At 45.1% G+C, this 576,716-nt stretch overlaps 2 protein-coding genes across 9 annotated transcripts in view; both read left to right on the top strand.

Moving 5' to 3' along the window:
* The first annotated feature begins 138,680 nt into the window (after positions 1-138,680).
* Positions 138,681-392,616, top strand: PDPN (podoplanin). The gene is made up of 5 exons (XM_085608687.1): positions 138,681-138,992; positions 309,571-309,662; positions 329,730-329,841; positions 364,085-364,196; positions 390,205-392,616. Exons 1-5 carry the CDS (start codon positions 138,929-138,931, stop codon positions 390,209-390,211), a joined length of 387 nt encoding a protein of 128 aa, XP_085464813.1. The 5' UTR covers positions 138,681-138,928; the 3' UTR covers positions 390,212-392,616.
* Positions 392,617-558,066: 165,450 nt separating this feature from the next.
* Positions 558,067-576,716, top strand: part of PRDM2 (PR/SET domain 2) — a 348,925-nt gene continuing 330,275 nt past the window's right edge. For 4 of the 8 annotated variants that reach the window (XM_085608682.1, XM_085608684.1, XM_085608678.1 and 1 more), the window contains exon 1: positions 558,067-558,188. The gene's annotated coding sequence lies outside the window, so the exon portion shown is untranslated. Of the gene's footprint in view, positions 558,269-576,716 lie in introns of all 8 variants that reach the window. The other 4 variants (XM_085608685.1, XM_085608683.1, XM_085608679.1 and 1 more) reach the window with 4 other exon arrangements.

Genomic DNA, 576,716 nt, shown 5'->3' with positions numbered 1-576,716 from the left:
GGGATAAGTCAAAAGACCAGAAGTCTTCACAAGGGCCCCAAAAATCTGCATCTGGTGGGGATTCACAGTCTACAAAGGGAGAGGCCAAAACAAGCCCTGGTGCAAATTCTGTAAACAGAAAGTGCACTGGACATCTGATTGTAACAAATCCAAAGACCAAACCACCACCACTCCTGCCCCTAAGGCATCTGTTCCCCCTAGTTCAGCTACTGGTGGAGGTGGTACTCAGAATAAGGGTATAGTAGGGTTGACCCTGGGTTCTGAAGTGGACTCTGGCCTAGTCAGAGTACCCACTCAGGCATTGCTGGTTTGTGATGGAGACATTTATATGTCCTTCCTAGTGAGCCCCAGTAATCTGGGCAAATACAAACAGCAGCCTGTAATAAATGGCAAACAGGCTTTGGCATTCAGGGACACATGTGCTTGTGTCACCATGGTGGCAGAGGATCTTGTGGACCCTGGGCAGATCATCCTGGGTGAACTGTACCAGGTTACCAATGCAAGCAATGTCAGGACCAACCATAGTCTGGCAGTTGTGAATTTCTCCTGGGGAGGGGTAACTGGCCTCAAAAAGGTAGTAGTCAGTGCAGACCTCCCTGTCAAATGTGTATTGGGCAATGATCTAGAGGCTTCAGCCTGGTCTGAAGTAGAGTTATGGACTCATGCTGAGATGTTGGGCATACCTGCAGAGGTATTTGCTGTGACCAGGTAACAAGCCAAAATGCATCAAACTGAACCACCTCTGGATCCTGAAAGTATGGACCAGGTGCTACCCAAGAGGAGGAGCAGTAGGGTTAAGGCAGTGCCCTCCCCTCTGTCTCAGATCTCAGATTCCCCTCCTGAGGGAGGAGAAGCAGATCCTGAAGAAGGAACTGCCCCAGAGGGACTTGAGCCTGATCAGGTTGAGTTCTTGGGGGCAGGGGGACCTTCCAGGGAAGATCTGAGTAAGGAGCAACAGTGCTGCCCCTCTCTTGAACCCATCAGACAGCAGGCTGCTGCTGAGGCTGCTGGGAGTGCTAGTGGGTCCCATAAAGTTTAATGGGATGAGGGACTCCTATATTCTGAGACTAGAGATCCTATCCCTGGAGCCACCAGGAGGTTGGTAATACCTCAGACGTTTAGGGGGTTCCTCTTGACCCTAGCACACGACATCCCTTTAGCAGGACACTTGGGCCAAAACAAGACCTGGGACAGGCTTGTTCCACATTTTCATTGGCCACATATGTCAGAGGACACCAAGGAGTTTTGTCGCTCCTGTGTCACTTGCCAATCGAGTGGTAAGTCAGGTGGCACAACAAAGGCCCCCTGATACCACTACCTGTGGTGGGGGTACCCTTTGAAAGGGTAGGGATTGACATTGTTGGTCCCCTTGACCCTCCAACAGCATCTGGGCACAGGTTTATCCTGGTGGTAGTGTATCATGCCACCAGGTACCCAGAAGCAATTCCCCTCAGGACCACCACTGCCCCTGTGGTGGCAAGAGCCCTCATTGAAGTTTTCTCCAGAGTGGGTTTCCCTAAGGAGGTTATATCTGACAGAGTTACCAACTTCATGTCAGGGTATCTAAAAGCAATGTGGAAAGAGTGTGGTGTAAACTAGAAGTTCACTACTCCCTATCACCCACAATGCAATGGGTTAGTTGAAAGGTTCAACAAAACCCTAAAGGGAATGATTAGAAGCCTCCCAAAAAAGCTTAGGAGAAAATGGGACCTTTTACTTCCCTGCCTTCTGTTTGCATACAGGGAGGTTCCACAGAAGGGGGTTGGCTACAGCCCTTTTGAACTTCTGTATGGCCATCCTGTAAGAGGTCCATTGTGTTTGGTGAAGGAGGGCTGGGAGTTACCTCTCAAACCTCCCAAACAGGATGTGATGGATTATGTACTTGGTCTCCGCTCCAGGATGGCTGAATACATGAAGAAGGCAACCAAAAACCTGGAGGCAAGCGAAGAACTACAAAAAACTTGGCATGACCAAAAGGCTGTGCTGAGTGTATACCAGCCAGGACAGAAAGTGTGGGTGTTGGAGCCTGTGGCCCCAGCAGCTCTCCAAGACAAGTGGAGTGGCCCCCATACAATTGTTGAGCAAAAGGGAGAAGTCACCTACTTGGTGAATCTTGGAACTCCCAGGAGCCCCCTTAGGTTCCACCTGGCAGGATCACCTGGTCCACCTCAGAAATGTTTTGGAGGCCCTGCAAAAAGCAGGCCTCACTATCAAGGCCACTAAGTGCCAGATAGGGCAGAGTCAGGTTGTGTACCTGGGCCATCTTGTGGGTGGAGGCCAGGTTCAACCATTTTCAGAGCAAAATCCAGACCATAATGGAATGGTAGCTCCAACCTCCCAGACACAGGTGAGAGCCTTTTTTGGCCTGACTGGGTTCTATAGGAGGTTTGTTGAGGGCTATGGATCTATAGTGACCCCCTTAAATGATCTTACCTCAAAGAAAATGCCAAAAAAGGTTCATTGGACAGCTAGCTGTCAAAAGGCATTTGATGACCTAAAGCAGGCCATGTGCACTGCCCCCATCTTACAGAGTCCAGACTACACAAAAAAGTTCATTGTCCAAACAGATGCTTCTGAGCTGGGTGTGGGAGCTGTACTGTCTCAACTGAATGATGAAGGCCAAGACCAGCCAGTAGCTTTTATAAGCAGAAGGCTGAACCCTAGAGAGAAACGTTGGTCAGCTATAGAGAGGGAGGCCTTTGCTGTGTTGTGGGCCCTGAAGAAGCTGAGGCCATACTTGTTTGGCACTCACTTCATAGTTCAGATTGAACACAAGCCCCTCCTATGGCTTAAACAGATGAAAGGTGGAAACCCTAAACTGCTACGGTGGTCCATTTCCCTACAGGGGATGGACTATACAGTGGAACATAGACCACAAAGACTCAACTGGTCAAGATTAGTTTAGCGTCCCTGCGTTTGGGGGGGGGGTTGTGTACGAGAGTAGGATCTGCACGTATGTTGCCCCCACTTTTTTTCTGATGTTAACACTGGTTTCTGGCTATAGTCTGGCTGGATCCCTGCTAATCAGGGCACCAGTCTCTCTGTTCTCTCTAAACAACTTGGAGTGCATATTAGATGCACTAGTGATTGGATACTGTGGTACCTTATGAGCCCCTAGTATATGGTACCTTAGGTACCAAGGGCATATGTACTTCACAGGCCTACCAGGGTCTGAAGCATGTATTATGCCACCCCTGGGATGCAGACTAAATCTGACACCACAGGCCTGCTACTGCAGCCTGGGTGAGGTAGTGTTAGCACTCCTCACTGAGGTATAGGTTCCTATATCTCACCATACACACCCATTTAAACCTATCAGTCACCCCTAAGGCAGACCCTATCAGTCCTGAGGGCAGGGTGCTTGGTTTACAATGTGAGGGGGTGCCTCTGCATGAGCAGGGCCCCTCTGCAGCTGGCAGAGTCTATTCTCTGTGTCTGTTTGTGGATGCGGTTAAACCATATACTCTTAAGTGCATTATAACCTAGCGGTAAATGCTAACTTTGGAATGACTGCATCAAAACATGTTGTGTTTGGTGTCAAACAACTTGGAATCATACCCCCACACCAGTAACTGGTGTGGGAGTATGATCCCACCCTTCTAGAGGGGAAGACATGTACCTACTGTGGAAACACGGTAGAAATATGAAAGAGCCCTGGCATCACAAAATGGATGCCACCAGCACAGACACTGTGCTGCCCTCCTGCTACTGACTGAAACTCGCAGTGGAGGAGGCCCAACGATAGGCATCCTGTCACAGGGAGGTGTCACCACCTTCCAGACAGGATTTAGTGTATTGGGGCTGGGTGGGTGCACTCTTAGAGTGCTTTGAAGTCCTGCACTGGGGGAGCAGTAGGCTCCTCTGTGCATATGCCAGCTCAAACCGGTTCAGGGGCTACCTGCCTCTGCTCTGGCGCGAAACTGGACAAAGGGAAGTCGGTGTAACCACCCACTCCCCTGACCCTCCCAGAGGAGTGGTCATAGAGCTAGTCCCTCCCTTTCCTTTAGTATAAGAGAGGGAAACCTTGCCATTGCAAATCAGATATCCCTGGACGACGCTCTACAAGAAGTATCCTGGACCTTCGACGTTCCACTACCTTTGGAAGACTGAAGAATCTCCCTTGGAGTCAAGGAGTGACTCCCCTGCTTGGCAGGCACCAAAAACTTGAATCAATGGTCGCAAACGTTCCCGCTTCCACTGGAGTCCGAAGTCCCTGCAGCCCTGAAAGTGGATTTCCTGACTTTTCGACAGCCATAGTGAGTCCCCAGCAGAGCTGAGGCGAGTGGACCCCACGAGTGATGAAGAACAGCAATATCCGGGTACTGTGCACTATTGTCAAGTGCAACCCCTTCACTATGTTCTATGAACTTGTGCATTAGACCACCTGTGGTCCAAGCCTCCAGCAGAATTTCCCTCGAAAATCAGAGGCCTACCTCGTCCTGAGTGACCGTGGGCTCCTGTGAAGCGAATCCTTACAAGGCGTCTTTGCGATCCCTTGCCGGCTGGCTTGTGGATCCCCTGAAGACTTCTCATCAAACCAAAGAGCTCTCCTGATTGCTCCAGGTCTGCCCTGACTTACCCTTGCTGAGTGAGTCCCTCAGACCTTGCTGGTCTGCACCGCTGACTTTCTTTATTTTCCACAAGACATGCTGTTGCCAAGGCTTGTTGGCTCCAATCTGGTTGCTGACACGTCAGTAAGCTGCAGACTTCGTGGGACACTCCAAATCCAGCTCCTGGTCATCGTCGACGCCTCCTGGACCTCGTGGCTGAAGAGGCAAAACACCCTTGATCACCTGAAATCACCCGACTTCCGTGGGCATCCATCTTCCTGGCCCCGGGTCACTGGCAAGTGACTGTGAACACTGTTTCTTCTGCTTTCAGGTCTTCTTCATCTTGAATCCAACCTTGGATTCCACCGGACACTTCTCCAGTCTTCACAAGCAGCAAAACTTCTTCGGCTTCCATTGAAAACGACGACACGACCCGACACCAAAAGACACCTATGCACCCGGCTTCCCTGGGTGAGGTAACTCGTGCACTCCGGTGCTCCTGTGGGTGTTGGGCCTCGAACTACTTACCTTGTAAGTGGCTTGCTTGTAGACTCTCTAGAAGTACCCTAAAACTTTAAAAATCCAACCGCGACTTGCTCCATTGAAATCAATAGGGAACCCGTGGCTGTGTTCTCACACTGCATGCGTCTTCCATGGGTCCTTTACTTACCTGCCTTGGGTAGATTAGTGAGGCCCCAGCGATTCTACAGGCCCTAGGCCTTGTCTCCTTGCAGGTCGACATTCCTAAACCTCTATTTTAGTATATGGTCTGGTACGCCCCTAGGGCCCCAGCCATATTTGTGCTTAACTTATTGTGAAACGTTGATATTTGCATATGTTCCTGACTTCTAATCTCATAAAGAGATTAGTAGAGTGTGTCTAGTAATAAATACATATATATTTGATATATATACCTGTGTGGTGTCCTTTCATTTGGTAATTCAAGAGATTATAAGGTAAAACAAGCTGCTTTACATTCCTCTGAGACTTAGCCTGAAGGCTGCTCTCCACAGCTACCACTAGGATACCTTTCTTTAAAAGGTTGTCTTAAACCTATCTACCATAAGAGTCGAATTGGACTGGTGCAAGGTGGCCACTTTAACTAGTGACCAGCATATGCCAGGCCAACTTCTAACAACCTTGCATTCCATAATGCCCTTACATCTACCACTCACACCTACCAATATTCTTTTACATGATTTACGTCATTCTCCAAAGCTCTCAAAACCACAGCACCGTCTTTTCCACACTGCATTGGCTACAGCTAAAATATGTATTCTATATCATTGGAAATCATCATGCCCGCCTTCACAGGAAGAATTGTTAGTGGCCATAATACACACGGCTTCATATGAACGAACGATTTATAACCTTCAGGATCAAACTGACATTTTTCTCCAGACCTGGTCACCTTTCCTAAAAGCAAAAACTAATGGCACTACTGACTCTTCTGTTCCTCCCACTACATCCAATCAAGGAGACGGTCTCATTGCTCTAGATCTTTCTTTATTAAGTCTTTCCTATTATTACTTGCTTCATCTCTTTCACTTTTCTTATGTTCTCTTCTCATTACTTTCCCTCCCATCCTATTTTTCTCCCCTACCTTTCTGTACTCTGGCTCCAACCCTCCTCATTATTCCTTATATTTTATAATCTTCTCCTTCTCTCTTTCTTACATTATTATAATATTTTCTTCCAAATCTACCTAATCTTAAACTTTTGCAAGGTGAGTATTTTCCTATGATAACACATGTCTGTTAATATTATGATGATCTCATGTATAGTCATTGTCTCATATTTATCTTTGCTCTATTTATATTTCATCAATTAATATATTCTTTATCAATTTCTTGTTTATGTAATTTACATATTTATTAATTATTACCTTTCTTACATTTTCCTCCCCTCTCCTTTCTGCCCTTTTCTTCTGCTGTTTCAATATTTATCTATTTAATTATTTAATTATATATTCACAATATGTCTATTTATATATTTCGTATTTATATGCTTTTATTCATCCACAAATGTTATGTATCCATTATTACCTTTTATCTTTATAGAACTTATTATGTATTTATTAACAATGTATTACTGCCTACTTATTCTTGTTCTCTTCATGTATTCCTATTGTAAAATTCAATAAAAACGTTCAACACAAATATATATTCCAATTACAATAGTAGCTCAAGTAACATTTAACACTGTTCCACCAGAGGGCGAACTTTACTTATTTAAAAATGAAACAATACTTGTTAAATCACTTTTCAACCAGAAAGTGTCAGCTCTCTATTGTTACTCAGCATACTAAACTCTTGCTCCTGGCCAACTAGTGTAATCATTAAGTTTCTGCTGCATAAATGCTTTCTCCTTATCTAAGATGGTTCCCAACACATCGATGTCTGGCGCTGCCTTACCGCAAGCTGACTGTGCCTCACGCTCTGACTCACCTGGCGCATCATTCTCATCACAGAAAAAGGTCCCTCCTGGCACAGAAACCCACGCAGCCCCCGTGGTGGGGGGGGATGGGGGGTCCCTCAGCACAGTACTCAGGCCTGATAGCTCCGGAATAAATGCGGAGTTGAGGCACCTCTGTGTACCTTACAGAGGGGCCCCTTCAAACTTTCGTTACGCAACTGGCCCACGCGTGCCCTGACACATATTTAATGGACTCTTCGTCGCGCATAGGCTTGTGCGTGCGCTGATACTGATTTATTTTAGAAAATGAAGTAAAAAATTGACTCCATCAGTGAAGCATTGGTCACCATAGACCTCGATGGGCAGACACCTTGTGTAGCAGAACAACGCAGGTCAAACAACGACGTTGGCAGGCCCCATAGAACTTGAGACATCAAGGTCCTTTGTCTGGGCAGTGAAACTACAGGTTCATGGAGGATCACTCCTCGCTCACTTCTTGAGTAACGCAAAAAGCTATAGAAGTGGCACTACGGATAAACACCTTCGGTACCACACTGACACACCTGCTAAGCACCTGGATACCCTCACGGTGATTAATGCGCTGTACAAATGAATATAACATGACACATGGACTACACATAAGGGACAGCTGAAGGTAAAGAGGGGCTCATTTCAGATCAATGCATGAGATCCGTTAAATAATTAGGGCTGTCACCTTACCCAGAGAAAAATATCTGCCAATTGTTCACATTTTAAATTCTGCAGAAGCTCTGACATGATACTTAAACAGAACTTTTTATAGAATCACCCTGATTCATTTTTGACATGGCCTTCCTGTCTTTGTTATTATCAGGCAGGGATCACGAAAGCAGCTCCAGACCCCATTTTGAAGTGTTTTCTTCCTATATTTACTGTTTAAAGTATGTAAAGGTATGGGGAAAAATACTTGCTTGAGGTGATTTTCTTAGTTTTTGCACAGGACGGGACATTAAAATATCAGGCATGCCGGTAAATAACCGACCAGGTGGCAACCCTAAATACACCTGCTTCACTACAGAAACACCAATAATAAGATATAACAGAAAACAAATAAATACTACAAAAGACAGGATAAAATGTCATTACTAGCACAGCGTGAGCAACTGGGCTACACTCGATGAGACGATTAAGGAAATAGTACACGTGGGGGTGCACTCACTCCAGGCACGGACGATACTGTTGGGCATTCTATATTTAACTTATTGGGACCAAACTCTGTGGGATTGTATGCCCAATACTAGGTTGTAACTACTGAAGGGCTTTATACTCATTTTAAGTGGACTACACTATTTTGACCAGCTGGATCGGAATTAGAACTGGCACAGAGGTGAAGGATATCAAGCGATTAACAAGCCATACAGCCCTGAAGAAGTCGAGGGGTATCCCCTATGGACGAAACATGTGTTGGCTGGGCGAAAAGAATGAAAGATAAAGATCTGAAAAAATAACACACTTTTCTTTTCTTTTGTATAAACCATTGTAATTTCTGTGTTACACTTGATGCATGCGTGAGCCAAGGACTGCGGTCAGACTCAAGTAACGACCATAGGGTCTCACGCTTGGAGGGTTAGGGAGAGTCCCCTCCCCTTATGCACCGCAACTGATTATACATTGGGTTTTAATATACATTGGGTTTTAATATACCAACACGAAATTATATGAGCTCCAGTGATTCCCTAGTTCCAATTCACTCCATTAGGACATTATGCTGAATAAAGTATAATGTGAATGATTCAAGCTGTAGCTAAAGCTGCATGCTCTCTCCATCACAAAGAAAGGGCGCTAGATGAACTGGGCCCCTTTCCTTTGAAAGGAATGAATGCCTCTATGGGCTACATACTTTAGATTTCTTTGTAGAGAATAGTACATTCTTGTTAGCATGCCAAAATTCTGCTAAGATATTTTGGGAAAGAGTGATATGTGCATAGCTATTTCTGGTGGTGTCCACTGCAGCATGGACCTGCCTTGCGACTTTACCGTTCTGGTCCAGTGTAATGGCAAGTCCCATAGACAAGGTAGTGGCATTGTGGGTAGTTCCTTGCTGACGGTTATGTATTCGGTTCACATTTAAAAAACAACTGTCCACGTTACGTTAGTCAGGCTATCATGGCTGCCAGACAGGGCACAGCCCTGGGTGGCTATTGGCGTGGCAAGGATCCCCGGATCCCTAATGCACGGAAACGTAATTTACACATTTACAATGATTTCTGATACACTGTTTCTGTATGCACATTTTTTTGCTTGTATCTAATTTTGTCACCGTGCATTCTGAATATTTGTCTGATCATTTATGCACAAAACAATGTGAAGAAAAAAGCCAATCTTACAATTTACAACCATTCTCTGAGCTGCATCGACAGACAAATCACTTGAACTCTCTCGTCCTCTCACTCTTCATTTATCAGTGCTTGATTTATCACTGAGCGCTTTCATCTTCAGAACCGCGTGATTTGTGACGATATTCTTCTTAATAAAAACAAAGGCGAACTTGTATTAGAAGATGTTTTATGTATGGAGTTGCAGCCTCCTCTAGTGGCTGCAGTGTTTAAAATTATTTAAGGTACTTTTCATTTCAGCATAAAAGCTTGCATGTAGGCGGTTTTCGGCTGTGCAAGTTCTCTTCGTTTTTTGCGCATGTTACTGCACCGCATTTCAACCTCACTTTTTCTCTTGATAAATTATTATTTATAGCAGGTTTTTAAAAGTTGTTTAAATAAGAAAGCCATCAAATGCATACATTTATTTTGAAGCTACATAAAATATTTTTGAAGCTACAGATATTACAAGCAAACATACACAATAAATAATATTAATTTCAAAATTCACGATTTTACTTCTCTGAATGTGACCGACCATTGTGACGCAACCAATCCACAATTGCGGTGTTTCCACCGGTTGTTTCACATGCAGAATTCTATCATTTGTTACTTTAATATTTCCAATACGACGTGAACTCTTTTTGCGACATCATAAGATGTAGTAAGTAGTAGTAATAAGGCTTTATTCGATAATAAACATATCTTAAAAGCATCACATTATATAAAATTGCATTACACATATATACAAAAACTGGTTTAAAAAGCTATTTACATAAGATTAGATTAATTAATCAGAATTTGATCACAATTTGACCATAAACTTTAAAATACATATTAAACATTTTGTTCAAGCCTTTCTGTTCTAATGGACCAAGTCCATGATAGGAACTTTGAGAGACCACAAACAAACAAGGGTCGTGTATCCGACATTAAGATGCGGAGTGCCTCATTATGATGCCTAGTACCCAACAAACGACAAATTGGTTTTAGCCAACTTTTCCGCGGAGACACATATGCCGGGCAGGCAAACAGAATATGGGCCACAGTTTCTACTTTGTTTATACAGATTGGACAATATAATGATGTTTGGGAAGGGGGTTCCCAGTGGGCAGTAAGGGCACGCACTGGAAGGACCCCCACCCTAAATCTGAAATACAAGGCCCTATCAACGGGTTTCCAGATAATGTCTAAATAGGGTTCCCGAAGTGCCACATCCATTATCTTTAGAAATTCTTCCGTTAGCCTACCAGGAGTTGAATCAGAGTTGGCTCTCGCTGCAACCCACCTCCAATACAGGGTCTTTAATGTTGCCTTCGGAGGAGAAGACCTGCTTAGCCAGGCTTCATTTAGGCCCAGTTCACCAAGTAAAAATTTTACGTCTTTTAGCCATTTAATTTTATGACATCCTTCCATCGACATAACTTCGGATAACCCCATCGCATAATGTGCCAATTCCGGGACTCGCCATAGACGAGCCCACAGGAGCAGTGGCCGAAGTTTTGCTAGATCTTTAATAGTATGACAACCTAGGTCGAGCAATAAGGGTACCATTGGGGTACTCTGGGGAAGTAGCATAATGTCCCTTAAAAATTTATTTTCGGACCTAACCAGCTGATCAATATTAGAAGTACCCCACAGCTCGGCCCCATAAAGGGCAGAGCTTACTCCCTTTGCTTTATAGATATCAATAACGGGGGCAATCGGTCTAATTAAGGAGGAGCGCTGTTCCTTAAGGAGCATCCCCGTGACCCTCTTATGGCTAAGCAACATTTTAGAAAGATGCGGGGACCACTGCATGGTATCTGATAAACGTATACCTAAATAGTCAAATACAGTGACCCTTTCTAATGATACATGGTTAAGTACTGGGGGTAGCCCAAGTTTTTTCGGGGGGTTCAACACCAAATATTTAGTCTTATCTGTGTTAATTACAAGCCCTCGTTTGATGCAGAAGGCCTGGAAGTTATCTAGGAGGCTTTGGAGTCCCACCAGGGTCTTGGAAATTAAAAGCGTGTCATCAGCGAATAAGAGGGTGGGAATTCGCTCGCCCACCAGGGAGGGCGCATCAGATGGAGTTGACAGCAAGTGCTCAACCACTCCATTCCCATATAGTGAAAACAGAGTGGGAGCAAGAACACATCCCTGGCGGACCCCTCTTTCCACTGGAATTCTAGCAGTTTTTTGGCCCTCAGTGCCCCACCTCACTTGTGCAAAGTTTCCTTCGTGTAGCCTCACTAAAATTGATAAGATGTTTGGTGGGATCCCCATGTCAAGCAGTACTCCCCAAAGACGTCCCCGGGGTACAAGGTCAAAGGCAGTCCTTAAGTCTATGAACGCAAGGTAAAGGCTGCCTTTGCCTATAAGAACCACTTTCCAATAGATTAGCAATAATCTGAAAGCCTGCTCTATTGTCCCAGTTCCAGCCCGAAACCTCGCTTGGTACTCAGAGAGAATCTTATGTTCGTCAACCCATTGTAAGATTCTCTCGAGTATCACCTTTCCAATAACCTTCTGGGAGGAATCTAATAGACTAATTGGGCGATAATTGGAGGGATCGTCCCTATGGCCCTTTTTGAAAATAGGGACGACCTCAGCTCCCTTCCAAGACTCAGGGATGGGGGGGCACCGTTATCGATGGCTATAAGTAAGGTGTGAATAAGCTTAACCCAGTTGGGCAAGTCAAAGCGGAGCAAATCTCCAGGAATACCATCCGGGCCATCTGCTTTTTGGGACACAATACGACTAATCGCATTTTCAACTTCTTTTACAGAGAACGGGCATGTTGTGCTATCACCTGGGGGTATATAAAGACTAGATATGTCTAAATCGTTAGCCGCTCCCTGCTGAGACATATATAATTTGGAAAAATGATCGACCCATGACTGGCCAGTGATGTTACACGTAATGAGATTGCTATCGGGGCTAGTCCTAGCTCTAATAGTTTTCCAGAAGAGGCCAGCATCCCTCCCAGCGCTGGCCTCCTTTAGTGTTTGCCCGTACTGGGCCTCCCACTCCCTTTTGGCATTTGCTGTCACCAGATTATACTCTTTCCTCACATGTTGGATCAGAGGTTGTGACTTTGCCTTAACTGCTTTGATTAGAGCGGTCTTCTTTTTCCTACAGTTAGATGTATACCACCCTTGTTTGCCCATAGGCCTCTTAGGGCCTCTCCCGCCCACCCACCCCCCCCACGTGTTTGCACCAAGAATTGTTTTCCCACCAACATGATGGTATTCTGGAATGCTGCCGTTATCTTTGAGGGATCACAATGGTCTGAGCAGATCATGTCCAGCTCATTTTGTGAGGCTGCCAATAAAGCTCCTATAGACTGGACTTTCCCTTCGTCCAAGACAACTTGACACCACTTAAGGCGCCTACCACAATTTGATAAAATAACTTTCGAGGTGGACTTCACTTCACTTAATACTATTAGGCCATTTACACTTGGCCATAAGTGCTTTAGGCTCAGGGAAAGAAGGTTATGGTCGCTGTCTACAGTTGGTAATATGGCCATGTCCTTCACATATTGCCAGAGTCCAAAGTCAAGGAGAATATAATCAATCCTTGACGAGTGGTTGACCCTGTTAAATGTATGAGCCCCTGAGGAATCTGAGGCAGTACGACCATCAACTGCTCGTAGCCCAAACTCCATGGTTAATGCATTCAATTGGATGGCCCTTTGCGTCCATCTTTTTATTGGCTGGATTGTTAATGGGGGTATACCCCTCCTAACATCATCCTCACTAAGATCTAAAATATCCTCTGACGCAAGGGGCTCAAAAGTACAATTGAAGTCCCCTGCGACCAGGACTTGTGTACCAACATAACATTTTCTGAGTTTGCTTTCTAGCGTTGTTACTACCAGAGATAGGGAGCCGCCTTTACTCCCCCTTGCATATATATTAAATATGTCAAGAGTTTTCCCTCTATTGGGGCCTCTAAGTGTGATCCTTAAAATATCTGGTGAGTTGCATTGTTTTTGTTTAATAGTGCAACCCAGTGAGATACTCACCCAGATAAGGAGTCCACCTGAGGGACGACCCCTCCCAGTAGTTGAAGGTACCGCTAGTATAAAGAAGGTAGTGTAGCCGACTCTGTGGTTAGCTTCTAGACTCCAGGTTTCCTGGAAGATACAGATCTTAAATGTTTCCACCAGGATATTCCACTCTGGAAGATCTAGCTTCCTGGAGATTCCTGCGATATTCCAGCTAACAATCTTTAAGGTTGAGTCAGCCACTACTTGGTCCTGAGAGCATTTGGTCGGGACACTAGATACATTTGTCAACTCGGCTACTGGATCAATGCCGAGGGCAACGGGAGAGAAGTATTCGGGAGGGAGAAACAGCTCTGATCAGCAGATTGGGCTAATGGGATCGCGCTAGTGTTAATAAGACCAGTATGGTTATCCCAGTTGTTAGTCAACCCAATCTCAAGTTTGGATTTATTGGTTAATGCCTCCAGCTCCATACCCCAACAATTATACTCAGCAATTAGGGGTACTAGCCCTAGCCTATCCCCTGATTTGGTTGTTTCGGGGGGGAGTATAGTAGGAAAGATAGGGAGTATCCCAAGGGAATGTGTCAAAGACCAAGGCCTGTAGGGCCTTTTGTTGACATCAGCAAGAGGCAAAGAATGGGCAAGCGCATAGCCACTGGGTCAGTACCCAATATCTCTTTTACAACAGCAATCTACTCCTCTGCCAAAGGCAGCGGATAGATGCATCTCGGGGTCCCCAAAATGCCTTTCCCCGAGACGTTTTCCATTACTCTGTCTTTGATGTCGATGTGAGAGCTGCGGATAAAAGTAACCCAAACCAGATGTGCCGATTCCAGTTCCATCATGCACATTCTGTTGGTTACAGATGGACCTTGCAACTCGTACATCCCTGAAATTGACAACAATACAATCCCCTGGGATGTCCTTAATCCTACTACCCACCCAGCCAATTCGTCTAACAAAGAGGATTTGACCATCGAGTTGCCTTGAGAGGGGTCTGTTGCTATTTAACCAGAATGTGGTTTTGTTTTTAAGCTCACTAAATGATTCTAATTTACCCGGTGTTAGCCGTGGAACTCCTGTCAAAACAACTACATAAGGCATACAAGCGGGAGGTAAATTAATATGGATGGAGCTAGTGTCCACATTATCAATCAAATCAGATTTTTGAAATGAGCTGGGTAGGTCTGCCCCCTGCCTTACTGCAAGATTGCAAGTATGACCACCTATCGGGCTTAGTGTAGATACTCTCCCGCGAGTTCCCTTATTCCCTTTGGGCAATGGTTGTGTTATTGGTTTACTACCTTTATAGCTTAGTGTAGCCGGGACGGGGGCGTTACTTCCACTCTGGGGTTCAGGGGCGTCTTTTTGATTTAAGGATGCATGTTTACCTGATTGTGAGGGGTCTGCCATAGGAATTTGCTTCTGTTCAGCAGTGACAGGGATACTTTTAGAATGTAACTTGATTAAAGCTTTTAATGAAAAAAGTTATCAAGGGTCCCTTGTTCAAAGCGGTTCAATCTTTCTGCTAAAACTTTAATCCTCTCGAGCACTGGCAATATAAGGGACTTCATAATCTGCTCAATATGGGCAAGAGAGAGGATTTCATTTGCAGAGCTTGGAGAATGCCCTAAAATTGGACTATCATTAGACAATGGAGCAATGTTAGCACTAGATAGTCTGGTGCTTACTGGGACATTACAAGATTTTTTAACAAGAGTCTCCATTCTTTCCCAGAAGCTTACGTCGGCTAATATGCCACTTCCATTATCTACAATGGGCACAGTATCAGATGCTTTGCTAATAGCAGCATTCTCCCCCTTTAATAAGTTCTGATTGGCAGTCGCTTTCTTTAGTTTATTACCACCTACATTCCCTTTAACAAATTTCAAGTTTAAAGATTCTTTGTTACTAAGCTGTAACTTACGCCTAGCCTTTTGCCCTCTAGTGGTTACGCACGGGCTAACACTACTTGTGCTAGGCCTTGGATCAGAAACCAAGATTGGACTTAATGGCGTCTCTGAACACCCATTAAATATGGGGTCTATGGCCTGGGGAGAAATATCAAGAGTGACCTCGTTAGGGAAGAAGTTAAGCGTTACTGATAACCTTGTAGGTAAAGGAAAGAACTCAAGAGATGTATTACCCAAAATAGAGTTGTATCCTGGTTTGTCGGAAATATGAGGAGCCCCTAGAAGAGCAACAGAGGATGGCACTAATATCGGGTCCTGTGAGTTAGCAGTGAACACCGATACATTAGCAGACGGAAGGGGGGGTAGAGAACCAGGAGGAAGTGAAAGGCGGCGTTCTGTGCTTTCAATAGCATTAGCCACCACCCCAATGGTTTTCTGCAACATGCGATCTATTGCAGTTAAACTGGGTAGTGGGGGCTTAAGAGCCGCTTTTTGTTTTGGAGCAGGAACAGATGGCACAGGGTTATGCTTGTTAAGTAGCGCCTTTGGGAAATACGTCCTCACAATAGCACTCCAACGGCGGATTTCCGCTTTGAAGAAAGGTATAAACATTCTCGTGGCAGTTATAATTTGTTTAATTCATGTGAAAAAGTCGAAGGGTATGATAATTCTCATACTTTAGAGACTGGATTCAAGTGATGATAGACATCGCAGTTACATATTCGTAGGTTTAGCAAACAACATTTTTCAGATGTCCCCGATGCATTTCGGGACTCGCCCTTCGTCAGGGGGATTTTTCTACAAGAAAAAACGGAAAAATAGGCATAGATCCAGGATGTAGGGCCATAGTGTCATTTAATGTGAGTTAGTATGTGAAAGAACAGATCGTCAGGTTATCTGGGGTAACGGAGGTATTCTTAATCAAAGCGAGCAGGTGTGAGAACGCTGTCTGTACTACGATTAATGGTTAAAAAACGCCACTAGTGGACCGTAGGAAAACTGAAAGCTCGATAGTAAAACCCGTAGGTGAGAGGTATGTGTGCATAGTTACAAAAGAAATAAAATTAAAATTAAAACAAAATGTGTGTTACTAGGTTCGGTTGTACTCGTCGTGATATAAATAAAGTTAGTTGATGCTCAGGTGATAAACGCGGTAAACGGGAGAAAATTTCTCACATAAAATAGTACACCAGTGAAAACCAAGAGAAAAAAGTAAACCAGAGTCCATAGTGAATGATACCTGAAAAGCGCCAAACGCCAAGTGCGAAGCCTCATCGAAGTGGTTGTAGAGCTAACGGGGTAAATCGCAAAGTAATATCTCGTGGAACCCGGAAGTGATACCAGCGTTGGCGTGCAAAGGTGTGTCATGTGACTAAAGGAAAGTGAAAAAAGACTAAGGTTTTACGAGGAGTAGTCATGGAAACTCCGTAAAACACTGGTGAATCATGGAAACTCAAAACTTAATACATGTACGGATATGAAGGAGAGTAGAAAAATATAGTAAAAGTGTACCAGTGTGAAGCGTAAACAAATACAAAATACATCGTAACAAGTGAACAAAATCAGCTGGGTAATAAAAGTAACTACGGGAAGCTCAACTGGAATCATAAATGAACGGGAGTCGGTACTTGTTCAAAATTAAAAGGATGGTGAAAACAATGAAACGTGAACAAATGTGTAATATAACGAGACAAATACACAGAAATGGTGAAAAACGTTAAAAGAATTAATGTAATAGATGGAACGCAACCAGGTAAAGTCTGGATGTAACCATTATAGGTAACAACTGTATTCAAGACGTTCATTGAGTCCGGAAGGGTGAACAGAATTCAGTCTATTAATCCAGAACAGTTCACGTTGCAGTAGAAAAGCGCTGTTATCTCTCCCTCGTTGTATCGAGACTTGTTCTAGAATCAGAAACCTCAATTGGCTACAATTGTGTTTATTTTCAAAAAAGTGTTTTGCAACTGTAGTCACGGCGACTTGTGATTCCAGTAACATAGTTTACCTACTCAAATGCCCATGTGGACTTCCATATGTAGGTAAAACCGAAAGAAAAATGAAAACTCGACTCATCGAGCATAAAAGCAACATTCGAACCCTCAATACCAAGTCTACAGTTGCAAAACACTTTTTTTTAAATAAACACAATTGTAGCCAATTGAGGTTTCTGATTCTAGAACAAGTCTCGATACAACGAGGGAGAGATAACAGCGCTTTTCTACTGCAACGTGAACTGTTCTGGATTAATAGACTGAATTCTGTTCACCCTTCCGGACTCAATGAACATCTTGAATACAGTTGTTACCTATAATGGTTACATCCAGACTTTACCTGGTTACGTTCCATCTATTACTTTCATACTTTTAACGTTTTTCACCATCTCTGTGTATTTGTCTCGTTATATTACACATTTGTTCACGTTTCATTGTTTTCACCATCCTTTTCATTTTGAACAAGTACCGACTCCCGTTCATTTATGATTCCAGTTGAGCTTCCCGTAGTTACTTTTATTACCCAGCTGATTTTGTTCACGTGTTACGATGTATTTTGTATTTGTTTACGCTCACACTGGTACACTTTTACTATATTTTTCTACTCTCCTTCATATCCGTACATGTATTAAGTTTTGAGTTTCCATGATTCACCAGTGATTTACGGAGTTTCCATGACTACTCCTCGCAAAACCTTAGTCTTTTTTCACTTTCCTTTAGTCACATGACACACCTTTGCACGCCAACGCTGGTATCACTTCCGGGTTCCACGAGATATTACTTTGCGATTTACCCCGTTAGCTCTACAACCACTTCGATGAGGCTTCGCACTTGGCGTTTGGCGCTTTTCAGGTATCATTCACTATGGACTCTGGTTTACTTTTTTTCTCTTGGTTTTCACTGGTGTACTATTTTATGTGAGAAATTCTCTCCCGTTTACCGCGTTTATCACCTGAGCATCAACTAACTTTAATTATATCACGACGAGTACAACCGAACCTAGTAACACACATTTTGTTTTAATTTTATTTCTTTTGTAACTACACAGGCATACCTCTCACCTACGGGTTTTACTATCGAGCTTTCAGTTTTCCTACGGTCCACTAGTGGCGTTTTTTAACCATTAATCGTAGTACAGACAGCGTTCTCACACCTGCTCGCTTTGATTAAGAACACCTCCGTTACCCCAGATAACCTGACGATCTGTTCTTTCACATACTAACTCACATTAATTGACACTATGGCCCTACATCCTGGATCTATGCCTATTTTTCCTTTTTTTCTTGTAGAAAAATCCCCTGACGAAGGGCGAGTCCCGAAATGCATCGGGGACATCTGAAAAATGTTGTTTGCTAAACCTACGAATATGTAACTGCGATGTCTATCATCACTTGAATCCAGTCTCTAAAGTATGAGAATTATCATACCCTTCGACTTTTTCACATGAATTAAACAAATTATAATTGCCACGAGAAAGTTTATACCTTTCTTCAAAGCGGAAATCCGCCGTTCGAGTGCTATTGTGAGGACGTCTTTCCCAAAGGCGCTACTTAACATTGATTGCTTACATCTCTATGGTTAGGAGGTGGTCTCACCAGCACCAAAGCTGCTCTACAAGGTTTATCTACCAACACTATTATCCTATATCTGTGAGTGCAACCGTTTTTTGAACTTTATACAGGGTTATGCTTTCCCATATTTTACCTACATTAAATACAAGTATAGCTGCTGATAACAAGCGTGCAGGATATGCAGCAAACACCAACTAGCATAATACTGCAGTTATCACAATAAGCAGTGCTATTGGATAGCTCTCTTTATAATACGATATCTATATTACCTTAGAAGCGCCTGTTGGTAATGTGGTACCTAGCGTCTTGCGATATAGCAGGCTGCAAGCACACAAATACTCAGACCACAAAGGGGGTGGCCCAGCCACTAACGGCCACAAACGGTCCCGCCCTTGTCCCGGGCTTCTCCTGGCGCGTGACGAGGGACCGGGCTGTCCTTTATAGCGCCTCCTGGCGCGCTAAGGTTTCTGGGGCGGCAGCGTCTCCTGGTTGGGAGCTGCGGGGCTGCTGGTCGTTGTAGTCCTGGAGCAGGGGGCGGAGCCTAGCCCGGCCGGCGCTGGAGCCTGCGAGAAATGCGCTCCTGCGCCTCAGCGGAGCGGAGCTCTGCACGTCTGTTGACAAGTAGGTGCCCCCAAAAATAATGTTCCACCAGGGACTCGGCCCCGGGCTGTGCTTTATAGCGCCTCCTGGCACGCTAAGGTTTCTGGGGCAGCAGCGTCACCTGGTTGGGAGCTGCGGGGCTGCTGGTCGTTGTAGTCCTGGAGCAGGGGGCGGAGCCTAGCCTGGCCAGCGCTGGAGCCTGCGAGAAATGCGCTCCTGCGCCTCAGCGGAGCGGAGCTCTGCACGTCTGTTGACAAGTAGGTGCCCCCAAAAATAATGTTCCACCAGTACTATGACAGGATGATATTCCTTTTTAAGTATCATTATTTGGAGATGCTGGCAAAACGGAAAAAGCCACTGTTTGGTCACATTGCAAATTAAGGAAGGTTTTCCACCAGGTGTAAAATTTTAATTTCAGCAAACTAATTGTTTCATTCCTAAATTCATTTTTTTACGTATAAGTTTCTTTCCTGAAAATTCGATTTATGTTTTAATTAATTCTTGTTTTGTAAGAGCGGATTCATTGTTCGCCATTATTTCTTTATAACATTTTTAGATTGTATAGGGGTATTCATAATTTACTGAAAAGCTATAGTGTGCCTAAATCCGCCCCAATTCACTTTTTAGCATAATGAATTTACGGAAGTCAACTAGTTTCTCATTATGTACAGAGCTCGTCTTCCACACATCCCATACGAAATATATTACAGAGGCAATCACAAATGAGTCCCATATTTCAAGAATGGCATGCCAAGATTTTTTACTGTACAGTAAATATTCTCAATAAAAAAAGCTTTGGGATGCTGTGGTCGGTAAAAAAAGGAGAATATTAACCAAATTTCTATTCTTAAGGCCATATACTTACATCATTCTTAGCCCTGTTGCTGTACTCCATTTTATTTAAATGAATAATCACAGGCTGGCTGAATCTTAAAATAACAAAATGGTATGTGTCTCTTCAAATGCAGCATGGCTTCTTAGTAAAATGGCTTCCCTTCTTAATCGGGGGACTGATGTTCAAGGTAAAGCAATACACATATAAAAATGTTACAGCTTCTAATGTGCTCCGACAGGACTAACCTTCTAGTGTGCCTGTTGCAAAAAACCCACCCTTATGTATGCATATATGCTTCTGCCTGAGTGTCAATACAAGGACGTCTTCGACACGGTGTGGAAAGCGTCATCATTGGGTCTGTTCCTCTTACAGCCCTATCCACACGACTCACCTCATCCAGCCTACACTGCCACATGCTGCCTCACCACACATATATTCTACTATGGCATCCTGGCATGGGTTGTGGAGCATTGGTCCGTCCATGGTCATTGGGGATTAGCCCAGGAACCGGATTGGCTCCTGTCCATGGCACCCTAATGTCACCAAGCTTCCATGGCATCTTCCCGCGGTGACTGATGTGAGACAGCAGTTGGTTGGCTGGCTGTGGCTGAGGTGTAGTGAATAAACGTGATCCTCCTGACTCCTGTGTGATGACTCTTCATTGTGTCAGCAGACTTCATTATTACACTGGCAACTACAGGCGGGATGTTGACTGTGGAAGGACAATTGAGGGCCACTCCGTACCACACCTCAACACGCCCAGGGGAAGACCTTTAGAAGGAGGATCTACCATGCAAAGACTTGCAGCAGGCACATAGGCTCCAGCGTTGTGAGGGCAGTTCATGACAAACCTGGATACTCCCATGAAGACACGAACGTGAGTACATGATCACTGCTTGGGGCGGGCTGACTATTGGAACCAAAGCACAGCTGCTCATCACTGGCGGTCACGAGCAACGCTTTGAACCGTAAGTCGAACCCGACCAAGTCAGAGGGTTTAGGTGGCTCATCAGGTGGGCAGGGCAGCTTAGGTTAGTCACTGCTGCCTGCCCTTGGATCGCCCGTATGTTAACCCACCAAGTTGGCATACTTCTTCTATGTAATAAACCTGCAGCAAACTTTCTCCAACAGAATCTTGTGTGGACTGTTTATTTTGCGCAGCACGACAAATTTCTGCTGAGCCAGGGGGTGGGGGGGATGCCGATATTGGCACTAGCTACTCATCACTGGCGGTCACCAGCAACGCTGTGAATAGTAAATGGAACCCGACCAAGTCTGAGGGTTCAGGTGTGCCAGTAATTTCCTGTAAACTTCAGCGTCCATTCCCCACTGTCTATAGTGGGGTACACAATGGAGTGCAGTAACCGGCAGGCATACCTTGTGGACAGGCAATTTTCGGGGGTCTCAGGAAGCAGGCTGCTGTTTGGTGGCATGTGCTCCATCAGCACAATTTTCCTGTGGGGCGCCATCAGAACCTGTAGCGTCCTCTGTGTGAGTGTCTTGCCCTCAGGCCAGTTCTCCAGGCGCCAAACACTGGAATAAGTAGTGTAAAAAGAGGCCAGCTATCCTGGTGGGTTTTACCATCATCTGAGTCCTTTCTTCCTCATCGTCTGCCTGGAGTAGGTGGAGAGTGTGTGGGGAGGGAGGAGGCCTCCCTCTGACAAGAGTGTCTCCTTTGTTGCTGTACTTCCTCTTTGAACAAAGGCACTGCCATCCGATGGTCCTTTTGAAGTAGAGGATGTAAATTTCCCCAGTGATTCGCGCCCTTGTAAAAAATCTGAAGAATAAACATGTAATAGTGACCTGAGGTAGCGACCTGAGGCTGCCCACGGCACAAGCAGTGTGCCCACTCAAGAGGGCGTCCACCCTAGTGCCACATTAGGCACAGCAACATGTCTAGGGGTTGGGACCCTCCGGGAGTCTCCAAAGTCTGGCACGGGCCACACGTCACATTCGGCACATCAGAGGGTGGGGGCAAGGTACCTGCCCTCGCCCGTCTGGCTTTCCTTTTGTGTCTTATGTTCACGCCGTCTGAACGTGTCCACCGTGTCAGCTCCAGAGCTGCTGGCTGTAATTTGCGGTGAGTTTGGCCCCATTTCACTGTTAACTCTGTGCAGGACATTATGACCCCCCGACCACATCCTGGTCACAGGGAGCTGGTCGCAACCCTGGCTGGTTTCCCGTATGGGGGGTGGCCTTCTCCGGACCCGGGTAGGGTTCGCATATGCCCCTGCAGCAGAGGGCATTCTGGGTTGGTCGCACTAAGGTGGGGGCCCTGCCAGAGGGTCGTGGGGGTAGCGCGCCTACCTCGGCCTGGTCCTGCAAACGGTTCATGGATGCCCACGGAACTTGCGCCCCGGGGGGCTGTCGTGCTCGCCGCAGCTCCCTGCATGTGCCGCCAAGAGTTGCTTTCGGTGTACGGGCAGTTGTGGATCCAGTGATCACCAGTACATTGAAGGGGCATGGCCGAGCTGTGCTCCGCACACCAAATTATCAACGGGGATGTAGCTCAGTGGCAGGCTGCCTTGCATGTACATGGCCCCGGTTCCACACCTCGGCATCTCCAGGATACTCCGTCGCTTACTGCCATGCTGGGGCGGCACGAAAATATGTTGTGGGTCTCAGGGCCCTCGGACTGCACCCGATCGCATGGCAGACGAGTTGGCAGCAATAGTGCCAATATCGGCCACACTCACCAGCCCTCTCGCAGCAACATACAGGTAGCATAAATAAGCAGACAAGACAACTTTTGGTGGAGAAAATTGCTGCAGGTTTATTAGCATACCAAATATGCCAACATGGTGGGTTATCTTATAGGCGATCCAAAGGCAAGCCGCCCCTCGCGGCCTACCACCTGATGGGCCAACTTGCATCGTGGTCTTAGCCAATCGGTGCTTAGCGGTTGTGGTGAGGGGATAGCCCCTCCCCCTTCCGGTGAAACATTGGTCCACCATATAACTCATGCCCCCCCCTACGAGGGGCAGAGCATTCAAGCGACCCCCGGTTGTACAGGTTTCCAACCGCCCGTAGGACAGGTGGGGCGCCGTCGCACCCCAGGGTCCACCGCACCGACTTCCTGGGGATATTCGGCCTCAGCACCCTTTGTGCTCCTGAAGAGGGTACCCCTGAGTACCTTTCCACCTCTGGATCGCCATGTAACTCCGCCACAGCCCTGGGTGTCGCGACCGTCGCAGCGAGGGCCCCCCACCAAGGCCTGCACTTCTATTTGCATCCCGCTATTTCCAGAGCCTCCCCTAGGTCCAGAAGGAACAAATCCATGCCTATTCTGGAGAGATGTACCCCATCGTCCCCGAAACACCCTATGGATTTAGCATGAAGCCAACCATGCCTTATGAATCCGAACCCCATTTGTTCGGTGAATATACGCATCGCGCAATTGACTCTCCTGCGCACAGCCTCCATTGCTTCCCCAGATTGTGCTCCCTGCCACAGGAGCCGTGGGGTGATCTCTGACCACCACAGTCCACATGTCCCTAACTTATTGCTTAATTTGCAAAGAGTGGCTTTCATATTTTGAAGCAATGTCCTCTTGCCCAGTGCCATCAGGTCGTTGCCCCCCAGGTGAATGACCAGCACGTTGGGGGGACTGATCACTCCCCCCAGTCTCTGCTGCAGTTTGTCCAACAACCCATTCCATCGCATGCCCTGGTACCCCAGCCAAGTTATCTCGGTGTTTGAAAAGCCATGCCTCCACTTCCTGCTCGCAGCCCACTGTGCTAAGCTGCTGACGCCAGAATGGCCAATCACCCAGACCTTTGTTCCTGGTAAATAAAGAAATGTGATGTTGCAAAACGTTTATTACCAACACAGCACGCCATAATTATACATTTAAATTATACTAACACCACACTCCCGCCAGTACCCGGAAAACCGGTTCCTGCGGGCAAACCAAATAACGTGGCTCATGGCCATACACAATTGCAAACAGTAACTTAAAAAACACAATGCCCCCATCACACGCCATGACAGGGCTGCAGAAAAGGCCCATAAAGTTTGTGGGCTCATGGACATATGTATCTTTTGAAACAGTGGGATTGCCAGTGCCCCACTTGTTTGATACCCTCTGCTGGCAAGCCTTCCTTAAATGCTGTAGTTGCTGCCCCTATGCGGAAGGAGTGGCTGCAGAAACGCTTGCTAGTGTCCTTGTTACCAGATAGCGCCAGGCACGCATGCATGATGTGTTCCACCTGGTACTTAGTAAGGGGCGAGCTGTCTGCGCATATGAAAAGATAAGCGTCTGCTGCCGGACGCAGGGCCACATAGGCGGAGAACAGTCTAACTCTGGCAATACCTCCCGTCCCCCAAACTGTGCAGCCAGAACACCCTGCCCTTGCCGCTCTGATCTGTCTTCGACCTTCGTAGTGTTACTTTTAGGGAATCTCCAGCGAGAACCACATCCTGCCAATTCAGAGCCACCCCAGACTTATCATTCTTCGCTCTGGCCACCAACTCACTAATGCGAAGTGCCCCAAAGAAAGCCAGGCTGAACGCGGCAGCAAACAATGCTGCCTCAAACTCTGCGTGAGTGGCCTTGTGCATCCAATCTAGCATCCCCTGGAGTGTCTCAAAGTCTATCGAGGACCTGTTGTCCGGTGCCTTAGGTTCACTCCTGGCCCACCCCTTTAATGCCGCTCTGATTACAAAAGAACTTGTTGGATCTGACTGCCCCTTGAGTCTAGCGTGGTGACTGATTGCTGCAAGGTAGCCCGATATCCAGGAATGACTCTTCCCATTGTCTTTAGCCCACAATATGAAGGACTATACTCTGGTTGCTAAAGATAGATCGCCTCCATCCCATGGGCCCGTCACTGAACAGAATTTATTCACACAGGATTTATTATCTCTTGTTAGTCCCCGGTGCTAGGGATAACTCGCCCAGGCCCCTCATACGTTTTTCCACTTCAACAGTAACCACAGGTGCGCTGGGAAAGGTGTCCCCTCCTCTCTCAGCCATGCCTCCCGGAACCGGTGCCACTGAAAACGAGGGAGAGCATCAGCCGCTGTGTTCTGCACACCCTGAAAGTGTCGCGCCCTGCATTCAACATTGTTGTAAAGACAAGCCCGCACCAACTCCCTCAAGAGGCACAGAACCAGGGGACAACTCGCTGACTGGGAATTGATGGCCTGACCTACCGCTAGATTGTCAGACCAGAAAAGGACCCTTTTGGCCGACAGTTCTGTGGGCCATAAATGGAAAGCCACCACAATGGGGAATAACTCCAGCACTGTGATGTTGGTTGTGATCCTTTTCTTGTGCCAGGCACTGGGCCATTTCTCAGCACACCATTCTCTGTCTAGAATGGCTCCAAATCCTTCCCTGCCTGATGCATCTGTGTGTAGGGCTAGGTCCGGGCTGCCTGCCCAGGGAGCCCTCCAAATTACTGAACCGTTAAAGTTGGCCAAGAAATCTGCCCACATGGCCAGGTCCAGTCTCATGCCTTTGCTTAGCTTGCCCATGTGGTGCTTTTTTAAGACCCTGGCGGTAGCCCTGGCCAACCTTCTGCCAAATACTCTTCCAGCTGGTATGACCCTCGCTGCAAAGTTCAGTTTCCCTAAGAGCCCTTGAATGCATTCTAGGGTGGCCTTGCCCTGCGCAACCACAGACTGAATGTGTCTGTAGGTAATCTGGATTCCCCCGCGATGGTGTCTAGCTCTATCCCTAGAAAAGTTAAAACCTGTGCTGGACCCACCGTTTTACCTGGTGCAAGGGGGATCCCCAAGTGCCTGGCCAGCTGTTCAAAATCCTCAAGGGCTTGCTTACAGTCCTGCGTGCCCTCACTCCCAATGAACAGGAAGTCATCTAGATAATGGGTCACCCCTGCCACCCCGTAGGTATCCTGGAGGGCCCATTGCAGGAAGCAACTGAACGCCTCAAAATAGGCACATGACACAGTGCAGCCCATAGACATGCATCTGTCAAAAAAGTACCTGCCCTCTAGCCTGAAACCCAGCAGGTGATGGCTGCTCGGGTGGACTGGTAGCAAGCGAAACGCCGATTCAATGTCCGCCTTTGCTAACCAGGCCCCTCTGCCTGCCCTCCTGACTAGGTCCAATGCTACGTCCAGAGTACAATAAGACACAGAGCAGGTGCCCTCCTGTAGCCCATGGTTAACTGATGCCCCTTCTGGGTAAGAGAGGTGGTGAATCAGTCTAAAAGCCCCTGGGTCCTTCTTGGGCACCACCCCCAGGGGAGAGACTAGAAAGTTGTCGAGCAGGGGTTGCAGAAATGAACCCACCACCCTGCCCAAAACCCTCTCCTTCTCTACATTTGCCCTAACTACCTCCGGATGCTCTCTCGCAGACCTGAGGTTGTCAGCCTCTCTCCTGCCCAGGGGGCCCACGTAGGGCATCTTAAAGCCTTCATTGAACCCCAAAAGCAGTGTGCGGCTATCTGTTGTGTTGGGGTACCGTCTAAGAAGAGGCGTGATGTTAGCCAGGCTGACAGGGGAAGGGCCTTTGGAGAAGAGCCCATGGGAAGTTGAACTGGCTGCGGGGAGAAGACAGGTGGGGGGGGAGATCTTGGTCTTGGTTGTGTTCCTGCCTCAACTTTGTTGCCTGCCTTTGTCGGCTGGCTGCCTATCCCGCTTGGTATGGCAGGAAACCGCTGTGTGGGGCCCGCCACATGTGTTACACGCATGCAGGAACTTGCACGTTTTACCCCAGGAGCAAGATCCATTGTTAAAAAGGCGGCATGTACCCGGGGGGACCTCCTGAAACCTCCCCTCTCTCCCCCTCTTCTACGTGCCCCGTGAAAGGACTGTTTGCCCCTTCCGCTTGTTGGAAATGACCCCCTGGAAGATGATTGTGCCCCCTGTGTATTTCCCTGGGTGCCTACACTTTGCTGTGAACGGGAACCCATATGGTCCATCCAAAGCTGGACCTCTTTTTGGTCCCAACCCATCTCCGGGCACTGAGACATCTTCCTCCTAAACTCCCTGTCATAGTTCAACCATCCAATTCCACCCCACCTCATAGCCTCGTTATGTATGGTCCTGGAGTATTGCACCAACCCTGGTCCCTGTTCTGGAAATTTCTCCATAGTGACAGATGCTAGGATGGAGAAAGCCTCTAGCCAGTTAGCTATGTTTTTCTCCGGCCAAGGCTGGTATTTTACTTTTTTTCATCCTCCTTCGCCCCCATTTTCCTGGTGTCAAGCCTCTCTTGTCCCAGCATCAGCAGGGTAAAAATGTCCACAAAATCCCTCCTCCAAATTCCTTCTTTGGCTGCCTGGGGCATTTGCCAGGCTAGAGAACAATGCCCAGACAGCAGGGGTGCCTTCGTGACTTGCTGGACCAAGGTGGGCAAGGGAGTGGCCGTGAGAGCAGTCGTAACTTGTTATATCAAGGTGGGCAAGGGAGCGGGCGTGATGGAAGACAAAACAGCTGTGGCCCCCGAACTTGTATTGACTGGCATAGTACTCGGGCTGGCCGCTATGGGGGGGAGCGAGACGGGAGTTGGTGCTGTGGTAAGCACCCCCGAAGTAGGTGTAGGAGGAATTACCCACTGCCGGAGTAGGTCTAACCTGCCCCCCTGGCTCCCCCACCCCTCCTGCCCATACACTTGCTGCTGCTAATGTGGCTCTCTCCTTAGTGCCCCCACGGGGCACAAAAGCGCGGGGCTGGTGGACACAGAACCTGCTTGAAGCTGAGACATGAAACTGTTCATAGTGTCCAAGAGTTTGGCAAGCTCATCCCTAGTGGCATAGTTACCTTGGGCCGCGGTACTGTCCAACGGGGTAAGTGGCCCCGGGGGCGTGGCCGCACCCAGCGCTGTAACGACCTCCTTGGGGGTCTGAACTGCTCTGCTCCTGGGTGGTGGCAGCGGATCTGCCGGGAAATCCCTGGACGTGGGTTTGCGGACCCGCTTGGGCCTAGATGGGCCTGCCTCTGCACCGGGCTGTTGTTCTGTAGGAGAAGAATCGCCAACGAGCCCAGAGTCCTCCTGATCTTGGCCATCTCAAAGAAATTGGCCCACTGTGCGTCCTGAGAAGTGCCCGGCATCGAGTCGTCCACCTGGGATCTCTACGTAAAAAGGGGGGGGGGGGGTGAGCCCTGGCTGTCCATGGCAACCTTCGACTCCACACGGGCCCCTGGTCTGAGGAGATAAATTTATGGGATCAAAACATGCATTTTTTCTTTTTCTTTTTCTCAAGCCCCCTGCTTCCCCAGATGCTCCTTGCCCCCCAAATTCCCTATACTTACTTATAGTGCGATAGCGGGAGTGGACCTGGGGCGTGACGCGCCCAAAGGCTGCTCAAAGTATGCCCTGCATGTGCTGATGAAGTGGGAGTGCTGGGGGGAGAAAAGGAAACGTTAGCGGAGACCCTGGTGCATGAACGAGTAACACAGCGCTGCCTGCCTTAAGATCCTATTTTGCCCAAATAAAATGGCCCTAACTCATTGCAAAGGCTGCAGCATCCTGGTGTTCCCATTCAGGTCTCCCATCCAAGTACTAACCAGGCCCGACCCTGCTTAACTTCCAAAATGGACCATGAACGTCCAAATTCCTGAGGAGCCGGCGGAGTGTGCGACCTTATTGACGAGCTGTAGAATGAGGTGTTCCCAATACCGAACACAGAAAACCTGTCAACGTGCATGTAAACATGCAGCCCTTTAACAAGACAGGACCCGATTCTGCCTCCGTGAGTTCCTCTGCTGCTGGCCAAGCTCTGACGCGGTCAGCGTGTCCTGTGGCATATCAGAACGAGTCATGATTTTTTGGTCTCGAGTTATGCAAGAGCTTTTGATTTTTTCAGAGTTTCCAGATATAAAGTACTCTACTTTCACCAACACGCCACCCAGTCCCACTCTCGCACCTGGAAACCGGTGGAAACAGCGAGTACGATGCAGGCTGAGGGCCCGCCTCCTAGAATGTGGGCGGAGCCTGCCTCCGCACTGGCAATGACGGCGCTGACCAACCCATGGTTAGCAAGAAGTTGAGGGCGTGCCCGCTGTCCCCTGACCTCTCCCCCCCTCAGCAGAAAACCGGCCTGCACAGGTGAGATCGCAAGGACATGAGGTGAGTGCGCCTGAGGACCCGTGAACTCTGCCCCCACTCACTAGCATGCCAGCCGCAAAACATGCCCCCGCAACGGAGCGCCAGCTCCTACCCTACTCCAGCTGCATGCACACATACCCCCATCCCGGTGAAGGGGGGGTGAAGAGGGGGGCCTAGATGATGGGCCCGGGCAGTACTCTGGACAGGCTTGAGCGCCGTCGTGCAGAAATCAAACGGCCATCACGGAAGGGTGCCCCCCCCCACCTGTAAGCCACCACCCTTCGTCCCTTATGCTGGCAAATGCACTCGCGCTAACCTGGGCCTCGATAGACCCCCATGGGCGCTCAACGCCGCGTGCAGAGAAAAGGCACGAACGAGTGTGAAACTCACACCAGGCCCCCTCGGTGATCCTCCCATACAGCCTAGCTCCGGGCATGCCGCTGTGACCCCCCCCCCTCGGTCAAAATTCCACCCGATGCTAACTAAAGCGTGGGGGGAAGGGGGAGGTTACCAGACACGGCCCCGTGGAGCGGGTCCCTTGGCCTGTTGACCCACCCATCATGCGCCTACCTGCCGAGCCAACCCAGGTGCAACCAACTGTGGGGTTCCCGTCCGAGTAGATAGTGGGGGCACCCGACATCTAGGCCCGCTCCACAAACCCCTCGCGTGTTGCCAGGGCCTACACGCATTGGTCGGCCCGGAACCTCATTGCCCTACAGCTCCCTGTTCGCCTGTGCGCGACTACAAGTGCGAAGAGAAAGCTCCGACTGCGGGTGGGACCACCTCCCTTCCCCCTCCCAGTCCCAAGCCCCGGGTACCCACACGGCCCGCAGGCTCGTCTCTAATTAGGGCACGGGTTAGAACATGCTTGGGACCAGTCCCTATGTGGTGGGACCCAGCTGGGGGGAGGGCAGGGTGGCGAGATAAGACTAACCTCGTGGTCACTCAGTCCAGCAGCGGTCTCGCAGCATGGCCAGTTGGCATCAGGGCGAGGGAACAAAGAGGCCGCCAGGGGGGTGGTGGAGGACTATATACCTCTCCCTGACCCCCCCCCCCCCCCCGGCCAGAAGTGACACGCAGGGGACCCCAAACGGTGTCTAAGGCCAAACACTAGGCTGCCCAGTGTGCCATCTTGTGGCACTAAATGGGCCACCCTCTTATGAGGGACCCCTGCGGGGACAGTCGGTCAGCCCGCAGAATGAGCGGACCCGTCAGCAGGACTGCAGAGTGCGGCACCTCCGACCCAGCAAATCGGAATGCTGGGGCAGCATTCCAGGTCAAATTAGTGCTCAGGCAAGGCACTCAGTGCACGACCAACGCGACCTGGTGGTGCAGGTGGGCGAGCCACTTCCCAACCCCACCTATCACATGCCTTGAGGTGGCGTGCTGCGCTGTTTGATGGAAGTTTGTGTCTCGTCCTGTCCCAAGTGTTTGGGTAGAACAGGGCAATGCTGATGAGGGCAGGGTTTCACACCTAGCCCAGGGCACACTTCCAGAAGTTCGTAATCTCCCGGCTTGGTGCATGGAACAGAAAGTCCCTTGCTCACTGTTCCACTGGATTCCAGCTAGCCTGGCTGATGAAGGATAATACCCAGAAACCGGTCCCAGGATGCTTGTTTCCAGTCCAGGGAGGACCTGGCTTGGCAGTTCGGTCTGTACTGTTTCCATGAGGCACAGGGTCAAGATTGATTTGCACATGGCTGGGTCTAAATTGGGGTGGCATGGTGAGCAAAAGAACGATGGATTTAACCCAAATCTCTTGACTGGGGGTGAATGTATGATTTATTCAGCGGGCTTGGTGGGTGCCAAGACTTTGGCGGTAGCCAAGGCAGCCTGAACTCGTTCACGGCTGGGAGAGAGGTGCGTTGTGCTGTGCCCCCGGCCAGGCTCAAGAGGTGCTTAGGTCTGGTGTGCCGATGTATTCATGGGGCTTTTTATCATATGTTATGTGGCTTTTTAGTTCAGTGGCTTTTTAGTTCAGTTAGGGCCACGATCCTGTATCCTTTCAACATGAAACTAACAAATGCCATGGACAACTACTTCCTCATATCCCAAACACATTCCGTCAACTTTAACCAAGAATTTATTTTTTCTTCCATCCAGTTACAATGCATCAACTTCCAAAAGTTGCTTGATTCATATTCATTTTTTCATTCTTCTTTAGATAGAGCGTTCAAGTTAGGCACTACGGTGGCAACACTAAAAATCAATCTGTTCATCCACAGGCATTTTCTTTACCGGTAATGGAGCTTAACTTAAAAATAAGACACATTGCTCTTAAAACCTGACAATTTATGACATAATTGTACTCTAATCTAAGCACCTTAGGCCATTCTGCAATACAAGTTGTGCGCCTTTATGCATTTCATTGATGGTAAGAATTGTGGCTAAGGGTTTGTGATCAGACCTCAATTAGTATCTTCAAACCCTACAGAATTGATTGATTGATTTATTATTGACCATTCGATTAGTTAAAATCATTACAGTAAAAAGCTAAAATTAGAAACCCACCTTTTCCACCCCCCTCCAGGTGCCTCCTGTGAGATTAAAAAACCCCGTTCCAACAGTCAATCTTGTGTTGCAGGGATCTTTCGGCTTTCTATCCGGGTACTTCCTTTTAATGCGGCAGGGTTCCAGACAGAGCACTTGAGGTAGCGGGCGAGGTCTTCTGTCCCCATTGGTTTTTGCAGAAACCATTTGTTGGCGCGTTCATCAACTCTGATTTTGAGAGCTTATGGAGAGTCCTTTATACTCTAACGTCTAGAGCTTGACCAATCTGGTAAATACATTTTGCCGCTCTTGCAAGGTGGTGTGTTTTTGTTTCCGAGAAGCACCAATCTGATGCCTCCTTGCAGGTTCTAATGCCAAAGGCTCTTAAAATGGGACGAAGCAGCCTCTATCGTTTGTTGATGAGTTTTGAACAACAGCACAGTAAATGAAGCCAAGATTCCCGTTGGTTGTTGCATAGGCGACATGAAACGGCTCTATCTGTTCGTGTCCATGCAGGATTGAAGTCCCAAATTCTTAGGGCCGTTAGCATCATAAAAATAATTTTCTTACGGGCCTAGGCCCCTAATGCTTCCATTAGGTATGGTTGGACTTTCCCCAGGGTGTAAGATTCGTTCAGTGCCTTTGTATAGGTGTTGTGTCGGAGTGCAGTTAGATCCTTTTCATATGAAATGGAGCGGACCTGCCGTCTCATGGTGTTCAGCCAGGCCTTATGCGGGATTTCTGTTAGGGGCAGGCTGTTTCGATCTTTGTTTAGGGTCTCTATTGCTTAACCCAGCTTGGTGTGCCAGTGGGAGACCTCTTCTTTGAAGATTGTTGCCAAATGATGTTTTAGAGAGTTATGCGGTGCTTTAAGGACTCCAATATAATACTTTATTTGGTCTCCCTGGAGGGCCAGTTCCGGCCTGGCGAGCCCTAGTTCCAGCCGTAGTCTCTTGTTCCTAGCATTCCTAGGTACTTGCAGTACGATCTTGTGGGCTTTGACCTGCGCTGCAGCTATAAGTTTGTCTAAAGCTCCTGGAAATGCCAGGTGCCCGTAGTTGATGGCTGGAATTAATTTTGCACTGAGGACCTTCAGCATGGGTTCGGCTGTGGGGCTGGTCAGGCGTTGGCTTAGTCGTCTTGTTGAAAACATTTCTCTGTTTATTTTGGTAGTTAGATGTTTTGTATGAGCTGCCGATGTTGCCCTCTCATTTAGCCAAACTCCTAGATAGTTATAGGCATTAGTGGTCCCAATTTGGTAGTCTCCCATCTTCCAGGCCGCTTGTTTTTTGTGCGGGTATCCGCCAAATATCATTATCTTTGTTTTACCTTGATTAACTGTCAGGTGATTTTCCATGTACTTCCCCAGCTCTGTAAGGGCTCTTTGGAGACCTACCCTTGTATGGTCCATCACTACGGTGTCATCTGCGTACTGTAGGATTGCCATTCTCGCCTTTCCCAGTCTCGGTGGAACTAGACTTGCCTCTTTCAGACCTGCACCCATATCTGCTGTATAGAGGGTGAATAGTAGGGGGGCCAGGACGCAACCCTGCTTCAATCCGTTGTTGGTTTCACCTTTTGCTGAAAGAGCTGTGGGGCTTATCTTGACTTGTACCCAGGTCTCCTCATGGAGGGATATGATGGCCATCAGAAGCTTAAGAGGTACCTCCCAGGATGACAATTTTCTCCAGAGTTTGCCCCTGTCGACTCTATCAAAAGCCGTGCTTTAGTCAATGAAACAGCAGAACAGCGGTGGTTGCCTGACTTTCACAGCACGTTTTGAGAGGTAGGCCAGGGCCATGATGTTATCGTTGTTGCGCAATTTTTCCTGACGCCGGTCTGGTAGAATGGGAGTATGTCGTTGTTGTTAACCCAATCCTCTAGATCTCTCAGTAGTAGTTTGGCAAAAGATTTGGCTTCTACATCCAGCAGGGCCACTAGCCTATAGTTTGAGGGGTCGGAGTGGTCGCCTTTCTTGTGAATAGGGAAGATGATAGATCCTTGCCATGAGAGTGGAATTACTGCCGTTGGATCTGAGAAGTTGTATAGGGGGGTGAGGACTGGTAGAAGAGTGTTTGCGCTGTTTTGAAGTCCATGGCTGGAATGCCGTTTGGGCATGACGCCCCGTCGTTCCTCATTTTCCTAATCTCCGACGTTATTTCAACTTTCATAAAGCCTACACCCTCCACCTTCATTTGCCCTGCTTTGTCTGGGTACTTGAGAAGAGTGGCTGTCTGGGTGCCTGCTCCCCAGATGTTCTTCAGTGGGGATTGCTCTGTAGCTGGTGTACCTCTGGTATATAGTCCCCTTACGTATTCTTCCCACACTTTGCTTGCAATGTTGTTCTCCTTGGTCCTGGGTTGGGAGCTCAGACGGTTGATGTACCTCCATAATTTAGCGTTGTTCTTTTCTTTTAGCAGGGCAAATACCGTGATCCATTTTTGTTCCATCTCTTTCCTCTTTTGCTCACCTACTTTCCTCCTAAGGGCTGCTCTCAATTCAGCTATAGAGGCCTCCTCTGACGATGTTCCTAATTTCTTCCGACGTCTGAGTGCCTTCATTTGCACTCCTTTGCATTGTCTCAGGCACTTAGGTGGCTGTGGATTCTTTAGTGAATTTGCCTTGTGACAGAAAGATTTCTTGCATTGGTTTTTACCCACCTTCCGCCATAGGTCTTCCGTCAGTTCTTTCCAGAGGCTGATCACCTCTGATTTGGTCTCCCCTAATCCACGGGCCTGCCACATTGATGCCCACTCCTGCATTTTCCCTTCGAGAGAGGTTGTCCATTTTATTCTTCTAATGTCTCTGAAACATTCGCCCCCTGTGGTTTCTCCCAACATTTTCAGAAGCTCTGCAGCTTCCGTTCCTAGATTAAATCTTGCGCATAGAGGCCTGTGGTCACTTTCTCCGCTATCATCGACCTGGAAATCTTCCAGCCTGTCCGCTGTTTTTTCATTGATAAAAGATATATTCTATAGTAGATATATTCTGAAACAATGGTTTAGAGCACCACAAGGGTGATCGTAGTTTCATCAGGAAGTGGGTAGAGTGGAGTTTGGCATTTTTAAGAAGACAGAGCAGTGGGCCTGCCTTGTGCCCTTTAATTTGTTTTCCCGGGGCACTTTCCAAACCTCTCAAATTAAAATCTCCTGCGATTATTACGTTGTAGTGCTTGTATTTTACTAATATATCTTCCAGCGTGTTGGTGACAGATTCCATGCTGGCAGTGGTCAGTGACGGGTTAATGTAACAATTTATGAGCAGCAGGTTGAATGGCAAGTGGCCCTCCCATAGCCCAGCGATTGTCATTGCTTGCAGATCCGGGGAGTTTACTCTTATTTTTTGTGGGCTTGAGTTTTCTCGCGTGGCTTATGAAGATGGAGAGACCCCCCGATGGACGACCGAAGATGTTTCTTTTTGTTGTATTAATCCGATGTTCATGAAAACCCGCTATGGGTGTTGATGTCATTGACCAAGTTTCATGACAGCAAATAATGTCCCCTTCCTGCACCACGGTTGCCCTTCCTTCTCTAGTGAGTGCTTGATTTTGGCTAGGGGTGCAGTTGCCGGCTGTCGCCTCTTGTTGCCTGTTTCGGTTGACCCATTAGCACTCTTCACAGGTTGTCACTTTGAAATATAGAGACGTTTATTGGAGTTTTAGAGCAACCATTTGTATGTTCTCCTCGTTTCCTGTTGTGGATGGTGCCTTTCAGGATTGATGTAGGCCCGACCTCTCTTTTTGAGGTATGAGGACAAAGGAATAATTAAATTTGATGGGTTACAGAATTACCCAAAGTTATTTAACCCAATCACAAGCTAGAATATCGCTTTAATGATAGAAAAAAACTATCCAAGACATAGGTGCGAATGTTCAGTAATTTCTTTACCCACTTCATTAAGTGGAGACTGTACAGAAACCAGACCTCTTGTTGCCATCTGTGGTCATAATACATTTTATAAGAAAGATTCAAACTACTTAGAGGTAACGCTGCACAAATGTCACATTTTATACGTCAAAGTTTTCTAGTGTACCATTAGTCCAACTTAACACCATATGTTTCTTTAAAAGCTAACAAATGTCTTGTTTTCTGGCCAACTTAAAAGGAGCAGATTGTCACCATGACTGCAGTCTTTAAGAGCAATAAACGTTTGAGGAGTTGCCTCGGTTCAGTGGTCTTTCATTTTATTATCCTTCATGGCTACAGTTTCAGGGGCTTCATTTTCCAATTATGTCATTGTTTCCGTTGTTTCCCGGCCTCGCGCCACGGCCACAGAGGAGTTGCAGATTACCGGAAATTTTAATTGGTTATCAAAAGTGTGTTTCTGGGCAGGCACTTAATCTCATCGCATTTAATATGCAATTTAGCTGGTGCTCAGGTATAGCTCTCTGCCATCTTTGCATAGCTAAATTGCTCAACGTTTTAAATGGTTGTGGATTCGAACCAGATGCAGGTTAGTGGGTGCAAGGGCCTGAAGTTGGTTACAGAACCAATGTGGATGAGACTTGCAGGGGGCGCAGGTGGCCGCATGCAAGAGGGGGCACTGGGATAGTGAAGCCCCCCTTTTTCGATTCAGTACCTGGGGCACTGGTGTCTTTAATTGGTCTTGTGATAACAAGGAGCTTCAGGCGTACTGCAGACAGTACTTGGGCAGTCCATAAGGCGAGGCTTCAAGTCCTGGCAGTGGCGGCCAGCTCATCTTTCTGTAAAGGTTTCATGACTGCAGTTTATGCGAGGCCATGTGAAGAAAGCGCCTTACCTGATGTTCCTTACATCAAGAGCCTTTGCACCACTTTGAAGAGTTGCAGTTGATACTGCTCTTTTAAGTTGCTTGGCTTTCTGTTAATGACTATCTAGTTTCAGATAAAAGGGACAAGTTGCCTAGTATACGATACGCCCCTTTTTGGGTTGATACTCGGTCATACCTAGCTTGTTGCAGTGAGGCGGGGCGAGTGGCTGAAGTCTCAGTACTTTATCCTTTGAACTAAGTTTTGTCTCTGGCACATGAGAGTAGACTGGCATGCTCTTAGCACCCTACTATTGTAATAGATGCACCGCTTGCTAAAGGTGGAGTGAATATTGTACCATCTGGAGAGTGGTGGTTTTGTGGTAAAAGCTCGAGTTTTGGGGTAATGGTGCTGCTATTATGGGCAAACCTTCATTGGGATGTTGGTTGCATTTTTTTTTACTTGGGTCCATGCAGCTTCTGTAACCCGAGCGGTACAGTACCTGAGGAGGTGACCTGAGAGTGATGTTGACATGGCATTGTGTGGATGGTGGGCCCTGTGCGACGACACTAGCGGGTGGGCTTAGGCATACATGGATGTGTCCTTGAGGGATCTACATTTAGTCCACAGGCAAACTGCAGCTGCATCCCTTAACTTGAATTAAAACTGGGGCGGATGAATGCTAAGGCACAAAAGTCTTCATGCTGCATGCCACCGGGGCATCGTGCTGTGAGAGGGGGGTTTATTTAATTCTGTTGACCGGATACTTCGCTGCTTGGACAACTAAGTGCATGTGCCACCAAGTGTGATCACACTTTGTCTTCATTTACTTGAGGGAAGGAATACTGCCATAGCACACATGGAGCAAAACATGAATCTGCTTTGGCCAGGGTGGCCCGGAGAGAAGGGATGAATCTTTCTGACCGTTGGGGTTATGACTGGTCAGGAGGTGGAAGGATTGGTTTCAGACACTTATTAATGTCAAATAACATAAGGGTCAACAATTCACATCGCAAAAGTCCATAGAGACGTAGTAGAGTGCACAATGGTCCCCTATTTCCTGCTCTTCCCAGGTTCTCATTAAGGCACCATACAGCTTCCAGGTTTAATTCCGGAGGTTTCTTTTGGCAAATGCCTCATAAGTTTATGCTTGAATATTGGCTTAAAACAGGGATTGGAAGGGACATTCTACCCCGCATGCTCACATATTGGCAGGTCTGCTCAGCCTTTCTTCCTCTGAGGAGGATAAAATAAGCACCATTGAGTTTGGTATCAAGGAAAATAGGTATTCAGCGCCAAGATACCCGTCAGGTGACCGACCGTGCGCACAAACACACGGCATGATTAGCACAGCCATCCATTATACTTGTAAGTTTGTCACTAGCCCCCCAGATTGGGCATTCACAGCTGTGGGTGTTGCTAAGCTGTAAGGATATGAAGGTTAAATAGGACTGCCAGGTCCTGCTGGGGTGTCAGCTATATGGCCACTTGCAGGCTAAATGACAAGTTCAAAAGGGAATAGAAAGGTCATGGCAATGGCAAAGAAAACCGAGTTATCTGCTGGGTCTGGTGGTGGGTTCAACCTCATGGTCATAGGATCAAACCCTCTTGGGTTCAATCAACCTTTCATCCTTCTTAGGCTGCTAAAATGAGTATCAGCGAATGGGGTAGCAAACATCTGTTATTGAGCGCCAACATGCCTACGGGAGCACGTGCTCGTCACACATACACAATTGTTAAGCCCCACAAGCACTGTACACAGATAACTAGAAAGTGAGGAGGGCTGGATATAACTCTTACTGCTACCTTCACTGGCATAATGTTGAGGTGCTTGGGCACAGGTATTGCACTACAGCCAGGTAACATTGACAACCCATCCACACTGAGCCGATTATTTAAGTTTATCCAGGGCCACCTATACACAGCCCTGCAATAGGCCCCTGCGGCAGTCAACGGCATGAATTACCATAAGTACAACTGAGACGGAGCAGATGGGTTAGCGCAGCTAGCAGAGGTGCCACAAGGTGGAGCTATGCGCACATGAGGGGTTTCCATTCAGCATGGCCCTTGCTGCTGTCAGCATCACGGGTCTACTTTGAATCGCCACTGAGAGGGAGCAATGTAGGTCTCGCAGCTAGCGGTTCAAGTGAAGTATCCCAGCATTAGGGGTCGAATGGGAGGACAGGCCCAGACAGATACTGCTTTGAATTTCAATTAAATTTAACACTTGGACTGGTGCCACAACCTGCTTTCATGGCGCAGCCGGAGAAGGAAAAGAAAGTGGAAAGAAACCACAGGATTTTAATATGGTAAACCAAGCAAGGGACAAACTCGGTGATGCTCAAAAGACAAGAACACACCAGTAATGGATTATGACACAATATTGGTTCAATAGACAATGGCTGACAAAGTGTATTAAAGCAACTCACATCTCCATAATTTAGGAGAGGGCAGGCAAGACTTGAGCACTCAGTCATCAATCGTTTTCTCCAGCAAAAAGATTGCTCGTCGTCTGCATACCGGCAATAGCGGTATTAGAATTCAGGTGCTGGGCAAACCCCGCCAGAGTGGGTGCAGCAGTACGGTAGCTTGGCATCCATCAAAAGTCCGCAGTTAGACTGGGGTTGGATTCTGTACATACTGATCTGCTCATGTTCTCTCCAATCAAAAGCTGTCTCATCCGTTGTCTGCATTCTGGTATACCTTAGCAGACGCTTGGCTCTGCGCTACTCACACTGGGGTGGGGACAGCCGCAGGGTGACTCAGCATCTAAAGATCACAGTCAGACGGTGAAGAAATGAAGCAGAATACTGTAAAGATATGTGTTTTGTTAAGGGTTCCTGCAATTCAGCTAATAAACTCCGACAGCCCTTCAGCCAGGTGGGTTGTGCTAGTTTGTCATCCCAAAGGTGTGCTGTGGGGTCTTTAGTGTTGAGAAATATGGGTTTGAAGCACACATGTTGACAATTCCAGAACAAAATTTGCATTTTTAGTTAAGAAGGTGCAGGCAAATTTTATCGTTTGTTTTACTCAAGGTTCTCTCTAGCCAAAAGCATTGGCATCTGTTTGGCACACTGGTATACCTATAGCTAAAGTCGGGTTATGGGCTACATACGCTAAAGCCGCCATCAGTCAGGTGGGGCATTAGTTTGTCATTCCAAAATATGTGCTGTGACTCCAAAAGTGTGGAAAAATATGGGTTTGGAGCACAAATGCTGACAATTACCAGAACACATTTGCATTCACATTTAAGAAGGTGCAGTAAATTTGCTCATATGTTTTAGTCCATGTCCTCAAATCCAAAAGCATAGGCTAACCTTTTTGGCACTCAGGTATACCTTTAGCAAAAGCTGTTTATGGACTTCATATGCTGGGGTGGGGGACACCAGCATGGCGACGCAGCATCCGTGATCGCAGTAAGACTGATGGGTTTTGTAGGCCATAGGACATGAAATGTAGCAGAATATTAGGAGTACCATTAAGAGACCTCAGGCTTTTCCCCCTGTGGTTAGATCCACCTTTGTCATGGCTTAGGTGAGGAGGCTTATCGGGCGTACTTGTAAGGACATGACACAGCTTAAATTCGATCCATGGGTACATGTTCAATTGCTGGCGTAGCACTTGGTAATCAGCCTGAACCCTGATAATCAAGATCATCCAATAATGGGGGGCAACCAAGGGCTTAACCAACCCCCAATGAAAATGCACAAATTTGCACACAGTGCGCAATGGATTGTATCACACAGATCTGTGGTTACGAAGAGAGCTGGCTTATATCCCCAAGGGATTCCATTCCAGGCCGGTGCTGTCCCCCTACACATAGGGAGGTCAGTGGATAAAGATGGGGAATGGTGTTGGCCACAACATTAACTTTTTTAAACAAACATACTTGTGGCATTGAAGGCAGACATCTCTATGTTTACCAGCGAATCCTGAAGCTGGGGCCTGGGCAGTGGGGGATAAATGCAATGCCCAGACAACCCCTAATCAGAAGGCCCAGTAGCACAGAGGGACATATTGTGGAACTGGTTAAGAAGGTTAACAGTTGTTCACAACTTCTGGGATGCCATCGAACTTCCCCATAGAAGGGTAAATTAAGTCAGGCACAAGCACACCAAGCAGGAGGGCTTGGTTCAACCCGAATTCAAAATCAAATAAGAAGGGCTTTGTAAATTAGGTATGGCCTCGTTAGCGCAGACACAACTGGAAACCCCAGTAGGGAAGGAGCACACCCGCCAGAGGTTGATAGTGAATTGGTCCAGCTGGAAGAACTGGTATCTGCAGGTTGCAGGAGATTATGGAGCCTGCCATGGTGGGGGGGGGGGGGAGGGGCCCGGACTTGACGGTGGCACATCCAGGGCTTGACAGAGTTACAGGGCGATCCGGAGGCTGAATGGTACATAGGGGTACCCTTGTCAGGAGCACAATAGGGGTGCAGGAACCAAAAAATCACAGGAGTGCTTACGGCAGGACCCTGGAGGAAAGCGACGGCGCCCCGCTAGTCCTTCAGGCGGTTGTAAGCCTGAGCAACCGGGGGCTTTCCTGGACACAGTCCGCCCCTAAATAGGCGTGAGTAAAGGGATGGACTGGTGGTCCACTGTATTTAAGGGGGATAACTCCCACAAAATGGTAGCACTGATCGGGTTGGCCTCAGTGCAGATCGCTCATCAGGCGGGCAGGGTAGCTGAGGTTAGTCACCGCTGCCTGCCCTTGGATCGCCCATAAGTAAACCCACCACGTTGACATATTTCTGCTATGAAATAAAACCTGCAGCAAAATGTTTCCCAGCAAACATGTATTGTGTGTTTATTTATTGATGTGCGTGCTATGTTCTTCATGTTGGGTGAGTTGCTTATAATGGCACTATCAGGCTGCCCGCGGCTCACGCAATGCTCCCACTTAAGAGGGCGGCCACCCTAGTGCCACATTAGGCACAGCAACATGTCTAGGGGTTGGGACCCTCCAGGAGTCCCCAAAGTCAGGCGCGGGCCATGCTTCACATCCGGCGCATCAGTTGGGTGGTGCAAGGTTCTTCTACCTGCCCCGCCCATCTGGCTTTCCATTTGTGCCTTATGGTCACGCCGTCTCCCTCCCTACTGCATACCCGGCGTGTTGGCCGGGGTGCTTAGCTAGGGTAGGAACATGTTAACATGTTAACTTGTTAATTTGTGTGCAGGTTAGTCACCGCTGCCTGCCCTTGGATCGCCCGTAAATTAACCCACCACATTGGCATATTTCAGGTATGAAATAAAACCTGCAGCAAAATGTTTCCCAACAAACATGTCTTGTATGTTTATTTATTGATGTGCATGCTATGTTCTTCATGTTGGGTGAGTTTTGCTTATATTGGCACTATTGCAGACACTGTTGGAGCATCTTCCGTGATCCGCACACTGTGCCATCTCTGCCTGGGGATCTCTACAACAGTCTCCTAGTGAAGGTGACAAAGTTGGGGGTGAGTTGGCACCTTCTATGTGAAAGACGGTGCACATTCCATCAGTGATTCGCACACTGGTAGCAAGGTAACATAAAGTCCTTGCAGAAAACCTCTCCAGGAGTCTATCATTACGTGGGCACAGGGAACGCTTTACATCTCATTCTATGGGTACTTCAATGTTAGTAATGTGTATGCCACATGAATAATTTTGTCTTCCTTTCAGGATTACACTCGTGGGAGGCATATTCCTTGTATCTGGAGAAGATTGTGCCTGTCTTAGTGTGCTGTATAATTAGAAATCTAGGGGATTGCACTCACTTGTAAGGAACAAACATGCAAAGTGTCACCTCCCCCCACCCCTTCATCCTATCGTGCCCGGGAGAGCCATCATTGAGGTGAAGCAAAAGGAAACATACTTTTGCAATGCAATAGGTCTCGCATTCAAGCGAGTTTGAGCTATTGGCATTGTAAATGAGAATGCCTTTTATTTATGTTTTGGGTTTTAAAACATAAATAAAAGGCATTGTCGTTTACAATACTAATATCTGTTTCTCAAGTGTTAACGTTCCTTAATAAAAACTAGCGCTTTAAAACAGGTGTAGTGTCTTCAACCCCATACCTCTCAGGGACCGAAATATCTGCATTGGTCTAAAATGTGACAGTTTCTTAAAGATCCCCCATTTTTAGCCACTTTTTTCCAACAGAGCTCTCCCGTTTCACTATTCCGTGCGTCAGTGGATTTGAGACCTGCCACCATATCGCAGAATATCAATCAACTCTTCCCACAATCACCCTGTGAGGGAAAATGGTGAGCATAGGGTAAGATGGAATCCCTATACACAGCGTGAGATACCAGCTTGTCTCTGGAGGCTTTACACTGTAAAGGTCCATTACGCTTTACAACCTCTCAGGGACATGAGCCTCGCCCCCTCTGCAAAACATGTTCCCCTCAAGACCCTTCATCTTCTCTCATACTGGAAGCTCGCAGGCCTGGGCTCATCCAATCTAAATTTTCAGCCCTGCTAAGTTTCCCAACCCAATACATGACTAGCTGCTAAAAAACAGAATTTCTCTCAACATTTCAGGACTTTTGTTTTTTTTAATTGGGCTACAGATACCAAAATGCAAAGAGTACACCTGTGCTTGAGCTGTTGGTCATGCTTGGAACTGGAACACAAAGCAGCTATGGAGTTTTCTGTGCCTTGTGGTACTTGGTTTGAATACACTATTTAAACATTAATAATTACTCACAAACGTTAAACTGCATGCCATGAAGTTAAATATATAAAACAAATAAATTAACACCGAGTTATAACAACATTAGTAATTCATTCTGACGAGTCTCAAATTAATCTGACTTTCTTTCTGACCAAGTTCATTAGTTCCCTAAGCACTATTATATACTGATGTTGGACCAGGTCTAATTTGGAAGGTATGGGCCAAACTTTGTGCAATGGTTGGTGCTAGGATACATATACTCAAAGAAGACATGCATTTGATAATTTGTTTACAATTTCAAAAGATGTGGGAAAAATAGTCATGCACCAGTGTACTCCTACAGAATGCAAAGTAACACCTGGAATGGGTGTGCTACTCACAGATGGACCTGGGAAAAGCAATAGCTCTGGGTCTTCTCTTTGTGAAGGGCACAAACGCTCCATGTCAGAACCCCGTGTGCTTCCTCTGCTAGTCACCTTTCCCAGGCCTTTCAAGTGCCCACCAGAGAACCCTTCGCCTGTGCAAAGACGTCCCTTACAAACATCCAAGACCTACATTTTAAAATTCGGAAGCCACTGCATTTGTAGGCACATACTAAGCAGTACCGCCCATGATATAGCCCCATTTCTCAAGTCAACGCCTCGCTCCATGGATATAACACCAGTACCATATGCCCTTTCTCTGACATTTTGTACCTACCAGTCAGTTACAAACCCAACCTTAAGGGATCCCGCTAGCATCTATAGTCTGTTGAGCTGTCTTTTCTGTGCATAACATGCCAACCCGCCTACACACGTGTCACACTATATGTAGAAAACATTCCCTGTTTTAGGGTCTTACGTCTCTAGTGCAGCATATCCCTCCCCAAGAGCATCTGAATAACTTCCTTCCACATTAAAGTGACTTAAAGTGTGCATGCTACCACTCAGTACTCCCTGCCTTGTAACCAGCCCGCTCTGAATACCGCATCAAAGGTGACCTCACACCCTTGCCCATTAAATGACCAATAACCGCACAACAATAAATACCCCGACCCCCTCCAATACCAGATCCTCCCATTCGTCCTCCCCCCATGTGCTCACGTCAGAAGTGGGATGGGCGTCCACACTATGCAGTGCTGGTATTGTCTCCGCATGGGGTCGAGAGCGGTGCTAAGCTGCTTCATCTATGGATCTTCCACTTCCGCCATGGCGGCCAGCAGCCGCTCGGCTTCCAACATCGTCATTGAATTACTTCCTGGTGACGAACATCTGGTAGCAGCTGCTACTGTGTCACTTTCTGGAGACCGAGTCAAACATTTGGTCCATACTGCCCCAAAGCCGGTGTTCTGTACAACTTCGAAGTGAAATGTCATCTCATTGCAGTAAAATGTTACTGAATGGCAATGCCGAGTAATGTATTGGAACCTCGGGAGAGCTGACCAGTTTTTGGGACTACGCTTTAGTCCAGAATACGAGCTTGTAAAAGGGCATCTGCCACTTTCGTTAATACGCCTTATTCATTTAGACAAGGATTTCTTGTTGGAGGAGGTGCCGGGCCCTTGGCAATATGAAAACAAGCGGTTGAGATTGTCCCGGTACCTTTGAAAGTGAAAGCGTGCACCGCGCGCTGAAAGTAAACAAAGCACGTTGTCCTGCCTCAGGTAGGACAAATTCAATAAAGAATATAGTGCTTACGAAGTAAGAACCCAAGTAAAGTGGCCAGTAGCCATGGGAGGAATCAAATGATGACACAGCCGTACTAAGGAGGGACTAACAAGCCTATTTAGGAACCAGAAGCAAGCATTTACGAAGGACAAAGACACAAGCCAATGAAAAATAAGGGTGGGGTGGTGGGCGGGGCTTCTCTCCCGTACTGAACTACCACAGATCTTCCCTAGAGCAGCGCATGCATGCTGACTTTAGGTTCAACCTAAAAAGTATCCCACAACTACGCAGTAGTCTGTAGGCCTAATCTAGGGCTTGAAAGGAAAACAGCGTTATTACTCCTTTGCTTAGGAGCAGAAGGGCAGGACATTTTAGAGCATCTGCGGGATCTAGGTGTGAATGAAGCTAGAGGTTTAAATGAGTACGAGATTACTATACAGAAGATGGAGAATCATTTTCTGCCCAAATTTAGCACCATACTAGAACGTTTCTACTTTGGTAAAAGTTCACAGAAGGAGGGAGAAAGCATAGAGGACATGTCTGCGTTAAGAAAGTTGGCAGCCACATGCAACTTTGGGGCAAGTGCGGAGGAAAACATTTGAGATGAATTCCTTTTGAAATGCAACATAGAGAAGGTTTGGGAAGAACTTTGGCTTAAAGACAATCCACCACTGAGCGAGGTGCCAATTGTAGCCAAGCAAGTGGAGCACATGTCGAAGTGTGCGCATGAGATGAAAAAAGATAACACAAGCAAAGACGATGTACAGCAAGCAGACACTGAAGAGAACAATGTCCGAATAGTAAAGTAGAAAACGATCTCAAGTGAAAAGAAGAATGGGGAAGAATTCAGAGGGATGTGTTTCCAATGTGGGCAAGCATGCAGGGCACCTTGCTAACAGCAGAGACTGCCCAGCAATTGAGGTTCAATGCAACAAGTGTGGTAAAAACGGGAATTACATGGTATGCTGTAGAAGTGGTACATTTAGAAGGAGGTAAGATAAGAGAAATGTAAACGAGATCTGTGACAAGATTGTGTTGCAAATGCCTGACACTAATCTGGGCAATCTGAAAAACTAGATTAAGATTCCCTATTTCATGTCCCCAGATTTTAGTGCAGAATGTTTCACAGTCGGGGGAGGATAAGCTCCATATTAAAAAATAATTTCATGGGATCTTCTCTAATAACCAGGAGTGTCTAAAAATTGTTGTACTTAAAATAAAGCTAAAAGACAATGCCATCTCAGTGTCTGCAAATGTAAGAATCCTTCTCAATAGTATGCATGAGGCGGTGAGGGCGGAATTAGAAGAATTGTGCAGGTTATATGTCCTCACGTCGGTAGAGGCGACAGAATGGTTGGCCCCAATAGTGGTCTCAAGAAAGGCAGAGGGGAAAATTTACCTCTGCATAGACTTGAGAGCTCGCAATAGGGAAGTTGTGGTGGACAAGTTCCTCTTGCCCAAAATCACAGAAATCTTTACTAAAGTAGTTGGAGCTAAGTATTTCTCCACCCTCGACTTAACATCAGCATACTATCAGCATACTATCAAACCCGCTTATACACTGATTCCGAAGAGCTAACAGACTTTAAAACACCCCTGGGCGCTTACATATTTAAATGGATGCTGTTTGGCCTTGTGTCGGCGGCATCAGTTTTCTAGAGGGCTATGTCAACCATTCTAGCTGATGTACCTGGGGGTCTTATTTTACCAGGACAACATACTGATTTTCATAGAATATGGGCTGACAGTAAAAAGGGAAAATGTAAGATTAAGTGTTCAGAGATCAATTATTTGCGACATTCGATTTCCACATACACCAAAGAAAGAACTTTTGAACACGATATTGATCTTGGCTTCACCCAAGAAAAAGGATGAACTAAAATCATTCTTGGGAATGGTGGAGTTCTAAGTAAGTTCATAAGTAATTTTGCTGGCTGCAGCTTCTAAATTAGAAAATTGCTCAAAAAGAATGTAACCTACTCACGGGATGAGGCATGCAAGGGCGAGTTTGTGGACATTAAGAAAGCCATGGCTGGAGGAGGAGCCTAGCGCGCAACCAAGATGGCCGCGTAGGTGCGAGGCTCCCGAGGACCTCCGCAACCTCCTACGTTTATCCTGTCTTCATCCTGAATCGGTTGAGGGGACTGTGTCGGTGAACCTGAGCCGAGGTGGTACCCGTTTTCCGTTTTTGAATCGGACCCCGGGTGCCATGATGAGCATCGACTGAAGTTTGCGGCCTGCTCCTCTCCTGACCCCGGACTTGAGTTTGGGGGTGATCCAGTGGAGAAGTGAATAACAACGGCGGGACGAGCCTGGCGAGCCGCGTACCCCACACTTTCACTTTCGCTTTTGAGTCCCCTTGCCGTCATCGCGTGTGGGATCACGGTGCTTCTTTGTGTGGTGGTTGCCTCGCTGGGGGATCCTGCCTGCCTGCGGGGACCTGCTCCGCCTTCCTGAGGGGACCTCCGGGGTCCTTGGCCTCGATTGCTCGTTCTCCGCTGCATGACTCGTGGGGGTGCGAGATACAAGACGATGGCCACGAAGCAGGATGGAGATCGGCTGAAGGCCAAATCGACCCGGCGTGGCGCCGCACTTCAAGTCAACATTATGGATTGCTACACCCTACCAAAAGGTTCTCCCGAGGGTCGCATAAGTCTTCCGAGTGCCCTCTGGATGCCCCGGATTTGCCGACGGATCTGACTTTGCAGGACGTCATGGGCGCCATAGCTGAGATGAAGACCTCGGTGGGTCAACAATTCGACACCCTGGCGCACAAACTCGACGCGGTCCTCATCGATGTCAACCTTGTTAGAGCAGATCTATCCAAGACAAATGACCGGGTTGACTCTTTGGCCCATACCGCGTCGGGCCTCACGACTGAGGTGGCGGCCCTCCAGATGGAGGTGCGCCGGCTCTGGCAGGCCAGTGCGCTCACGGATCGGCGACTGGAGGACTCCGAGATCAGGGCCCGGAGGAATAACGTTCGCATTATCGGAGTGCCTGAGGGACTGGAGGATTCGGCGGCGGATCTCTTTGTGGAGGATCTGATTTCTACTCATCTCCAGCCTCGAGGACTGAGTAAATTCTTTGCGGTGGAAAGGGCCCATAGAGTTCCTGGCGGCAAGCCGAAGGTCGGAGCTCCCCCGTGGCCTCTTATTGCCCGTATCTTCAACTTTCGGGACAGGGATGCGATTTTACAAGCTTCCAGACTGCGGGGGCCGCTTAAGCTGGAGAACATGGAGGTGAACTTTTATCCTGATTTCACGCAGGCGGTCCAGAAGCAGAGACTGAGTTTCATGGGCGTCAAGCGGCGGCTTCGAGATATGAACTCAAATACGCAATGCTTTTCCCGGCCAGGCTGCGTGTGGAGTCTGATGGTCGCACTCACTTTTTTGACCGTCCTGAGACGGCCGGGGACTGGTTGGACACTTTGTCTGGGGGACATGATCGGGATGGGATGGGGGCAGCGGGAGGAGAGAGCCCACCGGACCGTGTATGAGGTATTGACACTGGGGCTCATTCCTGATGATGCCACTTTTCGGCCAAGCTCAGGGTTTCTTGACTGTTGTATCTCGTTCCCCCTCCATTGGAGGTTGTGCTGTGTCTCGAGGGGGTTCTCTTTCCTCCTCTAGGGGGTCTTTGTAGTTTAGTTCACACAGGGGCGACAGGCACACTGCAAATTGGGGGGGCTGTCTGGGCTCATGCAGGGGTGCAGGGAGGGGGGAGTTTTGTTTGGGATGGTGGGTTGGGGTTGGGTATTGTTTATTTGTACCACAAGGCAGAAGTATTGTTGTGCTATATCTAAAGTGCTCTCTGGGGGGAGACTGATCGGTTTTGGCTGTGATGGGGGGTAGGGGACTGAGACTTCTGTCCTGGAATGTTAATGGACTGGGGGACAGGATAAAACGGGGGGTGGTCCTGCAGTTCTTAAAACGGATTTCACCTGAAATTGTATTTCTGCAGGAAACACACCTTATTGGCAATTCCTTTCGTGCCATGAACAGGCGGGGCTATCGCCTTGTAGCCCATTCGGGCTTCACCTCTGGTTCGAGGGGTGTGGGCATTATGGTTAAAACCTCGCTCCCGTTGGAGGTTGATGAGGTGCTCCATGATGATAGGGGACGGTATACGGCTCTAGTGGGTAGATTGGAGGGTAGAGTGATTGTTTTGGTTTCTGTTTATGTCCCGCCGGGGTTGCAGACGACTACTTTCGCGGATTTGGGGCGCCTTCTTCTTGGACTGCCGGAGGGGACTCTAGTGGTTGGGGGGGATTTTAACGCTGTAATTTCCGGAACTGAGGATCGTCACCCACCCAGGGATCTCCCCCGCGCCCAAGCTTGGCTGTCTGGCCTCTTGGATACCCTGGGACTGGTGGATTGTTGGCGGCTGAAACACCCTACGCAGGTACAATACACCTTTCATTCCGGGGCTCATGGCAGTCTTTCGAGGCTTGACTATGTTGTGATGCCAGCAGCACAGGCGGGGAGGGTTGGGGAGGTGCGGCATCTAGCTCGGGGTATTTCCGACCACTCCCCGCTCTTGTTGCACTTCGATATTGTCCCGAGGGGGAGGGGAGGGTGGTCCCGATCAACCCCTGGTACCTGCGTAACCCCACAATTCGCGCAGATTTGGTTAAATCCCTTGAGCAATATTTTGGAGATAATGTGGGATCTGTGTCGTCTGCTGTTTCTCTGTGGGAGGCGTTCAAGACGGTAATCCGGGGGGAGGCCCTATCCCTCATTTCCCATTCCAGGAGGCGTGAGCGGGAGGAGGTGACCCGTATCGAATCTGAGATAACTGAGTTGGAGGGTGATCTGGATTGTGGTGTCACAGACGACAAACTGCATGCTCTCAGACTCAAACAAGCGGACTACAAGGCCCTAGTCACAGAGGCGGCCAGGGGCCTGAGTAGAGAGCAACAGGGGCGACTGTATGATGTGGGTGATAAGGCCGGTAAACTGATTGCGTGGCTGGATAAAAAGGAGAGAGCGAGTCGAGTTGTCCCGTCGGTTGAGAGACTGGATGGTGTGTGTGTCACTGAGCCGGAGGAAATTGTTGATTGCTTCGCTGAGTATTTTCGCGGGGTGTATTCCCCGGTATCTTCCCGCCCAGAAGAGGATTCCCACGACCTGCTTAAAGATATTGCGCTGCCTTCCCTTTCGGAGGAAGATAAATTGTTGATGGACGCGGCTCCGACATCTGAGGAGATTGCCCTCGCCATACGTTCGGTCGCCTCTGGCAAGGCCATGGGTCCTAATGGCCTTCCCATCGAATTGTACAAATTGCGGCCGGATACACTGGCTCCGCATCTCCGTGATATGTTCCTCGCAGCCCGTTTGGCGGGTTCCCTCCCGCTGAACCAGCGTCTTGCCACTATTGTGGTTATTCATAAGGAGGGGAGGCCGCGGGATCGGGTCACGTCTTACAGGCCCATTCCGTTGTTGAATGCGGAGCCGAAAATTCTGGCCAAGGTGCTGGCTAATCGGCTGGTCAGCGTGGTGTGCGATCTGATCCATCAGGACCAGTCCGGCTTTATCCCTCATCGCAACACCGCGCTTAACCTGCGGCGTCTGCATGGGGTGCTCGCGAGGGTCCCGTTCATACGTGAGCCAGCCATTTTGGCGTCCTTGGACGCCACTATGGCGTTCGACACGCTCGAGTGGCCGTATATCTGGGCGACGCTGGCGAAGTTTGGGTTTGGCCCGGGATTTATTGGCTGGGTGAAATTGTTGTATTCCGGACCGCTGGCGCAGGTGGTGGTGAATGGTAGAGTATCGGCTCCTTTTGAATTGGGCAGGGGCACGCGGCAGGGCTGCCCGCTGTCGCCGCTCCTCTTTGCGCTCGCCTTGGAGCCCCTGGTGGAGTGGCTGCGGTGGCACCCTTCGATTCGTGGTCTCCGATGGACTCCTGAGTATGAGGATCGCGTCTCCCTTTACGCGGACGATATTCTTTTGTACCTTGCTTCCCCGCGTGAATCGTTGATTGTGTTAGTGGATGTATTGTGTTCATTTGGCCGCAACTCCGGCCTAGTCATCAACTGGGCTAAATCCTGTGTATATGTCCTCTCAGGGGAGGCTCCTATCCTTCCGCGGGGTTGTCCTATCCAGGTTGCTCCGCAGGGATTTAAGTATCTGGGTATCTTTATTACCCTGGACTCTGCGGCCCGATATAAACAGAACCTGCTCCCCCCCCTCCAACGCCTGAAGGAGGATGTGGCGCGTTGGAGGCGCTTGCCGCTCTCGCCACTCGGCCGTGCGGCGCTGTTTAAGATGATGTCGTTGCCACGTTTCTTATACGCTCTACAGAACACGATGGACGTCGTCCCGGCTCGCTACTTTCGGGAGGTGGAGGGTCTGCAGCGCCAACTGTTTTGGGATGGGAGGCCGCGTATCGCCCTCGCGAAGCTGACGCTCCCGTGGTATGACGGGGGGGTCGCCCTCCCAGACATCAAACGGTATTACTGGGCCTCCCAGCTGGCTGCGATAAACCACGGGCTTTATGGGCCCGCCCTTAACCCGGATTTTGAAATGGACAAATTGTTGTTGCCGGGTGGCGACTACAATCGTGCGCTCTACTCTAGATCGCTCGACGCACGTTTGACGGGTCCTACACGGGTCGCGGTACGGGTGTGGCACGCGGCAATCTTGGCGATGGGGTGGAAGGATCGGTTGACCCGGGCGACGCCATTGTATGCATCTGAGCGATTGGGCTGTTTGTGGACCACGAAAGGCTTTGATAAGTGGGACACGATTGGCATCAGCAGGGTGGGCGATCTCTGGACGAAGGGGGGATTTAAAGCGTTTGATGTGCTGCAGACGGAATTCCAGTTGCAGGACAGGGAGTACTTCCGGTATATACAGGTTTGTCACGCGCTGTGTTCTGTATTCCCGGATGTGGCGTCCATCCCGGAGTGCTCCCCTCTGGAAGATAGAGTGCTAGACGGGCATGTACCGGATGGCACTATCTCATTGATTTATAAAAAGCTCATCAACGATCGCTCGGGACTGCTGACTGGCCTTCGTGAGGCATGGGTTGCCGATGGATTGGAGCTGGATAACGAGGACTGGGTATCTGCAGTGGCCTCCCTGAAGGAGGTGGCCATACCGGCCCGCCTTCGTTTCGTCCAGCTCAAAATACTCCACAGGGTATACGTTACGGGGCCGGGTCTGATGCGTATGGGATATGCCGTGGATGGGATGTGTAAGCGTGGGTGTGGTTTGTTAGGGACCTTCTTCCATACTCTGTGGGAATGCCCGGAGGTGGCGCAATTCTGGCGTGGTGTACATGCGGTGTTGCAAGCGGTCACGCATGTGACGCTGTTTCCCGAGGCTAGGAGATGTCTGTTGAATGTGTGGGAACCGACTGATTACACGGTGACGCAAACGTGGTGGGTGACACTGGGATATATGGTGGCCAAGCGTGACATAGCACAATTGTGGGGCTCCCAGAGGTCACCAACGGTTTCGGTATGGAAGGACAACATGGATTGGTGTATGTTTCGGGAGAAGGTAGTGTATGTGGCGAGAGGTAAGCCTGGGAAATGGGTGAAAGTGTGGGGCCCCTGGAACTCCTATCATGGCGGGATTTGTACCCCGCCACTGACGCCTGACTTGGCAGCGGCCCAGTCTCCCTAGTCTGCTTGTTACCTTGATTCTGTGTCATCATGCCCACTTTGTTTCTGTCCCGGCCCGTCCCCCCCCCTATTCCTGTGGATCGGTAGGGTCCTCCCGAGGGGAGCACATAATGCTGCTTAGACTTTTGCTGCCTTGTGGGTTTGTTTGTAGTTTTTCATTAAAAAATGGAACCGCCATTTGGGGGGTCTGGACGGTGTGGCCGCAAACGCTTCCTTCGACTCCGGGGACCTTTACCACTTGCCGCTTGTGTTTTATAACTGTGTTTTATGATCCCACTGTTTGCTAGCGGCCGGCCTGAAGGTTGTAGGCCCATACTTGTATATCTATTGCATTCTGTAATAAAGGTTTCAAAAAAATAAAATAAAAAGAAAGCCATGGCTAGCACACCCAGTCTGAAGTCCTTTTTCACTGGGAAAAACACCATAACTTGTACCAGCTCTAAAGAATTAGAAGCAGTTCTGTTACAGGAAGACAGTACTGGGGCGCAAGCCATTGCCTTTGTTTCCAGAGTACTCAGCATTCAATTACTCAGTGATCGAGAGTGGAGCACTGGATGTACACTGGGCACTCAGTAAATTCAGAGATTTCATCTGGGGAACAATATTCAAAGTGATAACAGACCATCAACCCCTTAAATAGGTTTTCACAAAGAAAGGTTTGATAGAGATCTCCAGTCGCATCATGAGGTGGGTGGTGAATTTGCAAGAATTTATCTTTGAGGTAGAGTATGTTCCCGGGATCAAGATCTGTACCGATGATTGTAAGTCACGCTTAGTAAGAGAAACTGATGATGGATAGGGGGGAAGAGGAGGACAACAACCAGGATGATGATATTCACCAGGAAAATATGTGTGTAATCACTAAAGGGACCATTGAGGAGAGTAGTTAGAAGCAAAAACTCAACACAGACCCAGTCCTAAAGAAGGTGCCAGAGTTGTTGGTTAACGGTTGAGACTCAGAAAAGAGAATGGAGGAAGAGTACTGGATTGACAAGGAAGAGTTGTCAGAAAGGGATGGTTGCTTGTTCACAGGCACAAAGTTGATACCCCCAGCAACCTAAGAATGAGATTATTAGAAATGGCACATGAGGGACACATAGGCTTCACAAATAGAAAACGGAGCTGTGTCAAGACTTTTGGTGGCCAGCAGTAAATGTGGTGAGAAACTGTTTGCCTTCCCTTGCTCAGCTAGTGACAAGATCTTAAAAATGTATACTCGACAAATGGTGTGTCGTACACTACCTGAGGATGGAAGTGGTGATGGACATAATTGGTCCATTTTCAGGAGGAAGGAATACCGCCTTAATTTTGGTTGATCTTTTCTCAAGGTGGTCAGATATTAAAATAGTGATAGATACCAGTTTCAGTGCAGAGATCAAATGAGAGAAGGACTGCCCAACACACGGCTAATCGATAATGGGACACAATTTTGCTACGGAGAGATGATAGAGTTTCTGGATAGCAATGGGATAGGACACAAACCCTGTGCTCTCTACCATCCAGAGACTAACGGAGTAGTGGAGCGACTTAACAAAACCCTTAAAGAAGGTATCCAAAGCAATGGTTTATGTTGGAGGGAGGAAATGATGAACAGGTTGGAAGCATATTGCCTCACTCCACAACAGTCCACAGACAGGACACCCTTTGACCTGTTGAGAGGTCGGAGACCCAACTCAAGGTTAGTCCCAGGTTGGATGAAATGGTACAAAGGTTGGGTAAACATAGACACTAACCAGTCTTGGAGAAAAAGAGAGATAGAATTACAAGCAGTAAGGAAGAAGCGATATAACCAGACACACAAGACCAAGTTTATACAGTTTAAAACCAGGCCCTCTCTGAATTGGAATACTAGTAACTCAAGACTGGTGTCAGCCTATTTTGGCCTCTTCAGTTGGGTGAAGCTTTTGTGTGTTTGACTACATATACCCATACCAAATGCACTGCCACAATAAGTCAACCCCTGTATGGCCTCTACCACCAAAATATGTGTTTCGCCCAGTTACGAGATTCTTCAGAGCTCTATGGTATGTAATGGCGTAACACGATTTTTGTTTTAATCTGGAACTTTCCAGTTCCTGTACACGCCTGACACCAAAGCTGCATGCTTCAATCTCCTTGAACCCCACACGGGCAAGCCAGGGATAATGAGTATAAAATCTATGGGGCAGATTAAAGATCACATGGCATAATAAAAACAGAAAGCAACTGTAAAGTATCATAGTAAAACAAAAATCGTGTTACATCATTATATACCATAGAGCCCTGAAGAAGCTCATAACTGGGCGAAACGCGTTGTCTGCGTGAATTCTTTCTCCCTTGCCTACATAATTAAATTTGACTAAAGAACAGAATAAATCAAGGACAACATCTCTCAATTCATCTTTTTTCAAATTCAAATAGCATTTGGCTGATACATATATATATGTTTGTCTTCAAGTTGCCTCTCAATTGTGTGCTCTAAACACTTTGTATAATTTATGGTTCAAATTGGTTGCGAATCATTTTGAGGTGCGCCACTCTTGATCAGTGTACTGTAAACAAAGTCAGCACACGTGGTTTGTGCGACAAATGGGCCCCCAAGCCGCCATTATATGTTCAGTCAATACTACACAGTACACTATGCCGAGGCAGCCTTCCCAGCAGATCACTTGGCGGGGGTGGGGGTGCGGTGTCTAGACGTACTTCCCAGTGAGGCCAGGAGACACCTCCCATGCAGATATGTTGGTGACGATACAGGGTTCTCACACAGCATAAGATAGAGACTGTCTCAATTGATGTTAATCTGCTTAGAGCTGACCTGAGAAAAGTGACTGAGACAGAGAGTAACATTGAAAGTCTGCAGGGGGATATTTCAAATCATAAGCAACAAATGGCCAAGATAACCTCAGTGAACCATGAGTTGGAGTAGAGGGTGGAGAAGGCAGAAGGGCGCGCTCGCCTCACTAACATTAGGGTGCTTGGTTTCCCAGAAAGGACCAAAGGGGCATCAAAGTAGTTCTTGGAGGGCTGCATATGCCAAAACCCGCAGCCTAAGGGACTCTCAGAGATTTTTGTGCTTGAGCGGGCATATAGAGCCTCGATTCCTCCACCCCCACCTGGCGCCCCTCCCCCTGAGGGCTATTATAGCCAACATCTTCAACTATCGGGACAGGGATTTTATTTTGAGAGCTTCTAGAGAATAAGAGGTTCTATTGTTTGAGAACGATAGGATAGCAGTTTATCTGGACTCCACCAGGAGGGTACATGTACAGTGTCAATACTTTTTGCCCATCAAACAAAAGCTCAGGGTGATGCAATTGAAGTATATGCTTCTGTACCCCTCAAACTTGAAAGTTATCTTTCAAGGGAGGACACATTTATTTGAACACCCTGATGAGGTCTGGCACTTATTAGAGCTGTGGGACATAGCCTTGCAGGGGAGCCAGAGAGGACGTGGCAATGGGGAAGGAGACAGGAACTTGACAGGGACCAGGAGGGGGCAGGCCCTGTGGTAGATTCAAGATGGCAGAGCACAAGGCCGCTGCTAAAGTGGCAATTCAGGAGGATGGCTCCATGAACTTAATGGTAATGGGGGAACTCCAGTGTCTCGCAGCCAGGCCCTGTGGATGATTGTCTGGGGCTTATGACTGATACTGTTCCGGAAACATTGATGGCTGAGCTGGAGAACTTAGATATCTCGGGTGACACTGTTGTCAGACTGCAGTGCCTAGTGTGGACGTGGGGCTGACTTCCCCTTTACATGATGTTCTTATGGTACTTTTCAAATTGGTGGCTGAGGGTGGGAATGATAGGAGCGTCACCCCGGCGCTCACTTGTGGGTATACTTGGAATGTCATTGTAGATGTGATGTGTGGTTTGCTCCTGCCCACACAGATATCACTGCTTGTTCACCTTCCTTTTCCTTCAACCCCATCTTCTTCTGCTTTCTTTGTTCCTTTCTGTAATTCCCCCTCCACCTTTTCGCTTGGGGAGAAGGGGGTTGAATGGCCGGGCTGGGTTAATTGCAGCTCGGTGTTGTAGCCCTGTTTGTTGGTCCTCCTGGCACTTACAATGGATGGATGCATGCAGGCCTTAATTCTTCCTATACTCGTCTGTGGTTGGAGGTTGTTTATGGTTGGGATTCTTTGTTTGTTGTATGTAGTTGAAAGTGTACTGGATGGTTATGTATTGCTGATACTTGGGCTGTTACTGGTCACCAGATCTTGGTCACATGGGAGATAGGTACCATCTTTAGGTCTCGCCTGACCCAGCGCATGCGCTGGTCTGGCGAGACTTATTGGGAGGGCTCCAAAAAGTGCTACCAGGCCAGCCTGGAGCTACAGTGCATGTGCGCGGGCGCGCGTGCCACGCTTTACCGCGATTACTTTCACTTTAGCGGCCGCATGGCCGCTTTGATGTTTGATCGTGATCGCGATCACTTTTACTTTCGCGGCTGCAGGGCCGCTTTGCATAGCCAATAGGTCTCGCTTTTGGGACCTTATAAGTATTTAGTTATGCAACTGTTGCATGGCTAAACACTTATAAGGTCCCATAGGCGAGACCTATTGGCTATGCCAATGCTTATTTAACTTGGGATGTACAGGCACTGGGCTCTTACACAAAGGGGTATAGGGTGTTATCCTTTTTGAAACAGCAAAAAGTTAATGTGGCTTGCCTTCAGGAGAGACACCTGAGTGATACGGAAGCAAAAATAATAGCTAAGAAATGGAAATGTCTTCTCCGTCATGCCTCATATATACCACATACACCGGGGGAGTTCTGATCTCGGTGGTACCCAGGATCCCATTTTCTTTGAAATACTCGGAGGCAGACATGGAGACCAATATGTGCTCATTCAGGGATTGTTGGATGGGAGGGACATATCCATTCTAAACACTTATGCACATAACACAGATGACCTGGATTGCTTTTATGGCATTCAAGAGTTGCTTAGCCAGCATGTGGAAGTGCCACTGCTATGGTTGGGTGATTTCAACTGCGTCTTGAATGGGGGATGGACAGGGATCTGCACCGCTGGGACCTAAAGCCCCACATGACTGCTGCATTGAGGGCGGTGATGCATAATTTGGTATTGGTTGATGTGTGGAGGTCGCATTTTCCACAGCCAGGTTTACACCTGCCACTCCCTTACGCATAATACATATAGCAGTGGATCGGGTGCTGATGGCTGGGTTTACGGTGGATGAGAGTGCAAAAGTGTCCTACCTGGCTAGAAGTTTATCAGACCATGCTCCAGTTAGTTGTGACTTGAGTTGGGGGTCCGCGCCAGAGCAGAGAGATCACTGGAGGTTCCCAGCAGATCTACTTACTGATGTGGAAGGTTGGGAGTCACTGGCGCTAACACTGACGAAATATGTGGCTCATAATTGGGGGAGTTAGTGCAAACACTTAAGGCAACTAACTACTTATACATCAGCACAATATTTGCAACATAAAAAAAGAATACGTTTTTATCAAAAATACAAAACATAATTTTATTGTTACAAATGGATGCACATTACTAAGAGAACTCATTCATACTATCATTCATGTCTGCATACACCCATCACTTCAAACCTTTCATTTAGAAACACAATATACAACAAGCATTTGCAATGCAACAGGCCTCGCATTTATGTGAGTTTTAGCTAATGGCATTGTAAATGAAATGCCTTTTATTTATGTTTTTTTTTTTAAACATAAATAAAACGCATTGTCATTTACAATGCCAACAGCTTAAACTCTGGTAAATGCGAGACCTATTGCATTGCAAATGCTTGTTTTTTGTAGGTCTTGCTTACTCACAGCTTTAGCTGTCTGCCGACAAGAAACCTATTGTATTTTGATACGTTATCATATATTCAGGTTTGAGTCAAGCTACTTCAAATCTCTGACTTTTTATATTCTTCCTTTTAGAGCTACAGGCTTCAAACATTGTCAATCACACCAGAGTAGCTCCAATGCAACAGGCTTTCTCAGTTTATTGTATTGGCTGCATGTGTGTCCATGTTAATTATTTCTGGTCTACTATATCACAACAAGGCTATTCACTGAACTAACGTCAGGCCTATTACTGGCTTTGCCAATGCTTGTCTCAAATGGGGGTGAGGTCCGATTTACTACGACGGATTAGTAACGACGTACTGTGGAAGTTTCTAGGTAGCGACGGGCTGTGGACGTCGTAAGTTTTGTTTCTTAGTACATGAAACAGAAAGCACGCAGAATACAGTTTCTACCGCCTTGTGTCGTTGATCTCATCAAAAGGACACCTGTTGGGAGCAGCAGCAGGCCAGGTCCGCTGAGACAGCGGGTCGACCCCCAGGTGCACGTGCGTGTTGCCCGTGCCCGCTTGTGCTGGTGCTGATTGGGCAAACGGACTCTGCTGGTCGGACGGAGGGAGGTCCTGCTTTCGGGTGGTGAGTGAGCATTATGAGTTGGGCTCCCGGTTTTGTGGTATCTTTATTTGTTTACATTTCCGTCTGTGTGTATTTATATTTCTTTTTGGCCAGCTTATTTTCGTTAACCCCTTCAGTGCCCATGACGAGCTGGACTCGTCATGGGCCGCGGTGGCGCTGTGCCCATGACGAGTCCAGCTCGTCATAGACCCCGCCCGCTAATGCAACGGCCGGCACTGGGCGGGGAAAGGGGCGGGCACTGAAGGGGTTAATCCATATTTTTATTTGTGTTTTGAAAAATAAGTATATCTGCTTTTACTTAAAACTTGCACTTACACTCAGCTCTCTCTATCATCTCGAGTCTCGGCAACGTCCCAGCATTGTGTGATTCTGGGCAAATCACTTAATCTCCCCATGCCTATAAGCAATGAATGTAACCTTGGGTAATGTAACTGGTGCTCATGTAAAGTGCTCGACTCGAGTTCGCGCTATATAAAAAAATTCCCAAGAGGTCAAAACAAAGCATTGACATAAGGAAAGATAAATGGGCAGCCATTTATGCAAAGAGAAATCAGAAAACCTGGATAAGTTAGGGATTCCCCAGTTAAATTGTGTGATTTTGTGCAAATATTCACCAAAACACTTTTTTTTCATTATCGCATATGGAAGCACTTTCAGACGTGAGTTCAGAATACCAGCTGTTTAAAAACAAGCGCGTCCACAGACCTCGACCCCAATCGCTGCGCGTGCCCCGGTCTGTCTCCCTTGAGAGGCATCTCGAAGCGCGTCCACAGACCCAGATCGCTGCGCGTGCCCCGGTCTGTCTCCCTTGAGAGGCATCAGGGCAACAATAGTTCTCGTTGGCGGCAGCGCTTCCGATGCAACGCCAGCGAGACCTAAAAACCAACCTCAGATGGTTCCCATATTCTATAGCAGGAGTCAATCTATTTTGCTCCAACAATGATTGAACAATTTGATACAAATTCAAATAAAGGTTAAAAAGTTCCAACGATTTTTCATTAGGGCACACGGTGTGGCACAAACTCAGTTGACTTCGATGGTTTCTATGCGCGTTTTGGCACAACAGGTGCCTTCGACAGGAAAGGCCACCACTTTGGAAACTTGATGTCTGTGAATGCAAAACCCATACGGATGTATGACATTACAACGCATGTCATTACAACGTGTGCAGTTACATCGCATGCGTTACAACGCATGCGATGTTACAACGCTATGCCATTACAACGCAAGTCTTTACATCGACTTGCACTAGATGGCGTGCTAACATTAGAAAAGTGTCATTTACTATTCCAACTCCAGTCCACGTAACAGTAGGGAAGGTGTTGGGATAGTAAACTACACTATTTGTAATGTTAGCACGCCATCTAGCGCAAGTCGATGTAAAGACTTGCGTTGTAATGGCATTGCGTTGTAACATCGCATGCGTTGTAACGCATGCGATGTAAAAGCTGCGCGTGGTAAAAAACGCATTGTAATGGCTGTTCCCCAACACATACATATGGTTCTTACATACAAGATATTATTACATAATAATTATGATGGAACAAAGTATCTATTCTCTTATTTACATGTCTTCACAGTAAAGAATAGATATAGACCTGTATTACCAGTAAAAGAAAGTTTAAAAACATGGCTAGCTCTAAAATGTGCCAATTAAAACCCGTGAAGAAAAGAGAAAGTTCTCCGATAGGGACACATAAACATGCTCGTGAAGCTGAGTAAAACCCAAAAGCCCACAATATTACCAATTCACTATGATTTGTTATTGATATTGTTTAAAAGACAGATGACATGCTCATAAGCCCCAGGTGACCAGAGGACAGCTAGGTGAGGCCCAAAAGAAGAAATTGACTATTACCCTATATTCTGCAACGATGAGTGTTGACGATGCCTGATATCAATTTTATATGAATGAAAAATGACACGTTCCACGTATGTGCTATGGAAATAATGAATACTAACTTAAGTTACCGTGTCCAACGTGTCACATTGAAGCATGTTTGGATTCAACTTTAAATGGACCAAGATATTATATCTACCTTAAACGATGGATGTCAGATAAACCTTGGGATATCGCACGAAAGCTTTTCAAGTAAGATCGCCGTCCGGAAAATACAGTGAAAAACAATGATATCAAACTGTGAGCGGATACTGAAGAAAAAGAGACACCTATTACCTTCAGTGAGCATATGTTACAGCGGAGATACTACGCTATATTTATCAGGGGGAGCGCATCCACTTGGGCCACTGAGTGGGATGGTATGAAGGCAGTGATGTGGGGACAGTGGGTGGGCTTGCCGTCTGAGGTGCAGCGGCTGCTGGGGTGGGTGCTCAAGGAGAGAGAGGCAGAACTTGAAGAGCTGCCGACCAGGGATCTGGTAAGCGTGGAAGGTCGGAGAGAGAACGGAGCCCTGCACCACAGCATAACGGGTTTCTTGGACAGGCTGAACAGGTTCACACTGACACAGTATCGGCAGGACCTCCATTTGAGGGGGGCAAGTCAGGGAGGCTCCTGTTCTGGATCCTGTGCAGGGAGGTGGCAGTGGACCAGTTGGTCATTTGAGGGCGGCGGATGGGGCCTGAGGATTATGCAGGCGGTGGTTGTTGAAACTTTTAGGCACCATCTAGAGTGGGTGTTCAGGAGGGGCCCGGAGATCACACGGACAGGGTATAGAACTTTGTGGGGCATCTTACACTACCATCAGTGGGGGAGGAGGTGAGTCTCGAGTTGGAATCCGACCTTACGTTGGAAGAACTGAGGGCAGCAATAATGCTCACTAAACATAAAGGACCCGGAAGGGACGTGTTCCCAGAAGAATTCTCTCAAGCTTGCTCGACATCTCTTTCTGAGGGTCTGCTGGAGGTATATCTGGAGGGGTGAGACAAGGGAGCGTTGCTGTCATCAATGAGGGAAGGGTAAATATGCATGATGCTTAAGCCTGTGGGGACAAGATAGACCCCGCGGCATATCGGCCACTAACTATGTTAAATAGCAGTGTGAAAGTCCTTTGTAGGATGTTAGCTAGCCATCTGAGTCCTATTGTGGTGAGGAAATTCGATTTTCGATCTCGCTTGTATTCAGCCACCATTTTTTTGTGTTCCACCGCCATTTTGTGTTGCCCTCACTCAGGCAGCACAATGAACGAAGTTTTTCTGCTGATCTTACTGCGACGTGTCAAATAACCTTCTGCCTCTGTTTGCGAGACTGATGTCAGGGACTGGCTGAGTCCACTAATCCTCGTCTGGTTTGACTAAACCCTGTCTCAACTGTCTGTCGGTTCACACCATTCTTTCCTGACTTTATCTTATCTTCTGGCCTTCGCTATTCTCTACTTGTATTCTCTCATTTCACAACTGTCCTCCAAAGCATACAAATACGTCCTGCCACCTGCAAGTTGAGTTGTAGACACTACCACTGATTAACTTGTGGGGAGGGGTGACAAAAACAGTTGGAAGAGAGGTTTATTTGGGTTACTTGATATCTTGTTTTCAAACTTTTCTTATTGGTTATATCTTGTTTTCAAACTCTTCTCATTGGATAACCATGTATGCATTGGGAGTGTTCTTGGTGAATCTATGTGCTATAAAAGATTGTGCGCCACGGAGTAAAGTGGCAGTCTCCTAAGAACATACTGAGTGTACTTCTGGGACAACTGTACTTAGCTGCAGCTAATAAACCTGATCTTCTACGCTCAACAGAATGTCCTGTGTCTCTGTTCAACAAAGCAGGTGAACTCAGGAGATTAAGGCGTGCCCTGCGCCGCCAGGCCCATAAGGCCCTGGTTCTTCGGTGGGTGGTTTGGACAACGAAGATCAATGTGGGTTCATCCCATGTCGTAATACGGGCATAAACCTGAGAGGACTCAAACATATTCTGCATTAGGTAGAGGGGATGGATGAGGAGATGGCCTTAGAAGTGCTAGACGTAGAAAAGGCATTTATTACGGTTGATTGGTGTTACCTCTTGGAAGTTATGCAGGTGTTCAGGTATTAACCAAAATTCTTTGCTTGTCTCTGGTTACTTTATACAGGCCGAAGGATCAGGGTGGGTACCTACTGTTCTGACTGCTGGGAGCTGGGAAGGGGCATCTGGCAGGGTTGCCCATTGTCACCCTTGTTGTTTGCTCTGGCATTGGACCCACAGGAGATCACAGGATGCCTGGACTTGTCACGTGGGGCCTAAAGGTGGGTGACGCCTGACATCTTGTGTCACTATATGAAGATGATGGGTTATTTTATCTCAGGGCACAATAGGAGTCTCTTGGAGAGCTCCTGCATATTCTAGATGATTTTGGTGCTGTCTCAGGGTTGCATTTAAACAGGAGGAAGTCGCTACTGTTCTCTCTCGTGGTGCTAGTGGGAACTTTGATGGAGAGCCTTCCGGACTTGGGCCCCCAGTTAGAACTGGCTAGATTCCACTACTTGAGCATTATGGTTGCTTACTCTAATCAAATGCAATATAACATGTGGCAAGTCTTGGACTCCTTTCGGTCCTTGGTAACCTTCTGGAACACCCTTCCGCTCGGGGGCAGGATCACTGTTTCTAAAATGGTGCTCCTACCTCATGTCATAAGGCACTCCCTTTGCCCTCTTCCCGCTTGGGTTTTTAGGGAATTGGACTCCCTGCCTGCTTCGCTGACATGGATGGGCAAACGTAGTAGGGGAGCTATGGCTACACTGATGAGGAGCTATGAGGACGAGGACCGAGGGAACTGCGGCTCTATCACTTTGCAGATCTGATGCAGCTAGATGGTCAGCGGAAAGCAGTAATTGGGAAAAACTGTTACTGGCAGGGGCTGTAGGAGATGAAGACCTAGCATTATTATTGATTGAGAGATCAGGGGCCGGCCTTATGTGGTCAGGCAGTGATTGTTAAACTTGGTGATTCATAGGGCACCCTTTATTATGGAATTGCCAATATGGATACTAACTCCATATCAATGCATGGAGGCCAACATGACTTATCAAGCATGTCAGCAGGGAGGCTGCGATAACTGTGGAGATCTCTAACCGGATGAGACATTTATCGGTTGTGACGATGCCCATTCAGGAACTTGGTGTAGGTCCTGGCCACTTCATGTATTATGTGGGCCTGGCTAAGTTTGCTCGATAAACCTGGGGGACTTTTCCAGCAGCCCCTCCAGTCGGGCACCCAGGGGGTCATGTTGTCCTGTGGAACGGGGATACATTTGGTATCTCTACTTGATAAGGCCATGGGGACGGATGTTGCACACAGGCCATTGGGAGCTCGGGAGGCCTGGGAACTAGACTTTGGTGAATTTTGGCAGAGGACGGATGGGCAAGAGTGTGTGCTCTGACTCAAACAGTTTCTGGTGACACGCAGTTTAAGCTAATTCATTTTAACTTCCTTCATGGCACTTATATGATGCCATTACAACAGAGCTGCCTACACCCTAATTGACCCTCTTCTGTCCCTGCTGTACTTTTGCAGGGGTTGATTTAATGCACTTGGCTTGGGGTTACCCTCTAATGTATGGATACTGGTCTAGGGTAGTGGAAAGTATTGTGCAAGCCACAGCACTGCAAGACACCCTTACCCCGTAGTTCTTCCTGTTTGGCAAGATGGTGAGACCCAAGGGTAGGAAAATGGCTCACAAGCTCTTGCAATTAGCGCTAATGTTGATCAGGAGGAGCGTCGCGATTGTGTGGATGGGGCAGGTGGCCTGATACCTGGGAGAAGGATATGGTGGAATGGTCCCTCGTGGAGGAGATTCACATGAGAAGTAGCAAATCAGATGAGAAGCTTCATGAGGATGTGGAAGTGTGGGCAGCTCCGTGTGACCGTTTTCTGGCTCCTGTGGGGGTTCTCAGTGATCAGGATGCTGATGTTGATGCTTAAGGATGCATTTGTTTGCTCATGATTTAATATCTCTTTTGAGTTGCCTGTGGGCTGCCCCTCCCTGATGTTCCAATGTCATTGTGTTGATTAATGCTTGCATTTGACCCTACTATGTGTAGAACTGTGCCTTGTTTGAAGTGTTGTACTCTGACAGGTACACTGTCATGATAATACTGTTCAGCCTTCCTTCTGTACCTATGTATTTACACAATGTTGTATGTTGTTTGTAATGTTGTTTATGTCATGTTGCTGAATAAAAAAAGTTTATAAAAAAGCACTTCATACAACAACTGCAACACATATACTAGATATGCTACACATTATAAAACTACATCTCCATATACACCAACATATATCACATTCAGCACCTCAAAAATGGTAAAACCTGGATCTATATCACTTCTACACACTACACGATCTACAGCCTCTACTCTACTCCTTCAGTACCACCTACATACTACATCACCACATACGTCAACATTAAGTCGACACTTATCAGCTTACGTGCAGCAACTATGATCCTGTTGAAACTTTCCTGTCTTTGATTGTGGCTTACTAGGAACTTTCCTCTTCAAGTTTAACAAGTGGATGACCAACAATCAGCTACAAAAATGCTAGACAGAATGAAATTTTGACATGTGGCATGCAGTGTTCCCTCTAATTATTTTCGTTTGTGTGCGGCAATGAAGCCTAGGCTGTGTCCACCAAAAACATGTGAAATATTTCAATATTAGTGAGTGCAGCACGTGAGATACTAAAATTAGTGGTGTTTCTCACTCCAAAGATTTGTTTGGAAATCAAAGTAAAATAGTGCTTTTTGGTTCCGTTTAGTCGCATGTAATAATCAAATGTGAAACACTTGTAATTTCATTATAAATCATTTCCCATCCAAAATGATGCTAAAGATACTGCAGCAATAGATCACTTTCCAATCTCTATACTATGAAAAAATGTTCACCCAAAATACCTGAGCATTTCGACATCTGATCTAACATATCCCCTCATTCCCTTCCATCTTCAGAGGTGCTGTTATATACATTTTAGGTTTTGAAAGTCATGCTTTCCGGCTGCTATGCCATCACCGATGAAGGTGAAACAAAGGGCTTTTGTACCTCAAAACAAAATAGTTTTTGCTATTTCAAGAGCACAACACAATGCCTAATGAAAACTACAAACAATCTTGACAAATTAATCTTTGCGCCTCTATTACCAAACAGCGAAAATTGCAAGCGCTTGCTAAAAGATTAAATATCAGTATTAAACATAGCATCAATAGTTGATATTGACATATTTGTGTCCAAAGGAGAGAGAGAGCAAAGAGGAACATCATAGCATTTTAGAATTTTGTATAGCTCATATGCAATCTTTAAACTGCTGTGAGAGAATAGAAATAGGAAAGAAGTGACAGGAGAGAGGGAAGAAGAGAAAAGAGAAATATTGGGGCATTCAGGAATTTCATGTTATACATGTGCCATCCCAAGGCTGCTCCCAAGCGAGAAAGGGAAATGAAGAGGGAGGGAAGATGGGGTATTTGGAAAAGGAGAACATTACAGCATGCTGGATGCTTGTTTAATTGTTATGCTGCCCCAAGATTACTTCGAAGGGCAGAATGGGAAACAAGGGATGAGCTTGTTTTATATGAAAGATTACACTTCACATTCCACTCTGTCTCTTATCAGTTCCCTATGTAGCTCTTTGAAGCGGCCCTAGGGCAGCATAAGAGTTGTTCAAGTACCCAACCAGCCAGAATGTTCCCCTCTATCCTCTACCTCTGATTCTGTTCCCTTTCAGCACTTTATAGAAGCCTTAAGGTAGCGTAATCTTTATTCGAACAACTTGCCATAAAGTTCCCGTATTCCTTCACTCATATATCGTGTTCCCTCTTTGAAACATCTGTTCTCATGCAGACCTTTAAAGCATCCTTTTGATGTACACAACCATGTTTCATTATGTAATATAAGGACTGATATGTTTACAAGCCTTCCTTGCAACTCCAGCCATGCAGCGCCATATTGGACTTCATGGACTGCTGACAGCTTGAAGTTCCCTTTTGATATTTTACATTGATAGTGATTATTGTGTGCATCAAGAAAGTGATAGGCAAGCAGAACATTACTCTATCCTTTCCAACAGTCTTTATTACTTTGAAGTTCATGTATAAAAAACTCCTCCATGAAGTTTCTTTAATTGTAGTCCTAGTACTTTTATTGCTGCTGCTTGGGATGGATCAGCACGTTATGATTAGAGGTCCTGTGATTTATCTGAAACAGGGGACGAAGTGGATGATTTGAAGTGTGCTTTATGGAAAAGTTCATACACTCACTGGAAAGTCTGCAGAAATGAAAACGCCTTCTCCTGAAATTGTAATGTTTAAATCTTGACCCAGATTTAAAAACACGCAAATTTCAGGAGAAGGTATTTTCATTTCTGCAGACTTTCTTACATACGTGCATTTCAGGAGAAGACGTTTTAATTTCTGCAGACTTTCTACTGACAGCGCGATCTTTGCCTTTCATAAGGCATGCCCACTTCAACTTCCATTTCAGATCTGGGGTGGTGTGCGCTCGTGGAGCGACACTGGGCGCTGGAAAAGAGATGCGTGCGCGCCCATGTGCGCAGCCTACAGGGAACACAGGTGGCATGTGTGAACTTGCCCCATCCGACCATAGACACGCTTGTAGAGCTTGGCCCCCTCTAACCCCAGCCAACTCACTGAGGGATCATTCTAGACACATATCTTTCCATAGCACAGCAAGTAGACACAGCAGTCAAGTCTTCATTACATCTCTCCAGACTCTTTAGAGTCCTTGTCCTAAGACTCACACAAGTACTTACCACCATAACCCTTGTTATATTAAATTTAGGCTCCACAATGGGCTCTACCTAAGGGGACAGGACTAGCTACCCAGCAAAATCCAGAAGGCTCAGACAGGCTACACAACTCCCTCTGTATAACCAGCAATCAGACCAAATCTTTCCTGATTTGTAGACCCTTCACTTGCTACTTACCTATCAAGCCACCCACTACACCTCCCTCAACTATCCCCAGGAACTTTCCAACGGGATGGGGATAGGGGGACAAGGCGGCACTCGGAAGCCTCTCTAAATTAAATAAGTCCCACACAACTCTAAAGCTGGGATGTGCCGTAACCACTAGATGCGTCAGTTGTATTGTATTGTTTTGATTATCTTAAAGGGTAAAAAACACAAAGTGACAAGAGGGAAGAAAATGTAAATAAGCTACTCCATAAAATGTATATTATATATAACAAGAGTAGCCCTGGAATGACATACAGGCTCTGCTTACCATAGAATCAGACGAGCCCACCTCTACAAAACGTGGAGGCAAGTTGGGCAATGTAGAGACGAGCTCACCCCTACAGGCACGTCAGATACAATATATCACTACGGGGAGCGAAGTGCATAAATGTTCTGGGAACATGATATGCCTAACCTTACCAAATTATATTGTAATAGTCATGACTACGTGGCCCGCATAGGGTGAATGTATGGTGACTTGTAACTTGAAGGAGTATGTGCACTGATTCTTTTCTCAAATTGTCAATAAAAATAAATAAAAAAAGGATGTGATTAAACAGTCTAAAATTGAAATTAAAAAAAACGGTGTTGCAGTCCCTTACACAGCAAGTATGCAACAAAGCACATTACACCCCACAGGCCACATATACTCAAGGAAAGGCAAGGACAGACGTTATGTGGGACTTCTTGGAGTTTACAGGGAAGAGACGGTAAAGGCTTCACCTCTCTGGAACATATAGAATTAAAAACTTGCGCCCTTAGACTAATATCAGGTTCTAACAGCTGTCAGTAACCCCATAGCCTCGTTTTAAAGGGTAGAACATGCCCGACTATGGGTGATTGTCCTCTGAGTGCACTGCTGAAAGTGGAGCATAGATTTAGCTACCTAAAGTAGAGGCAAAACGATGGAACACCTACAATGTGCTCACAGATTGGTAAGGTCCCTGGGTGGGAGTGAATCACGGGCAAGAAAAAATAAACAGGGGTGGCTGAGACCGTTTTTCCAGTACATGCTAGGACTTCTGTTACTACAGTACTATGAAATTCGTAAAGAGGAACTTCCTCCACCGTCAATGTTTTTGCTATCCCAAATCTCAATTGTGCAGTTTAATTGTTGCCAGTGATTTACACTGTGTGACTCTTTCTTGGGTCTTTGTGTTTTATACTGGTCTTTTTCATATTCGTTAGTTGTTCCTCCTATTGGGTTTTGAGAAAGTTGCTACATCGTCTCAAAACCACTTCACACTAACTCTGCCCACCAATTAGACCTGAACTAGTAATTATCTTCTCTGTTTGTGTAGGAATGTAACCATACACCTCCAACAGCTTCTCTGGCTCACCCTTACTAAGGTTGACTTCTCATCCAGTTGCACTTGTTATGTTAGTGATTTTCATTCAAATCATTTCCCTTAAACATCAGTTTATTGGGCTGTAACCTCCCATGCAGTTTAAACGGAGCACAAAGAGAGCATAAGACATGGATGAGTCCACTCCTAGCTAATCCCTAAACTTTAAATGTGGAACAATGTTGGAAGTGGGAGACAGAGATGTACATGTGATCAATTTGACACATTGCTTTACAAAGATTAAATGTGGCCATTGCCGGTTGAGCTTAACAAAATTCCCATACAGGGAAGCAAGTCGTAATACATCAAACATTTAATGGCTTACAGCTTTTTGTGCTCATCGGTAAATTAGCACACATTGCTTCAAGAATTCTGCAAACTTCATTTGATATTGCTAATAATTCATTTGATTCTTAATTGACAATTGCAGCATTAATATCACCCCCCACTACTACTATAGAATCTAGAACTGGGTGCTGATCCACAGTAGATCACTTCCCAGCATTTCTATTTCTTTAACATTTACTCTATCTTTAGCTGGTTTGGTTGTATGTTGATAAAAACAGCATAACTACAAGCATTGCCCCTAAATTGGGTTGTAGTCAAGACTGCCATAGCACAGCTAATTTGGCAGATAGGTTTCTTGGTTTCTTAATCACATTTCCCTGATGTCAACCTGATGATGGCACCAGATGGCCACCCTCTTCTGTCATAGCTGCAAAAGATTGACAAACAACAAACCCCACTAGGTCTGGGAATGTCAAAGGCAGGTCTTCTGAAGCAAAGAAAATGCAGATTGCTCAAGATAGTCTAATTAAAGCAGGCCTTTTGTCTGCCTAGAAAACACTTCTGTGTTCCAGGAGAACACTGGACATCTGGATCCATTTGTAATTTATGGTCTATAAACCCCAGTATGTATTGCTGCTCCTCCAATTGTCTTTTCATAGCTCACATTTATCTTTTATTGTGATTATTCACATAGTCACTTTCATGGTACTGTGTTCAAACTTTTACTTCTCTGATCCTCTCTTATGTATTTGGGCAACATCCTCAGTAGGTTTTCTACCAATTGCCAGTTTCTGTTTTTCTATTTAGGCTACTACTGCAGTTGAAATGCATCTATACTACTTCCTCTGTGGGATCTCTTCTAATCACTAGTTTCTATGCTCTCTCAACTACCCTATGACATGGGGGTGATTTTTACCTTTCTTATGCCAAACAAGAATAACTCAATGCTTTAACATACTCTGTCAGATCTCGGTATTGGTTGCCTACATTATTATTACTTTGTGCGTTTATTATGTTTCTGTGCACATACTGTCCCTCATGCATAAACGATGATTTTGCCTATCTTACGCTAATATTAGTTTGATGCTTGAACGTATTTACGTCAGAACTTGTTTTTTGCATACCCACATCGCTATTTTGCTTGTTTATTGTGTTCCTGTGCACATACTGTTACTTATGCTTACAAGATGATTTTGCCTACCCTTCGACAATACTGATTCCCTGTACATTCTTCGTGATTTCATTTTGATGTTGTTACCTATTGTCTACAATTAGATTTTTACCTGTGCATACACTGTGATTTCATGTCAGTGCCATTATTTATTGCCTACACTGTGAGTTCTACCGATCCTCTCCTGTACCAGCAATAGTGACCCTGCTTTTCTTATGTCTATGAGTCCTTGTTCACTCTGATTCCTTATCCATGCTATGCATGTATATAGCATGTATACGCTATTGTGTAGGTCTCTCATTCAAACTGACCTGTAAACCCCACCACAACCACCAGCTCATAGATACCGTGTCCACTTAGATCACGAGAAATTGAGCAGGCCTACTGGTGCTCTTCGGCATACAAGGCCCATTTATTGCACAGGTATTCTTTCAAATCGTCTTGACGACTTCCCTTCACCACACCCTCATCACTCGAGCCCTATTCTTCCGAAGAAGACCCCCCGACTCCTCTACTTAATGACCGACACCTGTAATTGGCAATCATCCCAGGCCCCCATACCCCAGGAGGGGCACTAGATTGCCAATGCTTCTGTAGGACCCTACACCAGTGTCCCGCCATACCTCTATCATGGAAAGGTATGGCCCAACTTATACTGCATTACATTTCCACAAAACCTCTTCAAAAACGCCACAAAGAATGTCAAGCACTAATTCCTCAGAGAACATCCAGAGACACAAATAAAAGACATCTTCTACAGTCCGATGTGCAGAGATCTTAAAATTGACTTCATCGTCTACACTAAGAGACCCAGCAAATGGAGAAAGCACTTTCTACAACACCTCCACGAAAATAATGTCAACAATGCCCCTTATAAAACCAAGCTCACCATATCCCAATCCTACAACTTTAGCGGACAACTGTCCACAACCATCTACAAAAAGAGAAACATATTAGTAGAAGCCACTGAATTACACCTAACCATTTTTGATCGCCACTGCGCTGAGCTCTGAGCCTCCATGCCATCCGGCCCCACTGCCACAAATCCTCCCTCCCCCAGAAAACCAACCCCCCACCCTCTCCCAGAGAGCCTATACATGTACCTACACCTCTACTCGTTGATCCCTCTACTCCCAATACCCTTTGCACTGCCTCCACCTCTGACCCCCCCAAACACCTCCATTACCAATTGCCCTGATGCCATGGTTTTACTTCCAGAACTACTTTCCCCCTCCCCATGGCTATCCTTCACAGCCCAGCTCGAGCTAACTAAACCCCCTGTACCCCTTCAGTCCCTCAACCCCAACAGTACTCTACCTTAGCCTTCACCCCTGACTCCGACGAGCCCCAGCATGCCCCCACTGCCCACTTCGGAACCAACTGTCTCAACTGAACCCTATGATAGCAAGTATTGAACACAAAGTCAACTCTATTCTGGAAGAAATGTTGTCACTATCTATAGACGCAAAGTTTACCACACATCCAGCCCCAACCCCACACATCTGGGATGATCACTGAACCTGCCTAAAACACTGCTCAGGCTACCCCATCCATCACCCCCAGCCAGTTCACCCCTCCTACATTCATCATCACCTCAAACCTAGACGCACCACGACTGGAATGTCGCAGCCGGAAGCCAAAATGCTGAGCAAAACTTATGGCAAGACCCGCAGTCAACCCTATCTCTGCAAGATCCGGGTCAATCAATCAATCAGACATTTGTAAAGTGCGCTACTCACCTGCGAGGGTCTCAAGGCGCTGGGGGGGAGCACCTATTGATCAAACAGCCAGGTCTTCAGGAGTCTCCTGAAGGTCAGCAGGTACTGGGTCTATCGAAGGTGGATGGGGAGGGTGACCCATGTCTTGGTGGCGAGGTGGGAGAAGGATCTGCCGCCGGTGGTTGTTCGGTGGATGTGTGGGAAGGTGGCAAGGGCAAGGTCGGCGGAGTGGAGCTGGCGGTTGGGGGTGTAGAAGGTGAGTCGCTTGTTGAGTTATGCCTGTCCGGCGTTGTGGAGTGGTTTGTGAGCGTGGCTGAGGAGTTTGAAGGTGATCCTCTTGTTGACGGGTAGCCAGTGTAGGTCCTTCAGGTGGGCAGTGATGTGGCTGTTGCGGGGGATGTCGAGGATGAGGCGTGCGGAGGCGTTTTTTGTGCGTTGGAGTCTCTTCTGGAGTTTAGCCGTGGTTCCTGTGTAGAAGGCGTTGCCGTAGTACATCCTGCTGGTGACGAGGGCCTGGGTGACCGTCCTTCTGGTTTCAGAGGGGAAACATCTGTAGATCTTGCGAAGCATGCGGAGGGTGTTGAAGCAGGAGGAGGAGACGGCGTTGACTTGTTGGGTCATTGACAGGGAAGAGCCCAGGATGAACCCCAGGTTGCAAGTGTGGTCAGTGGGTGTCGGCGCAGTTCCCAGCGAGGCTGGCCACCAGGAGTCATCCCAGGCGGAAGGGGTGGAGCCGAGGATGAGGACCTCTGTCTTGTCCGAGTTCAGTTTCAGGCAACTACTCTTCATCCATTCGGCGACGGCCTTCATCCCTGCATGGAGGTTGGTTGTGGCGGTGGCGGGGTCTTTGGTAAGGGAGAGGATCAGCTGGGGGTCATCGGCGTATGAGACTATGTTTCGGTCGTGTGATCGGACGATGTTGGCGAGCGGTGTCATGTAGACGTTGAAGAGGGTCGGGCTGAGGGATGATCCTTGGGGTACGCCACAGGTGATCTTGGTGGCTTCGGATAGGAATTGAGGGAGGCGGACTCTCTGGGTTCTGCCGGTGAGGAAGGAGGTGATCCAGTCCAGGACTTTATCGCGGATCCACGCATTGTAGAGATGTGTGCATAGGGTGTAGTGGCAGACGGTGTCGAAGGCGGCCGAGAGGTGCAGGAGGGTGAGGGCTGCGGTTTCGCCATTGTCCAGCAGGGCCTTGATGTTGTCGGTGGCGGTGATGAGGGTGGTTTTGGTGCTGTGGTTGCTGCGGAATCTGGATTGGGATGAGTCCAGGGTGTTCTTCTCTTTGAGGAATTGGGTCAGTTGTCTGTTGACGATCTTCTCGATGACTTTCACAGGGAACGGGAGCTGGGAGATGGGCCGGAAGTTCTTGAGGCCCTTTGGGTCTGGTTTGGGTTTCTTAAGTAGGGCGTTGATCACTGCGTGTTTTCAGCTTTCCGGGAAGGTGGCGGTCTCAAATGAGCTGTTGAAGATCTTACGGAGTTGGGGTGCGATGACGGAGCTCACTTTGTTGAAAATGTGGTTGGGGCAGGGGTCTGATGCTGAGCCGGAGTGGATGGTGTTCATGGTCTTGATGGTGTCTTTGCCGTTGACGTGGTTCCAGGAGCTCAGGTGGCCGGTGTGACTGGGGAGCAGTGAGTCTGGGGTGTCAGCGGCTGATGGAGAGGTCTGGGTGTTGAAGCTGTCGTGGATGTCTGCGATCTTGTGGTGAAAGAAGGAGGCTAGAGAGTCGCAGAGGTCATGTGGCGGTGGGATGTCATTGGAGCCGGAGCTGGCGTTGCGAGTTCCTTCACGATGTTGAAGAGCTCTTTGCTATTGTGTGCGCTGTTGTCGATGCGTTCCTTGAAGGATGTCCTTTTGGCTGTTCGGATGACTTGGTGGTGTCTGCGGCTGGCGTTCTTGAGGGCTGCATGGGTGTCCGGTGTTTGCTCGCGGCGCCATTTCTTCTCTAGTCTCCGGCAGGTCTGCTTGGATGTCTGGAGGTCGGCGGTCATCCAGAGGGCTCTTCTGTCAGTGCGTCTGTTCGTAGGTTTCGTGATCGGGGTGAAAGTGTTGGTGCAGTTGTTGATCCATTGCTTGAGGTTGCGGGCGGCTGTGTCGGTGTGGTCGGTCAGTGGGTCACGGGCGAGGGTGATGATTAGCTAGTCTTCGGTGACCTTGTTCCAGCTGCGGTCATGCTAGCCATGAATAGGATCGGAACACAACTATCCCTCTTAGGCCGCCCATCCAACTAACAACCATCCAACCCAGTCAACCTGACCTGAGATCATTACCTACGCTTTGCTGCATGCTAATAAACTGCCAATCAGCAGTCAAGCATGCCACAGATATAGCTGAAACCATCTTGCATTACAATATCGACATCTGCTTTCTAACTGAAACCTGGCTAAACAACCACACATCCCCCTACATCGACTTCCTCACCCCTTCGGGCTTCTCAATCATTTGCTGCAACGCAAGTATCACAGAGGTGGTGGAGTAGCCATCATATACAAAGACGATCTTTGCCTAACGCCCTTCTGCAGTACCAAATACCCTACCTTTAAATAGTTAAGAGTACAGCTCTCCCTGAAAGCCCCCAACTCTATCAATCTTCATGTTACCTATCACCCTTCAGTTGATAACCCACAATTCATCCAAGACCTAACTGACCTAATATTGCAAAATTCCCTAAAAGGCAGCACCGACCTTATATTAGGAGACCTAAAGCAGCACATGAATAATGCTGACGATCCTACAGTACTGTTATACAGGGGTGGCTGGTGACATTTGAAAGTGGTGAGGCGTAAAATGATTGGTATACTTCACCGTTGCGAGCGAGCGTAGCGAGCGAGCTCGAACCCCTATAAGGAGGGTTCGGGGGGGTTCTCCCCCTGAGAAAATTTTGAAAAAAGAGAAGAGAAATGGTGCATTTTCAAGCAAATTTGAGAAAGCAGGAAGGTTAATAAAGCAATTGTGAAAGTGCAGTTATAACATTAATAAAGAGATTTCATATAACATAGGTAGCTGCTTATTCAGTATAACCACAGAGCTTCATAACAGACTTCGAGATACAATGCATTTCTGAGTACCTCACTCACAGATGTATTTTATTTAACAAACTAAACTGGTTGCAAAGTAGCAGCATTCAACATTGTTTACTTTTTGTAAATGAAATCAGCACGTCTCTCTTTAAGAGCAGCAAACTTTTCAATAACTTTAGTGTTAAAGTCCGGGATTTTCTGAACTAGCTTGCTCTCTACAGAAAGCATTGCCAAAGCATTGAGTCTTTCCTCAAGCAACCGTTATTGCCCAAATCACAGGGCTAAGGCTGTTAGTAAATTCCATCCACTGAGGGTACAATGTTCAGAATGTGTGCCTACCCCAACCACCATGTACAGTGACCACACACATAGCTCTAACTCCAATCTAAAAAAAAAATAGTTTCCTTACCTTTAACTCTGGTGTTTGCTGGGTCGTAGCCGGGGTGAAAGAGCAGCAAAGGAGGTCTTGTTCTTCGCCGGAAATATGACCAAAAATTTGGGTTGTCAAGCTTTAGAAGGTGCTGAAAATAAAAATAACGTGCTGTAACTAGACAAGCATTGCTTTTAAAATACAAGTAATCCGAATGAATTTTACCAGCGTCAGTTCTTCAAGTTAACATAAAATAACTACAGTGTTCTTAAAATATTTATTTTGTTTGATGTTCGGGGAAACCAGACTTTTTTTAGTCTGCTACGTTAAAATTATCCATTGGAATCTGCTTACATTTAAATGTAATAATGATATGATTTTTAGCTTTCAATATCTTTATGGAATATAATAGATCAAAATTTTAAATTCAAACGTTTCTACTAAAGACACGTTTCGAAGCGTTATCTCAGCACAACTCTTGCATCCCCCTCTTTCTCTGCCTGCCATTGCGCTCCATGCTTCTGAAAGGTGATAAAAAAAACACGTGAATTTGCTTTCCAATGTCCGATCCTGCTGCAGCACACTTACAAAGCCCACACATGACAGTAACCCAATTCAAGGCCCCATTCTCCCGATTTTTTTTTTTACAATCTCCCACTTTGCTCTTCTGAAATGTTGGCATGTCCGAAAACCAAACGTGCATTTGCGTTTCAAATGTCCGATCCTGCAGCAGCACACTTACAAAGCCCTTAGCCCACACATGACAGTAACCCGATAAAAAAAACACGTGCATTTGCTTTCCAATGTCCGATCCTGCTGCAGCACACTTACAAAGCCCACACATGACAGTAACCCAATTCAAGGCCCCATTCTCCCGATTTTTTTTTTTACAATCTCCCACTTTGCTCTTCTGAAATGTTGGCATGTACGAAAACGTGCATTTGCGTTTCAATCAAATGTCCGATCCTGCAGCAGGCAGCACACTACTGTCGAGGGAAGCAGTTTTTCCTGCCAAACACAGTGTGTGCAATCCTCGCTGACGTACACAGCAGTTGAAAGGCGCGCGACTGAGGGAATGCTCATGACGCATTATTTAATTGCAGAAGCAGGAGGGTGGACTGTTTTGTCCCTTCTGTGAACATTTGTACGACGCCTGTAATGCAAACAACCCGGGGAGAACATAACCGTGACACGGCTGGCTGATCGGTGTGAGATCGGATCGGACATTTGAAACAGCGAGCATCCATTCATAGATTTGCTTGTTGTGTCACACGGTGTGACACAAGTTACACAACAAGCAACTCTATGAATGGATGCTCGCTGTTTCAAATGTCCGATCCGATCCTGCTGCAGCACACTTACAAAGCCCACACATCACAGTAACCCGATTCAAGGCCCCAATCTCCCGCTTTTCTTTTTAAAATCTCCCACTTTGCTCTTAATGTTGGCATTGGCATGTATGGGAATGGGCCAGATCGGAATGCCTAATCAAAATGATAATGAGCTGTGCAGTACTCACCAATGGACAAGTCAGGGACAACAGTACACAAGAATTGTCACCACCACGACGAGTCGACGACACACACGAGTCACACGACGGGTCCGGGAGAGCTGACACACACTGTACACCGCCACCACGAGGTGTGTATGCAGACAGTGTGGCAACGCGTGCGTGATGACGCGACTGCATAGAGTGCGCACCTCATGGCCAATCACTGTCACTGTGTTCAGACATAAGCCACAGTAATTGGCCATAGTTGCGCGGCACCCAATGCAGTTTCTCGTAGGCTGCCGCACGGGGTCTGAGATACTGTCTCAGGCTCTCAGCCAATCCAGAGACGCTGCATTAGCAGCGTCTGCCCTGGATTGGCGAAAGAGCACGGATAGGGCTCGCCCGGATACCGAGAGACGGGGCTGCTGCATGAGGCAACCCTCGGCCTCTCGGCCCCCTCCTCTCAGTAGTAGTACATGGCAGACAGTGCGGCGAATGCGCATGCTCGTGCTTGTCGTGAGACAAACTCGAGCATGCGCAAATAAATTGCGAGCCGCTGTCAACTGTGTCAGTGCTCGCCCCCCGGCCCCACCCCCTTCATGTCCGACGCTGCGACGCAATAAATATATTCATTGCATTGCTGGTCTGGGATTTGCATTTGCGTGCGTGCGTGCGTTCGCGTTAAGTGGGGCTCCGCCCCTGCGCCACTGCTGTTATATTTCATATCAATACCCTAATATAGGTCCAGGGAACATCGTGCTCTTTCCCTACATCATCTCCTGTCATTTCATGTGAACGAGCCTTATAGGGACATAACACCAAATAAGGACAGAATGCCTTATAGGGACTGAACGCCTTATAAGGACTGCAGCCTTTTATGGACTAAACCTTTCACCTAGTTCCATGCCAAGGGTGGGTTTTTTCCAATCGATATTGCTAAGACATCATCCTTAGCGCATATGAATAATTTATGAGTACACTCTCCAGGGGTATACTTCATATCTCCCATCGACGCACAAGGTTTAATCCCCAATGTCATCCTCATACTGAACAATGGCTAACCCACGCACATAGACTGTATAAATACAGCACCTCTTGCTATCAGTAGGCAGGAGGGAACCGAGACTTCAAGGCCGACACACTGACCAGAGACGCTGAGGCTCCGACATGCCGTCGATCCAGCTGACAGTGGTCTGACCATCCCTTGTGGGGTGTCCAACTCAAGTCCAGGATGAAGTCCCACACACTCACTATTCACGTAATGGGGTTCAACTAAATCCTAGCGGGATTCTTGGCTCTTAGACTCTTAGGCTCTTAGGCTTATTAGCACTTTCACACCTACTCACATGCTAGGTACAATTAGGTACATCTAGACAGGCATCTGAGGAGTATGTGCTTTATTTTATAAATGCATTTTATATTCATGTATATGTTCATGACTATTGCAAAATGGTAGAACTGTACTATTCCTTTTTATTCACTGTACTGCTGATCTTATATCTCTACTACTGTGTAACAGTTGTAGCAGCGCATATATTTTACAGAAGAAGAGCAATAGTGTAATAAATTCTTATTGTAAACACGCCCGGCTGTTTCGTCTGTGTATGTCTCTGAGACAAAATGAGCAAGCACGAGTATATTGTTTCCCCGAGTCTGAGGAATCAGGGTTTGTTGTGTTCTGAGGTTGCCAAAAACGAATCTCTCTGATAAAAGGAAATTCTAGTGGCACTGTGAGCTAGCTAATGCAAAAATAGGCTAACATACTTGGCGGGGGTACGCAGAGTCAGTCTGCCACCAGACCCACAGTATATGTTATCCAAAAACAGCGCAGGTCCTGCATGAAGGGTACTATAGGAACTACACTACAGTACAAGCCCTATCCAACCCTCCTGGAAGCGAATGATCTGCCCCAACACTACAGTAAACAAGCCCACAATAAGGGCTCAACCATTGATGCAATCATCTCTAAACATAACACCCTATCCCTCCACTCTATCCTACCATCGGACTGGACTAATCACCATCTAATTCTTTTCAATCTTAATACCATCCAACCAGAGGCCCTCCCCCAATCTAGCCTACCCAAGAACTTACATCGAATTCCCCAGGCAGAACTGAAGCATTAATCAGTTCGAAAATCCTACCTCCACCAGACCTCCTCCACTGCTGACCTTACAGACCACTATATCACAAAAATTACAGAACTCGTTGATGCAGTCGCCCCTCTGAAACACAGGAAATCAAGAAACATCCTCTCCAGATCCTGGTTCAATAAAAATCTTAACAATGTGAAGCAACAACTCAGACTGCCTGAAAGAAATTGGAGACAGCATCCATTGCTGACCAACCTCTCGATCCTCCAGGCTGAACGCCTAAAATACAAAAAACACATCTTCAGAGAAAAAGCCTCCTTTTTTTAGACCAACTTGACCGGTCTAGAAATAGACCCAAGACTTCATCAGCATTATCAAACAACAAACCTCCTCTATCCCCCAACACCCAATTAGTGACTCTACCAGGAGCTGCAAAGAATTTGCAACACTTTTCTCCAAACAAATATCCAACACCGAACATTCTTTAGTGCCAACCACCTCCATACCCTGCTCCATGGATGCCCCGTCTTGAAAAAAGTGTTCACCCAAAGCCCTACCTCCAAAGGATGGCTGTCTCCCCCTCTCAGCAACACAGTTCAACAACCTCAGCTCCTCGTAATTGAAAAACCTGACTGAATTCAAACATATACCAGAAGAAGAAGTCCTTCAAATACTGGCTAGCATAAAGCCGACATCGCACACCTCCGCCCCCTCCCTGCGGCACTTGTGAAAAATCTCAGTCACATCATCTCTCCTGTATGGACCAAAATCATCAATTCTGCCTTCTCAGGTGGCTCCATGCCGGCCCACCTCAAACTTGGCCAAGTCACACACTCATCAAACAAAACAGACGTCGACCAGAACGACCTTAATAACTACAGACCTATATCTAACCTCCATCTCCTTGCCAAAAGCATCGAAAATTGTGCGCTTGCACAAATCAATAACCACATTGGAAAATACAACTTGCACAACACCTTCCAATCTGGGTTCAGGAAAGGCTGCAGTAATGAGACTGCAATACTGAATATCATAGATGACCTACACAGACCTCTGGGTGATGCCAGGACTGATTCCTAGTCCTCCTGGACCTCTCGGCAGCCTTTGATACTGTAAACCATGATATTCTCCTAAACTCTCGCTCGCAGCATGCAAGCATCAATGAAATGGTCCTTCAATGGTTCACTTCTTCCCTGAACCAACATTCACAGCTAATCAACCTTAAAAACTCAACCTCAAAAGTAACACCAGTCTCACAACAGTCCCAGGAGGCTCAATCCTCTCTCCTACCCTATTCAACCTCTATATGGAGCCCCATGAAGTAATCCTGAAGCAATCCAGAATTGCCCACCACCTCGATGAAGATGACACCCAACTCTACATGAAAATCTCGTTAATCAAAGGCATCCAGCACTGACCAGGCTGAACAGTAACCATCTTAAGCTCAACCCCAGCAAAGCCAAACTCCTTTTCATCCAATCAAAATATAAATCCTTTCCCATAGAAGTCTGGCTTGACAACCTCACTGCTTTAACCTGCAAACTATCAATCACCAACTCTGTGAAATCCCTGGGGATTACACTTGACAGTCACCTGAGCATGACATTTAATATCAATGCCCCTGCTAAAAGTGCCTTCTACAAACTAAAAATCCTTTAAAAAGACAAACCCTTCATTCCCATCAAAAACCTAAAGTCTGTGGTACAATCCTTAGTCATCCCAAAAACACACCTAGTCCCCTTGAAAGCTACACTCCACGCAGCGGCCAGACTACTGTTGGGGGAGAGCCACTTCAACTACATCACCCCACTCTCAAAAAACTCAACTGGCTATCAATAGAGGCTAGAGCCATACTCAAAACTTCATGCAGAACCCACAATGCTCTTTAAACGGAAAAACCAGGCTACCTCACAAACAAACTAACAAAAGCTGGGCAAAAGAGACCCCTTTGAAGCTCTAACAGTCTACTCTTGATCCCGCCAAAATTTAAGAAAGAGAAATCACTCAATTGCTCCTTCTCTGGGAACGGTCCCAGAATCTGGAACTCGCTGCCTTGGGATTTACCTGACAATCAATCTTCCCTCACTTCAAGAAGAAACTGAAATTTCTTCACCACAACAAATATCAACCTCCCCCCCTCTTAAACAACCTGACTTGTCTGCCTGCTCCCACCCTGCTCCCTCTAAACAAATTCGATCATCACTACCTCGGGGAAAACTGTGCCTCTACTTCCCCCACCATCACAACAGCCTACTACCTTACCTACCTCAGAATCTACATCGTCCATCTATATCACTGTCTGTAGTAATTTTCCTTTATATATTGTCATTATGTATATCTATTTAATCCACATGTAACACTTGCACTTGCTACTGTCTACCTCAAAACTGTATTGTCAACATATTCTAATGTTCTCCCATACATCTTGTTTGCATACTTCCACTTTGTATCTATATTCTACTCCAAATGTAACTCATGTAATTGCTGCTATGCCTATTCTGTGAAGCGCTCTGATACCTTCTGTCACGTTCGCACTATGCAAAACATGATAACTAAATAAATGTAGTACTATCACAAATGAGGGGGAGAGAGAGAAACAGAGAGGCTCGCCCGCCTACCTATAAGTAACCAAAATATTGGGAGCCACTTAGTTTTCTGAGAAATAACCCTCCACAAGGTGAAGAAAAACCCACGCTTTCTTATATAACCCTCACCCACCAGGCTTGCCCCTTGGTGGCATGCTTCATCATTGGGTCCATCCCATTCCCCTGCAGAATGCTGCTGCAACTTATCAATTACATGGGAGCACTTATAGATGTATGAATATGGTGCAGAATGATGATAATACAAGTAGAGGGGTTATTTAATGTATAAATAAATCCTTAAAAATACCTGGCTAGTAGGTAAACTATTATTTCTTCTGGCCTCTAGTCGGTATGATTAGAAAGGGGTAGAGGGAAGGGTGGATAATTATGTACCTGCCTTCATAAGGGTCAACATATTTTAAGCCATCCCCTTGGCTTTTCATCAGGACCAAGGATATACCTCCTTGATACCACTCCTATAGTGCTGTTGACGCTGAATCTCGCTCAAATACTCTGCATGCGACATATAAGAAGGTGATTATACTCCAAATACATGCTGTACATATACATTCTGAACACCATCTATTAGTGTCATAAATTAGTGAACTAATACGTCAGTGATACTCAAAGTGCTTGCGGCCCTCTTGACCTTTACATGCGCCGTACCCCGCACAAGCTGCTGTCTAGTTGCTAAGCAAAAATATTCCGAAAGAAATGTTAAATAAACGGATAAGCATTTATAATCCTGCAAAGAAATGCTTGCCCGTTAATTAAAAATAATCTTTAGACCTCCATTCACAATCCTTGACCCACCCAGAGCCACTACCACCACCCTGCTGACATCAGTGTGGCCTTCTGTCACACCACAGACTTTACTTTGTGGCCCCTGGGCAAATGTTTGCTAGTACCCATGTATGACGTGCTAAAAATAGTGCTGTACACTTCTAATAAAATGAGTGTACTTTCTGACACATAACACATAGCACAAAAATATAGAAATGAACGTGAGACACATACATTATTGAGGCAAATGTTTTGCTTCATGGAGCCACCGGTGGTCAGGTAAGCTTATAGTCACACTCTGTGGGGTAAAGAAATTGTGCCCATTATGTAAAAATACTGCCTGAATATGTATTCAAGGAGCATTCCTTATATTGAAATCAGCTTTGCCGTACTCACTACATCAAAGCATCCCCCTTGGGTATTCACCTAAAGGACAGATATGTACCAGGGTCTGTATATTACTGGTCTCATGCCCTGCGCATTGGTTTAATAGCCAGTATCTCTGTTGGTGGTGCGTCCTCGCTGCACCGCGTTGGTCTTCGATGGGGATACTCGACCGCCTCCTGTCCAAAATGGCGGCTGTGAGTGGAACAACTTTCTGGTTTCACTCGTGTAATAGAAAGGACACCCTACGGGGGGATGAAGCTCTTTTCTCAGGTTCTCGGCTGAATTTCAAGAGGGGGTTGTAATTTTTTAATAGAGGGGTGTATCTGGGTAAACATATGTGGATATGAGATGCATAATATATATAAAAATTAATGAGAGATGTCACCATTTATATCAGCATGTATATTAAAAAATACAAGCGTTTGTGAGAGGTTCTACAGAAGACATGTGGAATATATATTTCCATGCATAATAGCTACTTTCTTGTCCAAGAGTGTTTACATGTTTGTTACTCAGGATGCGTAGCATGACCAAACCATAGAAATCTCATGTTTCTGAAATCAGTAGGTGGTTGGAGAGTGTATTCCCTAACATGTATCCATACGTATGTATTTCCCTTGAAAAAAAAAATTCTTATATATTTTTCTCTCCTGGTTTGCAGCCTTACAAAAGCTGGCTTGTTCATAAAATTTGACTTTTGGATCTACTTCAAGATTCTAAGTTCAGTGTATAACCTCTTTCTGTCTAGAGGTTAGACAACAAATTGTCTCCATGGTATATTTTCGTTCAGACCCTGAGTGTGGGTTTTAAGTTCAAACACCCACCGTTGTTCTTTCTCAAATAGATTAGACTCGTAGTTTACTGATTAAGTCAGGTGTTCAGGCACCACCCATTGATAGTCCTGTGCTGTGTGTTTCATCTCAATAAAGTGGGTTGATATTTTAGTTGTAGAATGGCTGCACGTAAGATTGCTGCAGACTTTGCAGATCCTTGTCTTTACCTTGCAGGTTGTCATACCCACATTGTGTAAATTGCAGGGACAGGTTATTAGGTACATGTTAGAAATGGGGGTCTCTAGTTGGCAGGTTGTTACCCTGTACAAATAGGGGCCCTTCTTCCTAGAAAGGCTAATGGTGATACATCACTGAAATAGCCCCTGCCCACACCCTTGTTAGCTTGGCACGAGCAGTCAGGCTTACCTCAGAGGCAGTGTGTAAAGCATTTGCACATAACCAACAGTAATACAGTGAAAACACTACAAAGGGACACCACAGCAGTTTTAGAAATATAAACAATATTTTATCTGTGCAAATAAGAGCAAAAATGATAAAAATCCACCATACAGTTCCCAGAAATATCAACAATCAAAAATAGACTTGAAATATAGTTCCTTGAAGATGATAGATCCGTTCGGGGCTATCAGAGCATCATGAACAACAAATTCAAACAGTTCTGGCTGACCCCGGCATCGCGGGCCAGCTGCGACGCCGGGAAGCCCCGCAAAACAGTACCTTTAGAAGTGCAGGGCATTGGCGACTTCTCGTTGAGGTCCGAAGAGCAGGCGTCTGCAGGCGTCGGCTCCTGAGGTCGGAGCAGGAGTCGCCAGGCCCTTAAAGTCACACACGTTGCAGATTAAACTCCTGATAGTTGAAGTTGGGAGCGCCGGCACGCACCGGGGCTGCAGTACAACGTGCAGCAGTGCAGCGTGCAGTGCCTTCAGGTCACGGTGCAGGCAGGGGCTCAGTGACAGTCATCTAGCGGCGTTGGTGGTATCAGGGCTGCAGTGCAAAGTGATGCACTGCTTGTCACACTGCTGGCAGATCACGGTGCAAGCAACGACGTCATCGCTGGGAAAGCGCTGTCGTCGGCTGACGAACTGGAGTTGATGACGCCATCGTCAGTAGGCCAAGGCTGCAGTGTGGAATGAGGGTGGTGCGTTGTGTAACTTACGACCAGTGCCCTTGAACCTTGGTGCAAGCAGTGCCTTTGATGTTGGTGTGGAGTGGCATTGTCAGGGATACCAGGGCAGCGTCATGAAGCGAGGCGGTGAAAAGTGCAGTGCCCACAGGTCGTGGTCCAAGCAGAGGCTCGGTGGCAGCGTCAGGTGTCATTGTCGATGAGACCATGGTTGCGGTGCAAAGTGCAGCGGTGCCCTCTGTGGTGCCTTCAGGACACAGAGCCGACAGCACCGTTAGTGACAGCTTTGGGTTGCTTCTTCTTCTGTTGAAGCACAAAACACACAGTTACCAGTGCTGGTAGCAGATGAAGTTGAAGTCTTTGCTGTTCCTGAGACTTTTTGAACATGGGGCAAGCTCTACCTCAAGCCCTTGGGAAAACTCAAACAAAGAACTTGCAGAAAGATCAGTCCAGCCCTTTCTCTGCCCAAGACAGAAGCAGCCACTGCAGGCCAACACAGAAAAGCACAGAGCAAAGTGGTAGTCCCTCCTCACAGCTTCTACAGCTCTTCTTGTGGCAGAGATTCCTCTGTGCTTAGTCAATACCAGTTGTGTCTCTGGTCCAGCTTCCTGGCAGGGGGTGGAGACAGTATTGTGTAAGGCAGACCAGGCCTATTCAGGTGCAAGGAAATCTCCTCCCACTACTCTAAATGCAGCCCAGGTCTATTTAGCCCAGCCCTATCTCATTCAGGAAAGGCAGAACACACCTCAACCCCCCCCCCCCCACCATCGTCTGTCTACAATGAGTGCACATCCCCAGCCCCTGTCACACTAAAGCCAGATAGTCAATCCACAACTCAGCAGAGGCACACAGGATGGTTAAGCAAGAAAATGCCTACTGTCTAAAACATATTGCCAAAACTGACTGATTCTCTTTACAACCTAAGTTCATTCATGGCCACTGTACTCCATAAGAGAGATAACCATTAGTTTTTCAGTTATTCATGAAATTACTTGTATTTTTTGTCACACACAGAAGACCAATCCAACACTTATCTTGAATTTCTTCCTTGACACCAACATACATTTATACACAACAGCGGATACAAAAAGCAAACTACATAGGCGAATCTTTACAACAATACACAAACAAACAAAGTAAAAAACAATGTGTCAGTTCTGATTTTTCAATGTCCAAACCAAGAGCTGAAAATGAACAAACTATACATCACATTACTATGAATTCCTGTAGCTCATTTCCATGGACTGTGAACCCCGACCTAAGCACTATTACTATGACCAGGGCAAGTTATGATCATCTTTTACATCCGTTAGTTGCCCGGTTCTAAGTGTCACTTATTTTTGTTCTGGCAGCATTTGCTTTTCAGACCCTGGGCACACAAAGCGCACTGTACTGGGGACTTAAAGGTAAATCCAATAAGCCAAACATGGAAACACCAATTCATACTCATAATTTACCATAGAAGCACTTGCACTTTTACACTGATCACCAGTGAGAAAGTGTGCAGAGAAACTAAATCAGCAAAAACTGAGTCAAAACCAGGAGGTCAGAAATTAAAAGACAGGGGAAACATGCTATAAGATGCCAGGTCTAACAGTACACTACCCTCTGTGTTACAGTTCGTAAGCTTTCTGAGTTCTCAAGTGCTGATGTTGTTAAATGAGACTGTCTTCGTGGCTGTAGTTAAGTGGCAGACACTGCATACACCACACGGGTAATGGCCCATGACAGGAGGTATAATGCCTGTCTGTAGCTCCTGTGCGCGGGTGTGTGTGCACAAGCATATCTCTAAGGCTTTGCCCTCGTTTGTGTGAAAACATTGGTTTAGGAATTTGTAAGGTATCACTGTTTAGGATGCGTCGATGCCTGTTGATGATCTTGGTTACTTGATTAGAAGATATATTGACAGTGGTGACACAAATGGGTCTCTTTTCTTTCTCTTTTTGAGTGTGGATGTCCAGTAGGGCTTTCCTGTTATTGTTTTGAGCCCATTTCATAGCTCGTGTCACTATCAATGGAGGGTATTTCCTGGCCTTAAGTTTTTTCCTAGCTGTCTTGCCTGCACTTTGTAATCCTGCAGATTCTGGCAGTTTCTTCTCAGTCTAAGGAATTGTCCAAAAGGGATGTTTTCTCTGAGGTGGCGGGGATGAAAACTGTCATACATGAGTAGGCAGTTCTTGGTGTTGGTCTCTAATGTGTTGTAGTTCTGAGTTTGCCCTGGTCACGTATATTATTGAGATCCAGAATACCAATTCCTCTTTGCAGATAGTATGAGTGAACTTAAGAAATTCGTTCTGTGTCCAGCCAGTGTAGGAAATTATTTGCTATGTCTTCTTTGCCCTCCCATATGACCAAGACATCGTCAATATATCTTTTCCACAATTTAATGTGATTGTGAAAGGGGTTCTGATGCCTTAAGAGCTTGTGTTTCTCCAAATGGTAGATATAAAGACCAGCAATGCTCGACGTGAAGGAGCTGTGCCTGCGGGTTCCGTGATTCTGTTGGCGCAATGTCCCTTCAAATTAAAAAGAATTGTGGGTTAGAGGCCATTTGCAACACTCATCACCACATTTCTCAGTGTTCGATAATCTCAGTCTACCTCAAAGTATAGTGTATTCGATGATGTTCAGGGTCTTATAGTGAGGGAGGTTTGTATAGAGGGTCTCAATGTCAAGCACTATGAGTAGGTGGATTTCTGGGTCAGCTTTTTGGAGGCGTAAAACGTCCTTGATATCTTTGAGATACAGATTAGTGTTTTGAAATAGCTGCCTCAAAAAAGCATCAGCAAATCTGAATAGTGGTTCATCAGATTTTTGTTTATCTTTGGGATCGTTTAGAAATATGGAGGTTTTATTGGTAAAGAACACTCCGGGCCTGATTCACAAAGGCAAACTGAGATGAAAGTCTAACTTTACGACTTTCAGTATTCACAAAGTGCATTTACGAGTAGTAAAGTTACACTTTTGTCTCAGTTTAAATTACGTTTTGGTCTTAAGTTTAACTGAGACCAAAAAGTAAAACTTAAGACCAAAACTTAAGTTTAACTGAGAGAAAAGTCTAACTTTACTACTCGCAAATGCCCTGTGTGAATACCGAACATCGTCTCAGTTCACCTCTGTGAATGGGGCCCTCCCTCTTTTTCTGAAATCCACTCTTGTGCTAGGGTTGTTCCGTCATGTGGCCTATTTGTGTTCTAAGAATCTCCGTTGGAGCGGTGAGGAGAACTTCATAATTTCTTTCATCATTGAGGAGCCTCAGACATGCTTTCCGATATGTCTCAGTTGTTTGTAAGACAATGGCTCCCATTTTGTCAGCTGGCTTACCACTATGTTTTTGTCATCAGTCAGTTCTTTGATGGCTACCTTTTTGTCCCTGTTTTTATTGTGGAAGGTCCTGATAGTGTTTGGGGTAATTTCCCCTATTTCCTTCAGGATTGCTTTCACAAAGGCCAATATCTCAACTGGGACTGATGTGGCGGGAGGGATGAGGGTGGATTTCACCTTCAAACCAGTATCCCCCTGGGTGTCATTGATCAATCAATCAATCAATCAATCAATCACATAATTTGTAAAGCGCACTACATACCCGGGAGGGTTCCAAGGCGCTGGGGGGGGGGGGGGGGTGATGCTGCTATTGGTCGAAGAGCCAGGTCTTGAGTTGTCTCCTGAAGGTCAGCAGGTCTTCGGTTTGTCGTAGGTAGAGGGGGAGGGTGTTCCAGGTCCTGGCGGCGCGATGGGAGAAGGATTTGCCTCCGGAAGTAGTTCTACGGATGGATGGGACCGTGGCCAGGGCATTGTTCAGCGGAGCGGAGTTTCCTGTTGGGTACGTAGAAGGAGAGTCGACTGTTGAGATAGGCTGGGCCGGTTTTGTGGAGTGCCTTGTGTGCGTGGATCAGGAGTTTGAAGGAGATTCTTTTGTCGACGGTTGACCTTCAAAGATGGCCCTCAGTTTGAGTTTGCCAATGAATTAATTGATTTCACAGCTGAGTTTCAATTTGCCCAATGTTGCCATAGGTACAAAACCTAAGCCTTTCTCAAAAACCTGCATCTGTGCGGTGGAGAGGTTTCTGTCAGATAAGTTAACAACTAGACTAGTTGGCTGCTTGGGCCTGGTTGGTTGCTCAAGTTCAATTGTGTTTCCTTTGTCATGCTCCTGGTGGTCACCCTGACCTGTTTTTACCACTGGTGGTCAAGGTAAGCTTATAGTTACACTCTGCGGTGTAAAGTAATTGTGCCCATTATGCCAAAATAATGCCTGAATCTGTATTCAAGGAGCGTTCCTTATATCGAAATCGGCTGTATAATAAATTCACCTTGACCACCTGCAGATCTATGAAGCAAACCATTTGCCTAAATAATGTATGTGTCTCACGTTCATTTCTATTTTCTATGGGCTATGTGTTGTGTGTCAGAAGGTACACTAATTTTATTAGATGTGCTCACCACTATTTTTAGCATATATTAGTTCACTAGTTTATGACACTAATAGGTGGTGTTCGGAATGTATATAAACAGCATGTAATTGGAGTACTTTAATATTTATGCGTTGGTTGAAGAATCTTTCCTGCCAAACCTTTGGCAGACTAACCCTCTTATGATTATATATTGCAGATTACAAAACAGTGAATACCAAGTAGGTGCAATCACCTTCTTATTTGTAGCATGCAGAGTATTTCAGTGATATTTAGTGCCGACAGCACTACAGGAGTGGTATCAAGGAGGTAGATCCTTGGTCTTGATGAAAAGCCTGGGGGATGGCCTGGAACAAGTCGACCATTATGAAGGTACGTACATAGTTATCCGCCCTTCCCTCATCCCGTTTTTAATCATACCAACTAGAGGGCAGAATAAATAATAGTGTACCTACAAGCCAGGTATTTTTAAGGTTTTCTTTCCACATTAAATAGCCCCCCACTCCTATTATCATCATTCTACACCATATTAATACATCTATAAGTACTCCCACGTAATTCATATGTCTTAGCATGCCTCGCTCTGCAGCGGAACAGTATGGTCCCGATAATGAAGCATGCCACCAAGGGGCAGTCCTGGTGGGTGAGGGTTATATAAGAAAACAACTGTGTTTTCTTCACTTTGTTGAGGGTTATTTTGCAGCAAACTGAGTGATTCCTCTCCTATGTAGAGCAATACAGTTCATTTTGTATCAGCTAAGCGCCTAACCTGAAACAGAGCTAGTCCTGAGTTCTCCCTTTCATTCTTACTGTGTCTGTTAGATCCTCTAGAATTATAACCACTGATGCACATAGTTTATGATTGACTTGGTTAGTTTTCAGTATAAAAATCATATTTTTCCTATAAAAATAGCATGATTCTTGACTTTGATGATTAGACATCAGTAATTGATGCCTATCCTGCAGCTTTATGTTTTTTAAATAATCAAAGAGCAAATTCTGAATTAAGACTTCTGAATTAGATCTAATACCATGATTCTCAAAGCTCAGTCTTTTAAGAATTTCTTTTTATCATTCCCTATACTGTTGCAACCATAGCTCGGCTTTTTAGGTCTCGCTGAGTCAGCACGCATGCGCTGCTCGAAGAGACTTTAGTAAGTGAGGGCTTCAAAAAATGCTACAGCCGGCTACAGCTTGCAGTGCATGTGCGCGGGCGCACGAAAGCTGTGGCCGGCGGTAGCATTTTCCCCCCCAGCTTTTTTAGCCAGCTTGCTAGAACGCGCAACAAGCACGTGCGCTTGCGCGTGCATCCCTTGCGTGTTTTAGCGGGTCATCGCTTTCACAGCGATCGTGATCGCGATGACTTTTGTGTTTGCAAAGCCATTGGGAAGGCGTTTATGTGATAAACATCATGTATGCATGCTGCGCTTGAAAACAACATTTTAAAATGCTAGTACTTACATATATTCCACATACAATCCAGGCCTTTAGGGTTCTCCAGTGCTTGTTTTTATTGTAATTTAATGTCATCTATGTATAGACACACACTATGAGCTGCATCATTTCTTGGCATTAGAACGATCAAAGAATAATTTTGAGACACCACAGCACTCAACAGGAGAGCATATTTTTTCCCCTGCATGCCACTGTTCCTGCCAAGTGTCGATTAGCATAGACATTCTCCACTCTTAGACCCCAATCTCCAAATCTTCTAGCCTCAAGGGATGTGTGCTTTGAGTGAAAATCATTCGATGACTGAGACGAAGGAGTGGCTAGGCTGATACTGGAATAGTTTTCAACTAGGCAACATGGAGCAGCCATGGAGGCTGTTGAACACTGGGGTCAAGATTAGAAATGCTACCTTTGAATTAAGCTGCAGCCAGTGAGTGAATGTGGCACTCAAGTTTTGACATATTGTCCCTTTTCTTCAATCCAAAAATTTATCTGATTACCGCATTCTGGGTGCACTGTAATCACTGCAAACTGTGCCTCTGGAAGACTCCGGTAGGGCTCATTCCTTTAAGTCCACCTGGAGTCGAATATTGCCGCCACTACAGCATTATGGAAATCTTAGTGGCAAAAAAAGGACTCTCTAAAGTTGCTGCAACTTTAAAAAGCATACACTGTCTACTAGATAAATATGCTATTTTAGGCTCAGGTAAAACTTAAATTCTTGACTGGGTCCATAAAAGAAAGAATGTCAAAGAACAGAGGACAGGTCCCGAGAGCAGATGCCTAGCCCCAGAGGTGACACCTTGGTTTTAGCAAAAACCAAAGGAAATAATGGACGGAGTGTTGAACATTGCAAGCATTCACCCCCAGTCAACTGATCTGGGTTTAATCCATCACCGTTCTTTAGCCCACTCTGCCACCCCAGTTCAGACATGGCCATATGCAAATCAGTCTGACCCTGTGCCTCATGGGAACAGTCCAGCCCCAACTGCCAAGCCATGTCTTCCCTGGACCGGAGACAAGCTTCCTAGGACCGGTTTCTGGCATTTCAGCCGTCTTCAGCCAGACTTGCTTGAATCCAGTGGCAAAGTGAGCAAGGGACTCACGTCTGAGCATACCCTGCCAACTTATGGCGAACAAAGCAAAAACCAAAGGAAATGATGGACGGAGTGTTGAACATTGCAAGCACTCACCCCCAGTCAACTGATCTGGGTTTAATCCATCACCGTTCTTTAGCCCACTCTGCCACCCCAGTTCAGACATGGCCATATGCAAATCAGTCTGACCCTGTGCCTCATGGGAACAGTCCAGCCCGAACTGCCAAGCCATGTCTTCCCTGGACCGGAAACAAGCTTCCTAGGACCGGTTTCTGGCATTTCAGCCATCTTCAGCCAGGCTTGCTTGAATCCAGTGGCAAAGTGAGCAAGGGACTCACGTCTGAGCATACCCTGCCAACTTATGGCGAACAAATCTAAAACCAAAGGAAATGATGGACGGAGTGTTGAACATTGCAAGCACTCACCCCCAGTCAACGGATCTGGGTTTAATCCATCACCGTTCTTTAGCCCACTCTGCCACCCCAGTTCAGACATGGCCATATGCAAATCAGTCTGACCCTGTGCCTCATGGGAACAGTCCAGCCCCAACTGCCAAGCCATGTCTTCCCTGGACTGGAAACAAGCTTCCTAGGACCGGTTTCTGGCATTTCAGCCGTCTTCAGCCAGGCTTGCTTGAATCCAGTGGCAAAGTGAGCAAGGGACTCACATCTGAGCATACCCTGCCATCTTATGGCAAACAAAGCTAAAACCAAAGGAAATGATGGACGGAGTGTTGAACATTGCAAGCACTCACCCCCAGTCAAGTGATCTGGGTTCAATCCATCACCGTTCTTTAGCCCACTCTGCCACCCCAGTTCAGACATGGCCATATGCAAATCAGTCTGACCCTGTGCCTCATGGGATCAGTCCAGCCCGAACTGCCAAGCCATGTCTTCCCTGGACCGGAAACAAGCTTCCTAGGACCGGTTTCTGGCGTTTCAGCCGTCTTCAGCCAGGCTTGCTTGAATCCAGTGGCACAGTGAGTTTTAGCTGCATTAAGTTTCTGCCTTATAGCTCCCACCCTACAGCTTTTACATCGCCTCCCTGAAGTCCTCGCCGGACCCACTAAAATGCAGATAAATGTGTATGGCATTGAAATTGAGAGCGTGACTTCTCAGAAGGTCAACAACAGGCCTGATATACATACATGTTGAACAGAGGTGACCTCTGAAGTGTTCCACTTGCAGTTCTTTGCCTGTGGCTTTTTCTAGATTATTACCATACCAAGGCAAGCCACCTTTCCTACAAAAAAATGAGAACCTAAGGACGTACATAGATTATTCTTTTCAGGAGAGAAGTCGGTGAGACCTTTTTTAAGACTAGGGTGAGCTGCCTCACATGACAAAGAGCTATTCACTAATGTGGTAACCATTGGTCTGAGGATGTCTGCGCTGCATGCTTTCTAGCTGCCATTGTTGGCGGTGAATCCTCCAACCTACAGCAGTTTCGTACACAGCCCCTCATTGAGAATGTATAAATACAAATTGGGGTGAGGCAAAAAAACTAAATTTCCATAAAATCAAATATGAGAAGTTCTTATCCTGAGAGAAAAAGCAGGTTGAATCAGTTCAACGCTTCAGCACATCCCTTGGAGGTAGGCCTCCCCGTCTTAAAACAATCTGGCCAGAAAATTATGAAACTTTAGTTTGGATTGTTGACTGCAGAAGTGATTTTCCCAGTCTGAAAGTTCATTGTGGCTGGGTAGGTTGCCTTATTGCATTCTCTGGATGCTGCCTTACAAATTTCCAGAGAACTTTATTTCTCCGTAGACTTTCTAGTTATTTACAGTTTTTCCTTAGTGACGCCAACTAGTCCCGTGCAGCGCGAAAAGCATATTACAGACGTCTGTAATAGGATTTGCTAAAAGTAGAAAACAGGCCAAAGCGGCAGGAGCTTGGGTTAATGCTCGAATTAGCCTGCAACAGAGCTTGCCTAAGGACAGCAGAGGATATATTACTTTCGGATCAATTAACCAAATAGGCCGCACGCTGTGGTAGAGTGGTTCCCACTGAAGGGAGCCCGATAACAATGCAGGTGACTGGGTGGGACTGAGTGAGCTGAAAAAAAAGTTTACACAGTGCCTCCTATAATGCGAGGTGGCAGTTGAAAGGACCTCAATATCCAGAACTGGAACAAACACTAGGGCATCCGCATGTGAACGGAAATCCAAATAAATGACATCCCCATTAACCACTTCCACCGCACTCATCACTTTAAATATGCTCCGTGCATTAATTCAGACAAGGCTGGTCTCTTTCCCTGACTACCCCTATATCAACCACAAATCTTAGTTTGGGAATTACAAGAAATACCATGTCCACTTATCCACTGACCTTTAATTGACTGAACTCTCCTCTAACCCATCATTTCTAATCTTCTGTGCACAGCCCAATTTTCCAGTATTACAAAGGCAACAAGTCAAGTCCAAGAGCTCACACCAATGTCATGCAAGTACATCAGCCAGATTTTTTTTTACATTTATTTCTTTGTTTACAGAACATTCATTAGTAAAAAGGCCTTGTCTACATACATAGCTATATTTCAAGAAAGCGTTGTCTGTGTGTCACTGTTTTCACATGAGGTCTGGAAATAAATCAGTGTACTCTTATTAGGTGTTTAATGTTTGCATATTGAGAAATACTCAAATCTGACCACAACAATAACAGTTGGCTTGTATTGCTGAGGGTTTTGTTCCGAAGGCAGGGAGCAGTTTGATTTCTTCAACCGAGAAACCCACTATTTTCTCTTAAAAACAGTTTGAGCAGCAAAATGCAGAAAACGCAAAAACATTAATCGAAAAGATGGACCTGTATATTACACATCAAACAGCTTACCCAAAAAGAGGTCAGCGTCAAATCAAAGCAAAACAAGCATTTGCAATGCAATAGTTCTCACATTTGCAAGAGTTTGAGCTATTTACATTGCAAATAATAATGCCTTTTATTTGTGTTTTGAAAAACCTGCAATTGGTGCATAAGCACAGTTAGTCCTTGCTTACGAGAAGCAAGGATGGCAGTAAAACAGGTGCAGTTACTGCCAGCCTTGCTTCTCGTAAGCAACTGCTATAAGTACAGAGTGCGTGTTTACGCACCGCATGCAGGTTTTCAAAACACATAAATAAAAGGCAGTGTCATTTACAATGCCAGTAGATCAAATTCTTGCAAATGCGAGACCTTTTGCAGTCCAAATGCTTGTTGAGCAATGGAGTAGGTACTGAATTACTTTGAATCCCCTCCAGAGTATCGCTCTCAAACACAAGTCACTTTCAACCCTTTGCCGATCCTATATATTATATCACTGGAATTTATGCTTGATTCAATCTTGGAATCTTAAGGCTATATTGGCATATGTGCGTAAGTATCTAGAAGGTCTACCACTTATAGTCAATCTTAGGGGGCAATCAGTGGAATGATTGGAGGCAGGATTCTTCAACTCAAATGAAATGTGGAAGATAAAGGTGTTTTGAACACATCCTACTGTGAATTCATAGCTGTACTTAACTGCATGCCGCCCATCCCCCTATCCCAGGTCCGACCAGCTGCTCTTCCTTAATCTGGACCAGAGAACAAGACAGAAGCAGGAAGTAGGGAGGGTGGTAAGGGATGTGTACATGGATGCGTCCCATACAAAATCGGCTCCCAGGGGCAGAAGACACCAGAACTACACAGACTCCTTGATGACTTTGGATGTTGGTAGCTCCCTGCAAAGGAAAACAGGAAAAGGAGAAATAGATTTCATCAAGAGGGACAACTTTAAATGCTTCCTTTGCAGTTTGCTGAGCCTAAAAGGGAAAAAAACAATCATAGCAATAGAAATAAAACAGGTCTGCATATGTAATACTCAAGCTTTTCCATAATATGCTAATGCGCCGACATAAATGACATATATCAGATCTGAGTGAAATCCAGGGGGATTTATTGCGAGGTAACGCCAAAAGTCAGGAAAAGCAACAGCAACAAAAAAATGCACATCAGCTTCGAAAAGAGAAAACCCTAATACTGTATTTAAACAATTTTTTTTAGCAGGTTTGAGTTTTCATTTCTCGCATTGAATGTTATCACAACAGGTTGAGCGTGCACAGAGGCTATAATGTTTTTCTGGGGACACTATATATTTTGAACGTTTGTGAAGTCAGGCATTAGTTTACTGTCGTGAACGTGACAACAAGGCACATGTCAAACAGAAGGAATCTAAAATAGTCTGGGCAACAACATGTGTAACTGTGAATTGTACCTTAAGTTAAAGTCAGATGTCTCAGAGTGTATAAATAATTTTTGAGATAAAAGGTTTTCCATGCTTAGCTCATTTAGGTGTGTAATACTTCAGTACTTGAGCACTACCTAAGCTGGATGATTTTAGAGAGAAACTGCATAGGGTTAGTTCATACTTTTTTAATTCGTGACACCTGTGCAGAGCTTTAAGTGGGATGCAAAAAAAGTAGGGGTCTCAAAGGGGATTTGCCAATGTAATTAACAGCATGACTTAAATATATAAATTATACTTCTATAATGTACATAGTCTGTCACTCGATAAGTATTTTGGTACCTCTCTGAGCTTTATGTTTTTGCATGCAGATATATAACACAACAATTGACATGCACATAAAACCAGCCAGAACTATTGTCTTTACCAATGGTTGAGAGATGCTTAAAATAAACTAGTAACAACAGTGATTTTGTTGCAAATATTTAATACTGAAAATGTTTTCATTATCAAATTATGAAAGTGTGAATTAAACATTATGGATACCCGAGGAAGGATTAGTGGTCTTCACAGTGCCCTGATCACCCCCCATCATGTTCACTCTATGTTAGATATGCACACCCTTTTCTCTCCACATATCTTCCATCTGTATATCTGACAGCTCATTTCCTTCCTCTTTTGCACCCCCTTTTCACTCTCCCCTGAATGCACATCCTGGCATCTCCTTCACCTCACCATCCCCCAAAATACACAATACACCCACTCACCTGTAAGCACTGCAGTTTCTTTTACATTTGCCTTGTCAATATTTTGATAACTGGGTACCTCCTTCACACACATGCACAGATTCACACTTGCTACTAGAGTATGTGACCATTGCCTTGTGCATTCTGCAGAGAGGCCAAAGATTGAATAACCATGTACTGCCGCTCTATTTTTGTGTGAGTTAAGATCTGGGTTTTTTCAGATCTAACAAGAAATGCAGAAGGCATTCCGGTTTAAACTGAAGTTTCACTTTAAGATTACAGCATGGTATTAAACCCATTAGGAGAAACACTCCAACAAAGGCAGTTTCTATGTCAGAAATTGTTGCTTCAATCAGTGTGACACAAGTGCTCATGATGAAAATTAAAGTTGTGCTGTTCCTGAATGATCTAGAATGTAGCAATATACAAAAGACAGTAGGCTATAGAGTCAAAGAGATGGGAATCCATTTCTTTGGAATATAATGCCCTCACACACACATTTGGGTGTCATGCTTCATCATCGGGCTGCTCCTCGTCTGGCCTTTGCTGCAATGCCTGACGGGCTTCCGATGAGGGGCACTTTGGCGGAGATCTTTTTCCAAATAGCCGTTTGGTGCCGTGGGGGTGAGAGATTTAGTGAGTGTAGATGAATGAGTGGAGTGTGATGTTTATGTGAGTTAAAGCGGGGTTGAGAGTACCAGCAAAAATAAATTTAATTGTGAGGTCTCCATCCCTGATTAAAATAAAGAGGAAAGGCGCAATGCTAAGTTAATGTCTAAGGTGTGGCGCTCTTCCGTGTGGTTGGTCAACATGTTTCTTCGCAATTCTACAAGTCTAGAGGCGATTCGTCAGGACCTAAAGTTAAAAAACTATCTACACTAAGGTGGACCGAAAAACAATAATGAATTAATGTTTGAGATATATGCCACCATGACTTACTCTGTCTAATGACTAGTCATACTGGTTCTACCTATTATGGAGAGAAAATCACATATTAATGCATGATGTCAAACCAATATTACGAGTATCAAACACTACTGTTCTATTCCCTGTGTGTCTAAATCACAGCACACAGTGATAAGGTGTTCCAAGCAACTATACACCAGGTGCCAAATATTAATGAGGTCACATTATTGCTCATGTGTGTAGTGACCAAATCAGTGTATTAAAAACCAAAAACTGCAGAAAGAGCACAAGATTCACCCTATTTGGGATATACTACTGCTTCATCAATCCCCCGCAGGTCAAGATATGAGGAACCTCCCCATATACTACAGGGGTATGCAGATAAACAGGAACAGTTAAGAACTGCCAGCTTGCGAAGTTAATAGCGTTTTAATCAAATAAACTAGAGGATTTGATATGTGGGCCTCCTTAAAATGTATAGTAACATGCTCCTACATCACGTTATCTGTCACATGGAGAAGTGAACATCATTCAGGGGGGTTCATTAACATTGCCCACATCATTAAAAAGCCGTAATCCCTGTTGTGGTGGAACAACACCGGCTTCATATTTGTTACTGAAGTTAGGTTACAGAAAAGAAAAAAGGAGAGGGGGTAAGGAAATTGCATCTACCTAGTTGACTGTTTTAAAATGGCTGAGAAACCATTTAACAGGTGTTGGGAATAGGGAACATCAACAGACCATTAAGGTTAACAAAGTACTCACGTTTGCGTAGTATGCAATATGTCCAAGGACCTACCCACTGCTGCCAGGACCGGGAAGTATGGTGTAGAGAGAAAGCCCGGTTTAAATACCCGCTGCTCCTCCTCATTAACTCCTGAGTGCTACCAGCTGTTGCTGGACCGCTTGTGTGTGTGAGAGCTGCCATTGTGCTGATCTCTACACTGCGGGTGCCATATTGCAGTGGGTGCAATAACCTGAGCAGCTAGTCAGAAGGATATATATTGCTATTCTCCACACTGCGTGACAGATAACGTGATGTAGGAGCATGTTACTATACATTTTATGGAGGCCCACATATCCAATCCTCTAGTTTATTTGATTAAAACGCTATTAACTTTGCAAGCTAGCAGTTCTTAACTGTTCCTTTTTATCTGCATACCCCTGTAGTATATGGGGAAGTTCCTCATATCTTGACCTGCCGGGGATTGATGAAGCAGTAGTATTTCCTAAATAGGGTGAGTCTTGTGCTCTTTCTGCAGTTTTTGGTTTTTAATACACTGATTTGGTCACAACACACATGAGCAATAATGTGACCTCATCAATATTTGGCACCTGGTGTATATTTGCTTGTAACACCTCACCACTGTGTGTTGTGATTTAGACACACAGGGAACAGGACAGTAGTGTTTGATACTCGTAATATTGGTTTGACATCATGCATTAATATGTGATTTTCTCTCCATAATAGGTAGAACCAATACGACAAGTCATTAGACAGAGTAATTCATGGTGGCATAAATCTCAAACATTAATTCATTATTGTTTTTCGGTCCACCTCAGTGTAGATAGTTTTTTAACTTTAGGTCCTGACGAATCGCCTCTAGACTTGTAGAATTGCGAAGAAACATGTTGACCAACCACACGGAAGAGCGCCACACCTAAGACATTAACTTAGCATTGCGCCTTTCTTTTTTATTTTAATCAGGGTAGGAGACCCCACAATTAAAATTATTTTTGCTGGTACTCCCAACCCCATTTTAACTCACATAAACATCACACTCCACTCATTAAACTCCACTCACTAAATCTCTCACCCCCACGGCACCAAACGGCTATTTGGAAAAAGATCTCCGCCAAAGTGCCCCTCATCGGGACCCCGTCAGGATTTGCAGCGCCAGCCAGACGAGGAGCAGCCCGATGATGAAGCATGACACCCAACTGGGTGTGTGAGGGCATTATATTCCAAAGAAATGGATTCCCATCACATTGACTCTATAGCCTACTGTCTTTTGTATATTGCTTAATTCCAGATCATTCAGGAACAGCACAACTTTAATTTTCATATTGCATTTGAGCATCTACGCTGGACCTTATGTATAAAAGCCCTTTGTCCCTCTATTTGTGAATACACAAGTGCTCATGGTGACAGATGTTCATGTAGAATGTTGATGGTAGGGTTGGCACCTTTCAAAGAGAAAACACTGGCCATTTCTTCATGTTTTAAGAGTCTGCAATGGCCCAGGTCTGATACGTAAATATAGCTTTCGACAAAATCGTCTGTAAATTGTAGCATAACTTTTCTTTCTTAGTTTGCTTTAATTATTAGTCAGGGATCATTAAAGCAGCTCTAGACACATTTTAAACAATGTTGTTCTTATGTTTGTTTATGTTTAAGAAATGTATTGATAACAGGGAAAATACTGCCTTTTGCTTACTTTCTAATTTTTGTATGGACAGGACAATAAAATAGAAGTCATGCTGATAGAAAAACGGCAGTGTGCAGCCCTAATCCACGGAGAGAGGAAGATGTTGACACAACTTGCTCACCTCATCAATTTTATCAACCTCAAAAAGATTGGAAATAGGAGTCAGTCCTGCCAGTTTTGCAATTTGTGCTCAGAACTTTGCAGCAAGCATACAAATCTAGCAAGGGGGAAGCTTGTGTTAAACGTATCTTAGCATGGCATATTATTCATTTAGCTGCCTTGCATAGTGAATACTTTCAATACAAATCACTGAGAGTTTGGTGTAAGATATTGGGATATTAGATGAGGGGGGTAAGTACCCGCCTCACATAATAATCACACTCCTTGTCAGGGTGAACAACTACAGTCATCAATCAAATTTGAGCTCAACACCATGATAACTATGGCATACAGAAGGTAGGCTTAACCTAGAGGCAACGTGTAAAGTATTAATGAAGTACTAAAACTGTAAATGTCGAAAGGCAAAACAATACAAATCCCAAAATGAATTAAAATATAACATAGAATATAGTCAAATGTAATATGCAAACTGACAAAAATCCAATAAAGGGAACCAGAGATTTGAGTTTTTAATATTTTAAGTAGAAATAGTGTCGAGAAGAATAAAGAGCCAATGACAATCAATGGAAGTGGTAGAATAGGACAGAGGTGCAATTTGACGCTGACCCTGATGGAGCGAGTGTCAGATACATTAACCATGTTTGTCCTGGTCAAAAAGTTTACCTTGTGAATTTAGTCCTTCAAGTACCAATCCAGCACAGGAATAAACTTCTAGAGCAGTGTTTCCCAAACTGTGGGCCGCGGACCCCCAGGGGTCCGTGACACATTCCCAGGGGGTCCACGGGCTGGAGTGCCTTTGAGTCAACTATTTTTAAATATTAAGCATACACGCACTGTGAATGACAGCGCTGGGGCGGCGGGACCAAAAAAATTCGGGCCAATCACCATTCCAGCTTAGGCCGGGGAAGCTGAAGGGTGATTGGCTTATTATTTTATAGCCGCGCACGCTCACGCACGCTTGCACGGCAGTGCGTCTTCCCTCGCGTCTGCAGCCAGCCCAGGAGCATTTTGCCGCCCAATGCCCTGTCTCCGCTTTCGGCTCTCTAAATACCAGCATTCCGGCACCTCGGACCACTACTAGAGCACGTGAGTGTTTATTTCATAATTTTTTCAAAAATTTTACATTTACAGCTGTTGGGCAAGGCCAGGGGAATTAGGACGCCGTGATTATTTAGGCCGGGTGTACCAGTCGCGCAACACCTATTGGAATCACGTTGTGGGTGTCGGCCCTCAGCCCGGGATGAGACTTCAGCCGAGCACTTCACAGGTATTTAAAAGCCCATTTGCACGTTAATGAGGCCTTACTGTTGTTTTACCCCTTCTAAGAGCCCCGCAGCTCCAGGGCCGGCTTTAGGGCGGTGCGACCTGGGTCCGTGTTTGAAAGTTTATTATGATTTTGAAGCACCTGCTGCAGCGTTTCTTTCCGCCGCAATTACCAGGCCTCACAAAAATGTCAAGATAACTCCTGTGATTAATTATCTTCCTGGAAAGAGATCAGCATTTTGTATAGTTGAGGTTTTGACTTCTGTGAAGTTAGTGCAGAGGGTTAATATGCCTGCTGCAAAGAACGTGTGCCAAGTAGATTACAGAGTGGGTATGATAAACAGATCAAATATTACTGATTTCAAAAGAGACATCCTTTTGTTACTTGCTATTTATAACTTAAATTCCTAATATAGAATAGTGAGCTATTAACTTTCATCCTGCACTGCATACACACTGCAAAGTATACAATATTAGAACATTGATTATGTTGCAAAAAGGGTTAATTTGGCTAGAAATCGATTCTTGTTATTAAAGAAAACTCCCAACTATGCTGTTTCTTTTTCGACTCTGAGTTTGTGCTTCTCCACACCAAGCACTCTTAAACTATACTGCCTACCAGTATGGATGACATGTGACTCCTACACTTTCAGTCCTTTGGCTTATGTAATATTTCCTATACACTGATTTACACACGTATGATTGATTGTCTCTGTGTAATTTGTGTGTGATGCAAAGTGCTCAGACACCTGGGCCTACACTGGTATTAATTCAATGCATCTGAGAGTGTGTGGTTATGGAGACTTGGTCACTGTTAAAGGGTGCTAGTGAGTGAATCCGTGGTGGAGGTGGTCATTGGGGTGGCGTCAACAAACATTGTCGCACAGGGCGCCACCAGCACTAAAGCCGGCCCTGTGCAGCTCCACTCTGCCGTTTGCTTAAACTAGATTCAGCCCCCCCCCCCCGAAATTTTTTCTTAGCCCCCTGCCCCCCACGAAATTTGGCTCTAGTTGCGCCTCCGGTACTTACTAAATACATTACAATTTGGTTGGAATTGTCCCACCTCTGGGTAAGCCCTGTTTGCGCAGTGATTGGGTGGTATTCACTGCGTATGTAATTACCAGGTATGTTAAATATTGCACCCTTCTTAAAATTTAGGACGGTCAAACCTGCCGTAAACTTACAGGGGAAAAGTGTGCTATTTATAGTACCAAAGTACCACAGTCTGCATGTTAGTCTCCAAAAACTCAAAACAGATGCTATTTATCGTGCCCCATTTTTCTTGCTTGATTTAAATTTCGTGTCAGATTGAGGATAGTAACAAATAAGGTTTTATTCCGGACAGATTTGGAAAAAAGGCCTCTCAGACGTTCCTGCAGGTCAAGCTGCTGGCGGATTCTGCCCTCTCTCATTAGATCTGTTTGAGAGGGTTCTGTTTCTAGCTTCTGATCACTCAGTCTAGGCTTGGTGACCATTTCCGTATGCCTGGTAACTTGTACCTATTTGCGCTTTATGACTTGTCTGCTTGCTCCTCAGTCAGTATCTGTGCAATGTGTACAGACTGCTATTGTGCTGCTGCTCTCAAAGTCTGTTTACTTTAATGTTGGCATATTCATGCACTTCTTTTGTAGAATGTTAGAGTGATATTATCATGATCTGAATATTTCAAACACAGTAAATCTGCAGGCGCAGGGCAGCTCAGTGTTTTAGTGTTACAAGTGAAATGACTAACTGCTAGCACGAAAATGTAATATGCATTTGGTTAAAACGCTATTCTGGCTGGAAAAGTAAAAAGCGACAGAAAAAACTTGGCAATTAATATGGTCTGATAAATGAATTGTTTCTTATGCTTTGAAGCAGTTAACTTAGCCTGTCTTGTTGCTCAAATTGGTGTATTTTCTGGTATTTATGTTTCCCTCATCTTCATTGCTTTATTTTGCTTGTGAGCAAGCGTCATTCATAGTCACTGAAATGTCACTCATAATTACACTGTATTTATGACAATATCACACACCGCAATCTGAAACCATGGCAGCTATGATTTAGCAGCAGCCTTTCTATAATTCTTCTCGTGTGTGACGAGTGATCAGCTTGTGTGCTAGTAGCAGTGACATTATGGTTTATTCCTGCCGTCAGGGTTGGTTTCATGAAAAGTGTGGCTTGTGAGCAAGTGTCACTCATAGTCACTGAAATGTCACTCATAATTACACTGTATTTATGACAATATCACACACCGCAATCTGAAACCTTGGCAGCTATGATTTAGCAGCAGCCTTTCTATAATTCTTCTCGTGTGTGACGAGTGATCAGCTTGTGTGATAGTAGCAGTGACATTATGGTTTATTCCCGCCGTCAGGGTTGGTTTCATGAAAAGTGTGGCTGCAAGTGTAGTCCACTCCAAATTATTGCATTGATTTTAAAATGGTTTATTTTAAAATGGTTTGTTCATGGCACATTATGCAATCAATGCGTGTAAATGTTTTAATTTTTGCATATTTTCCAAGATAAAATAATAAAAGCTTTAGTAATGCAAGTATTTGTTTGGTGTGTACTTGTATGTGTATTTTTTGCGAATTATTGTTTTAATTTTTTGAAATTTAAATTGTAAAAATTGCTTGGGGGTCCCCGGACTCCAGTAGTGATTCAGTGGGGGTCCTCAGGAGTCAAGAGTTTGGGAACCACTGTTCTAGAGCCTCCCAGAACCATAAGGGGGCACTTAGAGGCTCACAGGGTGGTAAGCAGAGGCCAACAGCAGGGTCCAGTCCAGGTGAAGTTGCCACTATTCAGCTGGGTAATTGCAGGAAAGGCACCTTGTAGCATGTGGTGTCCCTATAGCTTTAAATGGAGGTCAACCTTAAGACCCTTGGAGCCACTTGTTTGTCCTGGGTAAAAGAGAGAGAGTAGGTCCAGTCCTCCAGGGCTCCTCTTAGTTTGCAGACAGCAGGTTCAGTCATCTTCTGATCTTCCTCAGATCCAGCAATATTCTGAGGTGCGAGTCTTGAGAAGCCACAACTATGCCTGGCGCGAGCTAATAGGCGAGAATGACCCCTGGGAACACCCTAACCAATTGGGTAAAGGTCGCCAGGATGCACCATACTGCCTTTGTGCTTTTTTACGATGGCCATACACTCAACTTGGGCTTTGAGGGCTGAGTGAGCGTAGGGGGAGTGTATTATTATAATACTAGTGTCCTCCCGCATCTAGCACTAAGGGCCTGATTTAGATATCGGTGGATGGGTTACTCCATTGCAAAGGTGAAGGATATCCCATCCACCAAAATATAAACTCCATAATATCCTATGAGATTTATATTTCGCTGGACGGGATATCCTTCACCGTTTTGATAGGAGTAACCCGTCCACATAAATCTAAGTCAGTCCTTTAAAATCCAGTTTTAGGCAGTCCCTGTACTGCAACAAACTCAAAGATAGAAGTCTGGGAGGACAAAGCTGCACTTTTAGCAACCAGTCAGTAGATACACATAAATTGATTTTGGCATTCTGTTTCCCTCCTTTGAAGTGTGCCCTCCAATGTCATATGAAAAACCCCAGCAGACCTGTCAAGCAAGTTCAGACACTATAGCAGGATCTGACACTGCAAATTCAAAAGAGGACCACTGTGCTGGAAGCCAGTCTGGCTGGAGGGACAAAAGAAGGGTACATCTGCTTGTGACAGGGCATACCTCTTTGAAATTAATCAAGTCCTTGGGCTCACAGGCCATCCTGTCAAGGGCACAACAACTTCTCCTAACAACCAAGTCCTTTTGTCCCTCTCTTGGTAGCAAGATCACTCCTTATTCACATCATCGAAATGCTAATTACTTGCTGGCAGAAAGAAGGATGAAAAATGCAGATTTAGCTTCCAGAGACTTTATGAAGGTCAAAGTTGACTTTTTAGAAGTCATCTTTCCAAAATATTTATCACAAATCCCACTGCACCACTGAATTAAGATTCTTATAAATATTTAAAAATGTCAAAAAATTAAATGTGTATGTGTTTACTAGGCAAGAATAACATGCATTAAGCCTGATACTGTATCTAAGTACTTTCTTATGGAAGAACCAACGCTGCTACAGTGAAATAGCTTTGAGCTATTAGTCACTGTAAGGAGATTTTTAACTTTAACCTTTATCTGTGCGACTTTTAATTACCATGCACCCTGCCTTAATGTACAGTATAGCTTACTTTGGGGTGACATAAATATTTTAAAAGAAGGTTTAAGCCCTATCAGAGGGGGTTATTTTGACAGGTTGAGTTTGCAGGTTTTCCCTGCACAGCCAGGCTATTGGCGGCAGGCCTGCAGTCATGTTTGCATTTTCACTGCAGTGGGTGGCTCAATGGGTGCTGCAGACCACTGGTTGAGTGTAAACTATTTTAGTATTCTTCTTTCCCGGCATAGCCTGCGTTACCGCACAAGAGCTGTTTTTCTGCTGAAAACCAATGTGTGTGCTTTAGTCACACAGTTCACTTGGGGGTAATAGCAGTATTTGCTCACTTCTGCTATCTTCTGTTATCTTTTCTAATACCTCAGTTCTACTTCCTCCCCTATACTGATTCTTTCTACCTCCATTCCTCACTCTGCCGCAACCCTTTACACCAACGTACACATGCCCTTTGTTTTTTTCACCCATTCCATCATCCCAGGTGATTCGCTTCTTCCCCTGTTTATAGAGTACTCTGTGCATTGCCTGATCTAGCAAAAGATAAAGAGGGACATTTTGAGTCACATTAGCTAATGTATGCTAATGGTCCCCAGGTACTTTAACGAGGTGCTGTTGCCCACTTCTTTTATTCACATTTATATTTTATATATCCCTTGAATTCTATAATATTAATCTTTGAGAGCCAGTTTTGAGCCTCTGGTAACACTTTGTTTGTGGCTTTTGTTACATTACTAGGTTTGGCTGCTCCGTCCATTAATTTCATTACCAACTATATAAAATATGGATATTGCTACATACAAAGTATATGTTCTATTTCAACTGTTTGGTTGTTAATAAGTACATTGTGTTCTGAAAGATGTACTTACTCATGCTTACTAATCATGGCATGTTGCTTCACTTGCAATATTTCTCATCATTTTGACTATGTTACAATGCGCACTACTTTACCACAACACAGTTACCTTTCTTTAGTCATTGCGACTGCGAACTTTATAAGTTACCAGATCTGAATCTCTATCTATGTCTAGATCGCACAGTCTTCTTGAGATCTTCAAAATTCTCTACCCATCCAACCTTTCCAAGATTGTGCCAAAACCTTTAAACATAGAGTCCCAAAAGAGTAGCCTGAAATGGTCATTGTTGATTAATATAAACGTGCAAGCGATGTAGACTTAAGACCGATCCTTTCTTGTGGGATTTGGCCAAGATGGTGATTAGGTAAATCTCTTGAATCAGATATCCTGGAACAGCCTGCCTGTACTGACCAATGTCATACTCTCACCTCTTGTAGTCAGGGCTGAACTGGGAACCGGTACCGGCCCTGGCAAACTGCTCGGACAACTCTCCTGGGGTGGAGGAGGGGGGTGTGGCCGAGCTGTTTGCTAGGGCCGGTTTCAGATGATTTTGTTACAGGGGGCCGATATTGCGGGCCCGGGGTAACAAGAACGACCCCACAGTGGCCCAAAATCGGCCTCCACCCTGGTGGTCCTCCGGGGAAATGCCTGGTGCCCTGGTCTGAGATGGGTGGTGCTGGGTCAACGCCGGCAGCTTCTGTGACTGCCAAGCCATAACCACATCTCGTGGGCCCGCCGGGCTGGCAGTGCAGCCCGAGACGGTGGAGTGGTCTGGCACTGAGGATTTGGGCAACGAGGATTGTCATTTCAAAATGGGCTACCCGGAGGCAGGCCCACATTGTGAGAAGGGCGGTAGTCGGCAGGGCGATGGAATCCTGATTGTGGGGCAGCCCCATAGAAGCCTCGAGGCAGGACCCTGGGCTGGCTAAGCGGAAGCATTAGCCACTCCCACACCTGGGACCTACGGGCCCGCAGATGGGCTGGTGAGACCTGAGGACAAATGGCAGACTCAGATCTCCTAGGCGAGCATGCTGAGGATTCCACTGGAGGTCCTCTCTTATCTCCCAGGCCCCTGTTCACCTACTGTTGTACTTTGAGAACCCGGACCTCGGTAATGGGAAGGTTGGGCCTAAGCAGGGGCGTCTGCTACAGACAAGAAGTTGTTAGCTCCCTGCACTGCCTCTCTCACCTAAGGGCTTTCTATTGTAGGCTTCCCCTCTGCACTTGTGTCCTTGGTCAATGAGGCTTACCTCTCTCACCTGAAGAAGAGAATACAACAAATTGGTTTTGGTGTAGAGTTGAGGCAGGACCGGCCTTACACAAGGATACTTGAGCTATTGTTGGTTGGGGGTGACAGGACTACCTATGGTACGCTAGTACAGTAATACTGGAAAGACCAAAAGAGCCTGGACTGAGTGTTGTGTGGCCATCACAGTAAGGAGGTAGGTGTAATCTATGAGTTGCTGTGTCCACCACTTTGTCAACCACAGCGGTGGAATCATTTTGGCTGTTGAGTCAGCAAACATTCAGCACAATGGTCAAACTCATGGCAGCCTGGCCAAATCTACCCTGAGGTATGTGGGCCTCACCTTGGACAGACATACCTTTGAAGTTTGATAAGATACTCTGGGCCATTCTAGACACCAAAACAACGCTGTAGAGTAAAATTGATGCAGTTGTTGAGGAGGTTAGCCTCCTTAGAGCCGACCACAGGAAAGAGTCGACTGCACTGAATCCACCCTTCTGACCATATGCTCTATTGTGCTGGAGATAGGAGCACAAATAGAGTCTCTGCAGAAAGAGGTTAACACTTTTAAATTTAGAGGTGAGGATGCTGGGGGGGTGCTCATGTCGGAATGATGTGAGAATCGTTCGAATTCCAGTTCACAGCAAGGGCCCTAAAGTCAAATTATTCATAGAAAAGTGGCTGACCATGCAGTAGTTTTTGTTGACTGGAAGGGCCCATCGAGGCCCAGGCCACCCCACTCCCTCCACCCACCATGCCCTATATTGGATAGATTATTCAGCTTAAGTGGCAGAGATTGATACTACAATTTGCGCATACCAAGGAGCCTTGAGTCCTGGATCTCTGTCAGCATATACCATTACTACACAAACGAGGTCCAATGACAGCAAGACATTCATGGAGGTCAAGAAACAACTGTGCATATGGGACTTCAGATATGCCCTCATTTACCCTGTTATGCTGAGAGTAACAGACAATGGTCAAATCCATTTTTCACCTCCCTACGTGCCCTTTGGGAGTGGCTGCAATTGAAGGGTCTCAACCAAGAGAGAGTCGATCTAGAGTCATCTAGGGTAGTCCCACTAGATATAGGTGAAAGACCTTTTTCTTAAAGGAACACTCTCTCACTGAATGTTATCCAGTGACATGCTTCATCATTGAGTTGTTCCTCACCCTCTGATGCTTGGGCATGCTGCAACCTCTTTCCTTACAAGGCAGCACTTTTTAAGAAAAAAGGGTGTGGGATCTATATGAGGTAATCTTTCAAATTGCCAAGGCGGTGTCCAAATCAGTATTTATTCATGGTCCGCCTGGCAATGTTAAAAAACTGGGGGAAAGGGCTAGCTGGAGGTACTATCACTCCTTGGCCCTTAAGAGTGAAGAACTAGTTTCTGTAACGCACCTCAAACCAGTGGCTTTTGTCAGGATCAGTGTGTCCCTATTAATACCCTTTTGGGAAAGGGTGGCTGGTTCTTTATTTAATCATTCATACCATATTATGTCACACACATACACTACCATAATAACCTTTCTGAGGCTAAGAAACACATTTAGTCACAGCAGGGGACCAGGAGTGTGGTCCAAAACATGGTTGTGATACGACCTGTCTAAGAGGAAAAAACAAAAAGGTACTATGTGCACGGTGAGGCCATAATGTTAAAACACAGCCTGGCTCGGGTGTCAGTGTCTTCCATTCTGATACTAACATGGTAAAAACACTGCAAACACAAGCAACAAGTTAGAGGTTCAATGCTTACTACAGATATACACCCTTATAGAGAGTTAAATTAAATGCCTACTTATTTAGTGTATGCCTGATGCCCCATAGGGATCTCCGAAGTGAACTGTGTCTGATAGCCATACACTGTAGGGAGAAATGGTATTGTAAATAGTTTGCATAGTTGGTATTTCCAGTACTGCAATTGAAGGGTGTCAGCCTAACAGCCAACAAGAGCATAGAGGTTGGGGGGTCACAGCGGTCGAGGAGGGGCTGCCCCCAGTGATACTGCAATAGCTCATTAAGGAACATGCAGCAAAGGAACAGGCCCAGGTCCTGGCGGAGATTTTCTCGCATGGCGAGGCACTACCCCTCCCCCATGACTCTGTCCGGGATTCAGTACCAGGGTCACAAGATGCCTAGGTCTCGGCACACACACTAGATTAGCTTGAGGCTATGGCCAGATTCAAAAGCCAGGATACAGTATCTACCTACATCAAAACAAGGATAGACTGTTAGACCTGGCATCGATTGACGTGTTTCCCCTGTCTTTTTGCTTACTGACCTCCCTGTTTTGACTCTGTTTTCACTGGTTTTGTGTCTCTGCATGCTTTCTCACTGCTGTTCAGTGTTAAAGTGCAAGTGCTCCTGCTGTAAATTGTATTATGGATTGGTGTTTCCATAATTGGCATATATGATTCACTAATAATCCCTAGTAAAGTGCACTGGGAGTGCCAGGGCCTGTAAATCAAATGCTGCTGGTGGGCCTGGAGCATTGGTTATTCCACCCACACAAGCAGCCTTGAAAAGGGTTCTCAGACCTGCCACTACAATGTCTGCATGCAATTTGTAATTGCCATGTCGACCTTGCAAGTGCACCCACTTGCCAGGCCCTTACCTTCCCTTTTCCTAGATATAACTCACCCCTAAAGTAGGCCCAAGGTACCCCTGTGGGCAGGATGCCTTGTATGTTGAAGGTAGGACATGTACTGGTGTGTGTGACATGCCCTGGTAGTGAATTTCAGTGTATTTCGTTTTTCACTATAGAAAGGCCATCTGTCCGATAGGATAGGATGGGAGTTGGCTTATAACATCTTATAAGCCTAACTTCCCATTGGGACAAGATAGGGAATTGGAGTTTAGTATGCCTGGACTCAGAATGTAAAAATGCACCTTTTAGTAAAAATGATTTTTATGTTCTATGTTTTGTACCGCTTTGTTCGCCATAAGTTGGCAGGGTATGCTCAGACGTGAGTCCCTTGCTCACTTTGCCACTGGATTCAAGCAAGCCTGGCTGAAGACGGCTGAAATGCCAGAAACCGGTCCTAGGAAGCTTGTTTCCGGTCCAGGGAAGGCATGGCTTGGCTGTTCGGGCTGGACTTTTCCCATGAGGCACAGGGTCAGACTGATTTGCATATAGCCATGTCTGAACTGGGGTGGCAGAGTGGGCTAAAGAACGGTGATGGATCAAACCCGGATCTGTTGACTGGGTGTGAGTGTTTGATTGGTTCTGATGCTCCGTCCATCACCACCCCCTTTTGTACCGCTTTGTTCGCCATAAGTTGGCAGGGTATGCTCAGACGTGAGTCCCTTGCTCACTTTGCCACTGGATTCAAGCAAGCCTGGCTGAAGACGGCTGAAATGCCAGAAACCGGTCCTAGGAAGCTTGTTTCCGGTCCAGGGAAGGCATGGCTTGGCTGTTCGGGCTGGACTGTTCCCATGAGGCACAGGGTCAGACTGATTTGCATATGGCCATGTCTGAACTGGGGTGGCAGAGTGGGCTAAAGAACGGTGATGGATCAAACCCGGATCTGTTGACTGGGTGTGAGTGTTTGATTGGTTCTGATGCTCCGTCCATCACCACCCCCTTTTGTACCGCTTTGTTCGCCATAAGTTGGCAGGGTATGCTCAGACGTGAGTCCCTTGCTCACTTTGCCACTGGATTCAAGCAAGCCTGGCTGAAGGCGGCTGAAATGCCAGAAACTGGTCATAGGAAGCTTGTTTCCGGTCCAGGGAAGGCATGGCTTGGCTGTTCGGGCTGGACTGTTCCCATGAGGCACAGGGTCAGACTGATTTGCATATGGCCATGTCTGAACTGGGGTGGCAGAGTGGGCTAAAGAACGGTGATGGATCAAACCCGGATCTGTTGACTGGGTGTGAGTGTTTGATTGGTTCTGATGCTCCGTCCATCACCACCTCCTTTTGTACCGCTTTGTTCGCCATAAGTTGGCAGGGTATGCTCAGACGTGAGTCCCTTGCTCACTTTGCCACTGGATTCAAGCAAGCCTGGCTGAAGACGGCTGAAATGCCAGAAACCGGTCCTAGGAAGCTTGTTTCCGGTCCAGGGAAGGCATGGCTTGGCTGTTCGGGCTGGACTGTTCCCATGAGGCACAGGGTCAGACTGATTTGCATATGGCCATGTCTGAACTGGGGTGGCAGAGTGGGCTAAAGAACGGTGATGGATCAAACCCGGATCTGTTGACTGGGTGTGAGTGTTTGATTGGTTCTGATGCTCCGTCCATCACCACCCCCTTTTGTACCGCTTTGTTCGCCATAAGTTGGTAGGGTATGCTCAGACGTGAGTCCCTTGCTCACTTTGCCACTGGATTCAAGCAAGCCTGGCTGAAGACGGCTGAAATGCCAGAAACCGGTCCTAGGAAGCTTGTTTCCGGTCCAGGGAAGGCATGGCTTGGCTGTTCGGGCTGGACTGTTCCCATGAGGCACAGGGTCAGACTGATTTGCATATGGCCATGTCTGAACTGGGGTGGCAGAGTGGGCTAAAGAATGGTGATGGATCAAACCCGGATCTGTTGACTGGGTGTGAGTGTTTGATTGGTTCTGATGCTCCGTCCATCACCACCCCCTTTTGTACCGCTATGTTTGAAAATACCACTTTTAGAAAGTAGGTATTTTCTTACTTAGTCATCCTGTGTGCCTCTGCTGGGTTTGTGGATTGACTGTCTGGCTTTGGAGTGACAGGGGCTTGGGATGTGCATTCTCTTCAGACAGCCACTGGGGGGGGGGAATCGTATTGAGCTATGTCCTGCCTTTCCTGGATGAGTCAGGGCTGAGCTGAATAGACCTGGGCTGCATTTAGAGTAGTGGGAGGAGATTGGGCCTGGTCTGCTTTCGACAATGCTGTCTCCACCTCTTGCCGAGAAGCTGGGCCAGAGAGGACCAAACTGGTTTGAACTAGGTACAGGCACTCTCTGTCTAAGAGAACAAAGACAAACTCAGTATAAATATTGGGGCCCAACCCCCAGAACTTTAGAACTCTATGGAATCAAGGAACCTCCCAAGAAGAAGAGCTGGAAGAGCTGCCAGGAGGAGTACTGCCCTTTTGCTGTGTAGTCACTTTGTTGAGTTGGACTGCAGATGTTGCTTCTGCCTTAGGCAGTGAAAGAAGTGGACTGAACGTTCTCTAACTTGTTGCTGTGTATCTCCAAGGGCTTGTAACCAAGCGTGCCTCCTGTTCACTAAGTCTCAGGGACAGCAAAGACTTCACTCACCTCTGGGCACCGTCTCTGGAACCGTCGGTTTCAGTTGCCGCAGAGGGGGTAAAGCAGCTGACTCCATCACCGACTCCGTCGCTGGTTCAGTGTCCTGAAGGCACCGCAGAGGGCACCACCACACCTCACACTGCAACCCTGGTCTCACCGATGACGACAACCAACTCCATCACCACCAAGCCGCTGCTTGAACCGTGACCTCTGGGCACCGCACTCCGCACTGCCTTTCTTCCCCTCGCCACCCTGGTCTCACCGACACCGTTGCTGCTTTTCAACCGGCTCTGTCACCTGCACCACAATCTGTCAGCACCACATCGAGCACCGCCCAGCTTCACATCGCAGCCCTGGTCTCACTGTTGCCGCTGGACAACCGTCACCGAGCTGCTGCCTGCACCGCGACCTGAGGACACCGCGCGGCACACTGCTACGCTTTGCATCGCAATCGCGACGGTTGCCACATCTGGCCGCAACCAGAAAGGTACTGTTTACAGGGTGCTGACCCTATTGCTGGCCCTCTCCGACGCAGTCAGCAGGAACTGTTGGATTCTGTCATTTTCAGTATCACTGTAGCACCGGAAAGAGCTACAGACTTCAAGGAACTGCATTTTCAAAGTTATTCTTGCAAAGTGCATACTTTTAAGTACAATATGTTGGGGTTTTGTCATTTTGGTCTTGTTTTGGATATATAAAAATATTGGATATTTTTCTAAACTGGTATGGCATCCTTTTGTAGTGTTTTCAATGTATTACTGTTGGTTATGTGCAAATGCTTTACACACTGCCTCTGAGATAAGCCTTACTGCTTATTCCAAGCAACCAAGGGGTGAGCAGGGTTTATCTAACTCCCTTACCCTGACTAGGAAGAAGAGTACCTACTTGGACAAAGGTGCAAACCATTGCCAAACACCATTTCCAAAATAGAACTTGTTTCAAACCATCCAAAAAGCTATTTGAACTTATGAAACAATCTACCCTCCTCACTCAGATGGGATCTTTAATATCTCCATGAAAACGCCCATTTGTGAGAAACCATCCCTACCACACTTCACAAAAAGATGATTACCCCAAATGCACCCTGTTGCTAGAATCTAACTAATACCTCTATGTCTCAAGGTCCAGTTCCTGATGAACAAAAAACAGACCTGGACTTTCTTTGACTCAAAAAGAGTACAGGGATCGAAAGGATATTCACAGTTTCTGTTCTTCTCTAGTTTACCCTTTATAGTGAAAGTCTGAGATAGATTTGTGGATATTCAATTCAGACTCTTTGAGAATCAGCTTGAAAATGAGTGTCAATAAGGCTTCAGGTTAGGATGCAGCATGAGGACACAACTTTAGAAATAGTTGATGATGTTCTTTGCATTCTACGCAAAGGTGAATACTTTCTTTAGTTTCTAACCCTCTTTCAGGAGCATTCAACTCAGTAATTCGCCACATGCTCCTAAAGTATCTCAAATGGAGATGGGGCTTTATGATAAAGTCCACATTGGTTCTCATCATACCATGAAAATCACTGCCAAGCCATAAACATACCCAGCTGTCTCAGTATAACACCACTATACTACAACTAAGAATGGCCCAAGACTCATGCATTTCACTTCTGGCCACTGACGTCTGTGTCTGACTTGTGTACTTAACACATGACTCAGTCACATACTTCAGTTGCCAGAAGCAAAATCTAGAACACAGGAGAGAAATGGGAAATGCTTGACCACAAAGCCAGATTAGTTGTCCTCTAATTGTTAAGAGAGATGGTTTGAGCCCAGTCCAGGAACTGAGGTGGTCTCTTTACATGGAACTCAGAGGGAAATGGTCGGAGCTTGCCCCCTCTCACTGCTAGGCACAAACAGATGTATGTACTGTGGTGTGTTTTAATAGTTATGTGGCATTCGAACATTGGAATGTTGAGAGCTCAATTGAGGACAAAGGAGTAGCTCCGGACTATAATGGCTGGTATAAGCCCAGAGGTCCACTATTCCAATGTTTGTCTTTTTGTTTCTCCCTTTTTGATGTAGAACATTCTACCCATAGAGGGTGGAATACTCCAATAGCTATAGCCCTTCGGTCTTGGGCCATACCAGTTGTTAAAGGCCCTCTCCCTCGTGATAGGTCTTCGCCTGTTGTTCTGGCCTATAACTCAGGTGCAGGGCCTTGAACAACCGCTATAGTCCTCGGGTGCGTGCTATAAGGCTATATTGTACCTAGTTTAGGGGAGATAAAGGAACAGCTAATATAGAGCAAAGGGGCTTGAGCTTGACGCACTGTAGGTTTTCTGGATCAGGCAGATGAGGTCGAAGGTTAGTCTTTGTCACAATGGGAGTTGTCCCCCATCATTTAAACCTGAGTTTATGCATTTTGTTTTTTAATGTATACATGTAGCACCAATGTAATCTTCTTCCCAGACAGTGGAAGTGTGTTGTCTGCATTCCTCTGGTTCTGGGGTGGAGACAAGACACTGAAGTGAGAAAAAATGGATACCTGGCACCTGTTAGAAATGTAATGTCTATTTAGGAAGGGGCTACTGATTACTTGTTCTTCCTGAGCACTGCAGGTTTGGCGGATGGTAAGTATGAGGGGCGATACTGTTTCTATTGTTCAGTTGTGTAGTTTTCTAGGCAGGGCATTTCCTTTTTTATGTCTGATTACTGCTACAGGAATGCTGAATGGCAACTAGATGTAAGATCTTGTGCTTTATTGTGCCTATGTTGTGGGTGTTCAAGGTTGAAGACAGCCACAGTGCTACCTGCCCTGAGAAGCATTTCTTTGCACGCATTCACTATAACAGACTCTGTTTTCTTTCATCCCACCCTGATCATTGAGGAAAAGGGGAGGCCCATCTCTAGCACAAACTTCTAAAGTACATTCCTTTTTTGTGTTCCTTCCATCAGAATAAATATTAATTCCACGTCAGTTTTATTTCATTAAATGCCAAAAAACTGAAAAAGAGAGAACAAGATGCATAATCCATAATCAAACCTATATTGGTATCACATGTGTCTATGAAAGACTGGTAAGGTTGAATGGAAACAGATATCATTATTTAAAGCCCTGCACCTTGTGGGAGGGCCCCCATGGTGCCTGCCAAACAGTGCATGGATTTACAGGGTGGTGCCCTAGGTATACCCTCGGCCACCAAAAGGAGGCCGTGGAGGCAAGAGGGCCCTGCTAGGAGCCCCCAAAGTTGATTTCTGACAGTACTGAAAGGCTGTGGGAAACTGACATCATAATCCCGACGGTGAAAACACCATCCCTAGGGGGTTACGGTGTGGTTCCGACCCTCCAGAAGACTTAGAGAGCCTGTCGGAACTGCATCAGAATGACCAGCCAGATCACACTCCGACCGCCGACATCATAATTTGGGGGTCGGACCGTAAACGGACCGCATCGGGTGGAAAGTCTCCGACGGCGGTCGGAAAGCTTCTGACTAGCAGTTGGAGGCTTTCCGACCTGCATCATTATTGGCCCGTATATTTTTGTGATTGATATTAATGACTTTAATATTTTCAGAATCGATATTACTTACCTTAAAATCTATATTCTTGACCAAGATATTCTTGCTGACGATATTTTCATGTCACAATATTTTTGACTCAATATTTTTGCAAGTCGATATTTCCAATTCAATATTATGTCTCAACACCAGAGGTGATGGTGGTGTGTACACACTGGTTTTCTCATGCCCACCAATGATATTGCTATTCCTGCAAAATATGTTAATTCTTTCTACAGGTTTTGAGTGCTGTTTAAAAACGTCTCCAAAATATTCCTAAAAATCCCTACATGAAAACTAACTTTGACTTAAAACTTCTGCTTGTGGACTATCCTTTTTCTTTCAAACGAGTCTCTCCTTCCTTTCCATCCTCGGCATGCCTCCTCTCTCGGAGTACAGCCTACTGCCCTACTATAAGTCACATGCATTTTTGCCTTAATCTTTATCTCTGCAAATTGCCCATACCTCTTTTTAAAAATCACAAATGTGCCTTTAATAATCATACCCTGCAATCTAAGAATACCTAATCTTCTGTAGCACATTTATTAATACCACCAACCAATGTATGAATTAACATATCTTCCTCCCAGCAAAGATCACACCTAACATCTATTAATACATCCTATCGCATAGAAACTGGAGTAACTTCTTGGCATTGTTTCCTTGAGAGTGCAGGATTAAAACCAATAATACAAAAAAACGAATAACCCTGGGTTCCCGGGGCAGTGTGCTCCCTGGCTTAAAATACTATAATAACTGTTCAGGGGTAGTACATGCTATATAAATGCAATTACAATACAATATATAACCCATTTCTTTTATAGTAATACTAATTCCATAACACTAAGGGGCCGATTCCGATCTGGGTCGGAAAGCACTCTGACCGAGCCGGATCCGGGGTGTTTTCAGACCGAGCCGGACTCCTACAGTCCGACCGAGCGAGTACGATGCGCACGTATGCTGTCAGACTCGGTTTGGTCGGACTCCCATAGAAGTCAATGAGAGCCAGTTGTACGACGCGTACATGCGCTCCCATTGACTGAATGGGTACGTCTCGAACAAGTGCGCCCCCTACAGTGGGTACGCATCAGTGCCATCCGCACCATACATGCCTGTGTGGGGGAGACCCATGGGTCTCCCCCTGTGTGTGAGTCGGACGGCTGTGGGTGTCGAGGGGTCCGATGCGGACCCCTGAAGTCCGACTCCGGGAGCTTTTGCGAGCCGGACGCTCTGACTCGTTCGAGCTGTCCGATTCGAGCATCCTACTAGTTTGGTCGAGAATCGTCTCCATTGCACACGTTGGTTTGCGTGCAACTGAGTCGAACGGATCGGGTCAGAGCCGGGAACGAGTCGGTCGGAGAATTTGCGCATCTTCTCATCGTACTTCGTCACCCGGACCCGTGTATGGATTGGTCGGAAAAGAAGCAGCTGAATCGGATCAGCTACGGCCGAACCCGATTCGGTGCCCTTCTGACCAAGGTCGGAATCAGCCCCTAAGTGGTTTGGCAGTTCATATAGGCTGCATGATAATTTCCTTATTCTCCTTGACGGTCTCACAATCATATAAGACAAAACTGCTATGGGCCATGTTCATCAACCATTACTGTACCAGTCCACAGCATGAACCATCCATCATTAGCTGAACAAGCAAGGAGATATGTCACCTTCTGCTGGCCAACACAGGACTTTAATTTAGTCCACCACTTCAGGTCCAAACTGGTTACATCCTATGAACACTTTTGACATGTCACAATGGCAATCAGATATGGGATGTTTGTAACAAAATGCATCTGAGCAGATCTCTAAACCATGCCTTCCTCCAACCTATGCCTGCAAGGATAATAAACTTTAAAGAAGATATCTCAGGATGAACAATCCAGTGCACTAACCAGCTAAGTGGACTATGAAAATAAGAAATACCATAAAGTGGTCTGCAAAGCTGCTCAAAGCTGCCAACTTACTGAAAACCATAAACTGAATGCTTGTGTTTCACACTTCTTCATCTATCACACTGCTAAGCGCTGCGTCCCATAACACGATAACCGCATCTCTGTTTAAACACTTCCACAAACAAAGACTACACCCTCCAACCACACACTCTACATGGTGTAGCATGATACCCATGCAGTCAAGTTCTTCGGTACCCCACATGGCAGTAGTAAACATTATATAAATGTTGGTATAAAATATAATGCAAAAGGGCATGCTTGAGAAGGGCCTCGGAATTATTGTGTGCAAAAACCGCTTACACATAGACTTTGTGCAGTCCTTCAGAAGGGTTTACGTTATCAGTTTACAGAAGAGAAATCAAAGCCCCATTGGAAAAAAAGAATATCAATCATTAAGACAACTTTTCTAGACCAGACTGGGTAACCAAAGGTTTCCCTGGCAAAAATGCTCAAAGCAGCACCATTCCCTTCGTGTCACGCAATCTCCCTCTTTCCATCCATCCTCTCGCTTCTCCCTCTCCAATTGCTTTCTCTCTACCTTCCCCTTTCCTTCATCTCTTTCTCTCTCTCTTGAAACATTCCATGCCTGCTGCAGTTTACCTCAGGGAGCTGGGAACAGTGACAGAAGCACCAGCAGAGGCTCTGAGCTTTCAAAACTGGCTTCCAAGGGCTCTATCCGACCAAGGGAATGCCTGGTGCAATAATAGGCCTGTACAGGCCCTGAAAACGTACTTGTTAAAATAAATGGTATTTAAACAGCCATAGAGGGTAGCGCAATGAGGGGCTCAGCAACAAATACCTCAGGACTACAATTGTATTAGAAGGGATTCTAAATGTTTGATCCTCGCCACTTGCCTCCTTTTGATGCTTGCCCAGTAAAGATTCCTGGTATTTCAAAGCATCTTGTTTAATGCTCTTATAATATGCAGGATTTATTAATGGCACTGCTGAGCACTATTTCTATGAGCATTTCCACACAACAGGTGTCTGACTGAATGTGCCTACAGAGGAGTGGCTGAGTATACTGGCAGAAGAGAGAGTGTTCAAGTAGCTATTTTCTAGCAGCATTATCTTATAAGGAGCCGCAGGCAGGACTCTGTGCCATCAGAAAATATGGCAGGATAGGATTCCTCCTACAGTAGAGTTGCTGGTTGTGAGCTCTCAAGGAGATGGGCAGAATCCTTGTAGAGCCAAGGGCTGGATGGAATGACACAAAGCTTAGTCAAAGAACCATCTGACAGTTTCACCTGAGGTGTCAACGTCCTGTACCATATCTGAAGTGTCTATTAGTGCTGGCTGTGGAGAGATAACACTGTAAACCAATTCACTGAGTGACACAGTAAAGGGAAAGGTATGGCATGTGACCACTACAGGGCTACTAACCTATGCATGTGTAAGTGGGTACCACTGGCTCTCTGTTCCATTGTTCACAAGTAGGCCACCTGGGGTCTCGCACACAGCCAGGGGGGTAGATCAGTGTTTTTCATACTGTGGGGGGAACACACTGGTGAGTCGCGAGCCAATTTTTAGTAGGTCTTGAAAGTTTAGGCAATAAATAAAGAATCCTTTAAATTCTGTATTTATCTTGACACGTTTTCCCTGCTTCAAATACAAAGGTCAAATGTCAGACTAAGGGGCCGATTACAATGAAGCCCGTAAAGGCTCTGACCGATGGTCGGAGCTTTACGGGTCGCATCGTAATCGGCCGCTCGGTTTACTTTCCAACGCTGCATTATAATGCTGGCAGTCGCAAAGTAAACTGGCCGGTTCTTCAGGCTGGCTTGCCAGTCGGAACCAGCTCGTAATCCCAAAGGGAGTGCCTTTCCGCCTTTGGATTACGATGCACGGTTTCGGGCATGGTTTCCATGCCGGCCTGTCCGATATGGAAACAATGTCAGAAAGCGTGTTTGGGGGCCCTCAGCAGGGCCCCCTTAGGTGTGTGACACCCGGTTGGGGGCCGAGGGAGCACCTATGGTACCCCCATGTTGATCCCTGCACCCCATGGCAGGCACCTTGAGGTGACTGCCAACGGTGCCAGCATGAACAACACCTCCCATTTCTCAGTGGGAGCTTGTGTTACGACCGGTTTACGGCTGTAACATGGGCTCCCATTGAGAAATGGGAGTATGCGACCAAACAGTGGGGCTCATTACGATGGTGGTGAAACGGCCATCAAAAGCCTGACGGTGGCGGTTTCACCACCATCTCAAAGCACTTCTCCACCCACCATATTACGATGGCGGGTGGTGTGCTAGCTTCGCAAAGTCTGTCCGCCACAGGAAATTGTTACTATTGCCTGGCGGACCCTCCAAGCATCTCTGAAATGGTGGCGGTGTCTAGCATGCACCGTCTGCCAGATTAGGATGCTGCTTCCCCGCCAGCCTGTGTCAACCGCCATTCACAGACTGGCGGGGATGTACTTTAGGGACCCGCAGCAGGCCCCCCTTCAGCAGGGCCACTCAAGGATTGTACTTGGGGGACACCTATGGTGCCCCCCACCATTTTCCTGCACCATGTGGTAGGCACCGTGTGGTGTTTGCCACATAGGGCAGGGAAATGCAAAACTTGCATTTTTACCATTGCGGTGGATGCTGCAGCCAGCAGCACCCTCCACAATGGTAAAAATGCACAATGCGACCGCCACAGTGGCGGTCGCATTGTAATTCCATGTGCAGGACCACCGCCATATAGGCAGACGGTCCCAAGCCCCGGGACGATGGCATACGGACTAAAGTCTGTCCGCCATGATAATGAGCCCCAGTGTTTGGTCGCATTGTACTTTACCGGTCGGGCCGCCGACCAGAGGATGGTCGGTCGCAGGACCGAGATGGTGTCACCCGACATCCTAATCAGGCGCTAAGTCTTCTAACAATTTGCTGCATTTTAGGTCTCGCAGACCTGCGTTGCAGTGCGCATGCTCTGCTCGCTCTGCGAGACTTCTTGTAATCAGGACATTTCAGAAGTGGAGTTTAAGCCCCACCCATCTGTTTGATTGGCTGGAGTCATCCTCCATGCTAAACGCTGGCTTCCGATTGAAAAGGAGGCTTCATAGCTCCTCCTTGTTACCGTCTTGTCTCCTTTTGGGACGGACCATCTGGACTGGATCTTTTACTTGAGGCGTTACACGGTCTCCATTAGTCGGTAAGCACGCACTATTTGGGAAATGGACACTGATGGGCACTATGGCGGCTGCAGCGTTATGCGCTCTAAAGTGTATATTTTTTATTACCCATCATTACCCCGCAAGTGTTCGCCCCTCACTACAATCACCCAGACAAGCAATATTCACTATTGCGAGACTTCAAGCCAGCGCGGACTCCCAGAGTTCCTCTTGTAGCTGCCCGGTGACTGATTATCATGACAGCAGTCAAAACAGACAAGGCACTTCCTCCTTTCCCTTTGTGTTGTTTATTCTTCAGCAAGCAACCTCAGAGAGGGCTAGACACGAACAGCTTCTGCGAGGTCCAAGCCCCTCTCTCATTCGCTGCTTGGCTGACAGGAGTCGGTGCGCTATGCAGGCTGTCACGAGGAATGCATCCATCTCTCTTTTCCTACTTTCCTTTTCTCCTCGAAAGCTGTACGCACACTCCATTTTGTTTTTAGGGAATATATCTCCCCTTGCGGCATTTTAGAGGTTTCCATGTAGAGATTAAAACCCAAGAACTCCAAGGTAACCGTAGACAAACGGGACAAAGAGTACCATGTTTCGATTCCTGCGCTAGCGATGCCTTTCGGACCACAAGCTTCAGCTCTCCGGTTAGCAGCACTCTCTTCCGCTGTCTTGTGCCTAGTGTTACACACTAGAAAAGCTGAACGTCAACCCCTTCCTTGTGACTCGCCCTCAGCACCGTTCACAAGCTTTCCTCTGCTATCTGAATATATTGTCCGCTTAACCTCATACCCACCGGAGAAGTTCACGAAAACGCAAGTTTCTCATGAGAGCAGAGTCGCACCCAGGGACGTAGGGGCGTAACAAAGGCCCCCGTGGTATGGGGAGGGGAGCAGGGACCGAGGCTTACCCATTCTTAGTGGCCCCCTTCAGCATATCGTGCAGGGGGAGCGAGGGTACAAGTCCTAACAAGCATTTGCAATGCAATAGGTCTCGCATTTACACAAGTTTAAGTTATTTGCATTTACAATGCCAATAGCTAAAACCCGCGTAAATGTGAGACCTATTGCATTGCAAATGCTTGTTTAACATTGGATAGGTGTTTACAAACTCCTCTCATTTTGCAGTCAGAGAATGAAAAGCAAAGATAATTATGTGACAATCTTGCTGGGGTACAGGTGTGTGAAAGGAAAGGCTGTAGGATGTAATTTTTTTGTAACACACAACAAAATATAAATACTTGCAAATTAACTGTACCCATTCAGCAGTTAGGAAAGTAAAATTAGAGCACATTGTTTTGTAATTCTGAAGGGTGGTGGAACTAAAGATTTTAAAAGGATCAAAAAAATCAAGACTCTTTACTTGGTGGTGCACACATGATAAATAGACACTGAAACCTGATTTCCACGTATTATCATTTGAGTGCAATATAGTTTTATTAGTAAAACGGTATGTTTGACAATTTAGTGGCAATTTCAATGGAAAATGTGCTTTATGTAAATGACAGTGCGCTACCACATGAAGCTTTAATTACATTTAAAAAGTGCTCGCCTCATTTCCAGTAAAACTAAGAAGGTCACGAAAGCTTGTAATTGTAAAAATTGGGTCTTAGTCCTAAATTGTTTGATAACCTCAGGCATATACAGTTTCCCAACAGCTTGAGTAAATGTATCATAACTCTTAGGACCCTTCAGGGACATTGGGGGCTGGGATAGTTGACATATTGGAAGGTTGACAGTGACCAATTGCATTGGCCATGACTCAAGAGCCGTTAATCCCAAGCCTCATATTAAGAGTCTTCAGAAACAGACATGAGGTCAGGGATGTATGCCGCAACCCCCAGTGGGAACTGTTTGACCGGTGCATGTTTCCTGATACACATCTATCTGGAGGGCCACGCTAAGGGCTATTGTAACTGGTTTTAGCTGGACTGAATATCTCCCCAAATCAGCAAGATGGCTGATGCTGGTCTGCGCTGCAGGTTGGTCCCCTATTGTGGAATGTAAGACCCTAGTCTAGCCATAGTCTGCCCTAAGTATCTTCAATAATGTATATCTTCAGTTCAGGACTGACAGAAACCCGATGGAGGCCCTTACAATAGAGTATCTATCTATGGTTTATGACCATTCCAAGGAAGCCTCATTCTCACACTGTATTGCAGCAGGCAGGCTCAAGCATGCTAGCCAGCCTGTGCTAGCAGACACCCTGGTCAGAGCCAGTGAAGACATACACTAAACATGCATTCTGTGGCAGGGTGGGACTCAGAGTCCAGTATGAAGAACCAAGAAATGGTCCATATGTGGATTTAGAAACGTCAAAACCTCACGTTCAGTGCATAAACTTTTCGTGTTGTGCGCATTGTTGCTAAGGCAGTAATCATGTAAGTTGAGAAAGAATATATGGCGTTACAACGCAAGCCATTACAATGCATGCTTTTACAACGCAGTTTTTACAACGCAAGTATAAATAGTTTAAACATATATTAAAATTACTTTAGTATTAAAATTAATACCTCAGTATTAAAATAATGAATTACAACCTTTTTTTAACATATTAAATATTTTTTAATACACATAAAAAATATAAAATAATATACATAAAAATAACATATTATTAATTAAAAATGAATACAACTTCCAAACAAATACTTATCATACTATACTTACCAATGCGTTGTAGTAGTATGCATTGTAATAGTATACATTGTAATGGCTTGCATTGTAATGGTATATGCGTTGTAATGGCATGCGAAAAATGGTGTCTGCGTTGTAATGGTTGCGTTGTAAAGGCATTGCGTTGCATTGTAATGGATTTCTCCTGTTGAGAAATGCATGTGCTGTAATCAACTAAAGCTCAATAGAGAGAAAATGGAAATATGAGCCCATTTGGTTCCATCCACATTCTGGCGATATACATGATGACCACCAGAGGTGAGGGGGTCCTAGCCACGGGTTCAGGGAGATCCGGGAGTGAAACAAACGTTAACCTGATCCTAAGGCCTCTATTATGAGTGTGGCGTAGTGAAAATAGCGGCCATTTTGTAGTGTGAATTCCACTCCGCTTATTACGAGTTGTAAGTAATGTGTGTAAAGCACTGTGTAAATTCCACAACATATAATGGCGGATGTGGTATTTATATCAGAAACTGAAGGCAACACGAAATTATCACGGATGTGCGTTGCACTGCACATCTTACATCCAGAACTGATAATTACAGATTGGCTACGATTGATTTCGTAAATTCGATCTATTACAAGTCGAGAATTAGGTGCAAACGTGTGTGCTAATAACGCATGAAAGGTGCACTTCCTTTTATCAGGTGGTAATAATTTTTAAAAGGTGAAAAGTCTTAGAAATGTATATTTTCATTCATTACTTATTTCCTTTTAAAATTAATACAAGTATTGGAATTGTTAACAGTTTAACAAATAAATAATTATTGTTTAAAAACCTTAAAGAGTGCAAATATATTCAAAACGAATTTGTAGCACATGGTTCATCAGGTCGCAAGTGTGAGCAATTACCAACTACCCAATTTGCAGTATATAAAATCCTGAGCTACATTTCCGCAACTCATTCTTTTCCTGACACCATGGAGGAAGGACACATTCACCTCTTTTTGGCAGAAATACAAATGCAAATTCAGCAACTTCTGCAACAACAGCAACAGGATGGAGCACAGGGATGGATGGATTTGAAACAGGCGCATTGTAAAAGGAGACCCAGACTTCTGATAGATATGGCATCTTCTCAGATGAGGGGGGACTGGATGGGGTGGTTTACGTAGTGGGTCGCGACACTGCTCGTCATACTAGCAAATAGCCCCAAAGAATTCTGGATAATGTAGTGGCAGCGGTGAGTACGCCTATGCCACGAGTATGTGAAATAATGCCATCCCTGGACACGTGTTTCGAGGTAATTGCCTCTCGTCAGCAGGGAGCAGGTAGGTATGCGGGGTGCCAAGTAGACTGCCAAAATATATAGGTAAAGTACCTTTCAAGGCGCGCAGGTGCAGACACCAGGCTCGTCAGCCCAAAGTCGCTCGAAAGAGCTTTAAATAGTTTACGTAGTGGGTCGCGACACTGCTCGTCATACTAGCAAATAGCCCCAAAGAATTCTGGATAATGTAGTGGCAGCGGTGAGTACGCCTATGCCACGAGTATGTGAAATAATGCCATCCCTGGACACGTGTTTCGAGGTAATTGCCTCTCGTCAGCAGGGAGCAGGTAGGTATGCGGGGTGCCAAGTAGACTGCCAAAATATATAGGTAAAGTACCTTTCAAGGCGCGCAGGTGCAGACACCAGGCTCGTCAGCCCAAAGTCGCTCGAAAGAGCTTTAAATAGTTTACGTAGTGGGTCGCGACACTGCTCGTCATACTAGCAAATAGCCCCAAAGAATTCTGGATAATGTAGTGGCAGCGGTGAGTACGCCTATGCCACGAGTATGTGAAATAATGCCATCCCTGGACACGTGTTTCGAGGTAATTGCCTCTCGTCAGCAGGGAGCAGGCAGGTATGCGGGGTGCCAAGTAGACTGCCAAAATATATAGGTAAAGTACCTTTCAAGGCGCGCAGGTGCAGACACCAGGCTCGTCAGCCCAAAGTCGCTCGAAAGAGCTTTAAATAGTTTACGTAGTGGGTCGCGACACTGCTCGTCATACTAGCAAATAGCCCCAAAGAATTCTGGATAATGTAGTGGCAGCGGTGAGTACGCCTATGCCACGAGTATGTGAAATAATGCCATCCCTGGACACGTGTTTCGAGGTAATTGCCTCTCGTCAGCAGGGAGCAGGTAGGTATGCGGGGTGCCAAGTAGACTGCCAAAATATATAGGTAAAGTACCTTTCAAGGCGCGCAGGTGCAGACACCAGGCTCGTCAGCCCAAAGTCGCTCGAAAGAGCTTTAAATAGTTTACGTAGTGGGTCGCGACACTGCTCGTCATACTAGCAAATAGCCCCAAAGAATTCTGGATAATGTAGTGGCAGCGGTGAGTACGCCTATGCCACGAGTATGTGAAATAATGCCATCCCTGGACACGTGTTTCGAGGTAATTGCCTCTCGTCAGCAGGGAGCAGAAAGGAAGGTATTTTACCTATATATATGGCAGTCATCGGCACCCCGCATACCTACCTGCTCCCTGCTGACGAGAGGCAATTACCTCGAAACACGTGTCCAGGGATGGCATTATATTTCTATATACTCGTGGCGTAGGCGTACTCACCGTAGCCACTACACTATCCAGAATCCTTTGGGGTTATTTGCAGCATGACGAGCAGTGTCGCGACCCATTTACGTAAATTACTAATAGCTCATTCGAGCGACTTTGGCTGACGAGCCCGGTGTCTGCACCTGCGCGCCTTGGAAGGTATTTTACCTATATATATGGCAGTCATCGGCACCCCGCATACCTACCTGCTCCCTGCTGACGAGAGGCAATTACCTCGAAACACGTGTCCAGGGATGGCATTATATTTCTATATACTCGTGGCGTAGGCGTACTCACCGTAGCCACTACACTATCCAGAATCCTTTGGGGTTATTTGCAGCATGACGAGCAGTGTCGCGACCCATTTACGTAAATTACTAATAGCTCATTCGAGCGACTTTGGCTGACGAGCCCGGTGTCTGCACCTGCGCGCCTTGGAAGGTATTTTACCTATATATATGGCAGTCATCGGCACCCCGCATACCTACCTGCTCCCTGCTGACGAGAGGCAATTACCTCGAAACACGTGTCCAGGGATGGCATTATATTTCTATATACTCGTGGCGTAGGCGTACTCACCGTAGCCACTACACTATCCAGAATCCTTTGGGGTTATTTGCAGCATGACGAGCAGTGTCGCGACCCATTTACGTAAATTACTAATAGCTCATTCGAGCGACTTTGGCTGACGAGCCCGGTGTCTGCACCTGCGCGCCTTGGAAGGTATTTTACCTATATATATGGCAGTCATCGGCACCCCGCATACCTACCTGCTCCCTGCTGACGAGAGGCAATTACCTCGAAACACGTGTCCAGGGATGGCATTATATTTCTATATACTCGTGGCGTAGGCGTACTCACCGTAGCCACTACACTATCCAGAATCCTTTGGGGTTATTTGCAGCATGACGAGCAGTGTCGCGACCCATTTACGTAAATTACTGGATGGGGTGGAATGACTACCTGATACATCTTCTAACTTCCTCCCCACCGCCCGTTTGCCAGGAGTTATAGACTTCGGAGATATTCCTCAAGGGTTAGAACCGCAAGGGAGTAAGGATGGGGGTTTGGTTGGCTGGAATCAAATAGATTTACCAGGTTTACCCACTGATATTATCCCAGCCTGCCCACAAGCTTGTTCTTCGGCTAATCCCGGGACAGATGGGGTACGCTGTTGTACAGGCTTAACACCTATCACTCAATTTGAATGTGGAAATGTGGCTACAATACAACATGAACCAATTAAAATTAAGGAGGGGCTATTATCCTGGAATATAGCGGGACTGCAGGATAAATTGTTCAATACAGATTGGTTATCCTTTGTTAAAAATTACCCCGTTATATGCCTTCAAGAAACCTGGGCAGTGGGGGAAAAAAATATACACATTGACGGTTATGAGAGTTTTTTAACCTCGGCAGTTCCTTCATCTAGTGGTAGAGCTAAGGGGGGTTTGGCAATTTTTGTTAACTTATCATTAATTTGCCTTACAACTGTACATCACTCTGGCAATAATAATATTCAGGTTGTCGAATTTAAGAGGGGCAGTACAAGTTTTGCTCTGATCAACTTTTATAACGCAGTGAGTCAGTCTGGCGATTGCAACATGGAGTCATTGTGTGAATTCCTAAGGGCTAAAGATGATTCCCTCCCACGCCTTAAGATAATAGCGGGAGATTTCAACACTCATTTATGTGGGAATCCTAGCCTGAGTCCTGTTGGTCATTTGGGCTGTAACAATCTGGAAGGAGTACACTTTGATCACTCGCGAAGGGGTTCACGTTTAAATGACTTAATGAATGAATATAACCTTTTCACTGCTATGTCAATAGTTGAGGAACAAACTGTTTTATCAACCCCTACTTTTAAAGGTCATGCAACAGGGTCATATATTGACCATATTTTATTATCGGCAGAATTTGTTAATTTTATTGGCGATTTTTCGATTATTTCAAGCATTTTTAGCGATCACAATCCTTTATGCATTACTATGGGTGTGAACTTACTCGAAAAACATAACCCTCGAGAGAATCGTGGTACCACTAAATGTATTAATGGTAAGCGACGCATAAAGTGGTCTATGGTGGACTGTAAGCAATTTTATTCTTTTATCAAGAATGTATGCCATCATGATTTGATAACATGTACATCTACTGTCTCAGCACCATTACAAATTCTGACGTCTTTTAATGAGATTGCTAAAAAGGTGGAGTCACTTTTAACGTTACCTGCTAAGAGGATAGCTAATTCATCTAATAATCCAAAATGGTTTGACAGCAACTGTTCGAAGGCCAGTCGCGAGCTCAAGAAAGCATTAAAAACAAATCAGAGAGATCCTTTAACCATCAGAGCGTTGCGGGCTGAGTACAAAAAGTCTCTTGCTACTCGCAAACGTGCTGTCAAGAAAAGCGTTTGGGAGTCTCTGTTAGATCCAGAGATACTAAAAAATAGCTCTAAGTTCTGGGAGATCATTAATAAGCCCTTGTTCGATCATCCCAGTACTTCAAGTACAGGCACCAACATCCCAGAAGAAGTTTGGATTAACCACTTCAGCTCCATTTTTAAAGGTAATGGTTCCCAGGTACAATGCAGCCCAAAAGAAACTAGCGAAAAATCCCTGCTCTTCACAACTGATGAGGTAATAAAGGGCATAGAAGGCCTATCAAACAATAAGGCCCCAGGACCTGATGGTCTCCCTCCTGATCTTTTTAAATCTTGCATAACACTCTGGGCACCGGTCCTTACAGCTGTACTTAATGCTGCTGTGCTTTGTGGATGCCCAAAATCTTGGGGGGTATCCACTATTGTGCCTATTTTTAAAAAAGGAGACCGCAGTAGCCCTACCTGCTATCGACCAATATCTTTAATAAACTCCGTGGTTAAAGTTGTGGGAGGAGTAATATTGAACAGATTGGTCAGATGGTCAGTAGAAAATAATATAATATCTTCAATCCAGTATGGATTCAGGCCAGGCCATTCTACAATTTCACAATGTTTAAACTTATACCTCATCATCGCGAAGTATACTAAGGCTCGAAGAGGAATGATCCATATGGCGTTCATGGATCTTTCCTCGGCTTTCGATTGTGTGAGCCGGGGGAAGCTCTGGGACGCCATGCTAAAAATGGGTGTGGATCCAAACTTAGTTGCTTTGTTAGATGATATGCACTCGGACACCAATGCAAATGTCAGATTCACCCAAGACCTGAATGTGACCAAAGACTTTGGGGTGCATCGTGGTGTCCGACAAGGCTGCATCCTGGCCCCATTCCTTTTTAACTTATACATAAATGATCTGGAAGAGCATCTTTTAAGCACTAATACGGATTATCCGTATATAGGCCGTAGGGGGCTGCCAGTCCTTTTATATGCGGATGACGCAGTTCTCCTATCAAGAACAGCAAACGGTCTACAAATCTTATTAGACTCCTTCCATTCCTTCATGACCTCAAGAGAGTTAAGCATTAATAACTCTAAATCATATATAATGAAGGTCGGACAGGGAAATAAAAAAGTAAACTGCCTAAATGTAAATGGTGTACGTATTCCTACTACACATACATTTTCCTATCTCGGGGTCCTCTTTGATAGTCAACTAAATTGGGGACCCGTGATTGAAAAAAAGAAGGGAGAAGTCACTAGGGTAAACGCGGCAATAATGGACTTTTCTAAGAAAGTGGGTAATAGTCCAGTTGCCGCCTTGCTCCAACTTTATCAAGCTAAAAGTGTCCCCACAGCGTGCTATGGAAGTGAAATTTGGGGTTATGTTCCTCCGGATCCCTTACAGACCGCTGAAAATAACTTCCTAAAATCAGTACTAAGGGTTCCCAGGGGCACGGCCAACTTCTCCGTGCACGAGGAACTGGGGGTTTCCTTCGTATGTGACAAGATTGCTGTTAATCCCTTGTTATGCTGGATGAACTATTGGTTAAATGATAACATTCCACTAACCCAGCTTATTTTAAGAGAGTCACTCACATGGGACAACAGGATGAAGGTTCCCTGGTTAAAGTATCTTTTTAAGTGCTTTGCCGAATTAGGTCGCCCTGAATTCTTTTTATCCCCTGAATCGATCACTAAACAGGATGTTACAACGGTCCAGAAAGCTTTTATTGGTCTAAGAACTCAAGATAGGGAATCACGTGAGCTAAAAAAAGAAAGTGTTCGTAATCATGCATTAGTAAAAAGCACCTTGCTCATGGAACCCTATTTATCCTGGCAATTGTCCAGCTATGACCGTTTCTTACTGATCAGGTTCAGGTTTAATTTGTTTCATTTTCTGCTGGCTGTTCCCAGGGGATCTCATCGTGGACAAGTGTTGCCGGCTTGCGGCTGCGACGAAATGTCTCCGCAAGACCTGGCACACTTTCTCTTCTTTTGTCCCTTTTATACTGTACCGAGGAATCTACATCTGAAACCCTGTTTGAAAAAACTAAACTTTATACAATATCGTCCTGCACTGCACTTTTTACAGCTATTAAGTTGTGAATATACTTTGTTTTTATGTAGTTTTTTAAAATTGGCAGTAAAATTCAGAAATAGTATGGAAGGATAAAAATAATATATGAATTGCTATTACCTCTTTTTTATAATGGACTCCACAAAATACTCTGAATGCTTGTTGTATATTTGTCCTCACCTGCTTATCTTATATCTGTATTTTATCCTTATGTATTAATGTGTCCTTTTTAAATGTAGTGTAAATGCTTTTATGGTTGTCAATTTGTACAACCGAATAAAGTTTATTGAACTTGAACTTGAAATGCAAATTCAGCAACTTCTGCAACAACAGCAACAGGATGGAGCACAGGGATGGATGGATTTGAAACAGGCGCATTGTAAAAGGAGACCCAGACTTCAGCATCATACCTAAACCCATTAAAGATGTCCACTGCATATATTTTGGCCATTTTTTGACTTTTTATGACGGGCGTACATCATCTTCATAATAGTACTGGTGATGCACCACTTGCTACAGATCACACACCTACAGAGGCAGGAAAATGCAGCACACATTTAACATGCAAGTCATATATGATGCGGATTTCATTATAACACATTGTACAACACATTTCCCTCGCTCAACACTTGATTCAATGGTTTTAAGAAACAGCAGAATACCATATACCATGGTGACGTACCATTCATATAGGACATGGCTGTTGGGTGAGTTTTTGGGAACACAAAATCCAAATGTATTTGTTTCTTAAATTAAAGTGCAGCACAATGTATGAGATCATGAACATCGCACATAGGGCTTTTTAGGAACTGCAGTTTATTTTAATTTTTTTCGGAGTTTTATATAGCGCCGACTTGACCCAAAGGTATCAGGGCGCTTCACATGAGCACCAGTTTCATTATATAAGGACAAATTCATTTTTGTTAGGCACGGGGAGATTAAGTGATTTGTCCAGAATCACAGGATGTTGAGCATCACTGCCGAGACTCCAACCCAGTTCCCAAGCTTCGAGGTCGACAGCTCTAGCAGTTAGCCCACATCCACTCCAGCAGTTAATTAACATTCATTTCTACAGACTTTAGGATTTTGTGTTGAGTTATAGTGACATGCATGCTCATTACTTGCAGGTAACTCTGACTATCCATTTGGCTTGTTTCCGGTCCAGGGAAGACCTGGCTTGGCAGTTCGGGCTGGACTGTTCCCATGAGGCACAGGGTCAAGACTGATTCTCATGTGGCTGGGTCTGAACTGGGGTGGTGAAGTGAGCTAAAGAACAATCATGGATTCAACCCAGATCTGTGACTGGGGGTGAGTGTCTGAAAAGTGTCAGCTCCATCCATCCTCTCTTTGTGTTTGCTTTTATCCATTAAGACCTCCACTGATGACATCTTTAGCTGATCCTTCAACAAGATCAGAGCAAACATACAACCAGGCCCACATCCCAACTCGGAATACTATGGAGCATATTTTTGGATTATTGAAGGCACAATTTAGATGTCTCCATGAATAGGCATAGGGCTTTCATATTCCACTAAAAGAGTTTGTGAGATAATAATGGATTGTTGCATTTTACATAATATTTCCATTTTAAGAGAAGTACCCATGGCAGAGAAGGATATGATAAAGACCACCCACAGGATGGTTAAGGACAACAATGTTATGTGAATACTGTTGGGATAAGAAATGGAATAATCAATAAGTATTTTTAATTTGCTGTTCATACAGCCTATAACTATTTTGTAAGTTTGAAAATGATACACCATAAAAAAGAAATACTGAGACAGTTGGAAATATTGCTATGTTTTAGTTTATTTGAATGTTCACAGGGTTTATGTTTAATTCTGTTTCACATACATGTGCTCATCTATTTCATTTGTAGGCTGTTTTTAGAGTCCATTAAGGTATCTAACAAATAATGAATGTCTTTAGGCAAAAAAAATATAGCTGTACTTAAAGAAAAGTGTCTACAAATATATCTTAGAATACTTTCAATAACTAAGTTATGTGGTCAAAAATAAGTCTGCTAATCTATATCATATCTTAAATGCTTCACTTGGTGGTGAGTGATTTTATTCTTGCAGTATGCAGAGACTTATTGCGTGGGCGAATTAGTGACACGTGCTGTGATGCCCAAGAAGGCAAAGATGGAGGAGGAGATTCTTTTGAACTACTATGTTTAACACAACAGATGCCCAGACGTGGTGTAGGCATCATTGAACTTTCCATCTGTTCTAAACTTTTTGTGTGATCCTTTATTGCAGAAGCGAGTGTATCTTCTCCACAATCACGGTGAAGAAGAATAGCACATATTCTCCTATGGCCCTGTGTTACATTTTGTTAAGCTTCTCTATGTGTGGGCACCAAGTGTACTATAGTAGGCTGATTAGCTCTGTCAGTTTCCATTTGGTAAGTGTCTACACGCTGTGCTGCTCCTAAATCACGTCTTTGTTGTATATGATGTCTAAGAGCAGAGCGTGCCTCTTTTCACTGCACCTCAACGAAGTCTGTCACAAGTCCCTTATTTATGGTAATGCACCTAGTGAGGCACCGTCACTTGTGGGATTTTCAATTAAGGCACTATGTCCTACCTGAAATGATTCTTGACTGGTCATAATACATTCTAGTTCCTGAGTGATGCTGTTTGATGCTTGGTTAGGGTTGGTCTTGACTTGACTGTTCAAAAACTCACATTCAGTATCTAGAATATATCCTTCTGGTTCAGCTGAGAGTTCTACTAGTGTATTTTGATAAGAGTCATTTTGACATATTTCCATATCACATTCACCTGAGATTATTTCACATTGATGGGAAGTCTGACATGTTGACAATACAGTGACAATGGGTGTTGTGACAGCTGCTACTGTTTTCAAGGTTGAGTGTAACACACATGTAGTCATTCCAGTACATGTTGTTTTAGAAGATCGGTATCTATGGAGGGAGGTAGTTGTTGGAATTACCGGACCTTCCGTAGTGGCTGTAGGCAGATATGTAGCTTCATTTGTGGCAGTGGCTTATGATCTTTTGCAGGTTGAAATTATTTTCTGTACTACTAGTTCAGCTCTCCTTTTAGGACGACAATCAGGCACTGTTGTGCTACTAAAAGCTCTTCTTCTTCATCAACATCAGCATATTCGCCTGAGAACAGTGACACATTTATTAGTGTATTAAGTAGTTAGTATTAAATAACAATTTAAATCAATTTAGATATGAAAAATACATTCAGATATATGGGTTACATTTCTGACAAGTATTCTTGAAAAATAAATACTAAAAGAAAAGGGGTAAACAGCCTATTTACATCCTAATACACACAGATAGTTAACACATGATACATATAGCACACACTTGAAGGTTGATTACAAGTTTGTCACTCTACGGACCGCCAGACGAGCGAGGCGTGATGGTGGCTGTCTCCCAACCAGCCTATTACAATTTGAAAACAAAATGAGGGCAGTTGTGCGGTCATTGCCCCATCGCAGCCGCTAGGGATCCACCATTCCCTGGCGGTGGTGTGCAGGGGAAAGAGGCAGTAATATGCTTGGCGGAACCGTCGCAGTCCTGACAAGCATATTACAGGTTTCCTCTCCACCACGGATTTCAAAGCGGTTCCACCTCCATGTAAACTGTAGCGGAGATTAAACAAAGGGTGTTCTACAGGGCCCCCTGGTACCTCACGCCATGTGGCTGCACACAGGTGGGCATGCACCGGAGGTTCCTGCACGGCATGGACTTTACAGTCCATGCCATGCAGGAACTGTTTTTGGTGCTCCCATTGAGGTGTTCAATTTTTGAGGCACGGCCATGGGAACTACAAAAAAAGCCTGCCAGACACAAGAAACCCGCGCAATCTGTCGAGTGGCCCGACTACGGGTTTATCGGTGCGGTGGTGCGACGGACCCAGCGCCGCACCACCAAACTCGTAATCAAGCCCTTAGAGTGTCTTGCTTTAAGTTTTGTTCAATTTGTACAAATTTAAAATCACACTCACTAGGATATGTGTCTCTACAAGCCTTAACTCTTCCAGGCATTCCATCCAAGGTAGTAAGGTTAATGTTATTAGTTATGGCTTGCGTAAGCCTACACCTTCTGTAGTGGCTGTAGGCACTTATGAAGCTTCAGTTGTGGCAGTGGCTTATGATCTTTCGAAGGCTGCCATTTTGTTCTATAATACTCTTTGTTCAGCTCTCCATTTTAGGATGACGTTCAGGCACTGTTGTGCTACTAAATGTATCTTCTTTGCCGTCAACATCAGCATATGCACATGAGATGAATGATACATTTATTAGTATATTAAGGGTCCGATTACGATGCAGTTAGGAAATCATCTGATCTAATCGGTTTGGAAATGGTTTCCGACGAACTCGGATCAGGAGAGTCCGACCGACCGAGTATGATGCATTTGGGTGCTTCCTGATACGATTTGGTTGGACTCCCATTGACTTCTATGGGAGCCGATGTTCCTAACCGCATTGTAATCTGGCCCTCGGTCAGGTAGACACATTCCTGATCCGATTCGGAAGGAGCAAATGCCGTTATGAGGCCTTCCTAACTGAATCGTAATCGGGTCCTAGGTGGGAATGCTTTCCTAACCGCATCTTAATTGTGCCCTCAGTCGTTAGTATTAAATTACAATCTAAATCAATTTAGATATGACAAATACATTCAGATAAATGGGCTACATTTCTGACAAGTATTCTTGAAATATAAAATACAAGTATTCTTGAAAAGTAAATACTAAAGTACAAGGTTAAGCAGCCTACTTACATCCTAATACAAACAGATATTTAACACATGAAATATATAGCACACAATTAGGGCTTATTTACGAGTCTGGAGCGCAGCGGTGGCAGTCTACTGGCACCCTTTTACAATTGGGGTGGTCAGACCGCCATTACCCCACCTCAACCACCAGGGAACTGCCATTCCCTGAAAGTGATGTGGCGGTGTAGATGCAGTAATACACAGCAGTCCTGACAAGCATATTACAAGCTCCTCTCCACCACGCTTTTCATGGCAGTTCCTCCTCCATGAAAACCGTGGCAGAGAGGAAACAAAGTGGGGCCCCAAAGGCCCCCCTGGCGCCTCACACCATGTGGTTGCACACAGGTAGCACAGCATGTGCCCCGAGGTCTGCATGCACCCCAGTTCCAGCTCAGCATGGACTTTACAGTCCATTGCGGTGCCCATTTTCTGAGGCACTCCATGGGAACGTTAATAAAAGCTGGCCAGACTCAAGAAACACTCGTAATCTGGCAGGTGGCCCGGCCACAGGTTTGGTGGTCAGACCCTAAGTCGCACGGCCAAACTCATAATCAGGCACTTAGTGTTTCTTGCTTTACGTTTTGTTTAATATGTACAAATTTCTTATCACACTTTCTAGGATCAGTGTCTCTACCAGCTTCAGCTCCTCCAGGCAGGTCATCCAAGGTAGTCAGGTTAATGTTATCAGTTACGGCTTGCCAGAGCGCAGCACATACTTAGCCACTAGTTGTCGCCATTTAATTCTCCATGAAATAGGGTTCTTCATTACTACTTCCTAAGATTTAAAAAAACGTCACGTTCCAGGTGAAAATTTTTAAGTTTTAATAATGTTCCAGAGGTCATGGCAATGTAATCCAAATAAATTTTCTGTTGGATGGCCAAAAATGAAGTGTGAGTGGAGGTAGATCCTCTTCAGTATCCTTTTCTGACTGAAATGCTATTAAAATAGCTGCTGACCTCCAACTCTGTATCGATAGTCATGTAAGGAAGGCCAAATCTAACCATGTGACAGGAAGTTGGTGTTAGGAATTATTTGGGCATATGTGAAAACAACAGTCATGGTAATATCAGGTCCAGTATTAAAAGGTGCGATATTTACACATGCAAAAAGAAGGGATCTATATTTTAACATCTCCACTAACTCCAGACCAGATCAATAATCTGCAAATATTGGAACGATTATCTGGCACAAAATTAACGATCCCACAACACACATAAAAAAAACTTGTAATTCCTGTGGATACATCCAGAATTTACATTCAGTATTGTTGATTTTGGACTGAATTTGACAGAGTACTTTTAAGGGATTACTCGCAATAGGCACCTTTGTTCTCAGATTAATACAGTGGTAGGTGCCTGCTTTTTCTATCTCCGTGCACGGAAAGGGTATATTCCATTTCTTTCTCTTCTCCATGTAAGATTATTTTTATGTGTGCTGTAATCTCAGTTCGTTGTGCGGCTTCATCATGTGGATGGAGCCGTCCATCAAACCTTCAATGCATTTACGAGAACAGTCATAATGGCGTACATGGAAATGCAAGAGATGTCCGCTGGGCTGGTGGAATCATTACATTTGGTGGGCGGAGTAAAGTAAATTACTTCTGCTTTGGTGACAGGACATACTCCATCCGGCAAAGCCTAAATCACTTTTGAGCTGCAAGTGCTGTGACCATGCAGCAGCCACCCCCTATAGAACTGTTAGTTTCCCCTGTAGTCCTGCATCTAACGTTCACCTGTAGAGACAATTTACACGTTGGTCATTCTTGGAACGTTGGCCTTGTTTTTTGTGGGGAGGGATAACCTTCATCATTACCACTAACTACTCTCTCCACTTCCCACTGTGCTGTTACATTGAATGCCTGCGACATATGTAACTTGGTTTCCCCCATTTTCTGGTGCGGGTGAATGGGTCACTCAGCGACCCCATAGGCTCCTTCTAATAGATGTTCCCTCCCACTGACTTTTTGCGCCCTATGGCATGCGTTTAAATTTCACATGCTTCTTTCCACACCTTCCCAACGGTCACTTCTGGGTGGAGGGGGGGGGGGGGGGCTTCATTTCTCTAACAGCTAAAAATAGGGGATGGGGATAGCCGGGCCCTCGACCCAAGTTTTGGCTCCCGCCCCATCCATGCCCACTTCACCAGTTGTCCCTTTCCTCAAATGGAGAATTTGGTTTAAGACCATGTGCTACTTAACGAAGCTTTAAAAACCTGTCTCTCCCCTTCATAATAGATTAGACTGCTTTCTCCTTATTTATTCTCAATTGTTAGTGCCAAGGTGCCTCCTGATAGAAGATCGCTCTAGAAAACCCAACTGCTAACAGACTGTGCTATGACAAAAACTGCTGCACTTCATCATTTGAAAGATATCGGTTTAGCATGCAATTGATTTGCAGAAGATTACAGTAAAAACTAGATTTTTTTTTTTAGTAGTCGGGGTCAAGTGTGGTTCAGACCATCCCAGGGTGAGTTTGTTAATAGCTACAATATTCGAAGACTCCACGTTGGGGTATATTTCATTTCTCAGTTCTTTGTGATAAACGCTATGACCATGTTTCATCACTGGGACATGTTTTACGGGGTTCGATGGCGTCATGGGGATATTGAAAAAGGAAAGAGACCCCTAAACATTTCCCGGCGGTTATATATAACTGTTGCACATCATCCAAACTCCCTGGCAGCTGCACTCCTGTAACTTTAAACCTGTGATGAGGTCATATTTTCAGTGCTGCTGACCATAGCGAAAGTCGGGGGTGGGCTGGGCTTCTCCCTGGGACCACCTTAGCCCCCCTTCCTCCCCCAGCTCCCTCCCACCTTCTTTTCATTCCACCAAAAATGCTGATTTCATTCCTTCGGTTGCCACGGTCTGAGCGGCTGTAATTGAAGGCATTCTTGGAGGGCGCTTGCGTCTTGAATACGAAGAGGAGTTTTTTTGGCTTCGTCGGAATATCGGAACTGAGAAGGGAAACAACATGTTTACATTTCATTTACTGGTTTTACTTGTCATCGGCGGGCTCTGCATTGCTGGGAGTGCAGGTAAGCGGAATTCGGTTTGATTTGTGACAGTTGGTTATATCACATTTGTAAAAATGACGGTGTTAAAGTTGCAGTGAAGAAATGAAAAGTGGGTCTGATTCTGCGAGCCCTTGTGTACACACCGAGACAGAACAGTACTTTCTGTGTGAGCACTTTCCTGCGCAGTATGTGGTTTTTAGGGCTGAATCTTCTGCATGGCTGTATGAAAGAACGGGGATTTCAGAACAACGCTGATCATTTATAAAGTTTTTGAGAATACGGCGTCACGTGTCTTGAAACGTTTTAACATGCAGGGCGTATTGGGAGTAGTTTGTATTGGAGCACGTTTTGCTCACATGCAGCTGTTTCCATCTTATGTTACAGAGAAACAAGGAAAGGCATTTTGGAACCCGACGGAGTAGTAAAAATGTTTGGTAACTGTTGCCGGCATTTTAAGCTCTGCCGCATTTCAGCATTCCGGTAAAACTGTGCCCGCATTACAAGTTTGCCGTTAATACTGTGCCAGCATTACAAGATTGTCGGTAATACTATGCCCGTATTACAGCATTGCCGGTAATATTTTGTCCGCGCGACAGCATTGCCGGTAATTTTGTGCCCGCATTACAGCATTGCCGGTATTATTGTGCCTGCGTTACAGCATTACCGGTAATACTGCCCGTTCTCACAGGAATAATTCTTGGCAGTGTTTTCAGGCGGCTAGAACAGCCAATAAAAACCCCCGGGGAGGATGGAATATACAGAGGGCATGTTATCTCTCGCCTCTAGCAATGACTACTAGTGAACGTGGTCGTGGTAAATATTTCGGGGCTTATTTACAAGGCCATTGCGCCACTTTTGCGTCATTTTTACATGGGAAAAATGACGCAAAAGTGGCGCACGGGCCTTGTAAATCTGCCCCTTCCTTTTTAATGATTCAGAATGAGTGAGGAAAATTCAGGGAAACTGAAAAAATGTATGGCGCTTTTCATGTGCATGGTCCCCGTGTATAATCCGATTTAAAATGCCATGTACTCAGAGGGTAACCTGAGCGTGATGGTCACTTTAACCCAGGGTTACAATAAGTGACATCACGCACCCACTGGCCTCCTCCATGACGTCACAGGGGTGGCTCCTTCGCACACCCTAAGCGATGAACAGCCACCGAGGTGCAGCGGAGCGGGGTGGGGGTGGGGGGGGGGCGTTAGTAGGTGTGAATTGCTCTATGTTTTTTCTCGTCCTGTCAAAATTGTCATGACCCCTGAGACCAGGGATAGTAAGGAGCGTAGTAGGGGGCTCAGCGCCTGCTACCCCAGCCCACTACTGATCAACACCTTCACCAATGCTGCCCAGTTTATGCCCTTTCTTCCTGCATATCCGAGACTCGGAGGCTGGGAGACCCCTCTCTTCTGAGCAGTTTACTCCTACCAGGGCCTCCAGCTATTCCCGAGTCCACCTTCTGTCAGTCTGTTAGACACTTTCAGGTCAATCTGTTTCCTGGCCAGCCCCTCTAACGCCCCCAAAGGGCTGTGCAACTGCTTGCATGGTTGCATGGTTTAATTAAGTGAGTTTGGTATTCCCATTTAGGAGGCAGATAAAAATAAGCAGCATTGGTGGGTGCAGACAGGCCAAAGAAAGCAATGGGCCTTCCCGGTTGTTGGTCTGGAACATGGGCGTAGGAAGTGTGGGGGACGCGGGGATATATCCCCCCCAGATTTTGGAGTGGGGGGACACGGGGGACAAGGGTGGGGGGGACGAGGGGACAAAGGAATTTCCCCTCTCCCTTCTGTTATCGCAGGGCCATTAGCACGCGAAAGCGCTACCTAATGGCCCTGCACTTGACCTGCCTGGAGTCACAGGCCACCCGCCCTCTGCCTTTTGTTATGCTGCAGGAAGGCTCAGCCGTTCTGGGAAGGGCAGAGAACGGAGAAAAAATAAACGCTGTCTCTTTTCCTTCATGGCAAGGACCGTGTCCACTACTCCTGATCTGCCTCTGGCGGCTGCCCTCCTCTCTTTATTCCTCCATCTCTTTCTGTCTCTGTCTCGCTCCTGCTTACGTGCTTATTTCAAGAGGCAGCTCTTAAGGTACTCTCTCTTGCCTCTCCTTTTCTTTATTTGTTCCCCTGTGAAATTGATCCAAAAAAGGCTGAACACTTTGGCTGTAAATGTCCTCATTTTCTGACCGTTTTCTATTGAAAAGAAAAACCTCAGAATGGAGAGAAAAAATAGTTAAATACCTAAATAAAGCAATACAGAGTGGACAGCAGACAGGCCAGACTGTTATTTACACCCACACACATTAGCGCCACTTTACAGAGTTTGCCAGTGAAAGCGCTACTTTCTTTTTATCTTCTTTCTTTGAAGAACATTGTTTTCCCAGGGTGGGTAAGTGCGCCATTCCTAAAGGGACTGCAATACCTGGTTGATGGGTAGAGTGGAAACGTTTAATATGATCGTTTTCAACTTTTTAATTATTTTAGCTTATAAAATGCGGCTCTGTGTTTGGGGATGTGGTCTTTTTTAAACCAAACTGCATACATTTTGAAAGGATATAAGCAATGGACATTGAAAGGGGTCCCTTCCTGGTCCTGTAGCCATGTCTTGAACTTTTCAGGCAAAATCACTTACTGATTTCTGAATAATGAGTTTAAAACCGTTAAGGTAACCATGTTTTTTTCTGATTACAGTTCACATGCTTTGCTTATTCTTGCATTCCCTATGAGTGTTTGCTTTTTCCAGGGTGTTATTCATTTTTTTTCAGGCAGCATTTTACTGTTGTCTAGTGCATAATTTGAATTTAGTCGCAGCACAATTGAGTTGTGCTGAAGGCAGTGCGAGTTTCTCTCAGTGGGGCAGTATGGTGTTCACAGTGGGAGAGGATGTGGCACTCTGGCCAGAGCTGCTGAATTTGGAACTGGAGAACCATGTTCAGACCTTCATGACCAGTTCACCATACCACATTCCTGACAGAGCTTATTCCGATGCTACACCTTAGAAGGCCCGATAGACCTTAGAAGCCCAGGTGTCTTAGCACCCGCAGGTGGACCTGGCCACCACAATCCATACTGCAGTTCACTTCCAGTCTTACGGGCAGGCATATGAAGAAGCACATCCTAGATCGACAGTGAATCTGTCACTGAGGTCACAAGACCCTTGAGGCCAGTCCACCTCACCCATTGGTACCTCCATTGGCCTTTTTCCAGCACTAGCAGTGCAACTTGCCAGGGGTTGGCAATGTAGGATTTGCATGCACACCAAACTTAGGGGGTGATTATAATGGCAGTGGGACCGCCACGTCACCCCGTCGGTGGCGGTCCCACCGCCATTGGTGACTGCATCACAGCCCGCCATATTACAATGGCGGGTGGTTACCTGGCGGTCGGAAAGACCAACCACCACGCACCCGACGGGCTTCTTGAGTCCGCCGGTGTGGTGGAGGGGCTCGTGGATCCTACAATGCTGGTGGTGCCTACCATGCACCGCAGCAGGGATTACGATGTCCCTTACCCGCCAGCTTATCAATGGCGGTTCACCTGCCATGGAAATGCTGGCGAAAGGGACATTGGGAGCCCGTAGCAGGCCCCTTTACCCCTGGCCCTCAGACATGGGTCCTGGGGGGCATCTATGATGCCCCACAACATATCACTACACCATGTGACAGGCACCGATATATTTAACATGTTCCTTTTTTTTTACTTTGCGGCGGATGGTGCAGCCAGCAGCACCTGCTGCAATGTAAAAGATAGGCACTGAGAACACCGTAGTGGCAGTCGCATTGTAATGCCTATCGTGGGGCCTCCACCTTGAAGGCCAGCGGTCCCATTCCCCGATTCGATGGCGGTGGTACTGAAGTCCGCCTGCCATCGTAGTCAGCCCCTAAGTTTGCATTTTATGAATATGATTCAGCGGGAAATAAATGGATGTTTGCAATTTAATTGACTTTGGTTGGCCTCTTATCTATGAGATTTCCCTGTTGAATGTTCCTTTACATTATACATTTTTGGTTGTATGAATTGATTGCATACTACACTCTCCTACAGGTATTAATTTGAGTGTCATTAGGAGTGTCTGGGACCAATTGTTTTCTTAGGAATTGTTTTCTTCCCTAACCTTTGCAAAGGGCCCTAAACTTCACAGCAACACAAGTCACATTTCTTTTAGTAATTTGGGATCCGTTTGAGCTACAAAATTGTTTTGGAGGAAATCGTTAGATTATGCAGCAGATGATGTATTATGTGGCAAATATGATACAGCCATAGTTAAGTGGAAAACATTTTTCCACTTAATTTTGCCCCAACATTGTAGTTGATCAATTTGTAAGTTCCCCAAACCCAAAAGTCGAGTTTGGGCACAATTTGCATTTTAAAAGCAGCCCTATAACACAGGGCTACTTTTAAACTGACCTCAGGCTTCAGCAGTGCACACATGCAAGCGCAGAAAGGGCTGCTGGCCTCTAAACTGCCATGCCTTATTATATTCTAGGGACTTAAAAGTAGTTCTAATCCCCCTGCCCTTTTATGTACTAGGGCCTTATAGGAGAGGTCATGCCAATCATAGGGGTACCCTAACCCATAGTTGTAGGAAGGTGGAATCTGACTATATGGTTGCCCCCACTTTTTTCCTGGTGTTTGAATGGCTTTTGGCTAGTCTGGCTGGGATCCTGCTATCCAGGACCCCAGCCTATCTGCTTACTCCCTTAAATGATTGGTGTGCATATTAGATGCACTAGTGATTGGATACTGTGGTACCTTATGAGCCCCTAGTATATGGTACCTTAGGTACCTAGGGCATTGGTACTTCACAGGCCTACCAGGGGCTGCAGCATGTATTATGCCACCCCTGGGAAGCATTCACAATCTGACACCACAGGCCTGCGACTGCAGCCTGTGTGAGGTAGTGTTAGCACTCCTCACTGAGGTATAGGTTCCTATATCTCACCATACACACACATATAAACCTATCAGTCACCCCTATGGTAGGCCCTATCAATCCCAAGGGCAGGGTGCTTGGTTAACTATGTGAGGGGGTGCTTCTGCCTGAGCAGGACCCCTCTGCAGCTGGCAGAGTCTATTATCTGCTGCTGTTTGTGGATGCGGTTAAACCATATACTCTTAAGTGCATTATAACCTCGCGGTAAATGCTAACTTTGGAATGACTGCATCAAAACATGTCGTGTTTGGTGTCAAACAACTTGGAATCCTACCCCCACACCAGAAACTTGTGTGGGAGTAGGATCCCACCCTTCTAGAGGGGACGACATGTACCCACTGTACTACACGGTAGAAATCTTCTAGAGCCCTGGCATCACAAAATGGATGCCACCAGCACAGACACCGGGCTGCCCTCCTGCTGCTGACCGAAACTCGCAGTGGAGGGAGCCCAACAAAGGGTTTCCTGTCACAGGGAGGTGGCCCCACCTCCCAGACAGGATTTAGTGTATTGGAGCTGGGTGGGTGCACTCTTAGAGTGCTTTGAAGTCCTGCACTGGGGGAGCAGTAGGCTCCTCTGTGCATATGCCAGCTCAAACCGGTTCAGGGGCTACCTGCCCCTGCTCTGGCGCAAAACTGGACAAAGAGAAGTGGGTGTAACCACCCACTACCCTGACCCTCCTAGAGGAGTGGTCATAGAGCTAGTCCCTCCCATCTTTTCACTATAAGATACCAAAGCTTGCCAATGCAACTTAGATTACACCTGGACGACGCTCTACAAAAAAGAATCCTGGCCCTTCGACGTTCCACTATCTCTGGAAGACTGAAGAATCTCCCTTGGAGTCAAGGAGTGACTCCCCTGCTTGGCAGGCACCAAAACTCTTCGACAACGGTTGCAAACTTTACCACTCCCGCTGGAGCCCGAAGTCCCTGCGTCCCCTGAAGCAGATTTCCTGACCTCTCGACTGCCATTTTGAGTCCCCAGCGAAGCTGTGGCATCTGGACCCCACGAGTGACGAGGAACAGCAATACCAGGGAACCGTGCACTGATTTCGAGTGCAAGCCCTAATCTACATCCAACGAAGTTGTGCTTTGGACCATTTGTTGTCCAAGTCCCTAGCAGGTCTAGTACCAAAAATCAGCGGCCTACCTCATCCCGAGTGACCGTGGGCTGTTGTTAAACTTTTCCTTCAAAGGCGTCTTCGCGGTTGCTTGCCCGTTGGCTAGTAACTTACCTGAAGACTTCCACATCGACTTCAAGGGCTCGCCTGGTTGCTCTGGGCCTGCCCTCACTTACCCTTGCTGGGTAAGTCCATCAGACCTTGCTGGTCTGCACCATTGCCAATCTTCACTCCACACAAGACTTGCAGTTGCCAACACTTGTTGGCTCCAATCCGGGTGCCGACACCGTCATCAGCTGCAGACGTTGTGGGAACTTCCGAATCCAGCTGCTGTTCATCGTCGATCTCTCCTGGACCTCGTGAGTGAAGAGACAAAACACCATCATCGACCTGAAGAGACGCGACAGCTGTGGTCATCCATCTTGCTGGCCACCGGTCACTGGCAAGTGACTTTGAACTCTGTCCCCTCAATTTCTAGGTCTTCTGCAACTCCAATCCATCTTCGGATTCCAGCGGACACCTCTCCAGTCGTCACAAGCAGCAAGTCTTCAGTGATCTCCATTGAAATCAGCATCGCGACCCGACACCAAAGGACACCTATGCACTCGGCTTCCCTGGGTGAGGTAACTCGTGCACTCCGGTGCCCAAGTGTGTGTTTGCCCTCGAAATACTTACCCTGTAAGTTGCTTGCTTGTTGACTTTTGCGAAGTGCCCATAAACTGTAAAATACAAACCGCGACATTTGCCATTGAAACATATTGAAAACCCACGTGTGTGTTTAGACACTGCACGCGTCTCCTGTGGGCTGATTACTTACCTGCTAACACTGCAGAAGTGAAGCCCCAGCGATTCCCAAGGCCCCAGGCCTCTTCATTTTGCAAGTCGAGTTTGTTATACCATTTTTTTAGTATATGGTCTGGTACGCCCCTAGGGCTACAGCCATATTTGTGCTTAATTTATTGAGAACTGTTGATCTTTTGAATGTTTACCTGGCTCTAATCTCATAAAGAGATTAGTAGAGTATATTTAGAAATAAATACATATATATTTGATATATATACCTGTGTGGTGTCTTTTCATTTGGTAATTCAAGAGATTATAAGGTAAAACAAGCTGCTTTACATTCCTCAGAGACTTAGCCTGAAGGCTGCTCTCCACAGCTACCACTAGGATAGCTTTCTTTAAAAGGTTGTCTTTAAACCTATCTACCAAGAGTCGAATTGGACTGGTGCAAGGTGGCCACTATAACTAGTGACCAGCATATGCCAGGCCAACTTCTCACAATAGTGCACCCTAGTGTATGTAGGTGTTTTCACTGTATTTTTAAGTGCCTCTTTCAGAATAGCACTGGCTGTTTAGGCAGAGGCCTGGGTCAGTCAGTCAGGTACCACCAGTACCAGTCAGCAAAAAGTTGGGGAGTGCCCAGGGCGGCTTTGCAACACTAGAGAAACACAAACTCAGAATGTAAAACATAACACCATGGTTGGGGGGTTCTCTTCAATAATCAGAATTGATTTCTATCCTAATGAACCCATTTTCCAACATTAGGATAGGGAAAGACTGGGGAAAAATCATAACGTTCTAATCTATACAGTGAAGTTTTTATGCAGCTCTTTGATGACGGTTAATAGCTCACTGTTCAATGTTAGGATTTTAACTTATAAACTTCAAATACCAAAAGAATATCTCAGACAAAAGCAGTAACTCACTGACCTATTGAATTAAAACTTTCACTAGACAAGCCTTCGATCTCTCTCAAAAAAAGAACATTAATCACCAAAGTTATCTTCACATTTTTATTGTTGCCTGAAAATTGCTGGAGACCAGGAATGCAGCAGCAGGTACTTTTCAAACTCTAATGCACTTGCAAACACGACGCCCCCACCCTAAGTCAGCGGCCTTTGTTTGCTTTGTGCATTAAGATGCAAGATTCATATATATGTTTTTTTCAAACATTTGGTCTCATTACTATATGAATGTAAATAACAATAAAGCATACATGCAAACTGTGACTACATGCCTGCTTTTCTCAATATTTCACTTCGAAAGTATGCAATTGTATTTGTTTAACAGGCGGTGATTTGTATAGGGTCACTGGAAAGTGCACAAGGTTGTCCCTGTCCCCCCCAGAATTTTAGTGTCTCCTACGCCCCTGGTCTGGAATGCTTTTTACGCACCCCGTCGGCTCACGGCGTCAACAGCTGCTCCCCCCGTCAGCTTCACACTCCAAGTGAACTTAGAATGGCGACAAACAGCAGTGGTAAGTGCCAGCATTCTGATTCGCTGAGCCAACATCAGCATTCCATAATGGTGCTAATATTTCCGACATTTCAGAGGCGTCATTTGGAGGTGGGCGGGTTCTTCCACATGGTCTGTACTTGTTCAATAATTCGAATTTATGGGACACAGATGAAGAGCACAATTTAAAGGGCACTGACATGCTCGCCAACATTTATACCCAAGATGCCCCCCCCCCCCCCCCCACCTTGTGTGCATTTTTGAAGGCGGGGAGTGATCACGGGCTAGACACACACTGCTAGGGAGCTACAGTGGTATTGCATGACATCCGGGCTGAGATACAAGTTATATTGCGGAATGGGTGAGTGGTGTAGGTTATTGTGACCGAACTGAGGATATGGGCCCATGGAGGCAACAGTTTGCTTAAGTGACCACAAGTATAAGGTTGGACTTCTATACTCACAGCATGTCATGTTCTATGTAAAGTTGCTATACTATTGGGCTCTCTGACTCAATGTAGATTACATTTCTCCTTTGTAAAATTTTTTAGATATACAAAAAGCAATAAAGTGTTGCTATTATAAAATATTCGCTCTTATTGGCACTGCTACAATGCAGACAACAATGTGGGTGTCCAGTTTCGTTCTATGTTACCACTGGACGTGTGGGCGCCCACCAGGGAAATAATGTATGAAATAATCAGCCAAAAAGTGAAAAGGGGCAATTCAATTAATGCTGCCTTTTGTTCTACAGGTTATGTTATGTTACCAACAATTATATAGCCAGTTTACCACTTTATGGTTCTGTAGCTCTTATACATTCGAGACGCCCTTTTAAGCAGCCATCTGGTGTAGATTGCTAACAATCACCAAGCATAGATATTCTAGAATGATCTATTGTGAAATAATTTTGTGGATGGTCCCTTTAAGGGTCTGGATGGTGGCCTTAAGTCATAGAGGCTGATTAGGGAAGCTGTATGTGGGCAATTTGTGGATTTGTATTTGTATTGGTCGATGAGACTAATACAGTTGTTTGATCCTATGTAGTATAATGCACTGTGGTTTTCCAAACAAATGTATACTATGTATGTATAATTGCATATTACATATCAGCCATAAAAGCAACAGAACTCTGTACTTGATAGTAGGGGTAGAGCCATGTTCATGATGGGGGTGGGGAGTACAGGTCTCCCTTGTGTTACAAGTAGAGGGGCCACTCTCCAAATCATGTCAGTGTTGCCGCACACAAAGGTTACTTACTCACTTTATTTAGTTGTCTCAGAATGATGAAAGGCTGAGTCAGCTCGCCAGAATTCCTACTTTTGTTAGCACATATTTATCTGCAGCTGGTGCATGAACCTGCAGTGCTGAGCGATGCTAACAGCAAGGAAGAAATATAGGAGCAGGCACTTGGACAGCAAGGGTTGCATAGGGGCTCCACATTTTCAAAATCCTTGGGTTGTGGTTGCTGTGCTAGGGTTTCACATATGGCCACGGGGTGGAAAAGCAAGTCCTGATTAATCACGGTGGTTAGCAGAGATATTGATGTCACTGGCACCCATCCCTCAGCTGAAGACACTCCCTGGGTTCATAAAAACCCGTCTGAAAGAGAGTTTGTCTGGCAGTCAGTTAGACTCGAAGAAGGCTGTTGACTAGCAGTGAACACACAGCTTGGGTTGTTTGATAGTGAGTCAGCAGGGTGGTTGAACGTCCTTGGTAAAACAACACAGCCATCTTTGTGAGCAATGCAGTGGGGTCTGTGCTGAACTTTCCATCCCTTGTGACAGGGCACACACGCGACTAAACTGTTCTGTCCAGTGCTGGAAATGGAAAAAAAAATGACTCCGGGAACCCATACTCTGGGGATTAAGGTGTGGCAGAGGAGAGTGGGTGGAGTCACAAGGGGCGGAGCTTGAAAAGCAGAGAATGACAGTCACAGGATACATTTATGTTTTTTAAAGAAAACCAGCAGCAAAGAAATTAGCAACAAGGACAAATGTGACAGTAAATCTGTTCTGGCTTACTTAATAGGTCACGAAGTAGCTTAATTTTAAAATATGGTGCAGGGACACGATACCTGTTGCAGAGATCTTTGTGAACCCAGCAATTATGAGGGTATTATAATAGTAGTAAGAAAACTTCAGTGGTTAATGCAGTTCTGGGAAAGTATTCTGTTTTTGTCCAATCACAGTTTTCACCACCCATAATGTAGCATAGAGGGTTATTGTCCCTGCTGCAAAGTACATTGTGTAAAATGCATATCATAGACTTTTTGTTTGTGTAGATAAGTAAGTGGGCTACTTATTTAACATTGAGAAAATGTTGTTACTTCCAGTTCATAAGTTATAATCCTTCTAATATAGCACAGTGATCTAGTTACCAGCATTATGGAGCTGCATGCTGACTGTAAGGAGTGGATTTAGATCCTTATTGGTTTTTTGTCTCAATCTTTGGTTACTGTAAGATTGCAAAGAAGGGCTCCTCTGGGAATTAATAAAGTCTTGTTAGTACAGACAACCCCGTTCACTGCGCTACGCTTTCTATCCTGACTTTGTGCTTCCGACTATTGACTCTTCGCATATAATGTCTAGAACTATGGACAATATTTGATTCCTACTCCATATAACACTAATTAAGTAACATTTTCTGTACATTGATTTACACACTTCATTAATTTATTGTGCCCCTGTGTGTAATGATCTATTGTGTCTCTGTGTGTAAAACTACACCGGGAGGAGTAGTGCTATAAAACTAAATAAAAAATAAATTAGTAGCTGCAGTTTAAATCAATATTAGGGCAATCAACATACACACAGTTAAATCTTGCATTCCTACAGTGCATGCACGTTACTTACATGGTCAGGAGGGCAGGACAAAGTCAAAATATACCTCCGAGTCATATTTCTCTAAAGTACTTGTCAAGTGATAAGTTCTTTGCCTTTGTTTCATTCCATTGCATTGTTAGGCTCTAGGTAGCTTCTAGCCAGGATGATACTTGAATAAAAGAAGGTCTGATGGCCCTTTCAGTCAGGCCTTTGCTTGGGTCTAGCTAGAAGTGAAAATAAGAAAGCCATCTCGCTGCCTGCAGGTAGCTGCACCAAACCGAATGGAGACAACTTGCAGATGCTGCTGAACTGTGTCAAGGTGCCAGATAATGAACCTTGGACAAAATTAGTATATTTCAATGGGTCGGCCGGATCCATGATCCGGCCCAGAAATAGATGCCAGATCCGTCACAATCCCCCTCCTTTCCAGGAGTGGCTCTGCCTCACACAAGAGATGGAAAGCTGTGTCCCAATAACTGATTTTATTTTATTTGGGATTTTTATAAAGCTCTGATAAACCCCTATGGTTGCCTCAGGGAGCTAGATTTGGAAATCATTACTGAAGTATGTGGTCAGATCCAAAATTAAAGTTAATCATCAGAGAACACTCCGTATTAATGGAGAGCCAGAGCAGAAAACACCATTACCTGCAAACAGGGCCAATGCAAGCTATTTTTCTGAACCTAGGCCAGCTGACATTTTGTGACCCCTTTCGTTGCACTGAAGAGATATTAGGCTTGCTACATTGAAGCACCTGCTGGCTGGTGTTTCATGTTTCTCTAGAGGGCACGTGCAGCTGTTGCGGGGAGACTTAAATAAAGAAAAAAGACAAGACTCCTCTTTGGCAAGGCAAACACAGCTTTATACTGTTGCTACAGGGAGAGCAGTTATCCTCACACATGCAAACAGCTGGCCTCAATCTGCTGCTTCACAGACAGCCACTTTTATACTTAGCAAGACAATGTTTGTTACAAAAGATTAAACAATGAGTTACTTAATAATCACATGTAGGTTACAGAAAAACATCATCACCTGTGTCCCTTTAATCTAATTCTCTACACATTTTTATTGTAATTTCAACAATTCTTAACAAAATAACAATTCTCTACTCTTGAATGCATGTGTATTTGTGTGTGTGCTTTATCATTCTGCTCTTAAGACCTCTTATCAGATCCTGTGTGCTCTTGCCTAATCTAATCTCCTGCTCCTATTGTTTAATAATGTTTTCAATTTGCTGAAAACACAGAATATGTGCCTGTGTGCTAAGACCATAAATTCCTTCAAGCTTATAAACACAGATTTTCCTTTAACTAAGACCTTGCACATCATGCACTGTATGTGAACTCTTCAACTCTCTGGCATCACCACGGATTTTAGACCTATACTTCTCTTTCACCACATATATTTTTGTATCATTTTCTACTCGTGTCTGCTGTAGCGTAATTTCTACATATTTCATTCCTTCTATAACATTCCCCCTCTAGCTGATATTTCAACTACTGATTCTCAACCTTGGTCTGTACTTGGCACTAGGTGATATGTGTTGCCCTGAGCATCTACTACTCGTGTTGGTGTTCTAACTGGAAACATCCCTTCCGCCTTTGTACTAATCCTCCTACAAAATGCTAAAATCAGTTGAATACCAAACTATATTACCAATAATGCCACAAGGGCTATCAACAAGGCTCCCAACAGTCCCGGCATCCAGGATAGTAATAAAGAAAAACATTTGATTTAGCCAGTTATCTGGGACACCTTGTTCATCTACCATTTTCTTCTGTAGACTATACAACGTTTGTATAACCTCTGCCAAAGTTTCATTGTCCATATCATTTTCCTGGACATAAGTACAACAAGCTGTTCCTATTTTGGCACATACCCCCTCCTTCCATGGCCGTCATAAGGTCAAGTACATAACATCACCGCATTGTCATCATTCTCGTAGCACACAGGTCTTCCTTTAGGGCAATAAATCCATCCATTGTAGTGTTGATGCATTTCAGGAGTTCCCATCGAGTTATCTGTAGCCATCGAGCTGTTGCCTTAGCCTCATGGCAGAATGCTTCCAAAAAACAACTGTGCATCATAAAACAGCCGGTACTCTGGGGGAATATCATTCCAAATGGTAGTGCCATAATACTCTGCAGTTCTTTTCCTTCGATGATGATGTATCAAAGTCATTGGACAGCTCCTGGGATGTTCATGAAGCATTGACAAGTTGATTCCAGGAATTAGAAAATACAGGGGCGTACAAGGTGACCAAGGTGCAAAGGCCTCCCCAGTTCGATGGTAACTGAGTGTACAGTGGCTTCCACACTGCCAATAATAATCCATGAGGCTGGACGTGCCCCCTGCATTTCTGTGTTATCTATTGTAGTACTACAGCTGATATGACTCGCTACATTAATGGTGCAATTTCCTCTGAAACAGAAGTTAATCTCTTGTCTATCTTAGGACTTACTTTCTATCTATGCAGGAGTAACAGGCAACATTATCACCCCATAGAAGTGCATACCTTTTTACTGCATCCTGACTAATATCAGTACCATTCCATAAAGACATAATCCTGCAGGAAAACTCAATATCAGAATGCCATTGATCATGGGCATAAACTCGTCCAGTAATTCTAAAACCTGGCCTACAAACACAAACCGGGGGTAAAAGATTTACTAAATAGCTATTACTCTCTGTGGGAAGGCATGTTACTCCTAAAAACCCTACACCTAAGACCATGTGTATCCACTCTGCAGTAGTAGGACGGCCAGTTCTCTTCATTCGTGCTATCTCATCCTTAATATCCTGTCTATGTATAGAACTTCTGCTGAAGAGTCATATTTTGAGGTATTGCATAGAAAACGTGCTACTTTAACATGTGTTAGTTGCATTTGGGCCTTTATCCTACACAAGTAGCAATGCAGAAGACATAGGACTCTGCTTGGGGGTAGTTCTTTGGTTTAATGTAGCCTATCTGATCATGTGGCATGAAGGATTACAGAGCAGACAAAACATGGTTCATTAGTACTTTCTGAACCTATGTCTGACATGTTTTGGCATGATGTTATCTAATAGCCTAGTATGAATACTATGCGATGCATTAGCATGAATAGACTTTCGCAGGTGTGTGATGTTAGAGCTAGAAAATACATTGCTATAGAAGAGCGACAAGAGAAAAGATAGTATTAAGAATCAAAAAAGAAACAACAAAACAAAATACATGACGTTCGTCGTGTTGATGTAAAAAATTGTCCTGAGGTGGAAGGGGTATTTTTACGATGACAATCTTCTTCCTCCCTCTTGTTCCATTTACAATGTTGACAATGCTTGGTGTGATGCTTGGTGTGATGCTTGGTTCAGATGAATATTGGAGAGGTGAATCAAAGGTTTCCTGGCATCTACCATGAGGGCAGTGGGGGTTACCATTATCACTGTGAAATGCCCATCGAACCTGGGCTGTCTCTATTTCCGGAAAAAAACAGTATCGCCTATGTGCACAACTGAGAGGTCAACCTCAGCAGTGGCACGCTTCCCCTTCACTTTGGTTACCTGTTTTGAGATGAACTTTACAACTTTGGTTAATTCAGAAAAATAAACATGTATTTCATTGTTCAAAATGTTTGTTGTACTTTCTCCCTATATCTTACTTTTAGTGGCAGGTATTAGTACATTCATAGGGCTCCATGTCACTGTCTGATGGGGTGTCGGGGGTTGATCAGAACTGTGTGTGTTCCTAAGGGAAAAGAGTGCCAATGTTAAGCAATACAACCACTTCTTACGCAACAAGGCGCATAGCTTGCTGATCTTATTCTTCAGCACGTCGTTTAGGCGCTCAATGATGCCATTGCTTTGGGGATGATAAGCAGAAGATAATTTATGTTTTATCTCTAGCATTGTCGTAAGATATGTGAAGATTGCATTAATAATGAGTATGCCGTAGTGAGATCTTATCCCTTCTGGAATTCCCCAGGATGGAATCACTTCATGAATCAGAAATGTAGCAGCTGACTTTTGATCATAATGGGCTCACAGTCCTGCCTCAATCCATCGAGAAAAAGGGAAAACTACAACTATAAGATACCAAAAGATTTTGCACCTGTCTGACATATCCACAAAGTCAATATGGAGAGCTTTAAAAGGACCTTGTGGTCGTGGAATGGTAGAATTTATCACTTACAATGTGGGGTTGGGAGAGAATTGTTGTCAGGCAGTACAGTTATGTAGGTACATGGTAACATGGTAAGCATATTATGTAAATTAGGAACAAACCAGTCTTGTTGTATTTGCATGGACAAATGATCTCTTGAAATGTGAGTTGGCAAATGTAACTGATCAAGAGCTATCATAAGTAAAGCCTGAGGCATATCTGGTTTACCTGTAGATAGTTGTCTATATATTAGGTCATCCCCTGACAGGGAGCATCCTCTAGCCTCCCATAACTGTTTCTCATGGGGTGGAGTAGCTTCCTGCAACTCTTGAAGATGTAAACGTGCTGTTGCAGCATAATGAGGTGTGACAATATCTGTGGTAGGTTAAATTCAGGTTCAAGCGGCTACACAGTCTCGGCCACCAAAACATGGACATGTGATGAACCTGATGTCACAGGTAGGGGGTGTGCCTAGCTGCATTTTTAGCTGCCCAATCTGCTAATTCATTACCCCGTCATTCTAAATCCTGTCAATATTTATGTGCAGCACATTTCACAACTGCCCCTGCCTGTTATAACGCAAGTGTCACTATTAAAGCCTCTAAGAGATTCCTATGCATAACAGGACTTCCGTCTGACTTAAAGAAACCTCTCCTACTCTATCTCATAATGCTGGAATGTACAGTGGTAGTCACATAAGCTGAATCCAAATATATTGTGATGACTTTTTCTGCTCCTTGCTTAAGAGCTGCGATCAAAGCTATCAATTCTGCTGCATGTGCAGAATGATGTGCTGGTAGTGTTAACTGCTCTACTATGTGGAGTGTGTCTGATGAATCATGCTGCTGTGCTGTAACGACTGCTGCACCCATGTATCTTACTGCTGTATCCTGGTCAATAGCATTGGAACCATCAACAAAATATACAATGCTACCTGGAATAGGATCCTCTTTTGCTTGTCTAGATTCATTATGAATGTAAGTTGCACAGTCATGTGTATCATACTCAGAGTCTAATATAGGATGAGCAAAGAATGTCGCAGGATTTATTGTATGACACTTCACAATCCTCAAAAGATGGCAGTGACAATATCCCCTCGATCCTGACTCTCTCTGTTTAGTTAGAGTAGTCTTATCCTTCAGAATGATACCAAACACAGCATGCTCTGCATAGAGCGTCATAGGTGCACTGCAGAGGCTGCAGTGACGAGATCTTGTTCGTAAGGATAATGTCCTTCCATCACTGAATTCAACTGTCCACTAAATATGCAATGGGTTTGTGTCCTAAAGGATATTTCTGCGTAAGGAGAGCAGTCATCACTTGACCATTGCAATGACAAAAGAGATACAACTCCTTGATATAATCAGGAGCTACCAAAACGGGGCCATGTGTTATGTCAGTCTTCAACTTCTAAAAAGTCTCCCTCATTTCTGGTGTCCACATTACCTTTTGATTCCTGTCTTTTGCTTGTTTAATAGAAGCCCAAAAGGGTGCTATTAAAGTACTGTAATCAAAGACCCATTTTCTCACATAATTACAGAGACCAAGAAACGTCTGCATTCCTTTAACAGTTTCTGGCTCCGTTATTTCACATATAGATGCTGCTCTTCAGGGGTTACTCGTCGGCCAGAAGCTGACAGTAATTGTCCTAAATAATGCACCTCCTCCTGACAATACTGAACTTTGTCTCTCTCTACTTGCATCTTCTCTGTGCAAGAGTAACCAGAAGAGATATGGTATCTTTCCTACACTGCTGTTCTGTAGGACTGCAAACTAGTATGTAGTTGACATACTGTAATAATGTACTGGCACATTGAAAGTTTGACAGATAATTTTTCCCCACTCTGCTTAAATTGCTAGGTAACTAACAATACCTTTGAGTTAAACAAGAATACAAATACTGAGTTCTATGATAGGAGAACACTTTTAAATAATGGCTGTCTGAATGAAGAGGGACGCTAATACAGGCATTCTTCAGATCTATAGTAAGAGAAGATTCTCTGAGCATTCAGGCAATCAGTAGTTGAGGTCGCGGTTTCAAAAAGTGTTTTTATTGTACTTCCATTAATCCATTCTGCCTTTGTCAACATGTTTCGCCTTTTCCTGGTACAGTAACAGCAGACTTTGTTAGGGATAGTCAAGGAATGAATGATATTGTTGTCGTGCAGAGTAGGATAACACAGTAATTCTCATAAGCACCCACTGCTTAGCGTGTAGCGCTTGACGTTGTGGAGTCTGAGGAGAGTACTCCAGTGTATCTAATTCGGTATGGCATTCCACAACAACAATATCATTGATTGCCTGAGTGCTTAGGGAATCTTCTCTTACTTTTGGAATCTTTCCAGTTGAGGAATTCTGGGTGGCTCTTCCTCCTCCTAGCAGCACCGAACCCTTTGAACATTGATACACATAAAGGACAGATCATAAAACACTGTGCTGTGTGTGCCAACATAACCCAGCCACCACACGTATAATTCTTCAGATCTTTAAGAAATAAATATTTAGCATCCTGAGTAATATTTGTCAAAATGATGGAGGGGTCAGGAACAATTGGAAATTCTGGTACTACTACATCATTCAAGGGGCGTAGGTCTTGAAGCATACACCAAGTATTACCCTTTGACTTCTTAACTAGGTAAATCAGGTACGACACTCCAGGCTAAATTACTCCTTGCTCTAGCTACCCTTCTATAGTAGGGGCAATGCCCTCATCTGCTTCTTTAGAAAGAAGATACTGCCTCATTCTAGGTAGGATAGCATCTTCCTTCAGGGTAATTCTAAATGGAGTAGCAGTACGAATATAGCCTACATCATGAGGACCCATAGTCCACAAGGTGTTTGATACTTGGGAAAAATCTGCTTCCCTAACTGAATCAACAGCTCTACCTGGTGTGGGCATCCTTACTTCCAATACTGCCCTCAATGGTATGCCATCCTCCCTGAAAGACTACAACTGTTTCCTTAGCATCATCATCAAACAGTTGATTGTCCAATATTTTCCTAACCATTTTAACTGGCTCAGTGAATATTACACATGCCCATAAAACATGTTTGTGATCACTGGTTATCAGAGCGCCATAGGTTTGTGTTACCTCTAACGCTTCTATTTACAATATTAACTCAGTGTTAGGTATGTTAACAATGTTTAATTTTCTCACAACTCATAAATACGTTCATGTATAGTTCTCATATTATCTCTTTTATTTTGTTTACATTTTCGTATCAACATTTAGAACACTTTGCATGCTTTAGCGATGCAGTGTGTATTCTTCGCGTTTTTCGACTTAGCAGGTTAACATGTCTTCATCAGGAAATATTTGTCATAATGGTCTTTAACAGGTGAGAATTTAGAAAGGTAGACTTCAGATAATATCGATGCTCCATCACAGGAAAATGAATTCTTTGGGTAAATGGACCTGCCACGCCAGTAACTCTTGTATACACTACTGTGGTAAATGCTTCCATATCATATCTGATTTGATCTCCAGTAGAGACATCTACTGTTACTGTCATGATCCTGGAAGGTGAAATTCCAGGGGTAGAACAAGTCATAGTATCATCAGACTCGAAATGAATGGTCATATTTAATTCGGCTGTAAGATCTTCCCCCAACAGATTAGCTGGGACAGCTGGAGAAAACAGTAAACAGCAATCAATGTTCCTCCATCCTATTTCCATCTCCAGTGGGTTAGTAAATGGAACCCTCATTACTTCTCCAGAGAATCCTTGTGTGTCCATTGACCTATTAGAAATTGTAAGGTCTTCCTCTTTATTACAAGATCGGGTTGCTCCTGTATCTATGAGGAATGTGTACCTCTTGTTCTTGATAGCTACCATTACAGTTGATTCCTCATTTGGCCTGTGCATGACTGACAATACTGGACACATAGAACTACTCTGTGTGCACCTTCATTGCATGTATCCTCCCACATAATACGTCTGGAGAGGATTTCCTCCTCTCACAATCTCACTTCCTTGTCTGTCCACTTTGGGGCAGAGTTACCATGCTTGGTAACTTTGCTGTGGCGGCATTTGTTGCACCTGAGGCATTGCTGGTTGCTGCATATTTTGTGGTGGGGTCTGCGATACATATAATATTTGCATGTTTGACTGTGGCTGCGCTATTGTATTTCCTGACTGATTGTAAAAATCCTGTCCTTCCATTTTGTTCATCTCATCTCTTAGTCCTGCAATCTCTAATAAAATGTCTATATCTGTGACAGTAATGACATACTTCACCCACCATGTGGAGGCCTATCCTGCCTCTCCCTATTCCTCCTTGTCCTCCTCTACTACTTCCTTGTGCCCTTATCCAGCTGTTGTGGGTACTGTTGTTGGGTAGTCCCTGGGACTGATCCCACAGATATTGCAGCTCCTTCAACTGCTCCTTTCTTAGCCAACCTTTGCTGCACTAACTTGGCTGCTGCTTTCTCTGTCACCTCCTGCTTGTTTCCTTCTTTCTCCTGTTTCTTTTTACAAAAAAATGATTATATGTGCCTGTATTTCTGTCCAGGGCTTGGCTTCCAATGCCACTATATTATCAAGATTATCCTGTATATCAAAGGGTAATCCTTTCTTCACTGCGTTTTAAAATAGCACAGCATTTCCTCCTTTTACGTCCCAACCCTGACCTACTTCTTAGGTCCATTTTTGTTTCATCCTGCTGAGAAACCGAGCAGGATCCTCATTTGGCTGCACTGGTTGAGCCATGAGGGACCCAATATCTGGCCAATCAGGATACATTTTCCTCAGCTCATCCCCAACTACTGCCCTAACTAGGTTAAATGGAGATCCATCATATCTAGTCTCAGTGAGGGCAACATTTCTCACTCCTGCCTTCTGATAAACAGTGTGTGTCTCACCTTCTATAAGAGAGCTAAGCAAACTCTTTACATCCTCTGCTGTCAAGGAGATGCCTAAGATTCTCTTTGCCGTTTGTGGCCATGAAACATAATGAGGTGCCCCAGGTCCTCGGGTATCAAGGGCATCTGATATATGGGAATGGCAGAAGGTTGGGGATTCTGCTGTCTGATATATTTTTGTCACATGCGCAAACATTTCTGTATGTAAAGATAATCCCAGTCTGGCACTCCCTCGCCATAAAGAATGCAATTCTCAGCATTTGCCATATCACGTGGATCAAATGACCCTTCTCGTGGCCATTAACTCATCTGTGGGGCTAAACCTTCAGTCCATCCTGCTAAATTATGTACATGAGGTACAACACTGTTCCAACTATTTTCTCCTTCAGCAACTATTTTGTTAGGGTAAAGATCAGTACAGCGCAAACTGATTGCACATTCATCTGCTGCACTGGTCTATTATGTAGTGTCAATCATCCCATAGTTTCAGAAGATCCCATCCTGGGGTCTGGCTGACAATGTGTTCCCTGAAACTGCAACCACTCAAGCTATCTTGGTCAGGGTTTCCTAGCTTTAGAGAACATGTCCTGATCTCCTTCGCTAGTGTTAGTGTGATTAGACATTCCCACTACACCCTTTGTATGACCAAGATTGATATGGGGTCTTTTTTGAGTGATAATGTCATAAGTGGAGTGTCTAGCCTTTTGGGATCTAAGAATTTCACCCATGTTATCTACACACCGATGTATGAACTCTACTCAATTTGCCATCCTCCCAAAACTTCCCTGAATCTGTCCTGAAAGATAATCACAGTTTCATTCTCTCCTTACTTCTCTTACATCCCTTCTATCCTCACTTCCGGATAACCAATCCTGAGCAATCTCTAGTGAAACTATTACACTCTCCTTCTCCTTTCTGCCAAGGTGGTAGATTATCTTCAGTTCTTCTAAAACCTTCATCTCTTACTTGGGATAATGGCCATCGCGCCATACTAACAGCCCTATCTACATAATTATTACATCTAGCATAATTTGCATCTCTTCGCTGTGGGTAGACATTCGCTCACTAACTACTGTTCCTGTTGTGTCTCTTTTCTGTTACAAATGCGCTGTTGCAGATGAAACATGTGGATAATCATCACTGTATCCTGGACCCTGCTACTCACCTCTATCATCCTGAAGAGGGGATGGACCTAAATGCAGTGTGAACTGTGCTTCTAATGGTCCTGAAATCTGAGAGTCACCTTTCCTTACTTTCTGTCTAGGAGTGCTCGTACGTATTGGCTTTGACATCTGTGGGGCAACATTACCGAATTCTTTTGGGGATTGTTAGATCTGGGGGTCTCTAGTTGGCAGAGGTATACACCTTAGACCAAATAGGGACCCTTGCTTCTAGTCAGGGTACAGGGACACACACGGTAGATAACCCCTGCTCACCCTCTAGGTAGCTTGGCTCGAGCAGACAGGCTTATCCCCAAGGCAATGTGTAAGGTATTTGCACGTAGACACCACAATGATCCCCCTTCCGCACACCACAAACGTAGACCACACAGGTGAGTTATATCAAAAAATAATATATCTTTATCTAGTTTCCGCAGTTGAAATCAAGCATCACAGGTTTACACAATATTCGCTTTCTTGGTTGGTCGGGATCGTAAGACGATAGTCTCTAGTCTCTGGTGTGATTCGATACTCACTGAGAATGAATCAGTTTGTAGGCTCTTTGTGTTTAGGCAGCTACGTTGCTCCGGCGGTGTCGCTGCACTCGTTGTACAAGCGCTCCTCGGGCTGTTCGGTGCAAGGATTCCACAACTCCCTCGACGAGCCCCCAGTGACGACGTTGACGTCACCGGAGTCAGCCACTCACAGTGCGGCTTCATAGAGTAGGGAAGTACGACTCTCGATCTGCTTCAGGCCACCGGGTCGCGGCAAGGCACGTGCCGATGAGCACGTCGATCTTCTTGAGGCGGCAACCGGTGTCAGGCCCAGGTCGGTGCGGCACTCTCCAGCAAGACAGAGAGCAGCCAGCCCACCTCACAGGCAGATGTTGAGAAGCTTGGTAGAACAGTCCACGGTCCCTGCGGCACACAGCAGCGCAGGGGGGACACAGCAGAGTCTTGAGTTCTTTGCAACCTTTCTATCCCTGGGTTGCGAAACAGGAGGCCAGCTCTTCTCAGGCCCTTGGAGATTCAGTTGAAGACACAGCACACAGCAAAGTCTTGTTTGGTCAAGTGGGTAGGGTCAGCACACAGCAAGACCCCTTCTCCTCCTCAGCTTCAGTTGTACAGCAGAACAGGTCAGCCTTTAGAGCACACAGCACGGCAATCTTCCTTTAGTTCTTCAGCGGTCCGTCTTTCAGCAGAGGTTCCTCTCGATGGTCGAATCTCAAAATCTGTTGTCAGGGGTCGTATACTTATACCCCTAAAAGTCTTTGAAGTCTTTGTGCAAGTGGGTCCTGAGCCCGGTCTGATCCAGTTCTGGGTGTTGCTGGAGCACTTTGTTTTCCTGGCCTCTACATTCTTTTCAGAGCGAGGGGCAGAGTCGTCAGCCGCCCAGCAGGAGGTGGAGCCAGCAGAGTGGCAGGCAGGCACAGCCCTATTCAATCCCAGGTGCTATCTCCTCCCTCCACTCTCCTTGCAAATGTCGCCATTCAGCAGAGGGCTGACTCAGCCAACCTCCCGGGGGATCCCCAGCCCCTGTCACTCTCAAACCAGACAGTCAATCCACAAGCGCGCCCAGGCACACAGAAGGGTCAGACAAGAGAACAGCTACTCTCTAAAAAGTACTATTCTCCAACTCAGGATTTAAAAACAACCTCTCCTAAAAGATGTGTTATTAAATGCTGAGCTCAGGGATATCAAACACTCATGTCTTATCTTGTTCCTATGAGAAGATAGGCGGATAGCCATTGGCACCCGCCTCCCCCATGTTAGCCTACGGAACAAGATAACCTTGCAGTAGTGAACACACAAAATGGCCGGTGTTCACTACCAGAACATGTTACCTGCACTAGTACATGCTCTACCTTCTACATACACTGCACCCTGCCCAGGGGGTTACCTTGGGCCTTCCATAGGGATGACTGACGTGTACGAAAAGGGAAGGGTTAGGCCCGGCCAGTGTGGACACTGGCCAGGAGGACACGGCAGTCCGGGGACTGCAGGCAGGCCTGCGGCGGCAGGCCTGAGACACTGTTTTAGGGCTACACAGGTGGGTGGCGCAATCAGCGCTGCAGACCCACTAGTAGCATCTGTCATCACCAGCCCTGGCGCACACAGTGCACTTTACTAGGGACTTCATGGTGATACAGATATGCCAATCCGGTATATCCAATCAATACGATATTTTACACAGGGAGCACTTACAACCAGCAAAAACGAAATCCAGCATAGCATCAAAAATCCAGGTAGCAGAGGCAAAAGATAGGGGAAAAACCCACGCCAAGGATGTCAGGTCTAACACGTGTCCCCTCCAGCTGAAAGTGGGGAGAACTACCCACCCTCTTGGGAGTTCTCATCACTAAGGCGGAAAAACCTGGACAGACCATCAGCATTGGCGTGTTCTGTTCCGGGACGGTGTTCCACCGTAAAGTCCATTCCCTGTAGGGAGATAGACCACCTCAACAGTTTTGGATTCCCGCCCCTCATCTGCATTAACCATCTGAGGGGCCTGTGGTCGGTCTGAACACGGAAGTGAGTCCCAAACAGGTAGGGCCTCAGCTTCTTCAGGGCCCAGACCACAGCAAATGCTTCCCTTTCAATAGCGCTCCACCTCTGTTCCCTGGGAAGTAGCCTTCTACTAATGAAAGCTACGGGTTGGTCCCCGCCCTCGTCGTCCATCTGTGAGAGTACTGCTCCCACGCCTTGCTCTGAAGCGTCTGTTTGCACAATGAACTCACTCGAAAAGTCAGGTGCCTTCAGCACTGGCGCTGTGCACATTGCAGTTTTCAGGGCATCAAAAGCAGTTTGACAGGCCTCGGTCCAATTCACTTTCCTGGGCCGATTTCTAGAGGTCAGTTCTGTCAAGGGGGCAACAATGGTGCCGTATCCCTTGATGAACCGTCTGTAATACCCGGTGAGTCCTAGAAAGGCTCTCACCTCTGTCTGCGTCTTGGGGGGTTCCCAAGCCAGAATGGTATCGATCTTCGCCTGTAGGGGCGCCACCTGGCCGCTCCCCACCTGGTGTCCCAAATACACCACTGATCCCTGCCCTATCTGGCACTTACTGGCCTTGATAGTGAGGCCTGCCTTCTGCAGCGCCCTCAACACTTCACAGAGGTGTTGCAAGTGTTCCTCCCAAGTGGAGCTGAACACAGCAATGTCATCCAGGTACGCGGCGCTGAATTGCTCCAGCCCGGTCAGTACCCGGTTGACCAGTCTCTGGAAGGTGGCAGGGGCATTTTTCAGTCCAAAGGGCATGACGCGAAACTGGAAGTGCCCCTCTGGCGTGGAAAATGCCGACCTCTCCTTTGCCCCTTCAGTTAAGGCAATCTGCCAGTACCCCGAAGTCAAATCGAAGGTGCTGAGGTACCTGGCAGCTCCCAACCGATCCACGAGCTCATCAGCTCCGGGGATGGGGTGCGCGTCAGTCTTGGTGACCGCATTGAGCTCGCGGTAGTCCACGCAAAACCGAAGTTCTGACGGGCCACCGGGTGTAGCAGATTTCTTGGGAACGAGGACCACTGGGCTAGCCCAGGGACTGCTAGAGGGCTCAATTACCCCTAACGCCAACATCTTGGAAACTTCTTCCTTGATGCTGGCCCTGACCTTGTCAGCTACTCTGTAAAACTTCTGTTTCACAGGCAGGCTATCTCCAGTGTCCACATCATGGACGCACCAATTGGTGACACCTGGGGTCAGGGAGAACAGGGAGGCAAACTGACCCAACACCTGGCGACAGTCTCTCTGCTGCTCTGGGGTCAGGGTGGGCGAGAGGACCACACCATCCACTGACCCGTCTTGCTCCTTGGTTGCCAGGAGGTCAGGGAGAGGATCACTATCCTCCTCCCCACCGTCGTCTGTAGCCATGAGCATCGTCACTTCAGACCTCTCGAAGTGGGGTTTGAGGCGGTTCACATGCAAGACTCTAAGGGGCTGCCTAGGAGTCTTCATGTTGATCAGGTAGGTCACCTCACTCTTGCGCTCTACCACCTCATATGGCCCGGTCCACTTGTCACGGAGCGCACAAGGCTCCACCGGCGCCATTACCCACACTTTCTGCCCAGGATGAAATTCTACCAGAGTGGTATTCTGGTCGTACCATCTTTTCATCTCCTCCTGGCTGGCTTCTAGGTTCTCCTGAGCGAGCTTCCTGAAGCGCTGCGTTTGGTTGCGGATGGCCAGCACATAGCTGAACACATCCTGGGGGGTTTTCCCACGGGATTTCTCCCACCCTTCCTTCACCAGTGTGAGAGGTCCTCTAACAGGGTGGCCATACAGCAGTTCAAAGGGGCTGAACCCTAAGGACTTCTGAGGCACCTCCCTGTAGGCAAACAACAGGCATGGTAACAAGACGTCCCACTTCCGTCTCATGGGCTCCGCTAGGCCCATAATCATACCTTTCAGGGTGCGGTTGAACCTTTCAACCAACCCATTTCCTTGAGGGTGGTAAGGAGTGGTGAACTTATAAGTTACTCCACACTCCTCCCACAGAGACTTCATATACCTAGAGATGAAGTTGGTACCCCGGTCGGAGACCACCTCTCGGGGGAACCCCACACGGGAAAAGATCCCCATCAATGCACGGCCCACCACGGGTGCTGTGATTGTCCTGAGAGGGACTGCTTCCGGGTACCGAGTGGCGTGATCCACCAAGACCAGGATAAACCTGTTGCCTAAGGCGGTCTTGGGATCCAGGGGCCCTACGATATCAATTCCCACCCGCTCGAAAGGGGTGCTCACTACAGGAAACGGCTGGAGGGGCGCCACGCACTTCCCTCCGCTCTTACAACTGGCTTGACAGGTTTGGCAAGACTTACAAAAGGTACCGACGTGCTTCTTCATCTGGGGCCAGTAGAAGTGGGTGACAAGCCTGTGATAGGTCTTGTCTTGCCCCAGATGTCCTGCGAGAGGCACGTCGTGAGCCAGACCCAGTAAGAAGTTCCTGAAGCGCTCGGGTACCACCAGCACACGGGCTGCACCGGGCTCAGTGAACTTAGGCTCACTATACAGTAAGTCATCCTCCCAGTAAATCAAATGTTCCTTGGACCCTAGGCCTGCTGCCTGGTCTGCAGCCTGCTGCCGCACACCGACGAGAGAAGGGCACTCCTTCTGAGCCTGGCAGAATTCCTCCCTGGAGGGGCCACCCTCTTGCTGCCAATGGGTCAGCTCAGGCAACTCCCCCAGTTCGGCCACCTGCTCCCCTGTAGGTTCCAGGGCATCCCCCTCAGGTTCTGCTTCCTCCTGGACCGTGGTAACAGTGGGGGCCGGTTTCCCGCGCCCTCTGCCCCTTCCTCTCCTGGCAGGTTCCTGGGCCATTGTTCCAGGCTCCAGTTCTACTAATCCACCCTTACTGGCTGTCATGGCACGTGTGGATACACAGATCCACGCTGGCAGTCCTAACATCTCCAAGTGAGTTCTGTGCTCTACGTCCTTCCATGGAGAACTCTCCAGGTCGTTACCCAACAGACAATCTACCGGCAAGGCATCACTGACACAGACTTCCAAGGTACCAGAGACTCCCCCCCATGTAAAGGGAACACGCGCCATCTTGCAGAGGCGAACTGAAGTGTCAGCTGCCACTACGGGGCAGAGCACATTGGGAATGACTTGCTCTTCAGACACCCACTGACACCTGACAGATGTCACACTAGCCCCGGTGTCTCTCAGAGCCTCTATCTCCCTCCCATTGATGGTCACCTTTTGCCCGTATTTCTTAGTGTTAGCGGGTATCAAGGTATCCTGGACCATCTCTTGGTCTCCTAACGAGACAAGGGTCATCATGGCTAATCCCTCTTCCCCACTGGAAATCAAATCCCCTCCCAAAGCTACACTAGCTAACCCTGGGACTGGAGCAGCAGCTGGTGCTGGGGGTTTCTTGGGACATTTAGGGGCGATGTGCCCCACTTCCCTACAAGCATAGCAAGTAGGCGGTGGTCTGTTGCCCTTAGGGGGCCAAGACCTCTTAGGCTTGGGGGCTTGGGACTCCTTCTCCTGGGAACTGTTTTGGGGCCCTTTAGAGAACTCCTTACTGTTACCCTTGTCCTCCCCACCTTTCTGCTGGGGACCCTGTCCACCCTTGGCTGGGATACTTACCACCCCTTTGTTGACCCTGGTGCTAGTCCAGCGGTCTGCCTCTTTAGCAAGCTCACTGGGATCAGTTAACTTGATGTCTAAAAGATGCTGGCGCAGCTCTGGAACACATAGACTACTCAAGTGCTCCCAACTAATCAAGTGACACAACCCCACATAATCAGTAACTTTGCTGCCCTTTATCCAACCTTCCAGTGCACGCGTGTACATACTCACACACTCCACCCAAGTACTTGAATCAAGCTTCTTGAAGTTCCTAAACTTCTGGCGGTACTGTTCTGGTGTAAGCCCATACCTGAGGCATAAGGCCTCCTTCATAGTGGGGTAGGTTAAGGTCCCTGCTGCTTCTAAGGGTGCTAAGACATCCCTCCCAGAGGCCTCATAATGCTTCCACAAACCTGCTCCCCAACTCTTCTCAGGCACTTCATTCATCTTCAAGGCAAGCTCATAGGATCTAAACCATGCATAGATATCCTCACCCCTCTGATAATTCTGCACCAAATCTTTCGGTATGTATACTTTACCCGCCTGTACTGGTTGTGCGCTGCCACCATTCGGACTGGACTCCCCCTCATGCTCAACTCATGAGCCAACTGGAGTTTCTTCTCTTCCAAAGCGAGAGCATTCCTCCTCTCCTCCGCCACTTTCTCACTGTCAAGGCGCAGTTTCCTTTCTTCCGCTTGAGCTTTGAGCTTAAAAAGTTCAATCTCATGGGCCCTAACCCTCTGGTTTTCCTCCAGCTCCTCTGGAGAGAGGCTCCTACTGGAATGGCCGCTGCCAGCCCTAGACGCCGGCCTATTCACTGGCAGATCATCGGATCCAAATCCGTGCTCCGGTGTGCCATCCCCTTCAGTAGTTTCCTCGGTTGCGCCATTCTTGGCCTCCCACCAGGCCCTTAGAGCTTTCTGTAGCTCCGTCTTGTTGGCGCTGCCCTTCGCTGGGCATCCAAGCTGCTTGCAGAATTGCTTGAGTTGCTCCTTCTTATATTCGAGCAACTTTTTCACTTCGAATTGCAATTCCGACTCCTCACCTACTCCATTCAGAGACATGATTCTTCGTCGATCCTCCACAAATAGTCTTCGCAAAAAAAAACTTCGTGCGATGCAACTGCTTACTAGATTAGTGATGTACGAAGAATCACTGCAGGTCAAGTGCAAATACTGGTTCTAATCCGCACCGCTGACCACCAATGTTAGATCTGGGGGTCTCTAGTTGGCAGAGGTATACACCTTAGACCAAATAGGGACCCTTGCTTCTAGTCAGGGTACAGGGACACACACGGTAGATAACCCCTGCTCACCCTCTAGGTAGCTTGGCTCGAGCAGACAGGCTTATCCCCAAGGCAATGTGTAAGGTATTTGCACGTAGACACCACAATGATCCCCCTTCCGCACACCACAAACGTAGACCACACAGGTGAGTTATATCAAAAAATAATATATCTTTATCTAGTTTCCGCAGTTGAAATCAAGCATCACAGGTTTACACAATATTCGCTTTCTTGGTTGGTCGGGATCGTAAGACGATAGTCTCTAGTCTCTGGTGTGATTCGATACTCACTGAGAATGAATCAGTTTGTAGGCTCTTGATGTTTAGGCAGCTACGTTGCTCCGGCGGTGTCGCTGCACTCGTTGTACAAGCGCTCCTCGGGATGTTCGGTGCAAGGATTCCACAACTCCCTCGACGAGCCCCCAGTGACGACGTTGACGTCACCGGAGTCAGCCACTCACAGCGCGGCTTCGTAGAGTAGGGAAGTACGACTCTCGATCTGCTTCAGGCCTCCGGGTCGCGGCAAGGCACGTGCCGATGAGCACGTCGATCTTCTTGAGGCGGCAACCGGTGTCAGGCCCAGGTCGGTGCGGCACTCTCCAGCAAGACAGAGAGCAGCCAGCCCACCTCACAGGCAGATGTTGAGAAGCTTGGTAGAACAGTCCACGGTCCCTGCGGCACACAGCAGCGCAGGGGGGACACAGCAGAGTCTTGAGTTCTTTGCAACCTTTCTATCCCTGGGTTGCGAAACAGGAGGCCAGCTCTTCTCAGGCCCTTGGAGATTCAGTTGAAGACACAGCACACAGCAAAGTCTTGTTTGGTCAAGTGGGTAGGGTCAGCACACAGCAAGACCCCTTCTCCTCCTCAGCTTCAGTTGTACAGCAGAACAGGTCAGCCTTTAGAGCACACAGCACGGCAATCTTCCTTTAGTTCTTCAGCGGTCCGTCTTTCAGCAGAGGTTCCTCTCGATGGTCGAATCTCAAAATCTGTTGTCAGGGGTCGTATACTTATACCCCTAAAAGTCTTTGAAGTCTTTGTGCAAGTGGGTCCTGAGTCCGGTCTGATCCAGTTCTGGGTGTTGCTGGAGCACTTTGTTTTCCTGGCCTCTACATTCTTTTCAGAGCGAGGGGCAGAGTCGTCAGCCGCCCAGCAGGAGGTGGAGCCAGCAGAGTGGCAGGCAGGCACAGCCCTATTCAATCCCAGGTGCTATCTCCTCCCTCCACTCTCCTTGCAAATGTCGCCATTCAGCAGAGGGCTGACTCAGCCAACCTCCCGGGGGATCCCCAGCCCCTGTCACTCTCAAACCAGACAGTCAATCCACAAGCGCGCCCAGGCACACAGAAGGGTCAGACAAGAGAACAGCTACTCTCTAAAAAGTACTATTCTCCAACTCAGGATTTAAAAACAACCTCTCCTAAAAGATGTGTTATTAAATGCTGAGCTCAGGGATATCAAACACTCATGTCTTATCTTGTTCCTATGAGAAGATAGGCGGATAGCCATTGGCACCCGCCTCCCCCATGTTAGCCTACGGAACAAGATAACCTTGCAGTAGTGAACACACAAAATGGCCGGTGTTCACTACCAGAACATGTTACCTGCACTAGTACATGCTCTACCTTCTACATACACTGCACCCTGCCCAGGGGGGTACCTTGGGCCTTCCATAGGGATGACTGACGTGTACGAAAAGGGAAGGGTTAGGCCCGGCCAGTGTGGACACTGGCCAGGAGGACACGGCAGTCCGGGGACTGCAGGCAGGCCTGCGGCGGCAGGCCTGAGACACTGTTTTAGGGCTACACAAGTGGGTGGCGCAATCAGCGCTGCAGACCCACTAGTAGCATCTGTCATCACCAGCCCTGGCACACACAGTGCACTTTACTAGGGACTTCATGGTGATACAGATATGCCAATCCGGTATATCCAATCAATACGATATTTTACACAGGGAGCACTTACACTCTGGCACTGATTAGCAGTGGCAGAGTGTCCAAAGCATCTAAACCAGCAAAAACGAAATCCAGCATAGCATCAAAAATCCAGGTAGCAGAGGCAAAAGATAGGGGAAAAACCCACGCCAAGGATGTCAGTTCTAACAGGGATTGTGAGGAGGTCTCAACTTCATGATTCTGAAATCTCACTTCGGCTTCCTGTAGGTATGTCTTTGGATAGATACCAGGTACCTTGGGAGAAGTACTCATAGGATCATATGGAGGTGGGGTAGCAGATCGGGTTCTTGAGGTTACAACATTTGAGGTGTCTTTAGATTTTTCATTAAAAAAATGCCATAAAGTTAAGATGGCATCTTGCTTCGGCAATTTATCTCCTATATATTTACTTTTAAGATAAATGACAATATGCTCAAATGTCCCTTCTTTTGGCCAGGGAAACATGTGCTCCTAAATAGCCTTAAACATCTCCTGACAGTATTTTCGTAACCTTTTCCGGTCAATTGGAAACGTCTTTTGCATGTGATCTACAGGAGTCTCCATAATCTACAGTATTTCTAAAAACGTTTGCAATTTACCTTTTATCTGTCTAGTCAATAGTACTCCTTCTTTAAAAATGTTACACTAGTCCTCATGAACAAGAAAGTCTGTCAATTTGTCTTATCAATAATATATTAAACTTCATGCAGTGCAATACAATTATGCAACATTATACAACATATCACCTTGTGGCCACATTTCTACTTACATGCATAGACACACACTTACCATCACCAGGTAAAATATGAACACTTCAACTACTTCTAAATGTTAATCAGCGTTGTTTTGACTCTAAACAATAAATGAAGTCGGCAGCAACTGGCCACTTACCTCCACGCTCAAGAGATGATACCCCTCAATCCATTCATCTCATATACCATGGAATGACTTCTGGACATTAGGTCCAGTATGGTAATTTGAGTGTTCAGATCATATTTGAAGGTACAATCTACCGACATCTGCCTTTCAGCCGTCCCTCTATGTCAAATATTGGACCACATTAGAAACCCAACTTTGAATCGTCCACATTTACCACTTCCATCTTTATACTGGGAAAAAACACTCTACCAACTATGCAACACCTTAACTTAATATTGTGCAACACATGTACACAATCTTGCATGTGATAACCTTATATCCTCATATTTACATCCGCGTTTACAATTGCCAGAGAGACAAGGCACATAATATATACAAAACATGGTTGAAGTCTGCACCTTAATGACGGCAATTGCTGGGTCACACCCTCTCCCTGGATAGGCAGAGCTTTAGAGTACACAGTGTCTGCTTACCTCATCAAAGATGCACAATGATCTATGCAGCGGGGGTAGGGTGGTTTTCGGGTGGCATCAGTCGGTTGAGCGCAAAAGGGACTCATGTTGGCTCGCCAAATGTTGCAAGAAACCTGATTAAAGAAAAAAGACAAGACTCCTCTTTGGCAAGGCAAACACAGCTTTAAACTGTCACAACAGGGAGAGTAGCTATCTTCACACAGGCAAACAGCTGGTCTCAGTCAGCTGCTTCATAGGCAGACACTTTTATACTTTGTCAGAAAATGCTTGTTACAAAAGATTAAACAAAGAGTTAATTAATAATTAAATGCAGGTTACAGAAAAACATCATCACCTGTGTCCCTAAACTTTAACCTAATTCTCTACACATTTTTTATTGGAATTCCAACAAATCTTAACAAACTATCTATTCTCTACTCTTGAATGCATGTGTAACTACGTATGTGCCTTATCATTCTGCTCCCAAGACCTGTTTAATCATATTTTCAATTCTCTAAGAATACAAAATACGTCCCTAGGTGCCTGTGTGAATAGGCCAATAATTCCTTCAAGCTTATAAACACAGGTTTTCCTTTAACTAAGACCTTGTAGGTCATGCACGATTTTCAAGCGAACTCTTCGCCTCTCTGGCATCAGCACGGATTTTAGGCCTACACTGCTCTTTCACCAACGTATACTTTTGTATTGTTTTCTACTTGTGTCTGCTGTAGCGTAATTTCTTCATATTAAATTTCCTCTATAACATAGCGCTAAAGCAAGGGACACCAGGGTGGCTAGTTATTAACTTATTCCTTTTACCAAGTACCTGTGCACAAGCAGATGGGGATCATTTGTTAACAGAGCCAACATCATGTGCTAAACCAACTCACAAACCCTATGGGGTATCCTACCAGAATGTCAAGAAAAATATTGATGTGAAAAAATATCATGACCTAAATATTGACTTTTTGGGGATGGGAATGTCCCCTGCATGATAGATGGATGTACAGCCTTACCCTAAGTTACCTAACTGTTAGTGAATCTTTTATCCTACTTTCTTTGGTCTCAGCACCCACAAAATCCTACATGTGGCTGAGGCCTAGGCTAGAAATTCACTCTGAGACTCAGAGCCTGCTCTGATGTTAAGTGTGGAGTACCAAAAACAAACCCTTTTGGTGACACAAGACTACCATCTGTGTCCCTTTAGCATGCACCAGGAGCGGTGGTGGCAGCATGCCATTTTTGAATCATTAGCGATGAGGAGGCTATTTTACTGCTCCCAGAACTGAGTTTGATGCCTACCGGCCTGCTCATTTAAAGTTCAGCTCATGTGTCATGTGCAGACATCCATGTGCCTGTTGCGTGTATGGTGTTAAATGGACGGACTCCATGTTGCTTATTAGAGTATTCATTACATAGGCAAGTGAGATACATTTTGTATTGCCCTTGGCTTTGACATGCCACAAGGTGGTGGTGATGGTACAGCCTCCACAGAAAGTGGAAGTGTATTCCCTGCATTCCTGATATGGAGGGTGTAGCCCCAGCCACAGAAGTGTGAAAGAATGGAGATGGGGTTGACATTAAAAATTCAATGTGATCTATTTAGCCAAGGGTTGCTCATTGGTCCTCCCTGAGCGCTACCCTTTAGTCAATGGTAGGGGTATGGGGTGAGTTAGCAGATTTAGTTGTTAGTGGGAGAGAGGTTTTTAAGCAGGGTCTGGACCATTTATCATCTCCTGAGTGATCCATAGAAGAAGGCTGATGACAGCTAGGTGAAGGGTTTCACAATCACTAACCACTGTGCTTGTGTTATGGCTAGTCCTGCTTGGAGCCAAAATCATCACTACCTGCTCTGTGAACTATCACCTTAGACATAGAATTGTCTGCACTGCAGACGATAGATGAAGTTACAAAAATAAACCATCCCAAACAAGTTCCTAAACTGTAGAAAGTGGATCCACATCCCTTCTGAAAACTCTGTATAAATGTGAGAACCAAACCCTCCCACTTGTTTTCAGTTCCAAGCTACATTGACCAATGACTGGAGTACACCACAGAGTACTCAAAGAGTTGCTTTGATTCAGGGCTGGTATCATACATAGCCAGTTTCCCAGATGGGATGGGACATTGCCTGAATCTGCATGTCTTGCTGGAGATCTGTAGGTCTTACTGGGAAAGAAGAGATGCTTTTCTGCCAGGAGTCAGTGTCTGATGAGGAAAAGCCCAGCCACCAAGCTCCAGAAGAGCCTGTTTACCCAAGAAAGTGTGCCCGAGCCAACCTACAGGAACGTAAGGAGCTCCCAACCACCCCGCTCAACCAAAGACCAATTCTTCATCAAGGAGATACACCTGAGCACATGTTGCAGCAACCACCACAGAGGAAGCTGAAGAACCTGTGCTGACTCTACCTTTCCTGTGCCCAAAAAATGCCTACCAGTGCCCAGACCGGACAGGAGGACTCCCTAATGAAAATGCTGGAGACGTTACATCTTCTCCTGCACTTGCACTTAAATTGAAGCTTTGCTATCTTACTATATATTAGACCATGTAGATATGTTGAGAAACTATGACTCATTGCCTGAAGTTACTTAATGGCATGAGTTATAGTTTATTCAAATAAGTATAACTATAACTGCTGAATATCTATGGGTTTGTATAGGTAAAAAGTCAGCGCCATTATAATGACCCTGTAACCTCTGGTTTTATCAGTGAATTTCAATGCTTTTTTTATTCTACTGGGGCCAAATTTCACGGAGGATTCACAGATAGTAAATTGTAGCGATTAAAAAACCTCACAATATTAGGGTCAAAGGGTCCCTCAGGGACCACTCAATGCGTCCTCTGGGGTCAGGATACCTGTATCCTGCCCCCTTCTATCTGTTTATCTGTTTTAAAGTGTATTTTCACCCCACTCAGCCAATGTGAGGGAACAAAATGGTGGCCACAACTTTTCTTTCAAGCTGTGGTCAGCCAATGAGGGCCTTCCTTTCACTTCCAGATTTATGGAAAATTTGCGGGTAGATCGTGAATTATCCGTGTCCACAGATGTACAAATTTGTTTTCCACCTAATATATCCCAAACTACTGAAAGGATTTACAGCAAATCACAAAAAGCATGATCTGTGTACCAAGATCTAGCTTCCTGCCAAATTTGGTGTAATGCTGTCCAGCGGTTCGGGCTGTAGGCTTGTTCAAATGTTGAATGGGAATTAATATGGGGAAAACACGTTTTGGGACCTCCCCTTTTTTCTCGGCCCCTGCTTGACAGATCACCGCAAAACTTTACAGACTCCATCTGAAATGCCGGGCAAATATTTTGGGAATATTTCAAGGAGATTGATCAAGCGGTGCCAAATATATAGGCACCTGAAAATGACCTCTTCCAATGGAAACTAGGTTGTAACTATATCTACCTCGACAATACATATGTATATATCATTAAGGCAGGTGGTGGGAGTTGGGCTTACTACTGCCATATGCTGGACTGGGGAGTTCTGGGCAAGTCTGAGCAGGTCTGCATACTTCTGGGTAGACAGACCTTACTAGCGCTGCTCAAACTGCTTAGTGGTTTTGAATACTTTGTGTGTTTTCAGATGTGTAGGCATGCAGGTATGGCAAACCGCTGGGTTCCCACTGAAGATCCGCTGAACACTCAGACCAAATGTTTTCAGCACTAGGTACCTGAATAGGGGTGGCCCGTGGAACAGCAGAGGGGCAAACTGTGCAGCTACTACAGACACACTCTCCCACTTGCATTGCCATCTCCTAGCATGCACATCACAGAACAATGTTCGTACTCTTGTTCGCAAACCTGAATCGGTCCATATTGCAACTCTTCATGGTGCCAATATTTGAACCACATTTGTTATCTACAAGGCAAGGTCTCAGGATACACTTAGTGAGATTCAAGGGTACTGGACTAATATAACCCATATTTTACCAATTGAAAATTATAATTAAGAATTCTTAACTTATGTGAGGCCACCGGGAGCTGCTGTAATTATGACAAACTGCCTCCATCACTTGTTAATAAGCCCCATTCACTGACTACCCTGACTGGTTCACTCGGCCCACTGTCCAACTGACTGCCACCCTGTATCATTGACTACTGCCTACCTCACTCAGTGGCCCCCTGTCTCACCCACTTAGTCTTGACTAATAACAGAGGGAGACAAAGGGGAGTCTATAATGAATGAGGATTAGGGTGAAAAGTGTGTATAGTTTCTACTGTTTCTTGGTCTTGTCGGAATTCAGTGCGGGGACACTCCGAACTGGAGTAACCATGCGCTTTGCAAGCTGCCAACATACCATATAGTGGGCCTATGGTGAATGGAAGGGCAATGTGAGTTTTAACCATGACCCAATGATAAATGATGAATGGAATGAATGAGGGGGAGAAGAGTGACAAACATCTGTAGTACTGTAATCTCAATTTTCAAATCTCATGCTACAAAAATATTGCAGCCATAATATCATCTACTAAAATATTCTGAAAGTTGATATATGCAGGTAAGTATAGATTTACTATAACCCCACTTATAGGTACTTACTGTCTCATAACAGTGTGCAGATAGCATCCTCTTTACGGGTGTGTCTGTCTGATGTCGCATTTCGATGGACCTCAACTGTCTAAAACTGAATACTGAGAAAACTGAGGTCTTGGTATTGGGCAGACACCTGAACACATGGTCTAATACGTAGTAGCCAAACTACTTTGGCCTACCACCATCCCTGAAGCCCAAGGTGAAGAATCTTGGCATATGATTTGATGAAAAGCTTTCGTTTGATGCGCTGATCAATGTTCTCTCAAGAAAGTCTTTTGGGATTTTGAGATTCCTAAAAAAAATCCTTCAACTTCTTCCTAAGGCTGCCCAAAAGACTGTAGTCCAGACAATGGTTACTTCCAGATTGGATTACTGCAGTATTTAGCATTTATGTGTTACCCAATCGCTTCTGAATGGGCTCAAATGTGTGCAGAACGCGGCAGCCTGGATACTGCCAGGGCTCTCGAGGCGTGTCTCTATTAGTAAGGCACCGTTAAACGGAGAATCACATTTAAGGCTCTCTGCTACTGTCTCAAAGCGTTTTATGGCCAAGGCCACACCTATCTACAGGACATGATCACTCCCTCCATACCAAAGAGAACTCTGAGATCAGCTGTGGCGAAACTGTCCTCCGTCCCCAGGGATAGAAAAGCCAGACTTGGTGGCTGCACCTTCAGACACTTGGCTCCTAAAATCTGTAACTCTTTACCTGTGGAACTTTGGCTGGCTCCCTCTGAATAGATTTTCTGAAAAAACTGAAAACTTGGTTGTTCTGCTTTTGCTAGGTTCTTCCGGTGTGCTTAAGTTACGTTATTCAGCTTCCTAACGCTGGGACACTTCAGGTGAAGTAACCATGAGCTTTACAAATGGCATTATTATTATTGTTATGTACCGTGACAATATATACATCTTCAAAGTAGATAGATGGGGTTAAGGACAGGAAATCTGTGCCAACCTACATTTTCCTAACTTTATGATATTTTGGTAATTGATATTCTTCCAGTAATCAATATCATGCCGATTATATTTTTAAAGCTTATTATTTTTGTGCTCAATATTCTGGCATGCACCCCTAGCTAAGAGGCTGTGAAAAGCAAGACAGAAAACATGTGAGAAATTGAAGCTCAGTGTGGGAAGACAGGGAGCTTTTTAAGAAAAGAGGGAGACCAGAAGAGTGAACTCAGAGACTTAAATCTTGCAATTAATGTAAGAACGAGAACAGAGAATAGAGACACAGGCAGCGTGTAACAGACTGAGAGGAAAGGATGGTGGGAGAGAACACAGGGACCTTGCAATGAAGAGAGGGAAGCGGGTGTAAACACAGAGGGGCTGTGATGAATGAAGGAACTCCTATTCTAAAGTATACGCTGTTATTTAACTACACATTTCTGTTGTGCTACCCAGTGGCTGCTTTGAGGGGCTACTGAGGGAGCCCTGCTGCCACATAGAAATCAGGAATAGACACTTTATCATTATATTTGCCTAATACTTTTGATTATTGCGTGGTTCTCTTTTTTAGGGGTCAGACTATACTATAGACTTATAGCCAGCGTTAAAGGCCCGAGCCGATGGCGAGGGCCTTTAACAAGGGAGTGGGACTTTAATAGCTTGTATAGCCCAACAACGAAGGGCTATATGGCTATTAGAACATTCTGCCACTAGAGGACAGATTGTTCTAACAAATTAAACAAAGGCCTCTCGGAGCCCGAGGGGATGGAAATTGGAATGTTGCTTTGCTGGCTTTTACCGGCCCTTAGAAGCATGGAGCACTCCATTGTATTCAATGGAGTGCTCCACATTCCAATGTTCTAATATACAGTAAAAGATGAGCATATAATGTTGTAGTCAAGTCAAGAAAGCTTTATTCGACGATTGTCATAAAAGCATACAGATTCCATACATTTACAAGACAATACATTTTAAAATATTTTAGAATAGTTTAAAACAATAAATAAATAGAGATATTTACAGAATAATTGAGCAATTCAAGGGAAGGGAAATGAATCAGGACAACATTTTGCTCCTAATCACCCATGCCCTGCCAAGAAACTTTGCAACAGATATGTAAACAAGTGAAATTTCAGCAGACCGTAAAATACGAACTGCCACCTTGGTATTTCTAGTACCCAAGGTCCGGCACATTGGTTTAAGCCAGGTCTGTCGAGGAATTACATAGGAAGGGCATTGGAACAGAAAGTGATTAACAGATTCGATAGATGAATAATGTTGTATAAAGCAACAAAAGGAGAGTTAATTAATGAGTCCAAAAATGAAAGCTTCACATGTCTTGAAATGGTGATGATAAAATGTAATTGTTTATTTTCCTTCAAATTCATTTTTATACAATACAGCCAACACGTTTCGCTCACACACATCAAGCTTCATCAGGGCTGCAAATAACAAAAATGCAGAACATTAAAATCACCTAAAGGTAATTACAACCAGGATAGAAATGACCTATCATCTCAATACTACGAGACCTAGTCAACCAGGTCAAGATAATTTGATTGACAGCAGAACAAAATCACACAGAGAAGAATATACATAATAATATCTCTATCACTGAAAATGAATCAGTTCAATTAGGCCTAAAGTTAATATCACATGAAATACCAAATAATACAACTGTAACTGAAGATTCTTTGATCGATTCATTCAGTACATTTGGGCCTGGAGGTGAAATCACATGAGACTCCTTGCTTAATTTCCAAAATCTTTTTTGCATTTTATACATATAAGCCACATGTGCCTCATAGGTGCTACCATGCTGAATGTAATGTTCTGTTACCAATTAATGTACCATATACTATTTGACATACCAATCTTAAATGAATTCAAAATATAGATCAGTACAGCAACACATTATCATATTTAAAGCAATTAAATTGTTCCCATTAATGCTTTTGAATGACAATGTAAATCCTCATAATATTTTTTAATGACAATGTAAATCCCTATGTTTTAAATGAAACATATTTGTTGTTTCAAATGTACTTAAAATAGTAATTACCTTATGCTCTAACGAGGAGTTTTCCCAATGTGAATTCATAATCTTCCTCATCTCAAGTCCTGACACTAATTGCCACAATTTCCCTCGATTATCCTTAATTCTGAAGTCTTGTTTATGCTGTAATTACAAACACATAAACATACTCTTTAGCTAGTAAGAAAGGGACTAAAGTCACAAAATATTCAAATAAGTAAACATATTTCCTTATTTTAAGAAAGTCTATTTTTAAAGTCTCCACCTTGCCTCACCTCATTAGGTTAAAATGATTCATGCTCCACATTACTGGTCTATATTATAAAAGTCATATCTAATCTGTTTAACATCCATGATACTTCAATGAGAACATCAAATTAGTAATTAAAGCTGTTACCATCCTATACCACATTTCACAGAAAAGCGTGTGTAATAATACATTCTCTTACACAAAACAGCATATATTCCCACCAAAGGAAATTTGAATTCGAGCATATATGCCCACCAAAACCCAATCTAAACCTAAACATAGTAATGCCAAACATAAACCCACAATCTGAACAATGACGCTAAATCCTCACACCCATAGAAACTACACCAAGCAGTTCGGAAACTACATACCTGTGTACTGCATGAAGTCCATACATTTTTGCTTCAATCTATCAAACACTTGCCCTCCAAAAGGAGACAAATTTAAAGAAGCCCCCACCAATCAGAAAGTTAAGTTTTTCCAAGCGGAATTTTTCTTTCTTTCATGTTCACTTTGGTTGCCATTTTAAAATGGTTTTCATCTAGCCCTAAATCAACAGGCTGTATTAGGATATTATCCACTACCATATTTAAAATTCATCCTCCAAAATCAAATATTCTAAACCACAGACAAATGAACCCTAATCCTTATCCCGTGTCATATCTGCATCCTATAGATGTTATGGACCCATAACATTTATTTAAACAAGAAGCGTCATTTTGATGCGATCAGCGTTCAATATTTCAAAGCGTGAATTCCCACTTTTTATAGGCGGCATCTTGAAACAATCACTACAGACAACCAGACCAATAGACCATATCATTATATTGTTCACAATCGCACTCAACTCACACCATCCATACGCGTGTTGCACCGGGAGGTGCCATCTTGAAACCGTCAGCGCAATCACGAAAGCTGCTTCCATATCCTAATTTTATAATACGCTTTTTCGCTAATGACACACCAAATAGGACTTGAGTTATTAGTCTTACCATTGTGGTATAGAAGTACTACCATCTTGCAACATGACATTATATACACACTGCACCACATTGTCCAAAAAAAGATTCTACAAAATCAAACGTACATAGCTATTCTGTTATAATGGCTAACATATCTCAAAAGACTCATTAGGCTGCAGTGTTAAATTGAGAATCAATCACTAAGGCCACTACAAACATACAAAAGCAAATAAAGTTGCAAAGGCACACGTTGTGAAAGAATTGAAAAACAAGTTCAATAGAGAAATTTCGCAGTTCTTTAATATTCATGAAATAACCCCTTAGGTCAAGAACCTTGTAGCCCTGATTTTACTTTGGCTAGTTACACATACTGATGAGTATTGTATTTTTGCTTCTGTATGGCTCTAGTGCTATGAATACATGGTATTGTACTTTGAGGTGAACATCGAATTTGTATGGTTGGTGTTTTTACTAAAATGTCTAACAAACGTCCTAAAAGTTTGGTTGCCCCAGGGCTAGCACAAGAATATCATTAGTTTACTGTGTTTTTTTAAATGGAGGTGAAAGCAGGACTGTTCAGAAATATACTGGATTGATAAAGCAATGTTAACATCAAACCAGTCCTATTGAAATTAGTTCTTCCAAAACACAATTTTACACTAAATTATATTTTAGATATACGCAACAGCACCACATAAATAGGCATAATAGACCACGTGTGCAACCCTCTACACCAGGTAACTCATAGCACGTTCAGCACTCCTTCACAAACAAGTGTCACAGTCACTGCAAGCAAAGTACCCTCTATACTTCATCAAACAAAGGTGACACTCATTACAAATCTTCACCTAATGTCACACTCACTGAAAGCACACTTTCCTCTTCACCAAACAAAAGCGACAACCCTTGCAAGTGCACCACTCATCACTTAATACAAATCTCACAAAAAATTCACATCCCTTCCCAAACCGGCTTGGCAAATCTACACACAAACCACACATTCATGCTTAACTCACAAAGTGTTTTCTCTCTTATAAAACTCAGACGGTCTTTACCAATGCTTGTTGTATGAGTAATGAGTAGGAAATGTGGAATGTGTGTTGGCTACAATCCTGAACGATTTTCAAGTGGTTTAAAGATACAGAAAATATTCAGAATATGCACCTAGTCGTCGTGAATATCCCTAGTAGTATTTTAAATGTACAGAGTATATTTAACTCATTAAAAGCAAGAATTGGCAGAACAATGTTTAATTTGGAGGCCTCACCAAACATTTGTCAAAAAAGGGAAAGGCTAAATAGAGGTGATTTAGCTTTTATTTTGGACACATTAACAGGGAAGCAGAGGTGGATCTCGCCCGAAAATCACTTCGGTTTCATGCGCTTGAGGGGACTGCGGCTAAGTATGACAGCAGCCATCATTGAGATCATCCACATGAGCGGTGGATGTACTTAAAGCTACGTACGTGGCCCAAATGCAAATTTTACAACTCAACCAGGTGAAGACAGCTGTGGCAAAATGAACTGAACAACTTTTGATAAAAGTCAACATTGGAAAAATAAATAAAAACAAAGAAGTCTGCTGGATTTGGTGAAACAAAATTACCACGAGCATGCAATGCATTCATTATTTCTTTTCACAGAAAGAAAGCAATGCTTGAAATGGAATTTGGAGCTATAAAATGGGTTTGTACATAGTTCATGTTAAAAGTATCCACAACATCAGACTGGTTCCTCAGAACCCAGTCTATAGTTTCCAGTTTAGGCACACACAACCACCAGCTTGCTTTTCCGCCTTTTTCATGCCTTCCCGCCTCCCAGGACCTACTTAATGGAGGTTGCAGCGTGGCCACGCTGCTGGTGCACCAAAGTCAAGTCCGTCTGTGCCTGTCCATGCCTGTACTGCATCCAGCACCAGAGAACCCTTATTCCTCCACCCTGCGCAGCTACACTGCTGCAGACCTCCGAGCCCTGGATTCCCAGCACATCTACAACATCAACTGCTGCCGCACATCTCCACGCACAACCAGAGGACCATTCTCCTGCCAGCACTGCCACTTTACCTATAACACTTAACGACCAACAATGCCAGACACCACAAACATGATTGCGTCCACCATGGCAACCAAAACCACCATGCACAACTCCAGTGCATTCTACTCAACGCACGATCGCTTGGCAAACATGCCACAGAGATCACAATCTCATCCCTCACCCCGGACCTCATCTTCCTCACAGAGACCTGACTGAATCCCACCTCCACACCAGACATCGCTGTTGCCATCCCCAAAGGCTACAAAAGAACACCCCGGGACCAAACAAACCATTATGGAGTTGGAATTACCATAATCTACAAGGACATTATCCACAGCATGACCTGCTCAGATGACTCAAGCCCGTTATGGAGCACCTCAGCTTTCAACTTCACACAGACAGAAAAAGCACCATCAAAGGCACCCTCGCCAACAGACCACCAGGACCATGCAGCAGCTTCTGCAACGCCATACCTGACCGCATTGCCCTGATCACCATTGACTCCGAGCACTGCATCTTCTTATGGGATCTTAACTTCCACCTCGATGACCCAACTCACACCAATACAACCGACCTTCTAGAAAGCATGAGCAACAACGGCCTCAAGCAACTTGTCACTGACCCCACTCAAATCATAGGACACATGCTGGACCCCATTTTCACGTCCAGTGACAGAATGAAGTACAACCACTTCTCACAGCTCACCTGGACCAACCACCACAGCGTCCACATCAACATCTCAGGACCTATCAACACTGGCACCATGAAAAACAGCTCCACGCACAGAATGGAAAAAGGTATCAGAAGACCAGTGGAACAACACTCTCAGCTACTAACTCCCAGACACAACGTCCAAACCACAACAGATGCAAAGAACTCTTCCCAGTCGATCACAGAATGCACCAACACAATCACTTCTGCCAAGCCATACAAATCCAAAGTCGCTGACAGCACAAACCGCAGCAGGGAGCGCTTCATCATTGTGAAGGAGTTCTCCAACCCCGCAGCCACCAGGAACGACATCACCCTCTCCAAAGAACTGTGTGACCCCTGGCGGACTTCTTCCACGACAAGATTTCGGATATCTACAAAAAAACGTCAAACCCCAACCCCCCCACTGCTGACAGCATTAGCCTCTACACACCCACAAACACATACCCCGAACACCTGCTCACCCATCTCACAACTCAAGGCACAATCAACATCATGAACTCTGTGCACTCGGAAGCATCCAAGGGCCGCTGTCCCCATCACATCTTCAACCTCAGGAGCAAGGCGATTGGTGACAAGTTCAAGAACGTCCTCAGCACTTCCATCACCGGAGCCTCCTTCCCTGAGGACTGGAAACACACAGAAGTGAGGCCCCTCCTGAAGGAACCATCCACCGACCCATCAGAACCAAAGAACTAATAGCCCACCTCCCTGCTTCCGTTTGCAGCAAAGGTTCTCGAGAAGGCAATCAACCAGCAACTCACTGAACACCTGGAACACAACAACCTCCTGGACTTCTCGCAGTCTGGATTCTGAGCCAACCAAAGCACTGAGACAGCCCAGTTCACTGACACAATATCAAAACCATAAATATTGTGATACCACAATATTGTGTCCAACATATCGATCACAAAAATATATTTTTTCATAGATATAATAGTAAGTGCAAAATTATTGAAAAAATATATAATTTTTACACTACTATAGAAAAATATATACAAAGATATCGTTTTTTACTATATATGTAGTTTAAATAAGTCAAACATAAATATTTTAACATATAACTTCAATATAATGTAAATTAAATGTTTAAACAATTATTAAAAATGTATATAACTATTTACTAATTTAAATTTAAACAAAGATGCACAACTATATATCAGTGTGTATGTTTATATACACATATTCAATGTAAAACTATTTGGAAACATATTCATTTTAACGTATATTATAATTTTATAATTGTTTTTAAATTTACCAATATAAAAATTATATCTAAATATATATATATATATATTTATATATATATACATATATATATTTATACTTACATATCGTAATAAATTAAAGCAGACAACAAATAAATTGCATTTTTTTAAAAATACTTCCATTTTAATAATACCTAAAAAGTAAACAATATATAAAATAAATTTCACAAAAAATATCATAAGAATTACATAAATGTGTACATTTAAATACACACGCACATAATAATATATATATTTAAACAATATTCATCAAAAAATGAAACTATATAAGTAATAATTATACTATTCCCTCTCTAATATACACAACAGTAGAGAAAGTGTTAAACAAAGGAGGGGTCAAATTTACTATTCACACTCCAGTCTGTGGAACAGTAGGGAAAGCGTTGGAGTCGTAAGAGGTAACATTTACTATTCCCACTCCAGTCCGTGCAACAGTAGGGAAACTGTCCAAATGAGGAGGGGTATAATGTACTATTCCGACTCCAGTCAGTGCAACATTAGGGAAAGCGTTGGACTCAAGAGTTATTAATGCGTTGTGATAGAGAGGTGCATCCTGGCCAGATAGTCGCACACGGACATACAATGCGTGTAAGTTATAGGCTACACAAACTCCTCTCACAATGTTGTCCATACAGATATTGGTTGTAGAGTTAGAGGACTAAAGAAAAACATGTAATGCGTGCAGAGTTCGAGGGCTTAAAAAAGATATGCAATTATGGTGCCCGGGTGTCTGAAGATGTATTGCTGATTAGCGCGGCAAGGGACAAGCAGTGCAAATGCGCATACCTTCGAAGGTTCAGATTCAGAACTTCGTGTTACCTATCCCAGAGGAGCCGGGTGCATAGGGGTCAAATGGTGTCGGAAACCCTCGTTGTTTTCAATGATGTGATGCGAAGAAGTACTGCTGCCGGAAAGATTAAAAGTGTCTGGTGGAATCCAAGCCTGGATCTGAGGTGAGAAGAACCTGAAAGTTGAGGGGACACAGTCGGGGTCACTTCAGGGTGACCAGGGGCTCGATAGATGAATGCCCACCGATGTCGGGTGCTTCAGGTGTGAAGATTGGATGCTTGACTCTGCAGCCACGGGGACAGGGAGACGTCGACTATGACCAAAGTCTGGAGGTGAGCTGTCCCACACAGGATGTCGAGTGCTGAGGGGTCAGTGTTCGGATTGAACACCAACAAGCCTTGGCAAAGGCATCCCACATGGGCAGAGGAAACAGGTTACGGTGAGGACCAGCAAGATCCAGGAGACTCTCCAAGCTATGGGGAGTCAGGGCACATCTGGAGCAACCAGGGAAGCCCACGGAAATTCTAAGTGACTCTCGCTAGGACCCACAGGCCAACGGACTAGGGATCACGAAGGGACCTCGAGCGGAATCACAAAGCACCATCCCACAGATCACTCGTGGAGTGGAGGCCGGAGATCTTCGATGGAAATACTGCTCGGGGTTGGGACTACACGTAGTCCAATGCACAGCTTCAGAGATTGCCAAAAAGCATATGCTGCTGCAAAAGTACACGGGGCACAGGAGTTTGGGTTGCACGGTCCCCACGAGGGAGGCTGGTCTCAGGATTGCTGAGAGAGCAGATCAACCTCAGAGACGCTCGGGAACCCACCTCCTGTGTTGCAGAAATCTTCGGAGTCCTCAAAGCTCAGGAGATACAAACCGGTCCGATGCGTTTAAGCACCTACTGCTGCAGGGGAGTAACTCCTTTACTCCAAGGGAGATTCTTCTGACGTCCAGCGAAGTGTAGACCGTCGAAGTACTTGATTTCTGCTTGCAGAGTTTAGTCCAGGTACAATCCAAAGTCCTGTAGTCAGGTTTCCCACTTTATACCCAGGGAAGGGGTTGGACTAACTTTGGGGACCTACCTAGGGGAGGGTCAGGACAGAGGGGTGGCTACACCCATGTCCTTTGCCCAGTTTCATGCCCCAGCAGGAGCAAATGGCTCCTGCAACCGGTTTGAGCTGGACTATGCATGGGGACACCAAATGTGCCCCCAGTGCAGACTTTCTGGGAATGTATGATGTTACAACGCATACATTTACAACGCATGCCTTTACAACGCAGTTTTTACATCGCAACATCCTTTACAACGCATTCTTTTACATCGCGGTCCGGTACATCGCATTTTCAGAAACTACCTTTACAACGCATTCCATTACATCGTATTATACCTTTACAATGCATACCATTACAATGCATACCTTTACATCACATTTAAGGTAAGTGTGGGATAGTATAGGGGTAATAATTACTATTCTAACTCCAGTGAGTGCAACAGTAGGGTAAGTGTTGGATAGTGTAGGGGTAAAAATTACTCTTCTAACTCCAGTGAGTGCAACAGTAGGGTAAGTGTTGGATAGTGTAAGGGTACTATGCATTGTAATGGTATGCATTGTAATGACTTGCGATGTAATGCCTGCATTTTAGTGACATGCGTTGTAATCAATCACTCAATCAATCAATCAATTATTTGTAAAGCACACTACTCACCCGTGAGGGTCTCAAGGCGCTGGGGGGGTGCTACTTCTGCTCGAACAGCCAGGTCTTGAGAAGTCTCCTGAAGGTGAGCAGGTCCTGGGTCTGCTGCAGGTGGATGGGGAGGGTGTTCCAGGTCTTGGCGATGAGGTGGGAGAACGATCTGCCGCCGAAGGTTGCTCTTCGGATGCGGGGGATGGTGGCGAGGGCGAGGTCGGCAGAGCGGAGCTGGCGGGGTGGTGAAGGTGAGTAGTCTGTTGTGGTATGTGGGTCCGGTGTTGTGGAGTGCCTTGTGAGGAGCTTGAAGGTGATCTCCTTGGTGATGGGCAGACAGTGCAGGACTCTCAGGTGAGGTTTGATGTGGCTGCGGCGAGGGATGTCGAGGATGAGGCGTGCAGAGGCGTTCTGTATTTGTTGTAGTTGTTTCAGGAGTTTGGTCGAGGCTCCTGCGTAGAGGGCATTGCCGTAGTCCAACATGCTGCTGACGAGGGCCTGGGTGACCGTTCGTCTGGTTTCAGTGGGAATCCATCTGTAGATCTCGCGCTAGCTTTGTTGAAAATATGGTGAGGGCATGGGTCTGACGGAGAGCCGGAGTGGATGGTGTTCATGACTTTGGTGGTGTCGTAGTCGTTTACGTGGGTCCAGGCGAGCAGTGGGTTGGTGCAGACGGTGGGCGGTGAGTCTGAGGTGTCGGTCGCTGTCGGGGGGTCTGGTAGTTGAAGCTGTCGCGGATGTCTGCGATCTTGTGATGGAAGAAGGTGGCTATGGAGTCGCACAGGTCTTGTGATGGTGGGATGTCGTTGGCGCTGGGGTCGGCGAGTTCCTTCACGATGTTGAAGAGCTCTTTGCTGTTGTGTGCGTTGTTGTGGAGGCGGTCTTTGAAGGAGGTCCTTTTGGCGGTTTGGATGAGAGGTGATGGTACCTGTGGATGGCGTTCTTGTGGTGCCATTTCTTCTTGAGCTTTCGGCAGGTCTGCTTGGAGGCCTGGAGGTCGGCGGTGAACCAGCTGGCTTTCCAGTCGGTGCATCTGTTGGAGGTTTTTTTGATCGGGGCGAGAATGTTGGCGCAGTCGTCGATCCATTGTCTGAGGTTGCGGGCGGCAGTGTCGGTGACGATGGGTTCGGAAGGTTTGCTTCGGGCGAGGGTGGTGATAAGCTGGTCTTCGGTGACTTTGCTCCAGCTGTGGTGGTGGGTCCGTTGAGTGTGGTGGTGCGTGGTGGGTTTCTGGAAGGAGAAGTGGATGCAGCGATGGTCGATCCAGTGGAGTTTGTGGTGTGGCTGAAGGTGGCGTGGGTGCTTGCGGAGAAGATGGGGTCGAGCGTGTGCCCAGCGGAGTGGGGGGACCTTGTGACAAGCTGTCTGAGTCCGAGGTTGGCGAAGTTGTCGATCAGGGTGGTGGAGTTGCTGTCGTTGTTGTTCTCGAGGTGGAAGTTCAGGTCTCCGAGGAGGATGTAGTCTGCGGAGGCGAGGGCGTGTGTGCTGACGAAGTCGGCGATGGAGTCGCTGAACTGAGGCCGGGGTCCGGGGGTCTGTAGACGAGGGTTCCTCTAAGGGTGGTGTTGGGGTCAGTGTGGATCTGGAAGTGCAGGTGTTTGGCAGTGCTGAGGGTGTCGTTGGTGCTGGTCGAGACCCTGAGGGTGTTCCTGTGGATGATGGTGATTCCTCCTCCTATTACGTTGGTGCGGTCCCTACCGGTAATCTTGTAGCCATCCAGGATGGCTATGGTGATGTCGGGTGCCAAGGAGGCGTTCAGCCAGGTCTCTGTCAGGAAGGCAACGTCTGGGTGGATTTGTCGTGCAGGTCCCAGAGTTCGATGGCGTGCTTGCGGTGCGGAGGGTGTGTTGAGAAGTATGCATCTGAGGTGGTTGCGTCCTGTCTCGGTGGGCGGTTTGGTGGCTCAGAGGCTGGTGAAGCTGCATTGTAGTGACATGCGATGTAATGGCTGCATTGTAATGGCTGCATTGTAATCACATGCGATGTAAAGGATGTTGCAATGTAATGACTGCTATGTAAAGGTAGTGAAATGTAATGACTGCGTGGTAAAGGTTGTTTCCCCTTTCTGGCACTCTAAGAGTGCACCCACCCAGCCCCAAAATACTAAAGCCTGTCTGGGAGGTGGTCACACCTCCCTGTGACAGGAAACCTATTGTCAGGCCTTCCTCTGCTCGAGCTTGGCTCAGCAGCAGGAGGGCAGGCTCGTGTCTGTGGCTGGCAGCATCCATTTTGTGATGCCCAGGTTGAGAAAACTGGAACCGGGTGTACCGGTGTTTCACATAAAGTCCTCTAGAAGGGTGGAATCATACCTCCCACGCCAGTTACTGGTGGGGAGGTATGATTCCAAGGTATTTGACACCAAACACAACACGTTTCTAAGCAGCCGTTTTAAAGTTAGCATTTACTGCGAGGTCGTAATGCACTTAAATATATATGGTTGGCTGCATCTCAGACAACACTGGAAAATAGGTTCTGAAGGCTGCAGGGGCCTCTGCTCATGAAGGGGCACCCTCGCACACAAAACCCAGCACCCTGCCTTCAGGATTGATACGGCCTGCCATAGGGGTGACTGATAGGTTTATATGTGCAGTGATTTAGAATAGGTATAGGTAACCTGTATCTAAGTAAGGGGTGCATGCACCACCTTACACAGGCTGCCGTAGCAGACCTGTGGTATCATTTTGAATGGCCTCTCAGGGGTGGCACAATACATGCTTCACCCCCTGGGAGGCCTCTGGGGCACCTATGCCCTGGGGACATGGTGTACCATATACTAGGGATTGATAAAGGTACCCCAGTATCCAATCTGGAGTGTACCTAAAGTACATGCAATCAATTTAGAGGAGAAAGCAGATAGACTGGGGGCCTGAATATCAGTTGAAAACAGTGATACATCAGCAAAAAGTGGGGGTAACTATAAGAAGCAGATCCTTCTCTCCTACAGGGTACTTAAACAAAAAGAAAAAAGTTGTTCCCTAATAGCGAGCTGAGGAAGCATAGAAGCCAGCCAATCAAAAAGATGGGTAAACAGGAGGGACAAGCAAATTGACAGGAAAGCCAGCCAACAGTAAGCAATTGGTGTGCTCCATGCCCCTGTATATTCTTAGTAAGTCCAAAATATGTCTTTCGCAAAGAGTTCGGCTCGACATAACCAGCATCCAATGGCTCCACACCCGGAGCACCGGGGAAATGGCCGATTTGGTAGATGGCCTGTCCAGCATTCCATTCATCACTTTTTTTTCTGGGTGATATATCACATCTCAAATTAAATGGAATTTCATCCGAGTTTATGCATTTTATTATCCTTATACACTTCTAACAGTTATTACATGTGGGTTTCATTGTACCTGTGCCATGTCAATAGCCTTTCATTATATGTTTTTTTAAAGTTTCTTTCCACTGATAATGAAACTTACAATTCGGTTTTGGAAACGCAAAATGCGTTCCTTAACTGTAAAATGCCTAAGAACATTTTAAGGTAAAATTCACATCATTTTGATTTTAGTAACCCAGATTACTTACCTGCTTTGAGTATGTGAAATGTATGCTTATTGCAAACAACAAAAAGGGTACAGAAGTGGCACACAGTTTTGTTTCCAGTATTTACCGCGAAGAAAGATGCGGTATAATCGGCTTTGAGGCTGAGCTAGAGCGCTACACAGTTAACGCACTCATTTATATATCATATTTTTGTTTTTGCTTAATGTGTTCTTTTTCCACATATCCCGCGCGCTCTCGCAACTCTCTCCAGACTGGCCAACACCCTTTGGAAACACAGCAGCAAGATTCCTCACTCATGACTTGACGAGGCTGCAGGGTTGTGGCCCTCTCGCGGCCTGCGAATAACCCCTTCATGACCAGACGCCCTTCCCTCTCTGTTTTCCTAACCCAAGCCCTCGAGGCAGCAGCCGCGCTACAGCCACCAGTTAGAGGTTTTCATTCAACTTCGAGAAACACAATTACAATGCAACCTGTTTCAATGATGTGTCAGGTTTAAGCAACAGCTTATTTTACTACAGTGACCACCAGTTTAGCGCCTTATGACACCGGTTGACATACATGACACGTCTTGGCGCCAAGTAGTAAATGCTATTGAACCACTATACAGGCGGTCATAAACCTACCTGGTCATAATCTGCCAAACATCATTAGAAATTAAGGAAAATTAGGCGTAATTACATGAGGTGAAATACATAATTTTTGTCTCGTGTGACATTTCTAGGCGGGGGCATTCCACGCTTAGAAGAGTCACTGTAGGTAAGCAGGAGGGTGCCTAGTTCAAGGCAGAAAATGTCGATCACCAAGGCGTCTTCGGCTCGAGCTAATCCCCCATGATCAAAAATCACATTATATTTTGCGTAATGCGAAATGATGAAACTGTGGCATACTTTGACAAAATGCAAAGTTCAGGAATAATGTGGATGAATACAATCAGGTAATGAAAATGACAAGACTCTAGTCACAAGCCCTCTGATCTAGTGTTTGTGAAAGGTTAAAGAGCGTACTGTACGCACGCACACACACACATTGTATTTTTTGTGTTACAGTATTGCTACCCCCTATGAAGGTCTTGCCTACAGGGGCAGCAGGTTACACCGAGTAAAGTGTGTGTGTGTGGGTGGAAGAGGTTTTTTTTTTTTTACCCTATGTGGGAAATTTGCTTGTTGTGCATGATGACCATCGAGGTGCTGTTATCATGTAACGGGACGCAGTGCTTGGCAGAGTGGTAGATGAAGAGAGGTGAGAAGGAGAGACGCGCAGTTTATGGTTTTCGATAGGCTGGCAGCTTTGAGCAGCTCTGCAGCTCCCTTTATAGTATGTCTTATGATCATAGTCCACTTAGCTGGATACTACTTTGAGTTGTCCAACCTGATATTTTGTTTAATGTTTGGTCTTGAGTTGGCATGGTTGGAGAGAGAAATGATGGGGAGATATGCTGGGACGGGCTTTGTGGGTATCATCCCATGTCTGAATGTCACTGTGAACTGTAAAGAGCAGTCATAGTGTGTAGGTAGCTGACAACTGCAGTGGAGGCCAGGATCAGAGTCCGCTGATTGGCCGTCAGCAAGTGACAGAGCTCTTCAGATATTCTATGCCTTTTCTGTCGATTATGCTTGGTTTATTTGACTGGTACAGCTCTGGGTGAAGGCCAAGACTCACAGCAGGTACATCTAATGTGAGTGTAAGAGGACTAAGCTATGGTTGGCTGCCGACCGCTGAGTGTTATGGTATTAGGATTAGTATGGATTGGCAGGGTTTATATGAATTCACTTTACTTTATAATTCCCAGGCTAATCATAGTTTAGCCCTTCTTAACTTTCTACTCCATGGTTGTGAGATAATGTAGTTTTCTTGGAAGTAATGAAGGTTCCCTTCTGTCTTCTGACATGAATTTGTTCCAAGATGCTTCAGGCCTTGGTCGCGCTGAAGGAGCGAGATGGCTGATTGCCCCTTAATATTTTCTATATGTCGCAAACATAGTCCATAATGGTTTTCTCCGACCTACACTGGACTCGACAGCCAATTGAATAGATTTCTATATCACCCTATTTAATTCCTTCATTAAATAATTCCCTATCACTGTTTCAATACCATCATTTAAAACAAAAACAATAAACTCAAAAACTCCTGCATTTTGAAACAAGTAAACTCCACCCTATTACCAGAATGAGCTCCAACGGAGAATCTTTGCTACAAAACACGTCTGTCAAGAATTCAGTTAGGATATCAGTTGTTCTGTCGCTTACCATATATACTTGTCATCATTTTGAATAGTGGTGCATTAAGGTTGTGGTCTAAGACTGACCTTGCAGTAAAACTGAAACTGCCCCTATGACATCAATTATTATTTTCCTCCATGGCCCTCACAGTAGTTCCCTAACACAGCAGGGGATAACACAAGCTTGTGCTGACTTCTCACTTTTACTACACAATATGGAGAGTCTCTCTAATTATCAATCACTACACCCATGCCCCGCCACCAAACATGTTCGCTTGGCTTCCTTTTTGTGGGTTACATACCACCAAGACCCTCATGATAAAGCAGATCATTCATTTCCTCCCGTCAAATGAAGGAATAATATTGTCCCCATGTATCAAATTGTCATTCTGCAAGGCTGACTCATCTTTCTTCTTAAAGAGGGATGGAAGTTCTCCCCTTAAACTCCCAAATAGGCCAACAAGCGGCAACATATCTCTTAACTTCCAAAATGAACACCTGCCTCCAACTCCCTCTCCATCAGTCCTCTGACAATTTTCCGACATCATCTTTACCAATAAAATGAACTGCATCCTGAGAGGTATCAGCCACTTCTTGATCTTATAACTCCCTCTCCTCCAAAGGCAATGTGGACCTGCCTTTAGCCACGCAAGTATTCTTCGCAGATGCAAGTGCTTCACTTTCCTGAAAAGTCTGAACAGATAGTTTTGCAGTAACACGGGGTGTTAGGCAAGGGTGCGTCTTAGCGCCTACCCTGTTTTTGTTATTCATTAACAGGGTTGTGCAGTATTTTTCAACCATTTCTACAGACGCCCCTTCCCTAGGTGGTATTAAGTTTCCGTTACTCATGTTTGCGGATGACACCCTTTTATTATCGCAGACACAGATGGGTATACAGGCGGCCCTGAATAAGTTCGACGACTTCTGCCTTGATCATGACTTACAAGTCAATGTCTCAAAAACGAAGCTTATGGTTTTCAATAAGGGAAGACGTATGGCAGGCCATGTTATGATGAATAACGAGAAGCTGGAACAAACTAATGTCATGACCTATTTGGGGATCGTCCTAGAAAGTAAATTGAGTTGGAAGCCCCAAATTGATATCTTATCACTAAAGTTTGCCCAGCTAACCGGGTGCTTGGTAAAAGAGCTGAGACTGTCTCAGACCAAAAGGATAGGCCCAGCAATGAAGATTTATAACTCCAGGATTAGTTCGGCGATTCTTTATGGCGCGGACCTCTGGGGGTTTGCGGACCTTTCTTCTTTGGTTAAAGTCCAAAATAAATTTCTGAAGAACCTCACTGGTCTTCCTAGCTCAAGCCCCGTGAAACTATTACTATTGGATCTTGGGTGTCATTCAATAGAAGATATTGCCCGGTTTAAACCAGTGGCTCTATGGAGAATTAGCCCCATATGCTAAGGCTATCCTGGATGTCCGTTCCATCTTGGGTTCGGGAAACCTAGCATGGTTCAAACAAGTTAGATTGCTCCTGGAGTCCATGGGCTTGGGAACCTTGTGGTCTGACCCTGCTGAAAATCCCTTCCCCTCTAAAAAACTATTTAAAAGCCTATATTGGTCTCATATCCAGCAGAAACATTTTTGACAAATCTCGGCTACCTCTTTGACCGGCATGTTCTTGGTGTGTAAAAGTGACCCTTTATTGGAAGAATATTGGGATACTATCTGCAAGTCCAGCGACAGGAAACTCTATCACCAGCTAAGGGTCGGCTCCCTACCCATTAGATCATTTACTAAAAACTGGAAGGGGGAGGAGACCGAATCCTGTCACTGGTGTATCGATCGTAGAGAAACGATTGGACATATATTCTTTGAATGCCCAGCCTACGCCGCTCCCCGGGCGAAATGGCTTAAACCCATTTGCCGTAATATGGGCATTAGAGTGGGGTCAGTGGCCTTAAGATTACTGAGATATGACACGAGTGAACCCACTGTAATTGCTGTGGCCAAATTCATAGGCTGGGTGTGGATTATTAGAGCAAGGTTATAATGGTAACTATGTGTTGTGTTTTTATCTAGTTTTTATCATTATTGTATTGATTTTAATTCTATTTATTTATAACTATGGAGTTTTAATGTTTGATTCTAAATAGGAAAGTATTTTTATCATTTTTATAATTTTTGTTCTGACTTTTTGTATGTCTCTTTCTAAATGTCTTTCATGATCAATTCAATCGAAATAAAGACTTATTGACTTGACTTGACTTGACTTGACTTGAAAAGTCTGAACCTAGTATCATTCCTCCCCAGGGTCAACAAGTCTGTATAGGTTTTCTTGTCCCCCACTGAACCATTCAGTAGTCTCCTGCAGTCCATGTGCAAGCCAATAACTCCCTCTCTATAACCAAGCAGACTTCACATCTCAGTCCCTCTTCCCAGAATGAGAAGGCTGGGTGGTGCCATATCATTGTATGTATGTCCTTCATTATGAAGTCTAAACTTTTCTTATTTTCAGCTTAATGATATCCCTTGAGGAACTCACTCTCAATCTATTGTCTTTGCCAGAGGACACAATGTCTGAGAGACAAGTGCCTCCAAAATCTCTGATGTCGCTGAAAATAACTTTCCTCCTGTAAGGAAGTTTTACAAATCTAGACACTAACATTACCCAGATTTTCTGATCTTCTGGTCTCATTTCACATAGAAGGTTAAGTATATTTTATAATAATGGCAAACCCCACATATTGGAATATCTGTCTTAGATATTAATACACATACTGGAAACAATACTGACAGTAAAAATGATCATGTGCCATCAAATGTACACATCTGCATCCAATTAAGAAGTGAACATTTTACATGGCATATCTCAAACTGAATTGTACATAGGCTCCAAGCAATAGGCATTACAATTCACTAAAACTAAATGGTAATCACTTTCTTAACTTCAGAAGGATAAAAGACTGATGGAGCATCATCAGTATTCAAGTTGGCACCATGCATATCTCTGATTGGATTGGGTGGAAACTGAGCATCATGAATTACAGTTTCTTTGGTTCACTGGTCATAAACATATGATTTTAAGTGATGAAAAAATTATTTTCTGTAAACTAGTTCTGACCTTAAATGTCTTTCCCTACTGCAGAAGCTTGAATATCCGCTGAGGACAGAATAGATGTGAATGGCCACTTTCTCCAGGAGACTATGGTCAGCTCTTGTAATTCACAAAATGAAGCAGCAACACTCTAAACTTAGTGGCCAAAGGCTATAGACATGGAGTGTTCTGGATTGGAGGAAGGTTGAACCTGCAGAACCTCCCAATGGCTGGACATTGAAAATGGTGAGCCAGGTGAATAAATACTGAATGGACTAATGGTATCAACTGCAGGAACTAGGAGGTAGTGGGGTCAGAGACAACAACCAGAGGAAGGGAACAGAGCAATGAGTTGAAGGGGTCAGAAAATGGAGGACATGATGGGAGCATTGTGACCAATGGGAGCATTCACAATTTGGAAGCAACAAACACTTGGGTTCACACCTTCTTGTAGGCATCTAGCCCTCGCTCAAGCATTGCTCTTCTTGGACTGGAATACTGCGTTGTGACACATATGCAGAGTATTGTGCGATCCAGTTAGCAGATGTGCCCCGCCACTGCTTCCTCACAGGCTCAGTGGTCTCTGTATAATTGAGGAAAGGAAAGTTCCAATCTTCCTGTCATTACCGCCATCACTCAGGTGACGGCCTCCATTTTGTTCTGTGGAGGTTGACAGCCACAGAGCCACCAGTAGTATGGGATACGGCAGGCACACAGGCAAGTCTGAAATTGGCTAGTAAGTTACACCAAAGGAAACACAGGGTGTGGTGTTAAAGGCTGAAGAGCTTATTCCAGCATGAGTATTGCCTAAAGCCCTGACAATGCCCTCACCTACATGTTTTGCTAACATTTAGAAATGGTTAACTAAGTGAGAAAAACAAACCCCTGGCAACGAATTAGAACTTTGGGTTGTTAAGAGCTCCATTGCAACGGGTATCTCAGGGCCACGAATGGCAGGGACATACTTCTTGCTCCAACATTCCAATGTAGGTCTTTCTTATTTCTGATTTGTTAAAGGCCCCCACCTCGTTGTGGGCCGTCGCCTGCAGGTCAGGCCTATAATTCAGGCTCAGGGCTCTTAAAAGCCATTCTAGCCCTCACTGATGGGCTATAATGATAATTACCTCATAGAATATACTTTAAAAAAAAAAATATTCCCATCCAAATAATGTTCAAAGCATAGTATGTCAATTAGGATGGATCTGGAAGAGTTCCCTCCAGAAGTCTCCACCACCGTTTGTGGTAAGGACTCTATGGTGTCCCCTAGTTGCCCTAGTGTGTACTGTCCACAATATCTACATTTCAGAATTAAATCTGATGCCACTCTTCCTTGATTGCAGTTCCTACCTGAGCGAGAATCATTTACTCAATCTGTGTTTACATTGGTCTTTTCCTCATTCACAAAATGCGGTGTGGAGCATCTTGAAGTAGGTGGTCTATATTGCTATTTCTTTGTTTATGATTTAGGCATGCCACTGGTGTGTAATGCAGCATGGTGTTTTCTCTTGTAATTGTGTTCAATTGAGAGGTATATATGTGAGTGCCTTAAAACTTGTTAATTAGTTTTGGATCAAACCAGGGGAATGTGTCATCTAAATTTTGGGAGATGTGGTGTTATATTTTCTCTAGCCCTTCCTTTGCCACCGGCAATTTGAGTTTGCCATAATGATGAAAATGCAAGAGATTACTTTACCTCTGAGCCATATGAGAGAAGATACCATTATATACTGCAAGTCAGGTAGCCTAGACGGAAAACATTAGTGCCCACTGGATTATTGTCTCAGGGAGAACCACCCAACACAATGACAGGCGAGAAAGTAAATTCCTATCAGATGTTTGTAGCCAGGGGAATTTGGGGCAAAAAGATGTGCAAGGAGGGAATCAAACTACTGGTTAAGAATCGGTAAAGTATATGTAGGTAATAATTCGGTAAATGTTACCGAATCGGAGTAAGTCGATAATTACCGAATCGGTATTTACCGATTCGGTAATGAGGCATACCTTCCCATTGATTGAATCAATGGGAAGGCATGCCTCATTACCGAATCGGTAAATACCGATTCGGTAATGGGGGCAGCACATTCAAGGGTGGCAGGGTGTCACATTGACACCCTGTTGCACCCCTGATTCGTCCATGTGTGCACATGTGGCGCACATACATGCCCTAGGGGCATGTATGTCTGCCACATTGCACACCTCACAGTGCACAAAAATGCATTTTCACACATATTCGTCATTTACCACCAACTATTAGTTGGTGGTAAATAACGAATCCCCACACCCACCACACAGTCCCCCTACATCTCATTACTGTATTCGGTATTTACCGAATCGGTAAAATTACCGATTCGGTAATTTTACCGATTCGGTAAATTACCGAATACAGAAATGAGCCCCCTACATGTCAACAGCCTAAATACCGGTCGGTAATGGTATAATTACCGAAAATCGGCCGTTACCGACCGGTATTGGGCTAGGTACATGAGGCCCAAAATGTGTAATGAAAAATCGTGAATCATAGGGATGATTATTTTTTTTTTTTAGTTTGATATCGCACAAACTAGACCCGAAGATATCAGGTATCAGAGCGCTTTACATGAGCACCAGTTTCGTTACAGATGGACATATTCATTTTTGTTAGGCACAGGAAGATTAAGTGATTTGCCCAGAATGCTTAGCGCTGTTGCCAAGACTTGAACCCGGATCCCCCACCTTCGAGGTCGACGGCTCTAGCCATAAGGATACATCCTCTGCCCTAATGTCTCTGGTTTTCCGATGTCAGCATTATTCTACCATGATTTAAACACCCATAGGTCTCGTATGCATAAAGCTCCAGAAAGACAGATTGGGAGTGAATGGTCAAATCCCACATAGTCATAATAATGAATAATTAAGACATTAGGAGGTTTTTGAATGTATGTCGGATTGTCCGTCTTATCATTCTTGGGGACCTGGAAGTTTTCCTGGTTCAGCAGTGAACTGCGGTTTTAGTATGAGAACTCTGAACCTTGCAGTCCAGAGAATGTGTTTGGTGGATGGAGGTCAGGCAGAATGAAAGGGATCTCATTTGCCGGTGATAGTGGCAAATCATTGTACGGCCTTCGATTGTCTTTTTATAACATGGCTTATGGAGGGCCTGGCTGGAGATTCATACTCCCTATGGGTTTGCAAAAGTACCCTCTAACACAACAGGAAACCCATGAAAGAGCTACTCAGGGTTGCTTTCATTATTGACGTGCATGGACCACACGTGCATTCACTCTGGTAGTTGCTTGCTGGTGATTGTTGAGAGGGCGGAAATATACAGAATCTCTGAGGTTTAGTTGTTGATGGGGTTAAAGACTCGAAGGGCTGATACTTAGCACTGAGAAAAAAATGTCAAAGCTGAGTCAAGCACATTTCGAACTACAACGTATAAAGAATTTGGAAACAACCCCAAGTAAACTCATTCTTAGTCGTTTAGTAATCTAGAGTATTGCTCTCATGTGACAGACTATGCACATTTTTGTTTTAAGACCACTGAAAACGTTAGTCAACATCCTATCAACGTGTGTTTCCGGGTGTGGCTTTGTGTCTGTGAACATGTGTGCATCTTTGAAAAGGAATGAAGTGATGAATACACATGTCACCACTTCATGGGCAGGTGGAAGCGCACGGAAACATTTACTACACTAGTGTGTTCGCTGCCAAGGTGCAATCCGGACTGAAGTCCACGAACTCTTCCAGCAGCCCTTAAAATCTAAAACAGACATGGTGGATGCCTGCCAACATTCAAGGCATGTGAATGGAATGCCAGGAACGTCAGGGGCTGTGCGTCTCCTCCTGTGTTTCAATATCACAAGTATGGGCCTCACACAGCCCTTGATGTTGTGCAGAAGGCGGGTGGGCTTACAATTTGGACCCAGTTTTGCAAATTTAGAAGCACGTGCAGCTGCGGTGGTTCACATGCTGTGCTGAATTTTACCACCAACCAAGAGATAGTGGTAACATAAAAAGTAACATTTCTCTGACAATTGTGTGCCTGTTACAGAACACTGGGTTTACTATAGGTATATAGATTGTGCCACAGAAAACCATATATCATTAATGTGAGCTCATGCACTTGAAGGTTCTGTGAGTATCACGGCTAGAACATGTTATATTTTGTTAGATTGCAAGGGATGCTTACACAGAAGCAGAGTTGGTGATTTATGAGCAGAAGTATGGTCGGTTTGCAGAAACATGGTAGAGATAAAGGCAGGAAAGAGAGATTGAAAGTCATGGAGAGGAACTAGGCCTGACTGTGGCAGAATACAGGCCCAGGCACCAAAATAAAAGAGGCCCCTATTAGTCAATCAGATAGCTAAAAATGTGGCCCACACTTGCAGACCAGAGCAATTTTGGGCTGTATAGGTGCTTGGCATGGTATGGAAGACTGAATGCATTGTGCTTGCTGCTGGCAATTTTTGTGTTAATATCAGAGAAGTCAACAGTAAGAGGTAGCCCATCAGACCATAAAACAGGCCCACAAACTGCGAAAACCAGCCCACACACTGAACCAACCTTTCTGGCACTCCAGTTTGACCATGCAGAGGAGGGAGGATAAAATAGAGGGCCATTTAATAAAAAGGGAGGCGAGAGAACAATAAGTACATTTAATAAATGTCAATTGTCGTGCAGAGTTTTAGGAGGACAGTAAAATATTATTAACTATATAGTGAACACATCTTTGTTTACCTAAAATAGCAGTAGCACAGGAATATTAAGCGACCCCTTATTTCCAATGCACGCAGTCCATGCAGGTAACTGCGGTGGGCCCGCTTTGAGGGGGGGGGGGGAGATTTCGAGGGACGCTGCAGAGGGAAAATTTAATATTAATTTTCCCTCTGCAGCGTCCCTCAAAATCCCCCCCCCCCCCCTTCCTCCTCCAACGCGGCCCCACCGCTGTTACCTGCACGGACTGCGGCTGAATGCACGGTGAGAGCTGCTGGTTAAAGGGACCGGTCGGATTGATGCATAAGAGGAAAGGACCTAGGTAACCTGATGCTGTAGTATGCATTTGCCGCAGTATTATCTGATGATAAGCTGTATACTCTGAAGCAAGGAGGTGCACATGAATGCCACATGGGCTTTACTGACATCAGGCAACAGTTGAGGGCATCCAGGAGTGACAATCAGCCAGTGTTCATGGGGTGGTTCAGCAATGGAGATGGGCGAACGCTGAAAAGTGACTAATTGTTCCACTTGCTTGTAGTGTTGCTGTGTCTGCTCTCACTGGTATATCTCTTAAGATCTTTCTCCATAAATTCACCGGCAGACATTTCATGGCACAGAGTCCTTAAAATGTTATAATTCTCCAGGGTTTTTCTAAAGATTAAGGGCAATTTTGATGAATATGCTTGATTGTTGAGTTCAGAATTATTTACATTTGATATGCTGACACTTTCTGTTTGATTTTCAATGCCTCTCTGCACCTGTTCTAAGACTCTTCCTGCAGAAAAAAAAAAAAAGCTGGGTCCAAATTGTGCATTTTACAGCACAAGTATCACATACATTGGTTAAAATGTTACATATTAAGAAGAAACATTCAATAAATATGCCAGTATTTTCTTGCATGTATTTGTTTACAAGGTGCCTGAGAGTGATAGGCTGATGCACAGCGTGCCCAGCCAAACACTGCTATGGTAACAAGTTGATACCCTGGGTATGCCATCAAGAGGTAATGCGGGAACCCGCAGTGAAGCAAACCCGAACCTGGTGCCTCAAAGGCTTCTATGTATCTTAGAACAACAGTGATTGCCAGTTTTACGTGTTAGTCATCCCATACCTGTACATGGGTATGTGTGTGTGCCTCTGTTCCATAATGACATTCACACATCAATGCACATTTTCATAGACATTGTTGTTTCACTTTCAGTCTGTGTTCAGTTGTTTGTTTGCCATTTTTGATTTCACAATTATTTCACACATCCTTTGCAACAATATGGGAGGCATGTTTATGCAATCAGATATATATTGTCCAGTTGACAAACAATGGGTTACTGGCAAGGTTGAATACATTGTTTTCCTAGTATATATATATTTTTTTAACCCTCCCACCTCTAACAACCCTTTCCACATTCCATCAAGATTTCTCACAAACTCTCTTCCTACTACTTACTTGATCAACCCTTCTGGCTCCCACAACATGGAATTTGACCTAAACTGTGGTCTCTGATGTAAAGTCCATCACCAGTTCAAAATCAGTTTTTCTCATTTTCCTTCTGACATTGCATTCTACTTTGGACTTTTTTTTTGTATCTCTCCTACTTTTGTTCTGAATCTTTGCATCCAAATTCTTGACCTTTATTCTTCTGTCAGGTCATTTTCTCAACCTGCAGGGAGACATGACTGATGAAAATTGTCATCATCGTAATAATTCAAATAGAGATGACCTTGTAGTTGAATGTGGGTTAGTCTTCTGAAAGCACATCATATTCTACACTACCTTTTCAATCTTCATCCCACTCCTTTGTACCCACTGAACTCACTTGACTAAAACCTATTCATTCTGTTAACAAGGCTGTTGACTTGGGCATTGGTATATATCTACATAATGACAAATTCAACAATCTTGAACAATTTCTTACATTTCTCGATCTACAAATTGGACGCCATTATCTATGATTACTTTCTGAGAAAGACCCACCCGTTCAAACAATTTATTGAAAATAAAATCCACAGCCAATGTGCTTCACGCTCTTTCAGGTAGTTCAACTGATTGCACCAAACCACGAATGCTATGTGCATGTTTGTCACTGTTAACAGATATAACTCATAATTTTGCAACTTCCTGAAAGGCTGTTTCCATAATCAGCTGCTATAACTCTAAAGAAATCATACATGTTGCCAGGGTCTGGAAAATTGGACCTTCGTGCCCCCTATCCACAAAACCTTTCATTATCCTCTCTGGAGGCAAAACATAATAATTATGTAATAATATCCTGTTAGAAATGGGATTTCTGGTTGGCTAGGGCTTGCGCCAAAGCCAGGCAGAAACCACCACTCTAGTCAGGGCAAGGAAGTTACACGCCAAAGATAACCCCTGCTCACCCCCTTGGTAGCTTGGCACGAGCAGACAGGCTTATCCCTGAGGCGATGTGTAAAGCGTTTGCGCGCGCACCCAGCAACAACACCCAAGGCCCACCACAAAGGAAACTCCACACAAGGTATTCTATAAAAATAGCCTTTGTATTATACACAACACATCAGATAAAAACACACACTTTACAATGTGCCAACAGGCACGGGCAGAATTTACAAGGGATTATATATACAGGGGATAGGGCCACATGGACCACTGTCAGGAATTAGCACTTCGTAGAGAATAGCACTTAGAACGTAGGAATAATACTTTTAGAACATAGCACGTACAATCACTGTAGCACCAACTAGAAAATGTAGCACACAACCAGTAACTACTGGTATCAGGTAAGTACCACCTACGCAACCCTAACCACCTTAGGAAAATATTGCGCAGGGAATCAGGACCTCACTAGCACCACCTGTACTAGGGAAAAACAAACAACCACCTAAGTATCACAATACCTGTAGGGGTCTAAGCACATAAACACATGATGCATAAAATACATTCAGAGGTGTAAACACAATTTAGGAAAGAAAATATCATGAAGGCATTGCGCAGGCGCAAAAGTACATATTTGAAAATCACCAGGTACCCTAGGGGAGGGCACAACACAGCAGACCTGTCCCCAGGCCAACTGGCCTCTCAGGGGTGCAGAAATGGCCAATATCCAACTGTCAGGGCGCGACTGCGCAGGCTGCTCAAGCCAGGCGCACAATGCACAGGGGCACAACCTAAACGATGCAGCTGCCCACTAAGTGCTGGGCAGCTGGAGAAAACGAGCGTGGGCACCACTGTGCCTTCTTAAGACAAGTAGGGCAGTGGTTGGAGCCTCCCTGGGCTCTAAACAAACGAATATGGCTTAGGTGGAAGCCTCTCTGGGCTCACAAGAAACAATGCGCGCTTTGTTGGAGCCTCACTGGGCTCAAAACAAATATGCCCCGCGTTGGAGCCTTTTAGACTCTTGAACACACAATGCCCAGTCGTTGGAGTCCTCTAGACTCTAAACAAATATGCCCCCAAAGCAATGTGGGAGCCTCGTGGGCTCCTTAACAAATCTTGGCCCCGAATGCTGGAGCGGCCCGCTGTCAGTTACGGGGCCGCTCTGGTATCACTACGAGAGCCCCCCTCCACTCACCGGGTTCCATGGGAGGACTCCAGGCTCTTCGTAGCGCGGAGGGGCAGGCACCAACAATGTGCCTCGCGCCCCCTCCGCTCCCGCTCCGGCCGCACTCCTCCCGTCAGGATCCAGCACGGGGTGGGCTCCCGCCTGGATGCATCGGCACTTCAGGACTTTGGCTGCAACCGCGCGGGGCTCCCTCAGCTCACGGGAGCCCCGGTCATCTCCACGTCGTTCCGCTTCTCTCGGGGAAGCACGGGGTAGGCTCCCGTCCGCTTCCTGTGTTAGGCCACGCCCCTGTCCCTTCCGAGGCTGCCTGACTTCCTGGTTCGCCGCGTTCGTGGCTCGGGCCGGCGGCGGTGAAGCGGGGACAATGAGGGGTAGGCTCCCTCTTACTTGAGGTGAATAAACGGGGTGGGCACCCGATAACTAAATAATTAAATAAGCGGGGTGGGCACCCGCCAACGACCACCACAATGTCCCTGGCAGGGTGGGCACCTGCCAGGGGACTTCAGGATCGCCAAAGCACGGGGCAAATGCCGGGTGGGCACCGGTTTGTAGAATTAAAGCGCTCCTAGCGCTAAGGATAAAAAGTAGAAGCGCTCTCAGCGCTAAAGGCCAATAAAAGCTCCCAGACGCTCTAGGGAGAATAAGCCCAAAGTCCAGCAATAAAGTCCTTCAAGAGCAGGGGGGCAAGGCTGGACCCAGAGCCAGCTCACTGGGCCTCCAGGCAGGGAGGTAATCCAAGTGGCGGTCCTCTGGTCCGGCAGCAGCAGCAGCCCCCCTCAGGTAAGATCCTGGCAGAGAACCGTTTCTGTGGGGGCACAGCCCCATTTTTATACAGCAAAAGTCTTTGTACTTGGTTCAGGGTGAGGGGGAAAACCAGTCGCAGCTGGTTGGGGAGCACCCTTGATGTGCTCAGCCCCTCACTCTATTCACTGGCAGGGCTAGGGTCGTCAGTCGCACCACAGGGGGCGGAGCCAGCATTGTGTGTGGAAAACCCTGCCCTATTCAGGACCCAGGTGTACTCCTCCCACCCATCTAGCTGCTGATCTCCCCATTCACCACTGGGTGACTCATCCTGACTCTGGGGAATCCCTAGCCCGTCACATGACATGACCAGCCAATCACGCGACAGACACACTGCACACAGAAGTGCCCACTTCTAGAAGTGGCACTTCCACACTAGGTACATGCACGCCGCACACATCATCGCGCAGCATTCACTCCCACGAGTCCGCACATACCAAACTCGGGCCTGCACACCCCACGCATCAGGAACTACTAGGGACACATACATTCCCCATGCATTCCTATGGGAGGGCAGGCCTATCTCACCACATGCACTCAGAGCACGCACGCACTTTACCCTGGGACACAGGGAAAGTGCGCAGAAACCAAAAAAATCACCACACCAAGTCACCAGTAAAAAGCAAAAAAAGTTCAGGGGTGAACCTGCCAGAAGGGCCAAGTCCAACACAACCCCCTTCCAGCCAAAACGCAGGGCAGCCCAATCACCACCGTGATGGACTTCCCTGCTTGGGGCGATAGAACACGGACGCGGGCCCGCAACTGCAGGGACACCCTCCGGTTCTATGCCACGGTGAACCCATGGACTTCTTTCTAACACCACTGTCTGGACCAACTGGGCTACCCCACTGGTACTCCCAAGCTGTCCGCGGCCAAGACCAGGCCCTAGGCCACCCAGGTGCCACCGGTCCTTGCCTAATCACAGAGTGGGGGGTAGTAACCCCTGGCACATAGCGGCCATTCTCCACTCTTCCTCTCTGCAAGACAGAACTAGACTGCCACTGGTTCTCCAGCCTAGGGTCTACACCCTCAGGCGGACCAGGAGTCTCAGGGAAGGCTCTCCTCCCCCTACCTCTTCTCCTAGGGTTCCTCCTCCTCTGGCGAGGGGTACACCTAGAACGCCATTCCAACCCAGGGTTTAACCCCTCAGGTTGTACCGGGGGCAGAGGTGGGCTCTCCCACCCTCTGCACCCCCTTCCAGAACCCTGCTCCCTACCAACTGGGGCGGTACCTCTGGAAGAAGAACTGGTCGGGACGCTGATTACAGACGTCCCACCCTTCAGGTCAGGCTGATCCCGAACCTGGCCTTCCAACCTCCGGCCTAGAACCTTTGGTGGAATAATCGCCTGGCACTCCAGGACTTTTGGGGATTTCCACTCCATCCCCCTGAGGCTATCAAATGACACATATGTCGAGCGACTGTCTGTCTGGCGCTGATCTCCCGTCCCCTGTCCACCTGACAGTGCGCGGAGATCCCCCAGAACAGAAGTGGTGTCACCCTGGTCACTACACGGGATCCTAGCCCAACTGGGTAGGCCCTGACCCACCGGTTCTTCCACTGGGGAACTCATCCCCCAATCACTGCTCACGCTAGACTCCTGTACCCTCCCTACCGGAGCATTACTGCCAGACTCCAGAACCACAGGAGCCCTGTTTACAGGCGCTCCAGGTCCTCTACTCACTAAGAGATCTTCCTCAAGTGGACTAACAGGACAGCCTAGGTCCCCAACTTGGTGTTCCCTCATGAAACCATCCAAGTCCTGAGGCAGGGTTTCGGGCGCCTGGGGACCCCCGGTCACCCCCTCACTCCTGCTCCACTGAGCCAGGCAGTGAGCCCCTACACCCTCCTCGCTATCCTGGGACCTAGCAGGGCTACACTGAGCCTCCTCCACCACGCTGGGCTGGAGGATCTCTGACCCACTATTGTTGGAATCACTCACTAATGACACTAGAGGACCTCTAGCACATTCCCAATGGTCTGCCTTTTCTGCAAGCTCAAATGGCTCAGACAATCCACACCCCAACAGGTGTTGGCGCAACCCCGGCACACAACAACTGAGCAGGTGTTCTTTGAGAACCAGATCATACAGGTCGTCATAAGTACGTTTCGAGTACTGATCCACCCAATCGGACAGTGCCTCATTACATCCCTTCAAAAACTCCTCCCAAGAATGGTGGGACAGCTTCCTACTGGCCCTGAACGTCAACCTATATTCCTCCTCCTCTCGGGAACAAGGTACCACACTCGGGGAACTGGGAATGGGACTCTCTGTACTGCACTCTATAACGCTGCCACCACTGGACTCCACCCTCACTGGGGAATCCAGAAAACTACCACTGTGCTCAGGGGACAGGGAAAGGGATGAGGCGCTATCTCCTACGCTGGACCCAGCAAGGGACTCCCTACCTACGGGGTCCTCACTCTCTACTGGCGTCCAGGTACTGTCATCTCCTTCTGAATCTTCAGGGCTCCCCACAGACCCACCACCCTCCAGGTGTGAGGCCCGGGCCCTTTCTTCCTCCCTGCGCTCACGTTCCCATTCACCTGTTTGCCATCCAATCATGTGGTTCCTCAGTTCGTACACAGTGTCTGACTCTCTCACCCCTATGTTTCTCTCCCTACAGAACCTTTCCAACTCCTGCATACCGTAATAAACTAGATCACTGGGATCAAAAGCAGGCTCCATTCTGGCAGACGTTCTAGAGAAAAGATCACACAGGGAACCTAGGGGTCTGTGTTTAACACAGGAGCACACAATCCACAAAGGATTCAGCAAGCTCTCTATCCCAGAGAACTCACACTCACTTGCCTAGCGCCACACACCATTCATCCACACACAACCCTCCACTCGGACTGGTAAGGCAGTTTCTACCACCCCTGATTCTTCAACCTGACCACCACGTGACACAGGTACCAACTCTGGGCGCAGGGAGGGGGACAAATGTACTGGACACTATTACGCTGCCACCACTGGATCCCACCCTCTGGTGAATCCAGAAAACACAATGCACTAAGGGGGATGATCTACCCTCCCGAGCTAGGGACACCCAACTCACAGTGCATAAAAACACATTTCCAAAGAAATGACAATTAAAAACAAACTTAGAACAATAATCCCTATACCATGTGATTTATCTAAATGCAGAGTTTTGTAGTGTGGCCAGTTGCCGCTGCGGTACAGCGCAAACGCAAGTCCAAATCCCACCGCTGATCACCAATGTTAGAAATGGGATTTCTGGTTGGCTAGGGCTTGCGCCAAAGCCAGGCAGAAACCACCACTCTTGTCAGGGCAAGGAAGTTACACGCCAAAGATAACCCCTGCTCACCCCCGTGGTAGCTTGGCACGAGCAGACAGGCTTATCCCTGAGGCGATGTGTAAAGCGTTTGCGCGCGCACCCAGCAACAACACCCAAGGCCCACCACAAAGGAAACTCCACACAAGGTATTCTATAAAAATAGCCTTTGTATTATACACAACACATCAGATAAAAACACACACTTTACAATGTGCCAACAGGCACGGGCAGAATTTACAAGGGATTATATATACAGGGGACAGGGCCACATGGACCACTGTCAGGAATTAGCACTTCGTAGAGAATAGCACTTAGAACGTAGGAATAATACTTTTAGAACATAGCACGTACAATCACTGTAGCACTAACTAGAAAATGTAGCACACAACCAGTAACTACTGGTATCAGGTAAGTACCACCTACGCAACCCTAACCACCTTAGGAAAATATTGCGCAGGGAATCAGGACCTCACTAGCACCACCTGTACTAGGGAGAAACAAACAACCACCTAAGTATCACAATACCTGTAGGGGTCTAAGCACATAAACACATGATGCATAAAATACATTCAGAGGTGTAAACACAATTTAGGAAAGAAAATATCATGAAGGCATTGCGCAGGCGCAAAAGTACATATCTGAAAATCACCAGGTACCCTAGGGGAGGGCACAACACAGCAGACCTGTACCCAGGCCAACTGGCCTCTCAGGGGTGCAGAAATGGCCAATATCCAACTGTCAGGGCGCGACTGCGCAGGCTGCTCAAGCCAGGCGCACAATGCACAGGGGCACAACCTAAACGATGCAGCTGCCCACTAAGTGCTGGGCAGCTGGAGAAAACGAGCGTGGGCACCACTGTGCCTTCTTAAGACAAGTAGGGCAGTGGTTGGAGCCTCCCTGGGCTCTAAACAAACGAATATGGCTTAGGTGGAAGCCTCTCTGGGCTCACAAGAAACAATGCGCGCTTTGTTGGAGCCTCACTGGGCTCAAAACAAATATGCCCCGCGTTGGAGCCTTTTAGACTCTTGAACACACAATGCCCAGTCGTTGGAGTCCTCTAGACTCTAAACAAATATGCCCCCAAAGCAATGTGGGAGCCTCGTGGGCTCCTTAACAAATCTTGGCCCCGAATGCTGGAGCAGCCCGCTGTCAGTTACGGGGCCGCTCTGGTATCACTACGAGAGCCCCCCTCCACTCACCGGGTTCCAAGGGAGGACTCCAGGCTCTTAGTAGCGCGGAGGGGCAGGCACCGACAATGTGCCTCGCGCCCCCTCCGCTCCCGCTCCGGCCGCACTCCTCCCGTCAGGATCCAGCGCGGGGTCGGCTCCCGCCTGGATGCATCGGCACTTCAGGACTTTGGCTGCAACCGCGCGGGGCTCCCTCAGCTCACGGGAGCCCCGGTCATCTCCACGTCGTTCCGCTTCTCTCGGGGAAGCACGGGGTAGGCTCCCGTCCGCTTCCTGTGTTAGGCCACGCCCCTGTCCCTTCCGAGGCTGCCTGACTTCCTGGTTCGCCGCGTTCGTGGCTCGGGCCGGCGGCGGTGAAGCGGGGACAACGAGGGGTAGGCTCCCTCTTACTTGAGGTGAATAAACGGGGTGGGCACCCGATAACTAAATAATTAAATAAGCGGGGTGGGCACCCGCCAACGACCACCACAATGTCCCTGGCAGGGTGGGCACCTGCCAGGGGACTTCAGGATCGCCAAAGCACGGGGCAAATGCCGGGTGGGCACCGGTTTGTAGAATTAAAGCGCTCCTAGCGCTAAGGATAAAAAGTAGAAGCGCTCTCAGCGCTAAAGGCCAATAAAAGCTCCCAGACGCTCTAGGGAGAATAAGCCCAAAGTCCAGCAATAAAGTCCTTCAAGAGCAGGGGGGCAAGGCTGGACCCAGAGCCAGCTCACTGGGCCTCCAGGCAGGGAGGTAATCCAAGTGGCGGTCCTCTGGTCCAGCAGCAGCAGCAGCCCCCCTCAGGTAAGATCCTGGCAGAGAACCATTTCTGTGGGGACACAGCCCCATTTTTATACAGCAAAAGTCTTTGTACTTGGTTCAGGGTGAGGGGGAAAACCAGTCGCAGCTGGTTGGGGAGCACCCTTGATGTGCTCAGCCCCTCACTCTATTCACTGGCAGGGCTAGGGTCGTCAGTCGCACCACAGGGGGCGGAGCCAGCATTGTGTGTGGAAAACCCTGCCCTATTCAGGACCCAGGTGTACTCCTCCCACCCATCTAGCTGCTGATCTCCCCATTCACCACTGGGTGACTCATCCTGACTCTGGGGAATCCCTAGCCCGTCACATGACATGACCAGCCAATCACGCGACAGACACACTGCACACAGAAGTGCCCACTTCTAGAAGTGGCACTTCCACACTAGGTACATGCACGCCGCACACATCATCGCGCAGCATTCACTCCCACGAGTCCGCACATACCAAACTCGGGCCTGCACACCCCACGCATCAGGAACTACTAGGGACACATACATTCCCCATGCATTCCTATGGGAGGGCAGGCCTATCTCACCACATGCACTCAGAGCACGCACGCACTTTACCCTGGGACACAGGGAAAGTGCGCAGAAACCAAAAAAATCACCACACCAAGTCACCAGTAAAAAGCAAAAAAAGTTCAGGGGTGAACCTGCCAGAAGGGCCAAGTCCAACATATCCCATTCTCTATCAACAGTTATCCTTGAAATTTGGCATGTGGTTGGTACACTGAGCAGTACTTCTCTCTCCATAGCCACTCTCTGTTATACATCTTTTCACATCTGATCACATTCCAATGCTGTGAATTTGTATCTTGCATTAGTTCTTCAACTTTGCCATCCTCAACTTACTTCAAGGGTAAAAAACAATCAAATAATACATTTCTCCTCTCAGACGAATTCCACACCAATCTGGTTCTTTAGTAACTTGGAAGCAAGCCTGACACATTTCGGTACAGAATTATACACAATTTCATTTTTGAGGATGAAGTCCAGCAGTGTATCATCTGTTTTGTTAATAAACCTCTTTTCCCACAAAAAACCTTTGGACTTTTATACCACCCTTCCTTTCTGCTGGTAGTAGTGTCCAGGCAGTGACCCCTATAGTATTCAATCAATCAATCAAAGCTTTATTTCGACATGTGATGTCATAAAAGCACAAAATACATAAAAAACTATTTCATAACAAATACATTTTAAAACATGTCGTAAGAAGGTCTAATTGGCTAATATACAATAAATATCTAAAAATGTATTAAATTTAGCAGCTTTGGAAGTAAAAAAAAAAAAAAGGATTTAACTGGGACTAGTAAATCTCTCCCTTATCAACCATGCCCAGCCTAAGAATTTGGCCACCCCACAAACTATAGTGGTATTAGTGGAAGTTTTGAGAATTCTCAAGGCTTCAATGTAATCCCTTGTTCCTAGGAGTAAACAGACAGGCCTAAGCCATTTCATTCTAGGTGGTGAATAGGCTGGGCAGGCAAAAAAGAAGTGGGAGATATTTTCGACATCACCAGAGCAGAATGGACAATCTGGAAGAGTCTTGTGGGGGGGATTCCACTTACTGGTGCGGTCACGGAGGGGGAGGGTCCCGAATCTGAACTGGATAAAAAGAGATCTATCCTTGGGCTTGGTGATGAAGTCCAGGTAAGGTTCTAAAAGAGGAATAGATTTATGCTGGTAAAATACCTCTACAACAAACAAATGATGGACGGAATGCTGACAATGCATACATTCTCCCCCAGTCAAGAGATCTGGGTTAAATCCATCGTTCTTTTGCCCACTACACCACCCCAGTTCAGACATGGCCATATGCAAATCAGTCTTGACCCTGTGCCTCATGGGAACAGTCCAGCCCGAACTGCCAAGCCATGTCTTCCCTGGACCGGAATCAAGCATCCTAGGACCGGTTTCTGGCTATCAGCCGTCATCAGCCAGGATAGCTTGACTCCAGTGGCGTAGTGAGCACGGGTCCCACGTCTGGGAATACCCATCCCACTTAGGGCGAAAAGCGTTACAACAAACAAATGATGGACGGAATGCTGACAATGCATACATTCTCCCCCAGTCAAGAGATCTGGGTTAAATCCATCGTTCTTTTGCCCACTACACCACCCCAGTTCAGACATGGCCATATGCAAATCAGTCTTGACCCTGTGCCTCATGGGAACAGTCCAGCCCGAACTGCCAAGCCATGTCTTCCCTGGACCGGAATCAAGCATCCTAGGACCGGTTTCTGGCTATCAGCCGTCATCAGCCAGGATAGCTTGACTCCAGTGGCGTAGTGAGCACGGGTCCCACGTCTGGGAATACCCATCCCACTTAGGGCGAAAAGCGTTACAACAAACAAATGATGGACGGAATGCTGACAATGCATACATTCTCCCCCAGTCAAGAGATCTGGGTTAAATCCATCGTTCTTTTGCCCACTACACCACCCCAGTTCAGACATGGCCATCTGCAAATCAGTCTTGACCCTGTGCCTCATGGGAACAGTCCAGCCCGAACTGCCAAGCCATGTCTTCCCTGGACCGGAATCAAGCATCCTAGGACCGGTTTCTGGCTATCAGCCGTCATCAGCCAGGATGGCTTGACTCCAGTGGCGTAGTGAGCACGGGTGCCACGTCTGGGAATACCCATCCCACTTAGGGCGAAAAGCGTTACAACAAACAAATGATGGTCGGAATGCTGACAATGCATACATTCTCCCCCAGTCAAGAGATCTGGGTTAAATCCATCGTTCTTTTGCCCACTACACCACCCCAGTTCAGACATGGCCATATGCAAATCAGTCTTGACCCTGTGCCTCATGGGAACAGTCCAGCCCGAACTGCCAAGCCATGTCTTCCTGGACCGGAATCAAGCATCCCAGGACCGGTTTCTGGCTATCAGCCGTCATCAGCCAGGATAGCTTGACTCCAGTGGCGTAGTGAGCACAGGTCCCACGTCTGGGAATACCCATCCCACTTAGGGCGAAAAGCGTTACAACAAACAAATGATGGACAGAATGCTGACAATGCAGACATTCTCCCCCAGTCAAGAGATCTGGGTTAAATCCATCATTCTTTTGCCCACTACACCACCCCAGTTTAGACATGGCCATATGCAAATCAGTCTTGACCCTGTGCCTCATGGGAACAGTCCAGCCCGAACTGCCAAGCCATGTCTTCCCTGGACCGGAATCAAGCATCCCAGGACCGGTTTCTGGCTATCAGCCGTCATCAGCCAGGATAGCTTGACTCCAGTGGCGTAGTGAGCACGGGTCCCACGTCTGGGAATACCCATCCCACTTAGGGCGAAAAGCGTTACAACAAACAAATGATGGACAGAATGCTGACAATGCAGACATTCTCCCCCAGTCAAGAGATCTGGGTTAAATCCATCGTTCTTTTGCCCACTACACCACCCCAGTTTAGACATGGCCATATGCAAATCAGTCTTGACCCTGTGCCTCATGGGAACAGTCCAGCCCGAACTGCCAAGCCATGTCTTCCCTGGACCGGAATCAAGCATCCCAGGACCGGTTTCTGGCTATCAGCCGTCATCAGCCAGGATAGCTTGACTCCAGTGGCGTAGTCCATCATTTGTTTGTTGTAACGCTTTTCGCCCTAAGTGGGATGGGTATTCCCAGACGTGGGACCCGTGCTCACTACGCCACTGGAGTCAAGCTATCCTGGCTGATGACGGCTGATAGCCAGAAACCGGTCCTGGGATGCTTGATTCCGGTCCAGGGAAGACATGGCTTGGCAGTTCGGGCTGGACTGTTCCCATGAGGCACAGGGTCAAGACTGATTTGCATATGGCCATGTCTAAACTGGGGTGGTGTAGTGGGCAAAAGAACAATGGATTTAACCCTGATCTCTTGACTGGGGGAGAATGTCTGCATTGTCAGCATTCTGTCCATCATTTCTTTGTTGTAACGGTAAAATACCTCTGTCAACCTTCCAAGATTAGGATCTCTTAGTTCCAAGGCATCCATCCATGCCCAAAAAGCTCGTTTGGCTTCCTCCTTGGATATTGGTGCCCCCAAAGCCCGGTCAGAGGTGAGGCCAGTTGCGACCAAAAGTTTTTTAATGTTTGTGAGCCACTCAATTTTATGGGCTCCTCGCATATTCATAACCTCCATTAGTCCATCGGCATAGTTGGAAAGCTCAGGGGTGCGCCACAACCGCGCCCAGTATAACAGAGGGCGAAGGGTGGCTAAATCTCTAATAGAGCGCCTACCAAAGTCGCTCAAAAGTGGTTTAGTTGGGGTACCCCTAGGGAGTGATACAAGTTCTCTAAAGAACTTGTTTTCATTGGTCACAAGGGCATCTACACAACTGAAGCCCCATAATTCCGCGCCATAGAGGGCACTACCTACCGCCTTTGCAGCATAAATGTCTAGTACTGGGGAAATAGGTTTGGTGGTAGAGGCACGGCATTCCTTTCCCAGGGCTCCAGTTACCCGTTTGTGGTTGAGGGCCATTTTATCTATGTGGGGCTGCCATTTGAGCCTGTCAGAGATTCTAATCCCCAGGTAATCAAACTCCCTGACACGCTCCAGTGGTTTCCTGTCTAGAGTCAGGGTGGAACCAGAGGATCTAGTTGGATTAAAATAGAGGAGTTTGGTTTTGGAAGTGTTGATGACAAGAAGGGCGGGGAATTTGTCACCCGCCAGTGTGGGGACATCCGCATCAACTTCGAGCAGATAGGAGACTACGCCATTCACAAACAATGTGAAGAGTGTTGGTGCCAGAACACAACCTTGGCGAACCCCTCTATTCACCGGGATTTTGTTGGTTTTTTGACCCTGGGTCCCCCATCTGATGCAAGCGAAATTATCTTCGTGCATCCGAGTAAGAAGTTTCAAAATATAAGATGGGATTCCCAACTCCTCCAGAATCAGCCACAGGCGATCACGAGGGACCAGATCGAAGGCGGTCTTGAGGTCAATGAACGCAAGGTATAGGGCGCCCTTGCCAATGGTGACCACCTTCCAATAGAGAAGCATTAGCCTAAACGCTTGGTCTATTGTGCTGGTGCAGGCCCTAAAGCCTGCCTGGAACTTTGTCATGATCCCTATTTCGTCCACCCAGGAATGGATCCTCTCTAGGAGGACCCTACCGACCAATTTCTGACCAGAGTCTATAAGGCTAATTGGGCGGTAATTCGCTGGGTCTCCCCTGGAGCCCTTCTTGAAAACGGGGATTACTTCGGCACCTTTCCAAGACTCAGGCACCGGTGATCCATTCAATAAGCTGTTGATAAAAATTGTAAAATACGTAGCCCAGCCATCGGTGTTGGCTTTATATAGGTCTCCCGGGATGCCATCTGGTCCTGGGGCCTTGGCAGATATAATCTTGTCAATGGCAATTTGAACCTCTTTCTTCTCAATCCTTTGGAATAGAATAGGGTCAGAGAGTGCGGCTATGGGCCTCAGGCAGGTGGAAAGGTCCTCCACGTGCTCCACCCCCGCATACAGGTTCCTAAAATGGTCGAACCATTCCCTGTCCGTGATGTGGTTAGGGATTTGAGCCTGGTCGTGGTTGATGGATCTTCTTAAAATAGACCAAAATAGCTCGCCATTTTTTGCGTGGCTCGCTAGTTTTAAAGAAACCCAACGCTGTTCCTCCCAGTCTTTCTTTGCGGAAATAAGTGCTTGCCTATAAAACAACCTCGCTTGCTTGACCTCACCAGGGTTGTTGGATTTAATCGCAAAGATTAGACTGTTTTTCTTTAGTCTACAGTCTTTGTTAAACCACTCGTTTTCTGGCTTAACTCTTGGATTGGGTTTTTTCCTGTGGTCAAGGAACAGAGTGCCAATCGAGTCCATAGTTTCCTCATAGACTTTGGTATGGCTAGGCATGTCCTTGGGTACTGAAGAAAGCCTAGTAGTATAATCAATAAGGATTTTCTCCAGCGTAGCAAGTTTTGTGTTACACAGGACAAATTTAGACCATTTGAGGAATCTGTTGCAGTTAGAGGGCTGGAGCATCTTGGTCATCATTTGCGTTCCTATAGTATTCTCTTTTCTTTATGCCAACTGTGCCAATACTGCTTCAGACCGTACAAAATGGCATCGACAGTGACACAAAATGCCCTGGCTCAAATGCTTTAAGAGTCTTGGCAGATACAAACTCTTTCTTTGTGTAAGTTTGAAGGCTTTATTCAATAGGAAATAACAGTTTAATTGCTTCAAGAACAAAGAAATAACATGATATCTTATGAACTACAATTATAATAATTATAGGAATGATAATGTCTAAAATAAGATACATAGACTGGGGAAAAATAGCAATGGTGCGGAGGAGACAGGGGGAGGTGGGAGGCTGAGGGGATGGGTTTTCTTTGTAAGTTTGTTTGAGGGGTCTTTTCTCTTTTTTCTGTCTTTGCTTTCTCTCAGGAGATCCACAACTGCTGCCGGCCCCAGAGTTGTAGGCATATAGCTGTGTATATTCACTCCTGATAGTACTGCGGCCTGCCCTAGGGTTGTTGGCAATGAGCTGTGAATAAAGCATGGATCTTTTCAACAAAAAGATTGCTTCCATAAAATAAGATACATAAGAGAAAACTTCAAATAACCAGTTTTAGATGGAAATAATGACAATAAAAATGGTAGCTAATCTAAGATTAAGTCTATAGGTATTTCACATGAATTACCTTTACGTTTTGCAATAAATATCTTTAAAATATATAATTGACCACCTATTAGTGAAAATACAACATATTACAGAGGTAAAATTGTGAACATTGTTGAAAAGGGAAACAGAGAGAATAATGGATTACCGAAGTTCATAGAAACATATCAACCATCTGCTTGTGGAAACACTAAAATTATCCAGAAAATTAGCATTAGGTTACTGTAACATCTGTCTCGAATGAAGTGATACTTGGGATATACATGCAGAAAAGAATCCATAATTATAATAAACTAAATACCATTAAGCTTTAAAAGAAACATTTAGTGAATTCTTACAATTAGTAGTTAGAATTTGAAAAGCAATAGCTATTAGTAGATTAATTATCTTAGTGTTAAAAGTAGACTGTAACCAGATGTCAGATAAACTACCGAGAAATATATTAACTATTTTAAAAGGAAACTTAACTTGAAAAATCTCATTAATTTGATTCTAAACGTGTTTTCAAAATTGTAAAGTATTTACAATAAACAAATAAAGTACATAAGACCAGAAAGATTAACATTGGAAGACCAGCAATTTGAATCATTAGTTTTATAATATTTTTTAAAGATTTTAGGGTGACAATTAAACAATTATATATGAAGTACAACCCACGCACGCGGTTAATCCCTGCCCACTGCTCACGGATCTGTTGCCTGCTGCTGCCAAATTTGTTGTTTTATTGTTGCCTTTCTTTTGTGCATAACTGGCTCCCATGGGAGCCTTCTTGTTTGATGGCCATGGTGATGTATGCCTTGCCCCGTCATTCCGGTGTCAAGCATGAAGACAAATAATTGAGACTATTGTACTAATCGGCACAGACGACCTATAATGCAAGGTACCATGTGATTCTAATTCCACTGCTGTGATTCTGTGGGGCAATCTGTACTGTGATATTTGTGCAATCTTTATAAATAAATGAATAAATAAATAAATATATAAATACATATATATAAATATATATACATACACCACACAAATCCTCACATTTCAGTGAAAGAGACAGCACTCAGGAACGGTGATGAATAGTCAAGTTTATTCCAATTAGCCGTTTCTGAAGCAAGCAATAAGTATCAAGCAATAATGAACTACAAGCATTTTGTGTTGTTTGTGGGTGGTTATTCAAACGAAAATGCATTTAACATGGCCGAATTTAAATGAACTGAGGTTAAGTTATTTAACAGCAAGCATATTGAAGTGTGTTTTTCAGCACAAAGTGAATTGAAAACACGGAAATTGAAAGGGACAATGAATTTTTAGAGGGCTAGACGCCCCTATGAATAGCTTAAGTTCCCGAGTGCTGATATAAATGGTATATTTTCGTTGCATACTTGTTTTATAAAAATACGCTTTTTATGCTCCGCAATTATACAGCTTGAATCGTATTTGAATTAAAATTGATATTTTTAGCACAGGATTAATGCATTCTTAAATATCTTTAAGGCATTTATCCATTACCCCATGTGTGAATATAATAATCTCATGTTAATGTATTGCTTGACGATGAACTTGGTTGTATTTTTTCCATTTTCATGCTTTTAATGACTATAAATACGCCCTACAAAATGGAGCTATACAGGTGATCAAGGCTGATGTGCAGCCAAAACGCGTCCTGTTTTTGCGGTGAGTCCTGATGGAATAAATATGACTATTCATCACTGTTCCTGAGTGCTGTCTCTTTCACTGAAATGTGAGTATTTGTGTTGCATTTAAACAAGCGCTAGCGGTAGCACTTTTATTTGCACCACCAGAGTTCTGGCAGCACACCAACACAACCGTAACTTTGGAAATATATAACATCACGATTCTGATCCAGAGGATCTAAAGTATTACTTGATTGACTCCATACTACCCAGCAAGAGAGGGAGAAACAGGGAAAGGATGTTACGCAAACTGGAAACACGATACATCCTTGACCTGGATTCCAAACACCCAGGAGGTCTAAACGCCACAGAAGAACTGTATACCTGTTTATTAACATCATGCAGAACAGGATAAGCCGGAAGCAGTGGTGCCACTAATGGTTTTAAAGAAGAGGTACTCATACCAACACATAAGAACCATTTAGAAACTTAGTAACTAGCCAACCCCTCCTCGTTTTTATTTTAGTAAAGCACAGCTTTTAGCTATCATCAGTCACCTTTTAACACAATTTTAGACATTAGGACTAGGCACAGGCACTTAGAGAAGGTTTGCACTAAGCACTTAGCACTTTTTTACGCAGTCAGAATGTTTACATGAATATTGTTTACAGACCCAATTTGCGGTCTTGCAAAGTATAAATTACAAAGATTAAAATCACAGTGATTGAAAGGCCACTCTTAAAACAAAGAATGTTCCTTTAAATGCAAGGTTTATCGAATAATTGAAAGGGCTAATCAATCCAAAAACAGGATCCCCTTAACCATGAATTAGTTCAATGGAGCAATTTTACAACAATGATTTTATCTGATTTTATGTATTTATACATGGATGTTTATAATTCATGATATTATTAATTGTGAAGCGAGGTTTCAATGTTTTTTATTTTATTCATTGAAATCTCCAAAACTACATGATGTGCAGAGGGTAACGAGAACAGAGTCTGTCATTCATGTCTATAACTGTTTGTATTTGCACTAAATACTTTAAGAAAAACAACATAAAAAGTGGTAGCACAGCTGTGGGCGCGTCATGTGATCAAGGCCCTCTGGGGCTGAAACGCGTTATGGCCGATAGCTGGTAACGAAAACAATAAATAAATATTTTGCACTGAAATGGTGTCCATGCTCCTGTCTTTGTGGGGGTAAACTGCATGAGAAGATTGGAGAAACGCAAAATATATATATAATCTAAGCTGCAAGCATCACACATCCCGGCTTAACATCAAGCTGCATTGTGGGAGTTGAAGTTTCGTTTTGAACTACATGGGTGGTTCCGGAACAAATGTGGGTCAGGTGAACCCTCTTCACTTGAAGGAGAGGCTGGACTATTTAAAGGATGCTTAAGTAGCCAACCCAGTAACTTACAGCATTTGAGAAAGGTATTCACCGAAACGCGTCATGCCACCTAGTTAATAAAGCTGCCTTACCGTGCTCCGCTGTGTCCCCTGTGTCTGCTTGAAATGGAGGAGACTTTTTGATGATGTGAAGCGTTTTACCCAGTGACACGCAGGGGGACCCTTCTGTTAAGCGTTCTCGGCAAGCAGTGGCAATTCAAGTGTAACAGATCCGAGGTATCGGAAACTGAGAAGCGCCACCCGACCCAAGAAGGCAGAGGAACTGCTGGCAAGTACAGTCCATCACTGCATGGAGAGACGTGGGCACTGCACCGTTGTCTCCAGTTTCTGCTACGATTGGTGAAGTGTGGCTGGAAGTAGTTTTGATAACATCTACGCTGCGGTTTCAACTTGACCATGCTCGCACACAGCATTCAACTCACTGTGAGTAATTAAAATCTAAGCTGGAAGCATCACAGATCCCGGCTTAACATCAAGCTGCATTGTGGGAGTTGAAGTTTCGTTTTGAACTACATGGGTGGTTCCGGAACAAATGTGGGTCAGGTGAGCCCTCTTCACTTGAAGGAGAGGCTGGACTATTTGAAGGACGCTTAAGTAGCCAACCCAGTAACTTACGGCATTTGAGAAAGGTATTCACCAAAACACATTATGCCACCTAGTTAATAAAGCTGTATCACCGTGCTCCGCTGTGTCCCCTGTGTCTGCTTGAAATGGAGGAGACTTTTTAACTACTGAGTACGATGCTGGATTTAGACAGCCTTTCCGAATCGTGCCATCCGACTCGAATCAGCAGTCGGAACCAGACTAAGGGGGCCCGTTGTGGGCCCCCCTGCACCCGGAGCCCTCCCAGTCGGGCCTATGTGGGTACCGATGGGTTCCCCTTACCAGCCATGCACAGTGTGGCAGGCCACAGGGTGCCCGATTTTCCCCAGCCACCCCTCTCTTTAGTGGGAGCCTATGCATTCGGTCGGAACAAAGGCTCCCATTGAAGTCAATGGGAGTCCAACCAAATCGTATCTGGAAGCATCCGGATGATTCGTACTCTGTCGGTTAGACTCTCCGGATCCGATTCAGAATCAGAATCGGGCCCTTTGTGTAAGACAGGTATTGCATTTTGCGAAACATTAATATTGTATTTTTAAAACCCTAATTTGTGCCTGAATCAGGTGTACATATTTCATGCCATTACTAAAAATGTCATGTTATTTACTTGAATGTATTTGCCTCACCCATAGCCTAACTTGCTCCTTTGTGCACAGTATTAAAACAATTTTAAACTGACCATGATGATACAACCCCAGCGTACAATTCCCTTTCATTGCAACATAAATGTCCCCAAGACTAACTCCTCCCATAAACACCAATTCAGCTTCAAAATGTTTCACCAACAATACCTTTGTGTCCCTCATAAGCTAAAAGTACTGGCAAAACAAAATGCCTCATTCTTTACACATTCTACACATTAACTTTTCTTCTATACACAACCTCCAAGTCGAAGGGTGATAATCAAATTTAAAGCATCTATTCCTCTGTTGAAAACATTAATTCCTGCTAAGATTTAGGAAAGCTTTCTTTTCAATTCCAAACATGCCCACTCTAGTGTTACTCTGATCTACACCAACATTTACCTCCAATTCCTTTGCAGTGGTCTCTAATTATTCTATGATTTCATTGTTTCATCTAAGGATGTCCTTTATATATGATGCCCCAATATGTCTGTGTCTACACTGATTATGGCCAACCATGCAATGGAACACGCGCTCATGCTTTTGAACACCTACCTGAAGAAACTTACCACAAGAATATGAATTGCACACAGGGTAAGCAGCTGCATGGACTGACCTCTCCCACCATCAGTGTTCATTGATCACAGAAACTCTTTACACTACCAACAGTTAATACAGAATACGGAGAACTGTATACAGTGTGCTTCTGAATACAAGTGTTTTTTTCTCTTCACTTATGGGCAATTTTGTAAAGATGAGCCAACCTGTTGATACAGAGTCGCAGTAGTAAGGCTTTCATATCAATGTCAGCCACCCACTAGCCAAAAATTCGAGAACCAACTGTTTGGTAATAACTTAGCAACGCGTATAGTCAACTTTCTTTCCTACCATTCTGAAGCTCCTTCAATCAAGATGGAACTCAAATACACCAAATGTAAACTTACTATGACTTATCACAGAACAAAAATATAACTCTAACACAGGACATTACAGCTCTGCAGCCATATTCCACTTGTGGAATTTTACCCAAGGCAATCAATTGCCAACTCATGGGTGTTTACCACCGAAACAAAGTGGTGCAATCGCTGTATCTTTATGCTGTGACAGTGAGGACCTTGGCAAACAGTTGTACTGTTCACTAACTTTTATAGACAAGAGCTTGCCACAGCAGACCGTTTGACAGGTGCCGGGTTTGATTGACTTGGCAGTCCTTCAAAAAATGCACTTGGTCTTCCCATGGCAGATGGTACACTTGTCTGACAGGAGCATTTTTTTGTCTGTGAATTTTTTGGATGGTCAACTGCCATACCGAAAAAGGTGTATTTCTGCTGTGGAAGGGGCATGGCGACCCAAATCTACATAAAGTCCTAAGTGTTTTTTATGAGAACACATGAATATGTTATCTATTTAAAAAAGACACTGTCTGTCAAAGGGCAATGTCTCTGTTTGTGTGAGTAGAACTAATTTTTTTTAGCTTCATCATACATTTTCTACAAATAATCTTCAACCTGATATTTTTATTAAAGTGTAAAAGGGGTCACATTTTGGCATGGATAGCTTACACTTGCTTTGAGTACTTGTTTTTGGCATAATACATGTAATGAACATTTCCATAGGGTCTGCTTCATTCGTATTTGTATCATAAAAATATGCGCTGTTACTGTCCTATATAATCAATTTTTACTGTAAGCAGTAAGTGCTTGTCCCCTTCACCTATCAGCTGAGTTTCTTCTAGTCCTAAACTTTGCTGGAATAATTAATGTCTGTCTAGTGTTAACAAAGTTTAAGCTTTCTACAGTAGTCTTTATCTATCCTTGTTTCATTAAATAATTCTGTGAACTGTATAGATGAGTTCCTTGTAACAAAACATTCCCCATCACTTCTTATATTGGTTAAATAATGGGATGTGCTCTTACATTTTATTTTCCAACCCACAGTGCTTTAAAAATCAACATCCAGTTTCTGCTGAGTTTTTCAAATGTTTCTGATATGGCCACACAACAGCAGTCAAACGATATGTTACATTAGTACTATATGACAAATATTCTATCTTATGTTTGTTTGAAGTTTCAGGTTCAACTAGAACTGGAAAGAAATGATTGCCTACGCCTACCCAGGCTTTTAGCGGGCATGTGGGGAGCATCTATGCGTACAGAAATTGTTCACACTATTTCACAAATAATCCAGCCAACCCATCTTCTGTTAATTTCATTTATTTTTAGGTGTATTATTAAAGATCAAACAGGTCTTTACAAGATACAGAGAACTGTAAATAAGACCTGGGATGCTTGACCCACGGGCAGGGAAGCATTTGTAGCATGGGTGGAGTATGGTACATCAGACTGTGGGGAAGTGGAATCAATCATTGAGTGGTAAGTAGATGGAGAAGAGGTCAGGCATTAGATCTTCTTTGACATGTTATAAAGAATATGCAAGTATTGGTATTGTGCAGGGCATTCAACAGTCAAGAAGCATAGGAGGAGAAGGCTTGGTTCTGTGGCCACACTTTGTGGAGCTTTTTAAGCCTGGCAAAGGTGGTATTGGGTGTTTCAATGTCAGTGTTGCATTTTGAGCAGAACTCTGACTGATAGTTTTGGATTACCATGTTATGGCCAACATGTTTTTTCACCCGTTGACAGCCTGATTCCTCAAGGACATTAGAGAAGTGGATGAAAGCCCAGTAGATAGAGTTCATCAGGTCAAAACTGGGACTTTTGAGACAGGGTCACTTTTGTTCTGTGTTTGGATGGGAGGGAAAGATTCCTGTTAGGATAGAGGAGTTGGCTATTTCATGGACATGTGAGAGGGACTCAGATAATAAGGACTTCATGACCGACTGGAGGATATCATTGTCATATATGGTTGCTTTTCCTGAGTTGTTCTCAATATTGGCAGCAACTGGTTAGATAGGAAATGTGTGTGATGTCACGCTGGATTTTGTCAGTGAAATGTGCTGTTGAGCAGTGTGTATCTGTTGTGTCAATGTCATACCATGTAGTGTAGATTTTTTTGTGAAGATTGCATTTATTGTTGTAGATTTATTGGACTAAGTGGACTGTTTGCGGGTGTAGGAGTTGGAATAGTGCATGCAAGCTTTGATAATGTCTTTAAGGATAGTTCTAAGATACTTTTAGGTGCTGGCAGTAATGCTGTTCTGTTTGTGGAATTCGTGAGCTGCTTTGAAAATGCTGCAGCTAAGTGGTGTTTTGACTTTACAGCAGGCATTATTGGACTTATTGTTGGTTTTTAGACCTTTCTGTTGTTCCTGGGGGGCATGGATATCTTTTAGGGTTGGAGAAATATGGTGTTGCAGGTGTAGATCAGAGAGTCAGTATTTAAGGCTGTAGTGTCAAAAGGGCGCTGAGGCATATATGTAAGAGGGAAATCCCAATTTGGGATACATTTGGGTGGGTTTCTGGTTTGCAATGGAGAAAAGGAGTGTGTAGTAGTCAAATCACTGAAAGGGGTTGGGTCAGGGCAGGTCGCAAACGGTACAGCAGAGACAACAAGTCTATATTGTTGCCTTTAGAGTGTGTGAGCACAATTATGTGACAGTTATGTGTTTGAAGGACCAATTGATCCTGCACTTCAAAGGTTTGCTTCTTTCTTATACAACAGTACCCAATCAGTGTCTGTCTCCCCTTTTGTTCTCAAAACGAGAGGGTCCCTTTAGGAGTAACTCAAGACTCTGGTCTCTTTCTATTCTCTTTCTGTTTAATTTGTCCATCTGGCCTCTGAGAGAACTAATTAGATCTTTTTTCTTTAATATACTTTAGTTCACTGATGGCATACGGGTTCTGATGAAATTTGATCAAAAATTGTCTAACTCCAAAAGTCACTTTAAGGTATGTCTATCAGGAACGCAAAGCTGGATGACCTTAAACTTTCTGAAATTAAATGGAGACAAAACAAAGCTACTCTTGAGCAAGGGGGTTAACTCTTTCTGTTCCTTTGATCTATAGGCCTTTCAACTAAGACACTTTCAACACAAGTGGTCTCTATTAAGAACCTTTCTGTTCACTTTATCCAAGAGCAGTATTTTGGTCCATCAGATCTAAAAGAAATATATATTGGGCTCCCGGCCAAGCTGTTAGGGAAGCTTCAAGTAGTAATGAACAACACGGCAAGATTAGTTTTTAAGGTTCCGAGCCAATCACATGCTACACCATTGCTGCAACAACTTCATTGGCTCCAAATGAGCAGAGGACTAGGTTTAAGAGCCTGTGTATTGCACATAAGGCCCTGTATGGGATGGTACCAGGATATATCAAAGACCATCTAAGGAGATCTGTTCCAGGACGAGGCCTTCGGTCATCCAAAGCAAGCTGGTTATCCTGCATGGGGTGGAAGAGCCTCCTCAATATTGATTCCCCAGTTGGGGAATAAACTGCCGGAGAATGTGCATGAGGGAGCCACTCTCTTTCCAATCAGGAAAAAACTGAAAACTCTTCTGTTTATTCAGGCTATCGGGCAAGAGAAGTTCTGACCGAGTGGGTATTGTGGCAGGTAACAGTTGGTGTTGTTTATAATGTTCTCACAAGTGCTAAGAGACTGTTGGTGATTATGCGCTATACAAATGACACTTAACATAACATAACATAACATAACATAACATAACAGATGCTGCACTGGATTTTTACAGCTCTAACTAATGAAGAAAATGTCACCCTTTATCCTTTCTGCTAAGCCCACCTCAGAAGTTGGGGTTGTGTTTTATCCCATGTAGACAACAGTAATGAGATTTACCTTGGAATACATAAGTAATGTATGTCCAACCTGCTGCATCTCCAAAAGTTGTTGGTAAGACTGGAATGCAGTCTTTAAGAAACAATCACGTTCTCTTGACCTGTTTTTCTCTTCAGTAACAGCTGCATAAGCAAACAGTCCAGTTTTGAGCTCTCTGCCTTGTGCATTGTAACCTTTACAGAACTGGCCCTTTCTTTCTTGGATGATGGCTTCATATGCATCTGCCAGACCGCTAATATCTAGAGCACCATTGCTGTTAGAAGTTTCCCGCAGCAGGCAGGCCCACTGCTGGTGAAGAGTTTATTTTAAGCCTGATGTTATATATATAGCGGTTGCTACTGGGTAGTTATATTTAGGTCAGTATTTCCCTACGAAATGCCTTTTTTGTTTTGCTTATAACTTTTAACCCCCCTCATTGAGCCACTTTAAAGAGCCCATCCATCAGGCCCCATTCCATTAGGGGAGGGAGGGGATGCAGCGCTCTTCCCTGTTTCTTTGTATTTGGCCTCAGGGGAAGGAGTGCCCAAGGCCAAAAGAGGCTCTAGCGGGGGCAATGCGACCCTCCTCACCCTTTTTATTATATTTGGCCCAGTGGATGGGGTGTCGAGGTCTAATGAGGCTCAGGGAGTCGATCCGTGCAACGCCCTCCTCTTAGAATTTGGTCCCGGGGGATGGGGTCCCAGAGGTCTATCCTTTTAATTGTATTGAGCCCCAGGGGTTGTGGTCCCCTGGTCCTTTTAAGGCTCAGGCAGTGGGTCTGCATGCCCCTTCCCCTTAATATGTATATTTTCCCCCTGGTGGATAGTGTCCCTGGTGCCAGAAGCTTAACCTTACGCAATGCACACCAAAGGCTGTGTGCGGCGTGGGGTTGACAGCCTGCTGGCGGGTTGGCCACAGGGCCTGTCAGTTGCCAGTCCCTGTGGCTAACCTCCTGCTACACATGGCCAAAGGCCATGCCCAGCTTGGGGTTGGCTGCCTGCGGGAAGTTGGACAAAGGGCCAGGCTGCAAGCCAGGCACTGCTGCCAATCCCATTCAGGACCAAAGGACGTGTGCAGCATGGGGACGGCTACCTCTAGATGACTGCCTGCAGGGGAGTGGACGCAAGACTTGACTGCAAACCAACTCCATGCCGCACACCATGAAAGATCATGTTCAGCGTGGTCTTGGCTGCCTGCAGGGGGGTTGCCAATTCCCCGCTGTGCAAAGCCAGAGGCTGTGCGCAGCGAGGGGTTGACTGTCTGTGGGGTTTTGGCTACAGGGCTTGCTGCTGGCAATACTCTGTAGCAAACCCCTTGTGTGCGGTAGGGGGCTAGCTTTACATATGGTAATAAAATATAACTTTACGTTAAAAGGAACCTAAAAATTCAATGAAAGAAGAAATGTTAGTTAGGTGAATATGTCAGTGACAACATTAACATTTTGAAATAAAAAAAACACAGATATTCGCCAGTTATAGTTAGCAGAGCTAACTATAACTTGAGCCCCTACCATGCACTGCTCATGACCTTATAAATTACATCTCTCATGACATGTTCTATGACATTATATACAACATTACTGATGACATCTCTGTTGGACTTGGCCCTTTTTGCAGGGTCATCCCTAAACTTTTTGCCTTTCTCCTTGCCTTTTGTCTGACATGGTGTTTTAGGACTCTGGGCTCTTTAGCACTGCTGTCCAGTGTAAAGTGCGTGTGCTCTCTGTGTTACATATGGTAAGATTGGTCTACACCTGTTTGGCCTATTTAATTTACCTGTCAGTCCCTTGTAAAGTGGTATCTCATATACCCAGGGCTGGTAAATTAAATGCTACTGGTGGGCTTGCAGCACTGATTGTGCCACCCACCAAAGTAGCCTTGCAAACCTATCTCAGGTCTCTGCCATTGCAGGGCCTGTGCGCACAGTGTTACTGCCGCTGTGATGTGGCACCTAAAGTGCGTGCCATGTCTGTGACTCCCCTTTTATGACATGTCAGTCACCCCTAAGGTAGGCCCTAGCTATCCCTATGGGCAGGGTGCATTGTAGGTAAAAGATAGGACATGTACCTTAAGTGTGTAGCATGTCCTGGTAGTGACAAACAGCCATTTTGGTTTCTCACTATTGTGGGGCTGCCCTCCCATAGGAATACATTGGGGATACTCTGATAAGTGTTTCAGTGGTAATTCCTGATATGAGAGGAGCAACGTGGTCAAGTTTAGAATATTTGGAATTGTAATAATAAATTCTGCGCAATGGTGTGTGCAGATTTATTATAACTATTTTAGAAATGACACTTTTAGAAGTTGGCATTTCTGTGTGCTATGTGTCTGCCTGCCTGATGTGAATTGCATGTCTGGCTTTTGAGTGACAGGGGCTGGGCGGTGTGTGTGGCTCCAGGAGGGGCAGGGTAGGTCAGCACTAGTCTGAATAGGACATCTACATTTGTAGTACTGGGAGGAGTAGTCTCCTGACCCTGAATAGGATTGTGCCTGCCCTGTACAATGCTGGCTCCACCCCCCTGTGGCGTGTCTGATCACCGAGCCCCCACCTGACAAAGGGGAAGAGGAGCCTGGTAAACAGAGTGCTCCCATTCCCCCCTGAACCAGTTTTTGCTGGTTTCCTCAAGCCCTGCACTGCAGACAAAGGAATGTGTAGTATAAATATAAGGGCTGTGACCCCATGAGTTTTGTGCTGTTCTGGACTTGTTGGGGGCTCGCTGCTGTTGTGAGCCCAGGGGGAACCGCCACAAGGGCTTGCCTCCCTGTTGGAGGGCCCTGTGTGCTGGCCTCCCTGGGCCCAGCTATGCCCCATGGACCTCTTAGGACTTTTTGGACCTCTAGTGCCTCATGAGCGCTGTAATTTACTTGCCCCAAGAAAGAGGAGAGTGTGGGCTTCGCAACACTGAGCTGCCCGTCTTTTTAGAGGAAATCCCCATAGTAGGGATTCCCCTGTGATGCTTCGCAGAGCGGGTGAACACCCCGCATTCTTTTCATACCGAGCGGGAGCCCACCACCGCTTTCTGTATATTTAAAATGGCAGGTGCCCACCCCGCATTATGGTGCCTTGTGAGCGGGTGCCCACCCCGCTTTATGTTTTTTATTTCTCAAGCGGGTTCCCACCCCGCATTGCGGCTGAGAAACTGAGCCGCCGGCCTGACCAGCAAGCCCGGCGGCCTTGCCTGACTCTGGGTGAGCCCAAAACCGGAAGAGGCCGCTGGGTCCGCCAATCACAGCGCAGCCGTTCGGAGGAACGGCCCAGGAAGAGCCTGTGGTTGGGCGGGGCTCCGGTAAGCTGAGGGAAGCCCCGCGTGCACCACCAGAGAAGGAGAGAGAGTCTCTGAGGAGTGGCGGCCCTCCTGAGAATGCCGCCCGAGACCGGAGGAGTCCCCAACAGAGAGCCGGTGAGTGGGGCAGGCCGGAGCCTCGCAAGCTCCATTTCCAATGTCCACAATCCCCTAGAGGTCCCAGGAGAGGGGCCAGGCTCGAGGCACATTGCCAGTGCATGAGCTTTACCCTCCAGAGAGCGGCCTGCTCCTACGATTGGGGACTGTTTATTTCACAGAGTCCCAGAGTGGGGCTCATGAGGCCATTATTGTTCCTGTGCCTCTTGTTGAGAGATTACCCCAGCTACCCCGCCCGACAGTAGGCAGCTGCAACCAAGGGGGCACTTTTTGCTGTTAGAGAGTCCCAGAGAGGGGCTCAGGCGGCACAGTGGTGCCAGGGCTGATTTCTGATTCACAGCTGCACCGCACCAGCGCCTGCAGCTGCAACGTTTGGCAGTATTATTTCAGAATCCCAGTGGGGACCCACCCAGGGGGCACAGTGAGTGCCCATGCCCACATTTGGCTTCACAGCTGCACAGCAATTAGTGGCAGCTGCAACGTTTAGGCCAGCGCAGTTGCGCACTTTGGATTCTGCTGCATTGGCAGCACGCCCTGACATTATGCACATAGGGCATTTGAGCCCTCTGAGAAAGCCAGTTGGCCAGGGGGACAGTGTTAGGTTGATAGGGCGCCAGGCCCTAATGTGATTAATGTGGTGCCAAGGAAATGTGTTTTATGCACCCTGATTTATGCCTCTAATGTGATTTATGATTATGAGGTTATTGCATACTGTGTTTATGCTGGTGAGGTTATTGCATAATGTGTTTATGCTGGTGAGGATATTATTGTCTAATGTGTTAAGGCTTATGAGGTTGGCGCAGAATGTGTTTTACACCTAATGTGATGCTGATTGCATAATATGATTTATGTTGCAGGATATGATGCTGAGTACAGTGTTTTGCCAGTAGTTACTGGTTGTGTTCTACATTTACTATTTGTGCTTGTGATGTTTCTGACAGTGGCCCAATTGGCCCTGTCATATGTATATAATCACCTGTAAATATTGCCTAGTGCCAGTGTATATTGTGTGATTACTATTATAATGTGTTTTGGATAATACAAAGGCTATTTTTGTATATATCCTTGTGTGGAGTTCCTTTTGTGGTGTGCCTAGTGTGTTGCTGCTGTGTGTGTGTTGTGCAAGCGCTTTACACATTGCCTCTGGGATAAGCCTGACTGCTCGTGCCAAGCTACCAAGGTGGTGAGCAGGGGTTATCTTCAGCGTGTAACTCCCTTGCCCTGACTAGAGTGGTGGTTTCTGCCTGGCTTAGGTACAAGCCCTAGACAACCAGAGATCCCATTTCTAACAATCTCATATGACATCATTGATGACATCATTAATGACATCATCCAGTCAGTTCAGTTCTGTTCAGAAAATCTTTATTCAGCTGTGACCAGCCATAAAAGAGTACATCACAGAAATAACACATTTCATGATAGAACAGAAAAAAAGAAAAATTAATAAAATACAAATATCAAATAGGAGTTCGATAAATAGAGGAGCAACTGCGAGCATGGCACATATCAGCAACGCATTTTGTGTTTGAGTTTCAACATTAATCACTGTGGAAAAAATAAATACATAAAAAGTCATTTTCCGACAATGTTTCGAAGCCGAACTGCGGAAGAAATATATTTATAAACCATTAGGCAAATAGATTCATCATTTAAAAGCTGGAGATAAAGCAAGCGGCCCAACATTTTCTTATATTTAGGAATTTTAAGAGTGGTTTTAAAAAAGCACGTCTTTCATTAGTATACAGTTTACAAAAAAACATAAAGTGCAATGTGCTCTGAACAGATTCTGAATCACAGGGGCATGAATCCAATCTAGCATCAGAATAGACATTTCGAGGATATGAAACCAAGAAATTAGAGATTCCAAACCTGAACCTAATTAGGTAATACTTTTTAGCATGGCTAAGGTAGAAGGATAGATAAAGCTCCGTGCCTGGAGGGCAGACTAAAAGTGAGTGGTCAACAACCCTTTTTTTCGTTGTTTCCTGTATACCTCTCCCTTTTCAGCTTTGCCCTTGATGTGTTGGCAATATTTCCAGGGTTGTCAAAACAACCCAACAATCCCAATTGAGCCTTAATGTAAGAGATCCATGGGATTTTACTCACCCATTCCAGTTTAAAACAGTCTGTGATGACAGCACGATTCAAAGCCGCTTCTTCCTTCACGCAAATATTATGCCACAATAACAAAGGGGCTAAATGTATACGAAAGGACAGGGGAATCACACCAAGTTCGCTGTGACAAATGGTAGCAGCAGTGCTTTTTGGAACACTCAGCAAACTTTTCAGAAACTTATTCTCAGCTCTCTGCAAGCATTCAACATTACAGGAACCCCACCGGCACCATAATGGGTGACCTTTACCTTAATGGGTCGAGAGCCTAGTTTTTTTGTAAACATGAAGATTGCCTCCAGGCTTTGATTAAAACCCCTGATCCTTGCCTCTAATAAGTGAGACCAAGTATTTTTTGATTAAAAAATAATTCCTAAATAAGAGAAGGTGGGCACATAAAGCAATTTCTCATTGTTTATAAAACATGTCTTTAAAATTGCGGGGGATTTACCCACCACCATAATATAAGATTTAGCTACATTTGTCTTCAGGCCAAGGTCATCCATAAAATTATTAAAACTAGTTAAAAGCCTTTGCAACCCCACCCCTGTTCTGGACATTCAGACACAATCGTCTGCATATAGTAGCGCTGGTAACTACCTTCGGCCTATCTGGGGAGAGTCCACATTCCCACTTTTAATGTGGCTCTCTAGGTCATTTACATACAGACAGAATAAAAATGGGGCAAGGACACAGCCCTGACGTACCCCGCGTTTCATTTCAATTGGTGCAGTGAGTTCCCCACCTGCTCCATAACGTAGCCTCCACGTGACATCCCGATGCATTGCTGCTAAAAAATGTTTAATGCCCATTTGCAGCATCTTCTCCCAGAGCATCACTTTCTGCACCCAGTCAAAGGCAGACGTCAAGTCCATAAACCATAAAAAAGGGATTCAGGCTTGGCTAATGTATATTTACCTATGATAAGGTGCAGATTGAGGCACTGTTCGACGGTGCCGAGACCTCTCCTGAAACCATATTGAATGTCTGAAAACTTGCCGGTTTCCGATACCCAATCCTCCAGTCTTTCTAAGATAACTCCGCCCATAATTTTACAGGTACAGTCAATTAAGGATATTGGCTGGTAACATTTGGGATCCGCCCTATCACCTTTTTTAAAGATGGGAACTATTATCACAGATCGCCAAGAGTCAGGGGGTCCTTGAGCCGCATAGCAACTCAAGATGTTTGTAAGCAGCGGGAGCCACCAGGGAGTATTAGCTAAAAAAAGATCCGCGGGGATGCCATCAGGGCCTGAGGCCTTATTCCTTACAGTTTGTTTTAAGGCCCTATCCACCTCATCTAGGGCCATATGTAGGTAGCATCACATTTACCGATTCATAAATACCGATTCGGTATTTATGAATCGGTAAATGTGATGTAGGTAATGATTCGGTAAATTTTACCAAATCGGAAAAATTCGGTAAATATGAATCGGTATTTACCGATTCGGTAATGGGGCATACCTTCCCATTGATTCCTATGGGCCTGAAGGCCCATAGGAATCAATGGGAAGCCAGTCACCATTACCGATTCGGTAAATACCGAATCGGTAATGGGGGGAGCAAATACAAGGGTGGCAGGGTGTCACATTGACACCCTGTTGCACCCCTGATTCTTGCATGTGTGCACATGTGGCGCACATACATGCCCTAAGGGCATGTATGTCTGCCACATGGCACTCTTACATCTGCAAAATATAGCGTTTTGCAAGGTATTCGTTATTTATCACCAACCTGTATTTGGTGGTAAATTAGAGTGTTTCCTACATATCATTTCAGGATTCGGTATTTACCGAATCGGTATTTTTACCGATTCGGTAATATTACCGATTCGGTAAATGCCGAATCCTGAAATGATGCCCCCTACATCTCAACTAGCTAAATACCGGTCGGTAACGGGATATTTACCGAATTTCGTCCGTTACCGACCGGTATTTAGCTTCCTACATATGGCCCCTAATGTGGGTGGTGCCAGGGTTGAGGCCACATAATTAAAATTAGTGCAAAAATCAAGATCACTACCGCTTTATAAAGATCTGAAAAATGATTGACCCAAATCTCAGGCATATTTGCTACATCAATCTTACAACTATGGTTCCCATTAAAATAATCCTGGTTAACAGTTTGCCAAAAGAGTTTGGAGTCTTTACTTTGGCAAGCTACATGGAGTTGTTCCCAAGCCTCATTTCTAATTTCTAGCTTGCGTTTCTCTATCGCCTGCTTATATATTCAAGGCTTGACTGCTTTACCTCGGATATATTTCGGGGGTTTTATTTTCAATACCTTGATTAATTTGTTATGGAAGAAAGTACAGTCACTATTAAACCACCTCTTATTACTCCGAATGCTGGACTTGATTTTTTTAGTCAATGCAACATTTATGGTCTCTGTTATTGATTCAAATGATGTTATCATAACTGAAGGACTTATGGTATCTTCCAGGCAATCTAGGACTTGGGTCAAATTAGTTGTTAAAATTTTAGATAAGACCAGATCAGGGTTTATAGTAGACCACTTCCGAAGTAACCCCTTGTTATTAACCTAAGTTAATGGACCTGATCTAACTGTAGCAGTTTGTTCATAAGATTGGGTCATCAGCTCTAAGGATAGATAGGGGGTAGTGATCACTATGACAAATGATGTGAATGTTAAAAATCAAGGAGTGAGGCTTAAAATACTCTGAAAGAGCAATAAAATCGATTAGGGTGTCTCTTGTACTCTCCCTGTATATGTAACTAAATCAGTGCCTAAAAAATTAATAAGATCCAAAGTAAGGAATAGGAAAAGTTTTTGGCAAAAGTGAACAAACAATATTCCCACAGAGATTGTGATTAAAATGACAACTACCATCGATCGCCCCAGCCACCAGATGGCATGCAGCCTGCTTGGTCAAAGGACAGAGTTTACAATTTAAATCACCTCCCAAAAGGACTACAAAATCCGTATTCAACTCTTCAACATGGGTTGACAAAACATTATCCAACTCTTGAGCAATACTAATATTTGTAACATTAAAGTTGTTGTGATAAAAATGTACAATAACCAATGTAAGATTTTTCCTGAGAAAGATATTTATAATCTGAAATTGTGGTGAATCAGTCTTAGTCTTTCCTAACCTGCCATTCAGTGTTGTTGAGACCAAAGTCATTAATCCTCCCTTTGCGTGACCACCTAAGGAAGCGATTGCTGGTGTATTAATGGATAATAAACCATTTCTATGTACAGTATCTCACATCCATGTTTCCCGTAGGCATATTATACTATATTTTCGGATAAAGACGGCCCACTCATTAATTTCTAACTTGTGTGACAAACCTGCAATGTTCCAGAATAAGCTACCATAGGCGGTCATATTATTGTAACAAGTAGACCCCTCCGATATGGAAAGCAAAGATGGAACGTGGCCATCCAAAGGCATAGTGTCAATAGATGCCACAGGTAGATCCAATTCACCCTGCAACATGACGCTGAGTGACATAGACTTACTCTCTGGTGGTACATAGGAAGTATACCGACTGAGTTAGATGTAGCAGGGGAGACTAGATTTTCTGACCTCATGCATAAACATGTGACAACTCTCCTTCTAAGTTATCATCAAAACATATTGGAGAATTCCCTACAACCTCGGGAAAGTTAGCACCACAACATCCATCTTGGTCATAAAAGAGGATGGCGAGTTGTCCACCCCAAGACCCTGTATGCTAGACAATGGATTGGATGAACCATTTTTAACTCCACACAAATTCGGGCCCCAAAAAATAAAGTCAATCCACATGATCTAGAGGAGAGAAGCGATTGAAAGTTGGGATGGCAAAGGCAGGCAACGTGTTAACGACTGTGGGTTCAGACCCGAGACCGCTATTTATTAATGGCCTATAAAAATAACCCAGTAGGACTGCCTCAATGGGGCCCCTTGCCTTGTTACTCCAAAGGAGCCCATCCATGAACCAGTATACCAGGGACTTGCCCCTAAAATTAACAATAATACAATCGCCACTTTCCTTCTTTGGCTGTGAGCCCACCCATGAAACATGTTCAACGTTATTTATCTTACAATACAAGTCATCGCTACATATCCAATCTGCAGTCTTTGCCAACCAGTGTACAGTTTTATTCTTAAGCTGCTTCCGGTCCTCTTCCTTGTTGATTGGCAGAGGTGGAACATTTTTAAGTACAATGACATAAAGGGTGGCATCGGGCGGGAGGTGAAGTGTTCTTCTATAGTCCTTTCGATCATCACCCAGGCTTGCATTGCACTGACTGACTGCAACATTAGGCCTTCCCGGATCCCTGCACCTAGCTGTTATATTTGTACGACCATCACCCAATGTATGTGTCTCTTCTATTTGTGATTTTGCTTGTTGTAATACATTAGAGGAGGTATTTGCAATACAATTTTTGGTTACTGATGCCAAATAAGATGGCATCGCTTTAGGTATGTCCTGATTTAATTTGTTGGTAGAATCAGGAACAGACCCTGGACCAGGTGTTAACTTCGAAACACTAGCACCAATCAATATTTTTAAAGATGTGTCAACGCTGTTTAGCACTCCCATAAGTGGTTCAATTAATGATTTAATAGAAACCTCCAATACTTTAGTGAGCTGTGTAGTTGACAAAAAGTCCCCTGCATGCTCAATGTTTCTAATGCCCGGGGCAGTGTCTGAAACTAAAGCCTTTGCTGCTTTCCTTGTTGGGGGAGCCATGATTTTCTTTTGTGTTACCGGGGGCGATCCATCTTTTTTATCCATACCAAAAACCTTAGTTTTTTGGGCGGAGGAGGGCATAGTATGTCGACAAAACCTCCTTGTTGTGTAGTACTAGTGTTAACTGCAGTCCCGGAGATATTAGGCGCTATGGCCCCCACAACTGTGGCAGAGCTCCCTTGTCCATCACCCCCAACATTGTGCTCCAGCGCATCATTCTGCTCCAACTCTGACACAGTCGCTGTACCGCTGTGCAAAGCTCTTTGTGTGGCCCCCAGTCTCTCCTCCACGGATTCTATTTCGCTAGTTATCGCCCCCATTGCATTTGTCAAGAAATTTGTTATTGATGATGTCAAAGGACGATCCATTGGTGGAGGGCATAACTGTTTTGCGCTTCCCCAGCTCCTTACCTTTTCGGTAGAGTAGGACCAATACAGTGTCTCTGTGCCTTTCCTGCAGTGCCAAGGGACCTGGCCCAGCCCAGCCTTGTCCAGATGTGGAGGGACGCAGACGGGCCCGCCCTTGGCCCGGGCTTCGCCCGAGCCGTCCCGTGCACGTCCCGCGCTGCGGGAGCCCGTAGGGGATTATGTAGGTGCCTCCGGGCGCAGCGGTGATGCTGGCGGCTGCACTGTGTGCCGCAGGCGATGCTGGGGAGTGTAGTTCAGCACTCCCTGGCTCCCGGTGACGATCTCTGGCCTCCTCAGCACTTCACCCCCACTGGAAGGCAGAACAAACAGTAGACGGGCTTCCAGTCAGTGTGCTCTTTTGTTTACATGCTGGTGGTTAAGTAGCATATTGCTTCTTTACCTAATTTTGTACAGCCTGTGTCCAGCTAATGGGTTTAAATATTTACAAAAAGCATGTGCTCTTAATGCATCATAGGTGTATGGAGGCAGTGAACATGTTATAAATCTTTGTATTCTGGAGTAACTCCATGTGCAGATGGCAGTTGTCCTATATGTTTCTCACAAGTTTTTTAGTTTTTGCAGTAAACATTTGAAACGGGGCAAAGATTGTACATAGTAGATACTGTTGTAAGCTGTCTACAGTTTATAGACAGAATCCTCGTAGCATGACAATTTCTACAAAACAAAGAAGCCAGTGTGCACAAGGTACTAACTCATTTAACTGTGCTTGTTTAGCTTTAAAGCTGTAAAGTTTCCACCACATTGTGAAGACTGCAGGTAGGCTGAATTTTAGTAATTTCAGACCTTGTTCTTTTCATGAATAGTGTCTCTTTGGAATAGATTGAACACTGTTCTTCATATGTACTTTTTAATACTCTGTGGTGTATTTCTCATGTGAATTTCACTGTCTGAAAGGCATGTGGCACAGAGTAAACTTTCTCCATAGAGTAAACAATGTTTACAGTACCCATTTTTCTACTCATGTCCACATCATTTCGCACGGTAGGTTGAGTGACGGAGAGGGCTTTGAGGGAGGGAAAGGCTGTCCATATTAGGGCATTAGTTATGTAACAGAAGTTGAGTATTTGGAGAAACTTGGTTTTCTCTGAACAGTTGTAGACAGACTTAACACTGTGTGCAGTAGAGGTTACCCATCTATATGTGGTTGAGTGTTAATGTGTACTCGGCTACCGATGAAGTGCATGGTATAAGGTCAATGTTGCACATAACACAAGCTTGCTTTACATATGGAATGTGTATGTGTGATGGCATTACTGATGCTTCATATTATGCAGAGCTATTGTTTACATAGTTTCTGACCTCAAGTACCTTAAGCTGCCCTGGGCACTCAGTTTACAGAGTAAGATGTCACACAGAACATCCCAGGGGGTTGAGCTTTTGGGGTACATTTGTGGAGATGCACAAAAATGGTTCCCAAAGCTTTTAAAGTAGGTGGGTGGTCACTAGTGTTAAAAAATAATATAACTCTAATAATCAAACACAATTTAAGACTGTTGGTAAAAGGAAAAGGTTGTCAACTAATTGCTTATAAATAGACTTTGAAAGAACATTGCAATATATCTTGAACAATCCAGAAGAATCTGGAACAAACCCGGAGGTTCTGGAAAAAGTAAGTAAATAGACATTGACAGCACATGGCAGTCCCTCTGAATCAAGCCAGAATGTTCTGGAAACAGCCATGTGATGGTGGCAGACACCTTTGATTTCAGGAGGGTATAAATATCTCTCCCATAGACCACACCCTTTGCTAGGTTTCAGTGAAGACATCCCCCATGTTTCTCCCGCTGACCCAGCTTATCTGTGCATCCAGGAAATCTTCTTCCTCTCTGAAACTAGCGTTTCTTGGAGAGAGTTCTCAATTGTTCTGTAAGAAATAAAAGAGACAAGAGAAAGCTAAGTATGTTTAATGTTTACCTCCTTCATGCACGCCTGCAACTCAGGGATTTGAGACAAAGGAATCATGATTGAGCATCAGTTAAAGAATTCAGTTGAGAAAAATGCAAGATCCTTGATTATTTACAAGATACTTAATTATAATTCGGTGAATCACACAATATGCACCAACCAGGGAGAGACATTAAGGAAACCCCGCAGCATGTGCAAAATCCAGAGAAAAGTTTTAACTCTAGTTAAACAACTAGAAGAGAAAGAACTAATGTTTTAAAGGATTCACATGCAAATTAAAAGGTATATTGAGTCTAGATTGGGAGAGACAATGTAAATGATTGAAACCATAAATCAAAAGAGGTTGTTTAAAAAAAAAAAAACATATTCCTTTTTGTTGTTGTTCAGGTACTCGCACACTGAGAGGCAGAAAACAGGCAAGCCTGAAGGGTGATGCAAGAAGCTATCATACAGTCAGCGGGTGACTCTTTTCTTATTTTGTCCCATTCCCTTTGGTGTTCCTCCAGAATGTGTGCTGTGCACAACTCGCTCGGTTGAGCATCAGGGGGAATGGAAGGATAAGCATCGTGCATCGCTCCTGCTGGGCTGGTTATCACAGGTTAGTCACTCTCTTTTCAGTAATTGTGGTATCTGACATATTCGTTTATAAAATATTGTGTAGAAAAGAAGCTTGGATGATGTCATTTGAGATGTCATCAGTGATGTCATGAGTAATGTAAGATGTAATAATGTAAGATGTAATAAAAAAGGTCATGAGTGATGTAATAAGTGAGGGTATAAGCAGTGCATGGCAGTGGCTCAAGTTATAGTTAACTCTGCTAAATACAACTGGTGAATTTCTGTGTTATATGTGTATATATAACCTACTGGAGGTCACCAGTAGGTAGTTATAGTTAGAACCTAGATTACATAGGAAAAGCGTTTTTTGTTTTGCCAATAACTTTGGTGCCGTTTGACGAACCTTCACAAACGGTTCAAAATTGGTATACCACCCACCTCAGCTGCTGTCTTGAAAGATTTGGGGTGATTTCTCAAGCGGTAGCCAAGAAAAAGGGAGAGTCCGCTGGATGGAATTACACCAAATTAGGCAGAAATCTAGCCCTTGGTCAAGAAAGTGTGCTTTTTGTGATTTGGTGTAAATCTGTTCAGTAGTTTTTGATTAATTAAAGGAAAAATAAATTTGTATATCTAGGGACATGGACCCTCCAGTAATTTTTGATTCATTAAAGGAAAAATAAATTTGTATATCTATGGACACGGACCCTTCACGAATCCTAACGATCTCATGCAGAGATCTGATTGGCTGCCAACACTTCAACCAGGAAATGTTGGCAGCCATCTTGGGACTCTGACTCAGCTGAGTAACTTGCTGGGAGCAGAGTTTTCATCTCATTCAGGGAGCAGCATTATTTGCTGCTCCCTATGTGTGGGAGCAATACCGGCTCATGCTGGAGGGAGGGAGCCAGCAGGGACCTCAGGGGCAATAAGGCTCCTTCGCAGTCCCAAAAGCTGGAGATTGGGTGCCCAAGGTAAGCTCCAGGGAACCCAGGAGGGAGATGTCAGGCCTCACGGTGTGGGGTCCTGTGGCCGAAATCCGCCCAGACAGGTTGGTCGTGCTACCCCCTCCCCCATTTATCTTTGGCTGGGCCCTGGGGATGGAGTCCCTGGGACCAAAATCGGCCGGAGGAGAGGAGCTGGAAGGCCCCCTCCTTATGGAAAAAGATCAAAACAGAGACCATGGGTTTCCCTTTTAATCACCCAGACTAGGAATATGCTCAGAATTATCTGGAAGCTCGGCTCATTTGACCCCACCTTGTTTTCCTTAGTACTATGCAAAGGTCTTCACGCCTTTTCCCATGTTGATGGACAGTTTACCAAATGGCCCGAGTGTGTTTCCCACTACGTTTGGTGGCGTGTTCTTGATGCAGAGGAATACGAGGACATCTCCACCAAGCAAAGAAGCACTTACTTCATATAGTTAAAAGGAAATATTCCTGTTTGGTGGAGATTCTCCTCATTGTAGTCTTGTCATGTTCTCTTAGCAAGGATTCACTTTATCACAAAATTGTGAATAAAGACGCTGCAGGAACAATAACATTGCCAAAATGACATACACACAACGTCACTGGAGACATTATCTTGTATTCCTTTGCACAGCTGTAGTGTAGAATATGAACTAGACATTTACCCAACGAGGTAGCACTTACTAATTAACTAGTAGAAGGTACTCCAGTTTGGAAAAAATGAGGTTCCATTATGACCCGGATGCTCATTTCACAGAAATTACAACGAGGAATACTCACAAATATCAACAAAGCAGGTGCCCCAGTTGAAGCTCCACTTCTGTAATGCACAAATGTTCCTAACTTCTTGAGTTTGCAAAGGCAAACTGTTGGACTTGGCCCTTTTTGGCTAAAGTTCCCTAAAATGTTTGCCTTCCCCCTATATCTTTTTTCTGACCAGTCGTTGCTAACTTAGATTCTTTGGGCACTTTGCCACTGCTGATCAGTGTCAATGTGCAAGTGCTCCCTGAGACCTTCGTGAGAACTGCCCTGTGACATCCACACCCGGAGCTCAAGTGGGTCTCAGCGACGCTGTGTGCGTGTGCTCCGTGCAGCCTGAGGCCTTCGTGAGGATTGCCCTGTGACCGTGCACCCCCGGAGCTCAAGTGAGTCTCAGCGACGCTGTGTGCGTGAGCCCTGTTGCAGCCTGAGACCTTCGTCATTGCCTTCGGCCTGGACAGGCATCCCCAGAGGAGCTGTGCCGTCAGCTAGAGCCTGCTGTTGCCAAGGAGGGACCTCGAACCATCCCCGTTGGGGGGGGCAGAGTTCCACTGCCCAAAATCACCAAAGTCACATCGGAGGCCCAAGTCGTGAGGAGAGGAGAGCGAGGTCGCACCCCCCAGGTAATGCTCAGCGAGCGTGCGTGTTGCCGCCTGGGGCACGTAGCAGGCTCTGAGAGAAACGCTCTCAGCCTTTCCCATTCTCGCAGCGCGAGCCTCCCCTCAAACTCATATCGTGGCCCGTACTTGCCAAGGAATGGCAGTACTGGGGCCGGAGTGTGGAGCTGCACTTTGATTTTCCACCATCCTGTGTTGGGGGCATATTTTGGCAGTAGCTGACCGAGTGGGATAGAGACCATCCAGAGCACCGTGATCAGTGTTGGAGTACATTATTGTTGGCATTATGAACAGCCTGATTGTTGCATTACACATTGCATTATTTTTGCATTACGAACTGCCGGATTGTTGCATTACGCATTGCATTATTTTTGCATTACGAACTTCCTGATTGTTGCATTACGCATTGCATTATTATTGCATAACGAACTGCCTGATTGTTGCATTACGAGTTGCATTATTTTGGCATTACGAACTGCCTGATTGTTGCATAATGAACTTCATTATTTTTACATTACGAAGTGCCTGATTCTTGCATTACAAACTGCATAGCATTGTATTAGGGCTGCATTGGATCATCTAGAATTGCTCATTAATACTGCAAGAACCTACAAGGGCTTGCTGGCCTAATAATCGGCCCGGTGAAAATATTTAAAAAAAATTTATAAACATATAATTGTTTTCTATGAAACTCGTGTGGAGTCTATTTGTGGTGTCATCATTAGGTTACTGAGAGCGTGGTTGCAAATACTTTACACATTTATTTGCCCTAGAGATAAGCCTGGCTGTTCGTGCCAAGCTACCGAGGGTGTGAGCAGGGGCTATCTGAGTAGGTGTCCTTCCTTTCCCTGACTTAGAAGCAAGGGTCTCTATTTGGACTAAGGTACCTACCTCAGCCAATTAGAGACCCCCAGTTCTAACACAAACCAAGTGTGTTTCCTCTCGTATTCCACATTGAAAAATTATATGAAATTCTTTATGGAGGTGAATTCATCATTGATCTATTGGAACACAAACTGATGTGTAGTGACTGTGATGAGTGGTTTCTTTCTTGTCGTCTCCTGGTGAGTGCACAGTCCAGGGTTCTCCCTTTTGAATAAAAAGGTTTTAACACTTACACACCCACTCACAGACCCACACATGTACTCACAGATCAACTCACAGAACCACATAGGCACTCATACACACACTCACATGGGCACTCATAGACCCACTCACAGACCTACACAGGCACTCACACACCCACTCACAGACTCATACAGCCAATAACACACCCCTCACTGACCAACAAAACCACTCACACACCTTCAAAATGACCCACACACCCATACACTCACACACCCACTCGCAGACCCATACAGCCATTCACACACCCTGTCACTGACCAAAACAGTTACTCACAGACCCATACGGACACTTGCACAACCACTCATGGACCACTACAGCCACTCACACACCTACAAAACCACTCACACGCCCACTCACAGACCCATACAGCCACTCACACACACACTCACAGACCCACACATCCCCTCCCACATCCACTCACCAACCTATACACCACTTACTCACCCATTCTTAAAGGTTACAGGTTACAGTTAAGGAATACAATTTAACAGAAATTCACAAAAAAAAGACAAAGGTTACAGAGGTGTTGCTGTTAGCACATAACATTAAAGAAACTGTAGAAATTCACTAAAGAAAGAAAGATTACAGGGAAGTTATAGTTAGGAAATAGAGTTTAAAAAAACCTTAGAATTTTGCTGAAAAAACAAAGGTAACAGGGACATTATAGTTAGGCTCAGATTTCCATGCACAAAGCCATGGAACTTCAGCTGCTATGGTTACCTGAGCTAACTATAAAGTATGCCTCCACAATGCACTGCTTATAACCTCACATATTTCATCACTCATGACATGGTTAGTGACATCACTGATGAAATCTCAAATTACATCACTGATGACATCATTCACAGAACCATTCACACACCCACAAACACCCATACAACCATTAACACCCCCCCACAACTGCACACACACCCACTCACACACCCACATAACCACTCACACCCATTCACGGGGAACACCCATCGCAACGCATGGGTCGCATCGCATGCATTTACATCGCATGCCGTCACAACACACGCGACGTTACGCCGCGTGCGTTCACTACGCACGACGTTCCATCGCGGGTGCCATTGCATCGCGGGCGCTGTTAGAACGCAGGCGCGGGTACACGGGCAGCAGGGGAGACAACGTTGGAACCAGGTAAGGTCGACGCTGGTTTAGGGTTTAGGGTAGTTTATGGGTAGTGCAGTGGAGGGGGGGTTAGGTTTTAGGGCTTAGGGTTAATTGTTGTATATGGGAGTGTTTTAGGCTTTAGGGTTAGGGCTTAGGGTTAGGAGGCGTGTATGCTAGTGTTTTAGGCTTTAGGGTTAGGGCTTAGGGTTAGGGGCGTATATGCTAGTGTTTTAGGCTTTAGGGTTAGGGCTTAGGGTTAGGGGGCGTATATGCTAGTGTTTTAGGCTTTAGGGTTTGGGCTTAGGGCTTATGTTAGTGTATGGTACTGTTTTGCCGTGAGTGTCGGGCGGAGTGCTGGAATGCGTGGTCTTTGTGTGCGCTGTAAATGTCTTTTGCATGCGTGTGAAGGCATCGTGCGATGTTGTGGTTTGCGTGGTGAATGCATGCGATGTAACGGTGTGTGCGATGTAATGAATGCGATGTAGTGGTGTGCGTTGTGTTTGTTTGCGTTGAATCGTCATACATCCCCATTCACAGACCCATACAGCCACTCCCTCGTGCACAAAACCCCTCATACACCCACTTACCACTCCATACAGCCACTCACACACCCACTTACAGATCCATACAGCCACTCGCACACCCACTCACAGACCCCTATAGCCAATCACATACCATCTCACACTCCTATACAGCCACTCACAAACCCACATGCACAAACCCAGCCACTCACACACCCACTCACAGACCCACAAAACCATACACCCTCAAAACTATTCACAATCTCACTCACACACCCATAGAGAAACTCACACACCCACTCACAGACCCATACAGCTACTCACATACCCAAGCACCGGCCCATGCAGCCACTCACACATCCACAAAGCCACTCACACACCCACTCAAAGACTTATACAGACACTCATACAGCCATTCACATACCCATACAGTCACTCACACACCCACTCACTGACCTATACAGCCACGTACACACCCACTCTTAAAGGTTACAGGGTACAGTTAGGAAATAAAAAAATAAAAAAATGGTGATTCATAAAAAAAACAAAGGTTACAGGGTTGTTATAGTTAGGCTGAGATATCACATGCACAAAACCATAGAAGTTCAGCGGTTATAGTTACCTGAGCTAACTATAACTTATGTCAAAGCAATGCACTCCTTATGACCACACATATTATATCACTCATGACAAGGTCAGTGATATCACTGATGACATTTCAAATGACATCACTGATGACATCATCCTCAGAACCACTCCAACACCCACATAACTACTCAGACACCCACACACCCATACAACCACTCACATCCACACAACCACAAACACACCCACTCATAGATCAATACAACCACTCCCTGACTCAGTGACACACCCACACATCCACTCACACACCCACTGAAAGAGCCAGACAGCCACTCACACACCCAAATAACCACTCCCACTCACACACCCACTCACAGACCCAAGCAACCACTCACACACTCATACAACCACTCACACACACTCATATACCCATACAACCACTCACACATCCACTCACACACCTGTACCACTACTCACACACCCACTCACACCCATACAACCACTCACATACCCACTCACACACCCACACAGCTACTCAGACACCCACACAGTCACTGACACCCATACAACCACTCACATACCCATACAACTACTCATACACCAATACAGCCACCCACACACTCCTACAACCACTCACACACCCATACAACCACTCACACATCCACTCATACACCCATACAACCACTCACATCGACACTCATACCCAGAAAACCACTCAGAAACCCAATCACAGACCCATACAGCCACTCACATACACACTGACAGACCTATTCAGCCTCTCACACACCCACTGACAGGTCCATACAGCCACTTAAACACCCACTCACACACTGATACAAACACACTACTCAGATGACAAATGTTAGAAATCGACTCACTCATTAGCAGTACAGAAAGAATAGTAATTTAACTTATACAGTAGCTTAGTATATATCTTTAAGTCTCAGAAATGTCTGCAAAACACTCACTGGATGATGTCATCAACGATGTCATTTGAGATGTCATTATTGATGTCAGCAGTGATATCACTGTCCATGTCATTAGTGATGTAAAATGTGAGGTCATAAGCAGTGCATTGTGGGTGTGTATGTTCTAGTTAGCTCTGGTAACTATAACTGGTGATTTCGATGTTTTTATGTGTGTGAAATCTGAGCCTAACTATACCCTTCCTGTAACCTTTGTTTTTTTCAGTGAGAAATAATATATATATATATATATATACACACACACACACACACACATATATATTATACTTACTTATATGGGCTTCAACCACTGATGTTTTGTTGTGTCATTCACATTTTCTTCTTCCATTACAGCATACAGTGTGTGGCAATGGGTCTGGCCCTTTCCGCTATAGGCTAACTTTACTGTGAGGGTCCGCATTCTGATTTTTCACAAGGTACACATCTTTGACCATGGAGAGGACTTTTCCATCCCAACAGATGTATTTAAAGCACAATTTTAAAATTAATTTTCTAAAAATCACTACATGATGTTGAAACGAGCAGCCACAGTATGCTAGTAATTTTAAGCCAGCAATAGCAAATTATCACCAAAATATTTCCATAATATGTTGGGTATACACTAATATTTTGAAATGGTTAGTCTGTATGCTTCCAATAATGTTCACACTTTGGCAGGTAATTTGTCTAATATGCCAGAGATAGCCAGTACGAAACCAAGAATGTCCAAGGATGGGCCCAATATTATGCCAGGGATAGACAGAATGTCAAGGCAATGCCCCATCTATATGAATTAGGCCACTATTGCCATAGGAATACAAAGTGTCCCTCATATCTCTCAAACAGGAACATCTAATCTCGTCCTTAACAAATTGATTTAGAATTTTAATGACAGTGGAAATTCTACAGCATTTAGAGTTTCCTGTCATATTGGCTTTGGGGGGTTCACGCAGAAGTAGGTTTGTCGCTCATGGTAGGAGCCACTCTGGTAGAGGCCCCTTGGGCAGAAATTGCACAATTGAGGTGGTGGATTGCGGTATTCCAACCACCAAGAATAGTCCTGAAAAATCCTGATATGTACATTGATACTCATAAAACCACTCAATTTGTTTTACTATGGCGACTATCTTTCCTGATAGCCCTCTAAAAAACCTGGCATCGAAAGCTGACAACTGAGAAATCTTGTTATTTTTCCTGTTTATTCGAGCCCAGACAATACTGCATTTGCATTGACAAGATTTTCTTTGATTTTGACACCCTTGTCTGTATTGAGCTCATCCAAAGTCTGATGCAGCATTTATCCTTCCTTTTGTAAATACTATGGCAATTACGACGGCCTCCTTGAATTCTAGCTTTTCACCTAATACTTAGACCAGAGTTTCATCTATCATCATTTTGCACTTGGTTCATGAGTCTAAAATATCTTGATAGAGCGAACATTCACAAGCATGTGCACACACTGAGGTAATGCTTTTCCTCCTTCACTCGCCAGCAGAAGAATGCTGCCCACCTGTACTATATCTCATTTTTTCTGATTCCATCACTACATACACACTTACTTTCCATTCATGCCTGCAGCATCTCGCCAAATGGCCCTCACACAACTTGCAGGTACATTTATATCAAAGACAACATACTTATTGGATTGGTTGGGAGTTTAGAAGGTCTTCATACGACATTGTGTTGACAATAGGGGGTACAAGAAGAAAAATCAAAGCATTACAAAATTTCGAGTGAATAGACTAGTGAAGGTGAAGAGAAGGATTGCTTACATTAAACCCTAAAATACAAGAAAAATTTCAAACCCTTCAAAAGTGTGTCCTAAAGGTCAGCATTGGGCATACAACTGACCATTGGAGGGGTTTAGACTGTGGGTGTGTCTTCAAATAAGTGGATAAGATTCAAAGTCTAGATAAAAGAATCAAAGCTGTAGGCTGATTGGACAAGATAAGTCTTCAGAGTTCTTCAGAACTTTAAGAAATTATCTTCAAGTCTCAAGAGGGAAAAACATTCTAAATTGTGGTTCCCTGAACTTGAAGCAATCGACCGCCAGTTTTTGTGGGTATGGATGGGCAGATTGCCAGGAGCTTCAAGGTAGTCAGTCTCAGATGTCTTGATGGTAGGTAAGGCTGGAAGACTTTGGTTAGGAAGCCTGGGAAGTGACTGGAAGAGATCTATGGACTGTGGTGAGGATTATAGAATGTGTTGGGAACATTGTGGACTGAGCCCTTTACAGGCAGTAGAAGATATTGTGAAGCATACACTGGTGGTGGAATCTGCCTTTTGTAACTGAGTTAACTTGTGGAATAAAGGTGATTTCATGTCACACAGAACACCCAAGCTTAGTTACATACCTTTCTGGACCGATAACTCGGATGGACCCAGAGAGTCTGCCCAAGACAAAAATAAAGTGTGAGGTGTCCACCAGAAGCAACTGCTTGACCTTCAGTATTTGGATGATGGGACAGAGCCATCATAGTTTTATCCATTGCTGTGTGACCTTCAGAAAAAAGTAACCAGAAGCACATCTTCCAGGGGTGTTTCAACTTGATGTGGGTGTGATAGCTAACACAAAATAGGTCAGAAATGTTAGCTGGCACACTCCTCCGGTCAACACTCTCACCTTTTTACAGGCAGCACACACACATGCTCACTCGCCTTCACAGCACAGTTATAGTGTAGCAGGTGGCATCAGAAGACTGCAGCAGCAGGGAAGTGTGACAGTGAAACTGGTCATTGTGGAGGATGGCAATCCATCCACAGGGGCCTTCTGGACATGGAGAGAGTTAACAGCCACTGGCATGCAAGGTCCCTGGCAGCCTGGTTTTGTTGGAACAGGGTTCTCGATTCATTGAATGACTCAGCAGAAAATAATGGGTGAGCAATTAAAACTCTACGGATCCACAAAAACAAATCCTAAATCAAATACATCCCTCATTCGGTGAGGGGAAGTAAACAATGCTCTTTTTTTAGGTATGAAATGTTGTGTTTTAGCAAGTAGTCTTGCAATTGCAAAAAGGCAAAACCCTGTCTTCTTTAAAGCATACCTCTCAACGCTCCCACCTTTGGCGGCCCCTGGGTGGGGGGGGGGGTCTCACATCCACCCAAGCAACAGTCTCCCTTCTGCACCCACCTGGACCACTTAGCTACTAAATTCCACAATCTTCCCCTGCAGTTCTGTCACTGAACAGAGCACTCTGGGTAGAAAGCATACAGGAATATTTACTGCCAGAGACGAGAGCGAGATGGGGAGGCTGTGTTATCAAATCAAGTATTATTATATGAATATGCAACCCAGAAACACTTGTAAAAAATCTTTATCAAAGCCATGTGTCCTTCAGATATGCTACGAAACTCAAAATAATGTCAATTTTGGATTTACAAAAATCTGGATGCTCCCACTAAAGTTTTGGCATGCATGAGAGCACATTCTGAAATCGCACCCGCCAAACTGCTGCAAATGTTTGCGAGAGAAGATTTGAGGAATTATTTTTCCGCTTTGTCACCAAGAAATGTGTTTATGCTGGGACACTGCTTCAGCGTCCTACGTTTGGTTACTTGGCGCCACTCAATATACGACCTTCGTGGATGGCGTCTTTTAAGTGAAGCCAAGAAAAACATTCATAAAGTCGAAGGGAAACAAACCCCTCCAGATCAGTTTGCTGAGCACACATGATGCCATAATGTTAAAGGGATATTGAGATTCCAATGTTTTCAAACCATTCTGAATAATATTGATTCTATGAAGTTGGTCCTTTTAAAATTGCTAGTCAATGGCCCTGAAATGTAAGACTGAAAAAGTTCTTGTTTCATGTTTGGAAGTCAGTGAGTGGTGACTACTGCAGCTGGTACTACCAATAAACCTGGTTGTGGTATTCATCGCCTACGGCAATTACCGCCTCTTCTGCAGGTCAGAATGAGGCATAAGATGCACTAATGGTGTTTTGCGCACTGAATACTTTTTTGTCTACTTTCCTACAAACATGTCTGAGTGTGTGATTGTTAAAAGGTTCGTTCTCAAGCTCCTCTTTCCACACAAATCAGTGTTTTCTAGCCAACTCGAAATGGTTGCTTTGGACATAGATGCATTTTAATCTTTTTCAAATGCTCTGATTATGCAGGACCGGTTCTCTAACTATTGATGACTGTATCACTCACATTTGCCCATTATTTTGACGCCAATGGTTACCACACGAGTACCACGCTTTCATTTAACATCATAATGCATTCTGGGATTTGCAGTCTTGGCTCATGTCAATAACATTCTTATACCTTAGACTAATTGTTTCAAAAGTGTGGAGAATTAAAAATATGGCCTAGAAACAAAGAGGTCTATCGTGCCTCATGTTGATGTAACAGTTACATCGGCTTATACCCAATTGGCATATTTAATTTACTTTTAATTCCCTTGTAGAGTGGTATACCATATACCCTTGGTCTGTATATTTAATGCTACTACTGGGCTTGCAGAACCTATTGTGCCATCTGTGGATTGGGCAGGGTAGGGGTGGTACCGAGTACAGGCCCACTGGGGAGAATGTCGACGTTTCCACCCTGGTGCAAAGAGGGTAAGTTACATCCTCAGCAAGCGGATCTTCCTCAGGACAAGGGAGAGAGGGGCAACCTAAATATAGGTGTCAGCAGGGATAGTCCAGTTGCTTCCCCCAATTGGTGTGTAGTCCGCACAAATGTTGAGATGTAGTCAACTGTTATTCACTGACGGATGTCAGCTCATAAAAGCGTGAAGACGCTTTATCGCGGGAAATTAATCGGCCAAAACTCAATCTCGGTTTGACTGTTCCGCTGATTTATGAGCCGCCCGCGTCGTCCATGTCTTACTTTGTGAGGTTGCCCCTCTCTCCCTTGTCCTGAGGAAGACCCGCTTGCTGAAGATGTAACTTACCCTCTTTGCACCAAGGTCGAAACGTCGACATTCTCCCCAGTGGGCCTGTACCCGGTACCACCCCTACCCTGCCCAATCAACAGATGATGTCTCTCTGTGCACCGTGTTTGAAAGAATTATAAAAAACAACTTGAATAATATGTAAGGGGCAGGCCCTACTACAAACTGGCCTTCTTGTAAAACACAGCCAGTTTCTCCATGCTGTATAACAACTGTAATTGAATCTTCCTTTAATGTGTTTTGAATCCTTCCTTTCCTTGTCCTATCTGTCCTACACATGAGCACAAACCCTTTTCCCCCACCTCCCCTCTTTGTAGCAAACTCTCATCTCACTTTTGAATATGGCAATTTGTTTACCTAATGAATAGAAATAAAACAGTCCATTTTGCTGAAACTGCATGGGTGCCGTCACATTTTTCGAGAGTGCGCATATATATGTATACATTTTGAAGAAATTCTGTCTGAACTCATGAATATATGCTAATCAATTGCATTTTTGGTGTGTCTTTCTAATTTTTAGATGCAGTACAACTTAAGTGTATGATAAGTTAGTCTAGGAACAATTGTTTTCTATACCAATCGATACCCAGGTCCATGGACATTTCCTTGGGTTACCCCATTATATTATAATAGTTCTAGAATAGAACAGCTCTGAAAAGGATATTAGCAAGAGATGCATGGCTATGTAATATATGGAAGTCAAGGTCCAGCCAGACTTACAAATACATGGATTTGCCACACCTATATAAGGTAGAACCACTATCTCAAATTTAAACTGCTCGAAATCCCGTAACTCGAAGTATATTGATTATTTTTTTCTTATTGATCAATCCCCACTGCTCAGAATCCGTGATAATGCAGTTTGGAGCTATGTGTAGGTCAGTGAAAGTGTGTCAACTAACAGTTACACGAGTAGGTGGAGGAGGCTGAGCATATGAGTACCTTGATTCCAGCAGGCTTCCAGCATTTTTCTTATCAGTACTTACAACTATTCCTACTAGGATTTTTTATTTATTCATTTATGATTTATTTAGCATGTATTTAGCACTACTTAAATCAAGCATCCTTATGTGCATAGAAAGATAAAGTCCTCTTGGTTCCGGCTGCCACGTTGCTTCTTTTTAGTGACCAACCGAAATGCAAAGACTTGTGGTGTATTTTGGACACGACTTCAGTAGGGAGACTCAATCATTTCCTTTTCCCCAGGCCTCAGTAATCAGTTTGTGCTGGGCCCTGACACTGTCACTTATTTCGTAACACTGGCGCATATTTATGACAGTCCACCACAGGGTGGCACTGCCAGTCTATTTTTATAAAAAACGCATGCGAGTAATGTGTTTAACAGTTCGATATACAATTATATCAATAGTAATACCAGGGTGCTGACGCCATTTCAACAGCTTTGGATCACCCACTGCAGTCAAAACTGTCTCTTTTGTTGAACTGGAATGGTAAGCAGGAGTCGTTGCTACTGGTATTGAGCAGAGCTGGCAAGGACCAAAGGTGGCTAAAACCACAGTGGCAGCCTGAGAAATATCTTGGGCGCTGGCCCTTACAATTTTACCAATCAAGCACCGACCAGCACCGATGTTTGGCCCACATCCATGTTCCAGATGCATAATGCTTTGCAATCAATCTTAATGTATTTATTTATCATTTAATAAAGTGTTACTCACCCAAAATGGTGTTATAGAATATTTGTGGTATCAATGAGAGCAAAAGGCCGCCTACGAGAGACTAAGATTAGCATTATGAGGAAGTAAAGCAAAAAGTAGCAGGTCTGTAAAGTCATGGAAGTGCTGGGAAGTGCAGTGGGAGGAACGGAAACAGGTTTGATGGTGGGAAAATGTAATAAAACAAAAAACGAAGAGTTTGAGGGAGAAAGACTTGCAGCAGAAAATGAAAAGAGAGGAATGGGGTGAGAGGAAATTGGGTAAAGCGTCAGGCAGTCAGAGGTATAGGTTGAGGTTCAAGAGCGAGAAAGGAGGGAACAAGAAGTTAACAAGGTAAGTACAAAGACTGAAAGCAAAAACTACTTGAGGCTAAATGTAAAAAAGCAACATTTTAACATTTTTGCAGGATTGGAGAAGGTCCTTTAAACAATCAGTCTATGTGGAAGAGAGTTCCAAAGGTAGGGAAATGCTACAGAAAATGACTGTGTAGCAGTTTTGTGTAATATGTTTTTTGGGGTTCAAGTTTTTGATTATCAATGCTTCTCATAAATTTCCTGCTATCAGGGATGAGCCAAGGTAATCTAGGTTCTGTTGCTGTAGTACTTAAAAGGTGATGCAAATCAGTTTGAATTGTATTCTGGCTTCAAGTGGCAGCTACTAAATATCTTTTAGGACAGTAGATCTGTAATTGGATTTGTATCAGGAATAAGGTTGGCACCTGAATGTAGACTGGTTTTAATTTAAGCTAAAGAGGATAAGATAGTGCCCATTAAAATGGCTTTGGCAAGGTCAATTCACAATATGCCAGGGCATAAGTTGCAGTACAAAAGCCTTGAATGCAGAAAGTGTTTACATTTTTTCGAGGTGCAAAGGTTAGCTCTTGAGGTTCTTGAAGTGTGTCCAGTTTATGATGACATGAAGAATGAGGCTGATTCACCAAAAGAGCACCTTTAATTTGAGGACAATAGTAGTTAGGAAGCTGTCAATCTGTAGCTCAAAGAGCTTAGAATAGTCTGGTCACCTAAGAAGAATTAATTCAATTTGTTCCAGATTGAGTCTGTGAAAATTCAAGGGCATTCATTTGTGGTGAAAAGCAAGACAGTATTTTGTGTTAAATAGAACGGTTCTTGTATGCAAGCAGAGCTGCTTCTGTAATACAGCCTAAATGCATTCCAGTCTATCAATTAGCTGTCACATGAACCATGATATTGTTGCACAATAACTTGGTGCAAGGTGAAAACAGAGACCAGTAATTCAGGAAATTTGACTTTAGCTAGTCTTGCCATTGCTTGCACCCATTGTTACTCTGAATAAGCTACCAACATTATAACAAAAGAGGAAGAAAATTGAGCAGGACTTCATCTGGCCATAATAAGCTGAGCAGGATTGTTGATAATCATCTGAATGGAACTCTCTGGCACAGAGAAATGAAAGAGCTAGGGCCTTATTTAGTCCTGGGAGGAGGGCTACCAAGCCACACGGACTTAGGAGATTGCATCTTCAGTGGCATTGCAGTGACCCGTTTGCCAAGTTTTTAAGATTCCAGCTGTGAAGAAAATCGAATTGAAATTCCACAATGCTGGTCGGCCCGTTGTTCTATGGGGTCATGACTGACTGGCTGACTTGTTTGTGTTTTATAAAGACATACCACCAATCCCATACTCTGGAATTTTCTTCAAGTGTTTGTGCTGCAGTGATAGTTTTTTTGCCCCCCAAAAACAACCTTGTGGGAGCAGTCTAAATAGTACAGCCCTTCCAATGCCATGTAGTAAGAGAATATGTGACGATACAACGCGTGGTGTTACCACGTGGTAGGTAGCAGCGCAGTCGTTACAACGACCGCGTTGTTACCACGCATGGCTTTACATCGCAAGTCGTTTGTACGACTTGCGCTAGATGGCGCGCTGGATTTTGGAATAGTATAAATTACTATTCCTACACCAGTTAGTGTAACAGCAGAGAATGTGTTGGATTTAAAATCCAACACATTCCCTGGTGCTGCACGCCACCTAGAGCAAGTCGTATAAACGACTTGCGATGTAAAGCCATTCGTGGTAACAACGGGGTTGTTGTAATGACCGCTTTGTTACCTACCTGCGTGGTAACACCCACGTTGTAACCGCTGTTTCCCGTAGTGAGAAGGTCTGTGGTGGTTGGCCTGCTGGAAAGGTGGTTTCTGACATTAGAGCAGGCTAAACTCCCACCATTAGCAAGCAGCAGAGCAGTGCCCACATGTCTAGATCAGATGGAGGGACCAAGATGTGTGCAAACCTGGGCATCCACCAATTGTTAGAAGATGACCTATTATTGTCCACCTCTAAACGAGCTCCTATTGTGGCCACAGCTGGTATTGAAGAGTATTAACTTTCCTATTCTCCTCAGTGTCTTGATCCCAGGTGTACATCCTTCGCCTGGACTCAGCCTCCTGTCCCCACCAAGAATTTTAAATCTTTATTCATCTCCGCCCAGCTGTTGTCCCCTTCTTGAGCCACCATTCCCTACACTTTCCTCACCGTCCGACACTGTGACTATCATAACTCAATACCTACACTTTTCTATCCCATGTGAGAGGGAGAAAGAACCTTTAGACATGCGGAGGTCCGAAAATATACACTTATCTTGGGAGGCAAAAGTGCAAGCCTCTCCACTTTGTAACAGCACAGAAAGGAGATTGCAATAGGGAAGACGGGTCAAAGAACACATGCGTCTGCTTTTGATAGATGAATTAATTTAAATTAATTTTATTGTGTGGTTATTTAAAAACTTTACAATAAAGGCCAGCTTCTTGAGCTTCAAGAACAACAGCAACTTAATAGAAAGAGAGAAAAAGATTTGGGGCATTTTAAAATAGTTCACCAATAAGGAGATTCGTTGGCTTTCGGTGGGCCTGTTTTCGTATTGTGGACTGCAGACAACATGGCATATTGATGCTTAATTAAAGCAACATGGGAGGGAGTGTGTATGCCCAGTCCAGTATTTGATGATTCCATGGACAGGCTTCTAACAGTAAGTGGCATGAATTTTAAGAAGCATCTGCTTTGACTTGACCAAGAAGTGTCCTAATGCCATCCTACTTAGATTTGTTTACTGCTCACGCCCATCAGGCACTGAGGAGAACCAGCCACTTCGGCAGGAATATCGTGGGCATGTGACAGAGAATTGCAGGATATATTGATTGGATAGAAGAGGCGAAAGGAGCACAGGAAAAGCAGTGAAAATGTTGACGCCAGTAATGAACATGAACATGTAAAGAGGGGCAAACGATGAAGTGATTCACCCATGGGAGAAGCTTCATCATCTGGTACTTGGGAGATAGTGATGGTTGGAGAAACACATGATAGTCCTGATGACTAAGGATTTGCGCTGTAGTCTCAGTAGGGATATGATTGGCATCTAGGTGTCCAAGACAGCAGGAGGGACAGAGGCAAAGATACAACAGGAGTAATTGGCAAAGGGAAGCAAGAACTTCAAGAGGTCAGTGATGGCCCCAGAAACGTCATTTGACATACAGCGTTGAGGACAGATATAGGCATTGGTGGGCAGTGGTTTCAGAAGGGAGGAAGAGTTTGGCAAATGTGTGAGTCTGCCACCTTATACCATTTTACATTGCATTGCCTGTCCCTTGAAGCACGCAACATAACTTCATCAATACACAATCGCTGAAAGGCATAATATGGGTGCTATATGTTTGCAAAACAGCTGGCAATGTATATAAAATTCTATCATTTACTGGTAGTGCCAAGATACCTATTAGGAAGGTGATTCTTTTATGGAGGTCCGGGCTGCTGTTTTTTTTTTATCAGTAAACAAGGAACAAATGAAAGAATTGCAGAAGAAGAAGTTTGAGAATGACAGGGAAACATTCAGAAAGATTGAAAATAGGGATCAAAAGAAACCTACAAGAGTGACAAAAAGAGATAGAAAGTGTAGGGTAATCAAGAAAGAGTACTAGGTACAATCAGTACAGTCTTGGTGTTCGGCAACCCCGAGATTTGGCGACGCTAGTGGGGGCTCCTAATAAAAAACTAAAGGCACATGAACTTAATTTTTTACAGATTGGGTACCGCCCAAATCCACTAATTCCCCCGTATTCCATTGCTATGTCACTTTGTTTTCATACTAGCTGGGCTTCGCTCTACCTCTCAACAACCAGTCCTTAAAGATATTTTTTTCCGTGGCAATTTCTTGGTACGTGACGATCTGAGGGAATTTGACATCTGAACACGTTGATCATTTTCCCTATCACTATCAGGTACTGTTATGTATGTTTGTACAAAGGTTGAATAATACGATCATTAACAAACAAGAATAGTGTCTCATTTGAACATGGTGCACGAGATTTGAAACTTCCCCTTACAGGAAACTTTGTTATTCGAGAGTTTAACTTCTGACCCCATCAGGGCACACACCCATTTGCTGCTTGGCTACAGCAGCGCAGCAGATGATTTCCTCGCGCCAGATGTCCAGCAAATGAAGGGAAGCATTCCCGGCAACAGAAAATAGTGTTTTGTGCTGCTACTGCCGTGCAGCAGCAAACTCCCTCCGGCTGTAAGAGCATCCCATGGGCCTCCCGCCGGTCACCTTCTCCATCAGCGATGGACACCAAGACTTTCGTGGTGTTAGAACAGCCACAGTTTATTAACATCATAAGCTGGTAGATAAGTTATCACGTTGGCATTGGTCAGTAACATGCTCAGTTCTTTGTTTAAATTGCATTTCAGATAATCCATACAGTTCATACTGGCTCACAGTGTAATCCTACATTTGTGGCATATTAATAAACACAGTAATTACCGAGCCCCGCATAATCTGTCATGCATCATCCTTCAAATCATAAGTCTCTTTAATGGTTGTCATAAATCATTGTTTGTCATCTGCTGTGATAGCTTCTCCTTCTGTAGATTACTTGGTACAGCGGGTCGTTGTTTGCCCTCAAGTGTCGCTGCAGTGAGGCACCCCAAGGACCTTGTTTGAGCAATTGTTCTTTTATGTCCTTGTATCGAGATATTTATTGTTAAAGACTGTAGCTCCCTGCCACGCTGGCGGTGGTTTACCGGCCTCCAAGAGCTCCCCCAAAGACTATGAGAAGCCTAGAAGCTCCAGCACCCCCACCATGTTTAGGAGGAACATGGCGATCCCTGTGCCAGACTGGTGTACCTTGTCGTCTGCTTAATAACCCAGCCTCTTTAGGTTGAGGAGGCTATACCTCATGAATTCCCAAGCCATATCTTTGCAGAACTTGCTCATTGATATGTTTGATTTCCACCTAGATCTCACAACCCTTCCTTGGCTCATAGCCCCCGCTTTTCATATTGTGCTATGATTTCTGACCACACTATATCCACTGGGAGCACCAGCCATAATATAGTTGTCAGGTCCACCCTGATGGCTTTCAGCACCATTGCCGTGGGATCGTTGCCCCGAAAATGAATGAATATCAAGTATGGTTTCCCATGTGCCTGTTGTTTGTCTAACATCACCAGAGTAGGCTGGCCCTACTTCATGTCTGGCATGCACAGCCACATAACCTTGGTCTTGTGCAGCCATATGCCGCCATATATCTCCCTGCCACAGCCCACCGCTGTACCCTTGTGATATAGGAATGTCCTACTATCCAAAGACATAACCTTGAATCAGTACGATAATGGTCTAATGTAAGGTTTAAATGAAGATTTCCACCTCCCTATGCGCCAGATCCTTTCGTCTGCCATGTCGTGTGCATCTGCCATGGTGGCTGCCCCGATGTGGAATGAGTGTGACCCATAGCATGCCGTGTGAAGCCTGTCCTCATTAGAGCTTGGTGCATGACTGTGGTGAAGTGAAACCTAATGAGGTAGCTACCATCCTTGTATATGACATGGGGAGTGTTCGCTTGCTGCAAGGTATTCTAGTTGTGTGAACTTTCCTCTACCTTCGTGGTCAGTTTTTTACCTTCTCAGGTACAGCACTAAAGTGTGCCCCACAAGTGTAGGTCCCATACCCGGATGCAAGCCTCGCCTGGGTTTGCCCTTGATGATGCCACCAGTTCACTCACCCTAAATGCCCCAAAGAATGCCATGGCAAAAGCTGCTTGAATAAGTGCATCTCCCTAGCGGATCTATATATGCCCTTTAGGGCCTGTAATACTGCCTTCAGCCTCTCAAAATCAATTGAAAGTCTAGTGTTGAGATGTTTTGGTTGAAAGTGACCTCAGCACTCCATTGCTGCTCAGTAGTAAAATGTGTTTGTTGGGTCAACACCCCTGTATTGCTTCGAGTGGAATGCTATTGCGGTTCACTGACAGAATGTCGACACCTAGAATATCCCCTTACCAAAATATTGTGTCATAAATCTCGATGTCAAAAGTATTAACAGCCTATATTTATAATGGTAAGTACAAAAATAAAGAGAAACAAATCTCGATGTAATTAATATAGTTGTACAAAATATTGTGTTTTATATTATATATCTATATATATAAATATATCAAGGCTCAGTGGGGTGACCAAAAGGGAAGCAGCACTCGAACACGACACTCTTTTCCCCAGTAAAAGCAATTTAATTGGTATGCACAGCTTAGCAGTAACTGAGAAGCGAAGCTGTGCATACCAATTAAATTGCTTTTACTGGGGGAAAGAGTGTCGTGTTCGAGTGCTGCTTCCCTTTTGGTCACCCCACTGAACCTTGATGTAATAAGAGGTAGACCTGCCGCTGAGCACGCACCACCCCATGTGAAGGGGGCCACGAGCTCCGAATAAGCGGGGCCCAATGTGGAGCAAGGCGCATGGATTGAGCGCGGCTTCGCTCCTTGGGGCTCATCGCAGAGCTGTGAATTTGGCAACTATTTAAGAAAGCAACCATTTATGGACAGTAACTACGGACTACATCTCCCATCAATCATTGCGTATTGTCTCATTCAGAGCAGCTGCATGTCAGCGTACGCTTGGATTAAAAAGGAGGATGTGGCCTGGCTTGCTTCCTTCGACTGCTGTGCCTCTGAGGAAGTGGAATACGAAATGCGTCAGGTGGCAGTCGCACGCTAGCAGTAACTGAGAAGCAAAGCTGTGCATACCAATTAAATTGCTTTTACTGGGGAAAAGAGTGTCGTGTTCGAGTGCTGCTTCCCTTTCGGTGACCCCACTGAGCCTTGATGTAATAAGCAGTAGACCTGCCGCTGAGCAAGCACCACCCCATGTGAAGGGGGCCACGAGCTCCGAATAAGCGGGGCCCAATGTGGAGCAAGGCGCATGGATTGAGCGCGGCTTCGCTCCTTGGGGCTCATCGCAGAGCTGTGAATTTGGCAACTATTAAAAGAAGCAACCATTTATGGACAGTAACTATGGACTACATCTCCCATCGACCATTGCGTATTGTCTCATTCAGAGCAGCTGCACATCAGCGTACGATTAGATTAAAAAGGAGGATGTGGCCCGGCTTGCTTCCTTCGACTGCTGTGCCTCTGAGGAAGTGGAATACGAAACGCGTCAGGTGGCAGTCGCACGCTAGCAGTAACTGAGAAGCGAAGCTGTGCATACCAATTAAATTGCTTTTACTGGGGAAAAGAGTGTCGTGTTCGAGTGCTGCTTCCCTTTTGGTCACCCCACTGAGCCATGATAGATAAATATATATATATATATATATATATATATATATATATATATATATATATTCACTTAAAAAACCATAGGTTTCACACAAGTTATAGTTAGCTGTACATTTCACTCGTAAAAAACCAATGAAATTCCACGTTATAGTTAGATCAGGTAACTATAACTTGCGCCCCCGCAATGCACTGCTGATGACGTCACATATTACATCACTTATGACATGGTCAGTGACATCACTCATGACATCAATGATGACATCTGAAATGACACATTGTGCATTGCGGTCGCGCAAGTTATAGTTACCTGATCTAACTATAACGTGGAATTTCATTGGTTTTTTACGAGTGAAATGTACAGCTAACTATAACTTGTGTGAAACCTATGGTTTTTTAAGTGAATTTGCAAGGTTTTTTAAATGCTAATTCCTAACTATAACGTGTGTGAAACCTATGGTTTTTTCAGTGAATTTGTACGGTTTTTTAAATGCTAAGTTATGTATTTATTTTTAATTTTTGCGCGCACGGTGCGCTTCGCGCACCGTGCGCGTGCTGTGGGCACTCGGTGCGCTTCGCGGACCGAGCGCCCACGTTGCGCATTTCGTACCGTGCACGCCTCGACATTTTTTACAAAATATCAATTGTTTTTTTCTCCCTTGGGGGTCCTTAGATTTCTATATTAAATGTGATTGTTAATTCTTTTTTTTTTTTTTACCGTACGCGTAAGGTAAGCTTACCGTACGCGTACTCCGCGATTTTTTTTTAAAATTATTAAATTTATTTTTCATACTTTTTGGTCCTTCGTGAACCCCCTGACGAACGCTAGGGGGTCTGCAACTCTCTTCGTTGCCCCCTTTTCATGTTATCAACCTTTGTTTTTCAGTGCGAGAGACAGAAAATGGCGGCCGATACTTTCTGATTTCGACCGATTCGAATGTTTACAGTCATGTAACCACCAATCAGAATTGAGCTCGCGCACGGCACCGTACGCGTACGGTAAGCTTACCGTAAGCGCACGGAGCGCGCTTACAGATATATATATTGATTTAAATGCTATTTTCTCAGGACCTACTGAACAGATTTACACCAGACCTGCAAAAGGCACATCCCTGAACTGAGGACTACCTCTCTGCCCAATTTCAAGTAATTCTGTTCAGCCGTTCGGGCTGTAGCTCGGACTAAAGGTCCTATGGGAAAATGCATGGGGAAAACGCGTTTTGGGACCCCCCTTTTTTCTCAGCCCCCGCTTGACGAATCCCCCCAAGACTTTCAGGGTAGGAGCGGAGCGTAGCGCCCCATTAGTTTTGAAAAATTCGCGAGGATTCGTCAACCGGCGCCAAAGTTATTCCAAATAGAATGTTGCGGATTTCCTATGGAAACACGGTCCTAACTATAACTATCTACTGGCGACCGCCAGTAGATAATATATATATATATATATATATAAAATATCAAATAATAAATAGTAACATTAATTTAAACAAAATAATTAGATTTAATATACATTTTAACAAAATAAATCAGCTTAATTTAAAAAAGGTAAACACACATATATAATAATTATTATATATACACATTTACTTTAAAACAGTGATTAAACTAACAATTTTAATGTATTTTGTAATTAAAAAATGATATCAATATAACAAATAAATGTATATATATATATATATATATATTATCTACTGGCGGTCGCCAGTAGATTGTTATAGTTAGGACCGAGTTCCCATAGGAAATCTGAAAATTCTATTTTGAATAACTTTGGCGCCGGTTTACGAATCCTCGCGAAATTTTCAAAACTAATGGGGCGCTCCGCTCAGCTCCTACCCTGAAAGTCTCGGGGTGATTCGTCAAGCGGGGGTTGAGAAAAAAGGGGGGTCCCAAAACGCGTTTTCCCCATGCATTTTCCCATAGGACCTTTAGTCGAAGGTACAACCCGAACGGCTGAACAAAATTACTTGAAATTTGGCAAAGAGGTAGTCCTCAGGTCAGGCATGTGCCTTTTGCATATATGGTGTCAATCTGTTCAGTAGTTCCTGAGAAAATTGCAGTTAAAAGTACATAAATATCTATATGCGCGCACCGTGCGCCACCATAACGTGCGCGAGCGTAATTCTGATTGGTGGTTACATGTCAGTCAACATTCGAATCGGTCGAAATCAGGAAGTGACGGCCGCCATTTTGTGTGTGACAGTGAAAAAGAAAGGTGGAGAACGTGAAAAGGGGGCAGGGTAGAGAGTTCCTGACCCCCTAGCCTTTGACAGGGGGTCCCTGAAGGACCCCGAAGGGTGAATTTTTTTTTTATTTTTGTTCAAAAAATCGCGGTGTGCGCGCACGGTGCGCGCACCGTGAAAAAAACTTTAAAAAAAACAAAAACATTTTAAACTGTTTATAAGTTTATAGAAGATATTAATTATGCTGTTCAACTTTATCCAAATTAAAAAAAAAAGAGCTGAGCCATTCCATATTACAGGATACAGTCAATCTATAACTATATACATAGGTAGTTTATTGTAAAATAAATATATAAAAAATATAATAATACATACATAAATTAGCATTTAAAAAACCTTACAAATTCACTTAAAAAACCATAGGTTTCACACACGTTATAGTTAGGAATTAGCATTTAAAAAACCTTGCAAATTCACTTAAAAAACCATAGGTTTCACACGTTATAGTTAGCTGGACATATATATATATATATATAAAATAAAAAATTCTCCAAGAGATGGGGGCCCCCATCCCTGCAGGGTGGGTTCACGGACACGGGCATGGAGCGCAATGTGAAAATCACTGGCTTTATTGCATTGCATGGTAGCAGGACATCTCCTTGCGCGTTTCGGCCAGTGGTTCTGGCCTTGCTCACAGGTGAGGTGAATCTTTCATTGTGTGAACTTGCACTTTTTAACCCACAATGGTCACTTGACCCGGTGCAAACCTACAATGTCCATAATGCACCCAGGTTGTTGTTACAAACTGAGGTAAGTATATAGTACAGCTTACTAGCGTCAGATAACCACAGACTGCTGACATCATTGTCCAGTGCCTAAATCTGGAAAACCAAGTGCACTGTAATGTTTCAAATTAAAGTGTCACGTATTCTTACAATGTTCACCTTAAATGTTTAAAATCCACCTGATGTACTGCAAGTCTCAAAACGCAATGCCATGAAATCCATACACACATATACCAATGACATTAAATCTATAAAAAACAATCTGTTCTGATTAAATTAAAACATTAAACTATTTAAAAATCTTTAATTTTAGTACAAATGTGTTTTCAAATTACAAATATTATTAAATATATTATAATTTAAAAAAATAAAGAATAGTAATATATATTATAAGAATACAACATAAATTATAACATTTAATATTCCCACTACAATTTAAACAAACTATTCAAACTATTAAACTAAATATATAAAGAAAAATCCACTACCACTTAGCGCAACACATAAATATTAAAACTGGATAAAAACAAAATTTACAAATCTCCCTCCAATAAATGCAATAGTAGTGACAGTGATAGACTGCACATGGGTAATATTTACTGCACCCATTCCAGCTGATACAACACCAGGAAAACTGTTAAAGAGCAGAGGGGTAAAATGTACTATTCCCACTCCACTGAATGTGACAGTAGAGAAAGTGTTAAATTGCGGAGGGATGTAAATTTACTATTCCCACTCCAGTCTGTGCAACAGTAGGGAAAGTGTTGGATTGCGGAGGGTGTCAAAATTACTATTCCCTCTCCAATGAGTGCAACAGTAGGCAAAGTGTTGGATTGTGGAGAGGTAAAAATTACTATTCTCACTCTAGTGAGCACAATAGTATGGATAGTGTTGGATGGCGGAGGGATAACATTTACTATTCCCATACCAGTCAGTACAACAGTTGGGAAAGAGTTGGATTGAGGAGGGGTAAAAATTACTATTCCCACTCTAGTCAGTACAACAGTAGGGAAAATATCATCAACAAAATTTAAAATATTTAAAGAACAAAGTAAATAAAAAAATATGTAAATATGTTGAAAATTTAAATAAACATATATTTGATATTCAAAGTTAAAAAAGAATTATGTTAATTTCATATCACAAACACCTACAAATATATAAAATAAAATAAAAAATAATTCTCATACAAATAAATATTTTTATTTAAAAATTATCAACCAAAAACATTAATTATTACATAAATTTAGTTTATTTACTTCCTACTCTATAACACCACAAAACTCACATCCCCACAACCAGCACCTAAAATGAAACTTTAAAAAAGTTAATTACACAATTAAAATTACATTTTCAATTAAATGACTAATAGTATTTAACAACTAATTATAAAATAAGTAAAATTGGCGCACTCAGTAGCTCCCTTCATGGCTTCCTTTGCTGCCAGAGGCTTTGCAAGTTCCGGTGGGCATTTCGCTCATACCCACACCCTGTTTTATTTGGTGCAGTAACCCTTCACCTCCTCAGCCTGCAGCCCTTTATGCCATTCAAACTGCTTGCTGTGCTGCTTCCAACAGCTGTTACTCTGATTTCTCAATGCCAAGTTATTTATAACTCTTTCCAATTTCAATAATAGTGCATAAAAACACTTGTTCTGCCCCCAGATGTAGTCTTTGCATTTGGTTACTCGTGTGCTACTTGCTTGAGCAGCTTTCAAACAGCTGCCTTAGGTTGAGACCCACTGCAGGGTGTAGGAGAGTAGGGTCTGCTATCCTATGGTCACCCCAACTTTTTGCTTTTTGCTTCACTGGTTTTTGACATATTGAGGCTGTGGGCCTGCCAATCAGACCCCCAGCCTGCTGTTCTCTCTACTAAATTAAAACTATGCACCCTAGGTGCATAACCAATTGGAAGTGGATCACCCTGTCAGCCCCTGTACCAGTGTACACTAGGTACCCAGGGCATTGGTGTACCCAAGGCCTGCCAGGGGCTGAAGCATGTATTATGCCACCCCAGGCTTGGCCTAACAATTTGACACAACTGGCTGATCACTCAGCTGGGGTAAGTTGGTGTAACCACCTCTTACTTAGGTGTAGTATACCTATACCTAACCTTAAATGGGACACCTGGTAACCTATAAGTCACTCCTATGGCAGGCCTTAACAATCCTGAAGGCAGAGTGCTTGGTTCCATGTGAGATGGTGCTCTGGCATGAGCTGAGCCTGTCTGCAGTGGTCAGAACAACTTCCTTCTACTGTTTCCAGATATCGTCATACCATATACTCTTAAGTGCATTATGAACCTCGCGGTTAAATGCTATCTTTGGTTTGGCTTTATCAAAACATGTCGAGTAAGGTGTCATACGAATTGGAATACTAACCCCTCGCCAATTCTGGCGACGGGGTTAGCATTCCACCCTTCTAGAGGGACACGACATGTACAGTACCTGAAACCCGGGTAAAATCAGACATAGCCTCAGCTCCACAAAATGGATGCTGCCACCACAGACACAAGTCTGCCCTCCTGCTGCTGGGAGTCCTTCCAGCTTGGGAGGTGTGGACAAAGGGTTTCCTGCCAGGGGAGGTGCATGCACCACCCCAGACAGGATTTTGTGTATTGGTCAGGTAGGGCTTGAAAGAAACCAGACATGCCTGTGGCTCACAAGGAGCCTCGGTGCATATGCCAGTTCAAACCGGTCCTGGGGCACACCAGTCCCGGGCCTGGGGCGAGCTGGACAAAGGATTGGGGGTGTAACCACCCCCCTTCCTGGTCCCACCCATAGGGAGGGACCTAGCAGGTAGTCCGGCCCCTAGAATCCGCTTAAAGGTAGGAGCTGTGTCCTAAGACTTCAGACATCCTGGAATCAACTTGAAACTAAGAAGAAGACGGGAACTTCGACATTCTGCTGCACAGAAGACTGAAGGAAATCTCCCCTGTGGTCAGGGAGTGACCACCTTGCTAACGCAAGCACCATCCAGCGAATCAACGTCTGCTTTGCCGCCGCCTCCCGCCGGAGCCCAAGCCCACAGACTGACAAGACCTGGACCTCCAGACCTCTCACCGCCCGATCCACAGTCCCTGAAAAGAGGAGACCCGTGGAGGCACCGAGACACGTGGAGCCAGCCATCTTGAAACGACCACGACAAGCTGACAAGTGCAACAACTGAGGCTCCCTCCAAGTTGTGCTTTGGGATCTGAGAAGCCCAACCCTCGAGCAGCATCTGCACCAAAGGTGAGCCCTCCAGCATCTCCACGATCTACGTGGGGCCCTTCTGCATTTTGCCACTCGACGCGCCTAACCGGTTGCTGGCCCGCTGGCTAGTAGCCATCTTGGCGACGAACTTCACAAAATACACTGCTGGTCTGGTTGCTCCAGACTGGCCCTTGCTCCCCTCCAAAGGAGCAGTTCTTCTGACCTTGCTGGTCAGAACCATCAGCTTATTTCATCTCCTACAACAATTGCTTTTGCCAAGGCTTGTTTGCTTCGATCAAGTCGCCGACACCGCCGACAGCAAGAGCCTGCGTGGGACAGCTTGTGAACCGACTCCTGGATGTCGTCGACCTCCAGGGACCACGTGGCTGCAGAGACAAGCTACACCTTTCTTCCTGTTTGCACCCGACATTGCCTGGTACCCACCTGGTGCCACGCTGGTCACTGGCTAGTGACTGTGAACACTGTCCCCTCTGCTTACAGGTCTTCAACATCTCCGATCCACTCTTGGATCCACTGCATCTCTCCCGGACCGACCGCCTGCAGCATCTTTGTCTTCAAGCTCCACGGAACAGATAGAAGAAACCCGACGCACTTCGAGGCCTATGCACCCGCTTCCTGTGGGTGAGGTAAAGCTGGCACACCTGTGCCCAAGTGTAGTATTACATCTCTAGTGCCTGTGTTCCAAATCTTGAGTTCCTAGTCCATCCGGAAGATCCTTTTTGCAGTAACTTTGTACTTTTTACGCACCCATTGAAACCTATGGGAGCACGCGTGTGACTATTTGCTCTGCACACGCCACCCGTGGACCTCCTGGTCACTAACTGGTTAGCTCCTTGTAGGCCCAGCGATTCTAGAGGCCCTAGGCCTTTTCCCTTTTCTGTTCGTGGTACTTATACCACTATTTTAGTATATGGTTTGAGCGGCCACCAGGGCCTATCCATATAAAGTGCAACTTCTGTGTATTCTACTGTAATCTTGTTTGACGATTTGTGCTCCTGTGCTCATAAAGAGACTAGGGGTTACTTTGAGAAATAAATACATATATATTTTGAATATATATCTGTGTGGTGTCCTTTCATTGGTATAAAAGGGGGTTGCATTTGGTAAAACAGCTGGCTTAACACGCTTCACGAGTTTAGCCTCAAAGACTGCTTAGCATACGCTACCACTAGGGCAGCTAGTCCGAAAAGGTTGACTTACAACCACACCATAAGGGTTGCTTGGCATGGTACAAGGTGGTCCCTTTAACTAGTGAACATCATATACCAGGCCAACTTCTCACATTGGTGGCAGCGGTGGGATTTGAGCTTGCTGTGTTTTACCATTGTAATCTCTTGGTTACCAATTGAAAGATCACATAGGTACCTGTAGGTACATATAAAACAAGATTAGATATACATAAGTTCTACTGAACTTAGTTGTTGTAGAGCAAAGGGAGTAGCACACCCTGACTACAACTACTAGATAGGTTTAGTAGGTAAACCCAAGTGTAGGTAGATTGCAACACATCCACCCACACTTAAGAGCAATGGCTGGGGCAGAGGGGTCCACTGTACCCATCTCTGTTGAGAGTGACCCCCAGAGGGCACCATCCATCTTTGCTACCCTTAATCAGAATGAGCTCAGGCATTTGGCAACTCTTAGAGGCCTTAAACAGCCCAAGAACCCTACCTCTGCTGAGCTCAGAGAACTCTTGCAAAATGATGAGAATCAGAGAGATCTCAAGAAAGCTTCCCAGTTAGCCCCCTTAGGGACAGGAACAGGAGGCCCCCCTTCTGAAGATGCTACAGAGGTACCCAGTTCCAATAGTCACCCCTTAGATGGCAATAATACCACAGAGGATGAGAGTGATAAAGGTGCTGATACAGAAAGTAGTGATGATGAAGGGAGAACTAGCCCAGTGCCAAGTGTTATACTTGGCCCAGCTAAACTAAGGCTATTGGGGACTGACAGTGGGGTTACCCCATTGGATCTCCCCAGTGGACTTAACACAGGGCTTGGGAGGCAAAGGAATCGCTCAGGTGACTCCAATGCTTCTCATGGCTCTAGAGGCTCTCAAGGTCACTCAAGGAAAAGGATGACCACCCCTCAGAGGAGGGAACATGAGGCCAGAATGCAGGAAGCCCAGCTGAGGATCAGGAAGCAGGAGCTAGAAGTAGCCCTGATGGAAGAAAAACTGAACAAGGCTAGGCAACCTAGAGAGAGTGGGTCTATACCCACTGGTGGCAGCATTGTCCCTAAGGACAAAGATAGGGTCTTTGATAATAGGAACCTGTCTAAGGTTGTGCCCCCCTACAAAAGTGGGGATGACATCCACAAATGGATAACTGCTCTTGAGAGAGCCTGCAAAGTACAGCAGGTTCCTGAAGACCAGTGGGGAGCAATCCTCTGGCTCTCCTTTGAAGGAAGAGGCAGAGACAGACTCCTCACTGTTAGAGAAGAGGATGTCAGAAATTACAGAGTCCTGAAGAGTGTTCTGGTAGATGGGTTAGGCTTAACCACTGAACAGTACAGGTTAATGTTCAGAGACACCCAAAAGACACAGACTCAGGACTGGTCTGAATATGTTGAATGTGCCACTAAGGCTTTGGAGGGTTGGTTGCTGGGAAGTAAGGTATCTGATTTTACAGGATTGTATAATTTGATGATGAGAGAACAGATTTTAAATAACTGTCAAAACCAGCAACTGCATCAACACTTGGTTGACTCTGATCTGACCTCTCCCCAAGAATTGGGAAAGAAGGCAGACAAATGGGTCAGAACCAGGGTTAAGCAAAAGAACCAGAACCAGGGCCAAGGGGGTGATCAGAAGAAAACAGACCAAAAGGGTGGAGATCAGAAACCTAAAGACCAGAAGTCTTCAACAGGGCCCCAAACTACTGCTAAGGAGGGTGGGTCCCAACAACAGTCCAAAAAGAAGAAAGAAGGTCAAAAGAAACCCTGGTGCAATCATTGCAAAAATACAACTCACTGGACTAGTGATTGCAAAAAGGGTGGAGCCCCCAACACTGTTGCCCCTAAGGCACCTGCTCCCAGTACTACTGTTAGCAGTGTTGGCCCCCAGACAAAGGGTGTCGTGGGAATCACTATGGGAACTGAAGGAGATTCTGACTTAGACAGAACCCTGACACAGGCAGTCTTGATCTGTGATGGGGACATTGATTTGTCCCTGACTGTGAGCCCCAGTAACCTGGGCAAGTACAGACAGACTCCTTTAATAAATGAAAAAGTGGCTCAAGCCTACAGGGACACATGTGCCAGTGTCACTATGGTGACACCAGGCTTTGTGGACCCTGGACAGTACATACCAGGTGAGAACTACCTGGTGACCAATGCCAGCAATGCCACTACTTCCCATAGTGTGGCAGTTGTTAACTTCTCATGGGGAGGGGTAACTGGCCTCAAAAGGGTTGTGGTTAGTGCAGACCTCCCAGTAGAATGTTTGTTGGGCAATGACCTAGAGAGTTCTCTATGGTCAGAAGTGGAGTACAGGACTCATGCAGAGATGTTAGGTATATCATCACATGTCCTTGCTGTGACCAGGTCACAGGCCAAAAAGTGCCTCACTGAACCTCAGGTCTTGGATCCTGGAACAATGGACCAAGCACCTAACAAGAAGAAGAACAGGAGGGTCAAGGCTGTGCCTTCCCCCCTGCCTCAGAGTGATGATCAGCCTTCCCAGGAAGTTGATCTAGAGGACCCTGAAGGAACTGTCCCTGAAGAGCTTGAACCTGATCAGGTTGAGTTTCTGGGGACAGGGGGACCTTCAAGGGCTGACTTGAGGCAGGCTCAGTTATCCTGTCCCTCTCTTGAACCCCTCAGACAGCTGGCTGCTGCTGAGGCTGCTGGGAATGCTCAAGGTACCCATAAAGTGTATTGGGATGAAGGGCTCCTTTATTCAGAGGCTAGAGACCCCAAGCCTGGTGCTACCAGGAGGTTGGTTATACCTCTGCAATTTAGGGGCTTCCTTCTTACCTTGGCCCATGATATTCCTTTAGCAGGACACTTAGGCCAGAATAAGACTTGGGACAGGCTTGTCCCTCACTTTCACTGGCCTCATATGAATGAAGATACAAAGGAGTTTTGTCGCTCCTGTGTGACCTGCCAAGCCAGTGGCAAATCAGGTGGCACAACAAAGGCCCCCCTAATACCACTACCTGTGGTGGGGGTCCCCTTTGAAAGAGTGGGAATAGACATAGTGGGTCCCATGGATCCTCCCACTGCATCTGGGCACAGATTTATACTGGTGGTAGTGGATCATGCCACCAGGTATCCAGAGGCAATTCCCCTTAGGACCACTACAGCACCTGTTGTGGCCAGGGCCCTGCTGGGGTTTCCTAAGGAGGTAGTATCTGACAGAGGTACCAACTTTATGTCAGGATACTTGACAGCTATGTGGAAGGAATGTGGTGTCAACTACAAGTTCACCACCCCTTATCACCCACAATGCAATGGGCTTGTTGAGAGATTCAACAAGACCCTAAATGGTATGATCAAAGGATTACCTGAAAAGCTCAGGCGAAGATGGGACATCCTTCTACCCTGCCTTCTGTTTGCTTACAGAGAGGTCCCACAAAAAGGAGTTGGCTACAGCCCCTTTGAATTGTTGTTTGGGCACCCTGTAAGAGGCCCACTGTGTTTAGTGAAGGAAGGATGGGAGTTACCTCTCAAAAAGCCTAAACAAGACATAGTGGACTATGTACTTGGTCTCCGCTCCAGGATGGCTGAGTATATGGAGAAGGCATCCAAAAACCTTGAGGTAAGCCAGGCCTTACAGAAAGCTTGGCATGACCAAAAGGCTGTCTTGGTTGAGTTTCAGCCAGGACAGAAGTTATGGGTGTTGGAGCCAGTGGCCCCAGCAGCACTCCAAGACAAATGGTCTGGACCCCATACAATCCTGGAAAAGAAGGGAGAGGTCACCTACTTGGTGGACCTAGGAACTCCCAGGAGTCCCCACAGGGTACTCCATGTTAACAGGCTTAAAGCATATGTTGACAGGGCAGACATGGGCTTGCTCATGGCTACAGATGAGGGACAGGAGGAAGAGAGTGACCCTCTCCCAGACCTGTTGTCTCAGAACCCTGAAGATGGCTCAGTTGAAGGAGTGACCCTTGGAGGCAACCTCACTGCCCATCAGCAGACTGAATGTAGACAGGTTCTACAATCATTTTCACATATGTTTTCCTTGATACCTAGTCAAACTGACTGGTGTACCCATGTGGTGGACACTGGTGACAGTCTGCCTGTAAAGAACAAGCTTTACAGACAACCTGACCACGTCAGGGACTGTATAAAGGCTGAGGTACATAAAATGCTGGAATTAGGTGTCATTGAACCCTCAGAGAGCCCCTGGGCTAGCCCAGTGGTTCTGGTCCCCAAACCTCACACCAAAGATGGCAAGAGAGAGATGAGGTTCTGTGTGGATTACAGAGGACTCAATGCTGTCACCAGGACAGATGCACACCCTATTCCAAGGGCAGATGAGCTCATAGACAAACTAGCTTCTGCAAAGTTTTTGAGCACATTTGACTTAACAGCTGGCTATTGGCAAATCAGATTAGCTGAGGAGTCTAAGGCCAAAACAGCATTCTCAACCCCAGGTGGGCACTACCAGTTTGTTGTGATGCCCTTTGGTCTGAAGAATGCACCTGCCACCTTCCAAAGGCTGGTGAACCAAGTCCTTACTGGGTTGGATGACTTTTGCGCAGCATATCTGGATGACATTGCTGTCTTTAGCTCCACCTGGAAGGATCACCTGATCCACCTGAAGAAGGCTCTTGAGGCTCTGCAAAGGGCAGGCCTCACTATCAAGGCTACTAAGTGCCAGATAGGGCAGAGTAAGGTTGTATATTTGGGCCACCTTGTAGGTGGAGGCCAAGTTCAACCACTGGAGAGTAAGATACAATCCATCAAGGACTGGTCCCCTCCAACCACCCAGACTCAAGTTCGAGCTTTCTTGGGCTTGACTGGGTACTATAGGAAGTTTGTTAAGAACTATGGGTCCATTGTGACTCCTCTTAATGATCTGACATCCAAGAAGATGCCCAAAAAGGTTCAGTGGACAGTAAGCTGTCAAAAGGCATTTGATGACCTGAAGGAGGCCATGTGCTCTGCACCTATCCTGAAAAGTCCTGACTACTCCAAAGAGTTTATTGTCCAAACAGATGCTTCTGAGTTGGGTGTGGGAGCTGTGCTGTCACAACTTAATGTGGATGGTCAAGACCAACCCATTGCTTTTATTAGCAGAAGGTTGACCCCCAGAGAGAAGAATTGGTCAGCTATTGAGAGGGAGGCCTTTGCTGTGGTGTGGGCCCTGAAGAAGCTGAGGCCATACTTGTTTGGCACTCACTTCAAGATTCAGACCGACCATAAGCCCCTCTTGTGGCTAAATCAGATGAAGGGTGAAAACCCCAAACTGCTTAGGTGGTCCATTTCCCTACAGGGGATGGACTTTACAGTGGAGCACCGGCCAGGTACTGACCATGGGAATGCAGATGGTCTCTCCAGGTACTTCCACTTAGGATATGAAGACGAGACTGGTCAAGGCTAGTTTAATGTCCCAGCGTTTGGGGGGGGGGGTTGTGTAGGAGAGTAGGGTCTGCTATCCTATGGTCACCCCAACTTTTTGCTTTTTGCTTCACTGGTTTTTGACATATTGAGGCTGTGGGCCTGCCAATCAGACCCCTAGCCTGCTGTTCTCTCTACTAAATTAAAACTATGCACCCTAGGTGCATAACCAATTGGAAGTGGATCACCCTGTCAGCCCCTGTACCAGTGTACACTAGGTACCCAGGGCATTGGTGTACCCAAGGCCTGCCAGGGGCTGAAGCATGTATTATGCCACCCCAGGCTTGGCCTAACAATTTGACACAACTGGCTGATCACTCAGCTGGGGTAAGTTGGTGTAACCACCTCTTACTTAGGTGTAGTATACCTATACCTAACCTTAAATGGGACACCTGGTAACCTATAAGTCACTCCTATGGCAGGCCTTAACAATCCTGAAGGCAGAGTGCTTGGTTCCATGTGAGATGGTGCTCTGGCATGAGCTGAGCCTGTCTGCAGTGGTCGGAACAACTTCCTTCTACTGTTTCCAGATATCGTCATACCATATACTCTTAAGTGCATTATGAACCTCGCGGTTAAATGCTATCTTTGGTTTGGCTTTATCAAAACATGTCGAGTAAGGTGTCATACGAATTGGAATACTAACCCCTCACCAATTCTGGCGACGGGGTTAGCATTCCACCCTTCTAGAGGGACACGACATGTACAGTACCTGAAACCCGGGTAAAATCAGACATAGCCTCAGCTCCACAAAATGGATGCTGCCACCACAGACACAAGTCTGCCCTCCTGCTGCTGGGAGTCCTTCCAGCTTGGGAGGTGTGGACAAAGGGTTTCCTGCCAGGGGAGGTGCATGCACCACCCCAGACAGGATTTTGTGTATTGGTCAGGTAGGGCTTGAAAGAAACTAGACATGCCTGTGGCTCACAAGGAGCCTCGGTGCATATGCCAGTTCAAACCGGTCCTGGGGCACACCAGTCCCGGGCCTGGGGCGAGCTGGACAAAGGATTGGGGGTGTAACCACCCCCCTTCCTGGTCCCACCCATAGGGAGGGACCTAGCAGCTAGCCCGGCCCCTAGAATCCGCTTAAAGGTAGGAGCTGTGTCCTAAGACTTCAGACATCCTGGAATCAACTTGAAACTAAGAAGAAGACGGGAACTTCGACATTCTGCTGCACAGAAGACTGAAGGAAATCTCCCCTGTGGTCAGGGAGTGACCACCTTGCTAATGCAAGCACCATCCAGCGAATCAACGTCTGCTTTGCCGCCGCCTCCCGCCGGAGCCCGAGCCCAGAGACTGACAAGACCTGGACCTCCAGACCTCTCACCGCCCGATCCACAGTCCCTGAAAAGAGGAGACCCGTGGAGGCACCGAGACACGTGGAGCCAGACATCTTGAAACGACCACGACAAGCTGACAAGTGCAACAACCGAGGCTCCCTCCAAGTTGTGCTTTGGGATCTGAGAAGCCCAACCCTCGAGCAGCATCTGCACCAAAGGTGAGCCCTCCAGCATCTCCACGATCTGCGTGGGGCCCTTCTGCATTTTGCCACTCGACGCGCCTAACCGGTTGCTGGCCCGCTGGCTAGTAGCCATCTTGGCGACGAACTTCACAAAATACACCACTGGTCTGGTTGCTCCAGACTGGCCCTTGCTCCCCTCCAAAGGAGCAGTTCTTCTGACCTTGCTGGTCAGAACCATCAGCTTATTTCATCTCCTACAACAATTGCTTTTGCCAAGGCTTGTTTGCTTCGATCAAGTCGCCGACACCGCCGACAGCGAGAGCCTGCGTGGGACAGCTCGTGAACCGACTCCTGGACGTCGTCGACCTCCAGGGACCACGTGGCTGCAGAGACAAGCTACACCTTTCATCCTGTTTGCACCCGACATTGCCTGGTACCCACCTGGTGCCACGCTGGTCACTGGCTAGTGACTGTGAACACTGTCCCCTCTGCTTACAGGTCTTCAACATCTCCGATCCACTCTTGGATCCACTGCATCTCTCCCGGACCGACCGCCTGCAGCATCTTTGTCTTCAAGCTCCACGGAACAGATAGAAGAAACCCGACGCACTTCGAGGCCTATGCACCCGCTTCCTGTGGGTGAGGTAAAGCTGGCACACCTGTGCCCAAGTGTAGTATTACATCTCTAGTGCCTGTGTTCCAAATCTTGAGTTCCTAGTCCATCCGGAAGATCCTTTTTGCAGTAACTTTGTACTTTTTACGCACCCATTGAAACCTATGGGAGCACGCGTGTGACTATTTGCTCTGCACACGCCACCCGTGGACCTCCTGGTCACTAACTGAAGTTAGCTCCTTGTAGGCCCAGCGATACTAGAGGCCCTAGGCCTTTTCCCTTTTCTGTTCGTGGTACTTATACCACTATTTTAGTATATGGTTTGAGCGGCCACCAGAGCCTATCCATATAAAGTGCAACTTCTGTGTATTCTACTGTAATCTTGTTTGACGATTTGTGCTCCTGTGCTCATAAAGAGACTAGGGGTTACTTTGAGAAATAAATACATATATATTTTGAATATATATCTGTGTGGTGTCCTTTCATTGGTATAAAAGGGGGTTGCATTTGGTAAAACAGCTGGCTTAACACGCTTCACGAGTTTAGCCTCAAAGACTGCTTAGCCTACGCTACCACTAGGGCAGCTAGTCCGAAAAGGTTGACTTACAACCACACCATAAGGGTTGCTTGGCATGGTACAAGGTGGTCCCTTTAACTAGTGAACATCATATACCAGGCCAACTTCTCACATTGGTGGCAGCGCTGGGATTTGAGCTTGCTGTGTTTTACCATTGTAATCTCTTGGTTACCAATTGAAAGATCACATAGGTACCTGTAGGTACATATAAAACAAGATTAGATATACATAAGTTCTACTGAACTTAGTTGTTGTAGAGCAAAAGGAGTAGCACACCCTGACTACAACTACTAGATAGGTTTAGTAGGTAAACCCAAGTGTAGGTAGATTGCAACACATCCACCCACACTTAAGAGCAATGGCTGGGGCAGAGGGGTCCACTGTACCCATCTCTGTTGAGAGTGACCCCCAGAGGGCACCATCCATCTTTGCTACCCTTAATCAGAATGAGCTCAGGCATTTGGCAACTCTTAGAGGCCTTAAACAGCCCAAGAACCCTACCTCTGCTGAGCTCAGAGAACTCTTGCAAAATGATGAGAATCAGAGAGAGCTCAAGAAAGCTTCCCAGTTAGCCCCCTTAGGGACAGGAACAGGAGGCCCCCCTTCTGAAGATGCTACAGAGGTACCCAGTTCCAATAGTCACCCCTTAGATGGCAATAATACCACAGAGGATGAGAGTGATAAAGGTGCTGATACAGAAAGTAGTGATGATGAAGGGAGAACTAGCCCAGTGCCAAGTGTTATACTTGGCCCAGCTAAACTAAGGCTATTGGGGACTGACAGTGGGGTTACCCCATTGGATCTCCCCAGTGGACTTAACACAGGGCTTGGGAGGCAAAGGAATCGCTCAGGTGACTCCAATGCTTCTCATGGCTCTAGAGGCTCTCAAGGTCACTCAAGGAAAAGGATGACCACCCCTCAGAGGAGGGAACATGAGGCCAGAATGCAGGAAGCCCAGCTGAGGATCAGGAAGCAGGAGCTAGAAGTAGCCCTGATGGAAGAAAAACTGAACAAGGCTAGGCAACCTAGAGAGAGTGGGTCTATACCCACTGGTGGCAGCATTGTCCCTAAGGACAAAGATAGGGTCTTTGATAATAGGAACCTGTCTAAGGTTGTGCCCCCCTACAAAAGTGGGGATGACATCCACAAATGGATAACTGCTCTTGAGAGAGCCTGCAAAGTACAGCAGGTTCCTGAAGACCAGTGGGCAGCAATCCTCTGGCTCTCCTTTGAAGGAAGAGGCAGAGACAGACTCCTCACTGTTAGAGAAGAGGATGTCAGAAATTACAGAGTCCTGAAGAGTGTTCTGGTAGATGGGTTAGGCTTAACCACTGAACAGTACAGGTTAATGTTCAGAGACACCCAAAAGACACAGACTCAGGACTGGTCTGAATATGTTGAATGTGCCACTAAGGCTTTGGAGGGTTGGTTGCTGGGAAGTAAGGTATCTGATTTTACAGGATTGTATAATTTGATGATGAGAGAACAGATTTTAAATAACTGTCAAAACCAGCAACTGCATCAACACTTGGTTGACTCTGATCTGACCTCTCCCCAATAATTGGGAAAGAAGGCAGACAAATGGGTCAGAACCAGGGTTAAGCAAAAGAACCAGAACCAGGGCCAAGGGGGTGATCAGAAGAAAACAGACCAAAAGGGTGGAGATCAGAAACCTAAAGACCAGAAGTCTTCAACAGGGCCCCAAACTACTGCTAAGGAGGGTGGGTCCCAACAACAATCCAAAAAGAAGAAAGAAGGTCAAAAGAAACCCTGGTGCAATCATTGCAAAAATACAACTCACTGGACTAGTGATTGCAAAAAGGGTGGAGCCCCCAACACTGTTGCCCCTAAGGCACCTGCTCCCAGTACTACTGTTAGCAGTGTTGGCCCCCAGACAAAGGGTGTCGTGGGAATCACTATGGGAACTGAAGGAGATTCTGACTTAGACAGAACCCTGACACAGGCAGTCTTGATCTGTGATGGGGACATTGATTTGTCCCTGACTGTGAGCCCCAGTAACCTGGGCAAGTACAGACAGACTCCTTTAATAAATGAAAAAGTGGCTCAAGCCTACAGGGACACATGTGCCAGTGTCACTATGGTGACACCAGGCTTTGTGGACCCTGGACAGTACATACCAGGTGAGAACTACCTGGTGACCAATGCCAGCAATGCCACTACTTCCCATAGTGTGGCAGTTGTTAACTTCTCATGGGGAGGGGTAACTGGCCTCAAAAGGGTTGTGGTTAGTGCAGACCTCCCAGTAGAATGTTTGTTGGGCAATGACCTAGAGAGTTCTCTATGGTCAGAAGTGGAGTACAGGACTCATGCAGAGATGTTAGGTATATCATCACATGTCCTTGCTGTGACCAGGTCACAGGCCAAAAAGTGCCTCACTTAACCTCAGGTCTTGGATCCTGGAACAATGGAACAAGCACCTACCAAGAAGAAGAACAGGAAGGTCAAGGCTGTGCCTTCCCCCCTGCCTCAGAGTGATGATCAGCCGTCCCAGGAAGTTGATCTAGAGGACCCTGAAGGAACTGTCCCTGAAGAGCTTGAACCTGATCAGGTTGAGTTTCTGGGGACAGGGGGACCTTCAAGGGCTGACTTGAGGCAGGCTCAGTTATCCTGTCCCTCTCTTGAACCCCTCAGACAGCTGGCTGCTGCTGAGGCTGCTGGGAATGCTCAAGGTACCCATAAAGTGTATTGGGATGAAGGGCTCCTTTATTCAGAGGCTAGAGACCCCAAGCCTGGTGCTACCAGGAGGTTGGTTATACCTCTGCAATTTAGGGGCTTCCTTCTTACCTTGGCCCATGATATTCCTTTAGCAGGACACTTAGGCCAGAATAAGACTTGGGACAGGCTTGTCCCTCACTTTCACTGGCCTCATATGAATGAAGATACAAAGGAGTTTTGTCGCTCCTGTGTGACCTGCCAAGCCAGTGGCAAATCAGGTGGCACAACAAAGGCCCCCCTAATACCACTACCTGTGGTGGGGGTCCCCTTTGAAAGAGTGGGAATAGACATAGTGGGTCCCATGGATCCTCCCACTGCATCTGGGCACAGATTTATACTGGTGGTAGTGGATCATGCCACCAGGTATCCAGAGGCAATTCCCCTTAGGACCACTACAGCACCTGTTGTGGCCAGGGCCCTGCTGGGGTTTCCTAAGGAGGTAGTATCTGACAGAGGTACCAACTTTATGTCAGGATACTTGACAGCTATGTGGAAGGAATGTGGTGTCAACTACAAGTTAACCACCCCTTATCACCCACAATGCAATGGGCTTGTTGAGAGATTCAACAAGACCCTAAAGGGTATGATCAAAGGATTACCTGAAAAGCTCAGGCGAAGATGGGACATCCTTCTACCCTGCCTTCTGTTTGCTTACAGAGAGGTCCCACAAAAAGGAGTTGGCTACAGCCCCTTTGAATTGTTGTTTGGGCACCCTGTAAGAGGCCCACTGTGTTTAGTGAAGGAAGGATGGGAGTTACCTCTCAAAAAGCCTAAACAAGACATAGTGGACTATGTACTTGGTCTCCGCTCCAGGATGGCTGAGTATATGGAGAAGGCATCCAAAAACCTTGAGGTAAGCCAGGCCTTACAGAAAGCTTGGCATGACCAAAAGGCTGTCTTGGTTGAGTTTCAGCCAGGACAGAAGTTATGGGTGTTGGAGCCAGTGGCCCCAGCAGCACTCCAAGACAAATGGTCTGGACCCCATACAATCCTGGAAAAGAAGGGAGAGGTCACCTACTTGGTGGACCTAGGAACTCCCAGGAGTCCCCACAGGGTACTCCATGTTAACAGGCTTAAAGCATATGTTGACAGGGCAGACATGGGCTTGCTCATGGCTACAGATGAGGGACAGGAGGAAGAGAGTGACCCTCTCCCAGACCTGTTGTCTCAGAACCCTGAAGATGGCTCAGTTGAAGGAGTGACCCTTGGAGGCAACCTCACTGCCCATCAGCAGACTGAATGTAGACAGGTTCTACAATCATTTTCACATATGTTTTCCTTGATACCTAGTCAAACTGACTGGTGTACCCATGTGGTGGACACTGGTGACAGTCTGCCTGTAAAGAACAAGCTTTACAGACAACCTGACCACGTCAGGGACTGTATAAAGGCTGAGGTACATAAAATGCTGGAATTAGGTGTCATTGAACCCTCAGAGAGCCCCTGGGCTAGCCCAGTGGTTCTGGTCCCCAAACCTCACACCAAAGATGGCAAGAGAGAGATGAGGTTCTGTGTGGATTACAGAGGACTCAATGCTGTCACCAGGACAGATGCACACCCTATTCCAAGGGCAGATGAGCTCATAGACAAACTAGCTTCTGCAAAGTTTTTGAGCACATTTGACTTAACAGCTGGCTATTGGCAAATCAGATTAGCTGAGGAGTCTAAGGCCAAAACAGCATTCTCAACCCCAGGTGGGCACTACCAGTTTGTGGTGATGCCCTTTGGTCTGAAGAATGCACCTGCCACCTTCCAAAGGCTGGTGAACCAAGTCCTTACTGGGTTGGATGACTTTTGCGCAGCATATCTGGATGACATTGCTGTCTTTAGCTCCACCTGGAAGGATCACCTGATCCACCTGAAGAAGGCTCTTGAGGCTCTGCAAAGGGCAGGCCTCACTATCAAGGCTACTAAGTGCCAGATAGGGCAGAGTAAGGTTGTATAGTTGGGCCACCTTGTAGGTGGAGGCCAAGTTCAACCACTGGAGAGTAAGATACAATCCATCAAGGACTGGTCCCCTCCAACCACCCAGACTCAAGTTCGAGCTTTCTTGGGCTTGACTGGGTACTATAGGAAGTTTGTTAAGAACTATGGGTCCATTGTGACTCCTCTTAATGATCTGACATCCAAGAAGATGCCCAAAAAGGTTCAGTGGACAGTAAGCTGTCAAAAGGCATTTGATGACCTGAAGGAGGCCATGTGCTCTGCACCTATCCTGAAAAGTCCTGACTACTCCAAAGAGTTTATTGTCCAAACAGATGCTTCTGAGTTGGGTGTGGGAGCTGTGCTGTCACAACTTAATGTAGATGGTCAAGACCAACCCATTGCTTTTATTAGCAGAAGGTTGACCCCCAGAGAGAAGAATTGGTCAGCTATTGAGAGGGAGGCCTTTGCTGTGGTGTGGGCCCTGAAGAAGCTGAGGCCATACTTGTTTGGCACTCACTTCAAGATTCAGACCGACCATAAGCCCCTCTTGTGGCTAAATCAGATGAAGGGTGAAAACCCCAAACTGCTTAGGTGGTCCATTTCCCTACAGGGGATGGACTTTACAGTGGAGCACTGGCCAGGTACTGACCATGGGAATGCAGATGGTCTCTCCAGGTACTTCTACTTAGGATATGAAGACGAGACTGGTCAAGGCTAGTTTAATGTCCCAGCGTTTGGGGGGGGGGGTTGTGTAGGAGAGTAGGGTCTGCTATCCTATGGTCACCCCAACTTTTTGCTTTTTGCTTCACTGGTTTTTGACATATTGAGGCTGTGGGCCTGCCAATCAGACCCCCAGCCTGCTGTTCTCTCTACTAAATTAAAACTATGCACCCTAGGTGCATAACCAATTGGAAGTGGATCACCCTGTCAGCCCCTGTACCAGTGTACACTAGGTACCCAGGGCATTGGTGTACCCAAGGCCTGCCAGGGGCTGAAGCATGTATTATGCCACCCCAGGCTTGGCCTAACAATTTGACACAACTGGCTGATCACTCAGCTGGGGTAAGTTGGTGTAACCACCTCTTACTTAGGTGTAGTATACCTATACCTAACCTTAAATGGGACACCTGGTAACCTATAAGTCACTCCTATGGCAGGCCTTAACAATCCTGAAGGCAGAGTGCTTGGTTCCATGTGAGATGGTGCTCTGGCATGAGCTGAGCCTGTCTGCAGTGGTCGGAACAACTTCCTTCTACTGTTTCCAGATATCGTCATACCATATACTCTTAAGTGCATTATGAACCTCGCGGTTAAATGCTATCTTTGGTTTGGCTTTATCAAAACATGTCGAGTAAGGTGTCATACGAATTGGAATACTAACCCCTCGCCAATTCTGGCGACGGGGTTAGCATTCCACCCTTCTAGAGGGACACGACATGTACAGTATCTGAAACCCGGGTAAAATCAGACATAGCCTCAGCTCCACAAAATGGATGCTGCCACCACAGACACAAGTCTGCCCTCCTGCTGCTGGGAGTCCTTCCAGCTTGGGAGGTGTGGACAAAGGGTTTCCTGCCAGGGGAGGTGCATGCACCACCCCAGACAGGATTTTGTGTATTGGTCAGGTAGGGCTTGAAAGAAACTAGACATGCCTGTGGCTCACAAGGAGCCTCGGTGCATATGCCAGTTCAAACCGGTCCTGGGGCACACCAGTCCCGGGCCTGGGGCGAGCTGGACAAAGGATTGGGGGTGTAACCACCCCCCTTCCTGGTCCCACCCATAGGGAGGGACCTAGCAGCTAGCCCGGCCCCTAGAATCCGCTTAAAGGTAGGAGCTGTGTCCTAAGACTTCAGACATCCTGGAATCAACTTGAAACTAAGAAGAAGACGGGAACTTCGACATTCTGCTGCACAGAAGACTGAAGGAAATCTCCCCTGTGGTCAGGGAGTGACCACCTTGCTAATGCAAGCACCATCCAGCGAATCAACGTCTGCTTTGCCGCCGCCTCCCGCCGGAGCCCGAGCCCAGAGACTGACAAGACCTGGACCTCCAGACCTCTCACCGCCCGATCCACAGTCCCTGAAAAGAGGAGACCCGTGGAGGCACCGAGACACGTGGAGCCAGACATCTTGAAACGACCACGACAAGCTGACAAGTGCAACAACCGAGGCTCCCTCCAAGTTGTGCTTTGGGATCTGAGAAGCCCAACCCTCGAGCAGCATCTGCACCAAAGGTGAGCCCTCCAGCATCTCCACGATCTGCGTGGGGCCCTTCTGCATTTTGCCACTCGACGCGCCTAACCGGTTGCTGGCCCGCTGGCTAGTAGCCATCTTGGCGACGAACTTCACAAAATACACCACTGGTCTGGTTGCTCCAGACTGGCCCTTGCTCCCCTCCAAAGGAGCAGTTCTTCTGACCTTGCTGGTCAGAACCATCAGCTTATTTCATCTCCTACAACAATTGCTTTTGCCAAGGCTTGTTTGCTTCGATCAAGTCGCCGACACCGCCGACAGCGAGAGCCTGCGTGGGACAGCTCGTGAACCGACTCCTGGACGTCGTCGACCTCCAGGGACCACGTGGCTGCAGAGACAAGCTACACCTTTCTTCCTGTTTGCACCCGACATTGCCTGGTACCCACCTGGTGCCACGCTGGTCACTGGCTAGTGACTGTGAACACTGTCCCCTCTGCTTACAGGTCTTCAACATCTCCGATCCACTCTTGGATCCACTGCATCTCTCCCGGACCGACCGCCTGCAGCATCTTTGTCTTCAAGCTCCACGGAACAGATAGAAGAAACCCGACGCACTTCGAGGCCTATGCACCCGCTTCCTGTGGGTGAGGTAAAGCTGGCACACCTGTGCCCAAGTGTAGTATTACATCTCTAGTGCCTGTGTTCCAAATCTTGAGTTCCTAGTCCATCCGGAAGATCCTTTTTGCAGTAACTTTGTACTTTTTACGCACCCATTGAAACCTATGGGAGCACGCGTGTGACTATTTGCTCTGCACACGCCACCCGTGGACCTCCTGGTCACTAACTGAAGTTAGCTCCTTGTAGGCCCAGCGATACTAGAGGCCCTAGGCCTTTTCCCTTTTCTGTTCGTGGTACTTATACCACTATTTTAGTATATGGTTTGAGCGGCCACCAGAGCCTATCCATATAAAGTGCAACTTCTGTGTATTCTACTGTAATCTTGTTTGACGATTTGTGCTCCTGTGCTCATAAAGAGACTAGGGGTTACTTTGAGAAATAAATACATATATATTTTGAATATATATCTGTGTGGTGTCCTTTCATTGGTATAAAAGGGGGTTGCATTTGGTAAAACAGCTGGCTTAACACGCTTCACGAGTTTAGCCTCAAAGACTGCTTAGCCTACGCTACCACTAGGGCAGCTAGTCCGAAAAGGTTGACTTACAACCACACCATAAGGGTTGCTTGGCATGGTACAAGGTGGTCCCTTTAACTAGTGAACATCATATACCAGGCCAACTTCTCACATTGGTGGCAGCGCTGGGATTTGAGCTTGCTGTGTTTTACCATTGTAATCTCTTGGTTACCAATTGAAAGATCACATAGGTACCTGTAGGTACATATAAAACAAGATTAGATATACATAAGTTCTACTGAACTTAGTTGTTGTAGAGCAAAAGGAGTAGCACACCCTGACTACAACTACTAGATAGGTTTAGTAGGTAAACCCAAGTGTAGGTAGATTGCAACACATCCACCCACACTTAAGAGCAATGGCTGGGGCAGAGGGGTCCACTGTACCCATCTCTGTTGAGAGTGACCCCCAGAGGGCACCATCCATCTTTGCTACCCTTAATCAGAATGAGCTCAGGCATTTGGCAACTCTTAGAGGCCTTAAACAGCCCAAGAACCCTACCTCTGCTGAGCTCAGAGAACTCTTGCAAAATGATGAGAATCAGAGAGAGCTCAAGAAAGCTTCCCAGTTAGCCCCCTTAGGGACAGGAACAGGAGGCCCCCCTTCTGAAGATGCTACAGAGGTACCCAGTTCCAATAGTCACCCCTTAGATGGCAATAATACCACAGAGGATGAGAGTGATAAAGGTGCTGATACAGAAAGTAGTGATGATGAAGGGAGAACTAGCCCAGTGCCAAGTGTTATACTTGGCCCAGCTAAACTAAGGCTATTGGGGACTGACAGTGGGGTTACCCCATTGGATCTCCCCAGTGGACTTAACACAGGGCTTGGGAGGCAAAGGAATCGCTCAGGTGACTCCAATGCTTCTCATGGCTCTAGAGGCTCTCAAGGTCACTCAAGGAAAAGGATGACCACCCCTCAGAGGAGGGAACATGAGGCCAGAATGCAGGAAGCCCAGCTGAGGATCAGGAAGCAGGAGCTAGAAGTAGCCCTGATGGAAGAAAAACTGAACAAGGCTAGGCAACCTAGAGAGAGTGGGTCTATACCCACTGGTGGCAGCATTGTCCCTAAGGACAAAGATAGGGTCTTTGATAATAGGAACCTGTCTAAGGTTGTGCCCCCCTACAAAAGTGGGGATGACATCCACAAATGGATAACTGCTCTTGAGAGAGCCTGCAAAGTACAGCAGGTTCCTGAAGACCAGTGGGCAGCAATCCTCTGGCTCTCCTTTGAAGGAAGAGGCAGAGACAGACTCCTCACTGTTAGAGAAGAGGATGTCAGAAATTACAGAGTCCTGAAGAGTGTTCTGGTAGATGGGTTAGGCTTAACCACTGAACAGTACAGGTTAATGTTCAGAGACACCCAAAAGACACAGACTCAGGACTGGTCTGAATATGTTGAATGTGCCACTAAGGCTTTGGAGGGTTGGTTGCTGGGAAGTAAGGTATCTGATTTTACAGGATTGTATAATTTGATGATGAGAGAACAGATTTTAAATAACTGTCAAAACCAGCAACTGCATCAACACTTGGTTGACTCTGATCTGACCTCTCCCCAATAATTGGGAAAGAAGGCAGACAAATGGGTCAGAACCAGGGTTAAGCAAAAGAACCAGAACCAGGGCCAAGGGGGTGATCAGAAGAAAACAGACCAAAAGGGTGGAGATCAGAAACCTAAAGACCAGAAGTCTTCAACAGGGCCCCAAACTACTGCTAAGGAGGGTGGGTCCCAACAACAATCCAAAAAGAAGAAAGAAGGTCAAAAGAAACCCTGGTGCAATCATTGCAAAAATACAACTCACTGGACTAGTGATTGCAAAAAGGGTGGAGCCCCCAACACTGTTGCCCCTAAGGCACCTGCTCCCAGTACTACTGTTAGCAGTGTTGGCCCCCAGACAAAGGGTGTCGTGGGAATCACTATGGGAACTGAAGGAGATTCTGACTTAGACAGAACCCTGACACAGGCAGTCTTGATCTGTGATGGGGACATTGATTTGTCCCTGACTGTGAGCCCCAGTAACCTGGGCAAGTACAGACAGACTCCTTTAATAAATGAAAAAGTGGCTCAAGCCTACAGGGACACATGTGCCAGTGTCACTATGGTGACACCAGGCTTTGTGGACCCTGGACAGTACATACCAGGTGAGAACTACCTGGTGACCAATGCCAGCAATGCCACTACTTCCCATAGTGTGGCAGTTGTTAACTTCTCATGGGGAGGGGTAACTGGCCTCAAAAGGGTTGTGGTTAGTGCAGACCTCCCAGTAGAATGTTTGTTGGGCAATGACCTAGAGAGTTCTCTATGGTCAGAAGTGGAGTACAGGACTCATGCAGAGATGTTAGGTATATCATCACATGTCCTTGCTGTGACCAGGTCACAGGCCAAAAAGTGCCTCACTTAACCTCAGGTCTTGGATCCTGGAACAATGGAACAAGCACCTACCAAGAAGAAGAACAGGAAGGTCAAGGCTGTGCCTTCCCCCCTGCCTCAGAGTGATGATCAGCCGTCCCAGGAAGTTGATCTAGAGGACCCTGAAGGAACTGTCCCTGAAGAGCTTGAACCTGATCAGGTTGAGTTTCTGGGGACAGGGGGACCTTCAAGGGCTGACTTGAGGCAGGCTCAGTTATCCTGTCCCTCTCTTGAACCCCTCAGACAGCTGGCTGCTGCTGAGGCTGCTGGGAATGCTCAAGGTACCCATAAAGTGTATTGGGATGAAGGGCTCCTTTATTCAGAGGCTAGAGACCCCAAGCCTGGTGCTACCAGGAGGTTGGTTATACCTCTGCAATTTAGGGGCTTCCTTCTTACCTTGGCCCATGATATTCCTTTAGCAGGACACTTAGGCCAGAATAAGACTTGGGACAGGCTTGTCCCTCACTTTCACTGGCCTCATATGAATGAAGATACAAAGGAGTTTTGTCGCTCCTGTGTGACCTGCCAAGCCAGTGGCAAATCAGGTGGCACAACAAAGGCCCCCCTAATACCACTACCTGTGGTGGGGGTCCCCTTTGAAAGAGTGGGAATAGACATAGTGGGTCCCATGGATCCTCCCACTGCATCTGGGCACAGATTTATACTGGTGGTAGTGGATCATGCCACCAGGTATCCAGAGGCAATTCCCCTTAGGACCACTACAGCACCTGTTGTGGCCAGGGCCCTGCTGGGGTTTCCTAAGGAGGTAGTATCTGACAGAGGTACCAACTTTATGTCAGGATACTTGACAGCTATGTGGAAGGAATGTGGTGTCAACTACAAGTTAACCACCCCTTATCACCCACAATGCAATGGGCTTGTTGAGAGATTCAACAAGACCCTAAAGGGTATGATCAAAGGATTACCTGAAAAGCTCAGGCGAAGATGGGACATCCTTCTACCCTGCCTTCTGTTTGCTTACAGAGAGGTCCCACAAAAAGGAGTTGGCTACAGCCCCTTTGAATTGTTGTTTGGGCACCCTGTAAGAGGCCCACTGTGTTTAGTGAAGGAAGGATGGGAGTTACCTCTCAAAAAGCCTAAACAAGACATAGTGGACTATGTACTTGGTCTCCGCTCCAGGATGGCTGAGTATATGGAGAAGGCATCCAAAAACCTTGAGGTAAGCCAGGCCTTACAGAAAGCTTGGCATGACCAAAAGGCTGTCTTGGTTGAGTTTCAGCCAGGACAGAAGTTATGGGTGTTGGAGCCAGTGGCCCCAGCAGCACTCCAAGACAAATGGTCTGGACCCCATACAATCCTGGAAAAGAAGGGAGAGGTCACCTACTTGGTGGACCTAGGAACTCCCAGGAGTCCCCACAGGGTACTCCATGTTAACAGGCTTAAAGCATATGTTGACAGGGCAGACATGGGCTTGCTCATGGCTACAGATGAGGGACAGGAGGAAGAGAGTGACCCTCTCCCAGACCTGTTGTCTCAGAACCCTGAAGATGGCTCAGTTGAAGGAGTGACCCTTGGAGGCAACCTCACTGCCCATCAGCAGACTGAATGTAGACAGGTTCTACAATCATTTTCACATATGTTTTCCTTGATACCTAGTCAAACTGACTGGTGTACCCATGTGGTGGACACTGGTGACAGTCTGCCTGTAAAGAACAAGCTTTACAGACAACCTGACCACGTCAGGGACTGTATAAAGGCTGAGGTACATAAAATGCTGGAATTAGGTGTCATTGAACCCTCAGAGAGCCCCTGGGCTAGCCCAGTGGTTCTGGTCCCCAAACCTCACACCAAAGATGGCAAGAGAGAGATGAGGTTCTGTGTGGATTACAGAGGACTCAATGCTGTCACCAGGACAGATGCACACCCTATTCCAAGGGCAGATGAGCTCATAGACAAACTAGCTTCTGCAAAGTTTTTGAGCACATTTGACTTAACAGCTGGCTATTGGCAAATCAGATTAGCTGAGGAGTCTAAGGCCAAAACAGCATTCTCAACCCCAGGTGGGCACTACCAGTTTGTGGTGATGCCCTTTGGTCTGAAGAATGCACCTGCCACCTTCCAAAGGCTGGTGAACCAAGTCCTTACTGGGTTGGATGACTTTTGCGCAGCATATCTGGATGACATTGCTGTCTTTAGCTCCACCTGGAAGGATCACCTGATCCACCTGAAGAAGGCTCTTGAGGCTCTGCAAAGGGCAGGCCTCACTATCAAGGCTACTAAGTGCCAGATAGGGCAGAGTAAGGTTGTATAGTTGGGCCACCTTGTAGGTGGAGGCCAAGTTCAACCACTGGAGAGTAAGATACAATCCATCAAGGACTGGTCCCCTCCAACCACCCAGACTCAAGTTCGAGCTTTCTTGGGCTTGACTGGGTACTATAGGAAGTTTGTTAAGAACTATGGGTCCATTGTGACTCCTCTTAATGATCTGACATCCAAGAAGATGCCCAAAAAGGTTCAGTGGACAGTAAGCTGTCAAAAGGCATTTGATGACCTGAAGGAGGCCATGTGCTCTGCACCTATCCTGAAAAGTCCTGACTACTCCAAAGAGTTTATTGTCCAAACAGATGCTTCTGAGTTGGGTGTGGGAGCTGTGCTGTCACAACTTAATGTAGATGGTCAAGACCAACCCATTGCTTTTATTAGCAGAAGGTTGACCCCCAGAGAGAAGAATTGGTCAGCTATTGAGAGGGAGGCCTTTGCTGTGGTGTGGGCCCTGAAGAAGCTGAGGCCATACTTGTTTGGCACTCACTTCAAGATTCAGACCGACCATAAGCCCCTCTTGTGGCTAAATCAGATGAAGGGTGAAAACCCCAAACTGCTTAGGTGGTCCATTTCCCTACAGGGGATGGACTTTACAGTGGAGCACTGGCCAGGTACTGACCATGGGAATGCAGATGGTCTCTCCAGGTACTTCTACTTAGGATATGAAGACGAGACTGGTCAAGGCTAGTTTAATGTCCCAGCGTTTGGGGGGGGGGGTTGTGTAGGAGAGTAGGGTCTGCTATCCTATGGTCACCCCAACTTTTTGCTTTTTGCTTCACTGGTTTTTGACATATTGAGGCTGTGGGCCTGCCAATCAGACCCCCAGCCTGCTGTTCTCTCTACTAAATTAAAACTATGCACCCTAGGTGCATAACCAATTGGAAGTGGATCACCCTGTCAGCCCCTGTACCAGTGTACACTAGGTACCCAGGGCATTGGTGTACCCAAGGCCTGCCAGGGGCTGAAGCATGTATTATGCCACCCCAGGCTTGGCCTAACAATTTGACACAACTGGCTGATCACTCAGCTGGGGTAAGTTGGTGTAACCACCTCTTACTTAGGTGTAGTATACCTATACCTAACCTTAAATGGGACACCTGGTAACCTATAAGTCACTCCTATGGCAGGCCTTAACAATCCTGAAGGCAGAGTGCTTGGTTCCATGTGAGATGGTGCTCTGGCATGAGCTGAGCCTGTCTGCAGTGGTCGGAACAACTTCCTTCTACTGTTTCCAGATATCGTCATACCATATACTCTTAAGTGCATTATGAACCTCGCGGTTAAATGCTATCTTTGGTTTGGCTTTATCAAAACATGTCGAGTAAGGTGTCATACGAATTGGAATACTAACCCCTCGCCAATTCTGGCGACGGGGTTAGCATTCCACCCTTCTAGAGGGACACGACATGTACAGTATCTGAAACCCGGGTAAAATCAGACATAGCCTCAGCTCCACAAAATGGATGCTGCCACCACAGACACAAGTCTGCCCTCCTGCTGCTGGGAGTCCTTCCAGCTTGGGAGGTGTGGACAAAGGGTTTCCTGCCAGGGGAGGTGCATGCACCACCCCAGACAGGATTTTGTGTATTGGTCAGGTAGGGCTTGAAAGAAACCTGACATGCCTGTGGCTCACAAGGAGCCTCGGTGCATATGCCAGTTCAAACCGGTCCTGGGGCACACCAGTCCCGGGCCTGGGGCGAGCTGGACAAAGGATTGGGGGTGTAACTACCCCCCTTCCTGGTCCCACCCATAGGGAGGGACCTAGCAGCTAGCCCGGCCCCTAGAATCCGCTTAAAGGTAGGAGCTGTGTCCTAAGACTTCAGACATCCTGGAATCAACTTGAAACTAAGAAGAAGACGGGAACTTCGACATTCTGCTGCACAGAAGACTGAAGGAAATCTCCCCTGTGGTCAGGGAGTGACCACCTTGCTAATGCAAGCACCATCCAGCGAATCAACGTCTGCTTTGCCGCCGCCTCCCGCCGGAGCCCGAGCCCAGAGACTGACAAGACCTGGACCTCCAGACCTCTCACCGCCCGATCCACAGTCCCTGAAAAGAGGAGACCCGTGGAGGCACCGAGACACGTGGAGCCAGCCATCTTGAAACGACCACGACAAGCTGACAAGTGCAACAACCGAGGCTCCCTCCAAGTTGTGCTTTGGGATCTGAGAAGCCCAACCCTCGAGCAGCATCTGCACCAAAGGTGAGCCCTCCAGCATCTCCACGATCTGCGTGGGGCCCTTCTGCATTTTGCCACTCGACGCGCCTAACCGGTTGCTGGCCCGCTGGCTAGTAGCCATCTTGGCGACGAACTTCACAAAATACACCACTGGTCTGGTTGCTCCAGACTGGCCCTTGCTCCCCTCCAAAGGAGCAGTTCTTCTGACCTTGCTGGTCAGAACCATCAGCTTATTTCATCTCCTACAACAATTGCTTTTGCCAAGGCTTGTTTGCTTTGATCAAGTCGCCGACACCGCCGACAGCGAGAGCCTGCGTGGGACAGCTCGTGAACCGACTCCTGGACGTCGTCGACCTCCAGGGACCACGTGGCTGCAGAGACAAGCTACACCTTTCTTCCTGTTTGCACCCGACATTGCCTGGTACCCACCTGGTGCCACGCTGGTCACTGGCTAGTGACTGTGAACACTGTCCCCTCTGCTTACAGGTCTTCAACATCTCCGATCCACTCTTGGATCCACTGCATCTCTCCCGGACCGACCGCCTGCAGCATCTTTGTCTTCAAGCTCCACGGAACAGATAGAAGAAACCCGACGCACTTCGAGGCCTATGCACCCGCTTCCTGTGGGTGAGGTAAAGCTGGCACACCTGTGCCCAAGTGTAGTATTACATCTCTAGTGCCTGTGTTCCAAATCTTGAGTTCCTAGTCCATCCGGAAGATCCTTTTTGCAGTAACTTTGTACTTTTTACGCACCCATTGAAACCTATGGGAGCACGCGTGTGACTATTTGCTCTGCACACGCCACCCGTGGACCTCCTGGTCACTAACTGAAGTTAGCTCCTTGTAGGCCCAGCGATTCTAGAGGCCCTAGGCCTTTTCCCTTTTCTGTTCGTGGTACTTATACCACTATTTTAGTATATGGTTTGAGCGGCCACCAGAGCCTATCCATATAAAGTGCAACTTCTGTGTATTCTACTGTAATCTTGTTTGACGATTTGTGCTCCTGTGCTCATAAAGAGACTAGGGGTTACTTTGAGAAATAAATACATATATATTTTGAATATATATCTGTGTGGTGTCCTTTCATTGGTATAAAAGGGGGTTGCATTTGGTAAAACAGCTGGCTTAACACGCTTCACGAGTTTAGCCTCAAAGACGGCTTAGCCTACGCTACCACTAGGGCAGCTAGTCCGAAAAGGTTGACTTACAACCACACCAAAAGGGTTGCTTGGCATGGTACAAGGTGGTCCCTTTAACTAGTGAACATCATATACCAGGCCAACTTCTCACATTGGTGGCAGCGGTGGGATTTGAGCTTGCTGTGTTTTACCATTGTAATCTCTTGGTTACCAATTGAAAGATCACATAGGTACCTGTAGGTACATATAAAACAAGATTAGATATACATATGTTCTACTGAACTTAGTTGTTGTAGAGCAAAGGGAGTAGCACACCCTGACTACAACTACTAGATAGGTTTAGTAGGTAAACCCAAGTGTAGGTAGATTGCAACACATCCACCCACACTTAAGAGCAATGGCTGGGGCAGAGGGGTCCACTGTACCCATCTCTGTTGAGAGTGACCCCCAGAGGGCACCATCCATCTTTGCTACCCTTAATCAGAATGAGCTCAGGCATTTGGCAACTCTTAGAGGCCTTAAACAGCCCAAGAACCCTACCTCTGCTGAGCTCAGAGAACTCTTGCAAAATGATGGGAATCAGAGAGAGCTCAAGAAAGCTTCCCAGTTAGCCCCCTTAGGGACAGGAACAGGAGGCCCCCCTTCTGAAGATGCTACAGAGGTACCCAGTTCCAATAGTCACCCCTTAGATGGCAATAATACCACAGAGGATGAGAGTGATAAAGGTGCTGATACAGAAAGTAGTGATGATGAAGGGAGAACTAGCCCAGTGCCAAGTGTTATACTTGGCCCAGCTAAACTAAGGCTATTGGGGACTGACAGTGGGGTTACCCCATTGGATCTCCCCAGTGGACTTAACACAGGGCTTGGGAGGCAAAGGAATCGCTCAGGTGACTCCAATGCTTCTCATGGCTCTAGAGGCTCTCAAGGTCACTCAAGGAAAAGGATGACCACCCCTCAGAGGAGGGAACATGAGGCCAGAATGCAGGAAGCCCAGCTGAGGATCAGGAAGCAGGAGCTAGAAGTAGCCCTGATGGAAGAAAAACTGAACAAGGCTAGGCAACCTAGAGAGAGTGGGTCTATACCCACTGGTGGCAGCATTGTCCCTAAGGACAAAGATAGGGTCTTTGATAATAGGAACCTGTCTAAGGTTGTGCCCCCCTACAAAAGTGGGGATGACATCCACAAATGGATAACTGCTCTTGAGAGAGCCTGCAAAGTACAGCAGGTTCCTGAAGACCAGTGGGCAGCAATCCTCTGGCTCTCCTTTGAAGGAAGAGGCAGAGACAGACTCCTCACTGTTAGAGAAGAGGATGTCAGAAATTACAGAGTCCTGAAGAGTGTTCTGGTAGATGGGTTAGGCTTAACCACTGAACAGTACAGGTTAATGTTCAGAGACACCCAAAAGACACAGACTCAGGACTGGTCTGAATATGTTGAATGTGCCACTAAGGCTTTGGAGGGTTGGTTGCTGGGAAGTAAGGTATCTGATTTTACAGGATTGTATAATTTGATGATGAGAGAACAGATTTTAAATAACTGTCAAAACCAGCAACTGCATCAACACTTGGTTGACTCTGATCTGACCTCTCCCCAAGAATTGGGAAAGAAGGCAGACAAATGGGTCAGAACCAGGGTTAAGCAAAAGAACCAGAACCAGGGCCAAGGGGGTGATCAGAAGAAAACAGACCAAAAGGGTGGAGATCAGAAAACTAAAGACCAGAAGTCTTCAACAGGGCCCCAAACTACTGCTAAGGAGGGTGGGTCCCAACAACAGTCCAAAAAGAAGAAAGAAGGTCAAAAGAAACCCTGGTGCAATCATTGCAAAAATACAACTCACTGGACTAGTGATTGCAAAAAGGGTGGAGCCCCCAACACTGTTGCCCCTAAGGCACCTGCTCCCAGTACTACTGTTAGCAGTGTTGGCCCCCAGACAAAGGGTGTCGTGGGAATCACTATGGGAACTGAAGGAGATTCTGACTTAGACAGAACCCTGACACAGGCAGTCTTGATCTGTGATGGGGACATTGATTTGTCCCTGACTGTGAGCCCCAGTAACCCGGGCAAGTACAGACAGACTCCTTTAATAAATGAAAAAGTGGCTCAAGCCTACAGGGACACATGTGCCAGTGTCACTATGGTGACACCAGGCTTTGTGGATCCTGGACAGTACATACCAGGTGAGAACTACCTGGTGACCAATGCCAGCAATGCCACTACTTCCCATAGTGTGGCAGTTGTTAACTTCTCATGGGGAGGGGTAACTGGCCTCAAAAGGGTTGTGGTTAGTGCAGACCTCCCAGTAGAATGTTTGTTGGGCAATGACCTAGAGAGTTCTCTATGGTCAGAAGTGGAGTACAGGACTCATGCAGAGATGTTAGGTATATCATCACATGTCCTTGCTGTGACCAGGTCACAGGCCAAAAAGTGCCTCACTGAACCTCAGGTCTTGGATCCTGGAACAATGGACCAAGCACCTACCAAGAAGAAGAACAGGAGGGTCAAGGCTGTGCCTTCCCCCCTGCCTCAGAGTGATGATCAGCCGTCCCAGGAAGTTGATCTAGAGGACCCTGAAGGAACTGTCCCTGAAGAGCTTGAACCTGATCAGGTTGAGTTTCTGGGGACAGGGGGACCTTCAAGGGCTGACTTGAGGCAGGCTCAGTTATCCTGTCCCTCTCTTGAACCCCTCAGACAGCTGGCTGCTGCTGAGGCTGCTGGGAATGCTCAAGGTACCCATAAAGTGTATTGGGATGAAGGGCTCCTTTATTCAGAGGCTAGAGACCCCAAGCCTGGTGCTACCAGGAGGTTGGTTATACCTCTGCAATTTAGGGGCTTCCTTCTTACCTTGGCCCATGATATTCCTTTAGCAGGACACTTAGGCCAGAATAAGACTTGGGACAGGCTTGTCCCTCACTTTCACTGGCCTCATATGAATGAAGATACAAAGGAGTTTTGTCGCTCCTGTGTGACCTGCCAAGCCAGTGGCAAATCAGGTGGCACAACAAAGGCCCCCCTAATACCACTACCTGTGGTGGGGGTCCCCTTTGAAAGAGTGGGAATAGACATAGTGGGTCCCATGGATCCTCCCACTGCATCTGGGCACAGATTTATACTGGTGGTAGTGGATCATGCCACCAGGTATCCAGAGGCAATTCCCCTTAGGACCACTACAGCACCTGTTGTGGCCAGGGCCCTGCTGGGGTTTCCTAAGGAGGTAGTATCTGACAGAGGTACCAACTTAATGTCAGGATACTTGACAGCTATGTGGAAGGAATGTGGTGTCAACTACAAGTTCACCACCCCTTATCACCCACAATGCAATGGGCTTGTTGAGAGATTCAACAAGACCCTAAAGGGTATGATCAAAGGATTACCTGAAAAGCTCAGGCGAAGATGGGACATCCTTCTACCCTGCCTTCTGTTTGCTTACAGAGAGGTCCCACAAAAAGGAGTTGGCTACAGCCCCTTTGAATTGTTGTTTGGGCACCCTGTAAGAGGCCCACTGTGTTTAGTGAAGGAAGGATGGGAGTTACCTCTCAAAAAGCCTAAACAAGACATAGTGGACTATGTACTTGGTCTCCGCTCCAGGATGGCTGAGTATATGGAGAAGGCATCCAAAAACCTTGAGGTAAGCCAGGCCTTACAGAAAGCTTGGCATGACCAAAAGGCTGTCTTGGTTGAGTTTCAGCCAGGACAGAAGTTATGGGTGTTGGAGCCAGTGGCCCCAGCAGCACTCCAAGACAAATGGTCTGGACCCCATACAATCCTGGAAAAGAAGGGAGAGGTCACCTACTTGGTGGACCTAGGAACTCCCAGGAGTCCCCACAGGGTACTCCATGTTAACAGGCTTAAAGCATATGTTGACAGGGCAGACATGGGCTTGCTCATGGCTACAGATGAGGGACAGGAGGAAAAGAGTGACCCTCTCCCAGACCTGTTGTCTCAGAACCCTGAAGATGGCTCAGTTGAAGGAGTGACCCTTGGAGGCAACCTCACTGCCCATCAGCAGACTGAATGTAGACAGGTTCTACAATCATTTTCACATATGTTTTCCTTGATACCTAGTCAAACTGACTGGTGTACCCATGTGGTGGACACTGGTGACAGTCTGCCTGTAAAGAACAAGCTTTACAGACAACCTGACCACGTCAGGGACTGTATAAAGGCTGAGGTACATAAAATGCTGGAATTAGGTGTCATTGAACCCTCAGAGAGCCCCTGGGCTAGCCCAGTGGTTCTGGTCCCCAAACCTCACACCAAAGATGGCAAGAGAGAGATGAGGTTCTGTGTGGATTACAGAGGACTCAATGCTGTCACCAGGACAGATGCACACCCTATTCCAAGGGCAGATGAGCTCATAGACAAACTAGCTTCTGCAAAGTTTTTGAGCACATTTGACTTAACAGCTGGCTATTGGCAAATCAGATTAGCTGAGGAGTCTAAGGCCAAAACAGCATTCTCAACCCCAGGTGGGCACTACCAGTTTGTGGTGATGCCCTTTGGTCTGAAGAATGCACCTGCCACCTTCCAAAGGCTGGTGAACCAAGTCCTTACTGGGTTGGATGACTTTTGCGCAGCATATCTGGATGACATTGCTGTCTTTAGCTCCACCTGGAAGGATCACCTGATCCACCTGAAGAAGGCTCTTGAGGCTCTGCAAAGGGCAGGCCTCACTATCAAGGCTACTAAGTGCCAGATAGGGCAGAGTAAGGTTGTATATTTGGGCCACCTTGTAGGTGGAGGCCAAGTTCAACCACTGGAGAGTAAGATACAATCCATCAAGGACTGGTCCCCTCCAACCACCCAAACTCAAGTTCGAGCTTTCTTGGGCTTGACTGGGTACTATAGGAAGTTTGTTAAGAACTATGGGTCCATTGTGACTCCTCTTAATGATCTGACATCCAAGAAGATGCCCAAAAAGGTTCAGTGGACAGTAAGCTGTCAAAAGGCATTTGATGACCTGAAGGAGGCCATGTGCTCTGCACCTATCCTGAAAAGTCCTGACTACTCCAAAGAGTTTATTGTCCAAACAGATGCTTCTGAGTTGGGTGTGGGAGCTGTGCTGTCACAACTTAATGTAGATGGTCAAGACCAACCCATTGCTTTTATTAGCAGAAGGTTGACCCCCAGAGAGAAGAATTGGTCAGCTATTGAGAGGGAGGCCTTTGCTGTGGTGTGGGCCCTGAAGAAGCTGAGGCCATACTTGTTACGCACTCACTTCAAGATTCAGACCGACCATAAGCCCCTCTTGTGGCTAAATCAGATGAAGGGTGAAAACCCCAAACTGCTTAGGTGGTCCATTTCCCTACAGGGGATGGACTTTACAGTGGAGCACCGGCCAGGTACTGACCATGGGAATGCAGATGGTCTCTCCAGGTACTTCTACTTAGGATATGAAGACGAGACTGGTCAAGGCTAGTTTAATGTCCCAGCGTTTGGGGGGGGGTTGTGTAGGAGAGCAGGGTCTGCTATCCTATGGTCACCCAAACTTTTTGCTTTTTGCTTCACTGGTTTTTGACATATTGAGGCTGTGGGCCTGCCAATCAGACCCCCAGCCTGCTGTTCTCTCTACTAAATTAAAACTATGCACCCTAGGTGCATAACCAATTGGAAGTGGATCACCCTGTCAGCCCCTGTACCAGTGTACACTAGGTACCCAGGGCATTGGTGTACCCAAGGCCTGCCAGGGGCTGAAGCATGTATTATGCCACCCCAGGCTTGGCCTAACAATTTGACACAACTGGCTGATCACTCAGCTGGGGTAAGTTGGTGTAACCACCTCTTACTTAGGTGTAGTATACCTATACCTAACCTTAAATGGGACACCTGGTAACCTATAAGTCACTCCTATGGCAGGCCTTAACAATCCTGAAGGCAGAGTGCTTGGTTCCATGTGAGATGGTGCTCTGGCATGAGCTGAGCCTGTCTGCAGTGGTCGGAACAACTTCCTTCTACTGTTTCCAGATATCGTCATACCATATACTCTTAAGTGCATTATGAACCTCGCGGTTAAATGCTATCTTTGGTTTGGCTTTATCAAAACATGTCGAGTAAGGTGTCATACGAATTGGAATACTAACCCCTCGCCAATTCTGGCGACGGGGTTAGCATTCCACCCTTCTAGAGGGACACGACATGTACAGTACCTGAAACCCGGGTAAAATCAGACATAGCCTCAGCTCCACAAAATGGATGCTGCCACCACAGACACAAGTCTGCCCTCCTGCTGCTGGGAGTCCTTCCAGCTTGGGAGGTGTGGACAAAGGGTTTCCTGCCAGGGGAGGTGCATGCACCACCCCAGACAGGATTTTGTGTATTGGTCAGGTAGGGCTTGAAAGAAACCAGACATGCCTGTGGCTCACAAGGAGCCTCGGTGCATATGCCAGTTCAAACCGGTCCTGGGGCACACCAGTCCCGGGCCTGGGGCGAGCTGGACAAAGGATTGGGGGTGTAACCACCCCCCTTCCTGGTCCCACCCATAGGGAGGGACCTAGCAGCTAGCCCGGCCCCTAGAATCCGCTTAAAGGTAGGAGCTGTGTCCTAAGACTTCAGACATCCTGGAATCAACTTGAAACTAAGAAGAAGATGGGAACTTCGACATTCTGCTGCACAGAAGACTGAAGGAAATCTCCCCTGTGGTCGGGGAGTGACCACCTTGCTAATGCAAGCACCATCCAGCGAATCAACGTCTGCTTTGCCACCGCCTCCCGCCGGAGCCCGAGCCCAGAGACTGACAAGACCTGGACCTCCAGACCTCTCACCGCCCGATCCACAGTCCCTGAAAAGAGGAGACCCGTGGAGGCACCGAGACACGTGGAGCCAGCCATCTTGAAACGACCACGACAAGCTGACAAGTGCAACAACCGAGGCTCCCTCCAAGTTGTGCTTTGGGATCTGAGAAGCCCAACCCTCGAGCAGCATCTGCACCAAAGGTGAGCCCTCCAGCATCTCCACGATCTGCGTGGGGCCCTTCTGCATTTTGCCACTCAACGCGCCTAACCGGTTGCTGGCTCGCTGGCTAGTAGCCATCTTGGCGACGAACTTCACAAAGTACACCACTGGTCTGGTTGCTCCAGACTGGCCCTTGCTCCCCTCCAAAGGAGCAGTTCTTCTGACCTTGCTGGTCAGAACCATCAGCTTATTTCATCTCCTACAACAATTGCTTTTGCCAAGGCTTGTTTGCTTTGATCAAATCGCCGACACCGCCGACAGCGAGAGCCTGCGTGGGCCAGCTCGTGAACCGACTCCTGGACGTCGTCGACCTCCAGGGACCACGTGGCTGCAGAGACAAGCTACACCTTTCTTCCTGTTTGCACCCGACATTGCCTGGTACCCACCTGGTGCCACGCTGGTCACTGGCTAGTGACTGTGAACACTGTCCCCTCTGCTTACAGGTCTTCAACATCTCCGATCCACTCTTGGATCCACTGCATCTCTCCCGGACCGACCGCCTGCAGCATCTTTGTCTTCAAGCTCCACGGAACAGATAGAAGAAACCCGACGCACTTCGAGGCCTATGCACCCGCTTCCTGTGGGTGAGGTAAAGCTGGCACACCTGTGCCCAAGTGTAGTATTACATCTCTAGTGCCTGTGTTCCAAATCTTGAGTTCCTAGTCCATCCGGAAGATCCTTTTTGCAGTAACTTTGTACTTTTTACGCACCCATTGAAACCTATGGGAGCACGCGTGTGACTATTTGCTCTGCACACGCCACCCGTGGACCTCCTGGTCACTAACTGAAGTTAGCTCCTTGTAGGCCCAGCGATTCTAGAGGCCCTAGGCCTTTTCCCTTTTCTGTTCGTGGTACTTATACCACTAATTTAGTATATGGTTTGAGCGGCCACCAGGGCCTATCCATATAAAGTGCAACTTCTGTGTATTCTACTGTAATCTTGTTTGACGATTTGTGCTCCTGTGCTCATAAAGAGACTAGGGGTTACTTTGAGAAATAAATACATATATATTTTGAATATATATCTGTGTGGTGTCCTTTCATTGGTATAAAAGGGGGTTGCATTTGGTAAAACAGCTGGCTTAACACGCTTCACGAGTTTAGCCTCAAAGACTGCTTAGCCTACGCTACCACTAGGGCAGCTAGTCCGAAAAGGTTGACTTACAACCACACCATAAGGGTTGCTTGGCATGGTACAAGGTGGTCACTTTAACTAGTGAACATCATATACCAGGCCAACTTCTCACACAGGGCAAAGCAATTTTGGTCTGCCCAGCTGTCTTGATTGCACCTATCAGATAATACAGAATCTTCCACACGGCAGCCCAACACCCGGTGCAACCAAAGACTTTAACACAGCACCTTTAGAAAAAGGTTTTATTTTACAAAAGGCAAGGACTCTCTCTCTTTAGAATAAGGCTTGGGGTTTTAATTAACACAATGCTCTCTAACAGAAAGGCTTTCCCAGCGGTCAAATGCACAAGATTCAAATATACAAAGAGATATATATGTTTATATGCAAGCAATGATAACCTAAATGCATGAGTAATACTGATTAATAAACAAGCAGCAAATAATATGAGATACGACTCAAGCAAATATAGTGGACGTCCTGCAAGAGATCAGAAAGCTATATATACGTCAAATGAGTACTTTGGAGGTGCACCTTGACTCCCTCACACATCACAAAGAAAACACACTCACTCACACATCAAATGATCACAGCAACTAGCTCTCATCACAATGGCAATAACCAAAACTCAATACATCACCTGGTGCAAACACTGCATCTCAGACTGGGGAAGATAAACAGCCGTGGTTTGAGAGCCTCAGCAACCAGGGTCCACACTCCGAGATAGTCGCGTCCGTCCTCGCTCAGATTCCAAAACTCCCGGTTTCTAAGTCCACAACCCTCAGCTTTAAACACACTAGAAGGTTCGAGAAAGAACTCCCCCCGGGCCAGAGGAATCTTACCAGAACTGGCCAGGTTCCAAGCAAGCATTCCCACGGCAGGAAGGAGTTCTCACGTCCCTTTCTCCAAATCTCTCATGTTCCAGCCTTTATCTCGACAAAGCTCACAAAAGCCTTTCAGAGTATATAAACAATACCTCACAAAAACAGAAAGACCTTGAACGTGAATAACCCAAGCAACTTGCAAGTGCTGCTGTGCACGCAGAAAAGCTGAAGCAAGGCAAAGTCAGGTAAAAGGATGACATGGGGCCATGTCAAAGCCAATAGTAAGCACTTCATAATTCTCATTAATGTACAACACAATGTACAATCGTGCACAACTGCTTATAGATTCACACACTTCATCTCTCAAGGTACAACACCGAGCACATGTGTGCATCACTGCCCACAACACTGCACTTTGAGCCAAAAAGTACATTCCACAAATCTCTCCCTTTCATGCTTTCAAATGCACATCCCACATGCTCTGCTCTTGGCAAGGTTGTTCACTGGGTGTCAAACCACAAGAGTGCCTCTAGCACTACACCAGCGCTTCCTAGCAGTTACTTCTCGCCTTATATTTTTCTGCTCTGCCCCTTTAATTAATTTCATGTGTCATGTGCCTTTAAAACCCATATACCAACACTCCTCATGCTTGCCCGCTTTGCACAGGAGATCATTTGCCCAGGATATCACTGCTGGCCCGGGTGCGCTCATGAGAGGCAGTTGAGACACGCTTCGCTGCTTTCTCTGTCCCCACTCACCACTCTGCTGCCCGCTTTGAATTTTTGTTGAGCAGAGCCTCGCTGCCCCGCTCAGTATATCTGCACTTGCCGCTGGAGTCTACCTTATGCCGGCTTGATCCTGCCGACCGTACTTTCCACAGCTTGCTGTCCGACATCAGCGCTTTCTGCTGGTATTGAAATCGTCCACTGCTGGTCTAGCTCATGCCAACATGATCCTGCTGATTGCATCTCCCACTGCTCACGCCTGGCTATTCCTGCACTTGCTCTCGTCCCACAGAGCTTTACTGCCACCTTCAAAGTCTTCTGTGATGCTGCTGCTAAAAGTGCAGGTCCGTGGAAGGTGACGGCCTCTTCTCCTTAGCAGTACAGTTTCCCGATGACAACGATGCTGGACGCTTCCTTAGTCGTCTTTTTGGCCATTTATGATTGGGCAATTTGAATGCATACCTGTTTGGTCACTGCTATGACCTCTTGTTTTGGCATGCTGTTTGCAGCCTTTTGCTGCAATGCCCCTTGGGTGCTGCCTTTTGGGTCAGCTGTGACTCCCAGTCCGGCAGGACTTACCACCTCCCTGCAGAGGGGATTTACCTGCTAGTCCTTACGGCTGACGTTAGCTAGCAGAGGCATCCGGTAAATAACTCCTCAGCAACAGCCCACACTAGCAAATTGCAATGCTTTGCTGCTCGAAGCCCTTACCATATCTGGTTCCATTTTCTGCTGCAGGGCAGGGGCATTACAATTATTCCTTTTCTTACTGTGTTTTTGTTTGTTTTTACCTCACCACCTTTACACTTCGTGAATCAGGCACAGCTTAAAGAAAATGATGTGAAGTTGCGAAACAAAATCCTTCAAAACTTTGCAAATCCCTTGACTGCAATTCAATTATTGTGAAAATAATCTTATAGGTTAAATTCTAATGATCACCAAAAATGTGTGAACATTTTGTCACCAAAAGAACATATACGGTCCAATGCAAAGATGGCTAGTCAGACCACCCAGCCTCAAGCCACACTGGCAGAAGACAATCATTCACATTTACGGATACCCTCCTTTGACACAGATCTTTTGATCCCTAAGGCTGCTAATGCCAGCATGGCAGGAGATGCAGTGTGGAAAAAATATGACAGTAATAGCAAATACACAATGACATTCCAATATCGAGGTATTTGTGTCACCAATGTGGGTACTGGAAAGTAATAGTATTATTATCCGTCAAGTTAGAACTAGTCCTCATGTGTTGTGAGATTTCTTCCAATAACTAAGGGACTTTTTCATGCAGTTCAATGTCAGTCAGCATTCGTTTACATGGTTGCAATGGAGGAGACACCACTAGAAGTGATGAAGGATCGGCTACAGTAACTGAAGAAAGGTAGTTTACCATCATAGTTATGGTCCCACCACTGCCAACAAGGCATTCTCGGTGATGATGCCGGTATTGACTTCATCCACCCTTTAAACGGGGAAGCGTCACAAGCAGCTGAGCGAATGGGACATCCACTTACAGCCATCACTCAATCAGGTCTTCAGTGTTGTATGTAGAGGTAACACATGGAAGAAAATGCAGCTAAACATCTTTTATTCCCATCTACATTCACTGTTGATCCTAGAATGGCACACCCCTTCTCCAATTTCTTTTTCTCTCCCCTACAAACTCTTTTCTAACTTGTCTCTATAGTCCACCCATACCGCCAAATTGACCTTCATGCCCTTCAATTTTCTCACTTAACACTGAAGTGGGAGAAATTAAGAGTGTCCATCTGCGTGCTGTGAATACATATTTATTTGAATATTTCTAAAGCACTCAGGTGGGTCTAGGGGCGATTTACATTTCAACCAGAATGAGTAAACAGGATGGGTAATTTATGAATCAGGAAACAAAAGAAAAATGCATACATAACTGCCAATCATTATGCGCAACGACTCCCTACCTGGGTTTATTCCATTTTGATGCTAGTTAAGCAATTGTTTGAGCAGGTGAGTCTTAAGAAGTGATAGGGGTTTGTTTTTGTAGGTTAGGAGGATGATAGTTCCAAGCAGATGTGGCTGCATCACAGAAGGATTCCTTGCTGGTGGATGAATTTTTGTACTTTGTTACTTTTAATAAGTAAATGAGTCTCATCTTCCCAGCCTTTTTGAACCCTCCAAAATGATGAGGAGTTCTGTGATGGAGGGGGCATTTTTTGTGTGCGTATTTTTTGCGTGTGCCCTTGTGGCACAGCAGCAGATTTTGAATTGAGTTCTTGTTGGAATCAGGCGGAGCTAGCATAGATCCCTGTGGCTAGATGTGATGGACTTGAATTAGTAAGAAGAGAGTATAAGTCTGGCTGTTTAGTGGAAGACCGCTTTAAGTAGGGCTACTTATGTGATAGGTACTACCATTAAAAAATTGCATTGCCAAAGTGCAGTATTGATATGTTTAGTACTTGCACAGCTATTCTCAGAGGCTTGTTTGGAATCAGGTGACAGATTTTCTTCAGGATATGCAAGTAGATGATGGCAGATTTTGAAATTTTGTATGTCAGGGCCAAAGAGTTAAAGTCTGTCTGCTGTTCTTCATAAAGGAACATTATATTGACACTGAGAATGTTGACAGTCAGAGGTTCATTGTCAGTTGTTGCCAACCTCTGGTACTGCTTGCATCTTGGTTGTGATTCCCTGTCTTCCTCATTTAATCTTTTGAGTTTTTAGTCCTAGTGTCACATGGCTAGATTAGGCCCTAAAAGAAACACTGCCAATTTACATGTATGCATTTCTAAAGTTGCCTGCTTCTTCCACACGCTGACTTTGGACACACATTTGCTCATGTGACAGTGCAAGATTAGTTTCTCTGAATCCACATTGCTTACAATTCCACGTCAACACCTTGATCATTCGGTACAAGACCTGAACAGACATTGTACAAATGTTGTCGCTTATTATTCTCCATAAGGCGACAGCGCTATCTCAGAGACAATAAACAATGTCAGCTCACCTGAAGCCTCGACACAGAAGCATGAGTTCTGTTTTTATAAATACACATGCATTTCTGCAGTCTAATAAGAGGAGCACTCTGCTGTCATTGTGAGGTCATCGCTATCATCAGCATTTCAACACAGCTGATTCCTGTTTACCCTCTGCGAGGAGGAATGTCCAACCTGCAACCAAGATGGTGTTTCAGAGCAAGCCTGGTAAAATATTATTATTATATGCTTACTCTCCTTACTAATCTAACTGCACTGGGCCCTTAACGATTAGACAATCTGCAGCATTTACATTTACCACAGAGGCAATGATCCTCTGACAAATCTTTCTCCGCCGAAAGTGGGGGTGGAAATTAGGGTGACATTATCTGTCCAGTGAGGATCATTAATTGACAGCCAGTTCACAAATTTGAGATCAGATTTAGAAACACCACTCTTAAAGCCATGCTGTAGAAATAAAGAATAGCAATGGGAAGACCCAACCTACTGAAGAAGTTAAGTCGAGTTAGGTTAGGCAGACAAAAAGCTCTGCAACAGCAACACAAAATAAAAGAAGTAACACCTGATGTTCTGACAGAGCTCGCTGTTTCTCCGTACAACACATTTAAAACATTTGCAAAATAGCACTGCTTAGATGAAAGAACCAACAAGACTCAATAATAGACTCAGACAGAAATTAGATTAATTTGGTTATTGTATTAAAGATTCAAAGTTCATTGCCATTTGCAATCTCTTAAGAATTTCAGTTAAGAATTTCACAGCTTGTATAAAAACACTAAAAATTTAGGCAGGCTTTATCAGATGGTTATTATAAAATCAGTGTACAGAGTTACAGAGTCCCATCACCCTTAAGACAGAAGGATAGTTTGATTTCTGACAGCTCATATCCTACAAAGAAGGGGAAAGGGTTCAGATTTAAAGTCCATTCAGGGCGAGTCCATTCACATAAACAAGGAAATAAAGAAAATTAAAATGGTTAGGCAAAGAATATTTCAGTCCATCTGCTACCAACTGTAGAATAAGCAACGCAGTCCAAAGTTTGGGGAAAAGTTTTTAGTAATCATCAAAAATCGATCAGCATAGCATCCGCTCTCAAGGGTAAAAGAAAAAAGTACGGCAATGCCCCTCCTTTGGGGTTTCTTCTTTTTATAAAATCTATAACAGTGCTCCAGTAATGTAGCATCTCACCACCATCGAAAGACTATTGTATGCTCAAATTCACATAATGTCACCTAGGACGCTGACACTTGCAACAGGGAGATGCTTTCCCATGCTAGTCATGCGAAACAAGAGATTTGGAAGTCCAAATAGGCCTAACATCGGTGAAAAAGAGATACAAAGTAACTATCTGTAGCAGTAGCTGAAATCCTGTTCCCACAGGAATATTTCACTGGGAGTGTTGAAGAAACATTCAGAAATGTCTGGGTTTATACATGTACAGATCAAATAAAGCAACATTTCACTAGTGATAAATGCTCCACTGTATTAGGTCAGGGGAAAGGTCAGCATTAGAGAAAAAACCTTTTCGAAAAAGCCTTTGAGTTAGCATCACACATTTTAAATGAAATAAGCTCTAAATCATATAAAATATAGCTATAGTAAAATCAGTTCAAATAGATAATATATTGAGCGTTCACCAGAGATTATTACATGAAGATAACTAATGTTAGAAATACCCAACTTCCACAATTTCTTCTTAACATTCTTACAAGTGTATAATTTTCTAAGTTGATACTAAAAAAATAATTTTTTACTTTTCATAAACTAAAGAACCTCTAGTATTATTATGCAAAATTTCAAGATCGTATCTAGTTTCTACACTTATTAGTAGCTTAATTCCATCAATAAACGTTAATAAACAGCATTTGCGTAAGAAACTCTTATTAGTGCAACTTGTTTATATGTATTAATATTGGCTTGTATGTATGTTTTCTTCATCTTGCATTTAAAAGCATACCTTTGACCTCTAAGGTAGAAAGGTCATTGCCAGCATCAGAAGGTAGGCAGTGTATTGAAAAGCACTTTCTGCAGCTTCCATTGGGACCAGTAAATTAATCTTTAAATTCTGGAAAATAAATACATTCAGCATTGCAATGCACACACTTCTGATTAAATACAAATATAAAATAAAAATCAAACACATTTTTGTGCAAAATGTTTTTATTGACAATTATATCACTAATTCAACTCAGCGATCCTACTGTATTACATACAAAAGGCACAACGTCTGAACTCCTCATCCAGTATACAATATTCGTGATGAACTAATTCAAACTGTCAACAAATGTCTCAGTGAAACATCACCTTTAATTTTTAAAAGAATGCATTTCCCAAATTATGTGTCTATAGTACAGTAAGACCGCCAGTAGTGAAATGAAGAAAGGGAAGGAAAAACGAAAAGCAAGACTGGGGAAGGGAAAACAAATGTAGAAAAGGAATAACGAGAAAGGGGAGAAAGAGGAAGAAAAAAGTGTGTGATAAAAGATGAAAATGCAGGAAATTGATGAAGAAAACACCCCAAGAGTTCTGCTGATCCTCCCATGGTCTCAAAAGGAAATAGTATTTTCGTATCACCAGGTGATTCTAAGTTCCGTTAGAGAGGCTCAGGCGGATAACTCCCGCACATCCCCATATTACCACGATGGTACCATCATCTGTGATCAGTCAGAGCACAACCAGACGTGGTACGTTTCAGAAAAGAACATGCTACATCTATCTGGTTGAAGACATTTGTTTTACACTATCTTGTTACTCTCAAATGGTCAGGGTACTGAAGTGGAAATAACCAGGTGCATTCGCTCTTTAGGCACATCTTAAAGGTCTTTTCTATTGGGGTAGGCTGGGTTAACAGCTAACCTAACTCATAGCCATTCTTGCCAGCTTTGTTCCAGTTCAGCTATCTGGAAGCATCAGCTCCCCAAAATAAGCATGCATCATCTCCATCAATCTGGGGCCTGAAGGAATAGCAGGAAATCAGACAATTCTAACTTAAGCTGCCTTTCAGGTGTTCTCCAAAGACTCCACCCTGCCATCCAGGACCAACATTGCCCTAGCCACTCTATTCAGTAACTCGCCCTAGCCATTCTATTCAGGAACTCCACACGAGTGCTGTCATCATCCAGGTGATCCATCCATCCCCCTAGTGCTTGCACCTTGAGTCGATTGCCATCGCCATAGATTCCACCCCTAGACCCTCTTCTCCATACTCTCCAAACATGCTCCTTCCACTGTTGTTATTTTCTCCAACATTTGCAGTAGATTCATGTCTGGTGTCATTTTCATTTGCCCTTGGCCCACCGTGAGGTTTCCGGCTGCCATATCCTCCTTACCTTCTGTAAGCCCTTCATATCTCTCTGGGATTGCTTTTCTGCTTATCTCTCTGGGATTGCAAACACCCATACAGGAGTCATACCATCATCTCAAGAAGAGCTCACAGCTCGCTCTCATGCATCCTCCCTCTCAGGGGGAGCACTTGCTCCCCTCCTCTACTGCCAGAAATGACAGGCTTCCAGTCACACTGCTGGAGGCTGCCTGCACCCAAGATTCATCCAGTACCATCAGACAGGCCCACTAATCACTCACTGTGTGACACTACAGCCTGTGCCTCTCATCGGTAATGCTGGTGTTGCTGGCGCATCATGCACAGCCAGGTGCTATCTCAGTTGTCACTTGAGCCATCTTGGAGCTTCCATCTTCAGTGTGTACAATACTTTCACACGCACAAACAGTTCTGGTCGGAAATGCGCTGGACCGCTAAATACTGTCCCCAGGAGGTGCAGCGAGAGAGTTCAAAAAACAGTGGTCTGTTTTATGCTATCCAGCTCTGCCCAACACAAACATTTGTTTTACACAAGTTGTACAATATTTCCTTAAATAAAAATAAAAGGTTTGAACAAAACGTTCTTTGCTTCACAAGAATGGTCTTGCCCACCACAATTGTAATTGTGATATACATTAGAGGAGTCATTAAATCATGAGTTTGTGGTATAAATAATTTAGGTTTCAGGTGGTCTGTGGTTTGTTGCTTTATAGTCTCACATCATTTTTCAAGTAATGCCAAGAGAATTTAGTAATGTTCCCTGGCATATAAATTAAGTACCCACATTAAACTGTAAGCGGTATCTAAAGTAGACATGTGTCTGTGCTGTGATATTAACCATGTAGTTATTATGAACCTTAAGTGTTGTCAATTATTGTCATATCATCAGGGTTATAGTCACATAATATCACTTCTGAGGAAGATCAAAGTTGATATGATGGCACTTTCTGTGATTCCATTGCAGTAATGCATGTTTGATGACACGTCTGCGACTTCTGGGATTTGGGTGAATTCCTGTCCTTGCCCATGTTCAATTTATTTTCAGTTTCCCTGTCAAACTATGCAGCATGCTCAGCTTCAATTGTGAAGATTGTCAAGTCCTCGTATATGGGAGAATGAGGGTGCTAGGGTCTGGCTTCCATTCTTTGTTTTGGAACGCTATGTTGTCACTGAACATGCTGGTGGCTAGAGGTTCCATGTCTCTGGTACTGCCTGCTTCTTGTTGGAGTTCCTTTATCTTCTTGAACAAACCTCTTGCCTTCTTACCACTGCACTGGCTAAGATAGTTAACAGCTTAACTAACACAAAGCGGAAGTGAATACTAAAGTTGTGGGGGAATGGGAGTGTTGGGGAGAATCTTCCAAATTTAGCTCCACTAAATTGTCTGGTTCACAATTTCTTTTCTGGAGTTGGAGAGGAGGTGGGATTCTGTTTTGTGGTTGTTATTTAAATGGAAGATGTCCAGGATTGTAATTGGCAAAGGCAATTTTCACCATTAGTTATCTCTCGGTGAAGAATTATGTAAACCACCTTAAGGCCCTGCATAAGTTGTGATTAGTCTGTGTGATTAAATGTGGCGTAGAGGTTGAGCACCAATAGTTGCTTTGTGTCTCCTTTGTTCAGGATAAACTGCACATCATTAAGCACCTTTAACGTTGCTAGATATGTGCAGAATCCCACCCGAAATCAAACATGCATGAATGGAATTGGGGGGGGGGGGGGGGAGGGGGATATCGAGGGAGTGTCAGAAAAATATTAATTCCCAGAGGAAGGAAAAAACATGCTTGAGCTGCTGTGGCTTCTCATTTCGAATCCTAAAACATAGAGAGCAGGTCAACTGACACATGACTTTGGCTTCAACATCACCAACTAATATATTACTGCACCCTGCTATTATGTGTTCTCTAATACATATCCAACAAACAGCAAGAGGAAAGAGTCACTCTGAAAAGAACAGGGTAGCGATGTAGACAAAATAATAGAGGGTGTAGATTGGAACGGAAGTGGCTGGAGTGGGGGGGAATCAGTGAAACACTTCTGCTCAGATATTTAGCAGAAAGAAATGCAATGTTGGGCAAAGGGTGCACTGACTCACTGATTAAGTGATTGGCATAAGGAGTAAAGTAACAAAGTAACAAACCCATGGGGCACTGATGTACACAGTAGACCAAGACACACTCTGATGGGCCTGGTAGTCAAAGAAGAGTCAATGAGTATATTGAGAGGATGGGTTGAGAAGTGTGAGAAAGTAATTAGGTAAATGAAGGAGTGCTTAGCACAAAGATAGTGAATGGCATAGGTGCATCAACTTACAGAGATGCAGGACAATGATTTGACAAATGAAAATATTGAGCATGGAAGGACAGAGATTTAACAAAGGAGGGAGAGGTTGGTACAGCTCTTACCTTGTATTGTGGCAAGCAGTACTTGTTAGCTGTCCTATCACTAACTGGACCCTAGCTCTTTAAAATGGCATCAAGGCAAAATACGGACACTTTAGAAGAGATGTTTATGGGCATGGTTTTAAATAAAGTCACAGAATACTGTTGCCAATTTACAAGTAATAGCAAGAGGAACAAGTGTTGGACGGAATGCTGAACAATGCAAACATTCACCCCCAGTCACAAGGATTTGGGTTTAATCCATTGTTCTTTTGTTCACTACACCACCCCAGTTTGGACATAGCTATATGAAAATCAGTTTCGACCCTATCACTCATGGCAAGATCAATATTTCCTCATTTAATCCAGGTTTGGTTAGAAGGGCCTTTGATCTAGAATAGAGTAATTCTCATAGCTGGAGTTAAAACCCCCTAAAAGTGGTTGAAGTAGTAGTTACAGAAATTAACTTGACTTCCTTCGTCTTCACCTGCTCACTCTGGTCAGCTTGTGGAGTATGAGTATAGCTGTAGAGTAAATATGACTTTTTGAAGTTCTGATTTGCTTAAAGCTTCAATTTAATTCCGTACATTGATGGGCAGGCGTGTAGCTTCGGGGGAAGGGGGGTTGGAGTGTTACACCCCCCTAAAAATGTATTCTTTGGTAAGTAGTTGGGTACAAGGGCTCTCAGTCAGGTATCATGAGTGTCAGATTTCAGCTGGAATTGTTACCTGCCCACACTGACAAAAATACATACATACACTCACTTTCTTTCTCTCTCCTCTTAAGGCCTCAAAATGTTTAGTTTAAAAAATGTTGTAATTAGTGAGCCCCCAACAATCCGCCCTCCTCTCTCTTTTCACTTCCCATTAAGCCCTCCTCATGTCCTGCTTCTCTGATAATATGTTAAAACAAGATATCCCTACCCCCCCGCACCCCCACCCCCCCCCCCCCCCCCAATCTTACTACCCACGCTAAGCCCCTGGGTCTAAGTTGCACTACTTCAGAACTTGTTTAAATAGGTAACTACATCTTGGCTTTGGACAAGCTATAACTGTTTTTTCGTTATATTCTACAGCAAGTCTAAACCGTATATTTTTTAACAGTTACAGATATTCTAGAAGACGAAACGCCCCAAACACCCACAGCTGACCCAAAACGAAAGAGTTTTGCAGAGCTGACAGAGGCAGTAACTCCGGTGAGTTTTGTAATTGTTTTTCACTGTCTGTGTTTCTAACAGTCACATTGTAGAGAAAATCAATATTTAACACGGACCTTAGTAGGCGCACTAGGTGTATGCATAAAGCGTACGTGTTTCACAGATCAATACTAACCCGCACAAGTTACGTTTCTATGTAATAAAGATAGTCCTTTTTAGGGGATCAATATGAGTGCCTCATATTTATGTTAAGTCTGACTCATACTGATAGGCGGGTACTTTGATCTCATGTCAGCAGTTAGCAGTGACCCATACGCTAGAGCGGTCGACCTCGAGGCTGGGGAACCGGGTTCGAGACTCCGCAACGACGCTTACCATCCTGTGATTCTGGGCAAGTAAGTGCTTTAAATGGGCCGGTATGGATTATCGGCAGGTATATTTTTGAGAGGGAGAGTACCGCCACTTCTCAAGAGAATTGCAATTCTTTTAATTAGAGAGTACCAGCACTTCTCAGAAACAAGCAGGTACTCTGGAACAGAGTACCTGCACTTCTCATTTTTCATTTCAAGCACTGGGGCAAATCACTTAATCTGCCCGTGCCTAACATAAAATGACTGTATCCTTGTGTAAAGAAATTGGTGCTCATGTAAAGCACTCTGATACCTGATATCTTCGGTTCTAATTCACGCTATAAAAACTCTAAAAAAATAAAATAGAAAACAACCCTTAGAAACAAGAAATTACCAGGATAATCAATAAATCTGTGTCAAGTTCCACCATTAGTTCCTCATTTCCCCCTTAAAATGAACCCAGAAATCGTTTGGTAAAAACGTAACACGCCAGTGGTAAATCCGCAGACCATGTAATTCCACTTGGCCAGTAAGGGGAGTTACCGGTCCTACTTGAATTACTGAAAAACGTGTTGTTGGGCCTTCGGTCGGGGATTTCCGTGGACCTCAGACCTGATGACTATTGCAATAAAATACACTACGGTTTAAAGAACTGGCAAGATGCCCAAAGTGGCAGTTTCAATAACTTGCTGCTCTCACCATAAAACATTTAAACCCATTTGATCTTTATAATTAATTATTTTATTTATTAGACCGAAGCAACAATTCAGTCAGAAGTGTTTTAAATAGCGTCGATGATGGTGCATACATCAGTTGAGTATGTGATCGGTGACATAGATTAGATGAAATAACTGTTGTAGTATCAGTAAGCTGCACCGGTTCTGTGGGTGTGATTAGCTATGACAAAACATTTAACTAGGTCTATGATATATAACTAGCTAGTGGATCTTACAGGCATGAATTAAACAGAATTACAGCAGGATGGGGTGGACTCTGGTAAGAGTTTTATGTATTTATGGTAAGATGGGATGTAATTACTTTCTTCTTTCATCCTGAAAGAATTGTCTTTTCAGTGTTTTTTGAATTCTAGTACAGGAGTGACCAATGTTAGGTGGAAGGGAGTTCCCTAACCGAGATCACAGGAGGTGGAAACATCGAAACTGGGTGGTGTATGGTACCTTAAGTGTTGCTAGCAGTTTGATGTTGGTGGATTATAGGTTTCTAGGAGGAGTGCATAGGGATAGGAGGAGTGCATAGCGATAGGATGTCAGAGACAGGGTAGGTGCCAGGCCATTAACTGTTTCAAAAACAAGCATTTTCAATGCATTAGGTCTCGCATTTACGCGAGTTTGAGCTATTGACATTGCAAATAACAATGCCTATTGGCATTGTCATTTACAATGCCAATAGTTTTAACTCGTGTAACTGCGAGACCTATTGCATTGCAAATGCTTGTTTCTGTTTTGCGGTTTTACATAGCGTGCACTCGCCCTGAAGGTATTGAAGCGCTTTTACTTGAGCGCCACTTACGTTACACACGGACACATTAATTTTGGGAGGCACGGGGACATTAATCGATTTGTCCAGAATACCAGGATTTTGAGCCGACGTCGGGGCTCGAACCTGGTTCCCCAGCTCCGATGTCAGCAGCTCTGGCCGTTAGGCCATATCCTCTCCAATTGGGGTCTTGGGCTTAAATTGTATAACCAAATGCATTCTGGTGAATACAATTCGATAAATAGATCACCCCTTTAGAAGAAAATTCTGGGGCAGGATCAATGACCCCTTGGCATCATGCAGTCTACATGAACTGCGGGGCACAGAGGTTACATTCCCAGTTAGATAGCTGAATGGGTGTCGGAGATCTTGGGCTGATGTGCCAGTTGCAGATTCCCATGCTAACCCACCTGCTCTGTATATGTATGATCCGCAGTTAGGATGCTCGGGCGGTTAGCGCGGTTGCTGCGGAGTTCGTCTTCAGGAATTCATCTGCTTGCCTTGGGTAAGTGTAAAGCCCAAAGTCTAGGTGAGTCAATGAAGCTGCAGCTTCCAGCCCGGCGCGACCCCCTCCCCTTCTTGTCCCAGATGTGAATTGGGGGGGTTGCACTACGGCAGCCCCCCGGCGGCTTCCATATCGGCACAGCAGGGTGGACATGAGGTGGGCTGTTTTTCCATTCAGCGCTCCTGCGCCGAATGGGATGATGGGTGATGAGGGCTCACCTCTGTAATTGATGCTCTGTAGTGAGTAATGACATCCCTTTGCGAGGTGGGTGAGGGGGGTAAATGATAGAGAGGCTGGTGCTGGGGGGGTTAAAGGTCACGGGGCCTGGGATTCTTCATAGGGGGGGTTCTTTGTCTTGACTGCACATCCACAGAGGGGTTATAGAAAAGGGGGCACAGAGATAATCTCGTGCACCTCCGAGGGATAAGTGTGTGTGGGTGAGGGGTGATGCGAGCTGGAAGGAATCAGAGTGTTTTTTTAGCAGAGTGTGGGAGCGATCTCAGACGTGGTCAATCACTCTGGCAGGTCACATCAGACGAACAGGCAGGCACGTTGAAAGCGAAAAGCTCCATGGACCACATTATATTTATTTATTGCAAATTTATATAGCGCGAACTCTGTATTGGAGCGCTTTACATGAGCACCCCTGTGTAATGCCAGCTGCTGCAACAGGGGGAGGGATGGAGTCTGAGGAGAGAGAGCAGAGGAGGAAAGAGCAACAGAGAACCAGTCTGCCAAGTAGGTACGAACTTTAGATTGTAAGGATGAAAGGGTTGGTTAGGTGTGGCCCAAAGAAGAATTAGAGGGTATGTTTCACTTGTGCGGCCGCTAAAGTGAAAGTAATCATTTCGCGGGCGCTTTGATGTTCGCAGTGGCCGCGCGGCTCACTGAGAACATCAAAGCACCCGCGAAATGTACACGCAGGCTGCCAAATGGTGCGCGCGCCCAGCGCACATGCACTGTAGTTGGGGGCCTGAAAAGCACTCGTTTGTACTTCCAAATCCCTGTTTTCTATAGCTCTCGCCAGAGCAGCGCTAAAGCGCTGGCTCAGGCGAGACCTAACAAGTGTCCAGAACATGTGTAAGGCCCAGCAATTGGCAGTGAGACATGTGGCTTGGTGGAGGTAACCTGTCTTGAAAGCATGCTTGAATAGCAACATTTATAGTCTTGACCAGAAGAACAAATGTGTATTCGGGAAGCCAACTAGAAAACCTCCGCAATAGTTCAATCTGCTTGTACACAGATACATTGATTTGCTTTTGACTGCGATAAATTGTCTGTGATTTCATATCTTCCTCATGCTCCGCACTTTCCATTTGTAATGATTTATTAAACTCTGAATGTTGCAGAACAAGAATAACATTAGTACAGCAATTAGTACAAATAGTAACAGGTGTGTGAAATAAAAGCAGATTTTAACAAACACCCGAAAAGGAGACAACACATTCTAAAGCCTTGTTCAGTTTTCTCACCCGTGAATCTTTGGCTAACCATTGAGTAAATAGTCAATTTACCAAAGAAAATCAAAAGAACCAAGCCCACTGGATTAGTGTTCTCATTCAGATGCACAGCCTGGTATGACCATTCTTTATCTGGGCGTGGGCTCATCTTTATTCCCCCTACACAAACATCTATTTTGGAGCATAATTAGATTGAAAATATTGGAACATCACAAATGTCTATTTCAGAGAGAGCTTAGATCTTTTACAAAGCAACTTCAGTCAACAAATCTTAATTTAGGAAGTTTAGCCCCACAATTTCTTCTCAATTATTTAGCAGTAAGAGACTGCCCTCCACATCAATACCCTAAATTTAACAGATTAAATTCATAATTCAAAACTGGACAACTCAAGGACTGGGTTCTAGGTCGAGGTTAAGATTAAAAGATTTAATAAAGAGTTTTTATTAAAATATTCCAGAGAAATGCATACTCTTCCAAGAAAAACTCAGAAAAACAAAAATACAGAATCATAAATCATAAATCACAGCAGAACCCTAGTCAGTAAATAAAAATTCCTCTAATTTTCAAGTGTCAAACTCCTGAAGCAAGTCAAAACCCTGTCAAAACCCTCACAAAGGTGCCCCCATACATTCCATTTGAACTGCACCGGCTCACCATCATCGCACTAGTCACTTCCCGGCTTGACTACTGCAACGCCTTGTACCTCAACATCAGTATGGCCTCCCTGAACAGGCTTCAGGTCGTCCAGAATGTGGCAGCCAGGCTGATCCTTATTATCCCTAAGCATCAGTCAGCGAGGGAGGGGATCCGCACTCTGCATTGGCTCCCCATCAGGAAGTGCATCTCTTTAAAAGTCCAGAGTATGGTCTATAAGGCCTTGCACAGCAAAGGCAGCAGCTGAAAACTATGTTTTAATGGTACACTCCTAGGAGGACCTTGAGATCCTCCTCCCAGATAAAACTGATCTCTCCTAGATTCTGCAGGGTCAGATGGGGCGGACGCTCCTTTTCTGTGGCGGCCGCAAACCTCTGGGATACTCTTCCCCCCTCTAGCTCTCATGCAGAATCTTTACCGGTGTTCAGAAAACTGCTGAAGACATGGCTTTTCTCAACATAGTCGGCAGTTTTGTGTGTTTCTTCTTCTCCTCGACCGCCCAGCGCCTTGGGACCTACGGGTGTTAGTACGCTTTATAAATCCTTATCCTATCCTATCCTGAAGGGGACTGACAATATCTTAGTGAGAGAGAAAATCTCAGAAAACTCGGACAGAGTCTTGGGAGGCAAATTAGAATTCACCCGATCACTCAAAATCAGAGGTTTTGAGTGAACACACTTTATACATATTAATTAATAAAAATGTAAATTCAGCATGGTAAATTCATGGTTAGATCACATTGGCAAATCAAAAATATTTTCATAAATTTGAAAGGCTTTTAACACTAACCCATTTCTTAAGGTAAGATTCATTTTCTGCTTGCTTCCTCAGAAACTGCACTCCGGAGATGTACAACAAAATATGTTTTTATTTTAAACAACAGCCCATAGAATCATGTTCTAGTTCATGCTTACTTTGTAACTTTCAACAGAAATGCTTCAAAATGATACAACGGGGAAATGATTGAGGATTCCATTCACAATACTTGCTTTCTATTCTTTCTATTACTACAATCTATTTACGTGATTGCCATGTTCCACAGAAACTGTGGGAAGGGGAGACTTGCTGCAGGCCAGTGATCGGGAGGGGGAATGAGCAGGAGCAAAATAAGCAGAACACCAGAACCTGTAGCCATATTAAAAATAATGCTGTCTTGCATGAACATGTGGCATAATAATACTACATTATTAATAACATTTCTAAACTAAAAAATCTAACATTTTCAAGTGCAAAATCATTAATTCATCGGTTATGGTCATATGCATTATTAAAATTACTAATTTGCACAAATAATCTGTCACCCACAAATGCATATCAGAAAAAAACTTTACCATTGTGCCCCACTGCCATAGCAGTTAGCATTAGCATGGGTAATCACTGTGTGTTGTATCATACACTTTCCATGTGCCCTTAAAGGCTGTTTTTTAGCACTCTCTCGGTCGCACACTTTACCCTGAGACCAGTATCTCTGAGAAAGACTAAAGGAGGAGAAATTCTAGCAGCTGACTGGCTGGCCCCAAACTGACCACCATTTTCACGTTGAACCCTTTATTATAAAGATGGGGGAATGTCACCGGTCAGTTGCCAGATAAACTTTTTGTTTGACTCAAACAACAGCACTAAGAACCAAGGATTATAACTAACAGAATGAATGACATTTTCCTTTATAAAATATGGAGTTATATATAGCGCAAACTTGAGCCAAAGGTATCGGGTATCAGAGCGCTTTACACAAGAACCAGTTGCGTTACATGAGGACACATTTATTTTTGTTAGGCATGGGGAGATTAAGTGATTTGCCCAGAATCACAGGATGTTCAGCGTCATTGCCGAGACTCAAACCCGGTTCCCCAGATTTGAGGTCAACCGCCCTAGCCGTTAGGCCAACTCCTCTTCCCCTTTATAACAATAACAATTTGTGATTTATGTATCTCGTTTATCCAAAACACTTAACATAGGTTTTTTAAATGTTATACTCATTACCCAATCTGGCCTGGTTTCAATTTCAGTGGCATTGGAAAGATAAAAAGCTAAGTTAATCTTGGCATTCCATTAAACTGCGGGATAGAATAGTATTGCAATGTTGCATTAAACACCACTCACGGCCATGCAATCACAAAAGCTAATTAGCCCCCAAAGTTATTTTACTTGTTCCCTGGTTCAGGTCAATGCTGCTATTTTTATAAACCTCGAAATGGTGAGAGGCATAGCTACCATAAAAAATGTTAACTTTATACCAGTAAGTTGTGCACAAATCTTTGTTGGCGGTGCAGGAATACACCGACTTGTATCAGTAAGTTATCCAAAAATGTCAGTCTTGTTGCTGGATCTCTCCTGATCTTTCATGAGGTAATTAATGAAATTACATTAAATTAAAAGGTTAAATTATTATGACCTAAAATAAAGGCCCTATTTAGAGTTTGGTGTACACAGGATAGCCACAAAAAACAGTGGATGTCCCGGCCATTAATCATTTTTGTAAATATCTCTTTATTGATTTTCAACATCAGTGACATCAAGTTCCATCGTCAGTTATTTTCATTATATATGTGATTATGGACTTAGTTTGTATACAACTTTTCATCCACATACAGTATGAATTGCTTGTCGTTCATTTATTTATGATGACATGAAAACATTTAATCTGTAACTCAATCACCCATTGTTTTTAAGTTCTCTCCAAGGACGTGCTTGCGCTGTCTCTTCGAGACATGCTGTATCTAGGATATGGGCTTAAAAAACACCCATCTTTTTCATTGGTTACTGTTACTGTCCTTTAGAAATGCTGGCTTTTAATTGGTGAATATACTTAGCAGTCCCTCCTTTTTTAAATGTATATCCTCAGATGAGGACTGGCCCTCTTACATGTGTTCTTACTATACAGGTTATTTATACTTAGAGAGAACTCTTTTTTTAGTCAGCCTGCCTCTTTGCTCATTAACTGTCCTGTTTACTTGCGAAGTGAAACTTCTTCCACATCATTTTCTTGCCCTCGCTTTATCTCCTGTCTCAGTCAGCCTCAACAATCCTTTACCCATACATGGCAACCAAATTCTTTCTTTGATGTTTCCCCTTTGTAAAAGTCTGGTCCGGATGTATGCTGCTATAATAGGTCTACTGCACACATTTTTGGCAGGGAGATACACGTGGAAGGATGTAACCAACTTGCCTTTTCTCCTCCACCTCAATGTATCAGCTTCTGTAACTCCTTATCATTCCTCTGTATTCAGAACCTCATATTAACCTCCAGTGCATCTCCTCACTCACCACCATACTCTTTCGTGACCTTAGATCCATGGTCTTCCACCTTAATGCCAATCCAGGCAAGCAATCAGCTTGTTTACTGCAACAACCTGGTACAAATTCCAACAACATACTGAAATCTTGTATTCATCCTGCAACCCTGACTAGTCTTGCTGAACCTTTGAATGACCAACCAGGTTACAGTATTTTTAAGAGAGGCATTTAAACCTTTCTCAATTAAAATTTTAATCCCCTAAAATATGTGAGAAAATGCCCTGCACCCGATGCCTCAGCTAATGGCTCATTTTCAGTGACAAAATAATTTCACTCCGAAATATTCAACAATGTGAATGAAAATACAACGTCTCCTTTGCTCCCTCCTCACTTTTGAAAAAAACAACATACGATGTGCACTAGCATCCACAGTCAGAATACTCTCTAATTATACATCAAATTGGCTTATAATTTGCGCATCAGACATTTCTTCTTTGATCTTATTAAAGTCTTTTTCTTATCACTAATTCCACTTAAGTTACTTCCCTTTTCTCAAACGTTCTCCCAATGACTCACAAACTTTGAATAATTTTCAATGAGTCATTGAAAGACTATAATTTACGTTTTCCTTTGGAGCCGGGGGTGATCTAATCACTCATACCAGATCATCTAGGGGTTTCATGCTCTCCTCTAAAACGGTTAACCCTATTAATGTTGATCATGCTTTGAGTAATAACTGGTTATGCTCTTCTTTGATCACCCATAAATAAATATATAACTTTTCAAAAGCAGAATACTCCGTGATCCCTATCTTCCCCTGAAAGACTACATACACCAACTCAAATGGTAACTGGGGAAACTAATACACACCTTTGACGGTGATAAAAGCAGTGAGAGCTTATGAAGACTGGAATAAAAGAATCTTTTTTTTATCTGTTTATTGAAGTTTTCCAATTATACAATACAGTTGCATGGCAAGAGACGGGTGACGCGGCATACAGAAAAATACATGATGGCATATAATCTTTACAAAACAGTGTGATAATCATGTAATGCCAATAATACGGTGGAATCACCATAGCGAGTGTACATCAGTACGCCCGTACAACATGAGAAATACTAGAACTTAGCTCCAGACCAGGACATATGACCAAGATGCATATACTTTTGCAGATAATAGGATGTCTGTGTGGCAACCGCTGTAATAGAGAGTAGGAAATGCAGAGAACCTGTGGAAGCATTGCGGACGGTAGGAACAGATTCACAGATTTTGAGAAACATTGAGCAATAAAACCCAAACATCGTAACAGACCCCACAAATGAACCACCCGCCGCCACTCCCCTGACTGTCATCTCCAACAGTTGCTGTGTAGAATATGGGCCGCTAGTGACCTCAAGAATGTGCATGAGTAGTGTCGTAATGATCACAATAAGCAACATCAGTCTACAATTCCTGTCTGCGCATCCAGTGCACCTACTACTATGGCAGGACAACTGCCCGCATCAGGTAAGTGATTAGAATGCAAAGCAGATAAAATAGTGTCCCAGTAAGTCGCAGTCCTAGTGTGTCTTCTCTATGCAAGGCTACATTTATGCTTGCGCCCAATTGAGCATCAAGTTCTCCCAAGCTGTGATCAATGGGGACGCTGGAGATTTCCATTTATGGGTAATAAGATGCTTAGACGAGATAAAATCCAAATCTAGGAAGCGGGAGGGCACCCTATGTTTCCTACTCCTACGATACAAGCCCAGGAGACATATTTCCCACCTATGCAGGTCCAGACGTTCAGTGCAGACAGATAAGCTGGAGGTGATGCTGGTCCAGTAAGTGTGTAAACGGGGGCAGGACCAAAGCATGTGCAGTAAGACAGCATCTACATGTAGACAACTTGGGCAAGCTGTGTCCTTTCGTTGATAGAACCTATTAATGTTAGCAGGTGTGAGATAAGCCCTATGTACTATGTAAAACTGAATAAGCTTAACGTGGGCATTTCACAGCACGTGTCGTGGGCCTTCTAGTAAAGCAGCCCCTTCCCTCTCAGTGCAAGGACGTGTTACGTCAGCCTCCCAGCAGTGACGTAAAGGGAGGAACTGAGGAGTAGTGTGAGAGTGGAATGAATCGGTGAACCAGCATATGAGGTGTCTGCCCCTACCCATCACGTGCAGGTATTGAATCGTGAGGTGCATGGGCAGTTCAGTGGTCATATTGATGCAGTGCGGAACATGGGTAACAGGATTCAGGACAAAACCCGGTACCAAATATCCTCACTTCGTCACAGACCAAATATCACATTAACACATTCACTCCTACAATCATTGGTGGGGCCCATAAAACCAACATTCACACTACACTTGTCACTGGCCTGCACTTACAGGAGAGATGAATGTTCCAATCGCTGACATGAGAGGAATACCTTATAACCTCTAGAGGGAAATGTATTTACACATTTATACACTAATATCCTTACCCCTACAGATCTCAATCCTAAACATCAAATTACTCCTCCCACGTGATCAATGGATCATTTATTTGGATTAGTAAGGTGATTTAGGCCAGCTAAAAACACTTTTAATATCTTGATCTTTACCTCCCTCAATAAATGACAAAACACATTTTCTTGTTAATCAATATTTGTTTATCTAATTATCGCAAGGATTGAGTTCCATCTAGTAAATTTATTAGACTTTACGCAAATCACAAAACACCATATTTACCTAATCTGGCTATTTGTCGTCCTCTAAGTCATCAAATTTAGTCGTCAATCAGTCGGATTTCGAAAGTTCTTCATGCAGCACACTACAGTCCCAAGAATGGTCAAGGACCAGAGACGTGCAAGCATCTATCAGTGCCCATAGATTTTAGGAAGTCCTCAATTCATCAAAGAAATGGGCAGCAATTCAGTCTGTCAAAGATTCAGGAACGCAGCTGTCACGAAGCGTCACCGTCGTCTCCGTCAGCAAAAAGAAAAGATATAAGGTTTTTTTCTCTCTATTCTATCGTCATTTTTATAATAAAATAAAGCCAAAGATGATACATTTTACAAAATGTGGGCTTATCCCATTGGTCGGTTGGGATCGTCCGATGAGGTTTCACACAGTTCAGGAGGTTATGTCATTATACATGCTCCATCCGGTTCCTTGTGTCTGTCCATTGTTAGTGTACTTGGCGGGCTTCCCACCGTGACCTTGCTTGAGTACAGCGAGACTAGGGTAATGTCGAGGCCACAGAAACGTGTTGTAGCGCAGGCGCACTTCGCCCGGAACCTCGTGGAATGGTGCCCATCTCGTCAGTTTACGTCGGCGGCAATCTTTACTTTAGGCCCAAAGGAAAACTTAAGCGAAACAAACACAAAAGAGTAATTAATACATAGAAATAATGAATAAAATGTTAAACCCTTACTAATTCCCCTATGTGCTTGTAATTATCTAGCATATAGCAACATTTAAAGCGTTCATATTCACCCATTGATGTCATCTGGTGCAACATTACGAAAACATCACAAAAGCAACATATATCATCCGATATTCTATTTTCTAGTGTTAGTATGCGTACATATGTTAATTACAAATTATTTTTAGCCATGCAGAATGCAAATCCCACGTATATTTCATACATTAGTAATGTTGATTAAACTTCATGCAAACACATTAATAATATTATAATTAATAGATTATTCTAATTAGTATAAGCATGCAGAATGGGGGGGGTATACAAAATGTTGTACTACCCTCTCCATCAATATCACCCCAGTGGTGCCCTAGCATGGAAAGTAGTAAGTTGTGAAGCAAAAATTGACCAGGTGGTAGGCCATCCTCTTCCATTAACAATTCATAGAGTGCCAATATACCATCCCTTTATAGGTCCCCCAGCATGTGTAAGCCTGCTGCATTCTATGTTGTCATGAGCTGTGTCGATGTGGGTCCTCTAAGCCTAGGTGCGCCCAGCAAAGCCAAACCTGGTGAATTGGGAATTACATGGTTAGTGATGCATAGGCATCTACAAAAGCCTCAATGTTCAACCCTCAGTAATAAGGAGCCAGGTGCCCGCATTTCTGTGCAAGGGTGAAAGAAGTACAAAATGGCAGACAGTCACCAGCTAGGAGAGGATGCAGTTGTGTCCAACAAATGCAAACCCGCCAGCCACTTAGCAATCCATTGAACTTGGGCAGCGAGGTAGTACTGCTCAAAATGCGAAGCGACCAAGCCTCACTTGTCTATGGACGAGCAGAGTTTCACCAATGCCACCGTCGACCGTGACTTGTTCCAGATGAATTCTCAGACTTGTTGGTAAAACGTGTGGAAGAATGTACCAAGGGTGTAAATGGGAAGGATAGTAAACAAATACAAAAGGCAGGGCAAGACCACCATTTTTAGCAATGCCACCCTCTCCACCACTGCCAGTGGCAGTGTGCGTCAGTAGGTCATCTGTGCATGCAGAGATGTTACCGACCGAGTGACATTACCCTCAAAAGGATCAGTCATGGTGTGGTAAACCTGCACCCCAAAGTATCTGAATGTATATTGCTGCCAGTCCAACTACGTCTCACTCTATCAATTTAGTGGATGTGGTGCCAAGATTGTGGTCAAAGTAGTCCACAATCACGGACCCCAGAGAGGCTCTAAATAGAGGGCCTTCCAACAACGCAGGTTGGAAGTACCTGGTAGGGATGGGAGGCGGATCAATAGCCCATTCTATTTGGAAGATTTGGGGGTTTTGATCAGAGTGGGTTCGGCCCATGTACTCCACCCTCGTGATAGCGGGAAGCACCGACCAGTCTGTCAATGCGGATATGTAATTTGTGAGGTACAGAATCGAAGGAGTACACTGCCGTGCTCAGATCCATAACTGCCACAAATCGACCAGCTGCCACTGCTGGAGTCAATATGTTAGCATTTGTGCATTGGAGGACGCAGTCATGCGTGGCAGCGGGGGGAAGGAGCGATCAAGAGTGGTGTCTAGAACACTGTTAAAGTCTCCTCCAATAAGGCACGGCATAGCGCTCCATCTGAAGATCGTATGCGATAGCGCGTGATAAAAAGTGGCCTGCTCAGAGTACGGAGCATATATAGAGTCCAGAAGAATGCAGCAGCTGTCTAGGTGGTCTGATACTATGATGTATCTTCCTCCAGGTCTAGGATCATATCTTCTGCTATAAACGGGGTTCCAGGCTTGACCCACATAAGCACCCCCCTGGCATAAATTAAATAATTGCTGGTAAATAACTGCTCTCGCCAGCGCCACTGCAGCTTGATGCTTTCTGCGTGCATGAGAGGAGTCTCCTGTAACAGCTCAATATGTGTGAAGCGATGTTTCAGGTAGGAGTTGACTGAGTAGCAGTGAAAAGGTGTATGCATACCCGTCACATAGCCCTCAAGTTCCAGATAAGTATATTAAAGTGGGCCATGGTTGACACGGTGCGTCGTCCAAACTCTGGGCTTGGTGCAGGTGGGCATAAGGGGGACTTATAGCAAAGTCTGGGCCAGGAAATGTCACGGGTCATAACAGAAAACAAGGGAAGAAAGAACATTAAAATGTAAATACCAATAAAGCAGAGGTCCCACATGTTTCTGCCCAAACATTGAATGAACCAAACTCAGCAGAAGTTAACCAGTTGTAAATCTGATGGGGGATAATTGCACCTTGTATTTCATTTTGAAGTTTGACTTGACTGTTCCTCCTTCTTCAGAGTAGATGAGGTTTCCCCCCCCCCCCCCGTCCTGATGAAATGCCACTCATCCGTTTGGAGAACTTATGCATGAAACATGTCGACCAATTGACCACTCCCGCACTTCACCCTTCACCTTGAGCTGCAGCAGGTTTAATTTTCCTTGCCAGCCACGACTCACTTAGTCTGTTTTAATCATAGCATCAGTGTCCAGCGAATAAAGTTATTTTGGACTCTCATAGCTATTTTTAGACACACACTCACTCCCACTCTACTCATCACACACTCGCTCTCACACTCTAACATCTAGGGCCCTCCGGCAGACTATACTGAAGACCTCCGGCAAAGAGCCCCACTGCTGGGCCCGTTGGCCCAACGAGGAGCTGCCCTATGATGATGCATGACACCTCTCGGGGTGTGTGAGGGCCCTTGCTCCCTATAGGAGCTCTCCCCTTCCCGCCTTCCTTCCTTTACCTGGAGCCCCCAGTATAGCCATTTCCTCTCTGCCCCCTCCATAGGAACTGCATACCCTTGTCTGACCCCATCATCAAGCAAACACATAATATCTTGTCAACGCCTCCCACAACTCCCTCCTCTACACAAGGCAATCACACTTTATCAAATTCTAGACACGCTTTCATTATGTGACCCCCTCTTCACACACTTTTGACAATCATTATTGTTGGGAAAAAAACGTTAGTAATCTGCCACTAGGAAAGTATTAGTGCAGGTAGAACATCCTTTGAAATTGTGTCTACTCATGGTACATTCCTACTTCTCCACACCATGCCCTATTTCATTTTCTTCTCCTACTTTATTACTAGTGTTGGGCTGGCCTGTTGGGTACTCTGGCACTGGCAGATGGACCATCTTGAAAGGGTGTAGATAAAGCAGAGAACCTTGATTTTGATCCTAGCTTCAACTGGATGCCAGTGTAATCCGTTCAGGCTGTGAAGTGGTTGCACTTCCAGAACTTTATGGCTACCAGATTCTGATGCCTTTATGGGAGGGTAGGTCTATGCCAGATTTTCAAGCTGGCTACTAACTATGTTCATTGATATTAATTGTATGTAAATTTATCATGTAACTATCCTGCAAATCTCACCTGGGACAAGCATGGATCTGGCCCTCTTGGACATACAATGGACATCTCCAGTTTATAGCCTGGCAGTGAGCTTCTTAGGAGGCCTTAATGAATGATATTACACTAGTATAGGCATACCATAACCAGGGCTCTTGTCATCTACATCCATTGATCAGTTTAGGTTAAAGGTAACATTTTTCAGAGCAAGGAGAGTTGGAGATAGACACCCTTTACTGTTGTGTTGACTTTAGAGTATAGGCAATAGAAAGAGAGACCAAGATTATGGATACATTTTGCTAGAGAAGTCAGAGAGAAGGAGTTGTTACAGCATGGCTGGCAGAGGGAGGTGGGGATCATGAAACTTAAGAAAGGAGCACAGAGTGATTTTGATTGATGATATTTTGGATGAAAGGAACAAAGTAATTAACTGTGAGGTAGCCCCGAGTTGTGCTCAGAAGGGGACGGAAGAGGAAGAAGTAATGGAATGGGTTAGTTGCTAATTGAATTACTGCATTTCATTGTGTGGGGATCTATCAGAGTCCTCAGGCAATGCTGAAGGGTCTTCCCATTGGATGCTTGCGTTTTCTGCCAATTTCTTCAACTAAAAGCTTCAAAGAAGTAGATTATTGACTCATCATCAAAAACAAGTGACTTAGATCTACATCTGGGCCCAATAACATGGGTCCAATACCTACTCAGGCCTAAGTAATCCATGATTTTGAGGTCCATTTTGATCCTAAGTTGGGTTTGGTTGCCCATACATCCAATGTTGTTTCCTCTTGTTTGCACCAACATCAGATCCTTCGAAAACATCTCCCTTATCTTTACACTAGCCTTTATGTACCTGGCATTATCCAATACTGGCTGTGTCTCTGTGGCCCTGCCTGATAAATATCTTGGTCAAATTATACATCTGTTTCAGAAGACTACAGCTCTATTAATCACTTAGACTCTTCATCTGACCCACATCAGCCTTAATTTGAGATTCCTTCATTAGCTACCTATCCATTTAAAAATTAAGTTTATGTCACAAATTATTATCAACAAGGCTATTGATAACAACTGTCCAAATCTCTGACCAACAATTTTTCTTTTTATCTCCCTTCCTGTGAACTGTGTTCCTCAATGCACAATTTGCTAGCCGTCCCTACAGGGACTTTCTCGATGGTGGCAGCCACGCTGTAGAACTGACTTCCTCCTAATTCCCATGGAAAAAACCTTTATTTTAGGAAACCAAAACTTCCCTTTTTAATAAGTAATTTTCCTGCCCCTACTGTCCGTTCCCTTCCATGTGTAGGAAGATGTTTTAGTCTGATATTTTGTTTTACACTGTATCAAGAAGTGTATGCGCACTAAATAAATATAACTGAAGTATACTAAAAAGTGATGAATGGAATGCCTGCATTGATCTCAGCCCCTGGTAATTGCTTGGAGCCACAACCCAGTTCATCATTATATTGCACACCACGCCAGACTCTGTTTGGACCTAGCCATATGCAAATTATGCTTGACCCTGCTCAATCGGGAACAGTCCAGCCTAAACTGCCAGGTCAGGTCCTCCCTGAACCAGAACCCAAGCAACCCAAGACCTGTCTCACCCTTATTATGATATAACCAACGTAACATAATTTTCTACACTATCATCACAACATGTTTTGGTAAGAGGCGTGGACATTGTGTTTTGTGGGCATCAATAGATGGGTCAAGCACATCTGGGTTGTGGGCAAAGGACAAAGAGGGGAGAGGTGCAAGAACTATAGTGAGAGTTTTATGTCGACAAGATAGTACTCTTTAGTTGGTCAAAAGAGGTCATGTTTGAGTGTGGAGTTTTTACCATGTATGTGGTGTAGGTTAATAGAGATTCATCGGAGGCCTGAATTTGCAGATAGTCGTGATGAAAGTTGCAGTATAGTGTAAAGATATGTTCACAAGCATAAAACATGTGAGTGAAGGAGTGGTCAGATGGAGAGGATTTTATATTGGGCGAGAAGGTGGATTAAGGATTAGTATGATACTGAAAATATTTCCTTGAAAATGTGAGGGCAACCTGTGTGTTCTGGATATTGAGTTGTCCAATAAGAGTTGATGGAATAGTGCGGTCTGTTGTTATTTTTTATGATCCAAGATGAAGTCACCAAACACAATATGGGGCGGGTGAGAGGGGGCTAAAAATTTGGAATCCAGGTCCTTGAGAAGGTGTCATGTTAGTGATGAAGCCCTACAATATGACTTTTATTTACCTGGATATGCGCTTGAGGGATGCTTGTCAGGTCTTAGAAGAGGCTGTGGGAGGGAGCTAAGTCTTTTTGAGAGAACCTGAAATGTAATGCATTTTTGTTATATAATTGAGAGAAGAGAGATGGTATGGTCAGATATATAGTCAGGTACGGACAATATAGTGGACTAGGTCCTTTTTCATCTAAGTTTTGGAGATGGCAATGAAGTAAAGAAGAGGAGAGTTTGGAGTCAAAATAGTCCATGACATAGAAGGTATCATTGCATATAAAGCTAATAACACACTAGCAACATGATATGGGTCTACTGAAGATATTAGACTTTAGTGTTTTTGTGTCTTTTGAGTGCTAAGGCATGGTTGTTTGATTCCATTGAAGAAGGTTTAAATGAGCCTTCAAGGCAGTTTGTGGAGGTGGCCTATAAAATGGCCAATGTGTATGAGGGATGGTCTAATACGGTGCTGTGGGTAATCAGGAGCAGCAGAGGGGACCGGTGAGTGTGAGGAGACAAAGGCAGAAAGAGCTAAGGACTGTGGTACTGGAAGTAGCACGGTGGGTGATTGTTTTAAATATCATGTACACGGCTTAAAGGGTAGCAGACGTCCTGGGAATGTAGTTTGTATCAGTAGCTAAGAGGGTATGAAATTTAGAGAGTACATGGGCACCAATGATGCAATGTGTGTGCAGTTCTTGGCTTGCAAATGGCACAAACCATTCACCAGTGTGCAGTTCACAGTGCACAAGGCAAAGTCATGCAGGCGGTGCATTTCATAGAGCATACAAACATAACCATTATTTGCCATGTGCCATCGAGGACGTCCTCTCCTGCAATGAAATTGTGTGATGTTCTTGAATTCCTCACACGTTTTGGTAACCTACGACACGGCAGGGACAATGAAATATCCAATGTCCTCTTTTGCTTACTGTGTTCCCTGTTTCTGTTGATAAACAGCACTACCACTGCTTAATCTGTTATTAGTTCAATTGCCCAGAATCTCTTGTTGTCCATCTACCCCCTTCTGATAAAGTACAATGAGCAGGGGTACCATTAGGTATGTATTTGTAAACCAATGTACCCCATCATTCCCCACCCTCCCTATAGTATTTATACTCTGCAAATGTACAGCTCCTACTTGTAAGTCCCTCTGCATGAAAAGAAATTCATGTCAATATAATGTGCAGTAAAGCATATATGTGTTTTCTCACTGGATACAACAAAATTGTGGTACTAATATTAGGTAAAAGGGTCCTTGGTATGGGTGTTCCGTACTAGAAATCCACACACATCTAAGGGTGTCACTGTGTATACAATACAATATCCTGCCACATACTTGAACCAGTCTTGAATATCAAAGTCAAATAAATAATTTACAATTAGGTTTAGATTCATGCAATGATTTTGAATTTTCTGGTGAGCTCACACTACAGTCAGGTGGATTGTAGGACATTCAACATTTTGGATAATTCAAGTGAAACTAGACAACAGTGAGGTGAATTGTTAGTCATACAGTGCTTCAAATTCCTCAGGCGAACGGAGACTAGTCAAGTAGATTATAGCTCTTACAGCAAATTCAGTTCTTCAGGTGAAGGTAGTTTGTGGGTTGTAAAGCATTTTGGATTAATCATGGTGAGTGTAGACTACAGTGAGGTGGACTGCTGGTCATACAATGCTTTAGACTCTAGGCTGGTTGATGTTTGGTCATCCAACATTTTCAATTCTTCCAGTAAGCATAGATTACAGTGAGGTGGATTGTTAGTCATACAACACTTTAGATCTTTCAGGTGAGTTAAGATGACAGCAGATAGATTCTGGGTCACACAAAGCTTTAGATTCTTCATGTGAGCGAGACTAAAGTTAAATGGACTGCGGGTTATATAATGCTTTATGTGTGGATAGACCACAGTCATGTGGACTCTTGGTCATACAGAACATTTGATTATTCAATTGAACCGTAGAACATAGTCAACGGGTTTATGGGTCATACAGCATTTTAGAATCTTTGGGTGATTATAGACTCCAGCTAGAGGGCTTTGTGGGTCATACAATGTGCTAGGTTCGCCAGGTGAACATAGGCTACAGTCAGGTGGATTGTAGGACATACAACATTTTAGACCATTCAAGTGAGCCTAAAAGACAGTGACGTGGATTGTTAGTCATGCAGTGCTTTAAATTGGTCAGGCGAACGTAGACTACTCAAGTGGATTATGGGTCCTACAACAAATTGAGTCCTTCAGGTGAGCCTAGACATACAGTTAGGTGCTTTGTGGGTTATAAAACATTTTAGATTAATCATGATAAGTGCAGACTACAGTGAGGTGGATTGTTGGTCATACAACACTTTAGATCCTTTAGGTGAGCATACACTAAACAGTTGCAGCTGCTCTCAATGACAAGTGGCGAGGAAGTGTGCGGGAAAAATGGAACAAAGTGTGGGGGAAATAACACATTTTTTAAATGAAAGACGTACCTGCAGCTGCCGGCTGCTGCCGGCCGCCGCATTGGTGCTTTTCTGCTCCTCTGCTCCTGTCCCGATTTCTGGCTCAAGGCAGTCCACAGGCTGGTGCACACTGCACAGGCTCCCAGACACCAATCCAGATGCTGCTCTCATACTGGGAATACTCTTACCCAGCATGAAAAAAGTGCCCTGATTGGTCTGAGCAGGTTAGTTGATTCTCGGTCAGGAAGAGGGAGCCTGTGCCTGCTCTCCAGTGCGCATGTCAGTTTGGCCATCCTAAGACAGCTGATTAAACGGACATGCGCACTTCAGTGCCCACCACTCCTCCTCCCTGCTGCTGTCCGTTAGGATGGCCCGACCGCCCGAAGACTCAGCTGGCTGTGGCCCAGAGAAAAATGAAATGATAATAAAATTGTTTTAGTATCATTTTACTTTTCACGTTTGCCTATGCTGGTTCTCAGCAGTGGAGCAATGCTCCTCGCCATAATGGAGGAGCCACAGCTGACACTAAAGTAATGCAGATTGTGAGCCATACAGTATTTTAGCGCGTTAGACTGAACTTCATTTTTACTACCAGCGCCTGAATCCTGATGCTTGAAATGCAACCTTGTCTTCAAAGATGTATTGGTAGAGGGCTTAAGAAACTACTCTGAAAGTAGCATCGACAAGTACGTGAATGTAGTTTGCCAGATAGATCCGTTTCGACACCAGCAAGCAAAATAGTACGAAATTCCACATTCGAGTGCTGAGGAAAAGCCTTGCAAAATTGTTTATCTTATGCAATAAACAATATAGTTGAAAGATCTTATTTTTTTTTATTACTTGAAGTAAGAAATCCTGTATACCTTATTGTCAAGTATGTGTTCCACAAAAAAATCACATGATATTTTTATATTATGTGTGTGTTTGTATTATGAGACAACATTTGTCCTAATAAAGCTTTTTTACTTGTTTGTTCAAGCTATCACTGACAGAAGAGAGTGATATAGAAATAACTACTGAAAGTGACAACTTAACAACTGCAGATGCGAGTAACACCACGGACACCTCAGTTATCATAGAACATCCCAACGGTAAGATACCTCACCCTAAACCATGTAGTGACTGTAGTGATGGAATTTACTGAGTTATCGTGTTTATTTTTGTCTTGAGAGTAAATAGAAAATCAATTAAATAAAATTGGAACGTAATCCAACAAAAAGACTGCCAAGGAATGTGTCCCCTTCTTTGGCTTTTCACGGTGAGACTGAGACAAGGATAAGCTTGACTTTTTTATTTTGTTTCCGTGGCCATGGTGGTGAGCTCTTGTTCTCAGGTGATCATCTCACTGTGCAGGTGAACAGAGCAGCCTGAGCATGGGACAGGTACCATATGCTTTTCTCTCCTTTTATGGTATGTCTTTTGCATAAATGAGTTGTGACCATGTTTCTCTTCTGAGTGTAATGATGCTTGCGCAACTGTTCCTAAGTGATCATCTTTTCTTCTTATTGCCTAGTTCAGGGATGTTCAACGTAGTTTCAGGAGGCGTGGATTGATACAGGTTTTTGAGGATATCCACAGCATATAAATAAGAATGCTGAAAATGGTTGGAGGGGAGGGCTCGCCGGATCAGGACTGAGGGACTAATAGTAGGCCTCGCTCTGGACAACATTGTCGTCATTTTTGACTGTTCGTTAAGTCTCCCTCCTGTGGAGGTGGTACGGGGTCTCTTGGGGGCTCTCCCTCCTCCTCTGGGGGACTAGTTAGTTTAATCATTCATGGGGCGACAGGCACACTGCACTTTGGGGGGGCTGTTTGGGCTCATGCAGGGGTGCAGGGAGGGGGGAGTTCTGTTGGGATGGGTGGGTTGGGGTGGGGTGTTGTTCGTTTTTACCGCAAGGCAAACCCTTTATTGTATTGGTGTTTTTAAGGTGCTCTCGGGGGGACGAATGATGGCTTCTGTATGTGTTGGGGGGTAGGGACCTGACTTTATTGTCCTGGAACGTTAACGGACTGGGGGATAGGATTAAGCGAGGTGTGGTCCTGCAGTATTTGAAACGACTTTCGCCGGATGTGGTCTTTCTGCAGGAGACACACCTTATTGGTAATTCCTATTGTGCCATGAATCGGCGTGGCTATCGCTTGGTGGCCCACTCGGGCTTCACGTCGGGCTCACGGGGGGTGGGCATCATGGTGAAGAACTCGCTCCCGTTGGAAATAGACGAGGTGCGCCATGATGAGAGGGGACGCTACACTGTCTTAGTGGGGAGAATGGAGGGTAAAGTAGTTGTCTTTGTATCAGTGTACGTCCCACCGGGGTTACAGTCTACGACTTTTGCAGACCTAGGGCGCCTCCTCCTTGACCTTCCGGGGGGGCTTCTGGTGGTTGGGGGGGACTTCAATGCGGTGGTTTCTGGGACCGTGGATCGTCACCCCCCTAGGGACCTCCCCCGGGCGCAGGCGTGGCTGTCCGGCTTCTTAGATACACTGGGATTGGTGGACTGCTGGCGCTTAAAACATCCCACGCAGCTGCAGTACACTTTCCACTCGGGTGCCCATGGTAGCCTCTCACGGCTTGATTATGTCCTTGTCCCTGCGGCCTATGTTGGGAGGGTAGGAGAGGTGCGCCATTTGGCGCGGGGTATTTCAGATCACTCCCCGCTCCTGTTGCACGTTGATGTCTTCCCGAGGGGAGAGGGCAGGGTAGCTCCAATCAATGCCTGGTACCTGCGCGACCCCACTATTCGCGCTGATTTGATTAAATCCTTGCAGCGGTATTTCGATGAGAATGTGGGGTCCGTCCCTTCGGCTATCTCCCTGTGGGAAGCCTTCAAAACAGTTCTTAGAGGGGAGGCCCTCTCCTTTATTTCCCATGCCCGGAGGCGCGAGCAGGAGGAGGTGACCCGGGTGGAGGCCGAAATCGCTGAATTGGAGGGTGATCTAGAGGGTGGGGTGACAGATGCTGCACTACATGTCCTACAACTTAAGCAGGCGGCCTACAGGGCCCTCGTCACGGAGGCGGCCAGGGGCCTCTATAGAGAGCAACAGGGGCGACTGTATGATGTGGGTGATAAGGCTGGTAAACTGCTTGCATGGTTGGATAAAAAGGAGAGAGCGAGTCGTGTGGTCCCGCTGATTGAGAGGATGGATGGTGTGCGTGTCACCGAGCCAGAAGATATTGTCTCTTGTTTCGCGGATTATTTCCGCGAGGTGTATTCCCCGGTTTCTCCCTGCTCGGAGGAGGATTCCCATGCCCTGCTTAGGGATATCGCGCTGCCTTCCCTTTCGGTGGAAGACAGGGTGTCGTTAGATGCCGCTCCTACCTCCGACGAAATTGCCCTCGCCATACGCTCGGTCGCATCCGGCAAGGCCATGGGCCCGAACGGTATCCCTGTCGAGTTGTATAAGCTGCGACCGGATGTACTGGCACCCCACCTCCGTGCGATGTTCCTGGCGGCCCACTCGCTGGGCTCCCTCCCGCCGGACCAACGTCTGGCTACAATCGTGGTGATCCACAAGGAAGGGAGACCTCGAGACCGGGTTACATCCTACCGGCCTATCTCGCTCTTGAATGCGGAGCCCAAAATCCTCGCCAAGGTGCTAGCCAACCGGCTGGTCGGCGTGGTGGGCGATTTGGTCCACCAAGACCAGTCCGGCTTTATTCCCCATCGCAATACGGCCCTTAATCTGCGGCGCTTGCACGGGGTGCTCGCGCGTGTCCCGTTTGTGCGGGAGCCGGCCATATTGGCGTCCTTAGACGCCACCATGGCGTTTGACACGCTCGAGTGGCCATACATCTGGGCTATGCTGGCGAAGTTTGGATTTGGCCCGGGGTTCATCAGCTGGGTCAAATTGTTGTATTCGGGCCCATTGGCGCAGGTGGTGGTGAATGGAAGAGTATCGGTCCCATTCGAGCTGGGACGGGGCACGCGACAGGGCTGTCCCTTGTCGCCGCTCCTGTTCGCGCTGGCCTTGGAACCCCTGGCGGAGTGGCTGCGGTGGCACCCTTCCATCCGTGGTCTCCGTTGGACCCCCGAGTATGAGGACTGCGTGTCCCTATACGCTGACGATATCCTTTTGTACCTAGCCTCCCCGCGTAAATCACTGATTGTCCTGGTTGATGTTTTGCGCTCCTTCGGCCGCAACTCAGGCCTTGTCATCAACTGGGCTAAATCATGTGTGTATGTGCTTTCCGGGGAGGCTCCCGTCCTCCCGCGGGGCTGTCCGATCCAGATTGCCTCACAGGGGTTTCGGTACCTGGGGGTTTACATTACTCTGGACCCGGAGGCCCGCTACGAGCGGAATTTGCTTCCCCCCCTCCAGCGCTTGAAGGAGGACGTCGCGCGCTGGCGGCGCCTGCCGCTTTCGCCGCTCGGCCGGGCGGCATTGTTTAAGATGATGTCGTTGCCACGCTTCCTGTACGCTCTCCAGAATACTATGGATTTAGTCCCGGCGCGCTACTTCCGTGAGGTGGAGAGTCTACAGCGCCGCCTGTTCTGGGACGGGAGGCCGCGTATTGCCCTGGCGAAGTTGACGCTCCCATGGTACGACGGGGGGGATTGCCCTCCCGGATATTAAACGGTATTACTGGGCCTCCCAGCTAGCCGCAATTAATCATGGCCTTTACGGGCCCGCCTTAAACCCGGCATTTGAAATGGACAAGATGCTCCTGCCTGGTGGCGACTATAATCGAGCGCTCTACTCTGGCGCGCCCGGACCCCGCCTGACGGGACCTACGCGTGTCATGGTACGCGTATGGCACGCGGCTAACGCAGCTATGGGGTGGAAGGACCGTTTGACCCGGGCATCACCGTTGTACGCGTCTGAGAGATTGGGCTCCCTGTGGACCTCGAAGGGCTTCGAGAAGTGGGACACGATCGGCATCAGTAAAGTGGGGGACCTCTGGACGAGGGGGGGATTTAAAACATTCGAGACGCTGCAGACGGAGTTTCAGCTGCAGGGCAGTGAATACTTTCGGTACTTGCAGGTCCGTCACGCGCTGGGCTCAGTCTTCCCAGACGTCGCCTCCATCCCGGAGTCTTCCCCCCTGGAGGATAGAGTGCTGGATGGCCACGTTCCGGACAGCACGATCTCCCTTATTTACAAAAAATTGATTAATGACCGCTCGGGCTTGCTGACTGGCCTCCGCGAGGCTTGGGTTGCCGACGGGCTGGAGTTGGACGACGAAGACTGGATTTCCGCGGTGGCCTCTCCGAAGGAGGTGGCCATACCGGCTCGCCTTCGCTTCGTCCAGCTTAAGATACTTCATCGGGTTTACATGACGGGGCCAAGGCTTCTGCGTATGGGCTATGCTGAGGATGGGTTGTGTAAGCGTGGGTGTGGTGCTTTGGCGACTTTTTTGCATATTTTGTGGGAATGCCCGAAGGTGGAGCGATTCTGGCGTGGTGTGCATGAGGTCCTGCGAGTGGTTACGCATGTCGCGCTGCTACCTGAAGCGAGGAGATGCCTGCTGAATGTGTGGGAACCAACTGACTACTCGGTTCCGCAGACGCGATGGGTGACTCTGGGATATATGATAGCTAAGCGTGACATTGCTCAACTGTGGGGATCCCAGAGGCCCCCGGCGGTGTCGGCCTGGAAAGAACACATGGATTGGTGCATGTTCCGAGAAAAGGTGGTGTATGTGGCGAGGGGTAAGCCTGGGGCATGGGTGAAAGTATGGGGCCCCTGGAACGCCTACCGCGGGGGTATCTGCGCGCCACCACTGCTGCCTGCGGCCTCACCAGCCCCGTCCCCTTAGTTGACTCCTTTCCCTAGCCCCGAGCACGGAGTTCCCCCAGTCCTCGATCTGTTCCCCTTCCCCTCTTTAGACTCCTGTGGATGGCTGGGGTCCCCTATTCGGGGAGCACGTGCTGTTACTTTCGATTGCGGGTTGCCTTGCGGGTGTGGTTTTTGTGTTGTTTGTATAAAATGAAACCGTATTGTGGGGTCAGAGTGATGTGGCCCACGACGCTGATACCTCCTGATTTTGCTTCTCTGCAACGCCAAGTGTTTTTGTACGTATGTCAGATGCTCCTGTCATTCTAGCGGCCGGCCGGAAGGTTGTAGGCCCATACTTGTATATTCTTGAGATTGCAATAAACGGTTTCAAAAAAAAAAAAAAAAAAAAAAAAAAAAAAAAGAATGCTGAAAATACAAATGGAACTCATTCACATAGTCAGTGGGTGTGCAAAAAATGTGTAATCGTTCTAGCCAGCTTGGACCTTTGTTGGAGGGCCACGCCGTAACTGGATGTGGATAGAAAATCAGGCCCCAATTTATTCACAACATTGATACGTTTCCCTGTTTCCAGTTTAATGAAACAGTAGTATGCCTCAAAGACAGTAAGTAGTAGCTACCAATTTTAGGGCCTTTAGGGCGGGGCTCTGTTCTCTACATTTGGAGATCCCAACCAGGCAGGCCTGGGTCTTTGTACTTCAGTGGAGCCCCCTGTGTTTCAGATCCACTGCAGACACTAACATTTCCATATTTGTCGATCCCCCTCAGCATTTTCTTTGTTTTCATGGAACAATTTCCCAAAGTTTTAGTTTTTTCCCCCTGAAGGTCGGATTCCATTGTGTGTTTTACCTATTTTGGACAGCCAGGCCAAGTATAGGCTGCTCCAAAAAAGTGTACATTTCCATGCACACCGGCCTTAAGGAAAAAAAGTGTCAATTTCCATGGGTACTGGCCTTCAGGTAAATGTTTTACACTTGAAGAGTTAGCTGGAGCTCCACCAGTGCATTGTCTTTTTTAGGGTGCTCAAGCACATCCAAGGGCTACTGGGCCTCAATTGTGACAACTGAGGTTGTTTTCCCAGTGGCATCCTGAGGTCCCCATACTGTAGTCACTCCAAATTAAAAACTAATCAGTATTTGAGTGTCAATGTATTGATTAGAAAGCAGTCCAAGGCTACCTCAGGGAGGTAATGTGTTTCTGAACTGAGTAACATTAATACAAATATTAATAAATCATTGATCAATCAATGCTTTTACTTTTCAAAAGGAAAAGTGCTTTAATACACACAAAGCTAAATACTATGCATAGAATTACAAATATACACACACAATGTACAGCTGATTAAACAAAATACTAAATAGTAATCCTAGGGGGATCAATGCTTTAGTGTACCTTCTAAATAAGCCCTGCCAGATAAGTAATGAAATGTTAAGTTTACAGGCTTTGGCAGATCAGCACACAATCAGCGATAAAGCCCTACTATTTTTGGCACAACAACCCTGCCTGTTATTTATTATTAAAATTCAAACCTATTGCCTTTAGCTTATTTTTTTATAATCATATTAAGCAAGGAACATTAACTGTAAAACATATTCCTGCCTTTAACCAACGTTGTCAGGCAACTGCAGCAACTACCAACCAAAATCCATGCACCCCCAAAACCCTTTGAACAAAGGTTGCAGCACTGAAACAGTCCTATCTGTGCAACTTTTCCCCATGTCACTTGTTTGAGAAGGGAAACGCAGGGCAACATATTCAAAATGAACTGTGTGACATCAACGTTGTCTGCCACTCTTCTGGGCAGCCATCACACATAGTAGACTGTCTCGTTCTTGCTCCTGCCCGTCTGGGGCACCACCACAATAAATATGCACATTTTCCAGGAAACGCAATGCCTTATGGGCCGTGCCCTCTATGCTGCAACCACAATGAATGCTTTTTCCCCCCTTATTTTCTTAAAATAAGTTCTCCTGGTGCCCTTCTCTATTTCAAAGCGTGGGACCCTCTACTCACGTATGGGTTGCATTTATATTTTCCAATGGCTGTATAGGAGCCTATGCCAGTGCAGTCAGACTAGCTCCACACCCCCACCAGGCACACACCTGCTCTCTGTAACCCACCAAGGTCGGCACGGCTGGAGGAAGATGGCAGTTCTGCTCACCTGTTCATCGAGACACAGGCACATAAGCCCAGGGGTGAGTGGGTCAGTTCACCCCTGCGTGGGAGGCCTCACAGCCCTACTCTGGACAATATTGGGGTTACTCCAAGTAGGGATAATAGTTTGGGGTTTCCCTCACCTCTAATGGGCCAATTGAAAAAATAGCACAGTGGCACCTAGGTCCCCCGTGATCACCCGCACTTCCTAGGGGACATCCAAAAACATGTAACACTGGACATGGAACAGGATTTTCTTGCTTCTTAATACTAAGCCATCTACGAATAGGCTCTTTGTTTTAGGATAGCACCAGTTCCCAGATCTATATAGGATCATCAGTCACATTTTCCAGGGGCCTACTCACCTACAGAATTCAGCAGATGTTAATTCTTTACCCTTCCTGCATTGCTGAGCTCGCTTTTTCTAGACAGCGTCCTCCTGCAAGCCCATAAGTGGCACCCTTTCTCTGCAGTGGGTTAAGTCTATTCCCTCAAGGCAGATTTATCTTCTCCAGGAGGTCTAGAGCCCATGTCCCTTGAATTTCTTCTTCGACTAGAGCCACATGGGCTACTGATCCCACAAGGCAGCAGCTCCTCCAGCTATCCCCTTTCTCCTGCAGCCATTTCCTACTTTGACCCAGGCAGCCTACAGCAATCCCAGCATGGATCATGCACAGGTTGTCTCCACCTGGACGGGAACATTATACACAAAAGCCCTTGGTATGGCACACATATCAGATCCTTTTTTACAGGTTTTTAGGGTCCACGTCATCTACGTCAAAGTTAGCGCTATTTCTAGTGTACATCTACAGAGATATCCCTGTGTGTGAGTACTACAGAAACAAAAAAACTTTTTAAAAAAGTGCCAAGGGGAATATAGAGTGCAGCTATAAAACACCCTTAGAAGAAAAACATTGGGAGTGCCTCACGTGATAAACTCACAGAGAGTGATTGGTAGGTTCTCACTAATTTGCTCACAATATCATCATAAGCATCTTTCCTATGCATCGGAAGGAACTAACACCCCAAAAGGTGTAAAGGAATGTTGTGTGTGGGTTGTGTGAACAACACATCTCAACACCGCCCCGGAGGTCCCCATATAGGGAGGAGAAGCTTCTTCCTCACAAGAAATACTTACAAATTAATTGCAAGGCAATACACTTTCGTCTTTAATCATCAAATGCCCGCACTTATATTCAAAAACACAATGTCATGTTTAGACCATATTAAGTTGAACAGCCTACATGTTTCATTGCCATAACATATTTCCCCGCAAATTCTTCAGGTCATGGGGGAACTCGTATCACCCATATGTGCATCGGACCATATGGCCACTGGGTGAGTACCTATCTGTGGGCCACAGGAAAAGCAACTGTAGTATTTCCAGAGCAACTTTTCGCATCAAAGTCTGTTACGCCGCCGGTGTTGGCATCTCCAAGTTGAGGCGGACCACCTTTTTTGTTGTTGTTTGTTTCTATATTATTCACACACAGGGATGTCTGTTTAGATGTACACTAGAGATAACACTATCTTAGATATGGATGAAGTGGACCCTGAAAACCTGTATAAAAAGGATCTGATGTGTGTGCCATACCAAGGGCTTTTGTGTATAATGCGATTAGTTGAGTGGAGTGCGCCCTTAGTATACTACCTTCTCCTGCTCCTCTGTGTATATAGTCCACCTGGAAGGAAGCCAGCAATCCGAGATGCCGGCTGCCAGATGAAAAGTAATTCTCACACTCTGTGCAGGGTGACTGCAGTCATTGGCCAATGAGAAAAGCGTTACACTGACCTGAGTTTATAACCAGTCTTCATCCTAGTTTTGTAAACAGCAATGTGTATGCCAATGGTCCACTTCTGGGATCGATTTCCAGCTGTTCCTTACAATTTGTTTTGTGTATCTTTCGCAAACTGGTCAAGTCACATCCTTTGTTCTTTTTTATCAGCAAGTAGGAGGAACGGATGTGGGGATTTTCTTGTTAGAGAAACCTTAAACAAAATCCCAAGAGAGGGAATGGCCTTCCCATTCAGCTCCCTCTCAACTTGTTCGGAGTAAAACTTTCAGGAGAAGAAGGAACCAGGAAGGGGACATGGACTTTCCCTGCATTTGTAAGCGATATCATTCTCCCTCCTTTTTAGCAGAAGCCTGGCCCAGTTCAAACGATTTGACAAATGTTCATGGAATTTACATCACTGTCTGGCAGGTTGTCTCCATCATCTATCTTATATGCCACTCACACACATGATATCTGTAAGACCCCATTCAGGACAGGGTACCCAGGGCAGGCAGGGACTAATGGGACCAACAAAAGTGATTGTGGCCATTTGTCACAGATGTCCTCTACAAACTGGGCTATATACACTCTTTACACCTTTGACTCTCAGGGTGGCGAGGATAGCACTCAGAGGTTTCTCAGGTTAAAGGTTAAATATTCACACCCCTATGCTTATACTCAAATGCAGCACCCAAACCGATGTCCTCCTTCCAGGGCAATGGAGTTCTGCCCCCCTTAAAGTATATAGGGTGGTCCCCTCCAGTAAATCAAGCTGAAGCAAAATTAGACATAGATGCAGGTGTTACAAAGTGGTTGCCCCTGGGCACTGGTGGATTAGTTCAAATAGTTCTTTGGCTCGAAAGATTCTAACTGATATGAATAGATCCTTCTCGTGGTTTGGCTTTGCTTGTATTTACAGTTTCTTTGTATCTCAATCACTGGTAGCAGTGCCACATTGTAACTTGCTTGGTGATATACTCACCCCGGCGGATGCTGATGTGCTTGTTGGTGTACACTGGTTGGAGTCTTTGGTGGTGTCTCTTCCCAGCAGCAGAGCTGCTTCGCTCTTTAATTTGTGGACTGCTTCAGGTGCCAGCTTGACAGACTGGACTGGTGGGGGCTGACCTTCGGGACACGCAGCCTCAGGGTCAGGCATTGATGGAAGGTGAGGCCTTAGTGCCATGTTTTCCTGGCAGGTGCAGTCACCGGGACAGGGCAAATTTCCTACTTCAGTGGCGACTGGTCCCCAATGGTTGTGCCACATTGTAACAATGGCAGCACCACTCCTCTAACTGTAGAAGTGCCGGATGGCAAGGGGGTTATTCAGCTACGCTTCATCAAGAAGTTTACTTCTAGAACTGCGGCAAAGCCCCCACTGGATTCAGTATGTAGCTATTTAAAAAGAGCTCTCTGTCAGCATGTGTCTTCACGCTTCTTCCATTCCCTGTGGTAGTATTTCTCATTGCTCGATGAAGGTTTTTGAGTAAGCGGGTCGCTGACTAGACTGTTTGCTCAACTAAAGGTTTCCTTGCCAAAATTGGAACCCTTTACTTTGGTTTTGTCCTTTTCTCTACTGAATGGCATCTTGGTGCTCCTCGAGTATGATAATTAACCTACTGTAGTTATGTCTCTTGGTGGTACTTAGTCACTGCTGAAGGCAGTTATTTACACGCCAACTTGCTTATGAACCGACGGATATACTGTGTCCTTATTTCTTCACATGGTTAATCAAATTACTGGTTTTGGGCATCTACCTTTACTTGTAACTACTTATGTAATGTACCCTATACATTATAGGCAATGTTTTATAGCTGCATGATATTTATCTACCTGTAGTTACCATTCATAGGATGAATTCAGTTCCCGACAAGATGAAGACGTGAGTTTGCTATGTGTCGGCTCATACACATATTCACTCATTTCTCACCAGTTGCACACATATACTCATTTACATGAATTGTTCTGAGTTTTATTTTTGTAGGTATCTGTGCAGTATTTATTCAGGTACCCTTAATATAACCGCTAAGTCATATATTGAGTTTGATAGAATGAAGAACATTTTTAGTCTAGTTGTATTCTCCCATTTTGATGCAGCATCTCTGATTTAGTTTTAGTGTGTTCAGTTTAAATTCATTTTGTCCTGATAATGACCTTCCAATGAGATGCGGGTCGAAACTCTGTCGACAACTATATAGCTGAGAAAGAATTTCATTAAATAACTCCTAAGTGCAGAAATCCCTTGTTTATTCTTGGACTTTAATTTCTTCAGTATTATGGAATCTGCATGTTATTGGGTTCATCCCACCGTTTCGTGTTTTTATTGTGATCACCTTTTTTGCATCGCTGGCACAAACTATTGCACATTGCTCTGAACACTCATTGGGCTTGTTTTAATTCATGTGTATGCTGCACACAAATAAATATGTTCAAGAGAATTTTTTTGTATAAAGTGAATTATTTGTTCATATCATCTTTGTGGACGCCTTGCGCTGCACAAGGCATTATTTTATGGTATTGCATAATAAATGATACATTTTGATCATTAATGATACCTGTTAGGGCACTGTCGCATGTTACTGTCTAGAGGATTGTCATCTTCTTCTGGGTATTCCACACACCAGGGGTACAACTGGGTGTGTTCTTCTTCACAGTGTCTCCTCCTCCAGGGCCAGGCAGTCTCCTTCTTTCTCTGAGGAGGCAGGCTGGCTTCTAGGTACTAAGAAAAGCCACAGCTTCTCCAGCAAGCTGCAGACTTCGGGTTGTGTCCCATCACCTCAGAAAGACTAGTGTCATACAGATACGGGTCCTGGTCTCATAGCAGCTCCTTGAGTACTCTGTGGAGCACTATCTTTCTTGATCAAGACAAACTTGAAACTGAAACAAAATTTGTTGGTTTGTGTCCCACTTTTATACTCGATTTCCAGACAGGCAATGTGGATCCACTGTCCAAGGCTTTCATAACTAATTTGGGGTTGTTCCCTTTCAGATGTAATATTTTCTTGCTTTAGTGCAGACACAGCCTTTGTGCACGGTGATGCTCTAACAGCAGCTAACGAAAATGCTGACTCCAAGCATGAGTATCCAAAGCAGGGGCACAATAAAGTGTGAAGACTCTGCAGCTGGCTATCATTAGACTTCCTGAAGTACCAGTCAGGACCAAGCAAAAGAGTTGGTCCTGTCTAGGAACTTCACCACTTTTAGAATCATGACCTGCTGACGCACCCCTCTCCCGCACCATCTATAAAATACCAGTACTGAGAAAATCTAATCAGCAATGCCATGCTAAAAGGTCCTCATAGAATTTCTAAGGGTTGCCCTGTTTACTTTCTTCCCTCACTTCAGTATTTTGGGTTCTATCATCTGGCTTCACAAATGCAAGTAATACTCTTCTGTTGTCTAGGGCAAGCTGTATCTGTCCTCTCACTTGCACCATGCTAAACCAGGGGACCATCCAAAATAGATTCCACTTTTCCCAGTAAACATCCACATTGCACACACAGACTAAGAGTCATGCATGTGCCACATATACTCACTGAACATATACACTCAACATGTCTCCACCACGGTGTGTATCCTAACTGAGACAGTACTTTAATTAAGAGGGTCATTAGCCCTCCCTCCTTTCTGGTCTGGTCAGAACAATTAATACACAAAAATTGGTAATCTGCCACCACCGTGTCATGTTAACAACCCAGGACGTGAACAGTAGTCTCACGTCATTAAAAGCATAGCATGTCTGGTGCCACTCCGGGTCACATAACCATTTCAGGACCTTGGCAAAGCCATGAATAGGCCTAGGCTTCAAAACGTACACTAGATTAGCGTGATATCAAGGCCTGAAAAAATCAGAGTACCACATTCATATATAGTTGGGTCACTCAGTGCAGGGATACACACCCGTACACCATGCAGGGGACAATTCTATCCCACAACATTCAAAATCAATTCCTATCCCACACAGTTAAGCACTTAAGACACACTCTATGCTCACCATACACCACACACACAACATGTACATGGCATATGCACTTTCCATGCATGTCCCCTGCTAACTACTCCAAGCCCTTTACCCAGAGGCACCTAACCTTATATAAGAAGGGATGCAATAGGTTGCTGCTCGTAAATCAATTTAAATAGAACCTACAGCTATGAGATGTCAGTAGGGATGGTTGCCACACAGCAGAGTTCAAAGTACCAGAGGTCAGAAAGCAAAATACTGGGTATTTGTGTGGGTCAAAAACCATTTTCCTAGCAATTATTTTGGCTCTAGTTGAAAGTATGGGAACCACAGGCTTGGTGGGGTGGGAGCCTCACACATTGATGGCGGTCCTCCCACTCTGCCAGACTAAAGGCCCCGCCCCCAGAATTCACATGGTCTGGATTGGTGTGAGAGAGAATTAATGTTATGCCCGATTATTGTTACTTTTTGAATATGGTTGGGAATGGAGGTGTGGAAGTTGCTGCATGGGAATTTGAATGTGAGAAGTGAAAACTGTGAATCACTTTATTGAGGGTAGAGGGTGATTGAGCTGGAAATGGCAATTCTTACACTTAACAATGCCATGCCGCAAGTGGAAGCAAGCAACAATTATATTGTGTGCAGTTGAGGAATGAAACATTTTTAGCTGAGCTCTGGGTTGGGGGTCAACCTTATGAGACCCGATGAAGTTGGGAAGATGCTACAGCATAAAATGTGAAGTTCTGCTATTATGGACATGCACACAGGGTCTGCTGGAAATGTGAAACTAAGTGGACTAATTTGGAAGGCCAAGATCAAAAAGGAGGTTATTCCATGCTTATTATATAAAATATTTGGGCCATAGAAGTCTAGTGCAAAGAGTGAGAGAGGAGGAGTGAGGAGAACAGTAGAGGGAAGGGCCCAGTGAGATTGGATATTGACTGCACTTGGTTAATGTAAGGCTGTGATTGACAGGACAGAAATAATGAACCAAGTTGTTTCCTACACAAGGTTTGCATAAGGATAATGATGATTACTTGAAGTCCGATTTGGCAGCTGCCCAATGGAGAGCAGCATCAAACCTGACAGAGCTGTGTTGTTTAAAGGTTGCAGGTTTTGAAACCATGCCATAAATGTACAAAATAGTTCAAGTCCTGAGGATGAACAAGGGAAATGTCATCAGTTGTCAGACTTTTATGTGCTAATGCTTCCACTGGAAAGGGAGACTTAAGTGTAATGTCTTTATGTTTGCATAGGCTAAAAAAATGTATGAATCATAGTTTACAACCCACAGATATGGAACAACCCAACTACTTTCTATATCCAAGTAAGTTAAGAGTGGCTTACCTGTAGGTAGACTGGGTACCATATAATAATATCAATTCTGTACAACTCTGTAGCACACTAACACTCAGCAGACGGCAGCCAGCAATAGCTAAATTATCTCATACTCACATAAGACATATATGCTAATGATCGTGTCCATTGCCCAGTACTGCAACAGCAAGTAAACAAGCCATCAACAACTGAACTGGCATAGAATAACTTATGCGATCTGTCCCATATCACTGTCCAAATAGAGGACTTTAATCTAATTCATCACTGCAGGAATCAACTAGCTGCACAGTATGAGAATATTTATGAGTGGGTTTGTGTATCCTGACCCCTGCGTAAACCCCTATTTATGTAGTAGTTGGAATTATGAGTTGAAAAGTATTTAACACATCCTGTAATTATAGGATGTGATTAATACCTTAATCTTCTTAATTTTCGCCAGGTCAAACCAGCCGAAATGTAACAGGGGAAAAGCATATGGTATTTAGCTTTTTATGCAGATTTTGGTACGTAAAACACCAAAATCCACATACTATTCCCACAAACTGATAACAGGTGCTATTTATCCCACCCGATAAATAACGCAACCCATGATAACATTATTTATCAGGTGCAATAAATAGGACCTATACCCGTAATCAGGCCTATCACTGTTTCCTTAGATCTCAAAATGTCTTTCAGACAAAGAATGATACTACCAAAGCATATCCAAGCAGATCTCTTCCTCATTTCTCTCTCCAACGCCTGCTCAGGGCCAAAACGTCAAACAAGATATCAGGCTGGACAACCAATTGCAGGACCAGCTAAGACTATGATCTTAAGAAATACCAGACTAAGGGACCTGTAGAGATTCTCAAAGCTTCTGAAATACAATGAGAGGGGCCCCACAGAATCAAAAGGGACAGGGCTCCAAGTATGACTTAAATGTCAAATATATAATTCCCTTTGGGTACATTTATTTACAAACACTCCACATCCATTCACATACGTCAAACCAGGCACAACGGGGGCAGAAATTAGCAGAATATCTAAACCCCTTATGAGTTCTATTTTTTTTAAAAAGCTTTCATTCATAAATACAATGAGTTAAAAGATACTAGAAACATAAATCATACACATTTCATATCATAAAAATCGGAATGGACTTAAAAAAGACAATCACATTTGTCATCAATGCATTAATTTGCAAAAGTACATAAAACCAACATATTGCAAAAAATCAATTCTTTGTCAGAAAGTGGTCCCGTATGAGACAAATTTAAAAGCAAACAAGGCACCAACGCTCTTCGGTGGCTTGAGAACAACAGTACCACCTTCTTCAGGACAAACACTTATATCTTCTCCTCTCCTATGTACTTTTCATAAGAACGGTCACATAGAACTCGATGAGGCACCATTTGTTGACTATCAACGAAGTTAACTTCAACCTTTTTGGTAAATGTATAAATGCCGATATTTCATGCGTACATGAGATCCTTCAGCCGGTATGTATAGAGGCTAGTTCTAATATGCCCCTTGACCCGCACTTCTCTATTATTTATGGCCAAGGTCCCTGCTGTTGAAATCAATCAGCATGGATTAGTTTTAGGGAGTTGAAAAACTTCCCGCAGTGGTGAAATATTCAGTGGAGACTTGTGAATCGTCTGCAATTAAAAGCAGCGCTTCTCTTTTGGGTCCTCACGGATATGTGCGCAAATATCCGTGAGGACCCAAAAGAGAGGGGTCGCTTTTTATCGCCAAAATTTCACAAGACTCCACTGAAGGATCTCATGTACGCATGAAATATTGGCATTTATAAATTTACCAAACAAGTTAAAGTTAACTTCGCTGATAACTTTGTATCATGCGGGACCACTTTCTGACAAAGAATTGCTATTTTGCAATATGTTGGTTTTATGTACTTTTACAAATGAATGCATTGATGACAAATGTGATTGTCTTTTTTAAGTCCTTTCCAATTTTTATATTATGAAATTTGTATGATTTATGTTTCCAGTATCTTTTAACTCAATGTATTTGTGATTGAAAGATTTTTTATTAAATAGAATTCATAAATGTTTCGATATCATGCTAATTTCTGCCCCCATTGTGTCTGGTTTGACGTATGTGAATGGATGTGGAGTGTTTGTAAATAAATATACTCAAAGGGAATTTTATATTTGACATTTAAGAGATTCTCAAAGCTGCCAGACGTCTGAAAACAAACCTTGTTCCTCTCGCTCATACGAACCACTTCATCCACCACATTACTAAGGGTTGTGTCCCATAACACGCTAACCACACCTCACTGGAAATCAGGCATGTCAGGGAAATACTTCTCACATAGGATCAAAAAACAAAGGCAGCACCATTCCAATAACACAACCTACACAGCGTAGCTTGCTACCCTTCAGTGCTCCACTGTTAGAATTTGGGTTTCTGGTTGGCAAAGGTATGCACCCTGTCCAAGCAGGAATCACAATCCTAGTCAGGGTAAGTCACAACACACCCTAAATTATCATGTGTTCACCCTTTGGTAGCTTGGCAGAGAGCAGTCAGACTTAACTTCAAACAGTAACACAGTGAGAAGACCACAAAAAAGACTCCACACCAGATTAGAAAAATAGAACAAGACCAAAACAACAAAAATCCAATAAGTAAAAGTCGAGATATGAATTTTTAAAGATTAATTGTGAAAATAGCGCTTAGAAGCAATAGGCGCCTATTTGGGATAACTGTTCGCACCGGACCACGACAAAGTCAAAAGTTCAGGCCGACTGTGACGAGGAGCTGACCCGATACAGGGACCCCGCAAGGCCCACTGAAAAAAAGTACCTTGATCCTGATCATAACAGTACAGATGTGGGGTGCAGACAAGCGATGCATCTGTGTCGATCCCACAGTCGAGGTGATGCATCGATTTTCTCACGCAACGATTTCAATGCAGTAATTCTGAGGACAATGCACTGGTTCCAAGATGCGATGGTTCCAAATTTGATGCACCGGGTTTCTTCACGCAGTTGAGGGGATGCGTCGATCATCTCTTTGCAGTGGTGGTGAAGCAGTGGTTCAGATGCGGCGATTCCGATGGCGATGCACTGGTTCAGAGTGTGATGCACCAGTCCTGTTGCCACAACCGTGGCGACCAGGGCCAGCTCTAGGGCGGTGCGACTGGTGCCACTGCACCGGGTGCTGACTTCGCATGGGGGCGCCTGTTTGCTAATTTATATTGTGCTTAAAAGCACCTGCTGCTGCATTCCAGGCCTCCATCAATTTTCAGGCAACAATTAAAATGTCAAGAATACTCCGGTGATTAATATTCTTCTTGGTGTGATCGGAGTTTTTGTCTAGTAGAAGTGTTGACTCATGGAAGTTTTTATTCATTGTAAGGTAGCGCAGAGGGTTAATATGACTGCTGCAAAGAATATGTAGCATGCAGATCACAAAGTGAATATAATGTAAACAGGTCAGTGGGTTATTGCTTTTGTCAGAGACTTAATTTTGTTAGTTGCAGTTTACGGTGAGCTATTAACTGTCATCAAAGACCTGCGTGCAGACTTCAAGGTAGAGATTAGAGTGTATGGATTTTTTTCCCCAGACTTTCATTATTCTAATGTTTCATTATTCTAATGTTGGGTACAAATCAGTTCTTGCTATTAAAGAGAGCCCCAATCCCATTGTGTTACATCTTAAATTCAGAGTTTGTGCTTCTCCAGACCAAGTACTCTTCAACTATACTACCTACCAATATGGATGACATGTGAATCCACCCCTTGTTTTCCTCTGTCTTATGTCACATTTCCTATACACTGATTTACACACCCATGATTGATTGTCTCTGGGTAATGTGTGTGTTATGTAAAGTGCTCTGACACCCTTCACTTTTATGAGTGACGCTATAAAATTAATTAAATGCATCTGAGAGAGAGTGGTTATGGAGACTGTTAAAGGGTGGTAGGGAGGGAATCCGTGGCGGAGGTGGTCTTTGGGGGGGGCGCCAAGAAACATTGTCGCACTGGGCGCCACCAGTGCTAAAGCCGGCCCTGGTGGTGATGCATTGATTCTGCTCTCGCAGCAGAGGATACAGACCCACTTCCAATGGTCCAGGTGCAGGGGCAGGGTTGGAAGAGTGCACAGAGGTCCTTCCTTCCTGCCCTGAATCCTGACTCACTACAGGGCAGTATGCAGCCCTTTGCGCTTGAACAGGACACAGCCTATTCATGTGTAAGTGTGAGGCTGTGCCCAGCTCCTCCATACAATCTGCCAGGATGGCCCATCACATCACACTTAAGCTCCCTAAGCTCCCTTTGTGTGTGGCTGTCTAGAGGTAACACACAAAGTCCATCTGTCACCCAGGCAGTGATCAGAGACAGGCAGCAGGCACCAAGTGGCTAAAATAAGAAAATGCCAATTTTTTAAAAGTGAAATCAGGGGAAAGTGACGTCTCTCACTTCCAAGTAGCAGGTGCGCACAATTATCCTTAGACCCGTTAAGGTCTAGTCATATTTAATCTGTTTTATAAAGAAATCAGCCTTCATCTTTTAGATATGTTAGCTTTTAGTCTTCATTTTTCAGATATATTTTTTGCAATTTGAATGTTAATGAATTGTAGTTAGCACGAACTTTATTTCATTAGGATTATCTTTTCAGGTGTTTTATTTAAACATTGACAGGGGTAATACAGGCACTGGATTTTCAAGGTATAGAGTTGTAAAGATTTTTAGACTTCGCCAACTGACAGAATAATGAAAACCTTATTATAAACGAGATACATTGACAATTTTTGTATATTAGATAGAGTCAAATACTGAAAGAGTATGATTAGACGACTGAATTGCTCATTATATTTCCTTTATTTTTCTGTTACAGACCCCTGAAGAAGGGTCTTTTTCATTGACCCGAAATGCATTGGGTAGTGTGAACATGTGAATATGTAAAAAGATTTAGTTGCTTTACTAAAGAAATGAGTAAACGTGACAATTTGAAGAATAAGAATAATAAATGAAATGAACATAAACACAATGGATTAAATGGATTTCTTTATAAAACAGATTAAATATGACTAGACCTTAACGGGTCTAAGGATAATTGTGCGCACCTGCTACTTGGAAGTGAGAGACGTCACTTTCCCCTGATTTCATGTTTCATAAATAGTGTTCCTAGACAAAACACTAAAAGAGGGAGCAGCACACCATAAATAAGACGAAATTACCAGAAAACGTTAATAAGAGTGCCGGATGGATAAATAAACGAATTTTTTAAAAGTGACATTCTCAGAAATGCAATTTAAAATCTAACTTCAGAATAAGCCGTGATTTAGACTTACACTTATAAAATGTAATCCCAATGTATTCCTATGGGAGAGATAGGTCTTGCAGTAGTGAAAACTTAAAAGTGCATGTCCTACTTTTTAAATGAACTGCACCCTGCCTTTGGGCTGTCCAGGCCTACAATAGGGGTGACATTTGAAAAAGGAAGGTTTAGACCTGGCAACACGTTTAACTTGCCTGGTCGACATGGCAGTTTAAAACTACGCACACAGGCTCTGCTGTGCCAGGAATGAGACATGGTTAAGGGGATGCTTAAGTGAGTGGCACAATCAGTGTTGCATGATGGTGTTTCATTATTAATTCAAAAATCTATTCAAGAAGAGGGCAAATGTTTTCACTGTTCGATTGAAAGCATTGGATTGTGTGTAGGGGAAAACGACAGGTAGGCTACTAGCTACTCAACCAAAGTATTGGTACACTCAAATAGGGCTAGTAATACTAAAAAGGAGAAATTGAAAGTAGGTAGCGAGCAGGAACATAAATAATGTTAGAGGTAATTGTATGGCTCACCAAGGACCTTTCAGCATCTCCCAAAGCCTACTGCAGTCGTATGGACACTGCAGACAGCATTATTGAGGAAACGTGCACGTGTAGTACTCAAAAAGAAGATGAACTCCAAATTGAGTTATCTAAAGCATGTGGCAAAATTAATTCCCATGTAGGTTCGAACGAGGAAACAGAGGAAACTGGTAACCTCAAAGAGCAATTTAATAGAATCCCAATTACAAAAATCTTTTCAAATGATCTAGCGGTTGGATTTAAAAGGGTGATATTATTGTTACTTTGCAGCACATAATAGGGCTTTGAGGTCACGTGTGGCTTCTAAAACAATCTAATGTGCTGCACAGCCAGAGAAAAGGAACCCCACAGAACATGATTGACCCTCTCAGCCAACACCAAAATGTCACTTAATCACATGCATTTTATTGATCTTTACATGAAACAAATTATCTGCATGGGTTATTGTCAGAAATGGGGTTTCTGGTTGGCTAGGGTATGCACCTAAGGCAGGCAGAACCCACCCCTCTAGTCAGGGCAAGGGAGTTACACACCGAAGATAACCCCTGCTCACCCCCTTGGTAGCTTAACAGAGCAGTCAGGCTTATCTCAGAGGCAATGTGTAAAGCGTTTGCGCAACACACTCACACAACAGTGACACACTAGGCACACCACAAAAGAGACTCCACACAAGGTTTTATACAAATATCCTTTGTATTATTCATAAAAACACATTAGATAACAATCACATAATTCACTGTGCCACTAGGCACATGTCATGACATCACATAGATTACACAAATCACTTTGCCAACAGGGCAATTGTCATAAACATCACAGTTAGGATGACCAGTAACTACTGGTAGGATTACACTTAGCAGAAAACATTATGCATAAACATTATCAGCAGTGCACTCTAGTAAAGACTAGTTGTGTGCACACACTATAAATCCACCATCACTATGAATATCCTCGCAATATGCAACATTACATCAGGGCACAACACATATGAATTACCTGTGTACACACTATAACATGATAGAACAACCGTCAGAGCGGCACCTGTGCTTTTATAAGGGTACCTGGTGTCTTTTCCGTAGACTTCTGGGCCACGTGCCTCCCTACACCAGGAAATGCATAAATTCTAGCCAGGGGGGCATTTGTTGAGGTCTCACCCCATCCTCGAGCACAACACTGGGCCCCACAAGTAGGGACAACCACAAAGGGGAGGCCACCCCGGTTGCTGAGTTTGGGTGGGGAACCCTCACAGAGCCCCACGCTTAGCACCCATAGGGCGGCGGCTGCCTACGAACGTGTGGCGCAGCTACCGCAACCAAGCAGTGTTGGCTATCGGGCCACCGGCCCACTGAAAGTGTGGCCAACAAAAGTAATACAGGTGGAGGCCCCGTTCGGGATCTCCCTCAATAGGGTCAGCACGGCTGTGGGGCAGCCGCTGATGAACGCAGCTTCTCCGGTCCTACTGAGCCCTGTACCTGGTCCGGAACTGAGGCTCATTGTCCAGCATTCCTCTTCTAGTGCGGTCCTTGTGCCACCCTTGTTCACCACAACAGCTCCCTGCAGATCAGGAGCAGGACTCGGAGGAAAGTTTCCGTAGGCTTTGCTCTACTCCATCGTGCCTTCTACAGCGGCTGCCCCTGCCCCCAGTGATGTCAGCATTGCTAGGCAACGCAGAGGACTTTCCAGCCCAGGAATCCTCATCCTTCTTGCGCCATTGGGCAGCTCGGGCCACGTAGCAGAGCCCCAGCTGCACTGCTGTACAAAAGCGCCCTTTCCTGGTTTCAGGGCAGGGGGAGCCCACACCGTGGCTGACATAAATTCTAGCACTCACTCAGCGCCCTTTGGGCAACAACCAATACAGCGCTCAGCCTGTCTCCCCCCTGGAGACAAATAAAGGGAACACAAAGTGCTCACCAGCGCTCTACTGGTCAGGACGAGGGGCTTAAGCAGCCCTCCTGGGAGATCACTGGGGCACACCAGCAAGGTGCCCAAAGGTAGGCCAGAACAGGGATTCTTTAGGCAAAGTGGTAGTCTCTCCCCAAGCCCAGGCAGCAGGTCAGCACTTCCAGCAGTCCCGTTCAAGGTGGTTCCTCCGGTCACAAGTCCCATGCAGTGTCTTCTTCTCTTCATGGGGTCACAGCCCCTGTACTAATAGTGCCAAAGTCTTTGTTCTGGGGGCACTTCAGACACATTGTAGAAGTGCACAAAACCCCCATTGAAATTGTAAGTCCTAGCTCCAGACACACCACATGGGGGTGGAGCCAGCATTGTGGAAGGAAGGCACAGCCCTACTCCTCCCACCACTCCAAATGCAGAACAGGCCTATTCAGGTATAAGGGAAAACTCCTCCCGCTACTCTAAATTCATCCAAGGTCTATTCAGGCAGCGATTAGTCACCCACGAAAGGCAGGACACACCTCAACCCCCTTAGTTTATTTGAAAAGTTTTAAATAGCACTAGCTAGACCCGGAGGTATCAGAGCGCTTTACATGAGGAAGGACAATTGTTTCAAAGCATAGTTACAAGGTTACATCAGTTTCTGGAGCGTAATTACATGAGATACATGAGTTACAGAAGCAATTCCCAATCCTCCACTATGTGTGACTCCCTTATCACTGTGGACTCTCTCAGAGGGGTCTCTGAGACTTCAGGTCATAAATGCTGGATCCCTCCCCAACAAGGGGCGAAGGAGTGCTTTGGCAAGGGGCACATTCATAGAGCCCATTTTAGGGACAGTCGGGCTGGTATAGAAAAGACTTTCACTGCAGATTGGTGGAATTGAGAGTTGGGACGCTGGGTCAGTAGCCTGGGAGGCTGCTGCCCCAATGCAGCCAATGTTGGTGGCCATAGAGTGGAGAGAGCGTTAGCAGACTATGGAGTCTGCAGTAACATTGGAAATAAATGTTGGGGTGAGAAAAGGGAAGATGCGGACCGGGGGAAATTTTGGCCGCCATTTTGAGGTCAGGCAGGAATACCAGGGATATTGGCTAGACCCAGAGGTATCAGAGTGTTTTACAAGAGTATTAGTAAGAAACAAGTTACACAGAGTTACAGAGGTTAAATACAATGTAGCACAGTAAGAACCATGGCATTAAAACATGAGGGTACTCACGGGAGGTAGGTATGACGCAACGTGATGGGTTCAGGGGCATCTGCAATATTCACAAACAAGGAGCAGATCCAAAAGGTCACCCAGCTGGAGACCGGCGGGACCAGAGGTACGGACCAAGGACGCTAAGATGGCGGATAGGACAAGAGTGTCTTTAGGAGATGGTCCCAAAGTGGCGGGGTGCATATGAGTTCAAAAGAGTAGTTCTTACCTCCGCTCAAATCAAAATAAAATGAATAAACCTCCAAATAGTCCCAGACGTCATACGGGAGGCGAGACAGGCGGGCTAACAGTAGGGAAAAGCAGAGGCATCAAAATGGCGCCAGACAGCAAATGGTCCCAGTAGACATTGCCCCCTTGCAGAAATTTGGGCGAGACGACAATCCACCGGGGAAGGAGGAGGAGGAGGACCCACCCTTCGGGTGCAGTCGCAAGGGCTCCGGTCGGGTCCTCCCGGATGTCGATCCATGGAAGCAGGCAGGGTCTCGCTGATGAGCTCCTCTGGCCAGCGGGTGAGACCCCTGTGGCACCTGTACACGGTGTCCCCGCTGGCGCCAGGAGATCTCGAAACTCCAGAAGACCCACCCTTCAGATGCAGGTCGCCGGGGCTCCGGTCGGGTCCTCAAGGGCATGGAATGATGGGAGCAGGCACGGTCCCGTTTCCGAGTCTCTTCTGACCAGCCAGAGAGCCTCCCAATGGCTCCTGCACACGGAGTCCCGACTGGCGCCCGGGGAGCTCTATCATCGGTTTTCAAGAGGCCGGTCGGCACGAGATCGGGGGAGCCCACAGCATCCGATCCCACAGGCTCATCGAAATGGACATCTGCCCCCCAGTAGCAGACCGGCCGCGCAGAGGGAGGACAGTCGAGCAGCGCCGGGGCGCGGGCGGCGTGGGTGCAGCCGGAGCAACAGCGGTAGTCGATCCAGCAGGTAAGCTGGATGTTTTTGTGCCACTTCAGCGGTATGCTTCAGTAGGTCATTGCAGTCCGGTCCTGGGGCAGGCGGGGGAGGGCTGGTGCTTTGGTTTTTCCAGGGTAAACTACCAAATTTGTAACCCCAAAACCTGCAGCTCCTCAGGAGGCTCCTACTCGGCGGCGGCCATCTTACAACAGTCTGGCTGACTGGCTGGAGTGAATGCACATCCCCTCTCCCCTGTCAGTCAGAACCAGACGGTCAATACACATCCAGCCAGGGCACAAAGACACATAGCACACAGAAATGCCCACTTTTAAAAGTGACATTTCTAAAATAGTAATAATAAATCTGCTTTCACCAATAAGCAGGATTTATCACTACTATTCCAAACATGGTCACACTACCCCTCTCAGATCAGAAATTAACACTGAAGCACATATTGGGGAATCCCCAAAGCAACCCTATGAGAGGGCAGCCTCAGAGCAGTGAGAAACCAAATAGGCGTTTGTCACTACCAGGACATGCCACACAGTTAAGGCACATGTCCTACCTTTTACCTACACAGCACCCTGCCCATAGGGCTAGCTAGGGCCTATCTTAGGGGTGACTTATATGTAGCAAAAAGAGGAGTTCGGACGTGGCAACAACTTTACATGCCACGTCACGGCAGCAGTAAGCTGTGTGCACAGACAGAATTGAAAGACTACTTTGTGGGTGGTGCAAGCAGTGCTGCAGGCCCACCAGTAGCATTTAATTTACAGGCCCTTGGTATATGGGATACCACTGTACAAGGGACTTATAGGTAAATTAAATATACCAAACAGGTGTAGACCAATCTTATCAAGTTTACAAGAGTGAACACATGCACTTTAGCACTGATCAGCAGTGATAAAGTGCCAAGAGTCATAAAACCACCAACAACAGGTCAGAAAAAAATACAGGAGGAAGGCAAAAAGGTCTGGGATGACCCTGCAAGAAGGGCAAAGTCCAACAGCTATGTTTTGGATGTCCTTGAGATCAGGAGAGGTCATAGTCAGTGATGCTCATGGTCTCCATTATTATTCATTCTGACTTTGGAAAATTCCTCATGTAGAAGTCGGGAGAATAGAATGATTCAACAGATTGCAACATGGTGTGGGGAGTAAACACTGATGATGCAGTTCTAACATCTTTTGATACGGTCCAGATAGTCATGTAACTCATAGATACAAATTAGGCTCTTACAGGGTTCACAGTAAGGTATCATTCCTGGCTTGTTTGAGGATGACAGGCTAATAAAGTGCCATCTTCTGAAAAGGCATTGCCTGGGCTCTTTTACCTATTGGATGCAAAGGGCCCAAGGGTAAAATGAGTCTAGTTATATAGTTAGATGTGCCCAACACTTGTCTGCTCAGCCAAAGTAGGCTGGTGGGAGTCATCCAGAAAGAGTAAAATTCATGCTCATGCTCAGAGGAAAATACAGTTTCAACTTCTGATGGGAGCAGATCATTCATAATGAAATGAAAATACTCCATCAACAGAAAGAGAACGGAAATCAAAAGCAGAAATGTAATACAAATGCCAAGGGACACAACTTAAGGATCACAAAAAGGTGTCGAAGTCATCCAGGAGGTCAGAAATGTATCCTTTCCAGAAAATCCACCGGTTTGCAAAAACAGATCGAAGAGCGAACTTACTGCTTGACTTTAGAGTGAACCTGGGCTAAGCCAAAATTGTAATTTCAGTGAAATGAAGGTATGAGGCCTCGGGGAACTGGAGTTAATGAAATATTGAAATTATATCCAAAAATGTTTACTTTGCTAACAAAGTTACACTAAGGAAGCAAGAGGCTAACATAGGGCTGTATTATCTTCCCTCTTTAAGCCGTCTCCTGGAGACTGTTCTTTTTCTAGCATATGTCGTTTTCCATCTGGGTGGATCAACAAGAGCCAGTAAGTGCAGAACTTTTTTAAAAGTTCTTGGAGAAGCTTAGAGGACCCAAAGAAAGATATTTAAAGGGAACATGAGGCTACTAAGACACATTTTAGGATTGAAATTTATCAGAAAAACATCTTTACAGATTTCTGATCACATAAGTGTTGTTGTAAAACAGAAAATTGATTAATAGAAATTACCAAGAAAGTCTGTGCTCATTAGAAGTAATGGAACCAAACATAAGACACAGGGAACCATGACAAAAGAGACAGATACAGTAGTAAGAAAAAGCATGGGCGATATCACATTAATAATATGATGCACGGCCCTGGTTTGTGCACTACGTATGCCTTGGTGCAAATAGAAATAAATTGTGCTGTCCCCAATCCAAGCACAGTCCATGCCTATCCAGGGGACAGGGCAGCATTCAAGGATGAGCAGTGGTCTGAAACCACCAACCCCCCCCCCTTTTAATTCTAGGGGGCTGGACTGCTTTGACAGCAGTGGAAGGTACCCCCTGCAGGATAGTGCAGTGTGTGAGAACACTGCCTGCATGGGTCCTGCGCTATGCCAATGTCTCCCTGCCAAATGGCATCTTGCAGGTTCACTGAGTACGCACCAAATCCTCTGTGGCGCACAATTAATACACCTCCTAACAGTCTGTTTGTCCCTGTTCCCTGTGTGTCTTGAATAATGAAAGTGGCATAGGCATGTCTTAGTTTTCATTAGGCCTTTCCCCATGAAAACGAAGGATGGTCCCTTGGGATGGTGCAGGTATAAAATGGGCACTGGCATGATCCATATTACAGAAGGGACCACGCAAGTATCGGTGGACACTTCGGTAATGCCACTGTGCCCCAGGGGAACAAAAACAGGTGCAATCACCCATGAGCCCCGGGGTACTTTGTGTAAAACAGCCCCATGAGTCCACACAATACATAGGTGCTCATTTCTTTGATCAATGAAGGCTACAATTCAAGGCTGTGACGCTGGTTAAATGTTCTCGCTGGCAGCCATGTTGGTCCACCGAGGCATTTTAAGGCTACGAGGTATTGTCTACTGCAAACGACTACATGGAAATGCTACATACGTTAATAGATACGTTGCCTGGACTTTAGGCATTGAGAACATTGCAAATGGTAAAAGCATCCTTGTAATGTATTGAAGTTCAAGCAAGCTGGTAGATTTAAATATGTATTTGTAGATATGTGGAGAGAGAGACACAGCACATCTTGGTACACGAAGAGAACCGGTAAACTGCCACCTCTGAAACATGGAACATGAGTCATACAGCGCAGGTATAATGTTCCATGTTCCAGTAAGGAAAATTACAGGATAAATAATAACAGTAGTAACATGAAATATGGAAGAGATGTAACACATTTTCCCTCTTACAAAACAAAGATGATTAATTCAAATACCTTCGAAGTAATTTTTTTGGGCGAAAATTGCTCTTAACTCTAGTTGCTATTGACTGTGTAGAATGATAAACATCACTTGAAACATCAGTAGGTTTCTGAAACACAAATGATTTATCATGATGTAAAATTTTACATTTTGCAACTCTTCTTACATTCCAGACCCTACCATCTTGGGTAATAACACTGTTTTTGCAAACCTTCACAACCTTGATTGGATGATAAAATTTGGAATAACCTTTAGTCAAAACCCAGGCTTCCTGATCCTGACCCACTCCCCTACCACAAAATCAGGAACTCTGACATTCATTTTAGAGTCAAACCTCCTTTTCATTTCATCTTGTTTATCTTCAACATGCTTAAAACAAGATCGATATCGGTCATGTCATTGGTTTTGTTGATTGTTTTTAATCTACCATGGACAGATTTCAGATGAAGGTTCTCTTCCCTTCAATAATCTGAAAGGACTTAAACCAGTTATCGAATGTGGAGTGATACGGTACATCCAAAATTTCTTCCTAACAAAATCTAACCATGGTTCATTGGACATGTGAGCTGACTGAACACCATCCTTGAGAACTCGATTAAATCGTTCTACTTGACCATTTTCCCTTGGTTCGTATAAAGAAGTAGTCACATGTTTGATATTGCACATATGAAAGAAATCTTCCATTTCATGTGATGTGAGTTGTATCCCATTATCAGTTACAATTTCCTCAGGATAACCCTCACGTGCAACAACTTCCTTAAAGAAAGTGATAATCACTTGGGATGAAGCATTAGCCACAAATTTGACCTCTGGCCATTTAGAATGATAGTCAATCATGACTAAAGCAAAACGAGCATTTGAAGGCAGATTTCTAAAGGGCCCAGAAATGTCAAAAGCCACCTTTTGCCAAGGAACATTTGGCCATGAGATAGGTTTAAGGGGAGCAGATTAAGTATTTTATCACTGTTGATGCATTCTGGACATTCTCTGACAGTCCTATCTACCATTTTGTCAAGGCCCGGCCACCAAAAATTGGCCCTGATCAGTCGCTTCATAGAGGACATACCTAAATGAGTCTGATGAGTAAGTAACAAAATTTCTTTTTGCATGGATACAGGAGGAATAATCTTACCTCCCTTGAAAAGCAAATCATCGCTTTCTTCTATGTCTGCAGATATATACGACAGAAAGGAGCAAGGTCAGCAGAAACATACTTTTCCTTGGGCCACCCATTTTTGACACAATCAAAAATTTTCAGACACAAAAGGTCATTATTCATTTCCAATGTCCAATCACTCTCAGATAATTTTATAAATTCATGAGACACAAAATCTTTTATCGTGGCAATTATATCTATGTCCTGTTCAATAGAAGAGACATTCATATCATTGCAGGGCAATCTTGACAGAAAATCAGCAGTGACATTGTTCCTGCCTGGAACATATGCCACTTCAAAATCATATTCCTTTAGACGAGAAGTGAGTCGAGCTATGCGGGCAGTAGAATTCCAACCACCCCCTGGATATAAAATACTAACAGGGGTTTTATGGTCAGTTCTAAGTGTGAACCTACTTCCCCATACATAGTTGCGAAAATGCTCAATGGCCCAGATACATGCCAATAACTCCCTTTCAATTACAGCATATCTCCTTTTCGTCTCAGAGAGGGTCCTTGATGCAAAAGCTACACACCACTCATCTTTACCAGCACACTGGCTAAGGACTCCTCCCAGTCCGTAAAGGCTAGCATCCACTGTAATAATACACTTTTTATTGAGACAAAATGACTTTAAGGTGGGAGCATTTATAATTTCCTCTTTGATCTGTCTAAAGGCTGCTTCCTGTTTATCTGTCCAGTTAAACTCAGAGGATTTTCTCATCAATTCTCTGAGGGGTTCCATTTTGGTGGCAAAGTTCTGTATAAACTTACTATAATATTCACACAGCCCTGCAAAAGAGAAATGTTTTTCTCTATTATCAGGAGCTGGTGCATTGATAATAGCATCCACTAAAGCCTTCTTGGGTACCACACCCTCACCAGAAAGTGTGTGGCCTAGATACTCTACAGATTCACAAAAGAATTTGCATTTGCTGGCCTTGAGTGTTAAACCAAAATCACCTAACCTAGTACACACTTCTTTAAGATGATGGTAGTGTTCATCCTCATTTTTTGAAAATATCAAAATATCATCTTGGAAGCATTTGGTAAACGTGCACAGATCTTTAAAAATATGATACATAGCTCTTTGAAATACAGATGCGGCCGAAGCAAGACCAAAGGGCATCCTCTTAAATTGGAAAAGACCATGGGGTGTTATAAAAGCAGTGTAATGTTTCGAATCATCCGTAAGTTCAATTTGATGGTAAGCTGACCGAAGATCAAGAGTGGAAAACACAGATGCGCCATCTAACATACGCACATTTAATTGATGTTTGGGAGAGGATGACAATCAACAACTAAATTAGTATTGAGTGCCCTCAAGTCCACACATAGCCTAATACTGTTATCAGGCTTAAGGGCTAAAACAATGTGAGAAACCCACTCTGAAGACTCTATCTCTTCAATTACATCATCCTTAACCATGGTATCTAACATGTCTCTTAATTCCGTTCTGATACTGATAGGAACTCCTCTTAACTTTTGTCTTACAGGGACTGAACCAACCTTGACTTTTATTCTATGACTGAAACCTTTAAGTTTTCCTAAATTTATCAGAAACCACGTGAGGAAATAGATGTGTAAAATTTATACTGGATAAGGACAGAGCAAGTACAGAAACTGGTTCTTTGTTTCTAGGATTCAAAATAATGCCTAATCTGGCTTGGTCATGCCAGCCTAGCACATTGACCCCTTTGAATGCCACATATAATTTAATGGTGGCGGAATTACCTTTAAACTCAATAAGTACTTCCTTGAAACCTATAAAATCAATTTTAGAGCCATCAAAATTAAAAGCAACAATGTCAGGCTCGCATAGTAAATTGATATCAACAAGTTCTCCCAGACACTGGGAACAATACTCCTTTGTAATGATAGTCCAAGGAGATCCAGAGTCTGCCATGAGTTCCAATTTTCTTCCTAAAATGTTTACCATACATTTTGGTGAGCAAATTTTGTCAGCCTCTGATATATTAAAATAATCTTGGATAGACACAACAACTCCAGACTCTGTACCTCCGAAGGAGTGATCATTTGAAGAATCATCACATGCAACATAAGAAACCTTTCCCCTCCCTACGTAGGTATAATGTTCCATGTTCCAGTAAGGAAAATTACAGGATAAATAATAACAGTAGTAACATGAAATATGGAAGAGATGTAACAATCCTTGTTTCTCTTGACTTCAAATGTGATGGCAAAAGAATCATGATAGATTTCGTTGTCTAATATATGCCAAAAGGGGAGTTGCTTTATTTAGCTGAACGTCCAATATATCTTTCAATCTCTGGTCACCAATCTTAAATGCAATGGTCTGGTATGGGGGAAACAATGAATCAACCAACATCCCAACAGATCCGTGCCGAGAACTGAGCTGAGAGCTTATTGGCGGGCCTGCGGGACTTTAAGAGGAAAGAGGGCTGCTTGCATTGTCAGACAGCATAAGTGCTTAATTTTTTAAAACAATAAGTGCCAGTGCCCTGATCTAGAGGCCACTGCAGCTTGCACCCATTGTCCCCGGCATCACTGCCAATGGCGGTACCAAAACAACTACTAACCATCTCTCTCACCTGCAAGTGCGACTGTTAAGATTATTCCAGGTCCCCAAAGCTAAAGGAATGGCTGGGGAGGCAAGCACTAGTACATTTTTTAATGTATATTGTATTCATAAACAACCATTGTTCTGCTCCTCTCTAAGTTAGATAAGCAGCGCCACAATGTGGCAGACTGTCATAATGGTGTTGACAATTTAGCACCTGAAACCAATTAAGTGCCGGTGCTGAGCACCGGAAACCACCGGCTCAAATTAAGCACTGCAGCATGTTCTGAGACACTGTGCTCGTGGAGTGCTCGTGCCGCATGAGTAGGTCTGGTGTCTGCTTACTCATTGTCACCAGTAGGAATGCTCTGTGAGAGGCTTAGAGTACAGGGCATGGACTGTGGCAGTTGCATCGCAGAATGCAGCGCTAGTTGAAAGATGTTAAACTTCGTCATTTACCATGTGAATGCCATGATTTTCAGAAAAGAGCTACATACGACCCTTATGAATGGTCTTCCAGGTGGTGCTTTATTTATACTAAGAAACAGAGCCCTTTCCTGTGATGTCAGTTCCTGTTGGTACCGTATATTAGAAGGCACGTACAAGTAAAGGCTGCAAGGCAACACATTGGTTTCATTATTCTCCGCCGCATGCATCGTCTCTTGCTACAATTTTTGTCCCTGATTTTTGCTCCTTCCAGTTGGACCCATCTTCTATATTTCACTTGTGGGTATGATTGCCTGCCTCTTGTTTCGTTCCTGATGGTAGGAGGAGTTTGGTGCTGTGCTAATCTTTTCATTATTAATCTTCTTCTTCAATCAGGATTTACAAGATTGTTGGGGATGGGGTTACACTTTGTGTGTTTTTGCTCCTAACTGGGACCCTCAGAAGAAGTCACTTGTCACCTTTCATGTATACTAATCTGTGTTGGAAGGTACTGTAGCTACTGGGAGGAGTCACCCTTTCCTTGGGAAATCAGAATGGGGGTTTAACAGACATTCTCAGCGCCCAGAACATGACAAACAAATTCACACTAGGTCTTGATGCAATTATCTATAAAATATCTGTTAGTTAAAGAATATGGCTGGCTATCCTGGCAGCTACAATAATGTGATCAAATGTTTGGATAAGTAACTAAATCAAAGTTTTTATATCTGGTGGCTTCATTTATATTTTTAGCGAAAATCTAAACATGGGAAATGGCAGGTTTTTAAAGATATTTATAGAGGTTTTCAAAATATCTGGAATTGAAAGTGGACTGCTAGTTTTATCATAGGTAAGCTTTTTATCTGTTTGGTAATCAGTGAATAGTTTAAACCATTTGATTAGATGTATATGTAGTTCGAATCAAATAGTTTGAGAAAGCAATTAAAGAGAAAACAGACAGAGATAAGAAACACATTTTTGAAAAAAGGAAACCATTTGGGTTTAGAGCATAAGCAAGGTGAGACATATGCAAATGTAAGAGCAATTAGGGGACCGGATGGATTTGCTTTTCCAAACAATATGACCTCGGTCTTGTCACTTTAAGGCAATTACCCATCACCCACACAGCTAATGAGCTAAGACAATCACAGAGCTTACCCCTCGTGGTATCTGAATTTTCCACAATAAAGACTGAAAGGTGAGTATCATCAGCATAGGATACAATTTCAAACCCAAAGGTTCAAACGAGGGTGCCTAAAGGTGCCATATTGATTTTAAAGAGTGTGGAGCTAAGAGATGATCCCTTTGGCACTCCACATGGGATGATTACTGGGTCGGATAAGAATAGAAAGATATGAATGGTTTGTGTTCTGTATGATAGTACCAAGTACCAAGTGAAACCAGGCCAGAGTTTTGGAGAATATCCCTATCTCTTGCAGTGTTTTGATCAGATTAGCATGCTGCTTTGTATCAAAAGCCACAGAGAGGGTGAGTGGGATGAGGGAAGCTGGCCTGCCCTCATTCATACTCAACCTGGTCTTATTGGTTGCTGCTAATAGAGCTGCTTTGGTGCTGTGCTCAGCCCTAAATCACGTTTATGAATCCAGAAGATTGTTTGACTCCAAATATACAGATAACTGATGGTTGATAGTAGTGGCGGCTGGTAAGGTATGGGGTGAGACGTGTTTGAAAAAAAAATCACTTACCTGATCTCACCGCGTCTCTCCCATGTGGAGTGCGTCTCTTCTGGGAAGCACCCAGGCTCCCCACAAACAATCACAATGCTGCAATGCAGCGTTGTGATTGGTAAGCACCCAGACTCCCCTGAGCCAATCATAATGTTGCATTGCAGCATTGTGATTGGTTTGAGTGCCGAGGTTCGGCGCTCAGCCAGGGAATGGGGCCTGCGCATGTTCTCCATGCAGGCTGTAGAGGGCTGAGAGGGCCAGTCAAACAGTCAGCCGCATTTTACAGAGTGCCCAACAACCATTCCTCCTACCCGACGTCAGGGGAGCCAAACCCCACCCCACCCCACCCCTAGCCAGATGATACGAAAAATAAAATGATAACTGCAGTTGTTATCATTTAATTATTTCGTTTACACTGCTCCATGAGCGGTGGGGCGACGCTGTTCCGCCGCAGTAGAGAGCCGCCCCTGGTTAATAGGTTTTCAAGAATTTTAGCCAAATGAATGGCAGCAGAGAAACAGGAAAGCTAGAGAGGTCCGATGGTCAGCCAAAGATTTTTTGAGGCAGGGAAGAAAAGCTCCTCTAAATGGGAGCTGAAAAAATTAGGATGAAGCGATACAATATGAAAAGGACAAGGGTCCTTTGGTAAACCCAATTGAATCAATTTCACAGTTTTTTCCAAATCCAAAAAGTTGGTGGTCTTGAAATCCCTTAATTAGCTCTTGGATGCTGGGTGGGGAGGCTCTTGAAGATGTATGAGGGTGTTCAGGGCAGGCTGATGGGCAACATTAATATATTTTCCTAATTTTCTCAATGAAGAAAGTAGACAGGGTAGCACACAAAGCAGCTCACATTGAAGTGTTAATTACAAAACAGGTTTAATTGGAAATAATTTGAACTAATCTTTAAAATCTTCAAAACAAGTGAGTAGCCAAAAAAATACAACTGCCAGCAGCTGATTCCCAAGTACTTTTGCATGCCAGGAACATTCTAACCTTCTGAAGAGGGACAAATGTGCCTTTGAACCGAGAGGGAACACTTTACCTGCATACTGTAATTTTAGTCAAGCTCCCAATGAACCACACTGCCATATGTGATGGAGGATACCAAATTTAGGTAAGCGAACATACGTGGTGTCTATAAGGACGAAAAATGACATTGACAAACTGCTGCAATGCCTGAAGCTGACAGATAAGGCAACCCATAATGGCATGTTTGATCTACATCATGTACATGGACTGTGGGAATGTGAACAGGAATTGAAATAATAGATTTTTGAACTAAAAAATAGACATTATTTGTTAAAACAATTTAAGAATGGTTTCTCTTAATCAAGGGTTGCACATTAGTATATAAATAGACTCATGCCACTGTTCCTATTTTTCCCCTTCACAGAATCCCTGAGTTCAGCTGCTATCTTTGGAATCATTGCAGGAGTATTATTAGCTGTTGGGGTTCTCAGTGCCATCATCATCATTATTGTGAAGAAAATGTCTGGGAGGTACTCGTAAGTAAAGATCTGCTGACACTTCTCTGCATGGTTTGTGGAGTTTGTGGAACACTTGAGCAGAAGTATGGTCTGAGAGACTATGTGTGTATATATATATTTTTTTGTTTGTTATTATTTATTTTTATTTTGTTGGTCCCTGGAGACCCAGGGCTAAAATCCCAATTCCATATATGTTTGTAAGTTCAAATTGCACGTGTGTGGCCTAATTTAAGAATGCGGGATTTACACCAAAGGTGGCATTGGGATCATAACTCCATTTACTCTTGCACAATATTACTTTAAAATGGTGTAATATTGTGCACCAGTAAAGGAAATGCCAGAGGCATGAAGCGGATTTTTCCACAATGGGAATGCCCTTGAAAATTTGAGACCACCCGTGGACTTGAGAGCTTTGTGCATCCGCCATCTATTTTTTACCTCATTGCCAGACTGAATATGGCCAGAGATTTACTCTTGTAAAAAGAATGAGCAAATATTTTTCATGGTAGGAATGGGAAGGGAAGATCCAAAAAATGATTGGGGGATTGCGGGGAAGGTGTTTGGACACAAAGGGAAAATATTTTCTCTGTGATAAAAGCAAGAAAGAAACGAACCATTGCACTAAAGTGGTGACATTTAACCTAAGCACATTTATCTCTTTCTGCACCTTTCTTGCCTCTTTATACACCTCTCTTGCCTCTTTCCGTACCTCTCTTGCCTCTTTCTGCAATTCTTTTGCTTCTTTCAGCACCTTTCCTCCTCTTTCTGCACCTCTCTTGCCTCTTTCTTCACCTTTCTTCCTCTTTCTGCTGTTCTCTTGCTTCTTTAAGCACCTCTCTTGCTTCTTTCTGCACTTCTCTTTCCTCTTTCTGCACCCCTTTTGCCTCTTACTGCACCTCTGTTGGTTCTTTCTGCAATTCTCTTGCTTCAATCTACACCTCTCTTGGTTCTTTCTGCATCCCTCTCCCCTCTTTCTGCACCCTTCTTCCCTCTTTCTGCATCTCTCCTGCCTCTTTCTGGCACCTCTCTTGCCTCTTTCTGTACTTCTCTTGTCTCTTTATGCACCTCTGTTGCTTCGTTCTGCACCTTTCTTGCTGCTTTCTGCACTTCTTTTGCATCTCTCTGCACTTCTGTTGCTTCTTTCTGCACTTCTGTTGTTTCTTTCTGCACTTCTGTTGCTTCTTTCTTCACCTCTTGCCTCTTTCAGTATCTCTCTTGCCTCTTTCAGCACTTCTCTTGCCTTTCTGCAACTGTTTCTTCTTTCTGCACTTCTCTTGCCTCTACTTCACCCCTCTTGACTCTTCCTGCCCATTTCTTCCTCTTTCTGCACATGTCTTCCTCTTTCTGAACCTCTCTTGCCTTTTCTGCACCTCACTTGCCTCTTTCTGTACCTCACTTGCTTCTTTCTGCACTTTTCTTACTTCTTTCTGTGCCTTTCTTCCTCTTTCTGCACCATTCTTCCTCTTTCAGCAGTTCTCTTGCTTCTGTCTGTACCTCTCTTTCTTCTTTCTGTGCCTTTCTGCCTCTTTCTGCACCTCACTTGCTTCTTTCTGTACCTCTCTTGCTTCTTTCTGTACTTCTCTTGCCTCTTTTTGTACCTCTCTTGCTTCTTTCTGCACCTTTCTTCCTCTTCTGTACCTTTCTTCTTCTTTCTGCAGCTCTCTTGCCACTTTCTACACCCCTCTTGCCTCTTTCTACACTTCTCTTGCTTCCTTCTGCACTTCTCTTGCTTCTTTCTGTACCTCTCTTGCTTCTTTATGCACCCCTTGTTCCTCTTTTTGCACCTCTCTTGCTTCTTTCTGCACCTTTCTTCCTCTTTCTGTACCTTTCTTCCTCTTTCTGCACTTCTCTTGCCTCTTTCTGTACCCCTCTTGCCTCTTTCTGCACATTTCTTCCTCTTTCGGCACCTCTCTTGCCTCTTTCTGCACATTTCTCGCCTCTTTCTGCACCTCTCTTGCCTCTTTCTGTACCTCTCTTGCCTCTTTCTGCAATTCTTTTGCTTCTTTCAGCACATTTCTTCCTCTTTCTGCACCTCTCTTGCCTCTTTCTGCACCTTTCTTCCTCTTTCTGCTGTTCTCTTGCTTCTTTATGCACCTCTCTTGCTTCTTTCTGCACTTCTCTTCCCTCTTTCTGTACCCCTCTTGCCTCTTACTGCACCTCTGTTGGTTCTTTCTGCACTTCTCTTGCTTCAATCTGCACCTCTCTTGGTTCTTTCTGCATCCCTCTTGCCTCTTTCTGCACCCTTCTTCCCTCTTTCTGCATCACTCCTGCTTCTTTCTGCACCTCTCTTGCCTCTTTCTGTACCTCTCTTGCTTCTTTCTGCACCTTTCTTGCATCTTTCTGCACTTCTGTTGCTTCTTTTTGCACTTCTGTTGCTTCTTTCTGTACTTCTGTTGCTTCTTTCTTCACCTCTCGCTTCTTTCTGCACCCCTCTTGCCTCTTTCTGTACCTCTCTTGACTTTCAGCACTTCTCTTGCCTTTCTGCAACTGTTTCTTCTTTCTGGACTTCTCTTGCCTCTTTCTGCACCCCCTTGCCTCTTTCTGTGCATTACTTCCTCTTTCTGCGTATTTCTTCCTCTTTCTGCACCTCTCTTGCCTCTTTCTGCACCTCACCTGCCTCTTTCTGCACCTCACGTGCTTCTTTCTGCAATTTTCTCACTTCTTTCTGTGCATTTCTTCCTCTTTCTGCAGTTCTCTTGCTTCTTTCTGCACTTCTCTTGCCTCTTTATGCACCTTTCTTGTCTCTTTCTGTACCTCTCTTGCCTCTTTCTGCAATTCTCTTGCTTCTTTCAGCACCTTTCTGCCTCTTTCTGCACCTCTCTTGCCTCTTTATGCACCTTTGTTCCTCTTTCTGCTGTTCTCTTGCTTCAATCGGCACCTCTTTTGGTTCTTTCTGCATCCCTCTTGCCTCTTTCTGCACCCTTCTTCCCTCTTTTTGTATCTCTCCTGTCTCTTTTTGTACCTCTCTTGCCCATTTCTTCACTTATCTTGCCTCTTTCTGCACCTCTGTTGCTTCTTTCTGCACCTTTCTTGCCTCTTTCTGCACTTCTGATGCTTCTTTCTGCACTTCTGTTTCTTCTTTCTTCTCCTCTCTTGTTTCTTTCTGCACCCCTCTTGCCTCTTTCTACACTCATCTTCCCTCTTTATGTACCTTTCTTGTCTCTTTCGGCACCCCTCTTGCCTCTTTCTGCACTTCTGTTGCCTCTTTCTGTACCTCTGTTACTTCTTTCTGAACCTCTCTTGCTTCTTTCTGTACCTTTCTTCATTTTTCTGCTGCTCTCTTGCCTCTTTCTGCACCTTCCTTCCTCTTTATTCTGTTCTCTTGCTTCTTTAAGCACCTCTCTTGCTTCTTTCTGCACTTCTCTTCCCTCTTTATGCACTCCTCTTGCCTCTTTCTGCATCCCTCTTGCTTCTTTCTGCACCCTTCTACCCTCTTTCTGCATCTCTCCTGCCTGTTTTTGCACCTCTCTTGCCTCTTTCTGCACATCTCTTGCTTCTTACTGCATCTCTGTTGCGTCTTTCTACAGTTTTCATCACCTCTTTCTACACTTCGCTTGCCTCTTTCTGCGCTTCTGTTGCTTCTTTCTGCACTTCTCTTTCTTTTTCTGCACCCCTCTTGCCTCTTTCTGCACACATCATCCCTCTTTCTGCACCTTTCTTGTATCTTTGTGCACCTCTCTTTCTTCTTTCTACACTTCTGTTGCCTCTTTCTGCACCTCTGTTGCTTCGTTCTGCACCTCTCTTGCTTCTTTCTGTACCTCTCTTGTCTCTTTGCGCACCCCTCTTGCCTCTTTCTGCACTTCTATTGCCTCTTTCTGCACTTCTCTTGCTTCAGTCTGCAACTCACTCTGCTGCTTCTTTCTGCATTTCTGTTGCTTCTTTCTCTACTTTTCTTGCCCCTATCTGCATTCATTTTCCCTCTTTCTGCAACTGTCTTGCCTCTTTCTGCACCTCTGTTGTCTCTTTCTGTACTTCTCTTGTCTTTCTCTGTACCCCTCTTGCCTTTCTCTGCACCTCTGTTGCTTCTTTCTGCACTTCGCTTGCTTCTATATGCACCTCTCTTGCTCATTTCTGCACATTTCTTACTCTTTCTGCAACTCTCATGTTTTTTCTGCACTTCTCTTGCCTCTTTCTCAACTTCTCTTGCCTCTTTGTGCAATTCTCTTGCGTCTTTCTGCACTTCTCTTGCCTCTTTCTGCACTTCTATTGCCCATTTCTGCCCATTTTTTACTCTTTCTGCACCTCTCTTGCCTCTTTCTGTACCTCTCTTGCCTCTTTCTGTAATTCTTTTGCTTCTTTCAGCACCTTTCTTCCTCTTTCTGCACCTCTCTTGCCTCTTTCTGCACCTTTCTTCCTCTTTCTGCTGTTCTCTTGCTTCTTTCTGCACCTCTCTTGCTTCTTTCTGCACTTCTCTTCGCTCTTTCTGTACCCCTCTTGCCTCTTACTGCACCTCTGTTGGTTCTTTCTGCACTTCTCTTGCTTCAATCTGCACCTCTCTTGGTTCTTTCTGCATCCCTCTTGCCTCTTTCTGCACCCTTCTTCCCTCTTTCTGCATCACTCCTGCTTCTTTCTGCACCTCTCTTGCCTCTTTCTGTACCTCTCTTGCTTCTTTCTGCACCTTTCTTGCATCTTTCTGCACTTCTGTTGCTTCTTTTTGCACTTCTGTTGCTTCTTTCTGTACTTCTGTTGCTTCTTTCTTCACCTCTCGCTTCTTTCTGCACCCCTCTTGCCTCTTTCTGTACCTCTCTTGACTTTCAGCACTTCTCTTGCCTTTCTGCAACTGTTTCTTCTTTCTGGACTTCTCTTGCCTCTTTCTGCACCCCGTTGCCTCTTTCTGTGCATTACTTCCTCTTTCTGCGTATTTCTTCCTCTTTCTGCACCTCTCTTGCCTCTTTCTGCACCTCACCTGCCTCTTTCTGCACCTCACTTGCTTCTTTCTGCACTTTTCACACTTCTTTCTGTGCATTTCTTCCTCTTTCTGCAGTTCTCTTGCTTCTTTCTGCACTTCTCTTGCCTCTTTCTGCACCTTTCTTGCCTCTTTCTGTACCTCTCTTGCCTCTTTCTGCAATTCTCTTGCTTCTTTCAGCACCTTTCTGCCTCTTTCTGCACCTCTCTTGGCTCTTTATGCACCTTTGTTCCTCTTTGTGCTGTTCTCTTGCTTCAATCGGCACCTCTTTTGGTTCTTTCTGCATCCCTCTTGTCTCTTTCTGCACCCTTCTTCCCTCTTTCTGTATCTCTCCTATCTCTTTTTGTACCTCTCTTGCCCATTTCTTCACTTATCTTGCCTCTTTCTGCACCTCTGTTGCTTCTTTCTGCACCTTTCTTGCCTCTTTCTGCACTTCTGATGCTTCTTTCTGCACTTCTGTTTCTTCTTTCTTCTCCTCTCTTGTTTCTTTCTGCACCCCTCTTGCCTCTTTCTACACTCATCTTCCCTCTTTATGTACCTTTCTTGTCTCTTTCGGCACCCCTCTTGCCTCTTTCTGCACTTCGGTTGCCTCTTTCTGTACCTCTGTTACTTCTTTCTGAACCTCTCTTGCTTCTTTCTGTACCTTTCTTCATTTTTCTGCTGCTCTCTTGCCTCTTTCTGCACCTTCCTTCCTCTTTATGCACTCCTCTTGCCTCTTTCTGCATCCCTCTTGCTTCTTTCTGCACCCTTCTTCCCTCTTTCTGCATCTCTCCTGCCTGTTTTTGCACCTCTCTTGCCTCTTTCTGCACATCTCTTGCTTCTTACTGCATCTCTGTTGCGTCTTTCTACAGTTTTCATCACCTCTTTCTACACTTCTCTTGCCTCTTTCTGCGCTTCTGTTGCTTCTTTCTGCACTTCTCTTTCTTTTTCTGCACCCCTCGTGCCTCTTTCTGCACACATCATCCCTCTTTCTGCACCTTTCTTGTATCTTTGTGCACCTCTCTTGCTTCTTTCTACACTTCTGTTGCCTCTTTCTGCACCTCTGTTGCTTCGTTCTGCACCTCTCTTGCTTCTTTCTGTACCCCTCTTGTCTCTTTGCGCACCCCTCTTGCCTCTTTCTGCACTTCTATTGCCTCTTTCTGCACTTCTCTTGCTTCAGTCTGCAACTCTGCTGCTTCTTTCTGCATTTCTGTTGCTTCTTTCTCTACTTTTCTTGCCCCTATCTGCATTCATTTTCCCTCTTTCTGCAACTGTCTTGCCTCTTTCTGCACCTCTGTTGTCTCTTTCTGTACTTCTCTTGCCTTTCTCTGTACCCCTCTTGCCTTTCTCTGCACCTCTGTTGCTTCTTTCTGCACTTCGCTTGCTTCTATATGCACCTCTCTTGCTCATTTCTGCACATTTCTTACTCTTTCTGCAACTCTCCTGTTTTTTCTGCACTTCTCTTGCCTCTTTCTCAACTTCTCTTGCCTCTTTGTGCAATTCTCTTGTGTCTTTCTGCACTTCTCTTGCCTCTTTCTGCACTTCTCTTGCCCATTTCTGCCCATTGTTTACTCTTTCTGCACCTCTCTTGTTTTTTCTGCACTTCTCTTGCCTCTTTCTGGACTTCTGTTGCCTCTTTCTGTACTCAAATGGGAAATGCAAGCTGTCAACTTTAAAGGTTTGCGTTCTCTCGTGACTGAGGTATATGTCAACTTGTACATGTATTCTCACATGTGTTATACATCTGAAGATGGTAGCTTAAAAAGCAGGTAGCTTCTCCTATAGGTGGTCACATCTTGTCAGTTCTGCTTTTTTCTGCACACCTATTGCCTCTTTTTGCACTTCTCTTGCTTCTTTCTCACCTTTCTTCCTCTTTCTGCACATGCCCTACTAGGCATAGTTAGAAAATAGCATTTAAAAAACCTTAGAAATTCACTGAAAAAAACAGAGGTTTCAGAGATTTTATAGTTAGTAATTAGCATTTAAAAACCTTAGAAATTCACTGAATAAGACACAGGTTTGAGGGACGTTATAGTTAGGGGTTAGCATTTAAAAAACCTTAGATATTCACTGAAAAAAACACCGGTTTCAGGGATGTTATAGTTAGGCTGACATTTCACTCGTACAAAACCAGAGAAATTCAGTTGTTATAGTTAGCTGAGCTAAATATAACTCGCACCTCCGCAATGCACTGCTGATAACGTCACATATTACATCACTCATGACATGGTCAGTGACATTACTGATGACATCTCAAATGACATCACTGATGACATCATCCACTTAATATCTGATGCAGCTACTCACATCCTAATATAACCTTTCATACACCCACTCTAAAGTATATGGACTACCATTCTCAAAATAATAGATACACCAATACCAGTTAGTACATACCCACTCACTGATTCATAGGTCTACACACAGTCACTCATACATGCAGTCAGTCACCAATACATCCACTGATAGATGCACTCATTCACCCATACATACACTCACATCCCACCACTCACCCATAAATTTACTCACACACCTAGTCAGTCACCCAAAGAATCAATCACACTGCCATTTCCTCACCTATACAGTTATACACACACCACCTCACTTATTCATGCAGATACTAACACATACTTACTCTCTTATACAATCACTGACATAATCACACACTCATCCATAAAGCCACTCTCACATATAGTCACTTACTCCAACACTCACATATACTGCCTTTGACATATGTAGTTACTCACACATATACCACTGAGACATCCATTCACTCACCAGCATAGCCATACGCACACTCATTCACCCATTCAGCCCCTCGCAGACACACTCATGAACCCATACACCCAGTGAATTACCCATTCACACATCCATGCAGGTAGTCACACACACCCCACCCATCCACACAGACACTCAGGCACCCATACAGATACTCAGACAACCAATCATTAACCCATATAGACACTCATGTAGCTACTTGCTAACCCATGCAGCCACTTAAACACCAACTGACAGACTGATACAGACATTCACAGAGATTAGTCATTCCACATGCATTCACTAAGACATGTTTAATCACTCACTTATACAGTCTGTCATGCACCCACTAAATCATCCATTCAGACACTCATACACCAGCTGAGATGTCATGAGTGGTCATCAGTATTGTCACTGACCATGTCATGAGTGATGTAATGTGTGACATCATCAGCAGTGCATCGCATGGGAGCAAGTTATAGTTAGCTCAGCTAACTAGAACGGCTGAATTTCTCTGGTTTGGTATGAGTGAAATGTCAGCCTAACTATAACGTCCCTGAAACCTGTGATTTTTTCAGTGAATATCCAAGGTTTTTTAAATGCTAATTCCTAACTATAACATCTCTAAAACTGGTGCTTTTCTTCAGTGAATATATATATATATATATATAATATTCACGCTCCTGGTATGCCAGCAGGACAAACAGGTACGGACCACAGCGTGTTTTGGTTTCAAAAGCAGTGCTTTATTGCGTGGTGAAATTAAATAAAATCAGCATCACAGAAATGCGAAGACTAGTGTCCAGCCTAATACATAGTAACACCAAAAGCATTTTTTATATACGTGTGTACTATGTCTTTTAGAACAAAAACAAAAAAATGATTTACCTGTGTGGTAATCTTTAAAATGGTCTGCTTGGTACTTATCTGCGTGGCTAAAAATAATTGTATAGTGGACATACTCTTTTTGCTTAAGAACTCCATGAAAGTGCATAGATGTTCCAGCTATCACCCCGGTGTGCTTTTCCCCTCCGCCAAATAGCACCTGGCCCCCACCTCTGTGTTGCTGTTTACCTCATGTTACAAGCTCTCTCGTGTGTATTTCTGCCCTGCCATCTGTGTTCCGGTTCCTCTCCTTTTTATGCTGTTCTCACTCTGCTCATTCCCAGTTTCTTACCCACTTGCTACTCTTTGCATGCTATCACCAATCCTGTGGAATTTTGTTTAAAAAATAATTTATTATTCATGTTTTTGGACAGACCAGGGCGAACTCACCTCCTCTATGTCTATATATAAATTTATGTTGTTTTTAATTCATTTAAAAAAATGTACTGATCTAGCTAGGATTGGGGAGTAAAAAATAGCATTCACATTATTTATAGACGTGTAATTATGCACTCCCTCACGTATTCATGCACCTACAAAACGCTACCCTGTTATCATTCCCTTTTTTCTTCCTTTGCCCATGTTGTAGAACACCACTAAAGGCACTGGCAAAGCCAACAGTCCCCAAAGACGAAACCTATTATTTTTTCCAAAGCTAGCGTGGTGATGTGTTTTGCAAGCTGCAACATCCATCTGCAATTCATCCATTGCACAGAGATCAGGGACATGTGATTGCACGCAGTTGGGTACAGTGGGATGCGATAGGGTGAGGAGCAGGTGCTTACAGTGGTAGTGTGTAGGTGAGCTCGCCGGGTGAATGCCCAAAACTTTAGAGCCAGGGGGACAGTGCAGCATGTGTCAGTTGGCATCAGGCATCATAGGCTGAAAAGGGGAAGCTTGGGGTGAGGCTTTCCTGTTGAAGAGTGGTGTCTCACTACAGAACCAGTGAATCTAGTGCCAGTGGCGGCTCCTCCGCTAAGGGGGAGGAACGTCGCCCAACTGCCAGGAGCAGCAAAGAAAGGAAAAAATAAAATGATAATAGAGGAATGTTATTATCATTTTATTTTTTCCTCCTGCTGCTGCAGTGCATGAGGGGCGGGGCGGAGGTTCAGGGGAGGAGTGGTAGAACAATCCTGTGCGCAATGACTGGTCGGCCCTCTCGGGCCGCCCAAAACAGTCATGCGCACTCCCCTGTTCTCCATGCAGGCTGCATAACAGCCTGCATGGAGAACATGCCAACCCCTACAGTCCCTGGCTGAGGTCCCTGTCAGGGCGCTCAGACCAATCGCAACGCTGATTGGCTTAGGGGTGGGAGGCTGGCTGTCTGCTTCCTGTTCTGACCTGGAGTCGGACACAGGCAAGAAAGATAGACGATGCGGAACCCGGCGGTGGTTGCAAGGTATGTTTTATTTTTTATTTTTGAAAGAAGCCCGTACCATCCACCCCCCCCCCCCCCGTCGGCCACCCCTGTCTAGTGCTAATATGAAGGATAGCAGCAACATCTGTCAGTTGTGGACCATGCTGCTGGGACAGTTGCTGTTAAGGGTCTTTCTGAGGGGTGGTATGCCTCTGGGGCAGGATCTGTGTGGGCTGGTGGTTGCACATCTATGGAATGCAACACCGAGTGTAAACACACAGTGCTTTCTTAGCACCCTCCCAGATCTTATTCTTACCTGCTGCCTATGGCTACTAACTCTGCATTTGACTAGCCCTATCCATCACTCCTTCTGTTTCTTACCATATATGCAGCCTTAGTCATTCTCTCTTGCCACGTCTGCTTAGGTTGCCCTGGATCATCTTTTATATTTTCCAATGCCCTTACACCTTCTGCTTCTTTCTTCCCAATTTGTTACTTTCTCAGCTTGCTGCTTTATGCTCTCATATATCTTCACTACTTGGGTTCTCCCTTATCACTTTCTGGAGCTCTTCCTCCTGAACTGACCAACCCTCCACTGGGTGCTTCAATCTCCCATATTTCTGCTTACTGTCTTTGACTCACAGTTTGCCACCTTTCCTTTATCATCCCCCGGCTGCGGCTCACACTCCAATTTACATGCAACTACCTCCTCCCTGGCTGAAACCTTCTAGCAATGGTAAAGAATAAAAAATACTGATATACTTTGCTGACACTGTGCTGGAAATTGACAAAACAGTAACTGAATGGCAAATATTTGGGTTTGAATGATAGAGTGGTAGTCACAGGAGAGGTTAGGTGGTCATGACCATCGAAAGCAGCCTGTATTAAATTTCCAACTGGAACCCACCATGTCACTTATCTATTAGTATTGCCACTTTTTAACATTCCTGGCATACTCAAAGAGGCAGTGGCATTTGAATGCACTGCATGCCGAATTTAAGGGAGATTATAGTGTGATCCTTTTCCGTTTTTGACAACACCTGTAGAACATTTTACATTAGCACAGAAGTTGAATGCTGAATAGAGAGCTAGTGTTCTGTGTTTTGGGCAATTTCGGTCTTTACTGCAAAACGGAAACATAATATGGGAAATATAATATGACCCTAGAAATATATGGTAACATTTATGAAGATCTATAGGTGAAGTTCTCACTACCAACATGCCGTGTTTCAGGACACCTCCGCTGCCCCTCATCAGGGGGTTATAGCAGCATTATTGCAAACCAAGCTTCAGACATAAAGAACAATTTAATATCTCAAAATTGGAAAAACCAATTGGATCTAGAACAGTGAGAATTCAAAACTAATTAAAATCCAAACAAAGGCCGAGAGACTTTTGGTTGTAATTCGAGTATGCCACTGACATTGAGAATCACATCACAGCATATTCAGCAGCACAGAACATCAAAAGCAGAATATAAAATTAGAAATCAGTTAATATAGGTTTTGACAGACATAAAAACATCTACATACATATACCAGCAAGTGACAAAACTAATCACATTACGAAAACCCAATATTTCTAGGTTTCTGAAACGAATCCATCAGGTCAACATACAAAACAAGGGACCTGATTAAGAGTATGGATGTTATTTATTGCACATGATAAATAACGATAAATAACGATGCTATGAGGTATATTATTTGATGAGTGTGATAAATACCACCTAGTACGAGTTGTTGGGGAATAAGATGTAAATTTTGGTGTTTAATGTACCAAAATCTGCATATTGAAAATACCATAGGGTTTATCCCAAAACCTGCTGAAATGTAACCATGGTTGAGTTATTTAACACATCTTATAATTATCGGATGCAATAAATACCAATAAATACCTAACAACTCGTAATTCCAACCTGTGCATAAAGGGTGGTTTATTTTTAGGTACTTGACAATGCATGATTTTAACCATGCTGGTGAGTTATTTTATAATGATATTAGCGCTAGCGTGCACACACACACACACAGACACACACCAGTCGCCAGTAGATAGTTATAGTTAGGACCGTGTTTCCATAGGAAATCCGCAACATTCTATTTGGAATAACTTTGGCGCCGATTGACGAATCCTCGCGAAATTTTCAAAATAGGTGGGGCGCTCCGCTCCGCTCCGCTCCTTCCCTGAAAGTCTCGGGGGGATTCGTCAAGCAGGGGCTGAGAAAAAGGGGAGGTCCCAAAACACGTTTTCCCCATGCATTTTTCCATAGGACCTTTAGTCCAAGCTACAGCCCGAACGGCTGAACAGAATTACTTGAAATTGGCAGAGAGGTAGTCCTCAGTTCAGGGATGTGCCTTTTGCAGGTCTGGTGTAAATATGTTCATTAGTTCCTGAGAAAATTGCAGTTAAAAGCATATATATATCTATAAGCGCGCACCGTGCGCGTACGGTAAGCATACCGTACGCGCACGTTGACGTGCGCGAGCGCAATTCTGATTGGTTGTTCGATGTCAATAAACATTCGAATCGGTCGAAATCAGGAAGTGTCGGCCGCCATTTTGTCTCTCGCAGTCTGACAGTCTGAGGCAATGAAAAACAAAGGGGGAAAACGTGAGAAGGGGGCAGGATGGACAGGTCCTAACCCCCTAGCCTTTGTCAGGGGGTCACTGAAGGACCCCCAAGGGTAAAAAAAAAAAAGAAAAATTCTTGCGAAAAATCGCGGGTTGCGCGCACCGTACGCGCACGGCACGAACAACGCATCGTGGGCGCTTGGTGTGCGAAGCCTGTCATGCGCACGGTGAAAAAACTTAAAAAAAAAAAAAAAAAAAGATAACTTAGCATTTAAAAAAACGTACAAATTCACTGAAAAAACCATAGGTTTCACACACGTTATAGTTAGGAATTAGCATTTAAAAAACCTTGCAAATTCACTTAAAAAACCATAGGTTTCACACATGTTATAGTTAGCTGGACATTTCACTCGTGAAAAACCATTGAAATTCCCCCGTTATAGTTAGTGCAGGCAACTATAACTCACGCGACCGCAATCCTCTGCTGATGACGTCAGATATTACATCACTGATGACATATGTGTCTTTCTGAAAAAAAAATATTTGTAATATATGTATAGCTAAAAATTGATGGAAGAAAACATGGGTAAATAAGTGTCTAAATACAGTGATGTAATATCTGACGTCATCAGCAGAGGATTGCGGTCGCGTGAGTTATAGTTGCCTGCATTAACTATAACGGGGGAATTTCAATGGTTTTTCACGAGTGAAATGTCCAGCTAACTATAACATGTGTGAAACCTATGGTTTTTTAAGTGAATATATATATATATACATATATACATACATATATATTTATGTACACACAGACAACACTATATATAAGTTATGTCTCAAAAATGTTTACATTTTTTGGTTTTGGGGATGGGTAGGGATCATGGTGCACATGCATGAACAAATCCAATAGCGATTTCTTTATAGCGATAAATAAGGAATCGTTAATATTTACCGATTCAACAATAGCGAGTATAGCAAACACCGAATTAGCTAATAGCGATATCGGTATTACCGAAATCGCTAATACCGATTCCGGTAATAGCGAAATCGGTATTAGTGAAATCGGTAATAGCGATTTCGCAAAAAACGGGTCGCTCTGGGAACGGTCTAATGACATCACAACCAGGAAGTACAGCAGCCCCACCCTCATTCACTCGGCAGAGGAGCAAACAGGAGCAGGAACTGGAGACAGCCTGAGCCCAGTGAATCACCACTGACAGGACTACCACCCTACCCAACCAGGATGGAGAAAGATGCACCAGCCAGCGCAGAATCTGCGAGAAAGAGAAAGCGCAAGTTCTCCGACCGGGAACTGGAGCACCTGATCGAGGGGGTGAGCAGCAAACGCGATCGGCTGTTCGGGAAGCTGTCCCTAAAGGTGCCAGAGGCTGAAAAGCGTTGCATATGGCTGCGCATCAGAGAGAGGGTCAATGCGGTGGGAGTGACGCCCCGCAGCATCGACGATTTAAAAAAGAGGTGGTACGACCTCAGGAAGTGGGCCAAGGAGAGGATCGCTGAAAGGCTCCGGGAGGCAGCTAGAACAGGAGGGGGACCATCAACAGTGCCAGAAAACACTGCCCTGGAGGAGCTGGTAGAAGGGAGCATCGAGCCAGAGGCCGTCGTGGGAGTCACACAGATGGACACCTCCGGCGCAGCCACAAGTGCCCAAGGTAAGATGCATGGCTGTGCCCATACTCAGCATTGCGTACAACAATTCCCAAACCCCCAGCACGATCACAGTGTGCATGCAGAATTGCCCCACACATCTTCACTCATAACAATAGTGCATCATGGGAGTCGTAGTCATGTCAGGCCGGTGTGCATGCACAGGAAGATAAAATATACTTTAGTCAAAACATCTGTAGAAGCTAGAAATAGACTTTAATTTAGTGAATCATAGAAGGACATGTATGTAGTAAAATACACCTTAGTAGTAACAATCCCACTAACCATGCACTGTTTCACACACAGATGCATCTCCTGGCGATTCCGATGACAGCGGCCGGCTAATCATATCAGAGACACCAGCCGATTCTGACGTCGATACTCCGGCAGAGCCGCATTCACCACCTCCACCACCACCACCGCCACCACCTGCTGATGCGCCAACTGCAATAAGACAGTGGAGAAGCAGGTCACAAGTCCCACCCATGCAGGTGATGGATGCATGTCAGACACCTGCAACACCATCGGGCCAAAGTCCAACATTCGTCCCACCGCCTGCAGCACCACCAGCACGTGTCCGACTCCCACTGCGCCGCAGGTCTCTGCGCAGTACACCAAATGTAGGCGAAGATGCAAGCTCCCCAAATGGTGGCATTGAAGAACAGATGCTGCGTGTCCAGCGCCTGCAGGGGAGACACATGGCTACCATCAGCAGTCACATAGCGCGCCTAGCAAAAGAAATGCGCACCCTGACTGCAGTAGTGAGGGACATGACCACTGTGGTGGCAGAGGGTAATGGGAACCCGAGGGAGGACATCCAGGAACTCACCCGTGCCATGAGAGCAGGGCATGACAGCGAGAGAAGGAGGCACCGGCAGAACTTACTCTGGTCCGCAGCCTCTACGAAGGCCATCACTAGGCTGTGCAACACCACAGCTGTTTTGTCACGCCGCTCGGTGTCACTGCAGGTGGACCTGGGCCATTATTGCGGTGATGTTGCCAAGGCCCTAGGCCAGGTGACCGCTGCAGTGGAACACCTGCAGAGCCGTACTTTCAGTGCTAGCGCATTGGGAGGGGAGGACGGCAGTGAGGCTGCCTCAAGTGTGAGCAGTGTTTCCGTGGCGGAGGCCAGCACCAGGAGGCGCAGTTCGCTCTGCTCCACAGCCACAGGGACAGGCCGTGGTGAGGTAGAGGAGACACCTGACAGGAGGCTGGGCGTTCGTGGCAAGCGCCACTAGACAAACTGAAAGCCATCCATGACCATGGTGGGGTAACCATGGTCCGCTCCTATTTGACACTTGCACACCCGTGACTACAACGGGCATGTTTTGTTACACTTGTTTTGGGGAGCTCTTATTTTCTATCATGTGTGCCCGCACATACCTCAGTGCTCCTGTGCATTAAACAGTAGCACCACAAATGCAATCGTCATGGTTCATTCTTACCTGGATCAGAAATGATGTTGCGTGATGTATGTCCGCCTCCTTTGCCCCTCAGCTGTGTTAGGGATGTGTGCCTGTCGGTGTTGTGCGGGTGGTTGGTCATCCCGGTAGTCGTCATTCCTGTCCACCTCTATGGGTATCCCCCTTCTAGTTGCGATGTTGTGCAGCATGGCACATACAGCTACAATCCTGCAGCAGGTGTCAGGTTTGTATTGCATGGCACCGCCAGTCTTATGTAAGATTCTAAAGCGACTCTTCAGAATCCCAAAGGTCCTCTCTATTACATTCCTGGTGCTTATGTTGGCCGCGTTGTATCGTTGCTCCTGTGGTGTTGCTGGATTGATGTAGGGGGTGAGTATATATTCCCGCAGGGCGTATGCACTGTCACCTAAAAGATGGAAGCAAAGGCTTAGCAACGGTGATGTATATACATGTGTGATGCTCATGTTTGGAAGAGAGATGTATAAGTACCAAGCAGAAGTCCCTCTCCAAATTCTCCGTTGAGTAGGCGCCTGTGGATGCCACTGTGTCTGAATATGTAGGAGTCGTGTGTGCTCCCCGGAAATTGTGCCACTAGGTCCGTGATGATGTGCTTGGCATCGCACACAACCTGCACGTTGATTGAGTGGTATGACTTCCGGTTACGGAATATGTACTCATTGGCAGAGGGTGGACAGATGGGGACATGCGTGTAGTCGATGCATCCAATGACATGGGGGAAATGGGCCACCTGGTAGAATGCCTGTTTGTTGCGGTCCAACTGCTGTGGGGTTGTGGGGAAGCTGATGTGGGTGTGTATCATTGTCAGCATGGCATCAATGAATTTGTGGAAGAAGCGTGAGAGTGCGCTTTGCGATACGCCTCCGGCTACGACGATGACCCCCTGGAAACTTCCGGAGGCCAGTAGGTGCAGGCTGCATAGGACCTGGACGTGCGCAGGAATTGCATTGGTCCGATGTGTCTGGTGCTGCAGTAGTGGTTCAAGGTCTGCAATTAGGCGCATGATCATGGCACGATTCAGTCGATACTTGTCGTACACCTCATCCTCATTCTGTCCTAGCAATGTGATACGCACTCTGAAGACTCTCTCCTGGACCCTTCTCCTGCGCTGTCCTGCTGCATTGATTCGCATCCTCCTTGCTAGCACGTAGAGGGCTGCCATTTTGTGCAAGCCAACAGGGTCTCCAGGGCCAATTTGAAGGGCTTACTGATTGGTACCATCTGTGGCACATGTATTTTTTTTTTTTCTGCTTTTTTTTTTTTTTTTGTAACTTTACCTCCAGGTTCTGATTTCCCTTAATCTGCTCATGCTAAATAGCGATTTTTGGGATCTTCGGTATTTGCGATTTTTGATGCATTGAGTAGCGATTCGTTATTAGCCATTGGCACTTGCCGGTAGCTAATAGTGATTTTGGTGATAGCGAGTTCGGTATTTAGCGATTCTTTATTTTAGCGGGTTGGTTATTAGCGATTCTTTATTTTTCCAGGTAATTATTTTGCGATTTTTTATTTTGTCCCGATTAGTGTTGATGCATTGGGATTCGGTTTTTGACACTCGCTAACGGCTGATTTTACCGATTCGGTATTTTACCGACTGGATTTTTCCTTGATGCATGTGCCAGAAGGTGTATTAGGGTTCAGTGTGGGTATGAGCAAGTGAGGGGGTTTCAGGATTCAGAACGGAGTAGAGAAAAGGGTAATAAGGGAATTCTTTGCATTGGGGGATAAGTAGGGGCAAAGGGTTTTATGATTCCAAGATGGGTAAGGAAATACATACAGAGGAGGCAATGTGTTTCGGCTCCTACAACCCTTGTTCACCTTAACAAGGTTTGCAGTAGCCAAAACGAATAGTCTCAGTTGTATGTATTTGGAGGAATAAAAGTAAATATTTTTGAGTGTTGGCACCTGTCTATGCTTTACTGGCAAATATAAATACTTGCTAGTAGTTTTGCAAGGTAAAGTACAACAATGCAATACAATGAGTTGTAAAGGTAGGCAAGTTGTATTACATGAGTGTAAAGTACCACATGGTAAAGGCAGCCGTGGTAATATATCCATGAAAGTTGATACTTTTATTGTCTTTGTTCATTGCCATACGTTCTAGAGAAGAAAGATTTTTTTTAAATCCATGTAGCTTTCTTTTTATGCAATAGGTTTTCTGTCACCTCTTCTAAAAATCAGATTTGACTTTATCAATATCATAGAAGTTAAAGTAGTTCAAACAGTAGTAAGCAAAATATTGTATTGTCCCATATTTCATATCACCAGTGGCAAGAGATCTTACATATTGCCATACAAGATTAAATCTTTTGCCAACATACCTTATATAACAGGGACAAGATAATAAGATATTCTAAACGTTATTAAACTACTTTAAAATTGTTTGATGAATCTAGGGCCAGTGGTTTCAGTGGGTCCACAAGTTTTTTTTTATTATAAACGGGTGGCAAAATCAGAGATTTTGCCACAGCTATAAAAGGAAAAGCCATTGCTTAACAGTGGCAACCCAGTTATATCCAGTCTTTTCAAATAGTGTGACATGTACTTACTTAAAATGATTCGATATTACAATGTTTGTCATCAATTTACAGATGATTTGTGTCTAAACTTTACCTCCTCTAGCTTCAAATATCTTAATGCCTCAAGTTTGTTTCATAAAATATTTACTACATAGATTGTAGGGATAATATTTCCTCACTCTCCAAACCAAAATGAGCATCTATGCTACAATTTCTTTTGTCTCTCAAAATCTCCACACCAGCGATATTTTTCAGTACTGTAGGATCACAATTAGCAGAAAGCACAGCTTTAGCTGCAGTCTCTTTTCTATCCATCAATGTGGTGCTTTTTCAATGTTAGACCTTCAGAAATGCCACGCCTTCCAGACAGAGGTTCAAGGATACATACAGTTGGAGAAACACTACTGAATTCAATACAATCAGCTGTTCCTTACTGCCCTTCTAAAATATGAAACAGACATCTAAGAATCTGAGACACGTAACCAGGGAGGCCTCAATCTTAAATCCTCATGGGGCCCATTGAAGGCAATGGGTTCTCTCGGATTTATAAATGCCTCACACTTCTCTCCCCAGACTTGTTCACATCTCTAAAATCCAGGTGGGAGCAATCACCTTAGATGACTCAAACAGCAGGGATGGCCGCATGTTACCCGGGGTACAGGTCATATCATTAAGGCTCCACCTCATTCAACTCAACTTTCTACACAACACCAGCGTGGCTCTGGCACACCGGCACACTGGCGACGCCGGAGTGTTGGCGATGCTCAGAGCCATATGCTCACTTCTACCACATGGTACGGGAGTGCGCCCGGATAAACCAATACTGGCAAACAATTTTTAACACACTAGCCAGAGTGATTGGGAGGACGATAGACTTCTCTCCCAGAGTCACATTGCTCGGGGTCTTGGACAGGATCAGCGACACAGTCAGGGATAGAATCCTGGTGGCGAATGGGGTCGTATTAGCTAAAAGAGACATTCCCAATTTCTGCAGAGCGCCTCCCCCTGCCGGGGACTGCTTGGAAAAAGGTGATGGATTGGTGCACCACGCTGGAAAAAACAGTTTATACATTTTGGGGCTGCCCCAAGAAACATGAATAGATATGGGGACGTGAATAACTTCTCGTGTCATAATTGGCAGCAACATTATAAGGGTTTGAACTGTGCAATTCCAGGATCAACTCTGTAGCGATCTAAGTGGGTATGTAGCATTGTGGTCAATTGTTAAAAAAAAATCCAGTTTATAAAATAAAATAAAAAAATCTGTTTTGCCTTCATCCCACCTCAAACCCAAAGTTTGCAGATTAATGCTTTACATGTTTGACGGGTGTGGAATTTGCACCATCTCTGGCAACCATATTGCATTCTATACTTAATTGAAAGAGTTTGGTGTAAGCATCTTTCAACCATTGGCTTCTTTTGCTAAAAAAAAAAGAAAGAAATCAATGGCTTGAGACACAGTCAACATTTATGCTCAACCCCCACAAGTATTTCAGACTTTTATGGCTTTTCTATTGGCTGATTTGGAGTCTCCTTCAGTCTATTTTGTAAACACATGAGGGACCATTTTAGAATCAGCTAGCAGCACTGGAAAGTGAACGCCGACACAAGTTTCTAAAAAATGAATGTTGCAGAAAAGAAAGCAAACCTTTTTAGGTTTCACATGAGACATTTGTTTCCATACAGGGGTCTTAGAGCACGCCAATTACTGACCATTCCTTGGCTTAATTGTCAGTCTTATTTACTGGTTCCCGTTTGGTAAGGGCTTGGTCGCTCATTTTCCTGTTGCATCACCACTCACTCCCAGTGTTTGTTCCAATTTACTTTTCACCCTCTCCCCATCTACTCTTTGGTGAAGCGTAAGAACACCTGTAAGCCACAGACGTTAATGTCACTTTTACTAATGATTTCAAAATAAAGTAATGGCATCGCTTTTAATTCATCAGTCATTTAGTTTGTAGCAAAATGGTTTTTTTGGTACGTGTTTCATGATTGATAGGATGGCTTAGACAGGATTAAAACGTTTTATGCAACAAAAAATGGAGTGTTTTTAATTGGTTTATGTCGGCACGATTATGGGTTTCATAGAACGTACTAGCTTGAAAAAAAATTACATTGTAAAATGCTTTTTTCCTTGTTTTACCACTCCTAATGTGCTTCCTCTTGTATCTTAATATGTATGCTGTAAAAAAGATTACCATACTATACAGTTACAGACCATACCATATACAATGGCAGGCTATACAATAACATAGCACACAATGAAATACCACACCCTACCATACAATTACAGACCATACCTTACAATGAAAGGTCACACCATACCATATTTGTACAAAGACAGGCCATATCATACTCTACAAGGACAGGCTATATCATATATGTATTAGAATGGCCGTACCATACCATACAATGACAGGTCATACCATACAATACAATACAATGACAGGCTATACCATATTATATATACACGACAGGCCAGGCCATGCTATACGATATTGTACAATAACAGGTCATACTATTTAATACTATAACAGGACATAGCATGACAGACCATACTATAGATTGACGGATATACTTCTCTTACATTTACAGGGCATACTATACCATAAAATACGAAAGTCCGTACCATAATAAACTATACAATGTCAGGCTGTGCCATACCATCCTATGCAATACGAAAGACCATACCATACTATCCAATGACAGCCCATACCATGCCATGCAATGACAGACCATACCATACAATGAAGGGACATACAATCATATTATATTATATATTTATTATATTATGATATAATGCATAATAATGCTTTTGTAAAAAAAAGAGTTGTGCCACATAGATAAAACAAAATACACACAAAAAACCATTGACAAAGCCAACACATCTCACATAGGCGAGAGAAACTGGCTTTGCAGATGCTTGTTTTTGTAGCATCCATTGTCAGATGCTTTTGTGAGTGCTTGCTCTCTAGTACACAAATATGCTTTGGTAAAGCCAATACAACGCCATATGGACATCAAACTTACTGGCATTTGTCAATGCTCATTTCATGTATTCTTTTGTTTTTTTTAATACATTTTTATTCAAGAGTAACATGACACCAAAATCATCCATCAAAATAAAACATCGCAAGAAAAAGAAATGCAAGAAACTAACCACAGAATACATCATCTGTATCATGACTCTTGATTTTTTTTTTTTTTACAATTTCCAACCCCGAACCCCTCCCATTACCCACCCAGCCCACCCGGGGTTACTGTGAACAGGAAATAGACATGAAAAATCCATTAAAAAATAAACCATTTAGCTCCGAAAATTAATAGCCACATAGCGCAATATATCCAATATATATACTATATATACATTATCATCATGCTTCACTATTTCAGAAATCATTGATTTGCCCGATCCAACCAATTAATTACTGGTGCCCAAATTAATTCCCCATTTCTGCGGGCCCTTGGACCTCTCTTTCTAAAAACCAAAAGCTACCACTTCCCAACATTTATAAATTTGCTAAACCATTCATGTTCTGACGGAGGGGTGGGATCTAACCAAACTGTTGCTAAACATAATCTAAGCGTGGCCATGGCAACAAAAAATAGCTTCTGTTCTGGAAACGTCATGTTCAAATCCACTACCCCCAATATAATTGCCCCACTACCCCCAATATAATTGCCTGGGTTGAGAGTTGAAACGTACGATGGAACCGTACCTCTAACCATTGTTTAACTTTGTTTAACAAGGGGATTAAATTCGGACAAGAAGAGAACATATGAATAATATCGGCCGCGAACTCCCCACACCTGGGACAGTTAACTCCCGTAATCCCACCCCATTGTTGTATGCGCTGTGGGGTTATATACAAATTATGCCAGGTTTTAAAACATTGGACCTGAAGATTTGCAGATAAGGTGTCAGTATAACTGAGCCGTAATGACTCTTCGCAGACCTCCTGCCCAGCATGCAATCCAGTATGCAATCGGCTGAAATGTTTATATAAATCATCTTTCCTTCTTTCCTTTATCATTTTATAGATTGAGGATACAGTGGAATGCCCGCCTTTAATAGCCTCAACTATGGGAAAAGAAATCCAACTAACAGTTTTCCGAGAAAGACAATCACGAATCTGTAAAAACTTTAAAAAATGTTGATTATTAAGATTACATTTCTGTTTTAAATAATCAAATCTGCTTACCCCATTATCCGAGACTAAATCCCCTAACTTAATAACTCCTTGGGCACTCCACTCTCTAAAATACCCGTCTGCAAAAATTTGAGGTAAAAGAGTATTTCTATTAACTGGCGTATAGATATGTATTCTTCCTATATTAAATAATTTCCGAATAGATGTCCAGATTTTGAAAGCAGCTAACAGACCCTTGAACCTCACACGTTTAAAATATGCAAAATCTATATGCCTAAGTAATACCCCTGAAGCTTCTTCTCCATAAACAAGTTTATACATTGGTTTCTCCGGATCCTCACAATCTAGACAATCCAGCAACACGGAAATATGCCTCAGAGTAATTGCCCAATAATAGATCTGGAAATTAGGCACAGACCAGCCCCCCCTTTTTCTTGGTAACGTCATATATTTAAAGGCTTGTCTGGGTATTTTCCCTGCCCAGACAAATCATGAGAAAATACGTTCTATTTTTTTAAACCATAATGGATCAAACAATACAGGAATAGCTCTGAAGAGGTACAATATCTTCGGTAAAAAAAGCATTTTTACAACATTACATCTCCCCATGAGTGTTAGCTGAAGATTATTCATCCTATGGACATCTTTTTCAATCTTACATAACATCGGTTTAAGATTAATCTCCACGACTTATTAGTATTCCAAGGTATTTTGCTTTATCAGTAACCCTAGGGTCCAGCAATGGAATCTTATCATTACAGATAATTTGGGGTTTTGACTCATTCAGATGATAGCCTGACAATCTGCCAAATTGAGATGTCAAATTTTGAATTTCAAGCAATGCACATTCAGGTAAATCTGTTAAAATGGCAAGATCATCTGCATAGCCCAATATTTTGGTTTCACCACCCCTAGATCTCACTGGACTAATCAAATTATTCAAAATATTTTTTTTTATTAAAGGATCTATATAAATGGCAAATAATAAAGGGGAACAGGGACAGCCCTGTCGAACGCCTCTTAAAATATTAATAGTTCCCGACTGGATCCCCATGATTGAGATTTGCGCTGTTGGTTGTCTATACATAATCTGTATTGCTGTAATGAATCCTTCTCCAAAACCATAATGCCTCAAAGCCGCCCATAAAAAAGGCCAGGAGACCCTATCAAAGGCCTTTTCCGCATCAAGCAGAATTAAGGCCATAGGGTCCCCTGAAACCCTGGTGAAATCAAACAATGCAATTGTGCGGCGAATGTGATTAATTGTTTCCCGTCCTGGGACAAAGCCATGTTGATAAACAGAAACCAGCTTCTTATCACCCCAGAAAACCTCCTCGCAAGCACCTTGGCATAGATTTTAATATCGCTATTAATCAGCGTGATTGGGCGATATGATCCCATGTCCGTTGGATTTTTATCTTTCTTGAAAAATGTAATAATTCGGGCCTTCTGCCAGGGCTCGGGGGAGGATTCCCCCTTCTGCACTATCCTAAATAGTGCCAACATAACAGGGGTAAGTTGAAGCTGGAATATCTTATAAAATTCTCCTGGCAGATAATCTGGACCAACGGCTTTGCCCCCCGGGAGAGAGTCTATAGCTTGAAAAAGCTCTTCCATACTAATTTCAGCATCCAATAAATCACGTTCTTCCGGAGGTAGTGTATCTACACCTATCCCCCTCAAATACTCTTGTATTTCCTCCTGATGCCCATCGTTATCACTGATGTCTTCGCTGTATAGATGTTGATAAAACTTCTGGAAGGCAAACACAATGGCCCTGTCCCCGGATACCAAACCAATATCTGGATCTTGAATATTTTTAATACGCGTAGCTGTCTCCCTCTCCTTAATTCTTAAGGCTAGCAAATGCCCTGCTCGTTCACTATTCTCAAACATTTTAGAATCCCAAATAAAAAATTTGCTGGCTGCGGATTTGAGCATAATCATTATCCCCACCCATCTGTATCTGAACAACCAGGTTCTGCTCTGCTTCTGCCAATTCTGTATATAACCGCTGCAATTTAACCTTTTCCTTCCTTTGAGATGCCCAGCCAAACCGTGTTGTTTCACCCCTTACCCCTGCCTTTAGTGTATCCCACACATTCTGAATACTTGTACTGTTAATATTTTCTTCCAAAAACCTAGTAATCCATAAAGACATATAGTCAATATATTCCATGTCCTTAAACAGGCCACGATTAAACGTCCAAATGTTGGTTTCAGTCCTACAAACTAATGTATTTATTTCAAGCAGAAGCGGGTTATGATCCGACATTACTCGTGGAAATCTAATAATTCCAGAACCTTGAAGCAGAACGGGTGAAGCAAAAAAATAATCCAACCTTGAAAAAATTCTATGCGGTGCAGAGAAATATGTAAAGCCAGCATCATCCGGATTGAAAAAGGCCCATACATCAATTAAACCATGCAGATCTATTAGATGCTGTAAAGCACGGTATACCCTTGGCTTTCTCCCAGTGTATACACTCCCTGTTTTATTTAAAGTACCACACTCTATATTAATATTCAGGTCTCCGCAGATAATGAGCGGGGATTGCCATCCTACCAGCTCTAAACTAAGCCAATTAACCACTTCAGGATCATCCAGTACTGGACCATAAATAGAACAAAGTGTGAAATTTTTGCCCTGAAAATTACCATATACCATTACCCAGCGGCCCAAACTGTCCGCAGAAGAGCGAATAATATTAACCTTTCCCCGTCTTACTAAAACTGCAACACCCCTAGTCTTAGCCTCAAATTACGTCCAAGAAACAAGCTGGAATCCCTCAATCTCCAAAAATGTATGCCGGGTGGCTTCAATATGCGTTTCCTGCAGGCAGAAAACATCTGCCCGCAGGAATCGCAAATCTTCCCTAATCCGGCGTCGTTTAGACGGGTTATTAAGCCCACATATATTTATTGATGCAATTCTTATATTAGCCATACAGAAGAAAAGATAATTCCAGTAGGCCATTTTCAACCCCTTGCATATATTCAAATTTAATTAGGTTATCATAGGTTATCATAACATTGACTTCCAACTCCTCCCATAACAGATCTCCCTCCACAGCTCCCCCCCCTCTATACCCCAACCCTCCCTCCCCCCCCCCCAAATACAGGCAATATAGATCAATAGACCCATATGATGACTTCCACTACCCGAGTGTCCCAAGGTCACTCCCAGTCTTTAAATTCTCTAATCCAGCATGCAAAAAGAAAGAAACACACCCAGTACAATGGTTAAATCTTTAACCTTCCCCAAGTCCTTTTAGATATTCTTCAGCCTGAACCTCTGATGAAAACACCCGTATTTTGCCAGAACAAATAACCTTTAGGCGTGCGGGATTCATTAAGAACACCTTTCATGTATTCTATCAAACAACTACGAAATAATAGTTTATAGAGGTCAACATTTCAGTTGAGGTGTTGTCTTAGAATATGAATTGAACTTTAGGGATGATATACCTTACTCAGCAGCCCTAGACAGGCTTGCCAACTTGTCCTCCTGTCCACACATACCACTGAAATACTGCAGTTTCAGTAGACCATTAAGCAAGTTCTTCATGGTGGCTGAGGTTGATAAGAAATGTGTGGGCCATGTATGTTTTGTTAAGATTAACTTTTTATCTTGTTGCCATATGCCTGGAGGACGTTTCCAACCAAAACTGTTCAGAGTAATACAATTAATTAGATTCATTTATTGGAACTGAAGGACAAATGATATCCACTTCTAGACTGCAGATACATAAACATTGCACAACAGCTTAGATAACTCGGATTCTGTTTTTTGTTTCACAGGCCGTAACAAGCTGACGGATGAATGACACCATTTTATAATAGTGAAAAATCATCACCTTCTGTTTCATCTCATACCAACTACTTCAAGTTAAACTGAGAATGTGGGTCATTGAAATACAATGGTTCAAAAGGACCGACGGAAAAAACTTCACATCATTTTGTAATGTTTGTGGTTGTGCAACTTCCATGCCCATTCTTACAATTCAGTCTCAGCAGGCATGGTAATATCAACATTCTCGAACCCCGTGGAATTCTTTTAAACAAACAGTTTGCATGGTGACAAATGTTAATAAAAATGGTAAAAAAACAAGAATAAGATTGTATTTTGAAATAAAAGAAAGTGAAACTCTCTGTACATGCCACCTCCAAAATACGTACGTATAAACTTAAACACTTTGAATTTTAAGTACTATTTGAATAAATTATATAGATGTACATCAGGAGATAGCATCTAAGCTAAGAGGAAAACCCAAAAGAAAATAAGAAATTTAGGTGAATGGTTTGAAACACAGAGGGGCCAATTACATCGGGCTGGACTGCCGCACTGCAACTGCTGCGTTCAGGAGACCACCCGACAAGCTTGTGGCAGTCAGACTGCCGCATTACAATACGACTGCCATGCTAGCGGTTGGAAAGTGCTCCTTATCACTGCATTTTGTGCTGTGGCCAAGGAAAAGTGTCGCAGCACAAGCCGCCGAGATAAAGAGCACCTCCATGTACACATGGTGTATAGCTCATGGTGCATGGAAATGAAACTGGTTTGATTTATCTTCTTTTAATGTAGTCAATTTCAAATATAATTGAGTTTTATTTTCGAGTGGTGTTATTGATACTACCTTCTTTTAGGAAGCACAGCGAATTAAGAAACACATACATTTCTCTCAAGAGGGGGTCATTTAACTCTCTACTTAGGGTTTTATCACTGTTGTGGGAGGATATACAACTACAGGCTATACTGGCAGGTGTAAATGTGGAAAATTAATTTCAATACTGGCATACCCAATTAAACGCTGCATAACGCCAAATGATTGTGATGAAGCAGATAAACTACTTAACCTCTTAACTGGCACATAAAACCGATGTTGACACATTTGAGAGAAAACATGACAAACCTGCACCAACTGTGCTAACTATAGGTTACAGAAAACATGAGAAAATCTTGAAGACTTAGTTACTGCATTGTAAAAGCATGCAGACAAGAGTAAATTTGAAGAGAATTAGTCCTTTGAATAACATAGTTTGTACTCTATTAACTGGTACTGGGGAATCTTTTCAAAATATGATAGAGGTAATGTTAAGTGATAAATTCATATGGTCTGCACACTTATGAAGCACTATTGTAATCTAGAGGTTATTTCGTGTGTCATTTAGGACTCATTCTAAACTCCATATTTGCATATGTGAAATTGTGCCCCAAGCGAGAATGGAGAGAAAGGTGCTGAACGTATATGCTAATACAAATGCTCTGAAACTTTTAGGGAATCATTTTCATACATATACTAATGTGAATTACTAGAAACAATATTAATAATTTATGTTTTGAAATAATTTTACACGTTGGTACTTTGGAAATGCAGTAATATGTCACATGTAAATAAACCTAAAGTGATTTATGAGTGCAAATATGTTGAAAGAAATATATATAATCCCAGGGTTATGAATGAAATGTTTATTTTTAATACATTTATATTATGTCTTTTGAGTCAAATTCCATTTAGGCCTGCATTATCCTTGCATGCTTGATTCTGTTCTCTCTTACAATGTGAAGGCAAACTATGTTTCATTGGGAGAGTTTCCATTCACATATGAGGACTGTTCCCAACAATTTTGCTACTTTGGGAACATCTGCCATGAGAAACTGTCCTCTTGAACTCACTCTTTTGCAAAAGGACTATTGTTTCGAAGTTTTACATACTAACTGGATTGACAGCTTCCGTGATGGTCCCCACCTTTTTGCCATAATATGTGTCTTCTTTATACTGAATGACAATCACCCTATATGAACTGACCAATAGACTGAGTGATCTGACCAGATGAGGTGATCCAGGAGGTGCCACCTCGGAAATTTAGGATTATATTATACATTGATGTCACGAAAAAGGAGAGACATGTTCTTTCTCACGGTCTGAGAGACACATTATTCGCTTCTTTTTACTTTTTAGAACTGCCTTGCAGACTTTATTTGTTTTTCCTTTCGCTGACGCATAAGCTGTGCACCCTATTCCCAGACTTCTTTCCCGCATGGGAAAGTACTTTTGAGCTGTTATGGTTCAAATTCCTTCCTGAACTTTTCCAGAGCTTTGCTAATTAATGGCAGTCAAAGAAATTGATTTGATTATCCTGCACTGTTAAATGCCTGCGATTGATGTATTCACTCCTTTAAGAATTTTGATAAACCTAACTTTTACTAAATCCTGTTTTCGTCTCTCCATGATTTGTCTCCAATAATTGACTGTACATTCAAATTGGGGTATTAATGAGGGATGGGAATTCTGCTAGGAGAAAAAGGGTTTGCAAAGAAAATGGGCCCAGTGGTGCTACAACACTTGAAAAGTGTGAGGTGTTAGTCATTCTTGAAATCAATCAATTGCCTAGAGAAGCTTGGCCATCTCAATGTATGACTTGGAATGCTCATCCACCATTTCTCTACCACTCACTCTGTATACCTGATGCGCTACTGTCATTCTACCAACATGTACTCTACACAATAGGTAATATACAGAACTGAAAACCTTCAAAATGTTAATTACATTAGTGTGGCATGAGGCCTCTTGTGCCAACCCGGCGCGTGGATGCCTCCTGCCGCAAGTCTCCTGCATTGTTCAATTATTGTTCCACGCCCGATGCTGGAATGTTGGGTGCGGGAACTCTGGAAACATTAATTCAGTTTCCAGAGGTCTTCGCATGCATCGGGAGCCTCGGTCGTGGGTGTCCGCATATTCTACAACAGTGGCTCCCAAACTTTTGACTCTTGAGGACCCCCATTGACTCACTACTGGAAGCCGGGGACCCCCAAGCAATTTGTACTATTTAAATTTTAAACATTTACACAGTCATTCGCAATAAAATACACAAAGAAGTGCACACCAAACAAATACTTGAATTACTAAAGATGTTATTATTTTATATTGAACATTTTTGCAAAAATTGAACATTTTTGGTGCTACATCTTGGCGACTAACTTTTCAATGTTTGGTTTTATTTCGCGGTATGAGGCTCCTACTCCTGCCATGGCCAGACTGGAAACCCATAGCAGGCCTGGTAAATGTTGTCAGACCAGTCCCCGTACGGTGCACACCAAGTGCAGTGAGTGAGCCAGACCATTACAAAGGGTGCTTCCTAGGCCTCTCCCCCAAGAACATTAGGGAAAAAAAGTGCATTCTACAACACATTTGTCATTATATATTGAATTGTATTACTGACTGTGCACCAGGATATGGCAATCCTTGTTGGGGCTTTTCAATGATTCCCTCAGTATCACCCTCCAACTGTGCCTCTTATCTCTTCATAGCCCGTCTAATAAATGTATTTCATTTGTTTCTTAGCACCTCTCACACCAGTGTAGGGTGTCATAGCACTTTTCACCACATACATAAAGAAACAATGAATCATACGTGTGTAATTCAGTGTATAGAGAATGTTACATAAGATAAAGAGGACTTCAAGGTGTAGGATTCACATGTCACCAATACTGGTAGGCTTTCCTTAAGAGTGCTTGGTCTGGAGAAGCACAAACTCAGGATTCAGAACATAACACAGTGTTTAGCATTGAATGTAATAATAAGAATGTATTTATGCCCACACAAACCTTTTTTTAGCAGCATCACGATAATGAAAGACTGAGAAAAAACATAACTTGCTAACTTGTACCATACAGTTTGCGTGCAGCTCTTTGTTGCCAGTTCATAGCACACTATGCTAGATTACGATTGTAACTTATTAACTTCACAGTGCCAACAGAATCTCAATGACAAAAGCAGTTAACCACTGAGCTATGCACATAAAATAATGTTTTTGAAATGCATGTTACACGTTCTTTGCAGCAGGCATATTCACCCTCTGCGCTATCTTAGATGACTCAAAGCTGCCACAGGACAAAACTCCCATCTCTCTAAGAAAATACATTAATCACCGGAGTTATCTTGGCACTTTTATTGTTGCCATAAAACTGCTGATTATACAATGAACTTTGCAGTGCTTTTACACCTGCTGCCTGTGGACCCCCTGGGAATGTGTCACGGACCCCTGGGGGTCCGCGGACCACAGTTTGAGAACCACTGTTCTACAATAAAGCTCCATTTAAAGCTTACCAGAGTCTGCGAAGAATTCCTCTTTTAACAACTTGGCGACGACCCGATCTCCACGCTCATCGGACACCCACCGACCTACTTTGCATTGCTTTGCTGCTCAATGAGGCCTGCTGCCATCCCTCCGCGCCGCTCCCCTGCTCGCTGTCTCAATTGCCTGAATTAGGCGACACTGCCCCTCCGCCTCTTCAATGGACTCATCGGACATGTAGATTTATCAAAAGAGGAGCAGCTGCCATAACGTCACCACGCTCAACGTGCCGTCATATTGGATTGGGCTCAGATCATAAGCCAACACATATGAGTGACGTCAGCATGCTGTATGTGCGGCCATCTTGGATTGCGGGGGCATTGTAGGCCCCAAAGCAGCTCCCGCTGTTCTGCCGCCTCGGTGTTTAACAGATCTCAGGTAGGATGTTATCTGCCTGCACCTATGGTGACAGGCCCACCTTTAAACTTTACTCACCTTTTACGGCCATATCTTCCCCTCTGAGCCAGCATCTACGGTGACAGGCTCACCTTACTTTTTAAATACTTTTAAAATTCAGTTAAGGAAAATCTTCAAGGCATGCATGTTGGGAGCCTTCACTCTCGGTGATAGGCTCACCTCACAGTTTTAAAAACTATTAGCACTATACAACTTACCTTATTTTTTTCGCCTTAAAAGTGCCATATGATTTTTACTGTTTCAACTGTTTAAAAAAAAAAACTATTGATATATTACCTTCTGACTATCTAGCTATATTTTCATCATGGCAACTTCGCAACAGTTTGTCCAACCTCCACCATTCCTACAACATCCTGGGAAACCAAATATTGGATGGCGTCAATGGATCAAAATTTTTGAAAACCATGTGGCTGCTATTGATGCCGTTAAATTCCCCCCGCTCGCAAAGTTGCAGTATTGTATGGTTGTCTTGGCCTTGCTCTTATAAGAAAACAATAGTTCATGCAAGGCTGAACCGGTCCCAAAGTAGCGAGAGCTGTTGAGTTAGGGAAGTGTTAATCACTATGCCTATAGCATTGGGCATATATAGACAATTAATGCCAGACGGAGCAATAATAGGCAATTTTCTGAATGTACATAGGGACACAGATGGGCTTTCGCATAGTAGAGTATTTATTTATCAACAATATTGCAATGCTTTTTTTGGTAGATATAGTTCAAGTGCTCACAAGAAAGTGACAACAAGCGTGATGTGGCGAGTGAAGGTGACATTTAAAATATATACATCGCATTGACAACATAGACATAAACTCCTGATTGTAATTTAAACAGCAAAGGAGTTTTGTGTTGTATAAAAGTCGACGGCGTTTCGATCTCACTGATTTGAGATCATCATCAGGACCAAAAATTGTGAGCATGAAGAATCTATAGGAAAAGGTATAATGTACAATTGTATTAGACGAAGTCCTGAGCCATTAGTTACGACAAAATTAATTCAAGTGTTGACCTAGGGCTTCCAGTGGATCTTATCAAAGTTGTCATATTAATTGAATCATCAAATGTAAAATTAAGTCAATCGTGATGATGCAAATACAAGCAGTATGATCAGAATGAAGAAATGAGGCCTTGCAGCACAACAGGCTTTTGAAAGCTTGCCTTCCATTTCTCCCCCTCAAGGAAGTTCTGGCAATAGTGATCATTGGGATGCCTACAAAGAGGCATTAGCTCGCTTGGATAAACAATATGACCAGGAGCCAAGCATAATGCTTGAGAGACATAATTTTTTTAGGAGGAGACAAAGTGCTGATGAAAGTGTGGATGATAACATTTCAGCTTTGCGTGTTCTGGCATCTAGTTGCGAAATGGAGGCTCACACTGACATTTATATTCACAATCAATTTGTCTTTGCTTGTTTCTCAAAGAAAATCCAAGAATGATGACTTAGTTGTAGGAAACCTTCTCTCTTGAAAACAATTGACATCGCAAAGAGCGTTGAGCACTCCATGACAACTTCAAAAGCACTTCTCAATGAACCATCTGTAAATGCAGTGAAGTTCCCTGTGAATGAAGTAACAGATTGTGTGAATGTTGTGAAAGTACCTAGGCAAGTCAAGCAACCTCCCAGAAGAAATAATACCAGTTGTTATAGGTGTGGTCAAGGTCCCATCTTAGCAAAAACCCCACTTGCCCTGCCCTAGGCAACAAATGCATGCTTTGCAAAAAACATAGGCCACTTTCAAGGGGTCTGTAGGTCTGGAAGATTCACTACGAGAGTAAACAATGTTGAAGTTGCTGAAGAGGTTGATAGGTGCACAGAGCAACTACATGATGTTTTGTTAACAGTAGAATGCAATGTGATTCTTGACAGCAAAAAGATCAAAGGACCTTGGTGTAACGCATTGTTTGGCAGGTTTGAAGTTCCCATTATGGCAGATTCTGAATCACCCATCAATATCTTATCAGAAATTTTATTTTTATAAACGTGGAAGGGTTCCGTTACTTTAATGAACACTGATGTAAATCCCAAAGCCTTTGGCGAATTCGATATAGATATGTTAAGTTTTTTCATGTCCAGGGTGGAATGTTTGGGAAGGTCGATTCGCACTAAGGCTTATGTTGAAGTCAAAGGATGCAACATAATTGGCTGGCAAGATCTAGCAAGAATGGGTTTAGATTTAGTTCCAGGTTCAGACAATACCATTGTGTTAGGAGAGTTACCTAAAGGTTATGCTGAAGATGGGTTTGATGAGAAATCCAAGTGGGTTGTTTAGGAGTGGAAGAGCGCACTGTGGATGTGAAAAGGGTCTTGGACCGTTTTCCTAGCTTGTTCTCCTATAAGCTTGGAACCGTCAAAGGTTTTCAACATCAGATTAAACTCAAAACTGATGTCCAACCCATTGTTCATAAGGTACGTCCCCTTCCCCTAAGTGCTAGGAGTGAACATAAGATAGTCCTTAAGTCTTTGTGTGAGGATGGTGTTATTGAACCATGTGACTCCTCGGAGTGAGTTTCCCCCATTGTAGTTGTCAGGAAATGTCAGGAGAGGTCAGATTATGTGCTCAGTTGCGCTCACTGAATAAGTACATTCTCATCGACTGTCACCCTCTCCCCAAAATACAGGAGCTTCTTGCCAGGCTTAAGGGTGCATTTTTTTTCTGTAATTGACTTATGGTCCGCATATCATCAAATACCCTTATCAGCAGGCTCTCAGGAGCTCACGTTTGTCACACCCTTTGGAGTGTACAAATATCTCAGATTACCTTTTGGCCTGGCCTACGCAGCCAGTGCCTACCAGAATGGATAATCTTTTTGGAGACATGCCAGGGGTCCAGGCCTACCACGGTGACATCTTGGTGTTTGCGAGTGATTGGGAAGCACATCTGGTTCATCTGAGCAAAGTTTTGGGTGAACTGACCAAAACAGTTATGACCATCAGTATTGACAAATGTAAGTTTGGCACTCAACAATTGGACTATTTGGGCCACACAGTATCTTCAGAGGGCATAAAACCCCAGTTGTCCTTAGTTAAAGCAATTAGTGATGCTGATTGTCCCAAGGATAAATATGCTCTGTGATCCTTTTTAAGATTGGCAGAGTACTATGCACGATTCGTAAAAGGTTATGATCAGACGGCTGAGCCTTTTACGAAAGGGTTCAAAGTTTGTCTGGACAGATGAAATTTCAGCAACCTTTAACCAAGTTAAAAAATTGATTGTTGAAGCACCTGCGCTACATGCTTTTCCAGATGACAGTAAATGTTTCCTCATGGTAGACGCACGTCTAACTGGGTTAGGTGCAATCCTGGGGCAGTGGGTTGCTGGCAAGGAACACACAATATCTTTTGCCTCCAGAACGCTGAAATTATCTGAAAAGCATTATAGCACAATTGAACGCGAAGTCCTGGCTTGTGTATGGGCAATTGAGAAATTAAAAAATTACATTTGTGGGCACAAATTTGAAATATTCATAGACCACAAACCTCTCATGCCCATACTGAATGGTACAGGATTAGGAAGAGCTTTGGCTAGGTTGGTGAGGTTGTTGTCTAAATTACAAGAATTTTTTTATCTATAAAGCACATTCCAGGAGGAAAGAATTTCAGGGCCTACTGCTTATCACGCATGGCCTTGACTGATGAATTGATCCTTGGTAATGGTGGCGATAATGAATGTGTTGTAGCTGCTTTGTTAATGTTAATGTTATGAGGAATTTATAGAGCGCACAGCTACTTCAGGGAGTGTCCTGGTCCTGAAAGGTCCCCCTTGAAAGAGAGATAGTATGCATTCTAATCCTAACAGGTCCACAGTTACTGATGGAACAACCAGGTTTTAAGTTGGCGCCTGAAACTGAAAAGCTCCTGTTCTTGTCTCAGGGCGAGAGGTAGAGTGTTCCATAATCTTCCCACTACCACCTGGAAGGAGCGACCCCCCTTTCTAGTCCGAAAGAATTTGGGCACCAGTAACAAGTGCTGTGTTGATGACCTCAGAGTCCTGGCCGGGGTGTAAGGAATAATTCTCTTTCTAATGTACTGAGCCCCACTGTTATGGAGAGCCTTAAAGGCCAGCACAAGAGACTTAAAAAGTATCCTGTTCTTCACTGGAAGCCAGTGTAAAGCTTTTAAATGAATCGTCATATGGGTCCTAGGCCCTACCAGAGAAATAGCTCTGGCGGCCGCATGTTGAACAACCTGTAGGCGACCTAATAAGTAATTAGGGATTCCCATGTATAAAGCATTTGCATAATCCAACCTGGACATAATCAGGGCTTGGACCACAGTTTTTCTATGGGACAAGGGGAACAGAGGCAAAAAGTTTCTCATCATTCTTAGGAGTCTGAATCACATGCCAGTCACAGATTGCACCTGTGACTTCATGGAGAGATCTGAGTCAAGCATGACTCCCAGATTTTTAACGGTGGTGACTGGGCTAGCAGGTGGCAATTGATTCTGGGGCCACCAATTCCGCCATTCATCACCTGGGGTATGTCCGAAGAAGATTATTTCAGTTTTGGCGGAATTGCATGACAATTGGTTTTGTCGAAACCAGTCAAACACTTTAGTCAGGCATAAATGAATTAAGTTTTCATTAAACGGCTCGTCCTTCTCACACATGAACAGCAGTTGGGAGTCGTCAGCATAAGTTATAACTTTTGCCCAATGTTGTTCCACACTTGGATACGATCAAGGAGTGTTCTCTTATATCAGAACAGTCTTGGCTGACAGCTTATGACAAAGGCAACAATTTAAAGCAAATCAAGGAATTCATAATAAAGGGTTGGCCGGAAGGCTAGGAGGCTTACTGGCAAATTACAAGCTTTTGCTATGGTTGCCTTGGAGTTGTCACTTGTCAATGATATGGTCATGCGTCATGACTTGTTTGTCCCTCCAGAAAGACTTAGGGGAGACATTATCATGTCAGCACATCGTGGCCATCTAGGTATTTCTAAAATGTCCCAACTTATCAAATCTTATTATTGGTGGTCCTCTTTAGAGGCTCAGGTCAAATTTTGGATAGATTCCTGTGCAGAATGTCTTCGTTCTGATAAAAAAGTAGAAATTGATGGATACACCCTTGCATCCTGTTCCTTTTCCAGTCAAACCTTGGGTCAAGGTTGGTCTGGATTTTTCAGGCCCTTATGATGTTTTGTCTAGCAACATCAGGTTCCTAATTTTGATGATTGATTATCATTCAAAATGGATATATCATATGTTTTGTGACTCACCTAGTACGGATAATGCAATCAAGTTTATGAAGAGGGTTTTCACGATTGAAGGATCACCCTCCATTATTGTTACTGATAACGGAACACATTTTGTGTCTCACAAAATGTGCACATTCCTGGCGAGCACTTACGTGAGACACTTCAAAGTTGCTTTATATTCTCCAACTTCTAATTGATTAGTCAAGAGGGCAAACGGACATTAGGAAGGAAGGTATTTAAGCAGCTCTATCATCTTGTCAGGATGTTCAAGATTTTGTTGACCCCCAAAGTGGGGTCGTATAACATTTCACCTCATAGTACTACAGGTGTGTCAGCTTTTTCTCTCTTAAGAGGAAGGGAAGTACATACAGATTTTTGCACTGAATGGCTTCTGAATAAAGAGAGTGTGGAAAAGAAGGTAATGAAGGTAATGGTCTTACCGATCATGTTGAACAAAAGCAGCAGACCATGAAGTTTAGGCAAGATGATGGGAAAAGTTTAAAAAATAAGAATTTGAATATAATTGATTGGGTCCTCATTAAAAATCCCAGGAAGGTCGCTAAAGGACTGTCAAAGTTTTCCTCACCAGTTCAGGTAGCAAATGTAAGCAAAGGCTCCGCCCTTCTTGGCGATAGGGGTTGGTGGAACAAGAGGTCGTTGGTTTGCCTCTCAGATTCTCAAGCTTGCTCTTTGGTGAAACTCAACAGAGGAGAGGTCGATACTTGTGACTGGTCTAGTTGGTTGCAGGATACAATCTCAGTTGTTTCTCAGCCCTTGAATAAAAATGGCAATATAGTAATTACAGATTCTCAGTGCAACACTTCACTTGGGCAACTTGATTCTTTTCCTGTTGATGAGGGATCTGATCAAAAGGTTCACACATCTCCTAGGAGTGTTTATTTAAATAATGATGATGTGAGCAGTTGCCTGAGAAGCACGCTTTCCAAGTTTAATGATTATGTTTTAGGTTAAAAAAAATGTAACCCTTGGGTCATTTCATTGTTATGCTGTGTATTTCTTTGCTTTATTATTTGTGTTTCTTACATTGTAAAGGAGGGAGAAGTTGTGGTATGGGGCATATCGTGCCAACCCGGCACATGGATGCCTCTGGCCGCGAGTCTCCTGCATTGTTCAATTGTCGTTCTATAACCAATGCTGGAACGATGGGTGCGGGAACTCTGGAAATGTTCATTAGGTTTCCAGAGGTCTTCCATGCATCGGGAGCCTCGGTCGTGGGTGTCCGCATATTCTACAATAAAGCTCAATGTAAAACTTACCAGAGTCTCCGAAGAATTCCTCTTTTAACAATTAGAGTGACTTCCCATGTAATAGAAGAACTTGTTCCCCAAATTCCTCATATTTATTATAGAGCTAAATTATTATCTGTGTAAATCTTTCCTAACTCATCTCGGAGGAGTGAGCAAGAATGCCAGCATCGCCTGTGAAAGGCTGGTAAAGGATGTAAGAAGAAATGAAAATGTATGGTGGGTTTGTAGCTAATTTAAAGTCACTCGTGTCAGGCCAATCTCGAATAGGCCAGCAAGCTCACAGCAAACCTACAGTCATTTGAGACTTATGCTTATATCTGAAAGGCTAAAACAACTGGCATAGAGTCTATGTCGGCTGCATCTCGGGCACACGTCTGACAGCCATGAAGGGCAAGTCTGAGGACAGGTTGTTACTGTCCTCGACTCATTGCTTTCTATAGTACCTACTTTGTGGTACATGTCCCACCTTACTGATGATACAAGTCCAGTCCAACACACTCAGTGAGCTACCACTCCCGTTCTCGTTACAGCACCAGTAGGAAGCTACTGTATATTATTCCATTTTAATCAGAGGTACTGCAACCCACCACTGAAGTTTCTATATCGGGTGCAAGATTAGGTTCTTGACAGCTCAGCTACAAGTGGCTGTGGAAGGAAAGCAAACACCCTGCAAACACGTATTTTCCAAACTAATTAGACAAGCATTTGCAATGCAATAGGTCTCGCCTTTGGGACCTTATAAGGATTTAGTAATACAGCTGTTATAATCTCTCTTTCTTTCCCCTGGTTCTCACCTCCGTGGGGTCTGTCCTTTTTTTCCTTCTCCAGTGGTAGCTTCCACTCTCTCCCCCGCACCCTCCTCCCTCTTGGAACGTTCCTCCAGAGTTCACTTTGGAATGTTGACAGTGCTGTCAATTACGGAGAGTGGATGACAAGAATAAAGACGCTTGAACTTACCTGCATAAGTTTCTTCTTCATTATAACACTGGCGACGTTCTTCATTATAACAACAGCATATTGTGCGGCCCCTGAGCTTTCAGGGTGCCGAGTTGCTGATGAGTAAGATTCTCTCATGTCGCACCATGTTTAAAGCACATTTCCAAACCTCACACACCTCCCATACAAGTCTTACTACAAGCAACATCATTTTCAATCACGCACTCCAGAGGGTGACTTCCAAACACTGAAAACCGGAGCAGCTGAGAAACTGACAAGAGAATAAGTGTTAAATCTAGGATACAATATATTTTAAAAAGGCACAGGGTGAGCAGGCTACCACAAGCAGGAAACGACGGTGAAAATGAAAGCGGTGTCCTGTGATTTTGGGCAAATCACTTAAAAACCAAGCAGCGATCTGGGAAGGGTGGTGGGTGCAGGTGAAGGGGTAGGGAGAGACAGCACAGAGCAAGCAGGAAATAAGACACGATGATGAAAATGAAAGTGGTGAGAGGTTGGGGAGAGATGGCACGCAATGCTACTGGAACTTTATTTAAGCTTATAAATGGCTCCATTTGGCAACATTTAAGAAACAGCAATGAAACTACATCAGAGCTGCCGACTAGGGAGTTCACGTCTCGGCGCCGGCTCAAAATCCTGTGATTTTGACCAAATCACTTAAAATACAAGCAGCAATCTCGCAGGGGTGGTGGGGTGGGGAGAAGGGGTAGGCAGAAACGGCCCAAGGTGAGCAAGCTGCCAGAAGCAGGAAAAAAGACACTATGGTGAAAATGAAAGCGGTTTCCTGTGATTTTGGGAAAATCACTTAAAATACTCGCAGTGATTTTGGAGGAGTAGTGGGGGCGGCATGAAGGGAGAGATGTCACAGGGCGAGCAGGCTGCCATGAGCAGGAGAACAAGACCCGATGGTAAAAATTAAAGTGGGCACGTCGTTAAAAGGCACACGGCCTCCAAAGTAAAACAACAATTAAACCTGCGATACAAATGCCTACTTTATTGTGAAGCACAGTGTCCATGAAGTGGGCGCTGTGCTAATACACAAGCACAGGCAAACAAGAAAAAAATAGTGCGCACAACGGAACCTATATAAAAAAAGCGTAAGACAATGTGTAACAGGGGCAGTCTCCTGGGAGGGTTTCATACACAAAAAGGCGGGACTAATTAAGCACGCTGACCAACCAAATGGATGCATTTAGGAAGGGAATGAACAGGAATGAATGTCATGCCAAGTTTGGTGTAAATCGGTTCAGTTGTTTGAGCTGTAGATGTGACCATAATTTCATATGGGAGCTAAAATGAGAAAGCACTTCTTTTTCCAACCACCTGGCCTTTAACTTATTTTTCATGGATGAATCTGCACAAGAACGTGGCATGCTGAAACATAGCTAACTGTGTAAGTAGATTTCCATGATTGCATGGAAATGTGTCTAAGAGCGTCAACAGTTATAGACCAATCAAAAAATGCCTTTCTATGGAAACACCATCTGAACCATGCGTACACAATGGCTACCACCACTGTGTAATACATACACATGCATATTATGAAATTTTGAAGGAAAAGGGGAAAACGATGGAGGGAAGGAAGCTTGGGACAGGAAGGAAGTATGGGACGAGAAAGAAGTCCCAGGGAAAGCAGGATGAGAAGAATATGTGGTTAAGTAACAAAACTGAATTATGCAAGTAAAGTCCCTGAAGAGGCAACTACAGCAGAAGATCAGACAGGATGGAGAAGCATAGAGCAGGAAATGTAGGAGAAAGAGATGGACTGTTGACAGGATTCCGAAGAGATGAGAGAAAGAAATGGCACTACAGACAGATTGGAGGATTTTAGATTAGGAGAGGTAGGAAAAAGATAGAATGGGAGAAGGCACAGAAGAGATGCCAGGACGGAGCAACAAAGCTGACAAGGGCAGCAAATGGGAATGGTAAATAAATAGGTGATAGGGGAAGGGTTTAGAGGAGGAGGAATTCCCAAGAATGATAAGAATAGATGAAATTCAAGGGAGAAAGACAGACATATTGACTTAAATTAAAAATAATGACAACAAAAGTTAAAGCAGCAGAGCCCGGTGTAATCACTATTCGTAATAGCCAACAAGTACCAGCTTGTTTAAAACATAGTCAAGAAATGCATGATCCACCCCACAGAATCCAAAAATCTATATCTGCTCCAGTGCCCTGTATTGCTTTGCTTACTGTTCACCCACTTCTATCCATGAAGCTGAACAAAGCTCCATGTTCTCTCACGCGCACAGCAATAACACTGTAATACTGCTATGCCTTTGGTTAACTTACTTCAAAATGCAAAGTCACTTCTACATGTTAGATGCACACAGGTGTAAATGGGGAAATCTTGTCTAACCATGAACTTCGATGCATAAGGAAGCCCTGGCATTACAATTCCCTAATCAGGAAATTGCTCTTATGCATAGCGAGCACAACCCACTTACACAATGTGGTAGCTTGAAGAGTGCTGGCACACCAGCCTGGAAGATGATGACATGCCAGCTGGACATGCCATAATGTATGAGGGTGGTTTTGTGCAGTCAGGAGGGCCATGCGCAAAAGTTATTTCCGAGCAAAACAAAATCACCCATCAATAATGTGTTTGGGGCTCAGAGCATTTTTTTTTACATCCCATTTCTTTTATGCAATATGCAGCCGAACATATTTCCCTTTAAAGCACCTGCCACTATTTACTCCCCCTTACAACAAGCATAGAGTTTACCAACATCGTAGCATCTAATGGCAACAAGGCCCTGAAGCCAGATCTTCGACGTGACAACTGTACCACCATGAACTGGGCGGCACAGCACTTCGTTCGCAACTGTGAAGAAGAGTTCTTGATCGAATGAGCTATATTAGATGCCTAAAAATATTAAACTATATGCACAGCAGACTGATTTATTAGCGGCACAATAATAACTATATACCCTGAATGTGGCATGTAATGCAAACAGAGGATGTGGCCCGTCGGCTTAAACTGCCGACTTTGGTGCTGGAAACCAGGGTTCGAGCCTCGAGGTCGCGCCCGCATCCTGTGATTCTGGGCAAATCACGTAATCTCCCGGTGCCTGAATTTGTAATGTAAATACGGTGCTCGTGTAAAGCTCCAATACCTTCGGGTCGAGTTCGCTCTATATAAATATGCAAAAATAAAAAAAATAGCAATATGTGAATGTCTCAATTTCTTTTGTGTAATTCATATCGGAACATTATTTGACTTAAAGGTCGCAAAGTGTACAACTCTTGTTAATAGTGATCCGTCTGAGAATGTTAAACTTGTAAGCGAATGACACAAAAAGATCATGAAAAACACAAACGGTGGAGTAAGTGATGCAATTAACTTACTTTTCCTAACTTCGTTGTGGAAAAAACAAGTCTTTCCTGACAAATCCTAGCTCAGTTACTTATTCCTATAAGTGGCAAGGTCCTTCATTTAGAAACAAGGTTGTCAGACAGACATGTTGGGAATCCTGGTATGTTTCTCATAATGCACGTATATGCTGGTTCAATATACGTAAATAAGCAAGAGTCCGTGCGACTGGCGCGTGCGCGAAGAGGCCCATTGGTTCCCAGATCTCTGCAGTAACCTGCAGAAATCTATTAGATCTCCTCTTATTTTCCCAAATATTATATCGCTGTATGAAGTCTTGGCAACTTGTTGTCTCAATGCAGAAAAGACGTACTGCAATGACACCTAACTCGGCATAGTCCCTGACAATGTTATCAGCAACTGAGTCCGACTAGAAACCAGAAGACATTAGTCTTTCTTTAATAATGTGAAGTACAACTACGGAACAGATTAAAAGAGATAATAGGTGCTTATGTATCGAATTCTGCAAATCTGCTGTCTGCCTATTAATGTATACATTTACGCAAATACGGCCATGTTCCTATTAGTAATCTATCTGAATGGAAATATTCATGGCCCTTTGTGAGGTTCATATGTATGTATTCCTTCTTTGTAAAGCGTTCTGCTGCTGCGAGACGTGGCCCGAGACATATAGAAAATTCCAAACTAAAACCAGCTACCAGTGTTTAATCTTCTGGGTGCGTGGTTATCAATTATTAATGCATGTCTTGGCCTGGTAATTAGTATCTGTATGCAGCTCTCCGCCATGCCGGCTGGGAAGGAGAGGAAGAGTGAAGGGGGCGGTTGGAGAGACAGTGATTGGTCAGGTAAACGGAAAAGTGAAATAAGAAAAACTAAAAAAAAAAAATAGTAGAGAGGCATATTAATGTTAAGTACCCTACGACGTTTTTTTTTCTTCTTAAAACAGTATGTATGCCGGCATTGCATATTTTTAAAATGACACAAACTACAATGCACATGTTTACAAATTGTTATCCCAGTGTGCTTCATTTCATACCTGCGTGGCCGAAAGGCTCTACATCTGGAGCAGTGTAAGGCGAGCTGCTTCCAGTATTCACCTCAGAGCAGAGGGGGGGGGGGGGGGGGGGCGGTGGGCGACGGAAGATGGGCCAAGCTTCCCGAAGTAAGAGCATCGAAGGTAAACGGGAAGTCCGTTTCTTCTCAGTCGCTGCCCTTGCCTTGAAGGAAGCACGACCAACACTCTCCTACCTGCTACATCGCCCCTGGGTTCCTGACGCTGTGTGTCTCCCCTGCAGCCGCTGTCTGACATCGCGCGGCCATCGCAGGGGGAGACTACAGCTCCCAGAGGGCTTAGCGCTCCACAGCTGATCACAATCTTCGCGCCCGGAGGCGCTTAAGTGAAGGAGGCTCCCTCGGTGGAGCGGGTTTCTTCTCAGTCGCTGCCCTTGCCTTGAAGGAAGCACGACCAACACTCTCCTACCTGCCACATCGCCCCTGGGTTCCTGACGCTGTGTGTCTCCCCTGCAGCCGCTGTCTGACATCGCGCGGCCATCGCAGGGGGAGACTACAGCTCCCAGAGGGCTTAGCGCTCCACAGCTGATCACAATCTTCGCGCCCGAGGCGCTTAAGTGAAGGAGACTCCCTCGGTGGAGCGGGTTTCTTCTCAGTCGCTGCCCTTGCCTTGAAGGAGTAGAACAAGCACTGGAGTAATACCCGTAGACCCAACTGAGATTTGGGTGAATACTGTATAAATGCGACAATATCTCAGCGGGAATTATTGGAATTATTTAGACTGGTATGTACAAGACATTACAAAACGCAAACAAAAAAGAGGAGGCTCAAAGTTGTTCTTTTCAAAGCGCCAATCGGCGTCATATATTTAGAAGATCAAGAGAATTTTTTAAACAGTGATAGTAAGACCACGGTAGGGTATGAATACTCAGGCAACCATAGTGTAGAAGGTGTACAAAAGTGCTTGTGTTTGTGAAACAACGGCGCAAGTGACAACGTGAATAAACCACAGCAAACGGCGCAAAAGAATATGCAATATATACAATTAAAAGGTTCATATAACAATTTACTCAATGGTATAATTGGTATTTTTCATTATTTCAATGAACCAGGTTAGCATGCGCCAAAGAAGTTTGGGCTGGTCGACGGCGTTTCGATCCTGTCAATTTAGGATCATCTTCAGGACCTGGGTCGCCTAGTTAGGGAGTGCTCTGTGGAAAATAAATTACGTGTCAGAGCGGCAGAAGGGAGGAGGAGAGGAAAGAGAACAAATCAGGGGAGGGAAAGAAAAAGGTGGGGGGAAAGGGGGGGTAGTGTGGACGGGGTAGGGTGTGGAAAAAGGGGAGGAGGAAGGGTAGAGAAGAAAAAGGGGGGTCGTGGTAGAAAAGGAGGCATACCTGGCGCACGTAGAGTGAGCGCTGAAGTGCAAAGGTATGTTCAACTGCAATTGAATTCCACAGTAACGGGATTTCACCCTAGAAGTCTAAATAAGATCAGGAAAGAGAGTGAGAAGAGGAAGGAAAAAGGGGAGGACAAAGGGGGGGAAAAAAACGGGGTGGAGAAGACTCACCAAGGAAGGTGGTGGGTCGAGATTACGCAGGACGGGCAAAGCTTGCATGGGTCCCAGGGGTCCAAAGCCTGAACGAAATCAACGGTTGCAAGGTAATTGGGCAAGACTTCGCAGGACAGGCAAAATTGCAAGGGTCCAGAGGGTACAGCGCCTAAAGGAAATCAGCGGTAGGAGGTTACCGGCAACTGTGACACGGGGTAGAAAGTGTAGTGCCCGCGATAATATGTGAGGCTTACCCGATGAATGATGGAACGGGAGTGAAGACTAAAGTTGCAGTGGCGTCAGTAAGCCAAGCAGCAAGTCAGGAATGAATCTGGATCAAAAGTGAATCCTCAGGAGACGGGATGAGCCACGGACGTGTGCTCACGGTGGACGATCAGTGTCTAGAGTGCTGGCCGCGAGGCCTCCAATAAGAGGGAGGAGTTGGCGGAAACGGAGAACCCGTCTATTGGATGTGAGGGGCGGGGGGAGGGGTGTGAGTGGGCAAGCTAGTAGCTAAGGGTGCGTCAGAGAAGTGGTTGCTAAGGACGCTCGGTGGGGAGGGAAAGGGAAGAGTTATACGGGGCTGCGGGGATCGAACCGACGGACTAAGGGACGGGAAAGGCGGGGAAGGCGGGGCCACGGGTACCACCGGAAAACAAGGGAGAAAGGAAAGGTCGTGGGTACAGAAAGGTAGGAGAGGGAAGGGAAGGTGGGGATGCCGCGGAAGGAAGACGGAGAACCATGGCAAAGGGACAAATCAGTAGTATGAACAATCCAATTTCTGGTGTACAACAACAAGGTTATAAATAAAAACGGGCAAAGAAAAAGGAAGTGGAATTGGATACCACGATCACTCGGGAAGTAAAAATACATGTAGGCAAGACATGAGTCTGTGGAAGGAAGGCGGAAAAACATAATATGGAAACAAATCAACATTATGACAGATTTGATGTATGGTGTACAACAATAAGGTTATAAATCGGAATGTGCATGAAATAACACTTGGGAGAAGTGGATAGGAAAACCACAGTCAATCCGGAAGGAAAGGAAACATATTGGCAAGGCATGAGTCTAGAAGGGGGCCAAAGTAAGACATCAGGTGGTGTAGTGGATGGTGCTGTTCCACTCATCAATCGTGTTCAAGCCCTGGTGTACAGAATTACAACGAGTTATCCATTTGCATTCACTCTTGTTGAGGAGAGCTTGGAGATTGCCCCCTCTGGGAGGCAGGCGGGGCTGGTCAATGACTTGCCATTTCATGTCCAGAACGTCATGATTTTGTTCCAAGTAGTGCGAGACCAGTGGTGCTGTAATTGTCTTACAGTTTATTCTGCTCTTATGTTGAATGATTCTTTGTTTAATCATCTGAGTTGTTTGTCCAATGTAGATGAGATGAAAAGGACACTCAATGGCATAGATCACATTTTGTGAGCGGCAGTTGGTGAATGTGTTCAAGACATGTGATTGGTTATTGAATTTGAATTCTTTAGTGTTGGTTGTTAGTTCGCAAACGCTACATGATTGACATTTGTAATGACCCAGAACGGGTGGTAAACCCCAACTGGAGGTGATGGTATTCGTTGTGGTCAATTTGTTGGGCCAAGTGATGGCATGGACCAGATGGTTAGATAAATTGTTACCACGTTTGTATAAAAAAAGGGGCGGTTCTTGAAAGGATTTATTCGTACGCAGAAGTGTCCAATTTCGTGTAATGATTTTCTTGACTTGATTACTGCTGGGGCTGAACTGGGAGACAAATGGAATTCGGGAATTGTTTTTTTTGGGCTGAGGTGTAAGTAAGAGATTACGATGGCAGTACCATGCCCTCTTGCGAGCTTTTCAAACCAATCTGCGTGGGTAGCCTCTGTCTGTGAGTTTCTTGCATAGGACCTCGGACTCTTTGAAATAGTCTCTGCGCCATCTACAGTTTCTCCTGATGCGAAGAAATTGTCCATACGGTAGTCCGTCTTTGAGCCCACGGGGATGGTAGCTTGAATAATGTAGCAGTGTGTTTCTTTCGGTAGGTTTACGATATAATGATGTCCCGATCAAGCCTTCTTCTGCATGTATGTTCAGATCTAGGAACGGCAGGTCATTGGTTGTCTGTTCACATGTGAATTTCAGGTGGGTTTGGGAGTTGTTCAACCAGTCGACAAAGGAGTTTAAAGTGGCGGCGCATCCTTTCCAGAGTAGAAGGATATCGTCGATGTATCTGCGCCACAGGGAAATTTGATGTCTAAATGGGTTGATGGGTGAAAGTATCAGGGAAGTTTCGAGTTTGTAAACAAAGAGAATGGCAAAATTCGGGGCAAAGCATGCACCCATTGATACGCCTTTGATTTGTAGATAGAAGTCCTCTTTATACAGAAAATAATTATTTTCTAGGGCGATGTGTAGTAAGTCCATGACAAATTCTGTCGGGATCCGGGTAGGTTTCGGTCTGTTTTCCAGTAGTTCAAAGATGGCTAGAAGTCCTTCTTCGTGTGGGATGTTCGTATATAGGGATTCTATATCCAAACCGGCCATCAATTCTGTGTCCACGTCAAAGGGTCTGTCTTCAATGGTCTTAATGAGATTCATGCTGTCTCGTATGAAAGTGTCAGTAAGCGGGACAAATTCTTTGATAACAGAGTCTATGTATTTTCCCAAAGGTTCCAGAGCGGAACCACAACCTGACACAATAGGTTTCCCAGGGGGATTTTGAAGGTCCTTGTGGATCTTGGGTAAGACGTGTGAGAGGGGGGATGGAAAGTGGATGGGAGGTGAAAACGTGGGGCGTCAGTTTGAAAGGGATCTGGTCTTTCTGCAAAGAATTGCCGTAGCCTGATACGTCTGAAGAACTGCAGTAGGTGTGCGTGTAGATCGATAAAGTTACTGCGTTCCGTAGGTACAAAACTCAAGCCTCTGCTGAGCAGACGGGTTTCTTCTTCAGAGAGAGTATGTTTGGAAAGATTGAAGATAGGAATCAGCTCCGGGGTGGTAATTGCTGCAGGATCATTCGGTTCCACGGTGATGACAGAGTCAATCATGGTGTTTACAGGGGTAATTATTGTTGAGGGCCCCATCGGTAGAATTTGTTTCTGGTTTGTCTTTCGCCGGAGTATTGATTTTGGTAGTTGTTTCTCGCGCGTGGACGGTTCTCGCCTCCCATCCACCTTCCATCCCCCCTCTCACACGATGCCTCCAGAAATACTGTCTTTTGAGCGATTGGTGCTTCATGAGATCGCAGACATACAGAAAAGGTTTGAATATGTTCCCAACAATCTTCCGCTGGTTGAAAAACAGGCCTTACTCAGCCTTAAAAATAGATCAGAATTAACCATCAAACCGGCAGACAAAGGAGGCGGAATTGTCATCATGGATAATGAGAAATACGACTTGGAAATAAAAAGACAACTCTCCAATGTGGACCATTATCGCAAGCTCACATGTGATCCCCTTCCAGACATAAAGAAGAAGATACATCGTATCACCAAAGAAGCTCAAACCAGCAACATTATTTCCTCCAAAGAATTTTCTTTCCTAAATAATGCCCATCCACGCACACCTGTGATCTACGTCTTACCCAAGATCCACAAGGACCTTCAAAATCCCCCTGGGAGACCTATTGTGTCAGGTTGTGGTTCCGCTCTGGAACCTTTGGGAAAATACATAGACTCTGTTATCAAAGAATTTGTCCCGCTTACTGACACTTTCATACGAGACAGCATGGATCTCATTAAGACCATCGAAGACAGACCCTTTGACGTGGACACAGAATTGATGGCCGGTTTGGATATAGAATCCCTATATACGAACATCCCACACGAAGAAGGACTTCTAGCCATCTTTGAACTACTGGAAAACAGACCGAAACCTACCCGGATCCCGACAGAATTTGTCATGGACTTACTACACATCGCCCTAGAAAATAATTATTTTCTGTATAAAGAGGACTTCTATCTACAAATCAAAGGCGTATCAATGGGTGCATGCTTTGCCCCGAATTTTGCCATTCTCATTGTTCACAAACTCGAAACTTCCCTGATACTTTCACCCATCAACCCATTTAGACATCAAATTTCCCTGTGGCGCAGATACATCGACGATATCCTTCTACTCTGGAAAGGATGCGCCGCCACTTTAAACTCCTTTGTCGACTGGTTGAACAACTCCCAAACCCACCTGAAATTCACATGTGAACAGACAACCAATGACCTGCCGTTCCTAGATCTGAACATACATGCAGAAGAAGGCTTGATCGGGACATCATTATATCGTAAACCTACTGAAAGTAACACACTGCTACATTATTCAAGCTACCATCCCCGTGGGCTCAAAGACGGACTACCGTATGGACAATTTCTTTGCATCAGGAGAAACTGTAGATGGCGCAGAGACTATTTCAAAGAGTCCGAGGTCCTATGCAAGAAACTCACAGACAGAGGCTACCCACGCAGATTGGTTTGAAGAGCTCGCAAGAGGGCATGGTACTGCCATCGTGATCTCTTACTTACACCTCAGCCCAAAAAAACCAATTCCCGAATTCCATTTGTCTCCCAGTTCAGCCCCAGCAGTAATCAAGTCAAGAAAATCATTACACGAAATTGGACACTTCTGCGTACGAATAAATCCTTTCAAGAACCGCCCCTTTTTCCATACAAACGTGGTAACAATTTATCTAACCATCTGGTCCATGCCATCACTTGGCCCAACAAATTGACCACAACGAATACCATCACCTCCAGTTGGGGTTTACCACCCGTTCTGGGTCATTACAAATGTCAATCATGTAGCGTTTGCGAACTAACAACCAACACTAAAGAATTCAAATTCAATAACCAATCACATGTCTTGAACACATTCACCAACTGCCGCTCACAAAATGTGATCTATGCCATTGAGTGTCCTTGTCATCTCATCTACATTGGACAAACAACTCAGATGATTAAACAAAGAATCATTCAACATAAGAGCAGAATAAACTGTAAGACAATTACAGCACCACTGGTCTCGCACTACTTGGAACAAAATCATGACGTTCTGGACATGAAATGGCAAGTCATTGACCAGCCCCGCCTGCCTCCCAGAGGGGGCAATCTCCAAGCTCTCCTCAACAAGAGTGAATGCAAATGGATAACTCGTTGTAATTCTGTACACCAGGGCTTGAACACGATTGATGAGTGGAACAGCACCATCCACTACACCACCTGATGTCTTACTTTGGCCCCCTTCTAGACTCATGCCTTGCCAATATGTTTCCTTTCCTTCCGGATTGACTGTGGTTTTCCTATCCACTTCTCCCAAGTGTTATTTCATGCACATTCCGATTTATAACCTTATTGTTGTACACCATACATCAAATCTGTCATAATGTTGATTTGTTTCCATATTATGTTTTTCCGCCTTCCTTCCACAGACTCATGTCTTGCCTACATGTATTTTTACTTCCCGAGTGATCGTGGTATCCAATTCCACTTCCTTTTTCTTTGCCCGTTTTTATTTATAACCTTGTTGTTGTACACCAGAAATTGGATCGTTCATACTACTGATTTGTCCCTTTGCCATGGTTCTCCGTCTTCCTTCCGCGGCATCCCCACCTTCCCTTCCCTCTCCTACCTTTCTGTACCCACGACCTTTTCTTTCTCCCTTGTTTTCCGGTGGTACCCGTGGCCCCGCCTTCCCCGCCTTTCCCGTTCCTTAGTCCGTCGGTTCGATCCCCGCAGCCCCGTATAACTCTTCCCTTTCCCTCCCCACCGAGCGTCCTTAGCAACCACTTCTCTGACGCACCCTTAGCTACTAGCTTGCCCACTCACACCCCTCCCCCCGCCCCTCACATCCAATAGACGGGTTCTCCGTTTCCGCCAACTCCTCCCTCTTATAGGAGGCCTCGCGGCCAGCACTCTAGACACTGATCGTCCACCGTGAGCACACGTCCGTGGCTCATCCCGTCTCCTGAGGATTCACTTTTGATCCGGATTCATTCCTGACTTGCTGCTTGGCTTACTGACGCCACTGCAACTTTAGTCTTCACTCCCGTTCCATCATTCATCGGGTAAGCCTCACATATTATCGCGGGCACTACACTTTCTACCCCGTGTCACAGTTGCCGGTAACCTCCTACCGCTGATTTCCTTTAGGCGCTGTACCCTCTGGGCCCTTGCAATTTTGCCCGTCCTGCGAAATCTCGGCCAATTACCTTGCTACCGTTGATTTCGTTCAGGCTTTGGACCCCTGGGACCCGTGCAAGCTTTGCCCGTCCTGCGTAATCTCGACCCACCACCTTCCTTGGTGAGTCTTCTCCACCCCGTTTTTTTCCCCCCTTTGTCCTCCCCTTTTTCCTTCCTCTTCTCACTCTCTTTCCTGATCTTATTTAGACTTTTAGGGTGAAATCCCGTTACTGTGGAATTCAATTGCAGTTGAACATACCTTTGCACTTCAGCGCTCACTCTACGTGCGCCAGGTATGCCTCCTTTTCTACCACGACCCCCCTTTTTCTTCCCTACCCTTCCTCCTCCCCTTTTTCCACACCCTACCCCGTCCACACTACCCCCCCTTTCCCCCCCCCTTTTTCTTTCCCTCCCCTGATTTGTTCTCTTTCCTCTCCTCCTCCCTTCCGCCGCTCTGACACGTAATTTATTTTCCACAGAGCACTCCCTAACTAGGCGACCCAGGTCCTGAAGATGATCCTAAATTGACAGGATCGAAACGCCGTCGACCATCATCCACCAGCCCAAACTTCTTTGGCGCATGCTAACCTGGTTCATTGAAATAATGAAAAATACCAATTATACCATTGGGTAAATTGTTATATGAACCTTTTAATTGTATGTATTGCATATTCTTTTGCGCCGTTTGCTGTGGTTTATTCACGTTGTCACTTGCGCAGTTGTTTCACAAACACGAGAACTTTTGTACACCTTCTACACTATGGTTGCCTGAGTATTCATACCCTATCGTGCTCTTACTATCACTGTTTAACATTTTTTCTTGATCTTCTAAATATATGACGCCGATTGGCGCTTTGAAAAGAACAACTTTGAGCCTCCTCTTTTTTGTTTGCGTTTTGTAATGTCTTGTACATACCAGTCTAAATAATTCCAATAATTCCCGCTGAGATATTACTTGCCTTGAAGGAAGCACGACCAACACTCTCCTACCTGCCACATCGCCCCTGGGTTCCTGACGCTGTGTGTCTCCCCTGCAGCCGCTGTCTGACATTGCGCGGCCATCGCAGGGGGAGACTACAGCTCCCAGAAGGCTTAGCGCTCCACAGCTGATCACAATCTTCGCGCCCGGAGGCGCTTAAGTGAAGGAGGCTCCCTCGGTGGAGCGGGTTTCTTCTCAGTCGCTGCCCTTGCCTTGAAGGAAGCACGACCAACACTCTCCTACCTGCCACATCGCCCCTGGGTTCCTGACGCTGTGTGTCTCCCCTGCAGCCGCTGTCTGACATCGCGCGGCCATCGCAGGGGGAGACTACAGCTCCCAGAGGGCTTAGCGCTCCACAGCTGATCACAATCTTCGCGCCCGGAGGCGCTTAAGTGAAGGAGGCTCCCTCTGCGTCGCGGGACGCGCGCTGGCCGCGCCGGGCTAAGCCCGGGCAAAGGGCGGGCCGTCTGTGGCCGTCCGAGGACGGAGGAGGCCGGGCTGGGCCATTCCCCTAACAACCAGAGACACAGTAAGACGTGACTGTACTGTATGCTACACGCCTTCGGTTCTGTGAATCATCCCAAGCTGCTCTTATTGTGTTAATCTGTGTATGTGATAAATGGCAGGCAAAGGGAAGCGAATTGGGGGTTCCGCTTCCGTTTCTGGCACCTTGGACCTATTCATCACCAGAGCCGTCTCTGTACTTGAGCATGAGATAGCCATTACCGAGAGGCGCCTCTCTACAGAACCAATGTACGCTAGACGTTCATCTATTGGCCTATTGGCTCTGGCGAAATCTCCAAACATGTCGGGGGGCACGCCTGTGGTGATTTGCCTTCGGTTGGTGGTATTGAAGTGAACCCCATTACTTCTCCAGCTAAGGAGGTTAGTGGCGCTATTACTAGTGCTCCTAGCGTGGTAGATGTGGTCCCATTAAATCTTAAAGCTGCCTGCCCTCTAACTAGGGCTGGTAGTAAATTATCTAGACCTGTCATCCCAAAGAGGAAACGTGGGGGGGCTGCCGAAGGCGCTAGACAGGCGAAAATGGCTAAAACAGTAAAAAACTCGGCTAAGCCAGAAGCTGTACCTTCTGACGATTGCCTGATTACGGGCGACGCTAGTAATATTGCTCCTGTTCTGCCTGTGAGCGGCGATTTGTTTTCCCAGATTGAACAGATGGTCCGATCCTTAATTCTCCCTCTTTTAGAAAGGGTTAAGTTAGTCACTGATAAAATTGATCGCTTGGAACAAACGATTCTTGACAATTTTTGTTCATTAAAAAACGTGGTCAAATTGTCTACAAAAGATATCGTAAAACCCATTTGCCCACACCTTGAAAAGCCCAAGACCTCTGGATCAGTACCTAATGATACACCCTCTGCCAAGACAAACACAGGTTCAGGTCCCGGCTCTTCTAGATCCATAGCGAACACTCGGCAGTCTTTGGGGAGGGTGGGAGGGACAAGTAATGTACCCAGGGGGAATTACAACAAGGAAGTAATGGGAGAGAGGGAAATGGTTAATTTAGATAACCCCGCAAATCCCCCTAGATCTCCCCTGGCCCACATCCATCTTCCACCCGAATCCCTCCCCTATGTAGTGGTACTAACTGGTGTCCCTGAACTATTAGGTGACAAGTCTGAATCCTTCCAGGAATTAAAAAACAAAGTGAGCCATTGGTTAAATAAGAACAGACCAATTCCTGATAATATGAATGGGAGGATCTTATTTGTCAGAAGAGTCAACTGGGTGGGATCTAGACCCAAGGATGTACCGGGCGACTCTATCATTGTGAACTTTATGGATAGGTGTATTCCGAGGTTCATTTGTGACCATGCATTCCTTGGGCCCAGGTCAGGGATCGAGGTGCATGACCTGCACTACTTTTACAATCTGTCCTCTAACTACGAGGGTACTACTAGACAGGACTGGGCGAAGAGTGGTTTGCATCCTGGCCCTACCCATTTTTCTTATATTAACGGTGCTCGCTGTAATGGTCCAAGCAACCTTGATGCCCAGTATTGACCAGCAAAGAGTGAGCGGAATCCACTATCCTTTAATATTGTCACGGTGTCTGTGAGCAAGCTCCCTGACGGTCCTGATGTCGCTCCCCTGGTATTTCCCGGGACGCCCACTTCGCACAGGGATGCATTACCGGGCTTGTACAGGGCGAACGTGAGGCCATGTGAGGAAAGTTCGATCACCGCCCACCGTGATACTAGCGTGGGCTATGGGCCAGGTACTCTGATATCTTGGAATATGGCTGGACTAAAGGCTAAGTTGGATTCCCCAGAATGGGTGGAATTCATTAATAATTATGATGTTTGCCTTTTTCAGGAAACTTGGTCTAGTGACCCTCAATTCCTACCGGGATATTTAAATTTCCACGTCCCAGCTATTAAGGGTCCCAAAGGCCGCCCTATGGGCGGTTTAACCATCTGGGCCCGACAGGATTTATTCTCCAGGGCTAGTGTGATACCCACGGGGTCTCCTGACATACAATTAGTCAGGTTATCCGTTGGTCCCATGGGCGAAATAGACATCTACAATTTATACCTTAGAGGGACCCAGGGGAAAAGGTCACGGGTATTGGATATTTTGGTTAGTCTCATAGAAGTAAACTCGAGTGACAGGGATCTGATCATAGCGGGCGACTTTAACGTTACGTTTGAACCCCTTCTTGATCCGGACTCCGATTGGGGCCTTGATCCCGAGGAGGACCGGCTTTGGGGCGTATCGTGCCTGTCGCTCGCCCCAATCAAAAGATGGTCTGAGGTGATAGTGCAGGTAAATGCACTTTGCTATGAGAAAGGATTAAGGGCCTTGAATGGTAGGACCACAGGGGATAAGTTGGGTGCCAGCACTTTCGACAATGGCCGCTCGAAAAGCAGGATTGACTATGTACTTTGCTGTATGAGGCTATGGCAGTACATTTATGACATGGTGGTCGAACCAAGAGCAGAGAGCGACCATAACCCTATTTGTGTAACTCACCGCTGGTGGGGGGATACACGCAAGACAGGAGAGGCACCGAAACTGCTGCCCCCGATAGTGTCCCCACTAATGACATGCGTAGACTCAAGTGGTGCCAGGTCAAGACCAATGCCAAGGTTATTGCTGGCATTGACGTTGAGCTTGCCCAAACCACGCTGAGACTAGAGGGTGCATTGCCCACTAAAGAAGGTAGAGACCAAGTCTCTAGATTACACAAGTCCTTTTTTCAGGGACTACGCGGGTACTTCCTGAAGCCAATGAGCAAGGGTAATAAGCCACCACCCAAGCGCTTGCGCTGGTACGACGGGGAGTGTAGACGTGCCAGAGGTAATCTGGCGCAAGCCCTTTCTAGTGGGAATAAGACATGTATTCAAAAGGCCAGACACTCTTATAAGAAATGTCTTGCCCGGGCAAAAAAGAACTGGGATGATCAATACTGGCTAGATCTGAAGGAAGCATGCCACGCCAGGGACTCTAGATTGTTCTGGAATGTGATTAAATGGAACAGAGGTGGCCTTCCGGACAGACCATCAAACCATGTTACGCAAGAGGAGTGGTTAAGGTATTTTAAACCCCAAAACACTTGTAACTCTTCAGTTAACCACCTGGGGGTGATACCCCAAGTTTTCTACCCGCAAGGTCCTTTTAGTCCCAAGGATGTCCTAGCTGTATTAGGTTCTGTAGCCGCAGGGCGGGCCCCAGGTCTAGATGGGGTTCCATCTGACCTCTTTCTCCACAATAAAACCTGTTGGAGCAAGTACATCGCACTGGTGGCTAATGCTGTGGCTGAAGGCGCCCCAGTGCCTAAATCATGGGGGGGCGCCGTTATAGTCCCCATTTTTAAAAAGGGAGATAAGTCACTCCCAGGGAATTACAGACCTATTAGCTTAATAGACACAATCCAGAAGATCATCGGGAGGTTGGTCTTGAATGCGATAATGGACTGGATCGAAGACAATAGGATTTTGTCTTCTTTCCAGGCTGGCTTTCGTAAATTTACCAGCACTGTGGACCAGGTCTTTCGCTTTGTCCAATTATACTGGAAGGTAGTAACCTTGGGCAAGGGCAGTCTCTATGTCGCTTTTGTGGACCTTAGAGCTGCCTTTGACCTTGTGCCCCGTCCGCGGTTGTGGTATGTTCTTGAAAAGGTGGGCCTTCCCCTGGAACTTTTGACCCTGGTTATGCGGCTCCATGAGTCTAATTTTGCTAAAATTCAATGGGGAGGACCTGGGGAAGTCACCTCTGAGTTTCCAGTAGAGCGCGGTGTGCGCCAAGGTTGCACCCTGGCCCCCACGCTCTTTTCCCTGTATATTAACGAAGTAGTAGATCGAATGCTAGGTGTCAACACTGATGCCCCAAAGCTGGCTGGGGTTCTTACCCCAATACTAATGTTCGCGGACGATACTCTTATCGTATCGAAAACTCCGAGTGGTCTGCAAAGAGCTTTGACAGTGTTTGAAGATTTTTGCAACGACTATGGTCTAGAAGTAAACGTGGCTAAGACCAAACTTATGGTTTTTAATCCTCACTCTAACTATAAAGCGGGAAAGTTTCTTATGAATGGGCAGTCGCTTGAAGAGGTTAACAGCTTCGTCTATTTGGGAATGCATGTGACTAATGACATCAAGTGGAGGAGGCATATAGATATGTCTACAATGAAATTTAGACAGATATCGGGAGCCCTGACCAGTGAGCACAAAAAATCTTTTAGTAAACCTATTAAACCTGTGCTCCAAGTTTATGAGGCCAAGGCTTTAAGTTCTGTGCTGTATGGGGCTGAGTTATGGGGTTTCGACGCGTTAACTTCTCTGACAGTTGTCGAAAATAAATTCTTCCGTAGTATAACTGGCCTTCCCCAGAGCACACCCTTGGTACCACTGCGGTATGTTCTAGGTAGGAAGGCTATTAAGGACGTAGCCAGACTTCGTCCGGTTTTATACTGGCGGAGGCTTTGGACCACCCCGGAGCTTTCTTCTTATGCCACAGGTCTTATGGACGTAATAAAATCTGACACGTTCCACAAGATCGGGTGGCTGAGGAACCTCCGTGTGTCTTTGATAGATTTAGGATTAGAGGGGCTGTGGAGTGATCCGGTGGCTGCTTTGTTCCCCCCTAAGAATCTTCTGAAAACGCTTTATTGGGAAAAGGTTGACCACCGAACCTGGAGTGACACCAATTCTCCCAGGCTGACCAGCCGGTATCTGGAGGCCAAGGTTACACCTGCTCTTGAACCTTATTGGGATTTGATTACTCACCCGAGAGATAGGAAACTCTAGTTTCAACTCAGAGCAGGTTCTCTTCCACTTAGGTCTTTCACTAGAGGGTGGTCTGGTACAAGCACAGATATATGTCCTGCTTGTAGTTCCTACGATGAAACAACTGCCCACTTTTTGTTTGTTTGTCCTGCATATGCTATTCCAAGACGAGTGTGGTTATCCCCCATGTGTAAATCTTTGGCCGCAAGGAGTTGTGATGTTGCTTTAAGAATCATATGTACAAGCACTTCTCCGATTGTTTCAATTGCTTCAGCTAAATATCTGGGGTGGGCTTGGTCTTTGAGGCATAAGGCTCTTGTGAAAAGTTTGGGAGCACCTTCGTGAGGGTTCATGCTGATGGGATGTTGGTTGACTCTATCCTTGTCCTAACGGATATATTACTTCTTTTTTGTATAGTATTTTTACTCATTTTTACACATTGTAATTCATCCTTAGTCTACTGATATGTTTAATGTTTTTTTAACTAGGCTATTTTAAGTATGGGACGCGCTTACAAACCTGTTAGTGGCTGATTCTGTGGTCGGGCAGACTTCGGACGCGACGTCGCCGTGAGGGGAACGGCTGTTCTTGGCCCTGCTGAGCCGTGAGGTAAACGGCATACCAGCACACCGAGGACTTCATTTCCCAGACGCCCCATCGCGCACAGCATCCGCGTCACTGTAACGGCGCCAGGAGCCCTCAAAAGCAGCGTGGGCATACCGCAGCGCGGGACGCACGCGGGCGTGCCCGGGCGCTGCCCGGGCGAAGCCCGGGCCAAGGGCGGGCCCGTCCGTGCCCGTCGGAGCCAGAAGGAGGCTGGGCTGGGCCACGTCCCTATCATTAGCAAAATGGGTAAGAGGAAGCTGGCCGGAAACCAGGTACAGGGGGGTTCCAATGCTAAAGTTCCCCGTAAATCCACCTCTATTATCTCCTATTTGACTACAGCAGTGGGAGTTTTGAATAATGAAATTGAGGTTGCCGAAAGGGAGCTGGGCATAACCGCTAGAGAGGGTGAAGACCTGTTACCTGTGCAAATGCCATCTATACACCTGGATCCTGAGGTGATCGTAATTAATGGTCCAAAAATTGCCTCTGCACTCCCGGAGATTGTTGGAACTGGCATGGGGGATCGAGACTTACTTTTGGAAGTTCCTGCTACTGAGGCGGTAATTTTGCCTAAATTCCAGGTTTATAAGTTACAGGGATCCCGGGCTTCAGCTAAAAAAAACGGCAAAAAACAAAGGGGGCCCAAACCAAATATAGAAAAGACCGTTCCTGGGCTGGATGATAATATACAATTGGCACTACGGAATCTGGTGGAAGAGATTTTCTCGTCTCGGTTTGAGGCTATACTGACTAATGTTGCTAAGGATGTCATCGACACCATGAATATGTGTGTTGCGGACCTAAGGCGAAAATGTGACCGCTTGAATTCCATGATTGACTCACTTAAATCTGATGCTAAATGTCTTTTACTGAATAGTGGACGGTTAAATCCAGTGTTGAAAGCATGCCCTAAGGTTGATTCTGCAGATTTGCCCCTACAAAGGAATCATTCCCTATCTACGGTTAATTTAAATCAAGAGGCGGTAACTAGTCATTTAGTCTCTAATGTACGAGAAGTTGGTGATGGATTACTTTTGGCTGGTGATAAGAATTGCGTTGATCATACTGTGGGTAGTAAGAAGGATGTATGTAAGAAGAATGTGGAGCAGTTGGGGAAAACATTGTCTCCCAACACATGCACAATTAACCTACCACCAGAAGCCACTCCTCTGGTTGTAGTTCTAGTTGGGGTTCCTCCTCTATCAGCTGATGATGTAGAATCTACGGCTGCCCTATTGAAAAAGACATTGGTGTGAGCGTCATTCCTCTGGCCCTGCGGGGATTTCTGCTAATATTATTATGGCAAGGCGAGTTGGCTGGGTGGGCTATGGCCCCAAATGTGTTACTGGGGATTGTATCATAATTAATTTTAATGATTACAATACACCCGGAAGAATGCTCTGGAATGTAACGGACAATCTTGGTGGGGATATTAGAGCTGTGCCCTTGGGGTTCTTCTATCCACCCCCTAGGAGATTGTATGATCCTATCAATCCTCCCCAAGTGGATAGGTCTGTCTCCCATGATCGAGTCAGTAGGTCATTTAAAGGTAGGGAGAGTAAGGTAGTAACATTACCAGTACAATATCCATCTCTATTGCCCACTCCTAGGGATAAAGGGTTGTTGATCTCTAACAGTTTTTTTCCCCTTTCCCAGATGGATCAGAATGATTGACCACTGGGGATAGGGGTGCCCAGACTAGATTTGATTCCTACAGTCCATGACCCAGTTGAGAGCATGGAAGATTCCACTCGAAACTGTAAAATTATTACCTGGAACATTGCCGGCCTCAATTCTAAGAAAGACGATCCTCTATGGCTGAACACCATAAAACAATATGATATAATCGCCCTACAGGAAACATGGGACAAGGGGGACGGTTTTTGGATAGATGGTTATAGATCTTTCTCCCTACCGGCATGTTCTTCTAAGGCTGGTAGAGCGAAGGGAGGACTGATGTTCCTTTTGTCCCATAACCTTAAAGGCTCACTATCTAGATTAGAGGTTGATTCGACTAACCTATTGGTTTTGGAAGTAAGCCGCCCAAATAATTTAAAATTGTTATTGATTAATTTCTATAATTCAAGTGATAGAACAGATACTAATCAGCACTTGAATAAACTGAATGATTTTTTAGTTGAATATCGGAGAGTTCAATCCACTATTTGTTTCATATTGCTTTTAGGGGATTTTAACACACATTTATGTGACCATTTTTGTCATATATCTGATAACTTGGTTTATACTAACTCAGAGACCCCGCATTTTGAGCATTCCCCTCGAGGTGTTGCCCTGGAGAGTTTTCTGTCTGAAATAGATCTTTTCGAACCCTCTTTTGCTAACTCCTTTGATCGCTATCATACATTTAAGATAAGTGAGACAATTATCGATTATATTTTTTTGTCACATAATTTACTTGAAAAGGTCATTTTTTATAATGCCATAGCCTCTCCTTTTAGCGATCACAATCCTGTTCTGCTGGAATTGGCTTGTAATTGTGGGTTCCTAGAATCGAGAAGGGGAACACTTAGTCCTAATAACTTGGTAACTTGTGATCAAAACAGGAGGCTTAAGTGGACCAAAGTGTTACCCACCCTATTCTTTAATGACTTATGTACGAACACCAGGGATCTTATAACATTATGTAACGACCCCTTAAATTCGGAGGACGTTACATTGGAAGCTTTTGTGGGTATCTGTTCTCAGATTGCTAGTGATCTGATTACTAAATCCAATGGGTATGTGCAGCTGAAAGAAAAATGGTTTGATAAAAACTGCTCGCTAGCACATCGTGCTTTAATTTTGGCATTGAAAATCTCTCCGCAAGATAGGCCCTTAATAGCGAGTCGTAGGAAACTATACAAGCTTGCGATCCAAAAGCGGAAATCAGAAATTAAAGCAGAAACCTGGGATGCTCTGCTATCTGTCAACGTTTTAAAAGATAGTGCCAAGTTTTGGTCCATTGTTAATACTCCCCTTTTTACAGGTTTGGACAATATCTGCCAGGACAATAATGTTACGGAAGCCCAATGGTTGAACCATTTTGAAGGGATATATGGTTCTAATGATCCCTCCGATCTAATGTCTGACAACTTTTCGCAGCAAGGTTTACCTCCTCTTATTTTTGCTGTCGAGGATATAGAAAAGGCCATAATAGACACATCAAGTAATAAAGCACCAGGCCCAGATCATGTCCCAGCGGATATTTATAAGCATAATCTCAGTTTCTGGGCAAAGATTTTGGTAAATGTTTTTAATGCCGGGGCCTTGATTGGTCCTCCTCCATCTTGGTGTCATTCAACAATTATTCCGGTCTTTAAAAAGGGTCAACGGAGTGAACCAAGGTGCTACAGACCTATATCCTTGATTAATTCGGTTGTTAAAGTATTAGGCAAAGTTATTTTAGGTAAGATCACAGATTGGGCTGATGATAATAAAATTATAAGTAACTTACAATATGGATTTCGTAAAGGCCGAGGCACTATGGATCAATGCTTGAACCTTTTTACGCTAATAGGAAAATATACTATGGCTAAGGAGGGCACGCTGAAGTTGGCATTTATGGACCTGACCTCAGCTTTTGACCTGGTTAACAGGTCGAAGCTGTGGTCCATTCTATTAGAAATGGGTCTGGATCCGCCTTTGGTCTATTTCTTAGTAGATCTCCATCGCGATCTTACCGCTTCGATTAGGTTGTCCCAGGATGGTAGATGTTCCAAACCTTTTAAATCTAGGAGAGGGGTTCGACAGGGGTGCATTTTGGCACCCCTGCTTTTTACTCTATACATTAATGCCTTGGACAAAACTTTGGTTAAAGCGAGCCTGGATATTCCACGTGTAGGAGATACTTTAATTCCAGTTCTCCTATCCGCGGATGACGCTGTTTTATTGGCTAGGACGGCGGTAGGTCTACAGCGTCTATTAGATGCATTTGGAGAGTTTATGCTATCCTTGGACCTAATTGTAAACATTGGTAAATCGCATGTTCTGTCAACAGGCCGTAGAGCTACAAAACCAAGAACTTTTTACTGTAATGGAGGTTTAGTGTCTTCTGTCCCCTCTTTTACCTATTTAGGGGTAGTTTTTGATGAAAGGAGTACTTGGGCCCCACAACAAAAATTAAAAAAGAACGCAGTAATTAGATCTACTTCTGCTGTACTAGGTTTTGTTAAACGATTGGGGGCAAGACCAATGGAGGCCATCATAAAAATATACACCTCTGGCTGGCCATAGCAGGATATGGTTCCGCTATTTGGGGTTATAAACCCCAATTAGATCTACAGGTTGCGGAAAAAAGTTTTCTGCGGAAACTCCTTTCATTACCACAATCTACCCCTAATTTTTCTCTGCACCAGGAACTAGGATTGGGATTTTTATCTGACACTCTGAGCTTGGCGCCGTTACTTTGCTGGCTCAGAGTGTGGCTTAACTCAGATTTAACTCTCAATCAAGAGATACTTGGGGATTGTGTTAAATTGGATAGAGTTAGTAATATTAAGTGGTTGGTTTATGTTAAATCTATGTTCTCCAAATTGGGACGTCAGGAGCTATATGATCACCCGGAAAACATTAGGAAGGTTGATCTGAAATGGGTAAAAAGCAATTTTATAAAAATGATGATGATGGAAAGGGAAGGGAATGAGATACAAAAACCATCAGTAAGGGCTCATTCCCTAATAAAAACTACCTTGACAAGAGAACCCTACCTACTTATAGTCATTAAACCATTTCATCGTTGGCTCCTGACTATATTCCGATTTAATCTAATACATTTTACTTTGGGGGACTACCCGATTTGGTCTAAACCTGAGGATGCAGGACTATGTTCCTGTGATAATTACTCTATTCAAAATACTTTACATTTTTATTGTTTTGTAAACACTATTCTATGATTCGGAAGACGTTTTTGGTTCCTCTACTTAGTATGAAGTGCTTTCTTCAGGCCAAACCTGCCCTACTTTATCTACAAATGTTAACCAATACCTGGGAAACTTTTTGTATAGCCTCTTTTTTAGTGGCTGCAGTTAGGTGGAGGGGTAGGACCATAGCCAATAGTAACTTTTTGTCTGATTAGACATGATATGAGTTTATGGATTGGTATTTCTCATGTGATCATGCTTGTTTATGCACTTTAGTCTTGTGAGCAATGAAATAATTTTTACGATTGGTTTTATGATGAACTTAATAGTGTTATTTATTGTATTTTGTATATGTATATGAATGTAAATGTTGTTTTGTACTTTTATGATTTTAGTTAATCGATTAAAGTGGATTGAATTGAATTGAATTGATTTAGGATTAGAGGGGCTGTGGAGTGATCCGGTGGCTGCTTTGTTCCCCCCTAAGAATCTTCTGAAAACGCTTTATTGGGAAAAGGTTGACCACCGAGCCTGGAGCGACACCAATTCTCCCAGGCTGACCAGCCGGTATCTGGAGGCCAAGGTTACACCTGCTCTTGAACCTTATTGGGATTTGATTACTCACCCGAGAGAGAGGAAACTCTATTTTCAACTCAGAGCAGGTTCTCTTCCACTTAGGTCTTTCACTAGAGGGTGGTCTGGTACAAGCCCAGATATATGTCCTGCTTGTAGTTCCTACGATGAAACAAACTGCCCACTTTTTGTTTGTTTGTCCTGCATATGCTATTCCCAGACGAGTGTGGTTATCCCCCATGTGTAAATCTTTGGCCACAAGGAGTTGTGCTGTTGCTTTAAGAATCATATGTACAAGCACTTCTCCGATTGTTTCAATTGCTTCAGCTAAATATCTGGGGTGGGCTTGGTCTTTGAGGCATAAGGCTCTTGTGAAAAGTTTGGGAGCACCTTCGTGAGGGTTCATGCTGATGGGATGTTGGTTGACTCTATCCTTGTCCTAACGGATATATTACTTCTTTTTTGTATAGTATTTTTACTCATTTTTTTTTTTTTTTTGAAAATTTTTATTGTGCAGAAAGAAGGTTACAAACACGGGCCTACAACCACCTGGGCCGGCCGCAAGTAGGTAAAAGTTCAAACAGTGCAAACACAATGACTGGCCCACCGGGGCTCCGCACCCTACAGAAGATCAGACTGCACATAAAGGAAATCAGGATACACCCTTTTAACATAAATAACAACTTAAAACAAAAGCGAGGCAAGAAAACATGAGATGGGCGTCGGGCCACAGCAGGGGCACTTCCATATCCGACCACCCGATGGCAGTCAAGAAGAAGGGGAACAAAGAGGTAGGGGTGGGGAGGAGAAAAGGGAATATCAAAACTATACTCAGATGTGCCAGATAATTAAGGAACCATCAAGGATCAGGGGGACAAGGCTACCTCAGACGTTTCCACCAGGGGGGGAGCACAAATACTTCCACGATACACATTCCATTCCCCCAAATTCTGCTCCAAGCCCCGGGTTTACCACGAGCCACATACACAGTCTTTTCCCTGAACATGCACCAGTCCATGTTCTCCTTCCAGACAGACACGGTGGGGGGCCGCTGCGAACCCCAAAGCTGCGCTATGTCCCTCTTTGCTATCATGTTCCCCAGGGCCGCCCACCGAGTCTGGGCCGCGTTATAATCATTGGGCTCCCACACATTCAGAACACAACGACGCACCTCCGGCAACAGCGAGACCCCGGTGACTCGGCTCATAACCTCATGCACCTGACGCCAGTATTTCACCACCTCGCGGCACTCCCACAGGATGTGGAGAAAGGTGGCACTGTGCCCACAGCCACGCTTACAGAGCCCGTCCTCAGAAAACCCCATCGAGACCAATCGGGGACCCGTCACGTAAACGCGATGGAGGATCTTAAGCTGGACCAAACGGAGACGGGCTGGGATGGCAACCTCCTTAGGAGATGACAGCGCGGACTGCCAGTCCTCGTCGTCCAACTCAACCCCATCCCCCGTCCATGTCTCCCGTAGACGCACCAAGAGGTCAGCCCGATTATTGATCAATTTTTTATAGATCAAAGAGATAGTACTATCGGGAACGTGACCGTCGAGTATGCGGTCCTCGAGGGGCGAAGAAACAGGGACCGTGGACCCTTCCCCAAAAACCGAGAGCAGGGCATGCCGAACCTGAGCGTAGCGGAAAAACTCCCTCTCACTAAGCTCATACTCGCTCCGGAGCGCCGCGAAGGTCTTGACCGCGCCTTTAACCCACAGATCCCCCACTCTGCTAATGCCGATCGTGTCCCAGTGCTCAAAGCCTTTCGTCGTCCAGAGGCTCCCCAGGCGGTCTGAGGCAAACAAGGGAGTAGCACACGTTAAACGCTCACTCCAGCCCATCGCTACATTCGCCGCCTTCCACACCCGTACCGCAATCTTGGTAGGGCCTGTGAGGGTCCTACCAGCAGATCGGGAGTAAAGCGCTCTGTTATAATTACCGCCGGGAAGCAGGAATTTATCCATCTCATACGCCGGGTTCAGACCAGGAGCATACGTGGCATGGTTAATTGCCGACAGTTTGGAGGCCCAATAGTACCGTCTAATGTCAGGAAGCGCGATGCCCCCGTCATACCAGGGGAGAGTAAGCTTTGCCAGAGCGATACGCGCACGCCCGTCCCAGACCAGTCTCCTCTGCAGACTCTCCACCTCCCGAAAGTAGGCCACCGGAATGACATCAAAGGAGTTCTGAAGTGCGTAAAGAAATCTGGGAAGGGACATCATTTTAAACAGGGCCGCGCGACCAAGCGGAGACAGGGGCAACCTACACCAACGAGCCGTATCCACCCTCAAACGTCGGAGTGGAGACAGGAGGTTCTGCTCATAGCGGACCGCCGGGTCCAACGAAACATATACCCCCAGGTACTTAAAGCCGGATGAGGACGTTTGGATAGGAAGTAGAGGCGGCAAAATGGGAGGGCCACCAGAGATAGGGTACACGCAAGATTTGGACCAGTTAATTATCAAACCCGAGTTTTTCCCGAAGGAAGTGAGGACATCAAATAGAACATTAAGCGACTGTCGCGGCGAGGTGAGGTACAGAAGAATATCATCCGCGTACAGCGAGACCCGATCCTCGAAGCCCGGGGCCCACCGGATCCCTCTGATAGAGGGCTCCCAGCGGAGCCAGGCGGCGAGCGGCTCCAAGGCAAGAGCAAAAAGCAGAGGGGACAACGGGCACCCCTGCCTAGTGCCCCTCCCGAGAGCAAAAGGCCGGTGTCAAAAATTCCTGTCATACAAGGGAAACACGCCCTTATGTAAACAGGAGAGCTGTTACATAACTCAAGGGAAACACGCCCTTATGTAAACAGGAGAGCTGTTACATAACTCAAGGGAAACACGCCCTTATGTAAACAGGAGAGCTGTTACATAACTCAAGGGAAACACGCCCTTATGTAAACAGGAGAGCTGTTACATAACTCAAGGGAAACACGCCCTTATGTAAACAGGAGAGCTGTTACATAACTCAAGGAAAACACGCCCTATAAAGGGAGGAACCGGGAGGTACAAGGCTGTCGGATATTGTGTTTACACCGACGTACCTGCTTCGTGAAGAGCAGTGTTCCGGAGTGGTGCTCCAGTAAGGCAAGAACGGAGGTTACTCCCTGGGCCGTGTCTTGCCCCATCGTCACCTGTGAAGGACCCGGAAGCTCTACCGGTCAACCATTGAGCTTCGCTTTTTGACTCGGCTGAGTCCAAGCGCAGTGGCGCTTTTGCTGGTTGGAGTCGTAACTCCCAGCCCGACCAGAGACACAGGGACTGCCAGCTGTAACGCACACCAGGAGGTGTTTGCCGCGTTACAGACTCGGAAGTCCACAGGATCGATCGAGCGGCTGCTCTCGGTTCAGTCTTCTTGCTTGTGATTGGGGTATCGGTGACGCATCACCAGGAGGTGACTCCGCGTCCCGGTGCAGTCTGAGGAAGAGGTTGAGCGGCTGCTCCCTTCAGGTAGAGACCCCGGCTGGGTGTTTCCCTGACTCCTCGATTCTCCCCAACACTCTTCGTGCCCCTCACAGCCTACCGATTGGCATTGTCGGCCATTTCATTTCTGCCCTCTGTTGGCATACGCCGGGATCGGCGTATATGCAGAGGACGGTTAGGACCATCCGTGCTGTGGGCTGGTAACGTACTTAGCCTGGAGGATTCCAGTGACTATAACTTTTGTTTGTTCTTTGTATTTTATTTGCCTTCATTAAAAGAACTAACCCTTCACAAGTGGTTGCGTCCTCATTGTCGTGTCTGTTAAACGATCCTGAGACGTTCAGGGCGTTACAGCCGGGAAGCCCGCCCATTGACAACCACCTGAGCCATTGGTCCGGCATAAAGAAGCTTCACCCAGCTAAGAAATCCCTCCCCAAAGTCAAACTTCTCCAAGACCGCCCAGAGGAATGGCCACTCGATGGTATCAAAGGCCATGGTGGCGTCCAAGGAAACCACTACGGCTGGTTCAGAAAAGTATTTCGCCCTAGCTAGGACGCCGTGCAGACGCCGCAGATTGAGAGCGGTATTACGGTGGGGGATGAAGCCGCATTGATCCGGATGAATCAGATCACAGATAACGCTCAGCAAGCGGTTGGCGAGGACTTTAGCCAGGATTTTGGGTTCTGCGTTTAAGAGGGAGATAGGCCTATATGAAGCACAGCGGTCACGTGGTTTACCCTCCTTAGGAATCACGACTATAGTCGCCAGACGCTGGTCGGCGGGAAGGGAACCCCTCTCGTTCGACTCCTGAAACATACGACGAAGGAAGGGCGCGATTTTATCCGGGCGTAGTTTGTATAGTTCGATCGGCAGGCCATTGGGGCCCATGGCTTTGCCCGAGCGAAGGGAGCTAATCGCAGTAGCAATCTCATCGACGGCCAAGGGGGCATCCAACCGCTCACGGTCCTCGACGGATAAGCCGGGCAGGACAATATCCCGTAGTAGAAGACGAGAGTCATCTTCATCTCTATCAGACACCGGGGAATACACCGCCCGGAGGTGGTCAGCAAAACACTCCACAATCTCACCAGGCTCAGTCACACACACTTCATCCGCAACCCGGAGCTCTGGGACCACACGATTCACTCTCTCCCTCCTATCCAGCCAAGCAATCAATTTACCAGCCTTGTCTCCAGCATCATACAACCTACCCTGCTGCTCCCTATACATGGTCCTGGCAGCGTCAGTGACAAGGGACTTATAATCGAACTGCTTCAGGCTGAGGGCATGTAGCCCATCCGGAGTGACACCCGTCTCCAAGGCCGCCTCCAACCCCAAGATGTCGGTCTCCAGCTTCACCACAGCCTCCATCTTAACCTTCTTAGCCGCCACAATCTGGGATAGGGCCTGCCCACGGAGTACTGCCTTAAAAGCTTCCCACAGGGACACTGCAGACATAACCGACCCATCATTCTCAAGGAAATATTGGTCAATCGACTTGACCAGGCTATAGCGGATCGTGGGGTTCCGCAGGTACCAAGGGTTAATAGGAGCGATCCGCCCAGCAGACCGCGTCCCAGTGTCAAAAAGCAACCACAGTGGGAAATGATCAGAAATACCCCGGGCCAGATGCTTAACCTCTCGAATCCGGGCAGTCTGGGCCGCGGGCATAAGAAAGTAATCCAATCTGGAGAGACTCCCATGCGCCCCAGAGTGAAAGGTGTACTGACACTGTGTAGGATGCATTAATCTCCAGCAATCGACCAGACCGAAGGTCTCCAAGAATCCGCCAAGCCACGCCTGCGCAGCAGGGAGGGCCCTGGGTGGGTGGCGATCCCGGTCGCCCGAGACTACCGAATTGAAATCCCCACCCATAAGCAGAAGACTGTCAGGAAGCTCAAGCAGCATTCGACCCAAGTCTGAAAAGGTGGAGTTCTGGAGGCCCGGGGGAACATAGACAGAGACCAAGGAAAGGAACTGCCCCTCCCACCGCCCAGTCAAAGCCACATAGCGCCCTCTATCGTCCGGGACTACCCTGGTGATCTCCAGCGGAAGTGAAGAGCGCAGGAGAATGCCAACCCCTCTAGAGCCAGAGGTGAAACCAGAATGGGCAACAAGTCGGTACCCCCCCCTGTTCATGGCATGACAAACGTTACCCACCAGATGCGTCTCCTGTAAAAACACCACATCAGGAGACATACGTCGCAAATACTGCAGCACAACACCCCGTTTGATACGGTCCCCCAATCCATTGACGTTCCATGACATCAACCTCAACCCGTCCCCCCCCATCCCCTCCAATCGATCAAGGGTCCCCCAGCAGATAGCGCAACGCCCGAAATTGGAACAGAACAAAGACCTCGCATTAAAAACAAAACACACAAATCAAAACCCCCCAACCCCCCCCAACTTCCAACTCCCCCCACCCTGCACCCCTGCGACCCGAAAAACCACCCCAACTTGCAGTGTGCCTGTCGCCCCATAAACCCCTTTCTACGGAAAGACCCCGGAGGAGGAGAGGGACCCGTCCCCAACCGCCCCCCACATTGATCATAATGAAACAAAATGCACAAGGGAAGTTGAACCCAGCCGAACAGTACAAAATGGCAAAGTCAAGGACCAAAGTCACTCCGAGGGAGACCCGCCACCCTCGGTACCAGCAGAGGGCCCAGGCCGGTCCCCGCGGCCCGGCAGCGAGTCAAGCCAGTCACTCACAGTCGCGGGAGTGTCAAAAAAGATTGTCCGATCGTCATGCTCCACTCGGAGCCTAGCAGGAAAAAGCATGGAGTACTTGAGACCCAGGTCGCGGAGGCGACGCTTCACCCCCTGGAAGCCCATCCTCTGTTTCTGGACAAGTTGGGTGAAGTCCGGGAAAAAGTTAATAGACGCATTCTCGTGGCGGACCGGGCCATGTGCCCGCGAGGCCTGCAAAATCACATCTCGGTCTCTGTAGTAGAAAAGTTTGGCAACAATGGGCCTCGGGGGGGCCCCCGGCCGCGGCCGACCGCCCGGAACTCGATGGGCCCGCTCCACAGCAAAGAACTTACTCAGGCCGGCGGGGGCAAGATGCTTGAGGATGAGCTCCTCCACCAAGAGATCCACCGGGTGGTTGTCGGAGGTCTCCGGGACGCCTATGACGCGGATGTTATTGCGGCGGGCCCGTCCCTCAAAGTCCTCCAGCCGCCGGGCCATCTGATCGTTGACCGACTTGAGGTCGCCGAGAGTGGCCCGCTGGTCCGACACATCCGCAACCAGGGTGGACGTCCGCACGTCAAGCGATTGAACCCTCTCGTTGGTCTTGGAGAGATCCGCCCGAATCAGTGCGACATCAATAGCCACCGTGTCGATTTTACGGGCCAAGGCCTCGTATTGCGTATCAATAGTCTCCTTGATGCCGTTAATGGCGCCCATAATGTCCTGCAGGGACGGATCCGAAGACATGGACGGGCCACCACCAGCTTCTTCCGAGGGGGCACCAGCCGCTCCAGGGGACCCTCTTCCTTGAGTATAGCGATCCATGTTGTTCGTCTGGACCGGACCCCCGCGGAGGGATGTCTTAGTCTTACGCCCCTCGGGGCCCCCCCTGCCACCCATGAGAACCACGCTCACCAACGGGGACCACCGGCCAAGCGTCAAGGGGGCACCGGCCACTCAGTCAGAAGCCGCACCAGATACCGTGTTGCGGCCGGGCGAGGGAACCAAAGTCAACGGGCCCACCGGCGGCAGGCCGGGACAAGGGCATCCAGCAGGGAGAAACACCCAGCCGCTCCAAGCAGTTACGATGTCCAGCCCCTCAGGGATCCAAAAGTGAAACCGAAAGTAATGGAACGGCCACTGGCACAGATCCGCTGCCGCTGTTGTTCAATTACGCCCCGGCTCCACAGGTCACCCTCGCACCGGGCCCAGCCATCGATTGGGCCTCGAAAGTTCCAGCCATCGTAGATCAGGATTCCCAGGTCCGATTCGGTTTCTGAAAGAAGGTCCACGTTCAGCCAGAATTCGCCTTCAAGATTCCGTCAGCCAAGTCAGGATAATGTCAGGATAAATTCCGAGGAGCAGCGAGGGTCCGGGGAGCCCTGTGCTCACGCGACCATCTTCGATGCGCGCTAGGCTCCTCCTCCTTTTTACTCATTTTTACACATTGTAATTCATCCTTAGTCTACTGATATGTTTAATGTTTTTTTAACTAGGCTATTTTAAGTATGGGACGCGCTTACAAACCTGTTAGTGGCTGATTCTGTGGTCGGGCAGACTTCGGACGCGACGTCGCCGTGAGGGGAACGGCTGTTCTTGGCCCTGCTGAGCCGTGAGGTAAACTGCATACCGGCACACCGAGGACTTCATTTCCCAGACGCCCCATCGCGCACAGCATCCGCGTCACTGTAACGGCGCCAGGAGCCCTCAAAAGCAGCGTGGGCATACCGCAGCGCGGGACGCACGCGGGCGTGCCCGGGCGCTGCCCGGGCAAAGCCCGGGCCAAGGGCGGGCCCGTCCGCGCCCGTCGGAGCCAGAAGGAGGCTGGGCTGGGCCACGTCCCTATCATTTGCAAAATGGGTAAGAGGAAGCTGGCCGGAAACCAGGTACAGGGGGGTTCCAATGCTAAAGTTCCCCGTAAATCCACCTCTATTATCTCCTATTTGACTACAGCAGTGGGAGTTTTGAATAATGAAATTGAGGTTGCCGAAAGGGAGCTGGGCATAACCGCTAGAGAGGGTGAAGACCTGTTACCTGTGCAAATGCCATCTATACACCTGGATCCTGAGGTGATCGTAATTAATGGTCCAAAAATTGCCTCTGCACTCCCGGAGATTGTTGGAACTGGCATGGGGGATCGAGACTTACTTTTGGAAGTTCCTGCTACTGAGGCGGTAATTTTGCCTAAATCCCAGGTTTATAAGTCACAGGGATCCCGGGCTTCAGCTAAAAAAAACGGCAAAAAACAAAGGGGGCCCAAACCAAATATAGCAAAGACCGTTCCTGGGCTGGATGATAATATACAATTGGCACTACGGAATCTGGTGGAAGAGATTTTCTCGTCTCGGTTTGAGGCTATACTGACTAATGTTGCTAAGGATGTCATCGACACCATGAATATGTGTGTTGCGGACCTAAGGCGAAAATGTGACCGCTTGAATTCCATGATTGACTCACTTAAATCTGATGCTAAATGTCTTTTACTGAATAGTGGACGGTTAAATACAGTGTTGAAAGCATGCCCTAAGGTTGATTCTGCAGATTTGCCCCTACAAAGGAATCATTCCCTATCTACGGTTAATTTAAATCAAGAGGCGGTAACTAGTCATTTAGTCTCTAATGTACGAGAAGTTGGTGATGGATTACTTTTGGCTGGTGATAAGAATTGCGTTGATCATACTGTGGGTAGTAAGAAGGATGTATGTAAGAAGAATGTGGAGCAGTTGGGGAAAACATTGTCTCCCAACACATGCACAATTAACCTACCACCAGAAGCCACTCCTCTGGTTGTAGTTCTAGTTGGGGTTCCTCCTCTATCAGCTGATGATGTAGAATCTACGGCTGCCCTATTGAGAAAGACATTGGTGTGAGCGTCATTCCTCTGGCCCTGCGGGGATTTCTGCTAATATTATTATGGCAAGGCGAGTTGGCTGGGTGGGCTATGGCCCCAAATGTGTTACTGGGGATTGTATCATAATTAATTTTAATGATTACAATACACCCGGAAGAATGCTCTGGAATGTAACGGACAATCTTGGTGGGGATATTAGAGCTGTGCCCTTGGGGTTCTTCTATCCACCCCCTAGGAGATTGTATGATCCTATCAATCCTCCCCAAGTGGATAGGTCTGTCTCCCATGATCGAGTCAGTAGGTCATTTAAAGGTAGGGAGAGTAAGGTAGTAACATTACCAGTACAATATCCATCTCTATTGCCCACTCCTAGGGATAAAGGGCTGTTGATCTCTAACAGTTTTTTTCCCCTTTCCCAGATGGATCAGAATGATTGACCACTGGGGATAGGGGTGCCCAGACTAGATTTGATTCCTACAGTCCATGACCCAGTTGAGAGCATGGAAGATTCCACTCGAAACTGTAAAATTATTACCTGGAACATTGCCGGCCTCAATTCTAAGAAAGACGATCCTCTATGGCTGAACACCATAAAACAATATGATATAATCGCCCTACAGGAAACATGGGACAAGGGGGACGGTTTTTGGATAGATGGTTATAGATCTTTCTCCCTACCGGCATGTTCTTCTAAGGCTGGTAGAGCGAAGGGAGGACTGATGTTCCTTTTGTCCCATAACCTTAAAGGCTCACTATCTAGATTAGAGGTTGATTCGACTAACCTATTGGTTTTGGAAGTAAGCCGCCCAAATAATTTAAAATTGTTATTGATTAATTTCTATAATTCAAGTGATAGAACAGATACTAATCAGCACTTGAATAAACTGAATGATTTTTTAGTTGAATATCGGAGAGTTCAATCCACTATTTGTTTCATATTGCTTTTAGGGGATTTTAACACACATTTATGTGACCATTTTTGTCATATATCTGATAACTTGGTTTATACTAACTCAGAGACCCCGCATTTTGAGCATTCCCCTCGAGGTGTTGCCCTGGAGAGTTTTCTGTCTGAAATAGATCTTTTCGAACCCTCTTTTGCTAACTCCTTTGATCGCTATCATACATTTAAGATAAGTGAGACAATTATCGATTATATTTTTTTGTCACATAATTTACTTGAAAAGGTCATTTTTTATAATGCCATAGCCTCTCCTTTTAGCGATCACAATCCTGTTCTGCTGGAATTGGCTTGTAATTGTGGGTTCCTAGAATCGAGAAGGGGAACACTTAGTCCTAATAACTTGGTAACTTGTGATCAAAACAGGAGGCTTAAGTGGACCAAAGTGTTACCCACCCTATTCTTTAATGACTTATGTACGAACACCAGGGATCTTATAACATTATGTAACGACCCCTTAAATTCGGAGGACGTTACATTGGAAGCTTTTGTGGGTATCTGTTCTCAGATTGCTAGTGATCTGATTACTAAATCCAATGGGTATGTGCAGCTGAAAGAAAAATGGTTTGATAAAAACTGCTCGCTAGCACATCGTGCTTTAATTTTGGCATTGAAAATCTCTCCGCAAGATAGGCCCTTAATAGCGAGTCGTAGGAAACTATACAAGCTTGCGATCCAAAAGCGGAAATCAGAAATTAAAGCAGAAACCTGGGATGCTCTGCTATCTGTCAACGTTTTAAAAGATAGTGCCAAGTTTTGGTCCATTGTTAATACTCCCCTTTTTACAGGTTTGGACAATATCTGCCAGGACAATAATGTTACGGAAGCCCAATGGTTGAACCATTTTGAAGGGATCTATGGTTCTAATGATCCCTCCGATCTAATGTCTGACAACTTTTCGCAGCAAGGTTTACCTCCTCTTATTTTTGCTGTCGAGGATATAGAAAAGGCCATAATAGACACATCAAGTAATAAAGCACCAGGCCCAGATCATGTCCCAGCGGATATTTATAAGCATAATCCCAGTTTCTGGGCAAAGATTTTGGTAAATGTTTTTAATGCCGTGGCCTTGATTGGGCCTCCTCCATCTTGGTGTCATTCAACAATTATTCCGGTCTTTAAAAAGGGTCAACGGAGTGAACCAAGGTGCTACAGACCTATATCCTTGATTAATTCGGTTGTTCAAGTATTAGGCAAAGTTATTTTAGGTAAGATCACAGATTGGGCTGATGATAATAAAATTATAAGTAACTTACAATATGGATTTCGTAAAGGCCGAGGCACTATGGATCAATGCTTGAACCTTTTTATGCTAATAGGAAAATATACTATGGCTAAGGAGGGCACGCTGAGGTTGGCATTTATGGACCTGACCTCAGCTTTTGACCTGGTTAACAGGTCGAAGCTGTGGTCCATTCTATTAGAAATGGGTCTGGATCCGCCTTTGGTCTATTTCTTAGTAGATCTCCATCGCGATCTTACCGCTTCGATTAGGTTGTCCCAGGATGGTAGATGTTCCAAACCTTTTAAATCTAGGAGAGGGGTTCGACAGGGGTGCATTTTGGCACCCCTGCTTTTTACTCTATACATTAATGCCTTGGACAAAACTTTGGTTAAAGCGAGCCTGGATATTCCACGTGTAGGAGATACTTTAATTCCAGTTCTCCTATACGCGGATGACGCTGTTTTATTGGCTAGGACGGCGGTAGGTCTACAGCGTCTATTAGATGCATTTGGAGAGTTTATGCTATCCTTGGACCTAATTGTAAACATTGGTAAATCGCATGTTCTGTCAACAGGCCGTAGAGCTACAAAACCAAGAACTTTTTACTGTAATGGAGGTTTAGTGTCTTCTGTCCCCTCTTTTACCTATTTAGGGGTAGTTTTTGATGAAAGGAGTACTTGGGCCCCACAACAAAAATTAAAAAAAGAACGCAGTAATTAGATCTACTTCTGCTGTACTAGGTTTTGTTAAACGATTGGGGGCAAGACCAATGGAGGCCATCATAAAAATATACACCTCTAAGTGCCTGGCCATAGCAGGATATGGTTCCGCTATTTGGGGTTATAAACCCCAATTAGATCTACAGGTTGCGGAAAATAGTTTTCTGCGGAAACTCCTTTCATTACCACAATCTACCCCTAATTTTTCTCTGCACCGGGAACTAGGATTGGGATTTTTATCTGACACTCTGAGCTTGGCGCCGTTACTTTGCTGGCTCAGAGTGTGGCTTAACTCAGATTTAACTCTCAATCAAGAGATACTTGGGGATTGTGTTAAATTGGATAGAGTTAGTAATATTAAGTGGTTGGTTTATGTTAAATCTATGTTCTCCAAATTGGGACGTCAGGAGCTATATGATCACCCGGAAAACATTAGGAAGGTTGATCTGAAATGGGTAAAAAGCAATTTTATAAAAATGATGATGATGGAAAGGGAAGGGAATGAGATACAAAAACCATCAGTAAGGGCTCATTCCCTAATAAAAACTACCTTGACAAGAGAACCCTACCTACTTATAGTCATTAAACCATTTCATCGTTGGCTCCTGACTATATTCCGATTTAATCTAATACATTTTACTTTGGGGGACTACCCGATTTGGTCTAAACCTGAGGATGCAGGACTATGTTCCTGTGATAATTACTCTATTCAAGATACTTTACATTTTTTATTGTTTTGTAAACACTATTCTATGATTCGGAAGAAGTTTTTGGTTCCTCTACTTAGTATGAAGTGCTTTCTTCAGGCCAAACCTGCCCTACTTTATCTACAAATGTTAACCAATACCTGGGAAACTTTTTGTATAGCCTCTTTTTTAGTGGCTGCAGTTAGGTGGAGGGGTAGGACCATAGCCAATAGTAACTTTTTGTCTGATTAGACATGATATGAGTTTATGGATTGGTATTTCTCATGTGATCATGCTTGTTTATGCACTTTAGTCTTGTGAGCAATGAAATAATTTTTACGATTGGTTTTATGATGAACTTAATAGTGTTATTTATTGTATTTTGTATATGTATATGAATGTAAATGTTGTTTTGTACTTTTATGATTTTAGTTAATCGATTAAAGTGGATTGAATTGAATTGAATTGATTTAGGATTAGAGGGGCTGTGGAGTGATCCGGTGGCTGCTTTGTTCCCCCCTAAGAATCTTCTGAAAACGCTTTATTGGGAAAAGGTTGACCACCGAGCCTGGAGCGACACCAATTCTCCCAGGCTGACCAGCCGGTATCTGGAGGCCAAGGTTACACCTGCTCTTGAACCTTATTGGGATTTGATTACTCACCCGAGAGATAGGAAACTCTATTTTCAACTCAGAGCAGGTTCTCTTCCACTTAGGTCTTTCACTAGAGGGTGGTCTGGTACAAGCACAGATATATGTCCTGCTTGTAGTTCCTACGATGAAACAACTGCCCACTTTTTGTTTGTTTGTCCTGCATATGCTATTCCCAGACGAGTGTGGTTATCCCCCATGTGTAAATCTTTGGCCACAAGGAGTTGTGCTGTTGCTTTAAGAATCATATGTACAAGCACTTCTCCGATTGTTTCAATTGCTTCAGCTAAATATCTGGGGTGGGCTTGGTCTTTGAGGCATAAGGCTCTCGTGAAAAGTTTGGGAGCACCTTCGTGAGGGTTCATGCTGATGGGATGTTGGATGACTCTATCCTTGTCCTAACGGATATATTACTTCTTTTTTGTATAGTATTTTTACTCATTTTTACACATTGTAATTCATCCCTAGTCTACTGATATGTTTAATGTTTTTTTAACTAGGCTATTTTAAGTATTTATTGAATGACTGTATGTATTGTACAGGGGATTTTTACTGTTGTCTATTGTTGTATATGTTTGTGTCTTATATGAATTTTTTAAAAAATTCGAATAAAGACTATGATGACGGAAGTCCATTTCAGAATGGTTTCGATTGAACATCCTTGCGTGTGATAGCAACAGAAAAGTTATAAAAGGCAGCTCGCGCTCGAAGTTACTAAACGAGACTGCTCCTGTATAATGGCGCCATGTTAGGCTCTCCCTCCCATGCAACCTTTGCTTATTGACTGGTGGGGTGAGTGCGAAAATAAGTAAAGCACGGGCATGCCCGGGAGTACTCTGCGTAACATCACGCTGGTGTGCTAGTGATAAGTACTATGTAATAAACGCCGACCCTATGATATAATAACAAAAAACACACTGATAAAATGAGAATGGGGGTTAAATACTGTAGTATTGGGGTAGAAACACTGGAGCCAGGAAACAGTGCTGCCGCCTCATAAAATAGTTTAATGAAGGAAAACAGAGTATCCAGTAAACGGACCCAGAGCCATCGCCAGTTGCTCAGGAGAAAGCCCAGAGGTTCTGTCCTTTCTCCTAGAAACTAGAGATGGAATGTGTAATAAACAAAGAATCCATAGAAAGATAAATGAAACACTAAGGCGTTACAGTAAAATAGAGTATGCATGATACTACATCACCTTACCCCTAATAAAAAAACAAATTAAGACAAATCATAATCATGAAAATGAGAAGGTAGCTTAGAAACATGTTATATCCTGAGTATTACATTTAATTGTAAGCAGCCTAGGTCCTCCTAGCTGCTCAGCCAGAGTGAGAGATGGTAGCGCAATGTTGGTGTGACTGTGATGCGTGGAATGCCTGGGTGCCTGTGTGAATGAGTGGTTACAGTTGGAGATGGACTGAGCAGCTAGGCAGGCTGCTCCTGGTGGGCCTGGTGTAGGAGATGTAGGAGCTGGTACCACACTAGGCTGGCTGGAGTCAAGACTGATGTAACTCAGACCTAAGACTAAATAAAGAAGACTTAAATATACATCATGGCTCCTGGTGTCTACCTTCACAGGACACAACATAAGTTTGGCGACAAGCGGACGTGGACCCTAGAGACTCTTGTTACAGCACAGAAACAAAGGGACTACAAAGAAACTTAAAAAGAAACCAAGAGATCAAAGAAGAAATTACATCAACAAAGAAAGTATTTCCAGGAAAGCCAGCGCCAGCTCCACCAGTGTCCTTACCAACGGACAGCCCCCCCGACTAGTGTCTTTCCCAACTGACACATCAGCCTGGAAATATTCATTTGGATTTACAAAGCTATATTGAGTTAGAGGAGTAGTTCAACTACAACCACATCTGGTGTTCCAGCCACATCATACTCTAATGGACTACAGTGAGTTGGAGGAGTAGTTAAACTACAACCGCATTTGGTGTTCCAGCCACAACGCTTTCTACTGAAAGGATTTCGTGAGTTGGAGGAGTAGTCACTACAGCCTTATCTGGTGTTCCAGCCACATCTATCGACAAAGATCACAATGTCTGTCAGTCTTACTGAATGGACTTCACAAGCGCCACACAGAGGTGGTTTGTTTTTGCCAATACTAGTGCTTTGGTGATTCTTGGAAAGCACAGATAAGGACTTAACCAATCTTTTTGTTTACTTTGGAAGTGCCCTTCATTGTTATTGCCACTTCCCTGGATAGCGATGCTTCTACTCTGCGAGGAATGGCTGCACAATGTGGGCTTATGGTTTGAAACCCCAAAACTGTTGTGTCTCTGAAAGTTTTACTCATCTTGCAATTGAGGACTCTTTCCCTTGCTTGGTCTCGTTGCCTGCAGAAAGTCGTGTCTATCTAGGTGAGTCAAATGCTTATTTATGATATTCTATCACCAGAAATGACTTGCCTACTCTGAGGCATGTGGAACTCTGGTGCTTCGTTTGGAATTTAAATTATGGCTGGAGCCGGTTCCCGCGAACATTTCTACAATACTTGAACATACATGTTTTGTGATTTTTCTATGGGTTTTCTTATGTTTGTGGCAGCAATGGCAGTTCAACTGCAACAGTGCATTTTAAAATGAAACGCGCGAGCACGATTACCTTCAACTTGGGGTTTGCATGCTGTTTCTTCGGTGACGTCCTTTCATCACGATTGTGGAGTCTTCAGTTGTGACGTGCCTGGCAGGTTCAGCTATGCCTTGGACGTTTTGAGTGCACTGACATGCCGTGAGCCACCCGGCATGGCCGTAACTACGTGCCGCCATCTTTTGGGGAGTATGAAGACTGGAATATGAGATTCTTTATTGTGAATAGTGCAACAAAGCGGTGGAAAGTTCATCGAAGCGGTTCGTGTTGCCTGTGATGGAATTTTGATTTTGATCAAGAATTGTCGTAAATTGGCTGCGATTAAATTAGCGTTAGCAGAATCCATCTGGTATTTAGAGGCTATCCTGTAAATTTTATGGAATCCATTTTGTATTTCTGGCAGCCATTTTGTTTACCCTTGTGCTCTGTTTAAAGGACTGGCTATACTTAGACTCTGCTACCCTGCACAGGTGCAGAAATGTCTAACTGTCCATACATCTGTTTTTAGTCTGTAACTATCAGGTTGTTTCTACCAGAGTCAGCAACTGCTGGCTCCTCCTTTACTGTTGACTGTGCATTTCTGTATGACCATCTATGTATGTAACTCTTCTCATGTATGCTTGTACCGCCCTCTTTCTGAGCCCCTGTGTGGGTATAAAAGACCCATGGTTCTTCTACTCTGTGTGCTACCTTCATTCAGCACCACAGGGTGCTGGGTGAATGTGGTTCCACTTCATGAAGGTTTATTAAACTTTGTATTTTCTATTCCAGTTTCTGTGCCAACTTCTTCCCAATAGTCTGAGGACTCTGTGCAGAGAAGGGCGAACCCCTTGCACTGGTAGGCCTAGCTGAGGTCTCTTTCAACAAATTGGCGCCTCAACGTGGGACTCATCAGTGACTCGGATGCTCAAAGGATTGGTGGCGACAAAGGATTGGAATCTCGCTCTGGACGCGATCGCTGCCCGATGAGACCCGAGTCTTGGCAACCACGGCGTTTTTCCTTTCCTTTTGATCTGACCATCCAGGTGGTGCCGGTCCTCGACTGAGATCTCTTCTGTTGATTCGCCGTGCAGTGACCATTTGGTCAATTTTAGAACTTGGCAGTTGGAACCTGGACACCAAGTGATTGGTAAGTGTCCTTCTGTGGCGCTGGCTGTTGGTTTTGATGCCTGGGATTGGTAAGGTAGTTTAGTAATGCTTACTGTGGCTTTTGGATTTGGAGATTTGTGTTGGCCAACTTGGTTTGTTATGATATATTGATATATAGGTTGCAATCTATATAAGCAGGTAATGAGGAGAATTTTCTCTATCTGAATTGATTTGAACGGCACATCGTACTAAAGGTACCTTAAGTGCTACTTTGATTATAATACTGCATATTCTGCACTATTTTTGGCATGCCTGTTTTTAGCACACTTCATAGGAGGTGTAGCTCTGGTAGTGGTACCAATTTGAATTTGAAACTGGATGAAGCACAACCAAGCCCCCCGGAGGGGACACCTAATAGGGATATGTATATTAAGTATGTTTTTTTCTTCTATAATGTACAGCGCATTATGGAATTAAATACACTCGTAAGGATCCTGAGTTGCGTTGGCCTATGTATGGGTCATTTGATTTACGAAAGATTGAGTATGTGGAACAATGTATGTTTCAGCGAAAGACTAGGCAAAGAGATGTTTGATTGTGTACGAATGTGGGAGAAAAGGTGCGTGAATGAATGAATGTGTTGCTTTCTTGGATGTACCATTTCTTTTGTATATAATTAGCCGGCTCCCCTAGAGGGGATACTTAACTAGGTTTAGGTATATAAAAGTATTTCTTCTTTGGTGATTAGTACCCCGAGGAACTAAATATGTACATAGAAAGGATCCTGGTCTGTGCACTTAGTAACATTCATAAGTGGTTAGATGCAGAGCGTTTTTCCTGGTGTTCTGCCAGCCAAATCTAGTGAATATGACTTGCAACTGGTATTTACAAATGGTTTGGTTTAAGTACAGTCTGTGGGCTGTCTTTTGTTTCTATCTTAAGTGTTGATCTGTGGGTTAAATGTGTGTTTAAATGTTGTGGTGTGGTAAATTGTGTTTTGGATGTTGCTAGCACTGGAAAAAGTGTGTGATTGAATGACTGTGAATATGTGAAAGAATTCTGAGAAGTGAAATTGTTAAGGAGTAAATTTAATTTGGTCTCATCACCATCAATGAGTTGCAAAAGGAAATTGAGAGGGGTGTAGCTAGAGAAAGAGCAACCTCTGTGATTTGATGACACCCTTAATGTACAAAAGTATTAATGAAGAGTAATTAGGGACCGGTTAAAAGTTTAGCTTGAGAAAAATTGTGGGTATTTCGAATTTGAAAATTGTTCCTATGCAGCTTTGTGTTCTTGGTGGTTCAGTGAGCCAATGTGCTGGGTCCAGATGGTTGTAGGTTCTAATTTAAGCTGAACCTGCTAATCTGAGAATTGAAAATAAAATTATGACCCCCTGAAAAGAAATTGTATATCAAAATACATTTTTTCATAGGGTAAATTATTGCAGTTTAGATAGAATTAGGAAGGCTTTTTGTCTTTGACAGCTTCAGGGCTGTGCAAGGTAGATTTTGACCTTGAAGCCTGTAAGGTGGGGGCTAGAAATAGGAGCGAGTAAACCAGGAGGTGAAATCACTGCTTAGAAAGCTTTCATGACAGGAAAATGTGTAATGCTTGCAGCAGGAGAGCCTTGGAAAGAGGTGGGGGCCAGGAGTGCTGGCAGTGGCTGGTTCTGCGCTGAGGGGCTATTTTTAGCTTCTCTGATAAGACAGGGCAGCTGAGAAACGAAACGCGGGGAGCCGTGCAGTCCCATGTCCATGGAAGACTGTTTTATTTTTTTTAAACTGTCGCATTAATCCTAGACAAAAAGTAAAATGATGCCCTTGCTTGAAATTTTAAGGGCTATATGCCTATATAAAAACGATTTTCCAATTAAGAATTAATTTTCACAGTGGAAATTGTGGCCCAAAGCTAACATGGAATATCAGTGAAGTAATTTTACTTTTAGAAAGTTAAAATTAAGATGACCTGTGTGTCAGAAGCGACGCAGTCAGTTCAGCTGACAGCTGGTCATCATAAAGATGAAACCGTCAGATGGGGGTGAGTAAAGCAAGGAAATCAGATATTGATTTTAAGCCTGACAAATTAAGCAGGCCAGAATATTCAACTCTGAGCTGTAGGTTCAGTAATTGCGCATCACTGCTCATTTATATATGTTATTGTAATTTGTCTATGCTTTCTGTGCTTGGTATACTGATGGCTTGGCATATGTATTTTTATTTTATATATGTTTTTGTGTCGTATTGACAATTCTATTTTAATACTAGTACACGTTCTCCTGTGCGGTAAGGAGATGGTCGTGACGACGTCTATCTTTGCAGCAGTTGGCTGGAACTTGTTCAAAATTACTAAATTCCACAGATATGATATTATCATTATCATGCTGTCAAAATGGCAGACAACACGTTATCAGTGTATGTCTAATTGGTATTGGAGATAAATAAAAAAAAAGTTATGCAAGACTAAAATATGTGTCACCTGTGGTTAGCCATGACTGCCCTTCTCTTATAGACAGGCAGCCGTCGGTCATATGTTTCCAGATTGGATATTATGGAACCATTATGATTTGTAGCCCCTGCAAAAAGGTGACCTGAATTTTTCTAAATATCGCACTAGCTAAATCCTGTTCTGTTTCCTTGGAAGTATATAAGTATGCCTTTGATTCCTTAAAGGAAATCAGGTTTCCTTTTTCATATTCTTTGTATGGGGATAAAAGGCCTCAAACAAAAAAAAACGAAATTGTGTGTTTTACAATAGATTAAATTCAGATACAAAATGTCACAGCATTTATCCTTCTGTATTAGGTATTAAAAGGCATTCACATTATACAGAACGACAGATTTGTGTTGGCTTGAAAGGTTGACTTGAAAGGCGTGTGAATTCAACGCCTTTACGTGTCAAGCAGCTGTGTCAGCAAGACTTTTTCTATTTCTGACTCCGGCCACAGAAAACAGCTGAAATTACTACCCCTTAAAAACACGGAGTAAACATCCTGCATTTCAGACTGCTGTTTTAAAGGTTAGAAATGTAGTTTCATTATATTCGATAAACAGAGGACAGATTGACAGTAGGGATTCCTTTTGTTAATGCCTTTTTAAATAAGGATAAGAGTGGGTTTTGATGTTAAATAATAAATGTGGCGCAGACTTAAGATGATTATATTAAAAATGGTATTTAACATAGGTACATTAAAATTCGTTTTTTACTATTCATAATGCCTAATCATGATGCTGTGACCTCCTAGCATCCAAATTGAATTTAAGCCGTGCTATACAGCAATAGGGGGTCGCTTACATGTGAAATCTCACTTTACCCAGGCGTACAAAACTTATTTTTATAAGGGTATACATTATACAATTCTGATGCCACATCTCTGGGATATGTAGAGGACATTCTGGGGATGACTATTATGCAAAAACATTGTAGGATATTAATTTTTAAGTGCCCTACACATCAAAGTCGAAATTGAGTAGAATTCACTATTTAAATGAGGTTTTTCCAGTCAGAACAGCTTTTAAACTGCCTTAGGCTCCAGTAAACGCACATATGTAAGCATAGACTTAATAGCTGACATCTATACTGCTAGACAAGCACTCGGCACACTGCTTACACATATAACTATGTACAAAACTGGCAGAAGTTATTAAGCTTACCTCTGAATTGCTGGTAGACACGATTGGAGTGGGTTTTGCTCTTCAGCCTTCGGTCTCTAGGGTCACTTTGACTTGGGAGCACCGCATGACAACCTTGCATACAAGATGGAACAGCTGCATAGGTTAAAGGCCGAACTCCTACATTTAGAAGCCTGGTAGGGCTCAGCGCAATATGTGTTTTGACATTTCGACATTTGAAAGACGAAATGGCAGGGCAGGGAAAGAAAGAGGTTTTGCTTACCTTTTTTTTGGCAAAAGCAAGTTTTTGTGCACTCAATGAACATAGTATAATGGTATATGTGACCTCTCTTTAAAAGACAATATCTCAGCCATATATATATAGCACTAATGCTTTTAGGGCTGAATTCAGGAAGCAATGGGATTTAGTTTGAATTCATATGGCCTCATGTCACACTACTACATTTGCTAAGGGAATATGTTCTTTAGCTAGCTCAATGTGCTATTTAGCTCCTCAGAGTTTGTTTATGCCCAGTTGCTATACATTGGGGTTGATAGTGTTGACAGAATGAAACCTATTATAGGTTTCCTACTGGCAAAAATGGGGGAGGAGGCTGGCTCCTCTACAAATTAAGGGTAGGCAAATTTATGTGTTCTCTCTCTTTTTCTTAATTTCTTTTGAGCCTGTCTAAACTGTCTGTGAAATAGCCATGAGACATTTAATTGGCTATTCAGTAATACTGTTTTAAACATTATTAGCATTAATAAAATGAATAAATATATTTGCTATGTTACTACCCATCCTGTCTGAGGGAATTATGAGAGGATGAGTAGTCTAGATTGCTGCTTCCTTATTTGATCTTTAAGGGTAACTAGCTATGGGTGGATTTTGTTCTAAAATTCTCAGGTGACAACACCACTATTGTTTGTTATTCTCATGCTACATACAGTTTTGCAAGGGCATTGCTAGTTTTTATTAGCTAGTCTGTGTAAATAAACTGACAGTCCTTGCTAGAACTGATGTTGCATAGTTTTAGAATGCAGGGAAGATGCCCATGTGATCATTAGCAAACATTTTTGAGGAAAATATTGTTTTATAGGAGTCTGTTAGTCACAAGATGTTCCGCTGGAGAACATGCACCCATTATGTTGAAGTTTTTAGTTCTTTATGTAATAGGAATCCTTGTTAAATTAGCAGTGTTAGATTTTCCTGTTGTTCCTATAACATGAGAGCATGGTCCTAAGTATACAATGTAGGTGCTTTTATTAAGAGAAATCATTTTAGAAGTGTCTGCAGTCCTGTACAAGTAATGCAAAGTCTATGAGTAAAAGTGTATAACATTTCCTTTTTTCTTGAGGGTCTTTAGGTGATTAAGATAGGAATATACAGATGTAAGGATTTGGAGTATGTCTGTATTGTTTTTCTCTTTTCCTCAGAATTTGGTAAATGAACACAGACTTCCTTGACTGCTTGGGATTGGGTGACGTATTATTCTTGTCAGTTCACCAAAGAGTTCCTTTTATACTTGCCAATAGGTCCAGGCTGTTGTTTTATTTACTCTCACATAGATGAAAGTGGTTCCAGGGTGCCTTGTTAATATATGGGGCGTCCCTAGACTAGGAAGTACTCTGAGACTATCCTCTCTGTTGATAGATTATTTCTGTGCCTTGTCTAAAGACCTTTTGTTCTGTCCACCAATAGATATTTGCTGCTTTACAACCATTGCCAGAGGGGCGCGGACATCAGATCCAGCTTGAGGAGTCAGCACCAGTCCAGCTTGAAGTCAAAGTGAAGGTAATCAGCACAGGCATTGCTGGCAATCAGGACCTCAGTGAAGGTAGAAGTCCGGAAGCACTGGGATGAGTGTACCCCTGCCACTATCTTGGGCGAAAGACGGGGTCACAAATCAGACAGGAGAAATCGTGGATCAAGCTTTTGATGCCCAGTCGAGAGTCACAGACCGACCAGGAAGGCGAGAAAGTTTTTGCTTGAGGTAACCCCTTTGAAACAAGGGTTGCTTCAGAGATCCTAGCATCAGCCCTCTGAATCCTGGTCCTAAAGTGGCTGTTAGGGAAGGACTTGAGTTCAGGGTACAGGTGCTGTGTCTCTGGTGCCTGTTAGATTGAAATGAAGAAAACTGGTGCACTGCCTGAGACACTGGACAGGATTGCTGAGCGCATTTGCCCTGATGGGTGATTGCCCTATCCTGAAAGAAGAAACTTTTCCCTTGAAACTAGGCCATGATTCCTGAGTTGCGAGTTGTGCAGCTCCACCGTGGGAGCAACAAGAGCCTGCCTGTGAGGCTCAAACGGACACAGGGAGAAGAGTCCCCTCTGGTTGGTTGGACAGCGGCTTTAATTTGCCAAGGACTTCTTTTCCTTTTTTGTTGGAAATGTACCCCATTGGTCGTCCCATTTTTGAGGAGAAGCAACCCTTTGCAGCTCTTCGTCCTAATTCTCATGGTCCTGTGTAGTCCTCCTGGTCCTCTGGATCCAGGATTATTTTTGTAATAATATGTCCGACTGCTTTAATGTTTGTATTGGGTATAATGATAGATACTCTAGCCCTCATAAAGGAAACACTGGAAAAGTCTAACGAAAATGTTTTTATTAGATATGTACTGTTAGCTACTTTGATATTGAAATGGATGGTAACTGAAATGCATAGGAGCCTTGAAAATGTTTTTACTGGATGGTTCTAGGATTTGCTTAGGACTAGAAGCTAATAGTTCTGTATCTGATAATATTAATTACTCTCTCCTGAATGACCCAATTCTCTGTTCCCTTTGTACTTCTGCTTATACCTTATACATACCCGCTTAACAATATTTAGAATGAGAAATGCCAACCTAGCAATGAATTAGGATATTGATAAATTTATGAAAAAAAAAAAAAATTAATTAAAAATTAATATGTAGATTTTTCGTTTTCCTACTGGATTATGGGAGATGTCTTCAGCTAACACTAAAAGGGTCGTCTGTCGTAAATTGGCTGCGATTAAATTAGCGTTAGCAGAATCCATCTGGTATTTAGAGGCTATCCTGTACATTTTATGGAATCCATTTTGTATTTCTGGCAGCCATTTTGTTTACCCTTGTGCTCTGTTTAAAGGACTGGCTATACTTAGACTCTGCTACCCTGCACATGCGCAGGAATATCTAACTGTCCATACATCTGTTTTTAGTCTGTAACTATCAGGTTGTTTCTACCAGAGTCAGCAACTGCTGGCTCCTCCTTTACTGTTGACTGTGCATTTCTGTATGACCATCTATGTATGTAACTCTTCTCATGTATGCTTGTACCGCCCTCTTTCTGAGCCCCTGTGTGGGTATAAAAGACCCATGGTTCTTCTACTCTGTGTGCTACCTTCATTCAGCACCACAGGGTGCTGGGTGAATGTGGTTCCACTTCATGAAGGTTTATTAAACTTTGTATTTTCTATTCCAGTTTCTGTGCCAACTTCTTCCCAATAGTCTGAGAACTCTGTGCAGAGAAGGGCGAACCCCTTGCACTGGTAGGCCTAGCTGAGGTCTCTTTCAACAGACTGTCTGCAGTATGGCGGTGAGTTGACTTGGACAAGGACAGTCCGCGGGGCGAGGTGTCAGCTGTGGACTATTGCTGCACAAGTCAAGCACAAGCACGTGGTGATTATCCCGACGCGTGTGACTATATCTATCGTGAGATGCACCTGGCTTCTGCGGGTTGCGCCTAAGACTGATGGGCAATACACTGTACAGTCTAAAATGAGTTAAGCCACAGTGTATAATAGTCATATTTTTGTTTTTGCTAAGAACAGTTCCATTCTATGTGGGGTCATTACTTTCATGGACTTGTTGCTTATAGCATGGGCGTTATGGCAGTGTATAATATGACATTTTGTGGATACATCTCTACATTTGTTGTTACATCCCTTACACGCAGGAATGGGTCATAGATTTAGCTCCCCATTTATTTAGTAAGCATAGGTATCTTTATGCAAGGAATGTTCTTGTCAATTACTACTCGGGTGAGAAGTCGCTCACCGGCGTAGGGAACAGTTCTACAGTTAATCGTATTGTATTTGTATTATCTAGGGTACGGTTTCATTCATATTTCGTGATGCCAAAGTTTTACGCTATTTTTATGTTTGGGACGTCCTAGTCTCCTAGTGGGTGGATGTTGGAAAACGAGGCAGCATCTGTGAGGCCTGCACAAATAACATGACTACATTTGTCCTTCACTGGGAACCAAACACCCAATTGTAGCGTCTGACTCTCAGAGGGTAGCGTTGCAGAGCAGTCTGAGGCTTACTCAAGGGAGGTGGTGTGGGCTAGTAATCGCCATTTGCAGGTGCACAAAAATAACACTCAATAATTGATTGTCCAGTCTGTACTTTGCTTTATAAAAGTAAGAGTACATTTAATAAACACACACACCACACAATACTATGCACCAATTTACAAATATACATAAGCTGTTGAAATTACTTTGTGACATTGCATAACATCTCCACTCCTCCCGCAGGGGGGGGTGGGGTCTAGTACCCCCACTCCCATGTATGCACATCAACTTGCCCCCAATGCAGTTAGTTGAACATAACCTGGAGCGAGGGCCCTGCGCACTGGCACCATCCCAGTGGCGTCCCACCCCATTACCTCAACAAGCATTAAAAAGGGGTAAACCTGCCTTGGTGACACATGACCCTGACTGAGCATCTCCTACTGACTATAAAGTATGCACCTCTATATCTTAAGGGCTAGCAGTCAGGGGTCTTCACCTAAGCGCAGCAGCAAGAATCCATGTTTACGCACACTTTAGAATGACAGTACTCATCACCTTGGTTGATCATTTGAATGCATTGCAATTACAGCCCCTAAGGGCATCACAGATGAAATCACAGGATTGCGCATATACAGCCAGACACCCTAGCAGGACTGTCTGGCAACATAGCCCCACTTGGCTTATGACATCTCCTTACACATGTGACTTCCAGTCCATTCAAAAGAAGTACTCCTGGCAACTACACTTCTCCTGCAGTGCATCTCTTCACTTTAAAAGGAATCACAGGTAAAAGCATGGGATTACGTAAATACAGCCAGACCTCCTAGCAGGAAGGTCCAGCAACATAACTCCATTTAGCTTAACATCACCTTACACATGTACTTCACTTTACATATGTGACTTTCAGTCCACCTAAAAAGAAATAACCAATAGTAAATGCATTTCGGTGCAATTACACCACTTCACCTCCAGGGGATGCCCTTCTCCAGACATCCCCAACTCAGCCCTTCACTCCATGAAGTACACCCTCAGCTGTAGAACATAAGTTCCAGCCTAGAAGGTGTTAAAGGCTGGCTGAGCCCTTGAGGGGTTATTCTTTCAGATGCCCCGTGAAAATTAGGGGTGGACTTCTTTATGCTGGGGGAGACTGCGGTGCTCCTGCAGCCCCCCTGCACCCTTTTTCACACATGAGGGTGACCCCCCTCCTCTGGGGGCCACAAAGCACCAAAACGGCAGATTTCCAAATGGCTGGCGAGGCATTATGGGGCGCTTCATGCTCCTCTTTACCAGCCCCAACCACTGGGAACACTCTCCTCTGCCCTCTGGGTCTCTGAGAGGGTAGATTCAGCAGTGTGCTGTCTTCACTGGCTCCCTGCGCCAGCCTTTCGCCAGGCTCTCCTTCTGGGCCTCTCTCCCTGCGCAGAGGCCCCTGCTTCTGTGCACCAGTCCTGGGCTCTTCTTCTGGTGCTGATAGGGTCCTGGGGGCAGTCAGGGGGTCTCTCCTTCCAACTGCCCATGGCGCCAGGCTCCAGCACCTTCACCCTCAGCCGACCACACCCCAGAGAGACCTTCTCCTCCTGTGCAAGCACTTTTGAAAAGTTGAGTAGGGGGCTGGCAGGAAGTCTATGTTGGTCCTATCAAACAGCGACACATCACGTCCCTGCTCCCTCCTTCTTGTCCAGCCTCTGAGCTTGTTCAAAATGGCGTCGTCCAGGGTTTCTGCCACATGTCTCGGAAGCACCTTCCCCCCAAGCTGCCTTCCCTCCTTGGTACAGCCTGGTGCCTGGCACCCAGCGACAGCGGTTGATGGATTGGCCTGTAGCCCCAACCATCTTCTCTTCGTGGAGAGGAGGCCCTCGCTTGTGGAAGAAAGGTTATCAATCCATCCAGCTGAGGTCAGCCCTCAGCCTGGGTCTGGTCATGGCTGGCTCAGAGAAATATAACAGTTCTGGATGACCCAAAAGCAGTACAAATATGACTTTGGACTCTGCAGAATTCTTATTTTCACATTCGCTACATTGGACTTAAGTGCGTGTCTGGAATCTGTAGGCCTAACGGAAGTTAATCTAGCCATGGGCCCCACATTCACTTAGGGGAATAATGAAGTGAAAACACAGTAAAACACACTGACTTTCCCTGGCATGTTTCTTTCCAGCCTATACAGCCTATTCCATGTACACACGTGTCTGCATGTAACCAGCCCGGTGTCCCTTACTCCAGCTGCTGCGCAGTGGCCTGGTCAAGCCAGGGGAACACCAGTAAAATCACCATGCAGTCTCTTACATCCTGAGTTCACTGTGGGTGAGTCCCAACTTATGAGGCTCACCCACAGTAAAAGCTCAACAATTAGGTGCTCAAAAAGCGAAAAATCCGGGCGGCCTATAGTGTCAGAACCACCTTCTAACAGTGGACATCACAGGTTATCCCTCACTTGAGGGTGGCTTTGGTCTTGGTGGGTGGTTTCCTAACTCTATGTGTTGTGGTGACATTACATATGTGGTTTTGTGTTGTGATCATTGTGTGTAAGTCGTCTTGCGCTGCACATTTGGTCTGCACGTTTGGTTTGATGTGTTAGTAAGTCGCCTTGCGCTGCACGTTTTGTCTGTTTGTATGTGTGTAAGTCGCCCTGCGCCTCATGTGTTGTCTTGTGTAACGCCCTGCACTTCAGGTGTTGTTGTGTGTAAGTCGCCATGCGCATCACGTGTGTTCTGTATAAGTCGCCCCACTCTTCAGATGTTGTTGTGTGTAAGTCGCCATGCGCATCACGTGTGTCCTGTGTAAGTCGCCCCGCGCTTCAGATGTTGTCATGTGTAAGTCGCCCTGCGCCTCACTGTGTGTATCCTCTACGTGGTCCATATTGTGGTACACATGTATTTTAGTGTTGGCTCACCCTTGTTGTCTGTTTTTGGCCTCGGGTGTTAGTCTTGGGGTGTGTCCACCCTTTACTACATTATTTTCAAATGTTTTTTTGGGAAGGATGGGGTTATTGCTAGCTTGATATTTATTATTGCTTGGTATTTATCCTTCCCAAAAGTACGCTTTGTTAGTTTTCTTTTCTGCCTTTTAACATGGTTTGTGATTTAATAACTACATGACTTAATAATCTTCATGAGGGAGGATGGGGGATTTATATGTCGTATTTTGCCCATCTTTTCTTTATTTGCATTGTTCTTTCTTTTGTGATGTTTTACTTTTAGTTGCATCCTTGAGTTACGAACATTACTGCTTCTTTTGTGTATAGTTCTCTGCTTTAGTATTGTAATCTTTGTTTTCATTTTAAAAGGAAAGGAATAATGTTATATCCTGAGTATTACATTTAATTGTAATCAGCCTAGGTCCTCCTAGCTGCTCAGCCAGAGGGAGAGATAGTAGCGGAATGTTGGTGTGACTGAGATGCGTGGAATGCCTGGGCGCCTGTGTGAATGAGTGGTGACAGTTGGAGATGGGCTGAGCAGCTAGGCAGGCTGCTCCTGGTGGGGCTGGTGTAGGAGATGTAGGAGCTGGTACCACACTAGGTTGGCTGGAGTCAAGACTGATGTAACTCAGACCTAAGACTAAATGAAGAAGACTTAAATATACATCCTGACTCCTGGTGTCTACCTTCACAGGACACAACAAAACTCTTTTGGCAAAAGAAGGTTCAGACGCTACAGAATTAGTCATGTGAAGAGATAGAACAGTCTGAGAAGTAGATACAAGAGAATCAGGAGTGACATGTTCCATAGGTAAAGAATGTGAAGAATTGGTATCCAGAGATGATGGCATATTGATATCAACAAAAACATGCAAATCAGGAGACATTACATTGGAACACGAATTACCAAGCTTGGATTTAAACAAAATAGAGTCATCAGCAATAGCAGTGCCATCAACAGCGGAAGCATGTGGTCTGAAATAAATACCTTTCTGAATGCTGGAAATCGGAACTAACAGGTTTTTATTTCACCAACCTTTTCCTTGTAAAAGGACAGACCCCTTACTGCCACACTCAATTTTGCAGGGAGAGGAAAAAATTGATTCCCCCTTTGAGACACTCACAGGTTTCTTGATAAGGACCAATGAACCAACCATAAATTTTGTTAGAACTGGGGTCTCCACTTTCGACACGGTAGCTTGGCGCGAGGCAGGAAGGCACCGAAGGCAATGTGTAAAGCAGTTGTGCAGCACTCACTCACACGGACTCAGTAATGCGCACAGAACGAAAAGACTCCACCCCAAGTTGGTTTGTAAAACAAGATCCTTTATCTAATACAAGTCTTGGCGAATAAATTCATTTCAGTAATAGTGCAGATAATTTCAGGGCAACAATAAATTCATTCAAGTAAATGGAGCAGATAATCTCAAGGCAACAATTAATTCATTCCAACCCAAAACAGACGCAAATGCATTTAGGGACATCAGGGTGTGAATATAACATCACAACATTGCCTAGGTGGAGGACATCAAGGTATCATGCCCAATATTTATGCAGTCCTTATCCCATAAAGGTAGGTCTTCCTGTAAGCATGGTCCCCACTGCCTATTTAGTGCACTCTGAACAGTACATAGAACCAGGGCTAATTCAAGTTGCAGAATATCTATCACCAGAGCAGTCTTATTCCCTATCCGGCCCCAACAGCTTCACAATAAAGGTTTAAAGGGGACCTTGAGGGCCCGGTTGCAATTCCCTGAGGGGAGGGGCGGTCACGGGGCTGCCACTCTGATTCTGCGAGGCTCCTCGGCAGCTCCGCTATCCCCTGCGATCTTCGCCCTCCCCGCGGGGGTTACCTGAGTGCTCCTGGTCTTGGTAGGCCTGCGTGTCTCTGTCCTGGCCTGGGGGGAAGGTCGGGGCTCCCGCTCTCCTTGGAGCCCCTGCTTCGGTTTTCAAAGTCTGCTCCGGGCCTTCCGGGTCTCTCCTCGGGCCCAGAGCCAATGGGATTGTGGCGTTCTGGGGGCCGAGCGCGGAAACCAATGGGATGACAGCTTCCAGGGGGCGCGGCCGCAGGAACCAGTGGGGCCGCGCCTGCCACTAGACGCGGCCGGTGACGTCTGGCCTGAGGGAACGCCCTGGGGCCTAGTGCTGTCTCCCCACTACCGCAGATGCCCTCCCAGGCTTCGGGGGCCACGGCGGAGATCTCCAGCAGCCCCTCCTTCCCCTCGACACCTGGCTGCAGCGGTGCTTGGGCAAGCAGCACGTCTGTCTTGCGGCGACTGGCCCGCAGCGGTGAACTTGGGCGCAGCGCTTCTCCTGGACACGCGCTTACAGGCAAAGGCCCGGCCAGCGGCGGCGAGTCCCCCATGCCCGCGCTTCTCCTCTCGGTAGCGCGGGGGAATCGGGTTATCTGGGGCACGGGGCACGGGCTGATGCAGCACCAGGTGGCATGCTCCGGTCCTGAGCTCACAGCGCTTCTTGGCACCAGCGCTTGAGAATTTTAACAGGCAGGGGGGGCACAGCTGCAATCCAGTGATGTTGTGGCAAAACAGCGCGTAGAGGCTACACAGCGCTTGGGAGTGGCAGGAGCCTGGTAGCTTATCATACAGCAGGCACAGCGCTCGTTACCTCGTGATTCTTGTCAGCAGCGCTCACAGCAGACAGTCCCCTTCTTCCGTACAGTGCCCGGTTGACACAGCACTTAGCTCGGGGGGGGGTGGATGGCAGGTCTCAGTTGCAAGTTCTTGGGGGGAAGAATAGGGGTTGAGTTGGAAGGCATAGAAGGGCAGGGTGGTTCCCTGCAGCACACTGGAGTTGGTCCCCTGGGTTTCCCCTCACTGGGCAAGATCAGCAGGCTGGCAGAGTCCCTCATCTAACTTGGGTACAGCAGGGCCTAAGCTCAGTCAGTCCCAGTAGTGTAGGTTCCTCCCCTGGGCCCAACCACCTATACTCCGGCAGAAGTTCCCCCAGGTCCAGTGGTGCCCCAACTGACTAGTTCAGTTTCCCTCCTTTCCTCTTATACCCCTAGGTCAGGTGACCCTCCTGTAAAGGCGGCAAACCATAACCCCTCCCAGGGCTGGAAGGTTCCAGGAGCTTCCACATGTTGGTTTATGGGACAAAAAGGCGGGACGGCAAAGATACAGTATCAAGATGTCCCAGCCTGCTCCTAACTACTAGTGCCTGTATTCAATGGCCACTCCGCAGTAGCAGGGGCCTGTGGCAGTCATGTTATTAGGAGAGAGCACCTGCACTTGAGCACTGTTTGGAAGTGGTAAGGTGCCCAGAGGCCTAGGTCCAACAAAAAGATGGTGGCAAAAATGAGGCGCAAAAGGGAAAAAAAACGCGGGGTAAGACCACCCTAGGGCTGACAGGTCTAACATGCGTCCCCCCCGCCGAAAGTGGGGAGAGCTACCCAACCTCTAGGGAGTTCTCATCACTAAGGCAGAAGAACCGAGAGAGACCGTCAGCGTTGGCATGGTCTACTCCGGGTCGATGTTCCACCCGAAAGTCCATACCCCGAAGGGACATGGACCACCTCAACAATTTGGGATTTTCGCCTCTCATCTGCATGAGCCAGCGAAGGGGTCGGTGGTCGGTCTGAATAAGGAAGTGAGAGCCAGAGAGGTATGGCCTCAGCTTCTTCAGGGCCCAAACCACGGCGAAAGCTTCGCGTTCTATGGCACTCCACCGTTGTTCCCGGGGTAGTAGTGTTCAGGAAATATAGGCCACTGGCTGGTCTTGGCCTTTCTCATTCCCATTGCCATTGATAAACTTTATTTTCAGCTCTATAGCCATAAAAGCGACATAAATTATCACAGTACACAATATAATAAAAGGAAAGATAAAAACACAACCAGTCAATTCATATTTGGAAAATATTGCAAGTACATTCAAATAAAACAGGGAAATATTTGGGCAAAATGGTTAATTATAAAAATTTCCTACGTGATATCCATACAGCATTAAGGAACCGGGAAACTGCAAAGACTATCGGGGGTTTGGTATCGTACTTTAAGACTCTCATTGCTTTTTCGCACTCTCTGAAACCAAGATTGTTGCATAAGGGCTTGATCCAACGTTTTCTTTGGGGTAAGTATATTGGGCAAAAAAAGAAAACGTGTTTTTCATCCTCCAATATATGGCTACAAGCCGGACAGGCAGTAGTATTGTTGGCATCCCAGCCAGATGTGAATGATCTGAGCGGGAGACAACCCATTCTCAATTGGCAATAAAGCTTCCTCGCGGCCGGAGGACTAACCAGATCTAGAAACTCCTCTCTCCTGTAGTTGTCTTTAATTTGGAGGAACACAGCCGTCAGCCTGCCGATCTTAGGGCATTCATAAAGGCACGCAAGATGGTAGTTATTAAACTATTCGACAAATTTTACTTTGGATAGAGCCGGGCATGAGACCTCCGGAGAGGTCCATAATTCAGGAAGGCCAATCTTAGTGCAGATATCCCTGACGAATCTCAACCAAGGGACATTCTTGCTCTTTAGTTGAGGCCAGACTCCCTTAAATTCCTCACGGTAAAATCCCAACTCATCATTGGACCATAGTCTCTTCCAGTGTATCAATGGACGCAACATTACCACTTGTTCCATGGGTAACAACCCACAATCCAGCCTGATAGGGGTCAACGGGGAGCTAGAGGGAAGACCCAGCAGACTCCTCACGAATGAATTTTCAGACCCAATCAGGCTGTGTATTCTAGAGTGGCCCCACAGTTCTGCTCCATAAATGGAGGCTGCTCTTACTTGTGTCCTATATATTTCTAGTGCTGGGGACACTGGTTTGGAGACCGAACCTCTGAATACTTAAGATATTCCCCCGGTAGTTTGGGCAAGTTTTAGCACAGAATTGGCAATTTGACCACCCCACCCAAAATTTTCTTGTAATAAAATCCCCAGATAGCCGAATGTAGTTACCCGCTTAAGGTGAACGCCATTCAGGACTGGGTTTGGCCGTGTGTGTTTGGGGGGATTAAGGATCATGTATTTGGTTTTAGCTAAGTTGATCTCTAAGCCTCTTTCTGCGCAAAAATCCACAAAGCCATCCAAGATACGCTGGATGCCAGTTGATGTTTGTGACAACAAAAGAGTGTCGTCAGCGAACATCAACGCTGGCACCATGCCCGTGGCAAGTCTTGGCGCATCTGTGTCCCTAATACCTTCCAGATGTTTAATGAGCCCGTTGATATATAAACAGAATAGCGTGGGTGCCAACACGCATCCCTGTCGGACTCCACGATTGACGGGAAAGCGGGAAGAAAGCTCACCATATTTGCCACATCTAACCTGGGCGAAGTTTTGCATATGGAGTCTGCAAACAATATCCTAAAGATATAAGGGGACATTGAGGGCCCGAAGCACCTTCCACAGATTTTCTCGCGGGACCAGGTCAAATGCCGACCTCAGGTCAACAAAAATGAGGTAGAGGCTGCCACCCTCTAAACTCACGGTCTTCCAGTGTATGACCTCAAGTCGGAAGATCTGGTCGACAGTGGAGGTGCCCTTTCTGAATCCTGCTTGCAGGAAGCTTAAGATGTTATTGTCGGTCTCCCAGGCCTGGAGTCTGTCCAATATTATACGCCCAAACAGCTTCTGTGTGATATCAATTAGGCTGATGGGCCTATAGTTTGACGGTTTTAAAGGACAGCCTTTCTTGAATATAGGCACGATCTCCGCACCTAGCCAGGACTCTGGGAGATCACCACCCTTCAGAATAAAATTAAATAGGGCACAAAGATACGGCGCCCAGATCATTGGTTCCGAACGGTAGAGGTCGCCAGGGATTTTGTCCAATCCCGGCGCTTTGTTGGGTATCAATAGATGTATAGCCATTTCCACCTCCTTTGTCGTTATCGTCGTTGTAGCTTCAGCTTGAATAGGGAGTCTGGGAGGAGAAATGGGCGAAGGTGGTACATTGTTGTTTGGGCTTGAATAAAGACCTCCATAATGAGCTTCCCATACCACTGGGGCTATGTTTGGGAATGTGATCGTTCCTGCTTCTTTCCTGCCCTTGCTGACAATAGTCCAGAAGCCCCTAAAGTCCTTCGCTACCAAAGTCGATCTTAGTTCTTCCCAGATATCAAACTCCCATAATTTTCTAGCCCTTTCTAAGGTTTGTTTGTGTTTGGCCCTCAATACTTTAATCCTGCCTCTATCTAGGGCCTTGATGGCGGTAAGTAACTCGCTCTTCGATTTCCTGTACTCGGCAGAGTACCACAATTGCCTTTTGGGCAAATGGGGCCTCGCGGACCCAGTCAGACAAAACGCCTTCGAGAGTTTATCTACTAACTGTAGGTGAATGCCTGTTGGTCCAGTTGCCTGTTCTGGTGGAGATCGAGATAAACCCACCTCAGACATTTCGATAAGATGAGGTAGGGCAAGGCTATAAATTTCTGAGATTTTATTTGGGCTTGCGGCGATACGGGGCCATCTCACCCTTCGTTTGTTATTGTGTAATATGGGGAGTTGTGCGGTGGTGGATGATGGTACATCATAGGTACTTATGCCCCAACAACCTGGTTTAAAAGTTACAGCTAAAGCGTTGTGATTGCTATCAATTCGATCTAACACCCTAAAATCAAGCACCTTGTCCCAAGATCTAGTTTCAATGAGAATATAGTCAAGGATAGAGGTATGTCCGGCCCTGTTAAAAGTAGCTCGTCCTGGTCTGTCAGAATCAAATCTCCCGTTGCAAGCCCTCAATGACAGGGAAAGGGTGAGAGCGGAGATCTGGAGGACCAGAGGGGTCCATGCTTTGACCTTTAAAATCATTGGATCGGGGATATTCCGGTATTCATTCTCTGTGGTTGGATCGTCTAAAGTCGACACATAGAGTGGTTCGTATTGGCAATTAAAGTCGCCACCTACAACCACAGAATATTCTGGATCCAGAGTCGGGATAAATTTATTTAGCAGTTCCATGACCTCAGATTCCCGACCACCCTGAGAAGGTCTTGAGTAGACGTTCAGGAGAGCCAAGTGGATATTATTTGGCAACTCAAGTAAGGTACATTGAATATCTTCTGAGTTAGTATGAATTTGCCTTGCCAAGGCACCCAAATGGAGTGCCACCCAGGTGGTAAGGCCCCCTGAAGGTCTACCCCTACCACTAGTTACAGCCAATATATTAAAGGATACAAAGCCTACCCTATGTGAATTTTCCAATGCCCATGTCTCTTGCATTAGACAAATATCAAAATCGTCTATAAAGGCACCCCAGTCCTCACAGTCCAGTTTGCTCTTAAGACCTGCCACATTCCATGACAACAAACGAGGACTCGGCTTTGATTTACTTAGAATTGGGATCTGGTCAGCGACAGAATTAGTGGTAGATGGTGAACTCGTGACCCTTTCTATACTTTCCCGCGTAGGCCAATTTGCCAGCCCTTCCATTACTAGCTGTTTCCCCGGGACTAAGAGCAGTTTCAAAATACTAGGGTTCGAGCGTCAATCCACTTGATCGAGGCTGCTATATCTATTGAAATGGTGGAAAGCTTCAAGCGGAAGTGGGCAGAGTCGGTCTTGGCCTTGAATTATATTAAAATCAAGAGGGGGTAATCCAACCCTACCAGTTCGCACATTGTCCACCCTTCCCCTGTTGAAATCATTAGTACTAAGGTACTGGGGTCCTGGGTAGAAATAGATAAGGGGGAGAGCTCTAATTACTGAGTGGGGACTGGAATTGGGGCCTGGCTGGAATGTACAGATATACCTAACCGTATTTGGGTTCCTAAAATTAATGACTACACAATCTCCTTGAACATCTTTGGCTCTGTGTCCAACCCAGTTGATTCTCCTAGCGAATAGAATCTCACTTGAGCACTGTTTCGGGAGCGGTTTGTTGCAGTTTAACCAGTGCGTACATTTATTCTTTAAATCGAGAAATGTCTCCCTTGATCCTTGGTTCAAAGTAGGAACACCACATATGGTGCAGATTCAGGGGGGAGATCCAAACAAGGTAACTTCGGGTCAAGGGAGAGCTCTGGCTGCTTGCATGGAGATTGAACGAGCCCAATAGACTTTGTTAGTGGGATATTGGGTATATTGGTAGTTGCAGGGCTCGCTCTGTTCCTGGGACTCCCTATACTAGCTGGAACATAGGGGACTGCTTGTGGGACAGTAAGCAATCCCTGGCTCTGACCCTGTACGATAAGTTGTTCTGCAGTAACTGTCAGAGCAGTAGGTGGGTTGGAGACAGAGACACCAGTTTCAGCAGAGCTTTCTATATCACCCCCTCTATCCCCTGTACCCTTAGTCCTGGTAAATGAAACAATCATTGATTCCAAATTAATGAGACTGTTTTCTAAGGAATCGAGTCTATTACAGATAGGGCGACAAATCGCGGTAAAAAGCTGTTCCATCTTTTGCCAAAAGTCATTGTTCCGTACGGGGCCCAGCGGTGCCTCGGGGCCTTCAGCCATCAAATCTGTGGTAGGCACGGGTTCAGATGCCCCATCGTTTGTCCGTTTTTGAATTTTAGATCTTTTGTTGGTCGGCACTGGGCCACCCCTTTTACGTTTCACCGCCTTTTCCGAAAGCTTAGTAGGAATAGCATCGGGGCGTATGGGTTGGCCAGATCTGGTAGTGCCTTCAAAGATCGTGGGTATGGAAGAGGCGGGGCAAGAAGAATCACCGGGTTCAGTCACAATACAAACGCTGTTGTTTGCTGCAGCATCGACATTTTCATTTCCGCTCAAGGATGAAACATTGGTATCGTGGACTAATGTAGGTAAATGGTTTGTAGCTACCGGTGATTTGACTGAAGCAATATTGCCCAATGAAGAGCGCTTGTCGAGCACTAGATCGATAGACAGTCTTTTCTCAGTAAGTTCGATTTCCCTCTGTAAGACTGACGCAGCTCTAGTTATAAAATTATCCAGAGTTCCGACTACTCCGGACCCGCTCGGAGACTTCCGGCCCTTCTTGGTGCCGGCAGTGGCCATTATCAGTTAATGACGATTAAAAGAATAGCAGCAAATCAGCACTGTGGTGTGTCTACAAAATCGCCCGAGGTTGTTGTTTGGGCTCAGACCGCTACACAATATAGTATAATAACTCACTGGCGCACGGCTCACCTGTTCACCTGTAGAACCAAGAGGTGTGTCCCGTCCCGGCCTCAGTCAGTCTCTGACGGGCTCAGACGGGCCCGCCCTTGTCCCGGGCTTCGCCCGCGCTGCGGAAATATGTGCGCGGAAAGATATAGTCACGCCGGGGGGCGGGTCCTGAGGAAGAGGCAGGCAGCAGCAGCAGGAAGTTGGAGGGCTGCTGGACCTCGCAGTCCTCGGTACGGGAATCCCAGGGCACCAAAGGTCAGTTTCTCCACGAGCGGCTCCCGCGAAGCGGGGGCCGCGAGGTTTTATCCTGTGTCCAGGGGCGGGTCCTGAGGAAGAGGCAGGCAGCAGCAGCAGGAAGTTGGAGGGCTGCTGGACCTCGCAGTCCTTGGTACGGGAATCCCAGGGCACCAAAGGTCAGTTTCTCCTTCTTCATTCAGTTGAAAGAGCACAGCTCCAATGCCATGCTCAGAGGCGTCTGTCTGCACAATGAATTCCTTTCCAAAGTCTGGAGTCTTAAGCACCGGAACAGTGCACATCGCGTGCTTAAGGGCGTCAAATGCTTCTTGAAAGGCAGCCGTCCAGATGACCTTACGTGGTTGTTTCTTAGATGTCAATTTAGTCAGGGGGGCCACAATGGTTCCATACCCCTTGACAAACCGGCGGTAGTAACCCGTGCGGCTGAGGAAAGGCCGGACCTCCGTTTGGGTTTTGGGGGGCTCCCAGGCCAAGATGGTCTCGATTTTGGCCTGGAGGGGTTGCACCTTACCCCCGCCTACCAGGTGTCCCAGGTAGACGACAGATCCCTGTCCAATCTGGCACTTGCTAGCCTTGATGGTTAGGCCAGCCCGCTGTAGAGCCTGGAGCACCTCCTGGAGATGCTCCAGATGGTCTTCCCAGCTGCTGCTGAAGACAGCTATGTCGTCCAGATAGGCAGCTGAGAAGGCCTCTAGGCCAGAAAGCACCTGGTTGACCAACTGCTGGAAAGTGGCCGGATCATTCTTTAGCCCGAAGGGCATCACACGGAATTGGAAGTGGCCCTCGGGAGTGGAGAACGCAGTCTTCTCCTTGGCTCCGTCCGCCATGGCAATCTGCCAATATCCTGACGTCAGGTCGATGGTACTCAGATACCGAGCTGCTCCCAGCCGGTCGATAAGCTCATCCGCCCGAGGGATCGGGTGAGCATCCATCTTGGTCATGGAGTTCAAGCCACGGTTATCCACACAGAACCGAAGTTCCGGTGTGGTGCCCGGGGGGGGCCGCCTTCGGCACCAACACCACCGGACTAGCCCAGGGGCAGCTGGAAGGCTCAATCACCCCCAGCTCCAACATTTTGGCCACCTCACTCTGGATGCTGGTCTTGATCTTGTCGGACAGCCGGTAAGACTTGGTTTTCACGGGTGGGCTGTCCCCTGTGTCCATGTCATGGGTACACAGATGCGTGATCCCAGGATTGAGGGAGAACAATGAGGTGTACTGCTCCAGTACCTGGCGGCAGTCCCTCTGTTGCTCAGGGGTCAAGGATGGAGAGAGGACCACTCCCTCCACTGATCCATCCTTCTCTTGGGCCGCCAGGAGGTTTGGAAGAGGCTCGCTCTCTTCCTCCTCGCTCCCATCCGTCACCATAAGGAGAGCAAGCTCTGATCGCTCATGGTGCGGCTTCAGACGGTTGATGTGGAACACCCTATGGGGTTGTCGGGGGGCCTTGAGGTCTACCACGTAAGTGGTCTGGCCTCTTTTCTCCAAGATCTTATATGGTCCAGTCCACCGGTCCTGGATGGCGCTCAGCACCCCAGGCTCCATGACCCACACCTTCTGTCAAGCATCTAACTCCACCGTCCGAGCATTCCGGTTGTACCACTCCTCCATGATGGCTTGACTAGCCTCCAGATTGTCTGAGGCTTCCTTCCACAGCTTGGCCATCTGGCTGCGGAATGCCAGCATGTAGCTAACCACGTCACGGGGAAGCTTCTTGGAAGACTTCTCCCACCCCTCCTTCACAAGACTGAGGGGCCCCCTAACGGGGTGGCCATAGAGCAGCTCAAAGGGGCTGAACCCGACCCCCTTCTGCGGCACCTCACGGTAGGAGAATAGCAGACAGGGTAAGAGGACGTCCCACTTCCGCCTCAAGTCCTCTGGCACGCTCTGGATCATCCCCTTCAGGGTCTTATTATAGCGCTCTACGAGCCCGTTAATCTGGGGGTGGAGAACCGGTAGGTCACTCCGCACTCCTTCGACATGGCCTGCATATAGGCCGACATGAAATTCGTGCCTCTATCTGACACCACGACCTTGGGTAATCCCACACGGGTAAAAATCCCCAAGGCCCGCGCCACCGCAGGTGCAGTGATGGTCCTCAGAGGGATCGTCTCCGGGTACCGGGTGGCGTGGTCCACCAACACCAAGATGAACCGGTGTCCTGAAGAAGTCGGCGGGTCCATCGGCCCGACAATATCAATGACTACCCGCTCAAAAGGTGTACCGACAACCGGAAGCGGTTCCAAGGGGACCTTCAACTTAGTCCGAGTCTTGCCACTCGCCTGGCAAGTCTTACAGGTCTTGCAAAAGGTGTCAGAGGCAACTCGCATTCTGGGCCAGTAAAAATGTGGGACCAACCGAGCAAAGGTTTTGTCCTGGCCCAGGTGTCCTGCTAGTGGTATCTCGTGTGCCAATTCCAGCAGGAAGGCTCGGTAGCATTGGGGGACCACTAAGGCCCTTGATGACCCATGCACTGGAGCCGTAGGCTCACTGTAGAGGAGGCCATCCTCCCAGTAAATATGGTAATTACCAGTCTCTTTGTTCGTCGCTTGGTCTTCGGCCTGCCGCCGCATACCCTCAAGCGTGGGGCACTCTCTCTGTGCCCGACAGAATTCCTCCTAGGTAGGCCCTCCTTCCACCTGCCACTCTGCAGAGGTCGGCAAGTCCCCCACGGGAACAACATCCACCTCCGCGGACTCCGGGGTCACCCCCCGCGGGCTCCCCATCCATCTCGCAGGGTGTGTCCTCCACGACATCTTCTTGCCCAGCAGTGGGCTGGGCCATTGTTTCAGGATCCAACCCGGGTTGAGTTCCTTGCCGGGCAGCCATGGACCTCGTGACCACGCAAGTCCACCCTGGTAACCCCAGCATCTCAGCATGGGCATTGAACTTCACTTCCTTCCAGGCGGTATGTTCCAAGTCGATTCCGAGCAGACAATCCACTGGCATGGCAGGGCTTACGGTGTCTCTCAACTGGCCTGAGACTCATCCCCACTCAAAGGGAACTTGGGCCCCGGGGTAATGACCCTGGCTGTTATCAGCCATTACCACCGGGTGGAATACTTCAGGAATCACCTGCTCTGGGGACACCAGCTGACGTCTAACCATCGTCATGCTGGCACCGTGTCCCTCAGAGCCTCCACCTTCTCCCCATTAACCCGTATCCTCTGCCGGTACTTGGCAGTGTTCAAAGGCAACTGCGTCACTGGGACCATCTCTCCATCTCTCCATCCCCCAGTGACACCAGGGTCAAGCCTGTCCACTCACCCCCCTCATCTAGGGACAACTCATTCCCCCGCTACACTAGCCACCCCGGGGCTCTTACCTCCTGTGGGGGCTGGGGTCTTTTGCGACACTGGGGATCCCCCTTGTAGTGTCCAACCTCCCCACACTTGTAGCACCGGACAGTTCGGGGCTGCTGACTCTTGTCAGGGTAAGTGGGTTTCTGGGATCCATATTGGGGTGGAGAACCTACCCCTTTCCCTTGCGGTCTATTTTGGGGGCCTTTAAAGAACTCCTTCTTTTTATCTCCCACCTCTCCCTTCTGGGGAAAGCCCTGTCCGCCTTTCGAGGGGTCTCCCCCAGGTCCCTTGTGGGACACCCGAGTGCTGACACAGGTATCTGCCTCTTCTGCAAGCTTCCGAGAGTCGGTCAGCTTGCGGTCCACCAGCTATTGGCGCAGCTCTGGAAAACATTTATCGAGAAGGTGCTCCCTTAAAGATAAGTTGTACAGCCCCTCATAGTCGCTCGCTGCCACGCACCCAACCCTCTAAGACCTTACGCGCATAATCAAAAAAATCCACCCAGTTCTGTGTGGGAAGCTTATGGCTGGTGTGGAACCTCTGGCGATACTTCTCTGGAGTGAGACCAAGCTTCCTAAGCAGTGCCTCCTTCATGACAGGATAATTTGTTTAATCTTCTTTTTCTATAGTCAAGAGGGTGTCCCTTACCACCGGAGGTATGTACCGATACAGGCCACACCCCCAGTAATTCTTGGGCACCCCATGGGCTACCAGAGACACCTCATACACCGCCAACCACTTATCAATGTCATCCCCTACACTAAAACTGGCCACCATCTCCTTAGGTAGGTAAAATTTAGGCTCTCGCGGAGCCTCAGCGGGTACGCTGCCACCATTCCTGTTGCCTTGCGCCCCTATTTGCAATGCTCGTAACTCCAATTCCTTTAGGCTAAGCTCATGCGCAAGCTTCCTCTCCTCCATGACTAGCCTCTTCTCTTCTCTCTCCTTTTCCATTCTAGAAAGCTCTAACCTCAATTGCCTCTCCTCCCTCCTGTCCTCGTACTCCTCCACCGACACACTCCCCGCTGACACACTACTACTTGCCCTGGAACGTCTCCCCGGCAACACATTATCACTAATGTCTACCTGCAGTAGGTCTAACTCTTCTGAAGTGCCCGGTTCCCCTCGAGCGCCCGGCTCCCCCGAAGTGCCCGGCTCCCCCTGTCCCTCGTCCCCTCTCCTCTCCGGGTGGGCCACTACCCATGCCCTCAAGGCTTTCTGAAGCTCCTCTCTCTTGGCGCCTCGCTTGACGGACAACCCCATCCCCTGACAGAATTCCCTCAGCTGCGCCACCGTATACATTTCTAGTTTGGCCAGCTCGAACTCCATCCTGACAGGTGACGCCCCAGACAATTTAAGGGAAAACGCTAGGACGTAGGCAACAGGTTCAAAACAGGAGCCTATACAATCAATCAGACAGTGACGAGCAAATTGTTAGGCTTGCGGTGTCCAATTGCGGCGCACACTGAATCCCTTTAGGGTGCTGCACAAGCACAAGTCCCAATTCCACCGCTGCCACCAATGTTAGAACTGGGGTCTCCAATAACGACACGGTAGCTAGGCGCAAGGCAGGAAGGCACCCGAAGGCAATGTGTAAAGCAGTTGTGCAGCACTCACTCACACGGACTCAGTAATGCGCACACAATGAAAAGATACCACCCCAAGTTGGTTTGTAAAACAAGATCCTTTATCTAATTCAAGTCATGGCGAATAAATTCATTTCAATAATAGTGCAGATAATTTCAGGGCAACAATATATTCATTCAGGAAAATGGAGCAGATAATATCAAGGCAACAATTAATTCATTCCAACCCCAAACAGACGCAAATGCATTTAGGGACATCAGGGTGTGAATATAACATCACAAAATTGCCTAGGTGGGGGGCCTTCAAGGTATCATGCCCAACATTTATGCAGTCCTTATCCCATAAAGGTAGGTCTTCCTGTAAGCATGGTCCCCACTGCCTATTTAGTGCACTCTGAACAGTACATAGAACCAGGGCTAATTCAGGTTGCAGAATGTCTATCACCAGAGCAGTCTTATGCCCTATCCGGCCCCAACAGCTTCACAATAAAGGTTTGAAGGGGGCCTTGGGGCCCGGTTGCAGTTCCCTGAGGGGAGGGGCAGTCATGGGGCTGCCACTCTGATTCTGCAAGGCTCCTCGGCAGCCCCGCTATCCCCTGCGATCTTCGCCCCCCCGCGGGGGTTACCTGAGTGCTCCTGGTCTCAGTAGGCCTGCGCGGCTCTTTCCTGGCCTGGGGGGAAGGTCGGGGTCTCCTGCTCTCCTTGGAGCCCCCGCATCGGTGTTCAAAGTCAGCTCCGGGCCTTCCGGGTCTCTCCTCGGCTCCGGAGCCAATGGGATCGTGGCATTCTGGGGGCTGAGCGCGGAAACCAATGGGATGGTAACTTCCAGGGGGCGCGGCCGCAGGAACCAATGGGGCCACGCCTGCCACTAGACGCGGCCGGTGACGTCAGGCCCGAGGGAACGCCCTGGGGCCTAGTGCAGCCTTCCCCACTACCGTGGCAGCACTCCCAGGCTTCGGGGGCTGCGGCGGAGATCTTCAGCGGCGCCTCCTTCCCCTCGACACCCAGCTGCAACAGTGCTTGGGCATGCAGCGCATCTGTCTTGCGGTGACTGGGCCGCGGCGGTCAACTTGGGCGCAGTGCTTCTCCTGGACACGCGCTTACAGGTGAAGGCCCGGCCAGTGGCGGTGAGTCCCCCACGCCCGCGCTTCTCCTCTCGGTGGCGCGGGGGGAATCGGGTGATCTGGGGCACGGAGTGCGGGGTGATGCAGCGCCAGGTGGCACGCTCCGGTCCTGAGCCCACAGCGCTTCTTGGCACAAGCGCTTGAGAATTTTAACAGGTAGGGAAGGCACAGCTGCGGTTCGGTGATGGTGTGGCAAAATAGCGCTTAGAGGCTAAACAGCGCTCAAGAGTTTTAACGGGCAGGGGGGGCACAGCTGTAATCCGTTGATTTTGTGGCAAAACAGCGCATAGAGGCTACACAGCGCTTGGGAGTGGCAGGAGCCTGGTAGCTTATCATACAGCAGGCACAGCACTCGTTACCTCGTGATTCTTGTCAGCAGAGCTCACAGCGGACAGTCCCCTTCTTCGTTACAGCGCCCGGTTGACACAGCGCTTAGCTCGGGGGGAGTGGATGGCAGGTCTCAGTTGCAAGTTCTTGGGGGGAAGAATAGGGGTTGAGTTGGCAGGCATAGAAGGGCAGGGTGGTTCCCTGCAGCACACTGGAGTTGGTCCCCTGGGATTCCCTTCACTGGGCAAGATCAGCAGGCTGGCAGAGTCCCTCATCTAACTTGGGTACAGCAGGGCCTAAGCTCAGTCAGTCCCAGTAGTGTAGGTTCCTCCCCTAGGCCCAACCGCCTATACTCCGGCAGTGGTTCCCCCAGGTCCAGTGGTGCCCCAACTGACTAGTTCAGTTTCCCTCCTTTCCTCTTATACCCCTAGGTCAGGTGACCCTCCTGTAAAGGCGGCAAAGCATAACCCCTCCCAGGGCTGGAAGGTTCCAGGAGCTTCCACATGCTGGTCTATGGGACAAAAAGGCGGGACGGCAAAGATACAGTATCAAGATGTCCCAGCCTGCTCCTAACTACTAGTGTGTGTATTCAATGGCCACTCCGCAGTAGCAGGGGCCTGTGGCAGCCATGTTATTAGGAGAGAGCACCTGCACCTCAGCACTGTTTGGCAGTGGTAAGGTGCCCAGAGGCCTAGGTTCAACAAAAAGATGGTGGCAAATATGAGGCGCAAAAGGGAAAAAAACGCGGGGTAAGACCACCCTAGGGCTGGCAGGTCTAACAAATTTCTTTTCGGAAACATGCTTGGAGTCAAAATGTGCTTTTTGTTGTTTTTGATTAAATCAGACATTTTTTCTTAACAAAACAGCATCAAAGATATTGGATTCAGTTTGACAATCATGCCATGCAGGTAAGATTTTAGATCTGCATTTTCTTCCCCTCAACAACTCAAAAGGAGAAAAACCAGTTGTAGAGTGAGGAGTAGAGTGATATGCATTGATCTTTTCTCTGAGAAAATTGTCAACATCAACCCTTGAAGCAAGGGCAGACAGAACACCATCCTTAATGAAACGGTTACCTTTCAACAAGTCCATTTAAGGATGGACTGTAAAGGGCAACCTGAAGATGTTTAATGTCGGATGCCAAAACAAATGTTTTCATAAGGGATGAAGTAAAGTGTGTACCATTGTCTGTGACTATTTCTCTAGGAGTACCCTCAAGAGAAAAAACATGTAAAAAATGTAAAACATATTGTGTGGAAGCAGATTCAACAAATGAGAAGTAAATCCATTTGGAAAAATAGTCGGACAATGCAAATGGAAGAAGGTTAAAAGGACCAGAAAAATCCAGTGCCACTTTAATCCAAGGTCCATCAGGTAGGAAAACAGGATGCAATGGCTGATTAGAGGTCTTCCAGTGCTTATCAGAAATGACACATTGAGGACATACGCTAACAAAAGAAGAAATTTGAGCATTCATAGTAGGCCACCAGTAGTGCTCTCTCAAAACCTTGCATGAGGCAGTAATGCCTAAATCTCCTTGATGTGCCATTTTGATTAGGCGAGACCTAAGAAGCAGGCGCGGTGCATCCATTGGGGCGTTGGGGCGTAGCCCTCCCGCCCGCAGCTCCCTCGGCGTCTCTGAACCTAAGTAAACTGAATCAGTTTACTTAAGTTCAAAGACGCCGAGGGAGAACTGACAATCATGTCAGTCAGCATGACGTCAGACCGCCCACCCCCTTCAGAGTCTGAAGGGGGTGGGCGGTCCGGCGTCATGTTGACTGACATGATTGTCAGACCAGGGGGCAGGCAGCAGCACAAGTGCTAATGAGTGGGAAAGGTCGGCAAATTTTTCAGCCGTGCCCAGTCATGCGCACTAGTGTCTGCTCTGGCTGGCGCATGCACAATAGGAGAGCGAGGGTTGAGCAAAGGCTCAAACCTCGGTCTCCTAATGGGCAGGTGGGCGAGTAGTAACCGTGCCCTAAGCCAATCCTGGCGCGACCCCCCCCCCACGAGCCGCGACTGCTGCTAGGGGTGGCTAGATCTCATCTACAGATATTCTAAGAAAAGTGATGTTCCAAATACTTGGCAGTGAGGCTCCCTTCTGCAATGTTCAGTTGTATCTGTTCAATGACATATGACCAGTATGATTTTTTTAAAATACCCTTAACTAAGGGGGCGTGGACAGCAGGCTTAGATGGCAGACCCATTCTAAGTAAGCTCCGCATCTCGGCCCCAATATCCGATGACATCGATCCGCTCCCAATCACCCACTACGACAAGACAAGGAGCCACGTTGTCCTCGCCACCTGGCTGACCTGTCACGTGTCACGCCACCCAGAAAGCGAGAGCTGCCGGCGCATATCATGGCAACAAAGCTGACCTCCTGCACCGAGGAAGCAGTGGAGACTGTTTGCGTGGGTGCATGGCCCTTGCGGCATCAAGCAGTGGCCGCATCACATCATCCCCACAGCGTTCGCGTCACAAACGAAGAGGACCGAAGGATCCCACGCGGCCGCGGAGGTAGGCATCTGCCGCCGCATGCACCAGTGCCGGAGAGACCCAGGAGCTGCACTAACTCTTATGCCCAAAGGCCCAGGTGAGGAGAGAGGAGAGGAAGGGTGCCATCGGGCCCGGGGGCCGTGTCGGGCCCAGGCCTGCGGTGCCTGAAATACAGGTGGAGCACTTCGCGACTGCCAAAATGAACCTACATGTCACAGTGGCATTGTGCGCCTAATTGGGAGGCACCCCTTCATACAAGCTATCTCCCTGGAATCACTCGAGCATCACCGGGGCCCTTATCAGTTACCCCACATACAAGGTACCAGGCCACCCGCTACGCACAGACATGTGCCCTACACAAGGCACAAGCGTAAGCGGTAGCCACAACTGAAGGCTCTGGGTCTGTAAATAATCGACAGCAACCACGGCAACGGAGCGCTGAGCGGCATGGAGGCATGGCGACGTGCATCACCACCGCAAGATGCACTATAGTGGATGACAAAACAAGCACAAGGCTCCTCCAAGCACAACTAGTGCCCCAACCATTAGTACACTGAGGAGAGAGGCGACATGCGAAGTGAACCTGGCAAGGCATCAATAGATAAGTGGGCCCTCCTTTGCACACTCCTAGACACATCATGGGCCGACAAAAGGGGGAGGCATCATCAGCCCCTTCACAAGCAGACACCATCGCCTCCCACCCAGATCACGGCAGGAGGCCGCCAGATGCAGTGTCGTCCCTGGTCCTGGATTTCAAGCTGGACTCTGTGCTCAAAAGTGTGGAAAGACTGGGAACTTCCCTAACAAAAAACCCGCACCTCACTCCAAGATCGCATAGATAAAATCACCAGAGACTTCACCCTGCTACACGCAGATCCCCGAAGACAAAGTGCAAGACATGAAACTTGCATTGACAGGAGACCGCCTGCGGCCAAAAATGCAGCCAACATGATGCGGTATTTGTCAAAGTGAGTCTACATTTTGAAACTCCTACAGCCCAGATTACTCTCTCCTTTCTTTACAATCGGGCCGGGCATCACTGCGACAAGACTAGCGCCAGTAACCAAGAGGGTGCGTGTGATTGAGAGGTACGGCGCACTGTGCCAAGGAGAGAAGTGAGTAGGTGAAAAACGATGTTCTACTTTTGCCATCCTTGGCACTGTGACAGCGGGCATATCTGCAGTTTTACTTAAATTAAGAGTGTTGAACAGGTTACGTTGCCGAGCTGCCGGGGCGGCGGCTAGTGCGATGGTGTGATGGGGTGCTATGGGACTTTGAAGAGCCGGAGAGCAGTGGGCTGCCAGCAGCTGTCTCTCGGCTCGGTGAGAGTGAAATGGCGGGGGCTAAAGCGCCAGTGATAACATTTGCCAATCATTAAGGTTGCTTGGGATTTCATTAGCATGGATCTGCGTGGGACTCTTCGTTTCTCCCCCCTCTCTCTTGCTTTCCCTGTCCCTCCCTCTCATCTATCCTGTCCTACCTCGCCTGCCCATCTCGTGCTCTCGCTCCAATCCTTCCCCACCTGGCTGTCCTGCCCTGCGCCCTCTCTTTGGCCCCTCTAACTTCCCCGTAGTGTTTTATCAGCTTCTTCGAGCCACGTTCTATTGCTACGTTCTCGTTCCAAGCTTCTCTGACACTACCTCTCACCCAGGTGATACCACCCTTTTTCTCCATAGCAACCCCACCACACACCAGACCCTGTGTTTTGTTGTGTGAAGATTGCCCCTGTAGCAGGGGCATCTGTGACAATTAATGCCCCCTCGCAGAATTTACAGAAGCGAAACGCAGGGCAATATCCAGAGTTGAGGCTAAAAGTACTTCAGTATATGTCACACAGTTATAGGGGGTCTTGTTCTGCTTACGAGGGGTTAAACCAGATCCAGTGCTACTAACTGGGGGTATCACCTGGCTCCATATTGTCAGAGCTCCTGTGTTTTAAGGCTTGAGTTTTAATCTGACAGCCTAGTGCATTCTGGGAGCCGGTGTTTCGGCACTGTAGTATAGCTGCATTGAATGAACGCACCTGATGGCAATCATCTGGAACTGAACAGGGACACTCAGGCACACGTGGCTTCCTGGCCACATGGAGAGAACAGGCGACCCCGGGGCTTGCTGCTAATCATGCCTCTGCAGGGCTAGCATCTGTAGGGATGATGATTGTGCCTCTCTGTAGGGCTTGTGCCTCTGTAGGGTTCTTGCTTCTTTCTAAATTGTGGGTGCCTTTGAATTGTTGAAAAGTCTACATTTGGCCTTGGCTGGCTCATCTATTGGAGACTTGGAGGAGAAGGAGGGGGGAGGCTGGGGGAGACCGGAGGCTTGGAAGAGGAGGAGGGAGACATATTGAGGGAGGGCAGAGGCTTGAGGGTGGAGAGGGGAGAGACTGAGAGAGGGAGCGGAGCCTTGGAGGTGGAAGAGAGAGAGAGGATGAGACTTGAAGATGGAGGAGAGACTGGAGGGAGAGTGGAGGCTTGGAGGTGAGGGAGAGTGCGGCTGGAGGAGAGCAGAGTCTGAGGAGGATGAGAGAGGGGAGCTGTGGAGGAGTGGAAACTCAGCAGTGCATTGTTGACCTTCTTGCCTTCTCACATTTGCTTGAAAGTGCACCATTTGCCCACTCTAAAAAAAGAGTTTTCTCAGGGTCGCTCCCTCGCCTCAGGGTACTCTTCCCGAGCTTTTACGCCCCACCACTTTCAAATCTCACCGGCCACCACTGCTAAGAAGAGATGGTATAATGAATTTGCCATTTCTTGTGCAAACATGATTGTCAATAGAAAGTTCAGGTGAAATTTGAGCAAAAGCTTTCAAGTCAATCAGAAGGTTGCGTAAAGGAGGACAACCAGACTTGATGTATATCATGACTTTCTTGAGAACTTCATCTTGAGTAGGAGCATCTAACCAGTCTTTTTCAGAAATGAGTTCCTTACAAGGAGAAACGGCATCCAAAACAGCAACAACACACTCATAATCATTGTTGAATTCAGAATCAGAAGATAAAGGCATGCAAGACAATCCGCACGGAAAAGTTTCCCACCTTGTATGTAATTGATAGAAAAATTGTATTCCTGTAACTTGGGGAGCAAACGCACTAATCTAGAGAATGCTTTCCCCAGACCATTACCTTGAAGTAAAAAGACAAAGGGTTAAAATTTCAAAAGAACAGCCCCACAGATAAGTTTTAAATTTCTGGACAGCCCAGACGCAAACTAGAGCCTCCCTTTCAATGGTGCTGTAATGTGATTCGGACTGCGAAAGAGCTCTAGAAGCGAAAGCTATAGTGACTTCTTTACCTTCAATTTTCTGTCCAAAAACCGCACCAATACCTTTCATGCTGGCATCAACATAAATGACACACTCATTACCTGGAAAGAAAGTGCTGAGAGTAGGAGCAGTAGAAACCAATTGTTGAAGATCAGTGAAAGCATCGTCAATTTCATCGTTCCAGAGACACTTGACACCTTTTTAGGTCTCGCCTAGAGTTGCAGCGCATGCGCTGCATGCTCGGTGAGATTTATTTTTAACGAGGACTTTGAGAAGAGGGTTTGAAGCCCCGCCCCTCATTTCCATTGGCTTGTGTGGGCTGACATTGGAAATGAGCTTTCTGGGTTGCCTCCCTTTGGCTTTGTGGTCCAGCACACCCGGACTGGCTCGCCTGCTTTCCTTCTGTCATAAAGCTTTTTCTTATCTTAAGTGGGCGTGTAGTATTAGATTCTGTGTTCTTGTGTTCACTGGACCGTTGCAGGTGCTTAGCTGTTTGCTGATGCCATAATAGAAGAGGGAGGAGCGCTTCCACAACAAGGTAATGCGAGTTTTTTTGAGATTTTTTTCTTTTGTGTTATATGTATTATATGTGCATTTCTTTTAAAATGTGTTTTTTTTGGTTTTGCAGGCTCGTTGCGACCCCCAGCCGTTTTAATGGAAGCAGAGAGCAGGGAGGAGTGCCAGTTTTCGGTGCGATGTTCCAGCTCTTCGCTGATGCCATTACACAAGAGGTAGGAGCGCATGCACAATATGGTAACAGTAGGCTTTTTTGTAGCATATGTGTGTTTTGTTTTTTTGTGTTTATGTGCATGGTTTTTTGTTTTTCAGCCTCGTTACGACCCACATCCCGTTTCATGGAAGCAGAAAGCAGGGAGGAGTGTGTGTTATCGGTGTGATGTTTCAGCTCTTCGCCGATGCCATTAGAGACGAGGTAGGAGCGCGTGCACAATAAGATAACACTCTTTTTTACTGTATTATGTGTGTGTTTTGTTATTGTTGTATCTTATGTGCGTTTGTTTTGCTTTTCAGTTGTGGCGGCACATCTGTTTGCTGAAGCCAGCATAGTAGAGAGAGGAGTGCGTGCATAGCAAGGGAAGTGTTTTTTTTGTTTTGTATTAAATGTGCGTTTCTTTTGCTTTTTAAATTCTATGGGGTTTTTTGCAGGTTGTTGCGACCCCCAGCCCCTTTGTGAGCAGAGAGCAGGAAGGAGTGCGTTGTTCCATCTCTTCGCCGTGCACCGTAAGTTAAGAGTTGTTTATTTATAGTAGCATATGTGCGTTTTGTACAATTGTATCCTCTGTGCGTTTTTTTGCTTTTCCGTTGAGGTGGCCCAGCTGTTTACCGAGGCCAGCATAGAAGAGGGAGGAGCGCGTGCACAACAAGGTAAATGGAGTCTTTTTTTTGTTGCATTTTATGAGCGTATTTTTAGCTTTTGTAATTTTGTGTTTCTTTTTTGCAGGTTGTTGCGACTCCTAGCCACTTTGCAACGTGAGCAGAGAGCAGGGAGGAGTGCGTTGTTTCAGCTCTTTGCCGTTGCAGCAGACAAGCGATAAAATGGCGTGCATAATAAGGTAAGAGTAGTTTTTTTTCAGTAGCATATGTGCCTTTTGTACAAATGTATCCTATGTGAATTTTTGGCATTTCCGTTGTGGTGGCCCAGCTGTTTGCCGATGCCAGAATATAAGCATATATATATATATGTATAAGTATGCACATAAATATATGAAACAGGATTCGCCACAAGCAGCTGCTCGATTCCATGCAGGAAAAGACAAAAAGCGGACACAAGGTTCTTTGTGCAATATCAAGTGGTTTATTTAAGTGCCCAGCAAGTCCGCCATTACGCATTTCGACCCCAACTTGGGTCTTGATCACATGAATGCATATATATATATATATAAGCATATTATCTACTGGCGGTTGCCAGTAGATAGTTATAGTTAGGACCGTGTTTCCATAGGAAATCTGAAAATTCTATTTTGAATAACTTTGGCGCCGGTTGACGAATCCCCGCGAAATTTTCAAAAATAATGGGGCGCTCCGCTCAGCTCCTACCCTGAAAGTCTCGGGGTGATTCGTCAAGCGGGGGCCGAGAAAAAAGGGGGGTCCCAAAACGCGTTTTCCCCATGCATTTTTCCGTAGGACCTTTAGTCGAAAGTACAGCCCGAACGGCTGAACAGAATTACTTGAAATTTGGCAGAGAGGTAGTCCTCAGGTCAGACATGTGCCTTTTGCATGTATGGAGTAAATCTGTTCAGTATTTCCTGAGAAAATTGCAGTTAAAGCACATAAATATCTATAACCGCGCACCGTGCGCGCACGGTGCGTGCACGAGCGTAATTCTGATTGGTGGTTACATGTCAGTCAACGTTCGAATCGGTCGAAATCAGGAAGTGTCGGCCGCCATTTTGTTTGTTGTGGGTGCGAGAGTGAAAAATAGAGGTGGCGAACATGAAAAGGGGGCAGGGTAGAGAGTTCCTGACTCCCTAGCCTTTGTCAGGGGGTCCCTAAAGGACCCCAAAGGGTGAAAAAACATTTTTTTTTTTTTTAAATCGCGGGGTGCGCGCACGGTGAAAAACCTTAAAAAAACAAAAACAAAAAAAAACATACATAACTTAGCATTTAAAAAAACGTACAAATTCACTTAAAAAACCCTAGGTTTCACACACGTTATAGTTAGGAATTTGCATTTAAAAAACCTTGCAAATTCACGTAAAAAACCATAGGTTTCACACATGTTATAGTTAGGTGGACATTTCACTCATAAAAAACCAATGAAATTCCCCCGTTATAGTTAGGTCAGATAACTATAACTCGCGCGACCGCCACTCTATCACAAGGATGATGTCATCAGTGATGTCATGAGTGATGCCACTGACCATGTCATGAGTGATGTAATATGTGACGTCATGAGCACTGGATTGCGGGCGCGCGAGTTATAGTTATCTGACCTAACTATAACGGGGGAATTTCATTGGTATTTTACGAATGAAATGTCCACCTAACTATAACATGTGTGAAACCTATGGTTTTTTAAGTGAATATAGATATATATATATATATATATATACAGATATATGTATATATATATATATACAAATAAATTAATATATAAATATATACATATATATGCATTTATATATGTATTTATCTATATGCATATATATATATACATACATATATATATACATAAATATACATATTTATATAAATGTAGATATAAATACATCCATACATATGCATATATATGCATACATATACATGTATTTACCCTGATGCGGAGAGGCAGCATGTGGAACTTAGGACTGGCTTGTCCGGCTGGGGCTCACTGGGGGCTTAATTTTGGCAGTAAATCAGTGCAACTAATTAACGGAGATTACAGGACCTCACAACCCTAGAATGCAACACAGTCTCATTAGAGCAGCTGAAATTATGGGCATGTTAGTTTAATTAAATCTGGGGAGGAGTTCCGCCACAGCACGCACCTTCCAGAAACCTTTGAAAAATAAATTTTAGAAACGCGTCAGGCGAATGAAAGGCTGCCTCAATCCACTGGCTAAATGAACAACTCCATACCCTTTCAATAAAGGCTGGCAACATTTTGCTGCTTGTCTCAAGTGCAGAGTTACCTGTGTTTGTTATATATATATATATATATATATATATATATATATATATATATACACATATATATATGTATACACACACATATGGCACACCATATATAAATATATGCATTTATATACGTATATATATCTATATGTATTACCGCTGCAACTCCCCTCCTCTCATTTAGTTCCTCTGGAGAAAGACAGCACTCGCGGGGGACCGTTTCCGTAATTTATTAATAGGAAACTTTACACGCTCACAAAACAGACGCGTTTCGGTAACAACCTTTTTCTATGTTTACCGAAGCGCCATTTCGCCATGATTTTAAACATTCATCAATTTCATGGATATCAACAAGGGACAAACGTAAATCGCGTTGTCCCTAACATTTCCTCTTCAACGTAGGCGCCATCTTGAGATGTCCAGACCACATCCCGACCCCCAAGAGGCAAGCAAGCTCAAACATATACGAGCTCAGAATTCACAATTGAATTCTGAGCTCGTACATCTCCGTCTTGTGGAATGGATGTTGGTGACGGAGGAATGCACATATATATATATATACATATATTACCTACTGGCGGTCGCCAGTAGGTAGTTATAGTTAGGACCACGTTTCCATAGGAAATCCGCAACATTCTATTTTGAATAACTTTAGCGCCGGTCGACGAATCTTCGCGAATCTTTCAAAATAGGTGGGGCGCTACGCTCCGCTCCTTCCCTGAAAGTCTCGGGGGGATTCGTCAAGCGGGGGCTGAGATAAAAGGGGGGTCCCAAAACGCGTTTTTCCCATGCATTTTTCCATAGGACCTTTAGACAGGGCTACAGCCCGAACGGCTGAACAGAATTACTAGAAATTTGGCAGAGAGGTAGTCCTCAGGTCAAGGAAGTGCCTTTTGTAGGTTTGGTGTAAATCTGTTCAGTAGATTCTGAGAAAATAGCCTTTAAATCAATATATATATCTGAGCCAGCTTACGGTGCGCTTACGGTACGCTTACCGTACGCGTACGGTGGCGTGCGCGAGCGCGACTCTGATTGGCTCTTAGATCTTAGTAAACATTCGAATCGGTCGAAACCAGGAAGCGGCGGCCGCCATTTCGTGTGTTTCACTCAGAAAAAAAAGAGTGATAACAAGAAAAGGGGGCAAGGAGGAGAGTTACAGACCCCCTAACATTTGTAAGGGGGTCAAAGAAGGACAGAAAAGTACAAAGAAAACATTTATTGATTTTAAAAAAAATCACGGGGTACGCGTACGGTAAGCGTACGGTAAAAAAAAAAAGAAAAAAAAGAAATGAAAATCAGATTTAAGTGTTTAGATATTAGGGGGCTCCAAAAAGAGCCGTTGTGTTTATGAAGTGATTTTTTAGTGGTACCTACAAGTAAGTACCGATGCAGAGTCTAAGGTTCAAGAGGAAGACTCTGTTCCCTTCATCATTGAAGTGTACACCATCTCCTCGATAAATGTCTTGCATGTCATAACGCAAGTTGTTGTGGTAAATGGAACCCATACCATAGTCACGGAGGAAAGCAGAAACAGATTTGTTGACGTGCTTTCTTGCTTTGTCAATCTGCGGACAGAAATGATTGGACCAGTTCCATTTTTGCCTTTGGCATATGTTAGAAAACACAAAGGCAGTTTTAGGGAAAAGTGAAAACAGTTGTGCAAAGGTGTCCTTCATAAGCATTTCCAGACCTACCCCAGTCAAAGTGCCTAGGTCATTGCCACCACAGTGCACTATTATGAGGTCAGGGTGTTGGATGTGCATGAAGGATTTCACCAATGGCATCAATTGGTGCCACTTTAACCCTCTCTGACCAATCCATTTAATGTCTACATTTGGCAAAGCAAGGTCTCTCACCATACCTGTTTTCTCTGCAAACTTTTCACTCCAGAAGACATAGCTGTGCCCTACAATCCACACTGTGAACATCTTCAAAGGAGAACTGGATGCACTCAGGAGGTGTAATTCAGTAGAATGGCAATATGAAAAGAAAGACAGTTTGGAAATGGAGGCATACATATTTCATAAAAAAAAGAACTGATTGGCTGTTTCATACCATTCTAGAATAAAAACTAGGCTGTATGTGTAAATTAATAGAAGCATGTTTTGTATTGGTACAGAAAAATGAGTTACCAAAGAACAGTACTATGGATTTGCTGTTAGGTTTGAAAAGTCAAGCACTCTTGCTCTGTGAAATTGAAACATTGTTTGGCGAACTTCTGACCTGACTCCACACAGCAGTGTTCCATGAGCTGTTGCTATGGTAGCAGGCAGAAGTCAAGTTGGGGGAAGGGTACTAGGCAGAAGTCAAGTTGGGGGAAGGGTACTTTTGGAAAAGGGTTGGTTTTCAACCAATAGAAATGTGTGATTACATTTGAAAAAAAGGGGCAAGCACTGAGATTTGAAACTAACATGTATATGTGTGGAAAAAGAGAGGGAAAGTTTGCCATTATCTGGTTCTGCTGAGAGGAGAGAGGTGTAAAGAACAGAGATCCTGGCTCTGATAATCTGCTGTTTGAGTGCCACATTTCTTTCACAACTAACTAATTTTAAAGGTGAGTTTAGAGTTTGAGAGGGGATGTTAAATTAAGAAATGAATAATAGAAATGCAATTCTTTTTGTTGAAGTTGTGTTTATTATTTTCTGTTTTGGGAGAAATTTAAATGTGAGGAACAAGTAAAGTAATATGGACTATGTTTTCACAATAAATTAAGGTGTACTGGTATAATAAAAGAATAGTTTAAGGGTTTGAGGTTGGACTCAGTAATGCAAATACATTCAGCATCACTAAGGCTGGTTGCCCTTGCTGCATTAGATGGAAAGGGGGAGCCATTTTTTGGTGCAGAAGCAGACTCTTAGCACACAGGTAGCTGCTTACCATGTGGAATCATGCACAGTATTCACAAGCGAGTGGGGTTTGAGGTTTCAGTCAGTAATGCAAATACATTCAGCATCACTAAGGCTGGTTGCCCTTGCTGGAGTGTAGGCAGACACCCAGGTTACAAATGATGCTGGTCTGATAAAGCAGTTTGGACATGTGCTTTTAAAAAAATCTGAAAAGTGGATTCATAATGTGTCAGTCTGTAAAAGTGTTTATTACTTGCCAAAAAAAAGAGCAGTAAGTGTGCTTTCAAATTGGCAAAGAAATTTCGTTTTGTGACTAATGTGAAAACATGACTCTGTGTGCAAATAGGAATTACAGGCAGAGATTTATTGCGTATTGCTCTGGTGATTTCACAGTTGCATTAGATGGAAAGGGGGAGCCATTTTTTGGTGCAGAAGCAGACTCTTAGCACACACCCAGCTGCTTACCATGTGGAATCATGCACAGTATTCACAAGCGAGTGGGGTTTGAGGTTTCAGTCAGTAATGCAAAAACATTCAGCATCACTAAGGCTGGTTGCCCTTGCTGGAGTGTAGTCAGTCACCCAGGTTACACATGGTGCTGGTCTGAAAAAGCAGTTTGGACATGTGCTTTTTAAAAAATCTGAAAAGTGGATTCATAATGTGTCAGTCTGTAAAAGTGTTTATCACTTGCCAAAAAAAAGAGCAGTAAGTGTGCTTTCAAATTGGCAAAGAAATTTCGTTTTGTGACTAATATGAAAACATGACTCTCTGTGTGCAAATAGGAGGGAGCCATTTTTTGGTGCAGAAGCAGACTCTTAGCACACAGGTAGCTGCTTACCATGTGGAATCATGCACAGTATTCACAAGCGAGTGGGGTTTGAGGTTTCAGTCAGTAATGCAAAAACATTCAGCATCACTAAGGCTGGTTGCCCTTGCTGGAGTGTAGTCAGTCACCCAGGTTACACATGGTGCTGGTCTGAAAAAGCAGTTTGGACATGTGCTTTTTTAAGAATCTGAAAAGTGGATTCAAAATGTGTCAGTCTGTAAAAGTGTTTATCACTTGCCAAAAAAAAGAGTAGTAAGTGTGCTTTCAAATTGGCAAAGAAATTTCGTTTTGTGACTAATGTGAAAACATGACTCTCTGTGCAAATAGGAATTACAGGCAGAGATTTATTGCGTATTGCTCTGGTGATTTCACAGTTGCATTAGATGGATTACCATTGGAAATTTAACAAAAAAAGAATTTTAAAATTACTATTTGGCCTAAAGGAAATGGAACCAGATGTTTTGTGGAGTTATTTGAGATATATTATTGTGATTATACTTCTGGAACAAAAATATCAGACGGTATTTTAAAGAAATAAGTATTGATATTAGATGATATTTTTTAAGAATATTATGCATTTCTATAAAGTTATGTTTATGCAAAAAGAGATTGTGGGCTTTTTTAAAAACAATCTTTGAGATTGTTAATTTTTTTTTGCCTGCTGTTAAATGATGAATGCAATTGCTTTCACAATTTATAGTGAAATGCAATATTTTCTGAAAACAGCAAAAAAAAGGCAAAAATATTTTTTGAAAAATATGTAAATATGTGTACTGTATTATAAAATGTTTTATTAAATATTAATACTTTTTTCTTTTTTTTCAGATTGAGATAGAACATTTTCGAAAACTAGAACCATTTTTAAAGCAATTTAAAAATAATTTAAATTAATAAATATTTTTTTGAGTGGGTATGGTAAGTCAATAATGTCATGGTCCCTTTTTTCCACTTCTCTACAATCACATTTGCAGTTTTTAATTGTAGTCTCTCAAGGACCTTGTAATGTGATAATTGATTTTTAGTGTTTTTAAAAAAAAAAAAAAAAATTACGCGTACCGTAAAAAAAAAATAAAAGTTTTAAAAAAAATATATAAAAAATAGATGAAAGGTAAGGTTGGCTCTTAAAAGAGCCGTTGTGTTCATGCAGGGACAGAGGAAAGAAAGAATGGGAATATTAGACGGTACGACAAGTGTGCTGATCTATTTTATTGTTCACTAGGGACATACTGGTCTGCCCTTAAGTAATTAGATCGTGACAATTGGCGCACCGTACTTCAACCCTCGCAAACCGAGGGTTAATTTCCAGAGGACCAGAAAAAGGAGATGCTCCCCCCACAGATGAAGGGCTCACCTGACCTGCAGAAGAAGGACTCGGCTCTGCAGATGATGGTCCAGGCTGAGCTGCTGTGGATGTGCTTGGTTGACTTACTGAAGGGTTACGTTCAGTAAGTCGAGCATGTGTCCTTCTGTGTACATCCTTAAGGTGTCTCATCATGGTGTGATTCCCAAAGGAATACTTCCTGTCAGGATTACCTCTTGAAAGTACACGCTTACACAGCTTGCAAGTCACTAAGGGTGCATTTACCTTTTGCTGGCCTTCTGGAAAAGTAAAATACTCCCATACGTAAGAGGTCTTTTGTTTCCTCGCTCTCTGCCTCAAGGTAGTGCTGCTAGCCTCACTCTAAGAAGAGCTCTGCTGTTCTGCCATCGTATCACAAAGACAACCCAGCTCCTTCTCCTAAGGGATCACAAGCAGAAATGAGAGGAATGGGTGTGGTGTAGGAGAGTTCTAGAACTGAAAGTAGTTTCAACCAATCAAAAGTTGTGTTTCATGATCACATGACCTACCGTACGCTTACGGTACGCTTACGGCAAAAGTACGCATGCGCGTAAAAAAGACACGCGCTTGCGCGCATGCGCATAACAGTCACTCCCCGACACTTCCGCGTAACGTGCGCGTGTAGCGTACACGCGTATGCGCCCCACGCGGAGTACGCGTGGCTACGCAAATTGCGTAACTATACGCAAACAGCGTAGATAAATTACGGACATTGCGTAAACCGTACGCTTACCGTAAGCTTACGGTACGCGTACTAAAAAAAAATAAAAAAAAAAGGAAAAAATGTATTGCTAATAAATTTTACCTGTTTATTTTATAAAATATGTTAAAAAAAACATATTGTAGAATTTTAAAAATTTAACCATAGTCTTTAAAAAAGGATAGAAAATTAAAATAAAAATATGTAAAAAAAAAAATAAGAAAAAAAAAAAAATTAGCATTTAAAAAACCTTGCAAATTCACTGAAAAAAACATGGGTTTCACACACATTATAGTTAGGAATTAGCATTTAAAAAACCTTTGAAATTCACTGAAAAAACCATGGGTTTCACACACGTTATAGTTAGGAATTAGCATTTAAAAAACCTTAGAAATTCAATGAAAAAACCAAAGGTTTCACACGTTATAGTTAGCTGGACATTTCACTCGTAAAAAACCAATGAAATTGCCCCGTTATAGTTAGTTCAGCTAACTATAACTCGCGCGCCCGCAATGCACTACTGATGACGTCACATATTACATCACTCATGACATGGTCAGTGACATCACTCATGACATCACTGATGACATCTCAAATGACATCACTGATGACATTATCCTTGTGACAGAGTGGTAGACCTCCTCTCACCCTAATATAACCTTTGATACAAACATTCAAAAATAGAGACTAAAATTTTCAAAACAATGGACATACCAATAACAGTTACAACAACCTATTCAGTAATTCTAAGATCCACATACACATCCACTCATCCACCAACAATCCTATACAGTCACTCATACATGTACTCACTCATCATATGTACTCATACACCTAAACATCCTGTAACACAATCCCACTCATCCATAGAGTTACTCACACACATAGTCACTCATGCTAATAAAGAATCAAACATCCATTTACTTGCATATACAGTTATACACACACCAGCACACTTACTTTTACAGAAACTTACACATACTTAGTCTTTTTAACAATCACTTATAGAAACACATACTTATTCATACAGGAACTCTTCCAATCTCTCACTCTCACATATACTCACTTATAAACACCAATAGTCACATATACTAGATTAAAACATATGTAGTTACTTATGAAGACACTATTCAGACAGTCATTCACTCACTAACACACCCATGCACACACTCATCCAGCCATACAGTCCTGCACACATGCTGTCTTCAACACATACAAACAGTGAGTCACTCATTCATGCATCTATGCACTACGTAATACCCCCCACCGCACCATGAAGACACTCAGACACTTATACTGATACTCAAAAAACCAACTATTAACCTATATAGACACTCATGTAGCTACTCACCAACCCATGCAGCCACTTATATACAAAGTGAGAGACTGATACAGGTATTTACATATTTAAACATTACTCACTAAGCCATGTATTCAAAAAGATACACTTAATCAGTCAGTTATACAATCAATTTTTCAGAAACAAATCATCAATTTAGACACTTATATACTCATTTATTCTTCCATCGACCTTGAGATATACATATATAAAACATATTTAATTTTCAGAAAAACACACATTCACTGGATGATGTCATCAGTGATGTCATTTGAGATGTCATCAGTGATGTCATGAGTGATGTCACTGACCATGTCATGAGTGATGTAATATGTGACGTTATCAGTAGTGCATTGCGGGCGCGCGAGTTATAGTTAGCTGAACTAACTATAACGGGGGAATTTCATTGGTTTTTTACGAGTGAAATGTCCAGCTAACTATAACATGTGTGAAACCTTTGGTTTTTTCATTGAATATTCATATAAATATGCATACATATATATGTACACACATATCTGTATATAAATCTGTATATATATATACACTTATGTCCGTATATATAAATATATACATACATACATGCATTTATATATGTATATATCTATGTTTATATATACATACATATATACAAATGCAGATATAAATGCATGCATATATATATATATATATATATATATATATATTACCTACTGGCGGTCGCCAGTAGGTAGTTATAGTTAGGACCCTGTTTCCATAGGAAATCCGCAACATTCTATTTGGAATAACTTTGGCGCCGGTCGACGAATCCTCGCAAAATTTTCAAAATAGGTGGGGCGCTACGCTCCGCTCCTACCCTGAAAGTCTGGGGGGGATTCGTCAAGCAGGGGCTGAGAAAAAAGGGGGGTCCCAAAACGCGTTTTTCCCATGCATTTTTCCATAGGACCTTTAGACACAGCTACAGCCCGAACGGCCAAACAGAGTTACTTGAAATTTGGCAGAGAGGTAGTCTACAGGTCAAGGAAGTGCCTTTTGTAGGTCTGGTGTAAATCTGTTCAGTAGATCCTGAGAAAATAGCATTTAAATCAATATATATATCAGAGCCAGCTTAAGGTGCGCTTACCGTGCGCTTACGGTAGGCTTACCGTACGCGTACGGTAAGCTTACCGTACGCGTACGGTGCCATGCGCGAGCGCGATTCTGATTGGCTGTTAGATCTTAGTAAACATTCGAATCGGTCGAAACCAGGAAGCGGCGGCCGCCATTTTCTCTCTCGCACTCTGAGGGGGGGAGGAAAAACAAAGGCAAAAAACATGTAAAGGGGCTGTTTATACAGCTCCTAACCACCTAGCCTTGATTAAGGTGTCCCAAAAGAACCCCCAATGCAAAAAATTCAATTTTATTTTTTTTCGAAAAAACGCGGATTACGCTTACCGTACACGTACGGTAAAAATTATTTTAAAAAAAAAAAACTATCCACACTTTCCCCACCCCGTGTGCAAAAGGTGCCCGAAGGGCACCTTTTGTGCATCACATATATTACTTAAGGAACATTTAAAATATTACCTTTCACAACGAAGCGCATAATATGTCCTCCATGTGCGGACGGTGCGCGAAGCGCATCGTGCGTACATGGCCCATCAAGCGTAACGTGGGCACGCGGTGCGCGTAGCGCACCGCGTGCCCACCGTGCGTGCACGGCACTAACTGCGTAAAGTGGGCGCGCGGTGCGCGAAGCGCGCCGTGCGCGCACGGAACGAACTGCTTTAAGTGGGCGCGCACGCCACGAACGGCGTAAAGTAACTTAGCATTTAAAAAACCGTACAAATTCACTGAAAAAACCATAGGTTTCACACACGTTATAGTTAGGAATTAGCATTTAAAAAACCTTGCAAATTCAGTGAAAAAACCATAGGTTTCACACATGCTATAGTTAGCTGGAGATTTTACTCATAAAAAACCAATGAAATTCCCCCGTTATAGTTAGTGCAGGCAACTATAACTCACACGACCGCAATCCTCTGCTGATGACATATGTGTCTTTATGAAAAAAAAATATTTGTAATATATGTATAGCTAAAATTTAATGGAAGAAGACATGGGCAAATAAGTGTCTAAATACAGTATTAGCATCAGCAGAGGATTGCGGTCGCGTGAGTTATAGTTGCCTGCACTAACTATAATGGGGGAATTTCATTGGTTTTTTATGAGTAAAATCTCCAGCTACCTATAGCATGTGTGAAACCTATGGTTTTTTCACTGAATTTGCAAGGTTTTTTAAATGCTAATTCCTAACTATAACGTGTGTGAAACCTATGGTTTTTTCAGTGAATATACATATATATACATACATAAGCATATATGCATATATGTTTACACATATATACATATATGCACATATATACATATATATGTATATATATGCATACACATTCATAAAAATATGTATACATATATATACATATATCTGTATATAAATATGTATATATATGCATATATGCATCCATATATAAATATGTACGTATATATGCATTTGTATAAGTATATATATATACATCTGCATATGTATATATGAATGCAAAAAATGTATGCCCATATATATATATATACATATATATACATATAAATATTCATACATATAAATGTACATATATAAATACATATATATATATAAATATGTATATATATATATCTATGCATATGTCCGTTCAGATTTAAATATAGCATTTATATATGTATATATCTATATGTATATATATACACATGTATAAACATATATATACATCTGCATATCTACATAACTGCAGATATAAATGCATGCATACATATGCATAAATACATATATGTTTACACATATATGCATAAATATGCACATATATACATATATTCACTGAAAAAAACATAGGTTTCAGGAACGTTATAGTTAGTTGGACATTTCACTCATATAAAACCATAGAAATTCCGGCGTTATAGTTAGTTCAGCTAACTATAACTCGCGCCCCCGCAGTGCACTGCTGATTACGTCACATATTACATCATTCATGACATGGTCAATGACATCACTGATGACATCTCAGTGAATTTCTATGGTTTTTTAATTGCTAATTTCTAACTATATTGTGCCTGAAACCTATGGTTTTTTCATTGAATTTCAAAGGTTTTTTAAATGAAAATGTGTAAGTGTAATGTACCTCAATCCCATGTTTTTTTAAATTTTATATATATTCACAATTTTTTAAAATATATATATATATATATATATATTAAACAATTGTGAATAATTTTTAGTTAGGAAAACTATATATATATATTTTTTTTAATATTATACAGAAGTCGTGCACCCTACACAATGGCTGCGCGCATTCCGGTAGCAATTTTGAAAAGTTGCGTTGGGGTCGCGACTTCGGCGTAATTTGTAAAGTATGAAACATCTTTAAATTAATTATAAATAAAAGTTTTCCTTTAAGTGTTTGTCTAAATGTATTATTAAAAGTATTTTTAAAGTATTATTTTCGATATAATTTCTACGAAAAATTATTCGATTATTATTGGTTTCGGAGGTTATGCTCGATCTGTTTTGCAAGATTTTTTGGTCTAGTCAGGTGGACACCCTCCTATGGGTGAGGTACGGCATGGGGATTCTATTCAAAAGGTGAGGAATCCACAGGCAGAAGTATCCATCAGAAGAGCAAGTTACTTACCTTCGGTAACGCATTTTCTGATGGATACAGTATCTGCCTGTGGATTCCTCACTGTCCCGCCCGCCTCCCCGTTGTCCACCTGTTTCTACCAAAAATATGCTTTTACTGTTTGGCATGAATGTTTTAAATATGTCTTAATCATGCTTATGTTTCAATAGTGAGAAATGCTTGATCTGTTGCTATTTCTTTATGCTTTATTGGTTTATTGGTTATGCATTTGTATATATATAACAATGCAAAGAAAGCATAAACAATGCGAATGATTTTGGCCAAAAAATTCTGATTTGATTTAAAAACTTTATTTTGGGAACAAACCCCACCGAAGGGGCGACAATGTGAACATAAGTATCACAAGGGCCTTATGCCAGAGACTTTCAAAAGACATAATACATTTGTTTTTGTAAATAGTGCACTACATAATGTTTTACAACACAAACATGATAATTGAAGTAATTGTGTGAATTCATGCACACTACATTCTCCACAATGCCTAGGGAGCTTGGGTCACAAACAGGAAATGATGTAACAACATTTGAACTTATAGGGGGTGGACCCAAAGCAACAGTTGATCGTGAGCAAGGTATCTGCGATACCGAAACGCGTAGATCTTCGTATGCCTGTTCCCTTTTGAAGCTAAGAGAATTAAATGCGTAAAATCAAGTTGTTGGGAGTGCGTCCCAATTTCTTCCAGGCTGGAGGGATTGTTGGTGAATATTTAGCGGCGTGGTTCGGCCGCAGGGACACGCACCCACGAGGAGCGCTGCAAAATACTCGGTAACCAGGAACCGTTGGAGTGGATTTATACAGACCGAGAGCAGTGACCGCTGACTGAAAAGTACAAGTGTACAGAGACACACACCGCTTAAAAACGAAGACCGAGGTAAGCGTGTGTGACAAAATTGTATTTAAATGTTGCAATCGCACTTGGCGAAGAGTCAGCTTAGTGTCGAAGAAAGTAACCAATGCTATAACAAATCGCTTTGAAGGTTTCAATGTAGAAACGCGCGAAGAAAGGACAGCATTTAGTAGTTACATTTATCTTCGATCACAACTACGCAGTTACAAAATATCGTATAAATCGCAAAGAGCTTCATTGGGAACACGGAAAAGGCATTGATAATGGAGAAACGAGAAGCAAAAAGAAATGAATTACTTAGCTCAATGTTTGAAAAGAGCGATGCGGACAAAGACCCAACAGTGGCCGGTGCGACAGGAAAAACGGATGTCAGAAGCAAAATACGGGCTTGGGAAAAACTAAGCCGTAAAGAGATCAATAAATCCTGGGAACTCATTACTCTGAAGAAATACTTAGAGGTACAACGAGTCCCTAGAGGACTGAGGATAATGATAATGCCAAATCATCAGGAAGCCTCAAATGAGTTATTGCAGGAATGGGGTGACTTTATCTTGAAATCATCATTGGGCTTGATTGAAATTTTGGTGAAACACATTGAAATTGGCCTCGAGAAAATAAAGGAGCAACTATTTGAAGTTGAAAAGGAATTGACATCAATGAAACTAACAACAGAAATGACTAAATTTAAAGAAGAATTGGAAGCACAAATTGACAAACATGAAGACATAGTGAGAGAACGCAAACACTCCAAATTTATCAGAGACTCTAATGACTATGCGGAGGGACGCATATTCACCTTCTCCCGAAAATTTGATACAATAAAGGAACAAATGATTTGGAATAGCACGTCAAGTTTCTCAAGTAGTGCCTCTTCATTATTATCAAATGAGCCAAGTGTGAGTGACCCACCCACAGAAGCAGATAAAAATAAGCTATCTTTTTTAGGAGATATGCGTCTAGTATTACACCAAAGACAATGGGAGCAAAATCGGCCTACTTTCCAACAACAAAGGGGAAGAGGAAGAGGGCGACAGTGGCAACAACGAAACGCAAAAGAAGGGGCAAAAGAGGCAAACATCGCAACGGAAAAAACGGGAACGGAGACAAGGAGTATGCGCTGGAAGAACAAATAACGGATGAATTACAAGTGGTAAATCTATCGAAAAGAGCCGTCTCAGAAACAGAAATCTTACTTTTAAAAAGAGGCATAAACTTCTGCCCAACAAGAAGAATGGACTTGGCTCAAGTACGGATAGATTTATATCTTTATATCCGTAAGATAAAATTGGCAAAACTGTTTGCAGAAAAACAAATAAAAGAAAAAATGAAAAAATCAGAGGAAGTAACATCAATTGTACAAGTGAAAGATCGTGAGAGCTTCCTAACGCTTCTAAATTTGGATACTACAGAGGGAGAAGAAATCCCGTTGCAAGAGGCTATCACACAAGGAGGAGCGGGCTTAAGTGGATTGAAACCAAAATCAAAGTTTTACCCACAACTTGCACCAGGCAATAAGATAGACTTGTTCCAAGAAGCAGTTATCCAGGACCTGTACAAATTAAAACATCCGGAATTTTCGGATAATCTAACCAAACAAGAACGAGATGCGTTAGAAAAACTAACAAATGATGATCAAATTGTAATAAAAATGGCAGACAAAGGGGGTAACATCGTAATCATGGAAAAGAGTGCATATGCTGTGGAAGCACACCGTCAACTCTGGAACACCAAATACTATGAAAAATTAAAGAAAAACCCCACTTTGGAAATAAAGGAATCATTGGATAACCGACTTCGGGAATGGGCAGGACAAGAACTGATAAATGAAGATGAACGAAGATATCTGACAGTGACACATCCAATCTTAGCTACAATTTACTTCCTGCCAAAACTTCATAAAGATCAAAAAAACCCGCCTGGCAGACCAATCCTGTCAGCAAAGGGATCACTATTAGAGCCAATGGCAAACTATATTGATTATTTTCTGAACCCCTATGTAACTCAACTCAGCTCCTATATACAGGACACAACGGATCTATTGAGACTGCTACAAAACACTCCCTGGCAGTCAACATATCAACTAATAACAATGGATGTAATATCCTTATACACAAACATCGAAAATGACATGGGCCTGGAAGCGTGCAACTTCTTTCTACAAGATAGAAATATCAAATACTTTGAACACAACAAAATGCTCCTAGAAATGATATCAATATGCCTCAATAAAAATATCTTTGTTTTTGGAGAAGAGATCTATCGCCAGAGAAACGGGACTGCAATGGGATTTTCATTCAGTCCCAGCTATGCCTGTTTAGCGATGGGATACTGGGAAAAGGAGATAGCATGGAACACGAGTAATGATGCAATGGTCAATAAAATCGTCAGCTGGAAAAGATTTATTGACGATTTATTTATTATATGGGACGGAACAACAAATGAATTCCAGGAATATTTTGAAAGATTAAACAACAGTAACACAAATCTCAAATTCACATATGAAATAAGCAAAGAAAGGGTGATTTTCTTGGACACGGAAATTTATATCAAAAACAACCATATTCAAACAACATTGCATAGAAAAAAGACATCAACCAATGCAACTTTACAAGCAACAAGCTTTCATCAAGAATCTCTAATCTCCAGCATCCCATACGGGGAATTCCTGAGGATTCGACGAATCTGCAGTGAGGAAGAAGAATGGCGCAAACATGGAAACATCACCATAGAAAGATTTAAACAAAGAAAATATAACAATAACATAGTGAGAAAATGCTGGGAGAAAACAAACAACAAAACAAGAGAAGAATGTTTATCTCGAAAACAAAAGACAACTGAATCACAAACAATTCGATTGATAACAGATTTTTCACTGGAAAGCAAAAAAATTGTGAACATCTTAAGAAAAAATTGGAAGATTCTACAACTAGATACAACTGTGAAAGAATTAGTAGGAAAGCATCCCACAGTGACCTACAGGAGGGCGAAAAATTTGAAAGATCATTTAATTCATAGTCATTTCAAAGGAAAGAAGAAGGAAACCACCTGGCTGAAAACAAAAGGCTTCATAAAATGTCACATGTGCAAAGCTTGCCAAATTGCCAAACAAACCAAAGAAATCAAATTGGCGAACAACAAAACATGGGAGATCCGACAATTGATTACCTGCAAAACAGAATACACCATTTATGTTTTGGAATGTCCGTGCCCATTAAAGTATGTTGGGAGCACAACATTTGAACTAAAAAAGAGGATATTGGAGCATATCCGGGCAACAATACACAAGGACAGATCCAACGCAGTAGCTAAACACATGGAGCAATGTCATCAGGGAGACTGGAAACAGCTAAAATTTTTGGGAATTGAAACCATCCCCAAAAAAGAACGTGGGGGAGATCGGGAAAAACAATTGCGCCGTAATGAATCAAGGTACATTCTCAAATTACGAACATTACAACCGCACGGTCTTAACCAATCAGAAGAGCTTTACATACATCTTTGAGTAATCAGATCTTTTTAAAGGGACATGAAAGCAAACCAAATAATCAACACATTGCAAGCCACCTAACAACACACAGCAACAACATGTGAAATAAACATAATCACGTGATGAAACATTAAAGAAGAAGAATTTGTAAATCACCAACTTGTGGAATAAAGATACACCGAAAAAGAAGTAACATTTTCATTCTCCCCACTGGAGGGGCAACAATGCAAAGAAAGCATAAACAATGCGAATGATTTTGGCCAAAAAATTCTGATTTGATTTAAAAACTTTATTTTGGGAACAAACCCCACCGAAGGGGCGACAATGTGAACATAAGTATCACAAGGGCCTTATGCCAGAGACTTTCAAAAGACATAATACATTTGTTTTTGTAAATAGTGCACTACATAATGTTTTACAACACAAACATGATAATTGAAGTAATTGTGTCAATTCATGCACACTACATTCTCCACAATGCCTAGGGAGCTTGGGTCACAAACAGGAAATGATGTAACAACATTTGAACTTATAGGGGGTGGACCCAAAGCAACAGTTGATCGTGAGCAAGGTATCTGCGATACCGAAACGCGTAGATCTTCGTATGCCTGTTCCCTTTTGAAGCTAAGAGAATTAAATGCGTAAAATCAAGTTGTTGGGAGTGCGTCCCAATTTCTTCCAGGCTGGAGGGATTGTTGGTGAATATATATTTATATATATATATATATTTTTAGTATACTATGTATACATGTGAAAATGTGTCTGCCTGTTTGCCTCGGTGGCACGGAAAAAATGGGTGGAACTAACATCAGCACGCCGACGAGGTCCTTTTATGGCTCCGATGACGTCATACGGTGTTGCGAGCGGAGCTGTGCCATTATGACGTCCTCGTCGACGTGGGAGAGCTAGGAAAGAATTTCCACAGAATGCTGGCGCAGGGAATATTCACCTAAGTGTTCAGGCTAGTCCTTTGGGAGCAACTGCTTATGTTGCCACTCCAGAAACCGAAACCAGTGATCCAAGGGCAGAGGCCCTGCAGATGGCACACGAGGTGGGGAGCCCAGTCGTGTGCACCGGCTGGGCAGCAAAGTGACAAGCACCACTACCCACAAAAAAAGTAACGAGGGTACTGAATAATACAGGATCTTCTCTTTGTATCTGGCAGGAACAACACGGTTAAAATGCCCTATTTCCAAAATGTAGAATTAGTGCTACAACGGTCTTCAAGAGGACCTGCGATGGATGCCGCTTCTGCCTCCCATACCCTGGAGGCAGCACATGGGTCACAGGGTACAGTCATACTGCAGTGGGACGCACGCTCATTGACCTCTCATGGCTCTGCTCCACACATCGGGGAGGACGCTTTCCATTAGCTGTGTTTTCTGATGAAGTGTCACGCCGGCCCGTCCAACAATAGAACTCCTTTAGATCCATACCGATTTTTCCACTCTCACCGGAAATGAAACCAGGCCACGGGGACACTTTCACAATACAACAGCCGGGAATGCACTTTTCGGTAAAAAAACAAAACACATTCCTTCCCCCTAATTTATCAAATATTCGACTCACTGAAGAACAGGGGCCAGCTTCCGTAAACAGCCGATACACCGACTTTTTTACTTCGCGATACCATTACAACACATGCATTACCACGCATGCGTTGTACATCGCAAAGTCATTACTACAATTTTTTTTAGAACGCATGGTCATTTACCATGTATGCCTTTACACGAATTTCGTTGTAAAGGTGTGTATGGTAAATGACCATGCGTTCCGTTTCCTCACAACGATGTGCACTGCCCCTCAGAGACGACGTGATGCAGGAACCATGAGGAGTGAGAGGTTAGAGGGATTGGGCATGGGGTGGGGGTTACTTTCCTAGGGTTTAGGGTAGTGCAGTGGTGTTTGGGTAGTGTAGGGGTCGTGCTGGGGGTAGTGTTTTAGGGTTTAGGGTAGTGCAGTGGCATTTGGGTAGTGTAGGGGGTCGTGCTGGGGGTAGTGTTTTAGGGTTTAGGGTAGTGCAGTGGCGATTGGGTAGTGTAGGGGGTCGTGCTTGGGGTAGTGTTTTAGGGTTTATGGTAGTGCAGTGGTGTTTGGGTAGTGTAGGGGCTCATGCTGGGGGTAGTGTTTTAGGGATTAGGGTAGTGCAGTGGTGTTTGGGTAGTGTAGGGGCACGTGCCGGGGGTAGTGTTTTAGGGTTTAGGGTAGTGCAGTGGTGTTTGGGTAGTTTAGGGGGTCATGCTGGGGGTAGTGTTTTAGGGTTTAGGGTAGTGCAGTGGTGTTTGTGTAGTGCAGGGGGTTGTGCTGGGGGTAGTGTTTTAGGGTTGAGGGTAGTGTAGTGGTGTTTGTGTAGGGGATCGTGCTGGAGGTAGTGTTTTAGGGTTTAGGGTAGTGCAGTGGTGTTTGGGTAGTGTAGGGGGTCGAGCTGGGGGTAGTGATCTAGGGTTTCGGATAGTGCAGTGGTGTTTGGGTAGTGTAGGGGGTTGTGCTGGGGGTAGTGGTTTAGGGTTTAGGGTAGTGCAGTGGTGATTTGGTAGTGTAGGGGGTCGTGCTGGGGGTAGTGTTTTAGGGTTTAGGGTAGTGCAATGGTGTGTGTGTAGTATAGGGGGTCGTGCAGGAGGTACATTTAGGGTTTAGGGTAGTGCAGTGGTGTTTGTGTAGTGTAGGGGTCGTGCTGGGGGTAGTGTTTTAGGGTAGTGCAGTGGTGTTTGTGAAGTGTAGGGGGTCGTGTTTTAAGGTAGTGCAGTGGTGTTTGTGTAGTGTTGGGGTCGTGCTGGGGGTAGTGTTTTAGGGCAGTGCAGTGGTGTTTGGGTAGTGTAGGGGGTCATGCTGGGGGTAGTGTTTTAGGGCAGTGCAGTAGTGTTTGGGTAGTGTAGGGGGTCGAGCTGGGGTAGTGTTTTAGGGTTTAGGGTAGTGCAGTGGTGTTTGTGTAGTGTAGGGGCTTGTGCTGGGGGTAGTGTGTTAGGGTTTAGGGTAGTGCAGTGGTGTTTGGGTAGTGTAGGGGGTCATGCTGGGGGTAGTGTTTTAGGGTAGTGCAGTGGCGTTTGTGTAGTGTAGGGGGTCATGTTTTAGGGTAGTGCAGTGGTGTTTGGGTAGTGTAGGGGGTCATGCTGGGGGTAGTGTTTTAGGGTTTAGGGTAGTGCAGTGGTGTTTGTGTAGTGTAGGGGGTCATGCTGGGGGTAGTGTTTTAGGGTTTAGGGTAGTGCAGTGATGTTTTGGTATTGTAGGGGGTCATGCTAGGGGTAGTGTTTTAGGGTTTAGGTAGTGCAGTGGTGTTTGTGTAGTGTAGGGGATCGTGTTTGTGGGTAGTGTAGCGGTGTTTGGGTAGTGTAGGGGGTTGTGCTGGGGGTAGTGTTTTTGGGTAGTGCAGTAGTGTTTGGGTAGTGTAGGGGGTCGTGCTGGGGGTACTATTTTAGGGTTTAGGGCAGTGCAGTGGTGTTTGAGTAGTGTAGGGGGTCCAGCTGGGGGTAGTGTTTTAGGGTTTAGGGTAGTGCAGTGGTGTTTATGTAGTGTAGGGGTTCATGCTGGGGGTAGTGTTTTAGGGTTTAGGATAGTGCAGTGGTGTTTGGGTAGTGTAGGGGGTCGTGCTGGGGGTAGTGTTTAGGGTAGTGCAGTGGTGTTTGTGTAGTGTAGAGGGTCTTGCTGGGGGTAGTGTTTTAGGGTTTAGCGTAGTGCAGTGGTGTTTGTGTAGTGTAGGGGGTCATGTTTTAGGGTAGTGCAATGGTGTTTGTGTAGTGTAGGGGGTCATGCTGGGGGAAGGGTTTTAGGGTATAGGGTAGTGCAGTGGTGTTTGTGTAGTGTTGGGGGTCGTGCTGGGGGTAGTGTTTTAGGGTAGTGCAGTGGTGTTTGGGTAGTGTAGGGGGTAATGCTGAGGGTAGTGTTTTAGGGTAGTGCAGTGGTGTTTGGGTAGTGTAGGGGGTCGAGCTGGGGTAGTGTTTTAGGGTTTAGGGTAGTGCAGTGGTGTTTGGGTAGTGTACGGGGTCAGTGGAGAGGTGTGGCTCACTGGTTAGAGGCGGCAGACCCGTAAGCAGAGAATCGGCCAGGAACCAGGGTTCAATTCCCGACGCGGCAGGGTCGTGGACCAGGGTCAAAACGGACTTGATAATTCTCGCCTCGGTACCTACTCTAACCAGGAACACACTCGGCAACTCTGGGCATTAAGCTTGCCTCATCTCTACAACGGCCCCCCACAGACGCCGGGGATGCCTGGTTTCACCTTGGAGATACCCAGAAAGGGACCATCTCACAGGGATAGCCAGGACGGGTTCCCCAGCGGTCTACAGCGCCGGGACGCCCCGTTGCTGGGGCAGCTGTGCGCTTTACAAGTCTACAACATTTACAACATTTACATTTTAGGGTTTAGGGTAGAGCAGTGGTGTTTGTGAAGTGTAGGGGGTCGTTCTGGGGGTAGATTTGGGGTTTAGGGTAGTGCAGTGGTGTTTATGTAGTGTAGGGGCTTGTGCTGGGGGTAGTGTGTTAGGGTTTAGGGTAGTGCAGTGGTGTTTGGGTAGTGTAGGGGGTCATGCTGGTGGTAGTGTTTTAGGGTAGTGCAGTGGTGTTTGGGTAGTGTAGGGGGTCATGCTGGGGGTAGTGTTTTAGGGTTTAGGGTAGTGCAGTGATGTTTGGGTATTGTAGGGGGTCGTGCTAGGGGTAGTGTTTTAGGGTTTAGGTAGTGCAGTGGTGTTTGTGTAGTGTAGGGGATTGTGTTTTAGAGTAGTGTAGTGGTGTTTGGGTAGTGTAGGGGGTCGTGCTGGGGGTAGTGTTTTAGGGTTTAGGGCAGTGCAGTGGTGATTGGGTAGTGTAGGGGGTCCTGCTGGGGGTAGTGTTTTAGGGTTTAGGGTAGTGCAGTGGTGTTTGGGTAGTGTTTAGGGTAGTGCAGTGGTGTTTGTGTAGTGTAGAGGGTCTTGCTGGGGGTAGTGTTTTAGAGTTTAGCGTAGTGCAGTGGTGTTTGTGTAGTGTAGGGGGTCATGTTTTAGGGTAGTGCAATGGTGTTTGTGTAGTGTATGGGGTCATGCTGGGGGAAGGGTTTTAGGGTAAAGGGTAGTGTAGTGGTGTTTGTGTAGGGGGTCATGCTGGGGGTAGTGTTTTAGGGTTGAGGGTAGTGTAGTGGTGTTTGTGTAGGGGGTCATGCTGGGGGTAGGGTTTTAGGGATTAGGATAGTGCAGTGGTGTTTGGGAAGTGTAGGGGGTCTTGCTGGGGTAGTGGTTTCGGGTAGTGCAGTGTTGATTTGGTAGTGTAGGGGGTCTTGCTGGGGTAGTGTTTTAGGGTTTATGGTAGTGCAGTGGTGTTTGGGTAGTGTAGGGGGTCGTGCTGAGGGTGGTGTTTTAGAGTTTAGGGTAGTGCAGTGATGTTTGTGTAGTGTAGGGGGTCGTGTTTTAGGGTAGTGCAGTGGTGTTTGGGTAGTGAAGGGGGTCGTGCTGGTGGTAGTGTTTTAGGGTTTAGGGTTGTGCAGTGGTGTTTGAGTAGTGTAAGGGGTTGTGCTGGGGGTAGTGTTATAGGGTTTAGTATAGTGAGGCGGTGTTTGTGTAGTGTAGGGGGTCGTGTTTTAGGGTTTATGGTAGTGCAGTGGTATTTGGGTAGTGTAGGGGGTCGAGCCGAGGGTAGTGTTTTAGGGTGTAGGGTAGTGCAGTGGTGTTTGGGTAGTGTAGAGGGTCGTGCTGCAGGTAGATTTAGGGTTTAGGGTAGTGCAGTGGTGTTTGGGTAGTGTAGGGGGTTGTGCTGGGGGTAGTGTTATAGGGTTTAGCGTAGTGAGGTGGTGTTTGTGTACTGTAGGGGGTCGTGCTGGGGTAGTGTTTTAGGGTGAAGGGTAGTGCAGTGGTGTTTGGGTAGTGTAGAGGGTCGTGCTGCAGGTAGATTTAGGGTTTAGGGTAGTGCAGTGGTGTTTGAGTACGGGGTCGTGTTTTAGGGTAGTGCAGTGGTGTTTCGGTAGTGTAGGGGGTCGTGCTGGGGGTAGTGTTTTAGGGTTTAGGGTAGTGCAGTGGTGTTTGGGTAGGGTAGGGGGTCACGTTTTAGGGTAGTGCAGTGGTGTTTGGGTAGTGTAGGGGGTCGTGCTGGTGTAGTGTTTTAGGGTTTAGGGTAGTGCAGTGGTGTTTGTTTAGTGTAGGGGTCGTGTTTTAGGGTAGTGCAGTGGTGTTTGGGTAATATAGGGGGTCGTGCTGGGGGTTGTGCTTTAGGGTTTAGGGTAGTGCAGTGGTGTTTGGGTAGTGTAGGGGGTCGTGCTGGGGTAGTGTTTTAGGGTTTATGGTAGTGCAGTGGTATTTGGGTAGTGTAGGGGGTCGAGCCGGGGGTAGTGTTTTAGGGTGTAGGGTAGAGCAGTGGTGTTTGGGTAGTGTAGAGGGTCGTGCTGCAGGTAGATTTAGGGTTTAGGGTAGTGCAGTGGTGTTTGGGTAGTGTAGGGGGTTGTGCTGGGGGTAGTGTTATAGGGTTTAGCGTAGTGAGGTGGTGTTTGTGTAGTGTAGGGGGTCGTGCTGGGGTAGTGTTTTAGGGTGTAGGGTAGTGCAGTGGTGTTTGGGTAGTGTAGAGGGTCGTGCTGCAGGTAGATTTAGGGTTTAGGGTAGTGCAGTGGTGTTTGAGTACGGGGTTGTGTTTTAGGGTAGTGCAGTGGTGTTTGGGTAGTGTAGGGGGTCGTGTCTTAGGGTTTAGGGTAGTGCAGTGGTGTTTGGGTAGGGTAGGGGGTCACGTTTTAGGGTAGTGCAGTGGTGTTTGGGTAGTGTAGTGGGTCGTGCTGGTGTAGTGTTTTAGGGTTTAGGGTAGTGCAGTGGTGTTTGTTTAGTGTAGGGGTCGTGTTTTAGGGTAGTGCAGTGGTGTTTGGGTAATGTAGGGGGTCGTGCTGGGGGTTGTGTTTTAGGGTTTAGGGTAGTGCAGTGGTGTTTGGGTAGTGTAGGGGGTCGTGCTGGGGGTAGTGGTTTAGGGTAGTGCAGTGGTGTTTGTGTAGTTTAGGGGTCGTGCTGGGGTAGTGTTTTAGGGTAGGGCAATGGTGTTTGGGTAGTGTAAGGGGTCGAGCTGGGGGTAGTGTTTTAGGCTGTAGGGTAGTGCAGTGGTGTTTGGGTAGTGTAGGGGGTCATGTTGGGGATAGTGTTTTAGGGTAGCGCAGTGGTGTTTGGGTAGTGTAGGGGGATGTGCTGGGGGTAGTGTTTTAGGGTTTAGGTTAGTGCAGTGGAGTTTGTGTAGTGTAGGGGGTCGTGCTGCGGGTAGATTTAGAGTTTAGGGCAGTGCAGTGGTTTTTGTGTAGTGTAGGGCATCGTGTTTTAGGGTAGTGCAGTAGTTTTTGGGTAGTGTAGGGGGTCATGCTGGGGGTAGTGTTTTAGTGTAGTGCAGTGGTGTTTCGGTTGTGTAGGGGGTCATGCTGGGGGTAGTGTTTTAGGGTTTAGGGTAGTGCAGTGGTGTTTGTGTAGTCTTGGGGGTCGTGCTGGGGTAGTGTTTTAGGGTTTATGGTAGTGCAGTGGTGTTTGTGTAGTGTAGGGGGTCATGCTGGGGGTAGTGTTTTAGGGTTTAGGGTAGTGCAGTGATGTTTTGGTATTGTAGGGGGTCATGCTAGGGGTAGTGTTTTAGGGTTTAGGTAGTGCAGTGGTGTTTGTGTAGTGTAGGGGATCGTGTTTGTGGGTAGTGTAGCGGTGTTTGGGTAGTGTAGGGGGTTGTGCTGGGGGTAGTGTTTTTGGGTAGTGCAGTAGTGTTTGGGTAGTGTAGGGGGTCGTGCTGGGGGTACTATTTTAGGGTTTAGGGCAGTGCAGTGGTGTTTGAGTAGTGTAGGGGGTCCAGCTGGGGGTAGTGTTTTAGGGTTTAGGGTAGTGCAGTGGTGTTTATGTAGTGTAGGGGTTCATGCTGGGGGTAGTGTTTTAGGGTTTAGGATAGTGCAGTGGTGTTTGGGTAGTGTAGGGGGTCGTGCTGGGGGTAGTGTTTAGGGTAGTGCAGTGGTGTTTGTGTAGTGTAGAGGGTCTTGCTGGGGGTAGTGTTTTAGGGTTTAGCGTAGTGCAGTGGTGTTTGTGTAGTGTAGGGGGTCATGTTTTAGGGTAGTGCAATGGTGTTTGTGTAGTGTAGGGGGTCATGCTGGGGGAAGGGTTTTAGGGTATAGGGTAGTGCAGTGGTGTTTGTGTAGTGTTGGGGGTCGTGCTGGGGGTAGTGTTTTAGGGTAGTGCAGTGGTGTTTGGGTAGTGTAGGGGGTAATGCTGAGGGTAGTGTTTTAGGGTAGTGCAGTGGTGTTTGGGTAGTGTAGGGGGTCGAGCTGGGGTAGTGTTTTAGGGTTTAGGGTAGTGCAGTGGTGTTTGGGTAGTGTACGGGGTCAGTGGAGAGGTGTGGCTCACTGGTTAGAGGCGGCAGACCCGTAAGCAGAGAATCGGCCAGGAACCAGGGTTCAATTCCCGACGCGGCAGGGTCGTGGACCAGGGTCAAAACGGACTTGATAATTCTCGCCTCGGTACCTACTCTAACCAGGAACACACTCGGCAACTCTGGGCATTAAGCTTGCCTCATCTCTACAACGGCCCCCCACAGACGCCGGGGATGCCTGGTTTCACCTTGGAGATACCCAGAAAGGGACCATCTCACAGGGATAGCCAGGACGGGTTCCCCAGCGGTCTACAGCGCCGGGACGCCCCGTTGCTGGGGCAGCTGTGCGCTTTACAAGTCTACAACATTTACAACATTTACATTTTAGGGTTTAGGGTAGAGCAGTGGTGTTTGTGAAGTGTAGGGGGTCGTTCTGGGGGTAGATTTGGGGTTTAGGGTAGTGCAGTGGTGTTTATGTAGTGTAGGGGCTTGTGCTGGGGGTAGTGTGTTAGGGTTTAGGGTAGTGCAGTGGTGTTTGGGTAGTGTAGGGGGTCATGCTGGTGGTAGTGTTTTAGGGTAGTGCAGTGGTGTTTGGGTAGTGTAGGGGGTCATGCTGGGGGTAGTGTTTTAGGGTTTAGGGTAGTGCAGTGATGTTTGGGTATTGTAGGGGGTCGTGCTAGGGGTAGTGTTTTAGGGTTTAGGTAGTGCAGTGGTGTTTGTGTAGTGTAGGGGATTGTGTTTTAGAGTAGTGTAGTGGTGTTTGGGTAGTGTAGGGGGTCGTGCTGGGGGTAGTGTTTTAGGGTTTAGGGCAGTGCAGTGGTGATTGGGTAGTGTAGGGGGTCCTGCTGGGGGTAGTGTTTTAGGGTTTAGGGTAGTGCAGTGGTGTTTGGGTAGTGTTTAGGGTAGTGCAGTGGTGTTTGTGTAGTGTAGAGGGTCTTGCTGGGGGTAGTGTTTTAGGGTTTAGCGTAGTGCAGTGGTGTTTGTGTAGTGTAGGGGGTCATGTTTTAGGGTAGTGCAATGGTGTTTGTGTAGTGTATGGGGTCATGCTGGGGGAAGGGTTTTAGGGTAAAGGGTAGTGTAGTGGTGTTTGTGTAGGGGGTCATGCTGGGGGTAGTGTTTTAGGGTTGAGGGTAGTGTAGTGGTGTTTGTGTAGGGGGTCATGCTGGGGGTAGGGTTTTAGGGATTAGGATAGTGCAGTGGTGTTTGGGAAGTGTAGGGGGTCTTGCTGGGGTAGTGGTTTCGGGTAGTGCAGTGTTGATTTGGTAGTGTAGGGGGTCTTGCTGGGGTAGTGTTTTAGGGTTTATGGTAGTGCAGTGGTGTTTGGGTAGTGTAGGGGGTCGTGCTGGGGGTGGTGTTTTAGAGTTTAGGGTAGTGCAGTGATGTTTGTGTAGTGTAGGGGGTCGTGTTTTAGGGTAGTGCAGTGGTGTTTGGGTAGTGAAGGGGGTCGTGCTGGTGGTAGTGTTTTAGGGTTTAGGGTTGTGCAGTGGTGTTTGAGTAGTGTAAGGGGTTGTGCTGGGGGTAGTGTTATAGGGTTTAGTATAGTGAGGCGGTGTTTGTGTAGTGTAGGGGGTCGTGTTTTAGGGTTTATGGTAGTGCAGTGGTATTTGGGTAGTGTAGGGGGTCGAGCCGAGGGTAGTGTTTTAGGGTGTAGGGTAGTGCAGTGGTGTTTGGGTAGTGTAGAGGGTCGTGCTGCAGGTAGATTTAGGGTTTAGGGTAGTGCAGTGGTGTTTGGGTAGTGTAGGGGGTTGTGCTGGGGGTAGTGTTATAGGGTTTAGCGTAGTGAGGTGGTGTTTGTGTACTGTAGGGGGTCGTGCTGGGGTAGTGTTTTAGGGTGAAGGGTAGTGCAGTGGTGTTTGGGTAGTGTAGAGGGTCGTGCTGCAGGTAGATTTAGGGTTTAGGGTAGTGCAGTGGTGTTTGAGTACGGGGTCGTGTTTTAGGGTAGTGCAGTGGTGTTTCGGTAGTGTAGGGGGTCGTGCTGGGGGTAGTGTTTTAGGGTTTAGGGTAGTGCAGTGGTGTTTGGGTAGGGTAGGGGGTCACGTTTTAGGGTAGTGCAGTGGTGTTTGGGTAGTGTAGGGGGTCGTGCTGGTGTAGTGTTTTAGGGTTTAGGGTAGTGCAGTGGTGTTTGTTTAGTGTAGGGGTCGTGTTTTAGGGTAGTGCAGTGGTGTTTGGGTAATATAGGGGGTCGTGCTGGGGGTTGTGCTTTAGGGTTTAGGGTAGTGCAGTGGTGTTTGGGTAGTGTAGGGGGTCGTGCTGGGGTAGTGTTTTAGGGTTTATGGTAGTGCAGTGGTATTTGGGTAGTGTAGGGGGTCGAGCCGGGGGTAGTGTTTTAGGGTGTAGGGTAGAGCAGTGGTGTTTGGGTAGTGTAGAGGGTCGTGCTGCAGGTAGATTTAGGGTTTAGGGTAGTGCAGTGGTGTTTGGGTAGTGTAGGGGGTTGTGCTGGGGGTAGTGTTATAGGGTTTAGCGTAGTGAGGTGGTGTTTGTGTAGTGTAGGGGTCGTGCTGGGGTAGTGTTTTAGGGTGTAGGGTAGTGCAGTGGTGTTTGGGTAGTGTAGAGGGTCGTGCTGCAGGTAGATTTAGGGTTTAGGGTAGTGCAGTGGTGTTTGAGTACGGGGTTGTGTTTTAGGGTAGTGCAGTGGTGTTTGGGTAGTGTAGGGGGTCGTGTCTTAGGGTTTAGGGTAGTGCAGTGGTGTTTGGGTAGGGTAGGGGGTCATGTTTTAGGGTAGTGCAGTGGTGTTTGGGTAGTGTAGTGGGTCGTGCTGGTGTAGTGTTTTAGGGTTTAGGGTAGTGCAGTGGTGTTTGTTTAGTGTAGGGGTCGTGTTTTAGGGTAGTGCAGTGGTGTTTGGGTAATGTAGGGGGTCGTGCTGGGGGTTGTGTTTTAGGGTTTAGGGTAGTGCAGTGGTGTTTGGGTAGTGTAGGGGGTCGTGCTGGGGGTAGTGGTTTAGGGTAGTGCAGTGGTGTTTGTGTAGTTTAGGGGTTGTGCTGGGGTAGTGTTTTAGGGTAGGGCAATGGTGTTTGGGTAGTGTAAGGGGTCGAGCTGGGGGTAGTGTTTTAGGCTGTAGGGTAGTGCAGTGGTGTTTGGGTAGTGTAGGGGGTCATGTTGGGGATAGTGTTTTAGGGTAGCGCAGTGGTGTTTGGGTAGTGTAGGGGGATGTGCTGGGGGTAGTGTTTTAGGGTTTAGGTTAGTGCAGTGGAGTTTGTGTAGTGTAGGGGGTCGTGCTGCGGGTAGATTTAGAGTTTAGGGCAGTGCAGTGGTTTTTGTGTAGTGTAGGGCATCGTGTTTTAGGGTAGTGCAGTAGTTATTGGGTAGTGTAGGGGGTCATGCTGGGGGTAGTGTTTTAGTGTAGTGCAGTGGTGTTTCGGTTGTGTAGGGGGTCATGCTGGGGGTAGTGTTTTAGGGTTTAGGGTAGTGCAGTGGTGTTTGTGTAGTCTTGGGGGTCGTGCTGGGGTAGTGTTTTAGGGTTTAGGGTAGTGCAGTGGTGTTTGTGTAGTGTAGGGGTCGTGTTTTAGGGTAGTGCAGTGGTGTTTGGGTATTGTAGGGGGTGGTGCTGGGGGTGGTGTTTTAGGGTTTAGGGTATTGCAGTGGTGTTTGGGTAGTGTAGGGGGTCGTGGTTTAGGGTAGTGCAGTGGTGTTTGAGTATGGGGTCGTGTTTTAGGGTAGTGTAGTGGTGTTTGGGTAGTGTAGGGGATCGTGCTGGGGTAGTGTTTTAGGGTTTAGGGTAGTGCAGTGGTGCTTGGGTAGGGTAGGGGGTCTAGTTTTAGGGTAGTGCAGTGGTGTTTGGGTAGTGTAGGGGGTCGTGCTGGGGTTGTGTTTTAGGGTAGTGCAGTGGATTTTGTTTAGTGTAGGGGGTCGTGTTTTAGGGTAGTGCAGTGGTGTTTGGGTAATGTAGGGGGTCGTGCTGGGGGTAGTGTTTTAGGGTTTAGGGTAGTGCAGTGGTGTTTCGGTAGTGTAGGGGGTCGTGCTGGGGGTAGTGTTTTAGGGTTTAGGGTAGTGCAGTGGTGTTTGTGTAGTGTAGGGGGTTGTGCTGGGGTAGTGTTTTAGGGTAGTGCAGTGGTGTTTGGGTAGTGTAGGGGGTTGAGCTGGGGTTAGTGTTTTAGGGTGTAAGGTAGTGCAGTGGTGTTTGGGTAGTGTAGGGGGTCATGCTGGGGATAGTGTTTTAGGGTAGTGCAGTGGTGTTTGGGTAGTGTAGGGGGTTGTGCTGGGGGTAGTGTTTTAGGGTTTAGGTTAGTGCAGTGGTGTTTGTGTAGTGTAGGGGGTCGTGCTGCAGGTAGATTTAGAGTTTAGGGCAGTGCCGTGGTTTTTGTGTAGTGTAGGGGGTCGTGTTTTAGGGTAGTGCAGTAGTTTCTGGGTAGTGTAGGGGGTCATGCTGGGGGTAGTGTTTTAGTGTAGTGCAGTGGTGTTTGGGTTGTGTAGGGGGGTCGTGCTGGGGGTAGTATTTTAGGGTAGTGCAGTGGTGTTTGTGTAGGGTAGGGGGTCGTGTTTTAGGGTAGTGCAGTGGTGTTTGGGTAGTGTAGGGGTCGTGCTAGGGGGAGTGTTTTAGGGTTTAGGGTAGTGCAGTGGTGTTTGGGTAGAGTAGGGGGTCGTGCTGGGGTTAGTGTTTTAGGGTTTAGGGTAGTGAAGTGGTGTTTGTTTAATGTAGGGGGTCGTGTTTTAGGGTAGTGAAGTGGTGTTTGGGTAGTGTAATGGGTCGTGCTGGGGTAGTGTTTTAGGGTAGTGCAGTGGTATTTGGGTAGTGTAGGGGGTAGTGCTGGGGTAGTGTTTTAGGGTTTAGGGTAGTGCAGTGGTGTTTTGGTAGTGTAGGGGGTCATGCTGGGTAGTTTTAGGGTTTAGGGTAGTGCAGTGGTGTTTGTGTAGTGTAGGGGGTCATGCTGGGGTAGTGTTTTAGGGTAGTGCAGCAGTGTTTGGATAGTGTAGGGGGTCGTGCAGGCTGTAGATTTAGGGTTTAGGGTAGTGCAGTAGATGTTTGTGTAGTGTAGGAGGTCATGCTGGGGGTAGTGTTCTAGGGTTTAGTGTAGTGCAGTGGTGTTTGGGTAGTGTGGGGGGTCGAGCTGGGGTTAGTGTTTTAGGGTGTAAGGTAGTGCAGTGGTGTTTGGGTAGTGTAGGGGGTCATGCTGGGGATAGTGTTTTAGGGTAGTGCAGTGGTGTTTGGGTAGTGTAGGGGGTTGTGCTGGGGGTAGTGTTTTAGGGTTTAGGTTAGTGCAGTGGTGTTTGTGTAGTGTAGGGGGTCGTGCTGCAGGTAGATTTAGAGTTTAGGGCAGTGCAGTGGTTTTTGTGTAGTGTAGGGGGTCGTGTTTTAGGGTAGTGCAGTAGTTTCTGGGTAGTGTAGGGGGTCATGCTGGGGGTAGTGTTTTAGTGTAGTGCAGTGGTGTTTGGGTTGTGTAGGGGGTTAGTGCTGGGGGTAGTGTTTTAGGGTAGTGCAGTGGTGTTTGTGTAGGGTAGGGGGTCGTGTTTTAGGGTAGTGCAGTGGTGTTTGGGTAGTGTAGGGGTCGTGCTAGGGGGAGTGTTTTAGGGTAGTGCAGTGGTGTTTGGGTAGAGTAGGGGGTCGTGCTGGGGTTAGTGTTTTAGGGTTTAGGGTAGTGAAGTGGTGTTTGTTTAATGTAGGGGGTCGTGTTTTAGGGTAGTGCAGTGGTGTTTGGGTAGTGTAATGGGTCGTGCTGGGGTAGTGTTTTAGGGTAGTGCAGTGGTATTTGGGTAGTGTAGGGGGTAGTGCTGGGGTAGTGTTTTAGGGTTTAGGGTAGTGCAGTGGTGTTTTGGTAGTGTAGGGGTTCATGCTGGGTAGTTTTAGGGTTTAGGGTAGCGCAGTGGTGTTTGTGTAGTGTAAGGGGTCATGCTGGAGTAGTGTTTTAGGGTAGTGCAGCAGTGTTTGGGTAGTGTAGGGGGTCGTCCAGGCGGTAGATTTAGGGTTTAGGGTAGTGCAGTAGATGTTTTGTGTAGTGTAGGAGGTCATGCTGGGGGTAGTGTTCTAGGGTTTAGTGTAGTGCAGTGGTGTTTGGGTAGTGTAGGGGGTCGTGTTTTAGGGTAGTGCAGTGTTGTTTGGGTAGTGTAGGGGGTCGTGCTGGGGGTAGTGTTTTAGGGTAGTGCAGTGCTCTTTGGGTAGTGTAGGGGGTCGTGCTGGGAGTAGTGTTTTAGGGTAGTGCAGTGTTGTTTGGGTAGTGTAGGGGGTCGTGCTGGGAGTAGTGTTTTAGGGTTTAGGGTAGTCCAGTGGTGTTTGGGTAGATCGACAATAGATCTCGCCAAGCGTTCAGTGCATGCGCTGCGTCGCTAGGCGAGACCTAATACGTATTGCACCAAGATGGCTGCCAACACTTCCTGGATTGAAGTGTTTGCAGCCAATTAGAGCCAAGCTCGTGCTTGTGTAGTTAGGTCCCGCCCAGATATATAAAGATTTTTTTCCTTTAATATCTCAAAAACTACAGAATGGATTTACATCATTTTTAAAAAAGGTCTCTTTCTGAACCAAGGGCTACCTTTTTGCCAAATTTGGTGCAATTCCGTTCAGTAGTCCGGGCTGTAGTCGTGTCTAAAGTTTCCTATGGAAAATAACATGGGGAAAATACGTTTTGGGAACCCCCTTTTTTCTCGGCCCCCGCTTGTCGAATCACCCCGAGACTTTCAAGACACAAGCTGACCGGAGCGGGCCACTCGTTTTGAAAATTTTGCAAAGATTCGTCAACCGGCGCAAAAGTTATTGGGAAAACAAAAAACGCTTTCCCTATGGAAACTAGGTCCTAACTAGAACTAGGTAATATAAGTGTATATGTATGCACATATATATAAATGCATATATATCCATATAAATATGAATAGAGGAATATATGCATAAATATATACATATATATGTATATAAATGTTTATATATACATATATAGTATATACATATAATATATGCATACGTATATATATGCAAATGTTTACACATATATGCATATATATGCACATATCTACATATATATATTTGCACATATATATACATGCATAAATATTCATAAGAATATCAATTCAATTCAAATAGACTTTATTCGGATTTCAACAAACCATCCATAAAAGCACAAAGACAAACATTTTAAAATACACATTAAATACTACAATTTTGGGCCGTTGCTTATTACATATAAGAATATAATTTATAAAAAACAGCAATGAAAACACAAATAACCTACTGGCTGGGCTGTGCAAAAGAGGCCATCGTACAACAGTATATAAGATTATACATAGAAAATTAGCTCATAGATTTATGATGGTAAAACTAATATAATATATTGAATTTCAGCAAAACATGCTTTAAAGTGCAAAGTGAATGTCTAAGCAGAGCTAATCAATTTTCAACGACCTGCGTGAGCATACAATGGCTTTAAGAAAGCTACTAACTCTAAAAATTAATTCATCAGATCCTAGCATTAAAAAGTGTCTATAGGCAAGGTTATGGTTAGACAAGTCATATTTCTTACAATATGGTATTAGATAATGTCTTGTAAATTTCATATAAAAACCACAGCCGAAAATGAAATGGGGCATACTCTGGGTTCCACCGCGGTCACAGGGACAATGTAGTTTTTCCGGGTTTTTAATATAACCCAGTGGAAAGCAGATGAGGTTTATAATGCTCCTATCCCTGAATCTAAATAATAAGATTCTGGACCATCTACCCAGTTTTTTACATAAATAGGGCTGGGGGGACATCAGGGATTCAATGTGAGATTCCTGGATTGGTAAATAATCAATTGTGGATTGTTTCACAGAAACTGCTCTTTCCCTTTCGTTGTGAAAATGCTGATAGAGTGCTCTTCTCACCAAGTTTTTATGGGAGCCGTCAATCCTATCCGGGTATATGAAGAGGTGACCGTAGTTGACACTCGCAAGGCTCCTTTCTACCGCATTAATCCATGGGATTAGAGCTACATTATCACTTTTCAAACAATCTAAGATAATCTCACGAGTCAGAGAAGCTGCCGGGTTTTGCCATATCCTTAGCCAAAATAATGCAGGTCTCGCTCTGATAAAATCCTCAACATATTGTAATTTTAATTCATTGTGACATACAAAGGTCGGTGCACTAATAACTCCCCCCAGGATTTTTCGACAGAATCTGTTCTCTTCGCTCTGTATTGCTTTACAGTTCGAAAACCCCCAGACTTCTGCACCATATGTGCCAGTTGGGAGACATTGGGTTCGGTAAATTTGTAATAAGCTAAGAACCACATCAGCCTGGCGTGGTTGGCGTAGGGAGGTGATGGAATTAATCGATTTTGAAAGTTTATTTCTCCCCATCGCCACGTGTGGTTGCCACGAACCGCTATTAGAGAATAACAGACCCAGATAGGGGAAAGTGCAGGTGCTTTTTAGGATGTTTGGACCTATCACAATCTTGGGGATTTTATAATTTTTAGGGCCGCAAGTCATTATAAAGGATTTGTTGAAATTAGTGCACAACCCTAAATCGGACATATAATTAACAAATCCCGATATTAAAATACGCAGAGCATTCGGGGTGCGGCCCATAAGGACCGCGTCATCCGCGTAAAGTAGTGCCGGGATAGGTTTCTTATTGATAATTGGAACGTCCTTTGTCAAATTGCATAGGGAATGAGTTAATTCATTGATGTATAAAATAAAAAGCAAGGGGGCCAAGACACAGCCCTGTCTCACCCCCTTGCCGATTAAAATCTCATTTGAAACCTCACCATCATTATTTAGTCGAACTCGAGCTTTCAGGTTGCGGTGAAGATTGGCCAGAAAGTGGACTAGAGGTTCGTCTAAGCCATAATTTAAAAGAATGGACCACAAGCGGGAGCGATTAACGAAATCAAACGCTGAACTAAGGTCCATAAAGCCAAAATACAGAGGAGATCGTTTAGCTCTCGTGTATTTGGCCATTATGAGGTTAAGGTTTAAACATTGTTCCACCGTGCCAAGCTTGCTCCGAAAGCCAAGCTGACAACGGTGGATAATAGAGTTATCGTATGCCCAGGTACTTATTTTGTCGAATAAGACCCTGCCAAGGACCTTCAGGGTGTTGTCGATCAAAGATATTGGACGATAACACCCCGGGTCCAACCTATTTCCCTTTTTAAAGATGGGAACAATGGTACTACAAGACCATGTGGGAGGGATGGATTCCTTACTTAAGTTATTAAAAAGATTACAAAGTAGGGGGGCCCAAAACCATGTATTTGATTTTATCTGGTCGATGGACAGACCATCCGGGCCGGGGGCCTTGTTGCCAGCACTGTTCGCGATGGCTTCCTCCACCTCCTCTAATGTAATGACTACGGTGTCATCTGGGAAATTATCCTCAGTTGAATTCCCAGCTGTAGCATAGAGATTTGAGAAATGGCTGACCCATGAATCTCCTGTGATATTACAATTTATCGGGGTGATGTTACTTCCCAGGGCTCTCAGACTTTTTACTTCTTTCCAGAAACCAGTAGTATCTTTTAGGGCAGTTGTTTTAGTGAGATTATCCCAGTGGCTTATTAAGAGCTCTTCAGTTCTGGTTCATAAGAATATATATATATATATGTGCATATATATATATATATATATATATATATATATATAAATCTGTATATATACATATGTCCAACCATATATACATATATAAATGTATATATGCATGTATATACATATCTATATGCATACACATATATGTCAAACCATTTATATATAAATGCATTATTACAACCATATATATGATACAAACTTTTACACATAGGAAAAATAGATATATATGTACATGCATATTTGCGAAAACAATAATAAATAAAAAAACACCATTCACAAACCAAATTGCTTTAACTTTAACAAAGGCGAGACCTGTTGCATTTTTAATGCTTGTTTAAGAAGCTGTCTCAGCGGTTGAACAGCAGCAGTGTAGGAGGGCACAAAACGAGCATAAAATTGACAGACCAAGAAAAGATCTCAATGAATCTCTATCTGTGGGGACAGGTACTTTGAGAATTGCTTTGATGTTGCTAATTTTATGCTTAATACCACTGGGTGTGATGTCATGACCAAGATAATCCAAGTTTTGTACTAAAAACTTGCATTGCTCAGACTGAATAGTGGTGAGAATATTTACGACTCTGTCAAGAACTAACAAATCTTCTTTAGTTTCCGTGAAAACAAGAATGTCATCTTGGAAAGCCTGGACATTTTTTAGATCTATAAACAAATTGTCCATGGCTTTCTGAAAAACGCTCGCTGCGGAACCGAGACCCAAGGTAAGTCTTAAATATTTTAAAGCACCAAACGGTTTTATTAATGTGGTTAGATCTTGTGAATCAGGGGTAAGGGGTATTAGGTGGTAGGTGGAATGGAGATCGATGGCTGAAAAGTACTTGGCCTCACCAATATAAGATAACATTTCTTGAATGTGTGGCAGTGGGTGGCAATCAACCAAAATGTTGGGATTAAGGGACCTCAAGTCCACAAAAAGACAAAGAGATCCATTTTTTTTTCTTGGCTAGGACAATGGGAGAAACCTATTCTGAGGAGTCAGTAGGTGTAATGATGCCTTCCTCAGTGAGTTTATCCAACAAAGCTTTCAATTCTGAACGAACAGTGATGGCGACTGGTCTAACTTTATGTATTATGGGTGTAACATTTTTTTTCAGTTTGATTTCATGCTCAAACCCTTGAAAAGTACCAATACCATCCTTAAATACCTTAGGAAATTTGTGCATGAGATCAGAAACAATGCAATCCAGAACATCAGAAAGAGACAAAATGGGAATCTCTCCTAAAATGATCCATCCAGCCAACAAGATCTTTGCCATTGACAGTGACATAAATCTTGGTGTGTACAGATCTGCCTAAAATGTTTACATCTTCAAAGAAAAACCCAAGAGATCAATCTCTTTAGCATCAAATGCTTTAGGAAATATATCAGGAGGAACAAGTTGGACAGAAAAAGACCACAAATCACGAAAGGTTTTATCGGCTAAAACAGTAATGGGAGCACCTGAATCTGCCATGACTTGTAGATTTTTGGCACCAATATAAGCTTGACAATAAGGACCCTCTATTTCAATCAATCAATCAATCAAGCTTTATTCGACAATTGTGTCATAAAAGCACATTACAATCATAACATAAAACAGTTAATAAATTATCTAAAATTTAAAATTACAATTAAATCTCTAAACAACCATTGAATACTGTTCTGCTTGGGTTTTCGGATCAGATAGAACCCGCTCAGCAGAGCCTCTCTAACCAAAACCAGAACGTTACCCCCTCCCTAGGGCCTATTTACACCTAAATAACCACATATATGTACCACCTAAGGACAGGGAATTCCTACTATATATACCAAGACCTACAAGTCACAGCCTCGCGGTCCCAAACGGACCCAGGACTTCCTGCCCAGACGGCAGCCACAGACTTCCTGCCCAGACGGCAGTCACAGCCTCGCGGTCCCAAACGGACCCAGGACTTCCTGCCCAGACGGCAGCCACAGACTTCCTGCCCAGACGGCAGTCACAGCCTCGCGGTCCCAAACGGACCCAGGACTTCCTGCCCAGACGGCAGCCACAGCCTCGCGGTCCCAAACGGACCCAGGACTTCCTGCCCAGACGGCAGTCACAGCCTCGCGGTCCCAAACGGACCCAGGACTTCCTGCCCAGACGGCAGCCACAGCCTCGCGGTCCCAAACGGACCCAGGACTTCCTGCCCAGACGGCAGCCACAGCCTCGCGGTCCCAAACGGACCCAGGACTTCCTGCCCAGACGGCAGCCACAGCCTCGCGGTCCCAAACGGACCCAGGACTTCCTGCCCAGACGGCAGCCTTAGCACGAGTTCATCCTATAATTACCACGACATATAACAAGGGAATCAGTGTTACTATATATCAGATCACACAAAGACAGCTAGTTGAGCACAACTTGTTCCCCAGTTCGAGGGGCTCCTTTCTCCCTTATTCAGTTACCACCTACCTGATCAGGATTAACATCTGTTCATGTCAAGTCACAGCTGACTAGAAGAATAGGTTACCCTCTTACACAAGAACACGTAGCACATATTGCTTTACTACAAACTGAATACTTTATTTAGTTATTACATGCACACTCACGGAACATAATACATATCACATAACCTGCAAAGAAAAGTGAAAGATTAAGTTGTACACTCTAATAGTAAGGGGTTGACATCACCGTGGTCGTATGTAGCCTGCACTCAATGGTCATCTAGGTTCCCTTCTCGTCTGCGCCTCGGCTTCGCCTGGAAGTCACACCTCCGCAATCACGGGTTTACTCCCGTCTCCCTCTCCGAGTCACTGGGACCTCTTCCTCATCGGCTACTCTCTTCTCTTTGGAATATCTATTTCTTGGTTTTTCTCCACCTCCAAGTTTGTCATCTGTCTTCCCTGGAATAAGTAGCAGCTTTACTACTAGCGGCCAGGTGCCGCCTATGGACTAGAAGCAAGTGCCAGTATCTGCCTCAAACTTTTACTAATATAGACGTGCATTTCCTCATGGAAAATTCCAGCCCGTAACCTGCCGCCCACCAAATTCTTGTACCTCCCCGTGCCAAGGACACGTTCCCAGCCGGCCGGACTGATGTAGTGTCTTCGGCATGAAGAAAAATACAATCCTTCGATAAGGGCCGGCCTGAACCGGTTCTGACTGAAGTCACCTAAATCACCCTTCAACACAATAAGACCGGAAAAATCGAGCAGTACATTTCACCCTTGACTTCAGTCTATTATACATTCATTAAATGGAGCTAACATCTGTGGAAGAATAATATGAAACAAAGCTAACTGATCTATGTCTAGTACCAAGTGTGCAGAATTGAAATAATGAAGGAATACACTGAATAAAGCAACAGATAGAAATCAAAACAGCAACAGCAATCAAAATACCACCTAATATTTGGCGTAGTATGTGTATATCAGGTAACCAGTTAAAGAGCCAGTCAAACCAGCCCTGGTCAATGTGTTTTCTAACTTCTTCTGTTAAGTCACGCAACTTGTCGATGTGAGCACGAATGGATTGTGTATGGTCAGACAAGTTAAAACAACAGAGACCTTCGAAGTCCGAGCAATCATGTCCATGTTTAAGCAAAAGATAATCAATGGCTGCTCTATTTTGCAAAATGGCCCTACGTTCACCCTGGGCGTCTAATAGCATGTCAGACAAAATTGTAGAAGTATGATTAATAGATTTCACCATCCAGCAGGCCATTTTCCCAATAGATTTGGCATTATAAACCGCCAAAGCAGGAACACCAATAATTGAAACAGCTAAGCTAAGGTATTCAGACTTGGAATATAAATGCAAAGATGGGTCACAATCCTCCTGTAACATTACAGTATCTCGAAGCACACGAGAGTTGGCATTCGGATGCGATGCGAACATCAACAAACTGAGTCTCGTAATGGCACAAGGGCCTCCGGAAATGTTTGCAGGGACAAATGGCCAGGAAGTATTACCACATGAGAAAAGCCATCCGGCAGGTAGTAACATCGTGCGATAGTGACTGGGGGTAACTACCAAACTATTACAAGTCATATTGTTCTGAACTGAAACACATGTGGTCGGTGTCCTTTGAAAGCACAAAGTCCGTTCGTGGGTTGTAAACGAAGTGGCGCCTTTTAGTTTTAGGCGCAGACATTCAGAGATCGCACTAGGATTACACGTAAGAAAGAAGCACAAATCACCTTGTGTGATATTATAAGTAAGTATTTGGGACTGGATGGGGGTTTGCTCGTTCGGCAATTCAATACATAGGGGGCAATATACATGGGTAGCAAAATCACCCAGGAGAATATTGGGACGGGCCTTCGAGACATTAAAAATATGAGTTAAAGTTTCCAATGAGGCGGGGACAGCAACCAGGCAGGTCGCCAGAATGTCATGTACAGATCTCATCGGTGTCAAACAGAAGTGAGGGGCGTCAGTCACCCTCTTAGCAAGTGCGGTCCAAAAGTTCGATGATGAATCCCATGCAGCGAAGGAACGCAACACTCGGGTTCCCAGTTCATCCCGGGTTGATAGGATCCCTCCTTTCTCGTCGTACCAGTCCGAAAACAGTCCGGCTCCGACACATCCTGCAGCAACAATCCAAAGAATGATCTGAAAGAGAACCAAATACAGGCATTAATCATTCTCGTAAATAACATTTATCAGCCGGGACCGCTTCCCAGCTATCTTTCCCTGGTCTCATAACCAAAATGGTATTATCCTGACCGGTGGCAATGACCTCTGCTTGTTCAGGGGGATTCTTAGGCGACTGCACCCAAACTCTGGCCCCAGGATTATCCGTGGAGCCAAAACCTTTCTGGCCACGTACAGTTAGCAACGTTGGAGCAGTGCCTTTCATTAATACACCACTGAAAACAGGCATTATGAGTAATTGAGCCACTCGGTCAGTGCGATGTATCAGTAAGTCAACCTCACTGCTATTCAGCAGGAGCACCTTAATCTCTCCCTGATAATCACTGTCGATAATTCCTCCAAGCACCTGAATGCCTTTTACAGCCAGCCCCGATCTAGGGGCGATCAATCCGAAATTTCCAGGTGGTATCCGAACACCAACACCTGTCTCTATGATGACTCGATCTCTACTTTTTATAACAATGTCATCCATAGCATGCAAGTCTAAACCTGCCGACCCTGGGGTCGCTCTACATGGAGCCAAAGCTCCGGGAGTAATTTCCCAATACATCACAGTTTCTCTGATTTCATTAGGCATAGCCTCAGCATTCGGGGGAAACAAACGCATAAGTGGAGATTCAGCATTTAAAAAAGGACGATTATTCAAAATCAATAGTGCTTGGGGCAAAAAGTCTCGCCAATTTTTATACTTGTCATCCGTTAACTTACGCAGCTGGTCCTTTAGCAGGCCATTCAATCTCTCCACCAGGCCCGAGGCCTGTGGGTAGTAGGGGATATGGAATATCCATTCAATATTGTTTTCCGCACAGAATTCCTGTACCAATCTTCAACGAAAATGGGATGCATTGTCAGATTGAATTTGGAATGGCACACCATAGTACATCATAATTAATTCTAATGTTTTAATGGTATTCAATTGGGTAGCTTGCTTACAGGGAAGGGCTACCAGCAGGCCACTGTATGTATCAACAATAGTGCAAACATATTGACAATTCCTACTCATGGGAAGTGGACCAATGTAATCGATCTGCCAAATTTGAGCGGGCAGTTTGCCGCGATGTAAATGACCTTTAACAATTTGGGGCACCTTACGCCGTCTGATATGCTGACAAACGGGGCAGTGTAAAATAACATTTTTGATTAAATCTAAGGGAATATAAATTCCTCGATCAGCAGCCCACCTGCTAGTGGCCTTCTCTCCAAAATGTCCTGCCTTCTGGTGTGCCCATTTCGCCAATCCCGCAATATCAGAATCTTGCCTGTCCACCACTGCCTCAGCAATTTTAGACTTCTCATCTGCAATGTTATGAAAAAATTTGTCAAGAGAATCTATCGGGGTGTGAGCGTCCACATGGAAGATTGTAACAGTACTCTGTGGGAGCATCTCCCAAATTTCTTGCCATAACTCTTTTCCCCATAATTCTTTGGAATGTAACTTCCAATTATGGGAATGCCAAGTTGGCAACCAAACAGCCAGTCCATTGGCAGTAGACCAAGAATCAGTGAAAATATGACATGTACCAGGTAACTCTTGTTTCAAAACTTGGTAAACAGCGTAAAGCTCGGCAAATTGGCTGCTTTTACCTTCACCAGTTGTGCTCAACAGTTTCTGTGTGATCGGATTATAGGACACCGCCTTCCAGTGCCGTGTCATCCCTATAAACCTCGCTGAACCTTCAGTGAACCAAACATGGTTTCTTTCCGCTGCGGACAAATCATCAAAAGGCTTACCCCACTTGACAGGAGACTCCTGTGCTAAAGGTACGGAACATTCACTCTCAGTCTCAGTCGATGGCGCTCGCGCCACCTGCTCATGTAAAGAAGCAACTCCTTTCGGGCCCACACGTGCCCTGTCTTGTATGTACCATTTCCATTTAATCACACTCGCCTCTTGAGCGTGTCCAATTCGGTGAGTTTTCGGCGAACTCAGAACCCACTGCATGATAGGAATTTCCGGACGCAGAACTATATCATGTTTCAAAGTCAATTGCTCGGTATCCACCAGAGCCCAATAACAAGCAAGTAACTGTTTCTCAAAGGGTGTGTAACGCTCACCTGTAGTGAGTTCTTCCTGAATACGCACATACATTGTTAAGTTAGCATAACCACGTTAGATGTTAGAATGCCATCTTTCTGCTTTTGCACACGACACTGCGTTTACATGTTATTTCTTAAATAAACTGCTGACTCGAGACTTGCTTCACACGAGAGCAATCTGTTGTTACCATCCCAAGCTCTGAGCAGCGACCTTGGTCTGTACATGGTGTGACAAACAGTCTGGATTATTACACAATGCATGTTTTCCACTCTAGGTTGATCGACCCACTATTTAGCCATAACACACGCGCAGCTGCACATACCTGAAAGTTGGTGCTTTTAATATCACAGACATCATGTTTATTATTCAGACCGAAGACGAGCCTTCCTGCGAGAAGACTCCTGATGCTCCTGTGATGTGATTTCACTAAGCTGATCTTTGAGGTATGGGGTCCCCTATTCAAGCCTAAGAGACCTTCTATTAGCATAATAATAATATTAGCTTCTTAGTAAAGGGAAGGTGGTAGTATCCACTGTCATTATAATATGATTACCCCGTTTATATTCTATGGTATTGTAACTATGTTGCTGGTTTTGATATTAATCATTTGTCTGCTTGTATTAGCCAAAGTACTGCATCTTAGGACACGTGGTCTATAAAAATAAACTCTTTTTATTTACACCGTGTCTCTGTTGATTATTGTTGTGGACTGATGTGAGAATAATATACGAACAGGTATTTCCGATTCCCACCATTCCTGAGTATGTACTGAGTCGCGTGTTCTGGGTTGTCTTTTCATTGGGACCGCCGAGCTAAATCTCGGATAACGAATGGGACACTTATGCTAGCCGGATACTGGGTTCTGGGTTCTGAGGTGAGTTTCTGGTACACCACAATTCACTGAGGTCCTGGGGTTCTAAGCATAGTTCTGTGTATAAGCAGAATCCCTGCAACATGGCGCACCTAACGTTTGGTCTATGAGTTGAAACGCCTTAGTAGTGCTTACATTTAGTCCACAGCACCCTCATTCTTGTTTCCGGATAACAAGTCTGACGGATTTAAACCTACCTAGTTCTATTGATATAGGTTCCTTCAAGCTTGATCATTAAAAAGGTTATTGAACCCTTGTGCTACTGAATACTTGAAGTATAGCTTGTCCTTATGGCAGTAGACATTGCGGCGCATAGCCGCGCGGCACTGAAACGTCATTTGACGCAGTATGGAGTGCCGGACACGGGCATGGACGTCATCTTTGTGGTGGGAGCCGATGCGGCTCACCCGTTTGAGTTATTCTATTCTTGGGTGACGATTCCGGCAGTCAGTGGGGATGACGATACCTTTCATTCTTACACTGCTACTGCCGTGCCTGCTAACTATGCGCCGTATAGGACACAGGAGATACCAATATCTGCTTGGCAACATCAGATTTGGTTTAATGGCGCCCTCCCCCATGTGGTTATACCGCCGAGAATGGGCCCTTTATCAATTGCGGGGGCCACTTGGCCGGTACTAGCCGGATTTACGCCTCATCCCCGTTACCTCACGGTGACGGTGGCTGAATTGCGTGTACTACACACTGCCCTTATATCAGTATATAGGGCGTTGGTGCAGTATGTGTCGCGCACTGTACAGGCGGGGGCGCCTGTTAGTGCGGGACAACCTAGTGATCGTCACGCGGTGGTCATTAGTCCTGTTATGGTTAATTCGGTTATGGGCAAGCGCCCCCTCACAAGGGATGATTATCCTTTTTGGCTTGCTGAAAAATTTGACCAAATAGAGGCGGTTTATCCGCATACAACTCCTGTGGAAAAACACAGGATCCTCACCATTAGTTTGCCTAAAGACTTAGTTCCCCATATGGATGATTGTGTATCCTGGGGTAAGATTTTTGCTGCGACGTACGCGCAGTGCTTTGGCACTCCGTCGATGTTACAGCTGCCCTCCATTATTAAACAGGTTCAAGAGGACCATGGAGCGGAGTCTGCGATAGAATTGGGGATGCGGCTCCTCGGAGATTTTGGCCTGGTGGCTACCATGATAATGGGAAACCTTAAGGGTGATGCGTTGCACTTTCAGGTTCGTAATGAACTGAAGAAAGTTGCTGAAGAGGACAAGCCGCAGGAATTTGCAAAAATAATTTCAGAAGCATATCGTGATTTGGGTCGTAGCTCTTTAGGAGTTAAGCCTGTGATCAAAAATCCCGATTCTAGGCAGCAGGGTAAGGCAGAAACTTCTGGTAAGGATGGTCGGCCAACTTTTCCAAAACAAAATTGGCGGACTAAACAACAGGGAAAGCAGCAGCAGAAACAGGGCTCTCGGCCTGCCTCTCCCGTACAGTCAAGTAGTGAACGCACTTATGATCTGCGCGATCGTGCTACTATTAAGTCTCCTGATAGATTTCAGGTTTCTGAACCGCGTTCTCCTCGTTCTTCACAGGAAACATCGGCTACACAGTCTGGTGGCGGAGGCGGTGGCAAAGGTCGGGGTGCTCCACAACAGCGTGACCAACCCCGACAGACTGAGGGTAAAGGCAAGCAGGACGAGTTTGCTCGACAAAGACCCCCGTTTCAGAAGAAGAAAGTGGCGGCTCTGACGGCAAAATATGCCTCAGATAGTGCGGACACAGCTTCGGAACCGGACATGGGCGCTGACGCTACTGGACAGCACGGCGGAAATTACCATAGTCCGTCAAGCTCTGCGTCCATTTCTGGCGGCGACAGCAACTGATGTATTGGTTACTGTTGAAACAGCTGACACCAGAGTGGCTCCCCCTGATAGACTTTATGAAATAGTCTTATTAATAGAGGGTGACATACAACGTACTATAAAAGGGATTTTTTGGGATAATCTGACCACCACCTATGATATCCTCCTAGCGGAGGCAGATTGGCCCCCAGCCTTCATTTTGGAAGCTCCTAGAGGGGAGGAGAAAATCCTCCCGTCCTTTGCGCACACGGTGCCTAAGGACCAAGCTGAAATGTACGCTGGTGAGTGGGCGCTGGCGCTTGCGCCAGCGGTATATCGTACTCAGGTGGGTTGGGACCGGTTGTCCCCCTGCCATGAGATTCCATTACGGTCTATGCCCCAGCCTCAGCCCCAGTATCCCATGCGTCGTGAAGCTCGACCCCACGTCGCGGCGATCCTTGAACAATTGGAATATCAGGGTGTTATTGAAACTTGTGTGTCCCCTATGAATAACCCTTTATTCACTGTAACTAAGCCTGACGGCTCGTACCGTTTAGTTTTGGATTACCGGCACCTAAACTCCCATTGCCGGACCTGCGCGGTACAAAATACACATAGCTCGGCTCTAGTCGACAGTCTCGTGCGTAAGAGGTTTAAAACGACACTTGACATTTCCAATGGCTTCTTTAGCCATAACCTGTCCACACTGAGTAGCCAGTGGACAGCGTTTACTTCGGGCGGAAAACAAAAACAGTTTACGAGATTAGCCATGGGCTACAAAAATAGCCCTGGCGTCTTTTCCGCTCGCGTGGTTTCTCTCTTAGAAAGAATAGACCCCGAGGCATACTCCTATGTTGACGATATCTACCTCACGGATGATGAGCTGTTGCCGCATCTGTCTCGAGTCGACAATATTGTAGTGAGTTTTGCTGACTATGGCTACAAATTAAATTTTGCGAAGTCTCACATCGCGGAATATACAGTGTTGTTTTTGGGCTACGAGCTCAATAATGAAGGAAAGGGGTTAGCTCCCCACTTTCTGGAGAAGTGCGCATGCTTGAGTGCGCCAACGACACTAAAGAAATTACAATCTCTGCTGGGCTTTCTGAATTTCGGCCGTACGTACATTCCTGATTATGCCCAGCGTATCAAGCCGCTTTACGCCTTGGTACAACCCACATTTTCGAAGTCTAGCTGGCAGCTGGAACATTCTAAAATTTTACAGTCTTTACAGGCTGACCTTCTTGCTTCACAATATTTGCTGACACGTGATAACCGCACTAACCTGGTAATAAGAATAGTGCCAGGCGCCGTGGGTTTCACGTATTTGACGTTTAATGAGGGCGATACAGTCCCCATTGCGTACAAATCCCACTTGTACACCTCTGCTGAATTACGTTTTTCCGCGGTCGAAAAAGTTCTGACTGCTGTACAGATGGCGATCCTTAAAGAACGCGCACTGTCACATGGGAAACAGATTCTGGTTGTAACACCCTATCCTGCCTTAGAAGCAGTGACAAAGGCAAGTGTACCAAATTCTAAAGCTTTGCATCCTCGGTGGATACAATGGGCCACAACACTGACGTCGCCAGACGTCACCTACATCTTTGATGCCTCATTACAGACTCAAGAGTTCTTGCAGTATGAATTCGTTCATCCGGCACCTCTGTCTTTGCGCCCGCTCGAAGAATACCATTGTGTCATATACACTGACGGGTCTGCGCAGCCCGCGATTGGATCGAAGCACGCTTACTCAGCGGCTTGCGCTATTGTCGTAGGTACATTCGTAAATGGTGAATTCCAATCTGATGCAGTGCATACGCAGTCATTGGGTGATTGTACCGCGCAATTGGCGGAGCTCCGGGCTCTAGTGCTTGCACTGGAGTTTGCTGATCCATGGGTCACTACTCTTATAGTGAGTGACTCCTTCTACTGTGTCCAGTCATATAATGACAATTTACATTTCTGGTCTCAGAATGATTATCGAGACACAAAAGGTAGCACAATTAAGCATAAAACGCTTTGGGTTCGAGTGGCAGACTTTAAAGACCGTCTCCCTCTCGTGAATGTTATTCACACTCTTGGTCACCAAAGACTTGGTGTCCATGCTGTCGGCAACAGCTTGGCTGACGAGGCAGCAAAAACAGCAGTGGCTACATACTTAGTGGCAGCAGTTACCAGATCAAAAAGTAAGATTGATGATGACATCTTGGCAGCTATTGCTGCTACAGAAAAGGGAGGCGATTACCCGAAGGGTTTTCCTTCTCGTTACATTTACCATTTAAGTCCTGATAATGTCCCATTAGTGAGGATTAACGACTTTGGTGACAGAATTATTCCCAACGCGGACTGCAGGCCAGCACTGATCTTGGCTGCACATGAGGGGTTGGCGTCTGCCCACGCCGGTGTGGCAGCTACAATATCTCTGCTACAACAACGTTACTGGTGGTTTGGTTTATATAAACAAGCGCGTGCTTATGTTCTTGATTGTGACATTTGCCAACAGATTAAACCTTCTACTGTTGCGCGGCCACCACAGACACAGCTGTACATCTCTAATAAGCCATTTGGTTGTGTTTATTTAGATCACTGCGGTCCTTTTTGCTCTGATACTGCGTACAAGTGCATCTTGGTTGCAGTGGATTCGTGCACACGTTTTCTATGGGTATGGCCACAAAGGAGTGCTGACTCGCGGACTGTCATCAGGGATTTGCGTGTCTTTGTGGGAACTTTTGCGTGTGGTACCTTCCATTCTGATCAGGGCCCTGCGTTCGCCTCTAAGGCTTACAAGGAGGCTATGAGAAATTTGGGGGTCCTAGTCAAATTTTCGTCCCCCTACCGACCTGAGGGTAATAGTGTGGTGGAGCGAATGAACCGTGACTTAAAGCAATCATTGACAGCACGTGTTTTAGGCACAGGCCGGAACTGGCTAGCCCATTTGTATAACGTCCAACGTGCACTTAATAATCTCCCTAGAAGGTCTCTGGGTGGGCGGACCCCGTACATGATGCTCTTCGGAATCAGAATGTTCGTCCCAGACCTTGATGGTCTAGACATGGCGGCGTCGACCGCACCCTTTGACGTAGATGATCACTGTGCTGTTTTACAGACTCTACAAGAAGCCAGAGACACTCTTTCGAAGGAACATTTGCCCTCCACATCTGAAGCTGAAGTTCAGGTTCCGGTAGTCGGCTGGCTACCCCGAGTTGGAGACCTGGTCCGTGAGAAGGTGGAGAACAAGAAGGAGTTTGGCCCCTCTTATCGTGCACCAGTTCCAGTGCTTGGAGTGCAGGGTACAAGGACAGTCGTTTTACCTCCACTTCCTGGTCGCAAAGAAAACAGGTACATCTCTATTGACAATGTCAAACTTCAGCGAGTGGCCGATACTTCTTAGTCTGACTCCAGCAGTTTCCTGCCAGACGATGCAAAGAAATTCAATGTTGGCTCTTGCTTCTAACACCTTGCCTGAGGTTGCCATCGAGATGCAATCTGTTACTGATCCCTTGTTGATACCATCGGCTGGTGGTTTGCCCGAAGAGACTGAGTATGCTTATCCTACACGTGGTCCCTCGCCTGTTTTACAATCTACAGCACTTGGCCAGTCCCGTTTTTCCTTTGACACTAACTCGTTACCCTCAAGCCCCCCATCAAACATTGCTGTTTTTTTCAGCTGGTTTAAGAGACATTTTTTGATTACCCCTTGGACATACATCTGGTTGATGCTTTTTACTATTTTTTTGTTTATGTCAATTGGATTTGTAATAGTTTTTTTCCGTCTTGTGGATGGCCACTATCTGAGTGAGAGATCGACAATTAGACTTATCAATGGAACTTTGGCCCCCCACTCCTCGTCCCACATCATGAAAAGGGACCAGACTTTTGTGAATATTACTGCCTGGCCCGTCTTGGATGGAATCGCATGGGATGCTGTTAAATTCCAAATTCATGGGCCTACAGAGGTCATTAATGTACCTAATGTATTTCGTGTTTCTATGGGTGATGTGGTTAGGCAGAACATACGTTCTGATGATTGGGATGTACACGCCATTGAATCACTGTTTTCTGATTTGAAATATTATGCCGCTTTTGATGCTGAAGATTTATATGAAAATGCGGCTAATTATGCGGAACAGTATTGTTTTCAACATTATGGCAATCACTTCCTGCATAAAGCAAATACATTTAGAAATTTTGTAAATTTTACCCAATGGGAACACTGTCCTACTCCCGCATTTGGAAGTTCACAAACACTAGTTAACAAGTATTCTTATTTTACCGATTTCAGTGTTTCCAACCCGGCAGCGTTTTATTTTAAGGTGCTGCCTGAGTCTGCCGCAAAGGTTCGACTGACACACACAAAGTTGCTTTATTCCAAGTCCTTTATGGACGAGTTGTCAATCAAAGGTTATGATCTATGGAAGGCTACTATTGATCTAAAATCGGTTTGGGGTTCCAGACCGTGGCAGGTTCAGGGTACAGAGGCTTTACATCGTGCCTGTCTTATACCAAATCATATTTTGTTTCTAAATTCATCTATCTTCCAGACCACCTGTTTTGGATTGGCTACTTCTAAACAATTAAAGTCCCCTTCAGTGCCGGATTTGGGCGCTTATCCCAATTGGGATAATGTTATGATTAGCTCTATTGGAGCTGGTGATGTAATGTAGAACCTTTCCTGTGTCATGGAATGGTGTGATGCATGGTATGATGCACCACTCATTCCATGGTTGGAAGGAAAGATAGAGGCGGTTGGTGCTGTCTTATGGATCCTGCTGTGTCACTGATTAAACCTTCATTTCATCTTAAAAGCGGATCTCGACCATCATTTCACTGGCGACGAGGGTGGGGAATTCCTTTTGTGGTTCGGACAGATCATCGTCCTCTGGTACAAGTTTTTTCATGCAGGCATAATGAGAACATCACACCCAGGCTTAAACGCTGGAGTGAAGGCCTACAGGAATTCAATTTTGTTGTTCGGTATATACCTGGTATGAATAACAAATCTGCGGATTGTCTCTCTCGTTTGCCTGTTGGGGAGTCCATGGATTGCAGTGAAGTGGAATGTGTGTCATGGGTTGCTGAGCCTGCGTTCTCATCTGAGGAGTGGGCGGAGGGAGTTAATAGTGACAAAGAATTTGCTTGCCTGAAAAGATGGGTGAGTCATGGATGGCCTGATTATAAAGTCCTGGATCAGGAAATGAGACCTTACTGGACTGTGAGGGAAGAGTTGTCGTTTTGTTGTGATAATCTCATGAGAGGTGGAAGGGTGATTCCTCCTTGTGTGTTCAGGGACAAAATAATTAACCTTGCCCATGAGGGACATTTGGGCAGGAGTCTGACGAAAGCCCGCGTGAGAGAAAAATACTGGTGGCCTGGCATGGATCGGATGATTGAACTAGTGGTTAAAGATTGTGTGTCCTGTGCCTCTAATGACAAGTCTCATATTCCCAGCAATGTCCCTCTGTCTCCTGTGGTGGTTCCTGAAAAGGCATGGTCAAAGCTGGGTCTGGACATTGTGGGGCCATTTGAGCTTTTACCTTCTTTTGAGAGATTTGTTTTGGTTCTTGTGGACTATACCTCTAAATGGGTGGTTACTAAGTGTGTGTCGGTGGCTAATACTAAAACGGTGATAGATTTCCTGAAAGATGTCTTTGTGTCTGAGGGGGTTCCTAGGTTCTTAATTACTGACAATGGGGTGCAGTTTGTTTCCCATGAAATGCACAACTTCCTTAAAGACTTTGACATTGTCCATCAAAAGACAGCTTTATATTCACCTCAAGCTAATGGGTTGGCTGAGAGAATGAATAGAGTAGTCAAAGGATGTGCTCAACGGGCTCTTGAGTCTAAGATGCCTTTTAGTACTGTTTTGAGGGATACTTGGTGGGCTCACCGTACTACGCCTAATGCTGTTACTTTAAAGTCTCCTTTTGAAGTTTTGAGGGGGAGGAAAGCTTCTTCCAAATTAAATCCTAGTTGGTTACCTTCTAGTTTGGAAGAAGAGTTGTCTGTTGAGACTAGGAAAGCTAGGATTTCTGAATATCAAAACAAATACAAGTCTAGTTATGATTCCAGGATGAATGTTAAGTACAAGAAATGGTGTGTGGGAGACCAGGTCTTGGTGAAGAATCCCAGGCATACCCTCAAAGGTAAAACACGTTATTTGGGTCCCTTTATCATTGTAGCCACCAAGAAAAATGTGGTAAAGGTTAACACGGGTTGCTGGTGGAGTATGTCCAGGTTGGTCAGGCACACTGGTGTTTCCCAGAGTGCAGAGTGTTCTGATTTTTCAGAGATGGGTGATAATCATTCAGGAGGTGAAGAGGTTGGAGGGGAATCCGAACGGCATCCGTCCAGGTCTAGGAGGGTACCTGTTAGGATGAAGGACTATGTACTGTACTAATGTCATCTTGGTTGAGTCTTCTCTTAATGTATGTTAAGATGATGGACCATGTACTGTACTAATGTTGCCTTGTTTGAATCTGTTCTTATATTGTATTTTCATTTTTTTGGATTTTGTTCTTAGGTTTTATTTTATTCTTTCATTTGGGTGGGAAGGGGATGTGTTATGATTAGCTCTATTGGAGCTGGTGATGTAATGTAGAACCTTTCCTGTGTCATGGAATGGTGTGATGCATGGTATGATGCACCACTCATTCCATGGTTGGAAGGAAAGATAGAGGCGGTTGGTGCTGTCTTATGGATCCTGCTGTGTCACTGATTAAACCTTCATTTCATCTTAAAAGCGGATCTCGACCATCATTTCACATAACCACACAGATCTATCCCTTACTGCTTTGCAATCCTTAGTTTCAAATACATCTTTTAATATTTCGAAATTTAATAGTGAGGGTTGGTTAGTTTGGCAAAGCAGTTCAGACACCTGTCAACGTCGTTTTCTGGGACTGAAACCGGGGTATACTCGGGAACGCGTAGACCCTCGGTTTGAGTCGTCACATACTGTAACTACATACTCTGTGGGCAAGTTATGTCAATCTTGGCTGCGACATTCCACCTTGGCGTCTGTCAAAGTTCATTTATCACAATTACATGACAAAATAGATTTGAATGATTTTGTTAAGGGTCCTGTGGGTGGCAGAACCAAAAGGTGGGTGTATGCTATTTACAACGAAGTCTGGAAGTTGTCGCAGATTGAGGCGGCTTCCAGATTGAGAGCTATTGACCAAGCAAACATGGAGAAGGTTTTAGCCGTTATAGATAATAGCATTAGCACTCTCTCTTCTAGGATTTATACATTAGATAATATTGTTTCTTCTGTTGTTGATATTGTGCATGATGATATGTCTGTGTTATATCATGGTCAAAACCAGTTGCGTTCTGTTATGCAGTTTGCATGGACATTGCAGACGTTAAAGGCAGGGAGAGTCCCTTGGGACTATCTGAACACTACATCGTTATTCCTTCCCTTTAACCTTACTGACAAGCAGCGATTTATGTCCATGAAGGATGCTACATATTCATTGTTACATATTGAAAAGTTAGAACCGTTGCCTTTTTCTGTCGCGGAGATCAATTCAGCTACGTGGTTAGTACACGGATTGATAACTCTCCCTTTCGCACTTTTTAAGTTTTCGTCTTGTATGAAACATTATGCTTTGGGTAGATATGAACCGCTGGGTACCGCTTTCATACATGAGGTTTGGTCCCTCCCCTTTACGTATAGATGTACGAGGGATGGAACTGAGGTTTATTTGAAAGGCGAGGAATGTACCACGACACCAGACCATTCCTTGGTATGTAGGCACATTCAATTACACGGCGCATGCAATGTACAAGCCCCGAACTTGGCCTGCGTCCTACGAGGTATCCCAGTGCCTGTGATTACGCCTTCTTTCACGCTGCTTGCAAACGGTAGTTATTTAATTTTGAATAATGAAGCTTGCTGCGGGATGTTAGTGGGAATCCCGTACATAGTAACTGTCTCGCAGAAAGTTGTCTGCTGCAATAATGTTCTCTTTCCACCCCCGCATGGGCGGCTGGATGTTTCTATCTGGCCTTCGATTCCAACCTTGAAAGCAGAGTTCAACAAGTTGAGCAGAATAAGAGCTCTATTGTCCCAAAAAGAGGTGCCATTGACTTCCTCTCGTGAAACATTTGTCCTTCACGTTGCTAATACGCGCACTGAGGTACAGGCGCTTCTGAATACTGACCTCCCCCTACATTTCGGCACTTTGATCCAAACTATTTTTAATGCCTCGTCCACGACCGGCCTGGCTCATTTTTTTAAACTTGTGGGCTCGGGTCTCGTGACCTCTTTCCAAACTATTTTTGGTGTGATTCCGGCATTTTTTCATTCACTTTTCTCGAGCATCTTTGGAGGTGTTCCGCTGCTTCTGGCGCTGGTGGCAGGTGTGCTGCTTTTACTTTTCATACTACGGAATGGCTGCTCCTTCTGTGCCACACGAGCGCCTGTCCCGCCTGCATCTTCTTCGTGATAGGATGCTTGACTTTTATGGAACTCTGCCGTTGGCGACCTTAAGCCTGGCATATGGATTATCCTTCAGGTATTCCTACTTCACCTGCGTGCAGCCTGTATTTCACTGCCTGGATTGTCCCTTTGAATGGCCTTTGGATTTGTGCTTGACCAACCTGGTGTCTCCGGTGCCGGATTTCGATCGACTGATGAGGCCCTTAGTGTCTCACGAGTTGGCCTGTTCTGGTGTCCGGATTATGGCCTGTCGTGCGGCGCATGGTATCCTGGGTAATTGGGACATCTCAACAGCTGCCTACAACTTCTTGGCTATGAGCTATTTGGAGGAACATTCCGGGTGCCCTCTGATCGTGCTAGAGGCTCCGATGGTTGAAGAACACGTATGTTCCTTTTCGTTGATGGATTGGATGGCTGAGACTTTCAGTGGACCTGCAAACGATTTTTTGTTGGAAGCAGTGGCCACATATGCTGCCTATACATTCATGGATTAACTGGACAGTCGTCCTTTGCGCCTGTGCTACTGGACAGCACCCTAGCGCAGCATTTCTTCTTTTCTTTCTCTTTTTTTCCTGATGGTCGTTTTGAGTTTTTTTTTTTTTTTTACTTCCATTTTTTTATTAAACAACACTGGTTTATATTTTTGTAGTTTCGGACTTTGGCGCATTCTGAAACTCTGCATTGGTTACGCCTTGTTCTGCTCTGACGACACTGAACTCTGCGTTCTCTCTTTTCTTGCCTATTAAATAGTGCTTCGATCAAGGGGGCGTGTAGTGAGTTCTTCCTGAATACGCACATACATTGTTAAGTTAGCATAACCACGTTAGATGTTAGAATGCCATCTTTCTGCTTTTGCACACGACACTGCGTTTACATGTTATTTCTTAAATAAACTGCTGACTCGAGACTTGCTTCACACGAGAGCAATCTGTTGTTACCATCCCAAGCTCTGAGCAGCGACCTTGGTCTGTACATGGTGTGACAAACAGTCTGGATTATTACACAATGCATGTTTTCCACTCTAGGTTGATCGACCCACTATTTAGCCATAACACACGCGCAGCTGCACATACCTGAAAGTTGGTGCTTTTAATATCACAGACATCATGTTTATTATTCAGACCGAAGACGAGCCTTCCTGCGAGAAGACTCCTGATGCTCCTGTGATGTGATTTCACTAAGCTGATCTTTGAGGTATGGGGTCCCCTATTCAAGCCTAAGAGACCTTCTATTAGCATAATAATAATATTAGCTTCTTAGTAAAGGGAAGGTGGTAGTATCCACTGTCATTATAATATGATTACCCCGTTTATATTCTATGGTATTGTAACTATGTTGCTGGTTTTGATATTAATCATTTGTCTGCTTGTATTAGCCAAAGTACTGCATCTTAGGACACGTGGTCTATAAAAATAAACTCTTTTTATTTACACCGTGTCTCTGTTGATTATTGTTGTGGACTGATGTGAGAATAATATACGAACAGGTATTTCCGATTCCCACCATTCCTGAGTATGTACTGAGTCGCGTGTTCTGGGTTGTCTTTTCATTGGGACCGCCGAGCTAAATCTCGGATAACGAATGGGACACTTATGCTAGCCGGATACTGGGTTCTGGGTTCTGAGGTGAGTTTCTGGTACACCACAATTCACTGAGGTCCTGGGGTTCTAAGCATAGTTCTGTGTATAAGCAGAATCCCTGCAACACACCAGCATCAGGTAACTTTTTGGTCCAAAAACCTAACGGTACTTTACTCCTGCCTTGTTTCTGCCACAAACTCCAATTTGCATAAAGGCCCTGTACGGACACATTCAAATCCACGTCACCATCACGTACAGGCCATAAATCCAGAGCATGTTGAATTGCGTCTTTTACCAGACTAAACGCATCTTGCTGTGGTTTATCCCATTCAAATGCATTCTTTTTACGCGTGACCCGGTACAAGGGGGCCAATATTTGACTCAAATGAGGAATATGCTGGCGCCAAAAGCCAAACAGACCAATGAAGCTCTGGGCTTCTTTCCTATTTCTAGGAACTGCAAAATCAAGAATCTTCTGTTTAACCTGAGGGATCACTTCACGGTGCCCTTCATGCCAATTAATACCCAAAAATTTTACAGCCTGGGACGGACCTTGCAATTTGTCTGGGTTGATTTCCCAACCTTTCTCACGCAGGCACTCAATGACTCTGTCTAATTGGGTCTGAACTTCCTCTTGTGTTTCGCCTTGGATCAAAACATCATCAATATAATGACATATCTGAATTTGGGGATGAACCGGTACCTCAGCCAAATGCTCTGCCACCAGCCGGTGACATATCGTAGGACTATGCACATAGCCCTGGGGAAGACTTCTAAACGTCATCTGACGCCCGTTCCACGTAAAACTGAATTGTTCCTGACACTCTGGGGCAATCGGAATTGAAAAGAAAGCATTAGCAATATCAATGGACGCGTACCATGTACCTGGATGCTTTTGGATTCTCTCAATTAGTGTAATAACATCCGGTACTGCAACAGTCAAAGAGGGTGTGTGCTTGTTCAATTCTCGATAATCAACGGTCATGCGCCAAGAGTTATCACTCTTACGCACCGGCCAAACAGGATTATTCCAAGCAGAAGTAACTGGGGTTATGACTCCTGCATCCACTAACTCCTGAATAGTGGTACTAATCTCCTCATGACCACCTGGAATACGATACTGCTTCTGACAAACCACTTTTGTCGCATGGGGAACTTGTATGGGGGGCATTCTTAAACGACCAACCCGTATAGGTCTGGACGATATATAATGCGTTGTTCCAAATTGGTAACATCCGTCATCTAGATGCAAAGTCATTCCTCTCAAAATATCAATCCCAATTATGAATTCTAGAAGTGGCACTACTAGTACAGAATACTCTTTTCTAGGAATTCTACCTATTCTCATTTCAAGCAAAGTTTGAACTGCAGGGGTTTCTTTTCCACCTAATCCGGTAATAGTAAAAGGCTGACCTGTAAACTTCTTCGATTTTCCATGAATAAGAGTGGCCTCCGCTCCTGTATCTACCAATGCTCGGGCCCTTTGGATATTACGATGTCTCCAATAAATGTCAATATCTACATAGGGTCTATTATCTCTGTGAGCCCATCTGTGTACCGGAGCTTGACCTCTTTCCTAATCATTCTTACTGCATTCCGTATACCAGGATAAATCAGGATAAAGACTCTCACGCTTCTTAGGTATCGGTACCTCCTGTTCATATCCATTCCCAGTACGGAACGGATTCGTATCTTCTGCATTGTACTGCGGGTTACGATCGACCAAACTGTGACGATCCTCTCTCCTCCTCAACTCAGGGGATTGATCCCTATCATCTCTACGTCTGCTGTGAACATAGTCAGTTCTCCCCCTTTCTCTTTCCCCCTCTCTCTCCCTGTCTCTCTCTCGACGGGGGGACACATCACGTGCAGAACGTCGATCATCACGATGAACAGAGCGCCCACGGCGGTCGTCATCACCGCTACCGTCAGAACCACCACGATCACACTCAGTGGTCCGAACACGCCGGGCACCCTCCTTCCGATCCAAGCCACGTTTGCGAAACAACTCCCACAAACGAGCGGTAGTCTCACCATCAATGTCCTCCCTCCGCACACCATCAGCCAGAAGACCAGAAAAAATATCACGTCTAGTAAGTTTATTTTCACCAGGAGTACGAGTGTCAGGCCGGGACTGACGTTCAGGTTTAAACCACTCACCCAACTCACCGAGTTGGCGCACCGATTCCAAAACCGTAGATAACACGTTACCAGTCTGATTAATCAATAAAGTCATCATGACCTGCTTATAGGCAACAGGGGAAGATCGAATGATACGGTTCCGCACAGAAGATGTCAACGAACCATCAAGCAACCTGTCAGCAGTACCCAGAAAAATTGCCGTTTTCATCACCTCCTCTTTGAGACGTTGAGCAGCATCACGCAAAGTATACCACGGCTTGTCATTCACAGGCCAGTCAGATTCAGTAGGATATTTTAGATTACAACCCTCAGTCGCCAATTGGAGTAAAGAAATCTGACCAACACCATTATAGTTACGAAAATGATCCTGCACAGTAGAATCCAAACTCAAGGAACAGAACTTTAAACAATCGCCAGTATCCAACATAATACCAGCAGCGCCCAGTTCATAAAGGCGCACCATCCATGTGAGCAAGGACTCACCAGCTCGCTGCCGAAATCGCTGCAAAATATCACTAATTTCCTGCTGAGTAAAGTCTTCTAAACAGTCCAAAGAAATACCCTGCGGAGCATTGGGAGACTGCTGCAACTTCCGACGGAAAACTGGATGCGCAGAAACCGCGGGACGAGCATCACAAGGAGCCCGATCAGTACTCGTAGAGGGACAATCAGTGTAAGAAGCATTGATCCCACTCGAAGAACGAGCGTAATCACGGGGTGCACCATCAAAGGTGCGAGAGGCAGACTTACAATCATGGCGGGAGCGAGAAGACTCGCGCTTGGCAGACTCCTCACCTGAGGAACAAGAATCAGTCGAGTTCCAGATATTACCATCCCATTCATCAGGATTCCAATCCAGCCCGGCTGTCGCCACGACCAGACGCACCTTTCGCGTCGAAACCCGACCGCGCCTGTTCTTGTATTTATAACGAGCAATTCGCACAGCCGCCCGTTCGGCAATAGTTTGGTAAGTCTCAAGTTTATCAGCAAGCAACTTATTTTGACACCGCAACAAAGTATGAGAATTCTGAATCTCAACAAAGTGCGCTTCCACATCTTTAAGAGATATCTGTAACTTCAACAATCTCTCATGCAGAATCCTGTATGCAGACAAAAGAATCCAACCTCTGCGCCCCAAAATGGGAATCTCCTCACCCTTCGATACGGGTGCCTTCTGCAAACAAGCAATCACATTAGCCGGCTCTGCCAGCTCCAAAGAAGAATTCCAATTCTCACTCAAACCAGTAGAATCAGCCCACTCACGGGCCAAGGCTTCATAAGGCGTTGAATCCCATCCGGGAATATCAACGGGCAACTTAAAAGTAGATTTAGACCTTTTAGAAAACATCGTGAAAAAGGAAAAAGAAGAAAAGAAGAAAAAGAAAAGAAGGAAGAGAAATAAAAACTATACACAGAAATATACAAAAATAAAATGCAAACAAAACCACGCACGCGCCGAAAGCAAACACAAGACAACAACAACGCACACAGGTTTCGTAAACGGTTCGTGACGCCAAATGTTCTGCTTGGGTTTTCGGATCAGATAGAACCCGCTCAGCAGAGCCTCTCTAACCCAAACCAGAACGTTACCCCCTCCCTAGGGCCTATTTACACCTAAATAACCACATATATGTACCACCTAAGGACAGGGAATTCCTACTATATATACCAAGACCTACAAGTCACAGCCTCGCGGTCCCAAACGGACCCAGGACTTCCTGCCCAGACGGCAGCCACAGACTTCCTGCCCAGACGGCAGTCACAGCCTCGCGGTCCCAAACGGACCCAGGACTTCCTGCCCAGACGGCAGCCACAGACTTCCTGCCCAGACGGCAGTCACAGCCTCGCGGTCCCAAACGGACCCAGGACTTCCTGCCCAGACGGCAGCCACAGCCTCGCGGTCCCAAACGGACCCAGGACTTCCTGCCCAGACGGCAGTCACAGCCTCGCGGTCCCAAACGGACCCAGGACTTCCTGCCCAGACGGCAGCCACAGCCTCGCGGTCCCAAACGGACCCAGGACTTCCTGCCCAGACGGCAGCCACAGCCTCGCGGTCCCAAACGGACCCAGGACTTCCTGCCCAGACGGCAGCCACAGCCTCGCGGTCCCAAACGGACCCAGGACTTCCTGCCCAGACGGCAGCCTTAGCACGAGTTCATCCTATAATTACCACGACATATAACAAGGGAATCAGTGTTACTATATATCAGATCACACAAAGACAGCTAGTTGAGCACAACTTGTTCCCCAGTTCGAGGGGCTCCTTTCTCCCTTATTCAGTTACCACCTACCTGATCAGGATTAACATCTGTTCATGTCAAGTCACAGCTGACTAGAAGAATAGGTTACCCTCTTACACAAGAACACGTAGCACATATTGCTTTACTACAAACTGAATACTTTATTTAGTTATTACATGCACACTCACGGAACATAATACATATCACATAACCTGCAAAGAAAAGTGAAAGATTAAGTTGTACACTCTAATAGTAAGGGGTTGACATCACCTTGGTCGTATGTAGCCTGCACTCAATGGTCATCTAGGTTCCCTTCTCGTCTGCGCCTCGGCTTCGCCTGGAAGTCACACCTCCGCAATCACGGGTTTACTCCCGTCTCCCTCTCCGAGTCACTGGGACCTCTTCCTCATCGGCTACTCTCTTCTCTTTGGAATATCTATTTCTCGGTTTTTCTCCACCTCCAAGTTTGTCATCTGTCCTCCCTGGAATAAGTAGCAGCTTTACTACTAGCGGCCAGGTGCCGCCTATGGACTAGAAGCAAGTGCCAGTATCTGCCTCAAACTTTTACTAATATAGACGTGCATTTCCTCATGGAAAATTCCAGCCCGTAACCTGCCGCCCACCAAATTCTTGTACCTCCCCGTGCCAAGGACACGTTCCCAGCCGGCCGGACTGATGTAGTGTCTTCGGCATGAAGAAAAATACAATCCTTCGATAAGGGCCGGCCTGAACCGGTTCTCTCCAAGCGAATAACACCTCCTAACTAAAGCACTCACTGCCTATGACCTAGAAACATCCAAGCTGCCAGAGCAGGAGGAAAGATGGAGTCTCTCCCGTTTAAGGCCTACCAGGCCTGAATTCAGCACGGCTCCATGAAATACCCTCACTACAGAACAGATTACCCCTAATGCTAGCGAATCTATCCCCTAGGATATATATATGCAAACCCTGATCTATGGGGAAGAACACAGGATCATATCGAAGTGCCTAATAAGTAGGCTCTATACACTACTCTAACCCTTAGACTTGAATGGGAAGAGACTGAAGTCACCTAAATCACCCTTCAACACAATAAGACCGGAAAAATCGAGCAGTACATTTACAATACATAAAAAGCTATTAAGCCGATCTAAAACCAATCCATTTTGCTTTTTTGTCAACATAGCACAATTCAAGGGTCATACTGTTTTAATTACCAACCAAGATTAACTACATCTAATGAATGCTACAGAATATAGGTATGTTAAGAACAATTTGCATCATACCTCAGGGCTTTTGACCGTATGCACCAAGCCCACCCCAAAAACGTAGCCACAGCTATACAAATGGGGGGAGCAGAATCTGTGCACAAGATACGCAGAGCGTCTACAAATGGGCTTTATCCAAATTTTTCGAGGTACTACATACATGGGACAAAAAAATAGTACATGTCCTACTGATTCACATACATCTACGCATCTATAGCACTTATCATTTTTGCTGTGTCGGCCCCCCCATCTGGAGGTAAATTCAGCGACGGGTAAAGTACCCACCCGTAGTTGGAAATACAATTTACGATCAAGGGTTTTTTCGATTATATCCCAATACCTCTCTAAGGATGGACAAACTTTTAGGTCGAGGAAACGACATGTTAGGTGGGTAGAAAGTCCTTGTGTAGTTTCTACCTTGAATACCCATTCCTAGTATATTGTTTTCAACTTTTCCTTTGTAGGGAAAACAGCATTTAATGGGTCATTCCAGAGATCGATCAGGCCTATGTTACCAAGAAACGATTTGATCCCACGCAACCAATGTATTTTGTGAAACAAATCAGATTTTATTACATCCATAAAGCCACTCCTATAGTGGATGAGTTCTCCTGTGCACCAAAGCCGGCGCCAATAAAGTATTGGGCGAAGCTTCACAAGATATTCAAGTGGCTTTTTGCCAAGATCCAATAATAGAGTTCGCAGTGGCGTGCTTGAAGGAAGATTTGTAATCTTGCGTAAAAACGCATTCTCGAGCACCATCAGGCTGTTCAAATTACCAAATCCCCAGAGCTCAGCCCCATATAAGCATGAGCTCAAAACCATCATCCCATAAACTTCTAATACTGGGGAGATCGGTTTTGTAAATGAGGCTTTAAATCTGGAGAGAAGAGCACCTGATTTTTGTTTGTGTATTAGTGCGGCACGATCTAATTGGCAGCCCCAACGCATGTCTTTCTGCAATGTAATACCCAAATATGTAAATGAAGTAACCTGCTCCAGGGGTAAATTGTTCATATAAATCCTTCCCTTATATGATCTATGTTCATTGAAAGACATGAACTTATTTTTTTCAGTGTTAACTTCCAGGCCCGGGGGAGGAGCAAGATGGCGGGCTGAGAACGCCACGGAGGAGCAGCAGCACGACGGAGCTCCCAGCTGGGGCTACATTTGAAAACCTGAATGCTTTCTGCGATGTTATGATCGTATAACTAGCTCTATGGGCTCCCTCTGACTCCCTTTTTTGACGGAGGAAAAAAAAATTAAGGCACTATAACCGATGCAATATTTCGTATGCGTTGATGTATTAATTGATGCTTCAATTACGAAGAGCGCTACGGCGGTTGCTGGGGTCGGCTCGCCTCATTGTGCCGACGGTGCTCAGGTGGCCGGAACTTCGCCTACCTGGAAGAACGATACTCACAATCTCTGCGTCCTCGGGGCTTCTAGCCCCCTTCTTCTCGGGCACAGATCCGGATGAACACTTGGATTCTTTTGTTATGGCTCCTAAAACAGCAGCACGGGGGGCTCGTATCGGGCGGAGTGCTCAAGCGACAGTACCCGCAGCTGTCTCCCAGGGAAAACAGGTCCGCGTACCAAACAAGACGGAGAGCAGCAGCGGAGGAAGCAGCCAGAACCAGAATCAGTCACCGCAGGAGAGACCAGCTCCAATCCCCGGTAAGCTGCTGATTCGCCCACCTTTATTTGTATCTCCAAATGACTCTCGGCTTGATAATAATGTAAAGTAACTAAACTCAGCTAAAGTAACTGCTGATTCGGGGGGGCTCCCGACATCTGATTTATCTGACTTACCTGACTTACCTGAATTACGTTCTACAGCACCTGCTCTTATTCAGATTATGGCTGACCGGACTGATACAAATCTTCTAAAAACGGTGCTATCGAATAGCCAGGATTTGCCTCCAACAGATAGGGATACAGATAACAGAGAAAATCCCAGCAATATCATAGCTGATGTCTTCCATAGCTCTACGGCGACTCCCATCACTTCAGCAGTCACCATTGATGTAAATACAGCATGTGATAAAGAGGCTGAAGAGACTGTATCCAATTTAGAAGACACAGTTATCAGTTTCAGTAATGAAGATGAGGAGTCCTATGAGGAGCCCGATATTCAGGGAAATGCGGTAGCGGGATCTGTCAAAAGAATCACGCATAAAAAGGGGAAACCCAAGCTTAAGAATAAGTTAAATAAGGGGAGAACTTCAGCAACTTGCAAAACCTCTACAAAAACTGCAGAGCTACGCGGGCAGCTAATGACCGGTAACAGTCCACTCCGCAAATGGATTCAGGCCAATGGAAAGGTGAAGAAAATGGCCCTGCGACTCTCTGGAATTAACCCTTTTGTTGGAGAACAGGCGGAGGAAACTACCCAAACGTCCCAAATTCAATCTCAATCTCAAATACAGCCTAATACACAAGTGGACGCACCAACATCTTCTCTACTTTCTCCTACTCGTGATTTCATCAATGATTCACCTATCATTCCCAAATCACTTTGTGCGCCAGTCTCTATGTCCAATAACTCATCTATGGGTTTTGATCTGACTCCCGAACAGTCTTCATTATCCACCACGGTGATTATACCCGCATCTGCTTTGCTAACCTCTACCCAAGCAGCTGGTCTCGACGGCTCCTGTCATCTACACCCCCCTCTTAATATTATTTTACAGACTCTGACCGATCAACACAAAGAAACTCAAGAGCATTTCTTTCAATTAAGAGAAGATAATATTAAGTTACAGAATTCCATGCTGGACTTAAATAAGAAGATTGGCGGAGTTGCACAGGATTTGGAGACATTACAACAACGGGTCTTGGCCGTCGAGGAGATTTCTGCTTGTAATCGGACTGTGGCGAACAAATACCAGGAACAAATCGGCTGGCTCCAGGATAAACTGGAAGATATGGAAAACAGACAAAAAAGTCTTAATCTGAGACTGTTTGGTATACCAGAAGGGTCTGAAGGGGCTGATCCAAGGGCATATGTTGTATCGCTATTTCAGAAGGCTTTCCCCGACCTCTCAGACTGGGACTGGGACTCCCAGCTTCAGAGAGTTCATAGACTGCCATCCTACTCAGCGAACAGGGGGAACAAATTTCCACGCCCTTTTATGATTTACTTTGGTAATTTTTTGCTAAGACAGGCGGTATCTCTAAAAGCTAGGCCCAACTCCCCGGTAGTAATCGATAACATATCTTTTTTTGTAAGGTCGGATCTAAGCAAGAGCACTATGGATAGAAGATGGAAGCTACGCCAGCTCATAGACCCATTTAAATCCTTGGGCGGTCAGGCTTTTTTACAGGAGCCGGCTCGCTTAAAGGTGATAAATGGAGGGCGCACATATCTATTCACAGATGAAAAGGAAGCAGAACAGGTGCTCTCAAAACTGAAATCTTAGCCGGGATCTCGAAAAAGGGAGGGATCTGAAGGGTAAAAAGGAAAATGGTTTGTGTGTTGATTATTTATTTTTATTTTTTTTTACCTTAGGGTTGTCGCCCATTTCTCTTACTATTAAAAAAAAAAAGGGGGGATGGCGGGCAGGTGAAACGTACGGGGAGAAGAGAAACTAGGACAAGTGGGGCAGCGCGAAAAAAGAAAGTAAAAGGAAGGTAGACAAAAAAAAAAGGGGGTGGGAAAAAAAAGGGAAAAGCGGAAAGGGGAATGAGGGGAGGGAAAAAAGTAAGAGAATTAAAATATGATCATAACTGTATTACATGTTAAATGTTTAAGTACGCATAAATAAACAAGCTTATGTAGCTCGGCAGGGGGAACTCCTTTGTTGCTTCTCTGCAGGGCTGCCCATTCAGCGGCAGCAGGGTATAAGAGGGTTTCCTCCTCTTAGGGACAGGGGGTGGGGTTCATGTTTGGGTCGGTTTGGGGATAAAATTATTAAAATAAGCAGGACAGGATTGAAGTTATCGAGATACGGCTTACTTTCAATGAGTTATTATATGGAACTATTAGAGAACGGACGGGCTGACGAAACTTGTATTAATGATGTATGGAGTTAGATGTATGGCTTGGAACGTCGCAGGTCTCAACAGCAGGAATAAAAGACGACTTGTTTCCGAAGAACTTAAAATGTACAAACCTCAAATAGTTTTAATGTCAGAAACGCACATTACTTATAAGGACCATAAGCTTCTTGGCGAATTAGGATTTGATATGGTGGTGTGCTCTGAATATAATACTTCAACCAGAGGTGTGGCTATCCTAAGTCAGAAAGGGTTAAATCTTGAGATAATTAAAACAAAAACTGACAAAGCTGGGCGATGGGCCATTGCTCAATTACTATGGTATGGCAATAGATATACCTTTTGTGTATTTTACGGCCTAAATATAGATGACTCTTCAACTATAGATAGGCTAAACATAGAACTGTTGGATAGAAGTGGTGAACTTGTGATAATGGGGGATTTTAATCTTATCATGAATTATGATATAGATACTACTAGACACCGAGCATTCCATCGGATGCGCCGCTCTCGTGCCGCTGTTGTTGAACTTGCACGTATCCATAACTTGAAAGATGCCTGGCGGACACTTTACCCCTCTGACGCGGGTTTTACTTATTTCTCAGCGCCTCACCAACTATGCTCAAGAATTGATATGGCCTGGGTTACTGACAATATTTTAACTAGCTGCAGCATGGAGATATGCCCAAGGCTAGCTTCAGACCACAATCCAATTATACTATCATTCACTATCTTACAGAGCCGCCAGAAATCCAGGCCATTCACATTTCCTAGACATTTGCTGTCTAACAAGGACTACATAACACAACTAAAGGCACATTTAATAGAGCTTATCTCAATTAATTTAAACTCAGCTCCATCTAGTATAGTTTGGGATATGTACAAAGCCAGTATTCGGGGGTTCACTCAGCAGTTCGTATTGAAACAAAACTCATTATATAAACGGGACTGGGACTTATTGGTTAACACAGTTAGCAGATTAGAAAAACAACTCTCATATGCTTTGACTCAGGGGTCTTCAAATGTAGCGGATATTTGTCAAAACTTAGCAAACTCAAAACTTAAAACTAGAACTAGACTCATGGAGAAAAATGCGACTAACCTACATAAATATCATCTTTCTCAATATGAGAGTGGTGACAGGATAGGTAAAATTTTGGCTTACAAAGTCGCTGATGAACGATCTAGTACGCTCATAAAAGAAATTAGGGGCCAAAATAATATGATATATGACCAGCCAGAGCAGATTCTCGAGCAATTTGTTGCATTTTACAGTGCACTATATACCCCGGAAGATAACCCAGACATAAGCAAAATTCAAGAATATTTAGATCCTTATTTAATTGGCGATAAGAAAACTGAAGAAATTGAGTTGTTATCTGTAAACATTACCGAGGCAGAGATTAGACTGGCTGTTGCCACGCTGCCAACAGGCAAAGCTGCTGGGGAAGACACTATCCCATTAGAGGTTTATAAGGTATGTTTAGAGGAACTGCTACCATTATTATCTATTGTGATAGGCAATATAGGAATTACTGGTAAGACACCTAAATCTTGGAATACAACTAAGATGTTTTTATTCCTTAAATAGGACAAACCAGGAGTTGAATGTGGATCATACAGACCCATTTCGCTTATTAATGCCGACGCTAAAATTTTCGCCAAGATACTGGCTGCACGATTAGCCCCACTCCTGCCACACTTGGTTACCCCGCAACAACATGGCTTTGTTATGGGGAGAGACACCACCGCCCACATTAATATGGCCATCTCTGCATTCAATGTGGCCAGGATTACCTCCACCCCACTCGGAATGATACTTCTGGATGCTGAAAAGGCTTTTGACCGAGTGGGGTGGGACTATCTCTGGACTACATTGACAACTATGGGGTTTAGCGGTCAATATTTTAGATGGTTACAGGCTCTTTATGACCATCCAACAGCTAAGCTAAGCTACGCTGGGATAACTTCAACCAGCTTTATTATCGCTCGCGGTACACGGCAAGGATGTCCGTTATCACCCCTGTTATTCGCGTTATCTCTGGAACCCTTTCTGCGAGCTCTTCAAGTTCATCCTAATATTATTTCATTTAGTCACGGTCCGAACTCGCTTAAAATTACGGCTTACGCAGACGATATAGCGATTTACTCAACCAATGTAACAGAGGCTATATCAAGTATTATCGAGGAGGCAAATAAATTTGGGACTGTATCTGGCTACAAACTCAATACTCATACAACACAAGTTATTATTAATTATAAATCACTAGTCCCGGTTCCTGGTCTCTGCAGAACAGCTAATTATTTGGGTGTTAAAATCTCTTCCAATATAAATGAAATAATCACCCTCAACTATGAGGTACTGCTCAAAGAAACTTCCATCATTTTGAAAAAGTGGCATAAAATTCCACTTAGTATTTCTGGACGGATAAATTTAATTAAAATGAGTATACTACCTAAATTTTTGTATCTTTTTAGATCTATCCCACTTTTAGTTAATAATACTTACTTTAAACGATTAGATGGGATCTTTAGTAGTTTTATTTAGGGATATAAGAAGGCACGAAGATCAATAACTCTGCTTAAACTACCGCTCAATCAAGGAGGGCTCAATTTTCCTGATTTTAGATTATATTTTTTTTCAGCTTTTCTTAGTCGCCTCCTGTCAAGAATTCCTGTCATACGAGGGGAGGAAAACGGTAACCAGCGAAAACGGACTACATCTCCCAGGATGCTTAGCGGTTGAGAGGTTATGTAAACAGGAGAGCTGTTACATAACTCAAGGAAAACACGCCCTTATGTAAACAGGAGAGCTGTTACATAACTCAAGGGAAACACGCCCTTATGTAAACAGGAGAGCTGTTACATAACTCAAGGGAAACACGCCCTTATGTAAACAGGAGAGCTGTTACATAACTCAAGGAAACACGCCCTTATGTAAACAGGAGAGCTGTTACATAACTCAAGGAAAACACGCCCTATAAAGGGAGGAACCGGGAGGTACAACGCTGTCGGATATTGTGTTCACACCGACGTACCTGCTTCGTGAAGAGCAGTGTTCCGGAGTGGTGCTCCAGTAAGGCAAGAACGGAGGTAGGTCGAGTCGTTACTCCCTGGGCCGTGTCTTGCCCCATCGTCACCTGTGAAGGACCCGGAAGCTCTACCGGTCAACCATTGAGCTTCGCTTTTTGACTCGGCTGAGTCCAAGCGCAGTGGCGCTTTTGCTGGTTGGAGTCGTAACTCCCAGCCCGACCAGAGACACAGGGACTGCCAGCTGTAACGCACACCAGGAGGTGTTTGCCGCGTTACAGACTCGGAAGTCCACAGGATCGATCGAGCGGCTGCTCTCGGTTCAGTCTTCTTGCTTGTGATTGGGGTATCGGTGACGCATCACCAGGAGGTGACTCCGCGTCCCGGTGCAGTCTGAGGAAGAGGTTGAGCGGCTGCTCCCTTCAGGTAGAGACCCCGGCTGGGTGTTTCCCTGACTCCTCGATTCTCCCCAACACTCTTCGTGCCCCTCACAGCCTACCGATTGGCATTGTCGGCCATTTCATTTCTGCCCTCTGTTGGCATACGCCGGGACCGGCGTATATGCAGAGGACGGTTAGGACCATCCGTGCTGTGGGCTGGTAACGTACTTAGCCTGGAGGATTCCAGTGACTATAACTTTTGTTTATTCTTTGTATTATATTTGCCTTCATTAAAACAACTAACCCTTCACTAGTGGTTGCGTCCTCATTGTCGTGTCTGTTAAACGATCCTGAGACGTTCAGGGCGTTACACCTCCGCAGTTTGTTTATCCGGGACAGGCAACAATACTTCTGCTATAAATTTATGCTGGGCGAGGATTCAAATATGTTCCTAGCTAAAGTCAACGATCCCAACTACTTCAAGCGAGTGAAATTTAAGACTATCAGAGACAGCGTTAAAATTTGGCAACTAATCTGAACCAAATGCAATACTGCGTTCTATCATCCTCAATTATCCTTATGGGCGAATCCAGGCTTGCCAGAAATCTTTCATGATTGGACTTTTAAAGTTTGGCATAAGGCCGGAATAGAAACACTAGGCGATTTATATGGTAACGACGGCTTTATGATATTTGAGACATTAAAAATAATTTATAAGTTACTTGAAACTTCACAGTTCAAATACATCCAAATCTATGACTACCTTATACGTAAAATGAAGCTGGAAACATCTTAGATTCTGATATCTGGAACTGCTTCTATGCTACCAAGGCTAGATCACTTATTAGTGTAGGATACCGAAGTTTAACTTCATATAAACTCGGCGATTGTGGGAAAATAGCGGAGAAATGGAGCGTAAGATTAGGTACAAAGATTACTGCTAATCAGATCTCCGTCGCTATATGCAGCTTTAATCGCTCTATTCATTCTTCTAGCCTAAGAATTCAACAATACAAAACGATATGCCAGCTATACTACACCCCAGAAAGAATCTCCAAGTGGTCTAATAATAATCCGAGCAATGAACGGACTAGATGTCCTAAATGCGACTTTATAGCCGCAAGTTTGGAACATATGCTGTTCACATGCCCTGGACTTGCCGAATTTTGGTCGAAGGTAAGGCAGGGTTTAGCTCAGATATTGTTTAAATCAATAACTCTTAATGTAACCAGTGTAATGTTCGGTATTCAGACCTTAAATAACTCACAAGCAGCTCTTATTAACATTCTAATTGGATGTGCTAGATTGATAATAGCTAAAACCTGGATCTCAAAAAATCCGCCCCATGTTATGGAATGGTGGATACTTGTTAAGGAAATATATATGATGGAACTTTCTCTTGCCAAAACTAGAGGTGCTCAATCTGTGCAGAAGATAGAAAGAATATGGGGATCATCTTTCATGTGAGGTGGCGGGGAGAGAAGGGTAAACAGGGAGCAGTGGAGAGGGATGGGGTAGAGGGGGGAGAGGGAGGGAAGGAGGGTTTTTTTTTTTTTCTCTCTCTCTCCTCTCTATCTTCTCTCTCTCCCACTCTCCTCGAGACTATTGCCTTTCTGTACTGTAATAGGTGCCTGCCATTCTGGAATAAGTCGGATTTCTAGGATATAAATGCCGAACTATGCACTCCCGTCGGTCTTGATGTAATAGTATATTATTTGATTTGGTATATTATAATCTACGATGTATCTCGAACTGTACTGTCAAAATGAATTCCTGTCCTGTCTATAATAAAAAAAATAAAACTTCCAGGCCCCTCATTTTGCAGAACTCTTCAAAACACCCAAGTGCCTTTTGTAAACCACTTGGGGTCTGGAAGTTAATCAGCGTATCACCCGCAAACATGAGGATGGGGACACGGGACCCTGCCAATACCGGCGCGTCGGTGGGGGTCAGCGAGAGGAAGTCGGCTGCCCCGTTGACAAAGAGCGAGAACAGGGTCGGCGCCAAGACGCAACCCTGCCGCACGCCCCTGCCAACCGGAAAGTCCTCCGTCACCTCTCCCACACCCCCCCAGCGGACCAGAGCGACATTACCCTCATGTAAGAGGATGACTACGGAAAGGAGTTCAGGTGCAATTCCCATTTCTCTCAAGACCAGCCAGAGCTTTCTACGTGGGACCAAATCAAAGGCCGCTTTTAGGTCGATAAACACCGCATATAAAGCACCCTTTCCTAGGACCACCGTCGTCCAATATAAAGTAACAAATCGGAAAACTTGGTCAATTGTACTTGTCCGACGTCGAAATCCAGCTTGCATTGGGCTTAGAATTTCCTGGTCTTCTATCCATGTTAAGATCTCGTGTAGAAACAGACGACCAATGATCTTCTGTATCGAGTCTATTAGGCTGATTGGCCTGTAGTTACCAGCTACAGACTTATCCCCCTTTTTGAATACCGGGACAATTTCAGCTCCCTTCCAAGAGGAGGGGATATCGGCTCCCTGGGCGATTGCATTAGCAAGACGTGTAATATAACTACACCAGAGGTGTCTATCACTAATAAACACATCTGCTGGGATTACGTCCATGCCAGGTGCTCTACCCCCAGTCACTGTGTCTAGGGCCCTTCCTACATCTATTGGTAAAAATATTGCCTTATCATAATATACATGGCTAAAAGTATCACTAGAATTTTCTTCACAGGTTGCTGCATACTGTGGTTTGAAGTGGTCAACCCACGCATTCTTGGCCACGTTATTCTGTGGGCGCTCTGGAACGCCACCCCTATCCCATTTGTATATATCCCAGAATAGCTTACCATTCTTACGCCTGCAAGCATCAAGGAGATCCTTCCACTTTTCATTGTCCCACATTTCCTTTGCCTCTTTCATTGTCTTCCTATAATATAGCCTAGCAGACCTTACCAGTATCGAATCTTTCATCTTGAGGGCACTGCCAAGTTTAGCCCGGGCTTTCCTGCAGTCAAAATTGTACCATCCCTCGTTATTGTGATGCTTGGTGTTTCTTTTTGAGATAGGTTTAACAAAATATTTTTTCAGTCCCTCAAAAAGCCTGTTATGAACTTCCACCACAATCTGGCAGGAGTTCCAACCATCTACAGCTAAACCAGGTACTTGTAATGCACCAGCTACTTCTTCTTTAATCGCTGTCATAATTTTTGGGACTCCCACAATCCTACTCCACTTTAGATGGCGCATGTTATTAGACACAATTTGTTCGGGCTCAGAGTTGCCTTGCTGGGATGCTAAATTACCAAATAGGGACAAATTAAATACCAAGGCAAGTGGGTGGTGATCACCCTCAATTCGATTGATGACCTTCATATCTCTAAGATGGGACCAAAGCTTCACATGAACAAGCAAATAGTCTATTCGACTCGCCCTGCAGCCATTATCAAAAGTGTTCTTTCCGAGTTTATCTGACACACTTCTCCCATTGGCTGCCCTCAGATGATTGCCTATGCACAATCCTTTTAACTGGATTGCTGCCTCTGTCCACCGTTTCACGGGAGCAATCTCGAGGGTTGGAATACCCCATCTAGCATCCTCCTCTGTTGTAAACTGTGATATATCATGGCCCAAAGGCTCAAAGGAGGTATTAAAATCACCTGCTACTAAGGGTAAGGTGTTCAAGGGCAAAGAGTCTAATAAGTCTTCCAGTTCCTTTATGACCACAGACTTTTTGCCCCCCGGTAAGCCTTGTGCATACACATTAAAAATTTCCAATTTAATCCTAGTCTTAGAGATAATCCTTATTGATAATATATCATCACTAGTTCGTAAACCTTGGTTTACTTGCCACCCCAAATCCTGCCTTATCCATGTAGTTAGTCCGCCAGACGGGCGGCCTCTTATACTTTTTAATGCAGGGACATAAAAGTTGAGGAAGCCATTACAGAACACAGGATCTATTGACCAAGTCTCTTGAAAGAGACATACATCATATTTTGTTATAAATCCCATCCATTCAGAAGAGGCAATTTTAGGACCTAAACGTGCAATGTTCCAGGATATTATAGACAGTGATCCATTCTCTCTAGGTTTTCCCTTATTGATGTCTAAACTCAGCAATGGAGCGCTTAGACCATCCCTCTCTGGGTAAGCCAATTTATCCTTAATAATAGTGCCCATGTTGGATTTGGTGCCCTGCTCGTTACCTCCTCCAGACCCTCTATTTTGTTTAAGTTTTGACCATCATCAACAGTAAGCACAATCAGTGACGTTGCGATCAGAATTCTGTAAAGGACATTCAGGTTGTAAATCAAGGGCATGAATAGTAGATTTGCTAACCAGACTCTGGGATCTACAAACAGTGTGAAAGTGCCCCAATGTCTTACATTTAATAAATTTCTTCCCAGTGGCAGGACATTTGGGATTATTGCCAATGTGTGTTTTAGACCCACACCGATAACAGCGTATGTCTTTGCTTGTCTATAGTATCTTTAGTAAATTTGACTGCCGCAATAGTAGAGTCATCAGTAACCATGGAAACAGAAGGTTGAACTTGTCGAGAAGCAAGAGCTTGAGTGGATAAAATAGAACGTTCAATGCTCTTATCGGTGTCTAGAACTTCAGACAGCGAGGGATACGGCAGGTGAGCAGATATTCTTGCATTTGTTTTTTAAAACAATTAAAAACCAATTGATCTCATATGTAGGTATCAACAGAATTTTCAAATTCGCAAGTAGAAGCTAATACACATAAATCAGCGATATATTCCTCAACAGTTTAATCACTTGCTTGTTTACGCATGACAAAGCTATGGCTTTCTAATAAGACACTTGGTTCTTCAGAAAAATGTTTTTTAAGCCTCTCCTTAGCTTCAATATAGACATTCCAAACAGAATCCCCAGAAGGGCGTGGAAAAACAGGAAGATTATCAAAAATACTTTGACCTGCATATCCTAAATTGTTAAAAAGTATCAAGTTTCCTAGCAGGCGTGTAGTCAAGCCCATCAATCACTACTAAATAACCTTCAAAGCACCGAAGCCATTGTTTCCACTTGATTTCAGGATTGCCAGGTTTCTGTAAAAAAGGAGGAGGATGTAAAATATTGTTAGAAGAAGCCATAGTGAGAGAATGAGGAAGAAAAGAAGAAGTAGGAAGGGAACAGAAAAGAAGAAGTAAAAAATATGCAGTAAACAAAAAGAAAAAGAAAAATATATTGTATGGTTGGAGCAAGAATGCTGACAATGCAGACCGAAACGCCCACAACCAAATATATATATATTTTTTTTAAAACAAAGCTAGCAGTTAAGTCAATGTGTAGAAATGTCCTGGCTGGAGCAAGACTGCCGAAAAAGTAGACCGAAGCTCGCACAGCAAGATGCAGGAAAGCCTTTGAGAAACAAGAGAGTGAATGAATGAATTGAATGTATTTGAATAAGTTAATTAAAACCATTGCATTACAAAAAAAAGAATTAAAGTTATAAACTACACAATTCATAGAAGATTAAAAACTCTGGTAAGGTGCAATAGTTGAGTCCTAGCATTTGGGTCTATGCTTCTTCACATGTATGCTGTTGGCCATTGTACTTTGTCCGGTCCCCTGTGAAAGTAGCAGCCGTCTGGCTCCTCAAGTCTGACGGGCTTATTTTGTTATCATTCCGCACGCTGATACTCCTCCTCTCATAGAGTGGTTATGCTTATCGACTGTGTTGGGAAGTGTTCTTTCACGGTTCTGTTTTTCTTTTTTTTTTTTTTAAATAGTCCAGTATCAGCGTTTGGACCTTACGAGGGCTGAGATGGGGGGCAGTTCCGGGGTGCATAGCACCTCTGAACAGTTGTACAAATTTCCGCAGCGAAAAACATACTGCAGAAGCCTCATGGCAAGTGGTTACTTTTTCTCTCAGGCATAGTTCTCTCAGAAGAATCCTCCTTTCAGTGGTTAAGGTGTGGCAACAGCACAGGAGGTGTAGCCATGATTCACATTCGTAATCAAACAGTTGGCAGGCTCCTTCGGTGTTTTGGTATGCCCAGGCCCTGCCGAAATCCGTAACTGGAAGTGCCAGCAATCGCATGCACATAATCTCTCCTGGTTTTAGGGTTAAACAGGACGGTAAGGTAGGGCTGAGGTTTATTTACTAGGTATGAATCATTCAGCGGGGTCAGGAAGGATAAGGTTTTTAATGTGGCCTGGTCTTGCTGGAAAGAGACTAACTGGATTGGTTTATTAATACACGATTTCCAGGTGGCATATGAAGTGCAGGTTTGTTAATTGCAAGGGAGGTCATGGCTCTCGTGAGCTGTTTATTCCATGGCGAGCCCGTTTTTTCAAAATGTGTCTCTGAGGCAGCTCTTTAAGGATTCCCTCAGAGATTTTAGAATTTGGATATAATATTTTAGGAAGTCGGCCTCAAGGGTTAATGATTGTTTGACCAACCCGAGCTCCAGCCTAAGTCTCGCCCTGGAGAGGTGTTTTGGAAGTAGAAAGATTTTTTTATAAGCCACACATTGAGCTCGCTCTAGAATTTCCGAACATGCTCCAGGAAACGCTTGATGCCCATATGAGAGTGCTGGGGGAAGAGAAGCTTGAGTGACCTTCCAGATGCCCACAGCTGAGGGACTTTTTAACTTGTTGTTCAATTTTATCAGACCCTATGTTATGGCAGTCAATTTGTTAGCCAGTTCCTTTTTATGGGCAGAGGGTCTTGCTGTTTCTGTAAACCAGACCCCCCCAAGTACTTGTATTTCTGCACTGGATTGATTGTCCTGGGGCCTATGGTACATGCAATGTTTGTGATTTTGCCTGCCTATTATTCTAATCTTGGTCTTTTCTGAGTTAATGGTAAAGGTAATTTGATGTGCTGTATTCATGTAAACTGGTCAGGGCTTGTTGGAGGCCCACTTTGGTGTGTTCCATGATGACTATGTCATCTGCGTGCTGGAGAATGTGTAGGGATCGATTGCCTAGTTGAGGGGGGCCCAGGCTGCTGTTGGAAAGAGCATTTCCCAGGTCTGCCGTGTACAGGTTGAAAAAGGAGGAGAGCCAGCACGCAACCTTGTTTCAGACCTCCGGTCATACAGATTTTAGCGGAGAGAGATGTGGGGCCTGTTTTCACCTGTACCCAGGTTTCCGAATATAGGGATATTATGGCTGTTAGACGAGAAGATGGAATGCCCCAGTTTGCTAGTTTCTTCCACAGCAGTTGTCGGTCGACCTTGTCAAAGGCTGCTGTTAGGTCAACAAAGCAACAAAAGAGTGGAGGTTGGTCCAGCTGGGTGGCATGGTGACAGAGGGCCGATAGAGCGGTTGTATTGTCAGTTGGAGCAGCTCCGCCTCGGAAGCCTGTTTGAAAGAAAGGGAAGAGCTTGTTTTCTTCTGACAAAGTTTCTAGTTTTTCCAAAAGGATATGTGCCCATGCTTTAGCTTCCAGATCTAACAGGGCAAGTCGACGATAGTTGGTTGGATTTAGACTGTCTCCTTTTTTGTAGATTGGGCAAAGTATTGAGCCCCTCTAATTATCAGGTGTTTTACCAAGGGTGTATGCTCTGTTAAATAATGGGGTAAGTAGCACTGCCCAGCCCTCTGTGGCAGATTGAAAGATCCCCGCAGGGAGCCCATTTGGACCGGCGCCCCACTGGACTTCATTGATTTTATTAGTTTAACGATTTCCTTCAGTTGGATATGGATTTGACGTTTTTCTCCGTTCAATGAGACTTTGGTCGTGGTAGATGAGCGGGTCTGCGCCAGAAATTGGGTTCTCACGTGATTCTCCCACACAGGACCCGGGACAGCGTTTGATCTTGAAGGTCCGAGAGATTTTAAGGTGTTCACATACTGCCAGAATCGAGCTAAGGATCCTTCTTTGAGCATTAAGAAGACCTTTTTCCATTCCTCCTCTTGCTGAGCACGTTTCAGGGCCCAGATTTTTGTGGGCTTTCCGTGCTTCCTTGACTGCCAATAGATGTCCGTCAGTTGGATTGAGTTTGAGAAGGCGGGATTTCTTCCTCAGGTTCTTACGCGTGAGGTTAATGCTCCATTCCGGCAAAAGTTGGTTTGTGTATCTTGGGAGTTGTTGGAATTGCTTTGGGAGACCCCTGTGGCCCTGAGGAAATGCTCCCAACTCTCTGGCCATCATATCCCAGTTTAATAGGAGTGCTCCCTGGGTGATCCTGTAGTCAAGACTTCACGTCGGCAAGCCATTTAGCCACCAGGGGCGAGTGGAAAGGTTGCCACTTGATTCGCTTTACCACATTCAATGGTTCATCTTCTATAGGATAGTCTAACTCCTGGCCTGTGTCAGCTACCTGGTGGTTTAAATTCAGATTTATTGCCAGTGGGTTATGATCGCTTTCTGTGCAATTTATAACGTTGAAACTCTGAAGATGATTAATTAAGCCAATGGACATGAAGATGTAATTGATTGTAGAAATTTTCTTAAACGTGGGGCGGGCGTCCATCGGGGTCTAATCTGCCGATTTTAGACCAAATATGGTAAGTATATTGAGAAGTAGAGAAATATTTGCACAAAGAGTTTCTCGCTCATAAATATTAAAGAAACGGTTGTGGTTCTTTTTAATAACCCAGATTTCAAGCAGAGCCAATAGCAGACAAAAACAACTGGCTGTGGTCTCTCTCTCTCTAGGAAGCACAGGGGGCAGAGCCAATCAAAATCAGGGAATACAGGGAGCCAGAACCAATCCAAATTAGGCAGGAAGTAGAAGGCGGGCCATGGGCGTAGAGAAATAGGACAAACGCGCAGCAGGGATCCCAATCCTTAAGATCCGTCACAAGCAACAGGAGAAACGAACCAAGCAAAGCAGGTGAGTGCAGCGCCAAGCGCCCGAGAGGCTTATGAGACCGGTGGCTGCAGCAGAAAGCACTTGAGAGGCTCACGAGGCAGCAGGCTCGAGCATGTAACAATGTAAACGCTCGACCGGCTCGAGAGCCTCGTGAAGCAGCAGGCTCACGCAAAGAACAAAGGTAACGCTCGAGCAGCCGAAATATTCCAAGGAGTGTTTGAAAGCTGAATACCAAACGGCAGGAAAGCCCAAAGCAGCGCAGGTCTGGCAGAAAGTCAAAGCTTCTTTTTTTTTTTTTTTTTAAATAAAGTCACGCACCTGGTAATTTGAGAAAGCAAAATGTGGGAAGAATGTCAAGCTGGTGGGTTCGAAGGCAGCAGTGCGCCGGCAGCGCCGGAGGAGAAACCGCGTAGTTGGAGGCAAAAAGAAGTACCCCACTCCTGGTACCAGATGTGATATTGGGGTAGAAACACTGGAGCCTGGAAACAGTGTTGTTGCCTCATAAAAGAGTCTATCGAAGGAAAACAGAGTATCCAGTAAACGGACCCACAGCCATCGCCAGTTGCTCAGGAAAAAGCCCAGAGGTTCTGACCTTTTTCCTAGCAACAAGAGATGTAATGTGGAACAAAGAATCCATAATAAAGATAAAAGAAACACTAAGGTGTTACAGTAAAACAGAGTATGCATGATACTACATACACACACACACATATATTTACAGATAACAAATGAGGGTCTTGTCGGGGTTGCCTGTCTGACCCAGCAGTCAGGAACCAAGCTATTCTTTTAGTCTTCAGCTGTACGTTTCTCGTTTTCAGCTATAAAACATCCCTCACGAGTATCACTAGCACTGAACGTGCAGGAGCACCTGTGAGAGAAATGTAGTGCTATCCTATTTAGGCAAATCCGCAGGGGACATGACATACAGGGGCTCTGGATATAAAATTCACTCGAGCATGAAATGCTCATCCGAGAGTTAAGCATTCCAGCCATTGTGCTTGTACCTTAGGCACAACCGAAGCCCACACGTGCAGGGTGCATCTCTAGAATTTAGCGCTCTGAAGGCGAAACCATGTTAAAGCTGCGTTCAGGACATGGGTTCAATTAAGTGAAACAAAGAGTGCGCCAAACAAACTATAAGTACAACCCAGTGTAAGGGGAATTTGTTACCGGGCAGTCGCCCCAGAGCAAAAAACACACCCACAGGCGGGCCAAAGAGCAACATTTAACCAATTAGAAGCAAGCATTTCAGAAAGGCACAAGAAGGAACAAATTGAAAATGGTGGGCATGGTCTAACCACCCCGACCAGCTACATGAAGCCTCGCAGAGAAGCGCATGCTCTGCTACTCTCGACCTAATAAAGCAGACAGCAGTGATTAGGGAAGGAAATGGCGAATGGCAATAAGAGTGTTCATGCAATAAGTTCTAAACTGTACTCTAGTTCAAATTTGTGCTTTTCAGCAAGGTAGCAATTACTCGATATTACGAAATTATGAAGAGGAACTGAAAAGAAGGAAGTTTAAGTAGTGCACCAGTTGCAAGCATTTGAAAAAGTAATTGTATTAAAAATACAGAGAGAAACAAATCATGCCAGGCCTCCAACTGTTTGAGCTTTCCTCCCTGTGAGTTTTCAGGAGAGGCCGAAATCAAAGCCCTCGCGTCCAAACGCGCCCAGTGGGTATTTTCATAAAATGGAAAACCAGCACATATGACGCATAGAAACACAATGAATCGTAGGCAAGTGTGTGTATATGCTTTATTGGAGCAAGCAAGACAGCGTCCTTCCTCATCCAGTCCTCCTTCAACTGTCACCCTCGCTTCCATTCCAGAACACATGCTCACCTGTCATCAGGATACATTGACTATGGTTACCAAGACACCACATGACGCTCTTTAATTACCTATGCGCAAGCAGCCTAACTCGCCCAGGGTTTTTCCTTTGCATTCCCGGACTTCCAGCCCTTATTTTATAATGCGAGAAACAGGCCTGCAAAGCCCAGTCTGCAATTAAAAACTACACTGGGTCAGTCAGTTATTCGGGCACCTAATTGGGATACATGATCGCCTCACCACATACACCATACGCGAGCGGGGGTCGTTGGTCGACCACCTTACTGAAATGGGAAAGCCCATACATTGACGACCTAGGCCTCCCTAAATGGGTGTCTTCGCAAAAGTTCTCAGCTTAAACCTCCATCGCCAACATTCCTCCTCCTGACAACTCACAAGATGCTGATTCGGGTGACCAACCGTCCGTAAATTTCACGGACAGTCCGTAATTTCGGCCGTCTGCCCGTTGTCCGTGAAGGATTCTTTAACGGACGCCATTTGTCCGTAATTTTAACCGGGCACCGGTCGCACCACCCTAAAGCCGGCACAGCTTCCACCCACCTCCCTTCTTAACTCCGATACTGTTGAGGTCAGTGTAACAGACTCCGATGCAGTACCAAAGCTCAGACACCTAGCAGCATTGGAGAGGCACAGCGGGATGACTACCCTCACACCTTCAGCCCTTGATGAGCTGTTGAGGTGCTTGAAGGTGACAGAGGGAGGGGCTGCAGCTTCAGGAGCAGGGGCATCTATTCAGATGCAAACAGCCCTGAATGAGTCATGTCTCTGCAATTTGGAGGGGTCTCACACATTCCCTTTCTGCCCAAGGCCCCAAACATCCTAGAACTGGCCCTGATTACACTGAGGCAGCACATGATTCTCTTCACAGAGCTTAATTACGGTTACTAAATTGTAAGCAAACCTCGGTTCTTCCAACATGCAGTCTATAATGTAATAAAATTAGGAAATGGCACAATCGCACCCACACTGATTAACAAAGTATGGAGGACAATCAGTTAAATCAGTTCTCTTGGAGTATCTCCTTTAAGAACTGTACATCACAGTGGGGGATGGCAAAACTAACATTTTGGGAAGAGAGCCTGTCTTCTCGTTGTCGTGTCCAGGAGGGGGTGAGGAGCTCTACCTCACCCTGGAAGAGACCAAGATGATACTAGAATACTGCATGCCCACCCCTGTGCCCACTCTGGTGGATCCTGTTCCCCCTCCTGTGATGGCTCCAGCCCCCCCAGTGATGGCTCCTGTCCCCCCATGTGGTGGCTCCTGTCCCCCCCATGTGGTGGATCCTGTCTCCGCCCTGGGTGGCTTCTGTCCCAGTCCTGGAATGGCTCCTGCAGCGAGGGTGAAGTTCTTGATGGGCCTCTTCTTAAAAAGGATTGGCTCAAAATTAATATGAAAAGGTGGGAGAGTGAGTAAGTGAAGGGATGGGTGGATGGCTGGATGAATTAGTGAAAGGGTGAATGGATGAATGAAAGATTGACTAGATGGATAATGAGAGAGGATGGATTGATGAGTGAGTGCAAGGATGGATGAGAGAAACGGTAAATAGCTGGATGTATGGGTGGAAGGGTAGCTGGATGGGTAAAAGGGTGGATGGATGGATTGAAAGGATGGATGGATTGATGAATTGATAAGTGCAAGGGTGAATGGACGGACGGGTGAGTGAAAGGGTGGATGTAAGGATGGATGAGTGAGTGAAAGGGAGGGTAGATGGACAAAAGGATGAGTGAAGGAGAGAAAGGATAAATGGATGAGAGAATGGATGGATGAGTGATAAGGTAAATGGATGGATTCATGAGTGGATGAGTAGATGGATGGGTGGGTGGATGGAAGGAAGGATGGCTAAGTGAAAGGGTCGATGGAGAGAGAAAGGGAGGATGGATGACTGAAAGGGTGGATGGGTGGAAGAATGAGTGGATGGGTGGAAGGATGAGTGACTGAGTGGATGGATGAGTAAGTGAAAGGATGGGTGAAAGGGTAAATGGCTGGATGGATGTGTGGATGGATGGGTTTAAGAGTGGATGGATGCGTGTACAGATGAATAGTGTGAAAGGGTGGATGGATGGATAGATGATTGAAAGGATGGATGAGTGAAATGATAGATGGAAGGATACATGATGGATAGGTTTGCAAATGGTTGAATATGTTTGGATATGGATGGGCTTACTTATATACTATTGCGCGACCTCCTCTTATGTGTCTGTAAAACTTACCTATTGTCCTGAAGTTTTGTCCTGAATTTTGACCTTCTGTCCTGAATTTTGATCCTTTGTCCTGAATTTTTACACTCACCGTCCTGAATTTGCACCAATGCCATGCCTTTCGCCTACCTCGACACATTAAAACACAGCATCTTAGCAATTCTCGTAGTAGAGTTCCAAATTGTGTCCCCGGCCCTCGCAGTGAGCACCCTGTGTTACTTACTACATGACTCTCCGCTGCTCCGCTTGATAAAAACAAAACAGAAACCCTCCCACGACAGCCCTGAGAACACTGCCCACCAGCCGCAGTGCGTAGGGGAATACTTTGCTTATTTCTACTTCCCAGCCAAAGCAAAGCCCAGACCTGACAGAGATCAGCAGGTCCGAAAATAAACGGACGAACTAAACTGTGCGGCTACAGCACACAAACTGAGTTTGCCTACTTGCCGCTAATCTATTACTTCCGGGGAAAGTCAGAGAAATTGGGTGGTTTTCCGGGGTAATGGGCGGGGTTTCCGGGTCACCTATGTTGACTTTTCCGGGGAGGGCTCTTGATATGAAACCAATCAACGTATAAAAGAGGCAGAACGGATGCTAAGCTCCTCCTAGTACCGCCCCTTACTATGTCAATCACTATAAACTAGGTTTTCTATTGCCGCTCCCTGCCTTCATCTACTGGAGTCGGTTTACAGTCGAAACAGTGGAACCGGATTTATAAGATCTCTCTAGAGGCGGGAGGTAAGGCTCGTTGTTCGGGAACCTCCCGCCTGCACCGGGAGGGTTGGCACATATTGACATTTGTAAATTTATAAAACAAGGTCTGCCTCTTCTTTTGTCACAATTGATTCTGAAGCATATACCGAGAATGGTGATTAGCATTTCCTTTGTGTCAATCATGAATGTGTATGCAGCTTCTGAACTACTTGAATGTTTAGATGCTCGTGGAAATGTATATATTTTTTACACACCGAGTGAATTTATTTGTTTTTAGATATAGGACTTTGTTTAATTCTTTGTTTTTAAGTCTCACATCGTATTCGTGGAATGTCAAGTAAACATGTGACAAATGTGCTCTCTTTGTGCTAAAAGAACAACGTTTGTTATACTTGTGAAACGGTTGCCGACCCGAGCAGTTGTGCTAAAATATGAAAAACTTGAAGTTTCCACAACAACCGCACAAGAATATGAGCATCATATAATTTACATATATGATTAAAATATATGTTCACGAACTGCACAGAAAACATATAATGACTAGGCCGTGGCGTGGGCTTCACGTTAATATAATTGCAATCTGATTAACTCTACAGTTGAAAATCAAGTGGACAGTTCTAATAATAAGGGGGCTGGAACACCTGATCGCTTTATGAATCCCGGAGTTGAAGCACATGTTAACATATTTCACAGCTAGATTGTAAGGTATATTGACAGTACCCACTTTGTTTTTGTCGGTTTTTGTATTTGTACGGTGGCAGTTCATCTGGTGGGTCCAATTAACCCTGTACGAAAGAACACCAGTTTATCACATACTTTTCTAGTTTGTCATAAAGTCGTTATTTTTATTTTAATCTTGTACTCCGTAGACCGTTCAACAATACCCTGATCCATTATTTTGTTTTAGTCTTGGGGTTAAACAGCCAACGTATAATGCTAGTCGTTTTCTAGCCAAATGGTATGTAAAGTGTGCAGTTTTCTACTTTATCTTAATTTTTATTTTTGAATGGGGCAACTCCTAAAACATAATTTTGCTTTTTTGAAAATTTAAATGTGCATACTTCTGGAATGCTTTCGCCTGCTTGTCAAAACAAGTGTTTACAATGCAATAGGTCTCGCAACTGCAAGTTTTGGAGGTATTGGCATTGTGCGTGGCAATGCCTTTAAAAAAATTAAAAGCCATTGTTATTTACAATACCAAAAGCAACACATATTGCACTGCATAGTGTGGTGTCCGTGAAGACGGCGCCGCGCTCATTAAAGTAAAAAAAAAAAAAGTGAGGAGTGTAATTATGATCCGGTACACTCCTGAAGAGGCGTGGCACTCAAGGCATAAGGGGTGTAATTCCTCCTTTCCTTTTGCCTCCAGGCCTCTGCTCCCCTCCCACTGCTCCTTCCCCTAGATCTAATTTGGTATGAAATTAGGAAATCTGGCAAAGCTAGAGTTATTTTGAAACTGGTTCACGGGAGGGTGAGCACCCATCTTTCTTTTCAGCAACCACTTGTAACAAAACTTGATTGCTGCCTCTACACAGAAGTAGGGAGAGGCGTGGTCGCTGTGTTTAGAATCACTGTTGGGGAAAGGGATTCTCAAGGAAAGTGCAGGGGTTTGAAGCAATTAAAGGCACGCAGAGTGGCCATAACGTGCATACAAAATAAAGCAAGACCCATGACCGCTATGAACAAATGTAAAATAAAACTAGGTGGTAGTCTTTTCAATGGCTCATAACAAGCTATTTTACAGTTCCTCATTCTGCCCCGCATTGGTTATAGCTGGCTTTGACTTGCTGACAGTGCAAACCAGCCTACTCTCAGACATCCTTTTTGTAACCTTGTTTATCTTGCTACCCTTGTTCATCAGTTGAAAGTCCCCATTGCTAATTTGAGCAATTGCCAGTTTATCACTGCCAGCAATGGAAGTCATCAAGTAACCAAGGCTATGGTGAAGGAGCATTCTAGAAGGCCAAGTGAAGGCTGCTGGCAGCTAAGTTGAGGGCATCATTCGGATTCTGTAGACAAAGTGATGCTAAATGTTGTGCAGTCGAAGTAATTAACAAACAAATCTTCAACCACGCCTCCAGGGACAAGTTAAATAATCAGTCCAACACCTCCAACGACACAGACATCTAATGGTTAACAGACAACCAGGCAACAAGAAACGTTTACAAGGGGCATCAAAAATAAAAGGCTAATGGATAAAGTCTCTGGCTCAAACACTGTAGGCAAATCAAAAGGGTCGAGTCCCTCACCTATTGACCCATGGCAGCACCCAAAAAAGCATTGGCAAAGCCAACTGATCTCGCCTGTACGAGAGATATTGTCTTAGCCATGTTGTGCATCATCGCAGCTGCTGTACAACATGTCTAAAAGTCAGAATAAAGCTCTACACTACTCATCCTGCAAGTGACGCCCGTCACGAGCGCCTGGATGGGTCTTGGAGTAGGAGGAGGCCACTGTCTCCGATCCTGCTGACGCATACTGATGACGAACACCAACAGACGGCCACTGAGATAGAAGACGGACAAGAATTGCACCGTCTTCTTTGGAGTTTCCTGTTTTTGCCATCAGAAGCACCCTCTGTCCTGACCAGTCTCTGACAGGTCCATATTGCTTCTGCTCTCATCGGTTGATCCCCGCAACCTGTAGGAGTTTCGTGCCTTCAGGTGTGTATTTGGGCAGGCGCAGTTCTGATTGGTTCACTTAAAGCTAGTTCTCATAGGCTACAGTTAAAGCAGGCTAGAGCAAGGGACGCATAAAACGCCAGTGACAACCCAAAAGCAATTAACTTGTGCATCAATTTGCATATGAATAAGCACAGCGTCCCTTTAGCTGCATTCCGCTGCGCTAGCAGCGAGTGTAAAGGTTCATCCCCATTAGAATTGTTTCTCTGGGTTTACATAACGCTTTAAACTGGCACACTTTTTCAACAAGTTACGTGTGCTCCAAGGCAGGGGGGAGTGGGGGGCTAAAGCGAGGAGAGGCTCCCTGAGCGGACGTGTGCTCCGAGGAGGGGGGGCGACGCTGAAGTGAGGAGACCTCAGTGTGCAGGGTAGTGCCTGCAGACTTTCTTATCTTTGGGGGGGGGGCATCTGTTTCTAATTAGCATAGCCGCGCTAAGGCCATGCTAATTAGAAACAGATGCACCCCCACCCCCCTTAAAGATAAGAAACTGCTTCACAACAGCCGTGAAGCAGACGACCCAGTCCGGATGGGCCGGACAAAAGGGAGAAAGGGCAGTGGCTAAAAGCATCATTTTCAAAGGGAAGCCCGCGTTTAGCATAAACGCTGACGCGACCCAATAAAACTATGGGTGGGGCTTCAAGTGCCCTTCTGAAATCCCACTCTCAATATCTCTCCCCGAGCGAGCGGCGCAAGCGCTGCAATGCTAGGCGAGACCTAAAAACAAATGTAATTGGGACAAGACCATGTAAAGTGGAGGAAATGTAGGCCAATTTTTCCTCATATTTGGACAATGTCAAATGTTATGCAGGCTCTGTGTAGTATGTGAAAATGTATGAGCCCAAAATTTGCTTTATTAAATACCTCGTGAAGCAGGAGCAGGGCCTTATCCCATTCTTTTGGTGCATTTAGTCACCTTGGTCAGCTTCCAATTTTTACCTCACTGTCAATTTGTTTTCACATCTATTGGTCCTGGTGTTTCTGTATAGCAGTGGTATCACATTCCTTAGACTACTCATCTACTACCACATTTGATGTTGTAGGAACAGGTGTTGGATCTAACCATGTGTTCTTAGCTGCATATACATTTGATGATATGAATTATCTTTATTTGCATGAATAATCAAAATCTGTTCAAAAGCTAATTAAAACTCAGTACATAAAAACGTCTCAAAGATTTATACAGACGTAAGATCACAGTTTACTGTAAAATGCATTGGATAAAATGTTATGAAAAGGAATGGCATTAAAATTGATGTATAAATAAATATCGCCATTTAAATGATTTAAGGCTATTCTATTATTATATATTACTGAGCTTTTCACTGAACTTGTATAAAATCATTACCAGTCTAATGTTCAAGTGGGTGTTGACAGGATTCAGCGCTGCCACAATGGCATGTCTGCACGTTAAAAATAAAAGATCTGCCCATAAGCTCTCTGTGTTCTCTGTAGAGTGCTGGGCACAATCAAACTACATGCATAAGGGTTTCTTTTTCAGCATTGCAAAGCCTGCAGGTAGAGTCTTTAGGGCATGTGAGACACTTGGGCAAAAGGTCCAAGGTTGGAAAACCCCCAAAACGCTAGTGCATGAACTTCAGTTTGACATACTTTGAATAATTTGTGCTCAGAAATGCCTGGTGGCCTTTTGCATTATATGTGTTTGTCACCCTCCAGGGATGCCTTCACAATTCAAACGTGCTGTTATCCTCTAGTTTGCTGACCTGAGTGCCAATTAAACCACATTTTTTAAACACTGCCCAAGTCAGCTGCTGATTCCACAGATCCCTTGCCTGGAAAGCATCTAAGGACTGTTCTGGGAACCGAAGGTGCAAAGTGTTGCTCGTGCTGGTTCAGATTTCTTTCCTGGTAAGATTCTCCAGGGTGCCATGCCGAGAGGCTCGTAGTTTGTGGCACAACATCAGAAATACCTTATGTCTGGCTATTACTTGATTTAACAGGCCAAACTCAAGGTGCACTTGTGCTGGGAAAGCTGTACTTGTATGGCGAAAAGCAGATTTGTATATTTTGGCCACCCATCCGTTTAAGAAGTCAGCATCCTTCCCCCATCAGGATTTCGCTCCCGTATGTTATTGATGGCAATAGCTTCGCCTTTATGACCTGAAGGATTGATCTAGCTTGGAGCCCCATAGATTTTTAGAGGCATTTGTAAAAGCACATTTTAGGGCTTGGGCTTTATTTCTGCATGATTATTTTTGCTGTGTCAAGTTACTTTATGCATCGATCCAAACTCTTAAATACTTCTACTCTGTTACTTTATCAAGGCTCTTGTTTCTCCAGTGCCAGACCTCTTTTGTTTGTTGACTCTTACCATAAATAACACTTTGGTTTTTGCCAAGTTCATTTCCAAACCATTTGACCTAATATATTCCTCAGACTTATTTATGAGTCTCTAGTGTCCTCACTTTTTTTTTTTGTTTGTTTTAACGAAATTTTCTATCTACAAAAGGCTGGATAGTAACTTTCCTCCTATTTTTTGCGTATGTTAATTGACATGATCCAAAACCAATGTAAGATCTGATATATTAAGGTTGAATAGCAAAGGATCAAGCACACAGCCTTGTTAGAGCCTAGCTGTTATATGCACCTTCCTGCTTACATAATTACCATCACTAAATATTATCCATATCCAGGTATTGGAGTATAGGAGTTCTATTGCCTCTAACAGTTTCCTTGGAATTGACAATGATTTCAATTTTCTCCATAATTGACTTCGATGGACATAAATGTCACAATAAAATAAGCTCTAAATGAAAAATAAATATTTTTGATCTTGCTAAACACACATCCTATTTGATCATGCTTAAGTAAGTTTGATTCTTAAATGCAACCAATTTTGCTAAGATCTAGTTTTCGACCACATCTTATGTGGGTTTCTTAAAGGCAAACACTCTCATAAGATTCAGGAATATATTGGGTAAACAACATTTGATAAAAATATATCAAAAAAAAAAAAACAATCCTGCGCCATTACAACGGTAGCAGTTAGATTAGCACATTATTTTCTAGGCAAGCAGAGGTTAGTTTGAGATACTGCAGTTTTACTGAATTTGCAATTGCTTATGCTTTTTAGTAGGCTTAAGTAGTGTATATCAAGGCAGTTGCATATTCAATATTTATGCATCTGTTTCGTTTCGAATTATGGAATTCATTTATGTCCAATAATCTGTTGACTGCAGCTAAGTTGGTGTATTCGGCCGAGGCAATTTGAAATACGTAATGAAAGGCTGATGATACATACAGTGACCGAAAGGCCAAAATAGTGCACCCATTTACATGTCTACTCGTTTCTCATGGATCACTATACTCTTGTGTTTTACAAATTCTCCCACAGTAGAGTTGTTCTGTATTGGCAGAGAGATCATGATGTTTGCTTTCTTTAAAGGATTCTTGCATTTTACCAGTTTGATATTTGGGTGATCTTTCCATGTAGTACTCAAACAAATGAACACTTAAAAAAAAATAGTTCAGTTGCATAATCAGAAAGTTTGGGCCATCAAACAAGCTGATGTATAGTTAGTTCCTCATGTTATTGTGCAAGGACTCCGGTCCTACAGTTGTGATCTTTCAGTGATGCTGAGGAGACCCTACTATCTCTGTTACGTTGATCAGAAAAAGTGTTGATAGTGTTCCATGCTAGTGATTGACGTCTCCTTAAGGCCCCTGGCACACTCCATCAGCTTGGGCTCAAGTACTGCTTACTTATCAGCCTAATCGATCACTGCAAAGTGCTAAAGGACTAAATAAACAATAAGGCAACTTAGACTGAAGCTGCCTGCAGAGCTCACCTACACTGTAAGGCAAGACCGGACGACAGGAATGTGCCCTAGTAACGAGATCCATGCTTTTTTTTAGGTTCAGATTAAAAAGAATGTCAAGTTTGTCTCCTGCGACTTAAACATAGGGATTTCAAAGAGTAGGTTCCTTGCTCCCAGTAATTGGAAAATGCACTTTTAGTTTTTTCAAACCCCTGGCAAATCAGTGTTTTTGTGGTAATATTCGAGGATTTGAGGATGGAAGTATTTGCTTAGTTTTTGATGACACTATTCCCACATCTGTTTGAGGAAAAATCCAGATTGCTAATAATCAATTTAATGACGTCACTCTTATGTGAAAGGCAGGTCTTAGTTCCCTGCATTATCTTTAAGCAGGTAGGAGAGTCTCGCCTTTCTGGTTGATTATCGAAAAAGTACTTTATTATAAGCAGTTACATCGACCTTTGCACTGTTTTCTTCCTGCCCTATGTCCTGGAAGACTGTTGTTCAGGATTGTCCGCATCCTTGGATGGATAGCTAGAATAAATAAGTGTTGAATATTTGTCAGAGGACAGTCAGTTGGGAATTACTGCCCAAACAAAATAGAAGAATGTTGGGCCAGTTGAAGGAATGAATGCACGCTTGGGGGTAGCTCGCCCCAGTTTGCTATTCTGATCTCCCCACTTAAGCACGAAAGCAAAACAAGCCATGAATTGCATGACAGCACTGAAAACTTTATTAATTAATATAAAATGTATATGTTTGAGCCAGTTAAGTAGGTGTATTGTGCAGATCGATTCTTATAATCACCTATACCACTGCTGTTTGAGTGTGATCTTTTGGCCTAGTATCGACTGGAGGTCAAATCAGAATGTTCTTTGAATCTAAGTTTTTAATTGCTGTGCATCTGTCTTGGCCAATCAGTGAACATAGCATGCAAAGAAGCCATGTGGTGATTTTTAGACTACCTTTTCAAGACCATGTATTTTTTTTAAATTGTCTGTTGTGATTACTTTTTGCTTGTGTATATTTATTAATAATGATTGTATATGCCAACCAATAAAAATGCTATTAGTCTTCGAAACACATGCCCAATCTATAACATGTGTACAGTTTTAAATTCAGTATAGTTGTATCTTGTTTTTGCTTGATGCAATTTTTAAGATTACATTGTATAAAGAGTTCTCCACTACTGTTCCTCCAAAGATTCAAAGTGCAAAAATGCAGAAGTGAGTCTTTAATATAATGTACTTTTTGCATTGGTGTTACACATTTCATAAAACAAGCATCTGAACTATTTATTGAGGAGTTTAAATCTTCAAACAACACAAAGCTGAGTTTTTATATTTGTTAAAAAAAAAATTGCCTCCGATTTGCTCTTTGATCACGGTCTACCAAAAAAAAGAAAAGTTACGTGAATGAAAACAATTATCTTGATGCCTGTGCAAAGTACTCGTAAAAAGGCGGTTACCTTAGAATAATGGTTGGTACCACTCTGAAACGGATAATAGGATGACTTGGTCTTATTCTGCTACTTCGCTGCTCACTTTTGATTATGCAACTAGTCGCTCTAGAGAAGAAAAAAGTACATACATCTACATTTACTTGTCAGACACCATACTCCCCCTTTTTACTAATTTACTTAAAATAACACACATTTGTTAAATATAGACTTATCCCACGAAATAGGCTTGTCTTTCTTTATCTAATCGCAACAAATGATGTTCATTACAGTAATACCTTTGTTTAATTGAACAGTTGTTTACTAACAAGAAAATTCTATTGATCATGTAGTACCCTGAAATAATGGATAAATGATACAAATCTATTAGTTGTGTTATTATATTTTCAAAAAGTCAAACATCTTCTACCGAATTCCAGTTCGAATTGATCTTTTAAAGTACATTACTGTGCAAAGTGTCTTGAGTAGCTATTATCAGGACTGCATTGACACAATTTTCTGAAGTGAAGGTGATTTGAAACGCTGCACCAAGAACTGATTTGTACTAAAGGTAGTGACAATAATTTGCTCTTGGGGTCCTATGTGCGTTTAACCCTCAGCACAGTGTTAGTACTTTGGTAATGTGGGCTACAGCAGATCTGAGTCCCTCTTATTTTTTTCCCCTCGAGTGTAGCTGAGAGGGAATTGCAGCGTGATCATTTGACCAAGCCTTACAGTGCAGTACCAGTGACATCATGAAAAGAATGTTCTGTTTCGTTTGAACAGGTTCTCTTTTATAGAAGAAACACAAAAGGATGACTGGACAGAAAGTCAAGCCTGAAGATGCACTTTGGAGCCATAACCATCTAAACTTGAGTCCAAGTGGGTTTAGTTTTATAGAGCTACCAAGGGCCATTCTTAGGTTGTCCGGAAGGGGTCCAAGGTATTGGAGTCAAGACCATCCCTGTTAAGCTTACCCTTGTGTGAATCGCCAATAGCGAAATGAGGAAACGCTTCAACGTTTATGCCTCTGTATGGGCTCACATGCTCTGAATACATTCTTTTGCATCAGTGTGCTCTTTAGTTGCAGGTGAATGATAGGCTGCAAGAAGAATGAACAAATGAAGAGTGAAGGTTGACGGAACGTGCACATGGTACTTTAGTACCAATATAGTATTAGGAAGCATGGTTATCTTATCTCTTATCCCAAGAGTCTTTTTTGTTATTCCCGTATCTGAGTATTGAGAAGTTCCTACCTTTGTCAGTATACTTTATGCCTTAGAAGGAAGAGCAAATGAAGAATGAATTGTGACTTTTCACATCAATGGAGGGATGCATTTTGGTTATCGTAGCAACTCTGGGTAGGTAGAAGCACATAACATTGCCATTAAACTGTATGCCTTAGGAGGTGGCACCGACCGAGCCCTAGGCAAAAGACTAATCTAGGAGCCCACAGCTACAACAGAATGTTTAAATGAAGTTGCTCATGGAATAGTCCAACTTCCACAGGGTTGGAGATGGCTGACATTCATGTGATCACCGAAGTACCATTAAAGGAGGTATATAATTGATGTGCATTGGACCCCCACACGTTGCTGATCCACGGTATAAATCTTGCTGGACCCTAAAGCAATATACAAGTTTTGGAAGATTACTGTGATTAAACTACCCAATATTGCAGAGCATATCTGGAACTCTAGATGGCTAAATGTCTAGGAAAGGAAGGACCCCTTAGGCTTAAAGAGATGAGACTCATTAGGGAGCAGATTCGCGTCCAGTGAAATCATGCCAGTGGCCAAGTCTGCCAGGAAAACAAGCCACAGAGGTAAAAATGGGACCAAGACGTGAAGTATGTGCCTAAAGAAATGCTACATATTGACCCTACTGTCTCCAGCACGATGTCACCCCCTTGGAATTTAAGGAAGGTCATTTTTTTGTAGATAGGAAAATAAATAATGCCAAGGATGCACAAATCCATTGATGCGTTAAAAGTCCCAATATCTATGACGATTTGAAATGCATATATGTTAACTAACAAGCCCAGGAAATATTGCGCTCCTGAACAAGGTGAGTGAACGTTGTCCAGTGATGGGAAAGCGGAGAGGAAGTTGACAAGGGGCAACTTCACCCATACAAATCTTTTAAGTAGGCAAAGTGAAGTCACAGTATAAAGAAAGAAACTTGAGGTAATTTAGAGTCCGGTCTCCAGGATTGCCCTAGCACCTAAAGAAATGTATTTTCTGTAATGGTTTGGATGATATTCAATCACGTTGACACTTTTCTTTATTAAGTTTCCAGACTTTGAAAAGACAGGTGCACAAATGCAGTGTTAAGTTCAATAATAATTGGGAGTATTATAGTGTAGCATGATAGCTTGGTAAGCGACCAGAGGAAGCAGATTATAGATAAACAATGTAAAACAATTATATAATTCTGTTCCAAAATGTAAATCGTAGTAATTTTGATCAAGACAAACCGGTAGAACACCTATTGATGATCCTCCTTTTACTTTTTATGACCCCTCCTTTTGGTTAATACTTTATTATGCCACTAGGAAGGTTGATTTTCATAGCTATAGCCACTTCCCTGTTAATTTTCTGTCTCCTATAACTAAAAGTATTTTTGTTTAATAGAAGTGATAAGATTATCGTAATGTAAAATCACCTTATTTGGAGTAAGGTCTGGAGTTGGTGATTGAGGAAGTCATTTGCAGCATCGCTAATGTGTGCTGTGGCACCCAACTGAAACCTTGTCCAGGGCTTCTGAGAATTTTTACATGCTTTTTTTTACAAGCTAGTAACCACAAAGATTTGCTAGAGACACCTAAGGTTTCTGTAAAGTGATCATTATCAGCCTGATCCACAAGAGCAAATTATGATCTCACTCCCCCTGGAATGCGAAAAAGCCCCAGTCGACAAGTTGATCCTAACTATAGAAGAAGTTAATGAAACAATTGATTTCTGCCTAGGGCACAAGGCACCAGGATCCGGCGGAATGCCTTTTGATTTAATAAAGTCCAGTGTGGAATTATGGGCCCCCTTATTCACCAAGTTCTATGAAAATTGCGATCGTAATAATCTACAGAAATCTTGGTCCTCTTCTGTAACTATCCTTATTTTTAAACAAGAAAATTGAGGGGAACCAAGACGTTACTCGCCAATATCATTTATCGACACTTCCTTCAGAGTACTCTGGTAAGTAATACAGCAGGATGTGTGCTTGGGCCTCCACCAGTAACCTCTTTCATCTAACTCAATATGGTTTTAAGCAACGGCTGGGGACAGTGGAGTAGTGCTTAAATTTGCAGCTAATCCTGAGTAAACAACAAGTGCCAAGCGCTGGCCACTGTACCTAGCATTTATGAACCTATTGACCACTTTTGATTGTCAGCCGCTCCAAGTGGTGGGATATCTTGCTAGAAATGGGTTTCGATTGATCTTGTGCACATATCTGGTCGCAAGCTTAAGATATTGAGACTCTGGGTAGTTCATAGAGCCCTTTTCATTGCCTAGAGGTGTGTTGGCCCTGCTTTTATTTATTTAAAATACTAATAATTTAACTCCGTTTTCGGTACACTCTGCCAGTAACATTCCCATGATCAGCAAAGCACTCTTGCCGGCATTGCTGTAATCAGATGATTCTGTGCTGATCGCACATACACCCTTGTGCTCCTTGGCCCATGCATTTTGTTAATTTCACGACCAGCTTAAATCTTTTAAGTAAGTCCCATATCCTGTCTGTGCCCCCAAACGGAATAGAGTTTCAGCTATTGTGCATAGAGGCAATAGCCTAACAGCTGTTAATACATTTTCTTACTTGTTTATCTGTTCTGACTCATCCGGCCCATGTTCCTCCCATATGTTAACCTCTTGGTGTAAGTGTATTCGATCCTTAGGCTCGCTATTAAGTATGCTGCACCCTTCTGAACGCTTGGGGTCTTACGCCCTACTTTGAAACCTACAAAAACCAGTATATGTCAATAGCTGCATATGGTGCTGGGATGGTGGTGTTCCCTGACAGCACCAATTTACAGTAAGAGGTAAATTGTTTACTCGGGTGCTATCAATTCCCCCAATTGCACCTTTCACATGAGGAACTGAGTTTCAGATATCTGGAATATAGCGTAAATGGGCCCCTTTAGCATTGTGTCTTTCGGTCTGGAATTACTCGGAGACCACTCTTAATGTTGCCATTATCAAGGACTGTTTAAGCCTTGATAAGGCCTCCAGCATTTCCTGGATGGCTTATGTTTCGGGCACCCTGACTAGTATAGGCATTTCCTACCTTTTTGATAATTGAACACCAATTGTTGCCCAGGGTAAGAATATCGTGAAGGCCAGTTCCTGACAAGTAGTGGCATTAAGAGGGAAAAGCCTGCAATCTTTAAACCAACTGTGGAGCAATATATTACCCTGAGTCCAGATGGATGTACAGCATTTTATCAGAGTTTGGTGTTGGGCAAATGGGAAAGGTCTGTCCTATTTAGTTTCCTGGGTGGGACAGTTCTTTATCTACTTTGTTTTGAGCTGGATTTTCAACCTGCTTAATCATCCCAAACCTGCCTGTGTGATGTGGTTTCCACTCAGTTTTACGCACTGTAGATTTACCTGTCACCATTTGCAATTACTTCAGAATGAAGAGGTTTGTCTTAGAGTAAGTGCTTATTTAAAATGTGCATTTTGTTCTGGGAAGAGCATGCTTTGGTGATTATTATTATTTTATTGTTTTACTCTTTTGAATGGGTTTTACGCTGTGCATGTTACTTTTTATGAAATGTGGTGCATTCTCTTTTATGTGTGTGTCTCACACACAAAGTTGTTTGACTGATATATGATCTCCCTCAGATGCTCTCCTTCAGCAAAGGTGCAGTCCAAATTTAAGGAGCATTGGCAAAGCCAATAGGTCTTGTCTATGCAACACCTATTGGCTCTGTCAGTATGTTTTAGCCTTGTTGTACACCAGCGTGGCTGCTGATCAGCATGGTTAAAAGTTAATGGGGTAAAGGAGAGTGTAGTGTCATGAAGTGGAGTGGATGGAGTTGCGTAGAATGTCCTAGAGTGGAGTAGTGTCCTAGAGTGGAGTAGTGCATCAGAGTGGACTATCGTGGAGTAGTGTCATAAAGCGCCCTAGAGTGGAGTAGTGTCATAAAGCGTCCTAGAGTGGAGTAGTGCATCAGAGTGGACTATTGTGGAGTAGTGCATCAGAGTGGACTATCGTGGAGTAGTGTCATAAAGCATCCTAGAGTGGAGTAGTGCCTCAGAGTGGACTGTCGTCGAGTAGTGCATCAGAGTGGACTATTGTCGAGTAGTGCATCAGAGTGGACTATTGTCGAGTAGTGCATAAGAGTGGACTATCGTGGAGTGAGGTGTGGTGAGTGAACTAGAGAGAAGTGGTATGAAGTACAGTGGTGCAGAATAGATTGGCGTAGAGTTCATTGGCTTTGAGTAAAGTGGCATAGATTCTATTGGCCTACAGTGCAGTGGTGCAGACTAGAGTACAGTAGCGTAGAGAGCAGTGACGTAGAGTAAAGTGTTCCAGAATAGAGTGCAGTGGTGTAGATTCGAGTGCAGTGGCATAGAGTAGAGTGGTGTAGAGTGCAGTGGTTCAGAATAGATTAGAGTGTAGTGGTGTAGAGACTTGGAGTGCACTGGCGTAGAGTGCAGTAAAGTGGCATAGTGTTGTGTGGAGTGGCATAGAGTGCAGTAACAAAGTGCATTGTTGTAGAGTTCATTGACGTAGAGTGGTGCAGTGGCAAAGAGTGCAGAGGTGCACAGTAGAGTGCACGGGCGTAGAGTGGTCCAGAGTAGAGCAGAGAGGCGTAGAGTAAAGTAGCGTAGAGTGCACGTGGTGTGCAGTAGATTAGAGTGGCATAGAATGTACTGGCATACAGTATAGTGATGTAGAGTTAATTGGTGTAGAGTGGCTCAGAACAGAGTATCTTAGAGTTCAGTGGCAGAGAGTGCAGTGTTGTAGATTGCATTGGTGTAGAGTGCAGTGATGAAGAGTGGTGCGGAGTAAAGTGACGTAGTGTGCAGTGGTGTAGATAGAGTGGCATAGAATGCAGTGACATAGGGTGACAGTTGTAGAGTAGTGGTATACAGTGCAGTAGTGAAGAGTAGATTGGTGTGGAGTGTATTGGATTGGAGTGAAGTGGTGTAGAGTACATTGGCGTAGAGTACAGCGTATAGAGTAGAGTGCAATGGGGAGCGATGCAGGGTAGATTGCAGTGGTATGGAGTGGCGTAGTGTGAAATGACGCAGAATAGAATAGAGTGGTGTAGAATAGATTGTTTTAGAGTATACTGAAGTGGCATAGAGTAGAGTGTTGTAGAGTGCAGTGGTGCAGAGTAGATTATAGTGGCTTAGAGTAGATTGGGGAAGTGTTCCGTGGTGCATAGTAGAGTTTTGTGTGGTAGAGTGCATTGGCATTGAGTAGAGTGGTGTATAGTACAAAGGCGTTGAGTGAAGTGGCTAGTGTGGAGTGGTGCAGAGTATAGTGCAGTGAAGCAGTGTGGAGTGGAGTTGCATAGTGTCGAGCTGTACAGAGTAGAGTACAGTGTTGTGAAGCGGTGCAAAGCAGAGTGGCGTGGGAGGGGTTAAGTGGAGTATGCATGGTGTGGTAGCACACTGCCATTACAGACAACACATCTTCAATTGAAATGACCATTACATTTCCACAGACATACAGTTTTACTGATAAAAGTACACATTGCACAAGCAATAATGTATTGATCTGTTTTGGGCGTTCGCTTCAAGGCTATCTGCGTAGGCAAACCGTGACACTATTCCTACTGAAACATCAAGGTTTCTAATTTTTTCTTGAAGATTGAGGTCTCAGCTGTTGTATGTAACTCCAAATGAAGTTTATTCCAGGCAACTGAGCCACGATGGAAGAAAGACATGCCTCCAATTCTCGCTCGATGAATCTGGGGGATCTTCGCCAACCATCCGGCAAAAGAACGGAGACTTCTAGAAGGAGTATACTGTTTAATCCTTTCTCTGAGAGAGCCTTCCCTGGTGGCCTGCAGTGGTTTGTGAGCAAGGACTAGTGTTTTAAAAAGAATACTTTTTTTAAAAATTAGGAGCCAATGAAGAGCCTTCAAGTGAGAGGAAATATGAGACATTGGGGGTAGACTCAAGAGAGTTTGAGCTGCCGAATTCGGAACCACTTCTAGTCAATTAAGAAGACAATATGGAAGTATAAAGCATTACCATAGTCCAATCTGGATGTTCTCATTTTCAGAATGCGTAGCAACCCAAAACAGGATCACACCACTGATTGAATTTGTGGTTGAAAAGACAGACCTATCAAATTTGATGCCCCAATTATTAACTGTATCCTGTTTGAGGGCCAGGGGGTGGGGCATCATTTGGCCAGAAGGTCTGCCAGAAAACTGGCAAGTTGGAGCCAAAAAATAATTTCTCTGTCATCTAAGAAATGCATTTCAATTGATTAACAGTCCAATGAAACACAGATGAGACCTTCTCGAACGGCCTCTCCAGCAATCTCTTCTCCCTTTCCACGGCTAAACAACAGCTGAGTGTCATCAGCATAAGAATTCACGTTTGCCCCTAACTCCTCAGCTAACAAGGCTAAGGGTGTATGATAGGCAGTAAATATGGTAGGGCTAAAGGCTGAACGCTGGGGCACTACAGCTGACACCTCATGCAATTCTGAAGAGGGCAGGGGAATCCAGACTTCCTGACTTCTCTCTTCCAAAAAGGAGAAAAGCCACTTTAAGGCTGTACCACTAACCGCAGTTGATTGGAGCTGGGCTAACAACCTTGAGTGGGAGACTGTATCGAAGGCCGCTGATGGGTCTAACATGACCAAGACGGCCTTCCCCCGCATTATCTAAGGTGCCTTTAATACGCTCAGACTTCCATCAATGCCATCTCAGTACTGAAATTGTGTCTGAACCTAGAGTGGCTCGGATGTAGTAGGTCATTGATTTCAAGATAATGTGAGTTGCTGGTATACAAGTTTCTTCAAAATCTTTGAAAGAGCGGGAAATAAGGATATTGGTCTATAGTTTTGTTGAACACTTGGGTCAGCTGAAGGTTTTTTGAGCAGGGGTAGAATTTTAGCTAGCTTGCTTCCATTGTACAGGAACCACTCTTGTAGTCAATGAGGTGTTAAGCACTTTGCTAACGGATTAATGGTATGTGTCCCTTTTGCAAGTAAATTAGGCGGGCTTGGGTCAGAAGGGGACCCTGATTTGAGGCTTTTGATGGCTACTAATGAATCCTCCAAAGAAACAGGGAGGACATTAAACAAAGTTGCCATCCCAGTGGTTATTTTACTGATACATGCAAACTCAGGTGGGTTGTCAGTAGCTAGATAATCTAATAAAAGGCTAGCTTGAATGGTTGTGACTTTACTCTTAAAATATGAGGCCAGTTAATTGCACTATTCGACAGAGGGCTGATGGTCTCAAATGACGGCCTCTGGGCTCCTATAAGTTTTCACTATTATAAAAATTTCCTTGGAGTTGTTGCCAGACTCACCCAGCCTTACCTCAAAATAGGTCTTTTTAGCTATTAGTACTTCTAAATAATAATGTTTTAATGTTGCTTTATAAGTCCTTTTGTCCTCAATGTTGTAAGTTTTCCGCCATTGTCTCTCTAAAATTTAACATGCTTCTTTCCATTTTTAAGGCTCTCCTTATACCAAGGGGTAAACAGCTTTGTTCTATAACATATATGTTCGGATACTGGTGCCAGTTTGTTAGATATTCCATAGATCCAGTCATCTAATCGATTCACATCTAATTATATTACTCCAGAGAGTGCAGGAATATCCTCTTCCAGAGCTCGAGTAAAGTCCAGTAGTTATATTTTATGAAATGCTCTAGATGAGACTCGTGCTTTATCTAAGGTGGGTAAAGCATTAGTCAATTTTTGCCAACTGAATTTGATCAGGTAAACAAATGGCAAAAGTTCAACTGGATGCAGCTTGATGTTGGAAAAGATTTGGTCTAAACTATGACCTGCTTGATGTGATCAATTAAACACATGTTGGGAAAGCCCCAACATTAAAATCACCCAGGGCTATGAAACGGGCATATTTAAGGGATCAAGAAGCCAGGGCACTACCCAAGGATCTAAGAAAAGGGTCCGGCATATCCCGGTGGGCTATAGATAAGAGCTCCGACTACCGATTGATTGGGAGGGGGAGAGGGTGAGGCGAAAGGCTAACCCGTCTGTACCTTCCAATTCCTCAAGTAGGATGGGCATGCAATCATATTAATTTCTATGGACTGTTGCAACCTCCCCCCACCGCCCTTAATGCGGTCCTTCCTAAGGATTTTATAGCCATTAGGGACGGCTGCTGCTATTGTTGGATTAAAGAATGTTTTAAGCCAGGTTTCTGTTAGAAACAAGATATCGGGCTTCTCTTCATTCAAGAGATCGAACACATTGGTCTCATGCTTCTATAACGAGCGAACATTCACTAATGCTGCAGAAAACTGCATGTTTGTCAAACACTTAGCATGATTAGTGACTGCAGCCTGTATTTATACTGAAGGCTTTGGTGTCCAGTGCCCATGTGTACAGGAAAAACCTATCTCTTAAAAGAAGGGGGCAATGGGGAATGCATCCAGACCTGGAGGCCATGCTGAGCAGTGCACTGCCCTCATACGTGATAAGCTGCCTACCTTTTGTGGATCAGCAGACAGAGTGGTTGGTGCTGGCAGCTTCCGGAATGCTGATGGGCGCAGACAGGCTTGCCTTAGGCACGCCAGCAGCGCAGGTGCGCTGCCATCATCGAGATAAGGGCCCGGAACTTTTACAGACTCTGCTTATAAGGGTTCACCACTTTAGCCAAGAGAAATGCCCCCCAGCGCGTCTATCATCGCCCAAGAAAATACAATTGTTAAAATCAACAGAATTGTATTTAAAAAAGTTCTACAGCATTAGTGGATGAAAAATTACTGCTGCAATCTAAACTGAATTAGCACTGTAATTAGGGCACTTCTATTCTAAATATTTATTAATTTGTATTTCTGCTTGTTTATTTATGTTGTCTGTATGGATTAGGCATATGGGCTTGTTAAAAGTATTGATAATGTAACCAAAACGGTTCCTTATATAGAATGTCAGATCCTATTAACGGATCCAGAACTACATTTTTATGGTCTTTAAAATCTGCCATCCTGCAAGCAAAATTCCATATTAAATTGCTGTCCGTGATTGTATGTTTTTCGTTAGGCAAAGGTTATAATTTTATATGCACTGCGAATGAACTTGTTTATCTGAAGCAACATAGACAAACATGCAGAGTCTTGTAAAACAAAATCGTAGGCAGTGAGTTGTGAAATATTCTTTAGTGTTGAGAAATAATTTACAAGATTGAACTTGTAAAAGTAAACGAAAAAAAAAAAAATCTAAAACAAACTAGTATGATGACTGTGAGACCGGTTACGGTTTTCTGGTGTTGTGACGCAAGCAGGATGGTAATAAGTGAGGTTACTTAACTCTATATCATCAGGTACACAGTTTGCAGTCTTCGACGTTTCACCTAACCAATTAGGTGTGTTAGTATAATTAGCAATATTAAAAGCAGACCAAGATTACAATTTAAAAAATACATTAGGTTGTTGTCGCACAACATTCCAGTGACTGGGAGCAGGTTGCTACCCAAAAATGACTCTAA

Source organism: Triturus cristatus, chromosome 1_2 (genome assembly GCF_964204655.1).
Source record: "Triturus cristatus chromosome 1_2, aTriCri1.1, whole genome shotgun sequence".
NCBI classification, from domain to species: domain Eukaryota; kingdom Metazoa; phylum Chordata; class Amphibia; order Caudata; family Salamandridae; genus Triturus; species Triturus cristatus.
This window is presented reverse-complemented; position numbering and strand designations above follow the sequence as displayed.

Excerpts from the sequence above, each read along its gene's own strand:
- PDPN (XM_085608687.1), top strand. The coding sequence starts at position 138,929 with ATGTTTACATTTCATTTACTGGTTTTACTTGTCATCGGCGGGCTCTGC. Across the intron at positions 309,663-329,729 it reads TGACAGAGGCAGTAACTCCG|CTATCACTGACAGAAGAGAG; the intron begins GTGAGTTTTGTA and ends TGTTTGTTCAAG. Across the intron at positions 329,842-364,084 it reads TATCATAGAACATCCCAACG|AATCCCTGAGTTCAGCTGCT; the intron begins GTAAGATACCTC and ends TCCCCTTCACAG.